General features: G+C 44.1%; 22 protein-coding genes and 5 long non-coding RNA genes across 70 annotated transcripts; 14 read left to right on the forward strand and 13 right to left on the reverse strand.

Annotated features, from left to right (window-relative positions):
* Nucleotides 1–2,535: 2,535 nt before the first annotated feature.
* Nucleotides 2,536–62,602, reverse strand: TEAD4 (TEA domain transcription factor 4). 3 transcript variants are annotated; one of them, XM_080577376.1, is made up of 13 exons: nucleotides 62,455–62,588; nucleotides 61,986–62,064; nucleotides 46,935–47,189; nucleotides 27,010–27,074; nucleotides 26,016–26,078; nucleotides 22,360–22,494; nucleotides 21,373–21,416; nucleotides 20,207–20,262; nucleotides 19,290–19,420; nucleotides 17,854–18,027; nucleotides 5,829–5,969; nucleotides 4,655–4,807; nucleotides 2,536–2,773 (listed from the first exon to the last, which is right to left on the reverse strand). In XM_080577376.1, the coding sequence occupies exons 3-13, from the start codon at nucleotides 46,939–46,941 to the stop codon at nucleotides 2,660–2,662; spliced, it is 1,083 nt and encodes a 360-aa protein (XP_080433502.1). In that variant the 5' UTR covers nucleotides 46,942–47,189; nucleotides 61,986–62,064; nucleotides 62,455–62,588; the 3' UTR covers nucleotides 2,536–2,659. The 3 variants fall into 3 exon arrangements, with proteins under 3 accessions (XP_080433502.1, XP_080433503.1, XP_080433504.1); XM_080577377.1 differs by having other exon boundaries at nucleotides 4,616–4,807; nucleotides 62,455–62,523; XM_080577378.1 differs by lacking the exon at nucleotides 46,935–47,189 and having other exon boundaries at nucleotides 62,455–62,602.
* A 1,466-nt stretch (nucleotides 62,603–64,068) lies between these two features.
* Nucleotides 64,069–68,869, forward strand: LOC308188492. Its single transcript, XR_013945530.1, has 2 exons — nucleotides 64,069–64,125; nucleotides 65,446–68,869. It is a non-coding gene; the product is annotated as an uncharacterized lncRNA (long non-coding RNA).
* Nucleotides 68,096–104,195, reverse strand: TULP3 (TUB like protein 3; the record flags this gene model as incomplete). 9 transcript variants are annotated; one of them, XM_080577289.1, is made up of 11 exons in its annotated part: nucleotides 68,096–70,008; nucleotides 70,501–70,672; nucleotides 72,828–72,926; nucleotides 75,402–75,516; nucleotides 75,939–76,051; nucleotides 76,531–76,728; nucleotides 78,165–78,334; nucleotides 80,056–80,232; nucleotides 83,011–83,173; nucleotides 88,310–88,361; nucleotides 104,055–104,195. In XM_080577289.1, 10 exons carry the CDS (start codon nucleotides 88,340–88,342, stop codon nucleotides 69,875–69,877), a joined length of 1,374 nt encoding a protein of 457 aa, XP_080433415.1. In that variant the 3' UTR covers nucleotides 68,096–69,874. The 9 variants fall into 9 exon arrangements, with proteins under 9 accessions (XP_080433415.1, XP_080433411.1, XP_080433409.1 ...); XM_080577285.1 differs by lacking the exon at nucleotides 104,055–104,195 and adding an exon at nucleotides 103,742–104,001 and having other exon boundaries at nucleotides 78,201–78,334; XM_080577283.1 differs by lacking the exon at nucleotides 104,055–104,195 and adding an exon at nucleotides 103,742–104,001.
* On the reverse strand, nucleotides 104,060–108,665 carry RHNO1 (RAD9-HUS1-RAD1 interacting nuclear orphan 1; the record flags this gene model as incomplete). The annotated part of the gene is made up of 3 exons (XM_080577561.1): nucleotides 108,513–108,665; nucleotides 107,321–107,540; nucleotides 104,060–104,710 (listed from the first exon to the last, which is right to left on the reverse strand). The coding sequence occupies exons 2-3, from the start codon at nucleotides 107,486–107,488 to the stop codon at nucleotides 104,060–104,062; spliced, it is 819 nt and encodes a 272-aa protein (XP_080433687.1). The 5' UTR covers nucleotides 107,489–107,540; nucleotides 108,513–108,665.
* A 22-nt stretch (nucleotides 108,666–108,687) lies between these two features.
* Nucleotides 108,688–119,545, forward strand: FOXM1 (forkhead box M1). 4 transcript variants are annotated; one of them, XM_080577188.1, is made up of 10 exons: nucleotides 108,689–108,839; nucleotides 110,106–110,699; nucleotides 111,776–111,924; nucleotides 112,130–112,351; nucleotides 112,776–112,904; nucleotides 113,485–113,529; nucleotides 114,471–114,543; nucleotides 115,087–115,268; nucleotides 116,362–116,482; nucleotides 116,587–116,766. In XM_080577188.1, the coding sequence occupies exons 2-10, from the start codon at nucleotides 110,150–110,152 to the stop codon at nucleotides 116,625–116,627; spliced, it is 1,512 nt and encodes a 503-aa protein (XP_080433314.1). In that variant the 5' UTR covers nucleotides 108,689–108,839; nucleotides 110,106–110,149; the 3' UTR covers nucleotides 116,628–116,766. The 4 variants fall into 4 exon arrangements, with proteins under 4 accessions (XP_080433312.1, XP_080433313.1, XP_080433314.1 ...); XM_080577186.1 differs by having other exon boundaries at nucleotides 108,688–108,839; nucleotides 114,474–114,543; nucleotides 116,362–119,545; XM_080577185.1 differs by having other exon boundaries at nucleotides 116,362–119,545.
* Nucleotides 119,546–129,704: 10,159 nt separating this feature from the next.
* NRIP2 (nuclear receptor interacting protein 2) lies at nucleotides 129,705–155,229 on the forward strand. Of its 4 annotated transcripts, none has more exons than XM_080577744.1 (6): nucleotides 129,705–130,762; nucleotides 130,890–131,431; nucleotides 137,764–137,940; nucleotides 144,172–144,254; nucleotides 145,839–145,966; nucleotides 150,206–155,229. In XM_080577744.1, exons 2-6 carry the CDS (start codon nucleotides 131,201–131,203, stop codon nucleotides 150,424–150,426), a joined length of 840 nt encoding a protein of 279 aa, XP_080433870.1. In that variant the 5' UTR covers nucleotides 129,705–130,762; nucleotides 130,890–131,200; the 3' UTR covers nucleotides 150,427–155,229. The 4 variants fall into 4 exon arrangements, with proteins under 4 accessions (XP_080433870.1, XP_080433869.1, XP_080433872.1 ...); XM_080577745.1 differs by lacking the exon at nucleotides 129,705–130,762 and having other exon boundaries at nucleotides 130,777–131,431; nucleotides 150,206–150,258; nucleotides 151,008–155,229; XM_080577743.1 differs by lacking the exon at nucleotides 129,705–130,762 and having other exon boundaries at nucleotides 130,775–131,431.
* On the reverse strand, nucleotides 154,200–169,198 carry ITFG2 (integrin alpha FG-GAP repeat containing 2). The gene is made up of 12 exons (XM_080577686.1): nucleotides 168,966–169,198; nucleotides 167,876–167,971; nucleotides 167,401–167,442; nucleotides 166,530–166,701; nucleotides 166,071–166,210; nucleotides 165,528–165,676; nucleotides 164,192–164,286; nucleotides 161,631–161,684; nucleotides 159,351–159,442; nucleotides 158,722–158,839; nucleotides 157,946–158,119; nucleotides 154,200–157,786 (listed from the first exon to the last, which is right to left on the reverse strand). Exons 1-12 carry the CDS (start codon nucleotides 169,059–169,061, stop codon nucleotides 157,638–157,640), a joined length of 1,377 nt encoding a protein of 458 aa, XP_080433812.1. The 5' UTR covers nucleotides 169,062–169,198; the 3' UTR covers nucleotides 154,200–157,637.
* Nucleotides 169,199–171,638: 2,440 nt separating this feature from the next.
* FKBP4 (FKBP prolyl isomerase 4) lies at nucleotides 171,639–187,718 on the reverse strand. Of its 2 annotated transcripts, XR_013945546.1 has the most exons (11): nucleotides 187,579–187,718; nucleotides 184,841–184,985; nucleotides 183,397–183,539; nucleotides 180,589–180,709; nucleotides 179,888–180,044; nucleotides 178,472–178,562; nucleotides 178,047–178,130; nucleotides 177,118–177,303; nucleotides 175,711–175,950; nucleotides 173,843–173,932; nucleotides 171,639–172,531 (listed from the first exon to the last, which is right to left on the reverse strand). XR_013945546.1 is itself a non-coding variant. In XM_080577698.1 (10 exons), exons 1-10 carry the CDS (start codon nucleotides 187,660–187,662, stop codon nucleotides 172,433–172,435), a joined length of 1,350 nt encoding a protein of 449 aa, XP_080433824.1. In that variant the 5' UTR covers nucleotides 187,663–187,718; the 3' UTR covers nucleotides 171,639–172,432. The 2 variants fall into 2 exon arrangements, 1 of the variants encoding a protein (XP_080433824.1); XM_080577698.1 differs by lacking the exon at nucleotides 173,843–173,932.
* Nucleotides 187,719–187,863: 145 nt separating this feature from the next.
* On the forward strand, nucleotides 187,864–210,133 carry TCAF2 (TRPM8 channel associated factor 2). 9 transcript variants are annotated; one of them, XM_080577623.1, is made up of 11 exons: nucleotides 188,369–188,596; nucleotides 192,261–192,637; nucleotides 193,884–193,927; nucleotides 195,351–195,472; nucleotides 196,320–196,953; nucleotides 198,705–199,675; nucleotides 201,626–201,720; nucleotides 202,651–202,864; nucleotides 203,639–203,878; nucleotides 206,749–207,086; nucleotides 208,903–210,133. In XM_080577623.1, the coding sequence occupies exons 5-11, from the start codon at nucleotides 196,337–196,339 to the stop codon at nucleotides 209,146–209,148; spliced, it is 2,721 nt and encodes a 906-aa protein (XP_080433749.1). In that variant the 5' UTR covers nucleotides 188,369–188,596; nucleotides 192,261–192,637; nucleotides 193,884–193,927; nucleotides 195,351–195,472; nucleotides 196,320–196,336; the 3' UTR covers nucleotides 209,149–210,133. The 9 variants fall into 9 exon arrangements, with proteins under 9 accessions (XP_080433743.1, XP_080433748.1, XP_080433749.1 ...); XM_080577624.1 differs by having other exon boundaries at nucleotides 192,261–192,410; XM_080577617.1 differs by lacking the exons at nucleotides 188,369–188,596; nucleotides 193,884–193,927 and adding an exon at nucleotides 187,864–187,922.
* Nucleotides 210,134–223,985: 13,852 nt separating this feature from the next.
* LOC308188597 (C-type lectin domain family 4 member D-like) lies at nucleotides 223,986–230,444 on the forward strand. 2 transcript variants are annotated; one of them, XM_080577760.1, is made up of 6 exons: nucleotides 223,986–224,207; nucleotides 224,854–224,949; nucleotides 226,028–226,120; nucleotides 227,802–227,971; nucleotides 228,196–228,329; nucleotides 229,886–230,444. In XM_080577760.1, exons 1-6 carry the CDS (start codon nucleotides 224,141–224,143, stop codon nucleotides 230,031–230,033), a joined length of 708 nt encoding a protein of 235 aa, XP_080433886.1. In that variant the 5' UTR covers nucleotides 223,986–224,140; the 3' UTR covers nucleotides 230,034–230,444. The 2 variants fall into 2 exon arrangements, with proteins under 2 accessions (XP_080433886.1, XP_080433887.1); XM_080577761.1 differs by lacking the exon at nucleotides 224,854–224,949.
* A 5,771-nt stretch (nucleotides 230,445–236,215) lies between these two features.
* LOC308188530 (C-type lectin domain family 6 member A-like) lies at nucleotides 236,216–244,537 on the reverse strand. 3 transcript variants are annotated; one of them, XM_080577715.1, is made up of 6 exons: nucleotides 244,488–244,537; nucleotides 243,447–243,542; nucleotides 242,280–242,372; nucleotides 240,415–240,584; nucleotides 240,063–240,193; nucleotides 236,216–239,786 (listed from the first exon to the last, which is right to left on the reverse strand). In XM_080577715.1, exons 1-6 carry the CDS (start codon nucleotides 244,522–244,524, stop codon nucleotides 239,627–239,629), a joined length of 687 nt encoding a protein of 228 aa, XP_080433841.1. In that variant the 5' UTR covers nucleotides 244,525–244,537; the 3' UTR covers nucleotides 236,216–239,626. The 3 variants fall into 3 exon arrangements, 2 of the variants coding, with proteins under 2 accessions (XP_080433841.1, XP_080433840.1); XM_080577714.1 differs by lacking the exon at nucleotides 244,488–244,537 and having other exon boundaries at nucleotides 243,447–244,072; XR_013945550.1 differs by lacking the exon at nucleotides 244,488–244,537 and having other exon boundaries at nucleotides 239,713–239,786; nucleotides 239,983–240,193; nucleotides 243,447–244,072.
* A 920-nt stretch (nucleotides 244,538–245,457) lies between these two features.
* On the reverse strand, nucleotides 245,458–260,854 carry LOC308188585 (C-type lectin domain family 4 member D-like). The gene is made up of 6 exons (XM_080577758.1): nucleotides 260,198–260,854; nucleotides 257,614–257,730; nucleotides 254,944–255,036; nucleotides 254,271–254,422; nucleotides 253,913–254,046; nucleotides 245,458–252,948 (listed from the first exon to the last, which is right to left on the reverse strand). The coding sequence occupies exons 1-6, from the start codon at nucleotides 260,262–260,264 to the stop codon at nucleotides 252,801–252,803; spliced, it is 711 nt and encodes a 236-aa protein (XP_080433884.1). The 5' UTR covers nucleotides 260,265–260,854; the 3' UTR covers nucleotides 245,458–252,800.
* Nucleotides 260,855–272,839: 11,985 nt separating this feature from the next.
* NECAP1 (NECAP endocytosis associated 1) lies at nucleotides 272,840–279,824 on the reverse strand. The gene is made up of 8 exons (XM_080577757.1): nucleotides 279,576–279,824; nucleotides 278,018–278,118; nucleotides 277,737–277,841; nucleotides 277,221–277,302; nucleotides 276,740–276,848; nucleotides 276,471–276,657; nucleotides 275,324–275,417; nucleotides 272,840–275,199 (listed from the first exon to the last, which is right to left on the reverse strand). Exons 1-8 carry the CDS (start codon nucleotides 279,671–279,673, stop codon nucleotides 275,151–275,153), a joined length of 825 nt encoding a protein of 274 aa, XP_080433883.1. The 5' UTR covers nucleotides 279,674–279,824; the 3' UTR covers nucleotides 272,840–275,150.
* An 88-nt stretch (nucleotides 279,825–279,912) lies between these two features.
* On the forward strand, nucleotides 279,913–283,911 carry LOC308188601. Of its 8 annotated transcripts, XR_013945629.1 has the most exons (5): nucleotides 280,150–280,284; nucleotides 280,428–280,491; nucleotides 280,592–280,780; nucleotides 281,025–281,168; nucleotides 281,778–282,595. It is a non-coding gene; the product is annotated as an uncharacterized lncRNA (long non-coding RNA). The 8 variants fall into 8 exon arrangements; XR_013945627.1 differs by lacking the exons at nucleotides 280,150–280,284; nucleotides 280,592–280,780 and adding an exon at nucleotides 279,913–280,037; XR_013945628.1 differs by lacking the exons at nucleotides 280,428–280,491; nucleotides 280,592–280,780 and adding an exon at nucleotides 279,931–280,037 and having other exon boundaries at nucleotides 280,265–280,372.
* A 6,854-nt stretch (nucleotides 283,912–290,765) lies between these two features.
* On the forward strand, nucleotides 290,766–296,946 carry C3AR1 (complement C3a receptor 1). Its single transcript, XM_080580314.1, has 2 exons — nucleotides 290,766–291,702; nucleotides 293,503–296,946. The coding sequence occupies exon 2, from the start codon at nucleotides 293,504–293,506 to the stop codon at nucleotides 294,905–294,907; it is 1,404 nt and encodes a 467-aa protein (XP_080436440.1). The 5' UTR covers nucleotides 290,766–291,702; nucleotide 293,503; the 3' UTR covers nucleotides 294,908–296,946.
* On the reverse strand, nucleotides 296,270–329,046 carry FOXJ2 (forkhead box J2). Of its 2 annotated transcripts, none has more exons than XM_080580295.1 (11): nucleotides 327,538–329,046; nucleotides 311,399–311,751; nucleotides 310,788–310,862; nucleotides 308,790–308,858; nucleotides 308,287–308,427; nucleotides 307,750–307,945; nucleotides 305,517–305,846; nucleotides 305,018–305,119; nucleotides 304,339–304,539; nucleotides 303,481–303,579; nucleotides 296,270–298,822 (listed from the first exon to the last, which is right to left on the reverse strand). In XM_080580295.1, exons 2-11 carry the CDS (start codon nucleotides 311,729–311,731, stop codon nucleotides 298,734–298,736), a joined length of 1,635 nt encoding a protein of 544 aa, XP_080436421.1. In that variant the 5' UTR covers nucleotides 311,732–311,751; nucleotides 327,538–329,046; the 3' UTR covers nucleotides 296,270–298,733. The 2 variants fall into 2 exon arrangements, with proteins under 2 accessions (XP_080436421.1, XP_080436420.1); XM_080580294.1 differs by having other exon boundaries at nucleotides 307,750–307,948.
* A 1,397-nt stretch (nucleotides 329,047–330,443) lies between these two features.
* LOC308187667 (uncharacterized protein) lies at nucleotides 330,444–345,820 on the forward strand (the record flags this gene model as incomplete). Its single annotated transcript, XM_080575864.1, has 3 exons — nucleotides 330,444–330,496; nucleotides 331,666–339,994; nucleotides 340,205–345,820. 2 exons carry the CDS (start codon nucleotides 330,444–330,446, stop codon nucleotides 332,570–332,572), a joined length of 960 nt encoding a protein of 319 aa, XP_080431990.1. The 3' UTR covers nucleotides 332,573–339,994; nucleotides 340,205–345,820.
* A 15,295-nt stretch (nucleotides 345,821–361,115) lies between these two features.
* Nucleotides 361,116–372,065, forward strand: LOC308189804 (solute carrier family 2, facilitated glucose transporter member 3). Its single transcript, XM_080580297.1, has 10 exons — nucleotides 361,116–361,270; nucleotides 364,041–364,136; nucleotides 365,586–365,746; nucleotides 366,014–366,254; nucleotides 366,444–366,606; nucleotides 367,256–367,443; nucleotides 367,828–367,932; nucleotides 368,340–368,441; nucleotides 368,683–368,886; nucleotides 369,330–372,065. The coding sequence occupies exons 1-10, from the start codon at nucleotides 361,256–361,258 to the stop codon at nucleotides 369,549–369,551; spliced, it is 1,497 nt and encodes a 498-aa protein (XP_080436423.1). The 5' UTR covers nucleotides 361,116–361,255; the 3' UTR covers nucleotides 369,552–372,065.
* A 16,671-nt stretch (nucleotides 372,066–388,736) lies between these two features.
* LOC308191675 (homeobox protein NANOG-like) lies at nucleotides 388,737–398,727 on the forward strand. Its single transcript, XM_080584333.1, has 4 exons — nucleotides 388,737–389,051; nucleotides 391,535–391,809; nucleotides 392,844–392,933; nucleotides 393,402–398,727. The coding sequence occupies exons 1-4, from the start codon at nucleotides 388,871–388,873 to the stop codon at nucleotides 393,762–393,764; spliced, it is 909 nt and encodes a 302-aa protein (XP_080440459.1). The 5' UTR covers nucleotides 388,737–388,870; the 3' UTR covers nucleotides 393,765–398,727.
* LOC308191664 (homeobox protein NANOG) lies at nucleotides 398,581–403,338 on the reverse strand. 2 transcript variants are annotated; one of them, XM_080584315.1, is made up of 5 exons: nucleotides 403,224–403,338; nucleotides 402,062–402,177; nucleotides 401,618–401,886; nucleotides 400,793–400,882; nucleotides 398,581–400,345 (listed from the first exon to the last, which is right to left on the reverse strand). In XM_080584315.1, the coding sequence occupies exons 2-5, from the start codon at nucleotides 402,141–402,143 to the stop codon at nucleotides 399,929–399,931; spliced, it is 858 nt and encodes a 285-aa protein (XP_080440441.1). In that variant the 5' UTR covers nucleotides 402,144–402,177; nucleotides 403,224–403,338; the 3' UTR covers nucleotides 398,581–399,928. The 2 variants fall into 2 exon arrangements, with proteins under 2 accessions (XP_080440441.1, XP_080440440.1); XM_080584314.1 differs by having other exon boundaries at nucleotides 402,062–402,313; nucleotides 403,224–403,325.
* A 150-nt stretch (nucleotides 403,339–403,488) lies between these two features.
* On the forward strand, nucleotides 403,489–423,507 carry LOC308191693. Its single transcript, XR_013948211.1, has 2 exons — nucleotides 403,489–416,035; nucleotides 416,274–423,507. It is a non-coding gene; the product is annotated as an uncharacterized lncRNA (long non-coding RNA).
* Nucleotides 423,508–425,930: 2,423 nt separating this feature from the next.
* Nucleotides 425,931–441,071, reverse strand: LOC308191688. The gene is made up of 4 exons (XR_013948207.1): nucleotides 439,698–441,071; nucleotides 428,271–434,514; nucleotides 426,873–426,990; nucleotides 425,931–426,038 (listed from the first exon to the last, which is right to left on the reverse strand). It is a non-coding gene; the product is annotated as an uncharacterized lncRNA (long non-coding RNA).
* Nucleotides 432,799–441,201, forward strand: APOBEC1 (apolipoprotein B mRNA editing enzyme catalytic subunit 1). 2 transcript variants are annotated; one of them, XM_080584344.1, is made up of 6 exons: nucleotides 432,799–432,863; nucleotides 434,419–434,607; nucleotides 435,812–435,839; nucleotides 436,299–436,687; nucleotides 438,487–438,605; nucleotides 441,066–441,201. In XM_080584344.1, the coding sequence occupies exons 2-6, from the start codon at nucleotides 434,586–434,588 to the stop codon at nucleotides 441,096–441,098; spliced, it is 591 nt and encodes a 196-aa protein (XP_080440470.1). In that variant the 5' UTR covers nucleotides 432,799–432,863; nucleotides 434,419–434,585; the 3' UTR covers nucleotides 441,099–441,201. The 2 variants fall into 2 exon arrangements, with proteins under 2 accessions (XP_080440470.1, XP_080440471.1); XM_080584345.1 differs by lacking the exons at nucleotides 432,799–432,863; nucleotides 438,487–438,605 and having other exon boundaries at nucleotides 434,502–434,607; nucleotides 441,066–441,185.
* A 6,860-nt stretch (nucleotides 441,202–448,061) lies between these two features.
* Nucleotides 448,062–456,088, reverse strand: AICDA (activation induced cytidine deaminase). Its single transcript, XM_080577756.1, has 5 exons — nucleotides 455,758–456,088; nucleotides 452,123–452,270; nucleotides 451,366–451,636; nucleotides 451,091–451,206; nucleotides 448,062–450,790 (listed from the first exon to the last, which is right to left on the reverse strand). Exons 1-5 carry the CDS (start codon nucleotides 455,763–455,765, stop codon nucleotides 450,737–450,739), a joined length of 597 nt encoding a protein of 198 aa, XP_080433882.1. The 5' UTR covers nucleotides 455,766–456,088; the 3' UTR covers nucleotides 448,062–450,736.
* A 10,521-nt stretch (nucleotides 456,089–466,609) lies between these two features.
* Nucleotides 466,610–478,392, reverse strand: MFAP5 (microfibril associated protein 5). Its single transcript, XM_080575866.1, has 9 exons — nucleotides 478,254–478,392; nucleotides 477,805–477,867; nucleotides 475,115–475,162; nucleotides 473,922–473,957; nucleotides 472,251–472,286; nucleotides 471,479–471,514; nucleotides 470,683–470,770; nucleotides 470,166–470,239; nucleotides 466,610–469,556 (listed from the first exon to the last, which is right to left on the reverse strand). The coding sequence occupies exons 2-9, from the start codon at nucleotides 477,863–477,865 to the stop codon at nucleotides 469,435–469,437; spliced, it is 501 nt and encodes a 166-aa protein (XP_080431992.1). The 5' UTR covers nucleotides 477,866–477,867; nucleotides 478,254–478,392; the 3' UTR covers nucleotides 466,610–469,434.
* Nucleotides 478,393–478,603: 211 nt separating this feature from the next.
* Nucleotides 478,604–484,360, forward strand: LOC308187671. 2 transcript variants are annotated; one of them, XR_013944849.1, is made up of 3 exons: nucleotides 478,604–479,219; nucleotides 480,561–480,691; nucleotides 480,798–484,360. It is a non-coding gene; the product is annotated as an uncharacterized lncRNA (long non-coding RNA). The 2 variants fall into 2 exon arrangements; XR_013944850.1 differs by lacking the exon at nucleotides 478,604–479,219 and having other exon boundaries at nucleotides 480,217–480,691; nucleotides 480,798–480,947; nucleotides 481,526–484,360.
* Nucleotides 484,361–493,230: 8,870 nt separating this feature from the next.
* Nucleotides 493,231–541,800, forward strand: RIMKLB (ribosomal modification protein rimK like family member B). Of its 5 annotated transcripts, none has more exons than XM_080575250.1 (7): nucleotides 493,239–493,650; nucleotides 494,445–494,954; nucleotides 501,353–501,575; nucleotides 533,001–533,231; nucleotides 535,027–535,113; nucleotides 538,606–538,809; nucleotides 540,300–541,800. In XM_080575250.1, the coding sequence occupies exons 3-7, from the start codon at nucleotides 501,401–501,403 to the stop codon at nucleotides 540,761–540,763; spliced, it is 1,161 nt and encodes a 386-aa protein (XP_080431376.1). In that variant the 5' UTR covers nucleotides 493,239–493,650; nucleotides 494,445–494,954; nucleotides 501,353–501,400; the 3' UTR covers nucleotides 540,764–541,800. The 5 variants fall into 5 exon arrangements, with proteins under 5 accessions (XP_080431379.1, XP_080431376.1, XP_080431377.1 ...); XM_080575251.1 differs by having other exon boundaries at nucleotides 494,638–494,954; XM_080575253.1 differs by lacking the exon at nucleotides 535,027–535,113 and having other exon boundaries at nucleotides 493,231–493,650.
* Nucleotides 541,801–542,103: the final 303 nt, after the last annotated feature.

Below are 542,103 nucleotides of genomic sequence, written 5' to 3' on the forward strand. Positions count from 1 at the left end.
TTAGTAGTTTGTTCCTTACTGTTGATTGGATATGAATTCTTTGGGAGGAATCAACTCATTCAGCTTCAACAGAGAGTAAGAAATTATTGCATTCAATTATTTCAATTCATTATTTGTCATTTCAATTTGAATTCATAAACTAAGTATTACAAACCTAGGGGCAGCATTATAGTCTTGAATCAGTTTTACACAGGCTTTAGAAAACAGTTCAGAGAAAGAAATTCTATAGTATTGGCAGCAAAGAGCCAGAGGAATAGTGAAGATTTGAGTCAGTGAAGAAAACACCACATGTTTCTCTACTCTTATGAGGTAGCAATTGCTCTTAGTAGCAGCTTCAAAATAAAACCATGTTGATACCAAGGCATCAACAGGCTCCTCCTTAGAGACATTGCAGGGAGTGGCTGAAGCTACCATTATCCTTGTTTAAAGTAGTGTAAGAGAATGCACAACTAGTAAAACAGTCGAGGAGAAAAAACAAGAAGAACTGATGAAAAAATAGGTTGTTGAAACAAACATCTAGAGCAGCGGATTGCCTGAAAGTACCTTGTGGGGAAAACCTGAGAACCCCTGGAAAGTGAAAGAGCTGAGAGTTGATGTGAAAGAAGTATCCATCAAAAACAAGAAGAGGATGTGATGAAAGTACCTGTTCTTACAACATGCTCATGGTTTCTCTGAGCTTAGTGAAAATTTTTGAGGAGGTATTTGAGTACAATAGCAGATTATGTTTATAAAATATAATAATATTTTTTAAAGGATGGCAGTCTTCCACACCACCTCCAATCTAATATACCAAGTAGCAGTGATGCTAACGACACACTGGAAGGTGGCTGGCTAGCATTTCTCATGAATTTCAACAACAGGATGGGGAATATTCAGCAACACTTATGAAAAAAACAGTGAAGACGTAGACTTTGAAATACTCTGTAAAGCATGGGAAGAACATTCTCTAGCAGTGAAAGATTTAAACTCTGAAGGGAGTTGAGATTTAAGTGTGCAGGAAACAAAATTGTCAAAGTGTGAGAAGACTTCTGGACTATCTCATAACTGATTACAACTTACAATTCAAATGCACAAATTAAACATTGTAAAGGACAGGAAGACAGATTGGAAGCTGGAGTGGAGATGCAGGTCTGCAGGCATCTACATTTGCTATGGGAAAATTTGTACAGTATCTTCATGGAGTCCACAGAGCCTTTTAACAAGCACACTGAGAGCTGTAGAAAGGAGTATCAATAAGCTTATGGGTTCTTTAAGCAAGTCAGATTTCATATGTGTGTATCTGAAGTCCTTACCTTCTGGAATTCCAATAAAACATTTTATTTCAGACAGTATCTCAAATGCCTCAAGTACCAGTGAGTCTTTTTCTCTATACCAAAAATCCAAGGATGGAAACATCTGAAACAAATGTGAGGTGTTTTCTGTGGTGTTGTGATGCACTATGGAAAGAGCAGATGTAACACTATCTATTCAAATCTGTACCAAGGGACTGTGCCTGGCCACCCAATAAATTGCCTGTTCAGTGTCTGCCAGAGATCATCACACCATCTACCTCCTCCCTCAAAGTAACACGAATGGCTGCCTCTTCCCCACCATCAGCAGCATTGTGGGGACTAAGGCTATTGCCTTTCAGTGCCTCCTGAGTAAACAATCTCTGTTTACAAATAAAGTAGAGAGAGTGGGTTTGATTGCCTTTGAAACGTGGAAAGATAACCTCTTTTCACTATTCTCTCTCATAATTTTCCTGTGATTTGCTGGCCAAATGGCATTCTTGGTAATACTTGTGCACCTCACTGTCTGCAACCAACAGGTGTAACTAGTTGATCTTTGTAAACAATTATTTTGCTGGTGCACAAGAAAAGAGCAGATTCTAGCTCCCTGAGCAGTGCTAACTACATGGGGAAAACTGAAGCAAAATCATAAAGAATTATTTTAGTCAGTCAAGACAGCAGACCTGACACATGGAGGAAATCTGCTGGGCAAGACAACATGGTTTAACACACACAGTTTTCTAAGCATAACAGCATTTTAAAGGCCAGCTTTAAAGGCAAAAGAATGGTTGGTCTCTCATCATCGTACACAGAAGAGATAGAAACCATGTCTAGCCTCTAACAGGAGGAAGGCTGAATAAGCCTGTAACTGTTCATCTACTGAGGTGGACAGCTATCCAGGCAGATATGTAGCTTTTATGTGAAATCTCAACACACATGCATGTTCCCATGCATGTCTAAATGAACATGCATCTATGCAAATGCATGGTAAGCATGTCTGTGCATGTGTTGATCTACAAATGAATGCATGCGTGCACACACTCAGACCAGGTGTAACATGCACACTGCTCTTTCTATATGCTCAGTCACACCTACTGTGTGCTCTAAGGGCTGGTTTCCAGTGTGAGGAATACATTCCAGAGGACACTGTTTGGGTGAAAATAAGTTATTTGCCTGCTTCTTTGACTCCAAGCCTTTTTCCTATTTGCACAAACCTGGAGATAAAAACTTATTTGACACTGCGAATCATAAAACTGCTCAGAGGTGCTTTTCTGAAAATACACAGTATCTGCAGTTTATTTTTCAGTTTGGTATGAGGGAACAAGGGATTTTCAAGCATGGGCTTTTTCCTCAGGCATGCATCCCATGGATGACTCAGGGCAGATAAGTCTCTAGTCCTTCACCAGCCGGTAGATGTGATGCTGGGCACCATGGTCACTAGCTGACACCTCAAAAACATATGCTATGCACAGCAGGGTCTCCTGTGTGTCCCTGTTTGTCACAACCTAGACAGAAAAGGAAGAAGACAGAAGCTGAGATGGCATCTGCTGTTTCTCTGCTTACATATTCCAACACATAGAGCAAAAAGTCATTAATAAGCAAAGAACAGAACCATAGGAATGATGCACAACTCAGCCACCACATGCCCTAATCTATGTGCACACACCCCCAAGGAAAGCACTTTTGCAGCAACAGGACTACAATGCAGTGAAGAGACAGGGAGGTGAGCAGAGTCTACTGAGGAGAATAGAAGGCTGTGACCAAGCAGCAACCACACAAGTGGAAGCAGGTCCACTCTACTCCCCACCCCCTAGTGTTACAGATTTCATCAGAGAAGGGATCTGCAGAAAAGTATTTTTGCTCTGTTTGTTGGGTTTAGAGAGGCCATCTCCTGTTGCACATCCACTCCTGCTCATGTGATGGTATACCACAGCCATGAACAATTCTTTCCCACCATCTGATCCTGCTTGTCAGTGGTAGGCACAGAACATGAGAATTAGAGAGTATATCTCATTTTACAGGAGATATTACGAGTGACCATTTTTCAGCTCCCCAGTCAGGGGTAGAAAATTCTCAGCATGCTGTTCAGGAAGCAGGACTGCAAGACTACAAGGGTAATATATAAAAGGCTGTGCTAGCACCCACATGAGATATGCCTCTCTGTGACAGGAGGTGAGAAAAGGACATGAGATTACTGAAAACATAAAGCTCCAGATGAAGTATAAATATATGACAATTTTGTTCATTAAATTTACAGCGAGCAGTGGCCTAAATGTGGAATGACACATGCAGAAAGCAGTTACAGCATTTCTCAGTATGAATGACAGCATACATGCTTTCAGTCTCTCTGTCCCTGCCCACTTCATGCCTTTGCTCATCTAAAAAATCCTTTAGCATTTATACTTATCTTTTCTTCCAGATGCTAAAGAGCTTAGTAGAAACATAGAAGAGTAAGGCCTCCTTTACCTCATACCCTCGGATGTATAATGATATTATTAACTTTGTTTTATAGCCAAGATACATGAGCCACAAATCAGAGCAATGAGTTGCCTGAAGTCCCACAGCACCTCCAGAGAATGGAATGAACACCACTTGATTTCCCTTCTTTACAGCCTCTAGAATCTCTTCCACTTACCCATCTTCAGGTTTTCTGGGCAAAGATCTGCGACACATCTTGTAGAGGCGAGCACAGAACTCACAGTCCACTAGGATAATCCACCTTCTAAGATGACTTTGCCCTCTTCCCAAATTTAGGCTGCATCCGAGCCAGGAAAGACTCCTGGTATAATACAGACACTAATGCAATCTAGTTACTGTAGCCTTGTAGTACTGCACTACCTAGAGGTTGCAGCGATTCATGAATGTGTCATAGAGCTTCCCCTAACATGTCTCTTCCTTTACTTGCCTTGATATTCTTTCAAGGTTCAGGATGGTACTGAGGAAACAATTTTTTTTTTTTCCTACCAGGTCTGGGTGAAGAACTCTCCCCATGACAAAATTATATGGTCATTTAACAGTGTTCTTGCTTTATTAACTTGCAAAAAGTACCAGGGCACAGACAGGACCTCAATGTCCATCTAATAGTGGAATGAGTACTTTCTTCACTATGACTTCACATCCTTCTCCTTCCTGTATGTCTCTACCTCATCAATTTTCCCTTTATCTTTCTTTTCTTTTCCCTGTTATGCAGGCCTCTCAAATTCTACTGCTTCTCTGCATGAGCTACAATCTCTAGAGCTCCTGTCTTGAGGTGCAATACACATGAGAAACACTAACTACAATTAGATGCTGAGCTGTAAAAGGAATCTGCTTTGACTCACAACAGTGAACTCTTGCATGGGGCTTACATGTTTCCAAGCTCCAACGAAAACAGTTCAAAGTCCCACCTGTAAGATAGTAAAGTTCTCCAGCACACTGTTCATCATATACTTCTCAGGAAGGTGCTTGAGTTTATGAATGAAGTTTATCATGTATTCACAAAGAGGGGAACGGTGAATGCGATAGGAATAGTGTCCATTTTCATACCGTGCATACTCTGTCTGCAATGTAAAATAGAAAAGGGGCATATGTCACATCAATAACAATCACATAAAAGGACTCAGAACAGAAAAAAACACAATGACTTTTTCAAGGTTCCTCCTTATGAGAGTTTCTGGACAGCCTTACACAGAGGGATTTTTTTGGTTTACATACACATCTTAGCTCCTGTATATTTCATCTTCCTTTGAACAGAAACTGATGCTTGTTTGTATCATTTCATAGCAGACTCTTAGATGCCCTTTACCTCCTTTCACCTCAAGAGCTTGATTTCCTTTCCCATACACCACAAAACCTTTCCCTGACCTAAATACCCCATCATGCAAATCTATAACCAGACTCTAGGCATGTCTATCATATGACTAGAGATGAGTCTTGGGAAAGAACATAGCTTGAACTGACTGCTGACACCAGAACATCTGGTGTTTTGCACATGGCTGCTGCTTTGAGAAAGACAGCAGCAGGAAGCAGGTCAGAGCAGCTCTCTTAGCAGCTGAAAGTGGTGTCAGAAAACATTTCTTTGACAGCAGTTATATGCATAATTATGCCGCTTCACTGTTGCTAGAGCTGTAAGTATGCAAGCACTGAGATAAGCCTCAAAAAATCATAAGACTGTAGTCTGTAAATGATTACAGTCTATTCACTAATTACTGTAGTCTATGATATGTTTTCACCTTTCAGGACTACAAAACAAAAATCCAGGTTTCCTAGCTTTTCTTTGGTCTCCAGAAAATCCAGATAATCACCAAAGCTGAAAGTCTTACATATCCACAAGTCTTCAGAAACTGAGATTTAAAGAAAAAGCTTCAAGCGCTATGAGGCCTTCCATAAAGTCCTGAAAATGCTATGTTGCAGGCTGGAGCAATTTTACAACTGCATGTCTCAGAAATAATAATCTATGGCATCCATCTCCCTGGTGGGAAGCATGGGATATATTTCACCTTTAGATATATGCAGCATGCAAACACTTGAAGTGACAGAACAGCAGCCAGAGGACCTTGCACACAGGGGTCTGCTCCCTACCTCCACTTTCTCCACCACCTGCTTTCCAAAGGAACACACTTTAGTGGAACAGGTAATGACCATGTTTTCCGGGCTCTCATATTGGCTGGAAACACCATAGAAAGATCTGGATTCATCTTCAATGTTGGTGTTCAAATCAGCCTGCCAAAAATAAAAAAAATAAAAAAAAAGGAAAAATAGATTATTATCAAGTACCTGTTGTGGTGTTTTTTTACCATTACCTGAACAGATTTTGCTTAGCCAGGATTGTCCAAAGCTCCAAAGCAGATCAATGTGCATCAAGCAAGCAGGAGAAATTTGAAGAGTATGCAGTAAAATCCAGTTGGGAACTTCAAAAACTTCTTCAGAAAATCTTGGTGGGAATTTGTACATGTTTGGGGAAATATGAACATTAAAATTTGAACATCAAAAATATATGGCATGACATCTTGCTTTAGCTGATATTTACCATAACAAGGCAGTGAGAGAACAACATGGAGGTACACAAAGCATTTGGAGAGCAGACAGGAGGACATTGTAGAGTCAGAGCAATGCAACAGATTGGCTAGACTGGGCTGCTTCACTTAGGAGGAAAAATAAGGGTACAGGAACTGGAATAAAGTTCTTCCACTCTACAGAAGCATGGAAAGAGACAGAACGGGGAGAAGGAATGTGTGAGTACACACACACATGCTGTGCTCAGGTACAGTGATATGAAGAATGTAATCAGATAGGATGCAACATAAAGAATGTAGGTGGCTCAAGGATCCAGCCCAGTTCCACCTGAATACAAACCCATCTTTATTAGCAGCCACAGTTTTGAAATGTGGGTGCCTAAGTTTGGCCAACTGAAGCCTCATGTTGGGACCTAGCTCATTAAAATCATGGTTCTCTGAAGAGTCCACTGGGGGTCATTCAAACTACATTTAAGAAAAGAAGAAGTGACATTCACTTACACTTTGAAAACACAAAGGGTGTGTGGGAATATCCAGTTCAGCTTCCTCCATTTCAAAACTAAGAGGGTAGAGCTCGTCTATACTCTATGAGCCTAGGTGCTAGCTTACTTCAGCAGAAAAGCAATGATCAGTCCCCATGGGCTATTTCAGCCTGTTCTATTCTTCCTGCTGAACTGAGGGAAACAGGAAACTGTAGAAATTGTATTCCTGCTACAGTGGATACAGCATGAATAGGATTGTATTTGATGTGATTCTAGTGTGGTTTTCTTAGCTGATGTCATTGGTGATTGTTTTCACCTGAGCTAGAGCAGGACTTAGGACAAGCAACACTAACATTGGAACCGGAGAATCTCAGTAACGAATGTCCTTTTTCTGTGCCATAAACAATACCTGTCTCTTCTCTATTATGAGATAATTCTGTTAACTTATTTCTCTGAAGTAGCAATTTCAAAAAAGATTTAAGTCAATCTACATCTGTGCTGCTGATAGAAACTGCCAATCCAGCTTTCTCCCCATCTGCAGCAACACAAGCCTGCTGCTGCCATTGTGCTACCATTAGCAATTGTACGACTCTGTGATTAAGCCAGATGAGAAAGCTAATCCCAGCCAAAACAGTTTTTTAATTTTGTTGTGGTTTTGGTAGGATAGTTTTCAGTCAGACAAGAAAGCTCATTTGGATCCTCACAAAGCTATAGGGGCTGGAAGAGGTGTGCATACATGAAAACTAAGGGCTGCCTATTTTGATAGCAACACACATGCAGGTTGCTTCTTGAGAAACTGTACTTCAGTACCTCATCCCCTCTCATTCCTCTTTTACTGGCACAAACTTTTGTGTAGTTGTAGGACAAAAGTCATTGAGGAATTACTCAGCTAGCTCTTCATGGGATCGATCACTTCCTTGACCTGTTTCAAAAGCACTTGTACGTATTCAGACAATGCGTGTTGGGAGGATGGGCTGCAATGGGGAAAGCAGAAGGCACGTCTGCTTCTACTGGTAAATGCTGGGTTTGAGCAACTATAGCGGGAACGAGAAACCTGCTAGAAGCCTTTCTGTTGCCACTCCTTTCAAGTTAAGTTTTGGCTCTGCACAATCAGGCTGAAACTTTCCTGTACCACAACACTCACCAGCAGCTCCCACCTCACAGAAGTATTGCCAGTAGTGATGACAAAAGCACTAACAGGAAGAGCAGCCCTGTAGTAACGTGCAGTATTTCCTTTCAGTCCAATTCCCCTGGCTGTTAACTTACCACCTCAGGCATATGAAGGACGAAGAGATGACGGCAAAAGAAATAAAATAAACCATCTCCTCATTTATTTCAGAAAATCCAGTTCCATTTACCACTTAGCACAACACTGGGACATTGCTGCCACTCTGCATTTGTGCATGCATATTTCCACCTAGAGAAGAACTACTATCTCAATTTGATAATGATATCACAGAAAATCCAAGCCAACAATCCAATAAAATCCAATTATCATGAATTTTTGGTAAAGTACAAACTCAGAAAGACAGATTTTGGACAGGTTTTTCATAAAGTACAGTGAGCAGTGCATCTCCTGGAATATCTCATAGACAAGCAGCTGTAGCATCCAGATAATTCTAGCAATACAAAGATTCAATCCAGGCAAGATGACAGGATAGTCTAATGTTCTAGAATTAATGCTGGAAACATTAGGGATGGACACACAGTTTTCAATCTGCTTGTTTTCTTAATTGAGAGCATAACAGCACAGTATTTAAATACATGATCACAAATCACTCTTCAAAATACAAGGTGTTGTCCACAGTTTTATACAACTATCCTTAATAGTTGTGTCATTCACACCACAGACTATGATGAAAGAAAATCCATTTGTCAAAATGGTTTGCTTTTTTTCTATAATCCCCCCCTCTCTCCAACCCCCTCTTTTAAGTAGAATGTCTGCCTTTGAAATAGTGACAAATCTTCAACCATTGTAAACCTGCTTGGCCCTGTATATAACACATTCACACCAGTTTGCACCAGCTATGCACTCAACCCTTTATGTTTTCCTAAACTCATCATCTCCTACATGCCACATATACCAAGAACACCCTCTAATTTACCAGGTGCTAGCTGTACAAAGCCAGCAAATATTTTATGCAGTGTTACACTTCCAAGTCAAAACTTGAGCAGCATATGTAGACAATTCTAGGCTAAATTTTACCTGGTAGAACAGGTGTTAACAGGAGCAAGGCACAAGCATTACAGGCTTGATCATAATTCAGGTTGCCTAGTGAATTGTTAAGTTCACAAAGAAGTGATTGCTATCCAATTTTCCCCACCGTATTTATGCAGATACCTCATTTGCACTACAAATACACATGTATTAGAGAGAAGCAATGTTACTTTTTTCTGGCTTGGGTTTTTATTGAGTTACCACAATGTTAATTTATTGTAGAATCATAGAATGCACCCTCCCTCCCTCCTGACCCTGTCAAGGGCAGGGATGCCACCCACTAAATCACGTTGCCCAGGGCCTCATCCAACCTTCTCTTGAACACCTCCAGGAATTGGGCATCCACAGCCTCTCTGGGCAACCTGTTGCATTGCCTCACCACCCTCTGAGAGAAGAATTTCCTCCTAACCTCTAATCTAAATCTCCCCTCTTTTAGTTTAAAACCATTGCCCCTCATCCTGTCATTATCTAAGCAAAAAGTTGCTCTCTATCTTTTTTATAAGCTTCCTTTAAATATTGAAAAGCTGCAATAAGGTCATCCCAGAGCCTTCTCTTCTCCATGCTGAACATCCCCAGCTCTCTCAGCCTTTCTTCATAGGAGAGGTGCTCCACCCCTCTAATCAACTTTGTGGCCCTCTTCCAGACTCACTCTAACAGGTCCACATCTTCCTTGTGCTGGGGGCCTCAAATCTCGATGCAGCACTCCAGGTGGGGCCTCAAAAGGGCAGAACAGAGGGGGACAATCACCTCCCTCGACCTGCTGACCACTCCTCTGTTGATGCAGCCCAGGATGCTGTTGGCCTTCTGGGCTGCAAGTGAACACTGCCGGTTCATGCCAAGCTTTCCATCGACCAGAACCCCCAAGTCCTTCTCTGCAGGGCTGCTTTCAATGAGATCTTCTCCCAGTCTGTCCTCATGTCTGGGATTGCCCCGGCTGAGGTGCAGCACCTTGCACTTGGACTTGTTGAACCTCCTTAGATTCACATGGGCCCACTTCTCAAGGTTGTCCAGGTCCCTTTGGATGGCATCCCTTCCTTTGGTTGTACTGACTGCACCACTCAGCTTGGTGTCATCTGTGAACTTGTTGAGGGTGCACTCGATCCCACCGTCTGTGTAATTGATAAAGATATTAAACAGTACTGGTCCCAGGATGAACCTCTGAGGGACACCAGTCATGACCAGCATCCACCTGAACATAGGCCATTGACCACCACTCTCTGGGTGTGGCCTTCAGGCCAGATGTCAAGGCAGCTAACTGTATTGCTTATTTGGTTTATTTGACCCATACTCCAGCTGTCTGAATAAAGATTAATTCTTTTTCTTCTCAAAAGAGGAACCAGACTAGGAGTCCTTCACAATAGTGTTCAGCTATATCTCAGGGTGGGGGGGATAAACACAATGAAAAAAACCATACATGAAATCTCAGCATCTCCAGGGAAGGAGGGCAGCAGCTGGCTGAGGACTTTGGTTCATGTTTGTAGCAGAATGGAGCTGCAGCACCTCAGACGGATACTACTGGCAGCTCTGTGGTGAGGGACCTGGGGGGTCGTCATGGACAACAAGTTAACCATAAGCCAGCAGTGTGCCCTTGTGGCAAAGAAGGCCAATGGGATCCTAGCCTGCATCAAGAGGACTGTGGACAGCAGGTTGAGAAAGGTGACCCTCCCCCTCTGCTCAACACTGGTGAGGCCACACCTGGAGTTCTGCGTCCAGTTCTGGGCTCCCCGGTACAAGAGGGACATGGAGCTACTGGAACAAGTCCAGCAGAGGGCTACTAAGATCATGAGGGGACTGGAGCAACTCTCTTATAAGGAAAGGATGAGAGAGCTGGGCCTGCTTAGCCTATAGAAGAGAAGGCTGAGAGGGGATTTTATCAATGTGTATAAATACCTGTACAGAGGGGTGTCGAGACAGTGGGGACAGACTCCTTTTGGCAGTGCCCAGGGATAGGATGAGAAGCAATGAGCACAAACTGAAAGCCAGGAAGTTCTATCTGCATATGAGGAAAACCTTCTTTACTGTGAGGGTGAGGGAGCAGTGGAACAGGCTGCCCATAGAGGCTGCGGAGTCTCCTTCTCTGGAGATATTCAAAACTCACCTGGATGCAATCCTGTGCAATGTGTTCTAAGTGACCCTGCTTGGCAGGGAGGTTGGACTAGAAGATCTCTGGAGGTCCCTTCCAACCTCAATCATTCTGTGATGCCATATGTAAATATAAGGCCAAAGAACTGCAGCAGCTCAGGAGTCGAACCCCGATACACTAGTTTTCCCTCCTATGGAGATTATTACTTCCAAAGGGAGACAATTGAGGGAAAAAATAAAACAATGATATGTGCCATAGCCAATTAACCTCCAAGTATCAGCTGGACAGTCAGGTAAATCCCTATTGGATGCAGTTACACTTCCCATGATTGCACAAGAACAAAATCTTTTTGCATATAATAGAATCTCTAATGACCAAAAGAGATATTGCTTTTAACTTAACATCTGAAAATGATACAGACTCCATGCCTAGATTCTTATGAGCTCCTCATCAACAGGACTCAAAACCATATTGTCACTTTGGGGAAAGGATTCTTCCTTTCTCTTCACTTCCAGTGTTTCTTCCTCTAAACAAAAGTTTGTGCCAAATCACACCTCATCCTGTGCCTGCTTACATTTCTCTCTGCCCAGAATGTACCAGGTATGAAACCAAGCAGAGGAAGGTCTGTTTTATTCTGTCCAGTACATTCCATGCCTCAAAGATACAAGGCAATAATATTAATTGTAACTTAGAGTGAATTAATTTTCCCATCACTTCATCAAGTAGGAAGGCCAGTCCTCACTTTATAGTCTGGGAATGCACGGACTTCTTGAAGACATAACACTAAATGTGATTCAGACTTGGAGGCTAGAACCTAGGTCTCCGAGCTCCTCAGTGGCAAACACACTAGCATATCCAACAAGTAGTGAGATAACTCTTGAATACATTCCTTACCCCATCCTAGGCAGCCAAAGGAAAGACAGTCAGGATTTAGGAAAGCCCCCACCCAGTGGGATGAGTTGCCTTGTCCCCCAGGCTCCTAGCAGCCACTGCTAGCAACAGGGAATCATTGCAGCAGGAGCAGAAGCAACATTTAAGCTGGTTGGATGCTGTCAGCATTCAAACAGCTGTTCACTTTTCTTCAAGGGCAAAGAAGAAAAATAAATACAAGAGACATATTACAAGCTGAAGGTGATTGATGAGCCACTGACAGGGCCATACTACTTTATCTGACAAAGTCAGGGCTTTTGCCTTCTGTCCAAGAAACTCCAGATGCAAAAAGGTGTGCACACTTTAGCCAGCTCATAACAACAATCTGATGTGTCTGGAATGCATTCAACTTACTGTGCAAGCTCAGCACAGATGACATACTTGTCTTCAGCTTGCCTGTTGAGTTTCAAACATGCTGAAATTACAGTCACTGAGGTGTCTGTGGAAATAGGTCTCAGAGATCTACAGATTGCATTCAAGAGAGTTGATCTGCCTGTTTCGGTGCTAACATCTGAGATTTCCTCCTTTAAGGAGAAGTAAGCAAATTTTCTTAAATGCAAAACAACAACAAAAAAAATCTAGACAGAAGAAAATGGATTTGTTTGGGGAAAGGCATAGTAATCCTGAACAAGGCTAGTATTACTTTTTTTTTTCTTTTTTAAAATCGTCTTGGTGGTCTGAGTTCTTAGCAGCTCTGCTGCAAACGCCTTGGATGAGCCTGTGTTTATTACTCAATAACTGCAACCCCAGGAAAGAAACACTTACAGAAAAGTTGGCATTGTGCAGTATCCTAACAACACTAAGTTTTTTGTCTGATCTTTGGTGGGAGTGAGCTTCACAACTGATTACTGAGAAAGGCCTCATTCCTGCTAGGATAAGGCTGTGAATCAAAATTTCTCAGAAACTGTTCACAAAGGGAAATGTGACCTTTGAGAATCAGTCTTCAGCTTATCTGAGGCTTTGAAAAGCAGTAACTGAACAAGAGTCCAAGTTGTAGTAAATCTTGTGAGAAACCATAGCTTGACAATATCTTGCACGCATGTCCCACGGTCAATGGAAAGGCATATGGTAAGCAATTCTTTAAGAATGTTTCAAAATGTGTGCCACTACCTCCAAGAAAGGTGCAAGATGGCAGTTCCAGAGCTAGACAAAAATTGCAGAAGGTCTTACCAACAATAAGGTTAGCTGCGACTTAGCTAGCCACCAAGGATTGTGTAATTTTAACATCCAGCGGATAGATTGCCTCAGCAATTCAATCTGCTTTTTGCTGCCAACAATATCTATTCTGTTGAACACTCTGGGGAATAACTTTGGTGAAAAAAGTGTCATTGATTGACATAGAGATCCCTTACATAAGCTAGCAACTGTTAGGAGGTGTTGCTGTTGACTGCAGGTGAAATTAATGTGCTGTCAGATCCAGATCCATTCTCAAAAAAAAAAAAAAAAAGGCAAAGATCTTAAAAATCAGGGTGGAAGGCATACAGCAGACAGGACAAGGTGACAAAGGGAATTTGCACTGCTGCTGACCTGACTGGATTTGCCTGGGAGTGGAGAGAAGCCAAGTGCAGGACATGCACTCTAGCCCACCCCTCCAGCCCCTTCCACTAAAGTATAATTCATTTAATGGAAAGAAACAACACAGTGATTTGACTGATTCAACTTGCCTATCACTGATGAGAAAACTATTACATGTTTTCATCATTGACAGGAAAGGTCTCCTAAGCAATTCCCTTGATAATACCCCTATGCAGATGTCTGCTCTGGACAAAGTACTGCCTATCCTGAATTTCTTTCTTTTCTTTCTTTCTTTCTTTCTTTCTTTCTTTCTTTCTTTCTTTCTTTCTTTCTTTCTTTCTTTCTTTCTTTCTTTCTTTCTTTCTTTCTTTCTTTCTTTCTTTCTTTCTTTCTTTCTTTCTTTCTTTCTTTCTTTCTTTCTTTCTTTCTTTCTTTCTTTCTTTCTTTCTTTCTTTCTTTCCTTCCTTCCTTCCTTCCTTCCTTCCTTCCTTCCTTCCTTCCTTCCTTCCTTCCTTCCTTCCTTCCTTCCTTTCTTTTTTTTTCCTCATCTTCCTTCTATCTTTTAGTAATTTTCACAACTTCTGAAAGCTTTAAGATGCAAGTGCACCATTCTACTAATGTGCAAAGCCCTGAAAACTCCTCTTCCCCAAACTATTAATAACGACGAATTTAGGAGGAGTTCATGGGGAGAAACAAGTAACAGGTGGTAGAGATAATATTACGCTGGAAAAGAGCAGAGCTGCCACTGCCTATGTGTTGGAAGGCAAATGTCTCACATTCATTGTTGTGTGCTAGAATGCAGTTGGAGCACGGAGAAATGTCACTGAGATATCATACACAACCTGCCAATCCAAGTCAAAGAGTTAGTTCATTGTACCAGACTTTCAAAGCCAAAATCAAGGAAGAATTGCAAACACTGCTTATCTTTCAAATTAGTCAACTTTTAACACTTAGCTATTGTATAAATAATTTAAAGCACCACTGAATAAATGTGAACTCTATTTCTCAGTTCTACTGTTTCCTGTGAAATGTCAAGAAACCCCAGACCCGGTGTTTGGAGTTAGGCTTTCAGTGCACAACAGATCATTGGATATATTCACTTCATAGTGCAGTACTGACAGTTTCCTGACTCAGGTTCTTCAGGTGTAAAACTGCATAAATACAAAAACAACTTATTCAATGTCTTGATATTTTTTTGGAAATCTTTGCCACCTGCAACCACCACTTCAGTTCAGAACCTCTGAAAAAAACATTCATTATCTTCATGTCTCAAAACATACCTTAATACACATTTAATTACCCATCCAATTTTAGATTATCAGTAAGTTGCTTTTAGATAAGACTTTTAACTTAACAAAGCAAACAAACAAACAAACAAACAAAACTATGAATTCAATAGTATAGCAATTGCTTTATCTAGCACCTTGGGACATCAGTGTACTCATACAGCTTTTCAGAGTAATCAGGGAATAAAATGAAAAAACACTCTATTGTATACTGTTTACAGAGGTATAAAAATGCAGAGATATATAAAAATCTCAGCTGAAATCTCATCTTTTCTGAAAAACTTTTTTTTTTAATTACATTGCCTTATCCACGAAAAGTGTTTGTTTAGGGAGGGTGAGGTGTGGCAAAAAAGAACTTTTGAAAACACAAACACTTTTTGCTCTTACCCAGAGCCTGTAAAATATTTGGTCAAGCCCACACTTCCATATTTGGAAATACCAACATAATATCATGCAGAATTTGCAGGTTTTGCTACTTTATATGAGCTGGTCTCTCCTGTGGGCTGGAGTTGCACCATCTATTGCAATACATAAAACTCACAAATTCCCATTATAAATGTGGCACAGTGCATTACAGTCATGGCTCATGTGCTTTGATTAAGTATAAGACTGAACTACCACAACATATGAAGCACATTGGAATACTGAATTCAAAGTTTTCCAATAAAAAGCTTTGGATTAAAAAAAAAAAAAAAAAGAACAAAATTACTTCAAAAATTTTTTTAATTTCTTCTGACCTTAGAGATCCTAGCTGAAACCTTACAACAGGATTAACGTAAGTAAGCATACCTGTAAAACACAATACAAATCATAAAAGTTCCCCAACCCTCTTTCATCCAGAATAATGGCAGCAGGCGTCATGCTTTCATCCCCTACTACTGTCTACTCTGAGAAACAAATACAAGACAGAATTATTTACTCCTTACAAACCTTATTTGATTTTATTCAATCAATGACTTTACTCGTAAGCTTACTTGTAAGCAACATCCTTCAGTGTTTCCACCAATAAAACCTGATGTCACCTCCAGAGAGGACTCAACAATGCAAAAGTACCAAAAAACAAGTGAGAAAGCCAAAATATTAAGCCAGAAATCCAGAAACATCACTGTTGTGAAGAGTACAAATGCAGAGACCCATGCAGAGACCATGCATGTACAAACGCAGACAAATGCAGAGACCATGTATAGTACCACTGACAGTGGAGTAAAGATTCTTCAAATCCTATGTCACATCTCTTTATGCAAACCAAGTTTCAATGAGTTGATACCCTCTGAACACCAGACACCCCATGTGGGCCCACTGAGGGCCAACTCAATGACATTGCAACATGTAAATCCTTAAAAGCCTGATTCTAATTGGTCTGACATGGTATGTAGGCCACATTTACCCTTGTTATTAAAAAGAAGCAAGATCTCCAAAGCCAACCCCACAAGCACAAAAGTATGCTAACTGTTTAGATAAATAAAATCGCAGTTGCACAAGATCACAAGTTCATTGTGATTTTTCTCCCCTTAAGTCAAGGAATTCAGAGTGTTTTATTCTGTCTAGTTAACATTTCCCTCTAAGCTCCTATTCTATGATTCTATGATTCCCTGTTTTGTTTTGTTCTTGGAAAACTTCCAAAGCACTTCCAAGTGATACCATAAAGGAGCCAGTCCCCTTCACCTTGGCACAAGCACTTATATGGGATCCCTACAGAACAAAGCACCTAAGCAGCTGTTTGTTGCTGCTCCTACTTCTGCAAGAACCTCTTCTTAGAAGCCATTCCATCTTAACTTTTCCTTTCTTTTGTCACATCAGACTTCTGTTTCCTTTCTCAGACGGTTCTTAGTAGGGCGTTTACTACCCAGACGTTTGTCAAAGGAGACCCTTTCCAGCAAGATGCTGCTGTCTCTCCCAGGTATCTGCCATCCACAGGGAAATAGGGTTGGTATTTTACTTTTTATTTCAACTTTCTCAAGCAGGCTTTGTTGTATTTTGACCGAGGCTAATCCCATTACCAATACAGCTCAGTAGTACACAATCTAGGGCAGTAAAATGATGTGTCTCCAAGGAAAAATACCAGACACTTGAACAGCGGACTCCTAGCCAGCGTTCTCCAATTCATTTCTGGAAAGGCCAGGCTTGGAATAGCTGGGAATACACATCTCAAGGCACTTAAATTAACTCCTCTTTCTCCTGAAAGCACTAGTTAACAGGCTTTCTTATTCCAGTTTGTTTGAAGAGTATGAGATATGAAGATCATTTCTCATCATCTTACTCCTGACCTGGGGTTGAATCATAAGTGGTAAGTTCAAGACGAAAAGCTCCAAATCTCATTACACGTTCCCTCAGCCATCTAGCTTGCAACTGCCCCAAGCTCCTATTATTTTTAGTTGTGTAATATCTGTAATAATATTGATAATCAAAACTATTTTATTTGTATCCTGAAGCACAATGGCACAGCTTTTTGCAAATTTAAGCTAACTCGTGAAAATTCTATCCAGGCCAAATTGAGTGCATAGTTTTTTGCCAGGCTGATTTCTGCCAACTTACCATAAGTAAATTCAGTAGTATATTAGCAACATAATCCAATTTCATAGTATGTCTCTCTTATCTTTTGTCTATCCTCATGCCTGCAGTCAATACATATCTGTAAATCATTAGTACTTGGATAACACAAAATCCAGCTAATGAGATGAGAGAAGAGAAGGAAAAATGTTGTCTCTGACTGAGAATTTACTCAGCACTGAGGGAAGTGAATGCATATGAATACACAAAGAATTTTCTCTGAATTTTTCTCTTATACATAAATAATTTTTTCCAAAACATAATAAATAAATAAATTCAAATTACCAAACTCCATGGACACTAGTTAAGAAGAACTCTGCAAATGACACTGTGAAAGATATGTCCTGCTCCAGGCTGGAAAGAGGGCCTTGTGCAATCAAGGAAAGATCCCCAAAGACAGCTGTGACTCTATTAAGTCTTCTGAACAGTGTAAATTTGTTGGGAGCTGATAGTCTTCTAAGAGCTAGTGACCTTTAAAGTGAGAACTTCAGAGTAAATGGGTACCCTACAAAGGGCCCTTCCCTTACCCAGAACTTGACAAGGAAGAAGGCATTAGCTGGCCCCCTTTCAAACAGCTCCTTCAGGCCCCCTTTTTTCTCAGGGAACTTGTCATAGATCTGCCGGATATCCACTGCCTCAAGATAGGGATCATTGTAGCTGGGACTTGATTGCCCAATGTGCACGAACAGGTGTTTGTTATACTGCAAGAAGAGGAAAAATATGGAATTAGGAAATTGTTCAGTACATTCTGAGCATACATTTCTTCATGCGAGAAAAACTGACACTTTAGCAAACTGGTAGAGTCCATCCCACCACAGAAAACCAAAAAGCTCATGAGATCATTTTAAAATATCCTCATGCTCAGAAAGCACGCAGTTCACTTATCAATCTATTCAGGGTGTAGGAACAGTATACAGAAGGGGGTGCTGCCTAAAATTGTACACACAGAAAGCTCTGTACCCCCACACTACACACTAAACCATCACTCCAGAACTGTGACAATAATTGTTCTTTCATCTTTATCCAGAAGTAACAGGCAAACACAGCCTGACTACTGGAATCACTGAAAATTTGATAGCACTTTCTAAAAAAGCAGAAAAATTAGCAGAAAGATATCTGCTAATACCAGCTCATGCTGTTCTTTCTTTCTTATCAATACATCCATGCTTCTTGCTTCTTCTGAAACATTATTGTGTGCTTTTTTTTCTTATATTCAGTCCTAAACTGTTGCCTCATGCCACTGTTATATAGTATGAAATAACTTGAGATGCAGAATGCTACCTGTCACAAATCATTCAGTCAATAAACATCAAAGCTCCTTATCCTGTGAAGAACTGCCTAAATTCCCACAGCAAGATGCCAGCCAAATACTACCATCGTTTCTGAACTGCAGTTATCCTGTCTCAGAGACAGGAAGTATAACTGGCCCATCACCAATGTGTCTCAATATGCAATATCACAAGACTTTAGTGAGACAAGCAAGTCTTATTATTCCCATTTTATAGGTGGTAACACAGAAACACTCTGATTCACGTTAATCCCAGTTGCCCCCCAGATTTAAGTTCTCAGCACACCAGAGAGACTATGTGGCTCCATGTTATCTTAGCATCATCTGGTGTTGGATCTGTACTCCAAGTCTGAAAAGGATAACTAGAATAGCCCTGCAGGGGCTGTTCCACCGGCTTATGATGTCAGTGCCTTGAGATCTGGTATGTGAATTACCATGACCCTGTAAAGGAAGGCCAAAAGCACATGGCACAGAGCTGGCTATATTGCTATAAGCGATTCTGTCCTCTAAGAGAAAGATCTATTTTAACTGGGTTGTTTTCCGAAGATGTATTCTCAGTAGAGCAATGAAGCAAGTATTTCCATGTACATATAGTAGTATAACACATCCACAATGATCAGAAGCTACCTGAATATCAAAATTAAATGAGGGGTGGAAGTTAGGTGTGTATCTTACTGTATCTTGATCTTGCTGCTGTTCCAAGAATGCAGAGAATTCTAACATCCAAAGTTTGGAGCTAGCAACCCTTCGTCCTTGCCAAGCTGGTACTGATGGTGAAGGGGAGAGACCAGCAGGAGACTCAAACCCTGAGTACACAAGATTTATGTATCAAAATTTAGAAATAGACAAGTTGGTAATAACTTTCCAGAAAAGCACCTGTTGTCAAAGCTGACTAATTACATTTTCATCTAACTTCATTATGCAGAAATATCATTCACAGGTTTCTCGCTCCACATGTGCTCTAAATGGCTTTTCAGTCACCCTCTGCTAAGACAGTAATGTCAGGGTTGTCATGACTGTAAAAGACAATCTGCCTGGTTTTGACACCAGAGAAAACATGTTCAGCAACTTTAACAGGACCTGGACTGGGCCTTAAATGAGCAGAGGAATAGGCTGCTTTAGTATCAGAGAATGGAGCAATACAATTAGCATGATTATTAACTTCTCAAACAGAGGAAGTTGAGAAGAAAAAGACATTTATTGTTCAATTTAATAAGGAATTGGAAAGGCAATCATGTTATGACAGAAAACACTGTTCTAGTACATCCAACATGGTGGAAGAACAACAGAGATACATTAGCTTTCGTTTTATGTTTAGCTAGGAGGAAAAGAAACACCCAAACAACTAACCAAAACAGGAAAAAATGTGTGTGTGTGTTTATTTAAATAAACCAAAATTAAAGTGCTTCAGCTCTCTCAATAAAAGGATGGAAAATGGTGATAAGGGGAAATCATATAAAATTAATATTGGACTCACTAAAATGTTTCAGTAGGTAAAAAGACTTTTAAAAAATAACTGCATCATTTTTTAAGTGTTAGCTATTTTTGAAGTTAGCACAATTTCAAAACAAGGACTGTATTTTCTTACCTACCTGGTAGTGGCAGCGGAGGCTGTACAGCATATGGTTGTTGAGAAAAAGGTTTCACACTACAGACATACACAGAGAGATGGTTAAAAATAACAAGAAAATAACAAAAAAAAAAAGAAAGAAAAAAAAAAAGGAAAAGACACTTGTTCAACTTTTTACACAGATTAGATGATTAAATCAAACACTTTTCATTTCTCCCAGAATGGCTTCTATTCTTTTACAAACTCCTTTCCCCATATTAATAGCCTATTAGTATCTGATACTAATAGTCTATCTATTCCTATCTGTTCTCTATGTCTGTCTGTTCCCACAAACATCAACAACAGCACCAGAAGAGAGCAAGAACACATAGCCAGGGCGAAGAACATAGAACCTTCCAGCCACTTGTCCTTAAGGTGGCTTAAATTGCTCACAGAAACCTATCCTGTTAAGTTATGTGATAAAAAATTTGTCTCCACACACTCAAAAGTAGCACAGAACAATGGCAGGCAGAACAACCTGAATTATGAATTATGGAGCCTGGAGGGTGACTGTAAGTCTAGTTCGTCTGTGTGTGTTTATTTTTGTGGGAGGCAAACTAGGGAGAGCGAAGACCCAGACCCAGCTACTGGGCGGACTGTGCATCTAAACCCTGCTACCAAAGACATTCACTGTGTGTGTTTTTGCACATGCATGTGTTTGTGTGTGTGAGTGAGGGGCCTGCAACAGCAAATGGAGTGGAGCTGCAGCCTCAGGGGTTCACTTGCTTGGGTGCCAGCAAAAAGGCAGACAAGGGATCCACGGATAGCTTCTGGATAGAGTGCATACACCCAGCTACTGGATGGATCCATGTCATTTGTTTATTTCCTACAAACACCTTTATCTTGATCAGCCAGAGATGGGTAAAGGATGAGGCCGTTGGTGCTGTTTGTATTTCTACAAATGCTGAGAGTCTGTCTGTGTTGTTTGTTTATGAAGACATAGGGTTTTATCTGTTTAAGACTCTCTTGTGACCCTCAGTTTGTCTTCAACCATGGGCCTTAATTTAAGTCTCAGATCCACTGTCATGGAATCTGTCTGAGAACAAAGCATTATCTTAGCATTTCATAAATCTTGAAATAGCTAATGGTGTTCCTCAAGGAGGATAAAGGAAGCACCTGCTTTAGACACTCAGATGAAGGAATACTCACTCTTGAGAAGATCCAGCTTGGCCTGGCAAAGGTCCTTGCCAAAACTGCAAAAGAACAACATACAGGCAACGGTCATCACTCTTAGGACAGAGTTAAAAAGCCAGACTTGCCAGTGTCTAAAGAAAGAAACTGCAAGCTCACAGACTTAAAGATGTGACTTTGCTACATTCATTCACTTCTTGATTTACTCATTCTACTTTCTTGATTTAATACTTGTGGAGGTGCTCACTGGTCTTGGTTTTCTTTCTATATGTTCCAGTAGTGACATGCAAGAAACTGACACAACGGTGTTTTTTAATGTTAAATGCTATGTACGCATTCTTGTACCTCCATCTTCAGAGGGATCCCCCTCTTGGATGGACCATTTTCTCCAGGAAAACTTTACAGAAGTATTTTGGCAGAAATCAATGCTCAGCAAATCTCACTAGGTCCAACACAAAAAAATGTGGGATGCAGACAGGCCTCCTCTGTTAAAGGTTTTATGTAAGGGCCATCAATTTGTGATGTAAGCACTCAGAATTAGGTTGGGAATGATGGGATTGGGAAAGGGTTGGGGTAACCCAAATTGTTTTATCCAAGATCCTGGACTAAGAAAGGGGTACAGACACCTAAAAATATTTCAGAAAGGTGAATACCCAGAGGATCTTTGGTTGTTCTTTCACTTGTGTCATAAAATAAAATAAAATAAAATAAAATAAAATAAAATAAAATAAAATAAAATAAAATAAAATAAAATAAAATAAAATAAAATAAAATAAAATAAAATAAAATAAAATAAAATAAATAAAAACACCATTACTTTGCGTCAGTGTGAGCAAAGAATCAGATTCAAACTTTTGAAGCTATATAATAGATTTACTCTACTAAAAAAATGACTTTTGGCCCATTCTTTCCAATGTTCTCAGGATATTCCTGAGCAGGTCCCAACACCCTTTCAAATATTCAAGTGTCTTCAATCCAGCTCCTCCAAGACAATGATTCACTCACCCCAGAAACAGCAGGGTAGGCTGGTCGTGGGAGACCAGGCAAAGCCATTTTACTATGGAAGGCAGTTGCAGAGATAATCTGGGCAGATGACATTGTAGCCATACTCTGCATGGCTTTATCTTTAGCTGCCTGATCCTAAGGGCAAGAGTAGAAAAAGAAAAAACAGAATGATTATAATGATAAACCTGTTGCCTGGCCTAATGCTGCATAAACAGGATTATCACCAGCTTCTTCGTAGGGAATAAGTATCTCTAAGAAACTGGGCAGCAGATTTGCCAATAACTATCCTAAGAACTCTTCAAAGCTTGAGTCCCTTATCCATTACTATATTTTCAATGTGACTAATCTTTCTTTCTGGAATATTGGGATAACTGTTTTAGACACTATTAAGCATTTGTACTTTCTGTCTGAAGGTTTTTAAGCCCCACAGTTAAAATGTTTTGTTACAGAAAATACAACCTTAATTTAAAAAAAAAAAAAAAGCTAATTGTTAACACAAAAGGAGTTTGTCTTCATCACTGCGAAAAGACTATCTCAGTTCAGGACTGCATTACTCCCAGGTAGAACTGAACGTTTTATTACCATTCTTGGGGAAACAGGAAATCTTAATAACCTCCCAGGGCACATACACAAGAACATTCTGTTTTGTATTTTAGCAGCACGGTAGAATTGTACACATCTTTACAGGCAATAACAGTGCAACAAACAGGGGGTCTAAAGTATGGTTAAAACTAAGGGCATTCTTCATTTCTTCTACCAAGAAATAATGGACAAGCAAAAGTACTTTGCCACATTCTTCCTACACCCCTCCAAAAAGTTATCTTTACTGTTTAGACACGCCATATTTATCTGTGGCATTATAATTATAATGGGAATGCCACAGATGAATTGATGGCTTGGAGAAGTTGCTGAAAGAGGTAAGCTCTTGTCCTCCTCAGGAATTCTCAAAACTATGATATTCGTTAATTTTAGTAACTGCAGTAATTTCTCACCCTTGGGTCTCCATTCTCTCTCCCCCTTCCTAGGGTTTTCTGAAGGTCAAATCCCAGGGATACTGATGTGTGTAATGCAAAAACATTTGGAGGAAGTGTAACAAAAGCTCAAGAATAAATGATAACTTTTAAGTGAAATAATCTGAATGGGCACAACATTTTTTATGTTATCTATGACTCTTGTTAGTACCATTAAAATGTATGGAAGTATATTAATTACTGAGGAAGTTCCTAAGTATCTCCAAAGTGAAGATTACATTTTTCAGAATGCAGTTTAAATGATGCTTTGGGTAATTCTTTAAGGATTACATGCAACATTATAAAGGTAAGAATTCCTTTTTCCTTTATTTTTCCCATGACATTTCAAGTTGTCAGTGCAGAAGTGTTTTTTTTCTTCCTTTATTTTCTCTCTAGAAAAACCATATTTGTCAGCTCTTTCAGCTAAAAATTCTCTAGTCATTTATATTTGTGCTTCCAGTAAAAAAAAAAAAAGAAAAGACATCAAAAACTTTTACCAAACATTAGCAATTTTTGTCTTTTGTTTTTATATTTTCAAAACACACTGGAATAAATAATAATAAAAACAAAATGTCCCTCTTTTCCTTAGTATAGTATCAATTAGCCACCCAAGACAGAAAACTACTGCCTTCTGGTGACAGATTTTTCTTCAAGCTTTACTCTACTGCCCTCACCTCTATCTACTATAGGAACAGTGCAAGCTTAAGGAAGAGACCTCAGTTTGTGTGGGAGAAAATAGTATTAGAGTACATGTTCTGAAAAGTCAGCATGTAGCTGCTTGGAACTCTACTATATAAATACGAAAACATATACACAGTGTGGAAAATGAACAGTGATAGAAGAACACGCAGCTATCAGCAAGAACTTAGAGGAAGGGCAGTAACTTATGTGATTTCATTTCCTTGCTCTGTGAAAATGACTAGGGAAAGCAAAGCAGTAAATGAATTGAATCAGTGATACAGAATCGCCTCTGCAGGCAGAAAGGAACTGTCTGGTAGTGGGGAATGGTTCACTGCAGGCAGCGGGTAGAGCTCACAGCATGGCCAGAGCTAGTGTAAAAGGAGAACAACCAATGGCTTCATGGAGCTCCCCAAGACACCTTCGTTCCCTGAGAACAAAAACGGACAGCTCTTGTGTACTAAGTAGAAACAGGCTCGGCTGACGGACTTTTCAATCATGCCAAATCCCAGAGCTGTGACATGCAAGGAACAGAATCAAGGTCACAGATATAAGCAGCAGTATATCTTTTAACACCCCAGGCAGTTGCTGTTTCCTACTAGCTCTAACTTGCCTCTCAACCAGGCCTCCACCTGAATTGACTGCTTAACAGCACCACAGGCTTCAAACCTTGGCAGCCCTACTTAGAAGCACTGAATTAGATAGTCGCAATTTGCGGCTCCTTCTCTTTATCAGAGCAGCTGGAAACACAACAGGCAAATTACAGAGACAACACAGTTTCTAAAATGGACCTGGGAATGGGGTGAGGGAGGTGCACAGTCACGACCATTAGAGGCAATCACTGCTCACACTAGAGATGCATGCACTTCAGCACTGGTCAAGACTAGGTGCTAACATTTCATTCACAGAAAATCTACACCTTGTGTGGCTCAGGAAGGAGCTACCCAGCCAGCCAAGAGAAATAACATGACAGATTTCCACTTAAGAGTCTGGGCTGGACTGAGATATCAAGACCGTCATCATCACCTAAAGCATGCCGTAACAAGTCAGGAAGGCCTTCCTTTCCTGACTTTCTGAATGATTTATAATAAGGACTGGACCTCACATCCTGCTCAGCAGGCCCTTTCTGGATGGGCTAAAATGGGCAGGCCCCATTCTAATGCGGGCATGCTCTTGTGCAATTGTCACCCATAAACATGACCTTCTTGATATTTCTGGCAATTCAGTCTGAGCCATTTCCCTGCTTCAAATGTGAGTGGAAATAAACATCAAGAGGTATCAGTTCATTAGCTTGATCTCAGAGCTCTTCCTACAGAAAGGAAAACACAGATTTACTCAGGCAAGTAGACAGAAGTCAACCATTTTTCTTATTGGCCCAGGCCTCTTCAAATCAGGTCTGAATTAATCAAAGGGCAAAGTCTCTTCAGCTGGTACCATTTTACATGAGAAGATCCCAGGTGGCTTTGTAACTTCCTCCCAAGTTCTGCCAACTCAGAATACTTTCCCAGGGACAACTCCATGTCACTACCACTAGTAAAGGTAGAACTAGTACAGCACTAACGGTAGAGCTACCCATTCCCAAGGCCCACAAAACACTATGAAGTGACTACTGGTCAACATTTGTGACCATAACACCCTCCTTCTCAGGTAAACACTCTTCCCATGCTCCCAAGTCCAAGGGACATTCAGACTTGAAGGACAGCAGCGTAAACCGGAGGTAGAAATCAGACACATCAAAATTAAAGTTATTGTTTCTTTATTCTTTAAATAGAATTGCCTCAGACGTCACAGAGCTCCAACAATACAAGTGTTTGCACAACACTTCCTGGGAAGTACCTTTTCCTCTCCAGCTTACCACAATTCAGTGCCTAATCTCAGCCTTTTCTGAGGCTATTCAAAGAGGGAACGGATGAGGGAATGGCTGACTCAGGGGGCTTGTATGATATGTTAAAAGGATACCCATAATACCTTGAGCTTGGCTTGGATCTCTCTGGCTTTCCGCCTTGCCAGGACCTGGATGTGACTAGATACCTGCATTGAAAGACAAAATCCATCTTCATTCCAGAGGAGCATTTGGTAGCTGCTTGCAGAAGTAAACAGTTTACTTTATGCATCTTATGCAATAGGGAGTTATTTAGGTTTGTGGAGGAAGGGGGGGTTGAGGTAGTAATGAAATGTTTTTCTGAGCATAATTGTCATGAAGTAAGGTGGGTTATCAACAGAGACAAGCCATATAAAGCCTTTTCCAATTCAAATGTCTTTATTAAACCAGAGACCTCTTCTAAAACCGAACAACCCAACCCAACCATAAATCTGGGGATTAAGAGTTCTAATCTCTTTACTCCCCATCCTGGCGTCCTCTTGGGAGAAGGGAAACCCATGTTACATACCCTTGGCTACTATATAATGACTCTCAGAATCTGGGCTGAAACACATCATAGAATAGTTTAGGTTAGAAGGAACTTCTGGAGATCAACTATAAACCCCCTACCCAAAGGAGGTCCATGTTGCTCTGTGCTTTGTCCAGCATAGCCTGTACTGTCATTCCTAAAACACAGAGGTGCCTTTTTCATCCCATGTGCCATGTGTTTTCAAAATCACCATTGCTGTCTATTTGTGACAAAGAATCTTCCTGAACAAAGAATCCTCCACTGATGTTCACTGAAATGAACGAATGAACGAATAAAATCCCACACTGTTTAACAGCAGAAATAATTGTGGGTCACAATGTGGGCGGGAGGTGAGAATTGTGGGTCAGGATGTGGATGGGTGGTGGGAGTGCTACAGTCCTATTATCAAATGCCTGAGCTGACTCTTCCCACCATTGTTACTAACCAGCTCAGCACAACCATCTATTTCCACAAAAGCTAGAAACTAACAGCAAGTGAGTAGCAAGGAATTTGTTCTCATAAGCCTACAATATGTGTAGTGGTCCAAAAGAACCCCAAAACTTTACACCTACCTGTTTCCTTGTGCGTGTTTTCCCTGTTCTCAGCTTAATATAGCGGGCAATCAGCTCATTTCGGCCTGAAACAGAGAAATAATGCAAATAAAAGTTTAGAGAAACTGTTTTGTGGGTTTTTTCTTCCCCTTTTTTCTTTTTATTTCTATAGAGATTGCTAGTGCAGGGATTTTAGGAAGGTACTGATTAGTTCACACGGTAGGAGTATAAGCAGAACTTTGGGCTACTAATGCTATTTCTCAGCTTGCATCTGTATAGCTTACCAATAAAAATACAGTTTATCGATAAAAAGGAGAATCAAACACTTTGCTTAATAATTTTACTACCACAATGTGTAAACTCTGTAGGCATGGATCAAGATAGCCACTATGAACAGAAAAAACAAACAAACAAACAAAACCAACCAACCAACCAAAAAAAAAATCCATTCACCCTCCATCATTCAGAAAGGCAAGGAGGAAGAACCAGGAAACAGCAGGCCAGACAGCCACACCTCCATACCTGGAAGTGATGGGGCACCTTATACTGCATTTCCAGATACACAAAGGACAAGAAGGTGATTGGAAGTAGTCCACATGGATTTACAAACGGGAAATCATTCTTACCCAACACAGCTTCTTCAATGAGATGACTAACTTGGTGGATGAGTGGAGACCGCTACACATTGAGTACCTCAACTTTAGTATGGCATTTGAAACTATCATCTCCCATAAATCCTCATTGACAAGCTGAAGAAACATGAGTTGGGCAAGCAGACAAGGTGGGCTGAAAACTGGCTGAACAGCCAGACCCAGAGGATTTTGATCAATGGCACAAAGTTCAGTTAGAGGCAAGCCTGTAGTGGTGTACTGGGCCAATACAGTTCAGCACCTTCATTAATGACCTAGACAATGGGACATAACCTACCACAGAAAGTTCACACAAAACTGGGAGGAGTTGCTGATAGACCAGATTGGCTGCACTGCTATTCAGAAAGAGTTTGACAGGAGAAGGACCTTGACTGGAGAAATGGGCCAACAGGAATCTCATGGAGTCCAACAAAGGGAAATGCAAAATTCTGCATAATTCTAAGTATCAGTATATTCTGGGAACTGACAATTTGGAAAGTTGTTTTGAAGGAAAGGACCTGGGCTGAAAACAAACTGAATGTGAGGCAGGAATGTGCCCCTACAGCTAAGAAGGGCAACAGCATCCCAGGCTGCATTAGGAAGAGCATTGCCAGCAGGTCAAGGGAGGTGATCCTTCCCCTCTTCTCAGTGCTGCTGAGGAGATATCTGGAGTACTGTGTCCAGTTTGAGGCTCCTCAGCACAAGAAAGATATGGACATACTGGATTAAGTCCAGCAAAGGTCCATCAAAAATAAATAGATAGATAGATAGATAGATAGATAGATAGATAGAAAGAAGATTAATGGACTAAAACATCTTTCACATAAGACTGAGAGTGCTGGGCTTGTTCTCTGCCTAGAGAAGACTCTTGGATAGTTTTACCAATGATTATAAATGCCTGATGGGAGTGAATGAAGAAGGGCCCACTCTCTTCTCAGTAGTGCACAGGACAAGAGACAATGATCACAAAATGAAACACATGAAATTCCACCTGAATACAAGAAAAAAAAGGGGGGGGGGGGGGGGGGGGAACACCAACAAAAAACAGTTATTTACTGTGAGGGTGGTCAAATACTGGAACAGGTTGCCCAGGGAGGTTGTGTAGTATCCATCCTCAGAGATACTCAAAACCCAACTGGACACAGTCTTGGGCAATTTGCTGTAGTAAATGAGGAATCTCTCAAGAGAACCCTTCCAACCTAAATGATTCTGCCATTCATTCTGTGAAACTAAGACTAAGAAAACAAACAATAGGTAAATACATGAAAATGGTTACATGGGATTTTGGAGTGTGAAATGATACAGTAAATTCTTCAGAGAAGACAGAGACAGGTAAGCTTAGTTTTGTGGAAGATTATGGGGAGTTCCAATAAGCAGGAATGTGGGGCACTGTCTGAAAGAGGTGAAGAAATCCTTGTCTGAATATAGAACAAACAGCCATTGCAGGCTGAGACAGGCAGAATAGGTCCTTCAGGGCCAAGGGAATGAGCAGTGTAGGAAAATGAGAGGCCAGTGCAGGGATACAAAGAAAAGACAGTCACAGTGATAAATGAGGAAAATGGTATTTATTATCAGCAACATGAATGAAAAACACAATGAAACATGAAGCTACAAAGTTACAAGTACAGAATTTGAAACTGCTTGGAATGACAGCAAGAAACTGCAGAAGAATGAGATCCAGAATTTAAAAATCAGGAAGAGAAACAGAAGGCTGCGCTACTGACAACTTCAGGAGTGAACAGGAGAATAAGGTTTAGACTTGATTCACAGCTATCACCACAGAACTGAATGAACACCAAGATACAAGGCAGACTATGCAGTTCCATAAACTGGCTCACATGTATCAGCTCTTAACAAATATCCTTATTTTTTTGTCTTTTTTTTTTTTTTTTTGAGCAGGAGTGTGATGGAGGAATAAAAAGCAGAAATAGAAAAGCAGTAGCTACACATCTGAACTCTAGGCTGATTCAAGGCAGGAAACACGACAGAAAGAGCAGGCTCTGCAAAATAACACAGCTGTGGTGACCACACTAGTAGTGATAGAGTACCTCAATTAAAATTTGGAGTGGGAAGTATATGGCTGCAATGTCTTATATGGCTGCAACTGTTTGAGGAATGGAACAAGAATAAACTGGGATGCAAAGCCACAGCTCTTGTGAAGCTTATTTATAACTGTTAAAAAGATTTTATTTTCTATGGAAAATGTATGGGAAAAACTTGTGCATTAGGACATTACAGACATCAAGAAAGCAAGCAGTGAGAAGAAATGTGATTTTTATTCAGAGAGTTTACTCTTCCTTGAAAACATTGGTTTTATTCTAAATCCTTGTGTAACTCAAGACAGAAAAAAAAAAAAAAAAAAAAAAAAGAATGTAAGGACGGATTCTGTGCTACAGATTCATCAGCCAAACCTTTAGGGAAGGGCTGGCAATGTTACTAATTCCATCTATTTCAGAGAAAGAATGCAAATTTCCATGATTGCATTTAGGCCATGTTCACCAAAGTACAGGTAGGGATGGTAAAGTGTTTTACATTTACAGATGTTAATCTTTTTCTAATGGTATCATCACCAAAGTTCTCCTTATTCTCCTTGTGGAAGGATCAGGTCTGTAGCTGAGACAAGAAACCAGCTCCAGCTCCTCTATACACAAATTAAGAACTGCTTTTGTGCCAGATACACAATGCGCAGCATATAATCACTGACCTCTTCAGTTCCCAGTTTCAGCATAGCATAGTGACATGCCCCAAGAGAGTTTTATGGGAAGAGATGCTATTGTTGCTACATTTCACCTGGCTGTTTTTTCAACCAGTGTAACCATTTTTACAAAGCTAATACCCATTACTAGTGACAAATATCCAGACCACCTTTCTCTAGTGCCAGGAATAATATTTATAGTTCTTCAAAGTCTCCATGTGTTGGACATGGATCCAAGTTGCAAGGTAAGTAACTACTGAAGTGATGCTAAGAGGTGCTGCTCCCATAGATATTGGAATATCTAAAATTTCAGGACGGTTTGGCACAATTTAAATGTGGGAAATAGGCAGAAAAAGACAAGGTGCTCAAAACACACTATCTACAAAGAAACAAGAAGGAAAATGTATATACATCAAGATGGCCTGTTGTGGGACAAGGGAAAATGATTTAATGGGAGAGGAAAAACTAGCCTTGAGAAGAAGTGGATGTGAAGAATTTCATGCAGACAAATTCAAAAGGATGCACATTGGGTTATACTACAATTTGAACACATAGAAACACTACAGACACTACTGAAGTATGGGTCATCCTTGCATAACTAAATTTTAATGGATTATCAGACAGGTATAATAGATGGTACAGAATAAGATTAGATTTGTTGTGATTCCATGGAAGTCAATAAATTATACAAACTGACCAGTCTGACAGAGCACTACTCTGCTTCAATAGTAGAGAGCTGCAAGGCTATATTTGTGTGAGAAGATGCCATGAACAGCCTTGTGCCAGTCACAGTTGATTCTAGCCATCTCCAAAATGGATGAAAACATCCCTTTATGTGCCAAAACCTCAACCAGTCAGAGAACCACATGCCACCTTTGCTCAAACATTTCAGAAAGGGCAATAGCCTCTAGAGGCAGGAGACACAAGAGGAGACAGACAAAAGGAACCACAAAAAAGAGATGTGAGGATGTGCAAAAGGAGACATGCAAGATGTGTGAAAAGATACATTTGGAGGAAAGAAAAAAAAAAGAAAGAAAAAAAAAAAAGAAGAAAAGGATGAGACGTAGAAGGAGATATTCTTGGGGATAAGGCTGGCAAAGTAATTTTGGAAAGAGGTGCTCCATGGCAGAGAGGTTACAGAGGCAACTGCAGCCCATGGAGGACTCATGCCAGAGCAGGGACAACTCTGAAACAACTGCAGGCCAAGGAGAAACCATGTAAGAGCAGAGGCACAGAGAGGCACAGTAAGAAATAAGGAGCACTGGAGGAAAAAAATTGCACCATCTGCCACATCACCAAAGGAACTAGGAGGGACTAAGTGAATAAATACAGAGAATAAAACTAGGGAAGCTGAGACTGAAACGTGGGTTGGAGAGGCAATAAATTGAAGTTGAGCCTTTGGAAGTGGAAATTGTTTCCTAAAGTGTATATTTAACTCTTTGTCTTTGACAAAATCAGCAAATATTGCAAAGCAGGCAATGCCATTACATTGGAGAACATTGAGAGGAAGGGAAATTATTATAAAAATTATACGTATTAGAAGCTGGTGTAGAAATTCTTTACAGAGAGAGCATTTAAATATGCATCCCCCAGTTTCCAGATTTAGAATTCACTTTCCTGCTTGCCACCTTTCATATAAACATACAAGACTTCCTCTTCCAGAATTGTGTCCCTACAAAACCAGGAAAAAAAGAAGGGTGGCAAAGTATGTAAAGAAAATAAAGATACTGGTAGCAAAAGAACAGACCAACCCCCCCCCCCCCCCCCCCCCCAAAGACATTAGCAACACAGGGATTATTAAAGATGGAATTATGCAAATTGCCAAGCTCAGTAATCTCTGCAGCAAGAATGTATTAAATTACCATGAACCAAAACTGCAAGAGAAACAAGTCCTAAGTGTCCTTTGTTTATCAGAAGTTAGATGTAAGCAGGTGCTACTCTACTGAAAGTCTGAAGGCTCATAGCCTATGGCAAGCATTTTATTTGTTTCACAGCTCTGGCTGTTGGGTAAGCAAAGGCTAGCACTCCTCACTTGGCCACAACAGGCAGAGCTGTCATAAAACATTGGATGGTTCATTTTTTAGAGCTGTGTAAAGTGTCCCTCAGTAATCTGATCATATGTTGTGTTCTTAGAATAACTCTTGCTGAGGCCTGCCATGGTCACCAGAACCTGCCAACAGTTGTGCCTCCTCTGTCGAAACCACGCATTGGGTTTCATGAAGCTCTAGCCAACATACCAACTGCAGCCCAGGACCCAAAAGCTCTTTATCCTCCCCTGAAGCCTTCCCCGTGGAAGCATGACATGAAAAAGAGAGAGAGAGAGAGAGAGAGAGAGAAGTAAAGAGATACTCTGTCGTGTTCTTTATTTCACACTCCTCACAAATAAATTTCTAATGGCATCAATTTAACTCACGCTCCCTCTCACACTGAATTGCAAAACTGTGCATTTCAGCAGCTACCAGGAAGACACTGCTAACAGAAGTGAGTAAAGTGACTTTTTGATTCTCCATTCTACACCTGTGATCCTTTCAGTGTAAGAGGAGAGAAGTGCCTAATTACAAGGGAGAGGGGGAAAAAATCACTGAAATTCCACAGATAGAAAGCACTTCCAAACCCCCTCAAAGCTTCATGCTGGCTTTCTGCTAGTACTGGTATATTACCACTTGTACAAGAGACAGAAAATGTTTCTCTTTAAGCTTTGATATTTGTTGCACATCTGTTGTCAAAGACAGGTAGAAGAACTAAAAGCACTCTTCTGTGATGGATGAGAACAAAGAACCCATCATGATTTCTGCAAAATCCTTCCAGAAGGAAACTGCATGAAAGTATCTGCTTCTTGGTAGCAATATCTATTCTGATCCCAAAGCTACTGTGTACACCTACCTACCTGTGAAGTGCAGCAAAGACAAGAGATCTAAAAAAGCAACTATCCAGGTGTATCCAGTGAAAGGTTAATCAAAGCAAGGTCAAGAAAACCACCTCAACTATCATTTCAGACTTCACAAGAAGGATGTGGATCTGTTAGAACAGGTCCAGAGTAAGGCCACAAAGATGATCAAGGGGCTGGAGAGCCTCTCCTATGAAGAAAGGCTGAGAGAGTTGGGGATGTTCAGCCTGAAGAAGAGAAGGCTCTGGGTAACCTTATTGCAACTTTTCATTACTTAAAGGAGGCTTATAAAAAAGATGGAGAGCAACTTTTTACTCAGGCAGACAATGACAGGACAAAAAGGAATGGCTTTAAACTAAAAGAGGGGAGATTTAGATTAGAGGTTAGGAGGAAATTCTTCTCTCGGGGTGGTGAGGCACTGGAACAGCTTGCCAAGAGAAGCTGTGGATGCCCCATCCCTGGAGGTGTTCGAGACCAGGTTGGATGAGGCCCAGGGCAACGTGATCTAGTGGGTGGCATCCCTGCCCATGACTTGGGGGGGTGGGGGAGGGGGGGGGGGGGGTGGCGGGGCTGGAACTAGATGAACTTTAAGGTCCCTTCCAACCCAGCCTATTCAATGATTCCGTGATTCTATGTATATGAAGCAAAACTAACCACCCAGCAAGTCTTAAGTTACTCCAGAATGACACTTAAGACAAAATCATATTATGTTCATGAGAGCATGTACAATATGGGATTAACTGCCACTGGCCTCTGCCCTGGTCCCTACCTCCTTGCACAGCCTTATTTTCTGCCACTCAGTGCGTTGCTTCCTCCTCCCAGCTACACTAAATGACTTCCTGGGCATCGCCTTTTCCACAAACAGGGCTGCATATTTTAAAACCACATTTTTACCTTTCTGTTGGCTAATACCATCTTCTCAGCAAGATGCACAAACACTCAATTCTTACTGATATCATCCTTAACATTAGTTTTTATGCTGGCTTTATTAGATCCCTCTGACACAAATCATTTTTTCGTACCCAAGACTTGGTGAGAATCTTCTGTTAGCTTCCCAGTTTCCCAGCCTAACTTGTCCAAAGCTAGACAAAATGCAGTATGTGACCTTTCCTTTTCTGGCCTGGGTTCCCTTCAACCCTTCCTATCTTTCTTGACTGCTGGCAATCATTAATGTCGCATCTTTCTTGATTCCTTAGCTTGCTTGTTTTCAACCTTAAGATCTCCTAATTAGTGAGCTTGTCTATGAAGTTTTAGACTTTGAACTCTATCTCTTCTGCAGTTGCTTCTCACCCTCTTTCTGAATTTTGTCTTTGTATTTCGCATATATAATACAGTGATGACGTTCAGCACCCAGACTCTTTGAAAGGCTCAATTCCTCACCACCACCACCCCTTTGCTTCCGCTCTCGCTTCTACTCATACTTTCAATACCAGAGTTGAGGCTATCCCCAAAGTCAATAAAAAAAGAAAAATGCAATGACCATCTCTCTATTCACCCCTCCCTGGGACCCTTCATCCTCCACTTCCCAACCATTAATCTCTAAACTCTGATGTTTGCTCATCACTGTTCTGTAGTCTTCAACAGTAACTATAAATTAAATATACTGAGCAAGTAATGCAGCATGGTGTCTTGTTCTTCCCATTAATCTGGACTGCAACTGTGGCAAATCCATATGGCAACTGGCCCCAACAACAGTGTACAGTCTCAAGAGTGGCATATTCATTTTGAGACAGGAGTTGCAGACAACTCTTTAAATGATATATTAACAAACTTAACTCTGATCAGATTTCTTTCACAATTTTTAACAACCTGTATTTTTCTTCCTAACTTCTATACTGAATCCAGACATAATCAGGAAGCAATAAAAAAACTTAATATATAGTTATGATCATCATACTGGGATCCCTTTGCATGAAACAGACCATAGAAAAACACATAGCAGTTTACTGCAGTGCACTGGTCTATACTATGAAGACATCTCTCCCCTGCCACTGCAGAATTACAGTGCTTAGCAGTCAAGTTTGAGTTCCTGTAGCACAGTTACACATACCACAGAACTTTATATTCAGCGGTGAGATGGGAGTTTCATCACTCTTACCATTCTTGAATTTTCTGTTTTAACCTTCCATGAGAAAAATCTCTGAGATCATTGCAGTTCCTACAATAAAATTTTGAGATGAAGACTCAAGAAAAAAAGCTGAGCTAGTCCTTCTGAAAAAAAAAACAAAGCAATCATATCAATGCAAGCATGATTATGAAGTGCTTAGTACTACCACATCTTCAGCTCTGTCTTGACGTATCTGTTTTCATTATTTGACTGTGCAAATTGCTCAGCTCCTTCGTCCTCCGAAATGAAGCAGAATCATAGAATTTTTGAATGGTTTGGGCTGGAAGGGACCTTAAAGACCATCCAGTTCCAACCCCCCTACCGTGGGCAGGGACACCTCCCGCTAGACCAGGTTGCTCAAAACTCCATCCAATCTGGTCTTAAACACTTCCGGGGATGTGGCATCCACAGCTTCTCTGGGCAACCTGTTCCAGTGCCTCACCACCCTCACAGTAAAGAATTTGTTCCTTAGATCTAATCAAAATCTACCTTCTTTTAGTTCAAAGCCATTACCCTTTGTCATAGCAAAACATTCCCTGATAAAGTCCCTCTCCTGCCTTCTTGTAGGTCTTCTTTAGGTACTGGAAGGTCACTATAACGTCTTCCTAGAATCTTCTCTTCTCCACGCTGAACAACCCCAACTCCCTCAGCCTGTCTCGATAAGGAGAGGTATTCTAGCCCTTTGAACATCCTCATGTCCCTCCTCTGGACTCACTCTAATAGGTCCATATTCTTCTTTTGTTGGGGTCCCCAGAGCTGAACGCATTACTCCAGGTAGGGTCTCACGAGAGCAGAGCAGAGGGGGAAGAAATTCACCTTCCTCAACCTGCTGGCCATGCTCCTTTTGATGCAGCCCAGGATACGGTTGGCTTTCTGGGCTGCAAGCACACATTGCTGGCTCACGCTGATCTTGTTGTCAACCAACACCCCCCAAGTCCTTCTCATCAGGGCTGCTCTCAATCCATTCTCCACCCAGCCTGTTTTTGTGCTTTGGATTGCCCTGGCCTCGTTGCAGGACCTTGCAGTTAGCCTTGTTGAACGTCATGAGGTTCTCACAGGCCCACCTCCCAAGCCTGTCCAGGTCCCTCTGGATGACATCCATTCTCTCCAGCATGTGAACCACACCACACAACATGGTGACATTGGCAAACTTTTTGAGGGTGCACTCAATCTCACTTGTCCATATCACTGACAAAGATGTTAAATAGTGCCGTTCCCAATACTGTCTCCTGAGGTTTGTCACTTGTCTCCACCTAGACACTGAGTTGTTGACTCTTTGAGTGCAACAACCCGGTTAAAGAACTTTTAAAGCCGTTAAGAAGACTTTTAAAGAAGTTAAAGCTTTATTTGCTTGGGCAGGACATGTTAGTTAAGCTAGACCATCATCTCTTCATTAGACATACACTCTTTTAGAAAGAAGATGCTGCACTTTTCAACTCTGAATCTAAATGTACTTTGCAAAGATGACAAAATATGATTTCTTCCCCTCATATAAGGGAAAATTTGCTTGTGGTCATAAAACTCAAGTGTTTCATTTAATAACCAATCTAAAAAACGAAACTGTGTCACATCAAAAGTCTTTTTGCTGAGAATGCAATTCTCTTTTTCACTGTATAAATTAAATCCGCACCTAGAAACACAAAAACGGCTAACTGCATTCAGAAAATGCTCTTCCTTGATGGCCAGTTTAAGATGTTTCAAGCAAGATACATGAATGAGGGTTAATAAATACAGAGTTCTTCTTATTGGTTCCAAACAATGAGTGGAGATAGGTGTAAAATCAGTCACCTCGTGAGTAGTTACAGCAACAAATTCTTCATTCAACTTGAAGAGCTTCCCCTTTCCTCAGCTGGTCATTTCTGCCCATAAAATATTTCATTATCTCCTGTGTGCAGCGAATCCAACTAAATTTCTGGAATAAGGAGGATGGAAGGGGGGAGCAGACGTATACTACTCTAATTGCCAAAATTAAAAAATAAGCACCCCCCTTTGATTTTGTTGTTTTTGTTTATTAGGTGTGTGAGGTTTGTTTATTTGTTTGTTTGGGTTGGGTTGTTTTTTTTTGGGGGGGTGGGGTGGGGATGGGGTTTGTTGGTTTTTTGGTTGGTTCTGGGTTTGTGGGCTGTTTTTTTTTTGTTTGTCTGTTTGTTTTTTCCTTCCAGTCGTGCTGGCACAGCAGAGAGAATAGAGTAAGCATCAGGGTAGAACTTCTTAAAACAATTTTGGCCAGCAGAGAAACTAGCTTGGAATTGTATTCCACCTAAATGTAGAACATAGACTGGTAAGAGAATGGGTAATGTTCTTCCTGTACATAATTTATTTGTTTAAAGACAGAATTAAAGTACCTCCTAATTAAAACCCCAAAGGTACAGGAGGTTATTCCTTGGAAAGGAGTGCAGCAATGCATGCACGTAGCAATCCCTCACCATTACCCTAATGGGAAGCTCCAGGCTATGCAGTTCAGTACCAACCGTCAGCCTTGAGTACGGTGTTTTTCAGTGCATCAGCTGAACAGCCTCATCAGCTTTGTTTTCCCACATTATCACCTCAGGTCATAGAAATGTAAGCTAATCCAGTAAGTTGACAGGAACTAAGATTGATGAGAACCTTAAAGAAATCGTTTAGACTGATTTTATCTGGGAAATCCCAAAATCACACCAAAGCAGCTACATACAGTAATGAGTCTTTAATATGCCACAAAGTGTGGCATCAGGTAACACAGGAAAGAGCCAATAAGAGTCATGCATGGAAAGGTATGTCAAACTTTCAGTCTCATAGGCCACCTGAGAATGACAATGTTGTACAGGCACAAGAATATTTTCCTCACTAAGGCCCATGTTGTTAGAAAAACATTACCATTGAGGGTAGCACTGAAACCTATGCTTAACTATAACAACATCCTCTAGTTCCCATGAATCCAAGTTCTACATTACACAATCAGACATCAGCTAAACTCTCTTTTAGGTCAATTAACGTTTTGTCCGCCTGTTTCAGTAACTTCCAATAGCTGAAGGGCATCTGAAAGCAACTCTCAATAGTCCTCGGTGATACTGCCTCAAAGGATACCAAAACTTCAGCACCTCCCGTCCTCCTCCTTTTGCACTCAGCTGCCTTTGTTGGCACCAACAGTACACTGTTTCTTGCAGATTTCTGCCCAAGTGCTAATCTTGCGCATGTGCCCAGATGGCAAGATAATCAAATATTCAGAGTTCCAGCCATGACAGAAATCAGAGCTAAAAGGGATCTGTGAGATCTGTTCAGCCAGTTGCTGCATGACCAACACAGGACTATTCAGTTCTCAAGGCATTTGGTCTGGTCTAGCTTAGCTCTTGTGTTTTGGCTGCTTCACTAACCTGAACACCAGGACCCAGTTCTTTGTATGTGGAAGATTACTTTAAGACATCAGGTTATAGGTTTTGGGAAGCCGAGCTTAACTGAATGGCTGACTACTGCTGAAAAAGCATTTGCCTTTTTCCTTAACTCCCTCTCACCAGATTATTCCATAGATCATGTCAATACATTCTCTAAGAAGTGAAAATTAAGTACTGATCATTGCTGGTTATAAGAGAACATGGACAGAAAAGCTTCACAGAAATGAAGGCTTTGTTCTGGGTAGCTACCCAGGATCTTGTCTGGATAATAGCTGAATTCTGCCAAGCTCATAACATTTCTTTACAGTGGCTTGTGATTTTTCCCCCTCTTTCTTTTTGCACCTAACACTGGAGCAGTTCTGTTCTACATTATTTAAACACATGTTCCCTTACAGTTTATAATGTAACCTGATAGCTGGGCAACCAGGATTCAGGCACTGGCACAAAAGCAGGAACAGGAGGCTGACAAATCTATTTAACCTGCAAGGAATACCCAAAAATGCATGTGGATCCAGAAGGAAATTCACAAATATCTAGGTGCTTCATTTATTTTGTAGACAAAGGTTGCCGTACCTAGAATCACTTTCCTCCAATTTTAGCCATAAAAATATCGGGCTACACAAGAACAGCTTAAGTAGAGCTGGCTCTGCCTCTGTGCCCAGGAACAGAGGAGATAACCTTTGAAGGTTTTTTATAGTTCTGCAAGTAAAGATGATGACACGCTGTTCATATTGAAGAAAATCTTAGAAACCCCAGTGAAGGTTCCAGATACCATTGTGCTAAATAACACACTCATACGTGTGTTTCCCTGTAACACCATTGTGATTAGAAGTAGGTCTATGCCCCCTGCACTTGCAATCAACAGTTTGGGTTACTCCTATTGTGTTCTTTCATCAGGAGCTGGTTACACGACTGGCATTCCAGTCTGTAGACACCAAGTTCCTGAAAAGGGATTTGTGATTACTGTGCAAATCATGCTCTGGGGAAGAGAGTGATTCTTAAAGACATTTTAGGTGGAAGGTTTTCAATGAAAACAGCATTATTTCCTGTTCAAAAAGCTAGGGATAAAGCAAGACTGTGTCTGCATGCGTGCATGCAATGAGCTCCAGAGAATTTGAAGGAGTACCCAGAGGATGGGTCAGAAGTTCAAGGTGACAAAAATGAGGAACAGCTGCTACGTACCCTTCAGCAGCAGGTGCACCCAGGCCAGAGGTTTAAGTCTGCTCTGCCAGTGACCAATAGACTTGTGAGACCATCTGTTTGGGTACAAATTACACACAGCCTTCACAGTTTTGCTGCCCAGATCTTTGCTGTACACAGACAATACAGGGTTTGTTATGGATTAGCTAATGAGCAACTGTTAAAACCAACACACGGTCCTAGTTCTCCTGTGTTCATTATCTGGATCCTATACAAATGAGAATGCTTCCTCATTTTATAGCTGTAATAGTCTTTTTCTGATCAAGTATCTTTCCTTCCTTTTGGGGCCACCCCTTAAGGCGCTGGAACCTCGAAAGGCTATGTTGACTTGTCTTCATTTTGCTTAACAAATGTACAGGGATGTTTTGATATGCAATATGACATAAGGCTTTGCTAAGTTTTACATCACACCTGCCCTCCAGCTCTAAGACACACCTATAAGAGAGACTTCATTCATGTGACAGATTTTATTTACTTGCACTGTAAAAGAAAAAAGGCTAATTTTTTCACGTGCAGTCTGTGCATTGATGCTCATCAGCTCTCTGTAGATGCAAACCCTTGCTTGAGAAATGCCATCATCCTCCTCAATAATCAACAGAATTAAGACAAATTCAGAGAAAGCATTCCTTGTATTTATCTTGAAGCTTGCTTTTCCTGTTGCAGACTTGAGAAGTCTGTGCCTTCATTGGTCTAATTAACTTTTTTGGTTCAAATGAAGCCACGAACAGTATGTAACATAGTACTAACAATTTTGAAAAAAATCCACAGATATTCAAAGTGGAAAGCAATATTTCATCACCAATTAATGGCCACTGTTTTCTATTTCCTGCATTAAAATGCTGTATAAAATTATATCCAATCTATAATCCAAGCCTCATTTATACAAAACTCTGCTACACCAGGGCATACTTTAGCACTAGTTTTACAAATACATTCCTTACTAGTTTTATCTGATACAATTTAAAAAATCTCAAATAACAGCTTTTCTATTCTAACTCCTCATGGAAGAGATCTCTCAGTACTGAGCACCGTGCTATCATGAAGCTTCTTCTGATATCCATCCTATATTCCTTCTTTCTCTACCATTAATCCTAGTCATGCTCACATGTTCCACATAAAATCCCTCTCTCCCCCCTAAATGCTAACACCCTTCAAATATTTTTAGACTGTTATTATGTGTCCACCCCACCCCCCACCATTCAGTCATCACTTAGCCAAGCTATGTATATTTAGCTACTTTAATCTTTCCTCCTAAATCAGTCCCTTCAACTCCCAGAGTTCAATGTTAAGTCTGGTATGCTCATTGCTCTTCTTAGAACTCAGTCCATGTTTTTGAGATCCTTCTGGTAATGTGTTTGCAAAAGCCTGGCCAGAAGAGATTTACATGTTCTTGTTTTCAGGCAAAAAGAAACCCAAGCCACTGGACTTGATTAATTTTCATTTTCCACGGCTGATTTTGTTCCCAGGTTTTGGATTCAACCTGAAGTTATAAACAAATATTTTCTTTATTTAAAAGCAGATTTATTTAAGAGCATACTAGCAAATATTTGGATTCAATTGTGAAGGAATAGTGTTTTTAAAAATGGAATGAAACACTGGGGCTTTCTACCAAACTTTTCAGAAAACAACTGGAAACATGTAGTTATCCAGAAGTACAGCAGAAATAAAATGATGACTTGAAACAAGGGAAAAGGCTGACAAATGAAATTGAAACCATCTCTCAGGTAATAAGACAGAAGGATTGGATGCAACTACAAAGCATATGACTGGCTTACTAAACTAGAAATGAATTAAACTCTGTGCAATTTACAACATGAAGAATTACACTGTTGACAGTAAACTGCTACAGATCAGCTCTATCTTGGAGAATTACTAAACATTTGAAATTTAGAAATGAAAAAGCCAAAGGAAGAGCCAAAAAAAGCAGTGCACTGTTGCTAATGAAGGAAGTTACATCAACATGAGAAAAGCTCTGTGGCTGCAGACAGATATAGTGGGAAAATCTTGATTCCACACAGCATACTCGGTTTTAGGCCTGACATATAAAAACAGGACTACAAAATTGCTAAAATCATAAAGGGACATGAAAAGGTATGTGCCCATTGTTTAAACAGCGGAATGAAGAAAAAGAAAGTAGTCACAGTCATTCAGACAACATGTAGGGCACAATAAAACTGCTAATTTATTTCTGTTCACCAAACATGTTAAGGAAAAATGCCACAGACGGTGTTATCAGTTCTCTTAATTGCAATTGCAAGCAGTTTCCTAGTTGGTAGGCATTTCAAAAGTGGTAAATATCTCAATACTCAGGAAATGCTTGGAACTCATAGAAAAAAAATAGTTGTTTTTATGTTCACATGGAAAAATGAGCAGTTAAACTGACATATAATTTAATATTAAGAAAACAAAATTCTGCTTAGAAAGGAGATGGAAGTAGAAACTTGACAAACTCCAGCAGAAGTTTAATTTGTTGCAAAAGTCTCCAGAAATCTGGTTCCACCTAGTTAACAACAAAGAACTAGAACTACACATAAGCAAAGTTGAAAACTGACTCAGTGAAATTAAGCTTTGTTATTAAGCAACCCCAAAAACATCATACCTATCTATCCCCAGAAAAAACAAGATGGAAAAGTCTGCATCCTGACAGAATCTACGTTTTGTTTACCTTCTAGTGTTTAAAATGGGAGATTCCATTTTGTTACCAGAACTGTGGGATAAAGGACCGTTCTGTGGTTCATTAGGTCAAAATCACAGTAGGAATAGGAACTGCAGAAGTTTCTTTCTCTGAGAGATATCACAGCCCAAGTCCAAATTTTGCGGTTACCTGTGCCAGCCAGTTCAGTGGCAACTGAGTGTATCCTCAGCATATTCCAATTGCTTTGACTGAAACAATACCAAGCAAGACGCTGAACTAGCTACAGAAGAAAGTATTAAGACCTCAAAAGTATGAAAAGTCTTGAAGATTTTATTAATTGTAATAGCTGTAATGTTCCTCCTTCCACTCATGGAGGAAAAGTGTTTATGAACTGGGACAGGCAGCGTATGTTTTATGTTTCTTTGTGTTTGTTTGTTTTTCAGATTTACTAGATTAATTTTTGAGGTTGGGAAAAATATTAACTCATAACATATTCCTTTGAAATGAAGACTATATTCTACAATTTTACCTAGACACTTCAGAACAGGGGTAGGAAGAACTACCTGAGATATGGTAGTTTTCAGCATCAGAATGACCTTTTATAGCAGCTTATTTCATATTGCAAGTTCAAATCTTTGCAGTTCACCGCCTCTTACAGGTTTTAACTATTAACACAGTTAACTATGTTTCTTCCATCATGCAGACTCTGAGTTTTGGACATCTTTAGGTATTTTCTCTTTGCCACATCAGGACTTTAACAAACAAACAGATGACACAAGACAGAGATGAGTGCCCTCAGCTATCTGCTCCACCCTGCTCAGCACAGAAGCTACTGAGCCATTTGAAAGCTATCTGCTGAACTACTGCTTCCTTCAGAACAGCCACCGATTCCAGCTCACGTTACAGAAAGGTGCTCTAAGCCAGATGTTTGTTCAGTGTTCAGAAGTTTGTTTGGCTAAGCCAGCTCAGCAGTGTTTTGTTAAACTAAATCTCACTTTGCTAGTTACTTTTTATTTCTCCATGCTCATTAGTGTTGGGAGAGTTTCGCTCTTAAGGATCTCCATGCAATCACACAAAGGTACTAAGATTTTTCTCTCCTCTTTCTCCAGACCAATACTGAAGATACCAGGAAATACTGACTCTTAACACTGAACTATGTGATTGTTTATTTGGTATAAATGATATAGGTATTATTTCTCCCACATAAAAACATAGATGGACAATGTAAAAGCCAGATTTGTAATACTGTACTCCCATGTTATTCTTGTAGGAAACACTAATATGAGAATCGTCTTTGCAAGACCTTAGTGGTACCAGAAGGCACCAGATCAGTCAGTTAATGGTGTCTTGGCCTCACTGGTATTAATGTCAATAGAAAGATCAACATATCAGGATCCCATATACGACAAAACAGGACAAAGCAGCTTTTCATGCCTCAAGCAGGTGGTAAGCAGAGCCTATTGGTAGAGACAGTGAGTGCTTGCATTGTGAGCACTGCTGTGGTATAGGATTATCCAATCAGGATGCTGCCTATAATAATACAACATGTCTAGGAGGTAAAAAAAATAATGAAAGAAAAAGAAAAAGGCAAAAGCATCAAGAACTTGACTGACTTGCAGGTGAAGCAGGAGTCATGTCCACTTGATGCATTCCATACAGCAGCAATAAGTGGAATGTTACCTGAAAAGCTACAAAAAGCATGTGAACTCTGAAGAGGGTAGGGAACATGACCACGAGGCCAGTGTATAAGCTGAAATGCACATTGTGGTGCAATTTTAAACGTATTCAAACAAAACAGTGCAAGTTCTTCATAATGGCCTGGTGCACTTTAGCTTGCTCAATGTGTTTACTGGTAAAAGCTACTAATTTTAAACTGATAACAAATTGCCTCCCACCAGGTGAAAACTATATAAATCACACACAGAAGTGATCCTTGTAAATGAAATGTCATGCAGAATAGTACCACACAAGCCAGTCCTTACTGGGAAACAATGAAAAGATTTGTCTGTGTGGAGCCAGAACTTGGACTTTAAGATCCTTCCAACTTGGGATATCCCATCACCCTGTTGTTCCCATTTTTCAAGGAGAACGCACATATGCAGTTTTCTGTAACGCACTGAATGAGACGGGAGAAGTGTTATGTGCAAATCAGTCATGGGACAGCTAAACAACCTTCCCTTGGAGGCAGGTCCCTCTCCACCTACAGCTTGTCCTGTTCTGTGACCTGGCTCACAAGCATTGAGAAGATGAAATCAGGGACTATATTTGTTCTCCCTGCCCGGTCATATCTTTCTATAGATCCCAGGCTGTGCCCTGCTTCCTTGGCATGGATCCTAGAGACTAGTAAGCAAAGGAGGGCATAAATCCGAGCCTAGGCGTCTGTCAGGAGTTCATTGAACTAACTATCCATGCTGGGAACAGGTGCACTGAAGGCAAGCAGGGACACTGTCCTATTTGGAGTAATGAGCGAGGGGTTGGAGAAAATTTGTTCATTTCATCTCCCAGAGCTGAGCCTAAACTTTTTACCCTGCAAGTAGGTTATTTACCTTCTCCAACTCACAACTGCAGTTAGAGACTTTCCACAAAATGCCAGTCCATGCTAGATCAAACCCCAGCTAATTCTCATTTGCTTCTGTAGTTCATTCTACTTCACTTTTACTTTTGCTCTCTCATTTCTTTTCCAGTCCATTTCACTCCCTGCTCTGACATATTAACCCCAAAGCTGAAGTAGTTCAAAGGCTATGCACAGAATGATTAGTGAATGAAGACAGTCTTTTAACACAACTGTTTCACCAGTAATTTTAAAAGTCATCTGTCATGAAAAGCAGCACAGACTTACAGCAGCAAGGAACACGTCTCCAATCTATGTTTCATTACCATAAAGCACCATGGGATGGATTTTCAAGTAAGACTTTAGTTTGAATAACATTTTAAGGAGGCATTGCTTCTGAAAGCAGCAGTCCTGTCCTCACCTTAATTATAGATCCTCATTCTTTCTCTAAATATCATCACAAGCAATTGTGTGGCTGGGCAATGAAACATATCAGCAGTCCTATGCAAATTGAAGTTCACTTCTTCTCCCTTTTTCTTTGTGTTATTATTATGGATCAGTTCCTTGGGCAGTTCCATGGCATAACCATAACAGTAGTAGTGCCAACCTAGGTCAGGAATGGATGTCTACATCAGAATATTGACACATTGCAATTTAGGGTGATCAGTCTTACTCAACATACATTGCTCTGTTACAGATACAATGATGCATGTAACCACTAAAAACACAAATTGCAGATAAGGCTGTGTAAACAAAATCCCACCCATGCCCTCTTAATGAGGGTAATCTAATCCCTAATTCAAAGAACAATGGCCTGATGGGTGGACAGAAATCTGCAGAATGACTTGTGAAGTGTTCCATATGAAACTTCAGGGCAGGGCACTCCCATGGTGGTGTCTGCAAAGAGACACAGATTCAATTGTAAAGGAAAAAAGAAAACACTGACTGGGCAGAGAGAGGTCTGTCTTACATAAGATCCTTGCTAACGCACAGTTTTAACCTTGGACTTTTAACTAAAAACAACCACGCACTCTCAACCCGAGTATTGCTTTTTAGTCATAGAAGTACCAGGTGGCTCCTTCCAAAACTCTGAGGTAGAGAATGCAGCTTGGACTTTCTTTTTGTGGAGAAAAATCAAGAAATATTGTTTAACTGTGGAATAGGTCGAAAAAAAATGGATTCAAAATCACGTCTACTACCTAAGAAGTTGACTTCCGCTGCAACTGCAAGCCAGCGCTTCTGTGTTCAGGACTGGGTAACTAGCTAGCTGGCTGAGAACAACTCACAGGTGAAAGGCATTCATGCCAGAACTGAAAGACGACTAACTGCAATGAAAGGGAGCATCCAAAAGAGTCTGTTTTCTGTCCTTAAGATCTCAGAAGTATAACTAGAAAAACTAACTGTAGCTGCTTGCACACCACCAACAGGGTCAGTGGGAGGTTCAGGAGCTGAATTTCTGTCTCATAGCAACAGACACACAAGCCTTTACCTGTTAGGATAACAAGAATGTTGGGGACAGCAGTGAGAGATACCTTAAAAGATAGACTTAGTCACATCATGGAGCCATATCTTCCCAAAATTTAGTTCAGCAGCATGCCCAACTCTGGGACCTATCTTATTGACTTTCCCCTGAAAAAGACATCCAACCTCTAATTCTTTCTGATTTGCACATGTACATGTGTACAGGATGTTAAAATCTTACGCTAATTAAAATCTTTGTGGATTTTCCTAAATACACCTTGAAGTGACCAACTGCATCAACTTGGGGTAGATTGAGAAGAAAGAATTCGTTCAGAACATAGAGTGGTAGAACTGACTTGCACGGGGTAGGCTGTCTGAAATGCTGTGATGTGTCCTTTCTTTCTCCTTACCATACATCTTGCCTTCGTCTGACAAGATAATCTTCCGCCGTCCGCATGGTGGGTAGATGGCTAGCGCTTCCTGGAAGCTCTGCTCAATGTCCGGACTCCATACACCCTCAGCATCATTGTCAATTGGTTTGTCCAAGGCCTCGCTGCCCCCTGAGTCGTTGCTCCCCTCAGGGGAGGTGGGAGAGCTCCACTCGTTGGAGGTAATGGTGCCAGCTAGAAGCTCCAAGGTGCCACGTGGAGAAGCAGACTCAGAACCTGTGTTGACAAACATATCCCATCCATGAGTTAGAAATCCTCCTCTCTAGAAAACTGAGGCTATACTAAAGAAACAAAAAAAATACCCAGTGAGGAGGGGTTTTACTTCAAGTTTATCTTAAAAGGTGAATCGATCGTGTGCTTGATTTCTACTAATGCTGGAGATAGAAACCTTTTCTACAAATGCTTCTGAAACAATAGCCTGCTCCAGTTTCTGTTTGGTTCATTAACTCTCTATCACTTTCCAATTCTCCTCAGAAACTGTCCTCTTGCCTGTGTCTTCATCTCCTAATTTCCTTCTCCTGCTGATGTCATTAATTTTGAAAGCGTTATTTAACTTTCTGAAGCATGCATACAGTGATTCAGTCTGTATGAAAGACTACACAAAGCAAAGCAGTGATGCATTATCTATTCATTACTGAGCATTGGAGCTGAAATTTTCTCAGATGCTGTTTCATTGCTTTGGAGTTAGTAGTTGGTGCCACTTTTAACACTGACATTTCTTCTCAAGGATCAACTGCACTTCTAAAAACCAGTTCCTGAAGCCAGGCAGTTTAATGCAATGTCTCTCAAATCTCAGCAATTATATCCTGGCAGGAGCCAAAGGCACCATGAGTAAAAGGATAAAGTAAAAGGATAAAGGCACTAGGTTGCAGGTTATGAATCCCAGTTGCTTGGACAGTTTCTACTCCTGATCATCAGGACAAACTTGGGCAAATCCCTTCAGTTCTCTGTGCCTCTCTGTCCCCTTCATCCTTAACCATTCCTGGGCTATTAAACTGCCACTAGGTAGGAGCAGAAATTTTTTCAATTGAACCTAAACAGACAGCTGCTAGCTCTTGAAAACTACAATAAATTGCAGTCTACTTATAAACCCCTACGGTGGAGACTGAAGTAATTAAGTGGAGCTGTAAAAGCTTTCATTCAGAAAGCAAATTCAAATCATACAGCCACTTCCAGTCAGCCATATAGAAGACAAATGTCTTCTAAGGACACAAGATCATTCCCCTGCCTTAATTCCAAAGCTGTTTACCTTTTTAATAGTTTCATTATCTGAGCCACAAAGAATGTTCACAAGCTGCCATCTGAGATTCCCCAGTTAAATGACAGTGTTCAAAATTTTTGTGTACTGTCATGTTCAGCTGGGTAGCAAGAAAATAACAGTAAGGCTTTTTTTTTTTTTTAATTAATCAAAAGCAACAATCATCAAACCCACAATAAACCAGAGAATGAGGAGAGCGCTCTGACACACCAAGTCAGACAAGCTCAGAAATACCACAGTAAAGGAGGACTGAAGATAAACTTGAGCATGGCCTATGTAGTCTATGTCAAAAACTAGCTAGACAAAAAAGAAGAAAAGAAGGTGTGGATATGCCATGCCCTAGTTGGCTAAATACATATGATGTATATATTACATAAACAAACCAAAAAAAACAAACATAAAGCAGACCTATTCATTCAAATTCAGAAGTTCAAAAAGTAAGGGTTGAGGTCTCCAGAAACTTTCCTGACATCAGCTTACCAAAACATTACATGATACACTCCTTTTTAGCCTTTTTTTGTTGTTGTTTTCTTTGGATTTCATGATTAAAAAATCTTCTCCACAACCATGATAACTAGATTTTTTATTTTTTATTTTTAGCTAGAAGATGAAATTCTTGACAATGTTATCATTTCAAAAGGTAAAGCTGTAAAAAGAGTTGACAACACTAGCTCTCAGATGGTTTTGGTGCTCCTAAATGACATTAGACAGCAGCAGATACCTAGTTTACATCTCTATAGCCCACCAAAAGCTCAGGAAAAATATAATACTGGGCATTTGAATAATTTCTAGACACAGTATACTCCTTACATCATGTCACAGCATTGCTGGTTCACAGGGAAGTTTAGAAAACCCAGTATAAGATTTAATTTTTGTTAGAATGTTTGGAATATATGAACCACTGGTATGGTGTACCATTTTCCATCCATCCATTTCAATCCTTACATTAGATTACTTGAATTCTCTCAACCCATACTACAGATTTTCAGAGCTGTAATAAACATGGGAAGGAAGAAAAAACTGTGAGGGGGGCAAAAACGGAGTTCACATTTGGCCTCTAACTGTAGGACAGACATCAGGAGCAGACTGTGAATGGCACTAAATCAGGCAGTGTGACTTTAAGTTGCCCTGAAATGAAAGGTAATAGTGGGTTCCCTCACCAGGCAACTATTGCCAATACAACTCCTTTCATTGGCAGATGCTCAATAAAAAAATAAATAAATATGTGGTTAATTCAAGAGAACCTCTTGCAGGGGAATCAGAGGAGAGAGGTAAGCTTTCTACATGGGGACTTGACATAGAAACAAAAGCTATCTTTTTCAGCTGTTCTTTTGACATTTTCCCAGTCATCCCCATTCCCTGGTAGCTGTTGACACTTTCCATATTTAAAGCACATTAAAATCTCCACAAACACAGGACACAGACTAGTTTTAACTTAGTCTGGCAGACTGAGAAATGGAGGGGTTCAGGGAAAAAAAAAAAAGTTTGACATAGTAAATGTATTCATAGAACAACCTGCATTTGGAGCTGCAGGTCTCCAAACAGACATCAGGCTCCACACCAAGTGAAAAGATGCACTTAACTGCTCAGCTGTATGACTTCCAAAGCCAGTCACTTTGCTCAAGACAAATCCCCTCCGTAGCAATGCATACAAGTAAGACAATGCCATCTTCTGAAGAATGTATGGCCAACAAACATAAAAAGCATTTTGAATTCAGTTCAAGGCTTCATATCTACGCCAAGCACTTTCAGTGACAGAGGAAGCTCTGAGTCCAGTCTGATCCAAGCTCCAGAATTAAGTGGAGGAGAAAAAATACACTCTGTTCAGTTGTGTGTCAACTCCCTCGACTCTCTTCTCTCAGCCCTAAAGAAGAGTTGCACTAACTTCAGCAGATGTCACTTGTGTATTCAGGGAAGTCCACAAAACCAGAGACAGAATCTGTCAGCTTTAGCTCACATTGGTGAGAAACAAAGCCTGCTCAACCTGTTCCTTCCCCTTTTGAATCCCCTGGATAGGCACATGTATTTTGGACATCTGACTTTAACCCTTTCTCATTAGAGCAAGTTTTGCCAGAGGTTCCAGGCTTGGCATTTGTTCTCTTCAGTTTCCGCCAATTTGAACCTTATACTCCTCCACTCTCACATCTCTGGTCTTGTACCTTACAGTTGTTCTTATTCTGAACCCATTCTTTTACTGAGAGATTAACTACGTTCCTTTGTGGTCTCCAGTGATGCGTTCTCCACCAGGATAAAAGACACACAGGCTCCTCACAGCACCTCCACCTCCTCACCACAGTATCTCTATTTCCTTGTTACATTTCCCTCTGTTCAAACACCGTTTCTTATTCACTCTTGGTCTCTGTTCTTATTTCTGTCATGACCCATCTCTCAACACAAATCACAAAGACAGGCTTTGGGGTCAGTGGAAAGCCAAGCCATGAAAAAAGCACATAAATATTTCACCTCCAGCAGTTTCAGTTTAATTGTTCTGATGCTGGCAATTTCAATGCTAACTCTCTCCTTTCACACATGGCGTCTCATTGAGACTCAGAGATCCTGCAAGGCCAGAGCACTGCCAAGAAACCTTCAGTGAGGTCTCATTGACAGGGAGTGCATCTTTTACCAACTCCATAGTCTGACACATATACTTTCTAATATCAGTCCTGCAGTCATTACTGTCGGTAACAGTTCCCTTTCAAGTGTTTCTGGCAGCTGTTCAACACAAAACACTTTACTGAGGATATCTATAAGTACGTCTGTGATAAAAGGAAAACTTGAGAAATTGTGGGCCTTCTCCAGAAGGAGATGGGAAACCTAGATATGGAGAAGACAATGACTTTTTTTTGCCTCAGTCTACACCACCGAGAGCTACAAGCACATAGCCCAAGCCCCAGAGGCAAAGGCAGGGACTGGGAGAATGAAGAACCACACACTGTAGGAGAAGATCAGGTTCAAGACCATCTAAGGAAGCTAAAGATATACAAGTCCACGGGAATTGATGAGATGCATCTGTGGATCCTGAGGGAACTGGCAGATGTAGTTGCTAAGTCACTGTTCATCATATTTGAGAAGTTTTCAGATGACACCAAGCTTAATGGTGTGGTTCACATGCTGGAGAGAATGGATGTCATCCAGAGGGACCTGGACAGGCTTGGGAGGTGGGCCTGTGAGAACCTCATGACATTCAACAAGGCCAACTGCAAGGTCCTGCAACGAGGCCAGGGCAATCCAAAGCACAAAAACAGGCTGGGTGGAGAATGAATTGAAAGCAGCACTGGTAAGAAGGACTGGGGGATGTTCGTTGACAACAAGCTCAACATGAGCCAGCAATGTGTGCTTGCAGCCCAGAAAGCCAACCGTATCCTGGGCTGCATCAAAAGGAGCATGGCCAGCAGGCTGAGGAAGGTGAACCTCCCCCTCTGCTCTGCTCTTGTGAGACCATACCAGAAGTAATGCGTTCAGCTCTGGGGACCCCAGCACAAGAAGTACATGGACCTATTAGAGTGAGTCCAGAGGAGGGACATGAGGATGATCAAAGGGCTGGGATACCTCTCCTATGAGGACAGGCTGAGGGAGCTGGGGTTGTTCAGCCTGGAGAAGATTCTTGGGAGACCTTATAGTGACCTTCCAGTACCTAAAGGGACCTACAAGAAGGCAGGAGAGGGATTATGTTGATAAGACATGGAGTAATGGCTTTGAACTCAAAGTGGGTAGATTTAGCCTAAATATAAGGAACAAATTCTTTACTGTGAGGGTGGTGAGGCACTGGAACAGGTTGCCCAGAGAAGTTGTGGATGCCACATCCCCAGAAGTGTTTAAGACCAGGTTGGATGGAGTTTTGAGCAACCTGGTCTAGTGGGAGGTGTCCCTGCCCACGGCAGGAGGGTTGGAACTAGAGGATCTTTAAGGTCCCTTCTAATCCAGACCATTCTATGATTCTATATGAAAAATTGCTGCCAGCTATCTCCAGTTATTCTGTTTTCTTAGAGCTGCTCTATCCGTAAGACTTCCCCTACTATATATCTGCCCCCTTTCCCTGCTGAAATCATTATCAGGCACAACACACTAACCAGAGACGTCCCTGTTCACTCCTCCCAGGCAGCAGTGCTTGCCAGCAAAGCCTTGTGAAATCTGACAGTGTGGTTCCAGTCTTGCTTCTGAGCTGGCTGAGCTCTGAGCTATTCACTTTACCATGGAAGTCTCTTCAACCTTTGTCTTGTTCAATGGAACCGCAAGCTGTTGGGGCAGGGACTGTTTCTCATTACAGGTTTTCTTTGATGTTATTGCAAAAAAAATGAGCAACTCTGGCATTCTCTTCAAAGTTACAGGAGTCAAATACTGCTACTATCAAGGATCTGAACGACAACATTTTCAGAGAACCTTACAATGGCTCGAGTTGGAAGGGACTTTAAGATCATCTAATTCCAAACCCCCTGCCATGGGCACGGACACCACCCACTAGATTAGGTTGTCCAGGGCCTCATCCAACCTGATCTAACACCTCCAGGGATGAGGCATCCACAGCCTCCCTGGGCAACTTGTTCCAGTGCCTCACCACCCTCTGAGTGAAGAATTTCTTCCTGACATCTAATTTAAATCTCCCCTCTTTTAGTTTAAAACCATTCCCCCTTGTTCTGTCATTGTCTGCCTGAGCAAAAAGTTCCTCTTCATCTTTTTAATAAGCCCCTTTTAAGTATTGAAAAGCTCCAGTAAAGTCACCCCAGAGCCTTCTCTTCTTCAGGCTGAACATCCTCAGCTCTCTCAGCTTTTCTTCATAGGAAAGGCTTACTTTCTTCATTTTCATGTCTCATTCACAGAAACAGCAAAATAAAGGACTTCAAATGAGAATGAGTTCAGCCAGAAGGGAGTATGTCCTGCTACTCAAGCTATAACTTCATAGGAGTAGTGTATAATAAGAAAACCTGGAAACAGCAACGACCGATTACTTCCACCCAGAACATGTTAAAAAATGAACTTAGCCAATGCAGTCATACAAGATTTGGGTTTAGAAAAGTAACAGTTTGGAATACTGTGAAATGTATTGCATAGGGTATAACGGAGCATAGTATTGAAACTTACCAGAGGAAAATGGTGGGGAAATTTTATAGCATACTATAACAATAGCTCAGATCCTCTGAAAGAGAAGAATGAGTGCAGTCAGTGGATGACTAGCTCCAAGTAAGTACAACTTGGAGACTGCAGGGGGGAAAAAAAAAAAAGTACTAGAAGGGGAAAAGGTGGAAAAACAGTTACACAACAATAACTGAATGATGTCTGAAGTTTACAGGCAAACGAGGACAGAAATCATTAACATGTTGTGTTTACAAGGACTCTACAGAGGAAAAAAAAAAAAGATACAACTGTAGCATTACCAACTAGCTCTAAACTAACTGATAGGGTATAACGCTTCCACAGCACCCTAGCCACCAGTTATTCAGGCTCCCCAAGGTGTTACAATCTAGTCATTAAATTGGCCTGGAGCCAGTGCTACTTTAAGTTCCATCAGAAGGTCCAGCAGTGGTGGAAGCAAGTGATAACAGTTCACGGAGCCTTTGAAGGGTCTCCACTCACTCTACAACTTATCCAACTGTTGAGATGGGCTACAACCTCGGCTTTTGCCCTTGGACTTCTGCAAACCTGGGGCAATGCTGGCTATCCCCTCTGAATGCCCCTATTCACCCAGGACACCAGAGTATTGCTGACTAATCCTGAGAGTAAAACCAGTTAAAATAGGTGTTACAGGCAGTAGGTGAAGCAAAAGCTCTTAATAGGCAGCAGCACCAGGCAAGGAAGAAAAGAGAATCGAGATTTCCCTCTGTGTGTCGTGTGAGGTAATATAATTATTACACCTACAAACTGCACTGTGAGACTTTTGTCTCCATCTTTTGTCTTCCACTGAGCAAGACTGGTTTACAAAGGAACAAGCACTTCTGGCCTTGGATCATATTCAACATATAAGACTGAACTCCAGCTGAATGCTTACATGCTAGGCACAAAATCAAGCTTGGTTTGCTTTTTACACTGAAATTGTCCGCAGCAACTACTGTACAAAAGGCACCTGACTTCATGACCAAAGCAAAGCAATGTTTTTAAATTATTGCAGTAGCTGACCTCTGGCTGAAACAGAGTGAGGATGTAGTGTCCAATGCAGTGATATAAATCAAAACAAGGAGAAAGGAGAACTTCTATCAGTGCAGCACTGGATAACGCAGTCAGATAGGGTGTGATGACAAAAGACTTTGTGTGGCCTTGCACACTATCCAGTCAGGTACATTTGTGATAAAGAAAACAGAACAGAGTCTTGCTGCCCTAAAAGGAGGAAGAAGAAAAACAAAACCACCCATATCAAACAAAAACAAACAACAGCAACAAAACCCTAAATCTAACAACAAAACATATGCAGGCTCAAAGGTTTGGTGTGCTCCCACTGTTCCAGGGGTGGCCAACTTGTGGCTCAATCCCTAGCCACAGGCAACCCATTCACAGCCCCAACACAGGCTACATGGCAACACAGGCTGCGCTTTGGGCTGAGAAAGTGACAACTACACCATTTACATGTCAGCTGGGAGAGAAAATGAGCCAGCAATGGTAGCTGAGATTGACACTGCCAGGTTGCCCTGGGATTGAGCCATACACTGGGTGGACTCCAGCCTTCAACGGAACTATATAATTCCTGGGGAGTCAGGAGAAAAAAGAAAAAAAGTTGTGGTAGGGTGAAGGTGGTTAGCCACCCTTATACTAGCAGCAGTGGTCACCAATAGCCCTTCTTTCAACAGTCACCAAGCTAATTAGAGAAGAATTAACCAGGAAGAGCTCCAATAATTGTGTTCCCCTCCTATCACAGAATTTTTAGTAGTGTTATTTAACACAACTGCCTCTTTGAGTATACAGAAATGTAGAGGGTTTACTGATTAAAATGACTTTGATTTTACCAAATCAAATTTGAGGGAGAAGCAAGTCGTGCTTACCATTTTCCCAAAGAGTATCCTTCACCTAATTATTAAATGAAATGGAACCTTTAGGAGGAACCTAAAAAATATTTACTCCTAAACTCACTGTTCTGAAAATCTCACCATCAGGCTAAAAAAGCCCCTATTTTACCTATGGAAAAGAAATGTAGCACAAAGACTTACCTAAGTGAATCACCCAATGATGAAAATCAGACTGAGGGCAAAATCCAGCCAAGAATGTCAACACAAGGAAAGGTGAACTTTAAAAGTGATTTGTGAACGCAGGTGCTTTAACTTCAGAGGGGCTCACTTTTCTCAGGACTGATGTTTAACATTTTCTGGAAATTGAGCATCTTTTGAGTCTCCTGTCAAGTACCATAAAAATGACGGACTCATAGCGTCCTGTCTTTTTATGATATCCAAATTAAATTCTTATTTCTCAATCCTGCCTCCTGTTAAGGATGTCTCTCAGCCTCACCTCTTTCAACTGGTGATAGGATATGAGGGAATTGCTTAAAGGTCTGACAATATAAACTCGGATTGGATGTTAGGAAAAAGTTCTTCACTGAAAGGCTGGCCAGGGAACTGATCATGGCCCCAATCCTATCAGTGTTCAAGAAGTGTTTGGACAACACTCTTAAAAATGTGGTTTAACTCTTCAGTTGCCTCATTTAGAGTCAGGAGCTGGACTTGATGATCCTCATAGGTCCCTTTCAACTCAGGATATTTTATGATTCTATGATTCTTTTCTAGGACTCAGGGGTACATGTCCCAAAACAGCACAACTGTTACATACTTCGGTTCCCATAACACCAGTGGCAGAATTTCACTTGAACTTAGACAGGAAACAAATGTTTGCAAATCTCATCTAAAGCTCTGAAAGTGTTTAGCTCCAAAACTATGGACAGTCTTTAACAAAAGCAATAGCTGAAGCAGAGCTAAGAGTCTTAGAACAGAATAAACACAAGCACTAACCACAATGCACAAGCAGTCAGATTTCCACATTTTCATTGCTTTCAGGCGTCCTGTGTTGCAGGCATCATCTGTGTGTCTCCCTCTCCAGTCAGGGCTAAAGAAGGCCTTTACTAAAGCCTTAAGACAGTAGCAAACCACAAACAGGCAGAACAGGTATATTAAATGGGATCTCGGTTCGGTCAACATTAATTAATTATTTAAGCATGTGCCCTGATTTTAGTAGGAGTCAGACAGGAGCTTAAAAGTGTTTTGATGCACCAATGCCTAAGTAAAGATCAAACATGAAATATCTGCATCATCTGTTAGAGCAGGTCCAAAGGATGTTCAGAGGGCTGGAGCACCTGTCCTATGAAAACAGGCTAAATTGGAGTTATTTAGCTTGGAGAAAAGAAGGCTATGGGGAAACCTTATAACGACATTCCAGTGCTTAAAGGGGGGCTGCTAGAGAGACCAGGGAAGGACTCTTTATCAAGTGAGTGTGTTGACAGGACAAGGGGTAGTGGTCTTAAACTAAAAGAGAGTAGATTTAGATTAGATATATTAGGAAGGAATTCTTTACTCGGAGGGTGGTGAGGCACTGGAACAAGTTGCCCAGAGAAGTTGTGGATGACCCATCCCTGGAAGCGTTCAAGGCCAGGTTAGATGGGGCTTTGAGCAATCTAATCTAGTAGGTAGCATTTCTGCCCATGGCAAGGGGGTTGTGGGATTAGGTGATCTTTAAGATACCTTCCAACACAAACCTTTCTATGATTCTGCAATCATAGGAATAAGCCCTGCTTACCACTGCGAACCAAAACCACATTCTCTTCATGGATTCAGAAACCATCACAGCTCAGTTTTGTAGTACATAGTCCACCTGAAACATGAAGCAGGTGAATATTGCCTACTTACAGATAAGATGATTGTTTCTTGAGGGCTAACGCTCAGGAAAGTTCACCAGATCTGTTTTTTTGTAAAAAAAAGTCTGAAAATTCCCAACAGACAAGGAGATTCCAGCCATTTTGGACTGATTCCAGTTCTCCCATTGGCTTGATACAAAATGCAGAAAGCTGTCCACAACTCAGACTAGTCAGAACTCTTCCCTCTCAGTTGTGACAGTAAACAGTCATTTCCAAGCTGTTGAAAATACAGTGATTTCATAGAAAGCAAGTGAAAACCATGAGAACCTGTAAGTACAAGTCCAACAGTCAAACTGGAATCACTAAGCATAGAAAGATGAAACAGAAAGAGCAAAACTGAAAAACACAGGTTAAGTTTGCTTCAGGATATTACAGGAAAGCACAAACCTTTTGATTGATCTCTTCGCCCTTCCAGACCCTTCTTCCCAGGAAGGTCAACAGGTTATATACCTTCTGTTGGATTAATCTACAGGAGGAACAGGGGCAGCCAGCCAAGCAAAACTAGACTCTTAAAGGGACACAGACAACCACAGACTTAACTCCAGTTTTTAAAGCACATTCTTACAAATTAAACTTGTGACCAAAAACAGTGGAAAACCATGCTTCTTCTCTCTTTCTCAGTTATTTTACCGTGTGGGGAAAAAAACAAAATTACTTTGTTTCCCCTGTACAGTAATTTTCTTCTGTTTGTGTAGATCTTTCACAAAGAAATGGGAAGGGGAAATAAATACTATTATTTAGTTAAAAAAAATAAACTAAAGCAGTAAGTGTACTTGGAGAAAATCATCTTATGCAACCCTCTCTTCAATACCTCTCTCTTCTTTTCCCCTAAGCTGACAACATTTTCACACAAAGAGAACCTGTCTAAATCCTGCTAGTTCAGTATCAGTGAGCTGGATTCAAGGACCTGCTATACTGATGTATGATCAGGTAAGAAGAATACCAGCAAATCTTTCCTCCCTTTCCATTTCAGCATACACATGCTCAGTGCTCTTTTGACTTTTCTTCCTTTAGTTAAAGCACAGCAGTCCTGGTTACAAGAGATTAGATTTTGACTGGAGGTCTATCATTAATGTTTACCATTGTATCAAGGAAGGCACAGTGAGGACCATGCTAATTTATTTTGTCATTGGCAATAGCAAAGCAGATGTTTCAAAGCCTTGCATCCAGCCACTGGCACTCATGTCTCAGTACAGCAGAATAAAACACCTCCCTTTTAGCAAACATACTCTAATGAAAGTAGGACTCGGTAATTATAAGCCTACAATGGAACAGAAAAACAGACCCAGTGACTCAGTCAGTGGCACAGGGAACTGGAAAACCTGCCCCTCCCTAGCAGGAAAACGTCTAATTCATATGGTGTTAAAAACAAAGGGGAGTGACTGCATCATCTCCAGAAAAAGGAGGACCTAACGGGCAGGGCAAAACAAAAAAAAACTCACCACCAACAAAAACCAAAGAACTCCGGTAATCTAGTCTCAGACCTTGTAATGAGCTCCAAGCATGCAAATTCCAAACTTTTTACAAGGCTCTTCACTAGATCACAGCTCCACAAAGTAAGGTGTTGGGCGTTTAACATGGTGATGGGCATAACGGAGAAGTTGGAGCAGAGAAAGAAGCATACCATAATCAAAGACCATGGCTTCATAAACACTACTGTAAATCTTGATAAACTTGATTGCTCTTCAAAGGGGGACAGAATTACCATGAAGCTAGAGAATGAAAAGAATACAAGTGCACAATGTGATAGGTTAAGATTTAGAAAAGCATTTACTACTCAGTTCAGGAAATAAAGATTGAAAAAAAAATCAAACTGGCTTGTATAGCACTGCTCATATTATTAGAAAATTAACTAACACTTCAAAATTAAGTGTAATGGTATATACTAATGGGACAAACAGGTACAGGGGGCACCTGCTGTTTTGCTGCAGGGATCTTTGGTAGTCCAGTTTTCTTTGACATCTTAATTAATGATGTAAAAATGAATAAAGGAAATGTTAATGAAACTTGCAGATAATACAGAATGAAGTTTACAAACACCAGTGGATATAGGCAACTCAAAGGGATGGCTGATAAATAAACAAGAGAAGGGGATTAAGGGGGCACAGATTAGAGTATCTGGAAAAAGTAATGCCAAGAAACTGAAGAAACCTCAAAGAAGAAAAAAGCAAATACTTCTAAAATTTTGTAAGACCACTGTAGCTTTTGTCTGCCTATGCTCAGTTATTACTTCAGGCAACAGAGAGAAATGAATTACCTCCAACATCTTGCAGAAAAAACAACAAAAAAAAATAGTCTCATTGCTAGTCTGTAAGAACTTAGGTGTAAATGCAAAAGAGAGAGAAAACCAATCATTTCACTGAAACATGCCAAGGCAAAACCTGTTGCGGTAGACTAAGAAAAATCAGTCTAAATTTCTGGAAATCCCTACTGATGTTAAAAAAAACACTGGGCTATGGAAAAGCTGCCCAAGAGAATTGCTAGAAGATATGTTGCATGGCACTTAGGAAAAAAAAAATAAATCAACAAAGGATGAATATGAGGTATATGGAAGGTGTATTTTTTTAAAAAAAAAAAGTAACACTGATTTTTGCTTCCTTAAGATACAGTTTTGTGGCCAGATAAGACAAATTGTTTTGACTACCACAGTTGTAACTGTAAACATGGTCCAAAGAACTACTTAAGGCAGGATAAGATGGCAATGCTGCTAAGATGGCAATGTTGCTTCTTCCCCTACTCCCCACCCCCTACTCATTGCACCCTCTTCTCCAAACACAGCACTATTTGCATGAATATATAATTAACTGGACTGGGGAACACATCTGGCTGAAAAGCAAGTTGATAGAACAGTGTTACTTTTCATTTTGGTTAGCCTCCCCTGGCCCAAGTCACTAAACGGCTGCACAAATATCCATGGAATTGACAAAGGAAAGAGGTAAGACAAGTACAGGAAGGGACAGTCTGTGCAGACAAGTTCTATCTTCAGCAGTGCCAGCCTAAAGAATTTGTTGGTCTGCACCTTGAATTCTATTGTGATGAAACCAAGAGTTAAAAGATACATTCAGAGGAGGAAAAAAAAAAAAACAGTACTACGGAAAGCTGCGATTGAGTATAACACCACTCCAGAGATAATCTCAAGCAGCAGCTATCGGAAATTGTGCTTTTCAGCAACCTCCTCAAAACTGTACTTACTATTTTTGAGTTCTGTGAAACAAATATCCGAGTAAAAGAACCACCAGTAACTCTTATTTTATTTTAAACCACGGGAAGACTCTGTGCCATGGAGCCCTTCTCTTCAGAGCCTGGCAGTGCTGTTCTCATATAGTTTTCCCACAAAAATTTTCGTAGTATAGGAATGTTAAAACACTTACCACAGTAATAACCTAAAATACTTTAAAGCTGTCAATAAAATTTACTTTAAAAAAAATAAATCTAAAAGATGCAGTGGGAACCAAGAGAGTGGGGAAGATACTAACCCCCATTCTCAATAGTAACCCTTGTGCACACTACATCATTCCCAGATCACCTCTGAGGGGTAAGAACAGTGAGCTGATGCTCCAGTTTAGAGATGACAAATTTGCCACATGCTCGAGTTTGAAAAATCCAGACCAGGTTTTAGGAAAACCCTGCGAGGTGACCGCACTGGCTGGCTGCCTTTTGGTCTGTGAATTAAAGTGCCAAAGAGCCTCTCACGTCCAACAGCCTTAATAAAGAAGCCCCTCTATGTTCATTGCAGCACAGTTCAACCTCTTTGCTGTAGTGAGAAAAATCTATCGCGAGCAAAAGTTTTCAATTGTACCGGTGATAGTATAGCAGCTGCAACAGGGCCCTAGCCTGGAGAAACCCTGTCTGTTTTCCCCCTTGTTCTGTTCGTCTTACTCCTCCCTCCCCATTACTTTATTCCCCATCGTACTGCCCACCTCCTTCTGTAAAAGGAAAAATAAGATCTTTTCCATCTACACGGGCAGATGGACAGACAGGTGAATGAGTGCTCCGCTCAGTTTGCACACAGACAGTGGAATCAAGTCTAAGGGAAACCAATCTGTTCCAAGTAAAGAGAAACAAGAAAAAAAACAAACTGCCTTGCTACCTACCTCCCGTCTTTAAAAAGTATTTTGTGTTGTTTATTTATAGGTGATCTGCAAAGCTCTGCTCTTAAGGTTAGAAAGTAACATGTGTGTAACTTCAGGTTAAATAAAAACGGAACAAACTTGGCGGCATTAGTCCTTAAAATATCTTAAGGAGTTGCATGTTTTCCCCCTTTCCACAAAAAAAAAAATATATCTATATATCTATATATCTATATATATCTTTAGTATCCCACACAAGGAGTTGTTTAAAAGGATTTATATACATAAGACAAAAAATTACTTAGGGATGTTCATTTGCCTTTTTTTTTTTTTTTAAGTCATTTCCAGAGGCACACCACCCAAACTCCACTCTTCCAACTTCAGAGAAACTCATCTAGGAAAACAGTATTCCCTCATCTTTTGTTAAATGCCCTATAACAGCCCAAATACTTTCTCACGGTTGTTTTTGCTTATCTTTTTTTTTTTTTTTTCCAAAAACATTTTTTGTAATTTACACCAGAATTTATATCCTTAATACAGAAAGTGCAGATCCTCCTCTCTACCCCCCACACCCTAAACATCTTTCCTAAAGGCACAGAAACCTATTTTTTCGATGAAAAGCGCTAGCAGTTTTCTGCTGATGCACCACGCCACCGAGACCCCGAAGTCTCGGCGCAGGCACGGAGCGGGGGAAGCCGCCAGCAGCCTCCATTGAGAATTTTCTGATCGCTTCCTTTGTACGTCCGTGTCTCCTCCGTCGCACATGACTAGCTTCCAATCCCTCCTTTCACTCTTCCTCCGGCAGGCACCCGGTCCCCTTTACCCCGCGGGAAAGCGACCGCGAAAGAGCGTGTCCTGACCTGAGCGAGGCAAGAGCAGCTGCTGTTCCGCAAAGGCAGAGAGGACCGGCTTCAAATCCTCCTTCTGCTCCAGGACTTTCTGCCAAGAGAGCAGATGAGAGTTATTCGGGATGTGTCCGTCCCTCTCCCCCGCCTGATCCCCACCCCCGAGCCCGCGGGGCTCAGGGCAGGGGCTGGGGAAGGCGGGGCGGGAGGAACCGCTTCGCGCTCGGTGCCGCCGCCGCCAAGTCGGAGCGAAAAAAGTTGCCGGGAGCCGCGGCTGCCCTCGGGGCGGCTCCGGGATGGGCTCCCGGCCCTTCCCCCTTCCCATCCCGACAGCGGGGACGGAGCGAACAAAGCCGGGCTGGGCGCTGCCGCCGGGCGGGCTGCCGGGGGGCGACCGGGGGCGGGCAGGGGGCGACCGGGGGGCGAGCAGGGGGCGACGGGGAAGCGGCCCCAGGCGCAGCCCGGGCCGGCGCTGCCAACTCACCTCGAGAGCTCGGAGCGGCTGGCGGGACGGCAAGCCCGTGCGGCGGCTGGGCAGGAGTTTGGGAGGAAAAGGGAGGGTTTTTATTTCCCCTGGAGTTCGAAACGAGGAAGTGAGGAATGCGAGGAATGAGAGCTGGTATGAAATGAACGCGGCCGAGGGAGGGGACTCCCGTCTAACGTAGAGGCTGGAGCAGGGCTAGAGAGGGGGCTGGCCGGGGGGGGGGGGGAAGGAGAGGAAGGCGAGAGAAAGGCCGAGGCGGAGTTGGGAACAAAACACAGCAGGGATCGGCGGTCTCTGGCTCCGGGCCGTGCGTGCCCGGGGAGGAGGGAACGCGGGGCAATGGCCGGAAGAAAAGACCTGCGGGGGCGGGGGCGGGCTGCCCCCTGAACAGAGGAGCGGAGGAAGGAAACTCCAGGCGGCCGCCAGGGAAAAGCGGAGGCGGGGGGAGGCGGAGGGCCGGCCGCCAGCAATCAGTGCGGCTGCGAGGGCGGGCTGGGAACTTGTAGACGCCGTCCGGGACGGGACGGGCTCGTCCCCTGGAAGCAGCCAGCCTCATCCCCGGGACCGCAGCCGCTTGCCCGGCGCCTTCGCAGCGCCGGGGGTGCGGAGCCCCGAGGAGCGGCCGCCCGCCCGCCGTGCCCCGTGGCCCCCGTCGGAGCCGCCCTGCAGCGCCGCAGCCCGGGGGAGAGGCGCTGGTCCCGCGGCCAGCCCCTCGCAGCCAGGCGTGACCCGCAGGAAACGCCGCTTCGGAGCCCCTCGGGGACGTGGCTTCCACCCCGCGTAGCTGAGCCGCTGCAGAACGAGCCGGCCCCAGCACCGCAGGAGTGCTTACAGCAGTTTGACTGTCCAGAGAGCATCCCAGAAAGGAAATTACTCGCTTAACAGCAATGGGACGTCCTCTGCAGCTTTTTCTCTGTCGCTCTCGCAGGTAGTTGACTTTAAAATGGCTTCCATTTTTCTGTGGGGCTCTATGCATCCCTTTTCTGCCTTCCCTTCACAGCCCTCCCTCATTTGCAAAGCACGCTCCATGACCCATCACTACACGGACAACACACTGTGGCCCCACGCATGCCCTGGCACAGCCACCAAAGTAGGCAGTCCCATCTTGGTACCAGGCCTTTATTTGCTTACACCTGCCAGACTTGCCTTGGGGCAGGTCAGTTTGAACCATGCCCTTTGGCTGGTCTGGTTCACTACCTAGCTGCTCTTTTCCTATCCATTCAATCAGCTTCAGCTACCCTTCCTTCCCTGTAACACATCTATTTCTGAACTCCCAGCCTTCTGAACTTCTTGCTGGCCTGCTGTGCTCACAGCAATCTAGAAGGCGGCCACCGAGCTATTTTGCTGAATGCCTGTTTTACCATGCATCTCCATGCTTTGCTGACGCTGCCTGGCTCTTCCTCATAGCAACAAGTAACAGTACATCTTCACCATTAAGTCCTAAGGGTCCTTTGGGGTCTTTTATTATGTTTCTTTCTTGGTGGTCTCTTCTGATCAATGATCAGTCTCCCACTGTGTTCCTGTCCCACGGTGGTCCTGTTTGATTTCCATTTCCCTTCTTTCTCCTTTCCTGTTGTTACATTTGGAAATCGACCACCATTAACACCCGAGAAAGCAGGACCATGGTCAAAAACATGCCAAGCGAATTCAACTATTTCTGTTTGGAGCACTGTAAGCATGAGAACACTTCTTTTTTTTTTTGCCTGTGTACCTTTTTTTCTTTGCTTGTGTACCTTTATCCCCCTTTTAGTTCTAATTACTTGAACAAAATATTTATTCTACTATTTATTTCATTTAAATGAAAATTATTTATCTGCACAAAAATCTCCCCAGCTTTAAAATCTGTTTTGTATATCATGAGACCCAGAGAAAACTTCATCTTTAGGCTATTGCGCTAAAATGCAGAGTATCATATTAATCAGCATTGCCCCACTCTTTCCTGATAATGTCCCTGCTTGTCTGCCTCTGTTATCTCTTGTCCTAAACCTATTCAGAAAATTTTGAGTGAGAATTCAGCATTTTGTGCCACATAGCACAAGGGGTCCAGGCCAAAGAAATACCAGGCAAGTAACAATAATGACTTGAAAAAGAAGCAAATTGATATAAGCCTATTGCATTGTTTTAAGTGTGTACAAACTGCAGTTTAACCACTGCAGAAAAAGTAGCAAAAATCATCTCTTTTCAAAGGTATACATATACTAGAAAATTTGACCTGCACTAGAAAATGATGATACAAAGAGACTGTTTGCTGTACTTGGGTTGGAAAGCCACATTTCCAAAACAAGCAGATCATCCTGGTAAAACAGCAAGCTTAGTATATGTAACTACATCCTATTAGGGGCTCTGGGCAGTGCAGTTACATCAGCAAAATAATCAAACATTTTCATGTCTTCAGCAAGTGACTTTGTCACAGATGCCTCATGTATACATAGCTACCTGTGGCAGAATTATGATAAAGTTGGCTTTGTTTAAAACTTCAATATATTGAAGAAATGCAAAAAGAAATACGTTAAGCTTTTGGAAGAACAGAAAGAAGTTCATAACTCTCTGTTGCAGACAGAAGACTGTAAACAGGACCTAAACACATCTTAGAGCATCAGAAACCAGGTGGCAAAAAAAACACCTTCAAAAATGTACTCTTGTGATTTGGAAGGCCAGCTCCACTTTATTTTAATTGTTTTTTTGTTTTAAGTTTAGCAGTGATGAAGATAACTGATATCAGAAATGTTTTTTAGTACTCTTGTAATTACTTTTCTTCGTAGCAAAATGCAATAAGCGTTTTATTTTATGAATACATAAGGAAAATGTTTTCTGGCAAAACTGTAGGAATCAAAAGTATATACAGTATAAGACAAAAATATAACATTTAATGAAATTATTATTTTGTTGTTGTTATATAAAGCCCTGTAATTATCACATTTAGCCACTGTTTCTATTAAACCGTATTTTAAAACACGTAATTTTATGAAAACCTTTCTTTTTATATTAAAGGTAGCTCATTTCTCATAACATCTGACTATGATTTCTAGGCCCGGTCTCACAATTATGTGACCAGCACACAGTTTTGCTCACATTTCCCTGCCGAATCAACACAGCTCAAAGAGAAAGAATTGAAGCCTATTCCTTCCTGTGAATCATCACACAAATTGTTTGCAGGACTCCAGTCAATCACATATGGAAACTCACTCAGGAAAAGAGAGTATTTTTTGTTTTGTTATATTACTGATGGTAATGTGGAAGCAAACTATTCTGCCTAGAACACAAAGCAGAGGGAGCTGGACAACTTGATCAGACCTAATTCCCCAACCCTTCACTCTGTCTTAATGATTTTGATATCCAGCTTTTAAAATAGTCACTTTTCACAATAAAATAGTATTACTTTAATAATGGGCTCGATTCAATTAAGCAAGACTGTACAGTTCAAAAGATACAAGAGGTAACAGTGAGTAGAGGGATCTTTCATGGCAGGGTTTTTGATTCTTACCACTTCATAGTTGTAGCAAGCCCTTTTTCCTGTTAGTAAGGAAGCCCTCACACCACAGTTGCTCTTCTACTGATCTTCATAATTATACAGTGGGCCAATCGCTTGGCCCTAGAATACTTTAGTTTCTTTCTTAGTTCTGAATTTCAGCTGTAATAGTGCAGCACTGCAGTTACTTACAACAGTTTGACATTACAGCAGAGGAGATTCTTGTCTCTGTCAGAGAAGGAGTCTGTCCGTAGTTGAGTTTCACAAGACTTTGCACAAACTCCCAGCTCCTGACCTGTAAACCATGGGGAAGACGTTGCTTGTCTTCTGTAACAGGGACAGGAAAACCTAATTCAATCACTGGGCCCTGCACTTGGGTCACAACCCCATGCAATGCTACAGGATTTGGGGAAGAGTGTCTGGAAAGCTGCCTGGCAGAAAAGGACCTGAGGGTTTTGGTTGACAGCTGGCTGAATATGAGCCAGCCCAGGCAGCTAAGAAAAACAGCATCCTGGCTTGTATAACAGTCTAGCCAGCAGGACCAGGAAAGTGATTGTCCCTCTGTACTCAAGTCTGGTGAGGCCACACCTCGAGTACCGTGTTCAGCTTTGGGCCCCTCACTAGAAGAAAGACATCCAGGTGCTTGAGCGTGTCCAAAGAAGGGCAACGAAGCTGGTGAGGGGTCTGGAGAACAAGTCGTATGAGGAGCGGCTGATGTAAAATAGGGTTGTTTAGCCTAGAGAAAAGGAGGCTCAGGGGAGAGACTATTGCTCACATCTACCTTAAAGGAAGTTGTACTGAGGTGGGGGTCAGCCTCTTCTCACAAGCAACAGAAATAACCTCAAGTTGTGCAAGGGAGGTTTAGGTTGGTTACTAGGGGAAAAAAAAAAAAAAAAAAGTCTTCACTCAAAGGATTGTGAAGCATTGGAACAGGCCATTCGGGGAAGTACTTGAGTCACCATCCCTGGAGGTATTTAAAAGATGTATAGTGGTGTTTAGTGACATTGTTTAGCGGAAGACTTGGCAAAGGTAGGTTAATGGCTGGACTTGATCTTTAGAGGTCTTTTCCAACCCAAATGATTCTACGATTCTTTTCTACAGATTCTATGACAACTGAGAGATTTAGAGCTGTTAATACCAGAAAGTAGTGTGTGACACTATACTAAGTACAATCTAATGCAATTATTATGCTGATACTAACAAAAAACAAAACAAACAAAGATCCTCTGCATCTGCTGCTACCAAATTCAGCAGCAAAGCTTCAATGAAAGTAGGACTGAGCCATAAGAGGGCAAGACATTATTCACTCTTTGACGTCTGTGAGCCAAGGAGCTGTTAGTCTACTAGGCCTGCCTTTAGGATTCATATTTAACAATATAACATGCTTCCATCCTTGTTTAAGATCTTGGGATTTCATGAACATTACATTTACATGCAAAGGTAAGTGAGCGACAACTAATTGTGTACAAGAGCGACTGCTTAGTAGAACTTCTTGCTCAGTTTTATCTCTCAACTAGATCTAATTTCACTCAGAAGGAAATAGTGGAAAAAAAAAAAAGGTGGTATGCAGCCAGCATGAAGAATACGCCCTACACGTTGAGAGCTGTGTCAGCTTTTTGCTTACCAGATCCATTGTATCTCCCCTTACTGAGGTTCATACATCTGCCAGTGGAAATAAAAATAACCACTTCAACTTGATTTTCCCTTGAGCCCTGTATTATTTCAGCTGTTGATTCACAAGTACACTATATTGTACTTCAACAGTAGAAAAGGTTCTGATGGAAGGTAGGAAAATGCCTAAGGAACCATCTCAAAAGCCGTAACTTGAGGCTGGGATAATAATTAAAAACATGGGGCAGAGAAGTGCAAGCAGCTTGAAAAGAGAACCAAACAGGAACCATGAACTATACCGGAAGTCTTACTGGAAGTTCCTGATGGAAAAAAAAGGCATTAGAGAGACTAAGCTTACATTCACTCCCAGCCTTCTTAGTGTATAAAGAAAACCAACGCAAAGGAATAGAATTGAGAATTACAAAGGAAAAGTGGACAGAGAGAAGAGAGATGAGATATGAAGACAGGAAGAAATTGAGGTAGCATCTAGTACAGGAGGAACAAAGAACACCCATAAGTGACAATAAAATCCTAGAAAAAATTTCATTTAGAATTAAGGAGTTTTTCAATATATAAATTAGTTTATTTTCATTTAGATATAAAAGTTATAAATACAATTGATGTAAAACAGTATCTGATAAAAGAGCTCTGAAGCGGTTCATATATCTGCGTAAATTTGACCAAGACATGGAGGCTCTGACCCCGTGAAGATGATTTGACATCAACAGATAGCTTGAAGAGCCACTGCTGTCCAGCTTAGCTCAAAGGGTGAGTAAAGCAATGCTACTGTAGCCTTCCGAGAACAGAGAAAAATTAACTTAAATTAGAAATTATCATCGTAGCTTCAGGACACCCCAAGCTAACATAGGGCAGTTTCTTTCACACAGTCCTAGACAGAAAAATAATAATAATCAGATTATGAACTGACTTTTTTTTTTTTAGTATTTCTGGATGGGTGTGGGGAACACGGAGCCATCAGCCAAGAACTCAGTGGAGAACTGGAAAACTCTGTCAGGTCTTAACCCCAGCGTGATGAGCAGGAAGTACATAAAGGCACAAAAGAGATCCATGATTCAAGTTCTCTTCACTGACTGCTGTGCTGATGAGATCACTCTCAAGACAACGGCTCTCTAGCTAATACAGAATGGGCATCTGAGACTTGGCTTCCAGCATTTTCTAGAGCTGGTGCCCTCAGCAACAGTTCATAATTTACAATTAAAACAAAATTTACGCATGATTACCATCATTTTTTTTTCCTGGCAATGAAACTCTGTGAAGATATTTTCTGATATTATTTTGAAAGAGCAAGTGATATCTACCACTGCAAAGACTCTGGAGTACAAAAGCAGTAAGTCTGTTTTTCAGGAGCGTGAAACAGAACTTGTCTGCTGACAATATGCGAAACTGGTAAACGCTGATTCTTGTCTTATTGGAAGGATACAGTTTTCCAATTTCATCATGGATATGCACAATGGCCATGAAACTGGCAAGATAGTAGCTGTTCTCTACTTTAGCACACACCAGATGTGTGCACTACAAGGCTTACGTGTCAGTGTGCAGCAATTCGCTCTGACGAATCAAGGCCATATGAATCAAGGAGTGTCCCATGCTGTGACCTACTGTCTCCATATTGTAGAACCCAGCATTGAAAATCAGAATAATGAAAAGGAACTGGACTATCAGACTTAGCAGAGAATCATTCCACAGAGAAGGAGGTAAGTGTTTTTACTACAGCCAATATCTCATTCCAGTTTGTACTTGTTGAACACTACCTACGGTTGCACAGAGGCTTAACCTCAACCCTTCTCTCTCTCTGTTTTTACAGACAGCAAAATGCTACACAGGGCAAGAGAGAACACATGCCATAACCATCCTTCTATTTTTTCTGAATTAGTCTGATCAGGAACTCAAAGGAATATTGGCAGCATCATCTTCAGGGGCACTGCTGAAGATCCAAGGTATATGGACACTAAACCACTATTTTTCTAGTCCAAGCTGCAATGTGTTTCAATTAGTGGGTTAACTTCCTTAGCCTGTTCAGGCAGCAGCATGTGTTACAAGGATTCTGAAAGCAGAATCAATTCTGACAACAAAAACATCACCAATATTCCTTGTTCTTCAACAATGAGTACAGAGACTGCTCAGTCTTGGGACAGACTCCTAAGATCTACTGTAAACCACCATAATGCTCTCCGGCCTGCTATTTGCTTTCAAATAAGCCTGCAGAAGTTTGTCCTCCAGTTCCCTTCCATCCCTGATGTGCTTTTCATTACTCCACCTAAACTCTTATAACAAGATGCAGGGATGGGAGTCAGTTCCATGTCTCGAGTCTGTTGTCTCTCATTCACAGGCCAATTTGCTATCAAAGCTGGAGAGTCCAATAGCAAAGGCCTGAAGAGCACAGAGAGGATAATTATAGTCCAGAGTGAACACATCTTCTGCTACACGACCGAACTGCATCACAATGTAGTCAGCTGGGGAGAAAAGAAAGATTCAGAGACCAGCAATTTCACAGGGAAGCAAAGAAAACAAACAAATGAACAAAAGTTCAGAAGTATCTGGCAGTCCCAAATATATGTGGTCATTGTATCCATCCTTTGTCACCAATTTGGACTTAAAATCTTTTCTCTGGGGTGACTGTGGTATTCTAGAGATTACCAAAAACCAAGGCCCACACCACTCTTTTGCTGGGTTGAAGGTGTCACATTAACTTTTCTTCCCCTGCAGGAGGCTTGCATTTGTTCCCTCTTTTCCTGGACAACAGCCTCTGCACCCATCCCAGAAAAAGTTAGGCCTTTTATAATTTTCTTGACAGCTGAGAAGTCCTCAGTCATCTTGAGCTGTCTTCTTTCATCCAGTTTCCCTTCTCCAGGAAGAGTGTCCTACTCCTCCAAAACCTCTTGAAATATATTGTGCTTTCCCTGTTTGAATGACACCCCACCCCCAATTCTCTACCAGACTCTTACGGTCATTGTCATGGACAATCTGGAAGTTCTTCACTGAAGCCTGAGTGACTCTCCCATGGAAGTTCAAAACGTAGGACTGAGTATCATCATTCCAGACTGGAGCCTTGTTGTGCAGCTCAATGAGGTTCTCTAAATTTTTGTTTTGCCATTTTGACAGAAGACTCTCATGTTCCTGTTTAGAAGAAAGAAATATATTTATCAGATTCAGAATGGCTCTATTTCTGAGTACTGCCTCTCTCCCGTATGCACACTGTGAGTTCAGTGTCATTCCCTGTTAAATGAAACACAATGACAGCACTTAAACTCTGTCCTACTGAAAGTATCCTGCAGGTACCAGGAAAATACTCTAATGGTTTCCTAGTCCAACCATTCCTTTCCACTCAAGGAGCTATTGCCATATCTCCACCCCAAAAAAAAAAAGAGTGAGAGAAAAAGTGTGTGCATGCACAGGAAAGACTGCAATTCACAGGTCACAGATGACCATCATAGTGCTGGTAGAAATCTCCTTTACGAGGCTCATAAGCTTTCTCTGATCTTGCTGGATCCATTTCCAAAATTCTAAACTTTGAAACAAACAAAGAACATCTACAATTAACTACATAGTGTAAACTGCATAGGCCCTGGGGTGTTTCAGTATAAAGTCAAAAGGCTGCAGCAGGTGGTAAGCACACCGTAAGTAGATTAAATGTCATCCTAACGGATCTAATAAGAGGTGTACAATATGAAAAATATACAGACAAATAAAAGAAATATACAAAAAGGAGAGGCAAAACAGCACATTAAATTTCAGAAATAATTAATTACAAGGAACTGGAAATAGTGCATGAAACACATGGCATACAATTTAATTTTAAAAGTTATGCAATAAATAAAACCCCAGATTATACATTATATAAGCTAAAGCTCACAAGAAAAAGAATCCCATTAAATAAGTTCAGTTTGAATGGAAGTGAACAGAAAACTACATTTTGTGGAGGTGTGGCTAATATGACTAAGTGTTTTAGTATTGTATATGGATAGAAAAATAGGTTATTCTCAAAAATTCATTGTTTTCCTTACACTAAAATTTGTTGTTCGGTTTAAGTTGTATCTTTATTTATTTTCATAAAGGTACACATCAACTTTAAAAATTGGCACTAACAAGCTGCATTTTGATGCAATTTTTCTTCCTGTAAAGTGGGGGCAGTATTGCCTAATCAGAGGCATCACACTACAGAGAATGAAGATAAAAACAGAGTCAACACCCCAAAGGATTTGACAACTTTTTTGAATTGCTTTGTCTTTCAGACTTGGCTACTGTCATTATGCTTGCCTGCTAGCAAAGGGGTATGAAAAATGTTAGAAAAATGCAAGAAGAACCGTTAAACTGTTACTGAAGAATATGAGAACACTGAAACATGAAGAATCAATGACCACCTCTAGATATAATTTTCCTGCCCACAGAATTAAATATGTTTTTCAGGTTCTCATGAGTCTAAATTTCCACTCTTGAAGGCCACTCTTCTGTGACATCAAAAATACTCTCTTGTTCTACTTATATCCACTCACAACATAGCTGCAGATGCCATTTTCTAGCTTATAACACTGATCGGGTGAATCAGTTGGCATCTGTCCTTTCTGCCACAGGTCTCCTATCACACCAAACATAATACCCACATTTAGGGATGCCAGAAGGCATCTTCATCATACTCCTTACTGTATCTTCAGATACACATCTGTAAGCTGCTTGCCAGGAACAAATGCATCTGAGAAATCCTCATATGAGAAATCCTCATTAAATAGCCACAACTCCGTCCTTCTCATCCCACTTTCTCCCTAAAGAATCCTCACTTTCCTGGGATTCTTACAAAGATGCTGACACCATTCTGATAAAAATGTACTTACTCTCTTGTTACTACACCAAAATACTGCCCCATCCATTTATTATCCATCTGTTGTAATTCCCATACTGGCTTAAAATGAAAGCTTTTGGGAGATGAGAGTTTGTTCTGTGTTCATGTAACCCCCAGTGTAACAGTGTCCTTTCAATGAGGAGTTGTAGGTGCAACAGCAACAAGATACAGTAGCCACTGCAACAGTATATGGCATTTAGGCTAACTACATGACAAGTAAGAATACAAACAGTATTCAGAAGGCTACAAATGAGGTAAAAGTCAAGAATAAATTAATTAACACCTTTAGGCTCCACTGTTACTGTCTATGAGACTCATTAACAGCCATGGACAACCCTGCTGTAACGACCACTATTGTCACCAACACCCGCACCTCTAGGAGAAAGTTTTAACCTCTTCCTCCAATCTGAACCATGACCAAACTTCGTAACTCACATTTTGTGGCTGGATCGGAATTCGCTTATGGTTCATGTTCATTCCTGGAATGATCACAGACATTTTTCTGGGACCCTTGAATCCTAATACATTGGTTTCCTGAAATACAAGTAAAAGACATTATTTTCAGGAATGGAGATACTCTGTCTCACAGAAAGACGGATAGAAAAGCTGAACTTGAATCCACATTTGTGGTGGTTTTTGGAGATTTGCTAGCTGTAACTGTGCTAGCAGTCATCTAACTCCAAATGTGTTTAATCACTGAAATAGCTCTCTTCTTCCATTTAGAAAAAACTGTCTCAAAAGACATACAGACCACTACCTAATTTGTAGTACATTTTCATTGTCTTAATGAAACATCAACAGTGAAATTAGACAAGTGCAATTTCCAGGCATAAATTTCTACATCCAAGGCAAAAAGCATGTTAAAATCTTGCTAGTGAGCAAGAGTTAAATATAATAAAGTATACAGATCTTTGATCTGAGACAATGATATATAGACATCACCATTTAGGCTAGAATGTTCCTGAAGAATGAATGGCATTTTTCTTGTGTTTAAGAGCATACCTACTATTTGCTGTCAAATTGTACTCTTTTATAAATGATTAAGAACAGACCCAGAAGGCAAAGTAGTCAGCATCACAGAATATTAGGGATAGGAAGGGACCTTGAAGGATCATCTAGTCCAATCCCCCTGCCGGAGCAGGAACACCTAAATCATGTCACACAGGAATGTGTCCAGTCGGGTTTTGAAAGTCTCCAGAGAAGGAGACTCCACAACCCCCCTGGGCAGCCTGTTCCAGTGCTCTGTCACCCTCACCATAAAAAAGTTTTGTCTCATATTTAAGCAGAACCTCCCATGTTCCAGCTTGCACCCATTGCCCCTTGTCCTAAAGGGGCAATCCATCCAAGCTTCAATCTTAAGACAAGCAGACTTTTACAGAGTACTGCAAAAGACTGCTCCAAGTAGATTGAGTATAAAAAGCAAAGGAAAAAGGTCTTTCTTGGTATTCTCAAACCATTCATTTAATAATGTCAACCAAAATCCAATGTTCCATTTAAAGTGTTTTATTTAAAGTGTTTTGTAACAATGCCAATGATACCTTTAAAGCTTCTAAATACCAATTAAAAAGCCAGAATCTTTTAGAATCACTGAGCTAATAGAAGTGATACAACTTCTAATGTCCTACAGCATTTTCACAGACACAGAATAAAGGTCTTCAGAGCTGCAATCTTTATTATTTCATTTCAGAAAACCAATAAGCACATATGAGAACAAGAGTACTGATTTTATTCATGTATAAATTTCACTAACTTCACATATATGAAACAGTTTAAAATCCGAGAAATTGACTTTATATTTCCTGCTGTACTCATTTTAACACCTTGCTCTGTTCATTTAGGTAGGGAAACAGTTTGGAGAGAGACATTTTACAAGGGCAGGTGACAATAACAAAAGGGAACAGTTTTAAAGTAGAAGAGGAGAGATCTAGATTAGATGTTAGAAGGAAATTCTTTACTCAGAAGCTGGTAAGGCACTGGAACATGCTATCCAGAGAAGGTGTTTGCCCCATCTCTGGAGGTGTTCAAGGTCAGGTTGGATGGGACCCTGGGCAACCTAATCTAGTGGGTGCCATCCCTGCCTATGCTCCCTTTAAGATCCCTTCCAACCCAAGACATTCTATGAAATTAATAATACTCTATACAAAGATCCAGTGATGTTTCTGTAAACAGGCTAGCACTGGAATTATCAAGTCAATTCTTTTCCCCTACGTGGCATTAAGATTAATAGGAAAAATAAAAATAAAAAAAAAAACAAGGTCCAATAGGCTAATGCACCATTAAATTTCTACTACTCTACCTGTGATAAAAGAAAAATTTCTCCACTTGACTGGCTTTTATTTTGTAAAGTATCTTAAATTTTCCTCAAACCTCAGGACTGGAATAGGAATCAACGTGTTTTGAAAAACTTCACAGAATTCTACAGTGATGTACCTACAAGTACATTGTCTCTATGCCTTAGACTGAGATGACCCACAAGACCAAAATCCTGTCTCTAGGACAAGAGACAGTGATAGTGAATAGCTTCCCCTGGAAATGTGCCCTTACTAACAACATGCTACTACTGAAATAATACCAGCTCACTTCTATTTACCAAAATGCCTTTAGTTCTGCTAAAAATAGCCCTACTTCATGAGACATTTCCACTTATTTTGTAGTGTCTACCAGCTGGGCAAGAGGCAGTTCATGATGTGGCTAGCTCCGTATCAAGGATATGCTGAGTGGCAACATGCCTAATGTTGGGTCAGGTGACAAGTCCATCAGAACATTAGTTTGGATCTCTCTCTCTCTCCTCTGACAATTTTTTTTCCCATTAAACTTGTAAAAAATTATATTTGAGGCCTCTGCCCTTTATCATATCTGGTCGAAATTGGTTAGTTAGTTCAAAAGTTAAATGAGGGAGGATGCAGGCAGCATGATTTTGTGAGTCCCATTTCCTTAGTAATCAGGCTACAAAAAAGAAGCACATAAAAGGGAAGAGGCACTACTTACATGGGAAGAGGCACTACTTACATAATAGATAGCTGCAAGCTCCTGTCGGGTACGGGCCTTTTCCAATAGGCCTTGTGCCTTGATTGGGCTAATTCCATGGTCATAGACTGTAAATTTAGTTCCCATGAGGTTTGACCTAATGTCAGGTTATGGAAAGACAGAAAAAGAAAGAGGCATCAGTGGATTTTTTTTTAACCATCTGAAGGCATGTGTGCAGCACTGAGAAAATACATGCCTCTGGTCATCGGGTTTGTCCACAGTCAGCTCAGTAAGGAATTTCAGTGAAGTGTCCATTGTAAACCGAACATGTAACCTGTACTAGAAAAAGCCCTGAGCCAGAATTCCTCCAAATTCTAAATTATCATTGTGAATGGTAACTCTAAAGGAGGCTTGCCAAGCCAGGTGAGTACACATGGCATTAAGTAGGAAGAGGTTAATACATTTTCTGAATTGATATCAAATTGCTATTTTTAACTCCAACTATTCTAACATGTAAATTCTACCTTTCCTATTGCAGAAGATGTACATTTGTCCATAGTTTTTTTCTGTGGTTCTCACCTGAGTTTTCCAATGAAACTTTCCCCTTCCCGGGATAAATCAGTTGGGTCAACTGATATGAGGTAATTGGACGTTTTGCTCTTTTTTCGTTTTCTCCCTGCAAGAAGGAATGTCTGGAAATACAAAACTTTGATCAAGACTGGTGTTTTGAAAGAATGCAGAAGAACTGCTATCCAAACTGTTACATCTCCATTTTTTGTTCTACACTGTTATTACTGTCTCCATACTTTTCTGTTCCACAAGTACCCAGCCTGAATTCCTGTTCTTCCAATCAGCTCACTCGACAGCCTGGATATAATGCAACTGCCTTTTCTAGTCTTTCCTCTGTTTCTTCTCAACAGACCAATCTCTTTGCTTTTCTTTATCCCTGACATTTTTATACTTTATTTCATCTTTCATTGTATTATGGCTTCTAAACTTGCCAACATCCTCCTTAGTGCCTTGGCCAAATATAAACTGTCCTCATCTACATGCTGTCTCTCCTCGGTTTCTGGTGTCTTACCAATTTATGCACTGCTCTATGTTACACCAAAAATATTGTGTGGTTGAAGTACAATAGCCAAGCCAAGATACTGTGTGCTGCTTCCAATACCTTTCTGTTGTCATCCCTTTCCAGATGCATGTAATAAGTAGGGAAGAGGCCCCGGTCCATTCCCTTCTTATCTCTAGTGATTCGACATTTGATTGTAATACCACGGGGTGCAGGGCGTAATGCAAAATCCTCCAAGTTCTCTACTTCTCCCAGATGTGCAACTGCCTGAGGGGATGGACTACAGGAAGCACCTGTTTCCTGTGGGAAGAACCATCATATTAGCAAACCAATATCAGATCAGAGGCTCTGGTATTCCCCAGGAAAAGAAAGGCTTATTGAAACAGAAGATCTCATGCCTCAAGAATATATTTGGGAAAGGAAAGTTGAATGAGAAAACAGTTGTGTTTCTCTGAAGAAAGTGGCTGAAGACTTTTTTACTCTGAGTAGTCTAACCCTCCAAGGGGAGGAGAGAAAAAGTAGTCATGAACTAGGGAAAAAGTGAATTACTAGGAACAGGAAAATAGGTTGATACACCATAAATGTTCTAATCAAACAGCCTCTCTACTTTTAGAGCTTCAAACACTCTGTGGGAAATAAGGCAGCATGATGAACTGGACTGATGAATGCTGCAATAAGACAGAATGTGCTTTCTGCAACTGAATTGAGCACTAAGCTTATGTTGGTTCTGAAAAGCAGCAGAAACAGAGCAAGATGACAGTAGAACCTTCACAACTAAATGCTGGAGGAGCCTTGGAGCAATGCATACAGTCAGGATGCAAGTTATGGTCACCAAACGAACTAGAATTCTAGTGGAAATCTGGTATCACATATTAAAGTCATTTTTCTTAGAGGTAGCTGAATCCTGTAGATTGTAGAACCCAGGGTATTCTTTGTCTGACCGGGCCTAGGAGATGAGGTTGATGGTTTACCCCTATTACCAGGTCCAGAGAGTAGAAAGTCTGTATGAGTACACACATACACGCGCACACTTGAAATTTGCTAGTGGTTCTCACCCACCCCTTGTGGCACCCCTACAAGTCATCTCCAGCAATTGTCACCCACACCCCAGTCACCCAAGTTACTAGCGACCAGACCTCTCGTACTCACTGGCAGTGTAGCACATTATACATCCAGTCACCTCACAAGCATACTCACATTGGTCTCTCGAAAAGTAGCACAGACTTAAGTACATCCAGGATTGCTGCAGACTTTTATCCCCTCCCTTTACTTCCGTTTTCCCATGCAAGTTGCTCCTTGATCCACCTTGCTTTTTTCCAGCCCTCTTGTGTCCCTTCCTCTAATCAGCCTATAAATTTTGTATAATCCCATAATTTTTCCTGTTCCATTGCAAAATTCTGCTCACCCTTGCATCCCACGTTAAAATTTATAATCCTTCAAGCAGACTAGTGGATTTTGAGCCAGAGACAATGGTCTAATCTTTCTCCTTTGAGCATCATAGGGGTAGCTGATTCAGTGTGTTCTGTTCTTCACTGATTAGGTTACTTGGGTTGGGTTCCTCCACCCATCATTGTTCCTTTGATCATTACTAGGTCTTTGTGTTTAACTCATGGAGCCTTCTGTTAGATAACCTGACAATCTTGTCCTTCCCCTGCCTGCAGGGATTAATGACGGCTCCAAATACTGTATATTAACCCAGTGCTAAAAGGGTTAGTAAGTCAAAATCAAGCACGTACCCAGTCCTTATCAGAAACTGATTTCAAAACACCTACTGCAAAGGATTTCTCACTGGTTGCAGAACTAGGCCTCTCAGATTCAGGATGTGGTGAATGAGATGCTGGTCTCTTACTAGCTTCTTCCTCTTCTTCTGTGTCCTCCTCATCAAAATTCAAACTGCCTGAAATTCCTGTCAGAACATAGGATCAAGCAAGTAACCTTTGAAAGAAGGTGTCATGAGATCAGGATATCACTAATTCACATAAGACCCTTACATAACTATCCTGTTCTCTCTCTTCAATTAATTTCTGTTTTTCCAACTGCTGATTTTCTTCATGCTATATTGTTTCCTGAGCTTTGAAATTCAAACCAGAGGCGACATTTTACAGCTGACAGCGTGCAGCTGATTAAGCTTTTATTAATGCATATTTTACATGATATAGCACGTTGTTTAGCATATGCTACCATTGAATTAAATTTTGCCTATTTTTATGCAGAAAAGCTCTCCATGCTTTAAGAACAAAAAAGGCAATCCAGCTCAGCAGGGTGAAACGTACCCTGCAGCTTGGACTCTACAGAGTTTACATCCTTTACCATTTCCACTTAGTATTATAGACACTGAAATGAAGTATGATACTTCTTCAATTAGATGCTTTCCTGTTCTTACATCAGTAGCAGTAACTCAGGTTTCTTAAATACTACTAATGATTTGATTTTCAGAATGGAAACAGAACTGTCCCAGTATTTATTTATTTAATCTTAAACCAAGCACAGCTATGTAGGGATGACTGGGTATATAACAAAAATAACTCTGAATAAAGACTACATCTGAACACATCACTATTTGGTGTTTCCTTTTACTTGGTGTTATACCATTTTGTTCTGCAAGTCCGTTCTTTAATTTTGCTGTAGAATGGAAAAGCATATAAAGCACTGTAGAATATGGACAGACTCAGCCTACTAAGCTGAATTTGTTTCTGTGAATCAGTATTACAACGGTGTTCCAATACAGGGGACACTGCTCTAAGTTCTTTGTCTCACATAAAACAGAAAAACATAGTCTTAATACCTTGTCTGTAAACTTCCCAACGTGCATTTGGAAAGAGGAAAGGTGCTGACTAGAGCCAATTTCAAAATTCACTGCTTATATTTTACCTAGACTAAGTTCTCCTGGAGTTTCCGGATATTTTCTCCTGCTTCCTTCCCTAACTCTTGTGTAATGTCATTATCCATAGATAACAGCTGTTTCACGTAACAACAGAATAAAAGTATTCCTATACACGGTAGCGTTCATAAAGTGTACTAGAAACATTCTGGGAGACAGTCTCTGCAAAATGAAACAAGTTGCACAGCACATTAAACAATAGCCATTACTTTGCTTAGACTGTATACAACAAAAAGGCTTCCTGTGGTACTATAACAGCAACTTAAGATGCTTGGCAGGCAGAGATAGATGCTCCCCTGGGAAACTACTCAGTGGGATACGGCCCCTGACACAGGAAGAGTACCTTTGTTGTTAGTGTCCTCAACAGTTAAATTACAGCATTACTGGTTTTAGAAGGTTCTGCCATTGCGAAAATATTCAAGTATTTTGTATATCGTATCCAGATATATCTGGAATAAAAACACCCCGAACTTTAGCAAAATGTGAAGTATAATGTTTTGTCACCAAAAAAATCTTAGCTTTTTTTTTTTAGAAAGGCCAGAAAATTATAAAGCATACTGTCATATTCCACTTAACAACAGAAGGAACTGCAGATCTTCATTTCTACATGCTGTAGAATCCGCTAGCTTTGCTTGTACGAGGAAGATCCTACAGACATTTGTTTCATGATTTCTTAAATGTTACTGAAAAAAAAATTACAAGTAGAAGAGTCCTGAAAAAGACCTCTGCCCATTATCAACTCTTACCTCGTTTCTCTAAGATTTCTTGCAGATCTGGCTTGCCTGATGTTTCTGTTAGAGACTGTCCATCCTTTTCCTCATCTGCATTGTCTTCTGTTATGGAAGATCCAACAGAGAGAGTTTGGACCTTGGTTCCTAAATCTTGCACTTCTGATTTCAGGAAAGCAGCTGGTCCATCAATGCCTTCAGGCCAAAATGAGAGAGAATGCAAAAGTCTCATTTTTACAGGTAAATACATTTCCCAGGATGGTTGGTTTCTCTTTCACCTTCCCTGGCTCAAGCATCCCTTTAAAGTACTGATGTATTCTTGTTTACTTCAACTTCTGTCAGACCTGGGAGGAGCCAGGCCTGACTGTGGTACAGATCTCCTGCCATGCTACACATGTCAGGCATGAGTTTCTCCATTTATAAGTCATTGTATACAGTTTTTTTCAAGGACTCGAGCAATTAAGATGAGCAGTATTTGTCATGCACATTGGTACCTTTCAATTTATTTATGGGTAACTACTCTTTCCAACTCCTTGTTTGGACTCCTTGTTTGTAAGGAGTGGTATTGAGTGAGTGCTCTACAGTGAACATCACAGATAAATCTGATAAAAAGCATCCACAGCTACAAGCTTAACAAACTGAGCCTCCTCTTCTCCAGACTAAACAACCCCAGTTCCCTCGGCCATTCCTCACAGGACTTGTGTTCCAGGCCCTTCACCACCTTCAGAGCCCTTCTCTGGACACAGTCCAGGGCCTCGATGTCCTTCTTGTACTGAGGGGCCCAAAACTGAACACAGCACTCGAGGTGCGGCCTCACCAGAGCTGAGTACAGGGGGACGATCACCTCCCTGGTCCTGCTGGCTACACTGTTCCTGATACAAGCCAAGATGCCATTGGCCTTCTTGGCCACCTGGACACGCTGCCAGCTCATGTTTAGATGAGCATCAACCAATACCCCCAGATCCTTTTCCTCTGCACAGCTTTCCAGCCACTCTGCCCCAAGCCTGTAGCATTGCATAGGGTTGTTGTGATCAAAGTGCAGGACCTGGCACTTAGCCATGCTGAATTTCATCCTGTTGGCCTATGGCCATCTATCCAACTTGTCCAGGTCCCTCTGCAGGGCCTTCCTACCCTCTGGCAGATCGACACTTCCCCCCAGCTTGGTGTCGTCTGCAAACTCACTGAGGGTGCACTCAATTCCCTTGTCCAAATAATCAATAAAGATATTAAAGAGGATGTGCCCCAACACCGACCCCTGAGGAACACCACTGGTGACCGGTTGCCATCTGGATTTCATTCCATTCACCACCACTCTGGGCCCAGCCATCCAGCCAGTCTTTAACCAAGCAGAGTGTACCTGTCCAAGCCCCCAACTTAATGTCCACATTACCAAGTCTCCAGTCATCTGGGACCTCTCTGCTGATAGACTGCTGATAGATGATGGAAAGCTGCTTGGCAATCCCATCTGGCCCCATGGACTTGAGACAGTCCAGGTGGAGCAGCAGGTCTCTAACTGTTTCCACCTGAACTGTGGGGGGTTTATTCTGCTTCCCATCCCAGACTTCCAGGTTGGGAGGCTGAGGAACCCAAGGATAACTGGTCTGACTATTAAAAAACAGACGTAAAGAAAGCATTGAGAATCTAAGCCTTTTCCTTATCCTCAGTAGTCCTGTTCCCCACCATGCCCAGTAAAAGATGGAGATTCTCCTTTGCCCTCCTCTTACTGTTAATATATTTGTAAAAACATTTTTTGTTATCTTACCATAGTGGCCAGGTTGAGCTCATGTTTGCCTTTCTGATTTTTTCCCTGCATGTGCTGACAACTTCCTTGTACTCTCCCTGAGTTGCCTGTCCCTTCTTCCACTGGACATAAACTCTCTTTTTCTCCTGGAGACTCAACAAATGTTCCCTTTTCAGCCATGCCAGTCTTCTCCCCCACCAGCTCATCTTATGGCACACAGGGACAGCCTGTCTCCTGTGCCTTTAAGACTTCCTTTTTGAGGAGTATCCAGCCTTCCTGGACCCCTCTCCCCTTTTGGTCTGACTCCCAAGAGTCATTTGTTTGCACTGAAGAAACTTCAGAACTATGCATGCTAGTGAGGGAGTAGTAAATTTCATTTTTTCCTTGTAGTTTCAGTACTACTGAAGTTTCCTAACTTCGAATGTCTATGAATCTTTTCCCTTCCTCTCTTCCTCTTTCCTCATTTAAAGCTGTCCTTCAGATTTCCCCAACCTGATTTTAAACATGTAAATGCTACATCACCACTCTCCTCCTCATCCCATGATTGTGAAAGAGATCTTGAGACCAAGAAAAACATTTAAAAGACAGGATCTCAGGGGATATCGTATGTGATCTTTTCAAACTAGGAAACATTGGTTTAAATTCTACTCTGCAAATTAATTCCCTATTAATCTAACAGCGGTATTATAACATCCTGCATTAGTATGCATCTCAAAACCTATTTGCTGTTACTTTCTTGATAGCCTGACAGGATCTTGGCTCTCATAAACTACTTCCTGACATTTCTACTGCAATGTAGGGCTTCCACATCCAGTCATATCCAATCTTGAGATGGAGCATACATTGATTCTATGAAGGACAGTAAAGGCAGCCACCACTGGACTATTCTTTATCCTACTGCTTCAGAAAACTCTCTTACTCTGTATTTGTAGCTCCCTGCCAATATAGAAGTTCCTAGCCCATTTCTACACCTCTTTTTAGCTAAACACAAGTAAGAGTGTACAGAAAGTCAGCTGTCACAAAATTCAAGATAATTTTTTTTACTTGTTTATACAGTTCAGTATTTCTCCACTACACTAATAATACAATTGTACTTGTGTACATAAAAAAAGGTGTGATCAATCTTATTTATTGCTTGACCACTGTCACACCAATGTAGGTCACCACATGTGACATAAAATGTATGCGCTGGCATTTTGAGGAACATCATTGCAATTGGGTTGACTACTTACCATGTAACATAACATCACTGTGGAACGGGGTAGGAGTTTCTACTAAAGGAGTCTGCTCCTCGCATCCTTTGGGCTTTGGCCTGCGCAGCTTTGCCTCAGGATTTGGCTGTACCATCAAGGGATCAAGACGTTTTTTCCTCTGCTTCTTCTCTAGAAGAGCTCTCTGAAATAGAGAAAAACATGAAATAGGAATGAGTAACCACATCCAGAGAGGCAGTGCCTCAGCCACTGGTAATGACATGCTAGTGGATCTCCAATCAACCTGAAATGCACTTGCGAACTTTTACAAAAATCCTAGATACACACACCACAGTGTCTTTGGAGTGAGATACTCCAAAGCCTTTGGTTCTCCATCAGTGATTGATGGGTGATGAGGACACCTGCTTATTTTCTGATCTATCCTGAGACCATCAATAGATAATTATAATTCCTTTTAACAGATAATTTTAACTCCTTTAACTCCATTCCTCCTAACTCCTGCAGTAAAAACATCAGCAACCCTTAAAATCAGACAAATTCATCAGTCACTTAGACACTTCATATAGTAATGTTGCAACATACAGCATATTCTGTCAATTTTATTACTCCATGCATCATACTTAAGCTAATAGAACAGACCAAACAGCACACAAGGACTCTCCATTTGCTGCACTATAGTTACAATTGGACTAGACATTCTGTCTTTTAGGACAACTTCCCGTGTGTACAGGGAATATATAGTTTATCCTCACTGGTTTGTACAATTAAACTAACATTGACAACCAAGATTATCACCAAGATTAACACCAAGATTATCAGAGTAAAAATAAGAGCCCGTGACCTATTAATTATATGGCAATTAAGCCTTCCATTATATTAGTATACAATTTCTAAACATCCTTAACAAGGGCTTATTCTGCCACTGCAGTTATAAATGCTGTCAATGCAGTAAAAGCAGGTCAGTGCTTGCAATGGAAATGGCTTTTGTGACAAAGGCTATCATCTAACAGGGAGAACTCAGACAGCTCCCAGAAACTGATGTTTCAAGATAAAACAGAGGAGGAAAAAAAAAAAACAAACAAAAACCCACAGTCATTAAAATAAGACTTATTTAGTAATAGGAAAAGATCTACCTTGTAAAATATTTCTATGTAATTCAGGATTGAAAGGAAATAACTTTATATCCATATGCTAATGTTAAAAATAAAACATTTTTCTAAAAATACTTTCTTCACCAAGTGCTTCTCAGTTAAGGATCCAAGGATCCAACAGATAAACAGTAACAACAACTCAATTCACTTGAGACTGATGTTTTTGGAATCCTTTCCTCTCCTGTTACGCTTTTTCTCTCTCTTGTTGGATCTTTCCTCTCCTGTTAGGCTTTTTATCTCAAGTGAGGACAGTTTCTCAGGCAACCTCTCCCTGAAAGGTTCCAACACAACTCAGCCCTTGGTCCTTTATTCTTTCTTTCTTTCTGCTTTTCAAGTTATTTTCTCCAAAATACGTATTTTTTTAAATTCGTGATTTCAATTTGAAGACTAGATGGCAATACAGGTACCACTCATTACTGCAAAATTATTTGTAAGGATTGTCCTGGACAGCAAAAAATACATAGAATTCCAAAGAGATTATCAGACTGGACTAGAGAAAAGGAAGGAAAATAAGCAGTAAAGTAAAATTCTGAGAAAATGCTCAGTCATCACAGGTCACAATATTTTCTATACAAGCACAGTCAAACTGTCCAGAACAACTTAAGTATTTTTTTTAATTATATTGTAAATTAATGCTAAGTGAAAATTAAAAATACATCTACATTTCTAAATCTCTGATAGTTGACATAAAAGGAGATGGGAAAAAACAGAACAAAAAATTAAGATTTGAGAAAAACTGTTGCCAAGGCTTTTCTACATGGCAAATAGACAGATTAGAAAAAATAAAACAAATGCATCCTAAAGGTAGTAAGAAAGTACACAGATGGAAATTGAGATCAGTATAGGATATAATCATTTTTAGAGTTACTAAACTGATTATTCTATTAGATCTTTTTTTAAAAAAACATTTTACTACTCACCTGTCTATAAATTTATTTTCTTATTATAGTAAATTCTGCTTCATTAAAGACTTCCTGAGGACTCACCAATCTAACAGGGTAATAGGGTCATATTGAAACACATATCCTATTGCTGGTATATGTGACTAACCTTCTTTCCACAAGAACTTCAAGATAACCAAAGCGACAAAATCTGATAGTAATTTCATTTGTTTTTAAAAGGTTTCTTTCTACTGCTTTGCTTGTTGAAATGAAAATCTACAAGCTCACTGATGGGATGGTTAGTAGCAGTTCTTTCTCTATGCACAAGGTGGCAAAGCAGCATTACCTTCAGCACTGTGTGCTCTTAGACTTGTTCCACTAAGATGAAATCTAGAAAAACAAGCTGTATTTTGTTTCCTTTTGTCTACTAAGTGGCCTTGTCCTCCAGCTCTGAGTCACAGTAAAAATTCATATAGCATTACAACAAAAAAATCAGATAGTTCATGAACAGAACACAGGAACACTTAACCCATTAAATAAATAACAGACACCAAGTATCGTGATTCATTCCGGATTTTGTGAACTCCACATATTAAATACTTTCAGAAACATTTTCTTTGCACCACAGAAAAGCACAACATCAGGACAGAGGATGATTGAACAATCACAAACCATCAGCTCTGGTTCTAATGAGTTTCCAATGTGCTGCCTAAGAAGTCAGATGTATATGAATACATCATATCAGACTAACAAGAGAAGCAGTTTGGTACTCTTCCTACTAGTGCGATGAACAGAAAGATTGTACACAAGAAGGCTTCAATCACTCCACTCTTGAAGATGCAATATCATACTATTTATTATTTGGCATGGTCCCACCTTAGTAGGCCACATGGGATGGATCCTAGCACTGCGGCATCCTCTCCTCTCCTCTCCTCTCCTCTCCTCTCCTCCAGCTCCTCCTCAGTTCATACTGAGACACCAGGGACAATGCTAGTGATGATGGCATTGATGAAAAACTTGGTGTCAATAATATCAAACTAAGTGCATTCAGAAATACGCCTTCAGCTTCACCCTCCGCATCCACAGAGAGGTGGCAGCACCCGCAGTTTGAGCTTCAGGTGCCTGAAAAGAACCATGTTCTACTGCTGGGGAGTAAACACTGCCTGAGAAGCCACCCACTCTCTCCTCATGGAAAAGGCAGTAGTCTAGACAAAAGCATCCTGTCAGACAGACCTGGCCCATAGATGGATCTTGATGTCAAGCATTGTTATAAATAACACTTCATTGCAATTACACCTCTTAAAGATGGATGAGAAACATATCTTTGCTGAGGCAAATGGTTATTCCAGATTCTTTGTGTGGTCAAAGACGATAAACATAATTCTACTGTATTTTGCAAAAACATTCTGTAATTTTTATCTCAATTCCTACAAACATTTGAAATTGATCAAGTGTGCTATCAGCTACAACCAACAATGACCATCGTGTCTGATACTGATTTGCTATTGACCTCTATTTCTTCAGAAAGCATGGTACTATTCATGTGAAAGTTAGAAGTAGACTTTCAAAGTTAACATTGAAACCCAAAAATACAATCCTAAATGAGAGACTGTTAGCATTTCTCAGCAAATCTCAATTGCAAGCTGCAGTGGAGCTGGGGTGTTAAAATACATTTTACTAAAACTTTCTAGCCGTCATTGTTTGAAGATGATTGCAATCAATAAAATCAAAAAAAGCCTGAAATAAAATTGCAAAAGTGTATGAACTCTATAAACTCACTTCTTCATGGTTTAACTGACAGCTGCTCCACAGAAATCCCACCCAGCCCAGCAGCTTTGTTTTGGTGGAACAGTGTTGTATCTCCATGGCAATGTCTGAAAACTGGCATACATTGACCATAATATCTAACACTAAGAGCCAGTAGCGACTGCCAGCTCATGACCCAGTACAACAATCCTGAAACGGACATCAAGGTTCATCACCAAGCAGTAAGACCATCTTTAGTCTGGGATCTTTTTACTGAATGGCATTGGGCATTACGTGCCTTTTTTTTTTTTTTTTTTTTAAGATTACTTCTGAGATCTTTCTCTCAAGATAATGACTTTTTTTTTTTCTCCAATAAGTATTACTGAAAAGCTTATAGGTAAAAGGATTATTGTAGCTTCTACGGTTAAGACCAAAGATCATTTTTCCTCCCTGATCTGAAGTGTTTTAGGTAACAGCCTACATATGTACTGAGATGAAATTGGTAATAAATCCAACGTCTGAATTCAAAGCTAAATAGACTAGAACTAACAAACAAGTTTTGGTAAAGTGGGCTACTAACCAATACATCAGTTCCCCAAAGAGTGTTATGTCTGGATTTAAAGATCCTCAGCTGAGAGACAGCATTTTTAAAGAACATACTTTAAAGTTCTACCTAGATTAATTTAATGTAATATGGTGATTTCTGTTTCATGTGGAATAGGCAGCTAGATAACTATAATAATTTCACAACTTCTAACCTATAGAGAAGCATTTGAAATTTCACAGAGGATGCACACTTTATTGCTTTCATGAGTAGCTAATCAAGGCATCCAGCAAACAGCACTCACATGCTTTAAAAATTAAGACATAAATCCTAATATCTGATAAATGCTTGGCTGTGTTTATTTAGTTATTTATTTTTAGGAAATGAAAAAAGAAATAGAAATATGCTGGAAATCTCTTTCAACATCAGTATTAAGCAGATCTTTCTATAGCTTAGGGAACACTTCTCTTTCACTTGAGGCTTAAATGGTAATTCCCTACAGTCTTCCAACCTTTTTATTCATTCCTCCCTTTTGGTGACTCAGTCCCAATGAAATGAGAAGGACATGTGGAAAAGTAAATGTATCAAAGAAATCAAACCTACAAGCCATAGCAATGTTGGCTAACAACAGCCAGGCGAATCTTTAAAGAAAAATGTTAGAAATCAGTTCTGTTTATATTCTTCAGACTAAGCATTTTTAATCACTTCACTCCCAGTTCTCAAGTCTCTGTGACACTGTGAATTCACATAAAACCTTGCATATCGCAACTCAAGTTAAAGAATGTGGGCAGGATTCACTGTTGCTGTACACCTTATGTAGTTCTGAGCAAGAAATTACACAGTAAATTACAACAGGCTGGGTGATCAAGAGGAAAAATGAGGGAGAGGAAGGAAGAGAAAAATGAAACAAGCACTTTAATCTCCTCCCTTCCTACAACGAGATGGCTAATGTTTGTTTTCCTGTTCTTATTTTTGTCAGCTTGTGCACAATCATTTACCTGATTCTCTAATTTCAGTTGTCGTAGTTTCATGCCTTCATCCTCAAAAATGCTGTGAAAGTGAAAGAAACAAACAATTATTACTAGAAAATAGTTTGCATTATAAGACACAATATTCATAGACTGCAACATAACTGTCAAGATTTTAAAAAAACTGTAAAGCATAATTTCTATCCCACAGGAAGGCCAAGCCACAAGGCATTATAAAAGAAACATACTTCATGTTCTGTCAGAAACAAGACCAGCCTGTGATTTAGTCACTTTAGTAAACTGTTCTGAAAACATTTTGTAAGCAAAAAGAAACTTCATTACTCATAGATAGATAACGAGCCACTGCTGAGGTGAGCTTTGAGACAAGACAATTCAGTATAGTCCTTTATCCTTCATAAAATACCCAATTCCAAACTAAATCAAAAAGTTGAGGCTTTGTCTTGGGTCAACCCTGTACTATTTACTTCTCCTACCAGACTTCCTAGAATTACTGTTAACACCTGTAAATGTATGCAACACCTGAAATTAATTCCCACAGACAAAAAAAAAGTAATTTCCCTACTTATTTAATAACCAATTTTCATATGAACTTTGGGTTTTGTTTCTAAGCCGTGTTTCATATAGAAACTTTTCCTTTTGTAGGATAATGAATTATTACATAAACTGCAATTTAGAGCAGTTAACCCTACAAAGAAAAAAGGTTAATTGACAAGCACATATTCTGCCTACCACAGTTGCGTGCTTTCCTCCTACACAGCTTTGACGAAGATGTCTCTTGAAGTGAGACAACTTTAATACTGCAGGAAGAAGTCACTTAATACAAGAAACAGACAGGCATTATGTATTTTTTTTATGGTATGCGGAAAAGCAGGACTAGCCAAAATTCAAATTTAAACAGGAAATTTTGTCTGGTCTAAGTACACAGAAATGACCAGTGATGTGAAGTCACAAGCTGGCAGACAGTGCTGAATGTAACCTCAAAAAGGAAAATCAGATAAAGAAGTGGCATGTGTGTGTTTGCAAAACACATGCCATAAAGTATGGATGTATGTAGTGCTAACAAGTAGAAAAGCCTCAGAGTCCGCTTAACCCATAGAGAATCCACACTTGACTGAACTTCCAGGCAAGCAAGGAAGTTAAGTCAAATGAGGGTGAAGTCCTTACAGACAGACTACCCTGTCCAACATTGGTCCTGTTCTGGAAGGCAGAAACGTGCAGAAAAAAAGTTTTGTATGAGCACATCATAAATAACAGTTTACGTACCCTAAAACTGACGCTTACTGCCCAACAAAGGGTATTTTAAAGGAAGTTATCAATCCCATTGGTTTTTACTTTGCAGTTTTCCTGATTTCTAGATATTTTTTTTTCTCGATGTATTTTACATCTCATCACATAATGGCTCTAGGACCCTGGAAACACCTTGATTATAAAAACTGACCTTACTCCTCATTAGAGCCAGTAATAGGTAGCACCTTGGATTCAAAGGCAATGTGGAGGGGCTGGAAAAACTGATGTCTTTCCTGAAAAGTGATGGAAAGCTACTGATTGTCCCCACAGCAACATTTACAGTAATATACTCATCTCCATCTCAAAACAGCCACAATTTAAAAAGAAACAGAGACACATCTATTGAATGCAGAAAGATATATTAGTTGCCACATGAAACTACAACCTAATGGCATTTTTTTTATTTAAAGCATAGGTGATGGAAAAGGCCACCTTTGGCATAACCAGAAAAGATGCTTGAAGAAAAAAAAAAAAGCAGTGCAAACAAAAAATGTTTTTTTTTTATACGCCAACTGTCTTAAAATATGGATGACATCAGTTAAATTCTGTAAAGAGTTTGTTATAAAGCGATCAATACAGCTCTCATCAATTTTTACCAATATATGGACATATTCTTATATAAAATTAGAAACAAATACGAAGTTGTACTGCGTTGATACAAATGACTGTATTTTTATTGTTTTTCCTAACAGAAAATAAGCCCATAGCAATTTGAGTCTCTTCTTCAGAAAAACAAACAGCACTACTTCTGGAAATAAGGTTCTAAGTTTTCATTTTTACCTGTATGACGATAAAACGCTGGAATACTAGGTCTTGCACATGAGACTTGTGGATATCCTCAATTAATATTATTTACTTTGTATTTTTAATTTATTTTCCACCCACACTGCAATAAAGTTACGTAACTTCAAAGACTGGTCTGAAGACTACTGGAACAGGACCATAATGCAGACTACATAACGCCTCACCTTTGGCCACTTAATTGAGACTCAAAAGGGATTTAAATACATAAAGATTTTAACTGGTCACAAAACTTTAGAAAACAAAAGACACAAGAGTGTTCTCTTTTAGAATTTACTGTTAAACACAGACTAAAATCACCTTATAGCAGGCAACAAAATGAGCAGCCTTCAATCTTCTCCATTAAAAAATGTAAAGATTTACATATGGATCAAAATCAAAATAATAATAATAATAATAAAGAGCACTGGGACACTATAAATAGTGTAGCTAAAAATGTTACACAATTCTCATTTATTCCTGCAACATTCCCTCCAGCACTTAGTCATCAGAAAAGTATAACACAGTAACCACGAAGAAGAACTTTCTTTCCCCACCTCCCTTCCAACTTTTTTTTCTAACCGCCACAGTGAAACTGGTGTTGTTACAAACCTTGCCAGAAAAGGCTTGCAATAGTCCCTCCACAGCTCACCACTAAGGAATGCAAGCAGTGTGCTAGTACAGCTGCTGGCTTCAAATGGGAAGCCTTCTGATGGACATGCCCACACAAAACCACTATGCTCCTCGCTACGCCCTGTTCTGTTTGATGGATTTGCATGCAGTGAGTGGAATTGAATAGCCGGTAGGAACAGGAAAAATAAGCAGCATTTCCATAGCTGCAACAACATAGTTCAAAACAAAACAAAAAACGAACAAACAAAAAATCACCCTTTACCTTTGATAAATAAGAAGTGAAAATATTGAAGTAGCCTGTCATGATCTTCCTCTTTCCAACTATTGGGATAGAGCAGACTACACAACACCCTGACCACTGGTCCCTCTGCTAAATTCTGGGCTCCTCACAACACTTCCAAGGATATTGAGTTGCTTGAGTACATGCAGAGAAGAGCAACAAAGCTGGTGAAGGAACTAGAAAACGAGTTACGAGGAGCAGATGAAGGAACTGGAGTCGGTTACCCTGAAGACGAGGAGGCTGAGGGGAGATCTCACTGCTCTCTACAACTACCTGAAAGGAGGCTGCAGCAGGGAGGATGTTGGTCTCTTTTTTCAGGTGACAAGTGGTAGGACATAAAGAAGCAGTCTCAGGCTGTGCCAGGGGAAATTTAGACTGGATATCAGGAGAATTTCTTCATGGAGAGGGTGGTCAAGCATAGGAACAGGCTGCCTGAGGAAGTGGTGGAATCCCGATCCTTGGAGGTACTGAGATGTGTGGGTGTGTCACTAGGATGCGTGGTTTTCTGATGGGACTTGGAAGGTCAAGTTGATGGTTGGACTTGATAATCTTGAAGGCCTTTTCTAACTTTAATGATTCTATCATTTGAATTTAGCAGAATCCTCTAGCTCTCCTACTAAAGCTTCATGATGGATAATCCTGCAAGTACCAAACTAAAGCTAAACGAATTCAGACTCCAAAATTAAACATATTTAACAACATTGTGACTAATTCACCATTGGCCTCATAGAGGCGTGGATTTCAGCAGAAAACAGCAGTCTTTAATCAAGCCTGAATATTATTATGTTAAAAACTGTTCTCATGAAGTAAGGATACAGTCTACCTCAGATTTCAAGTGTGGCTATCCCAGATGGGAGACCTAAGCATTCCTCGTTCAAGTTACAGCAATGGACCAATTAAGATTCCTTTATGTAATAACTGTTGAAGCTTTAAGAGGCAAATAAAAGGCTGTCTTTATTATGGACTGGTTTTCAATGAACTGGCTTGTTGCACCTGTAAGCAAGAGGCAGCAAGCAGAGGAAGTGAGAAGAGCTATAGGAAATACAGACTGTAGAAAGAATTCCCTACGTGATACAGAATTCACCAGAAAGACATGTTTGAAATACATTAGGCAAATGAAAAATCTCAAGATAGTTTTTCCTTTACTCAAAAAATTAGTATCAGACTGGTATCAGAAGTCCACTAAACAAATACCCCACACAGCTGCTTCTCCTAAATAAGCAACATCATAAGGTCTGAGAAGTTTTCCAGACAGATCAACCCATCCTGTAATTCACGTACTTACAGGTTTGATAAATAATTGAAAGAGGAGGGTTCTCTGACCTCTTTTAAGCACGTCAGACTAGCTGACAGAAACAGACCTCACTAAAGCCTTAAAAGAAACTCTGACATGAGAGGAGGATAGACAGTTTGCTGTGCTTTTTGACTGTTTCCATTGCTTTATTTCATTTACAGGAACTCCAAGGCATAATGAAATTGCACCATTTTCCTCCACAAAGCTCCCAAAGTTACCAATATTTTATGTTCCATTTCTCACTCTAGAGGGCTCCTTATATCAGGACTCTTACAAGGCTAACATAACTCCTTTTTTCTTTGCAGGACAGTTTATTAATGTGGTAGTAGGGATCACAATAGTCCTAGAATTTAAGAATTGGAGAATGTGAAGAATGTGGCTTGTGGCTCATATCTTTGTCCGCTATATTTTATTTTTAGTTGTAGAAGTGCAAGTAAAATGAACTTCAGTAAGAAACACAGAGTCAGATGGTATGAAAGGGTTTTCACTCTTAACTCTCCAAAGAACTTTCCTGAGTATTGTTCTCCGTGTTCTCCTCACTACAGCTATGAAGAAAAACAAATGGTGCAGAAAATAACAAATTTGAAGCAGGATTCTTATATTAAAAAAAAAAAAAAAGTTCCACATAGAAGTTTCAGTGATGTCTCTGGAAAGTGGCTGAGGAACAGAATTAATCTGTAATGCACCTTCCAATCCACAGAAGCAAGGAATCCAATTTGCTTTCCTTGCAACTGACACAATTTTATATTGTTCACCTCTGGGAAAATGTGTAACAGCACCCACTGGAGTGAGGACTACCAAGTTGTTCCGCCTTCCCGAAGGTAGAGGAGTTTTCTTTGGTCGACACAGGATATTCTTTGCTTCATAATTAAGTGAACTGCCAGAGAGACTCCTGAGGCAAAACAGGATCTGCTGCGAATCAGCCATGAAATGCCACTCCCATTTCTAAGCGACACAGCCCACATTGCATCAACACTTGAATTACAAGTTATTTTCAAGCAGTTGATATTTCAACAAGGGGAAGTTTTACCCTCTGTTTTTGTGTTGGTTTTAAAATAAGAATCCTTTATTCAGGAAAACAGTTTTATCTTTGATTCTTCCCCAAAGAAACAAGCACAGATTTCTAATGCCAATAGCATGCTGTTTAAAGAAACATTTCACAAAACTTGTTTGGATAGTTTTTCACGTACTGAACATAACATGGGAAGAATGATATGGGACCAGTTAACACATAATTTTGGAAGCAATCCTGAATGAATGGATATATTACAGTGAAAAAAGATTCACTTTAGAAAAATTTGAAAATTAGTAGCAGCAAGTATCTTAATTTAAAACTACTCAAGAAGATCCTAAAGAAACTAAATGGCAAATTAGTCCTTCACAATTTCTACTCCTACCTACATCTGAGTTAAAAAATGGAACTTTAGCATGGAATTATTAGGTGCTTTGAAGTTACATGTCCCAGGAATGTACCAAAACAAAACAAACAACAACAAAAATCACTAAGGCTGGAACTCTGAGGAATATATATATATATTCTTCATACACACACACACATTTTGCTATTACTGTGGCAAAACAGATGCCCCAACAACTCAGTGCAATAGAAATACCAAGCTGAAGAAAAGAATTAAGGAAACAATAATCCAAGATACATGTGCTACAGAAAAAAAGCTTTTGTTACAAAACATGAACAGATTAACTTCTGTTGTCAAAAGCCAAGAGAACATTCAATTTGATACAAACCTATTCTTGCAACACCATGTTCTCCATACTTAAATAATACAGGCAATGATACCATTAAATACAAAATGCCTTAATAAGAGAAGTGTAGCTGAAAGTAAGAGGCTGTTTAGCTTAAAACAGCTGAAAAAGAATACATTAGACTTGGCCTAAAGGAGTTCTTTTGGAAATTCATCTGTTTTGATGTGACTGCTCACATGCCAGATGTAACTGCTGCAGTCTACTACTGACTGACTGCAGCTAAGTTAATGCAAAAAAAAAAAAAAAAAAAAGGAGTATTTATCAGTACAGGGGAGACAAACTTCTGTTTCTTAATAGAATCATAGAATGACTTGGGTGGGAAGAGACCTTAAAGATTGTCTAACTCCACCCCCCTCACTGGCAGGGATGCTGCCCACTAGATCAGGTTGGCCAAGGCCCCATCCAGCCTGGCCTTGAATACCTCCAGGGATGGGGCATCCACAGCTTCTCCGGGCAACCTGTTCCAGTGCCTCACTACCCTTACAGCGAAGAATTTCCTCCTAATGTCTAGACTAAATCTGTCCTCTTTTAGTTTAAAACCATTCCCCCTTGTCCTATCATTATCTGCCTGAGTAAAGAGTCCTTTTTTTGTAAGACTCCTTTAAATACTGAAAAGCTTCAATAAGGTCATCCCAGAGCCTTCTCTTCTCCAGGCTGAACATCCCCAGCTCTCTCAGCCTTTCTTCATAGGAGAGGTGCTCCAGCCCTCTGATCAACTTTGTGGCTGGCTCTCTTCTGGACCTGCTCTAACAGGTCCACATCCTTCTGGTGCTGGGGGTCCCAGACCTGTACACAGTACTCCAGCTGGGGCCTCACAAATGCAGAGTAGAAGGGGACAATCACCTCCCTCGACCTGCTGGTCACACACACCTCTGTTGATGCAGCCCAGGAGACAGTTGGCCTTCTGGGCTGCAAGTGAGCACTGCTGGCTCAGGTCGAGCTTTTCGTCCACCAGAAACCCCAAGTCCTTCTCAGCAGGGCTGCTCTCAATGAGTTCTTCTCCCAGTCTGTCCTCATGTCTGGGATTGCCCAGACCCAGGTGCACCACTGTGCACTTTAATTTGTTGAACCTCATTAGGTTCACGTGGACCCACTTCTCAAGCTTGTCCAGGTAGTAGAACGCATTCCAGTGATTTTATAAGGTAAAATGAAATGACATAGGCAAGGTGAAATAGCCATTCAGAAGCATCACCCCTATCTTCAGTCTCAAAAGGGCATCTGTGGAAGCAAAAAACTCTAGAATAAAATTATGATCTTACAAATGCAATGGAATATTCTCTGCACTATTTCATACCCACACAAACACATGTTGAAATAGGAAAAACTAATGTGGCAGGAGATGGTAGCATGAACTAAATAGGAACATGATAATAAATTAACAATATCAAAAAAATGAGGGGTCTGTGGGAGAAAAATGTAATTATGGTGAAACAAAGATTAAAGCAGATTATCCCTTTATCAGCAATAGCTTGATACTGTCTTGCTTGGTACCAAGCTGACCATGAGCCAGCAATGCAATGTACCCTCACCCCTAAGGTGGCTGGCTAACAGCACTGAGGGCTGCATTTGCAGATAGCAGCAAGTTGGGCAGCAGCGCTGATCTGCTTGAGGGCAGGAAGGCTCTGCAGAGAGACCTGAATAGGCTAGATTGATGTGCCACATCCAGTTGTATGGGCACCCAACAAGGCTAAACGCTGGGAGCTGCACTTGGGTCCATAATGTGAGAATTAAAGCTGTGTTTCTGCAGTAGAAAATTCCACTAACCTTGCATATTTGAAACTAATTGGGAAGGCATAACTGTGTGTGTGTGGGGGGTATGTTAAGCAGATAAGGAGGAAACAAGCATCAGGTAGTAGTGGTTATAAGGCTATTATACACTTCTGTTGCGCGCTCCTGCTTGCAGGACATCCACCATTGCAATCATGAACAAACATGTTACTTCACCGAGATCCTCACCTGAGCATGTGTTACTGGCTGCAGATTGCTTCTCACAATGACTTTCGTACGCTGCAGTATATGATCGGGGAAGAGTGGTTGGAAAACTGCCCAGCAAAAAGGACCTGGGGGTGTTAGTCAACTGCTGGCTAAACATAAGCCAGCAGGGTGCTCAGGTGGCCAAGAAGGCCAATGGCATACTGGCCTCTATTGGAAATAGTGTGGCGAGCAGAGCTAGGGAATGGATTGTCCCTCTGTACATGGCACTGTTGAGAGCACATGTTGAGTATTGTGTTCAGTTTTGGGCCCTTCACTACAAGATAGATATTGATTGGCTGGAAAGCATTCAGAGAAGAGCAATGAAGCTGGTGAAAGGACTGGAAGACATATGAGAAGTGACTGAGGGAATCAGGTTTGTTTAGTCTAGAGAAAAGGAGGCTGAGGGGATACCTCATGGCTCTCTTCAACTACCTGAAAGGAGGATGCAGCGAGGTGGGCGTCAGTCTCTCTTCTCACATGACAAGCGATAAGATGTAAGGCAATGGCCTCAAGTTGTACCAGGGGAGGTTGAGATTGGTTATCAGGAAGAATTTATTCATGGAAAAGGTGGTTAGGCATTGGAATAGGCTGCCCATAGAGGCAGTGGAGCTGCCATCCCTGGAACTATTTAAGAGAGACGTGGACGTGGTGCTTAAGGACATGGTTTAGTGGTGGACTTGTAGCACCTGGTGGATGGTTGGACTTGATGATCTTATGAGTCTTTTCCAACCTAAATAATTCTATGATTAGGAAGAGCACTGCCAGCATGTCAAGGGAAGTGGCCCTTCCTCTCTGCTCAGTACCGGTAAAGCCATAATATTAAGTACTATGTACAGTTCTGGGCTCCCCAGGAAAAGAAAGACATGGACATGCTGGAGCAAGTATAACAAAGGGCCACAAAGATTATTAAGGGACCAGAGCATCTCTCATTTGAGGTGAGTCTGAGACAGCCAGGACAGTTCAGCAAGGATCTTCTCAAGGTATGTAAGTACCTGATGGGAGGGCATAAAGGAGATGGAGCATGTAGTGCCTATGGACAGGACAAGAGGCAACAGTCACGATTTAAAACACATGAAATTCCATCTGAACACAAGAAAACATTTCTTTTTACTGTGAGGCTAGTCAAACACTGGAAGAGGTTGCTCAGCAAAGTTGTGGAGTTTCCTTCTGTGGAGATACTCAAAAGCTGACTTGACACCATCCGGTGCAACCTGTTCTAGTTCACCTTATTTGAGCAGTGGGGTTGCATGAGATGATCTCCAGAGGCTCCTTCTAACTTCCATGATTCCCTGATTCTGTGTGTTTGGATTCTGGAGATCACAAGATCCATGGAAATAGTTTAGAGTCTAGGTCTTAGAGAATGAGTTAGGTGACAATAAATAATTCAGGCTGTTACAAGAAAATGCAACAGAAACACTAGCATCACAAAATGGTTAAACTATGAGCTTAGAACTATTTTGACTAATGTACTGTTTTGTATTTCATACAGCATTCAAAATTGACTCATCAGGTACCAAAGATTAGCTCCTACTACTTGGAACAAGGGGAATGGAACAATGAAAAAGCAGCACTCTTTGAACAGATGCTAGAAAGTCTTCTAACTGGGTTATAAAGAGAAGTGCAAACAAAAGCCAGTGTTGTTCTCTGTTAGACTATGGTGGGAAAACAGAAGATGGATTCATGTTTCCTTAGCAAGAGAAGTCTCACATAATTGATTACAGCATACCTGAATTGAAAGGAATATCCTTTTCCTGGAATGAAGACCAAGAGAACACCAAGATGGAAATCCACATAGGCCACTATTACAATCATTGGGGATGCTGGGAGGGAGGTACAGAGGAAGACAACAACACGAATGTGCACATTCACTTATTTTCAGGTGCGTAGACAAATGGGGTTTAAAACAGGGCTTTATTAAAATATTTGTAAGAGGAGGGGGACAAGGAACCTCCAGCCAGGCATATTCCTTCAAGAGTTCATAGCTGGTGACTCACAGGGATCCTGGCATTGACATGGAAGATACAAATTTGTAACATGAGTAAGAATTTGTAAAATGAGTAAGGATCCTTCAGTTCTTAACCACCGATTCAACTGCAGAATGCTGTGCTTCCAAAAACCATGTGTATTCAGGTTAATCTAATGAAACTTAAGTTTCTGCTGTGAAGCAGGAACTGTCGTAAGCAGAACACCAGGTTGTATTCAATGTCCTTTCAACTACATACTCCAAATCCCCAGGGATATTTCATGTATACGCATTGGCAAGATCCACAGGGCCTTAGATTCCTGTAGTCTTCAATTTGTGAATTATTAAACCTTGCCTGTCACTTCTGTTGGCATTGCACTCCATTACAACACAAAATCATTTAAATGCAAAGCAATTGCTATTCTCCCCTAGCAACAAAGTCAGCAGTTAAACAGCACACAGCGTGCTTAACCCAGACTAGAGAGCAAAACACAAAGTTCCCTGAAAATAAGTTTACTGCACATCATGCCACAAATTGTTTTATTGTCTGCTAAGCCAAAAACTAAGGGAAAAAAATTAAATTTTCTAAATTAACAGTCTAGAATGGTATGTGGAGTTTTAGTCCCGGTCCAGTTTTTATAAGTAAGTTTTAATGAGGAAGCTATTAAGAAGACTGAAACAGCAAAATTTAATTTCCATCCCAAACTAGATGACTCAGCAATATACTAGATTTAGATTCTTGGTTTTTGTTTGTTTGTTTGGTGTTTTTTTTTTGGCCTGTAATTTCACATAAGAATTTTAGATTGGAACGGAGTGCAGAAGTGATCACAGACTTCTCTAAGAGTAACAGGCTGTTAGAGTTTTAGTATCACACAGGAGATGTTTTAAACAACACTAGGACTAAGGGTAAATGTTCTTGTAGTAGTCTAAAACACTAGCTCTAGGCGTATCAACAAATTCACTTACAAGAGCAGTCATTCCATAACCCAATTACAATACATTTAACAGCTTTATTGTGGAGATTACCCAGCTGTGTCCCACTGATAAAACAAGAGACCGGAGCTATCCTAGTGCAAGACAATTTGCAGAAACAGTTTTCACACAACAAGTCACAATTATCTTGAAATCTGGGCACTTCCCCCTCCTACAGATGCCATATCGACAGTTGTTAAAAAAAAAAAAAAAAAAAAAACAGGAGAAAAAAATAACCTTCGCCTCTATAAAAATGGGTCATCAGTAACCTAAAGCATAAGAAATGGGAGAACTTAGCTGAAGAGACAATTCAAATAAACAGCAACTTTAAGACTTTTATTGTTCTAACAATTGCAGTTACCAAGCGTGAACATTTCAAGTTGTGTCTGGAAATTTTAGTGACAAGAACAGTTTTGCTACTTTTTCTCTCTCTTCCCACTGCTGTCTGCATCACAGGAAGTGAACTGATTCCCTCTTTATTCACATTGACAAGAGCAGCAACAACCTGTAGCCACAAAGGTATTCTCTTCTTTCTAAAATGCATTCCTAGGAGTACATCTCAACTGCATTTAAAAATATTTACAAATTTATACCATTTTAGACAGATTTCTTGGTAATGCTCAGATTTTAAAGGGACTGGGCAAACAAGATATTAAGCCAATTCTCTTTTATCTAAGGATAAGATTTGTGAAATTGTAAACCCTGGGACTTACAAAACAGTTCTTGTTAATTCCAAGAAGGTCACCAGCACCCAAATAAAAATACCCAAGGGCTAACAGAGATGTTAAAAGGATTTTAAAAGGAAACCTGGACTTTTCTGTCCTGTCTGGATTACAAGTATAGCTAAAATCATTAGCAAATAACTTTGATTTTTTTTTTCTCCACAAACTTATAATTTAGGTGCATCTACGCAAAACAATCAAGCCCAGCTGTTTCCCAAGACTCCCAACAACCTCAACTATGCTACAGTCTTTCAACTATGGAAAGGCCTTTTGGCTGGAAATCACTTTTGAACATTTTTCAGTCCACAGGCTCATAATCTTTGGAAATTTAGCTTATTGACAATAGGCCCTTTTTCTTCATTACCTTTTGAAGACACTCTGGAGTAACCTGGGATTCCCAAACTGAAAAACACTAACTCGTGTGTTTAGTCACCAGGAAAGCATCCAAAGTATGGGAGGTGTGGTGGTTTTACCCAGCTGGGCAGCTGATCTCCACCATAGCCACTCTCTCACTCCTCCTCCTCAAAGGGGAAGGGGGAGAAAATACAATGGAAAGGGCTCAAGGGTTAAGATAAGGACAGGGAGATCACTCAACAATCATCATCACAGGAAAAACAGGCTCAGCATAGGGAGATTAATATAATCTATTACCTATTGCTAACATGCTAGAGCAGTGAGAAACTAAAAGCAAACTAAAAACACCTTTCCCCCATCCACCCGCTTCTACATTCTCCCCCCAGGCAGCGCAGGGGAATGGGGGCTGCGGTCAGTCCCTGATGCTTCATCTCTGCCCCAAATTCTCTCTGCCCCTGCTCCACGCGGGGTCCCTCCCACGGGGTCCCTCCCACGGGATGCCATCCTTCCCGAACTGAGCCTGCGGGGGCTGCCCACAGCCAGCAGCTCTTCAAGCACTGCTCCCACACGGCTCCATACCACAGGGTCCATGCCCCAGGAGCAAACTGCTCCAGCACGGGTCCCCCACGGGCGGCAGCTCCCCCCAGACCCCCTGCTCCTGCGTGGGCTCCTCTCCACGGGCTGCAGCTCCGGCCCGGGGCCTGCTCCTGCGGGGGCTCTCCATGGGCCGCAGCCTCCTCCAGGCCACATCCACCTGCTCCAGCGGGGGCTCCTCCACGGGCTGCAGCGTGGAGATCTGCTCCGTGTGGGACCCATGGGCTGCAGGGGGACAGCCTGCTCCACCAGGGGCCTCTCCACAGGCCGCACGGGAGCTGCTGCTGCCTGCCTGGAGCACCTCCTGCCCTCCTGCTGCACTGACCTTGGGGGCTGCAGGGCTGCTTCTCACTCCTCTCTCCCAGCTGCTGTTGTGTAACACGCTTTTTCCCTTTCTTAAATCTGCTCTCACAGAGGTGCAACCAGTGCATCTCACTGGCTCACCCTGGCCAGTGGCAGGTCCCTTTGGAGCCAGCTGAAACTGCTCTTATCTTACAAGGGGCAGCTTCTGAACTCTTCCCACAGAGGCCCCACCTGCAGCTCCTCACTACCAAAACCTTACCACGTAAAATCAATACAGAAGGGACCATTGTAGTTGACATCCATTTTTGTAATCTCTGTAGACTCAGTCAAGACTTCAATGTCCTGAAAATGATGTTCTTCATATGTGACATCTGCAAGCCAGAAGCTGAATCGCATTTGGAAGGCAGCGTGTGGGAAGCTTTAAACATCGCTATTTACTATATAATTATTGTGTGAAATGGTAAAGTTCATTAGTCTCCAAGACTGTCAAACGCATAGTACTGTAAGACTCAAATCACCTTCTCAATATTTTAAAAGCTTACTATGATTTTAGTTAATTCATCTGAATGTGTTCACCTTATCCAACATTTTTAATTTCAGACTTTCCCAAATGAAAAGGAATGTTGTAGCACTAATCAAACCCACGAAATAGCTCAATCAGTATTATCATTCTATAAAGCATTAAGACAGCTGTGTCATGTCTAGCTGGAAGTCAAAGTTTATATTGTTGATTATTAGCAATAACGCACCACATTCATTTTTCTTTGCAAAAAGACTGCTTGGACAAGTAACAAATTCATCAAATCATAGAATATCTTGAGTTGGAAGGGACCCACAAGGATCACTGAGTCCAAATCCTGGCTCCACACAGGATCTCCCTAAAATAAAACCATGTCTGAGTGCATTGTCCAAACACTTCTTGAACTCCATCAGGCTTGGTGCTGTGACCACTTCCCTGGGGAGCCTGTTCCAGTGCCCAACAACCAATTGGTGAAGAACCTTCCCCCAATATCCACCCTGAACCTCATCTGTCACAGACTCATGCCATTTTCTTGGTCCCAAAATGGAGCCCTGTGGAACCCCACTAGTGACTGGCCACCAGCCTGATGTAACCCCATTTACTCTAACTCTTTGAGACCAACCCATCAACCAGTTGTTCACCACTCGTATTATGTATTTACCTAGCTGTACGCTAGACATTTTGCCCAGAAGGATACTGTGAGAAACTTTACTGAAATCCAAAAACATCAACTGGCTTCCATTGGTCAACTAGGTGGGTGACGTTGTCATAAAAGGAAATTAAGTTCATTAAGCAGAACATTCCCCTCGTGAACCCATGTTTTCTGTGACCAATGACTGTATTGTCTTTCAGGTGTTTTTCAGTAACTCCCAGAAAAATCTTTGTTATAATTTTACCAGGCACTGAAATGAGACTGACAGGTCTGTAGTTACTGGGGTCTTCTTTCTATTCCAGTTTTCAAAAAGGACAAATGTTTGTTAGCTTCCAGTCAAGTCGGACCTCTCCAGTTTGCTTTGCCAAACAAGAGCTGTAATTATTAAATTAGTCATTTACGGCTAACTTTACTATTCTCTTCTTAGGAAAAGACCTTTCTTAAGTATACAGTTGTGGGTGTTTTGTTTGTCTGTTTTTGTCTTCCTGCAATTTATTTTAGTGTTCTTGAACATTCCAAGTCAAAAACCTAAAAATAATAGGCCTTAAATATCTACTTAAAGACCGTGTACATTTATTTAGGTTCCTGTATTCTAGTATTCTTACCTTAATCAATGGAGACTAATAAAGAAAATAGATTATTTCTTTAATAAACTGGGGCTGAGAGGGATGAACTTGCACTAATGTTAGGCTGTTCCTGTGAGGCACCCATATAAATGTGCAAAACAAGTTTCTTAGCAGAAAGAAGTTGTGCTACTACAACTTTACAGAAAAGCAGTGTTGTTTCCTGTGGCTTCAATTCTGTAAAAATTTAAAGTCTAATATCTGTGCAAGAAAATTTATTGGCATAAGGTCATTAAAAAAAAAAAAAAGCTTCTAGAATTGGTATACAAACCTCAATCTTAGAAGATTTCTTCTTTCTGCTGACTTTACCGTTTCACAGCATATTTGGTTGACCCACGAGATTAGTGGATCCCTTCCCACTTTGTTGCCCCTCTTCACCCTCCTCAACTAAAATTACAAAGCTTATCCCAAACAAACACCTCCTCTCTTCTACATCGGCTGCCCGCATCCTCACATTTAACCTCAAGTGTTTTTTGCCATTCAGACGCCACAGGCGTAATCCCCTTGCAAAGTCTCACCCCCAAAACTAACAGACACGTTGTTCCCATCACGCTTCAGCCCCCTTCAGCCGTTCCTTGCCGCCGGCCGCCTTCGCATCGGCGCGGCCAGGCCACAGCGGGGAGGCGGCGCAGAGGAACCGCCGCCTGATGCCGCCCCCGCTCCGGCCCCTCCGGTTTCGCTCCCGGTGGCGCTGCCTCGCCCCGCCGGCCCCGCTCCCTCACTCACCCGCCGCCGGCCGTGCCCCGGCCCCCGCCGCCCTCCATGGCCGGCCCCGCCGTTGCCATGGCCCCGCCTCGCCGCGCAGCGTGGCGGCGGAACTCGCTGCCGCCGCCCCGCCCCGCCCGGAGCGCGGGGACCGCGCATGCGCGGCAGCCGCCGCCGGCCGCCCGAGGGCGGAGCGCGCTGCCGGCCCGCGGGGCTCCCCTCACGCCGCCCCCCGCGGTGCCACGGCGGGGGCCGGGGCTGCGGTCGGCTTCCCTCCTCATCCTCGGGAACCGAGTTTTCCGTGCGGGCACGTCTCTGCCCGCAGCAGAATTACCGTTCCTATCTCCTGCAGAGTTCAGGGTCCCTCTTCACCAGTATGTCGGCGGCGCTCAGCTTCCCCCTGTCCCGCAGGTACCTCAGGACGTGAGGCCGTTGTCTCCAGGTGACCCTTACTCCGTACTCTTCCTCCGGAGTGTCTGTAACCAGTACTGCTGCCGCTTCCCCTCTCCCGCAGGGTTCACTGCCAGACGCCAACTCTCCTACTGTTTGCCAGGCACAGCTACCGGTTCGCGACCGAGCGCTGCTGCATCTCCTGTTCCTTACAGGAGGCTCTGGAGTCCCAATATCTGGTGGGCTGAAGGCTTCTGGCTCCACAGGCTGAGGGACAGGCATTGACAGTGTTTCTTCACAGTTCTCTGAACTGGCTGCCTGAACGTTGCTTTTTGCTACTGTGCCATTCTTGCACCGGCTGTGAGAGTGCTGTGCGTTCTTCCCTGCATGATTCAGCACATCTGGGGAGCAGACTGCACATCCTTCTGAATTCTCAAAAGTTAAAGGAGGAAATTTGCAGGCTGCAGGTCTTTGACAAGCTCCCCTTGCACAAGGCAAACCATGGCTGGCATCCTGCTTCTGCGGTTTACAAGGACCACGATGCTTCTTCTGAAATGCTTTCAACACCAACGACTTAGTTGTTTCAAATTGTGCACACACCTGAAGGTCAAGACATAAGAAAAAACAAGAATTTTCTCTAAAGGAACGCCAACCTCATTCTGCTTCCCCACCCATCCCATCTTTCATCAGCGTGTTGACTAAATGCATAAGATGGTCTGCAGCAAAGCAAAACAGTCATTAACCTTGCTGGTAAGCATGAGACACCTCTGAACTTCAAAGTTATGTTCTGACACTTTGCTCTCTAAAGAAAGTGGGTAGCGAGTGAACTATCCTCTGGTAACATACAAAAGAACACAAGACTTCTGATTTAAAGAAAAATCTAAATCATCTAACTGGCATCTACACCTTTCACACCTGCAGATTTAAAATAGTTCAGACCTGGATCCTGTGTCCTTCTGTGTCTTAGCATAGCTGAATAAATTCAGTGAACCACATCCTCAGTGTTCCTGAACAGGCAGAGGTTCAATACAAAGTGATTTAAACAATACCCACTTCATTACATCACCTTAGATTACGCTAATTAAGCCTTCACCTTAGATTACGCTAATTAAGCCTTCAAAATATTCCCCCCAAACACCTTTGCCTCAATCACATAGTTAACCTTTATATTCTAGAAGAGCAGATCACTGGAACTGCCAATTCTAAAATCAGCTGTCCATAGAAGATGGTCAAAGTTAACAACCTGTATTTCCTTGAAAGACTCAGGACTCAAGACCTGAAAATCCTTCTGTTACAGTAGTCTTTATCTTCCTGGGTCTCAAAAGAAATTGTGGTTCAGTTTCTCACAATTTGTTTTTACCTAAAGCATGCCAAACTGGCTTCTAGTTATGACAACCACAGACCCCTTTTAGCATTCTCATGTTACTACACAGTCCCTCAAAAAACTAAGTTCAGGTTAACTGCGGGTAGTGACTGTTGAATGCAAAGCCATTGTGCAGGAAAATAGAGCAATGATTCCCTAATAATTGTATCCCAGCACACACTTCAAAGAACATAGGTGAACCACACTGACTTCGAGGGTATGAATTCCTTACTTCAGAGAACACGTCAGGTAGACTTCACCTGGTATTAAAGACTTAAGATAACACCAAGATGAGCAGAAACTCAGCTGCCACGGAAACGACTGACATCCATCTGCAGAAGAATCTGCAGGAAGTTACAAACTTACCAGGATTTTTCAAAGGGAATAATGTTTAGAAACAAAGAATAATGTGGACATTTTCATCTCTTCAAACAAAAAACATACTTCTTCACAGTAGTTATTGCACACAGCATTACAGAAGCCATAGAGCTAACTCACCAATATAAAAAGTAAAAAAATTGAGTATGTTCTACTTTAAGGTTAAAGCATAACAAAAACAAATCTAGGTCTCCAGGGTTAAAGGAATGTTTCTTGTACATTTGAAACCACACTTTTTGAGCCTGCTTTGTAAAGAATGCAGAATAACCTGAATTGGAAGGGACCCACAAGGATCATCAAGTCCAACTCCCGGGTCCCCAGAGGACCACCCAAAAAATCAGACCATATGTCTGAGAGCGTTGTCTGAATGCTTCTTAAACTCCATCAGACCTGGTGCTGTGACCACTTCCCTGGGGAGCCTGTTCCAGTGCCTGACGACCCTCCTGGTGAAGAACCTTTTCCTGATAGCCAGCCTGAACTGCCCCATCGCAGCTTCATGACACTTCTTCGGATCCTACTGCTGGTCACCAGAGAGAAGAGATCAGTGCCTGCCCTCCACACCCCTTGTGAGGAAGCTGTAGACCGTGATGAGGTCTCCCCTCAATCTTCTCTTCTCCAGACTGAAGAAACCAAGTGACTTTAGCGGCTCCATATACATCTTGTCCTCTAGACCCTTCACCATCTTTGTAGCCCTCAAATCACAGAGACTCAAGCAGAAATAACACTTAAACAAAGCTCCCCTAGGAGATAACTATTGTTGGAACAGTGTGTGTATAAAGGAATATATGTATAGGAACACACACATATAGGAACAGCCTGTCTTTGCAGCAGCCATTTACTTAAAAAAATATATCTTTGCATTACATAATATACGGACTATCTTGGGACACTGCAACAGTCCCTGCAATATTCTTTCAGACTAGAAAGAAGCCCATCAGAAGAACAATATGGAGAGAAACTATTCAAAACACACAGAATGGAAAATAAGGCAGGTTAAAACAAGTTATTTTGAAGTGAGGACCTCTGGTCCCTAAAATTAGTAGTGTCAGATTTAAACAAAACAACTAGTATTTTAACATGTAACATTTAGATTTCAGCAATTTCAAGCAGCAAGGCAACAAAAAAAATTTACCCCAAAAATATTTATTATGTATAGGGTTTTCAGTTGCCACAGAAAGCGTTTTCCTCATGAGAATTAGTTTTTCAGAAGAAAAACAGAAATAGTAATCAGTATACACTGCACAGTGTTATGCCTTCACATACCCAAAATCTTGTTGTTTGTTTGTAATTAGAATGTGAAGCAACTCACATGTGCTCATTTATGCTTTAGGCATTTATAATCAATTCAGGTCCATGCTACTAATTTTGCGTATCCAGGACAGACAGCTTTCTTTTGAGTCTTGTGACTTGTGGGAGAAACTCTAAGACTGTTGCTGTGGGACACAGGGGAAAGGATAACTTATACCAACCCAGGCAGCAGAGGTATTCTGGTCTATAGGTTTTGTAGGAACATGTCTTGGATTCTCAGCCAAAGGTTGTGGAGTTTCACAGCAATGGATGGGTCCCTCCCATGGTTCCTCAAGGAATACCAGTTCTGCCTTCCTGGCATTGCGAGCACGCTTCTTCTTCGGAGGCATCAAAAGATATGGTAAAGCCACTTAGAAACCTCATGACGCTTGCGAGAACCAACTGGAGAAAGACAAAAGCACTCTGAGAAGATGCTAAAGAGCTCTCAAATCTGTAGAAGACAAATAAACGCATTTGAAGACAAGCCTGTTTGGAAAGCTCAGATATAAATTTTAAGAGAAATAAAACACACAACATTATCGTGTATACATCACCAATAGCTTTTAAGCTTTCTGTCAAATTCCAGGCAGATTTAGCAAATGCACCATAGAATAGATAATTAAAATGTTCCGAAGCTTCACAAAAGCAGACAGCCAAATATGTTGGGGCAGACAGTCAGACAAACAAAACAAAAATGCTGTAGCTGCAGAAGGAGTTCTGAAGTGGCATTCTGCACAAGCCTCAACATTATAGGAAAGACCAGTTTCTTACAAAAATACATATTTTAAATACACAAGCCTGACAAACTTGCATAGGCACTTTCATAAAGATATTTTAGAAGTAATTTGAAAGACATCCATATGTGATAAGACCTGACTAAAATACTGAAATATAGAACCAACTATGTTCAGAACTAGCTTGGTTACTGACAATTTTAAGGAAATTAAAAAATGCTGAGAGAGAAGAAAAAAAAAACAAAACGAACAAATGTTTGCAATGGGATTCAGTTGACCTGCTTAATCCTCTGTGACAAGTCAGCTATCTAGAAGACTTAAATAATTTCTTCACATCAACTCAGTACCTAACCTAGTTACCACTGAAGAACGATTTAAGAATTGGAAACCAGAAACTTAATCTATAAAATTGGTGTATAAGGCCGTACTACTCAGAATTCTTTCAATTTCTAGCTGCTACTTATCCATATGGTTTCATTTCAGAAATTCTAAGTTTTTAAATACTTGATGTTTCCCTCCTGCGTTATAGGTATCTTGCACGATTACTTTTACCTAGCAAATATCTTGTAAACGAACGTAAATAAACGTTCTGCTACCAGAGGAGCAGAACCACCGCACGGCCCCCTCAGCAGCTCCCTACCAACACACGGCCTTGGCGTTGCCTAACGGCCCCCGAGCGTCTCGGCCGCCCCCCTCGGGCCCAGGGCCGCTCTCCTGACGCAAACCGGCGCAAACGGCCTCGGCCGCGCTCCGGATCCGGATCCGGCTCCGAATCGGGATCCGCCTCCCGCCGCCAGCCCGGGCGCAGCCCCTCATTGGCCCAGGCGGGCACGTGACGGCCGCGAGCCGCCGGGCGCCAAATTCAAACAGGGAGCCGAGCCGTGCCGCGGGGCGGCGGGGCCGGCAGCGCCGCCGGGGCTCCCTCCGCCCTCCCACCCTCCCTCCGCGACTCCGGCCCGGCCCGGCGGTGAGTGCTGCCCGCCCGCTGCCGCCGCCTCGGAGGCTCTTCCGGGGAGAGGGGGGTGCCCGGGCCTGGCCCCGGGGCAGCGGCCGGGGCTCGCCGGGAGGAGAGGAGAGGGGGGTGCGGGGGTGAGGCCTCCCCGGGGGCCTCGGGGAGGGAGCGGGGCTCTGGGTGCTGCAGGCTGCCTGTGGGGGTCAGCAGCTCTGCCTCCGGCCGCCGGGCAGCCCCGACACCAACGCTCCTGCCACGCAGGGCACCGACTCCGCTTTTTGTCCCCGGGGCTCTATTCTGTACCCGCGCAGGTGACTTACTGACAGGTTTCTTGCTTACTAGCTGGCCCCGTCAATTCCATGGATGCAAAATGCCTTCTTTGTTGTTGCTGGGTGTTTCTATTCTGCCTGTCTTCCCTAACGATAAATAGTAAGCACAACTTGCGTGCTCTCGTTCTGTTATAGTTTGCTGCAAGAGGCAATCTCCCCATGTATTTTGTGAATGGCATGGTATTTATAAGCGGTGTGCGCAGAAGGTGCATGCAGCATCTTACCCTGAAAGCAGTGTCTCTGAATTTTTATCTCTACTCCTTTTGACTTAATAACCTAAATCGTTTGTTATCTAAAAGTTTGGAATTTGAATTGTATGCTGCCCTATGACAAGTTTGTCTAATGCTACAGAACTCTACAGAAGCAATGACTGGAGCATTTACTTCACGTTTATTTTAAAGTACCTAGCTTCTGCTGCTTTTATTATGTGCTCTTATAGTGTCCAGGGCAATCTCTGCTGCCCAATTCTTATACCACCTGCTAAATCCCCCTTTCTCTCATGTTGCGTGATCTGCTTACAGCAATAAGATGTAAGGATCAGGACTGCTATTTCTGTGTTATAGCTTCTCATCCCTCCAGCTTGCTGACTGATGCTGATCAAGCCACTTTACAGCTAAGTCTTAGCATCCCTTTCTGTAAAGCAGATACGTGTACTTTCCTTCCTTGTTAGGTACTCTATGACTCTGAACTTCTGATATAAATTATCTGCTTTGCAAATCTCTCTCCTGTCCTGCTCACACAAAATGTGGATAAAAGAAATACAGTACTATTTTCCCAAAGGGTGGTCAATCTTGTTAAAAGTTTTCAATTCTGATTTTTCTTTTTTTTTTTTTCCTAGCAGTGTAATACTTGGTGATTATACGTGTGCTGTGGAAGGCCTGGGGTGATTTGCTGCCTCTTTCTTTTCTATTCCTGCCACCTGCACTCTTATGTTATATCTCTTGTTTTGCAGGACTTATTCTTCTCATTTTCAATGGAGAGTGACTGTACAGATCAATGATGAGGACCAGCCCTCGCAGGCCCTTAATTCTCAAAAGACGGAAACTGGCCCTTCCACAGAAGGATGCACCCAGTACCTCAGCAAGAGATGAGCACAATGGTCAGGGACAAAAGACATCTAAGCAGGAACACAGCCAAGAGGACCAGCATGACAGCCAAGGCAGAGACAAAATGGACTCTGGCCTGCAGAAATTCCCAGCAGGAATAAAAATAATCAACCATCCTACCATGCCCAACACACAAGTGGTGGCCATCCCTACAAATGCTGATATTCAGAGCATCATAGAAGCCCTTACAGCAAAAGGAAAAGAATGTGGAAATAATGGGCCCAACAAGTTCATTCTCATTAGCAGTGGGGGCACCTCTTGTTCATCAGGTTCAGGACTGTCGCAGCATCACCCCTCAGAGAAACCCAGTGCAGCGATCAAGGTTGCCGATGGCGAAGTAAGAGAGAAGAATGTCATGCAGACACCTGGTCTTGCAGGAGGGACAACGCTCTGGCATTCAGGAGTTGACTCTGTGGTTGCACAGGAACAGGAGAGCAACAGTATGTAACTCTTACCCTTTTCTTCATCATGATAGATGGGCAAAGGGGTGCGAAGTGGGGCAATGAGCATAGTGCTTGCATCTCATTATGCAGTAAATTATTAAGTTATTTACAAAATAGCTGTACATATGAAGTGAAATCTGAATGATCTCAGTAGATACATTTTTGGTGGTAGAGACAGGTCTGGCATGTGAAAGTGTGTAGCAAAGCAAAATTTTAGTGCTGAGAGAAAAAGAAGTGGGGTTGGTTTAAGGGAATCTAGTCTAATAGAACAAAATACTAAGCAAAGAGGTGGTGGATGGAGTCAAGATTAGCATGAAGTACCCTAGTCAGTGACAAAATATAGGAGCCTAGAGCTTTCAGAGAGAAGTGTTTCCCATCCTTTAATAACTAAGTGGCAAGTCTGTTTTTTCTTGACTGTCTCATGAAGCTGATGGGCAAATGTTAGAAGTGGGATGGGTTTTACTTTGACTTACTGCTCAAATCATATTTGTATTTGTAACTTAAAATATCTATGTAGCTTTTGTCTGTGGCAAATCTTATCCCGCTGCCTGACAGGAACCCATAGACTGTTCCAGTAGCTGTATTGTTACAAACAGCCTCACCAGAAACAATAAAACTGCACTAGTTTTCCATTGTTGCTATTGAAAAACCCTGAAGACATGGAGCTTCTGACTTAGGTCTTGTGCTTAGTCTTTCTTTTGTAGTTTATGCCACCTTTTTCCTTGGCCTTTGCTTACTGGGTTCATCTTTTAGCTGAAAATTCTTGAATTCTTGAAGTACTGGAGTTAACACTGTCCTGTTTTGATTGAGAGCAATAGTCTGGTTTGAATGTTTTGTTTTGTGTTTTTTTTTTTTAAGGCTTCAGCTTTTTTCAGGAATTGGGCAGATTCTCATACAATCAGGAATTTAAGGTATATGCACAAGAAGCTTTAGCTTTGCAATGTTATCTTGTCCCTGTCGTGACACAGGGATACCTTTCTGAGCAGTGTGATTAGTGCCTTCCATTTGGCATTAAGGTGAAGGAAGAGGATTACTTATGAGTAAGCAGAGTTATGGGCTTGTTATCCCGACAGGCAGTGGCGAGACAATGAGCTCTGTGCTGGATAATAGTCTCACTAACATCCAGTGGTTGGGGAAGATGAGAACTGATGGACTAAGTCCCTGTTCTGTGAAGCAAGATACGGAGAAAGAGAACCAGATACCTCTGCAGGAAAAAATCAAGGTAAGCAGGCGAAGGCAACATAGTGTGCACTGAAACTTTTGATAGGGATGCAATTCATGTGGATTAGAAGACTTGCAAGAACTAGATGTGATCCACTCTAAGTAATCTGAGATTGCCTTTTACTGTTTTTGAATAGCAGGACATGGATTATCCAGCTCTTTTTGTCAGCTCTTTGAGCACTCATGTATTGTTTCTTCTGTCTCAGACTGAAGAAGATTCTGCTGCTGTTGCCATTCCTACCTCCTCTTCCTCCTCCTCCTCCTCCTGGCAGGATTCGGTGTCAGAAAGACCTCCTTACTCGTACATGGCCATGATCCAGTTTGCCATCAATAGCACTGAGAGGAAGCGTATGACTCTGAAGGACATCTATACCTGGATTGAGGATCATTTCCCGTATTTTAAACATGTGGCTAAGCCAGGTTGGAAGGTAACAAGTAGGCCCTCAAGTTGCTGTGGGCCTCAGGGTGATGCAGTCATAAGCTTTCTGGGTGAAAATGAAAAGTTGTTCCCCAGCCTACAGAGCAAGATGGAAATTAATTTAAACATCCCACCCCAAATACTCTCTCATTCCAGGCATTCCCTCTTCAACTTCTTGTATCCTTTTTCTCATGCTACATAGGCAAGGTGGTGGGATGTTTGATCATTGGAGTAAGAATAGGGTTCTCAAGAGTAAAGAGAATAAGAGACTTATGGTAAGGTTGGCTGGGTATGCAGTGAATATGAATGTCCACATTGTCTGGACTTCGGAATGGAATCTCCTCTGCCAGAGCAGTTGTGTCTGAAGTAAGCCCTACAGTGCTGATAACAAAACTTCTGCTGTTCAATTTCCCCCCTTGTTCCTTTTTCTCTAGAACTCCATACGGCACAACCTGTCCCTTCATGATATGTTTGTCCGTGAGACATCTGCTAATGGTAAAATCTCATTTTGGACTATTCACCCTGATGCCAACCGTTGCCTAACATTGGACCAAGTGTTTAAGGTGAGTGCCTCATGCAGAGAAAATGGAGCAGCCTATCCAGTCCATGCTAGACAGGCACCTTAATTTAAAGGGAAATTTAAGCTACTTTGACATCAGCTTCTCTATAAAAGCTGGACTCAGTCACTTCTCCTGACAAACAGATGAACTCAATTTGAAAGAAGAAGTGCTGCGGCTTTTGCTGCTGGAGCTCTTCTGAGATGTATTTTATTCTTCAGGTGGTGTACCAAATGTAATAGTGACTTAGTTCAACCTGTTTCCATGGGCCTGCAACAAACTTCCAGTGAGAAGTTTTCCACTGAAGTGGTCTAACAGTTCTTGTGTTGACTAGACAGCCACAGGATGGAATTGTACTATCCCAGCTAGATATTTTAGGAAGTACCTTTTTTGTAGAAGCAACAGCTTGCAAATCTAGTACAGGTGTGTTTAGTCTTTTGTGTTTTCTGCAGTGGGTGGGCAGATTTACTCTCTGGTTTGCTTGGATTATACAAAGTTAAACTGTCCCGTTTTTCCCCCCCCCTTTGGTTGATAACTTCCTCTTATTTTCTTATTTTTCTCCCTCTCAATGCCTTGTTGCTACCAGCCGCTGGACTTGGGGTCACCAACATCGCCTGAGCACTCTGAATCAGTAAGACTTTCCCCCTGGTTCGGGGCTTGAGCTTCCGTTCTCCTCTTGCCCGTCATTGAAGGAAAGGATGAGAGATCTGGGGAGGGGGGACTGGGTCACTGCTGCACCTGGTCATATGCTCTGTGCACACCCTTCCTGGGGAAAGGTGTTGAGCCAAAGGTTAATTGCCTTCAGGTGATATGTTCTCTCTACAGCTTGGCTAGAGCTGTACAACTTCGAGCAACTAAAAATCTACTGCTGAAATAGGTTGCAGTGGGCACCAGCAGGCTTCAGAAAAAGCTGAGACAGGGTTTGGGTACAGTCCTCATCTGTGGCAGCAGTCCCACTCTGTTCTGGGTCTCACAACCAGAGAGAATGGGATCTCTCTGTGCTCCTTGTTTCGTTTGGAACCCAGCTGCACTGTGACTCTCAGGAGGATAAACCCATTTGCTGTCTCTTGCATTCAGCAATTTTAACAATGATGGATTTACAATGAGCCAGTAAGACACTTTTCTGTTACCACTATAGTCTTGGCCCTCATTCCATCTGCTTTGACCTCTAATTCCTGTGTTGCCTCTGATATTCCACTTGAACTTCAGGTCTACGGTTTGTATGGAAATCAAATACACGATAAATGTATGCTATTCAACTTTCCTCAGGCGCTGAGGACACTGAAACAAGGTCAATTCTACAGCAGAGTCCACAGCTGGATCAGCTATCTTGTGCCATTTCTTTCTTTTTGACTGGTAGCTAGCTTTGAGATGGCATGACCACAAAACAGCAAGTGTTGCAGAGAGAGAGACAGCATGATTGCTGGGTGCTAACAGCTGCTTTTCCTGTAATTAGCTCAGCACAGGCTTCTGGATTTGCAGTTCTGAATGAGACAACGGAATAAATATGAATTCTTCTCTTTAAATCTTTTCCTCCTTCCTCTCGTCTTCCTTATTTTACAATGTCTACAGCAGCAAAAGAGACATGTTCCAGATCCCCAGAAGAATATGGGAGGCAGCAGCAAAACTGAACCCCAGAATGCACGTAAGTGTCTACATCAGCCTAGGCCAAAGAGAATCATTCTCATAAGTCTTAGGACATAGATAAATCTCGTATTCTCTTATATATTCTTATAATATATTATATATTCTTATATATTCTCTCATAATCTCTTATAGATAAATCTCAAAAACTCTCCCAGATTCTCGTAGGAATAAAGTAGAAATTGTTATCCAGCTTTGCCTGCTTACAGACTTCCTACAGCTGCTCCCATCTGTCAGGTTTAAAGCTGAAGGTAGAGCTACAGTCTCTTTGAGCACCCAGTTCCCTTCCATCCTCTCTAACTGAGTGAGAGCAGAGCTTGCCCCAACTTGAGGACTAGGATCTGTATGAGAGGCTGTATTTTCCTCTTCATCAGGCCTTCTGGCTTGGGGTTTGTATCCTCAAAACTAACAGAGAAGGCAGGTGAAGCTATCTCTGATCAAATGGTTATTTGGGGGTATTTAGAAGCACTTTCTGTTAGGTATCTGATTTTCCCGAGGTGGTAGAAGGGCAGGAGGCTAACAAATCAATTCTTTTCCCTTCCAGGCCGAAAGATGAAGCCTTTGCTTCCTCGCATCAATTCCTACCTGGTTCCAATCCAGTTTCCTGTGAGTCAGCCTCTTGTGTTGCAGCCTTCTATGAAGGTTCCTCTGTCCATGGCACAGGGAGCATCCCTCAACAGCTCAGAGACCTTCCAATGCAATAAACGCGTGCGCATTGCTCCAAAGGTTGTTTTTAATTCTTGCTTTTGGGGAAATGGGATGGAATGGGGTGTGTTGTATTTTGTTTTCTCCATAGCTGTTGTTTTCCATGGACTGCGTTCTTTACATGGTTCCTTTGTGTATCTTTACTGGGTCCTCCAAGCCTGTAAGTTTATGGCTAAGAACTAGCCAGTGGCAATCCTTGCTGTCCTTTTCTGTCTCTAGGGTCACTGTTAACTGCTAGTTGACTTGCTGTTAAGGACGTTACTTTAATTCAGTGGAGGCGTGGGCACTCTGGACTGAATGGTCCAGACTGTCTTTTTCTGCTGCTCAGATGTGAATAAGTAGGAATGGGAAAAATAGCTTTGTTCTGCCCCTAAAGCACTCAGAATTTCATAGCTCTGAAGAGCCAGCCCTAATATACGGCACTGCTTTTGAAAGAGCATTTACTTGCATGTAGACTCTTCCCAGAGATTTTCAGTATCTATTTGCCAGTTGTGGAGTTCTCAGTTATTCTGGGCTGAAGAAAAAACAGCTATTAAACAGGGCTTACTCTTCACATCTTACTGACTCACTGTCTTGGATGCTTAGGCATTGTCAAGCTTTTCCATCCTGTCTAACCTTAATCCTGTTTTCCTTCTTGTTCCTGTTGCTTTATATTCTCTCCTGCTGTGATTTGTCTTTCCCTCATATGTTTTTTTTCTTCTAATAACCTCTATTTTTTTTTCTTTTTTCCTTGGTTTCTGGGAAAGCTGTCCCCACTCATTTTGTCATTGCACATGTACGTAATGTAAGGAGGAATCAAAACCATAAATACTTGGCTCTTCTCCTGCCTGTCCTTCTAGAAATTGCTCATTGCAGAAGTACTCTGAAGGGCATGACTTCGAGTCACTTAGCTAAAACCCTTCCCATTGTGATCTGTAGGCTTCTCTGTATCATTTTCACTGGGAGAGCAATGTTTATCTGTTGCTATTGCTATTTTTTTTTGCTATTTTTTCCCATTTTACCTGTTCTGCTGTACTTTACTAGTCTTTCTTTTTTTTTTCTTCCACTACCATTTGTATTTTAAATGGGTTAGATCCTTGTTTACTGACTGCATATCATTTTCTTTTCTTTGTAGATGTCACTCTCTATGGATGAGTCATCCTCTTTGCCTGTGGCTATTGTCAAGGAAGAGAGTCAATGTGATGAAGGCCTATTTTCTCAAACCCATTCTTTAAAGGAGAGCAGCTCCCAACCCGGTGAGGAATTGGCTTCTTTCCCTGAGACTCCCTGTATAAAAGAGGAGGAGGTCTCACAGCTGGATGACTGGTTGTCCCCCTTTGCCTCAACCCTAACTGTAAAGGAAGAGCCAGCCTTGTTCCTCCCAGTCTCAGCTGCAACTGAGAAGAAACATTTCACCGTACTGAAGTCACCATCTAAGAGTTTTTCTGACACGTTAGTTATAAAGAGACGTGAGAGGCGGGAAATGAGCAGATCCAGAAGGAAACAGCACCTAGCACTACCTTGCTCTGAAGAGCCTGTCCTTATTTTGCCAGAGAGCAATGACTTTGACCCTTTCCGGTTAGGGGCAGACTTACCCTTCCTGCAGGAAAGCCAGCCTCCAGAGAATGTATCACAGCTCAGCTGCCTGCAGGGGGAAGAGGGGCCTTTCAAAACACCAGTCAAAGAGATGTTCAGCAAATTGCCAGTTTCTTCCACTCCCAGCAAAGTCCCAGCAAATACTACTCCCCCACTAGGAGGCCTTGATCCCTGGAAGTCTGCATCGTTAGCCAAGGGAAGTAATGAGCTGGATTTCAGTCCAGTGAGAACCCTTCAGTTGCCATTCACACCCCTCCAGGAGAACCAGGACTTGCTGGGTTTTAACAGCACACCCCTTAAAAATCCTCTCTTTGAGTCCCCTCGGGAACTGCTCAATACAGAATCAAGTGACATGGTGCATGGCCCCCTCACAAGCTCTCCAGCTTTTACTCATGAATCTACCAAGCAGTTGCCTGTTGAACTGCCAACCTCCGGCTTTGCTGAAAACCGGTCACTCATGGAGGGCCTGATCTTGGACACTATGAATGACAGTTTGAGCAAAATCCTTCTAGATATCAGCTTTCCTGGTCTTGAGGATGAAAACTTAGGAACGGACATTAGTTGGTCTCAGCTTATACCTGAACTGAAGTAAACTGGCCAGAGGGCTGAATTTGGCTTATTTTGATATTATAGAAAGCACTCTCCTCTTCTGAGATCTATTCACATAGTCTAAAAAGACTGTCTGCTTTTGACGAATTCCCTCGTTTGTGGGAATAGTGGGCACTATTGACTCCTGCTAAGCTGGGAGACAGGCCCATTGGCTGCTATGAACTCCCTTTTTGAGCTGCAATAGACTATTTATGTGGGATAAGATAGCCTGTCTTCAAGGACTCTCATCTTTAGTACCAGGTTAGAGAGGTTCTTTCAGGAAAACATCTAGATAGACCCTGAAGGGAATTGGCTACTCAAGGGATCAGAGAGATATACTCCTGAGTTATGTCCAATAGGAAAGGCCCTGAGAACTTCCTCCTCATTCTGTCCTTAATTCCCTTTGCTTTGTTCTCGTCTTATTTAGCATCTTTTGTGTAGTTCTAATGGCTGTAAATATTGTACATTCCTTAAACTAGCTCTTAATTATAATAGTAATTTTATTCTTGTAGGATTATCATGGGAATATTTGGGCTGGTAAAGGGTTTAACTTAGTCTTGTCCATATGTCCCACTTGTCCTGTACTCTTCTACTCTAGATGAGAGCCCAAAATACTATTTTCTTCTTTGACCTAAGAAACCCATTGGCCTAGGCTGTTTTGCATGTTGCAGGCACACAGATCTGAAAAATCATCTATACGTGACTGAGTGACGGCTCAAGTTAAACATAACCTAGGGGACTAGGTAGAGTCACTGTTGCAGTAAGATGGGCTTTTACTGAATGGTTAAACCAGTCCTCATTATATCATCAGTTGAAAAATGTTTTTAAAAAAATAATAAAATACCAATATTGGCAAGTGAATGCCAACATTTTCACTGAAAAGTGACCTCTGGAAACACAAGGTATGTTTCTAAGTGCAATAGGGTGACTCATCCCAGTTCTCTAAAACTCGTATCAAAAGAGGAAATTGGTATGGAAAAAACCTAATCCTTCTGCTTACAGTCAAATGATGGCTCACGCATCTACGTATGCAATAAAGTTTCTCTGGGAGCACAGCTGAGTGTTGTCTTTACTGCTGCCGCTTTTAGTAACATGCTTAGGCTGGACCATGGTATGAACAGTTAAATTTTTATTTTTTTTTTGCTTGCCTAACACACATGCTTTAGCCCTGGATCTGAGTTCTGGAAATAAGGCTAGATTGCTCTGGGGGAGGAGAGGATCAATGGGAAGAGGATGTGTTTAGTACTGCTTTGCATTTAGAAGAATCATTTCATGTACAGGTAATGCTTTAATAGAAAGGGTTGTTTATAAAATAGTTTCAGTAGTAGGCTAGGCAACCACAGCCATTACCTGGGCAAACTGTTCAATTTATGTATTGGCCAGTGTTTGCAAGGGGTTAGTAGGAGCACATTGCCTCAAATGATTCCACAAAGTGAGATTCCTTGGTACAGTGCCAATGATAGTCCATGAAAATATCTTACAGCCTAACATCAGGAAGTTATGAAATTTTCTTTCACCCCCAGGCAACATGGTTTCTTAAAATCTTTGTTCTATCTGAAGCACTGATGACGGGAACAAAATTATTTTGAGTCATAGAGCACAAAAAGGTAGAAAAAGAAAGCAAAGCAAAGAGGAAGAGAGGCCAAGCATGTACTAACTGCATGTTACCCACTGCTGTATCAAAAGAAGCAGCTCCAATAGAGAAGCTGAGGGAAAGTGCATTAGTTTATATTCCCTATTTTGGAATTTAGGACATGCTTGGTGCTTGTCTGATCTCAGGTCTGTCTTGTTCAGTGATGTGGTACAAAACACGATTAAATAAAACAACACAAAACAAAAAACAGCAAATCCATTTTTGGTGGGCTAGCGAACTACAGGTCTGTGGGGATCAGTGTGTTGTTTTTTGTTCGGTTTTGATTTCATTTCTTACTTCTGTTAGACAACAGTTAGTTTATGCCTGCAGTGTAGGACCTCATTTTTGTTTCCACTCTATTGAAAGAATTTTTTATCTAAATGTTATACAAATATGGCTAATCATTGTATGAATTCTTTTAAGCTTTTATTTTCAACCACAGGCAACATAAGTGCAGTCTAGATCAGTGAGAATCTACTGTGCATTTTTCTGTTGTCATCATTTTCTGTTTGTCTTCATTTTTTATGTTTACAGTTCTTAATTTTTAGTCCATCCTTCTTATTAACAAACAAAAAAAACCACTATAGCTTTACAGTCCACCTTTGTTCTTTTTCTTGTATGTATTTTCTTCAACACAGTTACTTTTTTTCTATCATCCACGTGTTTAATGGGCAGACTTGTAGCAGTAACCCACTGCTTCTGCTGTCACTGCCTACATTCTCAAAGGACTGAGAACTGAGTATTATCCTATGCTATTACTACTCTTAATTCCTACAGCAAAGATTGAAATATTTTTTTTTCTATATGTGTAAACCATGGGAAGGAAATCAGAAAAAGGGCCAAATACTCCTATTGCCAATATTCTCAGCTGTGCTATCCTTTTCCCAGCAGCAGGGTGCTTTTTCTGTCCTCATTGGGTAAGTAATCAGGACGTTTTCAGTATTACTCAGGCCATCTTGACCTTACCACATCACAGTTGGTTACTTGACTCCTTCCTTTATATCATATACCTTTTATTGGTGTTGATGGGTAAACCCTTATGTTGTGAGTCAGAAACATAGAAACTTAATCTGAAACATTAGAACAGCACCGGCAGACTAGTTTCTGTATTTTCTAAATGCAAAGCAATTTCCACTCAACATTTCTTCTGTCATCCATAAACGTAAGAGCAGAAATTTACTACATGCATGTTTTTAAAAATTGCAGTTCTCTCACATGCATTTGTTACAGATTATTTGCTCTCAGCAGATATTTCCAGTACTTAATGGTCATTATTTCAGCTTTTCTTGAGAGGAATATTGTATTCCCTGATCTACATTTCTGTCTGCTTAGCGCAAGTGATTGCTCAGCTTGAGGCCAACAGTGACAAATATTTTACTAGCCTGCGATATGAATCTCAGACCAGAAAAGTTTTGTCATTGATTCAGATATTGAAGCTGTATCACTTCTGATTGTGTCTCAGAGGTTTGCTCTTCTCTGGGCAGGAAATAAGAAACAAAGCTGTAAGGCTATGATTGTTGGCTGTCAGTAGCCTGTGTGTATTTTGTTTATGATTGATTTGCTGACACTGCCAATGAGGGCAGGAGGTCTTGATTCCTTCTTACCTATACATTTCCTCTAGTAAGGAGTTCGTGTTCTCCAGCCCTGACTGAAATCATCCTTCTCTGATCAGGAAATTGTAACAGACTGCTGTGAAAACTGATGTAAGCCGCACAGCACATCTGTCTTCAGGGTGGGGAGCCCAGGCTGAGGAGAAAGCCATAAATCTAGATCTAGACCCAGTGGGAAGAAGAGATGCAGATGGAAGAAGGCAAGATCATAGTCATGCGACTGCAGGAGAGGCACACTTTGTGGCATGCTTTCTGCCAGTACACGTTACACACCTGTCAACACTTAAAGCTTCTCAAGCCATCCAGTTTGTCTTTCACCTCATTTCCTGCTAATGGAGAGGATGCATGCATATAACTAATATCAGAGCCACCTAACTAAAAATTACGTTCCCAGACGATTATGAACTGTTCTTGTCCTTGGGATAGTGTCAGTTCCAGGTGGGTGATCCTTTGCTCTCCCTGTCAGCAGAGTTTCTCTGAAGGCCACTTAACGTGGCCGAGCAGACAGGAAGAAATGACCTTTTTGTCCTGCCACTCTTTGAACTGGTAGGAGATGTCAACATTGCAACCAGTTCTCTTTTCCACTAACAAACGGTGCCACCTTTCTTCAGGCGACTACAGGACAGGGAAACTGCTTTGTTGCTGGGGTGCAGCTTGGAAGCCTCCCTGTACAAGCATTGTGAGCTTGTACAGCCTCCACATTCATCCTTTTGCGTTCTGTGGCCAAAGAAAGGGGAGAAAGATTTGCAACAGGGTTTTTAGCTGAAATCTAGCACTTGTGCTGTGTATGTTGCTACCTGCAAAGGCAAACAGAAGGGTAATGTATGTAGTTAGTGAAATATTCATTAGCTGACTTTTATGACACTCAGATTTCCACAAAGGGAACTGCAGGTCTACTGCTAAATATCATGTCAGCCTGACAATGGAGATAAAGGTTAAAAAAGGGAGAAATAAAGATAGAGTCAGTGACTGTTCAGTGCAGTACTAAGGTACGCCTGCCATGAAGGATGCATTCCAGTATCCTCAGTGCTTAGAAAACAGATAGCAGACTGTCCCAAAGAAGAGATGTTTCCAACCCTAGGAGACTGTTGACTACTTGTGTTGAGTTACTGCTTTGCTGAGGAGATTCTGAGCTGTTAATAACCAGGCTGAGATGCTGGTGTTCTATGTCAGCTCTGGAGAATCACCTGTTACACTCACAGGTAAAGTAAAACCAAATTACTGTGATGATGGAATTATCTCTGAGAAAATGGGAGGAAAATGTGTCTGATCATAAACAACAACAACAAAAAATTAGCTCTGTTAAAGTTAATATTTTTAATATAAAGTTACTCCAAGATAAGTACATCCATATGGGTGAGAAGTCAAGCAAAGTGGGAAGAGGTCTGCATGGGCAAACAAGCAGATTGTGGTAAAACTCAGAAGAAGGAAGAATGCAGAAGGTGGAAAAAGGGACAGGCCGCTTGGGAGGAATATAGGAACGTTGTCAGAGCATGCAGGGATGCAACAAGGAAGGCTATTGCCCAAATGGAATTAAATCTAGGAAGGGATATCGAGGACAATATGAAGGGTTTCTTCAAACTCATAAGTAGCAAAAGGAGGACTAGGAAAAATGTGGGTCCACTGCTGAATGGGGTAGGTGCCCTTGCGACAAAGGATACAGAGAAGGAAGAGTTACCGAAAGCCTTCTTTGCTTCAGTCTTCACTGCTAAGACCAGCCCTCAGGAATCCCAGACCCTAGAGAAAAGAGAGAAAACCTGGAGAAAGGAAGACTTTCCCTTGGTCGAGGAGGATCAGGTTAGAGATCATTTAGGCAAACCTGAAACCCACAAATCCATGGGCCCAGATGGGATGCACCATGAGTGCTGAGAGAGCTGGAGGGTGTTACTGCTAGACCACTCTCCATCATCTTTGAAAGGTCATGGAGATCAGGAGGAAGGGGCCTGAGGACTGGAAGAAAGACAAGTGTCACTCCGGTCTTCAAAAAGGTCAAGAAGGAGGACCCAGGAAACTGCAGGCCGGTCAACATTACCTCCATCCCTGAAAAGGCAATGGAACAATTCGTCCTGAAGTCATCTATAAGCATGTGTCTAAGGAGACTGTACCACATCTAACAAATGAAGACGGTGAACTGGTAACAACAGACGTGAAGAAGGCTGAGGTACTTAACAACTTCTTTGCCTCAGTCTTCAGTGGTGGTGGTCAGGTTTCCCACATCTCTTGTGTCCCTGAACCTTTAGGTGGGGTCTGGGAGAGCAGAGTCCCTTCCAACTATAAGTAAAGAGCAAGTTTGGGACCTCCTGATGCAACTTAACAGCTACAAATCTATGGGGCCTGATGACATGCATCCCAGGGTCCTGAAAGAATTGGCTGATGTAGTCGCCAAGTCACTCTCCATCATATTTGAAAAATCGTGGCAGTCACGTGAAGTCCCCAGTGACTGGAAAAAGGGAAACATCACTCCCATTTTTAAAAAGGATAGAAAGGAAGATCTGAGGAACTACAGACCAGTGAGCCTCACCTCTGTGCCTGGCAAGATCATGGAACGAATCCTCCTGGAGGCAATGTTAAGGCACATGTAGGGCAAGGGGGTGATCCAAGATAGCCAGCATGGCTTCACCAAAGGCAAATTATGCCTGACCAATCTCGTGGCCTTCTATGATGGAGTGATTGCATCAGTCAACAAGGGAAGACCAACTGATGTCATCTATGTGGACTTCTGTAAGGCTTTTGACACAGTCCCACATGACATCCTAATCTCTAAACTGAAAAGGTGTGAAGGGCAGACCATCTGGTGGATAAGGAATTAGCTCGATGGCCACACAGAGAGAACAGTGGTCAATGGTTCTATGTCCAGGTGGAGATCGATGATGAGTGGTGTCCCTCAGGGGTCTGTCTTGGGACTGGTGCTTTTCAATATCTTCATCAATGACATAGACAATGGGACAATGACATAGACAATGGTCTGTCTCCTAGCTCCACACAGAACTATCTAAGTTGTGGTTTAATCTGACAGGCAGCTAAGCACCACACAGCCATTCTCTCACTTTCCCCACAGTGGGATGGGGGAGAGAATCAGGAAAAAAAAAAAAAAAAAAGTAAAACTCATTGATAAAGACAGTTTAATAGGACAGGAAAGGAAGGGATAATCATCACCATCACCATCACCATCATCGAATACACAAAACAAGTGTATTCTGACTGATGCCCAGACAGTCCCTGAGCAATGGCAGCCCCCCTGGCCAAATCCCCCAAATTTACTTGTTCAGCATGACCTTATATGTTATGGAATTGGACAGTTTGGGTCAACTGTCCAGGTTGTGTCCCTTCACATCTTCTTGTGCACCCCCAGCCTCCTTGCTGACAGGGTAGTAAACTGAAAAGCCCTTGTCTTAACATAAATACTTCTCAACAACTAAAACATCGTTGTGTTTTTCTCCTAAATCCAAAACATGGCACCATACCAGCCACTATGATAATTGCTGCAGTTCAGATGACACATTGGTTCTTGATTTTCGATTACAACTTTTCTTGGAAAAATACATATGACAGATAGCTTGATACACAGTTTACCAATACAAAATAACAAGCAAAAGATTATGCAAAACAGATTCCATTCCATGCCTCAAAATCTGTGGGAAGTCATTATATAGAGCACACTGATTAACTGCATTTTTTTTTAAACTTGGAATTCCAGGATTCTGACATTACATGCTTGTCTATGCACAATGTTATTTTGGATCATAGAACAGTATGAAATTCCAATTCCAATTGCAATTTCTATTTTGGATAATGGCTGTATATTGTTAATCTCCGAAACACTTGATTTAGGCATAATTATATGACCTCTGCAGTATAATCTGTCCAGAATTGCCAACATGTATTTTCTACTTTAAGCTTCTCTTTTGAAAAGCTTTTCTTCAGGGCAGTTAAATTTTTGTCTGCCTAGCTTCTCATACACACACAGATAACAAGAGGAGGAATTGTGTCTGGTATTGTCAAGTCAGCAGTAACTGAAACTTTAGTAAAAATACTGATTGTCAAGAACTCCAACCTCTTAGGGCCACTTTGGGGAGGCTGGAAGTGACCATATGTGCTCTATACTTCTGCTGTCTCCATATTTAAACACCCCTGAGTTCTGTCTCTTGTTTAACGTGTTTCTATGTGTTTCTATGACCACACCCTGTTTCCTCTTTGCTCTGAGTGCTGTGTCTGCCTCCTCCTTTACTTCTCCCTCTCTTGAAGTGGGGAATGCTACAGGTTAGGGCTCAGAGGGAACATCTGTGGTGTCCCATGATCATCAATAGTCCAGCCAGTTCTCTGAAGCGGGCTTTCAGGTTTACAAAGCTTCTGTTGGGAATAGTCTTACATGAGAGCAGCTGTCTCTACATTTCCCTCCACAACCCCAAGACCAAGATGATCCCCAGCCTCCAGCCCCTAACCTGTTAGCTAGATAACTTTGGTGCAGACGCTTGCTTTTTATAGACCTACACCATGTCTTCTCATCCCGTGTTCTCATTTTCTATGCTTATTAATCACTCTCTCTTTCTGTTTCAAAGGATACTTGAGACCTTTGTCATTCCTTCATGTCTATAAATAGCAATATTGCCTTAAAACTTTGGATAGTGTTTGATGTATTTAGGATCCAATAGAAGGAGGGGGAGAAATGTCAGGAATGCAGAAGAACTGACACCATAAACTCATCATTTGCAAGTTGTTAGATCATTGAAGATGCTTTCAGCATCACTGTGCTTTTCTGAGTGTTTACAAATAATGAGATCAATGCCACAGAATGGTCTGATCTTACAAGCTCCACCCTGTAGCTAATTAATATTTGATAGCATTCTGCAACGCATACCCATGGGACTGACACATTGCAATGATAAAAGCTGTTTTACCATTTCCCATAAATGAATCTCAGTTTTGATTGGTTTGCTGTTTTTATTAAAATCCCAATTGCTGGAGTTAGGAGATCGTAATATAATCTTTGCTGTCATTCAAATCATGCTAAGGCCTAGCCATCAAGAATGCAAAAACCAGCTGGATGGCATGATATACAATTGCAGCCTAAAGGCTGAGAAGTGAAAGGAACATGGTATTTAAAATAAAATTTCATTGTTAAACTAACACTGTTATCCATCAAGTCCTTGGGGTGATGACACATCCCTCTGCCTTCCAGCCACTGTATGTGCATTATCTACACAAAGCTGCCTCTGTACTAGCAACTACCATGGTGGGTGATTCCATCATAAAATACTGAATTGTTTGAGCAGAAAATATCCATACAGTCTCAGGCAGATCTATTCTTGTTCTACTGGGGAAAGAATGAGCAGGGAACACAGGGGATTCAGTTCAAACAACCCAATTGCTTCTATAAATGAAAGTAAAATAATGTTTTGCTTAGGTTATAAAAGCATTTAATACCAAACTTTTTGCTGAAAAGATCTACTCCCTGCTGTGGAGTAAGCGCTTGAAGTTTATCAAGGTATCATTCTTGGGTTGGATGTATTCTTTTTTTCTGAACTGAGTGAAAAATTTCCAACTTTTGTCTGAGTTATAAGTACTCTAAAAAAATCTATTTCACATCTTTAGAAGAGACATAGTTGGCAACTAAAATCTGAGATTTTTGCAGCATGGATTGTGCTCCAGCATAGACATGCTGAGGTGTATGGAGATTTTCTTCTGAACTGACTCTTCATGACTGCCAGGAGCTAAGCATGAGAAGATGAGCTCTCTTGTGTTCCAGGGTCTTCTGCTGGCCTCTAAGGAGTGGGTGATAGGAAGGAAGACCTTGATGAGAATAAAGTGATTCAAGTAGCCTAGTGTAGATGGGAACCAAAAAACAATAAGGAACATGAAGGGTTGGTTAAGGGCCACACTGGTCACAGATTCAACAGTCATCCAGATTAAGGCTGTGGCAAAACAATCAGTCTTCAGGGATGGGTTTGACTAATGTTTGAGGGGTAAGCCCAGCACCAGCTACCCATAAATAGAATACACAATGGGGAAAAGATGATGGTTCACTGGGCAGGGCTGAGGTGCTGTTCTCGAACCATCCAAACAGGAGAATGCAGTCATGTCTTTGTAGATTTAGCCATTGAGAACTAAGGCTTCAATTTCTGTATTTCTAGATGAAAGTCTGCTTTAACAAAAGCCTGTGTAGGCTGTAACATCCTTCAGAGTGGCTCACTTTCCCCAGACTGGAGCGTGAGTGTCTGAGTAGTCCGATGGAACTGTTCCAGTCAAGGCGTTCACAAAGCATCACAGTGCAGGAACAACAAGGGTGCTACAAGTGCAAATATGCTTGGCTTAAACTGTGCATACCAACAAATATACCTGGTTAAAGTGATTATAGTTAATATCAGCAAGTTATACTGATGATTGATGAAGAATCTGACTGATCGCAATTGCTTAAAGGTACAAAACAAGCTATTAGAAATATCACAGGAAACACTGCAGTAGTTCTAGCAAGTGTTGATAGCAAAGTTTTACAGAGAGTCTGCTGGTGAACTTTAATAGTAACACCTGTCCCCAAAGGAAAGGAGCCCGGAGCCAAAGATAGCCAAAGAAGAGATGTTTTATCTTGAGGACTATATCCGGGACTGGTCTGGGACTGATGAGGACTACACTGGGCTTCATTTTGAGCAAGAATATATTTGCTCTTTTTCTACCGGTAGTTATTGCACAGGAAAAAAAAAAAAAAAGTATTGGTATTTTACATTTATTTTCCAAGGCTTCATAACTGCTTTTGATAATACACTCATACAGTAAGATTGCTTCAGCAACTTTAACAGTGCTGTGGATTTTTTTGTTTGTATAGTTTGGTTTTTTTTTTTGTTTGTTTGTTTTTCTGTGTGGGTGTTCGTCTTTTAGGACATTCTTTGAAAGGATCCTTAATGATGTAAAAAGATATTTATTATTATGACTGGATGTAGAGACTTCAAAAAAAAAAAAAATCCGTGTCAGAGATAAGTGAATTCTTAGCCTCAAATGAAGTGGATAATGGAAATGTTATTCTCCCTACAGATGGGAAGCAGAGAGACATTGAAAAGAAAGCGAATACTCAGAGATGTACACAGTGGACATCTTTCAGACTGCACGTTTTCATCTGCTGGGTTACTGGCCTTAAATTTACAATTATCCTTGATCTCAGACTTTTGCATCCTTTTACTGGTGAACATATTCGTACCGGAAATTTTCTACTTTAAACATCCTCATGAGCACAGAGAAGCCCTAACCTGTGCAAGACTGTAGCCACAGTAATATACATTAGAACTCTTTAATAAAAGTAGATATTCTTTCCCCTTGTGAAAACAAAGCCAAGTCATCTAGTGTAATTAATGTAGCCATGTAGCAGAAGGTGGAATTTTGTATTGCCTGCTGCATGATCAGCATCAGCTCTGTGGCAGTATTAATTATTCTAATCAAACAAAGGTCTCTTTGTATATAGCTTAGTTCAAGCAGTGAAATCAATACAGACAGGACACAACTCATTGCATGCAATATTTATACAGCAGGGGATATTCATATTGGACAACATTGTATGAAGTTTGCCATATTGTTTTCATAAATTTAGTCCCTTTGTCAGATGATTATAGAGACTTGACCATAAATTACCTAGCTAGGCAAACTGGAGTACTTTCTGAATGACCTTACTGACAGGACACACTTTGCTGCCTAGCAGCTGAGCTAAAATGCTACATACATTTGAGATCACATTTATCTCAAGAAAACTTGCCAGACATTCACAGACATAAATACTGTAACTGGTTACTCATTACTTGAAGAATAGGAAGATATTTTGTTATCCAAATTGACAAATTGGAGGGAATTCAAAGCAGAAGCAGCATTTTTCATGCTTTTTTTTTTTGTTTGTTTCTGGAGATGGAAAGAGAGAAAGAAACGTGCATAATTTGCCTGAATAAAATTTGTCCTCTTGTTCTTCCTCTGCACCATCTGTGCATCCACAGATTGTGCACAGGTTTCAGACAGAATGCAAGAGGTTGAACAGAAAGTCTTCTCATAGAGATTTTATACTGGGCCACCACAAGGAGTCTGCTGGCCCTGACATAGTTGCTTCACCCTGTGGCACTACCACAGTAACTTGCAGCTTGCTCCATCAAACTGAGACAGTGCCTTGGAAACTGGTGTAATGTGGAAACAACCTCTGGGCTGGCTACATTATGTATGGGCTGTTGAGCTCTGTAACAGCCCTACCTGATACAAAGGAAATGTAAAGCTATTCATCTACAATCCACCCTCCCAAATGCACTGTGTTGGCTCTAGAAGAGGACAAACTAATAGTCTCCAAATTGTTGAAAGAAAGAAAATTCGAAGTCAGAGATAAATCTCTAAGAAAGGGACAAGTATTAGAAGCTTGAAAAGTAGCAGCAGAATACTTTAAAGAGGAATGATTAGGTTAGGTAAATCTTTCCAGAACTGAGATACAATAAATATCTGTGGTGAAAGACCCTCAGCTTGTGAAATTCAAAGTCAAGCCATTGAAAGCCTTCAACACAGCAGCTCTTCAAACAGCTGGGATATTCCCTAATGATCCTGGCAGTGGGACATAAAGTCTTAATTTTGTCTTTTTCTTTAATTTAAGAATTATATCTTTCAGCAAAGGAATCTATATTAGTAATCTTCAATACTCCAGGTAGTATTCATTGGTTGATCCAGCAAAGGTGTAGCTGGCTAGAATATTACCCTCTCTTGTCACTTGGATGCGAAAACTGATTTTTCAAGTGGCTACTGGAAACTGCTGTTTCCAGTGCCCTTCTTCAGAAATATGGGCACCGGTTCTGAATTCTTCAGCATTTCTCAGGCATGGAGAAGATCAAGATCAGGGACCAACAGTCCAAATACAGATAGAGCACTACAGTTTTGTGGTTAGCAACTGGAATCTTTTGACCCAGAGCTCTCACTGACCTGTAATTGAGCAATTGGTTCTTCTATAATCTGAATAACACTACTACTCATCCAGTAAGAATTTCTGTATGAAGGATGAGAACACTGAAGTATAACAATTTATGTCTGTTGCATATGACTGGATAAGAGAAGGAAAGTAAAAAGCAATTCTTAAAAAAAAAAAAAAAAAACTTCTTTGCAGTTTCTGTGACCACATTGAAGTCTCACAGTGAATAGACTCATCTCTGTACATGGTCTTTTGGATTTATTTCCTAACATTGTAAAGTCAGTGTTATATTTTTATACATGATTTAGAACACCATAGAAATAATTTGTATCGGTAATGTTGAAATGTTACGTATAACTAAGCTGGGGAAAAAAAAAAGTAAAAAAAAAAAAGTAGACCATCATAAAACCTCCTTTATCTGGAACTTTCACAATCTGTTGCTGCTATTCCTTCTGTGTGTACACAAGAGCGGTTTCACCCCTCACTTGCTAAAACCAGCTGTTCATTCATGGAAATGTAATGCTATCCTCAACTTCATAGCTAAGTAAAACAGTTTCCTCTTCAGTACATGGCATCAGAATTAGTGCTGACTGGGGTAAGCTACAGTATCAATCAGGACAAAATAACAATGTGGAGGCAGAAGATTGAGAAAATGATTTCTGTCATGTCCTCTCTCCCCTGAGAGAGGGACGCAGCAGCAATGTCAGCATGCTTTATTCAGTGTAAATGGGGAGTCAAGTCCACTGGTCTCAGCAATACAGTAATCTTAGTCTTATGCATCCTTGGGGGAACTGTTTTAGATGGAGAGGGGGAAAAATGAAGGCAGAATCAGGCCCAACCCAGAAGCAAAAAGCAGGCCTTCAGCATTTCATTCAAGCTACACAGTAAAATCCTTCAGTGCAGCCTGTCTGAAATGCATGATGACACTCCCTGCAGAAATGAGACTGGGCATGCCTGCCGGGAGCCCTGAGGTGGATGCTGTATCCCATTTACCAAGGCACTGCATCATCTCATAGACTGAACCTTGCTTTTGCCAGTATTTACAGATTCGCTGAGATGCGTCAGCGTTCCCCAGCAGACACTGAACTGCACAGCCTGCCACAGATATTTACTGTCTCTTCAGCGTATCAGTGGGGAACGGGGCGGTGTGTTCTCTCTCTTTCTCTCACACACACGCACACAGACACTGAGGGAGGTAAGTCCAGCCCCCAGCAGTGGGGCCATCCCTCTGCTGCTGGATTTTTCCAGCCAGAGCATCTTGCCAGCCCTGCTGTAATTTATGGAAATTGGTTTCTGATGTGGGGCTTCTTCTGTTACGACAGGGATCTACTGCCTGGCAGAGGGAGAGCTGCAATCAGGGCAGGAGAAGAGGAGAAGAGGTGAAGAACAGAGGGACGCTGGGGGACTGGAGAGGACAAAAGGAGAAAAAAGCACATAGCATTTAAGAGATGGGTGAGTCTTAACTAAGAGAGCAGGAAGGAAGGCAGAGAAAGGGAGAGGAGGACAGCTGTGGGGAAGGGAAACAGAAGGGCGTTCAGAGACTGAGTCAGCTTGAAAAGCACAAACACCAGGAGACAAGTGCAGAGAGCACCCCAGCATACAAAGGAGGACCTGTTTTGTCAGAGTCTGCACTATGAGCACAAGAAAGAGCTGCCCCCTGTCACTGGAGCAAGAAGATGGGGAGCAAAAACAGAGTGAGGGTACTCCTGACCTGGAGCGACAGGACTGTGAAGTGGAGCTGAGGAACAAGGCTATTCTGCAACAGAAGAGGCGCCTTAAACAGGCCACACAATTTGTGCACAAGGACTCTGCTGACCTGCTGCCCCTGGATGGCTTGACAAGGCTTGGCACCTCCAAGGATCTGGTGAGTCCACCGGGAACCCTTTTGGGTGTGGGTCCTCATCCTAATAGCTCCCTGTCCCAGCTGGGAAATGCTGCCAGGCTTGTCAAAGAATCACAGGTTCAGCAAAGATTAAACTGCCCCTCGGCATCATCTGGAAGCAGGTCTGGGTGAAAAGAAAGGATAAATCCCCTACTTTTTTGCATTCATCTCCCCATGCATCCCCATAAGGAAAAAACTCTTCACAGAGGCAGGCAGACATGGAGTGCAAGGACTCCCCAGAACCCAACTTTCTGCTCACCCAGTATATAAATATATTCATCTAACATTTACATTTTCATGTGGGACTTTTCTGAAAACTTCCACGTGTTTCTGTATGGTCCACCTCAAAAGCAGACCCACTCCTTCCTGGACTCAGCTGGGAGGGAAGCACAGTTCATAAAATTCCTAGAGGGTTATGTTTGACCTTGTCACCTTTTTGCATTTTTCTCTTTCCCCCTACTCTTTGGATTTCTGGAGGAGTAAGCACATGGCAGGACTGATAGCCTGGAGTGCAGGCGATTGCAGTGATAAGCACCTATGGATGACATCTGTGGGGAGGAGGCATGGCAGTGAGGCCTTGGGACATCTCCCTGTGGAGCACGAGGCATCAGGGAGGGATCTGCTCCAGGAGACCAGGCAGAATTTGTGGTCTAGAGGGCCTTCCCCAGGGAAACATGGCAATACAGGGATTCATTTCCAGTGGAATCTCTTGCTAGCTTCACTGGGCGCATCTCCCCTTTGCTCTGGCAGCTTTGCTGTCTAACTTCCCTCTCCACTGTCTTTCATCCACTACTGAAGGATGTGGGGAATCTAAACCACTTTCCCCTGAAAGAAAGAAGTCCTGTGTCTGGCCGGTGGTGGGGCACAGGACTGTCTCAGGCTGCAGCAGCAAGCTGGGCCTACCAGCCAAGGAGGGGCAGGGGCAGACTCAGTGGCAGGAAGTTCATTTATTTCAGCTATGGCAGAGGTTGCCCCTCCTTATATCCAGTGCTTTCTTCTGTATTCCTAGACCACCGGAGCAACATCAGGCTTGCTTGTCTGTGTCTGTCCTCCTCAGGTCATTTTCCTTCTGTTTTCCCTGCTCCCTTTCCAGGCCACAGCACTGCTGGCAACAAGGCACTGCTTAGCACTGGGGCACAAGTGTGTGGGACAGGCAGGGTCCTGGGTGTGTGGGTCTGAGTAGAAGTCATCCCCTCTACTGAGACCTGAGACCAGCAGCTCTGCCATGCACAGGTGAGGGGTCAGTGTTGTGGGCTCTGTGCTGTTAGGCACTCCTGTTCCCACCACACTGTCCACATCTGCCCCAGCTGCTGATGAAATTCCCTGGTTCGGCCGTGGCAAGGGTGGCTCCTTCAAGTCACCCTGAGACTTCACTCCATGCTGTCCCAGCCTTTCACAGCAGCATACCCTGCTTTCGGCATTACAGAATGGTTAGGACTGGAAGGGACCTCTGGAGGCCATCTGGTCCAACACCACTGCTCAAGCAGGGACACCTAGAACACACTGCCTAGGACCATATCCAGATGACTTTTGAAGATCTCCAAGGAGGGAGACTGCTACCTCTCTGGGCAACCTGTTTCAGTGCTCCATCACCTGCACAGTAAAGAAGTGTTTCCTGATGTTTAGACGGAACCTCCTGTGTTCCAGTTTGTGCTCGTTGACTCTTGTCCTGGCACTGAGCGCTACTGAAAAGAGCCTGGCTCCACCTTCTTTGCACCCTTCCATCAGGTATTTATAGACATTGTTAAGATCCCCCTGAGCCTCCTCTTCTCCAGGCTGAACAGTCACAGGTCTCTTGGCCTCTCCCCACAGGAGGGGTGCTCAGTCCCTTGATCATCTTGGTAGCCCTCTGTTGGACTCTTTCTAGTATTCACATGTTTCTCTTGTACTGAGGGCTCCCGAACCGGACGCAGTGCTCCAGGTGTGGCCTCACCAGTGCTGAGTAGAGGGGAAGGATCACCTCTCTTGATCTGCTGGTGATACTTTGCCTAATGCAGCCAAGAAAGCCATTAGCCTTCTTCTCAGAAAGGGCACATTGCTGACTCATGTTCAACTTGGTGTTCACCTGGACTCCTTTTCAGAGACTGGTCCTTTCAGAGACCAGTTATCAGTATGCCTCTGGGTCAGAACACAGTCACTGCCTGAATTGTAACGGGGGAGTCACAAAGATGACCCACTGGCAAGGAACAGGGCCTTTCCTGCCCTGTGGAGATGCAGATCCAACCAAACTGGAGTCTGGAATGCTCTGTCCTGTCTGGCAGCACAGGCAGTCTAACAATGACCCTGTGCATAATGCAGTGCTGCAGCTGGATATCCAGACCACATATTTTGCCGTTCCTTGTACAGTTTTCAGCAGGAAATATGTTGGGGGAAAATTTGAGTGTTCTACTGCATGTTTGTTGAGCCCAGACACAAAAGCAGAGAAAAACATGTCTATCTGCTTTGCTTTGATATTGATTCCTATCACAACATGCCCCAAAAATGACAACTGTGTTGCCCTGCATATTAGAGATGATAGTCTTGGTGTTAGGATGCTGGCAGCATAACGTCTCAGATACTTGCCCTAGTGAGGCAGGCATTGTTAGAATTTCCTATTATAACCAGCTTTGCTGGTTAATCTTTAATCTATAAATAATCTTTCTAGACATGAGAATCTCTCACATGTGAACAGCAGTCAGCCACTCAAAAACACAGCATATTTCATGTATGGTCTGTAACAGAATGAATGAAACATTTTTACCATGGACCTAGCAAGCAGTAAATAAAGCATAACATCTTTTATGCCATAGAAATTTACCAATGGTGGTAGAAGGCACAAAATAAAGCGTGATACCTGTGCAAAGTTCATGCACGTAATGCAATAGCTGGGGTGAATGTGGTAGCTGTGTTACCTCCGTTTCTGCCTTGCCTTGAAGCAAGAGAAGAATCAGGCTTTAGATTCCCAAGAGCAGTGTCCTGCATTCAGCAGTCCCTGCAACTTGATGGGCCACTGTGATATTACTGACATTTTGGGGGCTGCAAATTAGAATCCAAAATTCTTCTGTTGAGCTCATGAAGACTGTAGGCTTTATAAATGATCTTCATATTTTCTTCCCCTTTTGTACTTGGAGAAAATGTGGAATAAAGGGAGATTGTCCAAGGTCACTCCACAGGCCTCTTTCAGGACCAGAAATAGAGCTGAAGTCCTCTTGGTCCAGTGCTCACTCCTGCCACGGTCTCTGCCATATCCTGCAGGAATGATAAAAGGCAGTGAAGACTCCTCTGTCATATGCTAGTAACAAAAGCCAGAGGGCCCTTAATAGACAAGAGGACAGAATATGCTTTCAAACATTCCACCAGTCCCACGCAAAACTCCCCCCGTTGCCAAAATTGATCTGGCTCTCTTCTGGATGAAAAGAAGGCAGCACTGAACACAAAGCAGCAGCAAATATTACTGGAGAGGTTGATCTTGGAGAGAGTGAAAAACACCCTGGAGTCCAGTTGCACTTGTATAGGGAAGTGATTTTAATTTCCCAAAGCATGTCTCCATTGACAACGTCAGGGACTCCTGCTGTGGCAGCGTTGCAAGTCCTAAAATCAGGGCAAGGTCCCCAGTCATTTCAAAAATGACATGTTTTCTTATGAAGACAGACTTTTATTTTTTCCAATCTTTTCTGTGTATTCAGGTTGTGCATTCAGGTTATGCAATGCATTCAGCAGTGTCTGGAATTTGACGCAACCATCACATCACCAAAAAAGAGAAATTATACTTTCAGTGGAGACCTCACATTTTCAGCTTTATCACAACTTTTTTTATTTTATTTTTTTTAGAGGAAAAATGTAGCTGCATGAATTAAAATATTTTGAAAGTACTAAGAAAGTCTGAAGACCTAGCTTCTCCCCTCCCAAAAATCAGGACCTCCAGCTCATATCACTTCACTAATCATAGCAGTGCCTTGAAATTTTACATTGGAGAGTCTGAAAATGATGAGTTGCACTGGGAACCTCCTCCTACCCTCCTGAGAGTCTTCAGAGGGTATCCCTTCCAGCTGTCTGCCACAACTCCCTTCACATCCTCCCTCATCATCCTCTTCATCTCATAGTTTCTTACCAGCTCAGGAGAGATAGTGTTCTCCATTTCTCCACCTCATTGGTGATACAGAAGTCATGGAGAGCCCCAGGAGTCTGCTCTTGAATCAGATGTCCTCCCAGTCCCTAAGCTTATCTACTCCCCATCAGTGGTTAGCCTCTTCCCATCCTGAGTGACGAGAAAGGGACAGAGAGATCAGCTGCAAAGGGCCTGCTTTTTCTGTGGGAAAGGTTGCAGGGAAAGGGGAAGGTCATTCACATGCCAGAATGTGAGAGGAAACAGAGGAGGGAGTACGGAAATTTATAGACCTGCTGGTGGTTCCCTGCCCTTTTCCCATGGCCCAGACGTTAGTTGGCAGCCCAGCTGGCACTGTGCTCGGAGTATTTAAGGAGCGCAGTTCAACAGCCAGATGTGCTGTGGACCTGTGCAGTGCGCTGGGAAAAGACCAGGAAGAGGAATAGAGGGATATTTTTGCTTCACTTTTTCAACTATTACATTGCTTCTCAAGCAGAATGTGAATGATCTGACTCTTGCCCCTTGGGTGGTGGAGAAACAGAAGCACAAGGGACTCAGCACCTTGCAAAGAGTCATGATGAGCGTGACCAAAGAGCCTCTAACAGCTGCTCCAACCACTGGACAAAGCTGATGAATCAGTGTGCAGTTCAAGTTGCAATTTATGCACTTCCATGGCCTCATCACTCTGACCAAGTGTAAAGCTAGTCTGAAGCATACACACCGTGCAGGGTCACAACAGCCCAGCCCATTGGTAGGTCTGGTCTTACTCAGATGTTTTGTCTGCACATTGATAAACTCCTACATCAAACTGCTGCACCATCTGAGAGCTGATCTATATTTCTCTCTTTCCTTCTTTCTTTCTTTCTTTCTTTCTTTCTTTCTTTCTTTCTTTCTTTCTTTCTTTCTTTCTTTCTTTCTTTCTTTCTCTTTCTTTCTTTCTTTTTCTTTCTCTCTCTCTCTCTTTCTTTCTCTTTCTTTCTCTCTTTCTCTCTTTCTTTTCTTTCTTTTCCTTCCTTCCTTCCTTCCTTCCTTCCTTCCTTCCTTCCTTCCTTCCTTCCTTCCTTCCTTCCTTCCTTCCTTCCTTCCTTCCTTCCTTCCTTCCTTCCTTCCTTCCTTCCTTCCTTCCTTCCTTCCTTCCTTCCTTCCTTCCTTTTTTTCTTTTTCAAACAATAAAAGCAACTGATTATGCTATAGCATATTATTAGCCCCTTTAGATTCATTGTCTTTCTTCACATTTCTGCTCAGTTGCTCTGAGAGAACAAAGAGGGTCCTAGTACATGGAGAATGGACCAAAACTAGCTCCAACAGGTATGATTCATTGATGCTGCCCGTTGTTGATTCCCTGTGTTGCAGGGACTGGAGGCATTGGATTAATATTGGGAAAAATTAGAGCATCAAAGGGAAAGTTCTTTCCAGAGCAACACTTGCCTGCGTATGTATGCAATGTCAGACCAGAAAGGTTTTCACCGTTTTTCCTCCCTTTTCATGCATTGCCCCTTTTTCAACCCAGAAGAGAGGAAGGTGAAACAGCTACTTCTACAAGAGATAGGAATAAAGCAGATCCTCAGCTGTTGATCTGGTTGGTGGCGCTCCCTGTAGCTATGAACAACGTAGGGCTTAATAGATGCTCTCCCAACTAGGAAAGGAATCAACATAATATCACTTGTGATGGAAGGAAGCAGAGACAGACTCCAAAGAACATTAGAGGCTAGTTTTATTTTCCTACGCAGTGAAAAAATCCTGTTTCACTACAAATAAATGGTTGTACACCTAAAGTTTCTGGAATCCTGCCTTCTTATCACAGGTACATCACACACATGCTGTCATCCTCCTTTCCCCCCCCATTAGAAGGTGTGAATGTGTCTGGTTGGGTGTCAGCATACACACACCAGGTAGTGTATTTGCATACCTGCACAGGTATGAGCATGCAGAGTGCATGTTCAGCTGAAGGAACAGATATATGTGGGGAAAGCATACACCAGACGTTCTTCTCCTCCAACAATTGCATCCCAGAGACCTGCCTATCACAGACAGTCCAATACTTTAAAATCATCACAGGGGCTGCAGAAAAAAGTTTGGGATTTAAAGAATATTTCTTGGGATAATCCTGTCATGAATCAGGACAATCAGGTGGGCCAAACATTTGCAATCTGCTTTCCTGGGCTAGCAAATGTCCTAGTCCTTAGCACTATACTTAGCCGGGATTTCTCTTTCTTTGTGATGGAGACAGCAGCCGCATAGTGTGGTCCAGCGGCGCCTCATGGAAGGCAATCTGAACAAGCTGCGGGGCGAGACCAGGGTTCGGTCTGCATGGGTTCAATCTCCACTGGCAAAAGACCGGGATGAAAAGATGGAAAAGGGAGAGGACAGGACAAAAGAGACCTCAGCCCTGCTAATACAGTGCCAGGTAAGGCAACAACACGGTGCTGCTGATTTCATAGTGATGGCAAATGCTCACTGAGTTCCCACTCCCAAGGGCCATTCCAAGTTATTAATAGCAAAGCCAGCTGAAGCTGATTTCCCGCATGGTCTCTCCTAGAGTTCAGATCTTGTTCTTCCAGCAGACACAGGAAAGCATTTCTACCACATGCATTCTAGTTGTCCATATTTGAAGATAAGAGAAAATAACTTCTTCACATCTCCTTGTTTGGTGGTCAGCTTTCCTGTGATATGAAGTGTTGCGTAACTGCATACAGAAACAAGGAATGTCTCCTCATCACTCTAAGACAGGTGCCCTTAGATGATTAACACGGACTGGACCCAGTCTGGTCAGATCCTCACAGGTGTCAAAGGAGCTTCTAAGAAAGTGACTAACAGTATTCTGAATTAGCACTGTTGGATTTGTCGATGGAAGCAGTGTTTTTGTCTCCCTTTTCTTCTTATATCCACCAATACAGCAGAACACACACTTCCATGGCCCCTACAGATAAAAAAGCATGTCCCAAAGCCGTGTCTCATAAAAGTGGGTTTTAATGTTGCATGACGTGCAGATGAGACTCGCCAAAGATATACAGAACACTGACCTGCTATAAAAATACATTTTACAGCTGTGTCTTTTTCTGTACTCTGTCCTAAAAAAATTATCACATGATAGACTGCAAAGCTTTCAGCAAAAGCATATACACCTTTAAAAGTTCAGCTGGCACAATTAATTATCTTATGAACACATCCTGATGCTTTCTGACATGTTCAGATTTCAGGTCTCAGGTCTCATGGTCTCAGAACCATGCAAAATCATTGCCTAGTTTGTTTTCCAACCTTTGCTGTTGCAGAAAGTCATAGCTTACCCTGGGTTTTAGACCCTGGGGTAGCTAGGTTAACATACTTGGAGTAGGATGAATGGCACTCAATACAACTTCTCCAAGTAGCTAATGTCTTTTTTGAACAAATGAAAGTGTTTCTTTTAATTTAGTCAACCCTCTATATTGCTCATTAAGAGGAACATCAGTGATAAATGGTGTTTTTGTCAGGCATGTGTCTCAAACAAGGACAGCCAGGCATAGCCATGGGTATCACATACCAATGGCAATATGGTCAGAATCCACTAATCGTTCCTTTTTTGTGATTCTAATAGACTGTGCCTGTGCTGTCATACACATTACATGTTTCTTTATGGAGGTAGGTTAACACATATCACGGTTAAGGAAATAGGTCTAATACTTCACTTAACTCTCCCTGAACTCACTACTGTTTGCACAGGTACTGTCTCTTTTTCTGCCCTTCTCTTTTTCTGCCCTGGACTGTTCTCACAGAGGCCCCCCCCGCAGCGCCCTCCTGCTACTAAACCCTTGCCAAGTAAACCCAATACTGAGTGTTTTCACTCCAACAAGTTGTAGTTTCCCTGTGCCTAAGGCCTTTTGCACTTCCAAAGATCACAGATCACAGTCTGTAATAGTTGTATTGCAGAGTCGCTCACCTTCTATTTACTTAGGTAAGTTACTCACAGGGTGCTTTAGCAATACCCAGTTTATGGCAGTTTTTGTAAAGCAGTTTGGAAAGCTTGTCACATGAGTGCCATCTGCACATTAAAAACAAGCTGTTATTTTTATGGTGGAGCTTGTGTCTTGTTGACTTGGAAATAGATGCTGAAAGATTCCACTGCTTCCCTAGGCTGCTTTTCCTCCATGTGAAAGCAACCTGGGGATTAATCAATCTTAGTTGCTAAAAGCAGATTCTTGACCTCAGAGCTGACATTATTTCAGAAAACAAAGCTGTTTATAAATGATGATCCTTACTGATTCCTCTCCCTCTTTCTTTCTTGGAAATCTACATAGTTGACCTTTAAATAAAGACTAATGGAAACTGGGGAAACTGGTAGTAACAGACTAAAAGCTCTGGGGCAGAGATGAGAGTGAGTGAGCAATGTGATGAAAAGTCCTCTTAGTCCAAGCAGGCTTACAGCGCTCATGACTTCATTGTGTACTCCTTACCTAGTCTGCATCGTATTTCTGGTACACTGGGCCAAGAATCCTCCTCAGTCTCTGGGTGAATTCTCTGCGTAAATGATTAAGTGGTGTAATAGGAAGGTGGATAGCTTTTGTGAGGCTGCTGGAGCTGATATCTGCAGGGCTGCTCGCCACCAAATGGGAGGGTCTGAATTGTTCTTTTCTAAAGAGTAATCACTGTCCTGTTATATCCTATCAAGTTTTTATCTTGCAGCTTTCCCAGCCTGCTTTGGAACAAAACACAGGAGCCTGCCTAGAGATACAGTTCAGGTTTATTATCACAACAATGATAACAGCTCATCCATCTCAGTTCTGCCTGCTCCCAGATTTCTTAGAAATTGCTGCTCATACTCTGGGTTTTCTGTTTTGGAAGAGCTGATACAATGCCTTTTCTGTAGCTGAGCCATGTAGAGTTGGTCTCTGTGAGCAACAGGAACGGTCAGCTCCTCAGTGGAATCCATGTCTGTTAATGAGAAAGCACTGATTCAGCTGGACACTGCTGGCAGGCTGTAGTCTGGACAGATGCAGTAGCATGCCTGACCTCATGCTCATAACTAATATGCCCATTCAGATAATGAGGAGGCACAGGACAGAGCATCTGTAGTTTATGCTTTATTCTGTGTCTCTTCTTAATCCAGCCACAATCCTTCCAGGCTGGGCTGGTGTGTCCGTGAGGGTCAGGCAGCACAGACATTGTAGAGCTCTAAAAGTAGACAGAAGAGGAGACATTTTGTCCTCTGGGTCCAGTCCGTTTCCAGACTGATCTCTCTCTAAAAGCCTGAGGTTTGTAATACTACTTTCGCCACAAACAGGTGCTGTCATGAGGTGAGGTGGGATATTTCCAGTTGGCCTTGGGGATCTCTATGGGCAGGCACAACTCTTAGTCCAGCTTGTTTAAACTCAACCTGCCAGACAGCCTGGAGCCGTGATGGGTATTTTTATTTTATTTTTTTCTTAAGCAAGCAGAAGTATTGGCAAAGTCAGTAGTTTCTAAATAGAGTGCTTTGGAGCTGGTCCCCTTCTGTGAGGCTCTATCATGCTCCCCCACTTACATAAAACATATTTGTGCCAAGAGGCAGGAGGCATGTTCATAACAAAGGGCAACAGAATGTGGTGTGTTCTGGGAACAGGCATCAGCTCGTCTGCGTCTCCTACTAGCTATACCATGTGTGATACGTATTACCATGGGACAGCAGTTCAAGCTGCTCAGGAGTGCAATAGGACTGTTCATTTGTGAAGGAGCTGGAAAGAATATTCCTGTGTGAATGTGCAAAGAACTGCAGGGAGAGCTTCTGGGGGTTGGGTTTTCTGTGCTCTGATTCTGTTTCATAAATCTTCCAGCTGGTATGAGGTCATTTGAGTTCTTCCAAAGTATGACTTTGTAGATCTCTGGCAATTTCCTTATCATGTGCCAAAGAACACCCTTGAATTGAATGTTTCTGACAGAATGGCTGAGATGGCTCAGACCGTGGGAAGGGTGTATAATGGAGAAGGCACAGTGCTGGCAGCCAGAAGTTTTTGAGATCTGTTTTGGTTTCGCTTTGCTAAGTATTTAGCATTACTTGCCTTACTTGTGTGTTGTAAGGAGTCCTAAATGTTTGCAGCCAAATGCGTTTGTTAACCAACTGGAAATAATACCTTATGAATAAGACATGCTTTTTACATTAAAAAAGAGAAAGTATAATAACAGAACTAGGAGCTGTTGAAAATATGTGTCTGTGTAGATACAGCCGAGTACTGCCCTCCTTGCTCCTAGATGAGACCACACATGGCAAATGCTCATCCTCCTAAAACCAGCAGCATTTTTTAAATACACATTGTAAGTACATATATGAGTCTGACATGATTCTTGGTGAACTCTATAAAACAAAATAGCTTGAGATCTCTAGCTCCAGTGGCCTTGCAGTTACCAGAGTGATGAATTTCTCAACTAAATGACCCTTCTAAGAATGAGGTGTATCTGAATGTCCAGGATGATGAAATTCTCTATGCTGATGTACTACAGATGTGTCTAGGCATTTAGATCACAGGAAGAGCTCCAAGGCAAAACAGCTTTGAAGTTTCCAGAATGTAATCTTTGAGGTTTCCTTGAGTGCAACTAGCACTCAAGCTACTAATGGCATTGTGTGTTTGCGGCATTCCAGTATCTCTCACAGGAGGTGATTTCTCCTTTCTCTTTGTAATGACTCACAAACAGAACACTGTTGAGAATAAAACCTTGGAAATACTGGATGTAGCTCTTGCTGATGATTAACCCATGTAATAATCATAAACATATTAAGTTAAGAAATCAGGAAATTTAGATGGTTTCCTTGACCTTATTGATGATGTACTGTGAATCTCTGATAGTCACACTGTTCCACTTAAAGTATTTAAGTTGTTTTCAGGAGTGAGCAAAAGGGTGGGGGAACTGTGGCAAGCGTGTTGCTGCTTCTGAGTGGCTCATGGCACTGAGTGCCACAGTGGCTGGAAGAGAAGGAATCACAGGCAAAACATTAACAACAGCAGTAGGATAATAAGCCTCCCAAGAGGGAGATGCAATTTCATTTTTTTAATATTGGTGAAAGAAGACAGAGCCTTGAAGAACTAAGCCATTAAGAATATGTATGGCTGGGCACTATAAGTAGGTGCAAGACATATTTTGCAGGTGTCAATTACTCCATCTTTTCTAGTTCCTTTACTAAGTCCTTTTCCTCCTTTTTTCTTTTTTTCCCCCTCTAAATATAACCCTTATTAATGTATTTGCCAACACTATTTTTTCAGACCTCTACCATATATGAAAGCTGCTGTTAATTCAGCATCTCTGGTCTGTCATTTAGGACCTCCTTGCAGAGGGGACAGAAAATAGATAGTAACCACATTTCCTGTTCTCTTTCAACTGCAATTGGGTGAAGAAATAAGTGGACAAGGCACTGGGGATTGTTCCAGTAAGATCATGCAGCCTTTGCTGCATGGCATTCAGTCTCTCCTAATCATAGATAACATTCAACTGTGAATATTAAAGCTGTAGTGTTGCTGTGGTTTAACCTGGCAGGCAGCTAAACACAGCTGTTCACTCACTCCTCACCCCCAAGTGGGATGGGGAAAAGAATCAAGAAAAAAAAAAAAGGTACAACTCATAGGTTGAGATAAAGACAGTTTAACAGGACAGAAAATGAAGGGAAAACATTAATAATATATATATATATATTTTTTTTTTAAATGGTGCACAATGCAATTGCTCACCACCCACCTACCAATGCCCATCCCATCCCTGAGCAGTGGCCCCTATCCCTGGCCAACCCTCCCAGTTTTTATTGTTCAGCATAATGTCATACGGTATGGGATATCCCTTTGCCCAGTTTGGGTCAGCTCTCCTGTCCTGTCCCAGTTTCTTGTGTACCCACAGCCTTCTTGCTGGCAGGGCAGTAAGAGAAGCTAAAGTCCTTCACTTAGTGTAAGCACTGCTTTGCAACAGCTAAAACATCAGTGTGTTATTATTATTGCTTTTCTCCTAAATCCAAAACAAAACACATACCAGCCACTATGAAGAAAATTAACTCTATCTCAGCCAAAACCAGGACAAGTGCTTGTGTCATGTTTCCTTAAAGAGCTGTCTGGGAACTTAAGTCTCATACAAAATAGACACCTCTTGATTAGATTGTTTCTTGAATTCAGGAATCATGGGTGGGCCAATTATCTAGTGAACTGCCTTAAATTCAGGGATATTTGTCTGGATGCTTCTGCTTCTCCAATGGACTTCTTCTGGAAGATGGAGTCCCAAAATACTCAACTGAGAGCAGACATTTAGCCCTAGAACATTGTGCCCTGTGACACCAGAAGAAATGGAGAGGAAACCTCCAAAGGATGTACCACACGGTTGTGTTTCTTTAGAAGCTTTCATCATATCAATTATTGCTCTGCTAATAAAATCCATGCATGTTTTCTGAACAAAATAATAATTATGTATCTTTTGACTGGAATACCACTAAGTTAAAGTTGCTAATAACAGTTAAGTGTCTGGGCAGATGTTTGCAGAGTAACATGGAGACTGTCATTGCCTTGGATGTGTCTCCTGCCTTCTGACTACTGCCTAAACACCACAGCTTTGGCTGTGCTGCTAAGGAGAGTCTAAGGGATTTTCACACTGTTGAAGGAGTGTGTATGTCTACTTTGAGCCTGTAGTAATTATCCGGTTTTATGTTTTTTTCTAGTGCCAAGGTCAGGTATTGAAAGCCACTGTAAATACTGGATGTCTGCCAAATCTCATCTCCAAGAGATGTTTATACCAGTTGGGGTAAGTCTTTGCACACTAGAAAAGGAGGGATGGCTAAAAACAAACACAAAAACAAACAAACAAAAAAATCACACAAACCTATGACAAGGACTTAGGGTACTCTTGATGCCCAATCCTATAATGATAATTACTAGCAGCTTTGCATGTTGTGGTGGTTTTACCCATGTGGGCAGCTGAACTTCACCACAACCGTTCTCACACCCTCTCCTCAGAAGAAGAGGGGGAGAAAATACAATGGAAAGGGCTCAAGGGTTGAGATAAGGACAGGGAGGTCACTCAACAATTGTTGTCATGGGCAAAAAAATCTCGGCATAGGGAGATTAATATAATCTATTACCTATTGCTAACAGGATAGAGCAGTGTGAAATTAAAAGCAAACTAAAAACACCTTTCCCCCATCCACCCTCTTCTATGTCCCCGTACCCTCCCCGGGAGCAGTGCAGAGGAATGGGGAATGGGGGCTGTGGTCAAACCCTAGCGCTTCATCTCCGCCGCTCCTTCACGGTCCCTCTCTGCCCCTGCTCCCCGTGGGGTCCCTCCCACGGGATGCCGTCCTTCCTGAACTGAGCCTGCGGGGGCTGCCCATAGTGAGCAGCTCTTCCAGAACTGCTCCCACACGGCTCCATACCACAGGGTCCATCCATCCCCCAGGAGCAAACTGCTCCAGCACGGGTCCCCCACGGGCGGCAGCTCCCCCCAGACCCCCTGCTCCTGCGTGGGCTCCTCTCCACGGGCTGCAGCTCCGGCCCGGGGCCTGCTCCTGCGGGGGCTCTCCATGGGCCGCAGCCTCCTCCAGGCCACATCCACCTGCTCCACCGGGGGCTCCTCCACGGGCTGCAGCGTGGAGATCTGCTCCGTGTGGGACCCGTGGGCTGCAGGGGGACAGCCTGCTCCACCAGGGGCCTCTCCACAGGCCGCAGGGGAACTGCTGCTGCCTGCCTGGAGCACCTCCTGCCCTCCTGCTGCACTGACCTGGGTGCCTGCAGGGCTGTTTCTCACTCCTCACTCTCCCAGCTGCTGGTGTATAGCAGTTTTTTTCCCCTTTCTTAAATCTGCTCTCACAGAGGTGCAACCTGTGTGTCTCAATGGCTTACTCTGGCCAGCAGCAGGTCCCTTTGGAGCCAGCTGAAACTGGCTCTTATCTAACATGGGGCAGCTTCTGGACTCTTCTCACAGAGCCCCCCCCTGCAACTCCCCTGCTACCAAACTCTTGCCAAGTTAACCCAATACACGTGTACATAGTTGTTTAGGAGAAGATGCAGAAGATGGACTATAGGGCAAGGCATCAGGAGCACTCGCGAAGTTGTGTGTAGACCCCAGACTAGAAGGAGGAGCTGTGTCATTCTGTCTGCGTGCACTGCATGGTAAAGCTGACCAGCTAATATCAGTCTTGGGTTCCTGGTGAGGAACCCAAGTGGGTAGTGCATTATGATCTTTTTTTTGGAATCTGCCTACAGACATGCTGTATGAAAGATTCCTCCTCTCATGGGCTTGTTCCCAGTGAGACCAAGCACTGCTATCAGTGAGAAGTCCTGTTTCTCCTTTTTCTCCAGTTGCAGCAATAACTCCTCTTGTGTCCCACAGGCTGGAAGAAGTGTCTGTCAAGGACTGTGGAGACCTTTCTCTTCCCATCCACAACGTTGTCGGCCGAGTAGAACATATGGAATTGCAATTTGGCCAGGAGAAAGTGCTGTGTTCAGCACTGGTTGTAGGTGAGAGTGCCAGCCCCTGCTCTCTCTCCCCCGGTTTTCCTGTGTCCTTGTTGCTCTGCCAAGGGTATTTAAATGAATCTCTAGGAAAAGGGTAAGGTGGTAGAAGGTTGGTGACATGGTAACCTCCATTGCTGACTAAGCTCATTATGTTTGTGTGTCCCTTCCAGCTCAGGATATTCTTTTATCTGATTCTGTTTGCTGTGTATATCCTCATTGTAACCAAAGAGTACAGGGAAGAGTCTGATGTTGAAAGTGGGGAGAACTTTGGTGCTCTTTAGTATTAACCCAGGACGTGGAAAATTATCCATTTATTTTAGCTCTCTAAAATGGACCTTTCATAAATTATCCAGACTGCTTGATAAGTTCTCTGGTGCCCTTTGTTCTCTGTCTGAATGGGCACTTGTGCCCTTGGCTGGATGAAATTATCAGAGAAACTGGCAGAGGATACAGCTTGTACCTCAGAGTGTTTGTCTATGTACTCATCCGCCTCTGAGGCAGGTGCTCTGCAGAGAGCACCCTGGAAGAACCGGAGTAGCCCCAGTGTGCTGAGTCTCCCATGCTGTCCTGACGCAGGACCCTTTGAAGGCAGGAGCTGTAGGAGAAAAGGTCCCATCAGTAGCCAGTGGAACACATCCAGAAAACAGCAGAAAGCCTTCCCCCCGCCCCCCCCCTTCTTTTTTCCATTGGTCTCCTCAGCTTTTTCCTGTCGCCTTTATCTGTCTCCTCATCTTCAGTGAGTACTATTCTTTTCTTCTTTTTTTATTCGTTTCTTTTACTATCTTTTCTTCCTCCCTATCTCCTTTCATGTCCATTCTTTCCACTTGTTGCTTGGTCATCTAGTCATTCCTAGTCATTCCTCCACTTCCACACCCCAGCTCAGTCTTCTTCCCTGGTTTCACCCCTTCTTGTTCTAGCCCTTCATGAAGACTTTGTATTAGTCCAGCACAGGTGAATCTAACCCCATAGTAACTACCCACTTTGCTTGGATGTGGAAATGTCTGCCTGCAAAAAGCAAAATTGCTGTGTCTGTGCCTTACATCTCCCTGCACACAAAAGTGTTCTAGATTATGTGGTTAGAAATAAACTATATTTATATATGTATATAGCGTGACTGCATATACAGAGTGACTACATCAGTTGACAAGGGAAGACTGACCGATGTCATTTACCTGGACTTTTTTGTAAGGCTTTTGACACAGTCCCACATGACATTCTCATATCCAAATTGGAGAGATATGACTTGATGGGTGGACAACTCAGTGGATAAGCAATTGGTTTGAAGGCCACACCCAGAGCTGTGGTCAATGGCTCTACATCCAGGTGGAGGCCAGTGACTAGTGGTGTCCCTCAGGAATCTGTCCTGGGACCAGTAGTGCTCAATATCTTTACCAATGACATAGACAAGGGGGTCAAGTGCACCTTCAGCAAGTTCAGAGATGACACCAAACTGAGCGTTGCGGTTGATACCAAAGAAGGAAGAGATGTCATCCAAATAGACTTGGACAAGCTTGAGAAGTGGGCCCACGTGAACCTAATGAGGTTCAACAAGTCCAAGTGCAAGGTGCTGCACCTGGGTGAGCACAATCCCAGGCGGGAATACAGACTGGGAGAAGAACATATTGAGAGAAGCCCTACAGAGAAGGACTTGGGGGTTCTGGTGGATGGAAAGCTTGACATGAACTGGCAGTGCGTGCTTGCAGCCCAGAAGGCCAACTGCATCCTGGGCTGCATCAACAGAGGAATGGCCAGCAGGTTGATGGAGGTGATTGTCCCCTTCTACTCTGCCTTTGTGAGGCCCCACCTGGTGTACTGCATCCAGTTTTGGGGCCCCCAGCACAAGAAGGATGTGGACCTGTTGGAAAGGGTCCAGAGGAAGGACAAGAAGATGATCAGAGGGCTGGAGCACCTCTGCTATGAAGAAAGGCTGTGACAGCTGGGGATGTTCAGCCTGGAGAAGAGAAGGCTCCCCGGGAGACCTCACTGCAGCTTTACAATACTTAAAGGAGTTTTATAAAAAAGATGGAGAACAACTTTTTGCTCAGGTAGACAATGACGGGACAAGGGGAAGTAGTTTTAAACTAAAAGAGGGGAGATTTAGATTAGAGGTTAGGAGGAAATTCTTCACTCAGAGGGTGGTGAGGCACTGGAACAGGTTGCCCAGAGAAGCTGTGGATGCCTCACCCCTGGAGGTGTTCAAGACCAGATTGGATGAAGCCCTGGGCAACCTGATCTAGTGGGTGGCATCCCTGCCTATGCCAGGGGGGTTGGAACTACATGATAATTAAGGTCCCTTCCAACCCAAGCCACTCTATGATTCTATGATTCTGTGATATATATATATATTATATATATATTATATATATATATATTAGGCCAGTAATTACAGGGCTTAAACCCTTAAACCAGGTTACAGGGCATCTAAAACCCATGGGGGTGTTAATAGTGTTACTGGAGGCTGCCAAATCTCGCATACTCTAGGACTTGGGGATTCTTCCTTCCTTGCCACTGGATGGATACAACTGAAGACCCAGAAGTTTTCTCCATCCTAATCCGATGCATGTTCTCATTTATAGGTTTGGACAGTAACAAGGCTGATCATATATTCCAGAGAGGCACAAAGAGGACACAGACAAGGCCAGCCACATATTACCATAGATAGTAAATGTAAACAGCCTCACATAAATACCAGTATAGATAGCCCAGTCCTGGTCCTCCTCTCTGGCTGATCAGGATGGAAGGTCACTAATAGAAACTCATACACCCTCAAGTCTCTAGATTCACAAACAGACTTATATTCCCAGACTTTTCGAATATCAGCACAGATTCTGTTTTGTATCTGTGTCTGGGCCCTAGGCCCCTTACCCAGTCACTAACTCAGACCTTGAGTCTTTCCAGATGCCACAAAGACCTCTTCTACTCACTGACAAGCCCAGCGTTAAGTGTGCTATCAAATTACAAAAATAAACATACATGCATACAAGATTAAATTAACCGGGGAAATAATACAAACACACCCAAGTCTTTCTAGCTAGTGGCTTCTAGACCTCTCATACATATGCCTTGTCCTCTTCAGTTGCTGGCTTATAAAATTCTGGGCGCTGTGACCCTGGTTACAGCTGGTACCCTGAACTCTCCTGCACGATAGTCTCTCCAATTGCTTACACCTAGCTCTACAGGCCCTGTGACCCACAGTCCCTTCTCCAGTTGCTGGAAATCAGACCTTCCAGCACACATCGCAGTTCTCCCAGTTGCTTGCATCCAGGCCTATGCTCCCTTCCATAGTTACCAGGCTATAAGCCTTCCTATTTTCTTCAAGGTTCCCTTGTTTTCCCCAGCTTAGGACTACACCCAGACCTCTCTTACACACTGGTGTCTCTAGTTGCTGGACCCATTGGCCCTGTGAGCTGCATCCCTTTCTTGCAGTTGCTGACACAGACCTATTAGCTGTACGGTCTGGGGGCCCTTCACTTACTGGCACATAAACCTCTCTTGCATGCCAGTCCCTCAGTTGCTGACACCTAGACCTATTGGCCCTTTGACTTGCAGCCTCTTCTCCACTTGCTGGTACTTAGACTTGCAGCACTCGCACACAGGATAGTTATACAAAAAAAGGTATTTAATAAGAAGATAGGATAGATTGCAGTCACCAGGGGCAGGGCTCAGTCAGACAGGTGAACTGACCGATGGCCTGCTTACATATGACTCGCCCCCATATCCCTGCATCCCTCTCTCCATTTTCCCACTCTTGTTCCTCCCTGATTCACCCTGATTCCTACCATCTTCTGCCCTCGGCCCTTCCACTAAACATCCCATAGCATGTTTTACATGAACCAGAAAGCCTTTTCTGATATCTCATAATGAATTTCAAACAATCCCACAAGCCTCCTCAAATATTCCTTAATACTTACATTAATGGTAGTTCCCTCTTACCAGTTAGAAAGTCCATTTTGACCCTTTACAGGGCTATGTCTAAGTTACTCCTTTAATGGCTCATCAGTCAGTGGTAGAAGAGTGTTGATTTTTGGTTTTGTCACTGTTACCACCTTCTTGTTAATGTTTGCATGTTTAATTCATCACTTTCATTGATATTTGTGATAAACTTTATACTAAAAAGTTCTTAACTGTATAACTTAATGAACCAGATGCTCTCATATTCCACTTCTTGTAGGAGAGGGATACTTTCTTTAGAGGGGCAGTATCCATAGTTTTGAGCCTGATCAGTCTCTTCTCTCTTCTTAGATGATGAAATGCTGGAGTTTTGCATTGGTCTCCAAACTCTGTTGTCTCTCAAGGTAAGGAATAGCTTCTTGCTTTTTGCAGGCCTCCTCTCACTGAGTCCTCCAGATTTGGTTGCTGGAAGCATTGAAAATTCACACGGTCAGGCCTTCCAGAGTGCCACTTGCAGTGCTTGTTGCACAGCTACCAACCACACAAGCTGCAAAATGGGAAGAGGAAACTGAAGAGGAAACTGGGAAAGGCAGGGCACACTGTATCACTTGAGATATATCCGTGTTGCCTTTTGAATACAGATGGGAACAAGCATTGGCTTTGAGCCAAGTGAAGCTGTACTGCTACATTCAACAGACATTAGCTGGGCATAGATGGAGGGAGTCCTCTCCTTTTGTCAGCTCAGAGCTCAAGATTAGGGTTCTGCTGAGCTTGGCTTCTGAGCCCCTCAGAACACGGCTGCAGGAAGGTTGTGCCTGCCCGTCAAATACCATGTAGCCACATGGTTGGATTCATAAAGCAGGAAAAGCACTGGACTGAAAGGCTGAGTGATGTGAGGACATCATCTCAGATGAGGTCAGATGGGAAGAAGGGAGTGGGACAGACTGCCCTGTGAAGGGTTTAGAGATGAACTAACTGGAGGGAATAGGAGCAAGGAGGCTGCACAGGGGACAGGGAGGGGAACTGTGAGGTTGCTACAAATCCAAAGTGGGGATGTTTAATGGTTATACAGGTTTTCCCCTGTCAGACATGATGAGACTGAGGTACTTGCTACCTGAAATGTCCAGCAAGTAACCAGCTTTCCCCTTCTTAGTGTTGCATCGACTTGGAGGAAGGAGTCCTGAGATTTAAAACACTGAATCAAGATTTGCCTTTTCTACATGCTTTTGAAGAGCCTGGTCAGTGACTGACTGCGTTCCCCGTGTCTGGGGCTGAGAAGACTTGCTGCCATACGAGAGAGATGAGGGTGAGGTTCACGTGCCCCTAACCTTGCCAAGTTCTGGGTTGATGCATTCACCATGGAGAGAGAAAAAGACAAATGGGTGCTGGAAACTGTTGTTACTGGGAGTGTCTCATCTTGGGAGAGCTCTCCCTCCTTTCATTAGACCCTCTGCTTGTCCCCATGCGCTGAATGGGCTTTTTCTTGTTGTTTTTCTGTCTTGCTCTAGTCCCCTGATTTCTGTTTCTCTCTACCCTTTCAATGACATTTTTTTTACAATGCCCTCTGTTCATGGGACGAGAGTCACTGTGAAGAGTCTGCAGTTGTTCTATGGACAGGACAGTGCTTTCTCCAAAAGCCTCCAAAGATTGCTGTGTATGTTTCCCTTAGCTCTTTTCCTCAATGTGAACAGACTCCATTCCTCTTTCTTTGTGGGAAGGGCTCTGTAGCCAGTCCCCTCACCTGCACTCTGGGAATCTGGATTTTGTTACTTCTTTGCTGGCTCAGAGCAGAACAGGATTTTATTGGAAAAAAAATTGCAGCAAGAGCACTTTTAGAGTTCCTAATTCTAAGAAACCTTTGAAAAAAACACTGAACTTAGATGCGTAGAGTATGGTAGACACCAATGGATGCTTGGGCTTTATTAGTGCATCATTGGCTACTAGGCTATATTGTGTGAATAGCAAAGCTGATCATCTCTTGATGCTACACATGGTAACCAGGCCACTCCTCTCTGCAATTCAGCTCCGAGAGCTATATTCCTATCACCTCTGCTGCATCATCAGTCTGCAAGCCTGCCACTCATGTTAAATGTTAAAATGAATTATAACACCCGGTCTTCTGCTCTGTTAGCAACTTTCTTTCGACATCAGATCTAGTGGTTGGACACAAATACATCATCAACCTCAAGTCCTGGCATTTCACAGCCCATCAACTTTGCTACTATTGCAGGAAACGAGAACTAGACTACTATGCAGAATCAGCTCAGATCAGACAACTGTGAACTCATCTGGGATGAACAGTGGTTATAAGTCACTTTTCCTTTTTTTTTCCATTTGCATCCTAGAGCATAACTGTATGATAAATTCAAAGTCTATTCTTTACTAGCTATATGAAAGATGCACCACATCAGGGCTTGCTCCATCTCATGACTATTTAGTGACCATCCAAACTTCACAATGTCCCCTCATCTACCCATAGAATGTCACGATATCCTCATTTTGCCTGTCCTGCTGGATTAAACACCACTGTCTCTCTTCCTCTCATTGTTTCTATTGTGCTTCTCAAACACTTATAGAATCGCAGAATCATTAAGTTTGGAAAAGACCTTCAAGATCATCTGGTTCAACCATCACCCTACTACCAGTGTCACCCACTAAACCATGTCCCTAAACACCAGGTCCAACCTTTCCTTAAACTCCCCCAGGGACAGTGACTCCACCACCTCCCTGGACATCCCATTCTAATGCCTGACTGCTCTTTCTGAAAAGAAATGCCTCCTAATTTCCAACCTAAACCTCCCCTGGCGCAATTTGAGGCCATTCCCTCTAGCCCTATCACTAGTTATCTGTGAGAAGAGGCCGACCCCCAGCTCCCCACACCTTCCTTTCAGGTAGCTGTAGAGAGCAATAAGGTCTCCGCTGAGCCTCCTCTTCTCCAGTCTAAACAACCCCAGTTCCCTCAGCTGCTCCTCACAGACTTGTGTTCCAGGCCCCTCACCACCTTTGTATCCTTCGTGTGCTTCTCTGGACTCGCTCAAGCACCTCTATGTCCTTCTTATAGTGAGGGGCCCAAAACTGAACACAGTACTCGAGGTGCGGCCTCACCAGAGCTGAATACATGCATTTCTGTGTGTGTTTTTTGTTGTTGTTGTTGTTTTTTCCCTGAACCAGCTGTTGGATTCTGTATTTTAACATGCGCTATAAACAGTGGAGTTACAGCCTGGCTGATACAACTTGTGACGTGTTTACCAGTATTAGTTGGCGAATGCTTCTCCTACAAACATTAAGCTAATGACTTCTGTTGTTAGTAACCATATCTTGCAGCTTCAGATCATGCTTTGATACTCTTCTACTTGTGCATCTGATTATTTCTGTCTGTGAACTGCTTTGCATGAATCTGCTGAATGACACCAACAGTTTACAGTATTCTCTCATTTATGTCAGGACCAAGTATATTTGATGATCCCATCTTAAAAAGTACGCCCACATCCACATACACGGTTCTTTTTTAAGAATCTTTGTATGTCAGGGAGCACATTAAGTCTTTTTTAATTGGGTTGTCAAGGCTTAAGACTGGTTCAATTGTAGCTTCATTTGGAAAACACAAACTTCCCTATTCCCAGCTCTAGTCATCTCTATTCCTTTTGGGGGCAAAGGGAATGAGGGAAGTCTTTCACAAGAGAACAAAACCCACTAAAGTAGAAATTCAGTATGAACTGCCACCTTAGAGCAGGACTTAAGCGTATCCTGTGTGGCCAACACTGGCTTCTTCATGACAAGTCCTACCCCTTCAATATGGACAATGGTATTTTAGGGAGAATCCCTTTGAATTGCCTTGGTGGTCAGCTCCTGCTAAGGCTACTTTTCTGTAGAGTGCATACAACACTTGCAAAACTGTGTGCAGGGAACTGTATCAAAACATGTTTGTGGAACAGAGCAACGAGTATCACATTTCAGGCATGAGATCCATATGGCTGACCCTGTGATGGGGAAATGGACTGTACGACCTTATGAGGCCCTTCCAAGGCTCATGTGCAAGAGGTAACCCAATCCCAAAAACATGCACCATCCTGAAGCCATAATCACACCACTTGTCTTGCCAGGAGCTTGGGGGCACTTGGTTTTGAAAGGAATGGAAGCTCTAGTCTTCCATATTCCCAGAAGCTCGCTCTTTCTTTTACCACTAGCAGGTGAATTATGGAACTGAAGAGCATTGAGCTGCTACATACGTTTGTAAGCAAATACCAGGATATACCTGAAGAGTAATAGAAATAATTGCATTCAGCAAAGAGATCACAAAAATGGGAGCAGGGATGGCCAGCAGCATTATTATCTCTCAGGAAAACCAAACAAACCCCTCCCTTTATTTTCTGATAGTAAATTGAACCTCACAACCAAAGCTGTGAATAGTTCGTCTACAAACATCCCCATTGTCTGAGGCTGCTGGACTCCTCACTTGCTGTGTGCTGTCACTAGGACACACAAACGTGTCTTGCAAATCAAGCCCTGTTACCTGGTGCCAGTTACCTGGCACCAGTTGGTATGACAATCTGCTACTGAGTAGGATGCAGCAAACAACATTTGCTGCTGCATGGAAAGGAACAACTAATTCCAATGCTGTGAATTTGCAGTGGCTGGCAAGGATGAACTGGCAATGAGTTACAATGAAAATATAACTGCACCGCTCCAGAGACAGAGCATACGTGGCTCCTCCTCTGAGCAGCTGTATACTTCACAGAAAGTTGACAGCACTGGAAATAGCCTGAAGCATTGGCTGTAGCTGCCAGTCTATTGATTGTCTCTTTGAGGGTTCAGGGCATGAAAAAGAACAGAGAAGTCATCTTTTGCCCAAGGAACAGTACAGAAGTTCCAATTAACTCTTTTGTACAGGTTTCATTTTCTTTCGTGCATAAAGGGAACAGGAACAAAACATCTGCAAGTTATGTACTGTACACAAAACAAAACTGTTGGAGAAAACCCTCAAGCACTACTGTCTTCCTTCTCAGATACTTTCAAGATTGGATGGTATATAACGTCCATATCTTCCGACTTGTTTTTCCACAGTGAAGCATGCCTGGGCTTGCACAGTACACAGCACTGTTACCCAGCAGAAGAGGGCTAGGCTGTACAGGTTTGCCCTGTCCATTACATGTTTTGTCCCATTTTCTTTTAAAGATGGTTCCTAGGAAAATGTCATTTTTCTCCATTAACATTTTCCTGTTTCAACTAAAATAAATCAAGTTTGACTTCCTTCCTTCCTTGGAAATCATTTGACCTGTAATGCAGTTTGTTTTGCATAAATCAGTTTCAGTCATACAACTATTTGTGTCCCCCTTGCGCTTATGTTGCTAATAAAGGTTTCCATTTGGCACGGATTGTGAGCATTGAGTTGTTCTCTGTTAATGAGTGTAGGCAATCCTGTTTTGCTGTTAGGCCTCAGGAAGGAATTCCAATGCAGCAGCACTGCAACAGCCTGTAAAACCCAGCTAACAGATTTGATGAACCAGGCCCAGCTCTCAAGCAAACGAAGTGCTCCAGGCAATTGCTTGCAGGAACCTCTGGAATCCCAGCATTGGATCAAGGAGAGTACTTTTGTGGAGAATGCCTGTGCTACCAAAGCCAAACAAGATGCTACGTGGGGCTACGGCAGGCACAAGTTGTGGTAGAACTTCAACTGTATTCATCAAAGCACGCACAGCAAAAAGAACCCATCACTTCTGCAGCAGTACACGTACCAGGTTGTCCGAGCCATGACCAAGAACTCAGGCACTGATACTATTTGTAATCATACTGTCTCTGTCCCCAGTGTGGGAGACGGCAGTCACAGTACCAAGGGTGTGGGGGAAAAAGACAACAAAATACACAGCCCAAAGCAGATGAAGATCAGCAGTCTGTTTTCAGGATAGAACAGCACACGCCAAGACACGTGCCAGTTGCTCAGCTCAGGGATAGTTATAATGTCATTTTGTTATATATTTCTGGAAACATGCTCTGCAGAGTCCTGCTCCACTGTGGTCCCTCTCAGTGTCGGGTCCTAATTCTGAAGTACAAGATTAAAATCAAGTAGCAACAGGGCTAGGAAAGTACCTCAGAACACAGTGAAACCAACCTGTTCACCCCACCTCTAGGGTTCTCTGCTTCTCCCCAGCTCAGCTGGGCCCCCAGGAGAGGAAAGAAGGGTAGTAGCTGCTACTACTTCACCTGAAGTTCTGAAGGAGAAAAGTGAAAATCCTTTGTTCAGATGATCAGAACAGCAGCTCCAGGTTTTGGGGAACAGAAACCTCAAAGTGACAGGAAAACAATTTACTGTGACCTAGTTAATAGCCAGTACAGTACTCTACAGTACAGTACAGTACTCTATAAAGCTTTTATAAATCTGTGAATGGAAATTGCTAGGAAAAAATACAAGCCCTTCTCCCACATAAGGCCTACTCCAGCAATGGACCTTTTGACCCAAATAGCAGGACACCCCTTTCCTCCATACAAAGTTCATTCTTCCTGTTAGGGCTGCTCTTGGATGTTTTGCAGAGCATCGCACACCAGTCTTTCAAAAAACAGCCTGCAAGATCTTTAAATGTCATTTGCTAACAGAAGATCACTGAATTAGTTTTATTTGCTCTCATATCCAACCCTCTCAGGCTGCCATAAGGGTGAAAGACTGCTCCATCCATTATGCACGACCAATAAAACATTACAAAAATGGGAAAAGATAATAGATGCAACACAAGGTTGTTCCTATCCTAATAAGCTGAAATATGCAAGAGGCAAGCCGACTGGGGAAAAGCAGAACACCAGCAACATGTAGAAAGGCACCCCTGTGCCTTTGAATATGAGCAGCCTGGGTGAGCAATAGCCTTTTCTAGATTCTACATGCAAGCAAGTAGAACATACCTCACCCCAGGCCACTTCCTTCATTTGTGCAGGACTCAGAAAATAGCATTGCACTCTCCACAGCCAGAAGAAAGTGTCGCATTCCCACTGCTATAGAATGGACAAGCCATCACAGCACCACAAATGCTTGGTTAAGACAGATTCTTCTTATTACCCAGATCACAGGTGTTTTACTAAGTCACAGCCATCTCTGGAGTCATTCTGCCCAAGAGAATGGAGGCAAGCAAGGCTTCTTGAGTACAGCTGTGGTTTGCTGGAGCTGTTCTCTCTTGACACTTTACTCGTGCGATTTGTGGTTCTTCTCACTCATGTCCCTAGCTCCTCAGAACAGGAGGTGGTTTGTGAGCAACTCTGTTTAACAGGACAGAAGCAGAGCAAAAGCAAACAATGCTTGGGTCTACCTTAAAGACAAACCTAATGGGGGAGAAGGGAAAAGCCCCAGCCTGCTCACTCCCTAACTCAGCTCCTCAGTTTGCAGCTCTTTTTACGAACTAAGAAGTAATCACTAAAGCAGTTGTAAGAATAAGCCAAAACCAAGACTGAGCTTGGCTATTTTCTCCTACCGATGTCCTTAGTACCCCTCCACAGTCACCCATAATGGACTTTCATTAGCAGAGAACATGGAATCTTACTACAGAAGGCCAATGAGCAACACACTAGATTCCTACTGTCCTGGTAGCTTTCTCGGCTAAAGTCAAATCAACTTGCCACCTTCACTTAAGCCTACAGCCAAGCGCTTCCCTCCACTGAACCTGGCCTGTACACCCTTTGCTGAGGGGAGGCCTTGACAGAGGGAAAAAGAACAGTCTAATCTTCATGAGGTGTGAATGTTCGATTCCAGTCAGAGAAGAGTTTGTGTTGGGATGGAAGATGTTAATCTTTATGTGACTTGTTATAAGGAATCCAGGAGGGCAGTGTGGTAGGCAGAGGAGTCTGTTCCAGCAGGGTCCTGACACTGTGAGGGGCTGTTGAGCTGATGGTTCTCAGGAAAATACAGTGTTTTGTGAATCAGATCTTTCACTGCAGAAACGTCATCTTTATCTACAGAAAAGAGAGAAAATTAATAATTGACAGGGATTCTCAACAGTTAGTAGCCCCCCTCCTCAAGAAGTACCTAGAACTCTAGTTCTCAGCATGTCATCTGCCAGCAGCCTTTCATCTTTTTTTTTCCTGTACACCCCTCACCCTTTCTGCACTCACCCACACCTAGCTCCTGCAGAAGACTGGCAAACTCTGGGTCATCCTCCAGGATTTTTAACAGGTTGGTGGACTCCATTCTCTCCAGCTGCACATCCCAGTAGATGTAGATCTTCTGATTGAAGCTGACATAAACCAAGCAGGGGCTGTTGCATCCTCCTTTGCATGCATAGAGGCCTATGAAAAGCAGAAGTATGGAGAATGTGGCTACTGCCCACAATACAGAGAAAGCAAACAGGCAACTTCTCATGATGAGAGAACAAAGATGTCAGTGTAAAGCAGTGAGCACCCTGGGGAGGAACAGAGACATGGACTTGGCTATGTTAAGTCACTCTGAGACAATCTGAGTAAGTGTCTCTAAACTATGTTACTCATGCATGGAACCTGGGGATTTGTGAGCTGCTTCTTGCAAGTCTGAGAGAGAGGAATTAGCAAAGTCAAGATTCGGGCTGGTTCCATGGGGTTCTGTATCTTCACCTGAGAACAGCTTAGAAGCCCACAAATTAAAAAGCAGTGGGAAAGAGAACACTGTAGCACTCAAGTAGGACAAGAAAAAAAAACAACCCTAAACTAATCACAGACATACCCCAGCATCACCCCTGCTCACCCCTGATTTTCCCAGATCCCACCAGATGGAAGACCAGCAGGGCCTCATGCAGTATACACACCCTAGGGAAACTACTCTGCCGACAGACAAAGGATCTCAGGTTTCCCAGAGGCCATCAGTAGCTTTGATGAAGAAATGCTGTGAGGGCTGTCTTTGCCACCAGGATCCTCACCTGCACAGAACGCACTGACATTCTCATCTGCTTGAAATCTGGCAACAGTTCGATTGTGGTCAATGATGTACGTCTGACCATCCCATGCACAGGCAATCACCTCCTCGTGCCCATTGCCCTGCAGGAACCGTAAGATCTCTTATTAGCACAAACATCAACAATTCACAGAGACAGTCAGGAATCCTTCTGAACAGGAATCTGTTCAGAGACAGAACACTACTAACTGAACAAGACATCACTTTTCATTTTCTTGGAGACCATCTGCTTTCTATCATAAAGATTATGCATCCAAAGAGCCTGCAGACAAATTGGGGTACTGGCAGTTTGCAAAACCATTCACCTTTGCAATGAGACACAAGAGCAGCTAGGGGATGGAAAGGTTCATAGCAAGGTGCTGGGCTCACTAGGTCATACAGGCAGACATAGCTCAACCTCTTGCAGGGAGACAGACTGGCGTGAGTGCAGAATGGACTGGCACAGTCAGAACCACTGTTTGTGTCATCCTGAGATAATCCCAGCAGTTCTACAGCTGAGTCATGCTCCCTCTGCCCTTCCTAAATTCACACACACAAAGCCATGTTTTTTGTCTTCACTCCTTCCCTCCCAGACCTATTCACACAGATACTCACAGTAACATCCAGCTTTTCCAGAGCAAACAGCTGGTGATCAACCTGCACAGACCAGAGCAGCTTGTCTGCCCCTTCCATAAGTTTCAGTGTCCCTGAATGAGGAAAAAAAAATATTGTCAAGATGTCTTGAAAATATTAAAAGGTAGCACAATTTCTGCTAAAATTAGGCCCTGCACACTCTTCCAACACTTGAGGCTTGAGGTCTGCATATGGAGGGGAGGGCATGGTAGAGGCTGTGGCTGATAACAGATAGCGTAGTTTCATTTCTGGGAAGGATGGCAGTCTATTATCTTGTCAGCAGTAACAGAAAACAAAGGAAAAATGGAAGCAGCAGCCCTGCTAACTGGATGCTTTCTAAGACAAGGAAACTGTCCAAAACAAGCCCCCTCTGAGTACAATATGTCAACAGGTCTCACATGAGACTATGTAAACTAGAAGCTTCTCAGCATGTCCCACAATCTCAAGAGAGCAGATAACAGCTGAAAGGTGACTGGCTTGACAGTATAGACATGCCCTCTTGGATGCTAAAACCATGCTGGACACTTAGATCATACCATTTTCCTGTTATCCAGAGATACTATGATAGTGCCAGAAAGGGTGTTGGAGGGTGGGGGAAGTGTGTATCTGTGAGACAAAGTCTCACATAAGATAAACACTAACCTATCCTCACAGTGCCCTCCAGTCTCATTAAGGCTCGTGAAAGAACCATGGTATGGCTGGAGGCCTTGCCCACTGCAGTAGCTTCAGAGTTCAGGCCAAAAAAGAATCAGAAAGTTCCTAGCAGGACAACATATGGCAGGTGAACATCTAGCCTGAGCAGGCCAGGCTGTCTATCCGGGAACAGCGAAGCACAGCACCTTGTCTCCATACAGTTGGACAGAATCCCTCTGTTCAGTTCATTAGTTTAAGTCTGTCCTATCACTGGTGAAGGATCTGGAACACAAATCGTAGGAGGAGCGGCTGAGGGAACTGAGATTGTTTAGTCAGGAGAAGAGGCGGCTCAGGAGAGACCTCTGACAGTTGGACTAGATGATCTCGGAGGTCTTTTCCAACTTTAATGATTCTATGATTATTTTTCTCTACAATTACCTGAAAGGAAGTTGTGGGGAGCTGGGGGTCTCTGGACTGCTGGAGCGGCCTCTTCTTGCAGATAACTAGAGATAGGACAAGAGGGAATGGCCTCAAGTTGCACCATGGGAGGTTTAAGTTGGAAATTAAAAGACATTTCTTCTCAGAAAGAGTGGTCAGACATTGGAAAGAATGGGGGAAGTGGTGGAGTCACCGTCCCTGAGGTTGTTTCAGGAAAGGTTGGACATGGTGCTTAGGGACATGGTTTAGTGAGTAATATTGGTAGTAGGGGGATGGTTGGACAAGATGATCTTGGAGGTCTTTTCCAACCTTAATGATTCTATAATTCTCAGTTAGTGACACAGCATGAGAACTTGGCTCAGGTTCGGAGTTGGCCTACATGAGGCCAGCTCTTCTCTACCAACACTTGAGTGCATCCACACAGCATCCATTTCCTTTACTGCTTTTGGAAATAACCCAAGTCTCTTCAAGTACAAGGACACAACTCTGCTGTGGTTTAGAGGCTCTTGTTTACATGAATGGCACTGCTGAACTGGCATCACAAACAGTTGTTTAAACATGGGGCAAGCAGGCAGCTTAGGAGTAAGCAGATATAAGTTCTAGTCTCACCCTCCACCTCAAGCTTTCAGCATGCTTTTGGGCCAACGACCTAACCTTTTCATTCTCCAGCCTGCTCACAGCAGCCAGGCTTTAACAGTTCTATCCCCATAGGCCATGGGGCCAAATGAGTAATTAATGTTTGTAAAATGCTTTGGAATCAACAGATGAAAGCACTGCAATGGGGAAAGAAAAAGGCAGATACTAACAGACTGAAAAAACGCCAAGTTTCCCAGAAAGTACAAGCCTGTGCAACATGGGAGCCAATTCAATAAGGACCAGAAAGACATGCTCAACTTGAAGCTGTTTCATCATATCCTCAGATACAGGCATGTGATCACACACCTGGTTTAATCGGGGGACTTGCTTACAGTGACAACTCTTACCTCGGTTCCTGTCTTTGCTTTCATGCCTAAAGCGTGTCAGCAGAAGGAGCTGTGGTAGATTCTCTTGCCTGCCTCAGGAAGCATTTCTGAAGCTCTGTTCCCTCTCCTTTCAAAACCAAAAGGACTGAGCACCTGTCTCCTACTTGGAATTAGTGACAGGCCTTGGCTGCCCCACCGGCCCACTTTCCAGGACAGTGGTAGGACTTACCATCCAGAGTACAGAGGGCAAAAAGACCCGAGCCACTATTCTCACTGGAGCAGCCTGCAAATGCAGAAGAGAATTACAGGAGTTAATACCTTTTTAAGAGTATTGTCCCTTCCCTCTCTTGAAAAAAGATCCAAAACAACGAGCTGACCCATACTGCCTCCTTTTTTACCCAGCCTGGACATTTTGCATAACAGATACCTGCAGTCTTGCAACCAATCCTGCCTCATGACAGCTTTTATTTGTAGGGCACTACTCTCTCAAAATCCAAGAATCTAAAATCTTTGGTTTGCACTGATATCGGCATGTCTGGCTCTGCTGGCTACTTCTGCAAGTCTATCTGTGCCATGTATGCACTTCCAGGCTCTTGGCAGTTCTGATTGAACTCAACTGCATCACATCCTCTCCAAGCTCCAAAAGCACACAAACAGAGGCAGGACAATCACAAAGGGACAATGTGGACAACAGCCTATGTCAAATGAGTGTTACAACTGTACCCTTACTGTTTTCTTCAGGGGCAGGAATGTGGCTTTCAGCTGTTCCAGGAAGAAATGAGGAGGGGAAAAAAAAAAAAAAAGAGAGAGAGATTCCACTAGGAGGACTATATATCAGTCACATTAGTACAAAAGCACCTCCTTTGCAACTCCTGAATGAGACTGTGGAGATGATGCTACCAACATTATTGTTTTCACTAGAGCAAAATTGCACAGAAACTGTGGTCCATTCTCAGCAAACACCGGTTAGATGCTACACAGCCCTTGCTTCATGAGCAGGTTAGACATGTGCTTCCATGCTCACACACGCAGCCCTGGCTTTACTGGGTTACGCCCCTACAGCTGTGAACTTCCTGCAAACAGTATCCTCTCCAAAGCCTGTAAAACACACAGGTGTGTGCAGGACAGCACCAACAGATGTGACTAACTGAACCTGAAGAGAAGACTCCCATGACCACCACTTCAATGTACTCTCTACCTGTCCACTAGTAAGAAAAGACATGGAAGGTCAGGTTTTGAAATACAACACCTGGTTGGGGAAGATGAGCTGTATTCAACTACAGCTGCATTTTATCCTTGGAGTGACAATGTGGAAGGAAACACTGTCTCTCTAAGATCTGCAGGAACCCAGGAAGTCTGGCAGTCAGGGGCAAGCCATCAGAGCTGAAAGCAGTTTAGTGCTTTCCTCAGGCAGTTTCCCCAGAATGACACTGTACTGCAAGCTTACCTCCACTGCCCATGCACAGCTCCACCCTGCACCCTCCCAGAACACTGACTACCCTATTACTGCAGGTGAGCTTAAGGCAAACAGTTGTACGGTTGGGTGCTCTATTGCCTCTAACTGACATCCATCCAGACAAGCTCTGTTCCAAAAGATCTGCTGTGTCTCCTTTAAAAACTGGTCAGCATTGCACTCTTTAGCTGCTTCAATACTGCTGGGCCCAGCACCAAGGGGCTTTTCATAAACTTCTCCTCATCCCTAATTTTGCATGCCTTCATTTTTTACAGGCTTCTCTCATTACATGCAAGGCTTTGTACGTGGTGAAATAATTGATTTCATGCTCTGTGACCATGGTGCTTGTAACAGTATCTGAGATGCTGAAAAAACGACAAGCTTAGGAAATGGGTAGGAAAGGTACTCTGGGGAGGGGGTGAAAGGAGGATTTTCAGTGGGTTGTCCTTCTACCCCAGCTCTAATCACATTGGACAGCCTAAATCCTCCCCAGACAGCACTGTAGGGCATAATACTTGGACAGAACAAATGCAGCTGAATTCTAGCTATTTGCAGACAAGGAAGGAAAGTGATCTGTGTTTGGAATCTTCTTCTTTCTTGCATTATGCCCCAAGGGGGAGTGAAACCTGCATTCTCCATAGGTATCCAAACAGGGTTCAGTGCGGGGGCCAGGCACAGGCCAGGCCACAAAGCAGTTGCACAGGGGAAGCATTGGCAGAGTGTAAGAAATGTCTGGATGTAGCAGCAGTGTGTTAGGGCTGAGAGAAGACAGCAGCTGTGGAGACTTTAGACATGATAGCTGAGCAGAATATACTGAAAGGAGACAGAGGACAGTGATATAAATGAAATATGGAAGCAGCTCTGCAGGGGTTGGGACTGCATAGATAAAGGAAGAGCAGGATCTAGCTGCTGGAGGACAGGTTATTAGGAATCAAGTGCTGTAAAGCACAAAAGCAAGAATTAAAATTAGGCTGTGGAAAGAAAGAAATGCATCTAGGGAGTAAGAAGGGCGTAAGCTGCAGACATGCAAAAGCCAGGATCAAGGACATCTGCAGGGCATAGTAGCCATTCAAGATGAATAAATGAAGGCCAGTGGAAGCTGCAGAGAAACTGTTGTGCTGGGTGAAGAGTAAGCTAGGGAAGGACAAAGGCTATAAAAAGCTCAAAAGCAACCATTTGGCTGTCCTTCTTTGGAGGCTGGCCTCCTGTTCTTGCAGCTACCTCTCAAAGTTATTACTTTTCAGCCACAGGCAATCTGATTTCATGCTGGACTGACATATTGAAAAAATATCACAGACAACTGTTGGGGCAGGGATCCCAAGCTTCAGACCTCTCACCTCGGCCAATGCTACCAATCAGATGAGTAGAAACATTCTTGTTGTGAATTCGGCCAGATGTTTGGTGGAGAATAACATCTCTAACAGGGGCTTCCCTAGGGAGAAAAGTGGCAGGCATCAGGAAAGGTTAGGGAACCATGCTGGGGGACTGTACCAGAACGATCTCATGAGCGGTGTACTCCAGAGCTCTCCAAGTCCAGAGATGGACTGAGTCTGTGCATAGGCTAACAGTTCAATTAAATACTCAGAAATAGTCTGCTATCCCAACAGCAAAAAATGACAGAGATCGCTCAAAGCGGCAGCCATTTCAGTCATTAGCAGAGCGATTATTTGCTGGGAAAAATCAATGAAAAGAATGCATGCCACCTCAGGAATGAAGGAAAGTTGCTAATGCTTAAAAAATAAAACATAACGATTTGATGCATCAGCAAACTGAAAAGAACTAAAAAAAGTCAATAAAACACCTACTCCAACCAAGGAAAAAAATATATGTTTTTGTTTGTTTGTTTGTTTTTAAATCATTACTGTCACACAAGCCTAGCTGCTATTCATTCAGGAAAACTGTCTGCGAAAACTGACTGTGGTTGAACAAGTTGGTCACAGGTCGTGTCAGGGCCTGAGTTCTAGCGAGGAGGGTACTCACATTCCACTAAGGTCTCTATGACATCAAGGAGGCTAGCTCCTGTTCAGTTGATTTTCTGGTTCTGCCTTAAAGTTTCAGAAAACAGCACAGGAGCACCTGAATTCCCCACACTGATCCCTCTGGGGCTTAAGGACAATAACCTCACCGCTCATCCTGTCTTCTCTGATTGTGATTTACAGCACTGGCTGCCAGGGTCTCATTAGAAAATCCCACAATCCTACCTTACTTGGAAAAAAACAGTGAACAAACCCTAACTGTAATCCTAGGGATTCAGATTAACTGGCCTTGTCTCAGCCTTTCATTAGCCACCCTTCCCACCATTAGACAAGTCCCCAGACTGCCTACTCCTCTTTCTCTGGAAATACAGGTCGCTGTCTTTCCTGTTTTACTCCTCCAGTACAGCTCCCCTCCGTAGACTGGTTTTGCCACCTCTCTTTGGCCAACCCAAGGAGAAAAGAGTGGGACTCAAGGAAAACAGCAGTATTCAGCTCTGTGATAGCGACCTGAATTCATGGGCACTTGGGTGCAGGTGGGCTTAAATCATAAACGCCCAGCAGTACACAGCAAGCCAGCTGGCTTCACCAGGACAGGTAACAGCATCCCCCCCCCAGAAGGCTGGTGTGGTGGTGCCCCCTTGTGACAGCCATCTACAGTGGAATCCCTTCACCTACCACGTGCAGTCACGCTGCTCACCTGCTGGAGGCAGAGCTCTCCCTTCCCTCGGCTGCAGGCTGCTGCTCAGAATTCCAGGTGCACAGCAGAACGGCATAGCCGCAGCCTGGCTGGGACACCATCATCTCCGGTAAGCCATCAGGGCCCGGGTTCACAGAAAGGCTATCCACCTGTGGTGGCACAGGATAAACACGGACACGGTTTATCTGAGAACCTTAAAACGGTTAAACTGAGAACCTTACACACCCCAGAATTCTCCACTGTGTTTGTGTGTGCATAGCAGATTTTCCGATAGAAGCTGAGCAGGAGCTGAACAAATCCAGCTAGAGGCAAAATATCCAAGCGAAAGTAAAAGGTATCTTCCCTACCAAAAGCCACTTAAGAACAGCCTAGAGGAAAATGCTCTCTAGTTAGGTGAGAGTAGCTGCCCATTTCCCAGACCATCCCATGAGCTTCCCTGCAAGCACAGGACAACCGCTGGGCAAATCTCCTTTCAAGCCATCAAGACAACAATCGCTGTGTTGATAGGACTGAAATTTTGTGCCTCTTCCCCCGTTTCCTTACCTGACCTTCTAGCAGCCATTTCTTCAGCAGGATCAGCTGCCCAGAAACATGGTCTGAATTCTCCGACAGGTCCTCCCAACGGAAAGCACGCACCACCCTGTCAGTGTAACCTACCACCAACTCACACTTCCCATCTCCATCTGCAGGGGAGACAACGAGGTATATAGGCTCTCTCAGGCCTTCATAACCACAAGACCCCTAATATTCAGAAATCACTGCGCTGGTTTCCATCAAGTAGCATCCCTGAGGATCCCAATCCCATTAGGAGAACTTGCACTACAGGAAAATTTCTGAAGTTCCCACTCCTCTCCTCAGCGACTTGTCGTGTTTGTTAAAACATCTGTTTCAGCAAGGTAGTAATTTTCCTTCTGTGAGTTCTGCACACTTTCTCTCTCCCTAGCCCCACAAATACCCACAAATTCCTTCACCCTGCACTCCCACCCCAGCTGCCCTACTCACCAATGTCACTGATCAGCATGACCTTGGTGTTGGCAGGAATATGCTGCTTGAACACTGGCTTCTGCTCTTCTGCCAACTCATGGTGGCCAGAAGCTTCTGGGTGTTTTGAAGGTGGAGAAGTCAAGTCAAAAAGATGAAACCAGCCTTCTGCACTCACTGCCACTACAAGATTCTAAGAGAGAGGAAAAAAAAAAGTCTTTTGATTTTATTTTTCTTTTAGAAACTACAGAAGCTGTCACTCAGCACGGCAAGGGAAGATACAAGGGTGACTCCAGCAAGATCAACGACTGCTACACGGGAACAGGAGATTTTTGGCCAGCATACAAACCACTCAGGTCCTGTAAGGTCCAAACTTCTTGTTCATTCTTGTTAGGCTAGGATATCAAGATGATGTGTGCATGCAATCCCCAGTGTATGGCTTCCTCAATCCTCACTTTAGCTATGCTCCGCTATAAAGCACACACAGCTACAGCATTTTAGGCAGGGTGCTTAAACTAGGAGCTTTGGTTATGGGTTTAACTATCAAAAATAGCAAACCAGCAAAAGGAGTCATATAAATTCAGAGAAATTTACTTGAAAGTCTGGACTATTCTGTGGCTCAGTCTTGTTTAGGTGACCTTAAACACACACAGACAAATAGCAGAAGGGACACAACCACAGCACGGATCAGTACAGAGCAGGATAAAAGCCACTGAGGAAAGGGACCAACCCTCAAACCTCTGAAACCTCATGGCACTCGCATAGGGAGACGTGCTAATCAGTAGTATTTTCTGAAGACAGGATGTATTTCTTTGCTCACTAAGACCTGCATATGGATCACACCTCCCACGTGCCCCACAGACACAGTTGGGGACAGTTTGGCTGCTCTCACCTTTCCTTTATTGCATACGTCTCCCACACCAACGCATGTGAGCTGCAAGAGAAAAAAAAGGCCTTAAGAGTCCATCCATAAGAGAAGGCAATGCAAGGTAGCACTTTCAGATAAACCCCTGCCCCACCCCCTCCTCTTCTCATAAACAGTCTCTTTAACAGCCTTTTCAAAGACAAAGAGAGCATAGCCAAAGACAGAAACACATCTGCCACACAACTGCCCAGAGCTCTGGAGCAAAATCCACAGTGCATAGGAACAGGGTCAATGTAGAAGCCCAGTTCCTGTGTTCATTCAGTACTGTGCTCATCATCTCTAACCCATGGGGCTAGCTGTAAGCAAAAGCAGGGTCTTTCATTACTACATGAAAGACATCAGAACCAGTTCTTGCTGCCACTCCTCTCTGGCCTTCATGTTCCCGGGCAGTCAAGGACCCACACCAAAAGGCCCAACCATTTAAATTTTGTCAAAAACTAACCATTCCTTGGCATGATCGCATAGTCCATGGTTTGCTGTCATCATTCTTGTACACATAGAGTTTCCCATTGGTGTCTCCTACCACCAGCTCATTCAGCTGTACAAGAAAACTGGGTTAGTAAGAAGAAATTCACAATTACAGCAACACAGCACTCCCAGCGTAGTGAGAATTACAGATATCATACATTAAAATCACTCAGTGGGAAGAATCGGCAAAGGAAAACAAGAATTAAAGAGAGGCTTGAATCAATACAGAAGGTCTGGGAAAAAATAAAAGCCCTGGTTTTAGTCTAGCAGGTAAAACAGCAGGGGAATGGCTCCTTAGAGCAACACCCTATTATCCCCTTCTTCTCTAGCCATTGTTTCAGAATTCTGTCACTGACCGTTTGAAGTCGTGCTCAGATAATAACCATCATGGCTCCAGCTTCCATCCTTCAATCTAGATTGACGTGATCTTTCTCGGCTCATCCGAGGAAGATGATGACAACGGGGTGAAAGTAATCATCCAAAAAGAGGCTCCAAAAACACATTAGATCTACACTCGGTATTCAATTTCATTGATGAAGTAGCTAAGATCTTTGGATCTTGATCTTTACAGAATAGCGACTGTTTCTTGAAAGAAGACTGCTGAGGAGTCACCACCTCTTCCTGCTGATGAGCCTGCTCCTGCCATCCTACCATCTGTGTATTTTGTGTATTTTAAATTGGGTGCATTTCAAAACTCCCTGTGCACATTACCCCACGCAACACTAATTCTCACGGGAAAAAACGAAAATGGGAAAAACCACACTGCTAGCAATGCCACTTTTCAGGATAGCGAGGTAGGGCTGTAAGAAGATTGGGCTGTTGAGAAAGGACGGTTTCCTTGTACGTAGTTAAACTAATCTCTTCATAATTGCAGCCAAATCAGACCCATCAGACACAACCACCCGTGGGACTGACAGCAACGCTGCTGATGCGCGTCCATCCGCACGTCCATCTCCGCGACACCCACGCAGGGCGGCCCCCAGGTCCCCCCAGACCCCCCCAGGTCCCCCCAGACCCCCCCCACCTCCCTCCGCCGCCCCGCCAGCCCCGGCCCACCCCCGCACCGCGTCGTTGTCGGCGTCCCCCAGGCAAATGGCGTGCGGGAAGAGGCTGCCGCCGAAGTCGAGCGCCACGCGCTGCACGTAGCTGACGGAGCGCATCCCGCCGCCGCCGCCGCCCGCCGGGGCCGAGCTCCCGCCGCTCGCTCCCGGGCCTGCCGCCAGCCTCGGGCCGCCGGGGGGGTCCGGAGGGCCCCGGGCGGCTCCAGCGGCACCAGGCCGCGGCGGGGGGAAGGGGCGGTGTGAGGGAGGGAAGGGGCGGCGCTCGGCAGGGGCAGGGCCCTGCCGCAGGAACGCCGCGTGAGGTGAAGATCCGACAAACCGAGAGAGACGGAGGCGCGCAGCTCGCGGAGGTGTTGCCGTAACTGTTTATTTCGTATTTGTTTCTGTAAGAACATGAAGAATAGTTTATGCGTGAAGTTTACATGCATAACTTCAGTTATAAATGCCAGTGTGCTGTTTTCTGCCAGCAGCAAGGTGCGTCTTTACGGGTAGCACGGAACCTCCTTTCCACCGCCTGCATACAGCGTGCTCAGTGCGCTTGGTGACCTTACATTCTTAAACACTTCACAGTTTCATACGGAATAACAGTGAAGGCAGAATGGTACTTCCACAGTTGCTCACATCCAATGCATCCACCATTGTCTCTAAATATTAATAATTCTAAATGTTCTACTTAATAATCCTACTTTCTGCTTTCAAAGACCCATTAACAACTGTCATCCATGCGAGTTGTTTTTTTTAAACCGTTGTTCAAGAATTAGAAACTTATTAGGATTTTACCCCATTCTTGCTTTCACAACAACCGTTTCAGCCACAGCTCCCACTTCTTGTAAAAATTCTAAGCAGATCAAGGCGTCCTTGCTGGAGAAAAAGGCCTCTTGCTTGACATTCCTGCTCCCCTTTCTTGTAGTGTATCGTTCTGTATTCCTGTCTTAAGAGTAACTCTACAAAGCACTTCTGTAAATTGCCTGATTCACAATACAAATTAAAGCGCTTTATTTTCACTATTAGCATTACCAGCTACAGCTGAAGCTTGAGTGCTTCTTTTCTCTTTCCTTGCAAGCGGCATACCTCATAGGAAGAAATCTCCATGGCTCTTCTATCATCTAAGAGATAAGACAGGAATCTGACTGTTCCAGTTCCATTACTGTCTTTTCTCAGTAAGATTCTCCCTGTGTTTCTCAGTCTCTCACACACGGCATTTGTCAAGATGATTCCACTCAGCTATTTGGATTTATTTACTAGTGTGCAGCCACAAGGGCATGTCTTTTGCTGCTTTTATTGAATGCATGTAAAGCTCCGGTAACATAACAGGAGGTAACCGGCATTGATTTTTCCATTTTGATTCAATCTAAAGAAACGCACGTATTAAATATTCTGGTTTTCCTTCTTCCCAGGTAGTGGCAAGCATTATCAACCCGTTAGCTTCTTTTGTAGGACTGGAAGTGATAACCTTTATCTTAGCTTGATTCCAATTGCTGGTTTTGTGTCTTGAAATCTTTTAACTTCAATGGGCAAGATGTTCTTCACATCTTGTTGTAACCCAGCTGTAATGTTCCAGTTAGAGGTAGCTGTATTTTGGTAGAAAGCAAAGCTGCTTTCATGTATGCAGGACTGATGATGCTACTGAGTCAGAACTCATGAAAAGTACTTACATTATCTGGTGATTGTATCTTTCCTAAATAAACCAGCCTGTGATAGGTAAGTCAAGGAAAACAGCATTTCCCTAAGTGTGATGCCCCACCAAGCACCTCTCCCTGCTGCTTTCTCCTATTTCTTCCCACCCTGAAGAATCTTAGGGCATGCAGAAAGCAGTGCAGTTCACAGATCCCTAAGCTAGCTCCAACCCAGCAGCAGTTGGTGGACTTCTCTTCTTGGGACTGGGGGCAGGAGAGTAATTTAGGCTTACCACTTTGGTGATAGTTAATCATATAGGTCCCAGGCCCAAGCTGTCTCTTCTGCAGAGGCAGGTGCTAGAACCTCCAGTCCTATAGGAAGCCCATGAACAAATGCTCACTTTTTTTCTCCCCCTCAGGAAAGGAGACCAGGAATTCAAACCAAGAATTCAGATATAATCAGGTTTAAGACAGGCATATTCTTTGCAATATACAAACAAATCCAGCCCATTCCATGCCATGGGAAGACAAGACATCCTTCTCAGTGCAGAAATCCATTACCTGAAAGGAACAGATAAAGCTACTTTCCTTCTGCAAAGCAGGCAAAAAAAAAATAGTCCCTGCTGCTAGAAGGTTTTGGAACAGGACAGTAGAGGTGCTGAGTTTACCATTACATCACGAAATAAACAACAAAGTTAAGTTTGAATACTCCATTCCATACCTGCAGAGAGGGGAGGGGAAAAAACAAACAAAAAAAAAACCACACAAACCCCACATATTTCCCCAATCCTCACCTCCAAAAAAACAAACAAACAACAACCCACACCACAAAACCACTAGCAAAAAAACCACCCAACATACTGTATAAAGAAGCAGAAGGATATCAAATAGCTTCTGTGTGAAATGAGGATCACTCAGAAGTTTGTAGTTCATCAGGAATTATAAGCATTTGCAACACATTTCAATTATTATCACATTTTCTCCTTAAAGCCAGTTACTTTCAAGTATAAATCAGTATTTTCCTGGTCCAGTTTTACAACAAAAAGAGGAAAGAGGAATGTAGCAATATGAACAGGAAAATAAACTTTATATGCATAGGTTACAGACATGCTTTGTTTACAATTTTCAGCAACATTTTTTCATTTGCAAACAGATTCTGTATTGATTGTGAAAACTTATGATAATGAACAATAGAGGAAAACATACTGTCACTACTGTACAGCTATGTGGACGAGAAAATGCTGAATGACTAGGGGACAGTAAATTCAATTAATTCTGCGCAAATTCCAATAAAAACCCATAAAAAGTTCCGTTTTCTTAAGTTTAACTGAAGCTTTATTTCTTAAGCTGTGACTTCACAGTCTTCACCTTCAGTAATTTGCAAAGGGGAGGCATACAAGGAAGGTTACAGCATTTAATGGGGGAATGGGGACAATGCCAAGGCAGAAGAACAGGGAGTGCTGATTTGTTCTCAGATCTCACATGAGGACTGTTGGAAAAGGTCATTAAAAAAAAATCAAGGAAATTAATCCCAGATTCTGCTTCCTAAATTTAAGTAAGCTGGAACCAGAAGGACAAACACAATGGTAAAATGCAAATAAACCAAGCAGAGTAAATCCAGACAGAACTCAAACAGTAACAGAGGCCGCATGAATAAATAAAGTCCCTAGGATTAAACCAGATTTATGCTGCCACTCAGCTTCTTTCACAGACATACAAAGCTGTAATTGACTATGGCATAGTGGCCTCAGCTTCTGTTCCTCTGAAGCCACTGTCCAACCAGGTAGAAAAATAAAGGTCTAATTCACTGGAAATTCTTTCATTTACAAAACTAATGGAATAGGGTTTTTGTTTTTATGCTTCTGTGTCAACTTCGGATTTATCTTCAACTCCATTCTGCTCATCTTTCATTTCTGCATCTTCAGTGTGGGTGGTTTGAAGAGTAGTAGCTGACTAAACAGAGACAAAAAAAGCCTCCATTATTCAAAATTTCTAAATTTGCAGACAATACTACAAACATCATTTGATGTCTATCACTAGGACACCTGGACTGCTTGCAAGATTGAATTAAGATATTAAGACCTTCAGCTAAGAGAAGCTGAAAAATTCTTTGCGTTTTTTCCTGTATCAAAGAAACCAGAAGCAGTTCAGAGTAGGCTGAGAAATAATACTAGTATTAGGTAGTTAAGATTCATAATATGGTATTTACATGCTTGCCACGTAGCACTTTCTTAAACGGTTCTTCCTACAAACTGAAATTTATCTAGGAAGCCTCTACACAGAACTCCTTTCTCCTGCTTATGTTTCAATGTGATTCCATTTCAGTGATTCCCATGTTCTGCCTCCTCTCCCAACTTGTAAGCGGCACAGTTGAACTCAAGTTATGAAGAAATATTTCAGACAGCTAGTTTCATGAAAAGCAATTTCAATAAGTCACTTGGATGTCTTCTACAAGTTTCCCCGGAAGAAAAATCTAGTCTGACAAAGTGTCTGCTCTAAAAGTGCTCTTCTCCTTGCTCTTCCAGTCCACTTAAAAAGGTGTGGAAGGCAGGGAGCCACGTACTGATGGCCCTAAATCAGTTTTTACAACAGGACATACCCTATTTTTTGCACATACTGACCTCACAATGATTTTCAAACACAGTAAAGGGAGGTAGAAATGTCTTGTCCTACTCACCTTAAAAAATACTGCAATGAAATTGCTACTCCACCTGTCAGCCTAGCACCAGCTGTTTTACTATGAGGTCAGACAAGAACAAGCATGGAGATAAGCATGCACTGGTGTGGGAGGAATGTAAAAAGGGGCAGAATCATTAAATTAAGTCATGAAATCAGCCGAAAAACATCCAGCCAAAGGTCAAACAGTCAGGTTGACCTGACTGGTCATCCAGTCAAAAGTCATCCTTGGAAATTCAAAATGTTCTGTGAAGCCTCTTCACAGAAAGTATCTTAGGTAGCAATCTTGACTATTAAAAATTCATACGTGTGAATTATTCCAATTCAAGGAAAGGACTACTGATGCAGTAGTGGCCATCACACTTCAGCAGACTGTTTAGATATGCCAACGTCAGGAATTTCAGAACCATACTGCACACTGCTTTCTTAGGAGTCAGAGGCATTAGCTAAACAAACCCTTTTCTCTAGAGCTCTTGAGTTTCTCCTATACCTACTAGTAGAAAATCTGTTGGAGTTTGAGTAAGGCAACAAGAAAAATGAAGTTGCAGGAATACATGTTTTCTTGCAAGAAAAATTACCAAGACTGACCTAGGGACTAAGTGGCATTTGTTTACAGTTCCATACTCCATAGATCCATTTTCATACAAAATCACAAATATGAAATAGGCCAGATGGCTTCTATTAAAAAAACACAAACATATACAAACACATGCCAATTCCTGATATTATCTGACAATATATTGAGCAGAATGAACAATTGATTCTTTCCTAAAGTAAATGGGAAAAATGGAAAAAAGTGTGCTGTCTCTCTACAGTGTCTTTAGTGATCTGCAATGTGAAGACCATGAATCTGTTTTTTGTGAAGATGACTCTACCAGCTCTCCTTCTTAGGGACTGAGGCATACATTTTTAAGAGTATGAAGACAGCCCTTTCATACTTTTAGCGGATATCAGTTGTTTCAGCAATCTTCTTTGTACGGCAGATCTTGCAATACGCCACACCTAGGGAAACACACTAGACTCCTAGCAGCTGTGCTACCTGGAAGGAATCTGCACAGCATAGCCAGACAGCTAGCAATTAAAACCTGCAGTTTCACACGTGAAGATGCCTAAAAGTGAGATTAATTCTAGTTTGGTTGCTGTATCTTTATCTTGCTGAGATTTTTAATATAAACAAATGAATAAATAAAGACAACGGACGGGTATGTATGTCAGTATCTAAAACAACAGAATAGCTTCTTCCCAAGATCTAGCAGGCAAGGGCCATTGCTGACATTAGACTGCCAGGTACTTAACTACCCTGCTCATGGACAATGACACCTCCCTTGCAGAATCAGTGGGGAATGTCTGCATTTGTGTGTTTGTTTACGCTTCTCCATGAGAAGGAGAACCAAATCCAGAAAAATACTGCTACCCTTTTGTCCTGGTTCCAGTTAGGACAGAGTTAATTTTCCTCATAGTAGCTAGTAGGGTGCTTTGTTTTGGATTGGGATGAGAAGAGCGCTGATAACATGCTGATGTTTTAATTGTTGCAGAGCAGTGCTTACACCAAGCCAAGGACTTTTCAGCTTCTCGCTCTGTCCTGCCAGCGAGCAGGCTAGGGGTGCAGCAGGAGCTGGGAGGGGACAGACCCAGGACTGCTGACCCGAACTGGCCAAAGGGGTATTCCATACCATCTGACGTCATGCTAAACAATATATAGGGGTGGCTGGCCAGGGTGGGGGGCCAGCTGCTCGGGGATAGGCTGGGCATCGGTCAGCGGGTGGTGAGCAATTGCATTGTGCATCACTTGTTTCTTACACATTATTATTATTAATACTATTATCATTATCACTATTATTATTGTTGTTGTTGTTATTTTCCTGTCTTAATCTCAGCCCACAGGCTTCACTTTCCCGTTTCTCTCCCCCATCCCAGAGAGGGAGGGGGGAGGGTGAGCGAACGGCTGTGTGGTGTTTAGCTGCCAGCCGGGTTAAACCACAACACCTTTGAAAACAAAAACAACAGCAACGACAAAAATCAAGGTTTTTCTCAGCACTACCTGTATGATAGGCATAAAGTTTCAGTAGATTGGCCATGTTGACACCAGAATAGACTGTTCTTCAGAGCTGTTAGTTCACGGAAAAAAGGCTCTTTTTTCAGTTCTTGGATGTTACCACGTTCTCACTCACCGCTTCAACTGCTTTCTGATCATCACTGCTGTTTCAAAATCAGTTGAATTAACTAAAAACATTTTGTGTCATACCCTTGGTACTGATAGCTGTCTTGTTCAAACAAGAAGGCTTAATCATTCTGAGTGTTGCCTGTTCCATTATTTTCCCCCACAGGCAGCTACTTGAGTGCTCTCCCACTTGTATGAGAAATAAGTGGGAGAAGTAAACTGAATACCCAAAACTCTATTTGTTATCTAACATGTGACATCACCTCTTGTGGTCTTCTGGGGCAGTGTTACTTACCTTTAAGTCTTTGTCTGCAAGCCTTTGGAACATGTTGGCATACATCTTTTTCTCTTTCTCATGCTGCTCACGTATTTTTTGCTGACAAGTTACTAGTTGCACTTTGGCAGCTTTGTTACTTGGATAGAGTTGTATCACCTTCTGGAAATCTCCCCGGGCCAATTCAAAGTCATTGACAGCCAAGTGGGCTTCTCCACGCCGGAAGAGGCCTTTTTCATTGCTGCTATCCAATTCAAGTGCCTGCATTTAAAAAATGAAAAAAAAAAAAAAAAGAAATGTTTTCTAAATAACATGCAGTCAGAACATCAGTAACTGCTACAAACCGAACCTTCTGATTTTCAGTCTTGTCAGGACTTACTAATAAATGGAATCAAATACATTAGAATTAAGTAGAAAAAGATATAGTAGGCCATCTGACAGAGAACCAGCAAATCTGAGAGTTAGTCCTGGCTCTATCCCAGCTCTTTGTTGGACTTTTGCCAACATTACTATCTTCTTTCATCCACTTTGGTGGATGAAAAGCTCAACATGAGCTGGCGGTGTGTGCTCGTAGCCCAGAAGGCCAACGGCATCTTGGGCTGCATTAAAAGAGGAGTGGCCAGCGAGTCAAAGGAGTTGATTGTCCCCTTCTACTCAGCTCTGGTGAGGCCCCACCTGGAATACTGCAACCAGGTGTGGAGCACCCAGCACAAGAAGGACATGGAGCTGTTAGAGCAGGTCCAGAGGAGGGCCACAAAGATGATCAAGGGGCCAGAGTGCCTCTCCTGTGAAGAACGGCTAAGAGAGCTGGGGATGTTTAGCCTGGAGAAGAGGAGGCTCCGGGGTGACATTGTTGTGACCTTTCAGTACGTAAAGGGAACTGATTAAAAAGATGGAGAGAGACTCTTTGCTCAATCAGACAATGACAGGACAAGGGGGAATGTTGTCTTTTAAACTAAAAGAGTGAAGATTTTGAAGGAAATTCTTCACTCAGAGGGTGGTGAGGCACTGGAAGGGGTTGTCCTGAGAGGCTGTGGATGCCCCATCCCTGGAGGTGTTCAAGACCACGTTAGATGAGGTCCTGAGCAACCTGATCTAGTGGTGGCATCCCTGCCTATGGCAGGGAGGTTGGAACTAGATGATCTTTGAGGTCCTTTCCAACCCAAGCCATTCTATGATGTGTTCCCGTTTCTGATTTCTAAACGCTCAAATATTCTTAGTTAATGTACCAGCAAGTTAGTAAAAGATATTCCAAATACCACTATGAACCTAAGGTGCTGGATATTTTTGTTGTGTGTTTGTTACTACCCACCTGCCAGCTGATGATAAAGTTCAGACACCACATGGCCTGATATTCCTCAAATTATTAAAGCAAGAGATAAATTGTCAGACCACTTGAGCACCTTAAGAATGGATCAATTCTACTACCTTGTTGCAGTTCTCCAAAGCCTGGGAGTACTCCTTCAGCTTGAGATGGCACATAGCTAGATTAAGGTGGGCAGCAAGCCTCAAGCTCTTGGCTTTTGTATCCTCCTCCTCAGGGAGTCCTGATTCATGCTCCAGCCATGACACAATCTTCTTATACTGTAATGCTGCCCGTTTGTATTTCCCCTCCTGTAACGAGACAATTTAGTTTTCCACACAGCTCATCACAGTAACTTTTACCTCCCCCTTGCCTCTTCTGCTTACCTTAAGCAATAGATCTGAAGAAATACTTCAGAATAATCAGAAAAACTTCTATCATCAAAAGTATACTACGTCTGTCATAGTGTATCACTACTGCATAGAACAGTAAATCTTAAGGAATCATACCACCTACTGGTTTCCCCACTAAAGCTGTGCACATTGGCCAGCATTGATACTTTACTCTCAGCTACCACCTTGTGTTCAACTTCTGACACAAAACAAGATGGGGCTTTTTCAAAACAGTACAACTATCACAATGCCAAGAAAATCATGGTAAAGTCTGCCTTCTGCTCATCAAATTGTTTGAAACACTGCTTCTCCACACACCTCTACCTACCCAAATGGAAGTTGTTCATTCACAGCACCATCCCACAGCAGTAGCTTAAATACTGTGACCTTGCCACTACTCAATGTTTGCCCCAAAGTTATCTCTAGGTACAAACAGCTCTGATACAGAGAACTGCAGAACAGAACAACAAGCATTCAGACATTGCAACTCTGAGGCTTTTTTTTTTTTGAAGACACCTTCTCCCCCCCAAAATTCTTCCCTGTAAAATGACACAGAGAATACCAATAAACACCACTCCAAAATGACCAAAGCTGTAGATCATCATTACCAGTTCATAACATGGACTAAGAAATGGTACTATTATTTCGGGTTTGTAATTTACCTTGAAGTACTGAGTGCCTCTCTCCTTCACCATACAGCTTTGTTCCAGCTTCTCTTCTGTATTCATTTCCCAAGACTCCTTAGCCTATCCAAACAGGAACAGTTCAAGACAGCAATGTAATTTCTTGGGAAAATGTGTGGCTACACTATTCACAATAACAATACAGTAAAGATAGACTTGGAAAAAGCAGTTTTACGCTACTACTAGAAACTGAGCTCTAGAGCAGAAGAGACACTGACAGCAACAGACAGGGATCCAGTAAGGACAATTTAACCCAAGAGCTCTCAAAGTCTCATCACCACCTACTACAGCAACTTCCTCACTTCAGGTCAAAAGTTCAAGGATACCATTGTCCTTGTTTAAGCTGCACCCACACTTCTTCCCCCTCCTCCCAGTCTGTTTGGAACTTCATCTCCTATTCCCACCTTTTCAAAGCTCTTGAGTTTCACTTCATACTGTAGTTCTGCATCTGGAGGGATCTGAAATTTCTCCTTCCCAGCACTTCCAAAACCATAGCTGAAAGATTGGGGGAGGGGGGAAAGTTGAAAAACTATCCAAACAACCATGATCTCTTACACAGGAAGCTTGAGGCAAAACAAACAAACAAACAACATGCAAGTCTGCTTATATAGCATTATTGCAAGACAAAGGCTTCAACAATTCCAGATACTTTTCCAAAATTAGCAAGCACAAGATAGGGGAGAGTTTGAAAAAAAAAAAAAAGGGGATTAATTTGACTATTATATGCTTTTTTCCCCTTTTTTTGAGCTTGCTGTTGTTTATGTGAAGGGAAAGCAAGTTCAGCAAGTAAAAAAAATACATATACTTTGAAGTTATACACATCCTACTTTATATTCATAGTCCAAGACTGGTTATTTTTTTCAGAACATCTATATTCTATTCTAACTATTTTCAGAAAAGCAAAGACAGCGATGCACAGATTAAGTAAACAGCTGTACACTTAAGATAGCACAAATCTGCTGATTAACAGTAAATGCCTGTAGAAAGGCCTTTCTGCCATGAAAACTCCATTAAGAAACTGTATACTAGCAGGAAAACCCTCAAGATAAGACTGCTTTGCTTTTTTTCTTCCAGATTCAACCCCAGTTTAAAAAGCTTAAAATAAAAACAAATAAGTTAGAGTTTGGTGGAAATAATCAGTGCAAACTCCACTTATTTTAAATGTGTTCACACTGTAAGGGGAAAATTCTGCTTTTATTTAAGAACATTTACTATTACGGTATTGTGCACTCATACCTCCAAGTTAGGGCTCTCTGAAACCAAGAACAACTGTGATGATCAAAGGTTTGGCTATAAATCTGCCTTATGAAATCTCGTGCCTCACAGAAATCTTGGACGTGTTTTTCCAAATTGCTTAAGAATATCATTGAGCATTTTCTAACAGAAAAAGGTTTCAGATACTCAGATACTCAACATCTCACTACATATCACATAGGGCTGCTTGGAAGGCTTATCAGATCTTTTCCTATTCTGAGGCTGTTCTTTAATCCAGGTATCTTTATATGCACTTCTGTACAGTAAGTAGTTTCATTAAGAGGGGACACAAGAATGTCAGTTAAAGAGTATTAGAACAGATACTGTTGCTTTCACTAGGATCAACACTATAGACACTTAAGTCAATTTCATTTTGAGTGCTACTACTTCATAACCTAGTGGCTACCTAACCTTAGCTTTGTACTTTCCATACATCAGATTTTCATGTCTGACGAAGTTTTTACTACAGAACTGAGAAGATCTGAAGAACATTGCAACAGAACACATCATCCTTGCCAGATGTTAGGAATAAGCCTTCAAGTATCAAAAGAGCAGGAACAGCTTACTTGGATTTGAGATAGAAAATAGATTCCTCAGATTTCTCCATTTTCTGTATTGCTTTCTCCAGACCATGAGGAAGATCATAATTATCGCCTTCTCCAATCTCAAACTGCAGCTCCCGCTTGTCAAAAACACGATCTCCGTATCGGCCTTCAAACTGGACTGTTGACAAAAAACAGAACAACCCAGAGACAAATCAGAAGTTAACTGTGCATGGTAAGGGGTAGGTAGCACATGTAATACAGGTAATGCCAAAGCCTCCTCCTAACCAGTCTTTTCTAACCGTTACGTATGTATGTTAGCTATTGGTAGCAAACACAACTTCTGTTGCTAAAGTTAATAAACTCTCCCCCCTCATCATTCATCCAGGTTGTGTTGGATTTTTTTTTCTACTCCAACAACAAATGCAAGAACTATCTCCCCTCTTGTTCCTCTGCAAATAGAATTACTTTATTAGAATCATTTAACTTTTGTTATCAGATCAGCACTTGATCAGATTCAGTGTCTCTGAAGAACACAGTTGCTCCTTGAAAATGTAAACCTCTCTAGAAATAAAAGAATGAAAGCTTACCCTAAGTTATGTCACTTGGTAAAGGAGAGATAAGCTAGGTATTCGTCTCTCTAAGGACAAAGAAGTTGTAGGTAAGGAAAAAGAGTTCTGCCTTCTCACACGTAAAGCTATGTACTATTTGTATAATATACTTACTCTCTACAAGAGCACCCTCATTGGGCTTGGAGTAGCCTTCTCCTTTCTTACGGATTCTTCGGATGATGCCACCGTCTTCATCATCAGTGAGGTCCTCCCCCTTAAACTCAAACAGCTCTATCTGTGCAGGGAAGAAAAGTCTTGCATTTATTCTCATCACATCAACTCAGTAACCCATGGAATTTGTACTCCAGAGTTCTTTGAAACTATAGCTGTTCAGACAGTCACTGTCTTAGTTAACATCCTGTAAGATATTAGATAGTCAAGACTATGAAGATGCTGTATTTAGTAGACAGTGCATGGAAACCTACAGAAGATGAATTACAGATGATAATTCAGGCCTTTACGGCTTCTTTTTTTTTTTTTCTCCAACAACTTTGGTCTCCCAACAGTACAAATTAGATCCTTTGATTCAAACGAGTGTGAGACTGGCTTCTAAGTTATACTTACATGAACCACAATACTTAAGGACTACTGAAAAAAAAAAGAAATCTTGGCTTCTTTAAGAGTTGTCCAAAGGACAATAGTTTCAAAACTTCTGCATCATTCTTCCTTGCATGACTGAACATAGCTACTGCTCCCCTTTTATTTCTCCTACATTCTCCCCTCTAGACTTGCCTTATCATTATGTATTATGAGTTCACAATTGATTTGGTTGGATTGTCACACTCAAAAGAGTTGCAGTCAACAGCTCAATATCAAAGTAGAGAACAGTAACAAGTGCTGTTCCTCAGGGGTTGGTTTGGGACTAGCATTATTTAATATCTTTGTCAGCAATATGGACAGTGGGATCGAGTGCACCCTCAGCAAGCTTGCTGATGACACCAAGCCGTGTGGTGCAGTCCACACACTGGAGGGAAGGGATGCCATCCAGAAAGGGACCTGGACAGACTTAAGATGCAGGCCTGCGTGAACCTCATGAAGTTCAACAAGGCCAAGTGCAAGGTCCTGCATTTGGGCTGGGACAACCCCAGCACAAATACAGGCTGGGCAGAGAATGGATTGAGAGCAGGTCTGAGGAGAAGGACCTGGGCGTGTTGCTTGACGAGAAGCAATGTGCTGTTGCATCCCAGAAAGCCAACCATATCCTGGGCTGCATCAAAAGAAGCATGGCCAGCAGGTCAAGGGATGTGATTCTGCCACTTTATCCTGCTCTTGTGAGACCCCACCTGGAGTACTGTCTTCAGCTCTGGGGCCCCCAGCACAAGGACATGGAAGTATTAGAGCGTGTCCAGAGGAGGGCCACGAAGATGATCGGAGTGCTGGAGCACCCCTCCTATGAGGACAGGCTGAGGGAGTTGGGGTTGTTCAGCCTGGAAAAGAGAAGGCCCCAGGGAGACCTTATAGCGGCCTTCCACCAGTATCTAAAGGGGGCCTATAAGACAGCAGGAGAGGGACTCTATCAGGCACTGCACTGATAGTACGAGGGGTAATGGCTTTAAACTAAAAAAAGGGGAGATTTAGATTAGATATAAGGAAGAAATTCTTTACTGTAAGGATGGTGAGGCACTGGAACAGGTTGCCCAGAGAGGTTGTAGATGCCCCATCCCTGGAAGTGTTCAAGGCCAAGCTGGATGGGGCTTTGAGCAACTTGATCTAGTGGGAGGTGTCCCTGCCCAAGGCAGTGTGGTTGTAATTAGATGAGCTTTAAGGTCCCTTCCAAACCAAACCATTCTATGACTCTATGATCATTTTGGGAAAAAAAATAAAAAAATCTCCAAGACAAAGAAGAAACCAAGATGACCAAACTCATTAGTCACCGAGAAAGAAATGTACACAAGGTATTTTACAAATACAACAAAAACATGATCTGTCCTACCTTTTATCTAGAATTGCTGCTGCAACAAATTGTTTAGAATTTTTAAAAGCTGGTTTTAATGCAGGTGACTAACCAGCCTGAAACTTCTTCAAATGGTCTTTCAAGTCTCTAATGAAAATCACAGTTTGAAGTGGGAGTACCAAGACAAGACAGAAAAAACACATCTGGTCACAAAAGAAACTTTGTCTAACAACTACAAAATTAAGAAGAAAATGTTTTGCTATCCTATCTTCGAGTAAAACAGTAGTAAGAACAGCACAAAAGAGCAAGCCAGTATATTCAGCATTGTTTATACTAAGTACCTTGTTTAAGCAAAAAAAAAAAAAAAAAAGGAAATTCAAAGCTATTGCTGTTGAGATTCATAGATTCATGACACTGAACTAAAGATACGCGGAACGCAAAAGAAATTGAATATTTGTCTGCACGAGGAGTATTTCCAGCTAGCATTTTGATAGATACCTAATACAATTCTGGTCTTTCTATTCAGTCTGTCTGAAACAAGCTACATCACTCCAGAACATGCCACTGATGACATTACAAATTTTCCCATTTCTTTTTTCACCACCAACCCCTGCGCCAGTATTCGACAGAAGAATTACGAATTGAAAAGAAAAAAGGACATCCATTATTTCAGGTCATAACCAAGACAGTCTCCAAATGCTGATGTAGCAATGAGACAGCTACTACATCTTTCAACATCAGTTTTACAGGCAAGCATGTACAAAAAGAAGTGCTTTCTTTGTAGGACAATTTGTACACAATTTTGGTGCAATGATGGCACTTGCGAAGGAACCATGCTGGCATTGCTTTATTTATTAAATTTATTTTAAATCAATGTAAGAGGAAGACTAAAGAAAGAGTGACCTTCACAGATTTTAAGTGCCTAATCCTCCTATTTAAAAAGATACTACACCACACAATTTCTACGGTGAAATATGACTTTTGTTTGTTCTTCGAGTGTACAGTTTTAGTGTCTGTATCTCACTTACCTCAAAGATCAGCGTAGCATTGGGAGGTATCTTTGGTGGGCTCCCAGCTGAGCCATAGGCATATTCTGGTTTACAAGTAATCCTACAAATTTCGCCAACCTTCATAGTTGCCACAGCAATGTCCCATGCTTTGATCACCTCACCTGTAGAAGTCAAATTTCAGTCGTGATTGCTAGGCACACACGAAAGACATCATCAACTCTGAAATTGAGCATCATCACTTTTAGTATACAAAACCTAAGACAGAGCAGAACTACTAAAAGACTCGTGCCCATTCTGGTTTATGTACGTCAGTTTTAACTGTAATCAAGTTACAAAGTTACTCGGGCACTCAAATTTGTGTACATTTCTTCATTCTAGATATAGCGATTCTTTTCCTCCCCTTACTTCCTCGCCCACAGAGAATACAAGTTATCTAGACACAGACGATTCCTGAAGAGCCTGGCACAATCTCAAGAGTGGAGAAAATAACAATAAACTCTTTGGAGCAGAAGGTCTTAGGGTGAGAGATTGGTTGCTTGTATTTTGAAAACAACTCGAAACAACAGCCTTTTCTCTCTGTACTTTATCAGTTGGCAAAGACCAGCAAAAGTGGTAACTAAAAGTTACATGCACTTGTAACAGAAGGGGCGGGTTGGGGTGGGGGGGGAGGCATAGTATCCCTTCTAATGAGGAAAGGGAACAGAAGCTGTAATCTCAAGTAACAAAATCCTCTCATTCAAGCTCTCCTACTCCTATCTCCTTTTAACTCAGACTCAATTATTTGAGTAAACTTGGTATCCCAGATTTCAGGACACTGCAGAATTATCTCCAAAATAAAAGAGCAGCAGGTAGAGAACTGCTAGTGAAAAAACAAAGATTGAGTAATAAGATTTGCTGAACTAGGATGTTTGTTTTTTTGCGTTCAAAAAATGAAGGCTTTTGATTATGACAGGATTTACTTCAACGTTCAGATTTGGGTTAATTTGGGAATTTAGGGAAAGAAGGAGTACATTTCATCATTCTTCAGCTGCAGCTGACAGTTGCCCCTGTGCACCCTGCCCCAGTATCTGTGCACCCTGTCCCAGTATCTGGTCACAATTAAGTACTCTTGAATTTGAGTTGCTTGCAAAAGTAGTTTGCAAAAAAAAAAAAAACAATCAACAAAATGCACACTCTGGTTATTTAACTACCCTTTATCACTCTGCTTCAGGGTGAATTCCCATCAGGTGAGTGTTTGCCCTAAAGGGCTTTGTCTGAGGCTCCATGAATTCTCCAGCAGGCAGGTACACAGCATGCACATTCAGAAAGATTTCAAAGCAGTTCTGACTGTGCTGTTCTAAGTAAATAAACTTTAAGCTCTGAAAACACATTTAAATAGTAACTTTAATATGGGAACGAACCACACATGCAAGGGAATTCCATCTCAATACTACCAAGATTAAAACCAAACATAAAATATTACCTTTCCCCAAGTCAAATGAAAATTTGTCTCTCCTGTCCAGACTGGAGTCAAATTTTGTGCCATCAAGGAGCCATCCTGTATAATGGACGGTCACTTTATCACCTATCATCGGAGACTCTGTCCCACTGCCTTCTCTCTTGACAACCTGAAAAAAACAGTAAGCAACACTAAGATGATGAATACTACACCTGCCTATTGGACATTAATTCCATTTACTCAAGGTACGTGCATTATTATCTTCAGCCAGTAAGGGATTTGCAGGCTTGTTTCAGTTATCAGGGAAGTAACTGACTGATTAGATTGTCTACAAATTAATAGTGTTTTAAATGCAGGAACCTCAAGATGGCTCTACTGTGATACAAGAATTTAACTGGCAACAGTTGGCACCAGCTTACAAATCTCTCCATCTATAGTTACCAATGTCATTTAAACTTCCTTGACAGTATTTTGTATGATCTTTAAACTTAATCAGAAAAACCGCCAAGCAGTTTTTTTTTTGGTCTGTTTTATTCAAGTATTTTCCTTGCCACTACTGTATCATTACCAAGAAGCTCAGTGTTCTAGGCAAAGCACAAACAAGAAAACATCGTGATTCCTCCCATACAAGGTCTATTCCAACAGGTAATCTGAAATTACTCCAGTTAAACCTGACAGTTATGCAAAGCTCACCGGGGGGGAAGGGAAGGAGGGGAATACTACCTGCTCAGTTTCCTAGGGAGGGAACACTGTGAACAGAGAGAGAGATGCCTTGACCTCACTCTGCACACCCTGCCCTTATCCTCCACCACCTCTGTGCTACAGCAGTTATGAGCATCAGCGCTAAAATGAGATCTATTGATCTTCTTTCCTCCCAAAGAAAGCAAAAATTTAAGCAATCTCTTTAACAGAGAATTGAAAAGAGGTATATGAAAATAATGTGAATCTAGTAACCAGCCTGAACTACATCATGCACAGACTTGTCTAGTAGCTTTAAAGCAATGAATCTGAAATCACTTTGGAAGAGTAACTGCATTTACTGAAAATTTACTAAGCTTTTCCAAATGTCAGATTCTTAAAGTGTCGTAACAGGTTATACAACATCAAACACTGATTATCTCATTTTCAGTATTTGTACAACATGAGTATTTTGCATTTAATTCATTTTCAAGAGACTCAAAATTAATTTCTCGTAAGTATGGCAGCCCTATTTTCAATAGCATTTACATTTCCCCTGCAGATGTAGGAACCTGATTTTTCTGTTCATATTGTTATTGCAAATATTTGTTTCTGTGCTTAAATGCTTACACTAGAAATAGCGCAAATACATGCAGTAACACCAGGTGAAAAACTCTGGATACCGTTCTGATATGAAGCTAATGAACAAATGAAAAAAACCTCTCCTGGAATTGGTGCAATGATACCAGCACAAAATTGGTGTAGATTAGGTTCAGAGTTAGACTCCTTGGTTTTAATATGTGTATCCTGCAATCACTACAAAAATAAAGTCCGTGGAGGCACCCTGGCTAGATTTCATTGTCTCTACAATCTTTTGCCTTTAAAGTTCACAATCCCACTCCTGTTTTTTTTTTTTAAGTATCACCTGCTTCTCCATCAAAAGGTGGGTACTGCATACAGTAGATGGATACTTGCCGCCTTTTACTGTGTTCAAGCAGCCAAGATGCAAGAGACCTCCAGGCAGCTCCTTGGGAGCTATGTATATGATATATGAGAACTCCAACGTTATACTGTGATACATGCAAAATCTGGAAACTCTAAGCAGAGCGTATTGGTAAGAAACACGTGAGAGAGTGTAAAACCAAGCATTTTTCAGTGAGGTCCCCAGCATCCTTCCTGCAAGCGTCACTATGACAAACACAGAACCTAAAACGAAAAGGCTCTGAAGGCTGAAGAGAATTTTGTCTTCTCTGTCCTGCTCCTTTTCATCTCCCCTAACGCTAAGACTCCAATTTCACTGCGACTGAAGAAGACTTCTAGTGATTGCTGTGGAAAGTTTTTGAGAGAGACCGGAGAAGTTTCTAGAGATATGGAAATTGGAAATGTTTGATGGAGGAGGAAGCTCGCGCAACTCCCCCCTCACAGTATTAATCCTGCCACCCTGACCAACCGACACGCAAACGCCAAGGGAAGGCTGGCGGCATTCCCAGCGCAGGGCACGACCCAGCCCCGCGGCCAGCTCCCGCCGGCAGCTCGCTCGTCCCGGGGAGCCGCACCGAGGGGCGGCCGCTCCGGCTCCCGTCGCCGCGCACGGCTCCTTCGGGCCCTGAGACGCGCCATCTCAGGCTGCCGGAGCCGCTCGCAGCAAGATGGAGAGCCCGGCCGCCGGGCCGACACAGCCGGGCTCCCGCAGCGCGGTACCGCAGGGCAGCCCGCGGGGCCACCACACGCACATGGTGGCGCTGCCCGGGCTCCATCTTTAGCCCCCGGCCAGCAACACGTGCCGGGGGCGGGACGGGCCCGGGCCCCCGGACCAGCGGGCACGGCACGGCTCGGCCCCGGCTCCCCTGCCCTGCGCCCCGCGGGGAGGCCGGGCAGGAGGGAGGGAGGGAGGGAGGCCGGACCCCGGCTCGCCCCCGGCCGCCGCGGGGAGCCCCGCACACAGGCGGCGCCTGCGGAGGTGGCGGCAGCCGCCCCCGCCGGTAATGCCTGACCGCGAGGGCCGTGCGGGGTGACACGGGGGGGACGCCGCCCCCCTCCCCTTCCCGACCCCCCCAGGGGACCGCGCCGCAGCCGGCGGGTACCTTGAGGACGCCCTCATCCCGCTTAAGCGTGATGTCCACCCCCTCCAGGGGAGCCCCGTCCGCTTTCATCTCCTCCGCCGTCATCCCGCTCGCCGCTGCTGCTGCCACCGCTGCGCAGGGACAGGGACAGGGACAGGGCCGGGTCTGGCTCCGCGCTGCGCCGCGGGCTCCAGTCGCCGCGCCTCTCTTCCCTCCTGCCTTCGCCGCAGCGCCGGCCCCGGGTCAGCGGGGAGGAGGAGGAGGAGGAGGAGGAGGAAGGGGAGGGGGAGAGGGAGGGACCGAGAAGTTTCTAGAGGCTGCCGCAGCGCGATCGCCGCGCCGGGGCGCCAGGGGCCGGGGTGAAAGTGCGCGGCGGGCCGGGGGCGGGGAGAGGGGGCGCGGGTCTCGGGGGATGTCGCAGGCAGGGCTCTGTGAGCGATGGGGGACTCCCGGCCCCGTGAGCAGCCGCGTGCCGGCAGGCAGCCCCCTGCCCTCCGCGGCCCGTGGGGACGGGCTGGGGGCGCTTCTGCCGCCAGCCCCCCGCTGGGACGCTGCCGAGCCGAGGGGCGGCACCGCGGCGCGACCCCCGCGGGCTGTACGGCGCCGTGGGCCGGGTCGTGCCGCCTGCGGGGATGTAAAGGCAGGCCGCGGCCTTGTCCAGCGCCTCTGGCAGCAGCAGGGGCTGCGGAAGGCGTGTGCCTCCCCGCCGCACCTTCCCGGCCCTTCCTGAACTTTCCTTCCCCGCACGCCCACGGGCAGCGGGCGAGCAGCACAGCGGCCCCTGCCGGCCCACGGGCGGGGGGACGGCCGTCGTCCCCCAGGTAGATTCAACGTGCAAAATCCACAGATTTCCCCTCAAAAGGCGTGCCTTCCAGCCCCAGGCGGAAACACGTTTTAGTGCAGCTTCAAACCGAGGATTAAGCATGAAGAAGGGTGAGAGAGAAAGGAAGAGTTTCTGGATGCGTCTGGTCTAGAAGGTTCTAGCTGCCGATAGTTCGCAGTTCCCCGTGGATGAATTTGCAGATGAAATCTGCAGCAGGTACAAAGCTGGTTCTGCGCATACCATAAACCAGACCGTGATCTGCTGGGGTGCCCAGAGAAAAGCATCTGAGCTGGTTCTGGTCCAACAGGTCTTAGTGGAGACAGCAAAAACGTGGAGGTGCTTTTTCATCCGTCCTCTGACTAACGTGTCCTCACAGTGCTAAGTGTTTTTGTTGGGCAATGCAGATTCTGTTCTGTACTCGTATTGCTTGAGCTGTATGTTGTAGACTTTATGTTCCAGCTTTTAAAAATTGTGGTGTGTAGAAGTGGTGCCAAATTAACCACAGTTTCCAAACATGCTGGAACCGAGTTTAAGAAAGTGATAAATAGTAAAAAAGGAGGTAGGTCTTTTAGTGGAGATCTTTTGGAGATGTTCTGCACCTCGTATATTTTCAGCAGTTCCCCTCAATTGCAGTGCAGACTCCTCCAGAAGTGATTTAAACCCAGAACATCAGGCTGGCTACATCCCTTAGTAACTTTTCAAAGACTGCTTACATGTTGTCTAAGGGCTTCCATTAAGGAGCAGTACACAAAAGTTGAAAATGAGTTGTCTATTGGGGTGCTTTATGGAAAAGAAGGCAGAGAGAATAGAAAAGAGGCAGGGCGTGTTTTAGGTGATATCAGTGACACTGTTTTCACTAGGTTATGCTAGGGTGGAAGATGGGTCACAAGAGAGACAAAAAGTCTGTGTCTCTTCTTTTAAGCCCTTTAAGACTTTTAAAATATGTTTATAATACCACAGCACTGGAAAGGAACCTCAATGTCATATCAGGCCTGTTTTCAGAAGATAAACAGTAGAGACAATTTTGAAAGTTAAAGAGAGTAACTAAGCAAGGTGAGGAGAGTATGAAAGATTTCAGAACTTGAACGGTAGGTTCAATCAAGTAGGAGAGGTGAAAATGAAATTTTTTGGCACTAGCTTTCAGGCTACTGCTGAAAGGCAAGTAAGAAGAGTACCTAAAATAGCAGAGAATAGCCTGGGCAATAAAATGTCCTAAACCAACTAATTGCAGCGAGACTCTGGAACAGACTTGCAGGAGGTGAAGCCTGGCTAATGCTGGTCTGCAACTTGTTCTGTTTATGAATAGGTTTATGTAAAAACTTGTTATATATAACAAGGTTTGGACATAAAGCCATTAAAAGGTGGGCAGAGAGCAGCACAGCTCAGCTGTAGCTTATACTAAGTTGAAAAATAATATGATTTAAGAGATCAGCTTGTAGTACCTCTGCTTGGTGCATTATAAAATATAATGATGCATAATTAGGAGGAAATGACCAGTTTATATGAATTGTGCTTTGTTGTTGATGTTGCAAGCAGTGGTGTTACTCTTGAAGCCTATGGTAAGGTACAAACGTTCATCAGTCTAACCCTATGCTGCTAATTTGTGTGACACTTCATGTTAGGCCGTTAAGGATGCCAGCCACTGCCTGCCAGCCAAGTTACACCTTATCCATTTGTCATTCTCAGATTCAGTGGGTTATCCTGTTATCCTTGCTTTCCCTTGCTCTTGATAGTATATAGCAAAACAAGTCCTGTGCTGTCCTTTTAGTTTAGCAGAGGGAAAGTTGTTGTTTCTCCTTATCCTTTACCACATCACTGCAGACAGCGGTAGATTGGCATGGTCCACATCCAAAGAGCGTTTGACACAGGTCTCTTTTCTCTTTCTCTTCAAATGAAGAACTGTGGTGTTACACTCATCCCCTGCTTCAAAACCTAGCAGCATTTAAAGGGGAATAATCCGAACAGGCCTAATATAGCAGGCATGCAAATGTGACCCAAACCCTCCACCGCAGGATTGGAAAAGGGCTCAGTATCTGCAATTCTGAGATTTTGTAGCTGTTCTTTTAGTTGTTCACCAACAGATGTCAGCACTTTTCTAAAACTACAGGCCATAGGACTTACTTAAATGAAAGTTCTCATTTTCTAAGTTATTTTCTAGTAAGGTTATGGTTCCTTCTCCTGGGCTTCTGCACATAAATACTTCATATTATTTGGGAATTTCATTTATGTGATACGTGCTGTCCTTTTTGGATCACAGAGATTTTAAAAAAGAGTAAGTAGGACTTTTTTGTATAAACATCTCTGGCATCTGTGTCTTTACTGATCATTGCCCATGAGCCTACTTTCAGTTCTTAGGAATTTAGTCAAATTCAATTTTAATTAAAATTTTAATTACATTTTCAAATGCAAAATTATTTAAAAGCACCCAGGCAGATGTTATATGTATACTTTCATTGTGGTCTTTCCTTATCTTTAAGAAGTAATTGAGATTGCTGTTCAGCTGTGTGTTTAGACACTAAGGATTTCTATTTCTTTGCATTCTGTTAGACATTGAGTAGCCCTAATGCGTGCACGTTAATATCATCAGAAAGGATAGGCAATCCCTGTTGATTTTTTCCGTAGGAAAATACTACCAATAACTAATTACAGGTGGCAATTGCCTGATAGATTCTGCTGCACCTTTACTGAAAATTGTACTGTATTTGTTTTCAACTTGTTTTCTAATAACTCTAACACTATTAAAAAAATAGTAACCTCCTTTAGTAATTGCTTTCTTGGCCTTGTCTTTGTTAACCCGGTTCCGTCAGTCTGTATGGATTACATTTTTTCTCCATATGGCTTTTATCAACAGCCACCTTTGGAAGGTATAAACTATTGGAGGATTTTTGTGATGATGCTCTTGGTGTATTTAGCTTTTATTTGTCATTTTAGAGTTGTTATTAATTTCACAACCTCACCTACTTCTTGTCTGCCTCGGTGTTCCATTGATCTACTAAGCTTTGTTTCTTTGACTTTTTTTTTTATGTAACACTGTGGTGGTTTTACCACAACTGCTCTTTCACAGAGCTGGGGGGGGGGGGGGGGGGGGGGTAGGAACGTGTTGGAGGGAGTCTTGATGCTGTGCCAGCTCTGCTCAGAAATAGACAAAACACTGGTGCGGTATCAGTGCTGTTCTAGCTACAGTTCTTTGCACCTGGATTTATTGCTTTTCCTCACAACCTTTCTTACACATAGGTTGGTCTTTCCATTTTTCCATATTGAAAAAGGTGGAGAAACATGCAGGACATACCTGAGGTGTTCAGTCCTGAGAGTTTTTGTCCCCATCTTCAGATTAACACAAATGTGAGCCCATTCTGAAGTGATCCAGCTTCACAGTTTTGCTCTGAATGTTTTCCATACCCTGTCGGAGACCAAGTTCTTGATCATCTGGCAGGGCAGAGCCTGAGCATGTTACTGTCGTAGCAGCAGCCCAAGCTCTCATTTGTATGCTTAAGCCAGCTGTAGTGCCTACTTATTCTTGCAGGGTAGACACTGGATTTCTTTATAAGAATATCACAGAACTTTTAAGTACACTTGCAGTTGTTACGTACGTTAAATTTGCATTTATGCTACACAGTTCAAAAATAATATGATTTTTTTTTCTTCTGAACTGGCAACACTTTTTTTTTTCCTTGTTAAAAAGAGCATTGTCACACAGCTCAGACAATCTTGTGGAGAAGAAATAAATCTTCATGTGTATTATATGTCATCAGCTTTCCTAAGCATTTCAGATTATGACCTCTAGTTTGTTTGTTTGTTTTTTTTGACTGTGTGACATAAATGTATCTTCCTTCCTGTGTCTTGTTGCCTTTTTTTTTTTTAAGTTATTGTGCCCTTGCAGGTCACTGCTGCCATATGGATGCTGGGACTTGCCATGGTACTGGTCATTCTACAGGGCCTATGAGGACAACATTCTCCAGGTTTCTACAGTCACTCTTCTTTGTTTCTATCCCAGACTAATGAGAATGCATGTTGTAGGCTCTCTGTGGAGGTAAGGACTTCTGATGCAGATAATGTTTGCCTTTTTTGTTTCAATTTGGAATGTAGATGAGCAAGAAATTGAGTCAATAATTTCAAGATTGGCTGGATGAATGTCTGGGAGGAGCTTTGAGGACCTGCTCCACAATGACACAAGAGGATTATGATATTCTCCTGGTATGGGTTCAAAGCTTCTTCTTACAGTCACCTGGCAGAACATGGAATCTCAAAGTTCCAGCTGTGAGTGTTCATCTCGCATGCCAAAGGGCATTGCTCGAGGCATGAAATTTGTGTTCTAAGTTAGCTATTCTGGGACAAAACTCACATAAAGGCATTTCTGGAGCCCAGTGTCATTTCAGGTCTCCATATAGGCCTTGAACCAGTGACACTGGCTTCATCTAGTTGGAAAGGACTACATCAGAGCTAGTCGCCCTGTGCTCCATTTAAAATTAGGAGAGATCCAGTCACTAGATTATATAAGGTGATCCATTTCACCCTAAAGAAAAGTTTTAAAGCAGGGCAGATGGCTTTTTCCATCCAGTTGCATGTTTTTCTCCACTGATAGAAAACAGAGCTCACAGTGACTAGCTCAGTTTTAAACATCTGCATTTTGAAAGGTCACATCTCCCTTCTGCTTTGCAAGTCTCTTAGCTGTCTTCAAAATAGTTTTGTCTGCCTAAGAGATTTTTTTTCCCAGAATCTACTCCAGCTCTGCCCCAGACTGCTAATGGTTTAGTCATTAATGCACCTAGTCTCCTTATTCTGTTTCCCAATTAAGTAGATACTCACAAAATCAAATAAAATAAAAATCCAATGTTGATGATGAACAGACATCATGGATATAAATACTTTTGTCTCTTCAGCAAATGCCAGATGTTGGCATTCATCTCCTTGCTCACTCTGTAGATAAACGTGTTAAAAAGCAAGAGCCCACCAATTCTTTACTACATGCATACCTTGCAGCTTACCTGATGCATAGTTACTTGTGCGGACAGCTGGACTGTAAAGCTGAAAGAGGAAAGACTGGAAACTGCAAGAGTCCCCCCTGATTAGGAACAGCATCCAAATTGCTGAGAATTGTGTCTTTCACTCTCTCACTTAGGCTGCCTGTGTTCTTCACAAGTGATCTACCTCCAGTGACTGTCCTGTGCCTTTTGCCCTCCCCCTCTCAGATACTGCACATTCCCCTACATTTTACCTATGACAGGCTTTGCAGCAACCATTAAGGACTCGCTCCAAAGTGACTGAGCACTTGATGCGAAGTCTGTTCCCATATTCACCCTTAGAACTCCCTCCTAGTCATGTGTCTGCCAGGGATCTTCCTAAATGGACCCAACGGTTTTCCTGCCTCCATACCATGTCCCTTTTGCCTGGGTGTTCTCTGTGCTGACTGTGATGGCTTTTGGACAGAAGATGATGGAATCTTAAGTCTGCATTTAATGAAGCCACCATACCTTTCCGTGTAATTTTTGTTCCTTTTCCACAGGGAGAAGAAAGCCTAGGACTGGTCATCTGACAGGATTTACATATGTATGCTCCAATCCCTACTCTTAATAGTCTCAGCTCTGTAGGGAATGGGAACTGTCTGGAAGTGAGAGGTGGAAGGGGCAGGACAGAGGACAAAGAATTGAGTCTTTAACTCGTTCCAGACATTGCCATGGAAAATTTGCATTTCCGTGTTAACAAGGGAGGCAAATGGTAGTCAAGATCTTCCTCTTCCCTCTGCATGTAGCCAGAGCCAAATTTTATTTCCTCCAAATTGACACGTCAGACACACATCTGTCTTCTACAGGTTCCTCTAATTCTCATTAGAGCTCCATGTTCTCTGTCCCTACTGTACCTTCTACTTTCTCTGTTTAGAAAGAGGGATTTGCCCGTTGTTGTTTGCGCTAGGTCTAATGAGTACAATTCCTTCCTCTTTCCACGGTCAACTGGTTAATACAATGTTAAGGGAGAAATCGTAAATACATAGAAATTGGGAATTCTGTTATGTGGTGTCATTGTGTCCTGTAAACACAGAGTTTATGTTTGCATAACATAAAGACAGCCATATCTTTTTCTGGCTAAGTGCCAGGAAGTACCCATCCTTTTGTCGGATCAGAGCCCAGGATTTTAGCTTTCAAATCTTGTGATAAGAACAAGAGTGGGTGCTAAGAAGTAAGGGCTACTTTATTACTGAATTTACTTCAAACTATAATCCTGGAGGGTAGTCCTCAGATGGAGTACCAGTTACTGAAACTAAATGACTAGTCACCTGATTTTCCTCTCCCTTACGCCATAGTCAGTGTACCAGTATAGTTATATTAGTTTAAAATCCACAGAAGCCATCAGAAAGAGACTATTATTTTCCCAGGCTGTTACTACTTCATTGCATGATTCCTGGCAAACAACCTAAATCACTTTGTATTTGCCTTTAAATGTAGGGTTTATTCAAACCCAGGGAAACAAAGCTGGAATTCAGACTAAGCTAGCAAACAAGCACTAAATTTCTGGGCAATGTTAATCAGCAACTTTCACTCAGAAATCATATATAAAACAGCAGTGAAGTCTTAGGAGAGTTTATGCAAAAAACTCAGAGCTTCTAGGTTTGTCCAGAGGATAGGCAAGGGGAATGAGCAGTCATTCTTGATCAGCTTGCAGTTTTTGAGCACCTTGGGGCTTATGACGAATAAATCTGTGTCAAGGATTCCGCTTCTCCAGAATCTCTCTATTTTCCTGTGTTAGCGTGCCAAGGATTAGGTTTCAGGGTAGCCAAATCTGAAATGTATGTGAAGACCACAGAGGCTCTGGTGTTGGCACAGGACGCTGCCAGGGAAAGGGCGAAGTCTGCCCCAGAAGAACTCCTTCTCTTGCCATAGGCGTTGTGCTCCAGTCAGCCTTGTGAATTCGGAATGACACGAAGTGGGTGGGACTTGGTCAAACTCTCCTCCTCAAACTCTTCCTGTTTGCACAGTCACAGAAGCCTCCGCTCAGCAGGAGACGATTTTGCTGAAGAGGTAGTCCAAGCTTTCAACCTGAGGGAAGCTAAATATAGCACGTGTCACCCAACAGACTTCAAAGGACTTGGCAATAGAGGTCAGTACCATTCTCCTCAATTCATAGATGGGAAAAACAAAGCTACAGAAACGGGAAATTATTTCCTTGATGTCATGTGGCAGTTTAGAACAGAATACTAGGGCACGAAAATCCTGTGCCCAAACCTGCTCTGCTAGGTCCTATGTGGCTTAAACTGTCAGTTATGACAGGGGAGCTGATCGTCTCTATCATTTCTACCAACCCTCTTCCTCTTCACATCACCACCTAATACTCCTTGCTTTCAGTGTCTAAACAGGTAGAAAAAGTACATCTTTGGAAACTCAAGCTGCAGCAGCCGCGTGTATTTCTGTACATACCCAATTGGGAAGAAAACTGTAAACTGCATGTTTGAATTACGCCATGTATTGTGCTGATCAGGTCTTTGTATTTTCTGTCACCTTCCATGTAGGCCACCTCTACCAGGCAAGTTCCTAGTAGACTTCTTGGAGTTTCTGTTATTCTCCCTCTCCAAATCAGTTGTTAATGGGAAAGTATTCATCCTTATTTCCTTGTTCTCCTCCTCGATGCATAGCAGAATTTGTTAAAACAGTCACTTCCTTTTTCTCCATCATCTCAACGTGCTCGTTAATTCTGTTTAAATGGTAAATAACAATGGAAAAAAGTACAGTATTTTTTAATGGTAAAAAGTACAATAACAAAGCCAAGCAAGCAGCTCAGAACATCGCAGTCACCAAAGAAGTTGTGTCTACAAAGCTGCTTCCAATAAATGTTTCCTGTTTGCTTTGGAGTTCCTACTAAACAACAAAAAAATGACACTATTGTGTTGTTATAGCAGTTCTGTATTGCTGAGCCATACTGTAATGAATGTTGCTCTTCTCTCCATCAGATAAGAGTGGCTTGAAGATGAAACCCTCTGCCACCTATGAGCTGTTAGTAGACGGTGTTGGAGAATGGGACTTCACTGGTGGTTTTGTTCCTTGTGAGCTGCTGCTTGTTGGAGAGGATGCCTACCCTGTGCTTCTGAGCGCTGAGAAGCAGGTTCTGATCGCTGTTTCACGGTATGGGAAAGGCAAGATGGTGGTTGTTTCCCACGAGGGAATCATGAAGAGCTCCAAGTTTTCCCAGTTCCTCAGAAATGCCGTGGAGTGGCTCAAGCCTTCCCCTGCAGCCCTGGTTGGGTCCCATCACCGTTTGGATTCCCTCTCCCAGCTGCTCCTCAGGGCTGGCATCAAAGTAGAGGCTGGGGCAGAGCTCAGCACCCACCACGGGGTGTACTGTATGGATGCCTACGACAGCACGCAGGCAAAAGACGTGGTTTGCTTTGTAAAGGAAGGTGGAGGCCTGCTCATTGGAGGCCAGGCTTGGCACTGGGGTAGCCTACATGGGAAGGAGAAGGTGCTGTTTGAATTCCCTGGGAACCAGGTGACCAGTGTGGCTGGTGTGTACTTCACAGGAAATACTGCAGGAAAAGGGATCTTCAAAGTTGCCAAGAAAATTCCAAAGATCCCCTTAACTGTTCCGTGAGTATCTGAATTGTTCTTTCTATTTAAACAAGTTATGCAAATGAGATGTTTACAGAAGATCCTTGAGGTAAGAGATGAAGATGTTGAATGCTGGTTTGTTAATAGCCAGGATGGGATGCAGCTGTTATCCTCAGATTTAAGAGGGAATCTTCTTGCTGTTTGTAATCTGGAAGAATGATGACTTTGCTTCCAGGGGAGTGGGTTAGGACATTCATTCAGGGTCAAGAAATGAGGGCAGCCATATCGTAGAGCTGTCTCCCTGACCAACTGTGTCTGTGAGCACCACACAGCAAGCTGGGGAAAGGAGGAGTAACTCCCCTGCTCCCATCCCATCCATCCCCCCAGGGTGGGTATGTTCAGGCCAAGTTTCCCACAGTTCAAAACCAGACTGGAGATGGAGCACCTGGCCAGCGCTCTGGGCTGGGCTCTGCCTGACAGCTGCTAAACCTGCTTAACCTGTTACATGCAGAAATTTCCTTTTTGCAGGTGAGACCGTTGGACTGACACTGAGCTGAGGAGGCAGGCCTGGCGCCACCTCCCTTCTCCAGGAGACAACGGCTGTGGGCAGGAACCCACTGTGCTTCAAGTTAGTTTGGGATTCTAGCTTGGCCTTTTGGTCTCAGAGCAGCAGGTGTGAAACTCTGAGCTGTTGTGTCTTGTATCGCAGAGCAGACAGCGGTGCCCTGAACATTGCTCTTCTGTCTTCCTCCACCCCCACTTGCCACTGAGAGTGCTGGGCTGTGCCTAGCACCACTTTCTGCTCAGTTAGGGAAAGTGCCATGGGATCTAGGTGGAGCAGGAGCGATGCTACGCTTCCTGTGTCTGGCAGTTTCACCTCACTGCAGTGGAAGTTGCAACGATAGAAATAAAATTCCCTGCAAGTCTTTTCTTTCCTTCACAGTGTCAGTAAAGTAATAATCAGAGGGAGGTGCAGTTTCCTGTCCTATGGGTGTGCACAAGGGCACACCTGTTTCCCGTCCTGTGGGTGTGCACAAGGGCAGCATCTTTTATTGTAACTGAGTTGGCTGCAATGGCCGTGTAACAACAGATTCTTTTCAGGTGTCAAAGAAAAATTTTGTTTGCCCAAATGGAGAAAATGAAGTAACTGCAAGCGATTGAACATGTCTTTCTCCACAGTGTCATACAGAAGCTATAAGGAAATAGCAAAGATAAGAGAGCTTTACATGGTAAAAGCTCCACAAAGATACTGTAGAGGATAACTGGTAGGAATTTTGGGGTCTATCTTTTGTGGTCTATCTATCCTTTCTTCAGTTCTCAACAGAACACGCAGAGAAATCTTTTGGGTTTGTCCAGTTTATGATATTTAGGGTGGAGTAATTCAAGGAAGTTTCTGCTACAGGAGATAAGCTAATTTCCACGTCATTTGCAGGTTAAATTTGCAAAAGACTTGCTTTAAAAATCTGAAAGGTCCTCTGACTTTTGAGATCCTGCATTTGGATTTTCAAGCTGCTCTTCAAAGTAACAGGCCTGGAAACTTCCTTTTGACCTTTTCTTTCTCTCCTTTTGTAAATGAGTGCTGAGATTCTTACAGATTTGGTTGACTGCAAAAACTGAAACTTTAAAAGGAAAAAAAAAAAAGATTGATGGATTTTATTTTATTTTTAAAATGAAAGAAGTGGCAACATGATGTGCTAGGGTGAGAGAGGAAGAAGAGGCAGGGACGGTCAAGCTGTTTAAGCAGAGGATTCTGGAATGGGGGCTAACTTGAACCTCTCTTGGTTTTGCAGACACCAGGCCAATCTTGGCCTTGATGCTGCTTTTCTCCTGCATGGTTTGTCGGAGCTGGATATGGTGACGGGGGGCATACCCTCCATCTTGCTGGTGCATGGTGTACTCGCCTTCCCGCTCTGCCTGGACAGCTCGCACCGCTGCCTCTTAGCTGCAGCACGCTATGGCCGAGGCCGCGTTGTGGTGGCAACCCATGAGAGTCAGCTCTTCTCCCCAAAGATGGCCAAATTCCTGCTCAATGCTGTCCACTGGCTAGATGCTGGTAGAAAGGGGCTGGTGGGTGTGGATGCCAGCCTGAAGAAACTGTGTGGCCTCTTCCATGAGGAAGAGGTGAAGTTACAGGTATCAGAGCTGACAGGCAACATGAGTGTATACTGCTGTCCTTCTTACAGTGACAAACAGGTGGAGATGATTCGTGCTTTTGTGGCAGAAGGGGGTGGCCTACTGATTGGAGGCCAAGCCTGGTATTGGGCTTCCCAGAACCGCAGCAAAGCTGCAGTGGCAGAATACCCTGGCAACAAAATCCTCAGCCGCTTTGGGCTGAGCATCCTGGGGCAGAGTGTCCAGGCAGCGAAGCTCCCAGCTGCAGCGTTTGGGGAACACTACCACTTCCGCAAGGCACTCGCTCTTTTCAAGAGCCATATAGACAAGGTTGAGGATCTCAAAGCTCCCTTGAAAGACTGGCTGCCAAGGCTGACACAAGACTGCGCTGCCTTTCTGCGCATCCCTGCCCAGGACTGCCCCGCATATGCCTCGCTGCACCGCATCCTGGCCAAAGTGCTTCACCGAAGTGGGATCCCGCACGTCAGCAGGCGCAACCCTGTCAAGAGCAACTCCAAAGAGGCAGCCCTGCTCTGCATGGCAACTGAGCTGTCATACACCATGACAGACTGTGCGGCCCTAGTGCAGAAATCTGCCACTGGGGTCTGTGCCCTTCCTGTTACCGTGGAAATCGATGGCACTAATCCAGGTGAGTACCGTATCTCCCTTCCTCTTGAGGCATGCTGGCGCTGGGATCAGCAAGGCACTTGTCCTCTGTGTGTATGTTTGAACATGAGGACAGATGTCCAGTTTCACTGTGGGCTTGTGGGGATGCTGGCCTCTGTGTAGTGGCAGGCAGGCTCCTTTTATGGCTGGCAGTGATTTTAGTGCCCTGAAACAGGCCGTGGAAGTGTTGCATCCTCACTGTTGGTACACAGGCACTTGGAGGAGAAGAGCCAACTAACAGAAGCTCCTGAGGGTACTTGCACAGTGCAATGGCTTCCTCAAGAAAGCTTTAAGTTCTGCAGGAACTCCAGGCTCTGCTCTACAGTTTGTTGTCCCACTAGTGTTCTGATACAGCCATCTTTGAGACCATCCTGTGAAAAGGTAGAAGGAGTTAGGAACAAAGTTTTATTTTTTTATCTAGGTAATTTCAGTCTGAGTAGTAGCAGTCTCACAACTTGTATCAGCAGAGCAGCTGAAGTGAAGTGGTGGTTTTGGGGTGAAAACAAGAGACTGTGAGCAGGATGGGAACGTCATGGGCTGAAACCATCACTGAAGCTATGGTAGTTGGTAATTACACCCTGAATCATTTGTCTAAGGTTAAGCTTTGTAGATATATAATTTTGAGATTCCTGATACTGATACGTTTAAACTTTAAGTAATTTCACTAGTAAGGTATTTCTCCCTGGACAGATGGATCTTGAATTCGAATATGATTGAGAGTTGTTGTTTGCAAACTATTCTAATGAGATAAGGGAGACAGTTCTGGAGTGGCAATGTCTTTAGTGCAGAGGATATTTACAGACAAGAGCTGTGGCATAATTGCTCACTGGTTGTAACACTAACGAGTCAGGGCAAAAGGGAAAAATTGTTAGAGTTGGTTGGACTGAATGCATTGAATTGAGTAGTGTTCTTTTTGACTGGGACTGTTCAGAATTTCTGTAATTTCACATAAAAAAAAGAAAAGTGCTGGCAACCCATGATTTGAGATTAAACAATTTCAAAAATGCCAGTGGTGTAAGTTCAGCAAAATTGAGATGAATTGGTGAAAAGTTATGATATGTTATGATGTCTATTTTACATTTTTCCGTGGATTAGGTTTTGTCTGACAAAATTTCGTGGAGGACAAGGAAGGTTGTAAATGAGGAGCTTTAGGATGGTCCAGCTCTTCTGAGGATTTTTGCTGTTTGTGCTGAAATATGCTTGAGTAAACTTTATGTTAGAACCAATGAGTGGATTTTGCCTGACCGGTACAACAGAGATGGATCAGTTTTGCAGTGTGTATCAGAAGTGTCTACTGAAATCTCCTAGGTAGAGGAGGCTTTAATTTCCATGGGAAGACTGTCTAGAGGCTTGCTGAATTTTAGTGGTATGGTAGGGTGCCCATCTTATGCCTTGACTAGGACAGTCCTCTAGGCTTTCTCATAACTTCAGTCAGCTTAGAAACAGGAATTTGTGTGGGCCACAGCTTGTGCTGACTAGTCAGTTGGGAAAAATATGATGTCACTGTCAGTCTGTTATTTAGATGTTTGATGACCATTACAACTTCAGCTATGTCTAATACCACCACAGTATGCACCTCTGATGAGAGTAAGAGGATCTGAGTGGAGGAGGAGTTGTTTCTTTTTTAATTATTATTTTTTGTTTATTTTTTTACAAGTATTAATAAGTACATTTAAGTTTGTCATTCTTGGAATTTTAAGTTTGGGTGGGCTTGCTTTCTAATTGTGTGACGATCTTGTTCATGCCAATACCCTTTTGCTTTAAAGCAGTGTTTCCGACAGATTGGATAGAATATGAGACAATCGTGTGTGTGTAGAGACAAGGGGAAAGAAAGGGCGGAAGATTCTTTTATTGCAGCTTGAAATCTCCAGAATCCATAATGTGAGGCTGAAGAGTTTCTGACTGTTCAGATCTGTGTTCTCTCACATTTTAGGTAAGACAGCCTGGAGGAGTACAGGACTCTATCTCCCTGAGGGTCACACAGCCGTTATAACATTCCTTTGTCGGCTGGTCGGTGCTGGTCTGCAGGTGAGCCCTTAGTAGTTTGGCTACTGTTTACACGATGTCAGTTGGGCACTCGAATATGGTTCTTAGGCCTTGTCAGTCCTTTCCTTCTGCTGCCACCCCGTGGCACTTTCAATGCATTGTCATAATTTTTCACCTTGTTTCCACTCCTTGCCGTTGCATTCCTCTTCTGTGTGCTGGCAGGATAATTGATTGTGCCTGCTGCCTGAAGACTGCTTGCTGTAACTGTTTTGTTGCCATGCAAAGAGAACTGATCAAGGTGATTCTAGGCCCAAATAAGTACTTGGGTGGGCCCTTCTAATCACGAAACTTAGTTCTGTCTCTTTCCAGAACTCTCCTAATGTACTTCCACAATGCTGCCACTGTTGCTCTCATAGATGTATCCAGATCAGATATAAACCAGTTAACTGGAATCCTGTTCTCATCAAAGAACAAAGCAGACAAAAGCTCACCTGCTTGGGTATGTTTTGCAGTAAGCTTCCTGCAGCTGAAACACAAGATTAACTCAGGTATTTTTGTATAATCTTGCAGCCACTTTCTGCCTGTTTTACTGTATCAGGGCCAAGGAAGAGGCATGATAAAACAACCCAGAAGTGATCACACCTCCACTTCTTATGTTATAGGATGTGACTTTGATGCTGGTGCAGGGTGAAGAAAAAATAAATACAAGTACAGTACAGTGAAAAAAGTCACTGCAATTCTATGAACTGCCAATGAAGGATATAGCTGACCCCGGTAAAAATAGGAGCAGAGCTGTGAGACCACAGGCTGAACACTTGAGCTATGCCGGAGTTAGAAAGCTGTTTCTGCACATATGCCCTGCAGGAACAGCGCTGCAGCTGAGGGCTCAGGGTGCTATATAGTTGGTTGGCAAGTTGTGCTTGAAGCATTTTGCTCAGCTGCTCACAAATCACCTACCATTCTGTTTGCCAGGTGCAGGTTGGGTGTCATGCGGATGACCTCTCTAATGCCAAAGAGCTGAAACGAGCCCCAGTGGTAATACGCACCTGTGATATTACCTGCCAGAAACAGTCAGTTTCCTGCCTCTGGGGTGGCCTCATTTACATCATAGTACCGGAAAGGAGCGTCCTGGGGAAAGTGCCCATCTCTGTAGAAGGGGCAGTCAGAGCTCCTTTCTTCAAGCTTGGTAGGTTTATTTACCTTGGTGCCTTTCTTAGCACTGCTCACGATGCTGCTCTCCCTGTGACTGAAATGAAAGATGGTGCCATGCTTAGGAGCACCTGACTGGGTTTAGTAATGCCTAGACTCAGTTTCCTTGGTTTGTCTTACTCTGGGATTCTAGGTAATTCAAATATTCACTCTGTGCCTGCTGTTACATGAGGTAGGTGAGGGAGCTGTCGCGAAAAGGGTAGGGTTTATCTAACCCAACATTTCTTAGTGGTTGAAATAGTCATTTCTGATGAAAACAGTGTGTTGGTGGGAGTGTTCTGTCACAACGAAGCTTACCTTGCACTCTGTGTTTTAGTGTGGTAAATCTCTGTGGTGAATTTTCTGTGTTTTCTGTCAATTTCTCTTTCCTTGTTGTATGCAATATCTTGTTTCTCTATCAAACTAAACAGAAATCAGTGTTGTTAGATGAAAAAAACCTCCGTTGGAGAAGAGGAAGCAATATCATCAGGTGAGACTAGAGAAGCCTGCTTCTTGTTCTCAGAAGGAAAACAGAGATTTGTTCTTGCCATGCTAACTACTCTGGTATATGCCAGTTTTCTCCCATCCATAAGAGCCTGAGGCTTCCCAAGTACAGGGTGAGGATTAACTAAACAGCCACCTGCAGTCACACAACTACCACGTACTGTTTTCCAAGAGAATTTCTCAACTGTGATCTGTTTCTCCAGCTTGACTTCTGGGAGTGTGCTCAAAAGTTAGAGCTGTAGTTAACTGATTTTCTGTGTTGACATAGGGGAGACCTGTGAAAACCAGTGGAAAGCCTGTATCCGGCACTACCCTGCTCCCTGGGCAGAACTGGCAGCTGAGAATCTCATCCTGACGGTACCAGCTGACAGCATCCGCCACTTGGAGAACCCAAAGCCACTGCTGACCCTGTGGGAGGAGATCATGGCGGCAATAAGCAAATTGGCAGCCATACCAACAAAGTTCCCAAGGCCAGAGAGGATTGTAACAGATGTCCAGATCTCATGTGGTAGGTGCATTGATAAATGGCATTTCTCAAGGGGCTACGAGGCAAGTGGCTTCTAGTAGCAAGATCTGTTCCTGCAAAGTTACTTCAGTAAAGCCAGACTGGAAACATATATAAAGGGTCAAATGATCGTGATCCTTGCATAATTGTGATCTACTCAAACAGTATGGAAATATGGTAAGACAGGACTTAAAAAAATATATTGACCCTTTTGGATGCCTTTCTATCTAAACTGGCATTGTCTCACTCAGCCGTCCTGCTGCCTGGATGTGATAAGAGGCAGAGCTGGTGACTCCAGGGGCTTTTTTCTCCTTCCTGAATGTACTGTTGAATCAGTACAGCTGGGAGATAGTGATCTAATTTCTGCTTTTTTTTCTGCCTCAGCCATAGGACTGTTTGCTTACATTCAGTGATAATTGTTATACTTGTGTGTACCTACCTGCTGGAGACAGGCAGTGCAAAGGTTATTGTGGGCAAACCGTAGTTGGAAAAGATGTGCCTGAGGTGATGGCAGTGGAGAAGCAGAAACACTACTGTTAAAGCCCAGGAGTTTGTAGTTTTGCAGCTGATACTCCATGACCCCAGCTTTTCAAGTTGTGTACTGAGTGTATTTAAATGAGTCAAGCTAGATGGTAAATTTGGAACCTTGTTATACTATTTTTTCAATTGGTTTTCAAATCAGGTTGGTGAAATTCATCATCCCACAGTGAGGCAAAGTCTTGGCACAAACCCTGATGTCCTAATCCTTTGCTAAGTCACATGGAAATAATTTGTTGCACATTTTGGGAGTGTTAAATTCAGTTATGCTAAGCAAATGCCATTTAAAAAGACCATTGGCTGCAAACACAAAATTCCCTCCTGTTTTGGGTGGAGTAAATGGTTTCACTCATATTTCTGGACCTGAACTTTTTGTATGCCTATTGGTTTTAAGTACATGCATCCCTCTTATTAGAAACGGGGGAGCTCAAGATCTTAAATAGTTTCTGCGGGAAGGGGGTTGAGATTCATGTCCTCTCACTTGAGTACTATACAGGCTTATTGTTCAGTCTAATCCAGCCGTGTAGGCTCCCAGCGTAGTGAGTATAAGGGCTGTTTATCTACTTCTACAATAGGTGTTTGAGTTTGGGGAGATGATTCTTTTATGAAGCTTTGGGAATCTTCAGGAATAAGGACAAGTCAAGGTTGAAAACACCAAGAAGACTTGGGAAAAATCCCTTGCAGTACAAAATTCTTGCCTTGCATGACAGTGGGAAATTATTTATAGAACAGCTATTCTGTGAGGTTAAGAGCTGACTTCAGCATGACAAGTTTTGCAGCCCTCAAGCATGGCAAGCTGTGACGTCCATGTATTTTGTCTACACTGCTGACTTCTGGAGTGCAGACATGCAGGACCCACATTCTACATAGGAGGAGTCAAACTCTACCAGGGTGCTGAATCACATTATTGCACGTTTGGGTTGGTGTCAACTGTGCTTAGTTTGTGAGCGTTCAGGGGTGTTCTGGGCAAGGCTCAGGAAAGAAAGTCTGCCCCAAACCTGAACCTTCCTTCAACCTAAAATCTCAACCTCAGCCCAACTGTGAGTGTACACTTACATGTAAAAAGGGAAAGTAGGTGAAACTGTACTTAAGTAATAGTACTATTTTTATCTCTTCTTCGATACAGTGAAGCTTATAGTATTTCCTTATCTCACGAAAGGGGAAAAAAAAGTCACTTGTGGTAATCTTAGAATGATAGAATGTCTTGGGTTGGAAGTGACCTCAAAGATTATCTAGTTCCAACCCCCCTGCAATAGGCAAGGATGCCACCCACTAGATCAGGTTGCTCAGGGCCTCATCTAATCTGGTCTTGAGCACCTCCAGGGATAGGGCATCCACAACCTCTCCGGGCAACCTGTTCCAGTGCCTCACCACCCTCTGAGTGAAGAATTTCTTCCTAACCTCTAATCTAATCTCCCTTCTTTTAGTTTAAAATCATTCCCCCTCATCTTGTCAATATCTGATTGAGCAAAAAGTTGCTCTCCATCTTTTTTTATAAGTGCTCTTCAAGTACTGAAAGGTTACAGTGAGGTAACCTCATCCCGGCGCCTTCTCGTCTCCAGGCAGATCAGCCCCAGCTCTCTCAGCCTTTCTTCACAAGAGAGGTGCTCCAGCCCTCTGATCATCTTTGTGGCCCTCCTCTGGAGCTTTTCTAACAGATCCACATCCTTCTTGTGCTGGGGGCCCCTCACCTGGATGCAGCACTCCAGGTAGGGCCTCAAAGGGGCAGAGCAGAGGGGGACAATCCCCTCCCTCGACCTGCTGACCACTCCTCTGTTGATGCAGCCCAGGATGCAGTTGGTCTTCTGGGCTGCAAGCACGCACTGCCGGTTCATGTCAAGCTTTCCATCCACCAGAACCCCCAAGTCCTTCTCTGCAGGGCTGCTCTGAGTTCTTCTCCCAGTCTGTGCTCATGTCTGGGATTGCTCTGACTGAGGTGCAGCACCTTGCACTTGGACTTGCTGAACCTCATTAGGTTCATGTGAGCCCACTTCTCAAGCTTGTCCAGGTCCCTTTGGATGGCATCCCTTCCTTCTCTTGTATCAACCGTAGCACTCAGCTTGGTGTCTTCTGTAAATTTGCTGAGGGTGCACTCGATCCTACTGTCTGTGTCATTGATAAAGATATTGAACAGTACCGGTCCCAGGACAGACCCCTGAGGTACACCACTCGTCACCGGCCTCCACTTGGACATAGAGCCATTGAATACAGCTTGTAATGTAATTGTAATACAGCATGGTTTGTGAGACGGAGGAAAGGTACTGGAGAAATGAAAAAGAAATGCAGTTATTTATGTTTAAGAGGCGCTGGGGTAAGTACTTATGTTTTTCTTGCAGGCTGGATGCATTCTGGCTACCCCATCATGGGCCACATCGATTCAGTGAAGGAGATGTTAGATGTGAAGCACATGAAAACTGCTGGTCTTTGGGGTCCTGTCCATGAGCTGGGACACAATCAACAACAGCAAGCATGGGAGTTTCAACCTCATACCACAGAGGCCACCTGCAATCTCTGGTCTGTCTATGTGCATGAGAAGGTGCTGGGGATCCCCAGGCATCAGGCACATGGGGCACTTAGGTCACAGTGCCGGGAGGAAAGGATAAGAGAGTATCTGAAGAAAGGTGCTCAGCTAAAGGACTGGAATGTATGGACTGCTCTGGAGACATACCTGCAGGTAACTGGGAAAAGCGAGTGCATTCTGTAGTTAGTGAACTCTGTGTCAGAAGGATGTCTTCAGCCTGGTGACTCCAGGCGTCATGCCAGTGTTTGCTTACAATCCGGATTCATCATAGGTCCAGAAAGCACCTGAGAGATGCACACGTAGATTGTGTAGTGCTAGCATCTCCTGTTGCCCTTCCTTTGAAAGACTGGGGCTTAACTGCTCAGTAGCAGAACTTCGTACAATATATTAATCTCTCTCCCTAGGAGAGAAACAGGAACTGCTTGTTATATATAACAATATATATGATATATGTTATATATGTATAATTATATAGATAGCATATATTTATGTTTGATTATATGGTGTGGGAAGAGGATGATCAAGCTTGGATACAGTCCTTTAATCTGCTGCAGATTTCCTGTGGGACATTGAGTTAGCTGGCAAAAAAAAAAAATCCTTTGGCGTTGTAAAGCATGTAGAAGAGCCCAGATTCTAGTAGTATCCTGGTGAGTTACATGTCTAGGTTCCCCTATACAAAACATAGGAGAGAGCAAGAAATTTCTATCAGCTGATGCACTGAGTGGAACGAGTATAGTGCATCAGGTGGCAAGGGGATGGATTCAATTTATCCTGCAGAACACAAAGCAGAATGCTTCACTGTGGTTGAGACTCTGTCATGAACTTTGGCCTAGATTAAAATGTGTTCTCATGGGAAGCATGCAAAAGAGATCTTTCCCTTCCTCGCTTTCCTGTAGTCCTTGTAGTAGCTAGCAGTCTAATTGAGAGAGCACTCAACCTGATCTGAACTCTGGACTTTAAGGTGAATGTCCATTGTGATGACTTAAGCTACTGACTGTTTTGAGGTGAATGTCCCTCAGCCCCCTTGTCTGGGAGCTCTCACATCTTCTATGAATAACAAAATATTTATTGAAGGAGTAGTGATCCTGATTTTTCCACATTCCAGAGTGGAAAATCAGTGAGCCTGAATCATCAAGCTAAAGATATTGCCTAGTCCATAGCTAGTCTCAGCACCAGGGGTTTCCGTGGTAATAGGGGATTATGAGAGGTAGATAACCTGTCTGTCTGTACTTCCTAATGTAGAAATGCTGTCTGCTCCTGCTTAGCTGTTCCAGCATGATGGTGGATTTGTAGAATACGTTTTAGTGTCAAACAACTTAGTATCAGGAAGTGAGATGCAGGTCATGGCTTGGTAAGGAACTAAAGATGTTCAGTAGATATTCTGCATCCTGTCATGCTGTTGTTTCAAGTCAGCTCTTCATATTAACCTCATCTTGAGCAACAACATAGGTTTCCTCTCCCTCTTTACTTTAGATTTTTTGCTCATACAAGACTAATTTATTTTTTTTTTAATCTGAAACTCCTGTGTTCTTATTCCTAGCCAAAACTCATGCTCAGCTCACAATCTCTTCTTCCTGTTTTCTGATCACTCCTTGTTCTCCTGTGTTCCTTCTGTCCAGGTTATCTGTCAGCGTCCTCTTTGATACTTCTTCTGCTGCACAAGAATATTTCTTCTGCACAAATCAGCAACTTGTATAGTTGATCACTGACATTTCTAGCTCCTCCCAATGCATCTTTCATCTCTGTGCTTGCAAGCCAGTGTAATGGGAAGGTGTATTTTTCTGTACTCTAATACTGTAAGTTGTGCTCTGAAGCCTGAAAGCTGGATGCCTTCTTCTAACTTTACATTAATTCCAAAAGACACTAGAGAAACTAGGGGATGGGAGGGTCGCTCTACTGCTTGTAACACAGGAATAACGTCAATGAAATGAGAAGTTCATTGTTTTTACGCTGTGTTCTTCTCCCGCAGCTGCAGGAAGGGTTTGGCTGGGATCCCTTCACTCACCTCTTCTCTGACTACCAGAAAATGTCCACCATCCCAAAAGACAACCCTTCTAAGATGAATTTGTGGGCGCAGAAGTTTTCTCAGCAGGTGAATAGAAATTTGGGTCCATTTTTTACAGCCTGGGGATGGCCTATCAAGAAAGAGCTGTCTGAGGAACTCTCCTCATTACCCATCTGGGAACAGGACCCAATGAAGTCCTATAGATCATGAAAGAAAAACATCTGAACTTTGATTCTCAGATAAGGTACAGCCTATGTTTTAGGCCTTGTGTACTGCATGATTGCTCATTGGGCACTTAATGTTACATTAAATTCTTTAGCTTGCTGGCTCAGAATGGAGGTTAACCCCCAACAGAAGTTCAGCAGAAACTTGTGTGCTGCTCACCACCCATCTAAGCCACCTTCTGAAGGCTTGAATAATAAATAGGCTTTGTTCTGGGTTCTTCACCTCAAAAGGAATGTAATTCTGAGTAGATATAGTTCCTGCAGAACCTTTATGTGATGAAATGGAAGTTTTCAGGATGGAGCAATCACTGGAGTGGTCTCAAGTACAATACCGATAGAATATGGATCTCTAAAGCAAATAGTATCCTCCACAATGTTGTATTCTTCAGCTGTAATCTCAGTAACATGAGATGTTCACTATGGACATGATTACCTATAAAATTCTTCATCTTTAATCTCTCTAACTATGTAGAAGGTCCACACCTACTATCATGAAGTTGACCTTATAATGCTTATATACAGCTTATATAACAGCTGATACTAAAGCGTTGTAATTTCTTCCTGCTTTATATTGTGTGACCCAATGTCCAGCTTTGTGTGAATAAGTCAGTGCTGAGTGGTAGCCATCACTCTTACTGTAGTCTGTGGGCAAGATACAAGCCATGAAATATGTCAGCGTAGAAACAAAGAAGAGGTGACTTGCTTATAGTTAATAGTGATCCAACTCCTGGACTCATCAGAGATTGAAAACTAGGCAATGACATGACAGCATGAAGGAGCAGCACAGCCAGCATTTTCGGAGGACCAACAGACATTAATGTTTCCCTCACCTCATTCATGATTGCTTGACTAGCACAGCACAGTGGTGACTACACACTGCTGACAAGTGTTTTAATGCTTCATCTGGTAGCATACTAGTCTGGACACACTTCTTATGTATCAGCAATAAATAAGACAATTCTGGACTTGCAGGTTGTGTGTGGTCCTACTTTCAAGTCTCTATATCCAGTTAAAAAAAAAGCCTAATTAGAAGTGATCCAAAAATTTCTTACAGCAGTTTTTCGTTTTTGTTCTGTCTCAGATGTAGTTCTGACTTTTCTGTGATTCATTGGCCTAATATTTACTTTGTCTTTTGAACTTTCTTTCCGTTCTTATTCACTATCATTGTAAGTTGTTCTTCCAATAACATATATGCAGAGGCTAATGATAGTGGTTAGATAGACAGTGGTTCAGTACTAGTTTAGTATTGAACTAGATAGAGTACTAGAGTGCTTTAGACTACAAGGAAAACTTTCATGGTGTAAAGGTTTAGATTTGACCCGACCTATGGAAGCAGATTTCACCCCTAATGAGCTTATGAGCAAAAGTTGAGTTCATGTACATTTAAAAAAATGCTCAAAATATTATTGGTTCTGTTACCTGAGTATGGCAGGATTTGTTTTTTGTTTTGTTGTTGTTGTTGTTTGCTTTTACATGAAAGGCACAACAAAATGGATCTTAAAGTGTTTAAGAGAAAAAAAGAAAAAAGGCTGAAGAAAAAGGTGATGGGCTGGATTCTGAGCTAGAATGGACTAGTCCAACCACAGGGATTCCAATGGAAAAGTTACAGTTTACACCAGCTCTAAATGCAGCCTGAAATATTTAGGCATATGTAGTACACAAACTCAACATTAGACTAACTCAATTTAATGTAACCCTTAGAATGGTATCTGTTCTTCTTTAGTGGAAATAACACCACCACCCCCCCCCCCCCCCCCCCCCCCAAAAAAAAAAAGTAGGACAAATCATAGAAAAGTTTTGGCACATTTATGAACTGATTTCTGCAATTGCTTTTCCACTAGTTATGGTGCATACTGGAGCAGCCTGTCAAAGCAGAAAGGCCAAACTGAGACCACAGCAATAAGAAAAAATGGGAGCACAGAGACAGTCTGCAAAATAGCACGTGGAACATTTAATCATTTCTGTAAAAATGTAATTCAAGCAGCAGTCACAGAGAAATTTAGCATGCAGTCTGGGAAAAACCTAGAACAAAGCTGAGACCGACCTGAGCAGTAGCTGAAATAGAGAGGAAAAGAAAAAAATTAAATAGATTTCGAGACCATAATAGCCTTAGCAAAAATAAACCAGGAAACAGGATATTCATGTTCTAATCAACTCTGAGAATGAATGGGTTAACTGGTGATGTTTTCATATCGCATACAGATTTGCTGGCTTCATTTATACAGTAAGCTTTCTTTAGCAGAAAGTCACTTGCCATTGCTATACACTGACTTCATCTAGTAGGGAGCAGGAAGCTGAACAAAGATCTGACAAACTTTCCTTTTATTATCAGTACTAGGGTGTTAAAATGTAAAAAAGATGAAAACGTGCAATATGAATTTGTTGCTACTAATAGCAGAACAGTGTGGTACTAGGGGTCCAGGGAATTCTCTGAGAATAGGAATGGGATTTAAAAAAAAAAAAAAAAAAAAAGCTGATTGATTTAATACTTTGAAGCCAAAGACTACACAAGAAAGAAGAGAAGCCTTTTTGTGGATGGAGAGAGTTTGGACAGTCAGATGGAACTCTGGAGAGTGCAAGCGATGTGGGTGAACCAAAGTTTGAAAGGGACACAATGTTCCCTAAATAAAACTCTTCTGGGTTACAGAAACAGTTCTTTTCTTTGAATAAATAATGTTCATTTTGCACCATAAAGCAAATATTTCTGGTTGGTTTAGAATTAGAATAGTTCAGTTGAAAAGTGCTTACAAGGATCAGTCCCTTTGTGGTCACTGGTTGCACCAGCGCTAGATATGGCAGGAGAATCACCTCTTTTGACTGTCCTGCTATGCTGTGTTTAATGCACCCTAGATAGTTTGCCATCTTGGCTGCCAGGGCACGCTGCTGATTCATGTTGAGCCTGCTATCAGTCAGCACCCCCAGATCCCTCTCTTTAGGGCTGCTCCCCAGCCACTCATCTCCCCTTCTGTACCTGTGTCTGGTATTACTCTGTTCCATGTATAGAACCTGACATTTTCGCTTGTTGAATTCCGTGCCACTGATGATTGCCCACTCTTCCAGTCTACCTAGATCCTTCTGCAAGGTCTCTCATCCCTTGAGTCAACAGCAGCTCCCAGTTTAGTATAATTAGCAAACTTGCTGAGGATGCACCCCACTCCTGCATACAGATAGTTGATTAAAATGTTGAAGAGAACTGGCCCTAGAATTGAGCAAGCCTCATGAAGTCCCATTCAGTACAATTTTCTGAGTGCTACCATTCAGCCAGTTCATCACCCAGCATAGCGTGTACCTATTCATCTCACAATTTGTCCAGAAGGATGCAGTATGGGACAGTACCAAAGGCCTTACTAAAATGCAGAAAAATTACATCTACTGCCTTCCCTTCATCCACTAAGTGGGTGACCTTATCGTAGAAAGATACCAATTTATTAAAACAGAACTTTTCCTTCGTGAACCTATGTTGACTATGTCTAATAGCTTTCTTCTTTAACTGCCTTTCAATAGCATTCAGGATAACGTCCATAAGTTTTCCAGGTACTGAGGATAGATTGTTAGGTCTGTAGTTTCTTTGGTCTTCTCTTATGCACTTCTTGTGCCAACTTCCAGTCAGCAGGGTTCACCCCAGACTCCCAAGTCCTTTGGTAAATTGTTGAGGGGAGTCCAGCTATAACACCTGTTAACTCCTTCAGTACTCCGAGGTGAATACTGTCAGACCCCAGGGATTTATAAATGTTCAATTGATACAACTTGTCCTTTTAATTTCAGTGACCACAAATGGAAAGTCACTGCTCCCGCAGTCATGATCCTTCAACTTAAAGGACCTGACAACCCACAATCTATCATTAATACTAAAAACTGAGGCAACAAACATGTTAAATATCTCGACCTTTTCCTCATCCTTACTTGGTTAGGTGACCATCTTTATCGAGTATCAGTCGAGTGTTTTCCTTGGACTTCCTCTTGCTTAACATACTTTCAGAAGCCTTTTTTTGTTTGTTTGTCTGATACTGCATTGGCTAGGATCAACTCAAGATAAGCTTAGTTTTATCTTGATTTCTTCCTACAAATGTGAACTGTGGCTCTATAATCTCCCTGTGAAGCCTGACCTTGCTTCCAGAGATCAGGTACTTTCTTCTTCTGCCCAGGTTCCAAGAGGAGTTACCTGTTTAACCAAGCCAGTCTTCTGCCCCACTTGCTTGACTTGCAACATGGTACCTGCTCCTGGGCTTTTAAAAGGTGGTTCTTGAAAAGTGACCAGCTTTCAGGGATCCCTAAATCCTCTTTAGAGCATATTCCCAGGAGACACTGTTAACTAGCTTCCTTAGTAGCTTAAAATCCAGGGTGACGACACTGTTGACCTTTTCTCCTTACAACAAAAATTTTAAACTCTGATATTTCATGATTACTGTGGCCAAGATAGCCGTCTACTGTCACATCTCCCAAAAGGCCTCTAGTCTCAAACAGCAGGTCTAGGAAGGCATCTTTCCTAGTTGGCTCACTAAATATTTGTTACAGGAGGTTATCTTCAAAATGCTTTGGGAATTTCTCAGACTTACTTGTCAGTATTCCAGTTTATGCCTGGGAAGATGAAATCACCCAGAATGGTGAAGACAACCAACCCAGAGATTTCTCCTAATTGCTTATAGAATAGCTCATTCATGACAATATTTGCTTTGCTGTCCATCCCCTTAATTCTCACCCAGAGGCTCTCTGCCACATCATGCCCTAACTACAACAACAGATGTACACCAAGTTTTGCAGATGACACCAAGTTGGATGGAGGTGTCAATCTGCTGGAGGGTAAGAAGCCCCTGCAGAGGGAGCTGGACAGGTTGGATAGATGGGCAGAGGCCAATGGGATGAGGTTCAACATGGCTAAGTGCCGGGTCCTGCACTTTGGTCATAACAACCCTATGCAATTCTACAGGCCTGGGGCAGAGTAGCTGGAAAGCTGTGCGGAGGAAAAGGATCTGGGGGTGTTGGTCAATGCTTGTCCAAACTTGAGCCAGCAGTGTGCCCAGGTGGCCAAGAAGGCCAACAGCATCCTGTAATGTTGTTCCTGTATCAGGAACAGTGTAGCCAGCAGGAGCAGGGAGGTGATCATCCCCCTGTACTCTGCTGTGGTGAGGCCGCACCTCAAGAATTGTGTACAGTTTTGGGCCCCTCAGTACAAGAAAAACATTGAGGTCCTAGAGCATGTCCAGAGAAGGGCTACGAAGCTGGTGAAGGGCCTGGAACACAAGTCCTGTGAGGAGCGGCTGAGGGAACTGGGGTTGTTCAGTCTAGAGGAGACTCAGGGGAGACCTCATTGCTCTCTGCAACTACCTGAAAGGAAGTTGTGGGGAGCTGGGGGTCGGCCTCTTCTCACAGATAACAAGTGATAGGACAAGAGGGAATGGCCTCAAATTGCGCCAGGGGAGGTTCAGGTCGGAAATGAGGAGACATTTCTTCTCAGAAAGAGCAGTCAGGCACTGGGACGGGTTGCCCAGGAAGGTGGTGGAGTCACCATCCCTGGGGGTGTTTAAGGAAAGGTTGGACCTGGTGCTTAGGGACATAGTTTAGTGGGTGACGGTGGTGGTAGGGATATGGTTGGACCAGATGATCTTGGTGTGATGGTTTTAAACTAAGAGGGTAGATTTCTATTAAATCTAAGGAAGAAATTATTTATTGTGAGGGAGGCACTGGAACAGGTTGCCCAGAGAAGCTGTTGATGCCTGTTCCCTGGAAGTGTTCAAGGCCTGTTTGGATGGGACTTCGAGCAACCTGATCTAGTGGAAGGTGTCCCATGGCAGTGGGGTTGGAATTAGATGACCTTTAGGGTCACTTCCAACCCAAGCTATTCTATGATTCTCTGCCTTTCTGCATATGCATGATGATGATTTTCAGGGTCTGTTGCAGTAACAGTGCATCCACTGTGGCGTAATGGACACCAGGGTTGTTCCAGGATCAGTAACTGCTACCACTTTATTGATGACATAACTTCAACTCTCTTAAGTCTATCACTATTACTGTCCATGACTGGGGGAGCATAGTTGGAGATGGTAATACTGGTTGAAGTGCTCCCATATCTTCCATGACTTCATGATTTTTTCTCAGATCATGTAAGTCTCCATTTTCCATTCCTTTTCTTGATTACAAACACCGGAGAGTTCCAGGGCTAGTCGTGGGAACAATATGTCTCGCTTTAAGTTGTTAAGCAACTCGGCCTTCGGGCCCTATGTATCCTATTCCTCCCGGATCGAAGGGAAACAGACCCGGCTCCTTTTCAGGGCCTGTAGGGCCTGGATCAAAAGGAACGCCCAGGTCACCAGGGGTATAACAGCAAAGGCCTGCGTTGGCTGTAGCAGCGGAGGGGCCGATGGAATAGCAGGCTGGTCAGTAAACGAGCCCGCAGCTCCCTCACTGTCCGGCAAACCACACCTTTCTGATTGTGGTCCCACATGGCTCTTTAAGGCCTGAGAGACTGCTCACCAGGTGCCGAGCAATCCCGCTGCAACCTTGTCATTTTTAGTAGCAGAGTCCCACACCTTGACCTCAGTTTGGTCCCATGTTTCAGGATCATAAACTGTCTGATTCGTAATAAAGGGAATGAGCTGTAAGGTTACCAGGACATTTTTTGTTTCTAAGGACATATGATTCCCCATAGCGTGGAACTGCTTACCTTTGCCAGTGAGGGGCAGTCGTGTGCGGGGGTCCGCTTCTCTCAGCTTGAGCTTCCTTCCAGCTTGGGTGTGCTTCTTTCCAGCGATTTTCAGTACGAGCCTCTTTCCAGCTCTGGTGCGACTATTTCCAGCGACTTTCAATACGAGCTTCTTTCCAGCTCCAGTGCACTTATTTCCAGCGACGTTCAGTACGAGCTTCTTTGAGCGCTTTGCTGAGTTTGTCCGGACCTATCTTCATGAGACGATCAATGTCCCTGTTCCTGTCCTGGTCCCTGTTCTGCTAGCCTGTCCCTATTCATTCCTTTTTTGGTTTTGTCCCTGTTCTGTTAGGCTGTCCCTGTTCCTGTTCTTCATGTCCCTGTTTGTTTTCTTCATGTCCCTGTTTGGGCGCCATTAGCGGCGTAATGGACCACACGGACACCAGGGTTCTTTTAGGATCAGTAACTGCTACCACTTTACTGATGACATAACTTCAACTCTCTCTTACTGAGGGCCTAACTTCATCTCTCATGTTGAGGACATAACTTCATTCTCCCTTACTGAGGACAGGCTCCCTTCCTATACCATTCGCCCCACAGCAGTACATCGTTAAGTGTCCAATGTTATCACCAACCATGGGGCTTGTCGACCCCCATGGCCACACTCCCACAATGATGATTTTGATTTGTGTCATCTAAGATGTTTTTCCCTCTCAATATCCAACTCACTCAGTATACAGCAAAGATGGGCAATCAGGCAGTATTAAAGTGGAATTGCAGTCTTAAACCTGCCAGCCTTACTTTTTGCAACTTGCCAATGCACAGCTAAAGCCTGTGCAGGTCGAGACAGAAACACGTGTCCTGACATCACAGAATGGTCGCAGGGGACTACAGATGTTTGGGCTGCTCCAAGGGAGCTGCCTTACCTGGTAATCATCATACCAAATTAGAGCATTGGTTTTTAGTCTCACCTTTCATAACACTGAGCATCTGAGTAATATGCCCTCCAAACTAAACAGTATTCTACAGAGTATAAGGAACCTTAATACTTATAAGTGTTCTCTGTTCTTTAGAAACAGTACAATACACCCTGGGTGACATACATTTTGATAGTTCACATTGCTTAACATCTGTGTGCTTTCATGAAACTGTAATCCAAACACACTATGTAGGTGAGGTTTCTTTTCAGTAGTGGATTAAATGAATCATACTCTTTAGTATCTGATATTATCTTTCTTGTACACTGTGTTTGACTACCTTCCCTTTTTGGATCTGCCTTAAAAAGGGGCAAAAGCAGGGGAAATTTCTGCATTTGCTTCAACAGAGAAAATTATCCCTGTTGTGTGACATTGAATTAGATACTGCATTGCCAGTCATTTAGATAAGCTCTGTACCGGGATGGAATAGGGAGAACAGTTTGTAATTAGTTTTACTGGAAGTCCCTTGCTAAGGGAAAAAATGCAAAATAATATTGGTGGCTGGCTGAGAGCACAGGTGCTCACAAATCAGAGGCTTTTTATTTGTACAGTGTGGCCCCTGTTTGGGGTGAAAGGAGTTGGTGGAACAAGAGCCCAGGAGGTAAAAATGTTGACAGCCATCAGGTTGGTACTCTCCCATGATATGGTTCCTTCTTGTGATTGCATGTAGGTCAGCTACTTAGGTATTTGGAACTATTTCTTCTTCCAGGTCCTTACGAGCAATGGGATCTGAAAGTTCAGTGTCACTGACAATGAGCTCAGTATGTTGACCATCTTGATTGTTTTCTTTGGGAGTTGTCTGCAGGCATTGATCTATTTGTTGTTTTCAGTGCACTGATCTTATATGAGACTGAATGCATCACTCTTCTCCCCTAAATCAGTTAAGTCAAGAACCTCTACACAAAATGAAATTGAAGTACAAAATTTGGCCACCCAGAGATCCATAATCAGGAGCATAGAATGGAAGTCTGTAAGCTTAGGTGCAGAACTGATGTATGACTGATACACATACTCTATTTCAGTGCTCCGGCTTTCAGATAGGAAGCTGACATGTGGTCGAGATGACCCATAAGCAGCAGAAGACACAAAGATAAACAGGATGACAAAGATGTACGGCCAAGCATTGTTGAGTATCACCAAGAGTACTTAGCAGTTACACAATATTTGGTACTGGTTAGGAATATGGCCCTACCAGCTTGGTGGTAAATAAACCTAGGCAGAATTTAATAGGGCCCTGCTCATGGCAATGGGTTGAAAATGTACCTGAAAGCCTAAAGAGCTAGGGTGCATGGCGTTCTGCTATTTTTCAAATGGGAAAATAGAAAAACAGGCACAGAATTAGCCAGAACCTGCTGCTGTTTTTGCAGAATGGGAAAGGGTTGTGTAGGACCTACAATTTCTAAACTGGGATCCAGCTCCCAGGGTTAGATCAGTTCAAAAGAAAACCATGTCCAGTGTGAGATTAAATAGTGTATTTGAGTGTCCTGTAATTTGAAATAAACATACGTATGTGGCTGCAGAACAGAGAAAATTATCCTACAGAAACTTAAGAGTAGTCAAGGGTTTAATCCTGTGCTATTCCATACAAAAGCATTTTTCCATACACTGACCAATTGTTTTTTGAAACAGAGCTCCCTGAATCTCCCAAAACACATCAAAAACAAGGAACAGGGCCATAAGCTCCACGATGGGTTAAAATGCTCCATGAAGGAGTAGTGTGCAAGTTCAGAACAACAATTTCATTTATGATAATATTGCAGAAGGGAGGAAGAACCTTGGAGACCTCTGTTCATGGAGATGTATATTAGCTGTGCTTTGAGATGCCCCAGAATGCTCACGTAGAGGAGAGGTTCCAGGATGTGCCAAATAGCAGCAGCTTCAGAGGAGAGTGGCATGGCTGTCACTGGGCTCTGGAGAGGGACATAGTTGAGTCAGGCACCTGCCAAACTTCTGTGCACTGAGAGGGAGGAAATGCTTGAGCCCTGTAACAGGGGACAATAGCATCTATATAGCATAAAAGAGTAGGTGCCAGGTGGCTTAAAACATAACAAATGATTTGGCATGTCAGAGCAAATTCCATGTGAAGCAACCTGCTGTTGGTTCCTCCCAGCTGAAACACATGGTTGTATCTGTAAATCCAAATCCAGAAATGGCCACATCTCACACACTCGCACTCTCCCTCGTTCCAAATGAGCAGGAGTGCACTTAACTTAGAGACAGCTTTGGTCCCCTGGTCCTCTCCACAGCAAACCACTGGTGCACTTAGGACCCTGACATTCAGCTGAAACTGCCAACAGAAAAACGTGCATGGTGGACAATGTATTCGTAGCTTCTTGGGAAAGGGTTTTAGATTAGCTAGTCACTTCACTGGGGTTGTAAGAAGCAAATATTAAATGTTTAGAGCTTCTAGTTTCTCCTGCCTGGGACAGATTTGCAACAGCACTCTATTTCTTCTACCCATATCGCTAGGTCTCTGCCATGTCCCCTTGACACAGGAAGGCACCCAGTATATTGCTAGGTCAGCTTATGTAAGAAAGGGGCACTGGTTGCATGACTAGGTTTAAAAAAATAAAATCTGTTAACACAGCTTTACCGTGTTGGTTAGTTTCCTTGTCTGGATAGGTGGAGAGATATGTAGAACCTGTTACACCACCGTAGCCCCAGATTAGTATTACAAATGGACAGTTATCTTTCATGGTCACGGAGATAAATGGGGAGGCAATGAGACTGCATTACTTATGCCAGAACATGTATGCCTAAACCCTCAGCCTTGTGAAAGCACGGATCTGTCTAATTATTCAGCACTGGATGCTTGATGTGCTAGGAGTGGTTCAGTGTTCTCTGTTGTCCAGTAAGTGTATTGTTGCTATTGCTAGTGGCAAGCCACAGGCCTTGTACTAATTTTACAGCTCAGGACTCAGCAGTAACTGTGCTGAGTATTCACAGGTCTATTTTAGATGTACCTGCAAGATTTTGTGAGTGTCAGGAAAAGGTTGGGAGGCCTATCTCTTATCGCTTAACATTGATTCTGTAAATGTATCAGATATGGTAGAGGTCAAACGTTACTAAGTAGTCACTGTGTAACTGACCCATGGGCCAGTAAAAAACGGGCTTCTTAAGAAGTATAAAAATAACCCAAAGAGGACCTAAGATCAAAGAGGAAGAACTCCCCCCTCCTCCCCTCCCTTGAATTCCTCCTAGCGAAGAACTCAGGACGACTCACTGCAAACCATCTCTTCTAAAAGACTAGCACCACTGAACAGCATAGCTCAACAGTGGTGAAATGGTTAGATACTTGTGTCCACGTGTATCCATTTCAACTGTACCATTACCAGGATTTAGCAAGAATTGAATAATTTGTATTATATATGTTAGTATCATTTTAACTGGGTGCATATTTCTACTGTATTGTAATTACCCTATCAAGACACTAATGAGACTAATGTTAAATTCCTGACTCTGTATATAAGGTATGTTCCTTTAAGTCTATACAACTTTCATTGTGTTGTGGTGATTTTACTCGGGTGGGCAACCAAGCTCAACCACAGCCGCTCTCTCACTCGCCCTCCTCAAGGGAGGGGGGAGAAAATACGATGCAAAGGGCTCAAGGGTTCAGATAAGGATGGGGAGATCGCTCAACAATTATTGTGACAGGCAAAACAGACTCAGAGTAGGGAGACAGTAAGATTTATTGCCTATTACTAACAAGCTAGAGAAGTGAGAAGCAAAGGAAAGAAACCAAAAACGCCTTCCCCCCATCCACCTTCTCCCACCTCCTCCCCCCTTGAGTGGCGCAGGGGAATGGGGAATGGGGGCTGTGGTGAGTCCATAACACTTTGTCTCCAGCACTCCTTCTCAGTCACTCCCTGCCCCTGCTCCGCGTGGGGTCCCTCCCACGGGATGCCGTCCTTCCCGACCTGATCCTGCGTGGGCTTCCCACAGGCAGCAGCTCTTCAAGAACTGCTCCAACATGGGTCTCTACCACAGGGCCCATCCCCCAGGAGCAAACTGCTCCAACCTGGGTCCCCCACAGGCAGCAGCTCCTGCCAGACCCCCTGCTCCTGCGTGGGCTCCTCTCCACGGGCTGCAGCTCCGGCCTGGAATCTGCTCCGGTGGGGGTCCTCTGCAGGCCGCATCCTCCTTCAGTGCAGGTCCACCTGCTCCACTGTGCCGCCAGGCTGATGTAACCCAATTTACTCTAACTCTTTGTGCCCAACCCGTCAGCCCTCGTAGTATGTATTTATCTAGCCAGAGGCTGGATATTTTGTCCAGAAGGATACTGTGAGAAACAGTCTCGATAGCTTTGCTGAAAGCTAACAAGATTACATCAACTGGTTTCCCTTGGTCATCTCCCTGGGTGACCTTGTAATATAAGGAAATCCAGTTCATTAAGCGGGACATTCCCCTCTTGAACCTGTGTTTGCTGTGACCAACGTCTGCATTGTCTTTCATTTTTTTTCAGTAACTCCCAGAATAACCTTCTCCATAATTGTACCAGGCACTGAGGTGTGACTCTAAGGCCTGTTGTTATCAGGATCTCCTTTCTTGCCCTTCTTGAAAGCCACCACAACGTTTGTCAGCTTCCAGTCAACTGGGACCTCTCTCTCCAGGTTCCCAAAACCATTGGGAAATGATTGAGAGAGGTCTCACGATGATGTCAGCCAGCTCGCCGAGTCCCTGGGGATGAATCCCAACAGGCACCATAGACTTACATGAATCCAGCTGGATCAGCAAATTCCACCTCTGCTGTGTCTGTGTCCCACTTTGTGAGCTGACCATCCTCATCAAGTATCGGACCAATGTTTTCTCTGGTCCTCCTTTTGCTGTTAGCATATCTTACAAAATTCTTTTTATTGCCCTTGCAGTACTGGCCAGCTTCAACTCTAATTGAGCTTTGGCTGCATGAATTCTCTCCCTACAATGGCAAACAGCAACTCCGTAGTCCTCCCATGTCACCCAACCTCTCTTCCAGTGGCCATCCACTTTATTTTTCTGCCTAAGCTCTAGAAGAAGGTCCCTGCTCAGCCAAGCCAGCCTTCCGCTCCACCTGTTTGACTGCCAGCATTCTGGAATTGCCTGCTCCTGTGCTCTTAAGGGGTGGTACTTAGACACTGACCAGCACTGCTGGACCCCAGTGTCTTCAAAAGCAGTCTTTTTTAGTGCTTGGATCTCTCCCATATCTTTTCCATCCTGGTTCAGGCGGCTGTTTGCTCGACAGAGAGCCTCTAAAACCAGGCACTTTTGATGCTCCCAGCATGTCATTTTCCATGTTGCCACCTCTCAAACAGGAGATGCAACCAATTCCCTGTGTGGTTTGATTACGCAGAAAAGCCGATGAAGGTTTCTTTTCCAGCTTTGGGCTTTCAGCTTCCCAGACCACGAGTACCTCTGAGGGAAGCTGCATTCTGTGGCTCCTCCTGCAATCCTGAGTCATGCAAGACCCCTGTCGCTGCAGTATTTTCTTCTGTTCTGAGGCCCTGGCAACTCTGCCAGGTTGGAGCATCTATAAGCAGGGTTGGATGCCATGGGCAGGCATTCAGCTGTCATTCCTGGCAGTAAGGGGTACGGCAAGCACAGGCCCACAGCTTCAGCAGATGCGTGTTCCCTTGTGCTTCCTCACCGGCCCGTGGGTCAGCAGACTGTACGAAGTGGTGTGGACACACACAGAACCTGCACCAGCAGCAGGAAGCCCCTGTAAACAGGGGAACCCACACGCCCAGAAAAGAGGATGTGTTCTCGTAAGCCGCACTTCCCGCAGCAGGGGTGAGGGCAGGGTCGGGAGCTTGTGCAAGTGTGTGTGTGATCGCACGTCGGGGCTGGAGTTCTGGGGGCTTAGTTGCAGGAAGCTGTTTAGAAACCCATAGTTGTTTATTAATATGTCGTTGATCTGTTATATTCCTGATACTGACCCCAAATATAGGGATCGTGGGTTGCCATTAACTACGTGTCATTAATGTACTGCTTCAGTCCTGATTAGACTTAAGCTGTGTGAAATGAGCAGATTTTCCCTGTAACAGTTCCATACCCTCTGCGTTTTCCTGCCTGATCAGCCACCCTCACCACACCTCCCATATGCACAAAGTCAGGTATATTACAGAGCAAGAACAAAGAGCACACATTCTCATTTTGGGGCATGAGTGGTACAATTCATCTTTGTTACCAAGCTTTGTTCTAAAATCTCATTTTAGAATCTCTCACTGTGCTGTGAACCCAGTAGCAAGTACCTTCCCGTAGCTAATTCCTTCTATGACGATACCAGCAAGCATGTTTATAGACCACCTTCCCAATGCAACAGCGCTGTTGGGATGGTCTGAGCCTTTTGTGCACAATAAAAAGAGTCTGCTTTTCTACACACAGTTTAGGTTTGTCCTCTTTTACAACCAGCTGTGTGCCCTGCTCTTCTGAGCCTTTGATGGATACACTTATGCTCATGTCGTTAGCTATCCCATTTCTTCCTCAGCACGTGCATGTCTGCCTGCCTCTTCACAGGGAGAAAGCTAGCTGATGGGGTGTGGAAGAGCAGTGTCTGCATGCCCACACCACTCAGCTCAGAGTGCAGCGAGGCCCAGCAGGGCTTCTTTATCCTTAGGGATATCCTTAGGGATACTTACATCCTCCAGAGTTTTCAATCAAGTCACCCCGAGCAGTGCTAGAAGCACCATGTGTGCCTTACGTAGTGGTGAGAGAGTAAAGCTTCACGATCTGTAACAGGCAGGGATGCTGACATGATCTGGTGATCCCTTCTGTTCTCCAGCCCCGTAACAGCAAGTCACATGCAACCCCTCCTCTCTGCTCAAAGCACCATCCTTTTTTCCTCAGCAATTAGTCAGAAACCATGTTGGCAACTTCCTGTGCTCTGGGTTACTGGGCTCGGGCCTTGCATGGGGACTTGCCCAGACTGAGCCACAGATGTGCCTTCCTGGGGTGTTCTGACTGCTTTTGTAGGCCCTTGTGAGTGTGTTTATTATCCCTTTGTCAGGAAATACCAACTGCACAGGCATTTTCACACACATACTCACCCACCAGGGAAGGAAAACCACCAGTACTGTGTCCTGTGAAGCTGACTGAAAATGTGGTCTGAGATGGTCTGAGCGGCAGTGGTTCTGTTTTTCGTCTGTTTTCCTTTGCCTCTATGAGTTTCTGTGTTGCAACTAGCCTCTTGTGAAATGTCCTGACAGAGAAATGATGAAAATTCCCCCGTCTCCATGTGCTGTGGGTAATACCCCAGCTATGACTCTGTCTGCACATCAGGTTAGAGTCTGCACAGGCTGCCCAGCACTGTGGGAGCTGCCCTAGCACAGCCTTCTCTGCGTGAGGAGGGCTGTGTTTGTGGCTGTACCAGTAAGGTGGACGGACTCTTGATGGAGAAGAGTGATGCTGTGGCAGCGACAATGAACCAGCGAGGGAGAGTCAGTCCTGGGACTGCAGGTAACCATAAAGCCTTCCTTTTTGTCCTCCTCTAGAAGGAGAAGGTGGGGGAAAATACATGGCTGGGTTATATAAAGGGCACGGTACCGTGGCTGGCTGCGTACCAGGAGAAAGACCCAGTGCCCATTCTCAGGGTAGAAACCATCTCTTCTGCATGTCTGCTGCCACAAACACCGAGCTGGACTGTCACTCCTTTGAGTAAGTGACTACACGCTATTGCGTAAAAAAGGCTGGGGGACAGAGCCGAAATAAGGAGTTGGGTAGCTGAGAGAAAGGAGCTCTGAAGAGAGGTGAGGAGGAGGGAAGTACAGAAAGGGAATTCAGTGAAAGACAGGGGTAAGGAGGGCAACCAGGACGGTGTGCAGGGGACAAAAGAGGCGTGACAGGACAAGGAAAGTAGCGCAGTTTGGGAAGAGCGCAGGCATGGCTTGTGATAAAAAGCAAGAGGGCAGTCCCTGTGTTGCCCTACGCTGCAGGTGTGACCCCCTGCTAGCGACAGACAGCACGACCCGGTTACAGCACCTGCGGGACTTGCCAGTCCTTGGGACAGGGTTATCAGCAGGCTGTCAGGGCATGCAGCCCCTTGGCTTATCCTGCCTCCCAGCTCTGGGCCGGGGGATTTCCACTCTTGCCTTGTGTTTTTCAGCCCCAGCAGAAGGGAGAAGCTGTTCCCGCCTGAACCCCTGGGTCTTCCTTGTTTCTGCCCTTGCCGTCAAAACTGCCCTTGTGACCGTCGGCCTCGGTGGGTTCCAGGGTCCCTTTACTTCCCCGGGGATGAAGGGAACGGTCGCCTGAAGTTGCCTGGTGTCGGGTGGAAAAAGAAAACCCTAGTCTCTTTGCCAGCAGGCGACTGCCGTGCACCAAAACAGCCTGTTCTGCTGCCCCTTTCCCCCGCTGCCCTCTTAGCTGGGGAGCAGCGTCCCTTCCACAGTTAGCAGGTAGTGTCCTGGCAGGGCCTTCCCACAGCTCCTCTCACTTCCCCACCTGCCCGAATAAAGCCAGTCCTGGCTGAAACCCATCAGCTCCTGCCCTCCCACTGCAACAGAGCCGAGAAGTCTCCTTAGTGCCAAACGACATCTGAGCAGGTTCCCCGAAGGCCGGCTGTTGGGTCTCCGTTCTGCTGGCCGCATTTGTGGTCTCCCTCAGAGCTCCTTGTGACCATGTTGCAGCCGAGGAGCCAGCATGGTCTCCCTGGAAATACTGCTACCAGGGCTGCCCACGTTTTAGCAGGGTGAGGCGTAAATCCACCAAAATGCTCCAGCTGCATCCCACCCGCACCGCCTGGAACAAACAGAAGGGAAATATGTTGCCTGTAGAGTCCTGGAGTATCGTTATTGCTCTGCGGTAACTCTTCTGTGGTGTTCAGCTCCCTTGGGTGAGGCCTCAGCACTCAGCAGTTCTTCCCCTTCTTGGTATGGGTGCAAATGGTGCTCTAAAGCTGCAGAACACAGGAAGATTAAGAGGGAATGCATATTGATCTTGCACCTTTATTAAGCTGATCTCACAACTTCTTTGACCTTTTCGCGACCCCCTCCTCAAAGGGTGTCTTAGCTGGGCTTTGTCAGCTGGGAAAATGAGTCTCTCAGCCAGCTGAGGAGAGAGGGATTCATCTGACCAATGTTTGCCCGAGGGAGGGAGTGACCAGCAGTGGGGAAAGCTGTCTGCTCTTTTCCTTCAGGATACAATTTTCAGAGCTTGTTAATGTAACAGAGTCTTTGAGGGAGCTCAGCCAGAAGCTGGAGGGCAGGACAGCTTGCCCACGAGTGAGGATGAAAGGATGACAGTGGCGCCTTCCTTTTCTTTCTCTCCTCTCTTCCCAGTTGTTCTCTTTCACAGAAGCTGCGGCCAGTACAAGACTCTGCCTCAGAATGCTCCAGAGTGGCACTGCATCCCCAATGTACCTGCAAGCAAAAGTGAGTGATGCTAAGAGCCTTGGGAGTGACACTAAGCACGTCCCCCAGATTTATTCAGGTGTAAGTCAGCCTTTGAGTTTGGGAATGGGATTGTCAGCCAGAGCTGGATTGCTCTAGGGAAGGAAGATGGAGACGTGAGGAAAGAAAATGCTATGTTGTACAATCTGACTTAGGATGCTCTGAAAACATGTCCTGGGCCAGTGGAAGAGGGTGGGTTGCTCCAGTTCCATCTTTTGATCACTTGTCCCATTCTGTGCCCACATACAGCCCCTCAGGTCCAGTCCAGTTCACAAATCTAGCCAAAAGCACCTCATCTTTTTGTAAGGGATGGCTCAAGCCTGTGCCAGGGTTTCTGTTTCTACAAATGTAATGGTAAACCTTGATCTAATACAGAAGAACACAGGTAAATTAACAAAATTTTTCTACTTCTTCCACTCACTGGACACTACACTCTCTACATTTGGTGCTAAGAATGGGATCTGAGACCCCTAAGATCAACTGCTTTGATCCTGATTAGATTTAAACTGCATGAAATGAGCAGATTTTCATTTCACAAAATCACAAAAATGTAGTGGTTGGGAGGGACCTGAAGGGAGCATCACGTCCAACCCCCTGCCAAAGCAGTTTCCCTACAGCTTGTTGCCCAGGTAGGCATCCAGACGGGCCTTGGATATCTCCAGAGAAGTAGACACCACAACCTCCCTTGGCAGCGTGTTCCAGTGCTTGTTTGAGCAGATAATGAGTTTCTTTGCATTCTCCATACTGATCAGCCAACATCAGCTCCCCTCCTGTATGCACAAAGCCAAGTGTTTTCAGAGCATTAGGTTTTGGTTCCTCTATCGTCTTGCTTTGGACAGCAGCCTTCTGGGCATCTCCTTTCCCTGTTCCTTTCAATTTTCTGGCCCCGTATCAGCAGCAGTTGGTTACAACATTTGGCAGTTGCACCTTGATTGCGTAGGTTTGCCCTTAGCCCCCCTGGAGAGCTCCTGTCTGGGAAACCCAAGAAGACATTCCCTGTGAGGTCTGAGATTCAGGGCAAGCATCTTCAGCTCTGCTCAGTGTACCAGAGTGTATTTGTTGGTTGACTATACTGGATGGACTTGTTTGTTGGACATATTCTATATTGAGCTATATTCTGTGTGTGATATATACAGCTTACAGATAGAGCTATATAACCTGAAAAAATACAACCTCGTGCTTAAGAGAATGTGCCTATGCTTTTCAATCCATCATGTGACTTTCTGTGTGTATGGCAAATTTCTAGGAAAAACATGGCTTGTGTAAGAAACTACCTGTGTTGGCAGTAAGGCTGTCAGACTAGTTTACTGTGTATGTTTGTTACTGGGTATGAGTTGAGAGCTAATCACTTGGACAACGCTTTTCTGATGTAAGTGTTCCCAGAGGAGTCCTGCCAGCTACTTCCCATCTCACTTCCTCGGGAACGGTAAGGCAGAAACTGCCTCTCTCCCCAAACAGAGCTTGAATGGGCACGATAGAACAAAGTAAAAAGCACTTCAGGCAGGGGCCTTGTGACAGGCTGTCAGTGGTGCTCTTTGTGGAGCACAAAAGAGATCATTTGCTGCTGTCCAAAAAAGAGGCGCAGTTCAAACCCCTTCCCTGATACTTGGGGTTCTACGCTGAGCTCACTGAGAAGAGGCACAGCGCATCGTGTTCAAAACAGGGTCTTCTTCCCCTGTGGAGGACAGCTGGAAGTGCTGTCCAGAGGGCTGGAGACGCTTTCAAGAAAGCTGCTATTACTTCTCAGCTAATCGGATGTCCTGGGATGAGAGCCAGCAGAACTGCAGTGGGATGGGCTCCCACCTGGTGGCGATCAATACAGAAGCAGAGCAGGTAAGTGCAGGGCTGAGAGAGGGGCAGAGCAGCCTGGAGACAGGAGTGCCAGGCCTGGAGGGGCCTCAGCCCCTGCTGGCTCCTGCAGTGGAGGGGGGATGTCCTTGCTGCACCCACTCAGCACTGGCTCCTGTCTGCCACCAGCTGCACCCCACTGGGACTCCTGCCACCTCCCTCTGTTCAGTCCTGAACCTCATGGACGTTGTACTCTCTCTGATTTCCAGGATTTCCTCTATAAGGAAATAACACAAAAGAATACATACTGGGGAGAAGGAATCAATTTATACATCGGTCTGAGGGCACAGGAGGTGGGCCAGTGGCACTGGGCAGACCAGACTCCCTATAATGTAACAGCAGCGTGAGTATCCCATGACGGAGAGTGTTTGGTGTGGCTCCGGGTAGTGCAAGAGGGTGGAAGAGATGTGAGGGTGTCTGATGAGCATGAGAGGGATATGCCATGGCTGTCTGTGAGAGGACAATGATGGAGCGGGCAAGGGCTTTGTAGGATACCAGGTTCCCACAGATCCATCCATGCTGGTTAGTGGTTAGCGATAAATTACCTGTGACATGACCATCGGTGCTGTAGGCATAGAAAAACCTGCATTTCATCAGGAGAAAGAGCCCTTCATACATGACGAGCCTTGCCTGACCTCCGTACTGCCCGACCATGCATGTGTGCAGGTGTAGGCACGTGGTCTATGTGCCTGTGTGTGTGCAGGTGTAGGCACGTGGTCTATGTGCCTGTGTGTGTGCAGGTGTAGGCACGTGGTCTATGTGCCTGTATGTGTGCAGGTGTAGGCACATGGTATATGTGCCTGTGTGTGTGCAGGTGTAGGCACGTGGTATATGTGCCTGTGTGTGTGCAGGGATAGGCACATGGTCTATGTGCCTGTGTGTGTGCAGGTGTAGGCACATGGTCTATGTGCCTGTATGTGTGCAGCTGTAGGCACATGGTCTATGTGCCTGTATGTGTGCAGGTGTAGGCACATGGTCTATGTGCCTGTGTGTGTGCAGGTGTAGGCACGTGGTCTATGTGCCTGTGTGTGTGCAGGTGTAGGCACATGGTATATGTGCCTGTGTGTGTGCAGGTGTAGGCACGTGGTATATGTGCCTGTGTGTGTGCAGGGATAGGCACATGGTCTGTGTGCCTGTGTGTGTGCAGGTGTAGGCACATGGTCTATGTGCCTGTATGTGTGCAGCTGTAGGCACATGGTCTATGTGCCTGTATGTGTGCAGGTGTAGGCACATGGTCTATGTGCCTGTATGTGTGCAGCTGTAGGCACATGGTCTATGTGCCTGTGTGTGTGCAGGTGTAGGCACATGGTCTATGTGCCTGTATGTGTGCAGGTGTAGGCACATGGTATATGTGCCTGTGTGTGTGCAGGGATAGGCACGTGGTATATGTGCCTGTATGTGTGCAGGTGTAGGCACGTGGTATATGTGCCTGTGTGTGTGCAGGTGTAGGCACGTGGTCTATGTGCCTATGTGTGTGCAGGTGTAGGCACGTGGTATATGTGCCTGTATGTGTGCAGGTGTAGGCACATGCTGGGCCAGTGCTGTGATGCTGCAGAAGCGATGGGGCGCTGGGAGAGATCTCCAGGGCTTTGCTTGCAGATGTTTCTCCTGGAAGAGGCACATCCTCTGCTGGCTGTGAAGTGCCTGGGGTGAGTTGTGGTGAGCAGCTCTGCCCACCAGGCCTGAACAGATCCCTGCCGTGTTGGTTCTAGGAAGAAGTCAGGTTTCCATGTAAGACTGCAGCCAGTGGGATTAGCAGAGTGAGAGGAAGGGTACGACTTCTGTCCATCAAACAGCATCTGGAATTTCTCCCCTCCAAGCCTTGTGTTCCACATGTGGCCTTTTCCAGCAATGTGCTTGCAGGATGCACAGGGAGTAACATGTCTGTCTCTGTCTCAGGTTCTGGAGGCCTGGGGAGCCAACTAATGCGTCTAATGAGATGTGTGTCGTAATCCATCACAAGACAGGAAAGCTCCGGAACTGGAATGATGTCCCATGCTGGACTAATTGTAATCGGATTTGTGAAACTGCAGCAGTCACTATATGATGGAGGAATCCTCATCCTGAGATTAGCAGCGAACTGGGAACAGCAGAGGGCTGTGCTGGGAGGGGTAGGGGAGCCTTGGAGCCTTTATCTTCCCTGTGCTGGGTGGGATGATGAGACTGGGAGTGATGTTGCTCTGCATCCAGCATCCCCTGTGCATATGTATTTCTGAAAGTACGATGACCCCTGAAGTGGAAGCAATAAATGCTACAAGAACTCTGCCTGTGCTTTCTCAGGCTGACCATCCCATCCCATGGTTGGTGAAGACAGATTTGGCAATGGAAGCTCCAGGCAAGCATGGCAGGTGAAGGGTCATTTCTGTGAAACGGGCCAATACCTTTCTTTCAATGCCTTTGCCTCCATGGGACTGACACACGAGGGTTCAGGGTCATTAAAGCAGTTCCTGGCCTCTTTTGTCATCCTCTTCTCTCTGTGTGGGTCTGGCAGCTGCTGGCTGAAAAGAGGTAGAGCTCTCCAGAAGGAAGAAGGTGCAGGAATGCAAGAAGGATGTTCAGAGCTGCTATTTCCTTTGTCTCCTTGAGAAGAGGTGCCTGCTTCTTGCTGGGTCATAGAGCATCCCGTTCAGCACTGGTTTTGCTGAACAAACACTTATTTCCTGTAAACCAGAAAATATAAAAGTACACCAATGAAAAAGGCTCTGGGCTCACTCCCCCTCTGTCTCTTTCCCTTTCCCTCTCTATGCTGAGGTATTTTGCATATGCACATGCTTCATATCGAGCATGTTGCTGTGCCAGGAAAGAGCCATAGATGAGTGCTGCAGTAGAGGTTGCGTACACCCAGTGAGTCTTAACGCTTCAGAGATAACCTGTGTGTGTAACGGACCTCTTGCACACAGCCAAAGCTCTGGGAGAGACCAGGCACAGGAAACCAGCTGTGGGGTTTTTATATGTTGCCATGGCTGAAAGTCTTACCTGAGAGAGAAACATGAGCATGTGCCAGGAGTCTAACCTGCACATGGTTGACCAAGTGTGAGGACATGGCCCCAGCAGCAAAATAATTAGGTCCCTTGGTCACCCTTCCCACCTCAGAGCTAATCCTGGACTCAACAGATGCAGCGGCCATCCTAGGAGGCTGACAGCTCAGTGGACCCTGTCAGGGCACACCTGCCCAGGCTGGACAATGCTGGAGAAGAGGCAGGAAGAGGCAGGCCAGTCCAAGGGACCAATACACGGTGTAAGGCAAGATCTGTGCCATTGAGGGGTGTCTGTCCCTAACTGCCCTGAAAAGTCAGGGAGACACAAGCAGTCTTCTTTGCCTTTCCAGAGCTCCCGATCTGTCACATTTTTGTTCGCTTTTGTTTTCCACAGCTGTTTGAGATGACTTCACCTCAACTGTCATGCATGCCAATGCATTCTCAATAGGGGAACTTTCTTTTACAGGTTCTGGAAACCTGGAGAACCCAATTTACTCTTTGCAGAAAAATGTGCTGCAATTCATGTCAAGGGAAACACGGACTCCAACACATACAGTAACTGGAACAACATCCTTTGCTCTACAAGTTGCTATCGAATTTGTGAATTGGCAGTCAAATTTGTCTGACGAAGGTGTCCTGGTTTTGGTTGGGATGAAGTTAATTTTCTTCATTGTAGCTGGTATTGTAGCGGAACGATTTCTCCCTTGGAAAAGAAGATGTATTGTCTAAGTTTATTTAAGGATCCCTATAATCAACTATAATTTATGTAGCACAGGACAAAAAATAATCTATGTTCAACGTTTAACTTAGGCTCCATTTGATCAGGGGCAAAATGCTCTTTCTGGAAAGGAGGCAACAGAAAGCAGCCTTAAGTTGATGTGACCACATATGGATAAAAAGGGTTAGGGTACTTCATCAGGGAAGACCACTGAAGACCACCACGTATATATGTATTTATATGGTTAGAATGTAAAGCTTTGCTTGAGATTTCTGATATGAGAGCTTTGTGAAATGATACTGGATTTTCCCGCAGAAGCATAGAAGAGAATCTCCTGATCCCATCTTCCTGATTACATATGCACATACAACAGGCACAAACCCATTCTCTTCCGTTGGTTGTACGATACATCAAATGAAGGTAGACATAGGAGTTGGTCCCTATCTCTGCTTCATGCAGCCAGTCTTGATGGATAAGTTGTGAAACTCTTACTCAGAGTTTCGGCCATGTGTCCTCAAGACAATACCCTTGACTAGTTCGGCCCAGTAGCAGTATCTGGAGTTTAGGCATGGTTGGACGCTGTACTCAGCTGTCTAATATTAGGACTGCCCTTCCACTTGCTCCCTAGCTGCCAAGCACTGGTCTTCTGTGATGGGCTGCTCCCACAGGCTGCCAGCAGAAATGACCAGGGACCACATCTCAGCCACGCTCCGTATTGCTGATAGTCCCTGGCTCATTTTTATTGAAGGGGGCTACGTTGCAGTAACAAGCATTAGGATGTGCCAATAAGCATCGGGAGGCATTGTAGTAACCGCTAAATCCCACTCTGGGCTGGTGTCATATCTAGCACAAGGCCTTTGGGGGCGGGGGGGGTTGGTTCTTATGAATCAGGTGTGAGAAATGTGGCTTGTAAGGAGGGAATTTAACAGAGCTGTGCAAAAGACACAGCACACTGTATTTCTGGTCACATTCCCATTTCACAAAATGAACTTTATGTGCTTTCACATGAAATGATGTCAAAAAAACCCATCCTTTTTTGTAAGACATAAATGATCTGATATGGGAGACCACGTAACAGGAGAGTGCAGAGGTATGAAAACACCCTCGGGTCCTTTGAGTGTAGTGTGATGGCAAGTGCATAAAATGTTGAAATTAGAGCAACATAACACCCTGAGGTCCTTTAGTTCTTGGTAGAGGCCTTATCTGATAACTGTGGGATTGTTTACCAAAAAGTCCCTCTCTGCTCTGCACAGCTCTTTGTTTTGTATTTTCTAATCTTTCAGCTGTTTGCACTCAACTCTTTTTAGTCTCCCAGTCATGTGTCTTTCCTCAGTCTGCCTCTTCACTCAGACCTTTTGTTTTTGGGATATGAAAGAGGAAAAAACAGTGGCAACGGGGCTTACAGGCTGGCTGCATTGAAGCTGGGTATGTGTGGTGGTTTCCCGCTGACGGCTAGCTAAAGTCCACCACACTACTCTCTTACTCTCACTACTCAAAAGAACAAGGACAGAAAAAAAGGGAGATTAAAAAAAAAAAAGTCTCACAAGTTGAGAGGAGGAGAATTTAATTAAAGGAAAATAATAATAATAATAATAATAATAATAAAAAGCAACGTTCATAATAATAAAAAAACAAAGATTATGCAGAAGCAAAGGAAGAAAAAAATATCCTCTACTTCCCATCAGCAGCAAATGTTTGGCCGTATCTTGGGAAGCAGGGCCTCAATGTATGTAGCAGTTGTTTAGAGTTGGCGTTTTCATAATGAAAGCCCCTCCTTCCCCTTCCTCAGTTTTTGTTTCTGAGTACGATGTCATATGGCATGGAATATCCTTTTTATCCCTTTGGTCAATTTAGGTCAACTGCCCTTGTGATGTCCCCTCTCCACCTCTTCCCCAGCCTACTGGCTTTTGGCGTGCTGGGGGTGGAGGTGGGTGGGATTTGAGAGAGTCTTGATGCTGTGCCAGCACTGCTCAGCGACAGACAAAACATTGGTGTGATACCAGTGCTGTTCTAGCTACGGGTACAGAGCACAGCACGATATGGGCTGCAAGGGGGGAAAGTTAACTCCATCCCAGCCAGACGTGGTACAGTATTTTTTCTACATGGAATAGGAGGTCTTGCTGCATCCCTTTCATTGTGCTCACATTAGAAGAAGATTGAGACTGTACACTGTGCATATGTGTACCCATCTTGTCTCCTACCTGCATGTTCTCCCAAATGTACCGTTTATTTCACTAATATTAGAATGAAAAAATGAGGCTAATACAGATAATCTTACATCCCATCAGATGTTGGGAACCCCAGGTTGTGCAGCACCAGACTGACTTCCATTCAGGGCATGGTATGAGGTGAAGATCCTGTCAATGGAGAGGTTCTGCAATATTTAGAGCACCTGAAGGACTAAGAGCTATCACAAAACTTCCTCAGAAGAAAACAACCCTGTTCACCATTTACATTGCCAAAGAGATAGGATGTTCACAAGAGAACATGTTGCTTCACTTTAGATAAAGGCAAGGAAACACAGATGCAGACCAGTTTTGCAACTTCATCTTGAACTACTAAGCTCAGCCCTACCTATATTTTAGCCAGTAATATCTGACATGGATGAGAAGAATAGTTTTGCATTTAAATTTTGTGTCTCAGCTGAATGAGTAACAAATAATTCTTCACAGATTAATTTAGACTATTAACAATCAACCACTTGCCCTCTGCCACAGGATAATGCACTCTACAGAGTGAAGGACAAGGGCTGGTATTTGATAGCTGATGTAAGAGGAAATAGAGTCTGTATTTGTGAAATCTGATGTATTTGTCATTGATGTAGTAAGTCTCCCTAAGAGTTCGGGAATTCATATATTTATAGGTATTTACAATAGATATTCAAATGTTCCATATGTTTACCCCATATTATTTCCTCTGAGCAGCTTTTTGAATTCCTAAATAGCTGCTAAATCCTACATGGAATCCCCCACTCTCTCCCTCTGTAGAGTCTTGCAAAAAGGGAATGGAGTATCCCGGTAGGTATTTCCACAGAAATAGGAAAAGGCCAAAAATTGGTGATTAGTATACTTCATGATAGTATCTGCAGTCCTGTTTTCAGGTGAGCATCTTGGCCACATCCCAACTGCCCGTGAGAACAAGGCCTGGATGCTGGCACATTCCCTTCTCTTTTGGAAAGGAGCTCAAATTTGAGAATGGGGAAGGCGTCACAGTGACATTCAAATCTACAGCTATATGCACTGTCACTGAGAAACACTCTGACTGCAGAAAAGAAAAATTCTGTCTTGGTTCAAACCTGAGTTCGCCTCTGGTTTTCCTCAGGAAAGACAGACTATATCCATTGATTGATTAGTTGGCAAGGGACAGAAAGAAAGTGCCAGGCATCACTGAGGAGAGAGGGAACCAAGAATGGGAAAGAAACAATACTGTGTTATGTTTTCAGAAAGTGTCCAATAAAAATGTGTCCTGCAAGAGCTGGAATAGCTGGTATAGGTATTAAAGAAGACATTCATTGTATCTTAGTGGCATTAGGCTGGAAGAGGCAAGACTGGTGCAGGTACTCTCATCTGCCTCATGGAATCAGATGGAAGAGGAGTGGTGGTGCAGGAGTGGTGGTGCAGGTTCTGTTGCAGTAACAGTGCATCCACCTTCTTAAGAAATTCTCAGTTGCCTTATAGATCACTGGAACATGCTGGCTTACCTTCCTTCCCTCTTGCTTTGAGGAATGATGCCAAATTTTTCAGGAGATCAGAGCAATTAGTATTGATATTGGTCAGGCAGGGAACATCAAACAGTCAATATCCATGATTCTTCTGGTCAGTCTTATTAGTTACATCTGTCTACTGTGCCTGCTGCTGTCTTTATGTTTAATTATGACAGCTGATCCCCTTTTATAGGATACATTTAGTTACAAAAAGTGTTCATAGAATCACAGAATGCTTGAGGTTGGAAGGGACCTTGGGACGCAGAGCACATTAACCAGGACCATGTTAAGACAAATTTTGAAGATCTCCAAGGAGGGAGACTCCACCACCTCTTTGGGCAACCTGTGCCAGTGCTCAGTCATTGTAATAGTAACAAAGTGTTTTCTGATGATGGAACCTCCTGTGTTTCATTTGTGCCCACTGCTTCTTTTCCTGTCTCTGGGCACCACTGAAAAGAGCACGTCTCCATCTTCATTGCACCCTTTCATCAAGTACTTACACACATTGCTAAGATCCCCATGAGCCCCCTCTTCTCCTGGCTGAATAGTTCCAACATCCTCAGCATCTCCTCATAAGAGAGGTGCTCCAGTCCCTTGATCATCTTGGTAGCCCTCTGTTGGACTCTCTTCAATAGTTCCATTATCTCTCTTGTACTGGGGACCCAAGTGCTTGGACCAAGCACTCCAGGTGTGGCCTCACCAAGCGTTTATTAAAGGAGAAGCGTCACCTCTCTTGACCTTCTGTTAATTATCCGCATATTGCAGCCAAGAATACCATTAGCCTTCCTAGCAGCAAGGGCATGTTGCTGACTCATACTCAACTTTGTGTCCACCAGAATTCCTAGGTCCTTTTCTGCAGAGATGCCTTCCAGCCTGGTGGCCTCCAGCATGTACCGGTGCCTGGTGTTGTTCCTCAAAGTGCAGGACTTTGCACGTCTCCTTGTTGAACTTCATGAGATTTCTGTCAACCCACCTCTCCAACCTGTCAAAGTTCCTCTGGATGGCTGCACGGCCTTCTGGTGAGTCCCAGTTCCACTCCTCACAGTTTCACGTTATCTGTGAATTTTACTGAGCTTACAGAAGCCTAAAGTTGGTCAGGCATGATTTCCCCTTGGTAAGTCCATGCTGACTACTCCTGATGATTGTCTTTTACTTCATGTGCCTGGAAATGTTTTCGAGGATTAGCTGTTTTATCACCTTCCCAGTGACTGAGGTCAGGTTGACTGGCCTGTAGTTCTCTGGGTCCTACTTCTTGCCCTTTTTGAACATAGGGTTGATATTTGCCTTCCTCCAGTCTTTGGGCACTTCTCCCACTTGCCATGATTGAGCAAAGATTATAGAGCAGCCTCACAATAACAACTACCAGCTCCCTCAGCACTCATGGGTGCATCCCATCACAGTCCATGGACTTGCAAATGTCCAGTTTGCTCAAGTATTCCTTGACCCAATCCCCTCCCACAAAAGATACATCATCCTTGCTCCAGCTATTGAGCCTGGCCTCTGGGACCTGGGATTCCTGAAGGCCAGTTTTGCTGGTAAAGACTGAGGCAAAGAATGCATTCAGTACCTTGGCCTTTTCACTGTCCCATGTAACCAAGTCTCCTGTTTCCTTCAGGAGAGGGCCCACATTTTCCCTAGTCTTCCTTTTGTCACTAGGTAATTGTAAAAGCCTTTCTTGTTGCCCTTGATGTCCTTGGCCACATGCAATTTTATCTGGGCTTTAGCTTTCCTAACTTTATCCCTGGCTGCCTGGACATATGTCTGTATCCTCCCTGGCTATCTGTCCTTGTTTCCACTCTCTATGGGTTTCCTTTTTATGTCTGAGTTTGGCCAGGAGCTCCTTGCTCATCCATGCAGGCCTCCTGTCGTTTTTGCCTGATGTCTTCATTGGGATGCATCATTCCTGAGCTTAGAGGGGGTGATCCTTGAATATTAACCAGCTTTCTTGGACCTCTCTTCCCTCCAGGGCTTTATCCCATGGTACTGGTACTCTACCAAGCAGATCCTTGAAAAGGCCAAAGTCTGCTCTCATAAAGTCCAGGATTGTGAGCTTGCTGTTTCCATGTGGACATTGAGTCACTGACTGCTATTCTTTGAATGCAACCACCCAGCCAACTCCTCATCCACTGAATAGTCCATCAAATCCATCTCTCTTCAATTTACAAAGATGTGTGGAACTGTGCCAAAGGCCTTACAGAAGTTCAGGTAGATGACAACAGTCAGTCTCCACCAATGCAGTCACTCCATCACAGAAGGCCACTAGATTAATCAGGAACAATGTGTCCTGGGTGAAGCAATGTGAGCTGTCTCGAATCACCTTCCTGTCTTTCATATGCCTTCACATATCTTCCAGGAGGATCTGTTCCATGATCTTCCCAGGCACAGAGGTGAGGCTGACTGGTTGTTACTTCCCAGGGTCATCTTTTCTACCCTTTATAAAAATGGGTCTGATGTTTCCCTTTTCTCCAGTTGATGGGGACTTTGTCTGAGTGCCATGACTTTTCAAGTATGACGGAGAGTGGCTTAGTGATTACGTCGGCCTATTCTCTCAGGACCTTGGGATGCATCTGGATCCCATGCACTTGTGTACATCCAGTTTCCTCAGATAGTCTTGAACCATCTTCTCTTACAATGGATGGGATTTCATTCCACCAGTCTTTACCTTGAGATTCAGGGACTTGAGAGATGTGATAAGAGCAGCTGCTAGTGAAAGCCAAGGCAAAAATGTTGAGTATCTCAGTCTTCTCTATGTCAGTTGTTGCCAGATCCCATCTCCTTCTTCAGAGCTGGTGCAATGTCTTTTGTCTTCCTTTTCTGACACATGTACCTGTCAAAACTCATCTTTTCATTCTTTGCATCCCTTAACAAGTTCAGCTTCAACTGTGCCTTAGCTTTCCTGATTCCATCCCTACACACCAGGCAGTACCCCTGTATTCTTCCCAGGATACCTGTCCCTGCTTCCACTTCCTATGCATTTCTTTCTTACACTGTACTTTGACCAAGAGGTCCTTACTCAGCCATGCTGGTCTGTTGTCTTCCTTTCCCGATTTCCTGCATGTGGGAATAAAGAGCTCTTATGGTCTAAGAAAAATGCCCTTTATTCCTGAGGACAGTTTCCCAGGGGAAAGGGAAGGGAAGGGAGAGCACAAGAAAGAGAGAATGAGAAAAAGAGAGAGAAAGAGAGTGCAAGAAGGAGAGAGCAGAAGGGAGTGAGAAAGAGCTCGAGAGAGGGTGAGGGGGAGAGAGGAAAAGAGGGAGATTGAGAGGGATAGGAAGGGAGAGGGAGAGAGATAGAGAACCCAAGTGACACACAACACAATTGCTCACACCCACCTGACTGATGCCCAGCCAGTCCTTGAACAATGGCAGCCCTCCCATTCCTGGCCAACTGCCCCAGGTTTTATTGTTGAGCATGATGTTATACGGTATGGAACATTCCTTTTGTCCATTTGGGTCAGCTGTCCTAGTTGTGTCCTCTTCCAGCGTCTTGTAACTCCCCAGCCTCTTTGCTAGCCAGGCAGCATGAGAAGCAGAAGCGTCTTTGACTCTGTGTAAGCACTGCTCAGCAACTACTCAGTTTGTTGTCAACATTATTTTCTTCCTGAATCCAAAATGTGTCACCATACTGTTGTCCAAAAATGTAGATCCCTTACCTGGTGTGTAATAGGTCAATTCTCACACACTCAGGAGAGATATTGCTTTTATTCAGGCCTGGGTGCTTGGTGGATTTTCCATAAGTCAAGCACGCCCAGTGCTGGTTTCTTTGCTACAGTAAATTCGTACATATCCTATCAATTAAATACATATTAATGCTAATCTACATGAGTTACATAATTCTGTGGCATCATCCTTCTTGGCTCCTTTTCAGGCCCTTCTGCTCATGCCTTCTTTTCTTTGGGGGTACTCGGTGGTCTTCAGCGGTCTTCCCTGATGAAGTACCCTAACCCTTTTTATCCATATGTGGTCACATCACCTAAGGACAACTTAAGGCTACTTTCTGTTGCCTCATTTCCATTCTTTCTTCCAGAAAGAGCATTTTGCCCCGATCAAATGGAACCTAAGTTAAACATTAAACATAGATTATTTGTCGTCCTGTGCTACATAAATGATAGTTGATTATAGGGATCCTTAAATAAACTTAGACAATACCTCTTCTTTTCCAAGGGAGAGATTGTTCCACTACAATACAAGCTACAATAAAGAAAATTAACTTCATCCCAACCAAAACCAGGACACCTTCGTCAGACAAATTTGACTGCCAATTCACAAATTCGATAGCAACTTGTAGAGCAAAGGATGTTGTTCCAGTTACTGTATGTGTTGGAGTCCGTGTTTCCCTTGACATGAATTGCAGCACATTTTTCTGCAAAGAGTAAATTGGGTTCTCCAGGTTTCCAGAACCTGTAAAAGAAAGTTCCCCTATTGAGAATGCATTGGCATGCATGACAGTTGGGGTGAAGTCATCTCAAACGGCTGTGGAAAACAAAAGCGAACAAAAATGTGACAGATCGGGAGCTCTGGAAAGGCAAAGAAGACTGCTTGTGTCTCCCTGACTTTTCAGGGCAGTTAGGGACAGACACCCCTCAATGGCACAGACCTTGCCTTACACCATGTATCGGTCCCTTGGACCAAGGGCTGTGATTTGCAGGACTTTCCTCACTCTCTCAGGATACTCACGAGGCCATCTTATTATATGGAGTCCGATCCACCCATTGCCATTGCCCATTTTTGTGAGCAGTCAGGCCTATGTAATATTTTGTTTCATAGGTGTTCGTAACTAGTCCTTTCACCGAGCTGAAGAGGAACTCCTAGAAAAAAAATGTAATCTCCATGAGGTTCAGGACTGAACAGAGGGAGGTGGCAGGAGTCCCAGTGGGGTGCAGCTGGTGGCAGACAGGAGCCAGTGCTGAGTGGATGCAGCAAGGACATCCCCCCTCCACTGCAGGAGCCAGGAGGGGCTCTGAGGCCCCTCCAGGCCTGGCACTCCTGTCTCCAGGCTGCTCTGCCCCTCTCTCAGCCCTGCACTTACCTGCTCTGCTTCTGTATTGATCACCACCAGGCGGGAGCCCATCCCACTGCAGTTCTGCTGGCTCTCATCCCAGGACATCCGATTAGCTGAGAAGTAATAGCAGCTTTCTTGAAAGCGTCTCCAGCCCTCTGGACAGCACTTCCAGCTGTCCTCCACAGGGGAAGAAGACCCTGTTTTGAACAAGATGCGCTGTGCCTCTTCTCAGTGAGCTCAGTGTAGAACCCCAAGTATCAGGGAAGGGGTTTGAACTGCGCCTCTTTTTTGGACAGCGGCAAATGATCTCTTTTGTGCTCCACAAAGAGCACCACTGACAGCCTGACAGATTCCTGTCACAAGGCCCCTGCCTGAAGTGCTTTTTACTTTGTTCTATCATGCCCATTCAAGCTCTGTTTGGGGAGAGAGGCAGTTTCTGCCTTACCGTTCCCGAGGAAGTGAGATGGGAAGTAGCTGGCAGGACTCCTCTGGGAACACTTACATCAGAAAAGCGTTGTCCAAGTGATTAGCTCTCAACTCATACCCAGTAACAAACATACACAGTAAACTAGTCTGACAGCCTTACTGCCAACACAGGTAGTTTCTTACACAAGCCATGTTTTTCCTAGAAATTTGCCATACACACAGAAAGTCACATGATGGATTGAAAAGCATAGGCACATTCTCTTAAGCACGAGGTTGTATTTTTTCAGGTTATATAGCTCTATCTGTAAGCTGTATATATCACACACAGAATATAGCTCAATATAGAATATGTCCAACAAACAAGTCCATCCAGTATAGTCAACCAACAAATACACTCTGGTACACTGAGCAGAGCTGAAGATGCTTGCCCTGAATCTCAGACCTCACAGGGAATGTCTTCTTGGGTTTCCCAGACAGGAGCTCTCCAGGGGGGCTAAGGGCAAACCTACGCAATCAAGGTGCAACCGCCAAATGTTGTAACCAACTGCTGCTGATACGGGGCCAGAAAAATGAAAGGAACAGGGAACGGAGATGCCCAGAAGGCTGCTGTCCAAAGCAAGACGATAGAGGAACCAAAACCTAATGCTCTGAAAACACTTGGCTTTGTGCATACAGGAGGGGAGCTGATGTTGGCTGATCAGTATGGAGAATGCAAAGAAACTCATTTTCATCCGCTCAAACGAGCACTGGAACACGCTGCCAAGGGAGGTTGTGGTGTCTACTTCTCTGGAGATATCCAAGGCCCGTCTGGATGCCTACCTGGGCAACAAGCTGTAGGGAAACTGCTTTGGCAGGGGGTTGGACGTGATGCTCCCTTCAGGTCCCTCCCAACCCCTACATTTTTGTGATTTTGTGAAATGAAAATCTGCTCATTTCATGCAGTTTAAATCTAATCAGGATCAAAGCAGTTGATCTTGGGGGTCTCAGATCCCATTCTTAGCACCAAATGGAGAGAGTGTAGTGTCCAGTGAGTGGAAGAAGTAGAAAAATTTTGTTAATTTACCTGTGTTCTTCTGTATTAGATCAAGGTTTACCATTACATTTGTAGAAACAGAAACCCTGGCACAGGCTTGAGCCATCCCTTACAAAAAGATGAGGTGCTTTTGGCTAGATTTGTGAACTGGACTGGACCTGAGGGGCTGTATGTGGGCAGAGAATGGGACGAGTGATCAAAAGATGGAACTGGAGCAACCCACCCTCTTCCACTGGCCCAGGACATGTTTTCAGAGCATCCTAAATCAGATTGTACAACATAGCATTTTCTTTCCTCACGTCTCCATCTTCCTTCCCTAGAGCAATCCATCTCTGGCTGACAATCCCATTCCCAAACTCAAAGGCTGACTTACACCTGAATAAATTTGGGGGACATGCTTAGTGTCACTCCCAAGGCTCTTAGCATCACTCACTTTTGCTTGCAGGTACATTGGGGATGCAGTGCCACTCTGGAGCATTCTGAGGCAGAGTCTTGTACTGGCCGCAGCTTCTGTGAAAGAGAACAACTGGGAAGAGAGGAAAGAAAAGGAAGGCGCCACTGTCATCCTTTCATCCTCACTCATGGGCAAGCTGTCCTGCCCTCCAGCTTCTGGCTGAGCTCCCTCAAAGACTCTGTTACATTAACAAGCTCTGAAAATTGTATCCTGAAGGAAAAGAGCAGACAGCTTTCCCCACTGCTGGTCACTCCCTCCCTCGGGCAAACATTGTTCAGATGAACCCCTCTCTCCTCAGCTGGCTGAGAGACTCATTTTCCCAGCTGACAAAGCCCAGCTAAGACACCCTTTGAGGATGGGGTCGCGAAAAGGTCAAAGAAGTTGTGAGATCAGCTTAATAAAGGTGCAATATCAATATGCATTCCCTCTTAATCTTCCTGTGTTCTGCAGCTTTAGAGCACCATTTGCACCCATACCAAGAAGGGGAAGAACTGCTGAGTGCTGAGGCCTCACCCAAGGGAGCTGAACACCACAGAAGAGTTACCGCAGAGCAATAACGATACTCCAGGACACTACAGGCAACGTATTTCCCTTCCGTTTGTTCCAGGCGGTGTGGGTGGGATGCAGCTGGAGCATTTTGGTGGATTTACGCCTCGCTCTGCTAAAACGTGGGCAGCCCTGGTAGCAGTATTTCCAGGGAGACCATGCTGGCTCCTCGGCTGCAACATGGTCACAAGGAGCTCTGAGGGAGACCACAAATGTGGCCAGCAGAACGGAGACCCAACAGCCGGCCTTCGGGGAACCTGCTCAGATGTCGTTTGGCACTAAGGAGACTTCTCGGCTCTGTTGCAGTGGGAGGGCAGGAGCTGATGGGTTTCAGCCAGGACTGGCTTTATTCGGGCAGGTGGGGAAGTGAGAGGAGCTGTGGGAAGGCCCTGCCAGGACACTACCTGCTAACTGTGGAAGGGACGCTGCTCCCCAGCTAAGAGGGCAGCGGGGGAAAGGGGCAGCAGAACAGGCTGTTTCGGTGCACGGCAGTCGCCTGCTGGCAAAGAGACTAGGGTTTTCTTTTTCCACCTGACACCAGGCAACTTCAGGCGACCGTTCCCTTCATCCCCGGGGAAGTAAAGGGACCCTGGAACCCACCGAGGCCGACGGTCACAAGGGCAGTTTTGACGGCAAGGGCAGAAACAAGGAAGACCCAGGGGCTCAGGCGGGAACAGCTTCTCCCTTCTGCTGGGGCTGAAAAACACAAGGCAAGAGTGGAAATCCCCCGGCCCAGAGCTGGGAGGCAGGATAAGCCAAGGGGCTGCATGCCCTGACAGCCTGCTGATAACCCTGTCCCAAGGACTGGCAAGTCCCGCAGGTGCTGTAACCGGGTCGTGCTGTCTGTCGCTAGCAGGGGGTCACACCTGCAGCGTAGGGCAACACAGGGACTGCCCTCTTGCTTTTTATCACAAGCCATGCCTGCGCTCTTCCCAAACTGCACTACTTTCCTTGTCCTGTCGCGCCTCTTTTGTCCCCTGCACACCGTCCTGGTTGCCCTCCTTACCCCTGTCTTTCACTGAATTCCCTTTCTGTACTTCCCTCCTCCTCACCTCTCTTCAGAGCTCCTTTCTCTCAGCTACCCAACTCCTTATTTCGGCTCTGTCCCCCAGCCTTTTTTATGCAATAGCATGTAGTCACTTACTCAAAGGAGTGACAGTCCAGCTCGGTGTTTGTGGCAGCAGACACGCAGAAGAGATGGTTTCTACCCTGAGAATGGGCACTGGGTCTTTGAAGCTCTTGGGGAAGCCCTCACCTGGTTCTTCTTAGAGACACCAGAGGTGGGAGTACTGATGTGTGCTTAGCTTGAAGCAGATAGTTTAACTAGGATAAATGATAGTAGGATAGCACTCATCCCATAGTCCAAAGGATGGATAGTCCCATCCTTTCCAGATGAAGACACTGAAGGGGATCACAGACAGTAGTCTGTCTGGACTTCCATTCCCCCTGGCTGCAGGGAAAGCATCTTTCTCCTGGCCCAGGTACTCCCCAGTTTCCTAGTCTGTTGCTTCTCTCTTACCCTAAACCCCTTCTCCTGGTACACAGCCAGCCACGGTACCGTGCCCTTTATACAACCCAGCCCTGTATTTTCCCCCACCTTCTCCTTCTAGAGGAGGACAGAAAGGAAGGCTTTATGGTTACCTGCAGTCCCAGGACTGACTCTCCCTCCCTGGTTCATTATTGCTGCCACAGCATCATCTTCTCCACCAAGAGTCCGTCCACCTTACTGGTACAGCCACAAACACAGCCCTCCTCACGCAGAGAAGGCTGTGCTAGGGCAGCTCCCACAGTGCTGGGCAGCCTGTGCAGACTCTAACCTGATGTGCAGACAGAGTCATAGCTGGGGTATTACCCACAGCACATGGAGACGGGGGAATTTTCATCATTTCTCTGTCAGGACATTTCACAAGAGGCTTGTTGCAACACAGAAACTCATAGAGGCAAAGGAAAACAGACGAAAAACAGAACCACTGCTGCTCAGACCATCTCAGACCACATTTTCAATCAGCTTCACAGGGCACAGTACTGGTGGTTTTCCTTCCCTGGTGGGTGAGTATGTGTGTGAAAATGCCTGTGCAGTTGGTATTTCCTGACAAAGGGATAATAAACACACTCACAAGGGCCTACAAAAGCAGTCAGAACACCCCAGGAAGGCACATCTGTGGCTCAGTCTGGGCAAGTCCCCATGCAAGGCCTGAGCCCAGTAACCCAGAGCACAGGAAGTTGCCAACATGGTTTCTGACTAATTGCTGAGGAAAAAGGATGGTGCTTTGAGCAGAGAGGAGGGGTTGCATGTGACTTGCTGTTATGGAGCCGGAGATCAGAAGGGATCACCAGATCATGTCAGCATCCCTGCCTGTTACAGATTGAGAAGCTTTACTCTCTCACCCCTACGTAAGGCACACATGGTGCTTCTAGCACTGCTCGGGGTGACTTGATTGAAAACTCTGGAGGATGTAAGTATCCCTAAGGATATCCCTAAGGATAAAGAAGCCCTGCTGGGCCTCGCTGCACTCTGAGCTGAGTGGTGTGGGCATGCAGACACTGCTCTCCCACACCCCATCAGCTAGCTTTCTCCCTGTGAAGAGGCAGGCAGACATGCATGTGCTGAGGAAGAAATGGGATAGCTAACGACATGAGCATAAGTGTATCCATCAAAGGCTCAGAAGAGCAGGGCACACAGCTGGTTGTAAAAGAGGACAAACCTAAACTGTGTGTAGAAAAGCAGACTCTTTTTATTGTGCACAAAAGGCTCAGACCATCCCAACAGTGCTGTTGCATTGGGAACACGGTCCATAAACGTGCTTGCTGGTGTTGTCATAGAAGGAATTAGCTACCGGAAGGTACTTGCTACTGGGTTCACAGCACAGTGAGAGATTCTAAAATGAGATTTTAGAACAAAGCTTGGTAACAAAGATGAATTGTACCACTCATGCCCCAAAATGAGAATGTGTGCTCTTTGTTCTTGCTCTGTAATATACCTGACTTTGTGCATATGGGAGGTGTGGTGAGGGTGGCTGATCAGGCAGGAAAACGCAGAGGGTATGGAACTGTTACAGGGAAAATCTGCTCATTTCACACAGCTTAAGTCTAATCAGGATTGAAGCAGTACATTAATGACACGTAGTTAATGGCAACCCACGATCCCTATATTTGGGATCAGCATCAGGAATATTATGGATTGACAACATATTAATAAACAGCTTTGGGTTTCTAAACAGCTTCCTGCAACTAAGCCCCCAGAACTTCAGCCCCGACGTGTGATCACACACACACTTGCACAAGCTCCCGACCCTGCCCTCACCCCTGCTGCGGGAAGTGCGGCTTACGAGAACACATCCTCTTTTCTGGGCGTGTGGGTTCCCCTGTTTACAGGGGCTTCCTGCTGCTGGTGCAGGTTCTGTGTGTGTCCACACCACTTCGTACAGTCTGCTGACCCACGGGCCGGTGAGGAAGCACAAGGGAACACGCATCTGCTGAAGCTGTGGGCCTGTGCTTGCCGTACCCCTTACCGCCAGGAATGACAGCTGAATGCCTGCCCATGGCATCCAACCCTGCTTATAGATGCTCCAACCTGGCAGAGTTGCCAGGGCCTCAGAACAGAAGAAAATACTGCAGCGACAGGGGTCTTGCATGACTCAGGATTGCAGGAGGAGCCACAGAATGCAGCTTCCCTCAGAGGTACTCGTGGTCTGGGAAGCTGAAAGCCCAAAGCTGGAAAAGAAACCTTCATCGGCTTTTCTGTGTAATCAAACCACACAGGGAATTGGTTGCATCTCCTGTTTGAGAGGTGGCAACATGGAAAATGACATGCTGGGAGCATCAAAAGTGCCTGGTTTTAGAGGATCTCTGTCGAGCAAACAGCCGCCTGAACCAGGATGGAAAAGATATGGCAGAGATCCAAGCACTAAAAAAGACTGCTTTTGAAGACACTGGGGTCCAGCAGTGCTGGTCAGTGTCTAAGTACCACCCCTTAAGAGCACAGGAGCAGGCAATTCCAGAATGCTGGCAGTCAAACAGGTGGAGCAGAAGGCTGGCTTGGCTGAGCAGGGACCTTCTTCTAGAGCTTAGGCAGAAAAATGAAGTGGATGGCCACTGGAAGAGAGGTTGGGTGACATGGGAGGACTACGGAGTTGCTGTTTGCCATTGTAGGGAGAGAATTCATGCAGCCAAAGCTCAATTAGAGTTGAAGCTGGCCAGTACTGCAAGGGCAATAAAAAGAGTTTTGTAAGATATGCTAACAGCAAAAGGAGGACCAGAGAAAACATTGGTCCGATACTTGATGAGGATGGTCAGCTCACAAAGTGGGACACAGACACAGCAGAGGTGGAATTTGCTGATCCAGCTGGATTCATGTAAGTCTATGGTGCCTGTTGGGATTCGTCCCCAGGGACTCGGCGAGCTGGCTGACATCATCGTGAGACCTCTCTCAATCATTTCCCAATGGTTTTGGGAACCTGGAGAGAGAGGTCCCAGTTGACTGGAAGCTCACAAACGTTGTGGTGGCTTTCAAGAAGGGCAAGAAAGGAGATCCTGATAACAGCAGGCCTGAGAGTCGCACCTCAGTGCCTGGTACAATTACGGAGAAGTTTATTCTGGGAGTTACTGAAAAAAATCTTGAAAGACCATGCAGACGTTGGTCACAGCAAACATGGGTTTAACAAGAGCAGGTGCTAGAATCCATACCTGGGACAGGGCAATCCTGTCTATACGGACTGACTGGGGGACAGGAGGCTGGAGAGCAGCCCTGTGGAAAGGGATCTGGGGTTTTGCCCAACGGTAAGCTCAACATGAATCAACAGTGTGCCCTGGCAGCCAAAAGGGCCAACCATATCCACAGGTGCATCAAGGACAGCATTGCTAGCTGGTTGAGGGAAGTGACAGTCCTGCTGTACTCTGTGCTGATGTCGCCTCATCTCGAGCACTGTGTGCAGTTTGGGGCACCATAATGCAAGAAGAACATAAAACACTTGGTGTCCAAAGGAGGGCCATGAAGATAGCTAAGGGTCCAGAGGGCAGGACATATGAGGAGCTGCTAAAGTCACCTGTTTTGTTCAGACTTGAGAAGAGGAGACTGTGAGGAGGCCTCATGGAGGCCTGCAGCTTCCCCACAAGGGGAGCGGAGGGGCAGGTGCTGAGCTCTGCTCTCTGGGGACAGCAACAGGACCTGAGGGAACGGCATGGAGCTGGGACAGGGGAGGGTCAGGCTCGATGTTAGGGAAAGGTTCTTCACCAAGAGGTTGCTTTGGCACTGGGACAGGCTCCCCAGGGAAGTGGTAATGGCAGTAAGCCTGTCAGAGCTCAAGAAGCATTTGGACAATGCTCTCAGACATATGGTTTTATTTTACAGTGGTCTTGTGTGCAGCTTGGACTCATTGATCTTTGTGGGTCCCTTCCAACTCAGGATATTCCGTGATTTTAAAGATCAGCAGGTGTGCTCGCATTTAGAAATGAACTTGATGGATCTAGCTGACACATCCTCAGAGGTCGCTGGCAGTTCCTGCATCAGTTTGAAGCCCCTGGGGATCCTGCTTTCCAGTTTTCTTGAGTTCAGAATGAATTGAAGGGAAAGACTTATCTGCAACTGCCAACTGTAAGCTAGCACTCAAGAAGGAAATACCAACAAAGCAAGAGGCAGAAAACACAGAGCAAGTGCCACCATCTGTGACAATACAGAAAGAGAGAATGAATCCCATGGGAAGTTCTTACCAATGTGTTTGGTTACATTGTGCTTTCAAGGACTAAAGAACAGCACCACAGCCCTGAGAGTCCCAGTAGCATTTAGGAGAGTGCAGTTTGCCAAGGCCACTGAAAGGCACAGCAGCCACTAAAAGGCACTGCTTTCCTTCCAGGACATCTGCTCAGCCAACATGTACTAGCAGCATTTTTGCAAACATCTCCAGCCTGTTGTGCAGCACACCCAGCCTTGCACTCTGTAGCAATGGAAGGCCACAGAGTGAATGTTACCGAGAAGACGGAGAGGGAACACGGCCTGTTGTCTGAAGAGTCACCGCAGTCTTGAGGACAACATTGCATTGGTCCCTGCAGTTTGATGCCCAGGCAGCATATCGAACCTCTAACCACGTGTCCAAAGAAGGTTCAGGAAAAGGCCAATGTCATTGCAATGCTAGTGTCTTTGACCATCTGTGGTAATTGATGGAAGTTTCCTATGTCCTGAAAAGGCAAACATACATGTTTGGGAGCATCTTCCATACGAGGAGAGGCTGAGAAAGCTGGGACTGTTCAGCCTGGAAGGGTGAAGGAAGGTTGATGCTCAGCAGTCGTGTGACCGTATTACATCCACTCACACATTCCTACTGAGCAGAATGAAGTTGCAAGCTCCACAAAAATCCTCTGTGTTCCTGTCAGGTCATGGATGGTCTCTCAGGTGTACTTAGGATGAGGCTCCCTCCACCAGACAGTTTTTGCTGCAGCTTCAGAAATTTGGAGACGATGGCTCTCGTTTATGTGGGAGTCTGTTCTACTTCTTCTGTATTTCTGCCTTCTGGTAGTTTACAAGATATGTCTCATTGTTCACATTAGTCAGTCCCGCAGGCCTTCAGAACCAGAGACAAGGACTTGCTACTCTTTGGCATGCTCTGTCGAATCCTGTAGGGCAAAACCAGGTCCAGGACCTGCTGGCCAAGGGCTCAGAGGGGCACGGAGATGAACCCTTCCAGAAGCTGATTCATCCACAAACTCACCTCTGTGCTCCCACTCTGCTAATCCCACTGGCAGCTGTCGCATGTGGAAACCTGCCTTCTTTCTACAGCCTTTCTACAAGAGGGCCGTGTTTGGTCCTGGCAGGAGGAGCTGCTCACCACAGCCTCTTCACAGCAGCAGAAGGAACTGTGGTTCAGCTCTGTCATTCAATGGCTGTGGCACATTCAGTCAGCTTTACCACTGCACTCTCAACCTTCTCTCTGGTGGTTTGGCTCTTTGCTGAAGGAGGGAAGAAAGGAAAACTGCTCCTTGTTATTCTTGCGTGCTAAGAATTATCCCAGCGTGAGAGTCCTGCTTGGCAGAAACAGGTGGGAACCTAGCTAAAGACTCCAGACAAGGAGGTCCCTCCAGTCAGACCTGAGCCCAGGCTCCCAGAATGGGGCTGGGGGGGAGCTGTGCCACAGCACAGGATGCTTTCCAGCTTGCAGGTGAAGAGGCCCTACGTGCAGGGCCAGGAGAGAGTACTGTCACAGGTTACCCTTCTTGAAATGGCCAAGGCAGGATCTGGGTCTATGATACCTCAGACTGTGCGTGTCTCAGGAAGAAAGCCTCACCCCAGGACTCCTTTGCAAGAGCTCTCAGGGAAGGCCATTCTGAGAAGTGACACGGTGAAGCCAGATCACCAAGGCAGACCGCCACTGGGTTCATTTTCCTCCCTATCTAGTTTTTCAGCGTCTGCTCAAAAGGAGGTAAAGTGTGGGCTATTACATTCCACTAATGCTAAAACAAAAGCCCGCTGATGTGAATTTGGCCCTTTTAAACTCCCTAAATAGGGGAGGAAACAGCTCATTAAACAATGGTCTCCAGGTGAGGTGTATTAACTTCAGATGCATGACATAGGGGGAAAGAAGTATATTGTTCTGTTCTGCTCACAGCTAGAGCATTGGGTTTAGCCGGAGGCCTCCAATGAATACTGCTTTCTGACATCTGTCTGTGACAGTGCTTCATTTTGCCTTGCTTTATTGTCAGTGCCCTGTGGAATTAAGTCAAATCCCTACAAGCATCCGTAGTACACCTGTGGAAATATCCTCTTTAACCAGTGGGGATTGATAATTTCAGAAGCAGGACTCCAGCATCTTCCTGCCTGTTAGTTTATGAAGTTACAGGTTCTTCTCCACAAACACAAAGGAGCAAAGGAACAATGCCAGGTAGAGGAGCCCTAGAAACCTTTTCACTGAGAATGGAGCAGAGGCCCAGGTGTCCAGGCCTGCTCCTGGGCAGACCAGTGGCTCTGAGGGTCTGCTACTGTGAAGACCAGAAGTCTTGACCAGCTACCAGAGAGACCTTTTTCCCTTTGTGTCAATGCATGAGGCAGAGTGTAAAAACCAGGAAAACCAGGGAATCTAGGGTCCAACTACTGGATACTCAATGACTAAGCCTAGCTGCTGGAGAGATCCATACTGTATAAATGTAAGCTTATATTTTCCATGGACAAGCTTTCACCCTGATCAGCCAGAGAGGGTAATAGGGTGAGGCTGCTGCTGACGTTTGCGTCAGTGGTTTTCAGCAGTGCTCATCTGTCTGTCTGTCTGCATGCTATGTATACTTGTACCTGTATAAATACACGTTGTGTGAATGTGTGCATCTGTGCCTATTCGGTGTACACACTCAGCCTCGCTACAGCCTGGACCTAAGGACGTGGAACTGCAGCTGCCTTGCGTCTGCTGGGATATGGGATTTGGCAGCTTCTGCCACCACCCGCAGAACGACTCCCATTGATTGGTTTAGGAAGCCAACTCTCCTGGTCAGCCACCTTTCCTCCAGTACAAATTCTCCTCTCCACTGGGACACAGAGGGACAGTTCACATTCATAGGTAGGACAGAATAACACAGCCAGGAGATGCACATCAGCACTTCATGGCGAACTGGCACAGTTTGTTTGGGAGAACCGAGGCAGATGATGCTTCCTGAGGCAAACAGAGGTGGGGGTAGAGGGACCAGGAAACAGAAATGGGTGGAGAAGGATGGGAGCCACAGGGGTACACGGACCGCAGCAAGACTCAGGTGGAAGTGAAGGCAATATGCATTGCACTTCTGGAGGGACCCTCATGGGCAGCAGCCGCCCTGCCTCTTCCTGCCTCTTCTCCAGCGTCGTCTAGCCTGGGCAGGTGTGCCCTGACAGGGTCCACTGAGCTGTCAGCCTCCCAGGATGGCCGTTGCATCTGTTGAGTCCAGGATTAGCTCTGAGGTGGGAAGGGTGACCAAGGGACCTAATTATTTTGCTGCTGGGGCCATGTCCTCACACTTGGTCAACCATGTGCAGGTTAGACTCCTGGCACATGCTCATGGTTTTCTCTCACAGGTAAGACTTTCAGCCATGGCAACATATAATAACCCCACAGCTGGTTTCCTGTGCCTGGTCTCTCCCAGAGCTTTGGCTGCGTGCAACAGGTCCGTTACACACACAGGTTATCTCTGAAGCGTTAAGACTCACTGGGTGTACGCAACTTCTACTGCAGCACTCAGCTATGGCTCCCTCCTGGCACAGCAACATGCTCGATATGAAGCATGTGCATATGCAAAATACCTCAGCATAGAGAGGGAAAGGGAAAGAGGCAGAGGGGGAGTGAGCCCGGAGCCTTTTTCATTGGTGTAATATTATATTTTCTGGTTTACAGGAAATCAGTATTTGTTCAGCAAAACCAGTGCTGAACAGGACTCTCTATGACCCAGCAAGAAGCAGGCACCTCTTCTCAAGGAGACAAAGGAAATAGCAGCTCTGAACATCCTTCTTGCATTCCTGCATCTTCTTCCTTCTGGAGAGCTCTACCTCTTTTCAGCCAGCAGCTGCCAGACCCACACAGAGAGAAGAGGATGACAAAAGAGGCCAGGAACTGCTTTAATGACCCTGAACCCTCGTGTGTCAGTCCCGTGGAGGAAAAGGCATTGAAAGAAAGGTACTGGCCCGTTTCACAGAAACGACCCTTCACCTGCCATGCTTGCCTGGAGCTTCCATTGCCAAATCTGTCTTCACCAACCATGGGATGGGATGGTCAGCCTGAGAAAGCACAGGCAGAGTTCTTCTAGCATTTATTGCTTCCACTTCAGGGGTCATCGTACTTTCAGAAATACATATGCACAGGGGATGCTGGATGCAGAGCAACATCACTCCCAGTCTCATCATCTCACCTAGCACAGGGAAGATAAAGGCTCCAAGGCTCCCCTACCCCTCCCAACACAGCCCTCTGCTGTTCCCAGTTCGCTGCTAATCTCAGGATGAGGATTCCTCCATCATATAGTGACTGCTGCAGTTTCACAAATCCGATGAGAATGGATGCTGCATGGGACATCATTCCAGTTCCGGAGATTTTGTTTCTCGTGATGGATTACAACACACATCTCATTAGTCGAATTACTTGGCTCCCCAGGCCTCCAGAACCTGAGACAGAGACAGACATGTTACTCCCTGTGCACCCTGCAAGCACATTGCTGGAAAAGGCCACACGTGGAACACAAGGCTTGGAGGGGAGAAATTCCAGATGCTGTTTGATGGACAGAAGTCGTACCCTTCCTCTCACTCTGCTAATCCCACTGGCTGCAGTCTTACATGGAAACCTGACTTCTTCCTAGAACCAACACGGCAGGGATCTGTTCAGGCCTGGTGGGCAGAGCTGCTCACCACAACTCACCCCAGGCACTTCACAGCCAGCAGAGGATGTGTCTCTTCCAGAAGAAACATCTGCAAGCAAAGCCCTGGAGATCTCTCCCAGCGCCCCATCGCTTCTGCAGCATCACAGCACTGGCCCAGCATGTGCCTACACCTGCACACATACAGGCACATATACCACGTGCCTACACCTGCACACATACAGGCACATAGACCATGTGCCTACACCTGCACACATACAGGCACATAGACCATGTGCCTACACCTGCACACACACAGGCACATATACCATGTGCCTACACCTGCACACATACAGGCACATATACCACGTGCCTACACCTGCACACACACAGGCACATAGACCATGTGCCTACACCTGCACACATACAGGCACATAGACCACGTGCCTACACCTGCACACATGCATGGTGGGGCAGTACGGAGGTCAGGCAAGGCTTGTCATGTATGAAGGACTCTTTCTCCTGATGAAATGCAGCTTCTTCTATGCCTACAGCACCGATGGTCATGTCACAGATAATTTATCGCTAACCAGTAACTAGCATGGATGGATCTGTGGGAACCTGGTATCCTACAAAGCCCTTGCCTGCTCCATCATTGTCCTCTCACAGACAGCCATGGCATATCCCTCTCATGCTCATCAGACACCCTCACATCTCTTCCACCCTCTTGCACTACCTGGAGCCACACCAAACACTCTCCGTCATGGGATACTCACGCTGCTGTTACATTATAGGGAGTCTGGTCTGTCCAGTGCCACTGGCCCACCTCCTGTGCCCTCAGACCGATGTATAAATTGATTCCTTCTCCCCAGTATGTATTCTTTGGTGTTATTTGCTTATAGAGGAAAGCCTGGAAATCAGAGAGAGTACAACGTCCATGAGGTTCAGGACTGAACAGAGGGAGGTGGCAGGAGTCCCAGTGGGGTGCAGCTGGTGGCAGACAGGAGCCAGTGCTGAGTGGGTGCAGCAAGGACATCCCCCCTCCACTGCAGGAGCCAGCAGGGGCTGAGGCCCCTCCAGGCCTGGCACTCCTGTCTCCAGGCTGCTCTGCCCCTCTCTCAGCCCTGCACTTACCTGCTCTGCTTTTGTATTGATCACCACCAGGTGGGAACCCATCCCACTGCAGTTCTGCTGGCTCTCATCCCAGGGCATCTGATCAGCTGAGAAGTAATAGCAGCTTTCTTGAAAGCGTTTCCAGCCCTCTGGACAGCACTTCCAGCCTCGCCCTGTGCAGGGAGAGACCACAGAGGATACAACAAGGATAATGCAGGTATTTCTTCAAATTGTTTTGAGGTATGATCAGAAGACAGCTCTTTGTACACAAATCCATGGTAATTCTTGTAACATGCTCTCAGGTATTGCCTTGACAAAGACAAAGCCATTCTGGTGATCTGTTTTGACTCCTCCTTGTACAGTCTCCCATAAGATTGTAGGTGCAGCAGCAGGGAATATTGCTTGTTTTCCTGAATAGAGTTGCACTTTTATTATTGCTCCATTATTAATCTTCCCTGCGCCACTGTATGATACTATCCCTTCTGTTCTTGTCAGTGTGTTCACACCCACCCTGTCCTCCTAGGATACTCTTAACATGGACCTATCCTCCCCCTAGGCTACTAGCAGGAAATCCTTTTTCTCCCCACATCTCTCCCCTGGAGCCTGCTCCTGTTGCTGCTTGCTGTGAGAGCAGACCCCAGTAATCACCATCCTCATTCCAAAGACCTCCTGCATCCTAGCCAGCACTACTGACCTTTGCCTTGAGGCACTGCCAAGATGCAGTGCCACTCTGTGAGGTTCAGCTGCAGGGCTGTGGGCTCATCACAACTGCGGGAGATGTGAGTGACTGGAAAAGGAGAGAAAAGAAGGCAGGGTTACCACTTTCTCCGTGCTTCTCCCACACCATTTTTGTGTTTCACCTTTTTATGCATTTCCCCACCAAGCACTGACTCAGCATCACTGCTCCTCTGGCTCTCTCTTTCAGGTTCTCAAGTGGTAACTGACATTCTGTCAGGGAAAAGGAGCAAGCATTTCTGCTCCCAGCATCCCACAGCTGCCTGCAAGGATCCTCCACTCAGTGACTGACAATTTCTAGCCAGGATGACCTAGTCAACAAAGCCTGGGACCCACCTGAGCAGTCCCAGGTGGCTGTAGGAAGCCTGTGGTTTGTTATTGGAGTCTGTCCCAGCACTGAGCAGATGACTTCAGGCTTCCTTGGATGCCATGGAGGTGAAGGTGTGGGGTTACTTGCTCCATGGCTCTTAGAAAACTAAGCCCAAAACAGTGGTATGGCTGCCTTCACAGAAAGAAAGTGACAATCTTCCATGTCAGAGAGCAGAGGGACCACTGGGAGGGGATAACACAGAGAACATGGCACAGGGTGGGACTGATTCCACCTGACCACAGGCATTTACCGTGGAGATACCCATCTAAATCCCTTTACAAACAGTGGATTAAAAGAAGCACTTCAGCAACACCGTTTCTCTCTTCCTAAGCTAGACATAGATGTCAGCAATAGTTTGGATGAGAAACACATTAGATGGGCCTGTTTTAGCAGCAGCAAAGACAGTCCAGGTGAAGGTAACAGCATACACCTCTCACTACTGAAACCAGGGTGGAATACTTGGGACTTGCTATTTGGCTCATGGGAAATAATATAGTGGTGGTGACTGGTGTCAGCAGGCCATGTTCACAGCCCAAAGGACTGTGGAGTTGTCACCAACTCAAGCACTCAGGGATATTGATAATATAGATAATATTGACAATAGAGATGTCTATTTTCATCAGCTGTGTCATTTAGAAATAACGGTACTAATGAGGAGGGCAGAGTAATCATAGTGACCTCTGTGAGCGATCAGTGAACTCCTATAATGGACGAAGGCTCAGAGGAGCTGGGCAGGGGCAATTACAAAGCTCGGGGAAGAATGTTTGCAGTGACTGACCACAGCCGTTGCAATGAAAGGTGACCTTATCTCAGCACAAATGGGACCAGAGAGTGGACTTTGCCCTAGTTAGCTGAGTGAATCAACCAGTTATATCAGCTGAGTGAACTGACCAGCTGAGTAACTGTTCACCCCTCAGAAGATCAAAAAGATGGCAATAATTTCCTAAGTTAGCCAGACTGGCATGGGATGAAGGTATGCACAGCTCAGCCCAAAACAGTGTAGGAAAACGAACAACTAAGAAGAACAACTCCGAGGAGAGCAGTGAGCCTGAGCTGGCTTTAACCCATATATTCCTTTTTGGTCACTGGGGATACACAGTGTTGCAATGGTGGACAGATGGCAGAGATTGGTAATGGGGTCACATTTATATTGTGATTCAACTGTGCGTTGCAATTGCTACTCTTTTCTACGTGTGATTTGTACTCGTATTTTGATTAAATACATTGCTGTGTCCCTCTGCCACATCAAAATCATATGTAACATCAACTAACTTCAAATAAGGGAATTTGCTATTAAAGATTAAACCTTCCATGTGGAATCCCTAAAGAAAAAGAAAAAGAAAAAGAAAAAGAAAAAGAAAAAGAAAAAGAAAAAGAAAAAGAAAAAGAAAAAGAAAAAGAAAAAGAAAAAGAAAAAGAAAAAGAAAAAGAAAAAGAAAAAGAAAAAGAAAAAGAAAAAGAAAAAGAAAAAGAAAAAGAAAAAGAAAAAGAAAAAGAAAAAGAAAAAGAAAAGAAAAAAGGCCAGGTGGTATTAGATTCTAACAGCCTACCCAAAGCCTCCCCAAAAATTCAAAAAACTATTGTGAAAAGTTATGTATTTGGGAACATAGCAATGCTGGGACTTGGGGACTAAGGACAATAAAGGAAGGGCAGCAATATATCCTGACAGCACACCTTCTGTCACCTACATTGACAATGTGTGTAAACATGCCATGAATGATCCTTAGCAGAAAATGAGATTGAACCAGTGATCATAATCTCCGGTGTGTGTGCAAGAATCATTTTTTTGAACTATTCCAGTGAAATGCCACAAACACTTAAAAGGGGTGTGAGTTTGCAACTGTTCAGTGAGGCCTGTAGATGCCAGCTAGACTTGCTTCACAACAGTTCTCTGCACAGGCAACAAGTATGCAGAAGGGGAACTGTGAATGCAGTGGAGAAATTCAAATGTGAGCCTTTGAGGTTGCCCATAGGCTAAGAAGAATGAAGAAAGAGGTAGGGGAAGAAGCTGAAGAAAGCTGTCCAGAGATGAGGCTCCCTGAAGGGTTACAGGGTAATAAGAAATATCTTTCTCCAACCACAACCCCGTAAAAACTCCCTGATGATAGGGTTTGCACCCTTTCTCATGAGAACACAGTTACTGAATCTCCCTTCTGGTTGGAAGAAGTTCCCCTCTGCTGACAGATTTCTCCACCCTTCTCCCAGCACATCCCCCAAGCCTCTCTCCCAACTCCTGGTCACCAGCCTGCACATACTCACCTAGGAGAGCAACAACAAGGGCAGCGCAGACCAAGAGGAGGAGCAATGAGATCAGCCACGGGAGCCATGGAGGATATGTCTGGGTACGTTGCTCCTGCTTCTTCTTCTTCTGAGGTACTACAAGTGAAGGAATGTACCAAACACAACAGCACAGTCAAACATGCTTCAGTCAGCCCACATACCAATGGTGTACAACTCAAGGAAGAACTGCTCTAAAAAACGCAATTTCAGTTCTGATGGCAAGTTACACAGTTTGAGAGAGGAGCAGATTTCTGCAGCAGGTCAGGCTTCTGGAGCAGGTTAGGTTTCTGGAGATGGTCAGGTTCAGCACCAGTGTCCACAGCCCCAGTGACTCTTGTGAGCTAGCAGTAGTAATTGCTACCAATGCTAATTGCTAGCAATGGGGGGTGAAGCCTTCACATGGCCTCAAAGTCTGGACTGAAGCCATGTGTCTCCAAATTGACCTCAAAGCTACTGAATGCAGCATTGCTCTATCCATGGTATTTGAGACATTCACATGAAGATTTCACGCGAACTTCTCCACAGAATATGTTTTATACCTGCTTTAGTTCTATTTCAGCTTTCTGGACTTTCTGTGTATGGGAAGGCTGGTGTAAGCTGAACAAGAGCAAGGAACAAAAAATGTGCAAAGGTATGATGGTACAGAATCAACAGAAGAGGAAAAAAAAATACTTCCTAGGAAAAGCCCCTTCCCTCTCTGGTTTCCAAGCCAGGGTTCGGAGATTTTCTGTGGTAGAACTTGGCTGTGCCAGGCTGGGTGTCTGTGAGAACAGAGGTGCGTGTCCAGCAGCCTGCATAAAGTATCCCACTCAGATTCACACTTGCCGGAGCCTGACTTTTGTCTAGACATCTAGACATTGCTGTACCAAGTGCCAAGGAGGTTTGGGAGCAGGCAGGAGAATGGGTCCCAGGGAAGGAGAAGCAAACACCTGTTAGGAGACAGTTTTAGGCTGTAGCAAGTACACAAGCCAGGACAAACAGGAGGGTGAAGAGACAGCAGCACTCACTGCAGAACAAGAGTGAAGAAGTTTCTGAAGAGACCGATATTAATGATAAGCTTAGAGAGACCTCATTCACTGCTCATGATGAAACTCCCAAGTCTGCCAGCCACCCCATGTGCCTGCCAGACATGATGAGTGAGCAAGACTTTCAGAAGCTGCTATTCAAGGAAGCCCTCTGACTACTTCCCAAAGGCTTGGGGGAGGCTTTTACAGCAGGGGAAAAATCATCATCTTTCATTATCAGAAAAAACATTCACAGGCAGTCAGGACTCAGATTTCCCTGGACAAATCATGTGTTTCCAGCCAGATTATGTCTGTGCTGAAAACAGGGACCTGGATCATGACCTGGAATCCAGCCATTACTCATGCCTCAGGGCAGGCAAGGAATAATCTGGAGCTGGTGCCTCTTGTAAGATGGAGGTAAAGATGTAAATTGGCAATTTAATATCCTTAGTAGCAGGAATAGTTTATTTATTTATTTATTCATTTACATATATATATACTTTCACCACTTTTGTGTAGGGTCCTGTACCTAATGGTGGAAGCCATGAGGCAAGCACAGAGTATCTACACCTCTGTGTATTCCTACTTGTGACATAATGAGTACAGTATGCACACTGATGTGGACATGCCTTGAATTTGCACAAAGCCTAGTAAAGGCACTGCTTTACAACCATGATTTTTTAAATAGCAATAAAAATGTGTTTGGTGTGTTAATTATTTTTCAGGAGCAGTAGACATGGATCTTCCTCCAGATCTTAGATAATTCTTCCCCTGTGTATTTCAATGTGTTTTGTTCAAGTCCATCTCTCCTTTTAAGTTTTAAGTCTGTCTTCTCCATGCACCGTTTCTCAATAAACAAAGGGCCATGGGGCTGTATGTTTCTGCAGCCAGTGCCACCTCTCAAAACGGTGTGGAGGACAAGTGCCTGCTCTACATTTTTCTCTAATGGTCTCTACACAGGCAAAAATCTGCAGCTTCATTTTGTCAGAAGGAAGAGCAGTAGCAGCCAGGGCTTGGGCTCATTTGCTGCTATTCATTGACATGGAAGCACCTCCACCTTTGTAACAGATCAGATTGTAATAAACCACAGTCTCTATTTTTGGTACTAGATATTTGTCCAAAAATAACTTTCTCATCCAAGACATGCCTAGATAACATGTAAAGAGGCAGCTACCACCTGCACCATACCAGGATTAAGCACTTCTACTGTGCAGCACCCATCCTGGACTCTCGCTCATTGGTGTTGCAACCAGTGGACTAAGGGAGCCCAAATACTTTACTGAATGCTCACCTGACATCTACTGTTGCATTGTCAGTAATCATCCTTATTCATGCTGCAAATCTGACTACCTAACAATCCCCACCTCTCCTCTTGTAGACATTCCTTTAGCATCTTACTTTAAAATTCCTTCAGTCTCCTGCTCTTGTAGTGGCAGATCTGTCTCATCAATTTGTCAAACTATGAACCAGAGTCCCAGAAGGAAAAAACTCTGTTTCCTGTTCTTCAGTCCACCTCCTTCTGAGGTCCCATTCCCCTTAAAAAAGCACCAGTTCCTTACCTTCAACCTCTTCAGCTGGTGATGCATTCTTGAACTGCACTTCGGCATAGGTGATTTCTGATTCCATTTAATCACAGTGTGCTCACCGATCCCCGTTTATAGTTTTGTTTTATAAAAGCTTGTCCCTTTAGGTCCCTGGATCCAGAGGAAGACACCACTGAGTTGCTGAACCTTTTCTATTGCTCATTCATCCTTTGGCTGTCAAAGGCATCCATGCTCAACACTGGAAGCAATGGCAAAAACATGAGAATTGCTGGGAGCTCAGAACTACTCTAAACAAATCTTTGGTTTTTTAGCCCAGAAAATCAGCCCTGGCACTGTGAGAAAGAAAAGAAAAATGAGAACTTAGTGACTGAGAAGGAAGTTGCACTCCTCCTTCCTCAAATTCCAGTCTCAGTTTCTAGCTGATAGGTTTCCTGTTTAAGATCTCCTGTTTCTTCCTTTGTCGTGTTTTTTTGTTGTTGTTTGTTTGTTTGTTTTTTTAAGATTTATTTCCCTCATTTATCTTTATGTTTTGCTTCGTTTGTCTGTTAGTAATTCTATCTTTTCCTTTAGGTTTGCAGCTAGTACAAGTCTTAGCCCAGTTTAACCTGCAGCACAGTGAAATATAAGATGTATTCTGCCCTCGGTTGTCTCTTGTGGTTAAGCTGCACTTGCTACATCAAATATTCCATTCCTTGCCTCATCCTGGGAAGTCAGCCACAATTGGCAGCTAGCATTAGAATAAATCTCAAATGAACTGTTCCTATAGAGGAGAGACTGGGAGTTGCAGCCTCTACAAAGAGGAATGGAAAACAATCAAAAGTTTGAAATATCAATGGAGAAACAGATAACGTCTTAGGAGTATGTGGGGACAAGAAAAGTAAGGTTCTTTTTAGAAGTGATGATGGTTTGAGAAGTTATTGGGAAGAGCAAAGACAGATAACACTCTATCACAACCGGATTTACAGCCTGTGGAAGTGCAGAGCAGTGCTCACTTCAGGGAATCAGACTCCAGTTCAGAGGTTAAAAAGGGTTTGTTTATATTTCTTACTCCACCACTGTCATTTGTGTCCATTTACCTTCTATTACATTGGGGCAGAATGGTCAGGTTACTGCTTAGTCTGATTTCAAGTTGGGGCAGTGGTTGGGGGGAGCTAATTAAGGGAGATGGCTGCTGAGGTATATGCCGAATCAGAAAGACTTCTGAGAAGAAATGCAAATGACTCAGTTTGCCCTGGAAAAAAATGGTCAGAAGGTCTCAGTCAGCAGATAGGAGCAGGAATCAGCCTGAAGGATGAGGAAGGAAGCTTTGCCTGGTTAGTCTGGCTGATAGCAAGTTTCTCAAAGCAGGCCAGAAAGATGTGCTAGCATTCAGGGGGTTAGCATGGAGAGCACACGGCACAGAGGTGGAGGGTAGACAAGGCAGTGCAAAGAAGAACAACAGAGAAGAACAATGTGGGAGAAGGTAAAGGGCAAGGGAGTGATGTAGTGGACATTTTAACAAATTATGGAGAAATACTGCCCCTAAACAGAATGGGGCATACACAGATGGATTTCTTTACCAGGGAATTTCCTTTCCATCAGTTTCTGGAAAATCATCATGTCTCATGTGTATTGAGCTAGTTTCACTTCTCCTTTTTCTGTCGTGTGCAAAGACAGTGACTTTTCCATTATACAACAAGAAAAGCAGATACAGGACAGCCTGGCCCCTTGAGATGTTCTTTGCTGCCTGCTTTTCTTCCCAACATCCTCTCACTTCTTTTCTTTGTCTTCATTCTGGGCCCTGCTGTCGCACTTATGTACACCTAAATGATTGCTCTCAAATTTCATGTCGAGATTTCGTAGAATGGTTTGCATTGGAAGAGACCCTAAAGACCATCCAGGTCCAACCCCCCTGCCATGGTCAGGGACACCTCCCACTAGACCAGGCTGCCCAAAGCCCCATCCAGCCTGGCCTTGAACACTTCCAGGGATTGGGCATCCACAACTTCTCTGGGCAGCCTGTTCCAGTGCCTCACCACCCTCATAGTAAAGAATTTCTTCCTTATATCTAATCGAAACCTACCCTCTTTTAGTTTAAAGCCATTACTCCTTGTCCTGTCACTACACTCCCTGACAAAGAGTCCCTCCCCAGTAATCCTCTGAGTAATCCTCTGCCTGCTCCTTGTCCCCGCCCAAGCTGCAAAAGACTCGCTGTTTCTAGTGGAAAAAGGCTTACTTCCTGGAAGGGTTTTAAGCTGTCCAAAAAAAGTGGGAAATATGATCAGCAGACAAGGAAGAAAGTTACAGTGTCGCTTCATGAGTTTTTTGAAGCTGAAACATATCTCCAAGCACAGTTGAGGCATTTCAGATATAAATTCAGGATCTAGTTCTTGTGTTTATTAGGACGCACTGGATCTTACTCAAACATCAGAAGATGACTCAAATGTTCCTGCTCAGCCATCAAAGTTTCTGCTTGATGTCAAAATTCAACCCTGAACTATGCTTCCATGCAATATAATGCATAATGCACAGTGCTGGTCTCCTGTGAGATGATGTTCCTGGGGATAAAATTTGTGCTTGGACTTTGATAGGCGCTGATGGCAAGTAATTGTGTGGGAGACAGAGGAAGTTGAGCCCAGGTGGTAGCTATGGGGCTGAAAGTAAGGGGAAAAAAAAAGTCAGTTAATTCTGCTCTCTGCAGAAAAATGAAGCCTAATTAATATCATACTAACCAGTCTGAAACCTTAAGAAAACAAGCAAACAAAAAAGCAAAACCTTGTATTTATTTGCATTTATTTCCTTGCATTCCCCCTCGAGCTCTGCCCTTCCCTTTCCACCTGTGTTCCCCACCCCAGTACACCCAGGTCCTCCCACAATATCTGTATTTTCCCAAAGACTTCTTTCATCTTAGGCCCACTCAGAAGTTCAAGGTACCTCCCACACTCCTAACTCCCACATACCTCTAAGTCCCAGCTCCTTCCTATCTGGTTTGCTCACCACAAATCCTTATCTTTTCAGAGGCTGTTGATTTGAGGTAGTTGCTCTGGAGCCATGTGAGCACCCACACAGAAGGCAGCAGAAGCACTAATGCTCTTTCTCATTTACCTCTCAATGAACTTTGAGTAAGGTAGTATATGCAACCTTTCACCTCACAGCCAGTTTCACCCAATTTAACAAGAAGGTCTGCTTAACAGCAGAGGAAACAGGACTCATTACATGTGCCTTATTTCTTTTGAAAATCAAATTGATCCAGTTGGGTGAAAGTTTAATTCACTGAACAAAGAGGATTTTGAATCCTAAAGCTGTGATCCCACACTTTCCCCCCCAAAAAATCCCTTTTGAAGTTGAGCACAACTGTGGCGGAAACTGCAAGAAAGTAAGACATTTGTTACAGTGCGGTTAGAACTGAGGGGGTCAGCTGAGGGAGCTAAGTTATCACAGGTAGCATGGAGGTTACACAGGCACATCACACTGACAGCCCAAAGCCAATACATAGAATCATAGAATCACAGAATCATAGAATGGCTTGGGTTGGAAGGGACATTAAAGATCATCTAGTTCCAGCCCCCCTGCCATAGGCAGGGATGCCACCCACTAGATCAGGTTTGCCAGGGCCCCATCCAACCTGGCCTTGAACTCCTCCAGGGATGAGGCATCCACAGTCTCTCTGGGCAACCTGTTCCGGTGCCTCACCACCCCCTGAGTGAAGAAATACCTAGCACCTCAGAAGATTTGACAAAAGCAAAAGGAAGCTGACAGATCCAGGCGAATTGTCAGTATGCGTTCTTCAACAAGCTGACTTTGCAAACAAATGAGGAAAGTTGAAAGGATCGTGACCTCCAGGTGAAACCACAACAAGCAGAACTAGAAATCAGGACTGGCAATAAATCCTTTCCCACAGACACTAGAAGCAGAAAGCTTTGCACAGGTTTGAGGGCAACTGAAGATCAGGGTATAAAAGGAAGGGTCAAAGAGAACAAGGACATTGAAACAAAGTTAATGAATTATTTGCAACAGCAATGGCAGTGGAAGAAACTGGAGAAAGTACCACAAAAAAGACCTGGTTTGGGGGGACTGAACCAAAAGACCAGCCCAAAAGAAAAGTGATTTTGGAAAAGGCATGGTATTAGCAGGTATGGACAAGATAATCCCAGGGGTTTCCAAGAAACTCAGAAGTGAAACATGCTAATGGGAGTGGTTGATCTCTTGCCTTAAACTACCTTTTAATAAATGAATTACAGCATGGCAAAAAAACATGCCAAATGGGAACAAAAAGTCTAGGGAGACTTAGGAAATAAAGTTTTAATATCTGTAGTGGCCAAGTTAATAAAACTCATTAGAAAAGAATAAAATTAACATAAATATGTGTAAGTATGACCTACTTGGTAAGACTCAACATAACCTTTGTAAAGAGAAATCCTGCTTCTCATAGTTCTTTGAAGGGGTCAATGTCATATGAATAAGAATAATCTGGGTGCTTGGACTTCAGAGGACTTACAGTGAAATTCCTCAGCAAACGTTTCTAAGGGAAGTAGGCAGCTACAGGATAAGAAAGCAGATCTTTTCACAGTGAGCAAACAGGAAAGGTGGGTAGGAATAAATGGTCAGTTCCCTCACTGGAGGGAAAGCACCTACAGAATTCTTACCAGCTCTGTAACAGGACACGTGCTAACATTTCCTTAAAAAACATGGCAAAGAGGAATGAGATTACAAAGTCTGCTGATGATACCAAGTTATTTGGGGCAGTAAAAGTAAGAGCCAGTTGCAAAGAATGACAGAAGAATGAGACTGAGTGACAGGGTGATAAAAGGGAAGACAGAATCCAGAGTAGGTAAGCAATGCACTTTAGGGAAATGGGTAGTGAAACAATGCATTTTAGGAACAACCCCAACCCTAGCTTCACACACAAAATGGTGGGCTGAGGTGATTAATGCCACTCAAAGAAAAACTTATTAAAAATAATTTCAGAGGCAGACAGAAAAGCAAATCAAACACCAAGAATAGTGAAGAAAAATGCATAAAGACCCTCTTGGTCCTCCCTCCCTTCCCCAAGTCATCTCAGCACCTAGCTCTTTTCCTAGGGCAGAATTGGAGAGAAGAAAGGGAAAGAAAAGTCTTTGCAGCCAAGGGAAGGGCATAAAAAGCCAGTGAAACATGGTGAGTGAGGCCCCAAGGCACAGCATGGAGCAGCTAGTAAGGGATGACAGATATCTAATTAAAGAGAGTCAGGCAATGGGACCTCCTGAGGGATTTGGACATGATTTAGTGGTTGATTTTGGTGGTAGGGGCATGGTAGGACCAGATGATCTTGGAGGTCTTTTCCAGCCTTAATGATTCTATGATTCTGTGATTTGGCTAGTTAGAGGAGATCTAGCAATAAGCAATCCCATTGTCTACCAGGCTGCGTGGAAGAGGTAGGATGCTGAAATTCTTACTGCAGAGGAGCCAGATTCCTCCAGCTTTTGGGTACAATGTGAGAGCAGTGCAGTCTGCTGGGATCTGACAAAGAGCCATCACACGCCCTTCTATAACATGGCTGATAACATCAGTCAGAGCTGCCTGCTGATGACAGAATAACAGAATATGCTGAGTTGGAAGAGATCATCAGATCCAATACCTCGCTGCACACAAGACCATTCTAAAATAAAACCATATGTCTGAGAGCATTGTCCAAATGCTTCTTGAACTCTGACAGGCTTACTGCCATTACCACATCCCTGGGGAGCCTGTCCCAGTGCCCAAGCACCCTCTGGGTGCAGAACCTTTCCCTAACACCCAGCCTGACCCTCCCCTGTCCCAGCTCCATGCCGTTCCCTTGGGTCCTGTTGCTGTCCCCAGAGAGCAGAGCTCAGCACCTGCCTCTCCACTCCCCTCGTGGGGAAGCTGCAGGCCTCCATGAGGCCTCCTCACAGTCTCCTCTTCTCAAGTCTGAACAAAACAGGTGAATTTAGCAGCTGCTCATACATCTTGCCCTCTAGACCTTCACCGTCCTCATAGCCCTCCTTTGGACACCAAGTGTTTTATGTCCTTCTTGCATTATGGTGCCCCAAACTGCACACAGTGCTCGAGATGAGGCGACATCAGCACAGAGTACAGCAGGACTGTCACTTCCCTCAACCAGCTAGCAATGCTGTCCTTGATGCACCCATGGATATGGTTGGCCCTTTTGGCTGCCAGGCTGCTCAATATGTTGATTCATATTGAGCTTACCATTGGGCAAAACCCCAGATCCCTTTCCACAGGGCTGCTCTCCAGCCTCCCGTCCCCCAGTCAGTCCGTATAGCCAGGATTGCCCTGTCCCAGGTGCAGAATCCAGCACTTGCTCCTGTTAAACTTCATATTGTTGGTGATTGCCCAAACCTCTAATTTGTCAAAATCTCTCTGCAATGCCTCTCTACCTCGAAGGAGTCAACAGCTCCTCCCAATTCAGTGTTGATTGCAAACTTACTTAGTATATACCTTCAAGTCCTGCATACAAGTCATTTATGAAAACGTTAAAGAGAACTGGCCCTAAAATGGAGCCCCATGGAACCCCATTAGTGACTGGCCGCCAGCCTGATGTAACCCCATTTACAAGAACCCTCAGGGCCTGACCTGTCAGCCAATTGTTCACACATCTTATTATGCTTTTATCTAACTGTATTCTGGTCATTTTGTCCAGAAGGACACTGTGAGAGACAGTATTGAAAGCTTTATTGAAAACCAGAAAGATTACATCAACTGGCTTCCCATGGCCAACTAGCTGGGGGATCTTGTCATGGAAGCAAATTAAACTTATTAGACATGACCCTCCCCTTATGAACCCATGTTTGCTGTGACCAATGACTGCGTTGTCTTTCGGGTGTTTTTCAGTAACTCCCAGAATAATCTTCTCCATAATTGTACCAGGCATTGAGGTGAGACTGATAGGCCTGTTGTTACCAGAGTCTTCCTTCTTGCCCTTTTTGAAAACCGAAACAACGTTTGTCAGCTTCCAGTCGACTGGGACCTCTCTCTCCAGATTCTCCAGAAAAACAATTGAGGTCTCATGATGACATCAGTCAAAGTGCCCTGAGTGCCAATGTCAAAATACCTTTTTCTTTACCCTCCATATCAGACGATCCTGGGGACACCTTCAGATGCTGCAGTTCTGCTTTGTGGCACTCAGGGGTTCAACCATGTTCAGGAGTCTCCTCATGAGGTAGATGGCAACACAGTCAGATGGGGAAAGGCACCTTCTGTTCCCCTCCAGGTGTCTGCATCACCTACTTCTGCCACACTAAGGCACTGAAGTCAGCATCGGCGTATTGAAAGGACTGCAAGTAAACAGCACTCCAGATGGCAGCCACCAGCATGGGACCCACTGTGGACTCAGGGTGAAGGGCCTCTCCCTTCTGTTGCTGAATCCCAGCAGGCGTGGTGCTGCTGGCTGGGATTGATATGTAGGGCAAAGTATTCCCTGCTGACTCACACCGGCCTGCAGCACCGTGGCTTGCGTATTTTAAACCCTGCCTCCAGTTCATATTTATTTGTGTATTTAGCATTTTAGGACCAGGAAGGAACTCCAGCACACCACGCTGGTCTTTGTACAACGGGTGCGGCCTCTGCCCTTTCTGAGCTGAAGGGTTGCTGTCAGAATTTAGTGTGCCCCACAGCTTATCAAACCTCTTCATCAGACACCTCGTCAGACTCTGCTGGCCCATCACGGGACTCACCTCATCACAGCCTAGCGCAAAAGTTGTGCTGTGAAATACTACAGGTTGGAGGTATTTTGTTCAAACGCTTCTCTAAGCACAGCTGCTCCTGAAGTTAGATCATGATCCGTTAGATCAGGGTACGTTCACTGCTTACAGAAACCCTGCCTCTATGCAATATATTACTTGAGGACTTTTTCCGTACTTCTATCCAAAAAGTATGCAGCAGTAGTTTCAAAGCATGTTTTTGTACATATACCCATGGTATTGATTTCAACGTTAGGTATTACTGACATCAGCCCCTAACTCTGGGCCAGACATGCAGCCTATCCTGCCATATCTCTAGCCCCATATCGAATGTTCTCCAAAAAAAATGCCTTCCTACTGCTTTCCTAACTTTCCTGGCACTGCAGCTCCCTAGAGCTCAGTTCCTTGTCTCTGCTACTAACCAAAGCAACCTTTTGTGTAGCGCTACTGATTTAGCATCTCCACACATCCTTGAAGGAGGTCTTCATAACACCCTAATCAGTGTTCATGGACAAGTGCTTAGACTTCACCTCAGGGGAGGAAAAAAAAAAGAACGGGAAAAAAAAAACACATATGCACGTATGTGTATGCACTGGCAGACCACAAGAGGGGGTAAGTGCCTGCCCTGGGACATCTCAGTTCCAAGCCCTACACTGTGCAAAGGGCACCGAAGTGCAGAGTTTAATAGGACAGCATAACATTTCTGCACTTGGAAGATATAATTTCAATTACGGCCAAACTGTCAAGTGAGATTAAGGAAAAAACGTTTAAACTGTGTTCTAGTAAACTTGACCGGAGGTCAATTATATGTTGTTCAAGAAATCATTTGAATGACAAGTTATGATACTGGTGGGCACGAAGGCAGAGCTGCTCTTGGACAGAGGAAAGCATTCAAAAAAAAAAAAAAAAAAGCCAATACAACTCTGCAGTCACCCAAATCTGCTCTGGAATTTCAAAGCAGATCCATGAAATTCCTTGTGCTAGCATTTTATGGTTGCCGATCTCCTTCTCTTTTGACCTACTGGCCTGAGTGCACACGTGCCTCCTTCAGACACTGGTCTCCCCCGGCTGGGGAGGTCCCCACAGGCAGCCAACCCAGGAGTCAGCATGTTCTTGGTGACAGATGCCAGGCGTGATTTCTCTGCAGACAGCACTTCTCCAGTTCTAGGCAGGTTCCATTGGATGTTTGCCTTCATCTCCCCTGCCCGAACTGACTGGAGTTCAGCTGGTCCCGTGGAGAAGGTGGCCGATGGCAGGGGTTACCAGAAGATCTACAAAGAAGGGAATCAGCAGCAGGTGGCAGCACATCGTCACAGGTGAGACTGAGCTTGCACTCCGTGGTGGCAGGTACGAACAACCCAGCCAGGCTTGTGCACCAGGCTGGGGGCGCCAGGAAGCACCACACCCCCTTACATCCCTGGGGCGCAGGGCTCTCAACACAGAGGCCGCAAGATACAGGCAACTACCGCCTTCAGTGGATGCCTCTTCAAACTGCTTCAAATGTTTTAAAAATTCTGTTCCCTAAGAAAGCCAGCTGCCTCCACCCTGTCGTGTAGTGCTGCTGCCATCTTATGACACCTAGGAAAGAAAAGGAAAGGAAAGGCCGGCTACTGCAAGTTACCTGGCTGGCCTGCCCCAGACACAAGTGATGCCAGCAGTTCACCTTAGACTCCCAGCAGTGGCAGCTGGACAAACACAGCTCTGCTCTCAAGTCACTACAGACAGGCTGCTGATCGATCTTTCCAAGCTCAGAGGCAGCTTAACTGAATATTTTTACAGCAGGCCGAGTCTGGATATGGACACAGCGCTATAGTTAATGGCAGTCAAAAAATTAAGCTACCAAACTGGAAGTGTACGGACTGTTAATAACACTTGCGTTTTGCAATGTGTTTTTCCTGACTATCAACATGGACAAAGTTATTAACTTGGGCGAGACCTAACACAGTGTCTAGACTGAGAAACTATTGTTCACATAATGTAACAAGCACCTAGTGGCTTGCCTAGGCCATGAGACATTAAAACGTGTTAACTACGTGGGCCACACTGTTTTGCTCTTATTCATTAACAGCCCAGTTACGCTCCCTCCTGGAGTTTTGTATGGTTATGCTGATTTAACAGGACAGATCACTTCATGTTCAGATTCTGTTCCCCCAATCACCAAAGCTCACAAAGACTATGTTTTGCACGTGTGTTTGTGTGCTTTGTTCATTTTTAATTTATCTCCTCCAATAGACATCTCTTCATTTCCATTTCTTTTGGAGTCTATATACAGCAAGAAAGTTTTGTAACATCTCAAAGGTTTGTGCTTGCAATCCGTTTTGTGTGGCTATAGTAGGAACAGTTACTGCACAGCAGTGAGACGAGTTATAAATCACAGAATGTAAAACTAATGGGGCTAGGGGACAAATGGTCACATCTCATCCCAACTACAGCAGTTGCAAAAATAATAAAATAAATAAAAAAGACAACCAATAACCACACAACACTGGGATCTTTTTTTTTAATTTTTTCTTTTTTTTTTTTTTTAAACACTAGTGTCTTTGCAGCAGCTCTTTCTATCCACTACAGTCCATTTCCCCTTTGGAAAACACAAGCATGGACTTTCCTCCCTTTTGATCACCACCCCTCTCAGATGGAGAGCCACATTTCCTAGCTGCCCAAAGACAGCAGTTGATCCATTGTGTTGAACATCATAAATGTACAGGAGAGAGTGCTCAGATTCATAGAATGATTTGGGTTGGAAGGGACCTTGAAGATCATCCAGTTCCAAACCTCCTGCCGTAGGCAGGGACACGGTGGCTGGTTCTTCATCACTGCAGCCCTTGCCTTTGCCTTCTGGGGCCCAGGCCATGTGGCTGGAACTCTTGTCTGTGAAGACTGAAGTAAAACAGTCATTAAGTACTTCAGCCTTCTCCATATGCCTGGTGACCAGGTCTCTTGTTTCCTCCTAGAGAGGGCCCACAATTTCCCTAGTCTTCCTCTTATCACCAATGTTCCTATAGAACCCTTTCTTATTGCCCTTGATGTCCCTGGCCAAATTTAATTCTAAACAGGCTTTGGCTTTCCTAACCTGATCCCTGGCTGCTCAGACAATGTCTTTGCATCCCTCCCATGCTACCTGTCATTGCTTCAACTGTCTGTATGCCTTCTTTTTCTGTTTAAGCTTGGTCAGGAGCTCTGTGTTCATCCATGCAGGTCTCCTGGCACTTCTGCCCAGAGACCTGAGTGTATTTGCTTGATGTTGTGATTCATATTAAAGGCCTGGTCTTAATCCTTCATCTAGAGAGAACTATTGTTTGCAACATCAGAGACTATGTCTGAAGCAGCCTGCATCCAGCAGAAGCTAGATTAGAAGAAAACACTAGCAACAGAAAGTGCAGGAAAAGATGGAAGATTCCACCAGTCTGGTAACAGGCAAAGTAAGTTCACCAATAACTTACTGTCATAGCCAACTTTTCTACCATGCAGACCCAGGGGGAGGGAAAGACTGTTCCTGGTGAAGGCCATTGAGAAAGGGAGAGGATTTGCACAGAACACGTCAAGGTGTTGCACTGTAGCAGGCCCTGCTGTGAGGAAGGACATGGGGATCAGAAAGATCTCCAGAGAGGTCAAAGCGCTCTTCCTCATGAACTGTTTTCCAATTATCTACACTTCTCTACTCCGCAAGCACGATTATATCCCAGCACCTCCCATAGATGTACTTTACCTGAAACTCCTCTTACTGTGAAGAAATAACCCCAGTCTATTCACCCCTTCTCACTGCAAGTACCTGCTGTAAAGTTAGTCAAGCTTCACCATAGTACATGGACGGGACCCTTCACCTCCTCACTGCCAGAACCCACCCAGCCGTATATCCACCATATTCACTGAAAAGGGATAACGGCTTTGCTCTTAGATCTGAAGAAACAGAGAGGTGTTCTTTCCAGGCCACCACAGATTCTATCATAGTTGACGAAAGGAACCAATGTTTACAGGCGCTACTCAAATATCTGGCTTAAAAGGTTAAGACTTCTCACCTTTACCCAGGCCACGTGACTTCCACGATACTTTCAGCGCAACGAGATGTAGTACTTCATTGTCTGGCAGACAAACACTGAGCGAGTGTGGCTGTGCAAGAACAGATGGCCATGAGCAACCTTGCCCAGACCGAAGACAGAAGAATGTCAGGGTCCCGAGCATATATTCCGTATCTTCTGGGGACATGGCTGCCTGGACTCAGGTCAGCACGGCCCTACTCCTCCTATGCCTGCAAACTGTATCTAAGCTAAGGCTCTCACCCTTGATCCCTGCCTGACCTACAGTGCAGCCAGCCATACGCAGGCTTGGCCGTGTACCCTGCTGATCTGAATCCTCACCCTGACCTACTCCAATCTTCCTGTTTACGTACCAAAGGACTATTCCTTTGTTGGTGAGGCCGCTGCCCTTGCCTGCACTGCTGTGACTCAGCTCCCAGCTTGCTCTCCTTTCAGAGCAACCTGCCCTCACTGCTCCCTGACAAAGGGCCCACTGAGTTCATCTCCGCAGTCAGCAGAGACTGCTTCACATTTGCAAGCATTGCAAGAATGAATTTGGACAAATACCTTCAGGGTGTAAAGCCTCTAATGTCTGAAACGCTAACTGGCAGGGCAACAAAGTTTTCTCACTTGCTAGTTTTATCCATATTCTCATCAAGCGTATCTCCCTCCCTCCCTTCCCTCCTCTCCCCCACCCCCAGTCAAGCCTGTTTTCAGTGTTGTTTTTTGACCCCCACCATTTGGAACAGCCATAGGCCATTGTTACGTCCTTCTTCCAGGCACCTACTTTGCCCCGACAGAGACTGAAATTCGTTCACTCCTAGAGCTGTTCCTGTCCAGTCTGCAGGCCATAATGCACTTGCAGAAGAACAAGTAGGCTAGTGGCATCTTGCTGGAGACAAAGATCTTCGACCTGCAGGGCTTCCAAAACAACAATTTGACAACTTAGAAGACTCATGACATTCTTTTCCCCAAGATTACTTGTTTAATTGCCATTTCACCAGTACATTTTATGCTTTATATACATGTATCTTTAATCTTTGCTTCTTTAGCTTTTCAAATACATAATATATTATCTTCAGAGTACTAACTAAGACAACACAGAAGAGGCTCCTAGTTAGTTTTTAATTGGTGCTATGAACTTCCTCAGTTTGGGGAACTGACGTGTAGTTGAAATGACAGGACCTGACAATATAAGAGAGGAAATTAAAAAAAAAAAGCCAACCAGCAGAGTCCATGGCTTAGCTAGCAGACTATGGCCACCCACAGATTCTGAGGAGACAGAGAGCTTAAGTACAATGAGACTGCAGGAGCAACTCTGAAGGTAGGGGGAAGCAGGGGAACACCAAGAGAGCCAGGGGATCAGAATTAAATGACTACTTAAAATACATCCAAGAGCAGTCTGGTCCCCACTTCCACAAGTGGAACTGCAGCAGCTTTAGAGCTATTTTCAAAAAAGTTTTGCTTCCTGGAGTGATGATCTAGGTGAAACTTAGTCCCCAAAATGCCCTCATTGTAGCAAGAAGACAAAACAGATGACAGAGCTTACCAAGTGCAAGGTACATACAACTTACTACTCTCTTAAAATCCTCATGAGGAAATCTTAGTCCCAAAGGGCAAAATTTACTTGCACAGGTGTGCTAGCAGAGAATATCCCAGTTTCAAAAGTGTTGCTGCTGGCTGAACGTTGAAAATGGGAAGAAGTCGTCTAGAGAAGTACCAAAATGCTAGGGTTCTAGTAACTAGGTACTATAAAATGGTCATTGAAACCATCTTCCTGACTAGTGTTTTGGCTTATCAGCTAGCATGGAAGGGCTTGTGAAGTTTCTAGCCTGCCCACAGGCTTTGCCCAGGGTTATCAGCAGACTTACAACCCAGATGACATCCACAGCTGCTGAAGTTGGAATAGCATCCACATCAAAGGGCCTTCAGAAACTCTCCCAAAAGGAACAGGAGAGAGTAAGGGCCTTCTACCTCTAATTCCCTAAACCACACAGGAAGTAGAGAATTTTCAGGACACATTAAAAAAATAAAAAATAAGCTTCCAAGTTACAGGAACCAGCTCACATCCCTAGAAAGTTATTCCTAGAATAAAAGCCACAAGGAACCCAGGTGGGATATTTTGGCCGTCACAGTTCTCAAGATTGAGTCTACCATACATTTCTTGCCCAAATGATGTGTGACAGCTGAAAAGGGGAGAGTGACTGTCCCTTCACTGGAGAATAACCCACTGTCTCACCACAGCTCTTACTGTGGCATGGATACACAATACTTGTAACACAGTGCAGAGTCACGACAAGTACTGCTGGACAGATACAAGTCCAGGGCTCAGGATAGTGATGCAGGAACATGAAACGCTGAACGGTGGGACTACCTGGATGTCATCTAGTGCAAGTAACTACCAAATTATAAAGACAGGCTCTTTTTTCTTTTTTAAAGCTATTTCCAGTTAAACAGCTGAAGGACAATGAGGCCTTTGCATGAAGGAACAGGGGAGAAGGGAGGAGTGAGAGAACTTTTTCCAGTGAACCTAGAAGCCAAACAAGGAGTCTCACGATGGGGTGCCCAGCTGCAGTTACAGCATAGTGGCAGCAGATCTACTCAAGGACTTGCACGACTCCTCCCTTAAGAGCACAGGAACACCCAGCACTATAAAGAATTGCACCAAAGAAAGGAATAGTAGTGCATGCATGGGGAGGTTCACTCCCCACCACAGACATAATTAATCTAACAGGATTTTGTGTTGAGATTTAGGAGAAACATGACTTATCTCCTCACAGATTCCATTTACAAGCTCTAGCCAAATGCTGCAGCCCTCAGCACTGTAGGCCAAGATGCAGTGACTTGAGCTGCTATTGAAAGTAACTGCAAAAAGCAAGAGGAAAAAAAAAAAAAAAAAAGGACAAAGAACCCAGAGGCACCTACCCAGCCTCCTCCTGTACCCACCTTCCTCAGGATTCTTGCTTTCCCTGTATGAAAAGATGGGGAAGAAGAGCTAGGATGTAGCATGCAACAGCCAAGTAGGTAGAAGAAATGAGGCTCCCTCTCCTCCTTGCCCACCTTGTGAGGAGTCAGTATGTTCTCTTTAGGTTCAGTAGTTTCAATGTGGGGTCAAAAATAGTAAGTTTTGACTGAAGTGAAGACCTGGCTTAAAAAAGAAGGATTGTCCTGACTTGTTTCTGATTGAAGACTAGAGGTTTGTGCCTCCTGTGATTCCATCTGGTGCCTCTAGAGCCTCTTGGTCATCAGTTTGTTCCATTCCACTGCTTTGACCATTCAGAACTGGACCCAGTTGGACTGCTGAGGAGCCTGATTAGGAACAGCACTGAAAGAAAGAAAGAAAGGACAATCAAAGGAGCAGCTCTAATAAGACTTCGTAACTCACTGCTCTTCCAGCACCCATGAGGAAGCCACCCTTCCTGTGTGGAGTTCCCTTCACCAGAGTTTACCTGGATGCAGTGCTGAAGTCTCCCCAGAGGTCTGCAGTAGCTGACGCTGGTGCCTTGGATGCAGACACAGGAGCATCTAAGTCTAACAGGATATCTAAGACAGAAAAAGAAGAAAAATCTGTCAAGATAGTCAAGGGTAAACAAACAACAACAAAAACACGGGCATTTAAACTGTCACCTACATAAACTACTGGATGCAACAGCATCCAGCTCTCCCTCCAGAAGAAGGAAGCTAGAATGTTCAAGGACTGAGTTTGCTGTAACAGCAGCCCCTTTTACCAAATGTACACTGAGCCTCCAGCTCCTGCTGCAGGGGTACATTGTCATCAAGAACCATTCGGTCTTCATCTTAGTGTATCAGCTAGCAGATTTGCAACATATTATCCCTTCCCAGTGGATTTAGGAATCAGATTCAGCCCAAGCACAGCAACCATAATAGTTATTAAACGGGCTTCTCCTGATCAGTACAAATCATGCACGGCAGCCCAGTCCCACTCAAGAGGTTACGGTTTCTTCTCAATCAGGTCTGTATATAGCACTGCTAATGTCCCTGAATTCACAGGAGTATCATCAGCATTCACGTTGCAGTCACACACTCAGTACAGCACCTAGAAGACTGCAGCAACCTCTTTGTTACAGCCCAATTCCACTACACTTTGCACCTTCTGGTCTTCATACTAAAGCTACCTCCCCTCCCTGTTCAACTCCTCTCAAGAAGTGCTTTTCCTGCACCTTTCAAAAACCACAGGACTATCTGTCTTTCCCTGTGGAAAGCAAATGACTGAGCACTAGTTTTCTGAACACCCTATACAGCTCTGTCAGTGCCCCTAAAGCACACATGAGTTCAGAAGAATTCAGGTATTTAAATTTGATACCCAACCAACCAGGTCATATTGACCAATTCATTTGGTTTCTCTTCTTGCAAGGAGAGCAGCTACAGTGCTATTCTCCCTTGCAAGGCTATCAAGCTGCTATTATTAAACAAACACGGATATCCTCAGGTCAAAGGGAGCAAAGCCCTCAGGGTCCGTCATGTTTCACAGGGCTTTTAACTGCACTTTTGACACTAGTTCCCTGAAGCAGGCCCATGTTCTATCTCTGCGCCTACTGGTGTCCAACAGACTATTTGTTCTATGCTAATGTTTACCTGCACTGCTCGCATTACTGGATTTCAGCACCGGTGGTGGTGTGACTTGGTTGGCAATGGCCGTGGAAGAAGGAGGAGGGATGGGAGGGACTGCAATTTTGCCTCCTGGTGGGGGTGGAAGCAGGCTTAGGCCCCCTGATCCAGACACACGAGGCTTGGCTACTCCTCCTTTCTTTGTCGTCATGTTCTGTATATAGGGAGAGGACAAGTGAGGAACAGTCTCCACTGGCATATCCAGAGAAAGAAGCTGAGTCAACTTTGCTCCTTACCCCAATGTTCAGTTTGATGGTCTGCCCTTCCTTGAACCCTAAATCTAATTTGGGACGTGTGTCAGCTTCCTGAGACTCCCTGGAGATCTCAGTCTCCTGCTTCACCCACCTAAAAAGAAGAGAGGTAAACACAAGACACTGTGGCAAATGGGAGCAGAGCTTCAGAAAAATGCATGGTTCCTTTCCCCACTCTGCCAAAGAACTGTCATGCCTTGTCAAGCCAGCTACCTCACCACCCCCAGTGCAGTATAGCAAAAAGCTCAGAATACCACAAACCCAAGAGACTGTCTAACACTCCACCTGTAGTGTCATAGGACTTAAGACTAACAGATCAGACCCTGCAGGACCCTCAGCTTGCAGCACACTCAGAGCAGGGCTTCATGATCATCCTGAGGAAACCTGCTCTAAGAGGACATGCACCACCACCCAACTCATTCCAGGGGCCAGAGGAAAAGCAGCAGTCCAGAAAAGCACAACTCACTTGAAGTGATCCTGCAAAGATACGTTGAAGTCAAAGGCATCACCACGGTCCGTGAAACCAATGCCTATAAATGCACTTCGTCCTAGCAAGGAGACGGAAGGAGTCATTGTAGGTGCCTTGCAAATTGGCCCCTGTGTCCATTCACTCCAAAATCCTCCTGCTTCTCCTAAACCACTCTGTGCTACCTCCCTCTGAGACATCTGCAGCTGAACACAAGCAGCTCACAGAAGTTCATTGCTCCTAGCCTGTAAGATGCACTTTTCTCACCATGTAGCGCTCTCAGAAACTGAATGCTCCTCCCTGTACTCTGTGTACTGTAGAGAACCCTCCTCTGTTAATCTTACCTTCCTACCCCTCCAGACACCCTACCCAGACTTTTCAGCACTCCCCCCACCATCTCAATCCACCAGACATGCATGCAGCTCCATCAGGTATGTCTGATGAACGCAGACATACATCAGCTCCATCCGTCTCCTCCACCCCGACACTTGGCATATACACGACCCCTCAACTTACCAGTCCCATCCTGAATCCGAATCACAAAGTAACGGCTGGAATCCGTCACCGTCTCCACTGCAATGCCAGGATATTGGTCTATGGGAGCCTGAGCAAATAGTTCCCCTAGAAACAAAGAATCAGGTATTAAGGAGAGCAAGCTTTTTCTAATGCATGTCCAGAGCTACCATACAGAGCTTTGAGCAGGCTTAGAATCACAGAGCTTTGAGCAGGCTTAGAATCACAGATTCATAACCAGCAACCACAGTTACGGTCTTGCCAAACCACATCCCTTCCCTTACCTGAAACCTTATCTTCTAGTTTTATATATGCAGTTTTGCCTTTGGAGGTGACACGAAGTCGCCCTGTCCAGTCCGGATGGTCCAGTTTCCAGTCAGATGCCCTGAAAAGAAAAGCAACTGTTCACTGACCGTACTTCAACCCTTCCACTTCTGCCCATCCAGCTAAAGTCTCTGCTCCCAAACCTTCAATGCACGCAGCTGCCTTATTCCCCTTCTCTTCTCTAACAATATATAAGGTCTCAGCTCCTCTGTTGCTGCCAATCTACATGCATAGCTCTGAGCAGCCTACCTTTCTGCTGCATAAAGGGAAATAGATACTATCCAGAGAACATCAACTCTGTGTTTTCCTTTATAATATTGCAGAATAGGGGAGACTGAAACCCAAGAACTCACTTGGAACTGTAAACACAAAAAGCAACTTAAAATCATCAGGAAAATTCATTAATTTTCTGAAACATACTGAAAAGTCACTCCATTACTTTATCCTACTGTTGTAAAAACAGTATCAAGTACCTGTACATCTAGAGGCAGCTAGTTTATACTAGGTAAAACATCATACATGCAACCATCTTGGCTGCCCCATCAAACAGACTGTTGCAGAATGAAAGAAAAAAATAATAATTAAAAAAAAAAAAAAACAGAAAAAAAAGAAAAAACAGAAAAAACATCAACCTACAGGAGTCTGCAAATGGAAATAAGCATCTGTGGCCAGGTACAGCATCCACACCAGCAGTAGATCACCAAGCCCGGCAAGTACCAGCAATACACCCTACAGCTTCAGAGTACAAACCAATTTCTCCAGCAAGTCTGCAGGAGCAGCTCACAGTGACATGCCACTGGTTTTGGCTAAAGACAGAGAAGGTATTTCTAACTCCTAGACCTGAAATATTTTCATAACAATCATAATGAAGCTCTTTTGCCTTCCTCCCAGCTACTGCAACAGCCAACAGACCAAATTCAACATTTGGTTACAGCAGATTGGACTCGTGTCCGATACTGGGAACCTGGCAAATTGAGAGCAGATGTTGGCTCTGCCTGGAAAAAGCACTGGAAGTCACTTACGTGCTCTCATGTCCTGCGTACGACTAGCTAGGCAATCCCCCGTCCTCCGCAGTATAGGAGGGAATACTTCTGGTCTAAGGCACGGACAGCATACAAAAGACTATTCAAATTTATTAGAAACATTCAGCATGTCATCTGCGGCTGGGGCCAGCGGAGGCAGAGGTGCTAAGGCCTCAGGAAGTCCACCTGACCTGCCTAAAGCCAGAGTGCGGCTCAGCAGGCACCACGAGCACCTGCATCCCAAGCCCCTGCTCGTCCACGCAGAATTGACCGTGCCAGCTGACCGGTCGCTCATGTGAAAGTCGACCACCGACCCCCGGCAAGGCCTCCGCCGCCTCATCCTCATCCTCATTCTCCTCCTCCTCCTCCTCCTCCTCCCCGCCCCGCTGAAGCGGGCAGCGCCGAGGCCGGGCGAGAGAGGCTCGGCCGCCCCAGGCGGAGCGGGGACCGCGCACAGCCCCGCAGCAAGCACGGGCCCCCGGCCCGGCCCCGGCACCTGTATCCGCGGTTGGAGGTGCGCGGCGGGATGCGGTACACGTTGACATCGGGCTTCACGCAGAGGACGGACTCGTACTCCAGCTCGGCCGCCGCCATCTCGGACGCCAACCCCGGCACCCCGGCGCGGAGCGAAGGGTGGGAGCCTAGGAACAAGCGGCACTTCCGACCGCCATCTTTGATGCGGGCAGGCCCCGCCTGGGGGCGCCGCTGCGCCTACGTTGGGATCGGGCCGCGGCGGCGACGGCGCCGAGGAAGGCATCTTGCTGCGCCCGGCCGCCATCTTGGAACCGGTCCTGACAAAGCAAGCGCGGCCGGCGCCATCTTGGCTCCTGGCAGCCCGCTTCCCCCCGCCTGACGGGGCTCGGGGCGGCCATGTTTGGTGCGGGCTGACGAAGCCGCGCCGGGCGCCATCCTGTGTGCGAGCTCCCGTTTGGCCGCCGGGGCGCCGGCGCTGGCCTCGGTGCTGGCTGCGGAACCGCGGGGCTGAGGCCTCCCGTGGGGCGGCTTATCGCCGCGGGCAGGCAGCGCCACCAAGGGGGGTGGCGGCTTGTCGGCACCGGGATCACCGTGACACGGCGGGTGCTGGGAAGCCCTGGGTCGGGGCGTGCTGAAGCAGATCCCCCTGTTCTCCCCTTCACATTTTTTTTGATAAGGACTAATAGTGTGTAAACTCCCGTTTTTTAATAGTCACGGACTTCCCAGTGAAGGTTGGTGTCGAAGTCTTCTGCTGTGCAGTGGCCTGTGAACTGAGTCTCTAACAATCCTAAATGTTCACTCTGAAAACTGGTAGAAAAGGTACGAGAAAAGGTGTAAGAAAAGTTTATAAACAAAGTTATCTTTGTCCCCACAGCCAGAGACAGACGTGGCATGGGCTAATTGAGCCAGGAAGTAATTTAAGCTATCTATGCAAGACAGTGAGTACAATTTATTGCTGAGCCTATAAGAAAAAATAAATGAAACAGCACTGAGTTTGAGGAATATATATATATTTATTTTTTTCTGGTATGAAACAAGAGTTAATGCAGTGAGAGCTGAAACTGCATCTGGAGGTTTGTAGGAGGAACAGGGTGGTAGCAGTCAAAGAAACTGTCCTTGCATCATGCCAAACACCCAACTAGCCCAGCATTGCATCTCTGACAGTGCCCAGTGCAAAAAAAAACAAAACTCGGAAAGGGGGATTGTGTTGCTGATTCCATAGATCTGGTAAGTGAAACTGTTTTGAAGTCAATAACAGGAACAGTCTGGGGTCATTAAGACCAATGAAATAGCATACTTGTAATTTAACTAGCATATGTCAATGTAACTGGCCTAGCTTTAAAAAAAAAAAAATGGACAGCTATATGAATAGATACACAGGAACGATGCATGACTGGTGTGAGCTAAGTACCTGAATCCATGATGGAATTATGCAAATGTGCAACTTCTGTTCTCCCTTCGCCTCTTCCAGCTTGTTCTGTTTCTCTGAAGTAGAAGGGAGAGGCTGACACATTGCTTTGTGGCAGATGTTGATGCCTGGGGATCAGAGGTCCATACCCTGCTGTGTGGGTGAAGAAACGCCTTGCCCTGCCAGGCTGCACACAATGACAGACAGGTACCTGCTTGGGAATAGAGGTTTGAACACTTTTGTACAACCTGCACAAGAAAATGTGGGAATATATGGAGTCTATACTTAATGCAGATGTGCCACAATGCAAAAGAAAGCTGTGCCTCCCTACTTACAGTATGCCAGTGTTGTATTGCTTGTCAGACTGCCAGATTGAAGGCAAAGAGGTTAATGAGAGGCAAACCTTGGAGAAGAACAGAGCAGAGCTGTTTAAAGACAGTAAACAATACAGAATTACAGTTTCCTAGTATACTAGACTGGCAAGCTGTAATGTAAGGGCTTTGTGGGCCAGAAGTTGGGTGTGCATTAATTAGCAATATTTTATAGACTTTTCTCCTCTGGATTCGTCTAATTGCTTTTTTAAACCTGTTCATACTTTTGGTTACAAATAATCATCCTTTAAGCCATGAATCTAATCATGCAAAATGCGGAAAAGTGTTGGGTTGTTTGTTTTTTAGTTTTGTTTTCAAACTTCTATCTGATCATTTCATTTGATATCTCCTAGTTAATGTACTGTTAAAATTTACATAAAACTATTACGTAAAACTATTCCCCTTATATCCCTCATACTGCCACTTAGATGTCTTTTTTTCACAGGGTGAAACGTTCTCATCAGTTGAGCTTGTCCACCAGAAGAAACTATTCTGAGCCGTGACTGTCCGGTTGTCTACATAATTTCTGCTACTATAATTGTTTTTAAGATAGAGGACCACCACAACAGCCAGTATTCAAGATGCAGCTGAATACTTCCTGCTGTATTTACCTTTTGAATACCATAGCATCTTGACATGGTTTTTAATAGAATTTTCTACAGCAACTGCTATGTTTCTTCTTTAAGTGGTAACTTACCTAGATTACACCACTCTATGTATAGTTGTGTTTGCTTTCCAAATTCAGTAATTCACAATTACCAACATTAAATGTCACCCGCCTCCTTATTGTGTTGTCATGTGCCACAATCCTCTTACAACTCTTGTAAGAGAGCATTTAAACAAGAGAGTGGCAAAGGGCCAACTTTTGTAAGCACGTGAGGAAAGGTGCACAGGGAGCACCAGGACACCGGGAATGTGTCTCCCCCATTTGATTCTATTGAAAATTATCCAACAGGGAGCATAAGTCTTCTGTTTGGTTTGTTAGTTTTTCAAACAAGTGTCCTTGAGCCAAGAAAAAATAAAGCATTGCCAATAATAGCTTGAGGGTTTGTTTTGTTTTTACAGGATTAAGCAGTAAGGATGAAATCTTGAAGGAGAGCTTATTTAAAGTCTGACTGTGAAAGAAATGGAAGCTATAGGCTTCCCACAGAAATTGTTAATGAATGAGAACCAAAGAACAGCAAAAGTCTTGGCTGGAGCTCAATCATATGAGGTGAGCAAATACAAAGTCCTACACAAGTAAGATAAAATATCTAGTGCATACCAATGTATGAGTAGCCTGATAATAAAACATGGAGAAGAATCATTTCTGCTTTTGCTTTGTTTTGTTGTTTTGTTTTGTTTTGCTTTGCTTATTTAAGAAACATACTTATATATATATGGCATTGTCTAGGAATGCCCATGAAGCCTGTCTCTGTGGATGGACACAACATTTGGAATTATCCTTCTGTGTACAGGAAGGAAACCAGTCTCACAAAATGACTCACTAGACTGTTTAAAGGTTAATGCTGAGACAAGCATTTTTACAAAACAGTCCAAATACTATTTCAAATGGTACTTCCTTCACTGAAAATGCACTGGCAAAACATTTGACCTGAACACTCACCCAGTCCTGAGAACACTTTATTGCGAAGAGCTACTTTTTAGTTATGTATGATCCAGTTACGTACATACCGGTTTTGCCATCCTTTGTTCCCTGCTTGATGTCCAAATGTCTTGTGCTTACCTAAACTTACCTAGAAATGTACAAGATATGTTGGGACCATACATGGGATTTTCTGAAGAGGCAAATCTCAGAAATACTACAGCAGGACAACCTTGCAGATATGTGGTATCACTGGGGAGACCTTGTGAAACTAACTATGCACTTGTGACGATGAAAACAAGTGCAGTGCAAAGGCTGGTCACCAAAGCACTGCCATATGCTTTCTAGAGAAATAGTTGCATTAGTTATAGATAAGCTTAATAGGGAAATTTTTGAACGGTTTTTGTTTGTTTGTTTAGGAAGAAGAGTTTGCCACATACAAGGAGCATTCAGAGTCTGAAAGATGATAGTTACCTAGTGACTCCACCTGCGCAGAAACAACTGGGGAGTCAAGAGAGGTTGCAAAGCTTTGGTGAACTGCACAAGAAGTAGTAAAAAAAAATAAAAGTGGAATTCGTAGTTCTTGCTAAAATGTTTTGGAGACAACCTGGCATGAGGGAAGCACTTGGAAATACCACATTTTGTGAAGTGCAGAGAGGTACCTGGTGACAGACAACATGGCTTCTCTAAGGGCAAATCATCACAAATTTGGTAGCCTTCTATGACAGGGTGCCCTGTCATAGACTTTCTATGACCTGCTGTGGCTGCAGGTGCCCACTGCGAGCAGCGTGTGTGCCGCTGGTGCTGCAGGGCGCGGGGTTTTCACCAACTGTTCATGGAATCACATCGCCCTCAGCCTTAAAAAGGCCTCAGGGAGGGCAGCGACTCCTCGCTGCCCACCAGGCGCAGGGAGGGGCGACCAGCACGTTATAGCTGCCCGCAGCATGCTGCAGTGGTGGCTGTGGGGCACAGGGATTCTGTCCCTCCTCCCTTTCTTGTCCATCCTGTCTACTGGCAGCCTTTGTGACCGCAGTTTTTGCTGTGGTCTCCATCAGGCAGAGAGCTTCCCCCAAAAAGGCTGTGGTGACCCAAACAGAGGGCCTGCCCAGAGCCATGGCTATACAGGGCTCTGGCTGCAGGGAGTGCCAGAGCCTGCTGCTGCCGGGGGAGAGCAGCAGGTATTGCAGCTGTGTGGGGTGCAAGCAGGTGGAAGGTCTGGTCAGCTGAAAGAGGAGGTTGAGAGACTGAGGGCCGTCAGGGACTGTGAGGGGAGATCGACTGGTGGAGTAGCTCCCTGGCGTGCCAGAGGGAAAGGCGCCAGGGAGATACCCCACAGTTGGTGGTGGATCCCCTGCCCTGCCCCTGTCAGGCAGAGGTGGGGAGGGGAGGGTCCCTGCTCAGCATCCTTGGCGACCCCCCCCACACACACACCTCCCCAGGTCCCCCTAAGCAGTAGGTTTGTAGCATTGGACACTGAAGGGGAGGTAAGTGGGGCTGCGCGGGAAGGTTCCCCTAAGAGGTTACCAAGGACGAGGCGGTTGACTCTGTGCATTCAGACCGCCTCTGCCAGGAAAGAAAGAAGGGTGGTTGTGGTAGGCGACTCCCTTCTCAGGGGAACGGAGGGCCCCATTTGCAGACCAGACCCGAGCCGTAGGGAAGTGTGCTGCCTACCTGGGGCCTGGGTCAGGGACATAACTAGAAAACTCCTGGAGCTGGTTCACCCCACTGATTGCTACCCATTACTCATAGTTCATGTGGACAGTGATGAAATCGCTCAGAGAAGCCTGCGAACTATGAAAAGAGATTTCAGGAGTTTAGGGAGAATAGTTCAAGGCGCAGGAGCACAAGTGGTGTTTTGTTCTATTCCTTCTGGGGAGGTGAAAGACACAGAGCGGGCTAGGAAAACACAGGTAATGAGTAATTGGCTGAGAGGCTGGTGTTGAGACAGGAACCTTGGGTTCTTTGACCATGGGGCAGTTTACTCGGCCCCTGGCCTGTTGTCGATGGATGGAACTCACCTGTCTCAAAGCGGGAAACGAATCCTAGCACGGAAGCTAGCAGGACTCGTCGAGAGAGCTTTAAGCTAGCTGTAATGGGGGGAAAGGGATAAAACAGGGCTCACCAGAGAAGAGCCTAGGGAAACAATACTGAAGCTGGGGGTGAGGCAGATGTCTCATCTGAAGTGCATCTACACCAATGCACGCAGCATGGGCAACAAACAGGAGGAGCTGGAAGCAATTGTGCGGCAGGCTAACTATGACCTAGTTGCCATAACTGAAACATGGTGGGATCACTCCCACAATTGGAGTACTGTGATGGACAGCTACAAGCTCTTCAGAAGGGATAGACAAGGAAGGAAGGGTGGTGGTGTGGGTCTTTATATTAAAGAGTGTTTTGATGTTGAAGAGCTTGGGGTTGGGAACGATAAAGTTGAGTGTCTATGGATAAGGATTGGTGGAAGACCTGTAGGGGTGACATCGTGGTGGAGGTCTGTTATAGGCTCCTAATCAAGGTGAAGAGATGTATGAGGCATTCTATGAGCAGCTTGCAGAAGCTGCATGATCACCAGCGCTCGTTCTCATGGGAGACTTCAACTTCTCTGACATATGCTGGAAGTATAATACTGCACAGAGGAAGCAGTTCAGGAGGTTTCTAGAGTGTGTGGAAGATAGATGACACAGCTGGTACGAGAGCCTACCAAGCGAGGTGCCCCACTAGACCTGCTCTTCACTAGCAGAGAAGGACTGGTGGGAGATGTGAAGGTTGGGGACTGTCTTGGGCAGAGCAACCATGAAATTGTAGAGTTTTCTATTTTTGGTGATGTCAGAAGGGTAACTAGCAAAACTGCTATCTTGAACTTTCGGAGGGTGGACTTTGACCTGTTCATTACACTTGTTGCAAGGGTCCCTTGGGATTCACTCCTTAAGGGCAAAGGGGTCCAGGAAGCCTGGACACTCCTCAAGACAGAAATCTTAAAAGTCCAGGAGCAGGCTGTTCCTGAGTCCCATAAGGCAAGCTGGAGGGGAAGAAGACCAGCATGGATGAACCGGGAACTTTTGTTGAGACTCTGGGGGAAAAAGAGAATCTATGTCCTCTGGAAGAAGGGACAGGCTACTAGAGGACACTACAAAGAAGTTGCTAAGATATGTAGGGAGGAAGTTAGAAAGGCAAAAGCCCAGTTGAACGCAGATTGGCCACTGCAGTAAAAGAGAACAAGAAACCCTTTTACAAATATATTAACAGTAAGAGAAGAACCAAGGGGAATTTCTGTCCTTTACTTGATGCAGCAGGAAATATGATCACTGAGGATAAGGAAAAAGCTGAGGTTCTCAACGTCTTCTTACATGTGTCTTTAATAGTCGGATCAGTTATCCTCAGGGTACTTTACTCACTGACCTGGAAGTCCCTTGTGATTCAGGTAGAGAATCAGCCCGTGATTCAGGAAGAGACAGCTAGAGACCTGCTCCTCCATCTGGAACGTCACAAGTCCATGGGACCAGATGGGCTTCACACTAGGGTGCTGAGGGAGCTGGTGGAGGTAGTTGCCAAGCCGCTTTCCACCATCTACGAGCATTCCTGGTTATCTGGAGAGGTCCCAGGGGATTGGAGGCTTGCCAGTGTGACTGGCACGTCCGTGGCATTCAGGGGATCAGGCCCAGCCAGCACGGGTTCATGAAAGGCAGGTCGTGCTTGTCCAACCTCATCTCCTTCTATGACCGTGTGACCAGACTGGTAGATGAGGGAAAGGCTGTTGATGCAGTCTACCTAGACTTCAGCAAAGCCTTTGACACGGTCTCCCACAGTATTCTCCTGGGGAAACTGGCTGCCCGTGGCCTGAACAGGTATACTCTTCTCTGGGTAAAGAACTGGCTGGAGGGACGTGCCCAGCGGGTAGTGACTAATAGAGTTAAGTCCAGCTGGTGTCTCGTTACAAGTGGTGTCCCCCAGGGGTCGGTACTGGGGCCTATCTTGTTTAATATCTTTATTGATGACCTAGATGAGGGGATTGAGTGTACCCTCAGTAAGTTTGCAGATGACACCAGGTTGGGAGGTAGTGTCGATCTGCCTGAGGGCAGGGTGGCCCTTCAGAGGGACCTGGATAGGCTGAATTGCTGGGATGAGGTGAATGGGATGAGGTTCAACAAGGCCAAGTGCCGGGTCCTGCACTTTGGCCACAACAACCCATGCAACGCTATAGGCTTGGGGCAGATTGGCTAGAAGACTGTGAAGAGGAAAAGGACCTGGGAGTGTTGATTGATGCCTGGCTGAACATGAGCCAACAGTCTGCCCAGGTGGCCAAGAAGGCCAACAGCATCCTGCCCTTTATTAGAAATAGTGTAGCCAGCAGGAGCAGAGAGGTGATCGTCCCCCTGTACTCTACTCTGGTGAGGCTGCACCTTGAGTACTGTGTTCAGTTTTGGGCCCCTCGCTACAAGAAGGACATCGAGGCCCTGGAGCATGTCCAGAGAAGGGCAACAAAACTGGTGAGGGGTCTGGAGCACAAGTCTTATGAGGAGTGGCTGAGGGAGCTGGGATTGTTTAGCCTGGAGAAGAGGAGGCTCAGGAGAGACCTCATTGCACTCTACAACTTCCTGAAGGGAGGTTGTGATGAGGAGGGGGTCAGCCTCTTCTCCCAGATGACTAATCATAGGACTCAAGGAAATGGCCACAAGTTGCCTGGGGAGATTTAGATTAGGTATCAGGAAAAACTTTTTCTCTCAAAGAGTGTTCAGGAACTGGAACGGCCTGCCCAGGGAGGTGGCGGAGTCACTGTCCCTCGCGGTGTTCAAGAAGCACCTGGACGAGGTGCTACGAGATATGATTTAATAGCTTAGTGGGTAGTATTGGTGATAGGAGGACGGTTGGACTAGATGATCTTGTAGGTCCTTTCCAACTTTGTGTGTCCATGATTTTATGATTGTATGGTATTGGGACCAGTATTATTTAACATCTTTGTTGGAGATGTGAACAGTGGGATTGAGTGCACCCTCAGCAAGTCTGCAGACAACACCAAGCTGAGTGTTGATATGCTACAAGGAAGGGATGCCATCCAAAGGGATCTGGACAGGCTTGAGTGGTGAGCCCATGCAAACTTCATGAAGTTCATTGAGGCCAAGGGCAAGGTCCTGCACGTGGGTCGGAGCAGTCACAAGCATGAATGCAGGCTGGGTGATGAGTGCATTGAGAGCAGCCCTATGGAGAAGAATTTAGGGGTCTTGTTGGATGGAAAACTGAATATGAGCCAGCAATATGCTGTTGCATCCCAGAAAGCTAACTGTATCCTGAGCTGCATCAAACGAAGTGTAGCCAGCAGGTCAAGGGAAGTGAGTCTCCCCCTCTACTCTGCTCTCGTGAGACCCTACATAGACTACCGTGTTCAGCTCTGGGACCCCCAATGCAAGAAGGATATAGGCCTGTTAGAGTGGGTCCAGAGGAGGCCACATAGATGATCAGAGGGCTGGAGCACCTCTCCTATGAAGAATAAACTGAGGGTGTTGGGGTTGTTCAGCCTGGAGAAGAGAAGGATCTGGGAAGACCTTACAGTGGCCTTCCAGTGCCTAAAGGGGGCCTACAGGAAAGCTGGGGAGAGACTCTGTCAAGGAGTGTAGTGATAGGACAAAGGATAACAGTTTTAAACCAAAAGAAGGTAGATTTAGGTTAGATGTAAGGAAGAAATTCTTCACTCTGAGGGTAGTTAGACACTGGAAGAGCTTGCCCAGAGTTGTTTGTGAGACCCCTCTCTGGAAGTGCTGAAGGCCAGGTTGAATGGGGCTTTGAGCAACCTGCTCTAACAGGAGGTGTCCCTGCCCATGGCATGGGGGTTGGAACTAGATGATCTTTAAGGTCTCTTCCACCCAAACCTTTCTAGGATTCTATGATTCTGAATGGGTGCAACTATTTAGTAACTAGTAGACTTACAGTTTTGTAATAAACCTGAAAAAGCAAAGTAAATTGTAGCTCACGTTAAGGTTTTAGTCGATTGGTTATGGGGGCCAGCTGAATCTATACAAGATAAATTTCAGTATGATCATCCTTATAGACACATTGATGGAGGATGGGCTAGATAAGTGAACAGTGAGGTGGACTGAAAAGTGTTTGACCTGGTGGGCTCAGAAAGTGGTGGTCAGAAGAGCTAAATCTGACTAATTGCAGGTCACTAGTGGTATCTGGCAGCAGTCAGCCCTGGTTCTGGTATTGTTTAACTCAACGCTAGGAAGATGAAGCAGGCTCTCTACAAGTCTGCTGATGGTACAAATCTAGCTGACACATCAGACGGCTTTGCTGGCATTCAGAGGTACCTGGACAGGCTGAAGAACTGAGCGGACAAGAACATCATGAAATTCAACAGAGGGACCTACAAAGGCCTTATCCTGACAAAGAACAATCCCATGCACCAGTACGTTCTTAGGACTGTCTGGAAAGCAGCGCTGCAGGGAATGGTGACCTTGTGATCCTGGTGGACAAAAAGCTGAGCATAAGCCAGCAATGCACCCTAATGCCCCAATGGCAATTAAGGCCAACAGCACCCACGGCTATGTTAGGACAAGTGTCAGCAGAGGGAAGTGATCCTCCTCCTCTACTCAGTATTGGTGAGGCCACATCTAGAGTGTTAGGTGCTGTTCTGGGCTCCCCAGTACAACGGAGACATGGACATAGCAGAGACTTGTGAAGATCCAGTAAGATGATTAAAGGACTAGAACATCCTTCATGCAAGTAAGGGCTGTGACAGCTGAATCTGTCCAGCATGGGGAAGAGAAGACTCAGGGGGATCTTATAAATGTGTGTAACTCTCTGATTGGAGCGTGTAAAGAAGATGGAGCCAGACTCTTCTCAGTGGTGTCTGGTGACAGGAAAAGGAACAGTGGGCACAAACTGAATTGGGAAATTGTCTGAACACAAAATAAATTATTTTTTTTTTAATTGTGAGGGTGGTTGACCACTGGAACAGATTGTCCAGAGAGGCTGGGGAGTCTCCTTCTGTGGAGATATCAAAACAATAGAGTCCTAGGTAATTTGCTCTAGCTGATCCTGCTTTGAGCAGTGAGGTGTACTAGACAGCCTCCAAAGGTCCTCTCCAACTTCAACTATTCTATGATTCTGTGAAATACAGCCTTCCTAAGATAACTCTGTTTCCCAGCTGGGGAAGGGAGAGATCCAGAAGAGATGAAAAGATGATCGTCATCATAGTATGGTGATTTGGGATTAATATCACAGCTGCAAGTCAAAGGTCTGGTTTGATCTGAATAATCATTTTCTGAAAGTGACAAAATGTCTTCCTTCCTTCTTGCACCATGTCCGTTTAGTGGCCACATCATTAACCCCTTCATTCTGAGGTGTAAAACTGTTCAAAGTTAAACTGCTTGAAAGTTTCATTGGCTTGGAAACATACAGAGGTACCTCATCATCTTCACTCTCCAGAATGAGCTGGTTGGGACAAAAGATACAGTGCTTGCTGTGATAAGGTTGGCTGCAAGGGAGAGGTTGTAGCTGGAGGAATCAGAGCCGAAACAACTGGTAGCGAAGGACCTTCTTGCAAGAGAGGTTTTAACTAGAGCTAGCAAGTCATATGCTGGTGAAAAGGCTGTGCATCCCTTGACCAGTAGAAGCCAATAGGAATACGCTTCTTTCAACAGGTCAGTTCATTCAGCTCTCAGATGACTTTCTCAGGGTCTCAGGATTCTCTCAGGAAAGATGGCAGCTGAGAATAGATACAGCTAGAGGAATTGTCTTTGTGGGCTGCTGACAGCCCATGCATCTTTGGGGGAACAGCCCATTTCCGGACTGCCTTCCTGTTTATGGTCATATGGTCACTTTTTTTTTTTTTTTTTTGAGTCTGCATTTATGTGTTTCACAGAACAGATAACATGCCCAGGAGCAGAACTCTCCACAATCCTCGCTCACTTTCCAGTTCCAAACCAAAATACTGAGGCCAAATCTTTTATGTCTGGGCTTTGCCATTTCTGCTAGCAGTCTCTTGATTTCCCAAATCGGGTGTGTTGGAGAGGAACCCTATTGCTACACATTTTAAATGCCTTACCTTTTCTTATAGGGTGGATACATTTTGTGGTATCAGCATTTCAGCTAACCACTTCCAGCTTTTCATCAGTCAAGTTCTTTCTTTAACACACACACACACCCCCAAAAAAAAAGAAAAGATTACGGTTTGTTGAGTACAATCTTCTATGTTTGGAGAACTAAACTGTCTCAGGCTGGGACAGAAGCTTATCTGGATTGATAAGAATCCAGAATGATAAGAAATGGGATTAGATACATGAATGCGCCGATATGTCAAAAGATGAAATGGCTATAAAACAGTAGCTCAGACACCTAATGATATCATGGTGGTGTTTGTATTTATGATTTACATGAAGAAAAAGTCAGTGTTATGCCAATAGGCAAGACATCTGATTTGCTATTGTGATCTTGTGTTGTCTTATGGAAACTATATAATAAAGAATGTGTCTGTGCTTATCACTCCCTAGCTTCCTGTTATTCTTTGACTCGGGACAATATTTTATTTTGACAGTGCTGAAAGGTTTTGTTTGCTTGCTTGCTTGGTTGGTTTTATTTAGCTATTTTACCAGCCAATTGCGTTCTAAAACTTCAAATATGAGTCATCGTAAGCATTTCCTTCAGGGCGGAAAGGGTAGTTTGCATATACATGTACACAGAGGAAAAAAGCAGTTCCTAAAATATTTTGAGCGTTTCTTTTTTTTTCAGTCACTTCAGAGACAGGACTGATGGTTCTCGCTCCCTGACACACCGAAATAGCTGTTTTGCCGGGGTAGGTACAGAATTCTGCTTTCCTCTTCAGCTTGCAGTTTTTTACTGTTCACTTCTAAAAGCCTCTGTTCTCCCTCCAATTCCTGTTTCCATCTTCATAACCGTATAGTAGCCCTCCTAACACTCCGGAAAACATACTGTGGACAGCATTACCGTCTTTACAGCATTCCTTGATTCCCTGCCCTCTTCATACCATCTTCTGTAGCTATATGGGGAGGCAGCCAGATTCAGCTTCTGCAGCACTTTTCTCCAGTTGTTCCTGGTAAAGGTGCTTCTGCATGTAACAACAACATCACAGGAAATTGAACAAACTTGTTAGAATTTTAAGTTAATACCGTAGTTGCCTTCCAGGAACTTATTTCATAGCTTTCTTCATGGGTCACCCTCACCTAAGCCTGTGAGCAATTGTTACAAAAAAGATAAATCACAATGTCTGTTGCAACTATCTCATTTTCTTTGTGGTGAAAGTTTGAACACGTGCATCACTCCACATTTAGACTACATGTTATGCAAGAAAGAATTTGATTATTCAGATCTTTTAATACTATTGTAGATTTAGTCCTGCACACAACAATCCCTGACTGGCATCTAAGTACTGGCATGGAGGTTTAAGTAGAATTGGTCTTAGCTGTCTTATTCATGTCTCCTCTGTTGCTTCCGCAGGCTGTATTCAGCTCTCGCCTATGCGGTTTCCTTGCCTTCTAGTAACGCTTTTAGGGACCATACAGCAACAACACTGTCTTCATTGATTTGGCAAGGGTTTAGTTAACAAGGGTTTTATAACCAGTTCTGTTAATGCCTACAGGATAAATATTAGGCTTTTTCTCTCGGACCTATCTTGTCTTTTCTAGATTTCTTCACTTTTCCTTCTTAATTTACTAGTATCTAAGTCCAAGAATGATTGAATAATTAGTATTTCCATTGCCACTTTTCATAGTTTTAAAAACACACTGAATTGTATTGTGGCTCAGTTTTGTTGTCATGCAATAGGACAGCTTTTGACACCTAATGGGCTCAAGAACATTACTATTGTTCTGTATTTTGTCTTTCTATAACTAAATCTCTGTCATTCTTAAACGACTAATTTCTTGTCTTTCTGCTCATCAAGACTACCTTTTCAAGGATCTAGCAGAGAGCTCAGAACACAGATACATAGGCTAGAAAAGCAAGAAGGAAGTGCTTTACTGAGACTTCCCTAAAAAATATCCTTTAGCAAGCATTGTTGCTGTCCTGTCTGTTCTATTTATGATGTCAAGAAAGTAGAGCAGGGGCCTTTCATTAAAACAAACATTGCTTTCTCAACCTAAACCTATTTCACTGGTTATGCCAGGAAAAGAAACTGTTCATTTTAAAGAGAAAAGGAACTAAAATGCTTTCTGGAACTTAAAAAGGAACTTAAATGTCTTTCTGAAGAAGAAAATTACGTGCAAAGCTGGAAGTCAATCAGGAAAGACACCTGGTGATTGTGTGGGCATGAGTAAAGTGAGAGCTCCATTTTAGAGTGGAGAGTAAAAAGAACCAGACTGAAATCAAAAAGGGTGACAGAAATAGAACATAAGTACATATACAAAAACCCTGTTTGAATAGTGCGACTTAGATAGCTTAGCCACCATGAGAATGATGAAGCTGTAGAACGGTCAGATCAGTAGAAGTAAGTCTTTAGCACAAACTAGTATAGACTGATGCCTTTGTATCCAGCCAGGTCAGTACTGTTTCCTCAGAGATACTTCAGTACAGATTTAAAAAAAAAAATGGGGAGTATGAATTGCCTACTAATTTGCTTTCTGTTTTACAACTACAGAATGCCTCCACTCCTGATTAATAGCAGTTCACATGAACAGGCTGCTGTACATTATGCACCAGAAACCATTGGCTCCCTTGCTATCTTCATCCTCGTTTTCATCATAGGTATTCCAGGCAATGGGTTGGTTATCTGGGTAGCTGGTCTGAAAATGAAAAGGTCTGTGAACATTGTCTGGTTCCTAAACCTTGCTGTGGCTGACTTCGTGTGCTGCTTATCTTTGCCATTCTACATTGTTCACTTGTCTCTCCATGAACACTGGCCATATGGTTGGTTCCTCTGCAAAATCATTCCAACGACCATAATCTTCACCATGTTTGCTAGTGTTTTTCTGCTCATGGCAATCAGCATTGACCGGTGCCTCCTTGTGATGAAACCTGTCTGGTGTCAAAATCATCGAACGGTGAAATTTATATCACTAGTATGCAGTGGCATATGGATCCTGGCCCTCATTTTCTGCTGTCCTGTCTTTCACTACCGTGAGATCGTCAACAAAGATGGCAAAACTGAGTGTGGGTACAATTTTGGAGATAATGAAATGCTAGATTATATGGATGACATTGATCCTATAACTAAGTTATTGGAACAAAACTCAACTTTAGTACCGACTATCATGTATGCTAGCACCATCTTCACTCATCAGCCTGCTGACAATTATCCAGATTTCCAGGCAAAGAGTATAACCACCAACAAAGACGCAACCACAGCAGCTCACCATTTGTATGCCTCTGTAGATGTGCACTCCCTATTAACTTCCACTGCCTATCCTGACATCAGGCTATTGGAATCTGGTAGTGATCTACCTAATACTAACTTGTCTGTACCATCCAATGCTGACCTCCATTTAAATCTACTTGACCTTCCTGATGTTTTGCTTGATTTTTACAGTGACTACAGTGGTAATGACTCACTGGGAAATTTTGATGTGGATCATTATCCTGTACCCTTCACCTTAATGATAATAACTAGGGCTGTCTTCGGCTTCATGGTCCCCTTTGTCGTAATGACAGTCTGCTATGCTCTTATTGCTTTCAGAATGCGTGCAAGTCAGTTTCATAAGCCACAAGGCAAGATGCTGCGAACAATCACGCTTGTGGTAGCTGCATTCTTCATCTGTTGGGTTCCATACCATGTAGTTGGGATTCTGTTCCTTGTAGCTACTCCTGGAACAGGACTGAAGTTACTGATCCTCTGGGATCACATCTCTACAGCACTTGCATATGCTAACAGCTGCATAAACCCTCTGCTCTATGTTTTTGTGGGTCGGGACTTCAGGGCAAAGGCACAGCAAACAGTGCAAGGAGTCCTGGAAGGAGCCTTTACTGATGAACCAACACATTCAACCCCTTTCTCCTTCGCCAAAAGCAAGACTTCAACGGACAAGGATGTTAGCAGCACAGTCTAATGCAGGACTTCACCAATGCAGAAAGAGCGAGCTCTGTACATCAATTCTCTGCTTTTTTTTTGCTCCAACACATCTGATCAATCAACGTATCTGCACACAGGGCACTGAGATGGTTCAGATCGCATCAGCAAATGCCCTTTATGTCTTGCGATAAAGAGAGTGGAAGCTGGAAATACCAAGAGTAATAATCTTTTGACAGATGACTCTGGTGAAACAGGAGACCCAGAGTACTTTAAAGTAGGCTTGGTGAACGATTTGTGGTGGGATCATGTAGTTTAACTTCTGAATTGCTAGATAAGGAACTCATCGGTTATTTGCATATGTCTACTATAGATGTTCTGCATCTCCTGTCTCTGATAAAATGCAGATGAAATCAACAATGGTGTCTTTCCTTGGAATCCACCATCCCACCTTTCCTCTCATTTGACTATACTGGGGCCTGAGAGGGTTTTTTCTGAAGACAAACCTAGAGGGAAGCACTACATTTTCTTACAGCAGTACATCAGAACTTGTCCCAGTGAGCTGCATTTAACAGACTTTCATGCCCTGGTAGATGACCAAGATATCTCTTTATCCCAACAAATACATCACTGTACAGTAGTAACTGGCCCAGTTCACACTGTATAACTATGTTCATAAGCATGCACTCACTCACTGTCTCCCCAACATTCACTCCACCAGTAGTCCCAAACTTTCCTTTCTGGAGGTGGCCTGAAACGACCCAAATGTCCATACAGCATTTTAGGATATCACAAGCAGAATTTGAGCAGCTGCCTTCACTGATGAACTAGATTAGATGGCTGCTGGACTATCACGCAGTTGGGAAAACTTTGGAATTGAGAAGTGATAACCTCTAGTCTGACTCCCAGGAAGGTGGAGAACTAGCCTCTTTCAGCTCAGTGATGTCCTGTTCTCTAGAAGAGAGATGTGCTTATGTCTTTATTGTAGGGGAGGATAAAAATTGCTTCCAATCAGACTTTTTAGGGGTGTTCCCCAGGCTTGAATGTTCCCTGCTCCTTATTAAGCACTCTAAGGATGTGGTTTAAGGAGTAAGGTCAATAAATGCTATGACAAGCAACTAAGCCACGGTATAGTTTCCATTGCCTTTCTGGAAAATGTGTGAGTTGAAAGACTCACTGATCGCAGTTTTGGGAAGACAGGCAGCTACAGGGACTTTTGAGTCTTTCTCCTGCAACCTAAACTTCTTAGGTTGTCAATGTACATACAGGTGCAAGCTGCTAAGTTAGAATTTGGGTGTGGACATGGCTATTTCCAAGGTAGCTGGTAACAAGGTAACTGGCAATTTTCCAAGCCCACCTGTCAGGCACCGCCATAAGAAATTCAATACTGGCACCAAAACAGTTAAACCATAAACATTCACTTTTTCTTTTTATTAAGAAAGCATGCACAAAAATAAACTTGTGAGACCACACCCCTCTCTCCCTGACCATTGAACAAAACATTGTGGGCCACACCACTGCGGAAGGGCCTGCAAGAGCTCCCCAGGACAGGCTTGCATCCCTTCGCTCCCCGCAGGCTGCTACCAGCTTGCAGCGCAGAGCTCCGTGTAGCCAACCCGATGCCTTCCCACACACTAACAATGCACATTTATTTCAGGGACAGAGGAATGAGGCTAATTTGCACACTGACCGGCACATATTTACATATGCAAATGAAGAGCGATTGAATATGCAAATGAGGCAAATATGCAAATGAGGAGCACTTGGATATGCAGAAGGAGCCATCTTTCTTGTTTTTTCTTCTGGTGGTTTCAGATATCCACAGGGCCGGCTCTCAGTAACATCCTCTGCAAAGCACTAACTGGCACCAACAAGAGGTTGTCTCTGGTGCCACATTCCACAGAAAACCAATCACACATGCTTCCAAGTTGTGTCGTTCCCATCCCGAGGCAGCAGAGATAACAGCTGACTCCATGTTGAAGTTGGTTCTGGAATTCCTCATTTCTCTTGGAAACACTCAACGATGAACTCCCCCCACACACACACTTAAAAAAGAAAAAAAAAAAAGAAAAAAAGTCCCATCCCCCCCCTCCCCAATACAATGAGACTCTGTCCACTTCCCTGACAAAGATCCAATTGGTTCATCCCTACAGCAAATTTAAAAAGCAATGTTAGTTCCCCACCTTCCTTCAGTCAGAGTAGAGGTTATTACCTCCTCTGCCCCAGGTACGTCAAGCCGCCATGATATTTTGTGTGTCTTGTTCCCTTCATTGGTAAACAGGGAATAAAGTCTGGGGGGAGGCTTTATAAAACATGTAAAGGAAACAAAAGGTTTGACAGAACAGAGCCATACCAGCAAAAAGGGGAACAAAGGACACAGTTTAGGAGAGGAGACATCTCAACACTCACTCCTGCTCCTGCACCTTTTCTGCCTTCCTGATTTGCAAGTGCCAACAGAACCCATCAATTGGGATTTACACTCTATTCCATCATCTATCTCCCCAGCTGAACTGCAAGGGTTTGACCCACCCTCCTCATTTTATACTGTACTATACTCCGGCTGTTCAGTTTAACAATCTGCCCCACTTCGTCCTCTCTTCTAATGCATCTCTTACAAAAATCACTTGTAAGGGCCTCCCACTTACTTGACCAGAGGGTTCAAGCCCCTTGACCAGAAGTCCCCTAATTCACCTCTGTTCTGAGCAGCAGCTTCCTCTTCCCACCGTTCGCCCGTTCACAAAGTGGAACCACTGACTAAGAATTTACACCTATGCAGCAAGACACCTGTCGTCATTTTCAAGCCACAGGCAAGGACAGTCTCCAAAAAAGTGCAAGGGGGAGAGGGCCAAATAACAACTGAACAAACTGAACAAATACTGATAGTGAGAAAAATTCTGAATTTGTATATGCAAGTGAGAGTCTCACTGCGTATTTTGAAAAAAGGCTTGAAGGGTTGGTTGTGGGGGGTGAAATTAAAAGCTTTGGGGAACAGACTTCGCTGCATCGTGACACCCCCTGACTGCTTCTTTTACCTGATGGGTATGCAGACTTCACCTCCCTGGAGACTGCAAAAGGCAGTGTACAAAACAGGTCAGGATTCCCTCAAAACCGTTCTTGGTCCTCACAGATGGCACTGCATTCTGAAACCTGCATCTGCTACATTCTCATTTCTCCAAACTCAGGTCTTCCCTCCCAGCTCAGCTCTGTTCTCCCTACTTCAGAGATTACCCTCTCTTTGTACTTGGGATATCTACTACTTTTCTTGCTTTTTCTGCGGGTGCGAGAAAGTTCACAGAGCTAAGATCACCCCTCCAGTGTCCCTTTAGCCCCCGACCTTTACAACATTTAAGAAACAACATAACTACAGGCTCCCAGGGTCCACTAGACTCTCTCACTCCGGTAGCCAATATAACAGATTCACTGGCCACCTTGAAGGGAAAGAGGGATTGTTAAACGCAAAATGATGGAGGCAGAGAAAGATGCACTCGAGGATTCAACCTTCCGAGGTCTTTTCGTGGCACCAAGGAACCATCTTTCTGCCCTCCATAGGGCACCACGCAACATGAAAGAGTCAATCTGATGCGTCCGAGGCCACCAGAGGAGGGGAAGGGCTGTGCTCAATTATTGATAATAACAATAATAATAATAATAATAATAAACAAAAGAAGAAAAAAGATAAAACAGGACGCAAGGAAGGATTATCTTCGGCAGCATCTTGCGGTGGCTTCTCTGGCGGAGATAGAGAATATATATCTATATACAGGCAAGGTAGGGAGGCTGGGGAAGGTGGTGCAGCACCATTCACCCCATGTCCCCCTCGCCTCCCGCGTCCTTCACAAAGGACGGGCTCTTAAGTCTGTAACTCGCTAAGTGATCAAGTCCCAGTCGAAATCATCGGGGATTTCCTCATTGGCACCTGGAGGAGGCCCTGGAGGCCGAGGGACCAGATGGTGAGCTGAGCCAAAAAAAAAAGAGAGAGAAAGGGAAAGAACAGTTAGAAGAAAAAACGTTGTACTTTTTTACAGCAGGCCTTTGGCCAAAGAAATCATAGAAGCATTGTGGACTTCTTTCCAACAGTTTAACAAGCAAGAACACTACTGGCATGAATTTCTTACCGTCAGACAGCACCTACTAATGTCTGTAGGTGGTGTGCTGTGAAATTCTCCACAGCAGCTTCTACAGAGGTTCAGTCTCAGCTTCCTTAACTTTCCTCCCAGCTAATTGCTGATAGAATACAAAGGACTTCGGCCACAGAAACTTCTCATGTAATTTTTCCTTCGAGCAACCAACTGAAGGTGAGACTGGACTGTAAGATGATTTATGTGAGGTGAAAAAAATTTTTTTTTCCTTGAAATTCTAAACCCTGCCGGAGTACTAATGGAGGGTCCCTTGCAGTCCAATCTCTCTCTACCCTCAGTGCTTCATCAGAGAAGCACTTTGTTTTGGGAGAAATGCATAGAGGACTTGGGAACCAGTTCTTGCATTTGTGATATTATGAAGAGGCTACCAAGCCTGGTGGGGTCTGAAGACTATCACCCATTCCTACTCTTTCATGTAGGATCAAATGAGACTGCAACAAAGAGATTCTGAAATATAAAAAAGGACTTTATGTCCCTCAGAAAGATGTTGAAGTGATCAGGAGTGCAAGTAGCGTTCTCCTCTATCCTCCCAGTTGGTGACTGGGACCCAAGAAGGAGGAGATGAATGGACCGAGTGAACAATTGGCTGCGAGGCTGGTGTTAAGCTCAAGGTCCTACAAGCTCAGAGGTACTTTTGAGAGACTGGGCACACTGACACTAGATGAGGCGCACCTGGCCAGGTGGGGCAAGAGTGTTCTGGGCAGCAAGCTGGCTGGCCTTATTAGCAGGGCTTTAAACTAGATGCGGCAGGGGAAGGGGACATACCTCTGAGTGATGGAAGTGAACCTGGGAACACTGTCTCTTTAGGAAACAACAGAGAAATACTGGAGAACTGTCCCAAAGCAGTTAGGAAGGGTTCCTCTGAAAATGCAATGAGACCAATAGCCCAGCTGAAGTGCCTCTACACCAACGCACACAGCATGGGAAACAAGGGGGAGTTGGAAACAATGGTGCAATTAGAAAAATATGACCTGATTGCTATCGTGGAATCATGGTGGGACAAATCACGTAACTGGAACACTGGAATAGAGGGCTACAAGCTTTCCAGAAGAGATGGGCAGGGAAGGAAGGGCGGGTGTGTTGCGCTCTGTGGTAGGGAATGGATTGATTGTGAAGAGAAGCCTCTGAGGAACAGCCATGTGTAGTGGGTTTACGTGGCAAGGTTTTGGTAGCAGGGGGCCATAGGGGTGGCTTCTGTGAGAAGGATCTAGAAGCTGCCCCATGTTTGGTAAGGGCCCCACTGCTGACCAGAGCCAAGCCAATAAGCGATGTTGTTTTGCACCTCTGTGAGAGCATACTTAAGACAGGGGAAAAAAAACACTGCACCACACAGCAGCTGGGAGAGTGAGAGGAGTGAGGAACAGCCTTGCAGGCGCCAAGGTCTGTGAAGAAGAAGGGAGAGAGGTGCTCCAGGCGCCAGAGCAGAAGTCCCCTGCGGTCTGTGGTGAGGACCATGGTGAAGCAGGCTGTCCCCCTGCAGCACCACAGTGGAGCAGGGTTCCACCCTGCAGCCCGTGGAGGAGACCACGGTGGAGCAGGTGGACCTGCACTGACGGAGGCTACGGCCTGTGGAAGACCCCTGCCGGAGCAGATTCCGGGCCGGACCTGTAGCCCGTGGAGAGGAGCCCACGCAGGAGCAGGGGGTCTGGGGGGCGCTGCTGCCTGTGGGGGACCCAGGTTGGAGCAGTTTGCTCCTGAGGGATGGACCCCGTGGTACAGACCCATATCTGGAGCAGTTCTTGAAGAGCTGCTGCCTGTGGAAAGCCCACACCGGATCAGTTCAGCAAGGACTGCATCCCGTGGGAGGGACCCCACAGCACAGGGGACGAGAGTGACCAAGAAGGAGCGGCAGAGAAGAAGCGCTATAGACTGACCATAGCCCCCATTCCCCAGTTCCCCTGCGCCACTTGGGGGGAGGAGGTGGAAGAGGGTGGATGGGGGGGAAGGTGCTTTTGGTTTCTTTCCTTTGTTTCTCACTTCTCTAGCTTGTTAGTAATAGGCAATAAATCTTACTGTCTCCCTGTGCTGAGTCTGTTTTGCCCGTCACGATAATTACTGTGCGATCTCCTCGTCCTTATCTCAACCCTTGAGCCCTTTTCATCATATTTTCTCCCCGTTCCTCTTTCAGGAGGGGGAGTGAGAGAGCGGTTGTGGTGGAGTTCAGCCACCCACCCGAGTAAAACCACCACACCATGGACAGGTTGAGAGCTTGTGGGTGAAAGTTAAGGACCGGAACAATAAAGAGCACCTTGTGTTGGGGCCTACTACAGGCTGCCTGATCAAGGGGAGCCTGCTGATGAGGCCGCCTTCTTGCTTCAACTACAAGAAGCGTCATGCTTGCACACTCTCATCCTGATGGGGAACTTCAACCACACAGATGTCTGCTGGAAAAGCCACACAGCAGGCTGTAAGCAATCCAGGAGACTCCTAGAATGCGTTGAGGAGAACTTCCTGGTCCATTTATTAGACAAACCTATCAGAGGAGAAGAGTTACTGGACCTGATGCTTACCGGTGCAGATGAATTCTTTAAAGAAGTTAAGATTGGAGGCAGTCTGGGCTGCAGTGACCACACCTTGGTTGAGTTTGTAGTCTCAGGGAACATGGGCCTGGCAAAGAGCAAAGTCAGGACCCTGAACTTCCAAAGAGCAAACTTCCAGCTATTTAAAGGCCTAGTGGATGAGATCCCCTGGAACACCGTCCTTAGGGACAAAGGAGCTGAACAGAGCTTACAATTCTTCAAGGATGTTTTTCTGAAGAGCACAAGAACTCTCCATCCACCTGTCTAAAAAAAAGTGAGCAGGGAGGGCAGAAAACCAGGATGGCTGCACAAGGACCTGCTGGTTAAACAGGTGCAAGGAAGAAATGCATAGGCAGTGGCATGAGGCAGGGACATGTGGCCTGGGAAGAGTACACAGATGCTGTCTGGATGTGCGGGGATGGGATTAGGAAACCCAAGGCATGGATGGAACTGAGCTTGGCAAGGGATGCAAAGAATAACAAGAAGGGATTCTATAGGTACATTGGCCAGAAAAGAAAGGTCAAGGAGAGTGTTCCCCCTCTGATGACCAAGAAGGGTGAACGGGTAACAACACACATGGAGACGGCTGAGGTACTTAACAGCTTGGCTACAGTCTTCACTGCCAGTCAGGCTTCGCATGTCTCCTATTTCCCTGAACCTGTAGATGAGGGCTGGGGAGCAGAGTCCCTCCCACCGTAAGCAAAGAGCAGGTTCGAGACCACCTGATGAAACTAAACAAGTACAAGTCTATGGGGCCTGACGACATGCATCCCAGGGTCCTGAGGGAACTGGTTGATGGAGTTGCCATGCCACTCTTTGTCATATTTGAAAAATCCGGGCAGTCGGGTGAGGTCCCTCGTGACTGGAGGTGGCTTGAAGGTTGCACTCAGAGAGTGGTGGTCAATGGCTCTATGTCCAGGTGGAGGCCAGTGACGAGTGGTGTCCCTCAGGGGTCTGTCCTGGGACCGGTACTGTTGAGTATCGACATAGCCAGTGGGGTCGAGTGCAGCCTCAGCAAGTTTGCCGATGACACTGAGCTGAGTGGTGCAGTCAGTACAACATAAGGAAGGGATGCCATCCAAAGGGACTTGGACAAGCTTGAGAAGTAGGTCCACGTGAACCTAATGAGGTTCAACAAGTCCAAGTGCAAGGTGCTGCACCTGGGTCAGGGCAATCCCAGACATGAGCACAGACTGGGAGAAGCACTCACTGAGAGCAGCCCTACAGAGAAGGACTTGGGGGTTCTGGTGGATGGAAAGCTTGACATGAGCCAACAGTGCTCACTTGCAGCCCAGAAGGCCAACGGCATCCTGGGCTGCATCAACAGAGGAGTGGCCAGCAGGGCAAGGGAAGTGATTGTCCCCCTCTGCTCTGCCCTTGTGAGGCCCTATCTGGAGTACTGTGTCCAGATTTGGGGCCCCCAGCACAAGAAAGATGTGGATCTGTTAGAACAGGTCCAGAGGAGGGCTACACAGATGATCAAGGGGCCGGAGCACCTCTCCTATGAAGAACGGCTGAGAGAGCTGGGGATGTTCAGCATGGAGAAGAGAAGGCTCTGGAGTGATCTCACTGCGACCTTTCAGTACTTAAAGGGGACTTACAAAAAGATAAAGAGAGACTCTGCTCAATCAGATAATGACAAGATGAGGGGCAATGGTTTTTAACTAAAAGAGGGGAGATTTAGATTAGAGGTTAGGAGGGAATTCTTCACTCAGAGGGTGGTGAGGCACTGGAACAGGTTGCTCTGAGAGGCTGTGGTTGCCTCATCCCTGGAGGTGTTCAAGACCAGGTTGGACGAGGCCCTGGGCAACCTGATCTAGCAGGTGGCACCCCTACCCATGGAAGGCGGGTTGGAACTGGATGTTCTTTAAGGTCCCTTCCAACCCAAGCTGTTCTGTGATTCTCTGTTTTTTCAATGTTCTGTGCTATAAATATGCCTTAACATTGCCTCTCACCTGGTCGATTATATCCTGGAGAATCCTGGGTGGAAATCTGGTACATAGGAGATGGCCCGGAGAAGAGATGGGGAGGCTGGGGCTGACCATAGGAGTTCACTGTGGAATGAAGTAAAACAAGCTATTAATGTTCTGGTCAGCTGTCTTGGTCCTGACTGGGTTGCAGCTCAGCCATAAAGCAACCCATTCAAACCTATGGGATACTGAGGTGGTGTTCAGTTGCTGGATCCTAACCACAAGCTATAGCTTGGTCAAGGATCTTGTTCTTGGCACCTGCAGGAGTTTCTCTTATTAGTAAAGGTTTTTTTTCCATTGAAAAATGTCAGAAGATGGCTCAATATTTATTTTTTTGAACTCATTTAGTTTAGCACTAGGCAACACACACCATCACTGTTGTACCAAGACCATGTTATCCTCTACACTCAGCTCAGAGAGCATCCTCTTACTTTTTGTCAAGTCATTCCTTCTCTGAAGTGAGAGCGAAAGCTTTCTGTTTTACAGCTCCTGCCATCCAGAACAGCAAACTCTAAATCTTACCATTACCAAACAAAACAACAAAACAAAAAAACCCTTCCCCTTCTCTTTTTCCAGGTTAATCTTTTCCAGGTTAATCTAATTTCTGTCTGGACAGGTAGCCTTTCAGCAGTACGCATCACATAATAATGGTGTATCCAGGCCGTAAACATAGGACATCATAATTCTTTAAAGTCAGAGGAGACTGAGTTGGTATGGACGGCTTCTGACAGCCCAGCCCTGAACTGCTTGGTGCTGCACTGACTAGCAAGGTGGCAAGTAATTTAGGATATTCAGAGAACTGCACCTTCATTAGCATGGCATTTCGGTTTCCATCCCAGTTACCTTGGTTCATGGATTGCTCCTGTTTGCCACTGTTCAGAGCACAAGAATCAGAGATTCGAGGGGGCTGCTGCGGGCCGACCAGATGAGGGAGCTGACCAGTCTGGGTAAGGAAGTGATTAAGGGAGTCACAGAGGTTGGCAATATGGTGTTGATCCAGCGTCCAGTTCTTCCGCTCAGCCTGGCGCAGACTCTCCATCAGCTCTGCAGAGTACAAGAACGGTGTCAAAGACAGCACTAACTCTGCAGTCTTCCCTGTAAAGAGTTTTTGTTTTCCACCTCTAAATCTCACCTTCCCCCCACAAACCCAACTTCATCGCTTTTAATCGGTAACTGGACTACTATAGAGCTCCCTTTTTAAGGTGTTGTCTCACTGACTCAGGTAAGGGAGGGAGGGAGGAGCAGAAGGGAAAAAATCTTGGTTAGGTTTCTGACATCTATAAATTAATACCTCCCGCCCAAAATTTCTACAGCATTCAAGTGCTTTAGAGTCTTTAATAGAACCCATGAAACAGGACCCCTCATTTTACAAATGGAAGAGTTGAGTCACTGAGAAACCAAAAAACTTGACAAAGCTAAACTGAAAAAAAATCCAGAACACTGTGCACAGCACTCCCAAATTTTATAGATTACAGTCCCTAGTCACTAAGTGACTAGACCTCATCACTAGGCCAACACTGACCTGAGAATTGGGAGTGCTCAATGCTAGACCAGTTCAGCCGGTTTACCATCTTGAAGCTTTCCTTCAGGGAATCAATGTTGGAGCACCAATCAGGGGGAAATGCTGGAATGAAATAGGTAAAAAATTATTACAGTACAGAATACACTTTCCCTCCATCCCTTAATACAAAATGACTGTCCACTCTTCACCAAGGATCCTAATGCTATAGTAGCTAGAAAACATTTTTTCTCTTGGAAGACCAGGTGTGGTGCCTCCCTTTTCATTTAGTCCATGACTTTATTCTGCATCCCTAAACAAAATCCCAAACCCAGTGTGACTGTATCCCTCTTTCTTTCAGTAAGGCGGCAATTTCCCTTTCAGATTTCAATCATAATCATTTTCACCCTTTTTCTACTCACACTGCAGGTACCACTTAGGGAAAGCTCACTTGTGGAATTTGTCTGAGGGCTCCCCATTGCTCTGTTTTCCCCAGCTGTTCTTTCCATCAACCCTGACTTACCAAAGCCAGCATTGTTGATTGAAGCCTGTGACTGCTGCTGCTGCTGGTGCTGATGTGGCTGCTGCTGTGGGTGGGAGTGTGGGTGATGTTGTTGATGCTGGTGGTAGCCTCCATGCTGCATTGGAGGAGGGTGCATGGACATCACTGGTGGAGGGACATAACTTTCACCACCCTGCTGCTTTCCCCCTTGGGACGGGCAACCGTCTGGGGTTGGAGTGTGGAGTGGGGGAGCAGCACCCACTGCTGAGGGACCCTGCTGCTGCTGCTGCTGCTGGTACATGTAGTAGTTGTGGTTGGAGGGTTGCATGTCACCAAGGAGAGAAGAGAAACCTGTGCAGTGAAAGAGGAGGGAGCTTTAAGAGCTGTTTGAATCAGACCTCTGATTAAATTATCCATCTCTAATTTCACACTGCTCATCCTGCTATTTATGAAGCTTTTGGAATGCCCTCTGGAGGCTGCCAACAATTAGCACCTTTATAGTTATGTTCTCACTGTGCTCCAGGTCCTTTTCAGAACAAAAGGCTCTAAAAGAAAGCCCCAGCAGAAGTTAACCTTTTAGTACAGTGTTAGGCACTTAAATGCCTCCTTGGATTTTTCCTATATACACCAGGTAACACGGGTTTTCTGGAAATTTCGTGCCCATGTTGTTTTCCTAGAAATGACCACAAGCAAACTTAAGCAACAAAACATTTACAAAATAAAGAAGTTGATAATTCTGATTTGCTGGTTCCAAAAGCTCCTTTCAGCTCCTATCCTACAAGCAGCATGGTCTGGAACCGTCACAGTTTTTCCTCACACAGATCATTAAAAGTCACACATTCTATTGCTTTTACACACAGAGCACATGTCAGGGCTCCTTTATTATGGATTCTATGAAATTTATTCTATTACTTTAATTCCTCCCAATTCATTGGGTGTGTCACTTCTATCCTCTTCCATTTCAGACATCATCTACATGCAAAAGCATCAGGTGTTATCCATTCTTCCCCACATCAGGAGCTCCTGCTGTCTCTTATGTTTGCTTTCCCAGTTCATTGTCCCCTTACATTGAACTTCTGAGAACAGTCACAGTGAAAGGCATGACATGCCCACTATTCTGAGCTATCCATTCCTTACTTTCAGTGACCTTACTTGACCATCTGCAAGCAAGCCTCAGTTTTTCACTAGACCCAGAATCAACCCTTAGACCATCCTACTAATTGTAATGGAACAAAAGGGTCAATATTAACATCTTAACTCAAAAGTTGCCAACACAATTTCCTTAAAAACTGCAACTTTTCCTAGACTACCTTACAGCTGAAGAATTGAAAAACAGACCTCTGCTGAACTTTTACAAAGGCACACAAGGGAGTCAAGGTTCTTCTCCGCATTTCTGTAGCTTTCTCATTGTACAACATCTCATACAACAGAATCCTACTAGTAATCTCAAGTGCAAGTGTGATGAAAGTAGTAAATGTAATAGCTTGTTATTTCATTGAAACTACAAGTTTCAAGAGGCTCCTCCTATAGAGTAGCAAACTCTGCCTGCACTGTATGATAGCTGACAGCATAGGTGAAATGCTCATCTAATCATATATTCCTTCCTACACCAGACTAATATTTAGAAGAATGTTTAAAGATCGGGACAGCAACTGGGGACTCTCCTGAAGTGTTTCCTGCAGAAACACAGATCTCATCTCATCCCTACAGCGATTCTGCCCTCTGGTGGCTGGTTCCTCAATCACAGAAATGTGAGCTATGAATGGATTTACAAGCTTTCCTCCCCACAAAGCTCAATTCTCCAAGGTCTCATACAAATTCTGCTTTTAAAAGATCTTCACAGTGACGACCTTCCATTCTCTTTTGGGGGAAATTCCACTGCCTAAATGCAACAACCCTCTCCCTCTTACAGTTTCTAGCTTGTCAGACGGTGATTATTTCTCAGACACACTGTTCTTCAGGACTTGATTTCTCTACACTTCTACCATTTTAGTATGTGCTTTTGTATCAACACGAGGTATTTTTAAATCATAATCCTTTCTATTCTGAGTGAACTAGTGGGGAAGCAATAGAGAAAGGGCAGGCAGATTTCTTATCTGCTTCTGGCAGAACTAATTACAGAATGCCAAAGAAGGAAAGTCTGTTTGCACAGGCTTCTAGAAGAAGAAAGACCAGAAAGCGTAAGGATAGATCAGCGAACAAGACTGTGTAGGCAGATACCTGCCCACCCCATGTGACACATGCTGTTACTCACCGTGCTGAGAGGAAGATGATTTCTCCAGCATGGATTTGTAGAGGTTTCGGAAGGACCAGCTAAGATCCTGGAAATTGATCTCAGAGTAGGAGAACTTGAAGTCATGGTTGGCACTGTACAGCGGGGGTGGCACATCGGCCCCTTCACGGCCCTGCCCCCCGGCTACAGTAGAGGCAACATCCACAGGTCCTGCAGCCTGCTAAAAGGTCCACACGTGACAGATATAAGGCCTTGGCTTTATACTATATTTTGTAACTTTTGACAGGGATCCAAACACTACCTACAGGTAGAACATGCACTGCTACCTCCTATCACTTAGCTCATCTCCCAACAGACCATCCCAAATGCCATTTTCCTTGACAGAAGTTAACCAACCACCCCCCATAGCACACTGGCTCCAACCATCCAGCCCTTTCTTAAATGTCACTTCCTCCTTATTTTGTCTGATTAACTTCTTCCCTTCCTTTTTATTTTTTCCTCCCCCCCCCCCCCCCCCCCTCACTTCTTAAGGCTTCTGTCCTTTTCTCCACTGCTCACCTGACTGTAGTTGGCAATGGGGGCAGTGCTCTGGAGTGACAGTTGAGGGGTGGCCTCAGATGGCAAAGAGGCTTCTGTGCTGACTGGAACAGCACCTCGGGGGCTCTTGCTTGCCTCTTGCTCTGGGGAGTCTTGTGGTATCTGTGGATGGGGAAGAAGGAGAAAAGAAGCCCAAATCAAAAACAGATGGAGAAGTGAAACTGCAGATGGGAAGCCAGCTCCCCCACTGTAGTTCATGGCTTAGAAAACGGGAGGACTAGGCCTTAGTCACCAAAGAGACAGGATAAAGGACTTTAAGCGTTATTAACTTAGCTACCAAATGGCAGCAGCAACAGCCAATCAGCAAGATATACACATTAATTCATTCAGTTCTAGCCTTTGTTTCCCCAGTGTGCACACTTTGCCCCCAAAATGACAGCATCATCTGGTGCTGGAAGGACTCCTTGGAACAAGAAGGGAATTCCCCCTCCTGCTCCATGCTGTCAGGAAAGAGTAACACTCACGTCATCATCGGGAGGATGCCGCCTCTTGCGAGATATATCTGGACACGTATCTATTGTCCAATAAGAGCCCTGGAAAGAAGACCCAGTGGTGAATTACTTATTACTAAATCAGAGTGCTTCCTGCAGCAGGGATTTACTGCCTCAAAAAATGCCACATGTACTAAACATTAGGACCACCAGGACCACCCTGAATATCAGACAACCGAGACCTGGGTGCTGGAAACAGAGGTTGCTCTCTTGCATCGTGTTGTATTGAACAATGAGGTATGATGCTACTGGTGGAAGGCAGAATGCTTTACATTTCCATCACTTTGAGACAGGACACCAAGAAGAGCAAGAGATATTTTGATCCAAGACAGACCAACTCTTTTGGGCCTATACGCCCCCCTTCAGTACCTTCCTCACAGTATGTTATTTTTTATTGACTAATGAGGACCAACTCAGTGTTCAGACTGGGCAAAAAGAACTAGAAGGATCCCTTTTTCCATGCTTGTGAGATTTCACTTTAAGTACTGTGTCCTTTTGGGGACTTCCCAGGTAAGAAAGACATTGACATACAAGAAAACATCCAATGGAGGACCACCACGTTGGCTAGGGGACTAAAATACATGATGTACAAGCAGTTCACACAGACAGATCTGTTTAGGTTGGAGAAGAGAAGGCTAAGGAAATCTAACCACTGTCTTCAACTATGTGATAAAATTATAAAGGTGACAAAACCAAACTCTTCTCAGATATGCACAGCACAAAAATAAGATGCAACAAACACAAGTTACGTCAAGAGAAATTCCAATCAGATATAAATGATGGTGGTGCATTACTTAAACAAGTGCCCATCAAAGACCTGAACAACCCAATCATGTCCTGTCTGATAAGCTGGGAGAGGGGGGAGAGTGGTGTTTGACCTCCTGAGGTCCCTTTCAACCTGAAATAGTCTATAATTTTGTCAGTTTGTTGTTTTCTGAAGCAGTATACACAGAACTCCAGGGTGTGATTTAACTCATTTTGACCTCCGACTGAACCTGAATAATCAGTGACAAGCACAGGATGGGTTATCATTACAAACCCAGCCCAAAATGTCAATGAGCACCTTCACACATGTACTCTGAAGTCAGTCACGATTCCCTGAAATAAGCCGTATAATCAACAGTATTTTTGAGCAGTGGTCTTCAGAGACCTTACTTCAATTTTTAGATGCCAACTGAGCATCACCTAGTCCTTCAAATATAACCTGAAAAGGCCTACACGAAGGCCTGGCAACTTTAGGATGCAGAGGGATGGAGGAAAGTTAAAATAAATAAATAAAATAAAAGCCTTCTGTCTAAATGCATAGTTTCTCATCCCCACCATCTTCTTCTGCTTGTTTGTGTTGTATCTGCTTGCCATGTCTTGGTTTTGCTAGCAATTCTCCTTCACAATTATTACATACTAACAGAGCTTTATCAGCCTTTACTAACACAACAAATTACTAAATTCTTAACTTATACTTGTAACTGATATCTACAGATCTGAACTACCTGATCATGACATTTTTTTCCCCATTGCCAAATTGTCTGCAGTCTGCGTAAGTAATTCTGCTCTCACTTCTCTGGATCTTGCCTCCATGAAACCTATGAAGTCATGTCATAATCCTGCCATCCACCACCAGCCACTAAAGCCTTTCATAATAGAACAGGTTGGACCAGACCCACATCGTAAAGATGAAGAAGAAACAAAACTGAAAAAGTACGCTCAGCCCTATTTAGTCCTTTTTCCATTATGTTTAAAGTTAACAGAAGATCACAGATAAGAAAAAGAAGTGCTAAAACCATTCAGGCCCCTTTACAGGTTCCCTTTAAGCAAATGCTTCTGTAGCCAAGCACAGCAGTAAATCTTGCTACTGCTTCCATTTCTGCCTGCACTTTAGGTTTCAAATTCCAGTCATGAGTTAGAAAGAGCAACCCCTGCTTATTCCTTGCAGTTTAAAATGTCTTGCCCAGGAGCATGCAGATTTCTTACCTTCCCAGGATCATCCCTCGGTCGAGGCACTTTTCGAAAACACTTATTCAGAGAGAGGTTATGACGAATAGAGTTCTGAAGAGAAATTGAGAGATACAGGTAAGTGCTACAACAAAAAGGTACAGCCTTCTGTGTATGCTCAGGAGTGGGTAGAGAAAACAGAAGGGTAGCGTATACTCAAAAGCCAAACCTCACTACATATACCCACCATGCAGCAGAACAGAAGCTTAGGAAAGGAGAGGAATAGAATAGGCTGAGTAACTGGGGCTGAACCACCTATACAAATACAAAAGGTACAGTGAAAATAGTATCAGCGTGATGCAGAGACTGGTAGTAACGTGGGTTTTGTGGGTTCTTTTTGTTGGTGTTGTTTTTTTGTGGTGATTTTCCTCCCTCTTTTCCCCAGGATTCTTCTTAAGGGCCACCACATACACGCAACAAAAATCTCAGAAAAAATGGGACCTCCATCTCTCTTCATTTCTTCCAAATGGTCAATTTAATTTCACATCTGTTTCTCTTGATTTTGCTCAGTGAGCATATTTGGCACAGAACTAAGAAAATAACGTCCATTTATTAGACAGAAAGGGCACTTTAGCTATGGAAGTCCTTACCTTCCAACCAATACCAGCGTTTTTGTAGTAGGGAAAATTGTCACAGATCCAACGATAGATCTCACTAAGTGTCATCTTCTTGGCAGGCGATGAGTTGATTGCATACGTGATCAGAGTGGCATAGCTGTAACGTGGCTTCCCATCTTGATGCACTGCAGCCTCATCCTTACTGAGAGTAGCATTGGGATCAGTTGGTGAGCCTGGAGGACACTTTCGGGCAGCCCCTGGAGGTCCTGCTTGTGAGGAACCCCCTAGTTTTTCAATAGTAGCTCTTAAAGTAAGCTGTGGGAGCCAGTCAATGGAGGTGAGGCTGCTTTCCAGGTCAGAGGCCATGATGCTGGAAGCAGGTGTATCTGTGAGAAGACCGAAAAGCAGAATGAAAACTCCTGATACACAAACAAGGTAAACTGTAAGAACAGAAATATCCATTTGCATTCCCCTTCTCTACTTCTTCCCCTATCACAAAATACCTGACTGAAGATCATCCTACTTCGTATACGTTATTCACAGACAGATATAATCATCCAAAAAGGCCTACCACTACATCTCCAGGAGGACCATTCTTGCGAGGACAGCACTGACAATAACTTTGCTAGGACAGCCTTATCCAGAGCATCCCAACTGTTCTCAGATAAAGAACCAAGATCTATTCAAAGGACGTGGACCTTCTTCAGCAGCTATATCACATTCATTCCTTTACTACCTAAGTAATATAACCTTGAGACCTTCACCAAGATTAGCTGTAATACAGTAGGTTTATTGTGTCATGTAAGAGGAGGATCATGGCTAAAAGGGAATACTCAATCATTCATACCATATCCAAACCACAATTGATCTAATGATCTAATTAAGATCATCTGGAAAAGTCAGGACTGTGACTATCTTAATTTGGGGAGAAATTAATTTCTCTCTAAGGCCCACTCTCTCTTTTTGCATCAGGTGACATTATAATTAATCCTATTCCTTAGGGCTAGGATTACATATCTCATTTTAAAACACCAAGATCATGCATAATACTATATATAGATAATTACATCTACCATGTCGAGGTGGAACAGACTATATAAAGCTTGTAATAGTTAAAGCTTTGCCTACCATAACCCATTTTTCCTAAATATACATACAATTTTGATTGCGTTAAATTTTGCTGAATTCACGAAATAACAAGCAAATATTTTGCCCAAATCTGAGACAGAAGAAAAACGGACTTATCCAAGCTCACACTACAAGCTTGCCACAGGGTAGAAACAGACTCAGGATCTTTCTTTTCATAAATATTACATATTCCCCCCCCACCCCCCAAAAAAAGAATTAAAACGCACCTGTCCAACATAACTAGCACTTGTACCCAGGGTTTCCTACTTAAATATTTTATAGGAATAAAATATTTAATAGCAGAAACATGGATGAACTTGTACACAGTACAAAAAGCTTATATGCTGCCTTTTGGAGTAGTCAGGGCATCATAAAGATCATTATTTTTACTTGCAATGAGAAGCATCATTATCGTTTGGACTGAGATAGTTTCCATGGTCACAACCTGCACTGCTGGGCTGCAAGTTCTGCATCTTTCATTTTGGAAATTAATCTCTGTAGAGAATTAGATGACACCACCCCATAGCTTGCTAATACATACAAAAGTTAAATGCCTAAAGACATGCACACGCTTTTGTACATGCTCATGTAACAAATCAACTATGTGCCTACATATGAGAGAGAACAGACTAGCATGAGCACGCACTGCATAGGAAAGATTCACCAGTCAACACCCCCACACAAGTCCATCACTCATCTGAGCAGATCAGATGAGAAAGGGAGACACGCAAATAGATATTCATTCATTAGAATATCTGAGTACTCATGCAGAGTATGATATAATACTCTGGTAGAGTATAATAGACACTCATTCTAAAAATAGGTATTTTACAATAACACAGTATGGATGCACCCAGCATTTTGACACAGAAGCTCCCCATGCTTCCCCCACAACCATATGCATTACACAGAATCACTGAATGGTTAGGACTGGAAGGGACCTCTGGAGGCCATCTGGTCCAACACCACTGCTCAAGCAGGGACACCCAGAGCACACTGCCCAGGACCACGTCCAGGTGGCCTTTGAAGATCTCCAAGGAGGGAGACTCCACCGCCTCTTTGGGCAACCTGTGCCAGTGCTCCATCACCTGCACAGCGGCAAAGTGTTTCCTGATGTTTAGAGGGAACTTCCTGCCTTTCAGTTTGTGCTGACTGCCTCATATCCTGGCACTGCGCACCACTGAAAAGAGCCTGGCTCCACCTCCTTTGCACCCTTCCATCAGGTATTTATAGACATTGCTAAGATCCCCCTGAGCCTCCTCTTCTCCAGGCTGAACAGTCACAGGTCTCTTGGCCTCTCCCCACAGGAGGGGTGCTCAGTCCCTTGATCATCTTGGTAGCCCTCTGTTGGACTCCTTCTAGTATTCACGTGTTTCTCTTGTTTTGGGAAGCCCAGAAATGGACACAGTGCTCCAGGTGTGGCCTCACCAGTGCTGGGTGGAGGGGAAGGATCACCTCTCTTGACCTGCTGGTGGTACTTTGCCTAATGCAGCCAAGAAAGCCATTAGCCTTCTTAGCAGCACTGACATATGGTTGACTCATATTCAACTTGGTGTCCACCAGGATTCCTAGGTCCTTTTCAGCAGAGATGCTTTCCATCTGAGCGGCCCCCAGTATGTACCGGTGCCTGGGGTTGTTCCTCCCTAGATGGAGGACTTTGCACTTTTCATTGTTGAACTTCATGAGATTCTTGTCAGCCCACCTCTCCAACCTGTCAAGATCCCTCTGGATGGCGGTGCAGCCCGCTGGTGAGTCAACCACTCCCCCCAGTTTTGTGTCATCACCACCTCACCCAGATCATTAATTAAAATGTTAAACAGGACTGCACCCAGCATTGCCTTCTGGGGTTCACTGGCAGCTGCTGGTCTCCAACCAGACTCTGCACCACTGACCACTACCTTCAAGGTCCAGCCATTTGGCCAGTTTTTGACCCACCTCACGCTTCTGCACTGATGTGCTCTCACAGTACAGAAGAATGCAAAAAGTCTACACTCCCAACATGTTCCTACACACTAAACCTTTCATTTTCAGGCACATTTTCATGTGCGCACGACACCTTCCAGGCCTCGGCCACCTACACAGCACACCAACAAAACCCAGCCCTCAACCTCCACAAGCAGCTGCTCCAGCACACGGGGCTGAGAAAACACCTCCTAATGGCACAGCTAACGTTACCGCTCACGCTCCAGTGCCTGCATGGATTGAAAAGTAAAATTGCACCACTACAGTATCTGTAGTGGGTGGAAACATTTTTCTGCCTGTGGAGGAAAGGAAAAGCCCAACTGCTACTACCTTATCTATCTACTCATCTGCCACAGTATCACAGATGACGGCGATGACTACTTGCTCTGCAGCTAAGTGATGAGAGCTGCAAAAGGCTTTACATTCATTATGTAGCCTGCTAAAGTTATTGCTTATTGAACATAGATCCGTTCAACCAAGAAGAGCCAATCTTAAGCATTTTTAAAAAACAGAAAGCAGCATTATTCCTTTCCAAATCATACAAGGGTAAAGCAACAATATATTTTTATACAGCTTTGGGCACACGGACAAAGACTGCTGAGACTGCTGACATCGAACTGAAACACAGCTAGACTTGCATGGTAACTCTACTTGGACAGCCCTCACTAAAAAGTATTATTTTGATCAACTTGGGAGGAAACAAACATGAACTAATGTCAGATGAAGGTTGAATTTTCTAAGTGTGCCTCACATAAATTTCAATTTTTCACAATGCGATCAGAGAACACATCTTATCATATGCATTAAACAATCAAGAAATATCAGTTGTGCTAACAATACAAATCAAAAGCAAAATAGTTACAAGTTACAGCTAACACCCCTTTTTTTAAAGACAAACACATACCAAGAAAATGAAGTTACTAAAGCCTATAGCAGACTGAGATACCAAAATGAAAGTAAAAAAAATTAAGAAACAACAGAAAACACTGCAGTTTTTACACAGATTCAGATTTGCCCAGCTTATGTCAGCAGAGCATTTAGCTCTACTTCATTGGCTATGAAGTAAAACGCAAAGCTGATATGCAACATACCAACTATCAAATATACAAGCATTACTGTATTCGTGTAAAACATTTGTCACGGAGGCAAGCAAGATTAGAATTGGGTCCCATTACTTTCACACTAAGAATCTGACTTTTTTTTTCATTCCCTGGTTTATAAAACACTTTAACAAGAAAACAAAATCCTTAAACATTAAATATCTATATAATTAAATATATATGTATATGAATATATGTATGCATATGCACTAATCAACCGTATTGAAACAATTACTTCTCAGTAAAATACAGCAGCTCTTTAAGAATACACACACTAGACAGTAATTCTGAACAGAAAGACTTTTAGACAGACAACAATCACCTGTGATATTTCAAAGCAGTGGAATAAGATTGTTTTTCCAAGCTTAAACTTTAACATATTACCGGAATTATAAATCTGTATCCTGGCAATAAAGGATCTATAATATTCATGCACAGCCAAACCCTCAGGTAAGGTGGCAATTCCAGAACAATGTTGATACAAAAATAATTTGGTGTAATTTGTTACTAAATTACTATAACAATAGTACTTGCTATAATTTGTGCTGCATATTTTCATTCATCTGATCTGAGCCGTACACCAGCTTGACACTACTTAATGGTACAGTATAACACCACTACAGCCAAACTTCAGCAGCTGATGGTTCTTTGATCTTTCCCTTCCCAGTTCATTGCCCGACAATTCTTCTTGCAAACTCCTGTTTTATAATCCCACTCAATGAGAGGGGAAAATAAAAACAAAAAAAAAAAAAACAACTAGTGAATAACAAACATACTGAACTAGAATCAAGGGTGTTTAAAAAAATCCTACCATATTAGCAAGACGGATTTAACTTCAAAGAAATAAGAAGAAAGTCAAAGACCAGAATTCATAATCTCCCATTTTGAATGTACAGAAGTAAATGTTATCAGTTTATATATTTGATTGACTTTAAAAAACAGCTGTAAGGTAGCCAGTCGTAAGCACCATCAACAGCTGGAAATTGACTGCACGGTCTTCATTCCTCAAGTACTAACTAGTTCCAGTACAACACCAAGTCAAGACAGATCAGAGATATAAAAGCGACAGCCAAGCACCAACTCAGATCTACAGTTAAATGCACAAGAATCTGTCTGATTCATAAGGAAAACGTATTAAAGAAAATCCTAGCACAGAATACCTGTTAATAACCATTAATTCCCTTGGGACTAGTAACACTTCACTGCAGCGTTCCAGGAAAGCTACTGCCTTACCTTGAGTATCTGCAGCTAACAAATTGAACCTCAGGTTGAAATCGTAAGCCAGCTTTCTGTCTATCAGGTTGTACTGTACCTGCTGCTGGACTGAAGAAATCTGTACTTTGCCTACCCTGCTGTTTTGCAAATGCTTGTTCTCAGCCAGTCAGCCCTTACCTTGTACCACTACTCCTTATATATCAGGAACTGAAGAAATGTATGAAAAGTGAGGAACAACACTCTGAGGGGCATACTGTATGCGATCAATTAACATTTATAACCTGGAATATTCTCTAAGGCAGGGCCCAAAGGCTGTCCATTCAGCAGAGAGTGAAGCAATGAATGAAACTACACCGCACACAGCCTATAGCTAATGCATATTCTACAATAAATCTGTAGTTTTACTTTCTAAATTTACTTCCATTGTTGCTTTATTTTTCTTCCTCCTGCTATTCTAATCCAATGAAACACTGCTGGTGAAACACTCGGAGGAGACTCAACCTAATTTTCTCAACATAAACTTTGAGAAGGAAGATACACAAAACAGACTACCAAGTAGCGAGATACATTGCTGCAGAACACCTGTAAAGATAAGATCACTTCTATTTAGGTGCCTGAAGCACAGATCCAGTGCTGACAGTATCCATCTAATATAGTCCGACATAAACGTCACTTCTGGGGTATTTAGCAAACAAATAAACATCATCATGGGGAAAAAAAAAAAGAACAACTTGACCACTGAAACAGAAAGGTGAGCAGGATGCCAATTAGACTAAACTGCCTCAGAAACTAAGGAAGAAAGTAACACATGAGAATGCATGAGAAAATAGCTTCTACTTTGACAAAAAAAATTGATGTACTTTATTAAGGTTATCAAGGAGCTGGAGATTATCAAGGGGCTGGAGCACCTCTCCTATGAAGACAGGCTGAGGGAGTTGGGGTTGTTCAGCCTGGAGCAGAGAAGGCTCCAGGGAGACCTTACAGCGGCCTTCCAGTACCTAAAGGGGGCCTGCAGGAGAGCTGGGGAGGGACTCCGTCAGGGGGTGGAGTGACAGGACAAGGGGGAACGACTTTAAGCTAAAAGAGGGGAGATTTAGGTTAGATACAAGGAAGAAATTCTTCACTCAGAGGGTGGTGAAGCACTGGCACAGGCTGCCCAGAGAAGCTGTGGATGCCCCATCCCTGGAAGTGTTCAAGGCCAGGCTGGATGGGGCTTTGGGCAACCTGGTCTGGTGGGAGGTGTCCCTGCCTATGGCAGGGGGGTTGGAACTGGATGGTCTTTAGGGTCTCTTCCAACCCAAATAATTCTATGGTTGTTCATAAATGAAACTGAACCTGCAAAGACTGGCAGGGGTTGTGTTGTTGTAGGAGGTTGTATTTTTGCACGCAAAAACACAGGGGTTGTATTTTTGCTGGCAAAAATAAAAGCATTGCAGTTAGAAAGTACACTTCTGTTTGCAGTACCATATAAAAGGAGGAAAAGCAGTCCCTGTGGCAAAGAGGTAACAGTAATCATCATACCCTAGAACCACCCTTCCCTTCTTCGGGAGCAGTATCACCAGCACAAAAAATAAACTAATACAGTAATTAAACTAATAAGCTAATAATTTATTCCCAATAAATTATTGGACTGGAGGTGTGGTAATAGGGTATGCACAGTTCACACTACTCATGAACTACGAAGGAAAAAAAAAGAAGACTTCAACCAAAGGAAGTTACTATCATCTAAAAGCACACAGCTATATGAATACGAACTGTCATACTCTGTGCTTGTCCATGTCACAGCTATCTGACTCTATGCCCCCCTACTCAAAACCATTTAGTGTGCAAGACTGAATGGCTTTGAACGTTCAGTGCTTTTTCACGTAAAAGATTACATGTAATACAATAATTAGGACATCCTGAACTGAAAATTTGCTAAAAGTTCCAACACAAACTAAGATGGTGCTGAAACATCAGCATCAGAGAAAGATGAAAACTTTTGGATCATGTATAGCTCACTATAAATCACTGAACTAATTGTTTTGTTACAATTATATTGTTTTATACCTATGGTTTTCCTTTAACAAACAAATCTCAACAACATAAGGTTCATACTAACTCTGAGAGAAGGGAATAAAAATAAAAAAAATTGTTTTCATAATAGCTACCCATTAAATGAATGTCAAAACAGTACAATTTTTTGAAATAATACCTTTTGATTCCTTTTTTTTTTTTTGGAAAGATGCATGCGCAAGGAATGATTTTATATTTTGAATTTATTGAATGAACAGCCCTGTCTGTGAATGTAGTCTTGGTACAACTGAAACAAGAAGATTTGTAGCAACTTTAAAGTCACCAAAACCCATGTGCTAGAAGTGCATAAGGATCCAATTCCTAAAGTTACTATGTATTAGCTTTGTACAAAACTGCAGAAAGATACAGTTTACAAAACTTGACCTGCATATTTAAACTTATCAATAGATAGCATTACAGCCAACATCCAAAATATCACATCAAGGGAAACAGTGTCTTTACAGGCATAAAAGGGTAGGATCAAACAGTTTGATCCAAATTTCAATAGTAAGACCAACTAGTCAAAAGACTTTTGTCATTTGCTATATAAACATGCTGTAGAAATGCAGAGAAACACTCAGCAAGCATTGCAGAAACCCCTCAGACAGTCTGAAAATGTGTTCAAAGTTAAGATTAGTGTGCTTATTTATGGTGCTGTGAGAGTGGGGAATAAGTAACACCTGTTAAAAGAAACAGCAAATGATATTGAGAATAGTGGCATGCTTAAAATACTTCTGAGCTAAAAGTTACTTTATTTGTAGTAAGACCATCATAAAAGATTTATTCTAATAATAAGCCTAATGTCCCACTATTAAAAAAAAAAAAGTAAAAAGCAAACCAAGTAAATCTGAAGCAGCACAATGAAAATACATCACCACAGCAGAAGGATCTCTACAACATCCCTCCACCTTCAGAACCACTACGCATCATCTTACCATTGGAAATAGGAGCACAATTCTAAACACATGCCAAGAAGGCAGGAGAAATCTTTGGCATTAACTTTAAGAATATTAACAGAACAATTAGTCCTACACTGAAAAAGGTATTGGGTATTGTTTTTGGAAATAGTTTAAATTTATGAGCACATATCTGGAACAAAGGTTTCCCTTGGAAACCCAGAAGCCTGAGGTAGATAAACCATATTTAAGAGAAGGTATTTTCCCCCAGCTTCATGGAAGCACCTAGTTTGAAAAGAAGGATTTCAATTTTAGCTGCCTATCAGAATCATATCCCGTAGTAAAGCTTCAGTACAGGATATGCAAACGCTGATATGACACACAGATTGTCTCTGAAATTAGAGACAATCAGAAGTAGATCAGCATGCAAAGTATCTTGTTCAGAAGATCTTCACATCATTGCAAAGACAGCTAGAAAAACCCAGGTTAAAAAAATGCAACATGCACTTGTAAATAAAAAAGTGTGTTCTTATTCACATTAAAAAATGGATCTGTCAGTAAAAAATGAAAATCCGACTGCAAGTGGCCAGAATCTGTACACTAAAATCTGAACCACTGAAAAAGACATTAGTCCATATGAATTCTGCAATAGCTGCTGAAACAAGCCACAACCCACTCTGAGCCTCTTGAGAAAATGGATATCGAGCACCAACTTTGTATTGAATTCTTAGAGAATAAGGAAACTGGTATCAAGTACAGATTAGTGGAATACCACCTGGCACAGCAAATGCTCCCAGAGTTGGGATTACCAAAGCACTGCAGAAAAACTTGTTTGGAAGCAAAGTACAGATGAAATTTAAGTTGTAGATTGATCAGATGAATCATGTAACACTGTGTAAAGTTCACAAACTAGGTCTCAAGCACAACTTTAAACATAATTCTTTTTCACTTTTTTGTTAGCTGTTAATTTGAACTAATGTGATTGAACAGTCTTCCAGGAGACATCTGACAGCCTCCAGCCAGGTGCACAACTTTTAAAGATTTATAGCAAGTGTGAAAGTCAAAAGGATTCCACATACCACAGGAGAAGGGATGTACACCCATTAACTGTTTCTGCTAGCTTAAAATGCTATTATTGCTACTTGGCATTCTGCATCCTACCTGCAAAGTGCTACTTTCTGTGTGTCATCGTCAAACTAAACCTCCTGTTCAGCCTGTTACAGATACATAAAGAAGCCATGTTCTTCCACAGGCACGCTTACCACAGTTACTACCTTGCTATTCTGAATAAATGTTTTCTGCTCCAACTCCGACCTTCCCAGTCTCCGAGATGTGTCTTTGCTTATGACTATCTTTATTTACTCTCGTAATCAGTCCCGTTCACAGAAGCAGCCTGGGAGAGGAGGACACATGTAATAACCCAGCTACATCTGAGTATCAGTAAGGCCTTTTGAATAATTTTCAAATATGTAAATAAGTAACCTCCAGTTTGTCTTGCCTCTATTGGCTGGCAATTTTCCTATATGTATCAAGGTATGAGTCAGCTGAGGAAGAATGTGAAGGGATGATCACGCAAGAAATGGAAAAGCACAATGTCATGCCTGTGTTGCTGGAGAGCAAAGGACAATACAATAAAAGTCAGAAACAGATAGGGGAGAAACATAAATGCGGAAGGCTCCTCAGAGGAGGTACGAGAAGCTGTGACCTTACGTGGTGCATGATAGCCAGTGGACAGAACTGAGGGGGAGGAGAGGTGGCAACGTTTTGATTAAAAATGCCAGGAGGTTTGCTTCAGCAACTGTCTTTTTGACAAGACTCAGGGAAAGTAAGAGAGTTGTCAGAGGCCAGGAAGAAGGGAGAGCAGTAACTGAGATGGTAAGCAAAACAGAAAGCATAAGGGTTACCCAAAGAGACAACTAAGAAAGAAGCAGCAGATTACGGCCACGAAATTGGAGGATGAGGTCTTATATTGTAAGTGTAAAAAGAATAGCGCGATTCGGAGAAAACCATGTCCAACTACGGTCCGACTGTGGAAGATTGCAACAGAGGAAAGCAGGAAACAAAGGGAAATCTCAAGGGAGATTTCTGGAGTTTCATCCTGGTCTCAGCAATTTTAAACTATCAGCAAATCATTAAAAAAAAAAAGACATTAAGGTGGTATGCTGAGATGCATAATGTAATATTACTGGCATGAGGAAAGTGAAAAAAAGCCAGGAGAGCATGCCAGAAGTGGGTCTGTGTGTCTAACTTATGAAAAAATAAACGGAGGAAGGTAAGTGGCCTAGTACAGAAGTAACTGAATAAATAACTAGAACAGCAGGAGGGAAACCGGGAAAATACAGACACAAAAGTCAAGGGAGGACAAGATTTCAAGACTGGGCACGATCAAGTGTCAAAAACAGCAGGGAAGCCAAGAAGGATGAAGATGGAATACAGACCCTGAGACCTGGCCAAGAAAAGGTCATTAGAGATCTTAGAAGGAGACTCTTCAAGGGAGTCAGAATATCTGTACTTAAGTCAACTTTAAAAACAATTCTAGGCTGCAGACATGGTACGGGATCTGTCACCCTTCAGTTTTGGCTTTGCGGGTCCTTCCATGAAACAAAAATGAACAGGGGCATCATGCTTTCACTGCTTCTCAGTGCCAAGAAAAGCAGCATACAGAGGCTTTGAGTTCAATTTCACATTGCAATTAAGGTAATCAACAGGAAGAAAAACACCAATAACAACACCCAGCCTTTATAAAGTGTTTCTCATCCTCATACTTCGGAACCCTTATGAAGGAACGATACCCTCTTCCAGTATAAATAGGAAGCTGTGCAAAGAGAAGCACACAGCGCAAGGTCAGCCAGCAGAGGAGCAGCAGAGCCATGCAGAGAACACAAGTCTCCCACACCAGTTTTCCTCCTTGAAACTTTGTCTGCTTTGTCCAGGTAGAGATAAATGGAATTTCAGAGGTAATTAATAGTTTGTCCATTTCTGTCTGCAAGTTACAGATGGAGAGGGACACTTTTTTTTTTTTTTACTTAATATTTTTTTGGGGGAAACTGAGAATTCAGAAACTTTGCTCCTTTCTTAACTTACGACAACAAAAAGTTCAGATTCCTTCCCAGTTATTCAGATTTGAACTTTTAACAGTATGTATATATTTCTCATAATCAGCCACAGCCTTTACACAGCAAAGAGCATAAACAAAATTTGAATTGCTAATGTAAAAAAGAAAAAGCAAATACTTTTTCCTCAAGGTATAAAAGCTCTCACTCCTCATCTCTCCCTCATTACTCAGTCTCTGTTATACATTAGAAAGGCCAAACAAAAACACACATTCCTTTATTTGTTGACTTCACATCAAGCAAACCGACCAGCTTAGAAAGATCAGATCAGAAACGAGGTACTGGGCCTTGCACAAATTGTTCACACCAATTCAAAACCAAGATCCTGAGGTGCTGGGAGCAACTAGAGATTGTAATGCATGGGTTTTTTTTTTCATTCTAACTGAATAAAACCTAGCTATTCCTGAAGAAAGGAAGGGGACAGTCAGGAAAGGAACATGGGAGACAAAGTGCCATTCCCCAGCTTTGTTGACCTAGACATTTTCAGATGAACAGTTTCATTTATTTTATATTTGTATAAAAAGATGCTTCCTGATACAAACCCTGACCAAAAAAAAAAAAAGGAAAACTTCATCCGTAAGCATGTAATCTAACAAAAGCCAAAGATTGAAATGCAGGTGCATAAATAATAAGATCTGTGAAACGGGTTAAGAAAGGACTCCTGATGGTAAAGAAACTTTGAAAGGATACATGGAATGCTTGCTCTTTGAAGAGACAAGAAGCGTTTTAGGCTTCCAGGACCACAAGAGAGAATGACAAACGGACAGTAAGGAAAATGAGATGCAAAGAGCAGTACAGAGAGAACTGGGAGGAGTACTGGGGTGTAGGAGGAAGTGAAAGTAAAGTAGATGGGGTGGAAACACGCTGGGCCTTAAAGGTGCAGGAGAAGAACCTGACTATGACATGAAGATAGGAAGCCGGGGACGGGATTCAGAAAACAGCTGACCAGGTCAGCAACTAGCAGAACCTGTGTCTTCTACCTTTAAGGCACCGACTCAAAGGTTAGTATTAGGATGGGGTAGAGGATGGAGCAGGTCAAAGACTGAAGGATAAAACAACTGCCTAGTCCAAATATTGGCAAAGCACCACAGGTCACAACTGTAAACGGGTCCCACACTCTGTTGTGAGGTCTCTGAATTCTGAAACATTCCCAGAATTTCGCACGTTCCTTTTCAAATGTAAAGTGAAAATTTTGCAGTTCATTAATTGTGAAAACGTCCTGCAGCACGCTTGCCCTCTCTCAGTAACATACACTCACAGGCTGCCTTTAAGCATGGAAAAACTAAGGGCAGAGTAAAAGTACGCTACGGATTTTTATGTTCATCATATATACCTCAGAAGGAGGACACATCAATAGCGCAATAGGTAGCAAGTATCAATATTAAACCCTACAAAGAGGATAAGCATTTTGCAGTTGAACACAAATGGGATATTCTTGCTAAAATAACAAGTACAGCAGCCAGCAAAACAGGGGTTCAACTGCTTTTCTTTAGGCTTCAGAATTAACACATCTGAGAATTCAGACATTTTGGAAATAACAATTTTAGGCTGTCCGTCAACCTGGACGCTACTCTCATTTTCAAAGTTGTCTTCCGGAAGTGCTAAAACATTTTATTATTATTATTAAAGTTTCAATTCCAAAGCATCACACGGCAACAGTTTCCGCAAATGAAGTACCACGGAACACAGAGGGTTCTGTTTTCAAGTCATTGGTTACAATCCCAAAGTTGGGAAAAGCAAATGGAAAAATGAGTCCAAAAGCATTTCATCTTCTGGTTGCTAATGACAGAGATGTAATTCCTGTCTGACAGCTGTGTAAAATGAGATAATCATCTCAGCCCTGCTCTTGAGGGACAGCTGTCCATATCACAGTTGCCATTAGCCATACTTCCTTTCTGACACTTGAAGGGCCAAAGATCCAGACTGTGATGCAGACCGAAGCTCCCACTACAAAGGTCAGCTGAAATTTACAGGAGGACGTAGTAAGCAAAGATACCAGTACCTCTGGGATAAGAAAAGACCTTCTTGGGAGACGTAAGCATTCAGATGTATTTTTATTGAAAAAAATACGTACTACTGTAGTCACAACCACATCTTGGACTGGGAAATGATATCCAAACTCCTTAAAAATCATTTATTCTGTTCCATTTGAAGTTGTCTGACTCTTTATTCTACCCCAGACGCTTGCCTACAGAACCAAAAGCAGATTTCAAGATAAAATCCAAGGAACTTACAGAACATATACTGAAACACTCATACAACCTCCTAACCTTTCAGTAATTTAATCCTTTTGACATAACTCTCCAGACCTTCTCATTGCATTTTACCTTAGGGCTTGACATACACCCAAGTTCTCAGATGAGAGTGGAGCACACGCAGGGCAGAATCACACCACTTCAACTTTAAAAGTCACCTTTTGGAATGACGAATGACCAAATTTAAATCTACAAATCCATACGCATGCATCTAAGTGTCTCTGTACGCTGAAGACTTCATTGCTTCTGTTAAGTCAACTCTACATTCCTGGACACTTAGGAGAATTAGGCTATTTACTTAGGTACCTAAATGTGGTTTCAGAAGTCTAATTTTAGGTGTTGTTGTTTAATATTCTTAATGTAAACTCTTAAAGACATAGTACTTTCATTCAAATGCGCCTATAAAGTACCTCGCACTTTTTATGAAGGTAATACTCTCCATTTTTCTTTCATGGATACGTCTGTATAAAATAAATGATGCAAAACAGCTGCAGTATTCCACCTCAGAGAAAGCTGCATTTTAGTCCGTGATAAACATTTGATGTAAATACCAGCATCACCACTGAAAACCTATGCTCCCAGAAAAACTACTCCCTCCCTTGATTTTATCAGTATGTCCTGGCTTTCGTATAGTTGTATTTTAGACTACAAGATCTTTGGAGCAGAGATTGTCTTAATTTTGTGTGTCTGAGTCAGCACCGACTGCACTGTCAGCAATTAACAAATAAATAGCGAGCAATTACACTACAGCATAGGAGTTTCAGTCCTGGATGTCTGTCACGAAAAAAGCTCTGATGCAAACTAAAAAAAATCATAATAACCAAGGGAAATATATACAAATATATAAATATACACACACACAAAAATAATCATTGTAGGAAAGCAAAATTGTGTAAGGCTGGCATATATATTCTGTAAAGTGCCCTGGCATCCATCAGAGCCAAAAGCACTTGAAAAATGTCAAGTCATTACTGTGAGGATGGGGGTAGAGCAAGGTAAATTAACCTCTAAAGCATGAAAAGTTAGCTACCCCCTTGAATTTAACCTCTAGAGCATGAAAAGTCAGTTACCCCCTTGACTGTACAAAGGACAAAATGCCTCAGTTATCTCTTCTCTTGCGCTAGATAACACTGTACTCAAAACAGGCTGATTGCATAACTGTAGGGCAACAGGTAGGAGGGCATCTAACAGTACTCTGAATATACATCACTTCTTGATTCAGTCTCCCCTCAGCAAGAAGCACCTTCTCGAGCTACAGATAACTGTCAAAATTCTCTGCAGAAATGGGGAATCGTTTTGGAGGACCCTGGAGGCATCCTCTGCCTGATCTTACTGGCCACGTTCTTTCTTCAGGGTCTCCCTGTTCACTGTTCTCTGAAACGCATGCTGCGAGGCTTCCTGTCCTGGTCAAGGGCCCTTTGATCTTGGATTTCCTCACTGCTGCCTCGATGGAGAACACAAACAGGAGTATCTCAGGTGAGATACCCTTAGGTTTGATTCTTCTGCTACAGGAATCTGCTTTGACTTCGTTGGAAATGAAGTCTCCCTTGGACTCGATTTCTCAGGAAATCACGTTAGCATCAGAATACTCATCTGAGGCTGGAAATTAACCGTCTCGTCTACAGAAAGCAGACAGCTTGGCTCACGACCGCACCAGCGTTACCATTCACGTGAGCAGAGGGTAAAACACACATGAAGACTGGTAGCAACAGAACGGCTTCTTCTGGCTTTCAGAGCAGGTTCCGCTAGCACTACCATGATTTTCATTCCTAGGCCCCTAAGCACAACAGAACCCACTCTCAAGGGCACTCGTACCAGCATTCACTCCACAGCCCCGAGGTACAGCAGGACACGCGTCTCTGGGTGCTAGCACCGGGATCTGTACGTTCGGATCCCAAGCACAGGAAGGTCTGCATCCCACGATGATTTTATTCCCACCGTTATTTGCATAAGAGGGCACTCAAGGAGACCACCTGTCATTCCAGCCCCATGGATGCATCCTTGGGCACCAGCACTACAAATCTCCGTCTGTATCTCCTCAATACTTTTTGGCCAGTATTATTATCCTTCTCAATGACCCCTGAATGGAAGAAATTCACTCCACACCAGAGATGATGAAGGCTGAGCCTAGGAATAATACACCAGTGCAATAAAATAGAAGGGAGAGGACAGTGAGGTTTCTTACAATTAATTAGAGTTAAGGTCTCCAATAAACTAAATAGCGAGAAAATAAATCAGATCAATTACACACAGTGTACAAGATCGCTAAATGACAGAGACGGAGAAAGACTGCCATAAGAAGGTTTGGAAAAGGTTCAGAAACAAAAGGAGAGAAAAAAGATTAAAAGGAAAGTAGATACGGTGAGAGAAGAGACGTGGAAAACAAAGATAGAAGGCAAAAGAGAAGGACAGATAGGAATAGGGAGGTGATATAATGCGGTCACTCACTCTGACTGGAAGATTCTTCTGGAGGGAGGTGGATTATCTTCAGTGCTGGTTTCTGGGGTGCTGCTCTTCACACTTCTCTGAGACCCATCCTCAGAATGTTGCTGTCAGTTATTCCAAGTGCTTCTTCAAGAAATATTTCGAGGGCGTGGGGATTGTAGATTAAATCAGAATCTTGAGTATTATAACAATCTGCCTGGGACTGTCACCCCCCTAAAACTGCTGGGTTTATCCCTGGATGGAGATCCTCTCTCCCTTTTGGCAGCTAAATCCTAAAGGGGTGTTCCCCTGGGAGACAGCCTTTTCTTCTCCTTGCCGTCTGTCAGATTGGGAAAATTTATCTCAAATAATCTCCCTACCTGGAAGTCTCTTCTCTTTCCTCTAGGTGCACCTTGTCCTTAGGGGTGGCGGGACCACTTTCTGTGAAATAATTCTTGCTAATTCTGCGGATATTATCAGGGATATCTGTCTCTTTCCCTGCAGTTGGGAGGTGTGTCGTCTCTCCTTGCAGAGAATACTTGGAGAAAACCCTCTTGGGGTTAGGGAATGAGGGATCTTCCTTGGGAGGAAGGAGGATCAGGTCAGTATTGCAAATTGCCTTTATCTCCAGTGGCTAACAGCAACTGGAAAAGGGAAGAAGAGTATCTAAATTTGCCTGTGCTTTCTCTGCCGTCTACCAAGCAGATATAAATAATTAAAACTACTAGATAAGCATCTGGGGCTTCTGCTTATTTCTGTTTTGGGAACTGCCTCCCTTGGGCACACGGGGTTTCTTCTGTGGAGGCTCCCTGCTCTGGGAAAGAGCCGGTTAGGGGCCGTCTCCCCTGCTCGGGGGAGGAATTTCCTCACCCGGGAGATACGCAGCAGGGGGTGAGGAGGCGCTAAGGGTTATTCCTGCGACCCTCAGAAGCCGGGGGGCTGAGGACGCCTCTCCCCTAAATAAGCATGGAAGTCGCTCCAGGAGGCTCTTTCCCACCGCCTCTCGACAGCTTTCCGGGGCTCGATGCCGGGCCCTCTGCCCGCCCCCGGCTGGTTAGCGGGCCCGGGGGCGAGCGCGAAGCCCCCCGCGGGCGGCCGGCGGGGTCGGAAGGGCTCTGCGGGCGGTGGGTCCGCCCTCGGCCGGCGGGCGAGGCGGGGGGGGGGGGGGCGAGGGCCTGCCGGGGTGCCCCCCGCCGGCGCGGGGCTCCCTAGCGGGCTGCCTCCCTCCCGGCGGCGGGGCGGCTCTCCGTGCCCCCGGCAGGCCGCGGGGGTCCCCCCACCCCAGCCGTCCGGAGCTCCGTGCCCCGGCTTCCCCCCCCAGGCCCCAGCTCCTCTCGCCCGGGCCCGGCTACCGCGGGAGGCCGCGGCGGGCCGCGGGGCTGAGCGGCCGCCTCCTCCGCCGCCGTCTGCCGGGCCTCGGCTGTCGCTCCCGGGGGCTCCCCGGGCTCCGGTGCCGGGGCGGGGAGGGGGTGGGGGTGAGGGGGGGGGCCGGCCGGGCGGCGCTGAGTCCCTCCAGGCCCCACCGCTCCCGCGACTGCTGCTCCTGGCTGCGGCTCCGCTGCAGGCCCCGGCTCCTCCCCGGCCGCCGCTCCGCCTCCTCCGGCTCCCCCCCGGCCGCGGCCGCCCCCGCCTCCGCGGGTTAAGGAGGCGCCGGCGGGCGGGGGGCGCGGGCCCACGCCCGGGGGGCGCAGCGGGGAGAGCGGCCGGGGAGGCCCGGGGGCGAGCCCGGCAGCAGGCGCACCCCCACCCCCCCCCACCCTCCGCCTGGCACCGCTCCCAAATGTCCGCCAGCCCCTCTGCCTGCAGCCCCCTGCCCGGCACGGCACGGCAGGGCGCCCCTACCTGTCGTGTCAGCGCTGTGCCGTGCTCCGGCCCTCCCGCCCCCGGTTCAGGATCTCCGTCCCTGCTGATCCTCCTTCACGCCATGCGTTTGTCCGCAACCTATCGCAGCAACGTCGCCAGATCTTAACGAGGCCTTTCCTCCGTAGCCTTTACTGCTGTCCCCCCCTAACACGTTATAATCAGCCGAGTCGGTGCAGAGATCCCTGTGAGCTGCACACCGTGTTGTCTCACTTCCACCCAGTTGGCTGAAAATTGTGAGTCTCGTGCTGGTATGCTGCAAGGCTGGTTTTGGAGACACGGACCGTCCATGATGTCAGAACACGACAGGGGACTGCCCAGTGAAGTGACTTAGATAATAGATCAAATACTCCAAAACGTGCATGGGAGAAGGAAGAGACAGTGTATGAGATCCCCCTGAGTGTGAGGCCAGTGCTGTAGGGTGACCGCTACTGCATGGAAATCTGAAATGCACAAACGTGTAATAGCCACAGGTTCCCTGCCAGTCATCTGGAGGGCTCCCTGTCTTTGACAATCTCTTCTTTCCATGGCGAGCTTCATATTTGCATCCCTCCAAGCAGTGCCACTGCTACGGAACTTGGAGCTTAGGATGTGAAATACACTGGGGGGTGAAATACATTTATTTTCTGAGTAAATTTCTTATTTTTTTCTTCTGTGAACTGTAATATGAAAACTGTTCTGATGGCTCAGCCGCTGTTGTAAGACTTGCTACTTTTTCAGGGCTTAGTTTTTTCTTGTATCTACCAGAGACTCTTTGCATTCCTTCAACAGGTCAAAATCTGTGCCAAACTCCCATGCCTTCATTTCAGGAAGTACCAAGAATTAACACTTGATGTCCACTCTCTCAGGAAGTTTGTGCCCTCTTCTCCCATACCAAACCTTTGTTCTGCTTCTATGCCAGCAGCTCTGGCGGGAGCGCTTTTCCCTGTGCTATTATCTACTCTTCTCTCTGCCAAGGATGATTCCCTGTCCCTTTACACACATTATTCTCTCATTACAGATCCCATTACAGTGTTCGCATTCATTACCAAGGGACAACATCCATGTCTTCGCCCTCACCTCTGCAAGCCATGACAGAGCTCTGTCCCATTCTCGTTGTTCCCCAATCTTGCTCCACTTCTGGGTAAGCACCTCAGCTCCTACTCCCTTGGCTTTCTACCTCTCCTTAGGATTTCTCTTTGGGGTGCATGGTCTTTGTTCCTCCCTGCTATTCCCACACCAAGTCCTCCAGTCCCCCTCTTGTGAGGATTTGTGTCCATGTTGTGCATAGGCTCATCACTCTGCTGAGAGACATGACAGGAGCATCATTACGCTGGGAGGAACCAGTGAGTGGTATCTGCACGTTGTTTGATTTACAGCCAACTGCAGAAGCTTTGGAAAACTGCAGTTGGACTCAACATGTTTCAGGTATCCCATGTGTATTCCCCATTTATTTTTCCTGTGTGTGTCCACTGTCTTCTCCCACAAGTTAACATCTGAAATATTCTCTGTTTTTTACAGACAACAACGATCTGATGTAATTGACTTACTCTGCTACATGAAAGGACATAAATATAAAAATGCTATTAAATGCAAAAAGGGGCTTTGAGAGGCAGCTATGTGTTGCAGAAATACATAGAAGATAATGGATCGTGACCCCATTGTCACATTTAGTATTCTGAGAACAGAATGACCCATCCCAAAGCCTCTGCAAGCTAAGTAGAAGATAGGGGATAGCAGATGGGGACATGAAAAAAGAGTAAACTAGTCATCATGCAACTTATTTTTACATTACATTCAATGTATTTCATCCTTCTCCCATTTTTTCAAGATGCCACTGGTTTTGTACATGACTGAATTGTCAATGTTTATTTAGGCAAAGCTACGAATTTTGACAGATGGGTAGGGGGCAGCTGGGGCTTCTGGTATCCAGGAAGGTGTAGGAGGTGGCTTTGTTTTTTGGCAGTTAGGACACCGAAACTCGTGGCATTTGGGAAGGAATTCTTCCACATCCTGACTAAAGGTTTGTTCCTTCCGCGTGCGACAAGCACGCATCTCTGCAACCTAGCATAACGTACAGGTAGCCTGACATATTTTTCCCTCAAATTTACTTTTTTTTTTCTTTTCTTCCAAAACCACATCTTTATTTCTTACCCAGGAAAACATTTGATGTGTCTGTATTTCAGTACGTATACGTAAGTTTATTTTTCTTGCCAGTGTTCTGGGCACTGAATCATTTCTTGTAGCGCCGTATAAAAATATTTTTGAGCACTTTCTGCGTACTAACGTGTAATGACGCCCAGGGTAATTAAGAGCCGAGACTCGGAGGCTTAAAGCAGGGCGTTTTAAACGCGTGCCTAGGGCCTCGGCTGCTAAAGGCGCCGTGCACCCTGCACCGCGTTCACCCCTTCGCACGCAGACGCCGCGGCTCCAGCAGCCGCCCCCCCGCCTGACGGGCTCTCGCCGCCCGCTTCGGCCCGCGCAGCAGCCCCGCTCTGCTCGCGGGTCCCCTCCCTGGAGGCTCGGCTCCGCCCCCGGCCCCCACCTGGGCCTGCCCCTCCGCGGCGCCACCTTAAGAGCGCGCGGAGCCCCCGCTGGCAGCGCCCGGCGGCCCCGCCCCGCCCCGTGCTGGGGCCCGCCCGGGAACGTGCGCTGCGGATGCGGCCCTGGGCCCGGCCCGGCCGCCTCAGGGGCTGAGGGGAGACTCGGGGGCGCCCGTCGCGCGCCCTGCCCCGCCCCGCCCCTCGCGCGCGCCCGCTGGCGCCTTCGTTCCTCAGCGCGCACCCATGGCGGGCGGGGCGAGGGCGGCCCGCAGCTCGGCCCTGATTGGCTCGCGCGCCCACCCGGGAGCTGCTATTGGCCGGCTGGCGCCCGTCAGTCAAGTGACTCACAAAGGGCCGCGCGGACGCCTGCAGGAGAGGGGCGGGTGGCGGAGAGGTCACTTCCTGTCCGCGGACTGCGGCTTCCGGTCCAGGCCTCGGACTCGGGGCGGGTTCGGCCGGCCTGCGGGAGGAGGCGCGCGCATGCGCCGAAGGGTGGTTGCCCCCCCCCCCCCCCCCCCTTTGCGCACGTCACGGCGGGACGGTGGCCGGCCGGGGGGGGGTGGGCGCGAAGGCGCAGCCCTGTCAGCGCCGGGTGGGGGGGAAGTGAAGCGCTGAGTTTCCACGCAGGCTCTCGGCAGCCTGTTCTATCTGTTGTAATACACCTGGTAAAGGAGTAAATGCAGCCCAGGGGAATTGACGGTCCCACCTCTGACCGCCCACAGAAGCACAGTTTACACACGAATTATCTCTGCCGTGGGTCTCCCCTTGCTTTCAAACAGGATCTATAACTCTATGAACCCGTCCCTGAAACTCTCAGGAGTCTAAGACAGGGATGCTGGCTGTGCTTTTAATATAGGAACTCCTTTTCAAAAGCAGGAAAATCCCAGCCTTGATTTCTCAGCGGCAGTTGGTTTATTCTTTTTCTCCAAGTCTGACTTGGCGGTCTCCATGCCATTGCATGAGGCTGCCATAGTCATTTTTTAGGCTACAGCTGCACTTCAGTGTGCTTTGAGGCAGGTAGTTCTGTGAGCTGCAGAACTAACAAAGGCAGGTTTCTTATCAGTTGTGGTCTCGTAGCTGGATTCTTTCATGTCTGATAAGGTACACTGAAGCTTTTCCCCTAATTGGTGCGTTTGTAATGTCTCTTTTCATTCTGGTTCTCCTATGCCTTTTAAATTTTCAGTTTGTACCATGACCTCCCTGTCTGCAAGGACACAAATAAAGTCATTCTGCTGTATTTGGGCTGTTATTTTCATGAACCCTGTAGGAGTTCTCTACTTCTTAGAACCCTGCAAGTAGCCTCTCATTCTTCCCGTAGCTTTATAGCAAAGGTTTGAAGCTGGGTGACCAGCTTTTCCCTCAGTCCTTCAGACAGGTATAGTGGCCGTAGGTAGCAGAGCAGGTCTCATTCCCAAGGATCGTGAGCAGGAGATTCCTGTCTGCCCAAGGTCAAATGCCCTATTTGAAAGAACGACACGGTATCTTATCTTAGGTAAATTTTCTTACTACCCACCTCTGTGTATTTGGAGGTGGTGACTTTTAGAAGGCTTGGTGTTGTTGAAACTCTTTTTATGTGAAAGATTAAATACTCACAGAGACATAAATAAGTGGATTTTAAACCCTGGTCTTTAGGACAGTCACTCAGTATATGGGAGATACCAGCTAGATTTTATTAGGTCCAAAGTGACAAGTACTTGATAAAAAATAATTAATTAATTGTTCAGAACGTGGTATCTCTGATAGAAAGCAATGTGGGGAGAGGAGTTGGAGTCCTGATCTCCCACCAGCTGGGGAGATTGTTTTAACTGGGAGATGCTTTGTCTTCCACACCCCTTCCTATGTGTTCCCTGTGGTTTAGAAGTGCTGTGAATGGGCCTTCTGGTCAGATTGGCTGGGGAAAACCATGCTTAGGAACCTTGTTCTGGAGCTTCAACTCAAGCTGAAAAGCTTGGAGGGTGAAGTCAGATCTGACAGAGTCAGCATTACAACAAGTAAGTGCTGCTTAAATGCAGACTCCTGTGCAACTCGGGTGCTCATAAGGCCAGAGAGCAGCTGATTGCTGGGGCTGGAGGAGCTTTCTCGGGAAGAGAGAATTTGCAGGCACGTCAGTGAATGAACTGAATATATTCAACATTCATTTTCAATTCATACAGTTTTTCCTTCAGTGTGAAACATCCGACAAGATTTCCGTGAGAAAATATTTCCATGATAATTGCACTTTACTGAATCACAAGGTTTACTAAGTGATACTACTTAGTTCAGACTTATGAAGTACTCACAAGTGAGACATTTCAGTAGTTAAGCAAACTGATAATGAATAGCAGATTCTTGGGCCCAAAAGCCCGCTGATCTATGGTTACAGATGTTATGTTACTATGGACTCAATGAATATATAGGAAAGTTACAAAGTGATTTTCCTCTGAAAAGCTGTACGTAAAAAGGTACCTTCTTACTCAGCAGTTAAGTTGCTTAGGTATGTTCTGACTAATCTTCTGACTTAAGTGACTGAAATATTTTTTACTGTTTTTCTTGCTTGTTAGCCCTGCAGAATTAAAATAGCTCTGAGAGAGGAAGCTGGATACTACTCCTGCCTGTATTGAATCGACAGAATTGTATTCTAAGTTTAAGTTAGTTAGAGCGAACAAACCAAAAGATCATTTAGTAGCTGTCCTTAAAGGAACCCCTGTTTTGTGTATGAAACTTTTGGTCTTCATATCCGGCAATGGTGCCAAGGAAGAAAAGCTGTGGTCTCACATCCCAGGACCGGCAGCTAGAAAAGCTCCGTCTGCCTGTAAATGTGGACAGAGGTTGCTGTGAAGCAGTGAATGTAGGACCACTTCGAGTCACTTTTCAAAGAGCCCCTACATTTCATAAACACTGAAGCACAGTGAGGCTGACTAACTGTCTACCACTTCAAAAGCAGACGGTGTGAAAATGCAGACAGGATACAAAGTTTGATCGCAATAGCTCACACTAATGAGCAGTTCGTGCTGTTGCATCCTGACTGAGAACCAGGCATCAGCGTTAATAGTAAAAGATTAAAATCCTTAGAAGTGCTGCACATACATATAATATCAGGCATAATAATAGTCTTGGATGACAAGCATCTCAGTGGATCAAAAGAAAAGTAGGATACCTGTGTGACTTAAGTTATAATTTCTGAGAAACCTGGAGTCATGCAAGAGAGTCTTCAAAATTTACAGTAGACAGAAGCTTGAATTTGCAGCATGTAATAATTAGGACGGAAGCTGGAATAGGGAGTCGAAGTGCAAACAATGAAATGAATGAAAAGTATAAATGAGAGTCTTTCAGGGTGTGAGAATCAGGAAGTCTGTGAAAGAATTAGTGGATGTGTTGGATCAAGGGAGGTTAAAGAGAACAATTAAGAAAAACTTTGCTTTTTCTTATCCAACTCCAATTCTGAGGATGTAGGAGACTTTTTATATTATTGTCTTGCAATGCTACACCATCCTGTTCATCTTGATAGTGAAAAGGGATTACTAATACAGGTCACTTTTTGGCCATTATTTGTTTCATATTTGAATTCATGGACTTGGCATAAATAAAAAGAACATTTGGATGAAATTTGCTGATAACACAACGGCAGAATGATCGGGGTTTTACAGAAGCATACTGAAAGACCTCTGAAATTTGCATGAAATGAGATCTCACATAAGATTCAGGTATGTAAAATTTAGTGCCAAGAATTACCTTTGTTGTCGTCGTTGTTGTTGTTGTTTTCCTGTGGGAACTCACCAATTGGAAATGGGACAGGAGGAGAAGAGGAACCTTTGAGCACATAAGATGAATTGCTAAAAGATAAATCAGAGAGTATCAACAGAATTTTCTATAAATTTTCTATAAGAGGAAAAGAAAAAGTAATGTTGCACCAGTACAGGTGAAATCTCATATTTAATATTGTGAATAATTCTGATTAGTCATTCTCAACAAAAATTCTTTCAAGCAGAAGCAGGTGTAAGAATAGCTTCTAGTATTTTCTGAGGACTATGATCCTACCAGTAGAACTTAAAAATCTTGCCTAGTAAAACAAAGCCTTGGAAATATTCTGATGACTGGCTAAAAACACACATGACAGTAATCAACATGTAGGAAAAAAGAGCTTTCGAGGGAAAGGATAGTACTAATTTAAGAACAAATAGGTATAGCATGGCCAAAGTTGAACTGTAGAAAGAAAAATCCAACACTGAGAAGGGACTTTCCAAAATGGCCTTCCTTAGATTGTGGGAGCGAAAATCCTAAAAAATTCTAAGCATGCAGGGCAAGATGAGAACAAAAACTGCCCTATAGGCAGCAAGCAAGGGACAATTAAACAATTCATTTTCATCATGGTAAAAGGTTAAGAGCAAAATGTTTTAAGGATCCACCCTGTGTTCTTGTGCATTTATTAATCACGTGGAAGGAGAAGGGAAAAGTGAACAGTGAAGCAACAACCTCTGCAGAAGACAAAGTAATTCAGAACAGTGGTATGAGAGCGGATTCTGGAAGACTTGAGTCAGACCTAAACAAGGAAGATGACCAGACAGCACAACAGAAAATGAAATTCAACGTCAACAGTGCAATAGCAAGGGGAACATGTAGAGTGACGTTACCCCTTCAAGGTTTTAAATTAGCTGTATAATCATAGCCATGAGATTTCAGCACCGGTGTGGACAATCTTGTCTGAATGCTCTGTGTAGGATGCATGTCTGGCCTTAAATGTGAGGTTTTGGGAAATGGTGACATGAATGATTAAGGCATGTAAAAGCTCTCTGAGAGAGGTTAGAAAAACTGAGGTTGCTGTTTTGTAAAGGAGAGATATAAAAGTGTCCAGACAATTTATAAAGTAATTACTGGAGCAGGAAAAGTAAAGTTGAGAACTTCTGTTCTTCCTGTATCACAATATGAGAACAAAGTGACCATTCAGTGAAACTGAGGAGTGAAAATGGGGTAATGCTTTTCCACGTCATGAAATTACACCGATGAATTCATTGCTGAAGGAAGTGGTTAAGCCAAGCAGCTTCCAGAAAGAACTGAACAAGTAGCTCTCATGAGTATCTTGAGGAAATGAAAATACATTTAGGAAAGGGGTATTTGGTACAGTTCTGTCCACATGAGCTGTTGAGAGGTTGTGACGGGGAACATCCTGGCTGAGGATGCTGAGCTATCTGGTACGTGACTGATGCCCAGGAGAGACTGTAGTGAATGATGTCCCAAAGGTGTGTGAGTCACACTGAAACACGACTGAATTTAAAGTGAAGACACAGTGGTTGAGAAAGGGGCTGACTAATGTTTCATTTCATGGACTGGCACCTGCTGTCCTACTCTTCCACTCAGCCTAAGGTGGTATAGTGGAAACAGGAAATGAAAATAACCATTTAACTTAAACTCAATTCAGTTTATTCTCTGAACTATTAATTTTCTTATCAGTCCACACTTGAGAGCACAACATATTCCTTCAAGTGGGGTTACCATTTGTCAGACATTGTCCTAATCGCAGGTTTTTGTTTTTGTTTTTGTTTTGTTTTGTTTTGTTTTGACAAGGGTGCTATTTATATTGTGCAATTGGCAGTTTACAGAAATAGTCAGCATAAGATGCCTGTGTGTCTGAGGAACCAGCAACTGGGATAACTGGGTAACTGTGTTCTTTCTTATACATAATCAGAAGACTTTTTTTCTCAAACATTTGAGGAGAAACAGGATGAATAATTTAAAAAAAAAAAAGGATATTTACTAATGCCTGTAGAAGGATTTCAAAGGATTTTTGAATAGCTGATATCCAGAAGATACTTCTCTCTTCTTACGGAGTCCATGTCCATGTCACTCCATGTCCATGTCACTCCATGTCCATGTACTACATGGTAATGCACTCCACTGCAATGCATTTGACCTATTGAACAATGTTGCCAGTAACCTGGATCCTGAAAACTACAAAGAAGCCCTGATTTTCTGAAAGCAATGCAGCCAAAAAGAAGAAAAGAAAGAAAGAAAAAAAAGTGAATAAACTTGGTTAAGTCATCATAATGCATTGCAATTAAGCATTACATGTAGAGACTTGCTAGTGAAAGAAGAATTTGGACCTAAACTGCGTTAGTCCCTTGCCCCATTTGATTTTGGTACCATGCATAGATGCTGCAGTAATTGGAAGGTATGAAAAGTGAACAAAGTGTTTATGGATTGGCTCAGTTCCCACTCAGAGAGAAAGGCTGTGTCTGTGGTAGTAAATTAAACAAGACTGCTCTCTGGTTCTGAGGCCAGCAGTATGGCCAGAAGTGGCCATACTGTTAAACTCTTACCCTCCGTGACAGTCTGGCTGTGTGCAGGCTTCCCTCTGGGAACAGTCCTTGCCATGTGCTGACTCCTAAACTGTGAACAGAGCTGTTTGGAAGATTGCTAGTTGGTTGCCAATAAATAAATAAATTAAATTAAATAAATCAAATTTCACTGCTGGGTAACACTCCCAGTCGCTTGGAGTGAATGAATATCCACCCCAGCCTCAGCTGTAAAAAATCATCAGTACTCTTGGAAAAATCGTTTGTCTATGAAGTTTCTAGGGGCTCCTCTGTCTTTCAAAACCATGTGACCCATTGCTGTCACCCTGTGGTGGGATGAGGTTGCTTGGTTTCGGAGCAAAGCAGTAGGTTGGTAGGTCAGTCAGGTTTCTCTTGGGCTGCCTAGGTTTGTAATGTCTGTGGAAGCAGGGGTTTAACTCAGGATGGCTAACAACTCCTTCGAGCTGAGTGCCTCTCTCTGATCTTTGGTCAGTTGTGAATGCACTGGGCTGAATGCGAAGCTGAAAGATGTAGCGCTAGAGAGCTGGATGAGAAAATCACTGCTGGTTATGAGTCCCTCAAACTCTCAGCCTTCTGTCTTCCCAGGGCAGGCCAGTACTGATGTAGAGAATAAAAAATAAATTACCTAAAGTGAAGGATGTTTTCAACCGCACCAGGACTTCTCCAATTGATCCCTGCTGGAGATGGGAATGTTGCACTGCAGGGCTCCTTCCAGGGGCCGCACTGAGGGTCACGGTATGGCCAAAGATCCCCATACAGTCCCACTGCTGTTGCTTTATTGCTGTGAGTGCAGCTGCTGCTGACTGAACTCCCTTGGGGTCTACATAAACTGTGAGATGGGGCTAGTGATAACTGCACTTCTGTGGTCAGTCTCACATGGGGCAGAAACCTGTGCACCAGCGTCCACACGGAGTTGGAGAGCGGCTTGCTGCTCCTCAGATTTCATGGGCTGGGTCACTGGGAGTGACTAAATGTCGTGAGTCACCCCTGCCTTTGGGAACACCGGAATGGGAAATTCATCAGGTACTCTGTGCCTGAGTGGTCAATCAGTTTGCGAGAGTTCGGGCAAGACGGTCACAAGGCCGGGTGTTCACACAGGCAGAGGTGGCTGAGCTGGCGCAAGGAACAGGCAGAAGCGAGGCTGGCATGGAAGGGAGGCACGAAGGCAGGGCTTGAGCAAGGAGTTAAGCATAGCTGGGAGCCAACGCTGAAGGAGAACTACTGTCAAATGCCATCAGGATGCCCTCCCTCTGAATTGTCTGCAGAGTTTTGGGATCTGGTCCCATCCTTAAATGGGAAGGGAATTATTCTATACCAAAACATAAGGAGATGAGAAGAGGGTGATTTTTTTTTTTTTGCTAGCTCTTTTATTCTACAATTTAAGCCAGGCTCAACCCTTTCTGCACAACAGTACCCATGAAAGGAGCACATGTGAGCAAACCATCTGATGTGAGATTCCTGCATTCTGTGAGATATCTGCCACTACGCCAGAGATGGAGCCCTGAAGTAGACAAATTTTCTGAAGATGGCTGCTGGTTTTTAAGTCCCTTGGTAAGCAGGGGCACGATCTTATAAATCCTGTTGATTTCTGCAACAGGCAGACGGGGTTAGTAATTTTACATTCATTAACTGACCCACAGTGGGTGACTCATTCAGCAGCTCACAGGGATGAAGTGAATCTTTCTAATTTAGGGCCAGCTAAACCACAAGCTTCAGAAGTTAGGAGGGACTCTTGACTGCAGCACGTGGAGTACTCAAGAAAATTGCCAGTGTTGAATTGAGAACTATGGAGAAGACTTGCAATGGCAGGTATAACAAGAAATTTAATAACATTAGACTAAATAATAAAAAAATAATCCAACAAGACTAACATACTCCCCTCTAACATGAAAAATTTGTGATGTGGCAAGAGTAAGGGCCTGTGGGATAAACAGAGGCGAATAAGCACCTCTCAAAGAATGGCAGGGGTGGGGAGGGGGTGGATCTTGGTATTTATTTATTTATTTATTTATTTCCAAGTGCTCGTCAGGTATCCACCAGATGGCAACAGAAATCCATTTTTTACACGTCAGGATTCTGCAGGCAGACTCGCTGAATTCCAGCTGCTTTCCCGTCTGGAAGATTTACAGGGCTGCAAAGCCTGCACTGCTACCAAAAAGGGACGGAGGCGGAGAGAGAAAGGAAAAAGCCTGCACGAAAAGCCAACGTGGTTTTGTCATCTCTAGGCATGCCTATGCTGGCTTTTTACCGAGTCGGCTTGGGTAGTTGAGGACGGTGAGGAAGTGGTGCCTGGCAAGCTGAATCTTCCCTGGGAAGCTGCGGCGGGTTGGTGCAGCCTGCTGTGCAGCCTGCGTGGTGCTGCCCTTGCTCGTGACTGAGCGTAGTGTGCACACGCCAGCCCATGCTGCAATCAACCGCCTCTGCTGGCTGTGCAGATGTATTCTCGGTGACCCAGAAACAAAAATAGCTACGGGTGGATTCAGGACAGGCACTGAGGTGGATGGTCAGGCCCCGGGAGAGCCCCTGGGCAGCGCTGTAGCTGGGAGCGATGCAGGCTGGCTGGGGGGCGTTTGCAGAGCTGCTCGGGAGCCCCGTGCCGCGGGTTTTATCCTCTCGGCAAAACTAATTTTCTCCGGCAGCCTCCGTCATATCTTGACCTTAGATGCCTTGAGCTCTGCTGCCATGGGAACTGCTTGCTCTTCCTGCCGTACCGTTCGCTTACTGTCTGTGGCAAGCAATGAGCTGCCAGTCAGACACTGCGGTAAATCACCCACGTCTTCTGCAGCCTCTGCCGCTCGGCAGCGGGTGGTCCTGGCATGTCCCTGCTCCCCCTGTTTTGCAACAGGTCCTTCCGAGCAGAAGTGCTGCCAGCTTTTAGCCCTGTTCCCCAAGCAGAAAAGCACTGTTTAGCGGCCCGCGGAGGGCGGCCCGCGGGTCCCCGGGGGCGAGAGGCGCATCACAATCCCCTGCCTCACAACCCGCCCCGTTCGGAGGCAGAGGGCTGCGGGCGGCTGGGTGACCGCTGGGAACTGAAGCCTTAAAAAATGGCCCTCTCTTGCCCGGGACTGGCCGAGGTGAGTTTGCAGAAGGGAGAGGGGAGGGAGGGCGTCTCTGCCCGGCGGTCCTGCAGGCGTGCAGGGAGAGGGAGGGGAGAAGGAGCGGGGCAGGGGCGGGGGGAGCGAAGAGGGAGGGCACAGAGGGGGCGGAGCGGGGAGCAGAGCCCCCCAGGGCTGCAGGGGGAGGCTCCGGATCAAGAAGAGGGAGCGCAGAGGCGCCGTGAGGATATCCGCCGTGCTGAAACGCCTGCCGAGATTAAAGCAGGCCTGAAAACCCGTCTAGAGCACGTCGCTAAAAGCAGGGCAAAGGAAGTGCTCAGTTAAAAAAAAATTAAAAATCTAGAGATCAGAACCTAGGGAAAAATGGGACTTGGCTGTGAGCCCACCATCATACAAGCACGGGAAGGAAATCCAGAAACTCCTCCAATACACACGCAGCAGACACATGACGCACGCTGTAGATCCCCTGGGGAAAACAAAAGGAAAACGGGCTCTGCTGTAGCCAAATAAGAGTGCCTTCTGCGCTGCACTGCCAACAGAAAAGCTGTAGCAAATTTTACAGAGCCATGCGATTCTCGGGAGTAGGCCAACAAGTTCTTCATGTGTGTTAAACCAAGATCATGCATCAGTACTTTTTAAGCACAAAAGGATGCAGCAAAACATATTTTTTTTTGATGCTATTTAACATGCTATGAACGCATGCCTCCACGTTGTTTTGTAAATGATGTAGCCTTTCAGGGCTTCTGCTCGTCATTTCGTCGTAGCTTCTGCCCCCTTTTAACAGCAGTGAGGAAAGAAAACCAGACCACTGGAGGAAGCTGTTAAGTGCCATAAGGAGATGAGAATGCTGTGGGATATTAATATGCATTTAAAGGCGTAAAAGAGCTACGAATTTAGTAGATTTGGTGTGTTGATACCACGTATAACTAGTAACACAATCCAAACGTCCAGAACTTAGCTATGAATTCCGCCAGTAGTTCAGCCATTCTCAGCCTTAATGAGAACTCTGTGGCTCAGCTAAGAGCGACATTTTTGGGGGCCCCCTGGGACCCGCAGTCCCGCACCCTGCCGCAGCACCCCGCCACTCCCTGCCGGTTCCCCCTGGGCAGTGGCCAGCAGAGGGGAGTGTTGGAGTGGTTGGTGCCCCTCGTGCAATCCAGTTTTTGCTGCCACCTGCCCTCTCCTAGATAGGAAAGGCAGCACTGGAAGGTGGGATCAGGACTCTTTGTTGTTCTTGATGTTAGCTGTTACTCAGCCCTACCTGCAACCTTTTGCTTTTATGCTTTAACTCCATCTTATTTTCTAGTCATAGAATCACAGAATGGTCTGGGTTGGCAGGGACCCTAAAGACCATCCAGTTCCAACCCCCCTGCAATGGGAAGGGACACCTCCCACCAGACCAGGTTGCTCAAATCCCCATCCAACCTGGCCTTGAAGACTTCCAAGGATGTGCATCCACAGCTTCTCTGGGCAACTTGTTCATCTTGGCTGTCCTCTGGGCTTGTTCTAATACATTTGTGTCCTTCTTACACTGGGGGCCCCAGAGATGAAAGTCTCTTTAGTTCCCTTTCTGCCTCCCTTTATTGTTAGCAAAAGTCCTCCCAGATCCTGACCTCACCTAATCCATGTCTAAGGCGCAAAACACGTCCTTTGTTTCTCTTTCTTTCTCTCTTTCTCTCTCTTGTCTCTGAGGAAGGAGTGATAAACTCCCAATGAGAAACAAGCAAATATTAACAGGAACGCGTAAGAGGAGGAAGTAACAAAATGAGAAAGGCCATGTGATTTTTTCTGAGAATGGCTAAAAAATATGTTGCGGGTAGCAGAGTCTGAAGGGGGAAAACAAAGAGTTGTGTGCTGTTTGGGGTGATGGAGAAATTGTACAAAAGAGCCTCTTTGGGGAAGACAAGAAGGAAAAAGAGATGGGTTCCAAATGACGAAGACCAGAGCAAAACTGAGGAGAGACCCTTGGAAACAATGAGTCAGAAACTGATAGAAACTGAGAGAGCTGCAAAGCAACTTAACTTTCTTGCCTAGATTAGGAATTAAAGTGTACCTTTTAGATTCTAATGATCCACTTAACATTTCTTAAAACCAGTCTGCTGTGTCCGCATTAGACCGGTAAAAATCAGAATCATAGAATGGCTTCTGTTGGAAGGGACCTTAAAGATCACCCAGTTCCAACCCCCTGCCATGTGCAGGGACACCTCCCAGCAGACCAGGTTGCCCAAAGCCCCATCCAGCCTGGCCTTGAACACCTCCAGGGATGGGACATCCACAGCTTCTCTGGGCAAAAAAACCTAGTTGGGTTATCCTGGGTGGCTAACATCACACCTTAACCTCAGTCTAGATTAAGCCAGGAGGGAGATGTTGAAAAAAAGGAGGCTGAAGAGGAGAAAGATGATGGAGAAAAGATGATGCAGAAGGGAATGGCTGCATACACAAGGGAGACGTACAATGCACGAGGGAATGAATGCAGGAGCTGGGTGATGCTGTGCACAGACCACAGCGCAGATGCTTAAAGATGAGAGGGGACCTGTTACAGGAAAGTGAGCACAGGGAAGGTGCATGGGCATGAGGGGAGAAGGGGAGGCTGGTGGATCCAGTTGCACATTTCCATGATGTTACTTGTCTTGGAGCTTTGGCTGGAGAGATGCTAAAGTAGAGGAGGACAGAAGAAGGGCCAGGAATTTCAGTTGCTGTGCAGGTGGGAAACAGAGGATAATGGGATCACAGAAATAGCCCGAAATCCATTTCCAGGTCTGGCATGACCAATCATTGTCATTTGGCAAGGGCATTAAATAATTCTGACCTTTGTAAACTCTTGGGAATACTAGTTGCTGCTTTTGTGGTAACTTCTCTGTGCAGTCCTTAATGTGACGTTCTGAGTACAATACTTAACAATGACAAATCAAGGCTGACTTTGTCTGGAGAGATATTAATATGCCCAAGAAGGTTCCCTTGTTCTCAGGCCTTGCCGACTACAATTGCTTGTGTTGTTGTTGAATCTAGACATACTTATTTATGAGGGGAAGTAAACTGGTGTTCATCTCAGTGAGATAATTACTCTTCTCTGTGGCTGTCCCTACATCCATTTTTCATAGAAAATAAAAATGACCTTAATCAGTTATAAGTACCCTGCCTCCCAAAGCCATTTTAGCCTGGAAAACATGCATGGAACTTTGAAAGACCATGCACACATCAGAAACAGATCTTATAACTATCAAAATACCCATTCATTGTGAAGCAGGATGTTAGTTTTTTATAACAAATCCATGACAAGATGACTCAAGGGAAAAACTGCAAGGGAAATTTGTTTGCATCTCTCAAATGCTGCCTATTTCTGAACTACACTCTAGTAAAAGGAGTTTAAAAGCCTAAAACGATACAATGCCCAACAGAAGAATCGCAAATATTGGCTGTGCTTATTTGGCTCGTGATTGGGTTGAAGGAAACATTGTTAGGAGAACTGAGTATGTTTTAGCAACATCACTCTTTAGCTGAAAGAAAGAAAACTGTCAGCCTTTTGCAAAATTCACGAGCCAGAGTTAACTCTGACATGGTCACAATTTTTGCATACCTAGAAGCACAGTTCTTGTCCCCAGTGGAGTGAGGACATCTGATTAATTCAGCTGTGAGTGGAAGACAGCTGGCAAGCTTTAAAAGGGAGGAAGCGGGCTGCAGTGCTTCTAGGTCTTCCTAGAAACACGTGAGCTGGTGAGGGGTTTCACAGTGCCCTGTGGCAAGTCAAGAGGCATCAGGGAATGCAGCCTGCTCTGCAGCATGCTCAGCTAACGTGGTGACCCAGCTGTAGCTCTTCCTTTTGCCATGCTGCCTTCCACCTTCCTGAATTACTCAGTGAAGGCAGGCGAAATGGGTAGGCTAGTTGGGTGCTCGAGGTTCAGCTGGGTCAGCCGAGGCTGGAAGACGAGGAGGAAACCAATACCAGCTTCTGTAGCAGGACCACTGCCCTTGGGAAGGTACTTTGAAGGTGAAAGGGGGACTGCATGTCCTGGGAGTTAGAAAAGCAGGTGAAGAGAATGTTAGAGCACGCGTGGTGAGCACAAAGGTTTCAAACGGTAGCAGAGCTCCTCCAGGGTATATACCTGGGTATATAACGGAGGAGAGTGCTGCAGACAGAGGGGACCCCAAGGGAAGGGGTTTTGTAAGGTGGGAATGCCAGAGGTGGTATCTGGAGAGAGGGGGCTCTGGCTTGTCTGTGTTGGATTGCCATGGTTAGTCCTCGTTCAGTTTTTCAGGTTGTAATAACCTCTGTTCACATGATTTGTGCAACGGAGGGAATAGATGACATATATTCACCTGCTCTCTTTGAAAGGGAGTTAAGTTTACAGTGAATTGTATTGACATTTAAATTGCTGTCTGTCCGTCTGAATTTCACACTGGTGAAGGAGAACATACTCCCAGTGGTGAGTCATAAAGTGGGGCAGCTCTGGTGGGGCTCCAAAAGCTGCAGGCAAGGTGGGGACAGAAGCAATGCGGAGTGAGGGGAACACAGTACTCAGTACTCAGATGCCATTGATTGCTGTCAGATGTTGCATCATCTTTACAGCTGGGGAGGAGCCAGTGTGGAGTCGTGGCAACTGTAAGAGCCTTCCTTGTAGATAAAATCCACATTTACTCCATATGTTTTCCTCTCACTGTTAGGGGATGGACAGGTTCGACTTCCACACCTGCTGCCGCACAATCAGTCTCGTCTGGAAGTGGGAGACAGCTGTTCTCCACAGAGCATGCTGAACTCATATAGACCTGCTTCAGCATTAACAGTTTACTCCAGACCCAGTAATTATGCCACGAGGGAGTCAAAATTAGAGACAGAAAAAGGCGTTCTGTGTTTGAGCATGTCATGTCCCTTCTCTTTTACTTGGGTCTAGGCAGATCTTTTACTATACTACAAACCACCAAGGTTTGACTTAGCCTGTGGGAGGTGCCTGTGGGAGAACAGGCCATAGGGCTGCAAAAGTAGGTTGCATTTTTGACATATATTCTTCAGTGATGCTTGGTTCCTCTCTTTGACAGGCTGTCAACTTCTAGCTGCAATTTAGGAACAATGTCACAGTCCTGAACAGTATTTATTCCTATCAGTAAAAAGTAGGAATATGCTTGTGCTCACATAGGCAGTCACAACAGCATTTTGATGTTGTGCTGCAGTATCTCAAGGGCTGTACCCCAACTTTTTTTGGTGCATAATGCCAAACAGCAAGTATCTTTGATTTTCATCCTGGTTTCGGAAGAGTGTTGCCCTTTTATGAGTGTCCTACTAGAACCAGTCACCTAGGCAGAAAAATGTGGAGTGCAACTCTAAAGGTGATTTTCTTGCTTCTGGTCTGGGCTAGATGGCAGAATCTGACATCTCTCCTACTGATACTATCAGCTGTGGACATTCCCAGCAGGCAAGCGAAGGTTTATGATCCATAACTACACTTCCTCACTTCTCCACAGATTATTCTTTGGTGCCAGAGGCTTCGAGTAAGTAAAGGAGCATGGAATCTAGGGTAAAGATGAACTGCATTAAAAATACAGCATATGTAGCAGCCCCGTTTTCTAGACATAACAGACATCTGTGTCGTGGTGTCTGCTCCTAGTCCAGGGGGAGATCACGGATTGCTTAGCTGGTACAGCACCAGTCTGGGTCTCAGCATGTTGGGGTTTTGTTTACAACATCACAGATTTTCTCTTGGGCTAAACCATGTAATCCCTCCATGCCTGGTTCCCATATCAGCAAAACAGTGTTAACATGAATTCTTTTTCCTTATCTCTGTTGGTCTTGAGATAGATCTTCGAGACATGGCTAACTCTTACTGTTTATATACAGTCCTTTCTACAGGGTCATTGTGATTTCAGCTGGACCCTTTAGGAGCACTAATTATTCCTATTATAATCCATGCCTAGCTGGCTGCAGGCTCTGAAAGCCATGTCAGCAGTAGTTTTTTTTTTTTTTAATTTATCATTATTTTTCTATTTAATTTTTATTTTTAGTTTCTGAAATATTCTGAGCTCTATGGGGTAAACTCTGGAACAAACAGGGGAGTGGCTGCCATGGGGAAATAATTCCAGGTCTTGCCCTGAGCCTTGCACAAAATGGGGATCTGGGGGAGGCCTGGGCCTGCTGTATGGACCCAGCAATAGTGGTGATGCATGTATTTTACTACTACATTTCACCCCACAGTTTAAGGTGTTCCCAGAAATCTTGCATTAACACTTGATTAGGGATCAGTTGCATATGAATCGGTCATTTATGGAGTTCTGAGCTTCACTGCACTTTTAGGTCAGTTCAGGATTTAGGGTCTCATGTGACTAGCACATTGTCCTCTCTGTCTCTGATCCAGTGATTCTTCTGAAAGGCTGAAGAATGTGTTATCTGATAAGTATTTAGACCTGGTAAAGGTGATTTGCCTCAGGGTCCCAAATTCCCAGGGAAACCTGAACTCTTGGCATAGGTTAGGCTGAATGGCTGTGGTGCCCAGCTCCTTTATGGCACAAAGAGCTGCAGAGAGAGCCTGTACCTAACACTAGGTATAATTCAGGAGATATTTTTTGACCAAGAGAAACTTTGAAGACCTCCAAGCTAGTGAGTAACTGAAGTGATGATTTAACAGCTTAGAAGAAAACTCTTCTGTGGATACTGAAGGAGTCCTGCATGTGTTCTGCACCCCCCCCCCCCCCCATTGCTGCACTAATTACTTCACTTGGCACAAAAACACTGCAAGAACATCCTTCCCTTATGCTGTCCCGCAACTTTTACCCAATTGCTTTCTGCAAGTCAGAAGAATATAGCTGCAGTAAGGAGAAATGTTTCTATATCAGATGTATTTGTTTCTCTTTCTTCTTTTCTTCATTTTTTATTATTCTTGTCTTTTGCAAATACATTTCTCACATAGTTATTCCTTTCATGTATAGTCTTAACCTGCATTTTGTTTTTCTGTTGCTCTTTTTTTCCTGTCCTTCCCTCATTTTCTGTAAGACAGGTATTTTTTTCTCCTTACTTTTTGCTTCAGATCTTCTTCATCCTTCTTTCAATTTCTCTGTCTCAGTCATTGTCTGTGGTACCAAAAGAAGACCTAGAAAGACAGATGAGTATTGAAGTTGGGGAAAAGGAGTGATGTGGTGGCCGTAGTGCCAGAACACTGGATGGAGTTAAAAAATAGGCCTCGATGGCTGTACACTGGTATCGCCTGTTCACACACCTTCCTCCCTTGAGAGAGAAGTTCCCAGGCCCACATCAGTGTTGCAGTTCACCCACCCTTTGTTCAGCTACTTGTTCTACTGCAACAAGTAGTGCAGTGCTCATTACTAAGACAGATTTCAATAGAGGAACTTATGAATCTGAAGGGTGAGAGTCAGCGCTTAGGCAACTACACCTAAAAAACTTGTTCCTGAAAAAAAGCACACTCAGTGAATGTTGTATATTGGAGGCAAATTTCTGTCATTGCTTCTTTTTTTTTTTTTTTCTGAAAATACTGTTTGCATGCCTGCTAGATCAGACACCACATGAAATGCAACGTGTTATCTTAGAGTGCTTCCCTATGAAGGCCTTCTCACCACTGGAAGCAACTTGACTGGTGGACGCCCTAATAAGTTAATGATTACAAATTCTGGGTTGGGCAGAGGGACACATCCCCATGCAAAGAAGAGTTAAAGATGCATTGGCCCACAAATTAGGCAGAGCTACAGTACATGCATTAGATAGCATGATCCCTACCTTACCTGGCAGAGTTACAGAGATCAGGTAGGTGGTCTTGGCTTCTATTGTGGAGCTTCTTTGCTCCGTTTTTGACCATGTGCATGGTTAAACTTATTATGGTAGGCAGAGAAGATGCATATTTTAAGGACTACTATAGGGAGTTATGAGACCTAAAAAAAGCATTCATAGCATCATAGTGAGTGGGTTTGTTCTTCATCAGCAACTTTGGGATCCATGAAGACCATGAAGAGGAAGGTAGAAAAAAGATTCTTTAATGGAGAAGCTGAGTATGGGTCTCATGTTCTGGGGTATTGCACTAATCGTAGAGTTACCCAGTCAATGGGGAGAAAGAACAGATTCTTTAGCAGCTGATTTTCTGTTGTTGGGTTTGTATTTTTTTGTTTTTCCCCTTTGTTTTTAAAGGAGAAGGATGAGTGTGGCTTCAGAAAGGCACAGGTTACAGGTTCCCTCTGGAGGGAGACAGCTCCCAGCAATGCTGGGTAAAGCAACATAGCCTGGAGAGTGCTGGGCTTTACCGATTTCCTCTAGGCTAATTTGCATTACAGTTCCCCTGACTGTTGGCTTTTGGGGTCCATAGTAGCAAAAAAACAGTAATCTCTCCTTCTGGTCTCTTGGTTTCCATCTGAAGGGCTGAGAAAGTGTTTATGCTGAAGTGCTCAGCCTTGTGGCATCTTAGTTTGGGATCTACTCTTAGTTTGCCTTTGCCTCAGTTTTGCATCTGGAAAAGGATCTTTCCTCTTTTCAGTGGGATGCTGTGAAGAATCAGGGCTGTGAGGTGCCCAGGTCCTACAGAGCTACAGAAGTGGGATGTTTGCATACGTGCCTCGTGGATGGAGTGTGTGAAATTAGTGGCACATTTTGGAACACTTCACATATTGTTCTGTGATCCCTTAAAGCTTGAGGATCTGGCAAGATACCACACTATTCTGTGCCTGGTTCCGGCTGGATGTACCAGAAGCAGGAATAACCCAGCAATCCTTCAGCTGGGGACATTTGGCTCAGAGGCAGAGCTCCTGACATCACACCCAAATTCCCATGCTTAGTCTCACTTGGCCAGGTACTCCTTGACTTTGGTACTTCTTTGTTTTCCACCCTCTGAATTATACTACTGTATTTCCGAGCAGAGGGTGGCAGGGATGCCTCCACAAGAGACGTCTGCTCTTGTTCTTACCCCTGAGAAATCTCAGTCTGTGTGTTTTTCTTTTTGCTCTCTGCGTTGCCTAAGAGATGCAGTTTGCCAGGGAGGAAGGAAGCCCATCAGGCTGACCTGACCGCTTGCGCAGCGCTTGGTTCTTTAGAAATTTCACTGCTTGGGGCTTGCAGGGCGGAGATGTGCGTGTTGGGGGGTGGGGTGGGGTCAGGCCAGGAGGAAGGAGCACTGAGCGGGACTCAGCGATGTGCCGTGGGATGAAGGCAAGCAAAGGCACCCACGCAGCGCGCAGGACCTGCGCAGAGTGGCCGAGCCCGGCGGCAAGGATGCTGAATGTGCTTCGGCTTTTTAAAACATCCCCTCACCGCACCCACCCCCTGCGATCCTCACGTTTGTGAGGCCCCCACGCGTGCCACCAGCTCCGTCTGCCCAAAACCCAGCTTCACCTACCCCCACCCCCCCACCCCCCCCGCGCCCGGCCGCGGGGCCCAGCTGCGCGCAGGCTGCCGAGGACGTGCGAGCCTGCACGGGGTGCGCCCGGCTCCTGCCTCCCGGGGGCTCCCGGAGGCTGATGGCAGCGATCAAGGACGGAGGAGGGCAGCTGCCCGCCCCCGCCGCGCTTTAACCCTCCGCTGACCGCCGCTTTCCCTCCCGAGGGGCCTCGGGGCAGAAGTCGGGGAGCGCAGCTGCAGAGGCCGGGGGGTGAGCAGGGAGGAGGGGAGAGAAAAGCGGGGAGAGAAAGTGTGATGTATAAAGAAGCACAGCCGGGGGAAGGAGGAGCCGCTGATGAGCAGCGGGGGAGACAGGGGGAGTGTGCGGGAAGATGCACGCTGTATGGGAAAAAACACAGCATCAGGGAAAAGGGCGTGCACAGAAAATGATGGATAGAAGGAGAGTTGGAGAGAGAAGTGAAGAACGTGAAAGCCGACCATCAGGGAGAAGGCAAAAAGCAGAAGCCTGGTTAGAGGAGGGTGACATGACACGGTAAAACCAAGCCACATAGCCAGCGGGTGTACACATGGCATTGGGCCCTGCCAGGGCAGGGTTTTACAGGGCAGGGAGTGACTGATGCTTAAAAATGGTACGCTGTGGGGAGAAAACCCTTGGCTGCAGAGAACAGGTTTAAAGACTGGATGGATGCCTCTGTCTTTCCCTGTGGCTGGTTTGCCTCTCAGTCAGTACACAGTCCCTCCACTATGTCTCCTTGCTATCCTAGGCCTGCCATCTCATTTATTTAGTTTAATTTCTGAGCTGGGAAATGGCCAGTTCTACTTATCTGTGTCATCAACAGAGGAATCTACGCTCTTCCTTATGCATCCAGCCTCTGTTTTCCCAGGTCCGTTTCCCCATACTCCCATTGTTTGCAGAACGATAAGAGACTTGGCAGGAGAGCTAATTCAGGAGCATAATCTCTTTCAAACAAAGTGCACCCTGTTCCCACCTGGTCAATTAAACCGGAACAAATCCGTGCAGAACCAGTGACCTGAGGCCAAGCACTTTCCCTCCTGAAAACATGTGTGGTGGCTTTCCCTGTGAACCACCTCAGCCCTACCTGGAGCTGTGGGATGGGCAGCTAGTCCCCAGCGCTCACTGGCTGTCTGCTCAGGCACAGGAGGGTTGGAGCCAATCGTGATTGTGTTTTTATCTGTGTGACACGCACCTGTGTGATCTTCCTTGAAGGGATGTCTCCAAGAGTGAAGCCCCTGTTGGAAAAAGTGGCGTAGATGCTTTATGAAACTGTTGCTATCACAGATGAAAAGGCACAGAGCAGGGCTGAGCCTGTTTCCTCGCTGTTGTCCCATAATATGTGATCTCTAGGGAACTCGGATCTGAAGCTTCTCAATACTGAAGATATTTAAACCATCTCTACCTATAAGCCATATCCTGAAAGAGTCCCTGACCTCACAGCAGCTGACCTTTTCCTTACTAAGAAAGAGGTGAGAGCAGTTTTGGAGCAAACAAAATATTCTAGGGAAGGACTAGATGGAGTAATGTGGGTTGGAAGAAAGCAGCTGTGCAGCCAAGACTGTGACATTTCCACTTTACAAAGCTTTCTCTGGGAGAGGCCTGGCCCAGAACAGCCACGACTCCTGTGCAGTTCCCACAGTAGCTTCTGCTGGAAGATGCTCCCATGGAACACCAAGGACATCTCCCTACACTTAGTGTACCTGTACTAATCTCAATTATTTCTTTTGGAGAGATACCAGGACTGAAGAGCAAGTAAACCAGCTGTTAGCTCGCTCTGCTTCCTGAATTTCTGCTGTTTACGGGAAAAATAGGGACAGTAGTAGAAAGGAGGTGAAAACCTCGTGTCATACAGTGAAAACCTGTACACCATCTCCTGCAGCTCATGGTTTTGGAAGGAGATGTATCAGGAAAGAGATGGGAACACACACTAGGTCAGCATTCCCGTTGCACCCTTTGTGGCAACTTCTCTTCAGAGATAAGAGGGATGACCACATACCCAGTCATCCCAAACACCCTGTTTCTCAGGCAGGCATGCAGAATTTTGCAGGGACAAATCATATCCTGCTCAGGGCTAAGCTAAAAAAAGATACTAGTGTACAAGGCACAGTCTTTTAAGGGCAGAGGCTAAAGCAAAGGACAGCGGTGCAGAACAACAGCTGTGGCCTACCCTGTTGCAAATGTTGTACGAAATTGGAAGTGTTGCACTTCACATTGATTGGGAGAGTACAGATTTGATTTGATTTGATTCTATTTTTTGAGGATTGGGTGAAAAGTGTTGAGTTTCTCAGTGCTTTCAACAAAACTCATGTTCCTGCTGTTCGAGCTTTCTCCTTTTCTGCATTTTGTGATCTTATCACTGCAAAGAGAGAAGCATGACAAAATGCTATGAAAAAACAAACAAACAAACTTTCATTACCTACAGAAGTTTCTATGTAGGATTCTGTTGTGCTGTAATTTTTGTCAATGTGAATATGAATGTTAATGTTTAGTTTTGGACAAACTGCATCTGAAAGTAAATGCCCCAAGTCTGAAAACTGCATGTATATAGCCACAGGAGTATAAATATTGGCAGGTGCCACCTAAGAATAAACAACAGAAATGTAAGATTTCACATAGGGAAAAAGGTGATTGTAGGTACACGGGTGTACATAGACATGAACAAAGAGTGTATATACACAAATGCAAACAAGCACAGATATAAAAAAAAAATACAGCGATGTATGCATATGTACATACCTTTCTATGTATGAAGTAGGTATAGGAGCTTGTTTATAAATATGTTTACATGTTTTAATGTATGCCCAGATATAAACTTGTGTGCATATATACGTGGGCATAAAGGAATACACACGTACACATTTCAATATTATGAATTCATGCACCGGTAATCTCAGGCAGTACTATTTGCACAGGCCTGCAGTAGCACACAGCCCGTATCTGTACGAGAACGTGAAGTTACACAGACCGGATATTTTATAAAAGGAAAGCGAGTGTAATGCAGGCCCCTGCAAATCCTCCACCTACCCACAGAAACACGCATGAGCAGTTGTGTACACTGCACCCTGGCACAGACAGGCTGGCTGAAGGTAACCACACTGGTTTACAAAGAGATGAGGAGAGATGAGGAGGACCGGGGGCAAGCAGATGCACGTGTGTGTAGGAGTGGAAGTGAGCCGTGACAGGGTGCGTGAATGATCCTGGGGGAGGACGGAGGGTGTAAGGTGTAAGAGCCAAATGTGTTTGCATGAACAGGGCAAAATAAAAGGCAGCACGACCCGAGGGTGGGGAAGCTCTGTGCTCCACTGGGTCCCCACACAGCCCTCCCTCAGGGACCACATCCTGTCTGTCCTGAGCCACCCCAGCCAGCCCTGTGAGCGTGCTGGGGAGCGGGCTTGGGCACGCAGCCTGCCACTGCCCCGCTTGCTGCAGCATGGTGCAGCTGTGCTCCGACTGGGAGGGTCATGCATCTGTCCGGGAAGGGCGCAGGCCATCTTCCAGGACCAGCAACACAAACCCTGGGAGAACGAGCTGTCTCTGGAGGGAGGTTCTCCTCTGAAAGGGCAGGGCTGGGGTGAGGCCAGCAGCTGTGTCAGTGGCCTCAGTTTTGCAAGAGGGAGGAAGGCTGCTGTGGCTTGAGCAGTCGATGTAGGGGAGATGCCTATCCAAGGCTGCTGATGCCGTTTCCAAAGGAGGGGAGGGAAGAATTGCCAGGCTGTGAAGATGGGGCTGTATGCCAGAATGCTTTCTGGCCCATCTCTGACGACTGAGATGCAGAGGTGGACTGGCTATCTAACCTGGCTCACCCTAGAGGTGGTTTAACCTTGTCCTTCCTGGACAGGAGCAGTGTGCTGCACTTCAGAGCACTCTTCATATCACCTCCTTTCTCATTCTGCTTGTAACGATACATGTGCTGCTCCTTCTGCTCGTTGCTACTGAACAGCAGATATAAGGTGCTAGGAGAGGGGGGGGTTAACACTGCCACAGGGCAGGGCAGAGCAGAGCATCTACTGCTGGGAGAGGAATGCTGAACCTTATGCGCTATCTGGCTTAGCCGCTGGTATCCCACTGGGAGAAACAAACCTGCTAAAGGGAGAGGGGGAGACTCAAATCTTGCCATCCCCGAGTGTTGCCAGCTCAACAGAAGATAATTTTAAACTGCTGTAGTGAGGGGACCAGGGCTGCAGAACACAGAATCATCACATCGGTCAGGCCGGAAAAGACCTCTAAGATCATCTAGTTCAAACAGAGAGCGATCAGCCAGAGGCTTTCTTTCCTTTGTTTATTTGTGAATCGTTATGATGTAATTACATGCAGTCTTACTGAGCCAGTTTTCACAGTCCCTGGTCCCCGCTTCCCCTCCCCTTGCCCCCCTGCACTACAACCCTTCGTGCAATTGCTGGGAAACGTACTGTGATTCAGGCCTGATACCTGGGAGCAGATGACAAGATGAAAAATTCCTCCAGCAGTGGCATTTCTGAATTTGCAGCTCTGCTTGTGCCCAGTTATGCGCCAGTGTATTTGTGTGCCTGAGCTGCTGTGTCAATATATGTGTATGTCTAACGTGTGTGTTTGCTAGGGAGTGTGTATGTACAGGGGGTGGGTTTGACTCTGCATACTCCATGTATATGCACTGGATGTGTGCACAGCCCTCTGTTACTAATGTTGGGGTGTGAGAAGTATGCCGAAATGGGGCCATGAGATAAGGCAGCTGACACTGCTGAAATGCCTCCACCCTATGCCACGGTGTGCAGGCCCAGGCTGGCTCCCCGTGCCAACAGGCAGTATTGCTCACCTCCTGTGCACCTATCGCACCGCTGCCGGGCTGACCAGGCCAGGCATAAAACACCGTGAGGAACCAAATGCTTTCTGATCAGTCCCTGTGTGACTGCGAGGTTGCATCCGGTTCAGCAGCTAGACAAATTCTGGTTAAGCAGCTAGACAAAATAGTTTTGAGTTCGTCAGACTTCCCATCATCCTTTTGCTCGGCTGGCTAAGTGCCCTGCACGTACTTGAGAGGGTTTATTTTTATGACTTCCAGAGAAAAATTGTTTCCCCTTAACAAATGTAATTTTTCCTCCTGAATATAATGTCTTCCTGAGAAATATGAAGTAAAGATTAATTTGGGAATGCTCATCAAAAACAGCCCACTCTGTTCAACCCTCGGGAGAAGAAGGGAAGGGTCAGCTGATGACTCAACTGAACTGCAGCTCTAATTCCCTGTATCCAATACCTTCTGTTCCTCTCCTGGCTTCTTCATGAACCCACCACCCCTCACCCAACCGCTCCCCTAAACCAGGTATATTTTCATATCGCCGTGCTGTTTTTCAGGACATTAATAGGAAATTATCTTTTTAATTTTGCTGATTGGTACTTTTTTTTTCCCCTCTACTTAAGCTGATGTTTTAAAATTGAACTTAAGTAGACAGCTGTTTACATCTATTGCCCCTCAGATTCAGTTTCTTGCTCAGGGTAGAGAAAACCATGGTAAGATCCAGTGGCTGATATATATAAAAACAAACAAACAAAACAAAACAAAACAAACATAAAAAACCCTCACCAGAGATATTTTGGCCAAAGTTCCTCTCTCCTGCCCTGCAGACTGCTGGTACCTCAGCCCTGAGCTCCCAGGACAGCTCTGCCAACGCCACCCACCTTCACAGCCCCTTCAGCGTCCCAGTCCTGAGGGCTTTTGAGCAGTTTCAGATGCTCCAAAACAGATGAGTTTCAGCTCATCTGTTTCCTGGAGACACCAGAGGAAAGGAGGCAGAAACGAAGAAGGATCAATAAGAAGGGCTGTTGCTTATGAAAGCAACATTTTTAAAGCATTCTGCATGAGTCACCTGCACACACTTCATTATAGCTATCCTTAGATGTGGACTAATGTTAGAATAAAAACTGATGGCACAAGAAAAAGACAAATACACAGATATATGGCCTCTGTCTTTGCTAGAAAGCCTGGTTGCCCTGGCAACATCAATCAGAAAAAAAGTTGGCTTGTGTCCTCGTTGCTGGGCCAGAGTCTTTTATCGATTAGAGCAAAAGAAGAGATGAGGCCTAAAGTGTTATGGGGCGTTAAGACTAGGAAAACATAGATGACTGGGCTTGTCACGTCTCTCTCGTAGCACAGAGCTGAGCTCAGGAAACAGCCCTCAGTGTGATGCTACAGTTTGCGGTTTACTCTTTTACTCTTCAGCATGTTGGTTTCTGCTTTTTTTTTTTTATTATTATTATTTATGAAAGTTACTTCCTCTTTGCAATTGATTGTTGCAGTATTAGAAGCTTTTGACTTTAGTGATTTGATTGATCAGTTAGGTTAATTAGGAAAATTTTCAGAGACATCGGCTCCAACCTACATTTCACCATGGAAAAGGGAAGGGGTTAAAGATGACTTTGTATTAGTGACATGAAGTCTCTAGTGTTGTGTCTGTGCTCTTCTCATTGGGCAATTCTGCAATTTCCTCCTGCACTTCTATCCGCCTGTGTTCATCTTTTCCCCCAATTCATGTTATCCCTTTTCTCACATACTTTGCAGCTGCCTTTTCCTTTCTTTTCTCCCTCTCTCTCTTTTTTTTTCCTTCTACTTTGCTCTTCTAATCTGTTTTAATTCTTTCTTTCTTTACCTCATTATTCCTTTGTTTTTGGTTTTGTTTTGTTTTTGGCCTTCTGTCTCCCCCTTCCCTCTCTTTCCACTCTTAAGCTCCTCCTGTCTATGGGCCAACCTATTCCCCACCTATCATCTTGTTTCTCTCTTTTATCTTTCCTTTTTTCTCCCACTCTTTCTCAGCTCCTCTCAACAATGAAGTTACTCACTGTTTGTGGGGGAAGCATCTGGCCCTTGTTGGCTCTTGTTCTCTCTCCTTTGTTCTGAATACTCTTTTGTTATAAACACAACAACAGAAAAGCACAAAATCATCTTTCAAGGCAAACACTGCATAATAATTCTCCTTGTCTGTTCTCCTCTTATCTCTGAAGATTTTGTTCTCCACACAAAATAGAAAGAAACACAAGAAAGGATTCACTAAAATTATTTGGAATTTTTATGCAGAACTAAGGAATGGTGAGGAACTTGAGGGAAAAAGGAGACTGGAAAGCGCTTCATCTCATGGGGCAGCCCCACTGAGCTGAAAACTGGGCAGATGCGAAAAAGCAGTTAGTGTAAGGTCAAATGTAGCTTGCCAGGAGCTTGGACAGCAGAGTGATGATGCTGTGCTTGATCAGTTCAAGCTGACCGGACCCTGTTCCCATTAATTACATCATATCATATTTCATTTTATTTTATTAGCACAGTTTTCTGTGTCTTCTCCCATTTGTCCCTTGAGCCAAGGCTTTGTGTATACAAAATTTGTCAAAGAACTGTACCTGTTGGAGCTCCACTGACGTTCTCAAAAAGCCACGGCAAGGTGGCTTCTGTGGGATCACTTTCCAGGTCCAACCTCTAGGATAAATGAAGATAAGAACGGGCTTGCTAGTTGTTAGGACTCTCTTAATTCTGAATTCTCTGATAAAAGTAGTTTTTCATGGAAAATGTAGGTTTTCTGGAAATGAAACATTAGTTGGCATGCACTATTTTAGAAATATAAAAGTTCTCAAAGCTAAAATGAATGAAGCTTTTCAAGTTCAGTGAGTCCCAGTTCACATAGCTGGTAACACTACTGGTGTATCCTAGTGTGGGGCAACCAGCATGAAGTTCTGCCTGGTCCTTCACTTGAAAATCTGGCTGGCTGGCTACTGGTAACCTGCAGTGCGCCTCTATCCTTGTGCACATTGCATAATGTGCATAACTATTATATTCACAGAAACAGATTAAGTGTGTAGTTTAAGCTGGTGCGCTATCAGATAACTCTGCTAAGGAGGCATTAAGGTACTTCCCCCATAGCTACTCAACAGATGATCTTCATAGGAATAATCTGTCATGTGGGAGGTTCGTGTGTGTCCTAGGACAGAAACAAAACTGATATTTAGGAGGAACAGACTGTGATGCAAGCTTCAAATCTAAATATTTCAGTGCCAGCAGATGAATACAGACTGGAGGAAAATCAGCTGAAATGGGAGGGTGGGGTATTTTCCCCACATTTCTTAGGGAAATTTGGCTTTCAGTGATGGATTTTAATCTTGTGTCTCTTTTTTACTCCTTTTTACTCCAACAGTTCTGTAAAGATAATGAAATGTCACCGTGTTCTGCATTTGTGTCAGAGAAGCAAATTTCAGCTAAACTTGTATTGCTTCTAAATTGGACTGGCAGTGAAGTATGTGGTTAGATTAATATAATTTAATCAAATTTCAAGATTAGATTAACTTAATCTTCAAGTCTGGATTTCCCAGCACTTGCAATTGAGTCACGAGTCAGAGTCAAGAATAACAAGAATAACGTAGGAGTGATGCAATTCCAGAAGAATGTTTTTTTGTTTTGTTTTGTTTTGTTTTTCTTCTGTCCAGAGATTGCCTCTGAAATTTGCAGATGTTTTGAGCCTCTCCAAATATGGTAACTTTCCACATTAACCACTAACTGAATATATTCAGAGCTAATGCCAGGGTTTGAGACATCTGAGTGATCAGATTCAAGGTGGAGTTTGTTATGCTTGCAGATAAGTGGAAAACAAGCTAGGAGAAAAGAAAAATATATGTGAGCCAAGATCAGTCAGACAAAGAGTGTTAAGGAATTAGGACCAGATCTGGCAGCCTGGTAAAAGCAAGGCTACCAGGGCTCCTTGCTCCCAGGTGCAGCCACAAACAAGGCTGACTCTGTATTCTCAATAGTCACACGCATGAAAACATGCATATACACCACATATATACTTATATACATGACTGCTACACAGATCCACACAAACACACAGAGCAGTTACATGAACACAAAGAGCACTTCATTCTGTTCCACTCCCTGACTGAGCAGCATGGAAGTCCACTAGTGGGAAATATATATATAATGAGGTCCCTTCCAACCCCTACAATTCCGTGATTCTGTGATAATACATATAAATACATATATATGTGTGTGCGTACCAGGTAGCACACGAGCTGAGACGCTCAGTCTCCCTCTGGATCCCAGCCTCCACAGCTGCTGGCACCAAGGCCTCTCTGGGAGCTCTCTGGGATTTCCCCGGTCTCTCCAAAAAGCAAGTGCTCCTTTACAAACATCCTCCTCGCCAGCTCCCAGGCCACTTCAGGTGCTTACCAGCTGGCTCAGCTGCATCTTCAGTAGCGCTCACACACTCCCCTGCGCACCTGCACCTCACTCCAGGGGACCAGGGGTACGCGGGCTCCTGTGGCCCATGGTCCCTCTCCAGGAGCTGGCACCCCATGTACACACCCGAAGTGGAGAGCTCCTCACCCAGGAGAAGAGTTAGCGATTGGGGTTAATGGCACGTAAGGACAGAGCGTCCTGATGAGGCACAGAGAAAGCGTACCGGCCAGCCAGCCAGCGCTTTTACACGGGACAGAACCTTTCTTCTCCTCATCCCTCCGCTTTCCCGCGCTCCTTCCTCCCCAAATGGCCTCGATTCTTCCATTTCCCCACCTTTGACTACTTCCTTAACCTCCCATTACGAGTGCCGTGCGAACCCCAAGCGCTCCCCCCGCACCCTGCGTGCCCCTGTGCACGGCAGCACCGCCCTGCCCCGCTCTGAAGGGCGCCCCGGCACCTCTCATCCCGATGGCTTTCACACCCGGACAATGAGGCTGACGGCTCTCCGGGGGCAGGCCCGGCAGGGAGCCGCAGTGCCACATCCTCCCAGACCTTAATTTGCCTTCCCCCCCCTGCCGCGCGCCTGGGGATGGGCCTTTGATGGGCTGATGGCTGCCGTGATGGCCCCGGGAGCAGCCGGGGCGGGGGTTATTGTGTGTAACCCCCTCTCCCACCGCCGTTGTCTCCCGGTGCCCCTTGGTGGGTGTGAGGACAAGCTTTTATCACCTAGCCTAAGGGAGAGGAATGCGCGGTTTCCCCGTGTCCTTTTACACGGCGGTCCCGCTGTCGGCAGTACCGCTTCAACAACAACATCACAGAAAGCACCCGTGAGGGGACATTGTCACCTCATTCGCACTGCGCATTTCTGGTAGCCGGTCTGCGGTCAGGCGACCGTGAAAAAAAAAAAATAGCAGAAACGGAATTAAAAACGTCGACGTTCGAGTTCCTCAGAACTGGGTGACGAAGGGGACGGTGGGTCCCCGGACAGTTCTTCTTGTTTTGACGAAATGCCAGGTGCCGGCTTTCTCCCCAGCTTCGCTTCTACCCGAACCGCTCCCGCTTCCAAAATCTGGGCGATTCGGAATACAGCAAAACCCTGCGTTGTTTGACGAGGCCAATTTGATCCGGAGGGGTTACGGGCTTTGAGACCAAACGCAGCCACACCTCGTGCTTTGCCCCCGTGGTTTATAGGTGTGTAGTAAATATATATATATACATACACACACACACTTGTATATAACACAAAACAAGCTAAAACAGCCCAAATACCCAGAAGCGTCTCGCCCCCGAGGCGGGCCCCGGGCCCGCGGCCGCCCCCTCCCTGTGGCGTGGTGCCGCCCCGCCCCCGCCCCGCCGTGGAGCCCATAAAAGCGGGGCCGCCCGTGGGCCGCGGGCGTCGCAGTGGGCGGGGCCGGCAGCGGAGGAGCGGAGCGGGGCCGGCGTTCCGTTAGGCGCGGGGCGAGCGGGCGCTGGGAGCCGTTTGCCGCCCGAGATGGCCGACAAGAAGGTGGGCGCCGCTCGGTGCGGGGTGGGCGGCTCGGAGAAACGGCCCCGTCTGCCGGGAAGGGAGCGGCGGCGGGCGTGTTGGGGAAGGCTTGGTTTATTTATTTGGGAAAGGCTGCGTTTTTATCATTTTTTAATATTTTTTTTTTTTCGGGGGGGGGGTAGTGTGTTTGTGAAAGCCGGTTGATTTTTATTTTATTTTGGGGGGTGAGGGGGGGGAGCGAGGATTGATTCGCCGCCGTGCGCGTGTCCCCGCGTGACGCTCCCCGCGGTTAATTGGTATCGATGCAATTAACGTGCGCCCGGCTGGTCCCGGGGCTGCCGGCCGGAGGGGGGGTGGTGGCCAGACGGGGGCTGCCCGTGAAGGGGCCCCGGTGGCGGTGCCGCGGCCGGCGTTAAAACCGTTACTCGGCTCCGAGAAGCGAGCAGCACGGGTCGGTTCCTCCTTTCCCCTCCGGGGGCCTGTAGCGGGTGGGCGCCGCGTCCGGGGGCAGGGTGGGGAAGGGGAGCGGCGGATCGGTGCCTGCGCCCGGGGCAGGGTGCGGAGGGGTGGCTCCGGTAACGGGAACGCCGCGCTGAGGGAGGCCGCGGGCCCCCAGCGCCATGTTGGTGAGAGCGGTGGGCAGGGTGGGAGGATGAGGAGGGGAAGGAGCGAGCATCCCGCCAAGGTCGCTCGGGTCTCGTCCAGGCATCCCGGGGAGGACTCAACAAGCTGTGCTGCTCGGAGGCTGCGGCGAAGGGGACGGGAGTTACGGTGCCTGTGGTCGGAGGGGAGGGGTGGCGGTTTGAGTTCTCCGCCGGCGTGTAGACCTCAGCCTTGGTTGGGGTGGGTGTAGCTGTACTATTTCTGATCTCCGCTCGCGTTTTGGGAAGCGAGGCACTGCGAGCAGTAACAAACGATCCATACATTAGCTCATGGTCTGGCTGGCTGGGGAGGCTGGGTCAGGCCATGTGATGTCTTGGGTGGTGTGACGCTGGGCAGGAGATGGAGGCGAATAAGCGCCAGCGCTCCAGAAAATGCATTACGAAAGGTGGTAGTAGAACCGACCTCGTAACTAGCTTATGTAGGCGCCATGTGGGCAAGATGTGCCTCCAGAGCAGTTACCCTGTAGACCCTGCTGCACCCAGAAGAAAAAGGTCGAGCATGACCTCTATGACAAAGCAGAGCCGTGAGGGGGAAGATTCTCTTCTGTTGAGTCATTGTGTTGGAAGCGTGGACAGCTGGGCTTTGTCATCCCCTTCGGTGTACCAGCTAAGGGGCACCTAGCCTGGAGTCCTAAAAGCGCTTAGGTGTCTTAACGGCCTTTTATTGGCATCCACGTGCTTTGGAAGAGCTGTGTCCTTGTGGCTTTGTGCCACAATTCGTCCTCTAAAACGAGGGGAGCGGTCACAGGGTGGCAGAGAAAAGGCTTGGATCCTCTGGGGTGTGTTCAGGTGTGAATTGTACCATGGGAATCATCTGCCCCATGCAAGAATATAGGATCTTGTGTCCTCTGCCTGCAGCATTAACCTTAGTAGGAAGCGACCTCAAACTGAGATATTTAAATGATGTAGGCAGGGGAAGCCATGCATGAGAGCAGTTCCCTTAATTTCTGCTTGCTGAGGCCTAGCTGGTAGCTTTGTGGGAGCGTGCAGGCCAGAAGCACCTACATGCCTGGCTTAAAAGATTGGTAAAGGGTAGTGTGAGCGCTGGCAGCCTTGGGAACTGCTGCTTCTGGAGCGAGCTGGAAAATGAGAAACTGGAGGAACTGTGACAGTAGGCCTCATGGCCTCGCATCTCTGCCCTGCCAGCCTTAGGAGAATAATTGGAAAGTCTTGGGAAGGGAAGGGGGGGACTGTTAAAACTTCTAGAAAAGCTTACGGTCCCTCTTGAGACAAGCGTGTGCTTTTAAATAGTGCCAAATTAAGCACTGGCTGGGTAAGTTCCAACTCCTGAGTCACTTGTTCCCCCCTGCCTCCCTAACAGAGCTGGCTTAAATGTTGGATTTTTTTTTTAAAGGAAAATGTTAGATGCTTTTTACTGACAGTTTAATTTCTCAGTCTATGGGACTTGTGCAGGTTGGAGCTGTTTCCTTTATGGCTGTGAGGGCTCAGCAGTTTTTGAATTCTAATAAATAAAATTTACATGCCCTCAAATTCCAGGGTCTGTGCTTTGTTTTTTGTTTTTTTTTGTTTGTTTGTTTTTTAAATAAACAAAAAAACCTCAAGTATTGACTCAGTGTCAAGACAAATAAAGGGAGAAGGTTGGCAGCCTAGGCTCCTGTGCTTATGTGCCTTGGGGCAGGGTTGGGAAGTTCTAGCCTGGGAAAAGCAGACCTGCTGCTGAAGAGTGCAAGTTTTAACTTTTGAGTGACTGCCAGTGTAGATCTGGTGCAGACCTGAGAATGTATTGGGGGGGGGGGGGGGAGAAGGGGGCAGTGGCTTTCTCAGTTGGCATGAGGAAGAGTCTGACCCTTGTTTCATGATCAGCAAAATCTCTTCTATAAAGCAGATCAGCCCAAAATAACAGCCACTAATGGAGCCAGTGTATTCATTATTAATGAGCTGAGAATAGTTGAATGTCAGGATTTATAAACGTTGGTCAGGCCTTTCTTGTAGTCACCAAACTTTGCTGTCCAGTTGCATGTCTGTTTCCAGGGTCTCTGTTACTGGTGCATACCCTTGCTAGATAAAACCATGTTCCCATAGCGCCAGGTACAGCTGCATCTTCTGTTTGTGCTCAAGTTGTGTAGAAAGCACAAATAAATTAACCAAACAATTGTCTCTTCCTTCAGAAAATTACTGCACCCCTTATCTATGCTGTTACTATTGCTGCTATTGGATCTCTCCAATTTGGGTACAACACTGGTGTCATCAATGCTCCTGAGAAGGTAAGCGGGAGGATGGGTGAAGTGGGGAAAAACACAGGTATGAGGCTGATGAAAAGAAAAAGGCATAGAATGGTGGGGGGAGCTGTCTGTCAAGCAGCTAACAGTTTGGTTCTGGTTTTTGAATTCATGGAAGGAAGAGATTCAAAGGACAAGAAAGTTACTAGGAAGGAGAAAGCAGAGAGTATTAATTTGGAGTGCAGAATGTTGCCTAGATAAAGAAGGGTCCATCTGCCATTTTGTGGAACATCAGCCACTTCAGGGTTTGTCATTTTGTTAGCTAGCAGTTTTGACCCAACCCTCCTTCCCCTTTGGGCATGCGAGGAGAGGAAACATAATTTGCTTCTTCTACTTTAAATGCTGCCCTGTGCTACCCTGCTCTCCAATCTGTCACAAATTGAGTAACTATCTAGACTGTTGTACAGGTCAGGGGATGAGGCAGGATGTTCTGAGTCAGAATGAGCCAGCTGGGGCAGAAGGCAAGTAGTGAGCAGTGTACAGAAATGAGCTGAGAAGGTTGGTAGAGACTACAGTTGCTCTGGTTTCTCTCGGGGCCATCTCTCAGACTCCTTCAGTTCAAGTGCAAATTCAGTGCTTGTAAAAGGGTTGTGACTGGGGTATTCTGACAAAATCATATGTTTACACCATAAAAAAAAAAAGAAAAGATGAAGAAAATGAGAAATGTGGTTTTGTTGTACTAAGATGGTTCCTCTCTCTCAGGAACTGAGTCACTAATACCACATCCACCCCATCTCCAGGAATAGATGTCACATCACACGCTGGTGGGGGGGGTAGGCGCTGGGGGTGTCCCCTAGCTAATGTCCTGCTGCCCTCTGCTGGGGGCAGGCACTCTGAGGCTGCATCTCCTTCTTCTCCTCATTATCAAAGAGCATGCCTCAAACTGGAAATGAGAGTTATATCCGTTCTCATTCTGTTCCAAGGAACAATGAAGGATTGTTTTGTATAATGCTGCAGTTTTCAGGCTTGCCTCAGTGAAACTTCATGTCTCAAATTATTTCCATTGCAGAGAGCTGCTAGGTTTTTGCTGTTGCCATAAATGTTCCCCTCCATTCTCTGGTCATGCTTTTCTTGTTCCCTCTCACTCCCATCTCAACCTTAAAAAACATCAGCAGTGACTCAAATCAAGAAACATTCAGAACATAAAGCCACTTTCCTTAACCATCAATGCTTTCTGCTCAGCGAAGCAATCCCTCCCTCATCATTCTGCTACCAGTCTCTGAACTTTTTGTTGAATTTTTAGTTCCTCATTTTTCTATCTTGATCTTTGCTTTGGGTGCCGCCTTGACTTGCTGCATCCTTTTAATCTTTTGTCCTATTCTTGCTGCTTGACTCCATGAAAACAGAAGACTCCAGAAATATTCTCCCCGTACCCAGTGCAAAATGCCTCTCACAGGATTGTAACCCACTTTACCCCCCTGGTTTCTCTTGCAGATCATCCAGGCCTTCTTCAACAGAACTTTGTCCCAACGGAGTGGAGAGGCTGTCTCTCCAGAGCTTCTCACCTCATTATGGTCCCTTTCTGTGGCTATATTCTCAGTAGGAGGTATGATCGGCTCCTTCTCAGTCAGCCTTTTCGTCAATCGATTTGGCAGGTAAGTTGGGAGGAGGGATCCAAGCCATTAGTGACTTAGCAGTGGAGTTCTGGGGAGGACGAAGGCAGAGGTGAGAGGAAGGGGGAGGTAGAATGCATGGGCTGTGAAAAGAAAGGAATGGTTGCAGGTCAAGGCAGGAGTTGAATGGGAATTACTGTTCTTTTCCTGCTCTCAAGATGAGGGTCATGGGTAGCTTTATCCTCCTCCCCGTGGTTTTCCCACTCTATTGCTAGTTAAAGCTCAGCCTTGTTATCTTTACCCTGGCAGGAGGAACTCCATGCTGCTGGTGAACATCTTGGCGTTTGCTGGTGGTGCTCTCATGGCCTTATCCAAGACTGCAAAGGCCGTGGAGATGCTGATCATTGGGCGCTTCATTATTGGCCTTTTCTGTGGTCTTTGCACTGGCTTTGTACCCATGTATATCAGTGAGGTCTCGCCCACCAGCCTCCGTGGAGCCTTTGGAACCCTCAACCAGCTGGGCATTGTTGTAGGCATCCTGGTGGCCCAGGTAGGCTTGACAAACTTGATCTTGTACTTAGGGGAAAGGTCAGGTGAGGGAGGGCTGTGTGGGACTGCGACCTTGTGAAGTGGGCTGCGTTTGCCATTGAGTACAATGTTTTGTCCTGTCGTACTTTGTGGCATAGAGGTAAGGAATTAGCAGATATAAAATCATCTTTTCTCTCCATTTCATGGGTAGATTTTTGGCCTGGAGGGAATCATGGGGACTGAAGCACTTTGGCCACTCCTTCTGGGGTTTACCGTCATCCCAGCAGTCCTGCAGTGTGTGGCTCTTCTTTTCTGCCCTGAGAGCCCCCGTTTCCTGTTGATCAACAAGATGGAGGAAGAGAAAGCACAAGCAGGTAAGAACTCATTTCTGAAGGGGCAGGGCTTTGTTGTGGCTCCTAGCCTGCCCTGAGCTTGAGTGGGAGGCTGGGATTGCCTTTAGAGCCTGTGGTAGACAAGGGTGTGATTCCCAGAGGGCACCAGACCTACCTTCCCATCCTTTAGATTGCACCAATGCCAGGAATTTTGAGAAGCCTGGCATCCCAACAGACTCTTGGTAGGATTAAGAAATTAGGAGTGGCAACTGGCCTGATGGGATGAAGCAGGACCTGCTGATGCAGCTGTCAGCTCCTCCTGAGTGTCAGGGAATAAACTGATGTTTAACAGTGAGCTTGGAGGGTTTCCTTCCCCTGCCACAGAGGGATGAAATCAGCTATGGAAAATGTATGAACAGAATTAGGGATCAAATGTAAGTTAGGAGCACAAATTACATGAACAGTGCCTGGGTTTGGTTTCCATGGTGATTGCAGCACCCTGAATTCTGGTTTGAAAAGATGAGCAACAGCTACGCGTAGAGGCTCTTTCCCACAAAGCAGGACCAAACACTGACTTGGCAGGCGATTCTGTCTTCCAAGTGTGCCCTCCCTGAAACAGCAGTGTAGGGGCTGGGGGAACCTCCTGTCTGTGCGAGTATTCTACCTTCCACTTCTGGATTTGTCCCTACAGTTCTCCAGAAGCTCCGTGGCACACAAGATGTGTCTCAAGACATCCTGGAGATGAAAGAAGAGAGTGCTAAAATGTCTCAGGAGAAGAAAGCAACTGTGCCAGAGCTCTTTCGTTCTCCAAACTATCGTCAAGCCATTATCATTGCCATAATTCTACAGCTGTCCCAGCAACTCTCAGGCATCAATGCTGTGAGTTATCTTTCTCTCTCATCTGTTGGGCCTCTGGCTATCCTTGTGGTTCAGGATAGTTGTGCACCACTGATTGTGACAGAACTAGGCTTGCAAAGACCTCTTTTGTGTCTTGACTGGAAAATACTTTTTGCATGTGATACTGCAAGAAATTGCTAAAATGAAACCAATTATATTGGCTTTCATTTTTCCCAGACACCATGGGAAGACATTGCAGCCGTGCATCAAGTGAATGAAACTTGACCGGAAGCATGCTGTTCTGTGCTCTTGAGTGCTTTTATACTGCTGAGTGCCTGTTGAGACTGTCTCATTAGGCAGAGAATGAGGAACACACTCATAAGGACTAGAACTGTGATGGTATCTGACTTCTGCTTCTTTTTGTAGGTATTCTATTATTCTACAGGGATTTTTGAACGAGCTGGTATTACACAGCCTGTGTATGCCACCATTGGAGCTGGTGTGGTAAACACAGTCTTCACTGTTGTATCGGTAAGTAGAACAGGTCCTTCTGAGAGAAATAACTTGTCTGCGTGTGATCTTTCGGGGGATGTGGTTGAAGATACCTAGCTGTGCTGTGGCAAAACAGTGGGCTAACCATTTGCATATAAAAGCAAAGAGTGCATTAAATGGGAGAAAAAAAGAAAAATCTCTTAAGAGAAAGGTAGTGAAGGGTGAGGAGTGCTTGAGGGGAAGAGGGAGATTGATGGAAAAAAGGCAGTAGCAAGAACTGGATAAATGTGTTGAAGAGAGAGCAGCCTGATAAACTGCACTGAGATCACTGCTGACACTGAGGACTACAGATAGATGAAAAAGAAGTAGTGCAGCTCACACTGACGGAGGAAGCCTCTTCTGTTCTTGCTGACAGTCACTGACTTTTCTTTCTGTCACATTTCCAGCTGTTCCTGGTGGAGCGTGCAGGACGCAGGACACTCCATCTAGTTGGTTTGGGTGGCATGGCTGTGTGTGCTGCTGTTATGACTATTGCTTTAGCTCTGAAGGTGAGTAATTGGTGTTTTTGTCCAGACTGACCCCAGTGGGGGACCTTTAGGACTACAGCTGTGTTAGAGGGCGGAGGTAGGGTGGAGCATGTGGTAGGGTAGGGGTACAGCATTCTTACTGGAACTGTGCTACTGTGTTCATAATACAACTATGAAAGTAGGCCGTGTTAATGGACATCGCATTATGCTGTGCCATGTTTGCTTCTCAAATTGAAGTTTATCGTGTTTTGTTCCCTTGCAGGACACTGTGGAGTGGATCAGATACATCAGCATTGTTGCTACTTTTGGCTTTGTAGCCCTTTTTGAGGTTGGCCCCGGTCCTATCCCTTGGTTTATTGTGGCAGAACTCTTCAGTCAGGGCCCTCGGCCTGCAGCCATGGCAGTGGCTGGTTGTTCTAACTGGACCTCTAATTTCCTGGTGGGAATGCTCTTCCCCTATGCAGAGGTAAGGATCTGCTTTGCAAAGTACTGCAAGTGTGCTGCAGCATTGGAATAGGTGTCAAGAGTGGTTGTAGAATCTCTACCCTTACCAGCCTGATCTCTTTGAAGTTGGCCCTGCTTTGGCCAGAGGGCTGGGATAATCTTTCATGGTGTTCTGGTTGTTGTTGATTTAGAGTGTGGCTAACCTTATGCCCTGCTTGGTTACTGCTTGTAGCCTAGAGCCATCTTAATTTAAAGGCTTTCCCTTTAAAAGCCTTTATTTTGGTCACTTCAAGAGTGTTAAAGCATTTCAGAAGCCTACGTCAACCTGATCTGTAGAAAAAGATCTTGTTTGAGGACAATTCAATAAAGGGTGTTGGAGTTTGGACATGTCAACAGAAAATGGCTTTGTATTTAGTCTTAAGATTTTCTGCAAATTAAAGCCGCCTGCTTTTGTTCTCATTACAGAAACTGTGTGGCCCCTATGTCTTCCTTATCTTCCTTGTTTTCCTGGTCATCTTTTTTGTCTTCACATACTTCAAAGTGCCAGAGACCAAGGGCAGGACATTTGAAGACATCTCCAGGGGCTTTGAAGGACAAGCAGAAACCAGCCCCACAACCTCATCACCTGTGGAGAAAAACCCCATGGTGGAGATGAACAGCATAGAACCTGACAAAGAAGTTGCCTAAGATTCATGACACACCCCTTCTTTGACTCTTACATTCTCAAAGAGTCATTAAAGGAATGAGCAAAGAAACCGTGAGAACTGGGACGATTTTTTTCCCCCTGACTGCTGCTATTGTCTTTGCACCCACATATTCCCCCCCCCCCCCCCCCCCCCCCCCCCAGCTATTCTGCCAGGCTTACCAGCGTTAAGCAAATCTGATATCAAATCTCATTGTCAAAATACTGGAAGGTGCCTGGCACTCTAGCAAAAATCTCATCTTCTCTGCCACAAACATCAGGTGAATGGACAACAGCTGGCAGTATCTTTGCTTTTCTCACCTGTAACTGCTATTTGGGATTAACATACTTGTGCACGCAGTGACCATAATGTAACTTAAATACTATTTTTGTAGTGAGTTAAAGTTACCCACTAAACAAGTCCCCTGCCCTTTGAGTCTACTCTGTATGTGTGTGTGCAGTGTGCACTGGAATTTAACAAGCCTACCAAAAAGCCATCTCCTAGCTTTTTCCTATCCAGTGTGCACTTTTTCAGCCTCAGGAAAAAGGGGACCAAGTTACATGCATATTTTTTTCCTGTTCTTTTATTTTTTGTATAGACAGACCGGGAACATACTTTTACTTAAGTTTATTTATTTGTATGTCACTTTGTAAATATTTATTTTTTTAATGGTGTACAAAAGTGTACAGATAAAGAAATCGAAAATGTTTAAGACATAGCTATTCTAATGGAAGATGCTGTAGACTTGAGGTGCAATAAAACTGTAAAGGAGAAATACAGTACCAAACAGTAAGACAGGTGTTTTAGATGGTAGATCAGAGCCAATTTTGCACATCACCTTTAAAAGTTATTTCTGCCCTTTGGAAAGAATCAAATAATTGATCAGTACTGGTGAGAAGACGTAAATTTGTTTATCAACCAAAATCCCTGTGTCATTTGGGATATTTTGAGTGGTGATTTTAAAATTTGTTCTGAAGTGCTACTTGGAAAGTGTGGTATTGCAGCAAGGGGATGTTGTTAGTTTATACATCAGTTAAGCATTTAAGTTAAGCATTAGGGATGACTGTGGGTGGTAACTGCAAACCAGAAGGTGAGTTTTTTTTTGCCTTGCCTTTTTGACTTCTCTGCTATATTCCAGTAGGCCAGGAAGTTTGAAAATTGCAGATTGTGAAACATCTTTGGAATATAGTTTTTAACCTCATACGACTTATGTGACAATTATAAATACGGAATGCACATAATGTAACTCTTGTAGACACAACTGGTCAGTTACAGCATGTGTAGGTTCATAGAGATGCAGGAGTAGACAGCAGAGCTACTGGAATGTTAGCTTAGTCTGAAAGGTCTACAGTACTCAGTCCACTGGTTGGTTGTAGGCCAAATGTTTTTGCCCCTTGTGTCCTCTGGAAGATCTGCATGATGTTGCAATGCCCACCGTTGTCCAGTGTGTTGTGTAGATGTGTGCAACTGTCTAATATTGCCTGTTAGATGGGATATGGCAGACAAAAATGGTACATTGTAAGTAACGGTCTTCCCTTTGTCTCATTGCTAGGCAATCAAGTGTATGTATATACACAGTTATCAAGCTATAGTTGCAAGCTATCACAGCTCATTTTAGGAAGGCAAAAAGCAATGCATGCAGTATCTTCTGTTATCAAGGGTTGGGACCGTTGCTTCTCTGACTGCAGTGTTCTGAGTCTGGGCCTGCACAAGCTATCTAAAAACTAGCAAAGGGGTAGCTACAGTTTCAAGCTCCTGTTCTTAGACCTGCATTTTCTGTGGTCTCAATCAAATTGAAGTCTACCTGCAAACTCACACTAGAGTTCATCACTGGACATCCTATAAAAGAAGCAGACCCCCAGATTTCAAGGTGGGTAAGAGGAAGAAAAAAGGCTCAAAGGCAGAAATGACAGCAAAATTGTGGTAGCATGGATAACCCAAACATTGACAACATTGTTTTAGAGCAGGTTAAAGTTCCCATCAAAGTATATTCTGGGAGTGCCTATGGCATTTTCTGAAACTAGTGATGAGATTTTTCACCTTCCCTTATGAGAAACAGTTGCAGAGATCAGTAAAATTTGCTGCTGTGAAATACTACCTGTGATGTTATTTAAAGTACTCCCACCTTTGCACAATGTTATCCTATTACATCCAATTTTCCCTTGCTTTCCATCAGCCTTCTCTATCAGGTATTTATTCTCAGAGGTATTATATGACTACCCTCACTTCCAACTTTCATATTTTGGCTCTGTTATACAGATTGTGCCCTTCCTTTAAGCCTCCAGCACTTGCAGAGATATTTCCATATGGACATCTGTGTTTTAGGAAATTCCCCCTACAGCTGTGCATAAGAGCATTCCCCACTTTGCATTAGAGATGTGTTGGCTTGGACCAAAATGTGTAGGTCTTCCTCACATGGTATCTCTTTGTTCTGTAATGGCATTGTGGATATTTTGGATGGTTTTTATAAGCTTATTGTGACTGTTTAATGTTTTTAAAATAAAAATTACAATCTAAATACCTGTTCTGGGTTTTATCTGTACCCTCTAGTTCTGTTTCCTACTACTTTATCCTAGGCTGCATCCTGTAATGTTCTAAGTTTCTGCTTGGTAATCTCTGGCTAGCCCAGCATCTTGGACTTGCTCTTTTGTTCTAGTGGTAATGGCTGCTTCATGCTTACTACGTTAATGAATTCCCTTACTCCTTTTTCTTAGTAGTTAAGGATGTGTTTCTCTGATTCTTGTTAGCCCAAATCCCCTAAGCAGGGCCTTCAGTGGTAATTCGCCAGTTTTTCTCAATAACAACTGGAGAGGAGAGTGGTTGGAGGTTAGAAATGCCTCCCTCCTTCTGGCAAGGGTCCTTTATGCCCCACTCTGGTTTTACCTGTGTAAACACTGTTTTAAGCACTGTTCCACAGTGGGTATGTGGAAGGAGCAGAGGGTGGCAAAGAATTAACCTCACTGCCTGGGGAGAGGCCACTTGTCAGAAACTGCTCCCTTGGCTCAGGGGCAGTGGCATTCTTGACAGTGGCAAGTCTGTGCTGATCTCCACAGCTCTTGCATGTGGAGTACTGAGCACCCCACCTATTCCCATGAGGCAATAAGTTCCGGTTGTAGTGCAATTCTTTCTCCACCATACAGCCTGAGGGGTCTGTATCTGTTCCACGGAACTATAAACTAAGAACAGTTCATCAAAATGTATGGAGATAAAATCCTTCAGATGAAGAGGATGGAGGAAAGTGAGGAAAAAGGAAAACGAAGACAACACAAGATGTGTTAGAGCTAGAATCGGACTAGTTCAACCTGTCCGATGACAAGAGTCAGAAGACAGGCTGCACAAAGTGTGCACATCAAGTGGTTTGAGTGCTGGAAGGTGAGCTCTTCTTGGTTGAAATGTTCATCACATTAAACCAGTGTGTAGGCAGTTCTCATGACTGCCACAACCCCCCCACAAAAAAGTCATTCAGCTCTGAGAGGGGTCACAGGTGTCAGAGGTCAACTTGGACAGGTAAGTCTTTGAGACTGCACACAGAGATTTGTTTTGGCTCGCTAGGTGCATGTGATGCTCCAGAGACCTTCAAGGCATAGTGTAGGCCTCTAAAAATGGTTAGTCCCCAGAGCAGTGTGTGTGATTAAGGTTCAGCTGAAGTAGATGCTGTTGTGATACTATCCCCACATTATTTCTTGGGGGTACTCAGAGCTGGCGAAGTATCAGCTCTGGTGGGAAGCACAATACTCTAAATCTTTGTATCCCCCTCCCTAACTGGACCTGAAATGGAGCAAACGAAGGAAGACAACACAAAGGAATAGTGAGGTAATGGAAGAAGTGAAACTTTAATGAGAAATAAGTTCTGGAGAATCACTGAGGAATCACTGAGAGATCACTGGAGAACCCTTCTCAGAAACCATTGCTGAATAGATAAGAGAAGGTCCCTAAGGGTCACAGGTGAAGCTGCACTTACACCAACCACACCAAAGGTTTCTGTGCTATTTTACAAGCTGGAGCAAGATAAAGTGTGTCACGGCATCACTGCAAATATTTGTCACTTTTTGTGTGTTATTTCTGATGAATTCATTTGTATATGAGACAAGAAAACCAGTTTTTGTGAGAAGAAATGTGAAAACACAATTTATTGGAGCTAAATTTCACAGGTGTCTGCCCTCTGCACGTATCTTTGCATTTGATTTTATGTTCTGTTTTAAGTTCCAGACATCTTATTAGCTAGAGAGACCACGGGAATGCTCTTTCTCCTTTGGGAGGGCTCCAGGGTGAGAGCCCAAGCAGTGCTGCAGTCTTACCTCCAAGCAAAGCTGCTAAGCTTTGCTTTCTTCAGTGGATAAGATCATCAGAACTCCCAAAAGAAGGAATATTTGTCACTTTGTTGAGGGGATTGCTACATCATCAGTTTCGCTGGAGAGGAAGGAAGGTGCTGTGTACTGCATGGACAGTCTGCTGATGCTACTGTTGTGGGACCATGATGGAGGAGCAAGAGAAGGTACCGCTCTACAACGTTCTTTCCTGCTGTACACATAATCAAGAAGGTCCTGCCAACGGGTAGATCAAACACATATTGAGCTGCACAAAAAAGACACACCTCTATGACTCTCTTTTCCTTTTTTTCCCCCATTTGTTGTTGCTTATTGTTGTTGTTTGTTTGTTTTTGTGGACTAGACCAAGGACACAGTTCCAAGGTTTTCTTCATTTTGAGACTGACTAGATCTCCCTTTGATGATGCTTGAGATGCTTACTGGAAAACCTGATGTGCATGGCTCCTCTCTGTCATGCTTACTGTTTAACATTGTTTAACCTGGCCCTGTCTTTACAATGTGGGATACCAGACAAGACAATTGTCTTCACAGTATAATTCAGTGACATTAGGTTTGCTTAGATGAGAGAAGAAAATAGTTTTGTTTCTTAAAAATATATCTTGATAACACAATTAATTTGGTGCTACTTAAAAGCATGCAACCTTTAATGTAGGCAGGCTGTGTAACTTCTAAAACAATTTGCTTGCTGTGTTAGACCTTGATTCTACACTGTATACCAATAAAATACACAGTTTACATGAATTGTCTTCTGCTGCTCCAAGAGGCACAGCCTCAGCATGTCTGATAGACATATGACTGACCTGTTAGGTTTGTTTTCTGCTTGCATTGCACAACCATTTCTTCTTTAGCAAATGGTCACATGGAGCTGTGTGTGGCAGTCACATTGGTGCACCAGTCACTGTGACATCTAGCGTGGGACCACTGCAGATCATGTACTGACTGCACATGTACTGTAGCTTATGACTCATGGGCATAAGTTAATCAATTCTTGAGGTTAAAGGGAAATACAGGTGTCCTCTCTACAGTGAACACTCATGGGAAACTTTGCAGGTGAAACAAACAGCAATGTTAGAGCAACAGAGTTCCTAGCAGTGGGAAATAAACTCTTGGTCTGCAAAGTTTGGTTTCTGCTTTCTTGAAGGAGGGTGTCAAAAGCTAGGTACTTGATTGCCACAGCCAAGAAGAAAAAGTATCTGGTGTATGGTTTGTGGTTGTGAACAATTCAGCTGCACACAATCAGTGTTTTCTTGTTCAAAGTAGGGCATTAAAAGTACAAGCCAATCTACTAAAAGTATCTCTGTTTAAACCTACCTTTTCCTCTCTCTTCCAGTTTTTGAAATAACATAATCTGAAACAGTGTTCTTCTGTCTGTCCCTGGCTCCTTGGCAGTAGGCTGGCCAACCATGCAGATTCTGTCTGCTATCCCTCCTCTGCTACTTCCATTCCCCTTTTGCCCAGAGACCTCTTGTGTTCTTTCTCATTGTTGTCAGGAACATGGACTGGCTGCTAAAGGGACAGTGCATTACACATAGGGCTGTGAATCACAGTATCACTGCTGAAGGCAGCAGTCCCCTACAGCATGCACTTTTTGCTTCTTTATGCATCGGGATATTACAATTCTTCAGCCCTCAGAAGTCTCAAAAATAAATGCTCTCTAAAAGGATACGATTACCCAGTGAGGAGATGCGTTCTTCCTTATGCCACTGTCAAATTCGGGAGCAGGCAAAAATGGTAGCAGTATATAGCTGCACAGTCACTGTTTTAATCTTGTATCTAGGATTAAAGAACACTTCCATGGGAGACCTGAGAAAGGTTTTAGAGATCTCAGGCATAAACAGATGTGACAGTGAAAACCAGATGTGGTCTTGCTAAAACAAGAATTAAATACTCAGGGATGTTTGTTGTTTTTGTTGTGGTTGTTTGTTTTATTTTGTTTTTCTCTCTTCTTACAAAACTCTGGAGACTGAGGTGCTGATGACCTGTTGGAGAAGGTAGACAAGACATCATAACCTTTGCTACCATTCTCAGTGTAAACCCTCTGCTATTAGGGGTCAGTGCTGCAGGTGGCTTTACTATGACCAGTAGTCTCATAGACAAAGAGGGAGCAGTGACTCAGGGAATGAGGAGGGACTGGAAGGGAGTTTTTAGCAGCTGGGTCTGTGTTGATCATAAGGAATAAAATGTGTTTCTGGACGGAGAACTTGAGAGGGACAGGTGGTAGATTTATACGAGTGAATATACATTGAAAAGGACTTATAACCCCACTATGTCTCCTTCTCCCTATTTGCCTTCTCAAATCATTCCTCAAAAAATTCCTTCGGAACTGTCCTGCTACCTGAAGTTCCCCATTACCCTCATCACGCTAGGAATGGGAGCCATAAACGCCCTCCTCTCCATATTTCCTGTATATACCTTTAATGCTAGCTCCTCGTTCTCAGTAGATTGGGATGGAAACCAAAACAGGGAACCATAGGGCTTCCTTGCTATGGGGAATCAACAGTGACTTACTCTGTGAAGAAGTGACTTATTCTTTCTCAGGGGTTGGGAAATGGACCAATAACTGCTCTGGAGAACCATCTCCAGCTAGTCCAGATCCATACTAACCTGCAGACATGGACATACTGCAGTTTTCTCTTTTACCTCTCGAAGACTGATCCACCTTTCTAGTGTTGTTCTATCCTGTTCTGTGCCACAGTACATGGAAGAATGCTTAGGCAACCTTTATGGCCTTCTGTCTTAGCTCCTGCCTTCTACTCTGAGGCTTCCTGCCAGCTGATCCTCCATGGCCATCACCACACAGAGGAAGAGGCAGAGGAAACAAAGTCTATTCTATCTCCTACAACAAACTGTAGCTCAGTACATGCTGCCTCCCAGCAGTCTTTGTCTCTGTCACCATGCTCCATCCAAACCGGTCCTTTCATGCCCATCCAAGAGCACTCTGTGGTTACCAAAAGATGGCTGCCAAGAATACTGGGACGGTGGGAATAAAAAAAAAAACAAAACTATAGGCAGCTTTGGAGTAATGTGTGTACTGAAGGATAATCTTGTTCTATCAGTCAGATACAGGACTAGGGCATCTGTGGGTAAAGCAGAGCTTGAATTCTGAGAGCAGTTGGTGTTCAGCTGAGAGAAGGATGGGTAACACCAATGTGCTGGCAAATATATTGGGTAAGCAACAGTAGGGCGAGTTTGCTGGTTAAAAGCAGGCAGGAGCATCACAAGACATCAGTTGTCTGGAGCATGTGCACACCTCTGACAGGTGTAAGATTAGAGGCAAGGGAAACCTGGAGGAGACTGGATGGAGAGGGGTGATACGTGCTATTTTGAGTGCCACGAAATGCTGCGATGGTGTGTGTTTTCTCATCTGGGCTTTTACCCTGAGAGGCCTCATTTGAAGAAGGGATAACAGGGTGAAAGTTCAGGAAAACATAAGGAGGTAGTTCACCCAGGTCTGACTACGAGGTGGTGCTCTGCATGCCGGAGTCGAACTGAAACTGCTAACCTTGGCCTCTGGTTGTGCGAAAACCTCGCCAGCTTCAAGCAGGACAAGCTGACAGTGCCACCTCCTGGTCAGTGCCTGGAGCACCAGGAACTCGCTGGTTCTGCTGCTGATCTTGGGCAAACCACTTCCCCTCCTGGCGGCTGGATATTTTCATGAACAAGATGGTCCCAGGGAAGGCGGTGACCAGAGCTCATGCCCATCTAAATTAAACCTTGACATCGTCAAATAAAGGGTACAGAGCTACCCTCAGGTTGGCAGTTACTGCTGAAAGGAGAGGATGGACAAATATTGCCTGTGCCTTTCCAGGAGACTCCCACTGAGTTTCTGCAAACAGGCATGACACTTTTTCACTTCAATTCTTTTTACCATGGGACTCCCTGATCTGTCCTGGTCCCACCTCCACCTGTATTACTGTATTGTGTTCCCACAGAAACTGTACTTGCTTTGATAAATCATCACATTTTAACAGTGACCACTGATAAGGCAAATGGGTATGGTGAGAGAAGGTGGGCAGCCTTAGACAATTTCCAATAGGAACACAATAGCTGTGTTTTCACGAAGGCACGAATGCAATATCTTTAAGGTTGTGTCTTACCAGCCATGAGGCTTGATTGCAAGTGCCCCACAGGATGTGAGAAGGCAGCCTCTGCAAAAAGTTTTTCACATCCTGTAGAGTAGAAATTAGGATGCCCATTTTTCTGCAGAATGGGTTTTCGCAGGAAGCCAAGAAGAAATGTGACTAAACCACACAATTTTCACAGAGCAAGAACAGCTGGGATTTATTGTCAGCTACTTGCAGAAATAGCTCAGGGAAAACTGATAAATGCAGGCCTATTGATTGCCACAGCCAGGAAGAATGGGTGGACATATAAAATGCAGCTGGCTCAGCTAGACTAAAGCTTAACTGAGCAGTGTGTCAGAAGCAGCCTTTCCCTACACAAAAAGTATAAAGCTCTATCCTCAACCATTAGGTAATGCAAGACAAGGTCCTGAGAAAGAGAACTGTCCAAGACATATGCCAACAAAGCCCAGTCCTGACAGAAAACATGGTTGCTTTGAAATCTGCAAGGGCTCAGCCATCTCCGAAAAACTGTTACTGCAGAAATGTTGAACTAAATGTTTTTCAGCTTCCTTATTTCATGCCCCAGTCAAAAGCTTTTCAGAGTGAGCAGCATCAAGAGCACCTTTACTCTTTGACCTTTTTCTCATTCTGATACAGGAATAATATTCATGCTCATCATACATAGCTCATAGCCACCACAATCCAAAACAGGAGAGCAGGCAGGACACTAAAATCACTCACTGTAGGGGAAAGACCACAGTCCCCAGGGTGTCCTTCCTAGACTGAAGCCAAAAAGTGATCCAGGAATGGGCACACCCAAAGAAACTCTCCTTGGCAGCAGATATACAGACGTCAGGTGTATGTGCTTGTGCAGTGTCCTGACACCAAGGAGTCTGTGGAAGCACAGCACAGCTTTTAGTTCATCATCCCCTGCTGTTGTCTGCTGTGGAAGGGCAAGTTGGTGAAACAGAGGCACCAAGGGAAGTGGTTTATACTGTTCCTGGTGCCAGCGCCAGGGGCTGCAGGAGGTGTGTGGTGGCTGAGAAGCTCTGGGAGCCAAAGGTGCCATGTGCCCTGCTACCAGGCTCCTAGAACTGTCTGCACCCTAGAAGGTTTTGGAGCATGGCCATGAGGACCACATATCTGATGTGTGGTTTGTGGGTGCGAATAATTCAGTTGCATAGGTACGGTGTGCTTGATTCTCTCCAGCAGTGTAGTGACAAGGTGCAAAATGTCCGTACAGCCAGCCAGCTCTCATGACGCAGCCTAGGGAGGTCTTCTGAGATCAGCATTATTGATCGCAAAACGCAGACCTTCATGGGAAAGTAGGGCAAAAGCTGAATCACTGCACAGCCTCGCACCTGTGCCTGGCCATGCAGTAGAGAGAATCAACATTTTCACCAGCTTCGCTGATGACTTACCTCCCACACCACGCCCTGTGGGGATCTGCATGGCAAAGAGGTCACAAATTTTGCTAACCTCCTCTCCTCCTCCCAACATGTAGTGGCTTTTCTTGCTCTTCACAGGCTCCTCACATATACATCTCTCAGCTTATACCTTTGAGAATTACTGTCCACTTTCACGTGGCTGACGTCTCCTCCCAACTTTAGGAAGGACAGGTATGGATGAACTGAAAGTATGGATGAAGGTATGGCAAGCCTCCTTGTGGAGGTTGGCTTGCATTACCTATCTGGCTCTGGGCTCTCTCTTGTAACTCAAGGACTTTCTTGTGACCTTGACCTTCACATGGTCCTTCCCTCTACCACGTGGCATTTTCTGATGCCCCCATTTCCCCTGTAGCTCCTTCTGTCTCTGTCGTGTTGTTGGATCTGCCTCTATACCAGCAGAACTGAGAGTGACCCAATCCCTTACACCTCTGGGAGCCTCTCCATATTTTCCCTGATATTTCAGCCCATTCCTCCTGCTCTACCCCACTTCTCTGTGGGGATATTACATCAATGAAGACTGCATGATGACCACGACCCGAGGGTGCTCCTAGTGCCTCCTCTGTGCACACCAAGTACTCCTGGAGAGCCAGGCCACCCCTCGAGCACTGCCGCTGCTGGGGTGAGGATGTGGTGGTGCAGGGAGGCCAGCAGGCCGCGGCCTCCCTGGGGAGTGGGGACACCTGAGGGCTTTGCTTTCTGTGGTCATCCCAGAAGATTTTTGCATCGTGCCTTTGCTGCTGTGAGCAAAAGGTATTCCTTCACGCACGTCCCAGCATGAGTAATGCAGCCTTTTAAAAGCTCTCCTGCCTTTTTCATGCTGATATTTCCACTGGCTGCCTGCCTACCACTGTGTTGTCTTCCCAGCAAGTTAACATTACCTCCCCCAAAAACGATTGCCTTTGGGCCATGAATTACGTTCTTCCTCCCAGGGTGTCTCATTCTTGCTAGAGCGCAGCAGCCACATGGAAAGACCAGATACCATGTGCCCTCAGTGGAGGGTGCTGACTGTGCTACCCTCTCTGTAGCATGGAAACATGCCTGGTTTTTTTTTGGCAACACACTAGGAGCATGTATGTCTCCCAGGTGTCTCGCCAGTAGCGACTACTCCATATAGATGGTTGTCAACCACTCACCCACAAATTTTCATTGCAAAGTTTAGATTAATCTGCACTGCAATTATCAGTAACGTTTTCTTAGACCACCTGAGGGCTCAAAGAAGCAAATCTTGACTGCCCACACCAAAACACAGGGCTGCTCTGAAATATGAACCCCAAGCCACCCTTCCTCAAAACATCCAACGCATACACACAGTGCCCCACCGCCCTCAAAACAAAACAAAACAACAAAAAAACAAACCAAACCAAAACAACAACAAAACACTCTAATTCACAACCCAGAACATAACACTGCTCAGCAGCACTTCTGTGCCACCCCCCACCCCACCCCAATATACGCCTGAGCCACAACTACAGCCTTCAGGGATCAGTGGATTTTTCTACAGAGTTGATGATCTGCTCCTGTTTGCCCAGCAGAACTTACACAGCTCACAGGAAGGAATCAGACCAATTAATAACATTGCCTATCAAGATGCAGCAATGATGTGACTGGCAAAGCTTGTTGGAGGATCATCCAACATAACTGTTGGTAATGGTGACGAGAGAGAGGGCCAGACCTGGCCCATCTCTGTTCCAGACTGGGAGGGTACATAAGTGAGATTGTGAAGACCTGACAACTAAAGTGACATGCAATCTTATTTACTTTAATCACTGCCCCGTCTCTGTCTGCCAGTTCAGCCCTTTCCACCCGTCCTCACCTTTTTTATGGGAAAGGCAACCTGAGAGGAGCTGGCAGTGGGAACGCCTTCAGGAAAAAAAAAACTCCTCCTAAGTGTAAACAGAGATTAGATACACAGATTGCTGAGAAGCAGAGAGGATGAGGTGCTGCAGTTCTGTTCTGAATTTGCCAAGCAAGTATGTTTGGCAGAGAAAAGCTGTTTGTCTTTTTTTTTAACACTCCTGTGCCTGCTGCTCTTCCCTGGGACCTCCCCCTCCCTCTCGTTTTGTAGGGCAAACACAAAACAGAATGTAGCCTTCTTTGCATAATCTCACCGTAACCGTGTATAACACCATCCTTTAGTTCTAAAACTAAAGTTTTATGCATTGACAACCTGATGTTTCTGCCTAGCCAAGGTGTGGCCAGTGCTGCACAACAACAGGCCCTTCACTGAGCCTGTATGTTGCCTCAGTTTCCCCATCCACGAAAATGAGACGATATGGATCTTTGTCAAGTGCTTGCATGCCTGCAAAAGTCAAGCTGTTGCTTGAATTGGGTATACCTCAGCTAGTAAACACGCATCTCTTCTGCTTCTCTCTTTTTTTTTTTCTTTCTTTCATGCTGTGCTTTCTACATATCTCCCTTTGATATTTACTTACCTCTGGGATTCTTTCTCCCCAGGTGCATGACTAGCTCTCATTTTTTGCTTCTTCCTCCCTGCTCAAGCAAGATAGGTTCCTTTTACATTATTTCTTTGTTCTCTGTGGTATTTGCAACACCCTCCCAGCCTTGTATCACCTGTGAATTCCATTCCTCCTGGTTGTGTTTTCCCTGTCTCTGCAGCACCTAGAATGACGCAGCCTTTTGTGCTGTTGCTGCTGTAATTGAACCTGATGCTTGAAAGGAGAAGAAAAGGTTGGAGTAAACTGCCCTGATGATTCAACCCTCGGGCTGAGTGATTTGCTTCTTTGATATCATCCCCTTGATCAGAGCTCTGCTATGTTATCTCTGTTTGTCTGGGGAGAGTTAATTCCTGGCACATTTGGGCTGGTGGAATCCCAGATACCAGAGCTGGTAACTGGAAAAGGAGCAGGCTGCATTCTTCTCCCACTCCTAGATACGTCAGAAGAGTCTGTGAGGTTAGATGTTCCAGCGCTCATTAGTCCCTTAAGAGAGTCTTCATCTGCGTTTAATGTAATTGAGAAAGCTCTAACTTTCTTCCACCTGCCAAAATCCATCACCTGCTATCCCTGTAATTTAATCCCTTGCAGAGGTGTCCCAACATAGTTTCCTCTTCTTCCTGCCTTGTTCTATGGACAGAGTTCCCTATCGACTCATCACTATTCGCATGCCTTTTGCTCACAAGATATTTAGGAGTTTATGAGTACTCTCGCTGATCCACTAATCACAAAGCATGATGGATGACTACCATGAAAAGAGCATTGAAAGCCTAGCTTGAAACTAGCCTAACAGCCTAGTCTAGGTCAAAAGCCTAGGATTTAGCCTAAGTTTAAAGCCTAATATCGATCAGATCGGCAGATGAATGGGAGGGGTTCCCAGGTGTTGACGTCTGAGCTGGAAGAATGTCTGTGTACACCCACAGTCCTGCGAACTGGGCTTAGGTGGGAGTTCTTTGGCTGAATTGCCTAGGAACAGGTGTAGGGGTGTAATCACACAGAGACCACATCTGCCTAGGACCAAGTGAGATATCCAATGGCAGGGGAGGATTTTGTAATGTGTGCATTTTGTAGTACATTAAACAGTTAAGAATGATTTGAGATTTCAAGATCTCAGGCAGCTGGGTGCCATGGCAATAACCACCATTAAAAATCTTCATAGCATTTGATAAAGAGAAGGGAAAACAGCTAAAGTACTGGAAAAAAAAAAAGTATTTGAAAATTCCTCATCCCCTTAATTTTTAAGAAGAAAATATATGAGAGAGAGCATTAATGATAGTTAAGATTCATTCTTCTAGAGGATTTAGTCATGGTGGACCTGGACCATAAACTTGTTTTTACTGGATGTGCAAACTTGAAAGACTAAACACACTCTGAACTGGGAGAGGAAGAGCAACAAAGAAGGAAAGTGCACCTTTCATTTCTGATGCTGGGCACTTGCACCGCTTTCCGCTGCTAGAGGATATATGATATGAACAGGCACTCTTGGAACTGGAAAACACAGAGCAGTATTAGGCTGGCTGAGAACTTGCTGTTACCTCACACTGCCCATAAGCTCATAGCCATATAGTCAGAAAAATTTCCTTGGCCAGTAGCCATGGATGTGTTTTAAGCATCATGTTTGATGTCCACAGAATGTGGACAGAAAAAGGTTTGTTCAGTATGAGTGAGAGCAGGGAAATAATGCTCTACTTTTCAAGAGGTGTTGGAATGAGGCTAATTGTAGTAGACATGGTGACACTATCCAGGGCCTTCTCTTCAGCCTCCTTTCATCACAATTTTTTTAGCAGTTCAAAGACGTAGAAGCCTAAAGGTGAGATCCAGGAAGCTGTGAGAGTGCTGGCAATGTTTGCAGAGTTCTTTTCTTCTGATTTTACCTTTCTCTTGGCTTCAGAGTCAGATTATGCTTTGGTTGGAGGGCCTCACTGTGTGAAGGACTTTAGGAAAGATATATGAATCAGAAAAATCCATCACATTACAATGATCAACAGCTTACCCTAAACAACTTTCTTGGAAACTAAGCCCATTCATTTTGTGTCCCTTACTTTTAGTTCACTGGATAGATTAAAAAAGAGAGAAAAGCAGGGGAATGGGTTTTGGGGAAGTGGATTTAAAAACAAGTATGTATTTGTGTAGCACACTTTTTGGTGTGGTTTTAACTTTTAACTTTCACCAATTTTACTGAAAAATTTTGTTCAGCAAAATAAGTCGTGTTTTTGTTACTTTATAATATATATATTATATATAACAGATATATTTGTTATAATTTAAGAGGTAGGACCTCTGTGGAGCGTTTTCTTTCTTCATGAACAAAACACACTGAACATGGGAAGTTGGCTTTTAAATTACATTTACAAGAGGACAGATAGAAAGCAGGTAGGAAATGCAAAGAACGTTATTTAAAATTTACAGATGTCCTAGCCCCTCACCCAGTCTTTGATAGGTTGGTGGTACAATAGGTCCCTTTAGATCTCTCAGTACTGAGAGTTTTTAACTTACTTTTCTGTGGCTCTGGATGGCGTCTATGTACAATGAGGTGCCAGCTCTGACCCAGTTTAACTCTAGGTTCAGAATAACCTAGAGAAGAGAGAGAGGCTCCTTTTCCTTTTTGATTACCTAATTGAAACTTCATCATATACCCTCTCTGGGAATATATTTCGCTCTTTCAGAATTTCTTGCCCCAGCATCACACGCAAACAAACAAACAAAAACAGCAGCATGTTGGACTTGACGATCTTGAAGGTCTTTTCTAACATAAATGATTCTGTGAGTCTATGTTTATGATTTACTTTTTTTTTTTTTTTAATCCATTTTCCTTCCCACTGCTTATCCTTAATACAGTAAAACAATATGTGGTGGGGGGAAAGAAAAACTCCTCTTCTGATGTAGGCTCATTAATAGAATTTTAAAGGAGGACAAGGCCCTTGTGAAAACTGCCTAAAAATGGATATGACTAGATTCCAGCACAGTCACATACAAAGCAAATTAAAAGTGTAGAAAACATTCAATCACCAAAATGAAAAGTCAATGAAAAAATATATGGTGTTTTAAGAGAAGTAAATTCAAGAGGAAGTTACAATTAAGTAACTAACATGCTGAACTAAGTGGTTAGCAGGGGGACAGGATGAGAATGCTGTGATGTGGGAATGTTTTCACTACTTTGCTTTCTATCATTCAAACTGTATTAGTGTTCCAACTTTTTGCTTTCAAAAATTTTCTTTAGATTAAGCCATTACCATCAAGTTTAATCACAAAATCCCTGCAAATCTTAAAACAAAGAAGGGCATTTGTTTAAAGCAGCAAAGAAGGGAAAAATACTATAAAACAAGATGGCCAAAGCCTTTTTCTTACAGCAACGGTGCTAACTTTCTTTGAATACTTAGCCAAAACCACATTGATTGTGTTCAAGGATTGAAAAGCATACTTTTTCAAAGCCAGCTTGGTGCCACCAGCTGTTTCTTCACTGAAGGGGCTGTTGGGCAGAGCTGTACCAAGTGGTGAGGCATGAGGACTCAAGCTGTTATTGAACACCTGAGTCTGGTCAGGCTGCTGTCCGTGCTAACTTCCAGGTTCCACATATGTGCTCAGTGCCAGTTAAAGAAAACATTTCCATGAGCATATTCTCCATCTTCTGCTCTGCTTGTGCATGTCCTGAATTACGGTCAGAATCCCAGCCCAGTGTTCAAGGTGGTTTTTGCAGCCTGTCCTGCCTTCCATGTCACTGGAGTGACACTGCCAGTAGCACATGCATTCACTAGCTTGTGGCTGTCTCGGGGCAGTGTGAGCTACAATCAAACATTGGAGGGCATGGGGGCAGAGAGTAAGGACTTCTCTTTTTCTCTTTCCTCCCAGTCTAACCACCAGTCTTTCTACCTTACTGCCTTTATTGAGGAAACCTTATCATTTACAAGCTCCTGTTTCATTTGTTATGACTGTTGCATACTTCAGTCCCATCTCACAGAAAGCAAAGAACTTAGCTGTTGATGAAAAATCATGTTACTAACATGCCTGTGAAGAATTTAGCCTCTTCTTATAGGAGTGTGCTTTCAGCTTCATGGAACAGAAGAACAGGCAAAGTTTTTATTTATTTATTTATTTATTACATACTAGAAACTCCTCTGAGCCAAAAGCACGAGCCTGGGAAGGGCAGACCTCATGGCAGTCGTTATGGGAACATAGTAAGTAGCTGGGCCTAGTCTGGAATAGCACCGAACAGACCGGAGTCTGGCTCAGTTTGAGGCCAGACCACATCCGTCCTGTTAGCTGCACTCACTGCAGGTTTCAGGGAGCTGATCCCTGAGCTGTGCCACGTGCTGCATGGAGGAGATAAGCTGCTCTGTGAATGGTGGTGCTGTGCTGAAACCATGCGAATGAAGCCTGGAGGTTTGTTCATCTCCTCTGCGCCTCAGTCCCAGTCCCACTCCCACTCCCCAGGGAAGTGACTCACTGTGTGCTGCAATCACTGGTCCAGTCTTGTGGGTGTCTCTGCTCCTAGGAGCAGTGTGTCTTCCTCCCATGGCTTCTATGCAGCAGGACTTTGTAGTGCAGCTGACTGTGATAATTTATTATGGCCTCTGGGCACTTTGCGAGAAGGATCCCTGACACCTTGAAAAGTAGCTGATATCAAGAGCAAGTGAGAAGTACTCAGCCAGTATCCCAACAGATACTGCGAAGCCATAGTTATTTGCCATATTTTATGTCAAAATGTCAAATTAAATCTTAGAAGATATGTTGATATCCTCCAGGTTGGCTAACTTGTTTTCATTTTCTAACTGCACCAGATTTGAACGCCAAGATACTGTAATAGGCCAGACATGAATAGGAGCACGTCATTCTCCTTGAGGGTCTGGCACTGGAGCTGCCCAGTGGGGTCCCAAGCTCAGTACAGCTCATGTCATCGGTGTCCCTCCCTTTGCTTAGGTAGCTAGAGCCTGAGGGCAGATATGAACCATTGTGACTTGAGATCTTATGGCACTGCAGCTCTGAAACATGGAGTGATTCAGACGTGAGGCATGAACCAAAACCATGATGTAGAGGCTGCTGCAGTGTAATTGACATATTCGGTATGTTCTTGGGATTTTGTAGGGGCAGATGTGTTCAAGAGTCCTTTTGTATTTCATTTTTTACAATTATATTTCATACTTGTAACTGCATTTCTTGTGCAGAGGGAAGTTAGATCCTGCAGTTTGTAGGCACAGAAAACAGTGCTTCATAAAAATGGAAAACACAATCCTGAATGTCAATAGGAAGGAGAGCCTAGTCAGGCCTCTAGTCAGTTCCCTCCAGTCTGCACCTCATGGGAAAAGAGATGGTCTCAAGGCAGCAGAAATATTCAGTGATGTAGCAAGTGTGTTGAATGATCTGTCCATGACGTTTCACAAGCAGCTGCTTTGATTTTTAAGCTCACTCATGGGCCAGTCCTGCAGAAACTTTTAGCTTCCCATTCAGGGAAGAATGCTCTTCAGCTACCCCTGCTGTACAGACACGGGAGCTGGGATAGTAATCTGTAAAGGGACATAGAGCAGTGGCAGAAATGCTGGTAGAAGTGATGCTTTATATCCCTTTAAACTAATCTAACTCTCATTTACTGAGGTTTTGCTCATCCCTGTTTGTCTGTCTCTTCTCCCTGCTGATACTTGAACACTGTCACAGCAAGCAGGTTCCCCTCTCTGGCCTGTTGGGCAGGTACTGGGTGCTAGCACAGGCTCAGGAAGAAGGCAGCAACAAACATCTGTGGAGCAACAAAGTGTTAAGGGGAATAGGTTTTAAATCGTTTTGCACTGCTGTGGAACTGCACCCTCAGCTCTGAGCTGAAGCCAGGCATACACATGTCCTTATGCCAAAGCAGGGCTGATTCCAGCAAGAAATATTTGAATTAGCCCTGGAATTTCTGTCTGTGCATTGAGAAATACAGACATGAGCTAAAGAATTCCAATGTAGCTTGAGATGGAAATAGTCAAATCTTCCTAAGTTTAGGTAGACCAAAACCTATGGAGGGTGAAGGACTGGAGCAAGCCCATAGAGCAGAGCAGCCCACTATCCCATTGCTGTGTTCTGTGGCTCACTCAACTACCTCTAGTTACTTAATGAACAGCTTTGCAGGTGCCTGTCTTCCTTGGATCAGCCGCGTGTCAGCAAACTCCTAACACTGCCTTAGAGAACCCACTTCATCTTCTTTACTTCAACCAGTCTGGGACAGCCTGACAAAGGGCACAGAGAAGACTATGCAAATAAAAGGATACGCCTTTGAAGGGCCATGGGGGAGCAAATGTGTTAGCCGTGGACCTCACCTGTATTAAACCTTCCTTTATCTCCATATAATTGTGAAAAATTCTCTTCTGATTGTCCCCCTGAGACTCCTACACTGAAAGTCTGGGAAGTGCTGCCAGGTCAGGAGGGAGTGTGGGTGTGGGTGTCTTGGAGGGATGCCAGTGTGGCACGAGCCCCAAAGCAAAGGTCTCAGACACCCCCCTCCCCACACACACACATAAACTGTAATCTGGGCTTGGGTTTGCACTGCAGACCAGCACCAGATCTACCTTCCATCCACTCCCTTGTGGTGGAGATGGAGTTCGTTCTTCCAACGTAGTGAGCAGCTCTCTTCCACAGGACATCTGTCCAACTTGGCATTATTTTGTGATAGGATGGTTTAAGCTGAGCCCAAAGAATCAAACAGGAGGGGGTTTTCTGGGGCTCTGGATCACAGACCTGCTCAGGTGTGACTGAGGGACCTGCAGAATGGGAAGAATTCATAGGGGGCATATTTTAGCCCTGATGCCATGTGTGCCCCCTCCTCCCCCTCCCTCTGCCTTGTTCTGTCCCCACCCCACCAATCAGCCCTCTTTAGCATGACAAAGGGCCTCGAGAAGCCGACGACGATAGATATTGCGGTCCCAGGCAGGGGATAGTGAGCTATAAAGGCATCTGCCTGTCTATACTTCGGGGCTAGCGCAGCTTGCCGGTGACACCTGCCCGCTAAGTGGAGGTGGCATCTATTGGGAGGCAGGGGAACCACCCCTCCACCTGCCCCCCCATGTGTGCTCAGCTGGCTCTGCCCCCCTACCAGGCTTACCCCGGCGGGTCCGGCATGGGGTACCTGGAGTTGTGCTGGAGCTCGGCAGGGGAGGCAGGACATGTCCCCGCCTCGGCTGGGCCAGCGGCAGCGGCCGGTGTCAGTCCGTCTCCGGAGGCAGGAGAGCACAGGCAGGCAACAGGTAAGACGCTTCTGTCAGGATACCTGTGGCCCCACTTCAGCCACTTGCTTAACCACTTTGAGCAGATCTTTTTTTTTTTTCTCTCTCCTTGCCTTGGATTTCTTATACGTGAGCTGGGCAAAAAGCCGTGTGGCAGGTGAGAGGGATGGTCTTTGGCTGTCACTTCACCTTTACGCAGTGTATTTCATTGGTGTCTGTGAACTGTTTTCCTAAACCTCACCAGGGACTTCAGGTACAGGCAGTTCTGTGCTCCGGGCTAAGACAGTGCAAAGGCATGGTTTCGTGTTAGTTTGTGCCTACCAGGGAAGGAATATCTGGGCCTCTTTTTAGACAAATGCTGTCATGTGCTTTGGAGTAACACATCCCAAAGGTAGCTGTGCTAAGGGAGTCCCCTGGCCTCTTACAAACTCCTTGTGCCCTTCATGTGCTCATTAAGCTTGTTCTTTGGCAAGTCATGATCTGAATCACTGTGCCAGGAAACCTGTTCCCTTCACACCAAATGTAGTTCCTCTCCATTTCTTTCAGTTTGTCATTTTCCTCTCTCTATTCCCCTCACCTTCCTGTGCTCTTGTCTCTTTAGCTCTCCCTCTCTGAAAAAAGTTCCAGGCTCGCTCCACCTCAGTGACATTTTCTATTCTTTCTGTTCCTTTCCCACCCTGGTGAGTGGCAACAGATTAGCTGATAAAAGTCTGATAAAATCAGATCTTCACCCAGCCCCACTGTATGGTCAACAGGGTAACACTCTTGCAATGGGTGAGAGGGAAGAGAGGAGCGAGTTTTCAGAGTGCCTGTTTCGAGCTGTCAGATGCCACGGAGAGCTACAGCCTTGGGCAGAGGTTCTAGTGGCTACTTGGGTTCAAACACTCTCCTTCACTCTCCTTTCTTTCTTCAGAGAGAGCCCAGGTCTGGAAGCAAAGGCCTACATAAGCCAAGGGCTTGTGGAAGTTGTGCCTGTCTTAAGCTTTTGTGTTTGTGTCTGTTCCACAGCTGTTTGTGGAATGGCAGGCCCTGGGAGGACAGCTTGTGTCTCTGTCAGGAGAGCAAGAAGGGAAAAGATACCACAGACACGGCCCTCCCTTCTGGAGCCCAGAAAATTTTTAGTGTTGCTTAGTAACCCCTCAGCTTAGGCCAAGGAGCCCATTCCTCGGGAGGGTATCAGCGGTTTGGGTTGGATGTGTGCTCAGGAGGATGAGGAGGATGTCTCAATGGGATCCGAAGTTACAGCTCTCAAGATGGCTAGGAAGGAGACCGGGAGCTACTGGGGTCAGTAGACAGAGGCTGCGTACTGAAAACTGCACTGCAAATTCACTGCAGCTCCTCTCTCCAGAAATGTCAGTAGGAAGAGAGGGTATACAGTATGCAGAAGGGTTTGTAGAGGAGTTGCTGGAGGAAGGCGAAACGGACAGATATATCCTTGCAGGTATGGGAAGGGGGAAGACTGGCATCACAGCCAGTCAGGATTGTCTCGAGAAGATCTCAGCCTGTCACAGGCCTCAGCAACCAGGCACCTGACAGAAAGATGCTGGGGGTAATCTCTCTTGTTAACATTTTCCTATTCAGGCAGCCTGAATGAGTTTGCATCTTGGAAGCTTTTGTCTAGAAAAGTGGCCCAGCTTGTTTAGGAAGTTTTTCCTTTAGATCTTTATCTTAGCTTTGTCCTTCAGCAGAGACCCCCTTAGGACTTTTAACAGGACAAATGGGAAGGGGCTTAGACAGCTTCCTCTGCACTTTTGAATTTTGTCCCCAATGTCTCCAATACAGGGTTTCTGAGTCTTCTCCCCTGTCTCACACACCCACTTTTCCTTTCTCCTACCCCATCTCCGTGTCAAATCTCTCTCCTTTGTTCTTGACATAGGGCTCCCTACCAAATATCTTCATCTGTACATTTGTTTCCAGCACTGAGACAGTCTGTCAGTGGGAGCCACTGGAGTGATATGATATCCAAGGTCTGGCTCTGATACTCTCCACCTGTAACCCCCCCTTGCAGTAAGCATTGCCTGTTCTGCCCCAACATACACCTTGGGAATGGAGATTTCTTTGCCTGTCAAGTGCCTTGAGATTCCTGGGCAGACAGTTTTGGGGAGGCCAGTTACCAACCCAAATCTCTATCTACAGTCGTGACTAGACTTCTTTAAACCCACCTGAATCTGAGAAATTACTGGGGCCTTTTGAAGGAGGATAATTACACTGTGAGCCAATGTGCAGCATTCTTTCTTCTGTGCTCCGGCTTTTTCACCTGATGAAAGGGAACCATGGACATCCTGGAAGTCTGAGCTGGAAAACTGTTCACTGTCAGTAGGCTTGTCTGGTCTCACAGATCCATGAAGGTAGAAGTGTGACACAGGCCTCTGCTTGAAGAAGGCCTCTTTCAGGTGGACAAGGAGTAGTGATCTCATGCCATAACACGTAGGGAATGTGCTCATACCCATTCAGCTGTACATTATGTCTTATATAACTTCTGCCATTGTCTTTTTTATTTCTAGAAGTTTCCCCGCCTTCTTCCAGTTCTGGTAATTTCAGCCAGTTCATGCCAGACTCAGCCACCAGTCCACATTCAGCATCCTCATCCCCACAGCCTACTGCTAGGTCTCAGAAAGGCAGAGATGATGTCATGGGGACAGTCAAGAAAGGCAAGAGCCGCACAGCCTTCTCCCAGGAGCAGCTGCAAACCCTGCACCAGCGGTTCCAGGCCCAGAAGTACCTCAGCCCCCACCAGATCCGGGAGCTGGCAGTGGCCCTGGGGCTCACCTACCAGCAGGTGAACACAGAGGCTTTGACCCATGGTCTGTCTGTTACACAGTGGCTGAATAGTCACATAAAGCAGTGGCAGGATGGAAAAGCAAGTCGCCAGCAGAGGGCAGAGGCAAAGGTGCTACATACCGGTCACTGCCCTGCCTAGTTGTCCCCAGATACATGAAGCACTTCTGGGGGACAGGAGAGTCAGTGGCATCTGACCTGGGCCTCCCCAGTGAAGGGTCACTTAAGGGGACTCTTGCCAACACTTGCAGTAGAATTACAAATGCAGTTATCAATACGCTGTTTGCTACAAACAAACCATGTAATCATATAATTACATGAAGTTACAACTCCAAAATCTGCCTGGAATTTGGATATCAGAACTAAGCACAAGGGCCTGGATGTCCCTGGATGCCCTGTGACTAAAATATTTATATATGCACTGTATATGCACACACAGGCACCCACATACCGAACTGGTTCTGTCAGGGACAGGGCTGGCGGGACAGTCTGCTATTTCCTTCAATCAACATCCTTGCAATGGCTGCTCTCAGAGCCCAGACACAGCCCTGGGGAAAAATGGTCTGGAATTCACCCTAGCTAGGAGCTTTGAATTCCAGAAACTACAGGATACAAGAAGCAAGTGTTTCACTTTGCTCACAAGTATACACTGGTTTCCTGCAGAAACAGTGTTTCAGAATTTTTCTTGCAGTGCAGGGGGCTTACGGAGACCAGGGTGGGTCTAATTTGCAGCAGTCATTGCTGTCTGTGGCTGCAGAGTTTGTATGTCACAACTGTAACTGTCAGGGGGCTATAATGCTGCCCCCTCCAGCCCCTCCCCACATGCAGATGCACTAGCCACCTGCTGAGGCTGCTAGACGGACATCTCCCTTAGCAATAACCCCAGGGAACACTTAAAGGGCTTTGTCTGCTGCTCCCCATATATCTATGCCATCTGACCACTCTCCCCTGATTCTTTGTTGCTTGTAAATCTGATAACAGTCACTACTCCCTCTTCGCTGCTGATATTTTCTCTGCTCTTCCTTCCCCATCTAGGTGAAGACTTGGTTCCAGAACAGGAGGATGAAGCTGAAAAGGTGCCAGAAGCATATCCTGTGGACTGCTCGGGCTCAGTGCCTCACGCAAGTAAGAACACGTGGACAATGTAACCGTATAGGTACCGGTACAGCATACCATGCCTTCTGATTTGTTCAGCACAGAGGCACAGACTTGGCATGACTCTCCAACGTTCTGTTGGTATCCTGGCAATGGGCTGATTATGCAACTTACATGCTTCTAGAGAATGATTGTATTCCTTAAATATTGCATATTAAATATTGCATTTGACTGTGTATCCATTCCTGAACTATGGATGTGGATATGGTTCTTCTTGCCCTGCCATCCCACTGCTGCTGATCAAGAAACAATGTGAAATGTGAAGGGACAGAAGTCCCTCTAGTGGAAGGTATCTGTGCCCATGGCAGGGGGGTTGGAACTAGATGATTTTTAAGATTCCTTCCAACCCAAAGCATTCTATGATTCTGTGATTCTGTGTCAGGTGTGTGGACACCAGTGTAAGATGTTGTGTTTTGATTCACTGTCTTTCCTTTTCAGAACAGCTTCCAACCAAGTACTTACCTGGATGTGCACCCCAAATTCCACCAGGGCTACCCGATCAATGCAGCCAGCAACATCCAAACAATGCCTTCTCCCTGCCAGCACTACGGAGCAGGGCAGAATGCTTACACGATTGTGACCAGCGAGGATGGAGGAGTCTTTGGCAAAGGCGGGGGCACCTGCAGCGTCCAGCAGACAGTGGGCTTCATTGCCCAGCACAAAGTAGACTTTTATCACAGCTGTCCTGGCAGTGTGGAATATCCGGGCACGAAGACAGGTGATGGCTATAACTTTCACCACTCAGCCCCCATGGGGGCATCATTCCCAACCACTGCTGGCTACCATCTCTATCATTCCTAAGCATTGTGCATGTGGGGAACTTGGGCACCTTGCAAGCAAATCTTATTCTCATCTCTTCCTTCATTATTCATGTAATTTCCAACTCAGGGGCATCATGTAACTAGAACCAATTTTGGCATCCAAATGTTTGCCTGCAGGCATGCCCAGACACACAGGTGCTAGCACATAAGTGTACATATAGCCCTTCATTCATATGCCTTTACACATACACATGCACACACCCTTCTTTATTGGCAAATATAGCCAAATTCCCTTACCTGATATGCCCAAGGTCTGGCTGACTAGACTGTCTCCTAGATCTTCCAAATTATGGACCTCAGAACCTTATCTCAGAGTAGGCAAAGATTCCTTTGGGGACCTCATGTACACACATCACTGTACAGCTGTATATACATAACACACAAAGACATGGGCTGTATGTAGAGGTGCTAGTCACACACTTTTCATTGACAGTGGATAAGCTGTTGTCACGCAACAGGCATCCATCTGATGGTTAGACCACCAGTTCTGTAGGTTAGCCACAAGTCACAGAAGTGAAGAAATGTATAATGAAGGGAGATTTGACAGGTTGCTTGCAGAGAGGGTATTGAGATGATCTTATAAGCATCAAAATGATAAATAAGCTCATTCTTCTATCTTTCCTTATCTCCTCTTGAGAAAAAATAAAAGTGCATTTAATTGGCAAATAAAATACTTTTTCAGGTGGATTATGTGTTTTTCTGCATTTTTTTTTCTCATTATAACCAGGCAGTGAAACCCAGATGCAGAATAATTAGCCATAGCAACCATATTCTATTGTTATTACTGATTTGAATCTGAAACTACAAACAGATATTTTTCCTTTTTTATCAGTGGATCAGCTTCATAGCTCTTGGCAAGACCAGATATCTAGAGTCAAAGGGCCAGAATGGTAACCCCCACCTACTTTAAAAATCTTCCCTACCCAGCAATATTTCATAATGGGACCAGACTAAGATGCTGTGGTACCATCATTTCTAACTTTAATACCACATGGATATCAAAGTATCTAAAAACGGATGTGTGTATCAAAGTATGTTTCATAGCAGGGTCCTACTTCCCTGAGTCAAAGGTTTTCTCTCAGACTCTGATGAAAATGACTTTATCTTAATGTGAAATAGCTGTCACGGTTAAGAAAATAAGTATAAGATGAAAGTACTTGTTGTCTGACACTGGAATAATATGTGTGGCCATCTGCTGTTTTGCCTTTCTATGCCTCACGGTTGTTTGTTCCTACCCCCATTCCGTCATGTAGCCACTCTCTGACCCTTTGAGTTGTACAGCTACACTGTCTATAGGGCTGTACTGTAAACTGGATGAATTGGGAAAAATAGGGCCTTCTGGAAGATCGATTTTGACTCAGATCATTTCATTTCATTTTGAAGCACAGTCCCACACCCCACATCTGTCCTGCTCTCACCAAGTGCTTATGCTCGAGAAAGACTTGTTCTTTCAACCACTACACCATCAGAAGGGTGGGGATCAATTGGGTCTGCTTAACTGAAAACCAGCATTAAGATGCTGGTTAACATCTCAGGGCACAGTACAATAACATCAATTATCAGCTCCTTTGCAGTTAGCCCGATGGTACTGACATGAATATGATCTGGAACCTTTCCATACCATCCTAATAAACGCAGTTGTAGGTGAAAAAGTTGAGTCTTTCCTCATTATCTAGCAATGGTTCACTTTTGGTTTGGTTCTAGCAATGGTTCACTCGCCTGCATCTTAGTGCTCACCCCAGGCAGCAGGGCCAGTGTTGTGATATTTAAAAGATTTAGTGATTCAGATACAGCCCAGCTGCTAGAGACGTGCCCTGTGCATGAGCAGCAGAACTTCCATTAAACATGAGAAATTAATTCTAGTCTTTTTTTTATGAAAGAAATCCACAGGTATGACACAAGAGTGCTCTTCAAAACCCTGGAGGCATAAAGGTAACATGGCCCTTACAAGAAAGGAAAAGCTTTTAAGTCCAGTGCCATGATTTTGGGTCCTTTGTGCCTCTTGACGTGCCCAGTATTGGTTAAGATGCTTTTGGCTACTTATGATGGGCCAAGCAAGAGATGTGGGCCAATGCTTTACTGAAAATTTCCAAAGTTATGGTAGCTCAGCATTTGAGTCATGCAGGGCAGTTGGATGACTAAATATAACACTTACTAATGCCTGTAGGGAAGAACCTATTAAAGGTCACACCTTTTATCTGCGCTGCAGAGATAACCAGGGCTGTGAGCCCTTGCTCATGGGCCACTCAGAAGAAATATGTAGCTTGTAAAACATAGCTGCAGGCCACATTGACAGAGAGAGCAAGGAATGAGGTTGCTTGCACCACACTACCTACTTGGTATTTTGCCTATAGGACAGCTAAGGCTGGGACCAAGTAAATTAGGAGATAAAACCTAGCCTACATAGCTTGCACTAGATTTAATTTGTTCAGTTTGGATGGGATTCAACAAACTGGAGCATTGGCACTGCAGAGATACTGAAAGTGCAGCTTACTCCCAGATGCTGTAATACATATCAAACTTCACAAGGAGGCGAAGATGCAAGCAGCCAGATATTTGTTGTTAGATGTCCTGCAGAAACAGGTGAGATTGTTCTCAACACTCCATGTGAGCTTACAGCTTGATCCTAGTAAGGTTTGCTGGCAAGCAAATCATGTTTGCAGAAGTCAAAGAATCATGTTTGCAGAAGTTTACACAGCACAGCCACAAGAAGCTGCAGCAGCGCTAGCAGAGATGTAATGCATCCCACAAAGATAAGGCTTTTTTTGATATGCACTTACTTCCTTTGAAGAGCTACTATAAACCTGTTAGGAAATACCAGTCTCGAGGGATTAGTTATATCTCCACTACTTTTGGTAGTAGTGCTGCAATTACCTGTGCAGCTGTTTCGCAAGTTGGGGTAACTCAAGCATGTCAAGGTAACAGACCTCCAGCAGCATGAAAAGACCAAGTCCAGTGTCATTCCACAGCTACCCGATCCTGGGTCCTTCCCAGCCCACATTCCAGAATTCCAACAGCCACTTTGCATCTTCCCTCTAGCTCTGCAACTACATGCACTTGCCAAACCTGCACGCAGCCTGGGGGGTGAGCAACCAAGGGAAGAACGTACCCATGAAGGAACATTCCATTTCTGCAGAACAATTCCATGGTAAATGCAGTAACAAAACCACAGCATGCAGAGCAACCAGCCCCAGAGCTATTTAAGCAATAGGTGTGCTGAGAACAATCTCACCTATTTCTGCAGGACATCTACTAGCGATTATTTGTCTACTAGCACCCTCACCTCCTTACCCTTGGGGCAGAAACATGGAGGAAAAACATACTAAAACACTACAGGTAATTTGTAGCAAGCATCTGCTGTTATCTTTCTACAAAGACTTGTGTATCTTGTATATTTCTTAGACCTTAGGTTTGCACCTTAAAAAATAAAGATGAAATGCATGGTAGCTAGGACTTCTATAGATGCATGGTTCAGGTCTGCTTTTTCAAGCAATGCTATCATTGAAATTCACACTGTTACCAGAGCAGTGTCCAGAGTTCATCTTAAACATGCTAGAATACAAGACTCAAGTCAGAATTGGAAGGATCTGTTGTGTAATACAGGGAGTGGTATAAGCTTGCCATTTCTCCTTGCTGGCCAGATTTGCCTTTTTCTGCTGTTGAAGGTCAGCAGCTCATACACATACAACTCAGCCTTTATTTCCCTACAGCCTCAGACATCCAATCCCTCACCTTCCTGCACATATTCTACTTTATGCCCTGGAAGCAGAGATTTACAGCACTGCAAAAGGAAATTACACATGCTTTGGCACCCATACAAACAAGCGGGTTCTACACAGCCAAGGACCTGTGGCAGTCTGAGCAGTCAGCTGCCATTTTACCCTCCTGTGCTCAGTGGAAATACATATTGAACTACCCTTCAGGCAGATGAAAAGCATCGGTGGTATATTGTAAATTAAGGAGCCTGGAATTGAACCCAAACAGACCGCTTTTGCTAGTTTAAACTATGGCCGTTAACAGGAGCTTGCCTATACTAATACAGCAGTAACATAAGGGTTTGAAGACAGACCAGTGCTTTTTTCCCCCCTTAGCACTACTGTCCATGGAAGCTTGCATACCTCAGCCACAGATGGTTTTGCACGTTTGAGCTAATAAGCATGTAGGAAAAGTAATGCTCGACAGCCAGCTGAAACTCACTGAGCAGGAAGAGGGTCAGTGAGCCTCTAAACTGCCAGCTGCTAACACTGCTCCAGTGCAAGAGCCCCATGTGTACCAGCTCCCAGTTGCTAAGGAGCAAGAAATAATCTTGAGGCAAAGAATGGAAGGAAGCAAGTTTTGTTTCAGTGCTGGAGGCAGGATTCAGTTACTTATATAAAAAAATATTAGTTTGGTATGCATAAAGTTTGGACAGGAATCCCCAGAGGGCTGCAGTCTGAATAAGGAAATACTTCTAGACCATACCTGGAGCAGCAGAAGCAGGCAGATATAAAGTCTCCAAAAGCATTTTCTAACTCCCAACTGAACTGAGTATCCCTCATACCTAAAGTTAGTTTTAATCATTGCTAGCAACCCAGTTGCCTACTCCTGGAATCCCCCTTGCACTAGGCAACACACCTGCTTATTGAAGTCAAGGCAGATGACTCCTGTGACCTATTCCCTTTAAGCAGCTGCTGGTTCCTACTTCTTCTGGGAGAAACAACAGGATTTTTCCCTCCTTTCCTCAGTGCTTCCAGAGGAAAGGAACCACCATTCCCTTAAAATGCTGTTCTGGTGAAAGATGCAAGCTGGCAACACTGTTTAGGCATTAAAATAAAGTCATTTATTTTCAATTCAAACAAGTTTATAAAAACATTAAGCAGATGCAAAGTAATAAAAGACAACATGCATATACCATAAGAACATGCTCAAGATCACTGCAAGAAAATACACTTAGTAAAATGAAACTGGAACACAACAAATATTCATCTCCTTTGCAGTGAGTTTAGCTATGACACACAATCCTCATGCATACGCTAAAACACAGGATTGCAGTAAAAAATGTGCATTAGTGACAAAAAATACCAAAAGTTATTTATGCTTTTACAATTTACTCTTGCCAGCTCATTTTGTATTCTTGGGCAGTGGCAGACAGGCTTCTACAATTCTACCACCTAGCATGCCTTTAAGTAGCTGGCCATCTCTACCCCTGAGAAAACTGCCATGGTATTGTCACTGTGTTCATGAAGTGCTAGTGAACCATGACATACAGGTAAGTAAACTGTTCTTACCACCTCAAACAGAAATAGCACTTTGGGATACCCTCTGCTGCGATATTCAGGTTGGGACAAACCAACAGTATCTCAGCAGAAAGATTAAGGAAGGCAAGATCTAAACTGCATAGGAACAGTCCCAGAGATCCATTGTGAATGATTTGACAGGCACAAAGAAGTTAGCAGCTCTGGAAACTATGGAGGAAATTTCCATTTCAACTATGGGAAATATTCTTCTCCACTTTTCTTTCTTTTACTCCTCCTCTCAATTGCCCTAATGTACACAGGAAGGTACCAGGCAAGGAATAGACAGGTGCTGACCTCTCCAGGAGGAGGAAAGGAAAAGTAACTTTGGATCAAAGCCATCTGAAATCAGATGATCTTTTAGCTTTTCAGTGATGAGAGGAGCCAGATGAACTTATGAGCTGTCTGAGGTATCAAAAAAACGAAGGCAAGACAGCAAGATAGATGCTGGGTTACAGTGGGTATTTCTTGCAGAAGTGCAAGAAGAGTCTTCTCCAGCAAAATCCTGCTGCAAAACACAGGGCAAGGATCAGAGAATCACTGACTAAAGAGGCAGCAGAGTAGGTCTTGGACAGTAAACATTAACCTTCACCATCTCCACTGCTCCTGGCTGTAGCATTGCACGTTCCCCTCCATGAATGCAGTTTTGTCCATCTACACACGAAACACCCTTAGCCAAGGGTTAACTATGCACAGACAAATTCTTTTAAACAGAAAAGAAGCCAAACACAGCAGGGTGCTAAGCCCCACCAGGAGTAAAAGCAGGAATTGAGGAGGGGCAAAAGAAAGGAATAAAAACTGGATCTCTGAGTCAAGACCCTAGAAACCCCATGACAGAAAACAGGAAGAGGGAAAAAAAAAACACTTTGGTCTAAGACTCATAACCACTCTGGGTCCCCAGGGTATGCCAAGGGGCCTGGTACTGATGCCGTACAGGAGAGCTTGAGAACTGTGTGATACTATCAGAGGTACTCTGGAAGCTGTAGTTGTCTTCTGACTGCAGGCCATCATAATCCACATTGGTAGGGTAGCCATGATAGAAGTTCATCTGCTGAGTTAATAAACCCATGGCTTGCTGGGTGTTGCAGCTTGTCCCACCTTTTCCGAAGAACCCTTCGTCCTCCACAGCCATGAATGGGTACAGGCTCTGCCCATTCCCGTAAGTCTGGCCACTGCTGTAATTTTGGTGCACGTTGGTCACAGCCTGAAGGTTTCTGTTGGCACCAACGGGGAATCCCTGGTGAAACGTGGGGGTCATATCCAGGTATGAAGCTTGATGAAACCCATTCTAGGAGAGACAGAGACAGCTGTTCAGTAGTTAAGAGCAGGCACACCAACTGTGCCCATTGTTCTAGATGTGTCCTCCTTTCCACCCTTTCCAAAATCGGTTATTTTCAGTCCACATCATCCTCACTATAGATATATAATAGCGGAGATCATAAGATCTAAAGTTAGAAATCCCCAAACCAACATGTCTGGGAACGCCATGCTGGGAATAAAAACAGCATGAGTAGGCCTTGGTGGCCCTCTCCGGCCAATTCTTAACCTGGAAATAAGTGGATAAAGTTATGTCAGTTGCCAGGGCAGGCTTAGAATAGATGCTGCTGTAAAACCTGTAAACCTGTGCTGTAAAGATGAGAAACACAACTGTCTTAGACATGATGCACTTTTCAACACAGAACAGAGGATCCCTGACTGGTGGAAATAAAGCACAGGGAAGGGGCGATTCTCTCACCTGCGGCAGATACATCCCTTTTTCCACCCACTGACTCTCCTTCTGGCAACGTTTAAACTTCATCCGTTGGTTCTGAAACCATGTTTTCACCTAGAAGTGAAGAGGACATAGAACATCAGAAATTCATTCTTATTTGAATCTCAGTACATATCCTAAAGATGTGTTAGTTTCTACAATAGTTTCTGCTTGGGTCCTCATATAGTGCATAGTTTCAGCAGCTAACTTTATGCATCAGTAGATGCAAAACTGAGACTAGCACACTTACCGCTCAGGTCAGCATGGGATCTTTCATGCTCGACATACCAAAAACCCTTCCTGAAAGACAGGCCAGACAAGACAACTGCCGAAACATTGCTTGTACAGCAGCAGCAGCACCTCACTGCTGTGACAAGATCAGTGCTGATTCAGTAATGACTCATGGCCTCAGTCACACGTGAGTAGCTAGCAAGGAAAAGACCACCTCTTAAAGACTGAGGGTGCCACTCCGTATAAGAAGAGCGGTGCCAAGTATCTGTGTTTTCATATTGCAACATACATTCATACAGAGCAGTAACCTGACTAAATGGCACTGCCCTCTGCTTCCGAACACCTGCACACAGTGGGTGGATAGTGCAGGAACTAAGAGGAAGACTGAGTCATAAGTTTTCACACCCTCTACTCTCTCATATAAGCAATCAGATAAGTAAGATAATTAAAAACACTCCTCTGGGGATCTAAGAGGGAAAAAAAAGAAAAAAAGAAAACCAACAAAACAACAATTGGTTGCGCTAGCAAGATCACTCCACAACAGGGGTGCAACTTAGCTGCTCAGAGCAAGATGTTCACCTGCTTGTAGGTGAGCCCCAGGGCCACTGCCAGCTCCCGGATCTGATGGGGGCTGAGGTACTTCTGGGCCTGGAACCGCTGGTGCAGGGTTTGCAGCTGCTCCTGGGAGAAGGCTGTGCGGCTCTTGGCCTTCTTCGCTCCGCCCTCACCTTTCTCCTTGGCCTTCTGGAAACTGGGATGGGGAGACGGGCGCTCCGCGGTGGGGCTGGTGGCAGAGTCCGGGGTGTACTGGACGAGCGTCCCAGAGCTGGAGGAAGCTGGAGAGGCATCTGGGGAGGAAAGAAGCAGTGAGCAGTCGCGCTTAAAATTCGACCTCCACCTTCCCGAAAGGGTCACGGATGCCGGGGAGCGAGGGGTGCCCTGCCGGGACGCGGAGGCCTTGCCCGGCCCCCGCCCGAAGCGGGCAGCCCCCGGCGGACCCCGGGGCCGCCCCCCCGGCCGTACCTGGGTGACTGGGCGTCCTCTGCTCGGCGGGCAGGGAGAGCAGGTCCGCCGCCGGGGCCTCCTCGGCGGCCGCGCCGTCCATGCTGCCGGCGGAGGGCCAGCAGTAGTGGCCGTACCTGAGGGCGCCGGCGTGGGGCGGGTAAGGCGGCATGGCCAGGTGGGCGCTCATGGCCGGGCCGGCACCCCCAGCGCGCAGATACCCCATTAGGCGGGGCCGGGGGGTGCTTTATGTCCTCCCCAGGCCGGCCTCGGCTGGAAGGGACGGTCACGGCCATTGTCATGTTAAAAGCCGGTTGATTGCGGGGGAGTGGCTCTGGGGGCGCTGAGGGACGGGGGCAGCGCAGCCCTCCCTGCGGGGACCCTGCGCCCACCTTCGGGGCCCGACGGCCCGGTCGGGCAGGGCAGGGCAGGCGCCCCCGCCCCCACGTTTCACACTCCTTCTCCCCACCTACGCCTCCCCAGCGGCCCCCACCCGAGCGGGAAGAATGGAGGGGAGGCCGGAGCCTCCCCCGGGGCACGTTCGCGTCTGCATTGCAGATCGCAGCCATCGCGGCCGGCAGATAAGCACTCCGCCCCCCCGCCGGTCAATGCGGGCTGGGGGCAGGGGAGGGGGCGACTCCCCTGAGCGCCCACCCTGTACTGCGGGGAAGGGGGCCCGAGGAAAGATGAACTGCTCCCCAGCTCTTCCAGCTGCTGACCCAAGGCTGGGGCAGGCCGGCCCGTCTTGCAGGGACACAGATGTGGTACTTCTCAAGCTGCTTTCCTCAGCCATTTGCCTTTTTTTTTTTTCCTAGCTTTTTAAAGAAGTCAGAGCTTATAAAAAAGTTTGGTTTTACTACACACCAGGAAAAGATGGGAATTATGGAGCTGAGGGCTGTACACCTATAAAAGAGTCTTATAGGTCTTAAGCACTTAAAGCCAAGGCCTACAGTCTGCTCAGGGAAACTAAGCTACTTCCTCCTTCCTACCCCAACAACAAACACCACCCCACAAATAAACTATTATCACTTCCTTTAGGGAAATCAAAAGTTTATCGGGATGATCTCATTGCCCAGGAACTATAAAAACCTGGAAAACCTCCAGGGAGAGGTAGAAGTGAAGGCACATGACGCATCAAATTCCCCATCTTGCCCAGTGAAAGAAACAGGACACAGGCACCTACCTGTACCCAAAGGAAGGGGGAATAGTTGCTAGGCTAGTACACTGTTAATAATCTTCTAGAGATAATAGAAATGGGCCTCCTTTCCTTCCATATATCTCCTCCACCCCAGCTGAGTCATCATGAGAAACGAGCCCCAGGTGTTACCCTAAGCCCACTTTCTCTTGCGCTACTGGGCAGCTGCTGGGAATTGCTGGGGCTGATGAGCTTACCTTGAGGAGCTCACAGTGGGGTGCCTTTGCAGAGCTGCTCACCTGGAGGAGGCCTTGTTGGGCCCATTTTTTGATAACCTCCTAATTAATTGTAATTTAATGGACAGGATTTGGGTAGAGAGATGATTGGGAATACAGGGAAAAGTGACTATAATTGGGTAAGAGGAATAAAATACAGTCAGTTTCTTACCCTGAAGCAAGCAGTGCAAGCTCTGGGATCTTTGCTGCTCTTGGGCTCTTGCCCTGTTCTTGCAGCTCTAGGCTGTGGGTTTCATGCAGGTTGCTTGCTTATTGCCATGGGCATTAATCAGCCAATGCATGCACAGAAAGGGTTTCTCTGTCAGACATGAAGAATTGTCGTGCAATGGTATGTTATGGAAGTGATAGCCACTGGTCTGCATGGTCCCTGTGCTAACAGGGCTTCCCTGGAGATATGTGTGCTACCTGCAAGGTAGTGTTTGACTTCATTGCAACAGCCCATTGCAAAGACAGAGAAAAGCACAGGATTCTGTGGTCAAGGGAGTTGTATTTGCAAGCCAAATCACTTGTTTGATTGTCTCTTGGCAATGACAGTTTGAGGAGCTCCATGTTTGCCTCTACAGTGCACATCAAGCGGAATTATAAACACTATTCTGGTATTTATTGACAAGGACACCTGGCTGGAGACAATGGTGCCCAGGGGTGAGAGGTTCCAGGAAGCACTCTTGGCCATCTCACAGGCTGCAGACTGAGTCAAGAGAAGTGACACAGCTTGTCTAGGAACACCCACAGCAGAAGGACTAATGTTTTACAGATGGAGTAACACTACCTCCACCATCAGATCCCATCTTCCCTTGGTGTGTGTGTTGTGAAATGCAGCTGAACTGCTCACGGTTTGCAATTTTTTGGTGTTGAGCTGTTTCTCTCCCAGAGACAGACCTGCTTTGTAGTCTGCATAGAACTAATTTGATTCACCCATCCTTTTCCATTTGTCTTTGTTCATCTTTTGATTTTCTCATCTCCTTTGTCTTCCATTCCCCCCCTTTTTTTATGCTTGAACTACCCAATTTATTTTCTGTTCCATATGTCCCCCTCTAGTGACATCAGTTTGCTCCTTCCCCCAACCATACCTCTTATCAGATTATCAGACATATCTTTTGAAATGTCTTTGTGGGAGAAATTAAGCTTGTGTGAGTGTATAAAATTATACCATCTAAAGACAGGGTTTTTTTTTAATGAAAAGAAATCCAGTTGTTTTCCCCCAAATAAATTGTATACATAAAAATGCCTTGGGAAGGTAAATCTGTAAGTCTCACAAGCACATAGGATGTTATAGGAAGCAAGATGTAGATGTTTGAGAAGCTGCCAAAGGTACTGGGTTTGGGACATTTGCCATGTGACAACATCAGCCTGAAAATTGGATATACTACCCATGAATATGTAGAGTTGACGTGTATTTAAAAAATACCTGTTGAGAATGACTCCTAGAACATAAGCGTGTTTCCACGCATGTTTCTTTTTGTTGCTGTTTTCAGCTGGAACAGCAACATGATACAGATCTGGTTTAGTCCTATTCTTCCCAACAGGGTGAAGTGGCACCAGCAATTTGTTTTTAAACTGAAAGTTGTGACCCCCTCCCTCTTCATCCTGTGGCCGCTCCCCACTTTGGCAGTCCTCAATTTATTATGTGCCAAATATGGAGCTTTTGTCAAGTAAGCGTAAGTTGCTTTATTATGCATGTGGAAGTGAATGTAGCCAGTCACTGGGCTGAAGCATGTCCTAATGAGCCTTTTCCATATTCCTTCCAGAGTAGAGATAGAACCTCAGGTCTAAAAGCAGTCTTGGCCTCTTGGCCTAAGCACACGTGAGACAGGACCATGGCTGGAAGATGTTTTCATCCTGCCAGTTCCCCTTTGAGGGATCCCCTGTTAGTGTCAGTGCAATCTGTGCCTTCAGAGGGCTGGAGCTCAAGCTTGCACCGAAGTGATACAAACATATATGGGAGCTGGGGAAGCAGCAGCTGACTGGTAGTGTATATCCAGCTCTGGATCTTATACCACTGGATGAGAAATGCCATGATTTCCTACCTCAGAGCACTGCTAAGCTCATTTTCACCAGCAGGTTAATGTTATACTGGTAGAGGTAGTCTCAAATTTTATATAGGATAGGTACTCTTCTGTCCTCCTGTTGCTAGCTTAAACGTGGGGCAGTTGTGTTTTGGTGAATACTGTGAAGTGTCACTGAGAGTTCCTGTATTGTTCTGCTCACATTCTTGGTGTTCAGCAAGCTGGCAGTGGTAACGGGACCACGGCCTGGGCCCTGTTCCTCCTCAGAGATTTCTCTGGGTGCCATCATCCCCAGTCAGGCATGTGCTTGGTAGGGGGAGGCAGGTAGAAATCCCTCCCTTGTATTCTGCTGAGCTTGTCTGGCTTTCCTTGCGAGCAGGCACCTATGACATTTTTTTACATTGAACTCTCCTCAAGTTAAACTTTGGAAAAATAATCCTGCCCTGCAGCCCTCGGTACTCACCGAGCCCTTGGCTCCAGACAGCCTGCCCCCCCGTGGCTTGCTCACAGCTCACAGTCTGGACTCAAGATGCCGCGTTTGTGGAAGGGAAGGCAGCCAAGAAAGAATAACAAAAATTAGACCCTCATTCATATTACAATACGGTTTTCCTTTCTCTTGGCTCTTTAGGGGAGCAGGTCAAGAAAAGGACAAAGCTTCTCCTTTGCATTGGCAACCCAGTCTCTCAAGCACCTGAGAATTACTGGATGATGTGGCCCTTTGTTAGCTGTGGAGAGGCAGACTGGGACAGAGGAGCCACGGCATAAAACCAACTGACTCCCTGCACGGGCAGGAAAACCTGAGTTTCAAAATCAGGCCGTAAGAAGGCTAGTGTGCCAACCCAGATTTCCAAGGTATGATGGGTCTATTCCTTCTTTACCGGCCCTTTCTTGTGCCCATGCCTGCCGTGCACACGATGTTGAAACTGTGTAGTTGTAAGTACTTGTTTCAAGAAGCATTCCCTATCGGTGCCTATAAACTGGAATATAGAATAGTCTCCCCAGTGGAAGAAGAACGGAGAGCCCCACAGCTTGGAGCCAGGGTTGCACAGTCCTGGGGAATGCGGAGAGACTGTGCATGTTGGGCAAAAACCTTCCAAAGGGGCTCTCTGATCAAATTCACACCTCTTCCTTTTAGTGATAGTGCAGTTGTTCTTACAGGCTCAGTTAGATGTCCTCTTATTAAAAACAAATGGCATAGAGATCACTGTCTTCATATGCTTGCTTTCTTTGGGTTTCTGCCGTTTCCACCACTAGAGGGGAATACCAAGTCCTGTGTTTTTCATCGTACAAAGGCCCTATGTAATTTCAAAATGAGTCACCTCCCAAAGGATGCTCCATACCACGCAGTTTGCATTTTTTCCCCCAAACACACTCCACTTTGAAATGAAACAGAAGCTTTTCTCCCTGAGGTTTCTTTACTCTTCTTCCCCTTTCTGATAGGAACAATTTCAAACAACCCACTCAGTGGGAAGTCTCCAAAAATCCATAGCTAGTGGGAGCCTACAGTCAGCAGGGCACTGAAATGTTAGATAGATCACATGTATTGAAGGCTCTCTTGAGTTCCCTGTGTATTGTGGCACCTGTTTTCTTCCACATCTTTCACCTGAGGCTGATCCCATGTTTTTCACAATTGTTAAGGTATATCAGAACAGAACTAATGAGGATCATGTGCCAAGTGGATGACTGCAATTATACATGCAGGCCATAAATGGGCACACAGCCTGTGAGTAATTTTGTGTTCCTAATACATCTCATGAACCACACTCTTCTAGTTAGCACATACTTCTCAAGTGTGTCACTGTGCCCATTCTGCGGCATCTAGATTTTTTAAGCTCCAGAAAGTCCCCAGAAGAGCAGATCACCTATGAGACAAGTGTCTGATTACAATTAATGTTGGGATGACTGAAAAGGGTGCTGCTCTTTCAAATCTATCACAGGTTGCGACAGGGACTCCCCCATTACCTGACCCTTACCCCCACCAGTCCACCCTCTGCTTTCCTCCAAGACTGGCTGTTGCACATGCATTCATGAGTGATTAGCAAGTGTTAGAGCCTGAGGCTCCCTGGCTGGCACCCACTCTACATCTGAATGGTAACCCGTGAAACCCAGTGCTGTGGAACGGGATCTGCAAGTGGATTTTGTCTGGGACTGACGGAAGAAAGAGATTTATCTGCTTTTGTTTAACAATATTTAGGTGGCCGACGTGACTGAGATGGAAAGAAAAAGAGACAAAGAGAAGAACAGTGAGAGGCAGTAGCTTTTTTTTTCTTTTTTTTTCTTTTTTTCTTTTTTTTTTCTTTCTTTTTTTCTTTTTTTTCTTTCTTTTTTTTTTTTTTTCCACTGGATGTCATTTGTCTAGGAATTGAATCCAGTGGAGGCTGGAGGCTGAGGAGCAGGGCATAGTATTGACATCAGCTAGTGGTATAAAGGTAAAAAGTATTTGTTGTTCATTTCCTCCCGATTGTCTAGGGCGAAATAGCTCGCACTAGGCAGCGAAAGCACATCTTTGTGGACAGCAAAGAAATAATCACAGAGACTGCATTATTGACTGGGTCTCTTCCCTGTCTATAAGATCAGGAAAAGCCACAAAATCGTGGCAAAAGACCTGCAAACGCTCAGACTGAGCTGTGACAATATAATAATGCTTCCCTGGCATAATTTTGCCATGAAGGAGGATGAGGAGCAGCCGTGACTGTTGGGAACAACATCTTACAAAAAATTCCAGTTCTAACCTCAGTTGTGTACTGCATGCAAACTGGGGCTAAGAGAGGCCTGGGAACACCTTCTCTTAACCCCACTCATGACTGAATTGATTCACTATAGTTGAAAACAATCTATTAATAGTGTTAAAGCACCTGCAGATGCAAAATAACCTTGCAGAGTGTTGCATGTTTTTGGTGCAAACATACAGGTGTTGACTTGGGATCCAGCAGGGCCCTCTGACGTGGTTAACACCTCAGCTGTCTGTCTTCACTTACTGCAGCTGCCAGTAATCCCCGCTTCTGCGGCAAAAATGGTCGAGCAGGATGTAGTTCATCTCTCCTCAGTCACTGCAGTTCACAAACAGCACGTTAACACAAACCACTGAAGATTTCAATTTCTATCAGTATCCACCTGCTCTGCAAACCCATGTGCTGGCCCCATCTGGAGGTTTGATCTCTGATCTGTCCACCAGCTGCACCTACTATGAGGACAAGGCAGTGGTGGTGCCCTGCAGCCAGAGCAACCTATTCGCTAGCATGTTCCTAGCAAAGTCTGGTGATTAAGGTCTGCTCCTGTTGTATGAGCAACTGGAGCACTCCTTCTCTGTGATTTGATCCCCATGGAATAGGTGTACACCAACCACAGGATTCAACACCTGTCCCCTGAATGTGTCTTTCAGGTATTGACACCCCGATGACTTGAGACAGCCACTTGGAACACCTAAACATGACCCTCACAGTGCTGAATGACGCAGTCATGGAAATGCCAAGGTCTGCTGGCAGCCTACTGAACAGCAGTCTCCTAGCATCATGAAACAGGAGGAAATGAAAATGTTGAGAATCAGGCTGTTCTATATAACTTTCTCTTCCTCGCTTTAAAATCTCTTATGTGGAGAAAACACGTGAGCATCTAGTTTCAACCTGCTGAAATTAAAACCAAAAGAAAGGGGATTAATTAGCCTGGCTGACCATGTGCTGATTCTTGTTCCCTCTGTAACTGGGATAATTCCTCAACAAGGAAGGATTTTGGCCCTATGATAGTCAAAGGCAGTTTTACATCGACTTTAGTGGCTTTTAGAGGTTTGACATTTTTCTTGTAAGTGCATAATCTGACCCCTTATTTAAATGCAATAGAAACATGAATTCCTAGACAAATACATAAAGTCAGTCACAATGAGAAAGAGGTGGACCACATTAAGTAGAGGAGAGGAAAAAAGAGAAAGAGAACAGAAAACTAGTCTATTTTGTCTAGGTTCCTAGATTGCCTTCATCATTATGGTGTCTGAGCATTTTCCGGTGCCCTGACTCAGATCTGCCACATGCGGTTCTTTGTCTCTTTCTTAACCTACCTGCAGGGAAATAATTGCAGATGTTATGGGGGTTTCACTTTGGGTTAGTTGGATTGGTCAGGGGGCTTGTTCATAATGTGTTCACAGCTGTATGTATTTGAGCCATGTGTTGCCTTACTCTGATGCCTGAGACAATTCTGCCTCCTGTTCTACTAGATCTTCACAGGATTAGAGGGTGTCCCTGTATCAGTGAAGTGGAACTGCTGATGCCAGCTGATGACAACTGTTGACTCCAGAGCTTTGAGGAATCTCTTTGCGCTGATCCGAGGCTGCTGTTTGCATCGGGGAGACCATGAACTGGACAGTGATTTTGGCAAGCAGGGGGCAGCATCACTTACAAAATGTGGGCAAGATATAAAGAAAAACAAGTCAACAGGGCATGGAGAAACACTCTGCAGCCTTGTCTCTGTGCTGTAGATGATTGATTTGGCCTGGGCCCCAGAAGGCAAAGGCAGGGACTGGAAGAATGATGAACTACCCACTGTAGGAGAAGATCAGGTTTGAGACCATCTAAGGAACCTGAAAGTGCACAAGTCCATGGGACCTGATGAGACACATCCACAGGTCCTGAGGATACTGGCAGATGTAGTTGCTAAGCCACTATCCATCATATTTGAAAAGTTGTGGCTGTCCACTGAAGTTCCTGCTGACTGAAAGAAGTGAAATATAATCCCCATTTTCAAAAGGAAAAAAGGAAGACCCAGGAACTACAGGCCAGTCAGTCTGCCTCTGTTCCTGGAAAAATCATGGATCAGATCCTCCCTCAAACTATGCTAAGGCATGTGGAAAATAAGGATAGGATTGGTGACAGCCAACATGGCTTCATTAAGGGCAGATTTTGCCAGACAAATGTGGAGGCCTTCTATAATGGGGTTACAGCACTGGGGGATAAGGGAAGAGAAACTGACATCATCTACCTGGACTTGTGCAAAGCATTTGAAACTAGCTCCCATGATATTCTTGTCTCTAAATTGGAGAGATATGAATTTGATGGATGGACCACTCGGTTGGTAAGGATTGGCTGGATGGTCACACTCAAAGAGTTGCAGTCAACAGTTCTATGTCTACAGTGCCGAGTGGTGTTCCTCAGTGGTCAGTAATGAGACCAGCACTGTTTCACATCTTCATTGGTGTCATGGACAGTGGGACTGAGTGCACCCTCAGCAAGTTTGCCAATGACACCAAGCTGTGTGGTGCGGTCAACATGCTGGAGGGAAGTGATGTCATCCAGGGGGACTTGGACAGGCTTGGGAGGTGGGCCTGTGCAAACTTCATGAGGTTCAACAAGGCCAACAAGGTCCTGCGTCTGGGCTGGGGCAATCCACAGCATAAATACAGGCTGGGCAGAGAATGAACTGAAAGCAGCCCTGATGGGAAGGACCTGGGGTGTTGGCTGATGAGAAGCTCAACATGAGTCAGCAATGTGTGTTTTCAGCCTAGAAAGCCAACTGTATCCCAGGCTGCATCAACAGAGGAGTGGTCAGCAGGTCAAGGGAGTTGATTCTTCCTCTCTACTCCATTCTTGTGAGGCCCCACCTTCAATACTGTGTTCAGCTGTGGGACTCCCAGCATAAGGACATGGAAGTAATAGAATGAGTCCAGAGGAGAGCCATGAATATGATCAAGGGGCTGGACAAGGAGTAGGGTAGAATGAGATTAGATATAAGGAATAAATCATGTACTATGAGGGTGGTGAGGCATGGGAACAGGTTGCCCAAAGATGCTCCATCCCTGGAGATGTTCAAGGCCAGGCTGGATGGGGCTTTGGGCAACCTGGTCATGTGGGAGGTGTCCCTGCCCATGGCAGAGAGGTTGGAACTGGATGATCTTCAAGGTTCCTTCCAACCCAAACCATTAGCTGATTCTATGACTTTGAAGGCTGAAAATACTGCTCTCTAACTGATGTTGGGAGGGGAGGAGAGTTTCTATGAGTTGTCAGAAGGATAACTGGTCAGGTTGTCAGATGGTCTAATCCAGTATTACAGGAAGTGATGTACTTAGAATAAAGTAAGTGTCCAGGATAACTGAGGGGTCTCCACCATCCCATTGTGCTACATCTAGCAAAAAACCATGTTCATCAGTGTATTGGTAAGGTTTTGGTAGCAGGGGGCTGCAGGGGTGGCTTCTGTGAGAAGAATCCAGAAGCTGCCCCATGTTAGATAAGGGCCAGTTTCAGCCAGCTCCAAAGGGACCCGCCGCTGCTCAGAACTGAGCAATGTTTTTTGTGCCTCTGTGCGAGCAGATTTAAGAAATGGCAGAAAAAAACAACTGCTGCACAACAGCAGCTGGGAGAGTAAGGAGTGAGAAACAGCCTTGCAGGTGCCAAGGTCAGTGAAGAAGGATGGGGAGGAGGTGCTCCAGGTGCTGGAGACAAAGTTCCCCTGCGGCCTGTGGAGAGGCCCCTGGTGGAGCAGGCTGTCCCCCTGCAGCCCATGGGTCCCACATGGAGCAGATCTCCACGCTGCAGCCCGTGGAGGAGCCCCCGGTGGAGCAGGTGGATGTGGCCTGGAGGAGGCTGCGGCCCATGGAGAACCCCCGCAGGAGCAGGCCCCGGGCCGGAGCTGCAGCCTGTGGAGAGGAGCCCACGCAGGAGCAGGGGGTCTGGGGGGAGCTGCCGCCCCTTGGGGATCCATGTTGGAGCAGTTTGCTCCTGGGGGATGGATTGATCCTGTGGTACGGAGCCATGTGGGAGCAGTTCTTGAAGAGCTGCTGCCTGTGGGCAGCCCCCGCAGGCTCAGTTCGGGAAGGACGGCATCCCGTGGGAGGGACCCGGCGTGGAGCAGGGGCAGAGAGGGACCGTGAAGGAGCGGCGGAGACAAGGTGTTGGGGACTGACCACAGCCCCCGTTCTGTTTCCATGTGCTGCTCGGGGGAAGGAGGTGGAAGAGGGTGGATGAGGGGAAAGTGTTTTTGGTTTGTTTCCTCTGTTTCTCGCTTCTCTAGCTTGTTAGTAATAGGCAATAAATCTTACTAATCTCCCTATGCTGAGTCTGTTTTGCCCATCATGGTAGTTGTTGAGTGATCTCCCTGTCCTTATCTCAACCCTTGAGCCCTTTGCATCGTATTTTTCTCTCCCTTCCCCTTTGAGGAGGGGGAGTGAGAGAACAGTTGTGGTGGAGCTCAGCTGCCCGCCTGAGTAAAATCACCACGGTCAGCAGACTCAGCTCCGGGCAGCGTTCATTCTCAGCGGAAGAACTTACCTTATCACAGTAATCATAGTTCTAGGGTACATCAGCAAGCCAGCACTTAACACTGTGTCTTGGTTACTTATAATGACGGAGTTTGGGCAATGTCAAGGTAAGAAGCTGCAAAACCCATCTGAGGTTCTGGTTAGATACTCTGGCAGTAACCTGAATGAGTGGAGTTCCAACTGCAAGAAAGTTGCAAGGCAATCCGCTTGCATTGGGCAGTTCTGTGGCAAAATGATGTAGCCGTGGTCTAACTTGGTGTGACCTAAATTATCAGGTTAGTGGAAAGATTGAAAATAACACAACATATCCTCAGTATATCTGACAACAACAACAACAAAACAGCAGTAATCAACCACCTCCCACAAACAGGTCCACCTCGCTGCCCACCCTCGGCAGAGCATGTAGCAGGGGGTAACAGCTAATGCTTTCACTTGTCAGGAAACCGAGGCAGAGGGCTTTGGGAATGGAACCAGTGAAGAAACAAGTTGGATTAGGGTAATTGCCTGCTCTCCACAGGACAGGGTATCTTGCTGAAATCTCGTCATACATCTCACATTCCAAGGTGCTGTTTCACCTCCTCATTCCCCTCCCCCTGCCTCTACTGGAGGGGTGAGGCTTCTGCTTGGCTTGTCTGTGGCCGTGGGAGAGAGAAATGATGGCATGAGGAGAGAAAAGTTGAGGGACTGGAAAAGGCAGAAGCAGCCAGATGAAATGGAGGTAGGGTATCCTCTTCCTCTTTGCGCCTCATGAGCAGTGCAAGGTGGCACAGTGTGAGCACGGGTGCAGAGATCTTATTATAATCATGGAGCCACTCGGAGCTGGGCTCAAGGCTGAAAAAAGGTGGATGACCCACCTGTCTGGCATGTAGTGAAAAAACATGCCCGTCACTTCCTTCACAAAAGGCCCAGGGGCTGAGGGGCTCACTTTTAATGCCTCAGCATCTCATGAGACAAGGGGCTGAGAAACACTGGGGGGTGGGGTGATGTTGCTCCATGTCTCCTTTCTCCCATTTCTGAATGGCAGTCTCCAGGAGATCTCAAGCTGGTAACTTCACAGAGAAGAGCTATATTTACTAAACAATCACAGTGGCAGAGGTGCCTGAGGTCTCACCATTTCACCTTCCTTCTAAGGATGCTCTCCATACTTGCTCCCTGCCCCAGTGACAGAGAAATTCCTCTTGGTCACTGGTTTGCTATGAACACCACAGCAAGGCACCAAGGACACAGATCTCCATAATGGCTGCTCCATACTGATAGAGTGAGACAGGCCTGAACTGGAAAGGTCTTTTGCAAACTTGGGCCTCCCTTCCAACACACAAATGACTCTTTCCAAGGCCTCTAAACAAGAGCTGAGCTGCAGCTGAGGGACAGGACAAATGAAACATCATCCAAATGATGAAGTCCATCTCCTCTAGGTAGAAGGAACACTGAGTATTTCTCTCATAGAATTCTTGAGTGTTCTCACATGAATAAAATCACGAGGAATTCAGAGCCATGAGCTTCCTTCCTTTGTTCTTCTCTCATTTTGCCTGTTCATTCACAACAGGATTGGCTGCTGAAAGCTATTCCTGAGAGGACATTTTCAGATATCTCCACAGGACGTCCAGAAGCTACTGTGAACCTGAACAAGACTAAAGCCCTCAGCTAAGCTGGGAGAAAGTTTTCCTTCCCCTCCACCACATATCATGCTCCTGTGCTCCTTCTTCTCTGCACATGAAATAAGCAAGTCTCATACATTGTCATACCGAGCATCTTCTTCCCCTCAAACAGAAGGGTCAACTGTGAAATTCCAGAAGCACCTTTCTGTGCTTGGCCTATTTCTGATATCCCCTCAGATTTTGCTGTTTATTCTTGTCATCTCATTTACTTTTACTTCTCTCATACGTTTTCCTGTTCATTCTGCTCTCCAGGTGGCCTCCCATTTTAAACGGTCTTCTGATTTTTTTTTCCATCATGACTGTTTCACTTCCTTCATTATATGATTTCCTTCATCAGTTTCTATGATACTTGTTTATCTAGCTTGGAGACACAGCAGTGCATGAAGGAATGAGAGCTATCATCATTTGGCTTTACATGGGGAAAGGTTGCAAGAGGTTTCTGCAGAAACTTCTGGTTTTCACTCCCCATGTCCCTCCCCTTGGGAAAGCTTCTCCAGGCTGAAAAGAAGGAGATTAATTAGGTAATCAATCCTATGACATCTCAGCTGAATGCCACAAACTATGAGCTCTTTTAGAAGATAGCACAGTATGCAGGTGAGAAGTCACTGAATTTTTGAGAGGGAAGGGAAGGAGGGGACCCTGTTTCAGTTGTGAGTGAGTGAAACTAAACCCAGGTCATCGTGGTGATGCTTTTCAGGAAACAGAACTACTAATTTCGGCTAGCTGTCTTCGAGCTTAGTTGAACTCATGCCAGGAAAGGTATTTCTGGAAAAATGAAACTTCCCAAGATTGTTATGTTTTTTTTGTATCATATTGCCTCTTCCCTTTTTGGTTTGCTTGTGAGCCTGGTTATTTATGGCCAATATCCGTCTGTTCCTTTGCAGAGCTGCTGTCCAAGCACTTGCAGAACTGTGTGGGTTAGATTTAAACATTAAAAAATTTACAGAAAGGATCATTTGTCCTGTCCTTCCTAGGAAGACCAGTGCAAGGGTGGTAACTAGCAGGGTGGAACAGCAGTAAAAAACAGCCAGGGATAATAACAGTCCTGTTGCAGCCCTATGAACAATTTGTGCTTTAGTAAGTGGAGCCATCCTGCTTCTAACTACTTACAAAGACATGACGCAATTTTCCCAAAAAGCAACTTTGGTTGTTGGTTTGGGATTTGGGCTTGATCCCATTTCACAGCTCACCCTGCTCCTTCTCATTTGGCCATCAGTACAAAATCTCAGTATAGACACAGTTTGTCTCTTGAAGTCAAGAAAAAGCTCTCATGTTGTATCTTCCTATGGCTAAAGACCCAGGACAAGCTATGGTGAGAGGGAGGAAAGGATGTTTCTTTGTTCTCTGTCTCTCAGGACATTTCACATGAATTGAGATTCTTTCCCTCACCATGGTCTTGTGCCAAAGCCCTTGGCCCTACCACACCTTGCACAGCCACCATGCCCTAGAGAACATCTCTATCCCCCTATCTCCTTTCACTCATCTGCTATTTACTGCTGCAGCTTGAATTTTCCTTCTGGAGACACAGAGATCCAAGACTGACCTTGGGACAGAGATCAGAGACAGCTACCACTGAGGAGTGTCTGGATGGCACATGGATGATGCAGGAAAGAGAGATCTCTCTTGAGGAGAAAGGGAAATCTTTTATCCTATTGCAACGGTTAGGCTTCAAGTGAGGAAATTACCTTCCCCATTCCCTTTTTCTTCCCTCAGACACTACCTTTCAAAATCGAAACTGTGTGCCCCCAGTATTCAATTGTCTGAAAATCACCAGGGCAGCATTTGCCCTACAAAACAAGGAAACAAGCTTGATAAAAGGGAATCAGCAATTTTCCTGGGGTACTTTTTTGCCTTCTGCTTTTCAAGCTCTGAACTGTCCCTCCTGTTCTTTGTCCCAGGAGCCTGGATGTATATATAATATCGGATCAGTGACTGTGACAGAAGTCTGAAGTTAGAGGAGCTGGGTTGTAAAGAAGGTAAACAACCTGGCAGCAAAGGCAAACAACATCTGAGGTGCTAGAGAGAGATGTGCTAAGGAATGCTGTAGTTTTGTGATACACTGATTTTCATGACTTTTGTTTTCTTGTACACCTTCTCCTGTCCTATTCAGCTCTGGGATTTGATAAAGGCTCCTTCACAGTCACAAGCAAAAGATGGGGACAGAAAGCCACAGCTATTGGGAGACCAACATCCAATATGTGCATAGGAAATGTTCCCTCATACCCTGCAAGCTCTTCAAAAATGTAAATCAGGCACAGAAATGCAGTTATATTATGGTTTCCATTTCATTGAGTAATAACAATAAATATAAATAGCATCATATTTAATGAGATAAATTAAATTAAATCATTAAACACTCTGACTCATATGTTCCATGGCTAAGCAGTCAGAACAAGATGTTTTGTATTACTGTTTAATTTACCTACCTGCTGATGATCTCACATAATGTTTTTCATTGTGGTATCCAATCTTTCTAAACCAAATAACAAATACGGACAGAGTGCTCAAAAGGCAAAATGACTGTGAGCATATCAATCAAATCAATCATATCATCAGTTTTCTTCTGTCCTAGTGTCTACAACTCTAATTACTTAATCTGCTTCCTCTATAACCTCATCAGACTCCTGTGAGGCTACAACATTAGTGCCAGACAAAGGCAATTCTGTTGGTCATCATTTGGTGCCACAGATTTGTTCTAGCTCAGGTGTGGGCCCACAGCCACATCCCAACAGGGCTCTGCTGACTCCCCCCAGCTGTGATTATGTGCCAGCAATATGCCCTGAATGCAAGACATTGGTGTTCCAGGTGGTACTGAGCATGGCTCATGCTGTGCATTGCAAGGATGCACAGAGCAAATGTTTGGGCTGCTTCCCAGGAAGGGTCTGGCTGTTTCTGAAGGCAACCACCATCCCAGGATATGGCTTTAAATAAAGCCATCCAGCTGTGTGTGGGGAGGGGTAATACTATTTCAGAGGGATAATACTATTTCAGAAGTGCAGCAAGTCATTTTCATCTGGTCCTAGGACACTGCAGTGGCAGGATGAGGTAGTTCAAGCTCCGGGTGTTTGGAAACTAGAAGCTCTCAACATCTGGTCAGTTGTTGGCAGCTTGCTCAGCAGAGGTTAACCTGTGGCTTGGCAAAATGATGTGAACCTGTCACAACACAGCAAAAACATCTCTTTTCTCATCCAGATCACCATGTTGCTGTTACAGTACATAGGAGATTGTGAAACCTGGAGAAAGAAAAGCAATCTTTGGAAGACTGTAAGAGAGCCTGACCTTAGAACTGTAATATTCATGTATTTCAATCTGTGTTACAGTTCTATACCTTTATCACATTTACTAATGTTGATTGCATGATGTAGAGAATGTGAGTGAGAGGAAGAGGCAAATTGACTAATCCCAGGAAATTACTGTTGTTACAATGTTTGTGTGTGCCTACTAAGGGATTTCTGAAACTGCTGCTGCTCTGAAAGGACTGAGGTGCTGTGGGGACAGATATAGGTACAGGTTTGTTGGGTTGGATTTTGGAAATCTCATATAATGATGCCAAAGGCAAAGTCCCAAGGCAGGGTGGGCTCAGATCACAGGCACCAGAACTGGGGCTTGGAGGTGGGAAGACCCAACAAATTCTCAAAAGTGAGACTGGCCTGCAAGTGATTTCAGTGAGTGACAGAGCACACACTGAACAACATCATGCACCCATGTTAGTGACATTCTCCTGGGGTTATCTTTCCCTTAAAGATGATCACACCCATATAAACAAACACAAACAAATAGTAATAAAACCAAACCAAAACAGGAGACTGATTGCTGATTGCTGGCTATTTGGTTTCTCACAGGAATACTGAAGAAAAAAAAAAGCCACAGTAGCCTACCTCTTTTCTTCACAAGGTATCCTCCCTATGGTGAGAATGTCATTGTTCCTGGAAGTTTCCTCTCTCTTGTGGCCTCAGACTGATCACAAAATAGCCTTAAACCAAATGGGAACTTCAGACACCATGCCACAAAATTTTCATTCCGCTCTGAAACCATTCCCACAGCCCCACTTGGTCTTAGTTAGGGTCCACCTAGAATGGTCAGAGCACATCCCCAGCACCAGAATAACCACCATCATCCTTAGCCTTCTTGCTAAGTCTGCTCCAGATGACATCTAGAGCTAAGGGATGAAGTTCTTTTCTACTCAGAAAGCACTGAAAGCACTTATCCCTCAGAAGAGACAGGGCTCAGCAATTTTGTTCAGGTACTTCGTAAAATGAGAAACGGAGATCAAAATCCTCATCCTGCCAACTCATGCAGTTTTGCAATACCCCAAGTAATGGGAAAACAAAACAAAACAACCAAACAAAAAAAGCACAACAACCAATAAACTAAACAACTAGACCAGTTCATGTAGGGACCTGGAGCTCTGTCACTGTAATAGGCCAAAGCTGGCTCTGTGGGTCCAAGCAGGGTTGAGCCTGAGGTGACCCTATTCTCCTGGACCACGGAGTGCTGCCAGCGCAGAGTGCGGCATAGCTTTCTGGAGCTAAGTAACAAAGGCCCAACAACAAATAGCTTAATAAAACTGCTGTTTAACACAGAAAAAAGAAGCATATAAGCAGTGAGTAAAGGTTCAGATGCTGGGCACCCCGTGTTTGTGTAGCACAGATCCTGGATGGATTTTCCCATGGCATGCTGTACAGTTCATATCGGTGAAGGAAGGCTCCCACATTTTGGTCATTCGAGTTAATATTTTTCTTACATGAAACCAAAACCAAACCAAAACACCTCTGTTCCTAAAGGAAGTGCACATGAGAACACCTCAGGTAAAGGCAAGGCCAGTGCCAGGTGGGCTCTGCCTGCAGGCTGTCCTGTTACCACGGCCTGCCTGAGGCTGCCCTGCAGCAACAGGATTTGTGCAGTGCAGAACAGACCCGCACCTACTCAGGCTGACTGTTTTGTGGGTCGCTGTCTCAATGTACAGTGGTCTCTGGTCAGGATCTCGACCTTCCATCCTGTGATCCGCATACAGTTTACCTTTCCCAATTATAAGTTACAGGTTTTATCAGAGCTTCTCAGTCCTTAAGCACGACCCAGTAGAGCAGACATGGTCTGTTAGAGATCGAATCCTTGGATATTATACCTTCTGCAAGGCACCCAACTCATGGTCGTCTTTCTTCCTCCAGAGGAGGAACTCTCATCTTTCTAGATTTGGCAGGGAAGATGTTTAAGCTTTGCTGGTAACTTATGAGTTTACTCACTCATCAGGGGTATTTCTGAGCATTTTAACCTTGGCAAAGCTCTGAGAGCATCGAGAGATCCTGCTGTATGTGAGGTTTCCACTTTGTTCCCACAGCTTCAGGTGCTTCAGAGGAAAGTTGGGTGTGCCATATGCAACAGCTGTCTTTTCAAGAGCCACAACCTGTTAAGCAGGGAAAAGGCACTTTCAGATTCTCTTGTTCCCCAACATTGGGGTGAGCCATCTCCTGCCTTTGCCCTTCCAAAACTTGGAGGGTTTTTCTGAACAGAAAAATAAATCACATTTCCTGCCAATTAAGTGTTACCGTCCCTTTCAAACTTACAAGTGGGCTGCAAAGAGACACTCCAGTTATTATGTTTTTAACCAGAAACATGTATCAGCTCTCACTCACCCTCTACAGGGAGAGGAAGAAGTGCTGGTAAGGGCAGGTGCATAAAAGTCTTGTTGCGACTTGGGAGCAACTGAGGTCAAAGTGTTTTTTGCCTTTCCTCTTACATCATCCCGAGCTGAGCCTGCGGGCGTTCTCTGTCACGGGCTGAGTGTGGAGCTTCGCTCTGCAAGAACAGAAACAGAAAGGAGAGCACCTAAAGCAAAGAGCAGTGCCAGAGGGCTCGCGGGGAAAGAAGACATCTACAAGAAAAAGCTGAGGGTAAAAAGATTACTGGCAGAAAATCTCAGATTCAGCTCTGTGCTGTCATTGCTCCACAAGAAGGGGATCCCTTGCTTTGCTGCTCCAAGGGTGTGCTTTATATCTGTGCAAAGTGTCTGGCTTGCTTCTGGAAGGGTGAGCACGCTGCTTGTGCCAGCCCAACTGCGGAGGAGCCCTGCTTCCAAAAGTAATTGTGCTGGGCGCTGCCTGTGCCTGCGAGGGGCTGCACCAAGGTCTGGATGTGCTGGGGAAGCCCCTGCCTGCTGCCCTGCCTTGTCACTGGGCAAGGCTTAAAGCTGGCACAGGAGGCTTCGCAAGGAAAGGAACAAATGACACTCATGAAGACGGGTAAAGGCAGGGCAGGGAAGGGCAAAGGCAGGAGATGGCTCACCCCAATGCTGGGGAACAAGAGCATCTGAAAGTGCCTTTTCCCTGCTTAACCGGTTGTGGCTCTTGAAAAGGCTGCTGTGCCACAACATTAACGGTAAATGTCAGATCGGACATTTTCTGTCCAATACAGAAAAAAAAGTTCTAATACATCAGCTTTGCAAAGCATTAGCAGTGGAGGAAAAATATACATTTTAGATATTATCATAATTACTACTATTATCTTACAATGAGTAGAACTTTAAATGTTGTGTAATAAAAAGTGCTAGGGAAAGGAAGGAAAATTATTAAATACCTGTAAAAGTGCAGTTTATTCTATTTAATTTAGGAGCTGTTTTCACAAAATTAGAATATTATAAAATAAATTCATTACATTCTTGTTCAAGTTATCAATGATGGGACAATTGTGAAAGTATAAAAAATACATTTTAAAATATAATTGTAATCAGTTAAGATGTTCTCAAGGTTTAGTACACAATTATATAGCTGTTGTATATTAATGGCAAAAAAAAGAAGGTAGTTACGTATGGCTGTCATCCCTCTACCATTTTCTCCCCCAAATTTTCTAAACATTTTTGGGTGCAATTCACCTCTCAAATGTTGTCAGTATTTATATTTGGTGTATTTCTCTCTAGCTCCTAAATTCTGAAAGTGTTGCAAGTCCATCTTTGTGAGATTAATGGACTAAATTTAGAAAGAAAAGTAAAAGGACTTGGGACTATTTCTTGGATTTACTAAATCTTAATTTTACCTCAAATTTGTGTCAAGCAACCAGCTACTAAGTGCTTAACTTTATTTATTTATTTATTTATTCTTTTAGTTAGGTTCTATTTATACCTGTTGTATATAACAATGCTGAACAGCAAGGACTGTTTTTAATAGCAATAAAAATAAAAAATGAAAATGATTGCATGAGTTTGGGCAATTTATCTGTAAACACACAATTCATTTTAAGCATTTTCTTACCTGGGTTGAGGAGAAAAGTGAATGAATAGTTGCTGGGATTCTGTATATTTCTATAGCGTCAAAATATTTTATGATGTATTGTAAATTTCTTGTCTGTCCTTCTGCTAGACCTGTTTAACTTCACTTAATATACTTTTCAAAAAATAGTAAGTTACATCTGTAGCAAATATTTATAACAATGTAGACCTTTGTTAATATTGTATTAAGTTGGTCACGCAACAAATTTCACTTGTCTAAACATATCTTTAAGGTGTTTATAGCTCGAAGATTACTGTGATGCAAGATTGTTCTAAAGAAATGTGTTTATGTCATTGCAAATATGCATGGGACACCCATTGCAATAGCTTAGCCAAAGTGCAATATTTTATAGTAAAGACACAGGCAGGAGTTTAAGTAAGACTTGAAAAATTTTCCTTGTCTATATGTTATAATCAGACGGTAACAGCTAGAAATACTTTTGAATAAATCAGATCTCTACAATATGTTGTAATGATGCTTTCCAAAATGATGCATAGACCTTCTGCAAGAACTAGATGAATGGATTTGGCTTGTATATTGAGTTCAATCTATTTTCTTCAGAACTTCAGACACTGTCACTATGTACCCTGTATATATACACACACATACATATATGTGTGTGTTATATTATGTTACATATATGCGTTTGTGTTTCTTGATGATCAACAAGCTTAAAATAAGCTAATAAGCACTAACTTCCAAATAACATAACAGAAATAGAAAAAATACATCTCTTTTAGCACCTCAAATGAGAAAAAGTAAAATTCAAGCCTGTGATTCCCCTCTTGTCTCTCTCCGTTGTTTATTTAATGACATAATAATGGAATCATATATAATTAAAATATTATTCCTTTACCATAATTAAACAAACAAAGCTAAATGTTACTTTTACATAAATTCAATAGAAAATCTGATAAAGCAACCAGCATAGATAGTTTCTGTGGTTTTATATACACAGAGTTTACATTGAGAAAATAAACAGATATACTCTGTGGTTTAAAGACTGGTTTATGTACACAGACATGCTAATGTGTGGGAGGCTGGGATAAGGAAAGAGGGTAAGAATATAAAGCCTTCTGACTGACTTAGATAAATGAGATGCATTTTTACTTAGTCAGTGATTCCTGCGGTTAGAGAACATGTGACAGTTGATCTGCAAGATTTCATTTGTCCTCGGTTCAGATCGTGGGGTTTTTAGTTATTGGTGGGTGTTAATCTGTAAAACAATCCATGGGTTTCTTGCTTTTCTGTTAAGGTTTTGTCCAGTTGTCTACTACACATATTCTGAATTACTCTAATGTGAAAAAAAATATATATATATATGAAGTGCATTCTAATACAGATCTCCATATAGCACAATTGTAAAAAGGCTACAGAGTGCTCATGGAAAATATATTTTATTATTTATGTATCATGGATAATTGCTAATATGAAGGATATATTTACTACTAACATTTCCAGTATTTGTACAGTTACTAAACTTACTAAATTTAGAGGTCTGTTCTGAACTGAATAGATCTCATTTTATCCATCAGAAAACGTCATTCTTGAGAGTTGCATCTTTTTTTTAGCACTTATTTTTCTCTCCCTCAAGTAGAATTGTGCTGACCATGCTAATCTTTATGAAAATACAAGCAGTTCTCCTTTCCTTTCCTTTCCTTTCCTTTCCTTTCCTTTCCTTTCCTTTCCTTTCCTTTCCTTTCCTTTCCTTTCCTTTCCTTTCCTTTCCTTTCCTTTCCTTTCCTTTCCTTTCCTTTCCTTTCCTTTCCTTTCCTTTCCTTTCCTTTCCTTTCCTTTCCTTTCCTTTCCTTTCCTTTCCTTTCCTTCCCTTCCCTTCCCTTCCCTTCCCTTCCCTTCCCTTCCCTTCCCTTCCCTTCCCTTCCCTTCCTTCCCTTCCCTTCCCTTCCCTTCCCTTCCCTTCCTTCCCTTCCCTTCCCTTCCCTTCCCTTCCCTTCCTTCCCTTCCCTTCCCTTCCCTTCCCTTCCCTTCCCTTCCCTTCCCTTCCCTTCCTTCCCTTCCCTTCCCTTCCCTTCCCTTCCCTTCCTTCCCTTCCCTTCCCTTCCCTTCCCTTCCCTTCCCTTCCCTTCCCTTCCCTTCCCTTCCCTTCCCTTCCCTTCCCTTCCCTTCCCTTCCCTTCCCTTCCCTTCCCTTCCCTTCCCTTCCCTTCCCTTCCCTTCCTTCCCTTCCCTTCCCTTCCCTTCCCTTCCTTCCCTTCCCTTCCCTTCCCTTCCCTTCCCTTCCCTTCCCTTCCCTTCCCTTCCCTTCCCTTCCCTTCCCTTCCCTTCCCTTCCCTTCCCTTCCCTTCCCTTCCCTTCCCTTCCCTTCCCTTCCCTTCCCTTCCCTTCCCTTCCCTTCCCTTCCCTTCCCTTCCCTTCCCTTCCCTTCCCTTCCCTTCCCTTCCCTTCCCTTCCCTTCCCTTCCCTTCCCTTCCCTTCCCTTCCCTTCCCTTCCTTCCCTTCCCTTCCCTTCCCTTCCCTTCCCTTCCCTTCCCTTCCTTCCCTTCCCTTCCCTTCCCTTCCCTTCCCTTCCCTTCCCTTCCCTTCCCTTCCCTTCCCTTCCCTTCCCTTCCCTTTCCTCCTCTTGTTTCCTCCACCCTCCCCCTTTTTTGCATACTGGAAAACTCCTGAAAACAAAATTGTAACCTCTGGTTCCTTGAAATTTCTCTTCTGTTTCAGCATGTATATTTCTAAAAAGGCATTAAAGTGTCATTTTGCCTCCTGTGAGAATCCACAGGAGACATACCTACTCTGTGAACTGCAGTGGGGTGAGACCAGCGGGCCTTGGATATGGGGAGTCAAAAATGTTTTTCTGATGCTGAAAGCTACTTCCTGAACAACGTCTGTAAAAGTAAAAGATCCAGCAATTATATCGATTGTTCCATCACCTGTTACTTGTCCCAGAGACCCTGTGCATGCTGCTGTTATGAAATACAGAAATTCTTAAAAAAACACTCCTATGTGAACATAAACACTCATGTAGCATGACTTTATTGCATAGAAAGTGAAGAGATCTGCAGAAGTCTGATGGACCTTAAGTGCTTGGCTGATGTCACCATTGCTGTCATGAAAACCAAAGGCAGGGCTTTCCTGTGCTTTCTGGGACTGGAAAAGGGTGAACTGGTTAATTTAGGGCATGGGTAAATCTGGTATAGGCTTACTTCTTGTGCTCAGTGTCCTCCTGTCCAGCTCCTTTGGGGGCACATGCGTCACTGTTCAGCAACAAATTAGCACATCCGAAAAATAATATTCAGATATTACAAGAGAAGGGGGACAGGAGTCTCAGCAACCAAATCTGAATGAAAACTCTTCCTGTTTACAGACACCACCTTCCTGTCAGTCCCCAGAGAATGGGAGATAAGGTGCTTCTCCCTTGTCCTAGGGAATTAAAGGCAGCTGCTGGGAAAAGGCTGGCTGAAGGAGTCCTCTGCTGGAAGGAGAGGGGAAAAAATAAAGAGAATGGTATTTTTTCCAAATGCAATGTGGAGAGCATCTGTCAGCTAGCCTTGTCCATGGCCAAGCTGTCTCAGTGGCATGGGCACGCTTCAGGGGTTAAAAACTCTTGTTTCCTGAGCTTGTCTGATGCCTGAATATACTCAGGTCGGTCAGCTTGCTTCCATTTCTCCAGGCTACACCTACTGTTGGAAAAAAGTTTGTCAGAGGAAATGCTGCTGCTGATTCCTGGTCTGTGGGCTTCGAGTCACCGATAATTATGTATGAGTTGAAGCTCAAGAATGTCTTTGAGGCTAGTAGACTCTGAGGGACAGGGGAAACCACATGAAGCAATTCGCAGTCTGGGGTCACTGAGCAGGAAAGAAGCTGTTCACATCTAGTGGGAGTTTAAAGACTGCTGCAGCATGCTTTTGGAAAAGGAACTACCCTAATCATAGGAACTACCCCGTGCCACTGAGAGAGAAGCACTGCAGATTTTTCTTCATCATAGTAGAGAGCAAAGGCTAAGAGTGTATCTTTTCTCCTTCAGGTTCCGGAGTGGGAAATCCCTTGATTTTCAGCTGAAACTGGTCTCATCATAGGAAGCCTCCCCCATATTCCTTTCTAATCTGTCTCCGAGCACATGTTTCTGGTCACCAAATAATTCTACTTGCCACTGACACTGCTCACCACTGTCAATATCTGCTGTGTTCTGAGATCCCCTCCTCATCACTGGGCCCCTACATACCTCTTTAAATTTCCTTCCAGATTCTGTGTGTCAAATGCCCTTACTGGTCAGAAGGGTGAACTTTCTTGCAAAGATGAGCATAGCTGTTCAAAAGAGAACTTCAGTCCCCTGGGAAGTTCCAGCCTTTGATTTTTGTCAGGTCTCCTAGAAGGCAAAAGAGAATGAGAAATTGTGTTCACCAATGATGCTGATACTGAAAGTTTGTGCCCCTGGAGATGAGAGATTCTGTGTACAAATAAATAAATAAACAAATAATAAATCTAGTAAAGCTAATATAAGTTCTTCAACACAATGATTTCAATGTATTGGAGTTTTCTGACGTGTTACTTTTAGTGAAATGGAATGAAAGAAATCTACAGTTAAGCATGTCATTGAACATTTTGGAAATCTGTTAATCTGTTACAAGTAATAGACTTCTTGTGTTATGTCCATTTAAAATTGCAGCAAGTACAAAGTGTAACTGTTAAAAGATCTAAATATCCTATTTTTATTTTCATTTCATGAGTCTGTATTCCACTAAGGGATTTCACTCACAGAAGATGAACTGATACTGTTTGTGTGTAGAAGATTACTGTTTGTATGTAGAAGATAGCAATCATAAAATGTTGCTAACTTACCCCAATTTCTGAAAGCCACCAATATCCTGGACAGACAGTTTGTCAGTGAGACACTTGAGTACACTGGAAAATGCTAAATATCCCTGATGGAGGCAGGTAGCAGGCAGAACAGGGAACGGTGTCTCATGCCCACTACTCTTCTAATATTGTTCCTCTGAGGTGGCCTCTGTACTGTGCAAAGGTACAGCCCTGCTATCAGTACTGTGTGCTTGGGAATAGAACCTTTCTCCACTCCCTGTTCCTGACACTAGGTTATTTTTCAAGACTAGAATAAACACTGTTCTATACCCATTTCAGTCATTAAACTCTAAAGCTATGATTGGCTTTGATTCTCCTCTCATTCATTTGATTAAAGTTTTAACATAGTCAATAGAATTAGTCAAAGTTTTGGATAGGTCTAGCCTAAAGACAATGTGACTTACAGAAACTAAGAGGTGGCTACCTGCAACTCACAGAATGGCAGCATTCCTCAGTTAAGTCTACTTCGGTAGATGCATCCCCCTGGTTAGATACAGATCTTTCTGTCTTACAAGATCAGGAGATGATGTTTTCAAGACGGTCTTAAAGAAGCAAAGAAATTTGATCACACAAGTTGTCCTGGAAGAGGAACAGCTGAAATATGACATCTCTAAGCTCAATTTATGAAGCAGATCAAGTGGGGGATAGGGTATGTCAGGAAAAGCTTTTCACACACGCTTGCACACATACATGCAGACCACCTCAAATCACCGCTCGAGTGAGTCAGCAAAGCTGAGGCTGGGAGCAAACATGGCACTCCTTCCCACCAGTCTCAGTGCCAGGCACTTAGGTGGCAATTTGGCTTCAACGTGCAACTGTTCTACTTTGGGCACTTTGCTTCTAAATGTTGGCAGCTGTTCACACAACAGTTCCCTCCCTCGGTTTCTGGTCGGAAGGTTGTTGGAAGATCGCTGTTGGCACTAGCTGCCAATCAAATGATATCACAGTACACTTATCCAGCAGTTTCAGAAACGGTTCTCCTGTTGCGGGTTGATTAATGGTCCGTGCCAAGGCTCATTATGTTCATTTCTTGTTTACATTGCCCTGTTGGCTGTGGCTTACCACACTCAGCCCTTGTTTGCATTGTAACCTTTGCTTTTGGCTGAAGCAAGACTGTCACAACCAAGAAAACCCCCTACCTTACTTTCATAATAAAACTTGAAGGCAATTATATGGTCTGTGAACTCAGGGCCCTGAGGACATTAAAAAGCCTCAGCTGCCCTGACCTGCCTCACCTGGGGCTCCCACTGACACCCTGTCTGTGGATTACCGAGGATTTCCATTTGAGCTCATGTCTGGGTTATTAGACCCTGCCTGAGCTATGGTACAACTGTGCTTGTCTCCAGCTCTGTGACTCTGATGTCCAGGCCCGTGTTCATGCTTAGCCATGGACACTGTCGATCTGACTTTCTGGGTTGACATCAGACATGTCTTATCACTATACACCATCCTGGTAATTGCTGCTCTGTGCGTGACCTTGGTTATTATCACAGGGATCACCCGGACCTAAGAAATAACTTCCCTACTTGACCTAGGACCTGACTGGCCGGCATGAATTTGCCTGAAAATCTGGACTGTCGGCTGATCCTGGCTGCTAGAGCTAGGCCTGCTCTGATCAACTTTTTTGGGGTACAGTGGGACAAGACCTTGCTAGTGAGGCTCCTGCCCTGCTGGTTGCTTTATCTCCCTTGACATGGCTTTTCATCCTTTGGGGGTAGCTGACCCTTGCTGCGACCTGGTAGTGTCTGGCAAAATTTACTGTGACCTGGTCAGGGAAAACAGCGGTTCTGGACTCCTGGTTAGTTGTTCAGATTCTGATTACCTGTAATACTGTGATGAAGTTTCTATTCCAGGCCATTCTTTCAAACCATATTTCCCTTGCAAAGCAATCTGAGGTCAAATGGTAAGCCAGAAGTGACATCACGTTCAGGTCAGTTCTTAGCAGACTATTCTCTCTTCAGGGTGTGTGGGGAGAGAAAGGAAATGAAATACAGAATATTAGACTACATATAATGTAACAGCAAAAATAAACATACTAAATGGGACCTGACAGACCAAATATCAATGATGCAGCTGAGCAATATTTCTCAAGAGTAACTTAAAAATCAGAACTTAGAAATCAGACTTAGTCTCTCCTGAACTGGTAGAGGCAAAAGCCAAGCCATGAAACACAAGAATACTCTTGTTGCTGCCATAGTTGACTGAAGCACTGACATTTGACCGTGCAGCACAGACGTATGAGACTAGGGAAAAGATCTGGAAACTGCTGGGTGATGTTCTGTACTGAGATGTCTTGTTCTTATGTAAAAAGAAACAGAAGGGCCTGAATCCAGTCCATATGACACCTTTATGGTCACTGCTATTCCTTTATGCACTGTGGCCTTTCTGTTCCTGCCTTGGGTAATGGAACTTCTTAATTTCCAATGGATTGAAATTTGCACTCAAGCTCAGTCACTTACAGGCTGTGGATGTTAAGTGTAGTTAAGTATAGGGTCATATGTGACTATATTTGAGATACACATGTAGGCATATGCAAGCAGTAAGTCTACACGGCTTACTGGAACCAAAACAAAATCTAAATTTGGAATTTGTCTTTAAATAAACTTCTGTAGAGCAAAGCCCTTTTTTTTGATGTTGTTTTTGCTGGATCCTCTGAGAGAAGAAAGCATCCAGTCTTGCCAAGAAAGAGCCCCAGCCTTCGCTGTCCGTGCTTCTGTCTGTCTTTTTTTTTTTTCTCTTTTTTTTTTTTATTTTTATTCTTTTTTCTTGAGACAGAACTGTGGGTACAGCATTCTTTAAGTATTTGCAGATTTGGAGTCTGTAATATAGATGCATGGACAGAGTGGTGATTACAGAAAGGAAAGCAAACTAAATATAACTTAACCTGGCCTACTGTAGACAGCACACCTCATCTTGACACCATCCAGCACCTCAGCAACTCTCCTTCACCTCGTTCTGAACACCTTGCTAGTATGGTCTGTTCAGATCTTCTCCACCTCCAGCCTAAGCCTGTGTCCTGCCATACAACATGGCTGCTGTTTTTGCCATGGTCTGCTTTCTAACAAGACAAAGGTGCCACTAGTTGTTGTCTTTCTTCTTACATCATTCCTGGTGAGACTCAGATCTGCCAGTTGCTGAAGAGGTTGGAGACCTTGCTCTCTGCCATCATCATCAATGTTTCAGCATGAACTTCAGCAGAAGTGCCAGCATGCTCTGCATGAGTCACCCCACCCATGCATCTGGGTGGTCACTTGGTGGCATCCCAGAGCTCTGAACAGGGAGCAGCTGGAGGTTTGTCTCCCAGATTGGCTTTGGGAGCCTATCTCACCTCTGTTTCCTTATCTGCAGCCCCAGAGATGTTATGAAGAGCTACAGTGCTTTGCACCAGCATCACCTTTTTTTGCACTGCATCCATTGCTACAGTGGGTCTGGTTAAACCAAAAGAAGTTTTCTTACCAACTAATGAGTATTTTCATGTAAGAATCCTTGAACCTCAGCCATGGTGACTGGAGGTTGGGTGTCTCAGATTAAGCCCCTACTGAAGGTGGATTGTGGAGTGGAGATTTGCTGTGGTAGAGGAGGTACAGATGGATATGTTACCCATCCTGCAGCCCTGCCTGCCTGCAAGACGAGCAGCAACTTTATTAACTTCAAAATCTACAATGTGTTAACTGTGGTAGTGAGATCTGGCAGGGCTTCCCTGCCAGTATCATGCATGACTTGTCTAAGATGAGACAGGAAAACTATGACAGGGAAAAGAGCTGAGCCATTGTACTATAACTCCCTCTGTTTTCTAGTGTCACCTGGATTATTTGCACTCCCAGTTGTGAGGTCTTTCCATAGCAGCATCCTGACTGGGGAAAATCTAATCCATAGCCAAGGCCAAGACTATTTGCATAGTTGGGGGTGATTTTCAGGTCACTTTCATACTTGGATGAGCATTTGCAGTTGACCCCACTGGGTGTGCTCATATATATGTTTGAACTGTGACAATTCAGCTGGATTTTTGGATACAGGGTCTGCCTCTCCACCTTAATTTCCACCTCATTTGTATTCCACTTCTGCCATCTACTGCTCACAAACACTACTTAGCCCCATATCCACTTTTTAATCTCTCACTTCCCTTAATATCTTCTTAGGTGAGATGAATACAGTCCAAAACAACCATTGCATAGTTGGTGTTCCTCCTTGTTCCACTGACTGGCACGAGCAAAACAGTTTCAGCCTGGGAAAAGGTTCCCGGTACCCATCACTTCAGCTACATTCCCTAGATCTCTTCCCTTGATGCGTTATCTCACAGTAGCATCAGGTGCCCCCTGCTATTGCACCACACACCATGATTGTTCAAGTCCAAGCTACCAAGGCTATTGATAGATGGTCCTCTGAAGATTGACTTGCCTCTTCAATGAGGAATATGATAAAGCACATACTGCTGCTTAAACAAACAGGTTGCTATCTCACAGTCATACTCCATGACAGTGACAGGAGTAGAGACTGTTTACAGAGTAGCATAGGCCCTGAAACACGAAAATCCTGGCAGATCAACCCCATATCTCAGTATACTGTTATATGACATGGAAGATCCCTGTGGTCAGTTAAGGCCAGCTGTCCTGGCTGTGTCCCCTCCAAGCCTTTTGCCCACCCCCACCCTACTTACTGGGGGGCAGAATGAGAAGGCCTTGATGTTGTGGAAGCACAGTTTAGCAATAGCTAAAACACGGATGTATTATCAATGCTGTTTTTATCACCAGTCTATACCTCAGTGCATATGGGCTGCTTTGAAGAATATCAGCTCCATCTCAGCCAAACCAATACTGACAGTGTCCATCCAATGGTTCTGACGTCTGGTTCTGATGGAGGTTTTGCCTCTCATGGGAGCTAGAATTTACAGGTGATTTTTGGTGTGAGTTTAACAATATGTATGCCATTGAGCTTGGAAAAGATATGCTCTGCACTGAAAGCTCACAGAGCTACTCTGAACGCTGTCTCTGATATGACAGATAGGAAAAGAACAGATGAATCATTGCTTTCTCTCAAGTGTAGTCCACCTGGTTTTGTCATCCTTTTGCTATTTAGAGCCCTGCCAGTTTTGTGATGACTGCATGCCAGACTCAGCCTCTCAAAGGGAGGGTGGATACTCTGATGTCCACCAGGTTTTCTTCTGGTATGTAGAGCTTATTGTTCTGCCAGTGCTTTTACATAGCACGTGCACTGAAACAAAAAGGCAGGAATGATTCTGTGAACTAGGCAAAATCAGAAAGATAAAAATATAGTCCTTCTGTGGTGCAAAGTAGTGTGCAGTGACAGCAGAAGGACTGCTTAGAGCAGAAAACCATAGTCCAAAGTACAGATACTTTCACTTACGGCTTCTTTTATTTTCTCACACTCTCCTCATGAAATATATTTGATCCACTTCTTTGTTTTCTATAGCATCACCAGTTAGTATAAAAATATGTTTTATAAGGATATTGGTACGTTTTGTTAAGGTAACAGAAAGTAATACTGAAGTAAGCACACAGGTAAGTCCTTCCCACTAACCATCTGTCCTCAGCCTTTGTCTTGGTCAAGGCTCTGCCCACATACCTTCATGGCTGGTTGTCATTCCACTTTGTTATTCAGAATTAGACTCATAAAACTCACTGAGTAGTAGCAGGGTGTTAACAGTTATCTTAATCTGGTATGTTTTGATTGCCACGTACAGAAACTGAACAGGAGTCCCAGTAAAGTATGATTCTGCTGTGTAGCCTGCAGTTAGAGAGAAGGAAAGCGAAGGTGCTGGAGAGGTAAAAAGACCTCTGGGTGGATGTCCTTATCCATCTCTGGGTGGATGTCCTTGCAGGTCTGATTGTTAAACTCATATGCTTCTAAGTTCATTTTTATTTGCATTTTTTTCATTATTATGTTCATATGCTTCTAAGGATGTATATTTGTGAGTCTACAAGCTTGTTTTTATTTGCATTACTGTGTTGTTTTTCATACATATGTATGTAAATAGCTGTGTACTCATGCATATATATTCATACACAGAGTCATGTTTTAGCCCTTTTTAAATGTAAAGTTCACAGTATAAATCTAAAAAACAAACAAACAAACAAAACAAAACCGTTTTTTTCTTTCCTTAGAAACATAGATATCTTCTGAGAAAACTCCATTAAACTCCAACATATAGTGGATGTTCATTTTACGGTCAAATGCTCCAGCAGCAGAATCTACACTTGAACTAACACAAAATTTGCCATTACAAATTGATTCCAGGAGGCAGCTTGTAAATGGGGATTGAGACCTAAGCCTTTGTGGCACAAGATCTGGACTTTTAGTCACATTCACGTTTTGTCTTCCTCCTTGCTTCCAGACTTCCACCTGCTGATTCTCATCTCTTTCCAGTAGATCATTCATCCAAAAATGTCATGCAAAGGTAAGAATCAAAGCTCAGGACCTTGTAAAATCCTCAGGGATTTACAAAGTACGAACTTGGCTGATTCAAACCCTGTATCTTTTTGTTTTCTGTGGTGTCTGATCTAATTTTCCTTCTTATGTGTTCTTCTTTCTTCTCCCTAACCTGTCTGTCTTTCTTAATTTCTTCCATATCTTTCCCTTTCCCTTTTCTATGACTTCTATCTATGTCCATTTTTTTTCTTTTCTTTTCTTTTTTTTTTTTTTTTCTGAATAAAATTGGTCAGTGTGATGCTGGAGTCAGTGTTATCAAATATACACCTTGGGTTTCAATTGTCAAATAAGCCAAGAGACTTCTGAGAAAAAATACATGCCATGTGCCTGTACTCTCAAAACACACCTGCTTAGTGAAATAAATTAGGGGAATAGTACATCCAGTAGACACCATTTCTGTAATATTATCATGTTGTAGGATTGTCATGCTGATATCTGTTTCCTGGGAGACGTCTGCAGGGAGTTAGCTCCCTGTCACTCTTATATTAATATTACTGTGAAGATATAAGGAACCTGGTGGGTAAAAAAGTCATTAATGAATGTATGCCCACCACTATGTGCCCTTTGCTGTGTATCTTCCTCCAAAATGCATTTTTATGTTTGGGAGGTGTGTGTAGGGGGTCAATGGTTATTTTTTCAAAACCCCATTTGCTGGAGTGGGTGAGATATATTCAGATGTTACACATAGCACAGCAATTTACAAATCATCTTCACATTTATCTCTAACATTATCTTAAGCAACATCTGTAAAGGGAAATAATCGACAGTATGAGAAATTTGAAAAAAATATTTGGGTTATATATCTAAGTAAATATGAGGTTTAGTCAGCACGTACCACAAAAATGTTGAAGAGCAATACTGATGGTAAGACATGGCATGGCCATAGCTGGCACTTCCGCTTGGGAAGCTTCAGATGACAGAACGCTGTGGTCCCCCCTGCATTGTTCACTGTAACTGCAACCATCATTTTTCGTTGCTGTTATATACCTTGCACTGTTTATTCAGAAGATCTGATGGGCCATATACGTAAAATAGCTACTGTTTGTGTCTTAGTTTTATCTCAGCAAATACAATAAAATAATTTCTTGACACAGCAAAAAGGACAAACTACCGCAATAGAGAGGAACACCTCAACCGATGTATTTGTTGCTTCAATGTTATATATGCTAATAAACCCTCATGAAAAAGAGATGAGGTGATACAATATTCTCTTCATTTCCTTCTCTGTGGTAGATATTTACAAATATGCACTTGTAAATTGAGATGCCTTGTTTGACTTGCAAAAACGTCTTGATTAGCAGCAGCGCTTAGTAACAGTGCCACAGCAAACACAGAGAAAACAAATGAACCCAGAAGAGCTGCTTTTCTTACTTGGGACTAGTGGTAATAAAGAGAGAAATTTTCTGTTTCGCACAGTAAAAATAGCTCACCTGACGGTTCCAGCTTCCGGCAGGTGACCTTACGTACATACCCAGATTCACTTCTGAATGGGACTCACCCTCCTTTCTTTAACTTTCACCCAGTGAAGAAGTTTACTTGCGTCAGAGCAAGTCACCATGAGGAAACATTCAGCTAAGCGGTGTTGCAGACATCCAAAGTCCAATCTTCAAGAATAGAAACTGAAATAAACATGAGACTAATAAAAGGAGATCCATTGCCCAAGAGGTTATAGACAGCTACAGAAATATCAATGGCGGCTGATATCGGTAGAGGTAAGTACACCTATGTGGAAAGTGGGCCTATTTCTACATATTCAGTGTAGATCTTTACTGTAGTTGTATCTAAGGTACTGGTGAGTACAGAAAACTCTGTGTGTTGGCAAAGGAGACACTTGTGGATATGTGTAATCTCTTTCAATGTGTTACTCTGTCTTGAGTCTTAGGTTGAGCTTCAAAATGCCAATGTCTCATTGTGTTAACCCTTATCTGCATTAGGCAAGAAGAATTTGAATCCCCAAAGACCACTCAGTGTGTAAAGACATCTCAAAGGCAATTATTAGTGGAGCAAATTATTTTTATTTTTTTCACCTATCTTGTTTCCAATGCAAGAACCACCTAGAAAATGCCTTTTAAAAAATTAGTACCACTAGGCTGTGTAAGGAGCTGACCAGGTCTCTGTTAATTAAGAACACTATTAGATTCCTGCTGAAATGTAATTTGACTGTGTATATTTCATAATTCCCCTTCTTAAAGCGCTAAAATATATGGAAACGTGCCTTTCGTATCTTATTTGAAAGTAAATTAACTCTCTTTCCTCCAGTAAAAGGAAGGTTCTGAAATTCTTAAGTTTGGCATGGATGGGCTTTTGCAAAAGAAACCCTAATCTGTGAAGGGCTGAATGATTCATAAGGTCAAACTTCTTTGCTGCCATGAAAGTCAAAATGTATATATAATCAGGCAGGTTGGTGGTGCTACCCCATAGGTATTGGAAATCACCTGCCTTTCTGCAGTTTTTTTCTTGTTACTGGTATTTTCCAGCTTTTGAAAAAGTCTCATGCTAAAAAAAGAGATTGTCATGAGTACCAATGGGGAACTAGTTAAAGTTTTGCCTAGCAGAAGTGATTTGGAAAATACAAAGTGAGAAGAGATCTGGTTCTACTCTTTGATTTGTCAGACAAAAGCAGATGCAATACTGATGATATCAGTGAAGTTAAAATTGGTTGATATCACAGTATACAATAATGTGTTAAAGTGTGCAAAGTTTCACGTACATAATAGTTTAAATGACCAAGTTTAGCTCCCAAGTAGAAATCCACCACTCCTAGATCTCAGAACGGCTGTACAGATATTACTTATTAAGCCACTTTATATAAAAGAGATTTGGTAGGGAGTGAAAAGGACCAGGACAGGAGGTGTAGAGGAGATTTAATTTTCTGAACTACTGTCCCCAGATGATTCACAAATCTTTTCTGCATAGGTCATGCACCCAGACAGAACAACCAAAGGTAAGGCATATTGTTCTACCATATCAGGCTGCCTGGGCTCCATGGAATTTTCCAGAGACAGACGAGGCTAAGAAGCCTTGAAAATTGTTTTCTTCTCACTATTCCTTTCCCTTGTCTTCCTTTCCAGTTGTCTCACTGCTTTGAACAGTGTTGATCTCAGCATGATGTTGGCCAGTCATGGCTTACCCTGCCAACATCTCTCAAGGAGGTGTTTCACCTTTCTCAGTGCTGTGGGTTTTTCACCAGAATCACTCTAGGGGAATCATTCAGGGGTCTTCATCTCTTTCCAGATTTATATTACTAGATTGTAACATTTTTCAAGCTACTCCTTTGTGATGGAAAAAGCTGAAAGTGGGAATAAGCATTGGCTGATGCAACACAGAGCAGGCAGTGCACAGTGTGACCAAACATCACTGAAATATTGGGGTCATAGAGGCACTGTTGATACTTTTATTTCAGGTGGAAGATACAGCCAGATGACTTCAAATCAAACTATTTGCCTTCCCAACACCCAAAGGTGGTGTGCCTGCTGTATGCGATCAAGTGGCGCAGAGGTAAAGTCTGGAAGGGTTGGTGCACAAACAATTCTACCCAACACGCTGAAGTCAACTTCTTGGAAAATTGTTTCAAGCCCTTGTCATCAGCTTCTTGCTCTATCACCTGGGTCTTATCTACTACCCCCTGTGGGAAATGCTCCAGAAGAATTCTGGAGTTCCTGAGGATGCACCCCAATGTAACCCTGGAAATATTCGCAGCCAAGATTTTCAAACATCTGGATATTCGTAACCGGCAAGGTCTCAGGAACCTGATGATGAAAGGAGTCATCATACGTATTATGCGTCCTGCAGGTAACCCAACTACTCTTCATCTTTGTCTGGGTGTAGACCAAAACCTATGGGATTATATCCACTACCAGCAGTTGTACTTTGTACTAGTGTGGACGACTGGTATTGGGAACGACTGGTGAGCGCCCAAATGCTGCTTTCTTCTGCCTTATTTCTTTCCCAATCCCAAACAGCTGTAGGACCAGCATGGTTATTTCCTCTTGCCAAATGTGAACAAGGAAAGTTATGTCATTCTCTAGCCATGAATGCCGTCATTATATACAGTGTGAAACCCTTGCAGGAATATCTTTCCTGTCCCTCTTAGCATATATATGCACATCAGTTTACTAACTGCACCTAGTAAAGAGATTCTCTTGATAGCTGGAGAAGAGAAGAAGACCCATCTAAAGGAGACTCAGATTATGCATCACATACTACAAATGTGTCTTTTGCACCTGTGTTTTTTGTATATCTGGCTTGACTCTTGTTGTTTGATTTAGAAAAAATGTCTAGACAAGTAGCTCACTGAAAGTACATATGAAAAGATGAATTCCACATACGTGTCTGGATAGTTATTACTGTAGTGTGCAGCTACAAAACCTACCAAGTCAAATGTAAACTTTAAGGACACTGTTTATCTTGGGGAACCTGTCCCTGGGATTATGCCACCGGAGGACTGAAAGAAGCTCTGGCTATCCTGTCAACACTAAGATAAATATGAAACTGTTAATCTTGATAAATATTAGGGCGTTCACATCAGGTTTTCCCTGATCATAGAGGTAAGTCAGACAGATTCATGAATGAAGCAATAAGTTTATTATCTGAAGCTTCTGTGATCAAGCTCCAGGCTGTCAAAAGGTGTGCTTAAATAGTCCTGATTGCATGTGCCATTTCCCTTTGCAGTTGTTCCCTGCAGCCTGTCTTTCACAGATTCTTTCTCTCTTGGCCGAGGTTCTCTGGCCTTATGTCCTTATGTGATATCTGTGGTATGGGTTGCCTAAGCCACTTTAGTGATTTCTGTCTGGTAATTCCCCTTTTTGGACATGTTGCTATTTGTATAGTTTTGGTTCCCCTTTCCACTAACTTATTTGTGTAGTTGCAGGTCATTGTTGGGCTCTTGCATGAATACCCTCAGATGAATATCTTTCCCTTGTCCTTTACCGTTGTCTTACTGAGAAAAGATTGACTCACTGATATTTCTGATGAAAGAACTAGGCTAGAAAGACCTGGCTGGCTGCTAAGCACCGCACAGCTGTTCGTTCACCCTTTCCTCCCCCCCCCCGAGATGGGGGAGAGAATCAGAAAGAAATGAAAGCCTATGGGATAAAGACAGTTTATTAGGACAGAAAAGAAAGTAAAGGAAAATAATAATAATAATAGTACTACTAATAATAGTGTGTACAAAACAAGTGATGCACAATGCAATTGCTCACCACCCGCTGACCGATGCCCAGCCTATCCCCAAGCAGCCGGTCCCCCAACCCTGGCCAGCCCCCCCATATTAATTGTTCAGCATGTGTCAGATGGTATGGAATGCCCCTTTGGCCAGTTTGGGTCAGCTGTCCTGGGTCTGTCCCCTCCCAGCTCCTGCTGCACCCCCAGCCTGCCCGCTGGCAGGACAGAGCGAGAAGCCGAAAAGTCCTTGGCTTGGTGTAAGCACTGCTCTGCAACAATCAAAACATCAGCATGGTATCAACGTTGTTCTCATCCTAAATCCCAAACACAGCACCCTACCAGCTACTAGGAGGAAAATTAACTCTATCCTAGCCAAAACCAGGACAGCTTGTCTTTCAACAGGAGTGACTGTATATTTCTTTTCTCAGATTACAGTTACAGTTGGAAAAAATTCGTTGCATACCAACATGGAGAAGAAGATTATTGGCCCTGGAGTTTCAGTCTGTACATCCTTCTGAACTGCATAGAGCTCAAGCGTATCATTTTGGTTAGTAGCCACTTTAAAGAAAAGGCTGAGAGTTAAAATAATGCAAAGTCCTAGACAAATGAAGTTTGCAGAGCCCTGGCAATGGTGTTAAAAGAAAACATAGTAGGAAAAATTGGCATGGGTTTGGTGTTGCTAAAAAGAGGGCCAAGTGGCAAGAGATTGCCAAGGACTTTGCTGATACATTGTGCCTTTGTTTATGGCCAGGAATAGAGAAGGGAGTTAGAAACACTCACAGTTTGATACTAAGGAAAGGGTAAATTATTTCAACATTTTACATGGCTCAATTACAATATGTTCTCTTGCAGCTTACTGGATCTATTTGATACTAAAAGCTCATTGATTTGTGTAAACATGATTCAAGTACACTCTTTTTGCCCCTCAGGATAGGCCCACTGATTTCAATGAAGTTCTGAGTGTGTTCAAAAGCCCAGCTGTGTGGATTCACTTTCAGAGCTTACATATAAGATTATCATATGACTGAGATCTGCATTCCCTACTAGCTGTTTCATAACTACAGAAGTTATTTGCATGGTCTGATATCCCACTACACAAGAAAGAGGAGTTGGTCAACTGAACAGGACTGAAGAGCAGGACTGGAGATAAATTCCCAGCTCAGCCATCTGTTATGGGGCAAGCTAGTTCTTGTTTGAACTGTTCCCTGTATGTAAAGTGGGGGCTAACTGAATGGACAGCAAAAGATAGAGGAAGAAATGCACACAACTGCATAATACAGACAGGTACTTGAAGAGTAGAAGGAGGAAAACTAACCTGTTTATAAGTTAAACAGGACAGACAGTAAAAAAAGTTAAACATTGGACTCCATTTCAGTTCCATCCACCCCAAATTTTACACAGGTCATTTAATACCTCAGTAACCACCCTTCTTAATTCTAACTGTCTGACTAAGAAGTTCAGGTAACAGGGGATGCAGACAGTGGCATTGTCCAGTCAGTCAGCTAACCTAACAAAGTAGTTAATGCAATGTAACTGTTTAGGAGATATTTTCCTTTGGCTTTGAGCTTTCCTCAGTCTCCTAATGTCTGAGATTAAGTAGTTTAGCAGATCATAGTTAAATGCATAGTATGTTCCTTACCAGAGATATGAACAGAGCTGTCTGCTACATCCCTTTGAGTATCTGGAAACAACAGCAGATTCAGCAGTTCCCTAGGCAGCCGTACACGCTGAATATGGCCTTCAGGTCTCAGGTCTTAGTTTCAAAGAACCAGCTAATGAATGACCTGGCTCTTCCTGTGCCCCTGGCAACCATGCTGATTGCTGAGGAGCCCTACTGGCTGGGAAGCTCGCACTGGGATACTCATGCTAAAAGTAAAACGCTTGCTCAGCTGCTTTGCTCACTCAGACAAACTCAAGCCAGCCACAAAATCAAGGTGAATGGGATCCATTACCAGTAATTCTGACTAACCAGCAACTCCCTACAGAAAGAACGGGAACCTGTATACGCTCAGTGCTTGTGAACACCCAGCCATATTATACTAACTGTGCTGAAAGTTCAGATATGTCTCATTGGCCATTGCCAGCTCACATTATCCTTGGGGCAGAGAAAAACTGCCTGAGCACAGAGGTGTAATGAGGAGAGTGAGTTCCAGACATGCTCCTGACAAATACACTGACTCTTGTGTCAAGTTCTGGGCTTCCTAACAAGGGCACTTAGAAATCGGAGAGAATTCAGTGGAGTATCACTGCAACAACCAGGGGGCTGGAGCACTTGCCCTGCAAGGAGAGTGCATTTATATATTTACAAATATACTATATGTATTTCCTAGTATATATCTACAAGGAAATGTTTTTGTTCCACCTCTAGAAGGTTAAATGGGATCTTATTGCAGTTTTCCACTACATAAAGGCAAAAACGGCAGAGCCAGACTCTCCTTAAATCTTCACAGATGGAAATTGAGGCAACAGGTGTGAGCTACAGCAGGGGAAATTCCAACCAGACAGAAGGAAAAAGCCTCCTGCTGACAGTGGTACTGTACTGGTAACAGGTGCCCAGAGAGGATGTCAGATCTTCATCCATTGAGATACTAATGACTTTCCTGGGAAAGGTTCTCAGCTGCCTGACTTAGCTTTGGAGTTAGCCACACTGTAAACACACTGTTGGACTAGACACCTCTAGGGGATCTTTCTAAGTCAAATAATTCTGTCTTTCTACGGGATCCGCCCCCACTTCCCCTGGTTTCAGCTAAGCAATCTGTTACCTTCTAAATGCCTCTGTTTCTGAGTAGGAGGCCTTTTTAGGAGGGATTTATACTGCACGTAAATTCTGGGGTGTTATCCTGTTGTATGGAAAACTGTGTCCCGAGGTAGATTCTCTGACATCGTGATGGTGGATCAGAGTGAACTCTCAGAACTGATGCTGTATTTTCAAACTCCGGATCGTGTTGAAGAGACTCAAGCTTTTGGCATCTAGCTGTTAATATTTGTATTTCTGTCTTCTTGCTAGGGGCTTCCTCCAGTGTCAAACTTTGAATACTAACACCAACAGCATGCTTACAAGTTCACTTTGTGCACAACAGCATTACCTACAAGACTGGAAAAGCTGATTCTTGGCAGTCTTTCTTACTACAGCTTTGAACGATATTTCATACTTTCACTACAAAAGGCCCTTACACCCAGAAGGCTGGGCATTGCCAAATATTGGACACAGCAGAAGGAACATTTCCTGTGGACAAGAAATCATTGGGAAGTTCAGATGACGCGGCCAGGCAACAAGGTTACAGTGTTCTGCATCTTTAGAAGGCTTCCTGAGAGTCCAGTGTGGATGGGAATCATACCCCAGGATGAAGCTTTCAGGTCTGCTGATTCTGTATTCAGATTCTATGAATACCCTCTTGAGAGGCCAGCAAGCAATAGTTTTTCTTGTTCATTTGTTCCATAGATTTAATCAGAGCAGAGCATTGTTTTTGAAAATTTCTTATGAAGGTCACTTTCATAACCGTGTGTAAGTTCCAGAAAATACTTCATGATATAACATTACTTTTTTTGTTATATTATGATTATATTACTGTTATATTACTGCTATTATTACAATATAATACAACTTTATTACAATGGATTTTATATATATATATAAAAATGTATTTATTCTCCTTATGTATAAACAACAGAATAAATGGAAAATGTCAACTCAAGAAGTTTTGTTTTTCTTGTTCAGCTCCTGTGCACACATTCTTCCACATTCTGGAGTCCTAGATGTTCATTGCAAACTGGGAGAACATGTGGAGAACTGTAAAAAGTCTCTGACTTTCCAAAAGGAAGCACTGAGTGGAATGGTGAGGTAGGAGATATAGAAAGCTCTGAGCTATCTCTAAGGGCAGCCGACAAAAAGAAGATGCAGGCATGTTAGGCATTTCTGCAGTTTGCAGTTTGCACTGGAAATAATGAAAAACATCTGAATGAACCATGCTGGGAGCCCCAGTTCCAGTACTTTCAAGCAGTTGATTCGTGTTGTCCCACTAGGCTACTAGGGAATGTGCTACTACTTGGGCCTGCAAGCTGACAGGCACAAATGATTATCTGAAGCATAAGGCAAGGGCTGTTAGGAGCCATGCCTCTATCTTCTACTTGATTAATGACATCTTTTATCCCTGCCAAGGTCTCTAGATATTTAGCAGACAATTAAGAGAACCAGAAAAGTTGCAGGCTGAAGAGGGATTTCCAGACCCTGTTATCTGAGGGAGAATCTGAAATTGAGCACAGATGGCTGATGAGTGTCTCCTACACTAACAAAATAAAGTTACTCCAAGCAATGTACAGCAGAGCTGAAGTTTTCTTCCCCTTTGTCCGGGTCCTCAGGGGGGATATCATGTGCCTTCTGGCCATCCTGGTGTTAACCATTTCTTTTGGGAGAAATCAGATCAGTTGATCATTATGTATTTGAGTACACTGAAGTCCATAACAACTCAGCAACAAAACTTGTAATTTACTGAGCTATTGCAGCATATGGCAACTAAATTTGAGACTCATCAGCATATATGCGTTCATTATGCTACAGATGTTAGCTGAGCCCCATCCAAGAATCTAGAAAGTACAATGGCATAAAACTATACAGTGTATAGCACGCGTGGCCAGCACAAAATGGAATCCCTTCATTAACAAGTTTTAAGAAAATCTGCAGCACCTAAATGAAGACTCATCCATATCTCTTGCCATAATTACTGAAACATTATGAGAATCCTGCTCACAGCTTAGCATAACACTGAGAGGGCTTTACCCATAGCAATGTGGAAATTCCATACACATTGGTAGTTCACATGACAATCTAAAAATGTTGTCAGGTGTCATTATTTTTTGGTACCTCAGAATAAATACGCAGTCAGACTTTGACATAGAAAAGGTCAGAGATCAGTGTACTTAAAACTCCAGTTCTCTGGAGAAAGAAGGCAGATTGAATGGCCCACATCCTTGGAGCAGGATGATGATGTTGCCTGGAGATTAAATGAGACCTGAATTTGAATTAAGAGGAGAAGGCAGGTTGATGGTAGAGAATTAGTTTGCAAAGACCCAAGGAAGAGACCAGGGGCCTTTTGTAAGGAGCACTAAGTGAAGGGGATTAGCTGGTCCAGAAGCAAGGGCTATGTCACTGAATCATGGTATCACAGGAGGGCTGAGATTAGATGGGACCTCTGGAGGTCATCTGGTCCAACACTTTGTTCAAGCAGGTGCACCTAGAGCCAGCTTCCCAGTACCATGTCCAGGTGGCTTTTGAAGGTCTCCAGGAAGGGAGACTCTACAGCCTTTCTGGGAAACCTGTACCTATGCTCAGTCACACTCATAGTAAAAAAAGTTTTTCCTAATGTTCAGAGGGAACCTTCTTTGTATAAGTTTGTGCCTATTGCTTCTTGTCCTGTCGCTGACCACCACTGAATAAAGCCAGGATCCATCTTCTTCGCACTTTCCCTTCGGGTATTTATATACATTAATAAGATCCATTTGAGCTTTAGCTTTCAAAATTCATCCTTGGATGACTAGATAATGTTTCTCTATTCCTCCTGGGTTGCCCGTCCTTGCTTCCAACCTCTATATGCTTCCTTTTTGTGTTTGAGTTTGGCCAGGAACAACTTGTTCATCCATGCAGGCCTCCTGGCATTTTTGCCTGACTTCCCATTTGCTGTGATGCACTGTTCTTGAGCTGGGAGGAGGTGATCCTTGAATAAATAACCAGCTTTCCTGGGCCCCTCTTCCTTCCAGAACCTTACCACATGGGACTTTTCCAAGCAGATATTTGAAGAGGCTGACATCTGCTCTCCTGAAGATCAGGGTTATGAGCTTGCTTTTTACCCTCTTCTCTGCCCTCAGGATCCTGTACTTCACCATCTCATGGTAATTGCAGCCAAGGCTGCCTTTAACCTTCACATTACCAACAAGGTCTTAATTCCTGGTGAATATGAGGTCCAGCAGAATGCCCCTCCTTGTTGGCTTCTCTGTTGGATGAAAAAGGTATCATCAATGCATTCTAGGAACCTCCTGGACTGCATATGTTGCTGTGTTTTCCCTCCAACCACTTTATTCTGCGTGCTCTGTAGTCCAGTAAGGCATATATCAGCCCAAAGTTGATCCTAATCCTGTAACAGCAACAGGGTGTGTTACTCAGCTTGGCAGCCGAGCTACACCACAACCGCTTTCTCAATCCCCCTCCTCAAAGGGAAAGGGGGGAGAAAAATAGGATGAAAAGGGCTCAAGGGTTGAGGTAAGGATGGGGAGATCACTCAACTATTATGATGACGGGCAAAACAAACTCAGCATAAGGAGATTAGGTAAATTTATTACCGATTGCTAACAAGCTAGAGAAGTGAGAAACAAAAATAACAAACTAAAAGTGAAGAGAATTAACTCTATCCCAGCCAGTGAATTAACTCTAACCAGGACAGTGAAGAATGTTTTGGGTATTAATAATAGTAGGTCAGCACTAGCAAGAATATGAGATGGTTATGCAACATGATGAGTTCTGGACACACATCTTGGAAGCTGTTGGGCCCTCTCTTGTTCCACCATGATGTCTCAGAGCAATATTAGCTAGTGTCCATTAGTTCCTTGGACATTTTCAGGGAGCAGTGTGTGCCAGTGTAGGGATATCCTACTTTATGTCCCTTTCCAGCTCTCTATGGATGAATTTTTGCCTCTCTGACTGTCACCCCCCTAAAAATATGCTTTCATCTGTTGTCCACTCTAATTATCTGTTTTTCTGCCCAACTGCTTGTTTGTCCCACCTTCTCACAGAGTCTAATCTAGTCTTGCTAGGAGAAGTCCCTAAAGAGAAGTCCAGCAACAAACGTTCCTGAAAGTGAACTCCTAGGGAAGAACAAAGTAAGAAGATGAAATACTTCTCACCCGATGCAGTCCCAGGCTCCAGCTCTCTTCAAATCCTCCTAGGCCAAATGTGGTTTCTGACTATTCAATAGCCCATTCTGAAGTGTAAGCGGCTACACTGCTGAGCTCAGAGAAGAAAAGAAGAGGGATCTTGGAGCCAAGAGAGATCTTGGAGCAGAGACAACATTTTATGGAGGCTGTAACAACTCCAGCTGGAATATTACAGGGCCCTGTGGCCCTGCACCAGTACAAGTGGTCTGAGAGGTGTGCCAGAGACATGCCCTAGTTCATTAGGCAAGAACTTCTCAGTGGTGATGGTCCCATAATAAGCAGGACTATCACTAAGGGAGCAAGAGAACACATGATGAAAGCAGAAATGATGAACAGGGCAGTGTGAGAGATGGTGACATGCTGCAAGTGGAACCTGGACTTCAAAATAAATATTATCATGGGCTGGCACCTCAGCCTCCCTGAAACACAGTTGGCTGGGGGTAGTCTCTTGCTACAGCTCAGCACGAGGGTGCAATGAGGCAGAGCTCTCTGGCTTTCCCATCCATGTGATGGATGTTCTGACACTGCTAGTGTCAGCTAGTGTCACAGTTCTGCCACTGCTGGTGTCAACTCTGGGTATTATCACGTCATTCAGATGCACAGAAGTAGCAGAAGGATTAACTGTAGTGAATAGCCTATTATTATTATTATTATTATTATTATTATTATTATTTAATTAATTAGCCAGAGTGCATAATTCTCTATAAAATGTGCTGCCTTTCCCACTAAAGGCAGAAGGACAAACTTTTTCTGGTCTAACTGGAAACAACTGTTGGAGTGACCCACTGTATCACTGCTCTGCTCTTATTATTATGTTAGGGCCTAGGACTGGGTCCACCACACTGATAGATATAAACACAGAAGACATCTGATCTAATCTCATCCTCTGTCACTTTGGACTAGTAAAAACACTGTTCCAGCTTATAGAGTAGGCTGGTTCCAACAAACTGTGATTAATGACAAGGTTACGGCATGGAGAAAACATCCTCCCTGCCCTGGAACTTTGGTGCCACCTGCCTTAACCAGTGTGAGGAGACAGGCCCCTATTAGACAGGAAGATTACCTCTCCCCAGGTAATATTAACTCCAGACCTTCAAAAGCCACATCAGTCCTTCAACTGGTATGCTTAGTAGTGATGACAATAGGAGCAACAACATCGGTGTTTTAGCTATACCTGAAGCCTGAAGGAAAACTTGCCAGTCACAGAAGTGCATGACAGATTTAAAAGTCAAATGCAGCCTTCAAAATCCTTGCCATACTTTGGCTTCTCCCCATCCACTCTGGCTCTTGCTCTTGCAGCAACCTACTTTCTCCTTCCCCTTCAGAAGCTTGCTTATTCCTACCAGAGTTGTCAGAACAAATGATATCTTCCATGCCAAGCCCCTCAGCATTTATTCTGCGAACCAAATCTGATTTCCATCACCACGAGTATTTAATACATATGTGATTAAATAATGACATTTTTGCCCATAGAAATACTGAAGGGCCAGCATCAGGGAGGGGAGAAAAAACTATTTGACCTCAAGAACAATGATGGACATGAATACATCTAGGCTAAAAACCCTTGACAGGGCAAGTATCAGGGGACTGGACTCCATGACCCTGAAACCCCTTTCTGTCCTGGTTTTCATGTATTAGCATGCAGGAGACACAGAGAGCAAGCAGCAGGGAGACATGCTTTGGAACCCCCTCTTGCATTTGTAAGGGCCTGAAGCATGTCTTTGTATTGTTTAATGGAAATCTGTTTCTTATTATTGCAATGTGATGTCCAAGGACTCTGTGTGCTGACCCAGAGTAATGCTGTGTGCAGCTGTGGGTATGATGTAAATGTCCTGCTTTTAAATGGACATGTTCTAATTTTTTTTTTTTAAGAGCCAGAGTACAGGAGCCATTTGAAGAAAGAAACAATATCCCTCGAGCCAACACCCTCTTACAATGTGCCACATACATACTCCCGTGCACCAGGAGATGGCAGCCATGCCCATATTTACACACTGTACAAATAACCATCCCATCCCCTGTTTGTCCTCTTTCCTACATTATCAAAGAACAAGCCGGTATCTCTCTGCAGAGCTGGAGCTTTCACAGAGTGGGTGGTCTCTGCATCACAGCTGCTTGGGTGATAAAGCAAATGTCAGTTGCTGTAACACTAGATGCATCCCAAGTGTCTGGTTGCCAAAAGGTCCCTCAGGTATCTGCATGAACGGAAACACAAGCTCAATATTCAGTGAGTACGAAGGAGCTACACCCAGCATGTGGGCAGCACCCTGTGCCTTGTGAAGAATGGAAAAAGCACCCAAAACTTTGCATACCCAGTCATGGGGAGTTTTCTGAAGGGCAGCCCTGGCGAGAGCTCACATATCTGCCAGATTTGCTGTGAAATCTTTAGGATTCTGTCATTAATTTTACCTTTAGTTATTATGATGAGAGTAACAAGAATGCAGAGACGGACACGCTCATGAAATCATGGTTTGGGGCAGCAGCGTACAGTTACTCAGATGCAGCCTGTGACTTGTTCATCACTGCAAACCATGAGATGCTGGACCAACCAAGAGCACAGTCCCTTGCTCTGCATGTTGCCCACATTCTCCGAAAGAAAAATCCTCCTAGAAATCACAAACATGTCTCTTGTTTCCCACAGCTCATGCAATGGTGTCTGAGGTATAATCCCCACAATCCCCCTGAGGGTTTAGCTTTTTCCTGGGTGAATACCAATGAGGAAGAGACCTAGAATAGCACAGCCACTATCTCCATAAGGGATATGCTATAAACACAAGTGATACCCAACAGTGTATAAGCAGTAGTGAAATGTTCCCTATATACACAGTCAAAAGAGCAAGTAAAACATTCTTAGGCTGAAAAAAGTAATGTTACATTAACGTCATCCTCCAGGGAGTTATTCTTGGCAGACACACCTAATTCATTTGAGGTTGAATTAACTTATAATGCTAGTTCAAGGAATATTTTTTTAGCAAGTAATATGAATTAGTATATAAAAACAGAAAAAATGCAGTTCAATATATGTATATATGTATTGCAGGAGAGCTAAATTCCTATAAATAAACTACATGGATTAGCTAAACTGTCTATTCCTTATTTAATCTGCCTTAGGTTCAGAAGAATCAGTTTGGGATGCAGTACATGTTTCTTTGCATTTACTCATTGCATTTATCCTCTTGTTGTGTAATGTCACTAATTTCCTTACTTCAATGTCAAAAATTATAGAATATATTTTCCGTCTTTTTTTTTTTGACAGAATTTAAACAAAAACAGCGTCTCAGCTGCTCCTTTAGAAAATGCTACTTTTTCTAGTACCTCTGCAACAATTTCATTCAAAAGGACAATGGTATTGTATGGGCCAATAACAGAAGCTGGAACACAGAAATCCTTTTCCCACTTCTGCTCCTCCTCTTGGTTTGTAATGTGTGTTGATTCAGTACTTCTGTGTCCAGTTTGGTCAACTAGGAGTCAAGGATGTGGAGGATCAATGGATGAAGTATCTTGAATAACCTTAGCATTTACATCACTGACATTTGTTAGTATTTCCAAAGTACCTATTGCCTGAACTCTTTGTGACCTTGATTGCTGGTTGACACTGTCAACAGCTTCAAAATTACAAGTGAAAAGGATAAACAGTCTAATAGGATAGTGCCAGTTTCTCTCTGCAGAAATCTTGAGGGATAAACTACTTGTGAATTCTTTGTGTCAATTTCTACTTGCCACACCCATGTGGTACCAAAATGATGACAAAAACAAATGCTCTTTTGTAAAACCTTTACTTATATAAATAATATGCACCATATCAGACAAATATACAACACGATGTTTGCAAATTAATGCTTTGCAAAGAGCTCTCACTGCTATTCCTGGTCCAAATTCCTCAAGCTGAGAGTGCCTCAGGAGCCTGAAGTTTTACGAAGTTTGTGCTGCACTGAGCTCTGACCTCTCAGAGCAAGAGGCACTGTGGGTGAAGAGCTGTGCACTGCCCTCCTGCTGGCCCGTCACCAGAGGAGGCACTGGGAAGGGTGACAGGGGAACCTGAAGTCATACCAAGGAAGAGGAACAGGGTGGAACAGAGAACTCACAGCCATAATGAAGGAAATGGCAGAGCACCTCCAGAGCATGGGACCACACTGTTAGCCCTAATAAAGCTTGAAGAGGTTGGACTGCAGAGGACGATCCATCTGCAATTTAGGTAGTGGGAAGGTTGGAGATGAGTTGCTGTGTACTATGAACCAACATCTTCAGCTTAGTAAGGATTATGTCTCCAGCACCAGGTGCTAATGGGGTCCCATTACGGAAACACAGTGATTGTCAGACAGGAGAATGGATTGATTTTGCCCCCTAAAAAAGGTTTCTACAGGCTGTATAGCTTTGCTCATAACCGTTGTTTTTTTTTTTTTTCTGGTCAGCTCTCAGTCCTATCACCAACTAGCCATATATGGCTGTATTATGGGCAATAAAAGGCCTGTAAAGACAGAGTACTGTAGGAGTGTTAAGGTGCCTCCAGCGGAGGACAGTTGGCTGGGGAGGGAGCATAGTGCAGGTCTGATCTAGGAAGAACTGCTCAGTGGATGGAAAGAATTCCAGTAGCGAGACCTGTGGTGCTCCTCCCTGCAGCATGTCAAGAAACAGGTAGAGCCTGATGTAGACACCAGTACACCATCCAAAATGCCACAGTCTTATCCAACAAGAATGAGAAATTAAGTCTGAGGGACTATGCAATGTGGAAATGAAGTTTGCTTTCTGGTAGATATATGATGGAAAAACACTGCTGTGGTGAAGTGCCTTGGAGGCTCCTTTCCTGGCTGCGTGAGAGGTCCACACACTGGTCAGTCCTGGCACAGAGCTGTCATGGCTCTCAATGTAGTTAACAGTCATCGAGTGGACTTATGATTTCTGCATGGGATATATCTTGCTGGGCATCCAGAATTGTAGCTCACACTTGAAAATTTTGGCTAGCAAATCTTTTGCTTTCATTTTAAGTTTTTATTGTCTAGTTTCAATGTGTCATAGGGCACAAAACCTGGATCCACAGTTACTGAAGCTCCCTCCTTTCTGGACAGGAGGCATTACAAGCCCCAGGTCTGCACACAATCTACTCATAAGATCTGCTGGCTTCAAGCAAGGTTTTCAAGCTCAGCTGCCTGAGCTGTCCAGGACTTGGTTCAATACCCTCAGTGGAGCTTTCCAATAACTGGCCAATTTGGCTGTTCAGGTGTAGGCTATACCACTTAAATGCTGATGGTTTTCACATTCCTCTCCACATCCAGAAGGATAAATAAACCACTTCACAAGGGAGGACATATACAGAGCAGCTCAGTGTAGTGCACCTCTAAGAGCAAAAGACATGCTCCCCAAAGCCCTGGTGACTTTTGCAGATCAGTGTGATGCCAGTGAACACAGCCACACAAAGAGCTTTGCAGCCAAAACCAAAACTCAATATAGTGGGCCACCTGAATTAGCTCTAAAGGGACCAAGGAAGGGCAAATAACTCCCTGGCAATGTCACTGCAGTCCCAGATATTCCCAGCTAGCAATGGATGAGGTGTGAATCTCAGGGAATGTGTCTTCAGAAGATCAGCCTAATTTTCCTTTGAAATGAAAAAGTAAGGATAGTCTTATCTCTGGACACAGGGCTGGAAGGAAGAGAGATGGAAAGAGGGAAGAAGAGAAAGACATGTTGTGAAGGAAGAGTTGAAAAATCAAAGATTGAGTGTTTGTTGTAGTCTTCTGATTGCTGATGACTTTCGCTTCAAAGTCCCAGAGTTTTAAAGGCATCTCGTAAATCATCTACTTCATACAATGGCTGTAGAACAAAATATAAGTGATAGATCAGTTATCAAGTGAGCAGAAGACCATAAAAATGGGGAAGGAGAAAAGAATGGCATGAGATGGGGTGAGAGGTGGAAGAAGGGAAGAAGGGATGAGAGGGGATATGAAGGAAGATGGGAGAAGGAGGTATGAAGGACATGAAAAGTGAAGACACAGGAAAGAATGAAATGACAAATGGCACAGCTGGACAGCAAGAGCAGAGCAGGACTATAGCAAGGAAGAGAGGAAGAAACTGAGGGGAAGAGACACTGGAAGGAGAAGAATTGGTCCTCACCAGGAGGATCCGTCGGAGTTTCCTGGACAGATGGACAGAGTTTTCATGCAGTCCTTCCCAGGCTTTGAAGGTCTTTTCCCTGTTCTCCACAAATGTGTTCCAGCAGTAGAAGTAATCTGTACAAGGCACAGGGGAGTTAAAGAGTGCTCAAGACTGCCCCAGAGAAGACACTGACCTTTCCTAGGTTCAGTAAATGATCATATCCCGTGATCATCTTCCCTTCTCCCTAATCCTCCATAGCTTTCAGTCGTCTTCTTTCACCCTGCCCACCTTACCTTTGAAGGTCATGATGGCGATTTGGGCCCCAGCCCGATGCAGGCGCCGTAGCCCCTCGGGCTCTGCCTTGCGGTCCTCACAGAAGTAGAGGCGGGCAGTGAAGATGCGCAGGGTCAGGTTGGGGTAGGCGCGCAGGAAGTCAGCCACGTGTCGGGCGCAGTCGTAACAGGGGCTCCAGGAGGTGAACCAGGTGATGCGGTAGCAGCGGCCTGGGTCCAGGTCCCAGGCTGAGATGTAGCGTAGGAAGAGAACCTCCACGTGGCAGCCCATCTTAGGGAAAGAGGGAGAGGGGCAAAGCGTGAGGCAGGGGTGAAGAAGGCTGCAAGAGGGGCAAGGAAGAAGGTGTGAGCTGAGTGGGATGTGAGGGGAGGATGGACAAGGTGGGGGACGGGCCTTATGGTCAGCGCGCAGAGGAAGAGGGCACAGTGGTACCGGAGTGGAAGGCTGGCTAGAAAAATGCAGGGATACGCTACAAGAGGCTCCTATGAGAGCTAGGAAGGAAAACTGAGGTACTGATAAAGCAGCAGGGACTACAGATGTCTTGCTAGCAGTACAGTCTGAGCTAGTACGAGTTACAGATTTACCTGGAGGCTGCATCCCCCAAATGTTATGTACCGGTGCAGTGCCTATTCTTGTGGACACGTGTCAGATCAGGTGCTGCCTCTTGCAGCCCTTCTTTCCCTGTTGCCCTAGGCAAATGAGCTGCATGTACCTCAGCATGGATATAAGAGTAGGATGCCAGGGTGTTCCCTGTACCTTGTTACGCAGGTACCCAAAGTCCAGGGAGCATGATGTGGCACTGTCGCGGCGCTTCACGACATAACAGAGGTAGGTTTCACGACGGCCCTTGGCCCAGCGCAGGTTCTTGAAGTTGTAGAGGAAAAGTTTCCTCTTCATCAGGAGACTGTAGGAGAAGACAAGAGACGATTTACATTAGCCCCACGTTGCAGCCAGCAATTGGCCATGTCTATGTCAGGCGCTCAGCAACAAAAATATCCCCATGAAGTCCAGGCCCTTCAGTGAGAGAAAAACACCAGTAATTTGCATGCAATATGTTAGGGAAAGGGTGCAGACGTGACTGTGGGGATGAAGCAGGTGACCTAGCGAGTGGAAACAGTAAGTGAATTAGTAATGATTAGTCAAACAGCAACCATGGCTAAGTGCAGTGTGAAAGTATCTGCAAATATCCAAAAGATGGACACTAATAAGAGCAAAGGATGAAAGTGCCTGAGAAGAGTTGATCTCAGAAGATGGGAGGGTCTGGAATTCAGTCATTAAGATATATTCTTTCTGCTGTTGAAACCCTGAAAACCATTGGGTCAAAGGAAGGATCAAATTGAAGCCTCTTTAGAGAATACTGGACAGAGTTTCTTCCCAGCGTTGCCCAAAGGAAGAACATGTCTGAAAGTGTTCAGGGCTAGAGATTAGAAGCTAAGGTAGGGTGACATATCCTAGCTGACAGAAATAAACAGTAGGGTAGGTATGCTGACACATCTCCAGAGGCAAGTACCATTCCCATGTTAGGCAAGCACAGAGATCGGCAAAGGATGGTTCCCATGCTAGAGCTCCTGTTGGGGAGAGGTAACAGGAGCATGGGGAAGGTAAAATAGTCATGAACATTAACAAAAAGCCTTACTGCCAAATGAAGGTACATAGGCAGATGAGAACAGCTGTGTTCACTGAGGTAAGATATTCACCTCCCCCACAGCAATGTAAAACAGAAGTGAACGGGTTAAAAATAATCACATCCTTTGTCACCTTTTCCCTCTGGTAGGTTGGTGTTCAGCAGGGAGATAGGGGCAGTGTAAGTGATACAGAGCTGAGTTTTCTGGAGGTCTCCAGTGAGGCGTGGAAAAGGGGAATTTAGGTTTGCTAGGAATTTCCTGGTTTATATCTGAGAGTCTCATCAAGGAAAAATTCTTATACAAACATCCTTCATTTATTTCCCATTGTCACCACAAAACCTGAGCACAACAGAGTGGTTAACTTCCAGATAAAGGCGCCATCCTCTCTGCTCCTCCAGAGGTTTGTCTCCATTGTGCACCCTCACACATGGTCATTGCACCGTAGGTGCCAGTTCACAGTCACAGCCACCCTTTTACCTTTTGTTACTTTGTGCACGTGTTTTGCTGTCATTTAGCCCTCCCCAGTGCACCTCTAGCACTCCCAGCTGAGACACTGCGTTGCCAGAGAGTCACTTTCTTCCCTCAAAGCATTCTTGCTGCCTGATTGTCCTGCAGATATGCAAGCCACTCACTTGCACACATCCTCTTTCCTGCCATGTGGCCCTCAGCTTGCAGTGCAAAGTTACCTGTCTTGCTCACATAGACAAGAGCACAAACACACACATTTATTTATGCCATTCTTTATACGCACAAGTTCCTAGAGGAGTAGGTCATTTGTGAGCTGTGGCATGTCTCCTGCTAGAAGAAAGTCCATACAGAACACAAGGCCCTGCAGAGTCCTGTGCACACTCAAAGTGCAAAGCATCCCTACTGAGCAGGTTATTCAGCAAATCAATAGCCCCAGGCAGTTCTTGGAGGTCTGCCCTGTAAGCACTGCCCCAGGCTTGCTCTGCTGGGCTTGCAAGTTGTCAGGAGTAGAGTACATACTGATCCTGCTGAACTTCATCACACCTTTCTCTGACAGTTCACACTGCGTGTGTGTTTCCCCTGCCCATTTTTCTCTCTTGCACTGTATGTTCTCCATCATACTTTTTTCATTTGTTTCACACTGGTATCTCTCACACTTAGCGCAGCCTCATTTCCTACCACCTCATATCATCTTGCTTCCCTGTCTGTGTGCAGTTATGAACATATGTGTATATTTTCTAACACAAGCACACCCACCACCACACATCCCATTCATCCACTCACAAAACTATTGCCCAGTGGTTTGTCTCAGGCTTCTCCCTTTTAGATGGGTGTTATCAGACAGATGTGGGGGAGACTCTCCCTCCCTGTAGAAGTGTTGGAGATCAGACATCCCTTCTTCTGTGACAGATCCTCAGGTGGTTCAGATAGGATAGCCCAGACAATCACAGGTGTATGGTAGGCCAGAGGGTTGCAAAGCTCTTAGCTGGGGTACGTATGGCACAACAGCAGAAAATAGAGCAGAGGAATGGTGAAAAATGCAATCATTTGTAGAAGAACCACACAAGCCAGGTGAAAAACAATTAAAATTATGGTGATATTTCATCAAAACCTGCATGGAAAAATGCTTTTCAACACAACCAAAAGTTTAGGGAAAACAGGCTTTCCCTTTTATCTTTTTTCTTTTTTTAATTTTGCACAAAAGTATTTGCTTTCAAAATATTTCTGATTTTCCTTCCCATTGTCCTTTTCCTCACATCTTTCAATTTTTCTCAATTCACTGGTTTCGAATGTGGTTGCAAAGAACAATGAAGAATGCGAAATGACCACCAAAAAAAGGAAAATATAGTAATGATCACTTGGGTTATTTTTCAGTGTCAGGACAAAGTAAAGACAGTGCAAGAAAATTTTGAGTCACAGAAGCCATATGTGCAACTAAAAATGTTCATTTACATCAGTTCCTGTTTTCCCTTCTCTCTGGAACTGACCATCCCCAGGGATTTTCACCATGAAGGATTTCAGAACACGACTGGTAGGAGAAGTATGAATGAACAAGTGTTACAGGGAGCAACTGAGCAGATCTGCAGCTAGGCACAAAGGGCTGGTTACATGTGAAATTTCTATAGCTGTTGCATAGTTCAAAGGAAAGCAGCAAACACACAGGAGCTGTGATTATACTCAGGCACTGAAGAATTTGACTGAGCAGAGACCTTCCTTTCAAATAAAGATTCATGAATCCAGTCCTGAAATCAGAGTGAAGGCCCCTGAGAGTGTGAATGATATGCAACAGTGGAGAGTGATTTTAGTGGTAATTAGCTTGCAGCATAATTGAAGTGCAAGTAGAGGAATCCAATGCTGGAACAGTCTGTGCCTAGGAGCACAAGGGTGATAGCAGCAGAAACATAATAAGGCAGAAATCTGATGTATGATAGAGAACAGGTGTAAAGAGAGAAGAGTAGGCAGAGATCGAGATGCTTATGCAGATAGCATCTGAATGTTCATCTTTCTTTTTTGTTGTTTGTTTTTTTTGTTTGTTTCTAGAAAAGAGAATGAAAAGGAACAGACAATAGTCACGAGAAAGAGAAATGACAGAAAGGGAAAATAATAGAGGGTGGTAGACAGTCATAGAGAGAAAGAGTGGTGGGGACAGAGAGATGCAAGGACAGGATGGGAAGTTAGATCGCTGAGTCAGACAGAGAAAGGGAAAGGGACAGTAAGCACCAAATGGACAGCAGGTTAATTCTAAGAGAAAGACCCTGATTTCTTCTGTCAGCAAGAAACGGAAGGCACTCATTTTACCTGTCCATGACTGTCAGGTTCTCTCTCAGGTGATGGGGTCGTCTCACAGGCTCCGTCTGCACAGTCCTCTGACTCGGTGCACAGAAATGTGGACTGCCCTGTATGACCCCTCCTCATTCACCACTGTCTACCCCCTGCCAGATTTCGGTGGGGTGTGGTGAGGGGAGGAGTTAGAAAGGTCTCTGGAACTGCAGGAGCCAAAGAGCAAAGGGTTAAAGTGTGAAGGGGCACCAGTTCTGAAAGATGCTCTGCACTCATTGGCCACCTCCCCTCATTGCACTTGCCATTGGGTCCTCCCAGCCTGCAAAATTATGCTGAATTAATATCAATAACATAACAAGGCAGGAAGCATTGTCTAGTGGTTAGAGGGGGGCCTGGGAGCTGTGTACCACTAACGTGAATGTGGGCAAAAACCACACTATCCCTCTGGGCCTTTGCTCATGCAGCTGTGCCGTGAAGATGATGACGCTGGTCTACACCAGTGCCACGGCCACCCTGCGTGCTGCCTGCTGCGTGTCCAGGGGGAAGGAGCTCAGGGAACACAAAACTGTTAGTGCGCTCCCTGCAATCTCCTCCATTCCCTCTGGCAAGTCCTAGCAGCTGCTTGGCAGCACGTGGCGGCACCAAAGCTGAGGGTGAGGGGGACCTAGCTCGTGGGACAGGCATGGGTGTAGTAAGCAGAAACGGAGCGTGTGGCCCTAGTGTAATGCTTGAATGCCACAGGTGCTGGGCTGTGTCAGCACGAAAGGAGCAGGCATAACCCCCAAGTCACAAAGCTGTATGCAAAAGACCCGTGGAGCATGACTCAGGCCCCGATCCTACTGATCACAGCTGGAACTGCTGCTGCAAGCAGCAGGCTGTGGGGTCAGGTGCCAGAACCCTGCGCTGGGTATCTCGTGGCAGAGGTGCCTGCACTCAGCAGGCTCAGGGCTAGGTGCAGTCAAGCCCTCAGGACATATACCCTCTTTGCTCCACCAGCGGAGCTCTCTGCCTCCTAGGTTCTGCTCCACCGCCGCCCCCCAGCAGCTGCCAGGGTGCCCATCCCTTCTGCAGGGCTGAAGGACAGCCAGGGAGCAACTTCAGCCAGGGAAGGTCGCTGAGGAGGTGGTGGTGGGGCTATTCCACTCAATTTCTTCCCCAAGTAGGGCATGGCTGAGAGTGCTACAGCCCTTTTGTTTACCTCATGCTAGGGTAGTTCTTCGTTTTTTCTTTGCTTGATTTACTTATTAATTTTACTGGCTTTCAGCACGCTAGGACTGTGTGAAACCAGTATATGCAAAAACGTGAAAAGGAGAGACGAGTTGCCAGACCAGAGCAGACTACTCTATGTCCCAGCACTTTGAGAGTACCTTGTCTTTCAGTGCGGCCGGCAATGCTTACTTCAGGAAAAGGAAAACTCTTGGGAGGTACAGGGCTGGACTGTCCTACTCCTTGGGGAGGTGTCTTCCTGACTCCACAGGAGTAGGGCACATGCTCAACAGACGCATTTTGGCAGCTGCATCGGTCTCAAGAGTAGTGGCAATTATCCTCTTTGAGGATCTGGCTCCTAAGGCTTTACCAAAGCCAGAACAGCCTGCATCCCTTGCAAATCCCCATCCTACGTAACAGACTCAAAGGACACACTCCAGCTAATAAAACAGTTGCCCCCTTTCAGCCTTTACCCTAGCAGTACCTTGTGAAAAATCTCCCAGGTCAGTCCCAGAGTCATTTTGTCATGTTTTCATATTGTTCTTTTCCTTTCAATAATGCAAAGGGGATGTTCGTTACACAGGACATCTAAAAAAAAAAAAAAAAAAAAGAAGGAGGTAAGAAAACAACACACCCCATGAAATGCACTCCTTAAGATCACAACTGCTTATGTTTCATCAGATAAGTTAAGGTAGCTTCGGCTTTATTTTGTTCTAGTTCCTAATTTTCACAACCAAACATTTATAGAAAATTTTACCATTTTTTTTTCTCATTTAAAGGAGCTGAAAAATGTCTTCATGCCCAGCCTGCTTGTCCCCATAAACCCATTTGTGGGTAATGATTTTCTCAAAGGTTTAACATGCCGATTGTCATGAAATGTTTAAATAGATCCTTTCTCAGGTTCTGTCTGTAAGTGGAATTAATTCTTCAAGGTTTAAAACATCAGCGCTCTTCCTTAAATATTGATGCTCTGCCCAGAGATAAGAAAGAAAAAATGTATGAACGAATAGATGAGTTATTTTTATGTCGCTCTTTGGCAAGGGCTAGCAAGTCAAAACAATGATGCAGACTAACACCCTTATTTTTGAACAGCAGCCTCCCTCTCACTGGCAGTGTGAATGTCCAAAGGCAGTAGTAGCAATTCCCTGCTTCTACCTCTAATTCCCAGAGCAGAAACATGTTGGTGTCAAAGCCAGCAGGTGGATGTATTTTCAGGGTCTCGTAGCAAGTCTAGGGTGATATCTTGAGAGGGACCCTCAGCTCCTATGGAGTGGCAGGAGCTGCAGCTTTTCTTTCTCACTAGCAGAGGTCACCTCCGATCTTCTGATCTGGTAAAAAAAAAAAAAAAATTTAGCGAAACATTGCTGATCCCTGATCTAGCTGCTAGTCACCGGCTGTAAATTGACAAATTTAACATACGGTGGGACTATTTGGAATGGGAGCTTATACACATGAAAAGAGATTCTGGCCACTTCTGGCCACTCTGGATTTCCTTCCTTGCTGTTCAAAGCAAAGTTATTTGGAGAAGGAACTTGGTTTGGGACAGAGAAACAGTTTGCAGAATATGACTCCGTCCGTGTTTCTGATTAAAGCTCAGGTCAGTTAAATAAGGCCAATGGGGAAGGCTAGGAAAGGTCTCTGTATTGGTGTGTTTGGAGTATTACTTAGAAAAAGACACTACTCCAGCTTATCAGGATTCGAGAAGGATGCCCCAGCATCCCTTTAACTTTCTTGTACTCACGGGTTTATTCTTTGTCTTAAAAGGAGAACAATGTAGAAATGGTTAGCAGACTGAAGAGCACTGTAGGGGCAGAGGAGGAATATCACCATCACTGTTACTAAAGTTTCAGAAAGCTAAGAAGCTAAGAAATCAGAAAGCAAAGAGCTAAGAAATCAGAGAGCAAAAATGTGGTGAATAATTAAAAGCAATTACCTAGCCCAAAAGCAGAAGAGGAGTTGCTTGTTTAGTCAACAGGAAGTTGTGTGCTGTTGTGTATCGATATAAATACATATTTATTTTTTCCATTCACCCCTTGCTCAGAAATCACATTTTGAAACGACCGCCAACATCACCAGTTGGTTAGATCTTATACCGAGCACAAGAAATGCAGCCACCTGCTTCCCCTCGCCTCAAGCGAAAACCTCAACCAGAAAAACTTTCTCTGCTCAACAAGTGCTGGTGCACCGTGGACACAAACTTGCACAGACACCTCGAGCAGGGCAAGAGCAGTTCCTTGTAGTCAGACATTGGCAAATAAAGACACTGATACTGTAAGTGCATTACATTGCATTCTGTGTTCATTCCACTGACTCATCACCCAGTTGTAAAAGACAGACCCAATACAGAGGTCGTCCACTTCTTCAGGCAGTTCTGCCAGGCAAAAAACTCCCATTGCTCCCATCCTAGGTGAAAAACAAAACAGCACGAGATGCGGAGGCAGCTTGCTCCATGGGGCAAAGATCCTTGTTCCTAGACCTGCCAACTCTTCTTGCAATGTATCTGGTGCTGTGCCTGGGGAGAAGGTTTCAACAGTGGCGAGGCAAAGCGCTGCCTTTTGTGGTGTGGAATATACAGCACCACAGAGATATACGAAAGCTCTGAGGATGTGTGTCCAAGTCCACTTGGGGTGGACGTGGCCAAGAGGTGTGTGTGTCTGTACGTGCGTGCTGGGAAGCTGCAAGTGCAAATCTAAAGCGCTATGGGTTAGTGCCTCTGAGGGGGCAGCTATGTTAGACGAGAGCAGGGATCCAAGGTGACGAGAAGGAAATGGGCGGGAGAGAAGGCAAGAATGAAGGGTGTGTGGGAATACCACTGGGAGGGTGGTTTTATGAAACCTTGATCCCCACCTTGTGCACTACTGCATGCTGCAGGATTCTAGATGATGCCGCTGATGCAGAACTGAGGGCATCTGGTTGCTGTGTGTGCGCACTAAAATCACACTTTATTATGCATTTTACTAGTAATTTGGCTTTCCAGGCTCATACTGCAAAACCTTTACCTGGAGGCTTGACTCACAGTTTATTTCTGTTCCACCGTCAAGTTTGTTTTGGTGTTGGGGGATGAGGCAAATTAGGGTGAAACTACTGAATTGAGTACACATCTTTCAACCGCAGTCCTGTATGTGCCTCTCATTCCTGCCCTGTAGCTCTCTACTAGCCCAGCCTGGGCTCCTTGTAGGACCTAATGAACCCTAATCCTGCTTTTGTGACCCCATATATTTTTTCTGACCAGTGTTAATTCCCCCACCACATCACTTGGCAGCAACGGCTCCATCTGTTGCAACCAGTGCCTGACCCCTGCTGGGACCACCACTTGAAGGAGGAAAGGGTCTGGGTTGGTTTAAGGAGTTTGGAAACTAGTGAATGGCTTCCCCACCATAAATGTAGGTAACAAATACGATTAGAGTCCAAGCACATGCACTAAATGTCCTCATGTGACTTCACTAGCTCAAGGCTGTGACAAGGTTGGCAGCTTATCTCATTTACAGTAAGAAAAACACGGAGTCTGCAATCAAAGCAGAATGCACCCTCCCCATGCTGAGAGCTTTGGGTGGGGAGGTACCACCAGAGCTACTTGCACATTGCTGCTTCCCACAGCAGTGCATGCAGCTCCAGCCGCTGGCATGCCCTGCCTATCTGACTTGGCTTTTGGCTTTGTGCTGCACAGACCTGGAGAGCATTTTCTTTTTGCATAGGGTGCTGCGTGTGGCATTCCAATGTTATTCCATCCTTCTACAGCTCAGTCCGCTGGCATGGGCACCCAGACCCTGCTCCCAACCACATCTTCCCCCTCATTAGTGGAAGTTACTGGCTCTGTATCTCTGCAATCATCTGCTAGTCACGGGGAGAAACTCTATTTTGCACCGCAGTTTTTCACAATGAGAGTCACCTCCTCGCTGTGGTTATGGTTTTGCAGACCAAAGTTATCTCTTATTAGCTCCTGTTTGTGCAGTTTTTGCAGTTCATGCTACTCACTGCAAAAAGAGCTTGCACCTGGGACCTGGGTAATCCTGATAATAATTTCTCTTTTCTCTTTGAGGAAGTCTTTTGCTGGGAGAGGCTGTGGTAGAAGTGCTTGGGAGCTCACTAAAGCGCAGTATGTTGCATGTTCCTTGGCTTGCAGTCATATGTTGAGATTTCCCTGGAGTTTTATAAACTTTCCTTGGCTGGAGGTCCTGATGAACTGTGTTCTTGCATCTTACAAAGTTTTCTTAAGAACAAAGTGAGTATTCTCAGAAGATTCAAGATAGCCTTGCTAGTTCTTTTCTTACTCCCCCTAGAGCTCAGATCTGCTCGTATGTTCTTATCATTGGTCACATCCAGAAAGTTTGTGGGGTGTCACCACTAAACTCTACTCCTTAATGCTAGTATGGAATGTCAGAGAGTAGAGTTAGGGTCTGCCCCTGATACCCTGGTCCTCTTCCAGGGGGCCCAGTGCTCTGGGCCATGGGACGGGAATGAGAGACTGCTATTACCAGTATTTCTTCAGCCATGACTACATGGGAGGCTCCCAAGTTCCTGCTGTAAAGCAGTGAGGTCAGAGTTGTGAAACATTTGAGCTAGCTGCCAAGGTAGGGGAAGGTATCCAAGAGTGTGAGAACTTCTCAGCTAATTTCAAAGAGCTTAAAAATACCCTTTCGGGTTCCAGCCAAAATCATGGATTCTGATTGAATAAAGAGGCTGGAAGAAGGTCCTAGAAAGCAGAGGAGAGAAAGAAGAGGAAGAATCTGAAGGGAAAGCAAAGACCCTGGGAAATTACTGATTATGAATTATTATAATCAGAAAGTTTAATTCACTGGTGCCCAATGGATTTACACACACAGGCTTGTAGCATTGTTTCTGCTGCCTGCTCAGGCATGGCCTCAAAGCAACTCTGTCTCACTGAAACATAGAGCCCTTGCATTCGCATACATGACTAGTTAATTTCCATTTGTCCAGTCTGTGCTCAGGAATGGGCCACTACGTTCACTCATCTCTTCTATCTTTTCTGTACGGATACAGGTAGGGGTAGGGCACAGGCACATTTACTTTAAAGGGGCTAGCTTGGTACAATCCCATTTTGGGAAAGAGTTGACAAGACTAAAAGAAGCTCACAGACTGGAGAGGTAAAAGCCTGCCCTGAAGCAGTGCTGCTAGGAACTCTCAGAGAACAGAAATGGCGAATGAGCATGCAGAGACTGTGAAGAGTGCAGATGTCTTTCCTAAACTAAACCAAAAGGAAGCTACAAAGACACCAGCTGATGGACAATGGGGCTAAGAGAAACGGTGTAATGATTGTGCTGGGCTTACGAAGAGCTGAGGGGAAAAGTACTTGTGACCATGGTGTAGAGAGTCTCAGGAACAACTAAATTCACCCTGCACCAGACAGAAAATCACAGAATCACAGAATGTTAGGGGCTGGAAGGGACCTTGAAAGGTCATCTAGTCCAATCCCCCAGTCTAAACACACTATTCCTTTTCACTAATGAGATTCTCACTATTAGGTAAAAATCTACACTTTTAGCTGTTTTCTGGTTATTTTAAACATCAGACCAAGCCTGATCCAGTAACAACAGGAATTTTTACTTTTTCCTCGGTCTCAGTACATCCTTCATGAAGTTCTTGGACTAAGTTCCAGTGGTGAAATTGGCATAAACAGAGCTAATAACTTCATTGCTAAATTGAAGCCCAAACTTCTCATTTGCATAGAGTAAGCCCCAAATGGTCTTTAGTATTCTGTTGTGTCAAAAATGTATTAATACATCCTCTGTGATCACTATACTCACTACTCATCATTTTTTTTCTTTCAGGTGTGTTATGCAATGAAAAGAAACTCTTCTGAACCCTTCTTCTACAGCAAGGATAAAACCCAAGGCTAGGACTAGGCTGTGGAAGAAAGCATGATTAATTTGTAATTGAGTTAATCCACAATAATAGCAAACACTGCTTGCTGCAGCTGCTCTGTGCCATTTGGGTACCAGACAAGAGTCATAGTGAGCTGTAAAGCATTTTCTAGTGGGTGTATTTTTTGATAGTCTGACTTCAGTGCTACAGGGGAACAGTCAGAGCAATAAGTCCCATAGGAACGCTTTGAACATGGAAACATTTTGTAGGTACAAGGCACCCATTACAAGAGACAGCATGCTGATATGTGCATCAGCATGAAACCAAGACCTTGGTCAAGACATTGTGTGAGTTGGTTTTCATGTCTGAAACAACTGCTGCTGCTGCATGTGTGCTCCAGCTTGTAAGGCATCTGTAAAGAAGCCAGATAAAGTGGCAGTAGGATCCAAATGCTGCAAACCTACAGTCTCCAGGGGGTGGTGGTAGATGATTGTGAGGGTTATGCCTGTCTCCGAGAAGCACAGATTGACTCTATATTGCCCTGTCTCCAAGAAGCACAAATTAATTTTATCTCACCACTCCAAAAGGGAACTGGTCGAAGTAGTGCAGAAGAAAATCAGAAAAACAGCTGCACCAGGCTGGGGCTGAGGAGCTTGGACAAGGACAGCACAGGAGAACTTGGTGCTTCTCGCTCCCTAAAGCTCAGCAAAAAGTCAAGAAGAAGTCAAGAAAGCAGCAAAGACCAAGAAGCACCAGACCCTTAGCAGGCACTGCAAAGAAGCACAGAATAGCTCTGGCTCTGAAGAAAATACTGAGCAAAGCCAAGAAACCGGCAACCACAATGGCCAAGAAAGCAATCAAGAGACTAGAGAATATGAAAGCTGACAAACCAAAAAAGGCAAAGATCCCATCTAAGGGCAGAGCAGTGAAACCCGAGGCTGACAAACCCAAGGCAGAGAAATCAAAAGTGGCTCAGTCTAAGCAGGCAGTGCACAAGAAGAAGCAGATGCTATACGAGCACAAGCAAAGAGTCCCCCTTCAGGGACACAGAATATAAATTCTCTAGTTGAAAAATTGATTTTAATAATGTTTTGTATTTTTAATGCAGTTCCCCAAAAGGAAGATAAGTAACTGTAATTATTAAAATACCTTGATTTGAAAGAAAACTCAGGCTTTGTATGAATTATAATATTTCTTTTTGCTATTTTATTCAATTCTCTACAGCAGAATTGTAGAGAAGAGGGTGCCAGACTCTTCTCAGAGGTGCACAGCAAAAGGAACAGAGGCAACAGGTTAAAGCTGCAACAAAGGAATTTCTGATTTAACATCAGTAAAATATTTTCCACCTTAAGTGTGGTGCAGCACTGGAACAGGTGAGCAGAGAGGCTGTGGATTCTCCATCCTTGCCAACTTTTTCAAAACTTAGCTGAACTAGGTTCTGATACAATTTATATTATTGGAAACACTTACTAAAAAAAAATATTAAAAAACCACATTATTTTAATGGCCAAAGTAGACAATTAAATTGGCTCATGATGTTTCACGTTTTGGGATTTACTTATTTATTTATTATGGACTAAAATTCAACTCTATTTTGTGGGAGTTTATTCCACCTTGCTGCATTAAAAGGGCTAAGGATGGGAAAGGAACAGAGAGAAGTGAAGCAAGATACTGAAGATCACAGAGCAGGAAGTGGAGATGCAGAAACAGAACTCGGACCCGCAGACCTCCTGTGTCCCAGTCAAGGGGCTGTTCACAGCTGGACCCATGCAGAGACATGTACACCATCCAACAATGTCAAACCATGTGAAGACAGGAGTAAATGGGATCGGATCGTGTATCTTTAGAATATTTTTTAAGCTTTTTTTTTTTTTTTTAAATGAAGTTATTTTTGGTTTCAGTCCAGCTACTCTTTATGTAACAGTGGTGTTCCTTCTGCATGGATTGCAAGCACAGCCCCCCCCTGTGAAGGACAAGCCCGCATTGCAGTCGGCAGGATGCCCTTTAGGGATCCCTCCAAGCTGAGTCACCGGATGACACCACATTTTGTTCGTGCTTCACCTGCTCGTAGGCAAGATCCAGACAACACGGAGCTTCCTTATTCCATGGCAGCCGCTTCCAACAGCCTCCCCATGATTTCCCACAGCAAAAGCTGAGCAACAGCCTAGCAGAGGGCATAATACATTGGTCTGAAGCACTCCCTTTCTTTCCCACCTTGGGAAGACCGATTGACCTTCGTATTCTGGGTGCAGCAGAAAGCTGTTGTCTGTGCAACCAGCTTCCCTTGCAGGGAAAGGCCATCTCCCTGTCCTCAGCAAAGTGAGGCACCACTTCAAACTGGCAACCAGGCACCAGACCGCTGGGCACAGCAGCCTTGAAACTGGCACCGCTGATCAGTAATCAGGAGCTGTGCCCAGCAAGATGAGCAAAAACAGCCATTGTGTGGGAAGCGACAGCAGGCTGTGTTACTCCCCTTCCAGGTCAGGAGAGTTTATGAAAATCAGCCACAAACTCCATGTCGTGCTTCTGAAGTGGAACTCTGGCACCTTTCTGGCTTGTTCGACCTCACAGACTTTACTGGAGCTATGTTTAAAACCATTTCTGCAGTTTACACGAGAAAAGCAAGGTGCTGAGAACAAGCAGTGTCCAGAGACATGCAACTCAGAGCTATGGCAACTCAGGTAGGAACGGCGGGGGAGATAAATAACGTGAGATAAATACTAACAAAGATTGAGGAATGTCTGTGGGCTCCAGTACTGAAGGGCAAAGGAAGAATAAACTGGATCATAAGAAGACAATGGCATATGCACTCAGCTCACATAGCCTGTGGAACGTGCTGATAGGACACTGCAAAGACAAAAGAGCTCATGAGTGCAAGCAGGATCAGGCCTGCGTAGGTGGAAGCAGCATTTACAGTCACTTGTGCCGGGGCTATTTTTATTATAATAAAACAGGGACTCACAGATGAGGGACTCATCTACGAAACAGGGACTCACCAATGTTAGCCAGCAATAAACATTGATCCTAGGGGATAGTGTTGTGCAATAACATGCATTGCAATAACATGCACTTCAGTCCTGAAGAATGTTGGGACATTATCAGAGGCAGATTACTGGTTAATTTGGCCCACAGACACTTTTGTTCTAGAAATACCATCTAAATGTAGTCCCCTTGACTGCTTGCACAGGTACAGACACTGCCTAGAGTCCTCTATGCTCTGGGTGCTCCATCTTTGTAAATGAAATGTGTTGCACAGTTAGTGCCTGATGAATCTATGTGAAAGTCAGAAGTTCAATGAAAGATTTTTTTTTCTAATCCTCTTGACCTAGATGTATAATATTTAATGTAGTAAATCTTTCAGTTATCCTCATTTCTGAGCTAAATGTCTCTACTGAACAAGTTCTTTGCTTATAAGATGATGCATCACAGCTCTACTCTTGCTTCAATCACCTTACCATTTTACTTAGAGACAGTAATTCTCTGTCATTAAGTCATGGCACATGCTCAGTCAGAAGACGTGTTTTCAGCATGCATCTCATGGGCTGGGAGAAGTTATCCCTGTGCTCAGCAGCTACCAATTGTCAGGAAAATCTAGCACAACCATCCATTTAATAAATAAATAAATAAATAAACTGCTGAGTGTAATTTTCTGTATCTGTAGGAAAAAAAAAACAAAACTCCTAGAAAGACCTGTGATTCACGAGTGAGGGGTGGGTGGCAGCCCAGGACTGAGCTAGCAGGCAGTAAAGAGGTCCAAATGACAGATTTGGGCTGGAATCAAATCTACCGATAAATCAGTAGGAAATACAGCTAGAGACAAATAAACCCAAACACATGAGAGTTGCCAAGAACAACAGGAAATAAATTTTCTTTTAATAGTTTGTGTGTATTATATGGACTCTAGCATTAAAACAATGTTCTTCTGGGGAGGAGCACCTCTTCCTGCCCCTGCTGAAAGCAAGCAACAGAAAGGTTTCAAACCATTCCCCAAATTTATGAATGTTAAATTTCTATGTACTGTACAGTAGCTATGTTATACAGTTATATATTTATATATCAGCTTACATTCAACTCTAAATACAGGGTGGAGACTTGCCCTAGTCCAGTTTCCAAGAGCTCCATCTAACATCTCCGGCTTACCTTCCTCCTCGCAGGCAAATTTTACAGGTATCCCACCGCAGAAGTCAATGGCTGCACATGACTTGAATGGCTTTGAGATCAAGCTCTTGGTGCCCTCCTCTACAGAAATATGCATACCCTCAGTATAGAGAATATCCTCCTCCATCCCTAATCTAGTGAGCCTTGAGTACTCAAGAAGATCATCGCTGTCTGTGTAGGAGTGCTATGCTCCTGTGTGTAAGGTGAAATTCCAGTCACTGCATAACCTGGAATTCTTTCTCCTGCATAATGGAGTAACAGAGAGAGATTTATCCCATCTACGGCCAATTTTGACCTTATATAGAACAAATATGCCTCTGCACAAGGGTATTTTCCCCAACACAGAAGACATAATGCAGCTTCTTGCTGCATACAGCAGAAATCTAAGTCATGTGGAGAGGCTATTACATTATCTGCTTTTCTTCTCAATTTTCTGAGAATTCTGCCTCTGCGCAGCATCCTGTCCCCTCTACTATGTTACTCCGGCTGTTCAGTAGACCAGTGCTCCTGTCAGGCTGAATGGTACTCAGTTCAGCAGCAGAGTATATTATGTAATGGGTGTCAATGCCTGCTCTAGCAAAGTGCCTGTCTGTTGCAGTCAGGAACAATACTTAAAGATCCTAGGCACAGGGTCTCACTGGTCTTCTGCTGCAACGAGCTAAGCTGCTGAGCTCAGGTGCCCCACAGAATGGCTGATCATGCCACCAGTGGTCATGAAGAGTGGTTAAGACACTTCAGGCAGATCTTCCCCTTTCCATTCTCATAGTGAAAACTGGCTATATACCTGGAACTGTTTTCTATGTACCCAGAAAACAAGGTTCTCTAGCAGCCAACAGACATTCAGTGCTACCAGAGTGAATATTTTCCCAAGGTTGCTCTGTCTCTGTGTTCAAGCCTGTAGATATGTCCACCACCTCACAAGTAACTGGCTCCGTGCAGGACCACATACAAAGTGAATCTGCAGATAATGATTCCTCTCCCACATCTCATTCCAGTTTGTGACTCCTTTCTGCTTTGTGCAGAAGCTCCCTGGTCAGGAGGTAGGAACTGAAGTGGAGATACTGAAAGCAGGCTCAGCAGCTGGAGAGTGTAGAGGTATCCAGACTGTGACAAGGCATCAGAACAAGCTAATTCATTGCCTTCTGCCTTGTCCTTCAGCCCAGAAGAAGAAAGTTCCCAGTTCTCCAAGGACACACATGTTCTTTGGGCTCTCTTGGAGCTTAGGAGCAGATGCAGCCATACTTTCTGCTCCTTGGAACTTGCCTGGAATGGGCATCAAGAGATTTCTTGAGAGGAGAGGAGAGGAGAGGAGAGGAGAGGAGAGGAGAGGAGAGGAGAGGAGAGGAGAGGAGAGGAGAGGAGAGGAGAGGAGAGGAGAGGAGAGGAGAGGAGAGGAGAGGAGAGGAGAGGAGAGGAGAGGAGAGGAGAGGAGAGGAGAGGAGAGGAGAGGAGAGGAGAGGAGAGGAGAGGAGAGGAGAGGAGAGGAGAGGAGAGGAGAGGAGAGGAGAGGAGAGGAGAGGAGAGGAGAGGAGAGGAGAGGAGAGGAGAGGAGAGGAGAGGAGAGGAGAGGAGAGGAGAGGAGAGGAGAGGAGAGGAGAGGAGAGGAGAGGAGAGGAGAGGAGAGGAGAGGAGAGGAGAGGAGAGGAGAGGAGAGGAGAGGAGAGGAGAGGAGAGGAGAGGAGAGGAGAGGAGAGGAGAGGAGAGGAGAGGAGAGGAGAGGAGAGGAGAGGAGAGATCTCTCCTCTGATCCAACATAATCTTCTTGAGAAAAATATAATGCCGTATTAAATCCAGAGTTCTTCCTTTTGGTAGCTTTTGTGTATGAGGGAGGCAATGGGCTTGAAAGAACTTCCCAGAGGTAGTTATAAATGATCTGCTGCCATACAGGGACAATGAGGTTTGTCTTGGGTTGAGGACAGCTCATCTCCCCGTCCTGTCACTTCTCTGAGTCCAGCAGACAGAGGGAGTCTGTGCTATCACAGAGCAAACTCAGTGGCTGAGGACGGCTGGAGAGGCACAGGCTGAACAAGTGTATCAGAACTCACACTGGTGCCATGCAAGAAACCTAGGCAAGGGCATAAAGTCTAGGGCATCAGGGTTTGCACTCCTCCACATCAGACACAGCCTTGGGCATCTCTGCCACAGGAGAAGACTACATCCTGTCTCATTTATGTTTCTCTGCGGGGGCAAAGCAAGAGAAGATGCAGCACAGTTATAAGGACCTCTGGGAAATGAGCAGATCATGGCCTGCTGAACAGAATTTGAAAGAGAAGGGGAGCATCCCACATCCTCAGCAACAGATAGAGGATAAGAGCAGCCACCATGACAGGGTAGGAGACAGGGGGCTCTGTGAGCTGCAGCACCTGAAGAAGAGGATGTGGGAGAATGCAGAGAAGTAAGGAAATGGTGGGGGAATCACAACAAGCAAGAAGGACTTGTCTTGGGTTGTAGGTGGCAGATGATGATTTCTCTTCTCTCCCTTCCTTTTTCTCTTCTATTGTTGGTAGCTTACAGACCACCAGGACTTCTCTGCTGCTGCTCCAGGAGCTGTCTGCAGGGGAGATGCGCAAATTGCCCCGATCGGCGGAGACGTCGAGAAGGAAGGCCAGCCAGCTGGCGACAGATCTCATCTGAAGACAGAGCAAATACATGTTGACGGATAATCAAAGTTTCCTTCAAATTCTTCACTGTCAGAATAGTTAGAAGTACATCCTTCTCTGTGCCTGCAGAAACTATTGGAACTGCTGAATACTCATATACATGAGGCAAGTGACTAAACCCTTAGGCCTTTGTTAATTCTCTTGTGGCTTTATTCATGTACAATACATATTAAAATCACTCACATTTTGCTGCAACAAAGACTGCATGAGAAATCTTGACTGGATCCAGTTTTAATTTGTGAATAGAAATACTGACAGTTACTCTTTGACCTCAAAGGAATGTAACTTTGAATAAAGGCTTGCCTGGAGTTAGTGGAGCGTGATGAAGGCTGAGTAGATTGAAGGCAGAATCAAGAGCTCTTTAACTTTTTGGTAGTACAATATCTACTTCCTAGCGTTTTTCATGGCATGCATACTGGACCCCGCATTGCATTAAAGCTCCCCCAGAATAAGCCCAGGGAAATTACTACATACTGATTGGGGCTGGGAAATAAGTTAGCTTGAAGCTTGAAGACAGTATCAGATGGCTACAGCTATTCCTTGATTTCCTCTTCTAGGTTAGCTTGTGCTGTCACTCACCTTGCATGACCTCATTCTCTTTGCAGACAATGCGGGAGCACACCTCCTTGTTTATTATGTACATGCGCCGCACGCTGAGGGATCACCGGGAGCACGCCAAGGACAGTGGAGAAAGGCACAGGGACAAAAAGAAACAAAAAAGGGATATAGGCAATAAACATGTATTCATGTTTACACTCATGATGAGGAGTCAAACCCTAAATCTTTAGGATTAGTTAATCTAGAACAAGGCTGTTGTCAATAGAAAGGTAGCCTTCATTAAGACTTCATGATATGGCCAAATAGCTTACGTAAGGATTACAATATTGGACACATAATAGCTTCTTAGTGCTGCACTGATTATAGTTATTATGCTGTTTTAATTAATCACCTTAAAAGGCAGCTCTGAGGATAGGATTAATCTCACCAACTAGTTTCCCAAAGGAAGCTCTAGTTTCAAAAGGAAACAATTGCTGAACTGGACATGCCATTTCTGGAGAGCTTTTAGGGTTTTTCTTGGGGACTGCTGTTTTCTTACCTTGTAACACAGAGGTAGCTGATACACTGCTTCACCGGCTTGTGAACAGAGTACAGGCGTGTACAAGGGAACTGCTCTTCACGACAATCTGAGAACACACACACAGAGGTGCAATCCAGCATCACGGCAGGGGTACGCATTCTGGCACACATATAGTTTCACTAGGTACTGTCCTCCAGACTTCAAGTGAAGGCCTCTAGGCTCCACTTTCCATTCTCATGTAAGAGATGGGGATGGTTTAGTGAAGAAGAAAACAGGGCAAATATTTCTGATCTCCTTGCCGCAGAAGAAAAAAGTAAGGGAGAGTAAAGTGAAGTGCAAAACAAGCCCATTGGGAATTCTCAACACTGAAAGCTCACGTTTTAAAGGGGATGGACACAAATAAAATGTGAATCGTAGTCATATGTTTCACATACATGTTTCTAATAGATCTACAATCTCACACTTCAGGTCACAAATTTCATTCCTTTCTTTTCTGGGCAATCAACCCCATAGCCAACTATGTTTTTTTTTTTTTTTTTGCATTTCCTTCTGAAACACCAGCTCTTGGCCGCTCAGCAGGTCTGGTCTAGTTGTCTGCTAATTTCTCCTGTCCTGGGCATGCCACTGAGTGAAAGACTTCAGCTTCCACTATTGCCATTCCCCAGTACTCCTAACCCAAGGAACAGAATGAAGTGAATTCTTCAGCAGGCCTCAGGAGATGAAGCTCAGTGCTCAGACAGCACCTGCTGGGAGAGGTAACAGGGTGGGTGAGAGGGGGCCAGGGAGAAGGTGCAGGCACCAAACTTAAACATACCTGATGAAGCTGTTGTGGTTTCACTGTCAGACTGAACTGGAAGACAAAATTAGTGTGGTTTACCATGATTCTTTCCTAGACATCAGTTTGTTGAAAACAAATACCTGGAAAGCTCTTTCAAAAGCCCTCCATCGTAACTTCTGATGTGGGAAAACCTTTTATTGTTACTAACATGAAACAAAAGAAAGTACAAAACCAGTATGAATCTAGTGCCAGCTATCTAGCCAATGACGGTAAAAATCCATTCAAGCTTTACCATAAAGCGTTACCTCTTCTTTTCAAAATTACACTGTAAAGACATCCCGATTTATAATTCAAAAGGCTGAGTATATGTCACTGCAATTGCCATCTATCTAGACAAGTGAAGGAGCCTGTGACTAGCTCTTCTTGCCAGCTGGTTCTTTAATGCCCATGACAAGGCAGCAAAAGATGGTTGGTTTTGTTGTTCCCTCTTATAAACCAATCCACCTCTACCACAGTAAAACACTGTAAATTTCATCATTTACCCAGTGACAAACTGGAAGGGAACTCAGAGGACTTGATAGGTGCAAGTTTTCATCAATGGTAATAGAGGACTTCTACTTCTGCCTACTTCATGTGCAATAACATCATCCAGAAGCACAGACAAAACACATGGATGTAGAGAGGAGTCTTCTGGGCAACAGAGCTCCAGTTAGGGGCATTCAGGAAAGGAGGAATTCTGTGTGTGCAAGGAACAGGAGGAGGAGAGGGAAGGTGGAAACATTGAACTGTGAATTGTGAATAAACTCACCAGGACTAAGAAGAACAGGTGGCGTTACAGCTGCAGCTGGAAAAAGAGAAGATGTTCTGAGAGATCTTAATTTGAGATTTCAGCCTCTTCCTCCCTCCCACAGTTCTGCCAGTGGCTGATCACTCTTGACTTGTAGCCATCCCACATGCTGTTCATAGTATCACCACAAGCTGACTTGTCAGGGTAACAGCAGGCTTCTCCTGCGAATATGCTGGGCTCCCTACAGCTGATGGGATGCTGTAGAGCAGAGGTGGGCCCCATGGTACACCTTCTATTAAGAGTTTCTTCTTGATCCCTCCACAATAAGTGTTTTGAAACTAAAGTCTGTTGTCAAGGCTTCATATTTATCTTTTTCAGGTTTAGATATAGGTTAGCCACAGCCACTTTCATACGGACACAGAATGTCTTTATTTATCCTCCTACAGACTGTCAGGTCTCACAGACCAAACATGAGACTCATCGGTTGCCTTCACCTGCCACCACCCACCAGGAAGATCATGCACCATGTGTACACGACACCGTGTTTTCACTTTGCTCCTCTGTGACAGCTGCTCAGATTGACCCACAATACTCTCACCAGCTGATGAGCATAGTCACAGAGCAGAGAAGATACCACGGAACTTCTGTCCTGGAGAATCACACTCAGATGAGCTTTCCTACCCACAAGCCACACTTCCCAGCAGGAGCCAAGCACTGCTGACTCTTCTTAGTTTTTTGAACAAGCACATGACTCCCCATACCACTTGACTAGATGTGTTCTCCTTCTCACTGACCTGCCTGGTCCCCTCGCACCTCTGCAGGGTGTGTTTGAGAGTCTGCCACAGTAGAAAGAAGCCATCGCAGAGGTCAGTGGTACCAGATTTTAAATAGGACTCATACGGAAAAGTGGGGAGGCTCTGGACCTTTCCTCCATTACCCTCTGTGTGCCTGGCAGGATTAGTTTATCTTGTTAATGCATATACTTCCATCAGCCCACCGTCCTTCCCCTGGGGCTATCTCTACAGCATGGCCTGGCTTTCCAGAGAGGCATGTTGCATGCTGCAAGTGCTTGTCTTGATTGTCCTCCATCTGCTCTGTCTTTCACATTTTGCTGCCCCTCAGTGACATAGCTGCAGGCAGGGTAGGGAGGACAGTACTAAAAGAATATTTCTACCTCTCCATCCCAGCACTGTTCAGAGTTTGCTTTATTATTGTTTTTCCTTTCTTCACCACCTCTGTCTCCCGAGCTCTCAAGCATAGCTGCTGGCTGTCAGCAGACATGCACGTAATCTTGTGTTGCAACGCTGTCACATTAACTGGTGAACCTGACCAATTTCTCCCCCTCGTCATTTAATGTCTTCCTCCCTGCAGCTTCCTCTGAAAGCTCAGGCTGTGTGAGCTTCAGATGTCATGACTTCTTGCAATGCGAACAACTTCAGACAGCCCTGCGTACACACAGTGAGACTGGCATTTCCTTGGAGAACAGATCATTAGCCACCCTAATTCACCTCCCTGCACAGAGCACAGAAAGGGCTCCCCAAGAGCTGTAAATGCTGGAAGAGCATGTCTAGATGTCAAAGATGGGGAAGAGGGGTTTCTGAACATAATGGGTAATTTCTGGGGCTATGTAAGTGGTATTAAAGGTGAACAAGGGGTAATGAAGCCTGAAGTTGCTGTGAGGTAAGAACTTACCAGGTGTGCTGATGAAAGAGTCGGTGTGAACTTCATCTGGAAAAGAGAGAATGTCCTGAGAGAGATTGTCATTACTTTTGTGGTTGCTTACATAGCAAGCCATAGCTAGCTTGAATTATCTTGGCTGCCATGATAGGCTCAGGAATTAGTGGGGATCAATCCAGTAGGTACATAAGCACAGTAAACTCATCTCACCCTTATCCATTGCTCTCCTCAGTGGCTAAGCTGGAATTGGATTTTTTAGTGCACAGGTCGTACTAACCCTTACTGAACTCTGGGTTCATATTCTTTCTTCTCACATGTGGCCACTGGTAGGCATCTTGACTGGAAGGAAAAACTTGTAAAACCAAAGCACTGGTGGCTCCTGCAGCAGCAGGACAGGCAGCTGGAGTACCCACTGCACAGAAGGAGGGACACAGCTCCAGAAGCTAGGCTTGACTGCAAAATTTCACCAGCAGATGGATTTCTTTGAAAGGCAACTGATGGCAAAGCTAAGGTAGGTGTGATGGAAGGATAAAGTACAAAGGAAAGGGGAGCTTGGTGAACGTATTCTGGTCTGGCTTATGAATAGTTTTCTGGAAAGCCCCAGATACTGCACGTGACAGGATTATATCTGGGAGATATCTGAAGTCTTAGCCAGTGACTTCAGTTTGAAGAAAAGGCAGGCTCTTGTGGTTCCTCTGATCGCTGAAGCATGATGCAAACACGTATTTATTCTATCTTATCATGTCACAGAAATTGAAAAAGTAAGAGCCAGAGGGATAAAGCAATTTACTTGCCAAAACACATTCTAATGAAGATCAGTCAATATCCTTTCTCAGCAACCCTCACTGCTAAAGCACCGCATCACTTGTGCACCTTTTTGCTCAGAATTATCCTGAGCAGTTGTAGAGTTCCCCTAGCTTCCCAGTGCTCAAAAAATGTGACTTCTCATGGATCTCCCACAGCCCCTGACTGCAAACATAACTCCATGCAAAGTGTTTAGCACCCCAGCACTAGTGAATTATTTGTAAAGAACACACAACACTTAGCAGGTTGTCTTAGAAGCCTTGTTTAATCTTCACTGAAAGGCAAGGTTACAGCATCAAAGGCACGGAAACAAAGAATAGTGTTTGCAATTAAACAGGCCGTTAATTATGTAGGACGACTAGGTGACATGAGCTTCTAGCACACGACATGCCTGTAATACTCACCAGTTACACTGTCCGGTTCTTGCCCATTGGCGGCCCACGGAAACCAGTCTGCAAGGAGACAAGACAGGAGAGTGAGGAAAGGACACAGAGAGAGATTTCAATGGGCTGAAGGCTTTGTGAAATTTTTTGAGATTCTTGTTTGTCCAGGAGACAACACTGCCCTCTGCTGAAGGGAGAAACGCTCTCCTCTCTGCCTCAGCCTCCGCTGCTGGCTGGATTTCCTCTACAAAAACCCTTGGTTACTGTGAGTCCTGATTCTGCCACTGCTGCTTCCATCGGGGCTGAAGGCTGAGCACAGGAATCTCCAGCTCTACCAGACTTTGCACTTCTGCAACACCCTTTGATGTACTTTGAAAACAAATTGCACCTTGCCTTCCCACTCTGGAGGTTGGTCAAAATCCCTGTCTGCATTTTAGGGAAGAAAGAGGAAATTGAATCATGGAAATTATTTGCTTGGAGTCACAAGAGTGAGTTGTTGGCACAGTAAGCAACAGATTGCAGGTCTTGTAGCTCCGTAAGCAAATAATTATGTGGTCCATCATCCCCCCCGGGGTATGAAGCGCAGAGTGGAAGATCTTTTCCCTCTCGGCCCCTGCAAGAATTGGAGAGGGACAATGAAGGCTTGGCTGTGCATGCCGTGTGGCAGAGGAGAAATTGAAACTGAAGCAGACTGTTCATTTGTCCAAACATAAATGGTGAGAGAGCTGCTTCCTCCAGTAGCCAGGAATAGGAAAATATTTCCTGCTAGCCACAGAGGAGGGAAATGTCTGCATAACTGGGGGTGGGTTGAAGGAAAGAGTTGGCAGGGAAAAAAACAACAGTGATCTGAGGCACTGCAGGGATGTGTGCAGGACCAGCCAAGCACCGTACACCCTGCTATATTTTATTAACTCAGCCTTTAGCTTAATGGGAGCACTGCACGTGTAAAAAGACTATCTGGTCTGGAGCTTCAGTCTCAGTTCTTGCTCATTCCAAGAGCTGTTACTTGCAGGCTGCAAAAGGACTCTTGGGGCCTCTATTTAATCCTACTCTGTGGCATTACAGGACCCTGCTATTCCTTTCCACAGCCAGCTGCCAGCAAGGGCTCAGCTGCTGGCTGTTGACCCAGGGAGAGTCAGACATGTATAATAACTTACGTACACACTGTAGTGGAGCCCGAAACTTTTCCTGTTCTGGCTAGTTTCGTAATGGTTATAAGCAGAGGCAAAAAAATAAAAATAAAAAAATCTTTACTTTCTTAATTGCTCCTGATACAAAAGGAAGAATTCAAATTCTGACATAAACCCAACCATTTTAACACTGAAAAGTCAGCTTTTACTACTACATCTTTTTTTTTTCTTTTTTTTTCTTTTTCTTCAGATTTTCAGCCACTTCAATTTATATTTGTTCAGGTACCAATTCATGTGCTTTATAAATGCTTGGATTTTGTTATCCAAGTTGCAGTAAATTCATCCTTGGAGTCTGAGAGAACTGCAACCCTAACTCACCAAATCTGTAGCTGACCCAAAAACAAAAATGACGAGACACCAGATGGTGATTCCTGCTAATTTCCAAGTTAAATATAATTAACAGAAATTCTAAAACAAGATACATAGAAGCAAGAAATCTTCCTTTAAGGCCTCATTTCATGTATTGTAAAAAAAAAAAACAAAAAACAAAAAACAACACTTTTTTTTTCTACCGTTAACTTTGTAAGCCACCTACAAGTTCAGCTGTTGGAAGCCTTTCCTCCCTGCTTCACAGTAACAAACATGACATCCTCTTTGTGACAAATACTGTGCATGCTTACAGGAAAAAAAAAAGTGTTATCAGGAACAAAACCAGGCTTCAGTTAAATCCGAGATCCAAGCAGTGACCAAACAACAAGGGAGGTGCATCACAAGCTACCTATTTCAGCATGAGGGGAGGGCTGTGAAGATTGGAGTAAGTTGGTTTGAATGCAATAGGTGCAGTCACCTGTCTGTCATACAGTCTTTCTGTGATGAAACTTTCCCCACTCACTGGAATTAAACTTCTTTTGCTGTCTGTCCTGCGTTTTCTGACTCTAATGGCTGATGCTGACCCCCTTCCCCTCCCCTTACAAAGTTGATCCTGCCAGGATTTTTGCAAAAGAAACTCCAAGCAAAGACACGAAGCAAGAAAACAGAACAACAACAGAAGCAGAGAGTGGTTTAAACTTTGGAGGTTAGGCATGTCGAAACAACAACACTAAGAGTGACAAAACTTTCTGGAAATCAAGAAGCCTGGCCAGGGGTGCCCTCCAGCAGGAACCGCTAGAGACAGCAGCTGTTTCACAACATTTTGTGGAGCACTGGGAAACGCTCTGCAGATCATGCAGACGCAGGTTGTCAGCCATGTGAAGTACAGCACTAGCTAACCCTCTTTCTAAACTCTGAACCTGGCTGTTTTGCTTACCCAAACGTCCCTGTAGTGCAAGCGCTGGACCTCTGTCTTGTGACTCCAGCTATTTGCTGAACGGTTGACACATGCAGGTACCACTCCCAAGTTGCCAAATTTTTCCTTATGACCCTGTATCTACCTTGCCTTTCCTGTTCAGTCCTTTCCCCTTTACCACCATCCATCTACATGTCTCTGTCTTTGTCCTGAGATCATTGGCATGTTAAGCCTCTGTAGGATACTGCACAGGGCCAGGGTGGAGAAGAAATCCTCCCCTTGGAGTACGGACTCACCGGCTGGAGACGAGAAGAAAGCTAAGAGACACAACAGTGTACAGGCTCCAGAGGTCTTCATCGCTGTGGACAGGAGGAGAAGAAAGTTAGTTAGGAGTGGGGATACTCTCCCCTGTAGCCCAGAAACTGCTTGCTGCCTCCATTTCCTTGTCCATTTGCCTCCCATTTGTTCTTTCCAGCCTTTCTCCCACCTGTCTCCCTCCTAACCTGCCTGTTTTCCAGATGTTTCTGAAACATTTGGGGCTCAACATGTAACTCCATCTGCCTTCTTTCTCTTTCCACGTCTTCTTTCAGTCTCCGTCCCTTTTTTCATCCAGGTGGCTAAGCCCCCCTCCACACACAACTCCAGCATGCAAAGAAGAGTTATCTTGTTATCTCCCACCACTCTTTTCTACTTTCACATTGTTTTAAATGGTACTGAGAGAACAGATAAGATTCCCATCACTTACTGTTGCCCTCGGTCTCCAATTGTTTCAGCAGCAGACGCTCTGCCTTTCCCCTTCAGCGGTTCCCCCCACTTTGGCTACTGGGTAAATCACATGCAGCCACACCCAGAACATGCTCTACTTTGGGTTGTCTTCAAAATACAATTTTGGGAAGAAAAAAAAAAAAAAAAAGAAAAGAAAGAAAAAGAAGCCAGGGGGACGTTGGGACGTGGTGTCATCATGCTGCTGGAATGAGGTGGAGGGGGGAGCAAAGAGAAGCAGCCCACACCCTCATTCCACAGTTTATTGTACTCCAAAGGGAGGCTGCTCCTCCCATTCCCCCAGGATGGCCCAGCATCAGGAACGGATTCTTGTGTCGACATTACACATTTTGCTCTGCCCTCCTACACAGTGCCCCTGCTCTCCCTCCTCTCCTTCTCTGCATCGAGCCCTGTTGTCCCATTTACTGCCCGTTTCTACCCCATCCCCGCAGTCCTCTCTCAATCCTTACCGCTTCCCTGCCCCTCTCCCGCAGGCTGACAGGCTGCAGATCCCCCATCTATGTTTTCCTCAACAACACGCCCGTCTCGCCATGGTGACAGGACGGACTCTAGCCTCCCCCTGTTCCCCGGGATTACAGCATTCCCGGCAGGCAGCCCCATCCAGCCTGCGCTGCAAGTGATGCTGTGCAGGAGGAATCTGAAACCTCCCGGCCAGCAGCACCCGCTGCCAGACCGCCGGGCAGGGGCAGGGGCAGGGGCAGGGGCAGGGGCAGCGGGGCGCCGGGGGGCGCGGGGCGAGCGCAAGCCCCGGGCGGTCCCGCACCGGGAGCGGGGAGCTGGGGGGTCCCGCCGGCGCCACCGGCCCCCGCCGCGCGAAAATGGGGCTGACTGGCAGCCAATCAGCCGACAGGAACGGCGATGACGTCACTCGTCTCCAAGGGAAGGGGGAGAAGGGGAGAACGCGAGTGACCTCCCCCCATCCCCCGGGGTGGGGAAGGGATGTGGGTGGTGTGGGGATGGGATGGGGATGGGATGGGATGGGGATGGGATGGGATGGGGATGGGATGGGGATGGGATGGGATGGGGATGGGATGGGATGGGATGGGATGGGGATGGGATGGGGATGGGATGGGATGGGATGGGATGGGATGGGATGGGATGGGATGGGATGGGATGGGATGGGATGGGATGGGGATGGGGATGGGGATGGGATGGGGATGGGATGGGATGGGATGGGATGGGGATGGGGATGGGATGGGGATGGGGATGGGGATGGGGATGGGATGGGGATGGGATAGGGATGGGGATGGGGATGGGGATGGGATGGGATGGGGATGGGGATGGGGATGGGGATGGGGATGGGATGGGATGGGGATGGGGATGGGGATGGAATGGGGATGGGGATGGGGATGGGGATGGGGATGGGGATGGGATGGGATGGGATGGGATGGGATGGGATGGGATGGGATGGGATGGGATGGGGATGGGGATGGGATGGGGATGGGATGGGATGGGATGGGGATGGGGATGGGATGGGATGGGGATGGGGATGGGGATGGGGATGGGGATGGGATGGGGATGGGATGGGATGGGGATGGGGATGGGGGGGATGGGGATGGGATGGGATGGGATGGGGATGGGATGGGATGGGGATGGGGATGGGGATGGGGATGGGGATGGGGATGGGACGGGGATGGGATGGGGATGGGATGGGATGGGATGGGATGTGGATGGGGGTGGGGATGGGGATGGGGATGGGATGGGGATGGGATGGGGATGGGGATGGGGATGGGATGGGGATGGGATGGGGATGGGGATGGGATGGGGATGGGATGGGATGGGATGGGATGGGATGGGGATGAGGATGGGATGGGATGGGGATGGGGATGGGATGGGATGGGATGGGATGGGATGGGATGGGACGGGGATGGGGATGGGATGGGATGGGGATGGGAATGGGGATGGGATGGGGATGGGATGGGATGGGATGGGATGGGATGGGATGGGATGGGATGGGATGGGATGGTGCTCACTCCACTCCGGGGTCATGTAGAGGGGGATGGGAAGCAGCGCCACTGCCATTCTGGCCAGTCTGAAAAGGATGGGGAGCAGAGAAATTTTGTGCAGAAGAGAAAAAGTAGCAAAATGGAAGGGACGCAAACAAACTGAGAAAAGAAATGGGGGAAGGAGATTTGAGCCTCATTGGTGCCATCCTTCTGGATTCCTCGTGCTGCTGTGCCTCCAGGCACACTATCTTTACAAAAAAAGAGGGGGCAAAGCAGTTAATCCCACTGGAGGATACGCTCTATCCCAACTCTTCCTCCAACAGCCCTGGCAAATCCTGCCTCCTGCTGCCTTCTCATGCAAGGATATGGCCCAGGCTCCCTCCCTCTACAGGAAGGCAAGACAGAAACCTTGTAGGGGAAAACTGTGTCCTGTAAGGCTTACCCTGGTAGCTAGGTAACGCTCTCTTTTCTCAGCAAATGGCAAACTATGAGTAAAGTCCAATAATACCTTGCGTGCAATTATTAAGGAAATCCTCACTAATCCTTCATCTGCCTTGAAGGACCCAAAGAGTGTTATCTGCATGCAAGACAACAGAAGCCAGCACTTCTTACCTAACACCAACAGCAGCTGAGCATTGCTCGTGGCAGAGTTCATGAGAACAGACAGAATGACTACTTGTTATTATTTCTGGTCCTCCCAAGACTCAGAGGTAAAGCACTGGTGTGGCAGTAGCAGAAGATCGATAGAGGGAATGGGGAAAGCTGGGCATTTCCAAGTTCACCAGGGCGGTGTTTTGGACTGATGCACCATCACTGTTTCAGTGGAGCTAGATACCACCAGTCCTACTTTCAAGGTCTGGCCAAAACTCAGTCCACTGGAGATGCTCAAAAGGTGATTAAATGGCCCAAAGAAAATGGTAGAAGCTATAAATACTCCTTGGTTTGAGGAATCCTCTCAGATCCTTGCCTTTTTCTGCATGACCAGATGACAGCTTGTTTAGGCTATATCTTTCCACACAGATTTTTTGTTTGTTTTTATTTTTCCTTTTCTTTCCTTTGTGCCTCTGTGATGTATTTCAAGCCATGGATAACTAAAATATCTATGCAGATTAAGACCTCATGAGGTCTGAAACACATTTATTTGAAAACTCCCATTGATGCTGTATGTTGTGGTCTGGCAATGTTATTGATCTACCACTATCTACCACAGACAGTAGGATTCAACTCTGATCCTAAACAAGATTTCTTCAGGTTGCTTTTGATCTTTTAACTCTTTTTTTTTTTTCAGACTGGGAGACTGTGTCCTTCCCAGGCTGCTCAGTGCGGATTAGACGCCTTATGCTAGCAGCAGCCCTCCAGCTGGGGAGCTTGGTGCAGATGGGCGGATGCCCTTGGTGGTAGAATTGCTGGCTGGGAAGCAGTTCAGTATTTTATACACCAGACAAACCGCAGTGAAGTAAATGGAGACAGTCTGCTGCTCCTGCTCTCTGCGGACGCCGGAGGGAGCTGCAGCTCACAGGCAGTGGAAGCTCCGTTTCTTTTCTCTCGCAGTCCAAGCACATCCTTTAAGAGAGGTGGCTCCGTGTCTGCAGGCCCTGATCTGGTATGAAGGCTCTCCTTTTAGCCGTCCTGTTTATCAGTGTATTGGATCTACAACTCTTTAACCGTTTAGATTTAGGGGAAGGGGAATAATCTTGTTATTTGCCCCCCATCCCCGTCTCACAGTATTCACAAAGATGGCTGGACAGTCCTCGCTGACGGTAGATATGAATAATTAACATTATTCTTCCATTCTCATCCTTTTTACTACCTTCTGCTTTGCACGTAGTTGTCCTTCTCCAGCAGAGGGTACTTTGGGGACATCTGCAGTGATCCAGCAGATGACTCAAGGTAAAGCACTCTTCCCTCTGAAAAGTCAGATATCAGTGCCACGGTACGGTGTGAAGGAGAACTGTGCCGCAGTGAATAGCGTGGGTGACTCATGAAGGAAACGCGTCCACCTTCATGCAGACATTCCCTAAGCTGCACTGACCCCAGTGCCTGTAGGTGTTTACCTAAGATGAAATGCAGTGGCAGTGATTCAGCAAGAAGTTCTCTTCCTTCCAAGTACTTGGTACTGATCTCCTTATGTTACCGGGGATGCTATAGCAATAGTAGCATGATATTTTGGATGAGACACAAAATGAGCGTTTTCAGAAATTAAAATTTCCTGGTGCATTTCACCCCAGAGATTACTGCATCTCAGCAGACAGGTGTTTGTCATTTGCAAAGGTCCTGGAGAGGCATTTAAATGCCAGCTATTTTCTTTCTGTCTTGCTCTCTGTCTCCCTGGCCTTCTCATATCCCCACAGTAACAGGGTGTTAAGTTACATTTGAGTGATAAGAAATTAATAAACTGCTGTACGATGTTTGAATGCACCACTTCAATAACGTAGTACTAAGTGGTCATTTGAATTGGGGCTGGTGAAATGAGTTTTCCTGGGATGCACACTGATGACTTCTCATTGCTGATGGGCTCCATACCCGAGGTCTGACACTACCCTGCAGTGGTTTCACTGTTGTAGCCAAGGTCATCATTGGGAAGGGGCATGAGCTTGAAGCCTGATCCACCTGTCCGCAGGTTCGAGGGATTCAGGTCTGACTTTGTATACAGTTCACTGTAGAAGTAGGAACCCTGTAAAGTATAGGAGCCTGGATACAATCCACATCTTGTTGACTAATGGTCATGTGTTTGCTGTTCATCTACAAGAATAAGGAATTCTTCACCCATTTACTTCCAAATCAGCAGGCTTACCTCGCAGTGTCTTGTGGTCACAGAAAACCCTAAGGGAGACCATGAAACTAATTAATACATGCCCAGCTCCTTCAAATCAGTTCAACACTCGTGAAGAACTGAGCATGAGAACAGGCATTTAGTGAAATCTTCGATGTTTAGTTGGTGATTTGGCCATGGGATTTGGAATTCTCCTGACCGAGAAACCTGCAGTGAGTTGTCAGGATCTTCCTTCTTCCCTTGCTGTGCTTCAGGAAGGGAAGAGATTCTCTGCTCTTTCTGTAGTTTATGCTACCAGAAACACCCTTCCTTTCTGGTCCCTTATGCTGTCCCAGGGACAATTTTTCCTGGCTACTTCACATGTCCCTTGGGCACTCCTCTTTCTACAAGCAGCTGAACACAAATGTGGCTTCCCTCAGTGCCTTTTCTCCAAGACTTTTCTCCCAGGGAGACAGATAACACTTTAAGCTTATCAAATATATAAATCTCTGTTGTAAGAGTAGTTATGTGTGTCCGTATAGACTTTGGACCAAATAAAAATGCCGTCTCTAGCAGTTTAAGACATGACTGATTCCTCCTCCATTTCTCCCATCTCTTCTGGACTTCACAAGCCCTGGAGTAAAGTTAGCAGGATTAATCCTCCATCAACGAGCAGTAATCAGAACTGGCTAAAGAAGTCACTGCTCCAGGGTGCCTGCTCATGCCTTGCCCACAACCAGCTGCTTCTGAAGCTTCAGGAGGAAAGGACCTTCTCTTGAAATGCAGTTTGTCTCCTAAACTGTTCCTGCAAACTGACACATACGTCCATTCAGGACTTCAGACTGTAAGTGGAGTCATCACAATTCTGCTCAACTGGTCCGAATACTGCTGTTGCAAAAATGTGGCTTCTGGCTGTGAGCGAGGAAAGCATGAGGAGGTAGGGCTGTCTTAAACGTACCTGGAAAGTTCACCAGAGCTGACCTGGTGGAGAGCAAGTCACCTCTGAGCTTTCCCATCATTACTTCAGGTCTTAGTTGTGGCTCAGACTTCTGTATTATTATATTGTCTTATAGGAGTTCTCTAAGACGGAACAGATTTAGGCAGTTTTACTTCCCCCAGCAGTCCAAAACTGGGAGCTGTGCCCCCTTCCCACCACTCTCCCCAAGCAAATCAGCTTCAGAAATTACAGTCTCAACAAGACACTCTGTTGTTTGAACGCTGCAGTGCTGAGGAGTGCCCTGTTCTGGGATCCTCACACAGCCTTGTGTTCCAGTAGTGAGGGTTCAGGGAAGCACTGGCTACTATACGATGTGATGAAATCAGGACAGCTGGCAATGCCCAAATCAGACATACCCCTTCAGTTTAAAATTATTATTATTAATAATAATAATAGTATAATAATAGTATAATAATAGTATAATAATAATAATAATAATAATATTAATAATAATAATAATAATATGATACCACTATAAGCTTTTAAACATAATCAGGGAAGGGGGCAAAATGGCAATTTGCTTTAAATTCTGTAACATATGCAAACTGTTGAAGCCCTCAGTGTCAGCAATGACAGCACGTACCCTGTTTCTGGAAGGATGTAAGAAAGGAGAGGAGCAATTGTACTGAGTAGAATAAATGCAAATGAAGCTATATGTCAGCAGAGAAATTGATTTTATATTGAATTTATATTGTATGAAAAATTAGGAAGTACCACCTTTCAGGTTTTTATCCCTCCATTTTCTATCCTTCCACAGGGACCGTAAAGGCTGACTTATCTTTTAAATCCTCAGTTATGTTTTACTCTGCAATTGACATCAGAGGAATTTGAACAAACAAAGATTTTAGACATTACTGCAACTACACTAACATAAATCGCTGTCTCTCCTGTACGTACATCTGGCTTTGACCAGATTACTTCATTTTTTTTCTGTCCATCCCCATGCGTAGTCACTATTCTGATTTGATAGCAGACTGAAACCAAGGCAAATGGTGTTAATGAAAATCTGTCCTAATGTGATATGTATGCAGTTAAAGGGCCTGCGCTGATTTAGCTAATCTCGGCTTTACAGAGATGAAAACAGCACCGAAAGTAAACCATTCTGCACCAATGTAAACAACACCTTTACAAAATGCCTGTTAAAAGGGGAGCAACACTGGTGGCTAAAAAAACCCACTGCTTTTGTTCATTGATGCAGGTGCCCTGATATGTATCTTTTTATGAAAAATAATTCAACTCATTATTTCCTCATTTGTAATTGTTCTTAGAATAAAAATGCACTGGAATTTCATTTGCATGCAGCTGTAGAGAATATTTGCATTCAAATCAAAACATGCTGGGTTTGCTCGTTGAAGTATCTAAATGCTATTTCTTCATATCAGCCTACCCTGTTCAACAAGCCTTTGGCTATTTATTGTACCCTTCTGTTCTGTTTCCTTGCCTGCCATCTTGGGCGTTCTCTCAAATTTCACTCATTTTCCCCCCTACATTCCCTCTCTCTTCCCCCTTCCCCCCCCCCCCGCAATCTTTTTTTTTCTCCCCCTTTTAACCTCCATATTTCTTCCTGTGTTTCTCTCCTCTTCTGTGTCTGTCCTTTTTTCCCCCCCTCTTTCTGTTCTTTCCCCCGTGCTCTCTTTCTCCCAGTTTCTCTTTCTGGGTAAGCTGTCTTGACTCTGGCTTTCTCTCTGTCTCCCTGGTTTCCTTTCAGTCACCTTCACTGGAATGTTGGCAGAAACGCTTTTTTTTTTTTTTCCTTTTTTTTTTTTTTTCTTTGAAAACAAAGAGGCTAAATGAATAAATAAAATAGCTAGAAGCAGACAGGAGGCTTCGGTTCCAGAAGAGTCTGTACGCATTCCGAGGGCTCCTCTTACTCAGCAAAGAAGAGGGCTGCTCTCCCTGCCCACCCCCAGCCCCGCACGGAGCCCTGGGCTGCGAGTGATGGATTGCACTGCAGCGAGGGCTGGGAGCACTGCAGGGGCGAGCAGGGGGAGGGATGGGGAAGGGAGGAGACACGCTGCCAGCGTCAGGACAGGAAGGATGTAGTTGGGGACTGATCGAAGGAGGGGAGGGGGAGCCGAGGATGGGGAAGGGGGGCACGCCTGGGAGGGCGTGTGCTTCTGCAGGCTGCACCATTCTGCATCGGGCTGAGCGGCCCCGAAAGCTTTCGCCAAAGATGGCAAAAGGCAGCAGGGGCAAGGCTGTGGCAGGGCGGCGGGGGAGACGGGCAGAAAACGGAAAAGCAGTGGGAAAAGGGAGGAGGGGGAGAAAGTCAGAGAGAAAGTGAGGCGTTGGTCGTACAGCAAGGATAAAAGAACACAACTCTTACAGCTCGTTGGAGCTGTAGCAAGGGAGCCAGCGTTGGGGACTGAGAAACATTCAGAAGGTCGGGCAAGGAGCATGGCAAACCTTACTGAGGCCCATTTTCATTGTGCTCTGAAGGGTGACAACAAGGGTGACCTTTGGACAGCAGCGAGGCACATCAGTACCTCTGAAGCTGCTGGTGATGGCATGCGCGTCGGCAGCCCCTGGCTGCAGAAGCTTTGCTGCTTTGTGGATTTTGGCAAGGAGGGTGTGCCCTTCTTCTGGGGCACTGCGAGAAACAGCCGACCTCCTCCCCGCAGCACCAGCTACCAGTGCTGAAACACCAGCTGTTGTTGCCTCTCGTGCTTCTCTTCTTCCTCCTTCATTTTTTCTCTACGCTTCTCCATCTGTTCCTTACTCATTGGCCAGATTTTTCTCCTTCTCTCTGCTCCCCCCAGCCTGCCTTCTCCTCTCGGCATCTTTCCCTCGATCCCCTCCCAACCCTCCCTCCTTTTGCACACCCCCCAGCTCCCCCCTGGTTCCGTGTCAGGGCAGCCTGGGAAGCCAGCAGAGGGCTGTGTGTCCCGTCCCCCCCCCCCCCCCCAACTTCTCAGAGACCCCCTCCTCGACACCAACCCTCTCCCGCTCCCCCCCCCCGGCTTGTGCTGTCTGCCCGCCGCTCTCCCCCCGGCATGGCGCTGCACCAGCTGCAGCTTCCAGCGCCGCTGACCTAGTTCTGGCCTCCCCGCAGGGCCCTCCGCCGCCCTGCCCTCTCCTCAGCACCTGGGACGGCTGCAGGAGGAGCCAAGGGGAAGGGGCACCGGGTTAGATGGAGAAAGTGGTCTACGCGAGAGGGGGAAGTCTGAAAAACAGGCTCCCTGGAGCCGTCTCGTCGGTTCTGGGTGCGGAATTGCTGGTCACAGAAGGAAAGCGCGCACACACACACAAAAAACTGGGAGAAACTGCAAGGTCTTTAGCTTGCAGGGCAGATGTTTATCAATCTTAATGCAGCAAAGTGCCTGCAAGGTACAGCCACCCTGTGGTTGCATCACATCCTTCCCAACAGGCACTGAAATCCTAAGTCATCGCTGCAACAGCATTCATCAAAAGACAATGGGGAAACAGACAGAAAAGGGTAGAGCAGCAGTGAAACAGAGGGAAAGGAATTGGAAGCAAACAAAAGGAGACAGAAAAGGGAGAGGAACTTTTTCAGGCTGGTAAAGGAAAAATTGAGAAACAGCTGGGGAAAAGGAGCTGGCAGATGGATAGGAGAGGCAGAGAGAAGGAAGCATTTTCTTTCCAAACTATCACTTCCCTCGGAGGCCACTTTTTCCCCTTTGTCCAGCTCCTCAGCACTGTTCCATGTATATGTGCTGTGTAGCTGCAACACAGCACACGCAGACACTCCTCTCTTCTGGAACTGGGAGCTGCTGGTTATGCACCAGGGCTTGAAGCCTACCAGCTGCTATTCATCCACCCCTTTGTTTCTGCTCCTAACTCTGCCTGCCTGAGCTTCTTTGTGTCTTCCCGCTCCCGAACTGTGCCCAGAGGAAGGGCAGCAGAAGCCTCTGACCTTCCCCGCAGTTGCCTATTCAATGAGATACGCGCTCCCCTCCCCTAAGCCCCCCAACGGCCGCTGTCTGGCTGGAAAAGCCACGCTACGGCTCCCCTCCCCTCCCCGACCCCGGTCCTGACGGGCGCCGCCACCCGCCTCAGCGCCCCCCGCGCCGTGCCCCGCGCGGCCGCGAGATGGCGGCGGGAGGAGGGGGGCGGGCGGGCACGGCCGCCGGTTCCAGCCGGCTGCTGCGGGCAGGGTGAGCGCGCCGCCCGCCCCTCTGCGCATGCGCCCCCCGCCCGGCGGCGGGGCGGGCTGAGGCAGGCGGCGCACGTGCGGGCTCGAGGGCGCGGGGCTGCGGCTGGCGGCCGCCATTTTGCGGTGCCCCGCCGGCCGTGCGGCAGGGCTGAGGCGTGGTGGGGCACTTCGCGCTGGGTGGGTTACGTGTGTCACGGAGTAAAGAGGCGGGTGTTCCGTGCGGTGAGTGGTAACCAGGTGGTTACGGCCTCCAGAGAGGAGCCTGGTGCTGCTGGTTGAAACTGGGGACGTGTGGTGCGGAGTTGAAAGGGTTTTGGGGTGAGATAGGTGAAACCCAGAGCTTGCTGCGAACCCTGTTAACTGGGTCAGTTTCCTGACACCTAGTAGTGTGTTCAGTACAAAAATTAGTATAACAGAACCAAAGAGAAACCGAGGTCACACAAAATTCAAGGTAATTCTGCACAAGTTTTCATAGTCCTCATTTAACATTGTGTGAAACAAGCACAATGTGGCCATTTTCTCACTGAAACAATCCAGATTTTTTTTCCCTCCACAGGAACATCTGTGTTCATGTGTGAAGCCAAGCATTCATGTGTGAACAAAGGCATTTATTTACCTTGCCGTATATTTTTATTATTGAGGCATCCAAGTGGGAAACAGAAACATCACTATGAGACTTAGTTGAGCAAATACATAGCTATTGCAGACACATCACAGAGGCCGAAGAAAATCGGTATAAATGTTAGGCTTAGCAACATTTGCACCACCATTTCCCTCATCGGAATCTCATATACCCAAACACAGACAGTATATGGAACTTTCTGGTGTCAGTAATGGATTAATGACCTTCGGACTTCTGCTTCAGAACTAAACGGCTGGTTTGCATTTTTAGTGATCTCAGTGACAAAAGATGTTTCATGGAATCAACCGTGAAATCAGATTTAGCATACATTAAAGCTTTGGGCTAGTCCTTACGTTATCCATTTCAGAGTGCATGGGAAACATTGCAAAAGAGTACCAGGAATGCATGGTGTTCAGAGGCACCCATTCGTTGCTGATACTACAATTAGATTTCTTTCCTGAAGGGTGAAACTAGGTGGTAGTCTTCTGGACCACTGACACAGAGGGCACAAGCAAATGTTCTTCCACTGTCAAATAGTGAGAATTTTGTCCTAGGAATAGATTAATAAGTGACGGGAGAGACCTCACCTTCACTGACAAAAAGGTATATGCAAGTATTGTTGCAGAGAAGTATAATATCTACATCCAACTCAGCTGCAGTAACAACACTTTAAAAATAACATAAAATTCTTCAGCTGTGGGCACTTCCTTAGCAGTATGTTGGTGCTTTCTTCTGCTCCACCCTCTTAAGAAATAGCGAAAGAATTTCAGTACTCCCTCCAAAATTACTTAAGTTGCTGGATGATGGGAAATTATTCTAGAGAGGTGCTATCCAACCTGCTCTTTTAACTGATGCCATGAAACTCAAAGTCTGTTTGTGCCCGAGTTTAATGTACTAGAACTCTGTCAGCTCAAGAAAAAGTAATAAAAGTGATCCAAGGCTACATTTTGCATGCAAGAGAGCTGAGAAGGCAAATAGTAGCTGATGGAATAAATTGTTACTAATAATCATAAGACCCAGCTGAAATATCTCAGTTTTAGATGTAGATCATATGTGTTACTGTCACCAAGCTGCGTGTCTTTCCTGTACTTGCGGAATGACTTTCACTCAGATGTCTTATAACCAAACACATACACATGTCCCCAAAATCTACATTACAGAATTTCCCAGCTGTGCAGTTCTCTTCTTTCCAAAAACTGTTAACCATGTTTGGGACGCAGAGGCACCTGACTTAAAGCTTGTCTACTTACAGAAATATAAAAGAAAAATATGTGCTATACATTTGTTACGTATCACTGTAGTTATAGCCATGTACATCCTAAATTCTCCTTCCTCTTTGCTTTATACTGTCTTTAAAGCAGCATACATTAATCCAGAGGAATTACGCTGAGATAAATATATCTGCTAAATGATGTGTTGAGGTTACACATACCTTCAGTAGTGTAGTGATACCACAGTAGTTTTCCGTTAGTAAATTCCCTATGTAAACAAACCCATGCACCTCACAACATGAAATCGGAGCTTTTGGAAGTGTGAACTTGATGCATGTGTGAACTCTATTCCAGAAGGCTTAGAGTATAGTAATTCTGCCAAAGAGCGTATTATTTTGTCAATGTCAAACTGACAAAAATACTGTCCAGCATTTTGGTGGCTATTTCTTTATGCATTTATTTACCCCACAGGGAGTTGCATACAATTACCTCCTGCTCTCAAGTTTTACTTTTCATTGGCATTTAAGCAAGTGCTAGTGTGTTTTTCTCTATGCAGTTGTACAGAGTCAGGCAGATGGGAACCTGGAATCCAGAAGTGGTATCTGGCTTGCAGCCATGGACTAATAAGGAGCCAGAAGTATTGGCAAACGACCTAAGCAGACAGGCAGGCAGTGCTTCAGATGATGTCTGAGTAAATGGGAATTTTGGCCACTGTCATCGTCTGTGAGGTAGCCCTTTCCATGCAAACTCATTAGGGAAAATGTTTTCAGGAGAGCTGCCTGAATGGCTTTGAAGTTTAGCGAGTAGAAGAACCCAGACATTTGCAGAACCAAAGAAACAAACCTACATGGCCTTTGGTAAGGTCAGACTTGGAAATGCTCAGTGGTGTTTGCATGCGTATTTTAACCTTCAGCTGTAATTTTGCAGAAGGAATAGCAAAGTAGGAATATATGATACTACGGTACATCATTCTGCAGTATGAACGAATAAACATTGCAGCAAACTTTCGGATATTCTGTCATAGAGCGTATACATTGCTATTATGGAAATCTATCCCACCATGTCAGTTAAATATAGGGGGGTACTGCATTAAAGAGTTGGATGCCACATCTTTACCCTGCAGCTGCAGGTTTCATTGCTTGTCTGGAATGGTTCTGGATGTGTCAAGTGTAGATGAACTACACTGGGGAGGCATGGAGTATTGTAAGCATCTGCCAGTCAGGTGGGAGAATTAAGATGGTTAGCACGGAACTGCCACGTGCTTAAAAGGCAGAGGAGTAGGTTGAATTTGTTATGTTCCTGACAGGATGAATATTTGGGAGTATCACACATAACCAGGTGAGAATGTCCCGTATCTGAGAAGTTGAGAGTATAACACACAGTTGAACAATATATATGCCGCTTCCCTGGGGCATAGACTGTGTGTGTTGTATCTAGATGTTGTGAAAGCAGATGAATGAGAATTTCATACAGGGCAGAATCAGGGCAGTAAGTTGAATACGTGTGGTGTGTATGGTGAGACTGCATCTGGAGCGATTTGTCCACTCCTGAGCTCCTCAATATGAGAAAGACATGGACATATTCGACAAGTCCAGCAAAGGGCCGTGAAGATGATTAAGGACTTGGAGAATCTCTCATACAAGCAGAGGCTGTGAGAACTGGAACTGTTCAGCCTGGAGAAGAGAATCCTCAGGGGGATCTTATTGGTGTGTACCTGACTGAAAGGAGTAAAGAAGGTGGAGGCAGATTTTGGTCAGTGGTACCTGGTGAACAATCTAATCAGTAGGCACAAGGTGAATTACAAAATACTCCATTTAAACATAAGATTGTTTATTTATTTATTTATTTTACTGTGATGGTGGTTAAACACTAGCACAGCTTGCCCAGAGAGATCATGGAGCCTCCGCCCTTGGAGATGCTCAAAACCCAACTGGCCGTGAGCCTGGGCGACCTGCTCTAGATGAACCTGCTCTGGGTAGGGGGGCTGGTCTAGACAGTCTCCAAAGGTGCCTTCCAGTTTCACCAATTTTCTGATCCTGTGGTGATGGACGGAATAGAACTCTGCGTCACATGTATGAACGGTAGTTTATATACGTGGAATCCATGTACGTGCCCCTCAGTGCCTGTGGGGCAGTGGTGTGGGTTTGCTATACACATGGCACATGTCAAAATAATTAACACCATTGCATAGTTGAGAAGTTCTTGGAAATATCCTGCTGACAGTTGTGGTGACTAGGCAGCTGGTTGTACTAGGGTTGTTAGATATGCGAGTGTCATACAGGGAGCGTTTTGGTCACACCACTCATGAGAAGGAAATAAGGCAATTGACAGGTGTAATGTAGAAGTTAGGGGATTGTCAATGTGTGCTGCTTAGTAAGCAATCCTATGCTGAGAGCCTAAATTCGGCCATATATGAAAGTATAGGAGATGTGGAAGAGAAAGAATCATCAGGTGTGTTGTGTGAAAGTGTGCTTGGCATGTATTTTGGGGTCTGTGGCTGTCAACATGAAATACACAGATAATAAGCTGTAGCGTGTGTTGTGGTGTGGTATGGAGGAAACTGAGTAGGTGTGCCACAGAAACTGATAAACAAGGTGTTGGTTAATACCTCGAATGTGTCATATTCATTTGTTGACAACAGTTATTATTTTAGAGGAATGATAGCAGCGAGGGATGATGCAGCCCAGGCTACACACTGGGTATGTCAAACATGTGATGTTGTATGGCAGGTGGTGTGTGGGATATGTCACACGTTTCTCTGTCACACGAAGGACAAAGGTTCTGGCGTCGCGTGCCACATGCCAACAGCAGCGGAGGGAAGCGTGACAGGCATCATACACTTCGCCATGCCGCCTCGGGATACCTGTGCCGTGCTGTGGGCCGGCGGCGGTGGCACGGGGCACAGCACGGCTGGAAACACCTCAGGGGGCTGCGGGACAGACTGGGCACGGCCCGGCCCGGCCGCCCGAGGCCCCCTTTTGTCCCGCCGGGTCGGGACGCGGCACCGCGGGCTCGGCGTGACCGGTCCCTCCTGCCCCTGCCTGAGGGGGGCGCTGCGGAGCCCGAAGCGCCGTGGGGGGGGGGGGGGGCGCGGTGCCGGGCCCGGCGGCTCGGGGCAGCCGTTGCGGCTCGGGGCTGCGCGCGCCCGGCGCCCCGTCAGGCGGGAGCGCGCCTTGCCTTGCCGCGCCCGCCCCCGCCGCGAGCTGCGCGCCCCGCCTCGCGCCCCCTCCCCCCGCGCGCGGCCGTTGGGCGCCGCCGCCACCGCCTCAGTCGGGCGGCGGGAGCGAGCGCGGCGGGGGCCGCGCCGTGGCTGGAGCGGGGGGCGGCGGCGCAGGGAACAGCCGCGGGGAGGAGGAGGAGGGGGAGGAGGGGGAGGACGGGGCGCGTCTCCCCGCAGCCCGCTTCGCCCCGCAGCCTCCGCCTGGGCCCGGGCGGTGCCGAAGCGGGGGCGCGCGCAGCCCCGCGGCTCCGCTCCGCTCCTCTCGGGCTCGGCGGCGGCCGGGTGGGCGAGATGTCGGGCTGAGCGGCCGCGAGCCCGGGGGTGGGGTCCGCCGCGCCCGGGGGGTTGGGACCGTCCCCTCGGCCGTCCCGCCCCGCCGCCGCGCTGCGCCCATGGTGATTGTGCATCGCGGCGCGGAGCCGGGGCAGCGCTCCGACCTGCCGCCGCCGCCTTCCCACCCCGCGGCCGGGCCGGGCCGGGCCGGGCCGGGCGCCCAGGTGGGTCATCGGCGAGACCGCCCCCCGGAGCACCGGGGTGTGGGTGCGGGTGTGCGTCTGTGTGTGTGTGTGTGTGTGATGGGGGGGGGGGGCTCCGCTGCGCGCCCCCGGGCTGCGAGGCGGCGGCGCGGGTCGGGGCCGGTGTGCGCCCGGTGGGGCGGCCGGAGCGAGGTCCCTGCGGCTCTTTTGTTGTCTGACGGTGGGAGAGGCGGCTCGGCTGCCGCCGGCTCCCTCGGCGAAGTGTGGCAGCGCGGGGCCGGTGAGCCCCGGCGGCTGAGGGAGCATCCCCCGGGCGTGTGGCTTATTGTGTGCGCGGCACCGCTGGGAAGCGGCCCCGGGGGTCTGACACACGGGGATGCGCTCCTGACCCGCCGCGCACTTTGCTCCGGTCTTCTGATTTGGATTCCGAGTGTTCCTCGGGGGGAGGGGTTTCGGGAGTCACAAATGAGTGCGAATATTAGGTTTTAGAACGGAATCTCTTCGCGTGTTCACGTGTCGACACAGATTCACCTTTCCTTCAAGCACGCGTTCCTCAGTAAACGAACAAACTGCTGAAGCTTCTGTTGTTGGTGTTGTTTTTCCTCCCCTCCCGCCCCCCCCAAAATGGGTTTCTGTGATAGTATATTTCTGGAAAATATCTGAAGTTGCACGTTTCACCTGATTGGTTCATCATGTCTCTTTTTGGTTCTTCTTGCTCTCTTGTATAGTACCTTTTCTTCCATTTGAATTCATTTTACTAGGTATCTTTGTATGTTTGTCTGTGCCTGATGGGGGTGTTTCTTTTTCCTCCCTAGGTGTTGGTGTCTTCAGGCTCCTTTAGGGGTTTAGCTCTGAGGAAGTAGAGACACAGGGATTGAATCTATCTCACACACAGAACTACAGCTCCACACCAGTATTCTTTTCCCTTCGTCCCATCCCTCCTCTCCCACAGGGAAGTTCAGTTTGGTAACTGCCTTAACGGTCATTCACTCCCCTTTCCCCCTTCAGAAACCTGCCTTGGTCCTTGAGGCATCAGGTGGACACTGACAGTTCCAGGTGCAGGGGAGCGTTCCCGTCGTCGTTCCGTGCGTGCTTTGGGAGCTTCAGCAGCACCCTTCCCTCCGTCGGAGTGCGGTGCAGAGGAGGCATCCAGAAGACCTGCTTGCCCTCCGTCTCCGAGCGGTAGTGGGGATCCGGGAGAAGGGGTACCTGCCGCGACACGTGACGTCCTCACGGAGCCAGGACCGAAGCAGCGCTCGGCACGCCGAAGGAAGCACCTCTTTGGCACCTTCATCGTCTTCCGCTCCTCCGGCACCAAATTTCTGGTAAGTCCCTTCGGCCCATTCATTCATACAGTGCGTGTGTCCCTTCCCCCACGCCAGGCGCTAGGAGAAGCATGCACAGAGACCGAGCGTAGGGTGGGGGAAGGGAGGAGGGAAAAGGGGCTGCACGCACAGATCGGGAGGGAGAGGGGTGTTTTGTGCCACGCTGCGGAGGAACCCGCACAGAGGCGGAAGACCCTCTCTTAAGGAAAGCGGCTGATGTTGGAGGAAACGTGTGCTTTATTTGCGCGGCCGTGCGCACACGTACACGCCATGCAGAGCAGAGGGGGATGAAAAAGCTGTGAGCCAGTTGTAGACAAAAAATACCGAGGCGGAAGTAGGATAGCTGATGTTGGCTGGTGTTGACCAGCTGATGTTGCCTTGTGTTTCTGGGGGGGAAGAGGGTAGATTATTCCCTGGCGATCAGGAACTGGGGTGTGTGAATGAGGAATGTTGTCACCTACTTGCAAGCATGAACATATATGAGGAAAGGCTGGGGGTGTGGATGCCAGCGTTTTACAGGCAATCGTGCCTGGAAGGATTGCTGCTAGCATCTTTAACATCACTCCGTGCAAAGGTGGGGAAGAGCGGATGAAAGCCATCGCAGGGAGTGCAGTTGCAGGGGTGGAGGGTTGTACTGGGAATGCATGGGAAAGATTAGTGTCTTTCTGTATCCTCTGACTCTTGCAGTCTACAAATCTCACATGGAAAAGGAGGTGAAAAGCAAGCTGTGCTTTCAGAGGTGTGCTTGGGGTTTACCTGCTTGCAGTGACTTTAAATTCTGTGCTGCATGTATAGAGGGCGGATGATAATGCAGCAGCACTGGACAGATTGCACTGCAGCTGCTCAACGTATTATATAAAATGCATTTAAACACGTATTTTAATTTTAAGATTTTTCGTTTTTTAAAATTTGTTCTTTCCAAAGATTCTCAAACAGTTATGTGACAGCTTGATGAAAACAAGTCTCTGGTAGACAAGAGAGGAATTTTTCTTCAGGTTGTCCTTAACCATCACCGTAGAGCAGCAGTGTCAGGAATGAGTTGATTTATGTTGGGCTTATTTTTCTCAAGCAATTTTAGAAGTGGTTTAAGATGTCTTTTTTTTTTTTTTTTTAATGTCAGTATATTTCACCTTGGGTTATATTCATCCGTGAATGAATTTATCCATAAATCTTAAGGTTTTCTTTAGATAATCATCATTCTGGTATCTTATGGGGAACAGAATTAATTGTTCTTTATGCTTGAAAGAGCTGTTTTCAGACCTGCTCTTCTTATGGCATAGGAAAGTCATATTTCTGGGGTGTTTCGGATACTGCCCTGTTCTCACTAGGGTGACACAGAGACTTCCACGGCAAGGATGTGATGGATCATATGCTGGGTCATATGCTGCACAAACCTTAGCTAAGTGCTTAACCAATCTGATACCTGACATTGCCATTATAATTCTGCCTTGAGGTATCTCCCTTGTTATAACTTAGGAGTGTCTGACAAATGGTTTTTAGGTCTTTAGTATCTTGAGGTGTGGCCTCCAAACCAGCATTCTAGAAGCTGCTGTAATGGTAGAGAAAATGTTTTCTGGAAGTATATATGCAGTTTCAAGCCTTAGCTAATTTAAGATAGGAACGAGAGCAAAATACCTTTTTCCATCTTGAATAACACTATTCTGGGAAAAAAAAAAGTATTAAGGGATATGCATTAATGATAAATGTAGAAGTGCAGTGTTATTCATAGTGAGATGACTGCTCGGAGTTAAATTTTTCCTAGTTCTCCATTTCCCATGGCAATCATGGCTGTCAGTCTCTTTGCTCTTTCCTTCTCACTTCTGTGAGATTTTTATTATCATGATCTGAGCTGTCGGGATTAAGCATGCCTAGAGGTATGCTAAAACTAAGATTATGTTGTACCTCTCTGTTAACTGCTAAAATCCATGCAGTTATGTTAGCAGTACAGTGTTGTAACCGAAGCCAAAAGTCTGAGCTAAGGACTAAAAAAAGAGGTGGTTCCGGGAGGGGCTGCTGATAATAATTGTTCCAATAACTTGTTTCCCAGATTGCAGCAGACTCCCATTGCCTACAATGCATAGGATCACAAGTCAGGCAGTTGAGATAGCTAGATCACATCGATTTCTAATGCTGCAAAACATCTAGAATCCCATTTGTAATTCCCATTGGGAAGAAACAACCTAGCCTTGTTTTAATATACAAATGCACTGAGCAGTTGCATTTTGAATAGAAGGGATATGGAACAATCTTTTTGTGTACTAGATACCTTTAACGTCACACAGTTATCAATAATACATAAATGAATTAGTATATCCTAATAATCAGTTCCTTGTTTCAGCTTAGGGGAAAATACTGTACAATCAAAAAGAAGAAGTAGCTAGTCCATTTTTGCTCCTGCTGTTTGGTGTTGAAGACAGGACAAGGAGTAAATGGACAAGGGAGGCCAATCTTTCTTTTGTGGAAGAATGTCCTTAAAGCTCTTCTGTTTGAAGAGAGCTTCAAAATTCCCCTTCAAGGGAAAAAGGGTGCTCTTCAGATTTCCAGATCTCTCTGGACAGCTGATATGATTGGCTAAATTCCCTGTTACGCCAGTAAAACGTATTCTTGTATGATGTAAAGTAGAAAAGTAGCACGGTGACTGCTTTTGCTACAACAGCTGCTAAAGGTGTATTACAGATTCAAGGAATGCAGGAAGAAATAGATTTGCATGTGATGGGGAAGGGAGGAAACTGCTATGTGAATGCCAGAATGAACCTAGGTTAAGCAATACAGCGATGCCACGGCTGAAAGTTCAGGTTCCACCAACTTTCTGTATAAATTGAGAAGTTCACACGGCATCTCTCTGAAGTAGATGCGGCAGTGATTTCTTGGCTAGTCTGGTACACAGTTTGATTTCTGTTACAGAACTTTGATGCCACCCTTTTACCTCTCCCATTCTGTTTTATGCAGCTAAGTCTATATTTTTTTTTCCTTGTTGCTTTTTGTTCTGTAAATCCATTAGTTATTGAAAAATTCCACTTAAATTGACTGTAGTAACTTTGAGGAAAAACTGCATTTAAACTGGTTGTCTTGAAGACTTTTAAACATCTGCTCTTCCCCATATATATATTTTGTAATAGGTGTTCACATGGATTAGGAAATACTTAACGCACACCCAGCATTGTCTCAGGCTATGTCTTTTAAATTGAAATGGCTGGAGTTGGTTTTCAGGGAAAAATTCTGGAAATCCAACTTGAGAGCTTAATATTCTTGTGCATCTGATTGCAAGGCAAGCTTTCCTCCTACAGACCATTTTCTTGAGGATGTGGGAGGGATTGTTAAGATGTTTGGGTTAATAGGGTAAATTGCAGGTTTTGTGTTCCATGAGACTTCTTACATGATCAAAATAGAGATTATAAGGAGAGGCTGAATTCAGTAAGTAGATTCTGTTTTTAGGAACAGAATGGTAGGTTGATGGGAATATTACTCTTGGTGGAAGAAAATTGGTATTGGTTAGGAGGTCAAGGACCCTATAGTATGGATTACACATTTATGCCCCTGCCACAGACTTAAAGCTTGATCTAAAGTGAGTTCCTTAATCTTTATGTCAAGACCTAAGGTTGCAACCTGCCGATGTTATGTTGAGATGTGAGCCTTAGCCTTAGTATAGACATTTATAAAACTTTCAAGATTTCGAAAAAATAGACGAACTATTAGGAGGGAGATGAATACATGTACAAGGTATTTTTGATATGGTTGATGGTTTAATATGGTAGTTGGATTGGAGTGCTCTAGCTCCTTACAAAACAGAAGAAAGATGGAGAGAAGAAAAGGATATCTATATATCCTTTATATATAAAAAGAAAACATATATATATTTGTTTTCTTTTTTCTTCAACGCTTTGCTGATTTTTAAGTAAGGAAGTGCTGAAATGGCAATCAGGGGAGGTGATGGCATAATTTCCACCGATTTAAAGGGTTAGAATTGGGGCCATGTAGAAAAGAGATGTAAGAAAAATGGGAGCAGATCTCTGTTGGCAAAGAAATCATGTTAGTAGCAAGCAAAAATAGGGAGAAGGTTGCAGTACAGAACATACATGCTCTTTTGTACCAGTGTTAGAACCAGTACCAAGAAAAAAAATGAACAAACATAAAAACCTCACAACAAAACAAACCAACAAAAAACAGCCTGAAGATTTATAATGGCTTCCGATTTTTTTAAAACCATGACAAAGTCTGTCTAGTATATTTTTATGTTCTATATGTTCTATAGCTTTTTTTTTTTTTTTAAAATTAGCTATGCTATCCTGCTAGATAAAGCTGCTTTTCAAAAGAGAAACGGTAGGTGGGGCTGTTTGGTCTCCCCAGTGATGCATGCAAATAGCAGAAATAAAGGTAAATTGACAAGAAGCCTTCTGAAGTGTGCTGTAAGAGTGCCATTTCTGAAAAATATAGCTTGTCCCCATTCTTACCTGAGGGTGTTGCCCCAGAAAGTTTTCTGTATACTACTGCACTGAGAAATCCATTGTTGAGAAAACCAAAAGTGGGGCAGGATCTGACAGTTGTCAGCACTTGCATGCCCAAGTCTCATCTTGCCCTTTTCACTTTCAGCTGCTTTGAAGGAGAAAGGGACTGTTGATGCAAAAGATATTTTTACAGTCTACCCCCTTTCATACCCATTTTCCTGCAAGGAGCAAACACTCATTATCCCGTTGTTCTTGATCCAGCGTCTTGCCTGCTGTCAGGGGCTGGTCTGCATCTGTGATTGCCTTTCCCTAGCTTCTACTTTCTTTCAGTCTGTTACTATGAAGAACTTTAGTCCTCGGCTTTATTGTTTCTTCTAATTTACCAAAGGAATGGAAAAGCAGTCACAGAGTCTTTAGGGTTTGCTTGTTGCCACTACGGTTCCCAGTACCAGGAATAAAAGCGGCCACCTAAAATGTTATCTTTCTGTTGTTTAAGAAATAACTTTACTAATAGCAAAAACATGTTTCTCAATTAGAAAAAAAAGGGAAAAAAAATCAGCTTGTTATAGGGGTTGCTGCAAAACATTCCTTCTGCCCTAATACCTACTGCAGAAACTTGAGCCTAGAACAACACACACACACACACATACACACACACACAGTGAAAATTCGTTGGAATATTAAATGAAGGTAGTTGTATACCTGTAGTCTTGTCTGTGCTTGTATCTTCTGATACCATGTCCTGTCATTAAGACTGCCAGGCAAAATGACTGTGCCTATCTGAGAGTTCAACTCTGTTTAAAAATCACGTAAGTATATGTGAAAACAATGATTTTTACCTCTTTGTTTTAATAGGAAGATTTAAAATATGTGGCAGAAAACAGCCCTGTTTTTTTCCAGAATTCTTTTTCCTTACACCATGCTGCTTCCTGCTTTTGTTTAAAAATATGCAAATGAGTGTATTTTTTCTAGTCCATTAACGTATCTGTGATTGTTTTGCAGCTTTTGAAATACTTTAGTATATAGTCAAAACCAGTCAAAGTCCTCTATGTTCAAATCAAGAGGAACACTACCTTGCTTTTATCACTTCTAATATTGAAATTCTCTAATGTGAAGTGTTCTTTATGTCTTTGGTGTTGAATTCATTAATGCTGTTTATATATAAAGGTTATTTTTCTTTTTGGAGCAAGGAAGAGGGCTAACACTCAGATTTAAGCCTTGATTCTGCTTTAGGTTACATTATTGTTTAGTAATAACATTATGTTGATGCTCCTTGTTCCATCAGCTTTCCAGCGCTGTTATGCATAATACTAAATATATTTCACAGTAGTTGTGAAATATTTGTAAGAATGAATCAGTCTTGAAATACTACTATAGAAAATTCTGTTTTGATGCGTTTCATCCTTTCTTGTCCGGGCTACTTTTCTAACAGAAAGAATTTGGTTGTCATCTGTTTTCTATATGTTGGAAAGAGAATCCACCTGTTTGTAGGGTGTAAAGCCTATCACAGGTGTTTTAGCAGTACCTAGGACAGCAGCGGAATTATTTACAATTGTAAGAAATTATCCCAAATGTTAAGTTGAATTTCTAGCCTTCAGAGATTGCCACTCAAGACGTTTTCAGTCTCTGGCATGCTTCTTGGTTCTGTCAGGAAAGGGGGGTGGTATTACTGCTACCAGTAGTTAGGTCAAATGTATACTTCTTGTGGATGAAACTAGGATAAGAGCCAAGACCTGAATTTAGCATTTGGTAGGTAGCCATTGAATGTAAATGGATTTATTTCTTTTGTTACTTCTGTTACAGATTAGGCATAGACATTGCTTCCCCACTTGGAGGTTGCAAGTTACACTCCAGTGAAAAGGACTGACAGAGGGAATAGGACTCAGGACAGTGGGGAACATGAAGATAGAAGCCTTTGTACTCTAACAGAATCTCATCTTCTCCACCATCTAGAGAATTTCCATTGAAAAGAAACCTTGAAGGTTGCAAGACAAGTCCAAGATGTGCAGTTCAGTTGCTCCCAGGCTGTGGTTCTTAACAGACCGTCGCATCAGAGAAGATTACCCTCAGCAGGAGATCTTGAGAGCCTTGAAGGCCAAGTGCTGTGAAGAGGAGCTAGATTTTCGGGCCTTGCTGATGGATGAAGTGGTCCTGACCATTGAGGATGGAAATCTTGGTGAGGATGAGATAAGGCTGGGAAAGTGCTGAAAGGGTCCCTGTAAAAAGATTATAAAATGAAGTGTGTGTACTTTTTGATAATGAATTCCATGTGTGCCAGACTGATATATTTAGATATATCATCTAAATCATGTACATGTACATGATACCATACGCTTTAGCATTTATTATGATAATCAAATCTAATTATTAACTTTGTCAATTTGTGTTAGAACTGCTTTTGTCTTTCCTCTGTAGTACAGAGAGTGGGTTTGCTTTAGCGTGTTGATTCCAGGATAAGGACTATAGGACCTCTGAATTAAGACAAAATTACTGAGTTTCAGTTTTACACAGATGCTTCAAGTTCATATATCATATTTTAAAAGTTTTAGGGGACTTTTGTCCTCTGTTTATGTTCTGGGTCCAAGATATCAAACACATATGAACTAAAATAAAAGGAATTTTCAGTGAACAGTACAAGCTGTTAGGGCGGTAGAGGTAATAATGTGACATAAGTAAAGCATGCTGCTGTACAGGTGGGTATTTATTAAGAAAAGAAAGGGACTGGCATATAAAGTATGCACATCAGAGTAATTTGAGCTATTACTACAACTTACGGTATTTTAAACTAAATTGTAACATTTTTATTCTGTTTTCTGATTAGCTTTTTTTTGGTGGTGATTAAAAATGAAAAGACATTATAGTGAGTTAGAAGTGTTAAGTAAAACAATGCTGTAGATAGTAAGCTTATGTTACAGGAAGAATACCACCAGTCAATCTTCTTAACACTATTATAATGTTTTTACAAGTTTTTTAGTTTGAGTTTCCTAAAGGAAGGAGACTGCAGTTGTTTTGCATGTGTACCTCTTCCATTCCTCTTCCTAATGTATCACTCAAAAAAATATCATTGGAGATCCAGGAAAGAATTACATTCCTGCGAGTTGTGTTTGAATAATTTCTGTGTAGGAAGAAGATGTACAGGTACCCACAGCCTGAAGAAGAGGCTGCCACGTTAGCTAATGCTTTGTTTCTTATTGAGGAATCTATATAGGAGGGAAAGCTTAAAGCTGACTCTGGGGATAAGCTTTGGTCAGTGTTTGTTGTACTATATTATAACATGAAGCAATCAAGGATAAAACAGAAATGAGTTGGAAAATGAGTGTCTACTACTAGAAAATGAGTGTCTACTACTACACACCATTCTTCTACTAAACATTCCTACTACTAAACTTTCATTTTGTTAGTTTTTTGTTAATTTGCATTGTTAGTTTTTATTTATTTATTTTATTTTTTATTCTGAGATGTCAGAGACTTTTTAATCAGAGACTTGAAATTCTGCAGGACGTCTTCAAGTCAGAGAAACTTCTTGTCAGGAAGTCTGAACATCTTTTTGCCTTGAGTATGCAATGCTCTGGACAGTATGTTCTGATAAGGCAGCCAACCAGAACTGTGGCTGCAGTCAATAAGATTCGTAGTTTTTGCTTCAGCTTTTCAGTACTGTTTTTATTTCCTGGTGATATTTTCTTTCCTGTCTTCTGCCTGTATTTGGAGTATTAGTTATGGTAAGCACGAACTGTGGTCCTTTCTGTTCTCTTCCATTTAATGCTGCAAGAAGAAAAGATAAAGTATGCAAATTGGAGAACTAATACCAAGAAATGTATAGTGTAAGAATGAGAAAAAAATAAGGAAATAACTTGAAAGAAAAAGAAGAAAAAGGAAATTTGTTTTCATATGTGTTCATTCAAAACTGTGTAAGTAACTAACCTTTTCAAAAGAGCAAGTTTAAACACTGTTGTGGATTTGTGTGTGTGTGTGTTTTATATCGGACAGTTCTTTCTCCTGGAAAGAGATGAAAAATTGTGCCCCTTAATTTTTCATTTTTCTTTTTCCCAGTGCTTGTCCACATGTATTGGTAGAGATTTCTGGTTGAGGATACATATAAAAGTTACGTGCCTCATATTCTTCATTAAAGTGCTCAGTTGGCCTAGAAAAAAGGTGTCCTGGAACAAAATGCAGTTAATGCATTCTGTACCCTTTCTGTAACCTGCTGTTGTGTGAGGGGTCCAGACTGAGTAAAATTTTGTGTGACATAGAGGGCTTCGTCAAGAGTCTATATATTCAGTGGATAATACCTGTTTTCGCCTCCACATTTATTGTTTTTGTTGAAAGCTTCGCAATACAGGTCTCAAACTCTGAGGTTAATACATTATATGGAGTAAGTAGTAGGCTTTCACATACTCAAACTTGTGATTTGGTCCTTTTTTTATTCTTTATGGTCTAGGTGATTTCTTAAGTTAATTGTTAAGAGAAATTCAACTTGACTTTGTAAAGTTAACAATTGAAGGATGCTATTTAAAACTTTAGAATGTGGCATTTTCGTACATGATATAATCAGTGATACTTCTGTGTGGTCTTGATGGCTGTCAGAAACATGGATGAAGAACTCAGAGACCAAAAATTCAGCGTAGTACATTAAGAAGCTTGAAGTCATTTGCCTTACAGAGGGAAAGTGGAAAGGACACTTAACTTACGAGGAGTTAGCAGCACAGCAGGACACGTACTGAGGCTGAAAACTGGCCCTTGTATCAATTATGTTGTATGCTTTGATGGTAGAGCATGCTGATGTAAATATCACTGAAGTCCAGAGCCAAAGACAGATCTTGAGCAAAATTATGACTCTTTCAAAATCCGTATGTCAGAGAATGGTAAGAGTTACCATGTACCATGCCAAAGGGAGAGGGAGAGCTAGGGTTATTTCAGTAAGTGGTCACAGCAGTAGCAACTGGGTCACTACTCTGCTGTATTGCAGGGTTGGATGGGAAGTCTGGCTGGATCCCCAGGCAAGCCAACAGCCAGCGTAGGTCCAGCAGGCCCTGCTGGTGCCTTTTCTTCTACAGCCAAAACCGGGGATGACCCAGCATCCCTAGCATCCTCCTGCCCCGGCATTACTGGCTACATGATGAACCTTTATCAGGGTCTCTCTGAGTCTGCCGGAGAATTGTGTGCAGCTCAAGATCTGCATGATAGGTGCTTCAATGCAGCATGAGTCCGAAAGTGACTGGAAATGCAAATTAAGAAATGTAGACTTAGTTATTCCTTTAGGTTTAGAAGGGAACGCTTAACTATTACCAAAACAGGTTAAGTGTACATCGACATAAGTTCAACAAATAGTTTTTGAAAGCGACTATGGCTTATTCCCCATCTTAGTAAGTGCAGAATAAATAAATGGAAAATTCCAGATGCATAAAACAATGATTGTTTTTCTGATTCTTTGGTGGGCTGAACCTGCTGAGGTGGTTACTGAATCAGAAATGTACAATACTGACACATGGGAAAGGACAGAGATACATGTATGGGCAAAAATGTAGGGTAATGTTGCAGCTGTTTTGATTTAAGATGGCTCAGACTATGGTGCAGCCATAGCCTAAGTTTCTTAAGAGAGAAATTCTAGAAGCTAAACCAGTCTAATAATAATTTGCTACCGAATGGAGCAGCCCTGTGCCTCTTCTGCTTTTCCAGCCTTGTTGGTGCTGCTTGCTGTGTTATAAGGCCTTCATTTATCTTTGGGCTTGCTTTCATGCTGTAGCTAAGCTAATCTAACCCAAAAAAGGTTGATCAAATTCTCTGCTCTTTTGCAGGATCTGGCAATTGTATGAGCTGAGTGGGCTAATTTAATGGAACACTAACTTTGTCCAAATATTTAACAATTTTCTGTTGGGATAGCTTGGTGCATCAAATCGTTTTGTGGTTACGCAATTGCAACCTCTAGTACAAGAGAGCAGGGGAGAATGTGGCTGCTCTTTTAGGCAATGGCTTATGTCTAGGTGGATATAGTTATAGATTCAAAGCATAATTTAAAACTGGAATTTTCTTGTGGACAGGAAATTCAGTAGTATCAGCAACAGGTTTCTTTTGTTTGCTTGCTTGGTGTGTTCCTGTGAAGCATATGCTGTTTGCTGCTATAAGGAAAGCACTGGATTACTAAATTAAATGGCTAGTAGATTAGTCTGGCAATTCCTGTATTCATTTGAAACAAATAGCAGATAATTTAGCAAATTTAGCATGACGTTTTCAGACATGCATCTGAAGTCTTAACAGTGATTGCTGTTAAAATGTCTAATTTTTAAGTATTTGTCTGTTTGCTAGCCTAATGATATGACTGGCTTGGAGAACTTGAAACTAGACAGATTAAAGCTTGTGAACAGGTGCACAAAGCCTAAAGGAAGTCAGAATTTTGAGAGTTAGTCGGCAGGAGACAAAATGTAATTGATTGATTGTCTCCTTTTTCTGAATAGAGCACTCTTCTTACCTGTGTGTAGGGCTTAGCAGAAAAATTCCCCACAGATTACACACCTTAACTGCAGAGATACGGAATTTAAGAGCTGTTGGTTGATGAAGGACTGCCTACGTAACTTTGGATCTTTCATTCATTAAAATCTATACAACAGTGTCTTCATTGAAATTTCTCTGCTAGCAGAATAGCGGAGCCAGCAGAATTTTGAGATCACTGAACCAGCAACATATCAACTCCTTTATTGTAGGTATTTGGAATCTCCATATTTTCTGATACTCTCTGGTGGAGGAAATTAGTTTTGAGGAAAGTTACTTTTGTGAACTTCTAAATATTAAAGATGCTGGGCTGAGTTGAATTGGAGAATCCTACAGCATAAAACAAAGTGTGAACCTTTCTTAAGAGCTTCTTGACATTTCTTTGGGGATGTAAAAGCAAGTGATCAAGATGTAATAGTCATCTGTGCTTAGGCAATAATGCTTTGTGCATGATCAGGTCTTTTCTGTAGTCAGGTGTGTGACATCAGGGAACTGATTTCATTGTCATTCTTTTTCTTTCTTTTTTTTCAGAGGAAGTATTTAGAAGATACATTCCTCTAACTTGGTAAAGATTGCTGGTGTGATGATTTAGGTACTTGGGTTTCCTGTGTGGGCCTGAAATCTGCAGTGCTAGTCAACTATGTAGTTTAAAGCTTTAATCTCGCAAAATCTGTTTTTCTTGCATATGATCTGTCCTTCATTTCTAATTTGATCTAAAACAAGTAATGAACAGTTATGGTCTTTTTTTTTTTTTCCTCACACTGGATTAGATAGCATTGAAAATAAAAATGGAGAAGTAAGGATATTTGAAGTATAAAGAAATACTTCAGTATAAAGTATAGAAGGCTGAAGAAAAAAGGCTAAGGCTAGTAAGTAACTGTTTTCAGTGTAATGGTTAGAAAAGCATTCAGCTATATCCGTGTTAAGAGAGGGCTTTTACATCTACAGAATGGTATTTATATCAAAGTCAAGATTCTTAATATTTATGAATCACCTTTAAGTCACCTTGAAGACTATTTTCTGTCATACAGTCACCTCTTCTTCCTGCTGACTGTTTCAGCAGTCCCCTGGCACTTGTTTGTCCAGCAGTGCACCTTACTCTAAGAGCTTTTCCTGCAGTGTGTAGCAAATGGCTCTGGGAGTGATGGAGCAGAGGCAAGTGGCCTTGGCAAGGTGCCTTGTTGAACACTGCAGAGTTGGCCCGTTTCCTGCTACTAACAACAGCCAGAGCAGCCATTTCTTCCACTGCAGTCTTGAAAAATTGGTTTGTAACTCAATAGTGAGAGGTGGATAACAAACTGCATTGTGTGCAAAGGACTGGAAAGGGGTTAGAAATTATGTGAATTTTGTGTTGGTGAAAGTGTTGTGCTCAGAACCACTTGAGACTGTCTCTCAGAACCACTTGAGACTTTCACTGCGGAAATGTGTGCCTTGCCATTCTAATTGATGTTAAACATTATAACAAGCATTACTAGCAGGCAATCGTGGACTGTACAGAAGGTATTCTGGAATGGTAGCCATGTTTAGAGGTAGACGAATATGTTACATTATTTAATATTGGGATGGTCATAGACAGACACATCCCTGATAGAAGAAACAGCAAATCAAACATCTGCTTTATTGTCTTAGAAACATATTTTAACAACAGTGCATTTCAGCTGCAATGTGTTTTGGGAAGAGTTGTTGTTTTCTTTCAAAACTGTCACACCAGACACAACTTTCTTATGGTGCATATGTGAAGATAGGATTTATGGTCTGTGAGCCTAGATATCCTTGCAGTTTTCTTCTTTACTTTCAGGGATTTCTGTACTTAAAAGAATGACCACTTGTTATCTCAAGCTGATACTAAAGAACAAAGGCTAAAAATGAATTTGATCTTTTTAGAATTGTTCATTTTTTTCAGTAAATGTCAGTAGGTCATCTGTGGTGGATCAGGGCTCTGTCCAAAATTACCTTTGCAAGGTAGAGAGGTAGGAATATTTATGCATAGAAAGGTATTATTACGGCCATTTCAGCAGGCAGTTCTAAGGACTTCTCGTTTGTACGTGTTCCAGAATGGTCAGTCAGGAAAATCAGACTTTTAGGGCACATCATTTTGAACATACATGCATGTCATCATATCTGAAAATGTCAGAAACATCGCCAGATTCTGGATTGTTGTAAGAATTTTCAGGAATGGCCATCTGGGGGAAGATAATGTCAAAAAGATGAAAGAAAGAAGAAGGAGGTTTTTCCATACATCATAGTCAAGGGATGAAAATTAGCCTAATGTGTCATAAGACAGTCTTTATCGAGAGTATGGCTGGGGGTTTCCCTCCCATTTTTCCAGCTGTTCCTGTGCTAGTGGGAATTCATCCAGATGCATCTATGAATAAAACGTGGATTTTTTTTTCAACTAAGTTTTACTAGTGACTAATTTGGCTTCCAAATGGTAGGAATACGTTTGAATGAAAAGAGGGGGAGAGAAATGTGCTTCTTCTAAGGTCAGGTAAAAAGTAATCCAGTGGAATACTTGTAGGCTTAATGTGAAGGAAGTTTCTTCTTTCTCTGTTTCTTCCCATACCTAAATACATGATGTTGGATGATAGAGGCAGAAGTATTGGAGAATAGGATATACCCAGTACTGGCATAGTGGAAAAATGAGTATCAGATGAGGCAGACTAGTAGTTTTGGCAAGGACGACGTAGAAAGACTAAACAGGCCTGTTTTCTCTTCTGTGTTTTTAGCTGAGAAGGTGGGTGGGTTGCACTGAGACAATAAATAAGGTAGATTATTTTGTTTATGGTCATAGCATAATGCAATGTCACTGAAATAATATGCTCAAAATCCATGCTATCACGGGGATAAATGGGTTTAAGCTAGCCCAAGCCAGTTGCTCTCTTCAAATTTCTTTTTAATTAGTTGTTCTGTTTTTATACTGTAGGTTGGGCTGAGCTCTGTCTGCTGCCTGGTGCTGGTCTAGCTGACTCAAGTAGACATTGATGCTCCTGACTCTCTCCTGGTCAAAAGTTTACACAACCTAGTCATCTGAGAGTCAGCTGATCCCTGTAACTGTTACAACTCTTTATCTTAAATCCTTTCTTGTAAGATAAGGTCAGCTTTCCTTACAACAGGTCTGGGCAATCCCTACGTTCTTCAAAGAGCTTCATGGGCATGTTGCCCTTACCCATCTCCTCTGAGCCTTCTGAGGAGATTATTGATCCATTATGGGGAAGAGAAGAGCTAGCAGCATAGAGAATTTGCAGTTTGGGGCATTTGCCTGCATGTGAGAGACTTTTGTTAAGTGCTCTAGGTGACCCTGCTTGAGCAGGAGGGTTGGACTAGATGATCTCTGGAGGTCCCTTCCAACCTCAACCGTTCTGTGATTCTGCCTAAGATGAGGGTAACAATGGAATATCAGTGTGTTTTGTCCAAGGTTTAGTAGAAATTTAGTAGATATTTGCTTTATATAATACAGAATGTACTGATACGAAGAGAGAGAGACCAACTTAAGAATACCGTGTAGCCTGATGACTGTCAGTATTTGGGTAAAGTCTTCAATATCCAAATAGCTGTCCGTGAATGAAGAGGTACTGCAATATCTCCACCACTACCAAATGGTTATTGTGCAAAGTGCCAATATCCCTTTGTGAACCCAGTGTGAAAAGTCAAGCTGCTTCTGAATTTCTTTTTATGTTTCAGATACTACTGTGAAAGTCTTGAATTAATCCTATTGCTTTCCCCTATACCTAATAAAAAATACTTCATTTTACATTTAGCTTTCAAAGCTTCTTAGAATACCCAATTGAGTATCATCTGAGAATTTAATTTTTGGAGGGAATCTTTACTTGGGTATATTACAACAAATTAGATTTGTTACTCAAGGGAATTATGGCCTTCAGTGTTTTTGTTAGTTTGTTGTTGCTATATTGGGAACATTTGTTCAAACAGTATTTTTACAAAGTGAAAATGCCATATATGATGATGGAACAAAAATGTGTATGTTGTTTCAGTATAGACAAGTCTGACAGTAGTAGTAGTTTATTTTTGGAGACTGAGATCACATTTTTTTTTCAGTTTAAATGCTATGAAACACTGTAATTGTTTGACTCAGTAGTCTCCAAATAATTTTTATCTGAAAACCTCAGGGCTTTTTAAAAACACAGATTAAATCCTCAGTAATATTCTTATAGAATGAGTGCAATGGTTTGCTATGTTAACCAATGTACAAACAATATATGGGACAGTTAAAAGGCTTGTCTAAGTCGCTACAGTTAAGTCAGTTAAGTAGACTTAATCTACCCCTGTGACTAGATTACTAGCTGCTTGCTTCTATATACTAAGACCACTGTTTCTAACTTAATTTACTATTTTTCTGTTTTGATGTCTGAATGGGTCACCTAACTGTTGCAATTGCTGGTTTAGTGACGTTATGCTTACTTCTGAAAGTCAGAGGATTTATTGAAAAATACAATTTCAGACTGACACTCAAAATGGTAAATGGATGAAATGTCCTAATATGTAATGCCTTACTCCCTGCTTTCCAGTAAGAAGAGCCCATTCCTTTATCTCTTATGCATGAAATAAAACAAAAATGTTTTCATCTGTTGGCCAAGCAGGTGACATTGATACAAAACTGGTTCTTTGCTTAGTCTGGGCCAGGATATCTTGCATTTAACTACCCATTCTGTTTGTAAGCGGCATACTCTATCTTCTGACACATTGTATAAGGTGTTCTTTTGACATTGTGGATGGGTCTGCCTATCTTAACATTACAAGTGGCCCAACTTTCCTTTTAAGATAGATTTTTATTGTTTATAACTCACATCCGCCTTCCTCTCCTCTCCACCTTGGAATATTTTTTGGAGACAGTTTTGGAAATTTTTAGCAAAATAATTCAGTTGAAGGAGAGCACTTCAGACAACAACAACAGAAAATCTTTTTCTCTAAATGTGTAATGATGTTTTTGGAAGAAATAGCTTGGAACAGAAACTTTGGCCGAAGTGGCTATTACTTGTTATATGTATGCAAGTAGACATAAATTTGTCCCCAAATATTACTCTTTCAAAAACAGTCTGCTTAGAATCTTAGAGAGACTCGTTAAGCTTCACAGCTAAAACTTCTGAAACATACCGCTGTATTATGCAAAGAAGGGACTTCTGGTGGTGTGGCCTTGTCTGCTACAGGATGGGCTACAATTTAAAATGGAGATTTTCTTTCATGTTCATTGTACTCCTCTCATAGATAAAAGACCTCATTGGGGTAAATTGCACCATTCATATCTAGCAGGGACAAAAAGAGTGAAATCGGTTTGGGACTGGGGACTTCTGTGTCAGTGGGGAAGAATCTGCTGAGGAGACAATGTGCTTTCCAAAAACGTTGGAACAAGAAACAGGGTAACAGGAAGGGATACAGTGAAACTTGCTAGATAAGAAATTAGCTATCCATTTCCCTCAAGAAGGAAATTGGAGCTGCAGACTGGTGAGAACATAGGTTGTGTGTTGAGACCTTTCTGCAAAGAGATGCAAACTGAACAAGGAGCCTCAAAGGGAAAAAAGGTTGGAGGCAAGGCAGGAAACTGGGTGGCAAGGGTGGTATTCAAAATTGCAGGCAAAGAAGCTATTTGACAGTAGGAGAAAGCTGAAATTTGGAAATGAGCTGGATAAATAAGGAAAATATAATAAATGTGGGACAGTGAGGGAATGGAAGCACAGAGGTTATGTCTAGGGAGGTGAATCCTATAGGGAGAATGGAGAGTGATAAATCGGGGGCAGAATAAGCTGCATGCGGTAGTTGCTCACTTCCAAAACCTGGGATGGAATCAAAGCTTCCAGAACTTTTCTCTCCTGCAGAGAAACATTCTTCTGCGAGTTGCTCTCATGGATACTTGCTGACAGTAGAGTCCGTTCAGATTAGGTGCTGGTCCTCACAGAGTCTCCTGACCCCGTGCTGCTGACACTTAGTTCTGTCAGCTTGTGTCAAAGATCTGTACAGGAGATGAAACTGTTGTAACCCTTGTGCCTTATTCCACCACAGTATCATGCATGTTATTTAGATGCCAAGTGATGAAGTTTGCTTTTGATTCTCTGCAAATATAAAGATAAAATACTAATAAGAGTGGCAACATGAAATACCCCCAATTTAGAACTTCAAAAACAAGTTTGGATTTTTGTGTCCTTTCTTGTAGATTTGTTTTTGGATACATTTTAAATTGTTTGATCACATGCTACTTTTTCTTCAGCCTCTTTAATGTACAGGGTGGTTCTACTCTGGGAACATAAATTATGGCATAGTGAAGGAGAGGGCAGCTTGTAGGAGGCTTTCTTTTTTTGTTATAGGAATTGGTGACAATTGAAGTGGAACATTGCTGGAAGACAAGTATGGTGATTTAAATTGAACCGTGCATACATTGCCTTTAATTGCACGTTTTTCCATTTTCTGAGTTCCCAAACTTTGATTACTAAGATAAGCTTTGTGAAAGTGCTGAATACTTGCATACACAAACAAGATAAATCAGAGCGGCACTGGAAACTGAGAAATCATAGTCTCTCAAATGTAGCATCCAAAATTACTTCTTTACCTCTTATCTCTGGGTTTCTCATCCCTTTATAGGAAATCAGTAGAACACTCACTGGTTTCCTGTGGTGTCAACAAAATAAATAAAGATTGTGAAGCACTCAGATGTGACTGTGATAAGCGGAATAGAGAAGACTTTTGAAAAAATTAATAACTGTGTGTTTCAACACATCAATCCATGGACTAACTAAACGAAAATACAGTGCTGAGTAGTTGCTTGTTAAGTGACTGCTGTACCTCCTGTGTACTGCATGAGATAAATGCTGTGGGGAAAAAATAATATTTGATCATGTAATTGAAGATTATGTGAATAGGCCAGCAGATCGATGTTACGGGCATACCCTTAGGTGTGGCTTTTTCTAACATTTATGTGCTTGACTTTGCAGCTTTAATAGTTTTCTTTTAATGTAGTTTTTTAATGTAATATTGTATGCATACATTTTTTGTAATCGATGTATGTGCAGTCACATACAGACTAGCTGGATGCTTCAATGCTGTTTACTAGCAAGGCTTTGGAAAATGCAGATAGAGTAAAAAACAGTAGTGATGTAGTGATAACCTTTCATTTGTGTAATCCAATATCCTGTCTTTGAGTAATGGCCACAGAAGTATTTACATTCAAAAATGTGTCTGTCATTGAGACTGAGGAATCCCTTCACCTTGAGAGGCTGTGCTTGTACCTTGTTCTCTCTTGTACTTGTTTTATGAATTTGTAAGTTGGTTAGTCACCATTGCTACTGTACTTCTCAACTGCTTTGGAAAATGACTTGTTCTATTACTGGGAGTTCTTTTTGTTTGAGTTCTTTTGACAGCATGTCTTTCAGCGCGCTCAAATGTTTCATGTTTTACGAGGTGCCATGCAGGTCATATTTCATGATAAAGAACATCTTATATTCAGTTAAGTACACATATCTGTATGTCTGTGTGTTTATATATATATATAATCATATGTATATATGTATAAAAACATGTATATGTACACATTACTTCTGCATATCAACTTGAAGTATTGGACCTTCTGTTCCTGAATGAATAACAGACCCACAGATGAGCTACAATCTTAGTTCTGTGGCCAGGCAGGATGCTGTGCTTTAAGTGGAGAAATTTTAATATGAAGCAGCAAGAGAATACCAGTACATATGAATGAGTCTGGCATGGCAGAGACAGTCAGTTGTTATGGTCCTGAAATAAATTTTTTAGGAGTTCAGGATTTTCTGCATGAAACACATGTATCTTTTAGCTCAGAAAGGAGAGCTGAAAGAAAGCTGTCCTTTTTTAGCTATAAAAAGTAGAGACATCCATAGAAAGTAGTAGACATCCAAATCAGATTATGCTATACTTCTTAATGTTGTTGAGGGTTGGCTTTCATTCCTATAGCATGCCCTTTCCTCCTCAGTGAAGAAGGTCTTTATTAATAAACAAAAGAGTCCAAATCAGGTTCTCTTGCTAGCGATACTGAGTATCCCTGTTTCCCTGACTCAGGTGTTATTTGTAAATGTCACTTATACTGGGATTAAAATTTTAACTATTCTTTGCCTGGGTTGCAATCCATCTATTGCCATCTTGGCTAATTCCTAGTGAGACAGACTTTTGGTACTTGTACCTTAAAAAATCATGAAAAGGTTGGAATAGCTCTTACTTGTTCCACAAAACCAGGCTCGAGCTCAGCTCAGGACCTAATGGTGACTAACATTTGTGCCACTGACAACCTCTTGCACCTGCATGTAAAGGAGTATATTGTTGGATGACTACTTGCACTAGGAGGATGGAATAGTGGTGAGAAATGTTTTTTTTTTTCCTTATTAGCTTAACAATGAAAATTTTACACTTTTTTTTTCCCTTTGTTTGATTTTCAGACAGGGTTTGCCTGTACCCATGTACTGAATTTCTTCTTAAATAGCATTCCAGATTTCACTGTCATCAGGGAATCAGGCCGTGTCTCTTCTTTCCTGCCCAACCATCAAACCTGTGGAAGGGAGGCACTTTCTGCTTTCATCTTAGAGAACTTTCCTTTTATTTTTTTAATGACTGTATTAACTTGTCTAATGATCTTGAAAGAAAGGACATTTCCCATTGTACCCACAAATCTTGTTTGAGCTGTGAAAGAGCGCACTGTGGAATATACGTCCTACTCTTGCAGCCACATAAGAAGCCAGGCACACCATAGGAGAATACTACAGAGAATCATAGAATAGTTCAGATTGAAAGGGAACTGTGAAAGTCATCTGGATCAACCTGCTGAAAGCAGGGCCAATTTGAAAGCTAGATCCAGGTTTGAAGTTAGATTAGATTGCTTGGGCCATATCCAGACAGCTTTTAAATACCTTCAAGAATGAAGACTCCACAGCCACTCTGGGCAATCAGCTCCAATGTTTGGCTGCCCTCACAGAGGAAAAAAATAAAAAAATAATACACAGTCAAAATTGTGTTTGTAGGTTGTATCCATTACTAATTTTTGACTAGCTCATTGCTCGCTGCAGAGCAAAGCTGTGTGTATGTGATCTGCTCCTTTGTGTGGAGTAGAAGCCCTCCTCCTCACTTTCACAGCCTTTCTGCAAGAGCCTTTATCAATTCACCACAGCACTCCAGACATGCAAACTATTCAACCATATTTCTGTGTTTACTAGTGAGATCATGTTCAGCTTCTTGTCAGCCAACACCCCCAAGTTGTTCTCCTCAATCCATTCAATCCATTCTCCACTCAGCCTGTATTTGTGAGTGAAGAGTGGATTGAGAGAAGCCGTGAGGAGAAGAACCTAGGGGTGTTGGTTGACGAGAAGCTCAACATCTGCTTGCAGCCCAGAAAGCCAACTCTACCCTGAGCTGCATCAAAAGAAGCGTAGCTAGCGGGACAAGGGAAGTGATTCTGCCGCTCTACTTTGTTCTTGTGAGACCTCACCTGGAGTACTGTGTTCAGCTGTGGGGCCCCCGATATAAGAACAACATAGACCTTTAGAGCAGGTCCAGAGGAGGGCCGTGAGAATGATCATAGGGCTGGAACACCTCCTATTAAGACAGGCTGAGGGAGTTGGGGTTGTTCAGCCTGGAGAAAAGAAGGCTCTGTGGAGACCATATAGCAGTCTTCCAGTACCTAAAGGGGGCCTACAAGGAAGCTGGAGAGGGACTCTATCAGGGAGTGTAGTGATAGACGAAGGTGTAACCATTTTAAACTAAAAAGGAGTAGATCTAGATTACATATTCGGAAGAAATTCTTCACTCAGAGGGTGGTGAGGCACTGGAACAGGTTGCCCAGAGAAGCTGTGGATGCCTTATCCCTGGAGGTGTCCAAGACAGGCTGGCAACCTGATCTGGTGGGTGGCATCCCTGCTCGTGGCAGGGGGGTTGTAACTGGATGATCTTTAAGGTCCCTTCCAACCCAAAACATTCTATGATTCTGTGATTCTATTAATCATACCTTTTCCACTGCATGTGGCCTTCCTGTTCCTCCTTTTTGTTTCCCACACGGCATGAATGCATGAACAAATACTTAAGATAGGCTCCCACTCTAGCTCCACTTTGTCAGAGAGGTTCTGTCTCTCTTCAGCAGTCCCCATTCTTCAGAAAGTATCTTGTGATGATAAAAGCCAAAGCCTTGCTTATGGCAACAGCTGTGAAATGAGATGTTGATTGGGAAGATGTTTCTTCTCCTGCCCAAGCGCTTCCTCTTACAGACAGGATGGAGGAGTACAGTACCTGGGTTCTTGTACCCTTCACTCTGGCCCCTTGAGCTTGGAGTAGCTTTTGATATGTTCTGGTTTTCCTTTGGTAGTCTCACCAGTGCACGCATAAATGAGCCGAAAGGTATAGTAGCCCAAAGGCTGGACTAATCTCAGGAATTTCTTCACAGCATTGCAGATGGAAGCCCTTTGCAGAGTTCGGTCTGCTGAAAGGAGTCTACCGTTTGTCACCTGTTGTTGCCTCTGGGTTGTACTGCATCAGTCAGGTTTAGCTATATTTGCTGCCGTTCCTGGCAGAACTTGTTCCTCCTCACCTGTTACCAAGGAGGACCTTCAGATCTGTTGACAGTCTCTTGCATGTCTGTTGGAGTCTTCTTCAGGCACTATACCACTGCAAATGCACACAAACCGGTTACTATTTGCATGAAAGGTTCAGACAAGCTTCCCCAGAGAGCTGCCAATGAGTAGAGATTACTGGTTGGAGTCACGATAGGCCGAGAGGTAGAGAGAAGTTGCTGAATGGAGGTTTTTGAGATGTTCATATCTTGCTTCCTTTTCGTTTTCTGTCAGTCTTCCCAGGATCGTTCTGGCCTAAGACTGGTTCTCTGTGCGTTCCTCCTTACCCTCTTGGGATGAAGGGTGAGGCAGGATTCTGAAAGCACGTGCCCTTTGTGGATGCTTTGAGGTGAACAAGGTCTGTGGCTTCAAATGATAAAGGTGCTGTATGTCTAAACTGCATGCCTCAATGCTTGCACTTGTTCATTATGGTAGAATGAGTCCAGCAGCTGGGCCTTTGTCATAGTTTTCTGTAAACGTTTCTTACCTGGCACAGTGGGAGCCACTGGAGAATGTACTCTTGGCTCAGGACGGGAGAGCAAAGGGAACAATTGGAGAAAGAAATCTGGTTGACAGGCTTGTTTTTGCAAAGTTGGAAGCTGGGCTAGCATAGTGACCATAGAGCTATGAAGAAAAGAAGAAAAGCACAAAGAAGAAGATCTCGCTACATACAATTCTGCAGTCTATAAATGGCAGGATCCTAGCAATTTAAGCTGTTCAGATGATTGCTGTTGTTCCTGTGACCCAGCCTTGTCTGTTGCGCTGACTTTTGGGTTGATCAGATCCTGTAGTGAGCTGGTTCATTATGCAGTGGCATAACCTGCAGAAGTCTAATTCAACAAAAGAACGGGATTGCTTTTTTGCTAGTGTAGGAAGCTTTTCTGCTTGCCAGTGTATGCAGTGAGTGCTAGGGAGTGGTTGGTACTACATGCCCCAACAGGATTGCGTGTGACTGGAGAGTAAAACTGCTACAGCAGCAGTTTAGGGTGACTTAAATTGTCTTAGAACCACGATATTATGTAACTGCTCTGTGCAGCATCCTTTTCACATGGGAATTTCTAAAAAGATGTTCATTTATCCCCTTTTCTTGCTTGGGTCCAAGGTACATAATGTGCAATTAACCATTTTCCTCTAAGAATTATTAATCTTTTCCAATTATTAGAGGCAGAGTTTAGGAGTAACTAGTTCAGTAGTTTAGGAGTAATGTAAATTATGATTCTGTTACTGAGAATGGATCCAAAGTGGCATTTGGAAGTGAGATTTATCTCATTGTGTACCTGTAAAATGGAGGAACTTGAAGAAAATGTAATCTGCAAATACTTAAAGGAGATTCTTAGAGGAATCTATGCAAGATGTAGATAAATGAACAAAGGAGACTTGTAATACCAGCTGCTTGTTAAAAAAAAAAAAGCTTCATTTTCCCATTTCTGACACTAATTTGTTCATGATAAGATCAGCAGCCCCTCACTGATTGTTGTTTCTTTAAGTTAGGCAGATGCTTATTTCCAAATAGACAAGACAAAGTTTTTGAACTTGTAGTTCAGATAAAATGTAGATAATGATATTTCTGAATTTGTAGGGATTGCTAAACTCAGGGCTACATTTACAGTCCAAAGATTAGTGTTAAGATAGCCTGATCTCTTAAATGTGTTGACTGCAAAGGTTGAAACAAGCTGACAGTGGGGGATGTCCCTTCTGCTTGCTTTAACCTGCTGTCTCTGAGTTCAGTACTACCACTGCTTGATTTCACTTGTTTGACTGATCTGGTTAAAGGACTGTATATCTGTGTCTTTGTGAAGAATGTTTTCTTTTAAGGTAGTTACAGTCTATGTGGATTGTTTTAATTAGGGAACATGCTAAGATAATGTCTAATTAATTAACACCTTTTTGGTCCTAGGTGGAAGCTTCTGCATCCAGAACAGGTAAGAAATAATACTGTGGCATATATACTTGTATACTTGTATTTTCTTTACAGTGCTGGCATGGAACTCAAGTGCAGTTACTGCAGTATGGTTTTAACCCTGTAAAGCTGGGAAGAGGAAACAAGCCAAGTGAGCTTACAGAGGTGTGGGGAAAAATAGAATTCTTCCATCTCTAGCTTTGCTTTGTCTGTAGTTTTATATTAGTGTCTGTCAAAACTAGGCAATTTTGGGTTATATGTTTGGTCTACATTTTTTTTGGTGGGTGTGTGTAGGAAAATGTACTTATGAAGAGACCCCAAACTTGTATATCATATACCCGAGGACATTAAATACTTCTCTGCCACACCACTACCACCACCAAAAAAGGTGAGATATAGACTGTCCTTGGAGATAGGAGCTGATGTTATCTCTGCAAGCGGTAGAGTCAGTTTTAACACTTTTTTTTTCCTAAAAGATCACTATTGAATTACTCCCTTCAAGAGTAATTTGTCTCCAAAGCAAATGCCTCCAATTCATAAATTTAGTGTGGTTTTGTTTAGAAAGTCCTTAGACTGGAATGACAGGTCAAAACAGAAATCTAAGGGGACCTATCTGAGGGGACCTTTCCATTCCCCAAAATTCAGTGAAGTATGTCTAGGAACGCTTGAAAGGGACAGGTAGTTTAATATTATTTCTTATAAGCTCCTGACAGTGTATAAGTGCTTCCAGATATCTTTTTTTGAAATGGGATCCAGATATGAAAGATACATAGAATCATAGAATGGCCTGGGTTGAAAAGGACCTTAAAGATCATCTAGTTTCAAACCCCTGCTCTAGGCAGGATTGCCAACCACTAGAACAGGCTGCCCAGAGCCACATCCAGCCTGGCCTTGAATGCCTCCAGGGGTGGGGCATCCACAACCTCTCTGGGTAACCCGTTCCAGTGCCTCACCACCCTCTGAGTGAAAAACTTTCTCCTAATTTCTAACCTAAATCTCCCCTGTCTTGGTTTAAAACCATTCCCCCTTGTCCTATCACTACCAACAGATGTAAACAGGCATTCCCCCTGCTGTTTATACGCTCCCTTCAAGTACTGGAAGGCCGCAGTGAGGTCTCCCTGGAGCCTTCTCTTCTCCAAGTTAAACAAGCCCAGTTCCCTCAACCTTTCTGCATAGGAGAGGTGCTCCAGCCCTCTGATCATCTTAGTGGCCCTCCTCTGGACCCGTTCCAAGAGCTCCACATCCTTCTTGTGCTGGGGGCCCCAGACTTGCACCCAGTATTCCAGGTGGGGTCTCACAAGAGCAGAGTAGAGGGGGACAATCACCTCCCTCTCCCTGCTGGCCACCCCTTTTTTTAATGCAGCCCAGGACATAGCTGGCCTTCCGGGCTGCAAGCGTGCACTGCTGGCTCATGTCCAGCTTCTCGTCTATCAGGACCCCCAAGTCCTTCTCTGCAGGGCTGCTTGTTCTCGAGCTCTTCTTCTTCCAGTCTATATAAATACCTGAGATTGCTCCAGCCCAAGTGCAACATCTTGCACTTGGTCTTGTTGAACCTCATTAGGTTCTCATGGGCCCACTTCTCCAGCCTGTCCAGGTCCCTCTGGATGGCATCCCTTCCCTCTATTGTGTCAACTGCACCACTCAGCTTGGTGTCATCTGCAAACTTGCTGAGGGTGCACTCGATTCCATCGTCTATGTCTTTGATAAAGATGTTGGAGAGCACTGGACCCAAGACCAAACCCTGAGGGATGCCACTTGTGACCGGCCTCCACCCAGACGTAGAACCATTGACCACAACCCTTTGGCTGTGACCAGCCAACCAATTCTTTATCCACCTAACAGTCCATCGTTCAAATCCATACCTGTCCAATTTAGAGAGAAGAACTTGGCTTTGCTCAAGTCCAGGTAGATATCCATCGCCCTTCCTTTTTCCACCTATGCTGTCACTCCATCATAGAAGGCCACCAGATTGGTTAGGCAAGATCTGCCTTTGGTGCAGCAGTGCTGGCTGTCTCGGATCACCTCTTTATCTCGTGCATGCCTTAACATGTCTTCCAGGAGGATCTGCTCCATGATCTACCCAGGCACAGAGGTGAGGCTCACCGGCCTGTAGTTCCCTAGGTCTTCCTTTCTCCCTTTCTTGAAAATGGGAGTAATGTTTCCCTTTTTCCGGTCACCAGGGACTTCACCCGACAGCCATGATTTTTCAAATATGACGGAGAGCGGCTCGGCAACCACATCAGCCATCTCTCTCAGCACCCTGGGATGTATACCATCCGGCCCCATGGACTTACACACATCCGATTTCCTTAGGTGGTCCATTCTGAGTTGCTTCAGTCTTTCCTCTGGATTTCTTTCTGCTTTCGGAAAGACCTTCCTGATTACCTGTTTTCTGGGGGTGGGTTCTTAATTCTTTTCTTCATCTGCTATTTAAAATTAATGGAAGTTGGACATTCAAAACATGGGAGAGACTGAACATTAAAAGTGGAGTGAGTTTGCAGTAAGGTTAGTTACATATTTGTCTCTAGTCTTGTTCTATAACATTGAAGACTTGTATTTTAAGTTTGAAACATTTGATGCTTGTGACTGTGCATCTGGGGCTGAGGGGGAGCCCAGCACTATATTTCTAAGACTCTCAGTGTAGATGGGCTCTGGATAGATGATATAAAAGGACAGATATCTGCTATAAGGAGGTTTTCTGTCAGTTGAGAGAATGCTTTGTACTTTTAAAAAAATTAAGAACGTACTTGACCCAGGGATGTTCTGAGATCTCCTAGTGGAAAACATACAAAAATCGTACAAGAAGTCTCACCTACAGCTATGTAGAAAGTGAGAGTTCATGTCTGGTTTATGACATAATACTCCTGCTTCTGAGGTACAGTCTGTGCTGAGCAGTGGTTTTAGGCAACAGTTTCATCATACAACCTTGTTAAATTTGCAACTCCTGGCTTCCAAAAGGTGGAGGGAGCCCTTGTTTCCCTTGGTCCCTTTCTCATCTCTGTTCCCCGTTATGCCATCATTTCTCCCTTGTGCAGGCACTTACACTCATCTTCTAATCACAGGCCAATTAATCTCACTAAAAAAAAAACAAACACCCTACCACCTGTTTCCCCCCTCCCAGGTCAATTTTCTGTCAATACTGGTTTGTTGAGGTGGCCTGTAGTGCAACCAGGTGGCTACCAAAGCTCGCCCAAAGTGCAAGCAGGAGGGAGATGGGTATAGGATAAACTTCTTTTTATGACAGGGAAGCTGTTACTTCTACTCTCTTCAAGAAACCATGCGCTGCAGCTAATGTTCACAAAACTGTTAAGCTGCTGCTATGAGAAGAGGAAGAGCATGCTCCTCTTGTTAGATTTGTGTTTGCTTTTTCTCTTACCTTGGCTCTTGTAACTCCTGAGCAGCTGTAACTCACTAGTGTTTGTTTGGGTTAGGTCCCCGCTGCTTTTGTCATCTAAAGCAAGTCAGTTCAGCGTTAGTCACATATACCCACGTTCATAAGGGGAGAGAGAAAGAGGGGGAGAGAACAGTTCTTAATTCAGATCTCAAGTAACCATTCTGTAGGTTTTAATTCTTCACCAGTTACTGAGCTTTGGGAGCTTTAGATGGTCACACCTGTGTTTCCTAGATAGATTACTTTCCCTTTCTTTCTCTCCACTGCTTTTTTCTTAGACCTGCCTCATGCTTTGATATATTAACATGATTATGATACTTTATTTGGGAGTGCCAATCTGTGTCTTCAAAGTATTCATAGTTTGTTAAAACATTGGCTTTCTAAGATCATTACAATTGTGTACAAATTATTTATCATTCTCATTTTGTAGCGGCCCTGGTGACATTTTGAATTGGCTTTGGTGACATTTTGAAATAGTTTGGTTTTCAGTTCATGTTTAGTTTTTTTCTAGAAAGCGTATTATCAGTACAAGACATGAGAGGTGTATCAACACATTTCTGATTCACACAATGTTCAACTGTCAGAACATTACATTAATTTGACATTCAGATTCACTGCATGTTATCTGAATATCTTTCTAAACTAATTATCTTATCTAAGATCCCTAGTACAAAAGACAAAAGCTAATCTAAAGAAAGCAATACAGACTCCTCCATAAATAAACAAAATCTATAAGCATTAGGGCTGTATTCCTGAGTATTCCCACTGTTTTATGTTATTATTTCTGACTAGTCTTTTTTGGTCATATCCTGCTCTGTATGATACATATTCTCAGCAGACATAGAGAGAGCTGCCTACTTGTTTGTCACACTGGTTCTATACTTAGCTCAAACTTTTTTTTTATGGCTACATAATGAACAAAACTTAAGAATTCCTGTGGGGTAAAAAAATAATGAATTTCATTGCTGGTTTGATTATTAATTCACAATAATTGCCTCATCTGATTCACTCCATAGCCATGAGTGTTGCTGCTAGCACAAAAGAAGGAGAACTGTGAGGAGGGTGAGTGTGAGTACTAGGACCACTTCTTACAAATGACAGTGCAAACACAACTGTTACAACTTTGCAATTGTAGTGTTGAATGGAAAACAGAAGAAAGTATTTCATAACATAAATGCAGACCATTATTGAAAGGAATGGTTCTGTTTTTCCTGTAAATATTGTGTCCCTGTTGCTTCCCTTGCAGTTTAACGTTTCACGACTACTTAGTGAGTTGAGTTAGCTAGATGTTTAAATACAAAAATAGTCTCTAGCATTCTTTCCTCTTTTTCCCCTCATTTTCCCCCACCCTTCAAATCTGTATCTCTACAATTTGGAGATCAAGATGTCATGTGGAACCACATCATAGGCCCTACAGAAGTCCAGCAGAGTAGGGGAGAAGAACCCAAGAAGTTGATAAAGCAAATGGAAAACTGCCATGTTAGAATTTCTTTTAACTACCTTTCATAAAATGTCACTTTTTCCCATGTAGCCGTTTTGTATTTTGCATTTGTACTTCTCTACTAGTCAAGTAGTTTTCCTCCCTTTTACAGAAGGAACTAAAAGTTAAAACATATTAAAATATACTTAATGCTTTTGATTTTTTTTCTTACAACTTAACTTAGACTATCTTGTTTTAAATGAGATTCCTTCAAGAAAGCTAAAGTTACTTTAACCATGCTGCAAAAGCTAGGCAGTAGCAGTGGCCGATGAACCTTTTGTTATTAATCCAAATAATAGTATCTAAAGTCCTGGTCTACTCAGAAGTCATCTGAAATATTTTAAGAGTCAGAAAACTGTAAGATGACACTGCCCATGGAAGAAGTAGAGGAAAGCCGTCCCTATTCTTAACTACACATTGTTGTCTATGCACTGCCTTCTCTTTTTTGTGGGTTCAGGTCAATTGGTAGATGTGGAAATACTTTCACAGGCGACGGGCAGAAGCATTTGTGGATTTGGAACCAGCAGCTGCAACAGCAAAAGAGCAGGGCTTTCCTTCTGTGGCAGTGCTGATTTGTGCTGGTTTATAGTGTTTGTGCACAAGTGTGGTGATTTGTGAGATGTTAGAGCTGACTGCACTTTCAGTACTCAAAGGGCTGTCCGTCTTCCTCCTCACCTCTCCTGTCTGTGCAGTCCCACCCCTTGCTTTTGCAATACGGGATCTGATTATCTGAGATATTACCCCACTAATGTTTCAGGTTGCTGTTTGAGCACAAAAAGTCATGAACGGTTCTCTGCAAATTTAGCAAGCCAGCCCGACTCGCTGACAGGATCAGATGAGCACCAGAAATACTGAGCAAAGGAGAGTGGAAATGTATGGTCAGAATAGAGGGTATTGAGACTGCTTGTTTTTGTTTCAGTGATAAGTTTGTTGTCTCAGCTGTCTTGTACAGCCCCACCCTAAATTTAAAATTTCACACTTTCAGTTGCTCAAAGTAGTTGTGTTGCTTGTCATCTCACCATGCCTTGTTAATTATGTTGATAATAGCAACTATGAAGCTGTGTAAACTGAAAACTTTTTTTTCCTCCTGTAAAATGAGTTGCCTGTTGAGCACCATCACCAGGCCAAAGGAGAGGTGGTGGAAGCACATTGCTGGTAGTGTGGTAAAAGGCAACATTGTCCCCGTGTATGTCAGCGCTGGCTTACGTCAGTCAGATCATGAAACCCAAGTTTCTTTTTTTTCACGTGCAAAAACAACAACAAAAAAAAGCATTTGCAGTGCAGTTGCTAGGTAGGCATTTTTAAGGGCATATAGTGAGTGAGGGCTGGATATCTAAATCCTGTTTATGAGCCTGATCTTCTTTTTAATAAGGAGAATCACTTTCTTCGTTATGAGCTTTGAAGGGAAATCTGATGGAGAAAGAGAATCTAATGATAGTTTGTGAAGTGGCTATATTGCATGTGTGTATGTTCACACATTCATATACTTGTATAAGAATAGGGAAAGCTTTTTGCACTATTCAAGTTAAAACTCCCGTGCACTCACCGAGTCATTAACTTGAGCTGTGAGGGACTTGCCTAAAGTGTAATTAAAATAATTTAAAACTTTGATCAAAACTTATTTTTTAATTTCAATATATTCAAATTTATCTCACAATGAATTCTTTTTTTGAGTTTTTGTTATGGAAAATACTTAAATTCTTCTAACTTTGCCCAGGAACAAATTACAAACAGAATTTAACTTTACAAGGTATTTGATATAATGTATTTTCTAACACTGTTGTTTGTTTAACCATTGAATCTTTTGATTCCTCTTTTTTGCATTTTTTTTGTTTATAATTTTTTTTACAACACTCCCTTTAAAAATCCATCTTAACAGTTGTATCACTAAAGCATCCATATATGGGAATCTGGCTAAAATGCCATGTGTTTCTATCTTTACTTGTTCAAATGCCTTTTGAGTATTTTCTGGAAATCCATCTTTTTTGTTGTTGATGGAAAGTTTTTCTTAAATGTATGAATGTTTACGTAATATAACAACTATAGCTGAGGCTTTAACATGATTTTAGTATAGTTTCCATGTTTGTATTCCTACCATGAAATACATTTTCAGAGCAAGATGGTGGTCTAGAATGAATTTATGTTTATGATATACCTTTTTACAGTATATGTCTTTATATTTGGGTCCATTCACTTCATATTTATGCATGACTCCAAAGAAGTGCTTGTGGTTTGGGATTACAAGCGGTGTATTGTTACCAGAAATGTTCAGAAACACAGATCTAGCCATAACCAGTTTACTTAGTATTAATGAGGTATACATACAGGCATCTGGCCTGTTTCTCCCTTGTATTGAAAAGATTGCTGTATCCAGAATGGCCATAATCACTTTGAGTGTCATTCTCCTTCCCAAGTTTTTCAACATTTTCAATAGCACATGCATTTCTAAGAATGATTCTGCGTTTTCTTGGGAAGGTAAGAGATACTCTGAGTCAAGGAAGGGACATGAAATAGAACTGGTTCAATTTAGGTTCCTGGTTTCTTTCTGTTTGGAGCTGTAGTTGTGCTCTTAGCTGCTCTCTTCAGGTTAAGGACTAGTTGAAATAAAATTGCATTTGAAGTGCTGTACTTTACTAAGCATTACTCATTTTGTGGACATCTATCCTGCTTATAGTCATTTTACAAGATCGATATGTAAGGTTAGATCAACAGATTAAAGCAAGTTTTTGATGTATACAATGGCATTTTGTTAATGCTGTTGTTAATTATGCCTAAATACTGCCACTCTCTTGGCAGAATTTGCGTTCAAAGTATGCAGAGTTTTAAGAATTTTAGAGATATAGTTATGTGGTTTTTCTTTTGAGGTTGGTGAGTAAATATGTATTTTGTTATTGCCAGTAATCTACTGTTAGAGGTAAAGTTTGGGGTACTTCCTTTTTGAATTTTTATATAGCAATTAGGATGAAACACATTTAACTCTCTTCAACTAAACTGTAAGTAAATATTAAACATTTCAGAAATTTAACACATATTATGCAGTGTTTTGTGGCTGACAGATATTGGGAGGATGAACAAACCAGAAATAGCAATGCACTGTTTTGAGAACAAGAGTGAGTCAAGGCTTGTAGGACAATTCAATGATTCTTGTTACAACAACCGATTAACTGGGAAAAACAGGTAGCAGAAAGTGATGTCCTCATATTTTGGGGAACAGTTTGTATGCTGGAAGGCTAGCCTGTTTTTCCCAGCAGAGTAAGTTGAAATCATAATAGCCTGCATGCTGGAGGTCTGTTCATTTGGGAAACATTAGCAAATCTGTGAATGTCTGGATGAATAAATTGGTACAGTGAAGTTGAGAGAGCTGGAGACTTTCAGGTTAGCATACAGATCTCTGAGGATTTTTCCTCAGTGTAATTTTTTTGGAAGTTCTCAGTCCATGCTAGCTCCCATTGGGAATGTGATGGAGCTGGTGTATGTTTCATGTTTTTGAAAATGTAATTCAAACTTATTTTTTTGGAATGTTGCATGCACAATGACCATGTATTCCAGTTGTATGCTACTGCTGTTAAAAATGTATTCTGCATACTGGATCCGTCTGAATACTGAAACAGTTCTTTTCTGCTTTTTTTTGACTTATGGTTTTGATTATGGAAACCTGTTTACTGTATTTTTCTTTGTTTTGTTTTTACATACATATAAGTACAAGTAAATGTATTTTTTGCTGAGAAAGTTTTCTTCTTCCTTTCTCTTATGCTGTTGTCCTTTGGGTTTCTTCAGGCCATAGCTTCTGACATTTCCAGCTGCTTCAGTCTTTTTATCTGTGATAGTGTATCAGTTAATACTGATGATATAAATTGCATAAAAATAGAAGCTTGATACCAGTAATTTGATTTACTGGAAGTCTATCCAGTTTTCCTTGTGCTTGTGCATTGAATACTTTTATGCATTTAGCTTTGTATCATACCATTTTATTAAAGAATTTAACCAAGCTGTGGTCCCTACAGTCGTGGTGTACTTGAAGACCTGAATTTGAGTGCTGGGTACTTCATGGTCTTGGTGAGTCAGTTTGCCTTTTTTTTTTTTTTTTGACTGTTTTCCAAAACTATGATTTGGAATGAAAATACTTAAAATCAACTTATTGGATATTACTGTGATTTATATTTTGTTTAAAATGCTTAATGTTTGCTGTAATGAGAGGCATAAAACCTTTAATTATTTCTTATGTCTTTAGCAAATCTTTGAGGTTTTAGACCTATCTCCTGAAATCATATTCCTTCTGTGAACATATGCATTGTTTCAGCTGAAAATACAGCTGTTCATAACATGCAAGACGGATCTAAGATGTTGCTTCACATTAGCTATTAACCTGTTGATGAACTGATTCTTGTAGAATTTGGAAGGGATTTGTGTAGCGTGCAAAACTAAATTGAGCTTCAGAAATGACTAGTAATTTAAAATGCTGCTTGGGTGTGAGTTAAGATGTTCAGAAGCTGCACACTGTTACTTGAAATCTTGATCCTTTGTAGCCATTCATCAATGTGAAAGTGCTGCTTAGAGTTTCTAAAGCACAAGAAAGTAGGTTAACCTAAATGGATAGGTGAGCACTGATGCTTATGGATTATAATAGGCATGAGGCTGCAGTTCAGGAATTTATGTACTCTGTCTGTGGATGTGATTGACTTGCAGAAGTGTGTTTGACTTGCAAGCTTTACAGGATATCATTAATGGGTTTGTGCACTTAGCTTCTCCCAGTTGCGTAGCGAGATTCATTGTGAAACCTCTTCACTGAGGCTTAAGGTCAAGCATTTGGCCTTGTGTTTTGCTGTAGGGTGGGAACAAGCACATAGACAGCTTAGGAGTCTTAGCTGACAGGCAGCAACTTAAGTCACAATAACTCAGTGTTGTTTGCATGTCTATTTTGAGGCATTTCATTTGGAATATGTGCCACCTAAATGATAACTCTCTTAAAAATGAGGTTTTATAATTGAGAAATGTAACTGAATTGAATTTTCATGAAATACGTTGTTGTAGTGGGTTTACATGGCAGGGGCCATAGGGGTGGCTTCTGTGAGAAGAATCCAGAAGCTGCCACATGTTAGATAAGGACCCTGCTGCTGGCCAGAGCCAAGCCAATAAGCGATGTTGTTTGTGCTTCTGTGAGAGCATATGTAAGACAGGGAAAAAAAACTGCTGGGAACAGCAGCTGGGAGAGAGAGAGGAGTGAGAAAGTCCTGCACCAAGGTCAGTGAAGAAGGAGGGAGAGAGGTGCTCCAGGCACTGGAGCAGAAGTCCCCTGCGGCCTGTGGTGAGGACCATGGTGAAGCAGGCTGTCCCCCTGCAGCCCATGGAGTACCACGGTGGAGCAGGGTTCCACGCTGCAGCCTGTGGAGGAGACCACGGTGGAGCAGGTGGACCTGCAGCGACGGAGGCTGCGGCCTGTGGAAGACCCCTGCCGGAGCAGATTCTGAGCCAGACCTGTAGCCCATGGAGAGGAGACCACGCAGGAGCAGGTGACCTGGCAGGAGCTGCTGCCCGTGGGGGATCCAGGTTGGAGCAGTTTGCTCCTGAGGGATGGACCCCGTGGTACAGACCCATATCTGGAGCAGTTCTTGAAGAGCTGCTGCCTGTGGGCAGCCCACGCCGGATCAGTTCAGCAAGGACTGCATCCCGTGGGAGGGACCCCACCTGGAGCAGGGGACGAGAGTGACCGAGAAGGAGCGGCGGAGATGAAGTGCCATAGACTGACCGCAACCCCCATTGCCCCGTTCCCCTGCGCCGCTCGGGGGGAGGAGGTGGAAGAGGGCGGATGGGGGGAAGGCGTTTTTGGTTTGTTTCCTCTGTTTCTCACTTCTCTAGCTTGCTAACAATAGGCAATAAATCTTACTATCTCCCTACTTTGAGTCTGTTTTGCCTATCACAATAATTGTTGAGCTATCTCGCCGTCCTTACCTCAACCCTTGAGCCCTTTGTGTCGTATTTTCTCCCCCTTTCCCTTTGAGGAGGGGGAGTGAGAGAGCAGCCGTGGTGGAACTCGGCTGCCTACCTGAGTAAAACCACCACAGTTGTCATAGACAGGAAGACATACGCTACTAAAAAAATCTGCATGTGTGAATGAGGACTGAGAAATTCCAGAGTTGATTTTTATTTTTTAAAATATGGGCTTCCACCCTAAAATTCTACTAAATCACCCTGTAGAGAGGAAACTGTTGTCCTCTAGATAAGTGCTATGCAAATAGGCTGCACCGTATTAGATGTTATTGTCTCAAGGACTTTCTTAGGCTGTAGATACATGTCTCCCGATTTCACTGGTAGCAGCAGCAGAAGTTTCTGCCTCTTTCATCTTCGCTGGAGAATAATGTTGCATCTGTTTTCTGTGGGCTTCAGAGATTCATGTGGTGGCTTCTAATCTGGATCACAGTAAAACTCTTCAGTAGAGACCAGGTGCTTTATACTTTAAGCTCACCTGCTACTCTTTTAGAATGACAAGCAGCAGGACCAGTTGGGCCAGCTGATGAGGAATCATGTACTTACCTGCTCAGTTATCATGAGTTGCTTTGAGCTGTATTTGAGAGAAACTTGAAGCTTTTTGGCTTTATCTGAAGGACATAGTGTAACCTGGTTAAGTTCATTCGCAGGTGATTACAATTCTTATTGCAAAAACTCCTTTTGCACTTTGATCTGAATACTGTGATATCTGCAGTATAATGTTAAGGGTCTGTCATATGTAGTTTTCGAGACATTTCACAGAAGTAAACTAAGGAAAACTGGTAGTGAGTGGAAGAAAAGGTCTTGTTCAAGTGCAGATTTTACATTTGTTGTTATAGTATGATATTCCAGCTCAGGAGTCCTCTATCTCATAGGGCCAAAGAATACCCAAATGTTTTATGATAACTTGAGAAATTGTCTTCCAAGCAGTGTGAAATGGATGTTGGTAAAGTTAAAGATATTGGAGAATCAGTAAAATCTCTCTTTCCTTGCTGTCATTATTGGTACTTCAAAGGACTCTACAGCTGTCTGTGTTTTCTATGTCTGCAATGTCATGGGCATCCATTGAGAAAGCCAATGAATGGACCAGGCTGTTATTTGTTTAGGTACTTGCACATGGTCTGAACATCTGCCTTCTGCTTGTTTGTGAATTTGGTTCATTGTCTGCAGGCGACCATGAATGTAACTCACTACTACTCTTCTGGGGCTGGAATGGTGCTATTACTACAAAGGAAAGAGAGCTCATCTCCATTTTCAAAAAAAAAAAAAAAAAGATTAATCCCACTATAGCCTATCTTTTTAAAAAAAAAACAAAAAACAAAAATACTTTCTCCATATTTGTATACAAGAATTGGTTCTTTGGAAAAGAAGTTAATTGTATGGATTGATATTTTCTGTGTTTCAAGTTTCAGTGTATCATAGTGAATAAATATTATTTGATCAGCCACTCAGCAATAATGACCATTAACTGCTGGATCTCGGATGGAATGCTGAATACAAGCTTGTTTTTCAAAATGGCAGAATCTGGCTCCTTTTTACTGTAATAAAGCTGCTTCTGTTTGCAGCACTGTGTTGCTGGGAGACTGCAGCTAATTTTTGTGGCGCATGTCAGTAGTGGTGACTCAAATTATACATTTCATTGAGTAGCTCTTCTCTTTGTTTGTAAACTGTCTTCTATTAGGGGAGAGAAAAAAAATGCTCTGGAGAAATGAGAAAATGTTTGAATTGGGAACAAAAGCTCAGATTATTCTGTTGATAACATGACTGTACTCCAATACATTGTACATCCAATGTCACTCCAGGGGGAGTGGTGACCTGACTGAATTCGAACCAGTCTGATAGTCAAGTTTAATCCAGGTATTCAGGACAATATCCTATCTGAGGCATATGCATCACTTCTGTTTGATTTTTCAGACTCAGTTGTGCAGAATTTCAGCACGTGGTATGGCTGTAAAGAAGAATAACAAAATAGACTCTGAGATGATAGGAATTAGAAAACTGTAGTTTTGGTTCACGGCAGAGATGTACAGTGGCAATCTTTGAGGTCTATAGAAAATACAGTCCTTTCTAAAATGGGTTGTTACACAGCTTGCACGTGGATCAGGATATGCATGCAATTGCAATGGCAAAAAGGGGGTGTAGTTGGATGTAAACCTAAATGTATTTTCTACATGTGTAAAATGGAATCTGAATGACAAGTTAAAATCTTTTGCTTGCCAAATCAGTACTCTTTTTCTGACTAAAGGAGATCGTAGTCTATTTACTGATGTTCACATTCTGCTCAGACTTTTATCAGTCTTTTGTTTTTATTCTTGCTTGAGATGCTTCTGTAAAATGGTTGTGTGTGCATCTGAAGCCTGCTTGTTTAAACACGCAAGTCATGTCAGCTGCAATGCGGCAGTGCTTGGTGCTAATGAGGTGAGCAGCCAGAGCACCCGTCTGCTTATGTTCTCTCATCTCTGTACAATTATGGCAATGGGTACTGAAAAAAAAGGATTTGTATTGCTTATGGGTTTGTTTTGGCCTTTCCAGAGTATGGTTCTATGCTCTCCTGAGGGCTGGACAGCATATTTCTACTTCTATTTGGGGAGTTAGGTGGTTACTTCATTATATTTAATGCAAGCTCTAAAATACAACCTGGCTGGGAGAAGAAAACAAAATAGGAAGTACAGAGAGGAATTCTCACCCCCAACACACACGTTAATTCAAATGCACCTTTAAATGAAAATTAAATGAAAATATATTGCCTGACAATATGTGCGTCTACAGATTGAGTAGATGCAAGTTTGTATTTGTAAAGTAATATCTTTAGAATAGAACTAAACAGGTAATTAATGTGGGCTAGATCTGAAGGAGCAGGCCTTTCGTGGGCACAGAAATGCAGATGAACTGTGATTTCTCAGATCACTTTTTAACCCTTAAGCTGCTGACAGCAGTGTCAACTGTGTATTTTACATTGTAGTCGGACGGTTTTAGTTTGAACATAAGGCGAATAAAGTGAATATTGAATACGTCTTGTCTGTTCTCATTTTCAGCTGCCAGACTGTCTTCATCAAGCTCGATGCCTTCCCAACTAATCCTATCATATTTCCATTCCTGCAACTTTTCTTTACATGTTTCTTTTTCAGAGACAATTTCTGTAAAGCTATAGATCATGACTAAGGGATACGTTGGTCTTGGTGACAAAGCTGGCTTTCCTTCTGATTCCTGTCTTAATGCCACAGGGTGCTGCCCTGTTAGCTGATAAAATTATTTCTGAGTATTATTATATATCAGATTGTTGATATGGGTCATGTTAAAAATACTGCTATTTTTAAAGGGTCGTATCTAGCCTCAGTTACTTTGGCAATTGTTGTGCAACATGATGCCAAAATCAGAGGGATCGATACAACTGGGACTGGGAAAGGTATGAACTGTGTCATGTAGGCAAGAAATGTCTGTGAGAGGCAGAGACTTCCTGAGCTATTGTTACTGCCCATGTCAATGTACTGTGCAGCTAACATGCATAGAAAGGATGACACGTCAACCTAGAAAGTCTTTAATCTTGGGAAGAAGCCCAAGATTATGTGCCCTCATACAATGTTCTTTGCCTAGCCCTAGTTTTAAGTAGGCTAAAAGTAACATATATGAAACAGTACAACTGACAAGATGTGTTTTAGGAAGAGTTGTGTTGTTCTAATGCTCACCATTGAAATCTGATGTAATTAGATACAGGGCAGTATTTCTTTGCGTGTTTACATCTTCGTGAAAACCTTGTAGTTGATTGGAATGTTCTTATTTTCCTTCTTTAGGTCTCCGGGTGAATGGTGAGCTTATTACTGCTTACCCACAGGTGGTGGTTGTGCGTGTACCAACACCTTGGGTCCAAAGTGACAGTGATATCACAGTCCTTCGCCACCTAGAGAAGATGGGTTGTCGATTGATGAATCGTCCCCAAGCCATCCTCAACTGTGTCAATAAGTTCTGGACGTTTCAAGAACTTGCTGGTCATGGTGTACCCCTGCCAGACACCTTTTCGTATGGTAAGGCTTTGGGATCAAAAGGATAACATAGCTGCCTACAATAATCTGTGCAAGTAGTGTGAGGCTAGTTTCACAGATAAGTGTTCAGTAACCAGAAGAAGAAAAAAAGTTATGAAACTCAAGCTTCTGGTTTTGGCTATGTTGGTTTGCTTGATGCTTTATGAAGAATAGTTTAATTATACCTCAACTTAAGCATCTAACTTTGGTTGTTACTCCTGAAACATTTTGAACTCTTTTCCAGTTGCCCAAAACAAGAGACAGGAACTCAAGAAACTAAATGTCACAAGATATTGTCAGAATCTACACTTCAGTAACATCTGAAAATAGATTAAACTTCTATATGACTAAAAATATCTGCAAATATATTAGTTATTATAAAAGGACAGAAATAGCACAGGCTCTTGTGTTCAACTATTAACAGTTCTTTGGTGTTTGCTTTCCCTCCAGAATTTCCTCCATCAGTTAATTACTGATATTCCTTGTTCCTGCCTCTGGAATGTATGGCTCCTGACAGAGTGCTAAATTAGAAGAACCATTTGACTGAGCTACCCTGATACTTTTTCTGATTTTACTTATAATATGTTAAAGAATGGAAGATGCCTCTTAGCTTTACTTTCCTTCTTGGGAAACACTAGTGCTTTCCTTTCCTTTGTGCACTTACACTGACAGGCTTCTGTAATGGGAACTTGACAAAAACATCAGTCAAATATTTCCATCAATTAGTATGAAAATGCATTTGAGAACATCCTTCCTTTGTAGAGGCAGTTGCTCTAGACCTTTGAGAGTGGAATGAGTTTTTAATTTTTGTTGGGAAAGGGAAACCACAAATTATGGGGTAGTTGGAGAACATCTCTGTTTCTTTGTAACTCCATGACATTTCTTTTAATGCCTCTCTCTAGAATTTGACAGAAGCATCGCCTTCCTTTTTTACACAAGTATCAAGTTGTCAGTAAGATCTGGCTTTGCCAGCAGTATGTGCTGAACTGCATGTTATTCCGTGACATGCATTAAAACCCATGTTAGGATAGTGATGGTTACTTCTGGCTTTCTGACCAATGTCTTGGCTTGACTTCTGCATTTTACTGCACATGCCTTTAGAGGAGTCTCATCCCTTTGTCTGCTGACTTTCATCTTGTTTCTTGTACTATGGTCAGCCTTCTGTGAATCAAACAAATAAAATTAAAGCATCAACCATTGTCAATGGTCATTAAAAGCTGCCCCCTACGATTCTTAGAGATGCAATAAAAGAAGAAGGTTTAAGTAGTACTTCAAGAAATAGGGAGAATGAGATGAAGGACACTTAAGCCTTGGTAAAGGGGGAGGTAGAGTTCCAAGATTTGGGTTGTTGCTGCTCTCTGGATTATGCCTTGTCTTTGTATTTCATGCTGTTTTCCTTGTTAGTAGTTTGGATGGAACTGTTCCTGGTGTTATGTCCATTGCATTTTCCTGCAAGACATTTGAAAAAATAGGAGCTTTTAAGGTAATAGGGCTAAACTGGAACAAGATGGTAGAATTGGGGCATTCAGATTCGGAACACTGGGTTGAGCCTTTTGGGGTTGCGATCAATAGCCCTTTGTCAATTTGTTTCTTTCATTCCAAAGGACATAGGAATAAGTATTGCACAAGTTACAAACACCACAAAGTCTGACAGTACTCCGTGACCAAGTTCTTCTTAATTGTTAGTTTTTTCTGCATTATCTAAGTTAGAAGGGTGGGAGGAATGCATGGCAATTACATCCCCAATTTGGCCACATCAGGCTGGTGGCACATAATATTGTTGGTTTTCTTTTGCCAGGTGGTCATGAGAATTTTGCCAAAATGATTGATGAGGCGGAAGTGCTGGAGTTCCCTATGGTGGTGAAGAACACGCGGGGTCACCGAGGTGGGTGTGAGGTCAGAGGTGAGGGCAAGGAATATTGTTAGCAGCACTCTTTAAGATTTTGTCTTGTCAAGGGGTAATAGTTAAGAAGGTCTTCTGTTAGGTGTTGAACTTTTTTTGTAGTACTTCTAAGTTCTCCTAGCCTCAAACTTCTCAATATTGAGAGGGCTGCACACTGGAAAGCAGTTTTAGTAGAACATAGTCTTGGAATAGCAGGGGGGATAGGTGTTCAAAATAATGGTGCATTGGTGACTTTTGAGAGGAAAGCTTTGAACTGGGTTAATGGAAGGTCTGGCTTTAGGGATGCAGAGGGAAGCCTACATGGATTTTAGGGATTTTTCTAAATAGGCGTAAGAAATGAAGTCTTAGTTCATTGAATCTTAATTTGACTTTTCTTTCTAATTGACTTTGTTGGTAATTAGGATTCTGGTTTAAATACAATCTCATATACTGTTTGCCAAATGGGATTGATTCCTCCCCTCCCCCGAAAAAACTCTGACTGCTAGTGATAGTGCAGCAGGTTCAGATGAAATTTTTCTGTTATTTTTTTTTATTATTTTATTTTAGGTGTTGAAATAGAAAGTGTTGAACTACATTGATTTAGTTTAATGGTAGCTAGTGATCTACTAAAGGAAACCAAGTTCAGAATTATTTACACAGGAGGTCACTGGTTTTAAAACCAATTTAATAAATACTAGCAGTAAAAAGAGTCTGAAACTGATGTTTCACCACATAAGCCAGGAGTTACCATAAACAAACTGAAACATTTAAAAAAAGCCACCTCTTCCTTCTTATTGTCCCTGTCTTTGTTCCCACATTGTGCTGCTCTGGTGCATCTCTTCTGCTGACATGAGTATTTCTGTAACCGGATAGTAAATGGATTCAGGAACAGATCTTAGCTAAATCTAGACTGGTTATGTTTACTTGGATTAATTCCTTGCTTGAATTATCATTTACTTTCACAATTTCCTGTATTGATGTAATGGAAGAGTGAGAGCAAAAGGCTGGGGCAGAGGAAGATTTTGGCAGTCATACCTGTTTATGTGGTCTTAAAGTGCTTGCAGAGCTATGAGGCAAAGTTGGGGCTTGTCTTCGTAGTAAGCTCAGTTTGACAAACGTAGATTTACTGAAACACTGGACTTGACTTGACATTACCGGTTGTTAAGATCTAGAAGTAATTATAGAGTTTGCAGCTATTGACTTGCTTTTCCATTTTTAGCCAGAATTCATGTCCTGGGCTGCATTAGGCAAAGTATTGCCAGCAGATTGAGGGAGGTGTCTCTTCCCCTCTACTCAGCCCTGGTCAAGCCACAACTGGAGTGATGGTTCCAGTACTGGGCTACCCAATTCAAGAGCAACATGGAGCTACTGGAGAGTCCAGTGAAGGGCCACAGAGATGATTAAGAGACTGGAATATCTCCCGTGAGGGAACACTGGGAGAGCTGGGACTGTTCAGCCTAGAGAAAAGGCTCAGGGGAATCATATTGGTGTGATTAAATACCTGAAGGGAGTGTGCAAAGAAGATGGAGCCAAGCTCTTTTTAATGGAACCCAGTGCCAGGACAAGAGGCAATGGGAGGAAATGGAAACACAGGAAGTTCCCTCTAAACATCAGAAAACACTTTACTGTGAGGGTGACTGAGAGCACTGGCACAGGTTGCCCAGAGAGGTGGTGGAGTCTTCCTCCTTGGAAATACTCAAAAGTGGTGTGGGCACTGTGCTGCACATCCTGCTCTAGGTGCACCTGCTTGAGTAAGGGATTGGACTGGATGACCTCCAGAGGTTCTTAAAACATCCATTGATTCTGTGCTTCTGTTTACAAGTTTTTCTTTAAAGCACTTTAAATTCCATGAGTTTTAGTGCAAATTTATCAGAGTGCATGCCCTTTCACATTAAGAGAGTTGGGGAAACCTTTTCAAATTAATTAAAGAGCAGCCATTTGCAAATGGTATTTAGAAAATGAGGCAAGCATGGTTATAGATGCTGATGAATAAAAGTCATGTTCTTCTAAGCCCATTTTCTGCACAGTTAATGCTGCTGCTGCAAATGTGCCAATATTATTTTTGCAAAGATGTCATGGTGCAGCATAATTACCAAGAATTAAGTAGTTCCCCTCCAAGGAGTCATTCTTTCTGTCCAGTTTTAGGAGTACAGTAGAATTATTAAGTGCCTGTAGGAGACTTAGAGTTGGGTATGGGAGAAATCACATGGAGGAATTTGCTTTTTTGGTCATGATTTTAAGTCTACATTCTGCTGCTGTTTGTTATGAGAGATTCTATGTTCCTCAAGCAACATTTTTTGTTAGACAGACCTTAAACCCTGAGGAAGCAGAGGCTGTCCCAGGTGGGCTTTGGAGCACTTGCTGGAATGGAATTCTTAGCACGTTATTTCTCCTATTCTGCTGCTGCATTTCTGTTCCTTTAATTAAGATAGGCAGTTCATCAATTGTTTTTTGAATTCTGTTAACATTTCAGCATTGTTAACATTGCAGCATAAATGAGTGACAATTCTGCCACAAAAAATCAGTGCAGCCTTATTGCAAAATGTAAATCTAATACAACATAAATGAGTCTAAACAAAGTGGGAGAGAAGTGGCTGAAGATGGAAAGAGATACCTTCCTGTGAGACTAAAAAGAGATGGAAATGGTAGAATCTTTCAGGAATGCTTTTCGTTAGTATTAGTAAAATTGGAAGAGAAGAGAGAAGTCTTTGATGTGCTTTAGAAATGAAGGGGAATGAAATGACAAAAATCCTTAAGATATTTACTTGCAAAACAGCCAGTGATTTTAAATTCTAAACAGTTTCTTCAAAACTGCAGTACATACCATTTACTTTTATGTTTTGTGGAATATTTTGCTAAATTTATCTCATATACTTTGGAGTCTAGTGTTTTGTTCTGAACTTACTCTACTGCAAAGCCTCATTCTGGAGTTGTGAGTTCTTAGAAGTACTGGGAAGAGCAGCTGTCAGCATCTTCCCAATAGTTAAATAGCTTTGCAGTGGCATACTAATGATGTAAGAGTTCCTAGCAGCCTGTTCTTTAACAGTTTCATGCAAATGGTTTCTGTGCATCAAACTTGTAGTCTGTGGATCTAGTCTTTTTAGATGAATAGCTCCATGCTATTAGTTATTTACTGCTCTTTTCGTGTTGTTTTCTTTTTTTTATGTCTTTCATCTCTCATTAGGGACTTGTACCAGAACGGTTTGAAATTACAAAACTGCCTCCTTTATCTAAAGCAATGGTGTTTTTTTTTTTTTAATTTTAATACTGTTCTCATGGCTCCTCAACTCTTTCAGTCCTTGAACACTTAGAAGCACTGAAGCAGTGGAACACTGATGTCCACAGAAGAATTTGTAAATGGATATAAACTACAGATGGGGCACATGAGACTGACCAGCATACTGGTCAGAGGTTTAACTTTTCTATGTTGAATCATTGATGCAGCTCAAATTAGTAGTTTCTTCTAATCCTACAATGTTCTTTTTCTTCATACAGGCAAAGCTGTATTCCTGGCACGAGACAAGCACCATTTGGCAGACCTGAGCCATTTGATCCGTCATGATGCCCCTTACTTATTTCAAAAATATGTTAAAGAGTCCCATGGCAAGGATGTACGTGTCATCGTAGTAGGAGGCCGTGTGGTGGGCACCATGCTCCGTTGCTCAACAGATGGGAGAATGCAGAGTAACTGCTCACTTGGTAGGAAAAGCTTTATTCATAGTTTTGATCAAAATACTTTAATCCAGTGGAAAAATGACAAACCCAACTGAAAGAAGCTGCAGGTTTTATTTTCTATTAATTGTGTTTACTGTTGGATGTTTACAGAGAAAACATGAGAGTGAGGAGTACGTGAGATGTGCATTGCACAAACCCATAATCAGAGACTATTTCTGCCTGAAGTTTTAGGTGGATGGGACAGAAGAAAGGGAATGTAGAGTTCTAGGAACACAAACAGAGCAAATGATGTGATAGTGGCAACATCATGCTAATGCCATATTATCATTCATTACATCCTTTTAAGAGGAACGGAAAAAGAAGGAAGATGGAAAAAGAGAGCAAGGGTGGTAGAGGAGACATCCAGTTGGCAAGAGGGTAGAGTGTTAAGAGAGAAAACTGTTGAAGGCAATCAACAGTTGGACTACATATGCAGCTGCTGTGCTGCCTTAAGTGTCAGTCTCCTCCATGCAACGTTTTTTTTTGCTTAAAAAACATGTCTGTGAGGAAGAGGAAATTTAGTGCTAGTATCCTTAGAACTGAGTTTCTGCGTCACTTTGTATGTAGGATAGTAGAGGATTCTTAGGGTGGAAGAAGGAAGTAGGATAGAGGTTGCCTGGCTGGTTATTTATCTGAAATTACTGAAACTGAAATTGACCTGAGCAGGATTGGATAAAATGTGTTTAGATGCAATACAGTTTTACTAAGTCAAAATGCCTGAAAGATTTTAGTTACTGCTTTCTTGATGCTTAGGAAATGTAACCTGGAAGATTTTTCTGCTAAATGTTTTTATTTTTCTTTTATATTTTTAAATTTAAGAGTTATGACAGATTAAGGATTAAGTCTGTTTCATTTAATACTTAGATTATGGACTGTGTACTGGACCAGCTGAGGTGCAGACAAATTTTCCAGAATTCTTTCTTTAGAGACAGTAACATATGAAGCAAGCTGAGAGGGACACAAGTAAATGATAATATCTTTACCCTCTTCCCCGTCAATTATGTCTGTCAGACCTGTAGTCTTATCTGGAATATTTGTTTTAATTTTGTTGGAAGATTTCTTCTTATAAACATGTATAGCAAACCTCTACTGTAAAGGAAGAAACAAGGGCATGCATAGAAAGCCTCTGCCTTAGAAGAAGAAACAAAGGTGATTTGTTTTGTCATCCTTTTAGTATCCTAAGATTGTAAAAATGTTATTTTTTTTGACTAAAAAGTCAGTAGTTACCATTTTTAAAAACAAACCATAATCTTGAACTGCCTTTGGCAGGACAGAATCTTTCAAAACCCTGCTGTGACTTCAAGTTCATTAGTAGTCACTGTGGAAAGGAAGTCACTTTGTGAATCATCATCAACACTATGCTTGCAGGATTGTTTTGGAGCTTCACAACCAAAGTGCACCAGCCAGTCAAGAATCATGTTGGTCACCTGTGACCAGATTAGAGACAGCAAGTTTTTTTTCCCCACTTCTTGCAGGTGGTGTAGGGATGATGTGCTCACTGAGTGAACAAGGCAAGCAACTGGCAGTCCAAGTATCAAACATCCTGGGGATGGACGTGTGTGGCATTGACCTGCTGATGAAGGACGACGGTTCATTCTACGTCTGCGAGGCCAATGCAAATGTAGGTTTCATTGCCTTTGACAAGGCTTGTAATCTAGATGTAGCTGGTATCATAGCGGACTATGCCGCTTCTCTTTTAACCCCCGGTCGCTTGACGCGGCGCATGTCCTTGCTCTCTGTGGTGTCCACGGCAAGCGAGACTAGCGAGCCAGAGCTGGGCCCTCCAGCTAGTGCCGCTGTCGACAATATGAGTGCTAGCTCCAGCTCTGTCGACAGCGACCCTGAGACCACGGAGAGAGAGTTGCTCACCAAGCTCCCGGGGGCTCTATTCAACATGAACCAGCTAATAGCCAATGAGATCAAACTTCTTGTGGAGTGATGCCACGTGTAAATAGATGACCAACAGAACTCTCTCTTGTAAAAATTTCCTTTAAACCAACTTGCAATGCTGTTTATCAGAGAAGCTCAGAGAAATGAGGAAAGGGGAGTCAATCAAGAGAGCAAGATTAAAAGACATGCGTTCTGTGACTGCTGCCCCTGTGTTTTTGCAGAACATAATATTGTGTTCATTCTTCAGCATCAGTTTTCTAATGAAGATGCTCTTCTAATGAAGATGCTCAATTCACAACCTAAATGGAAGTTTTATTTGGATGCTGCTTTGGTCCCCAGACATATTGCAGTGCGCATGTGTTCACAGGAAAGCATTGAAGCATGATTCACTGGAAGATTTTCAGAAAGCTCTGGCAGCTCTCTAGAAACTTCCGGGAATTAATGCAGCAGTTAAGTCTCTTCTACCTCTGTAAGGCTTGATCCTGTAAATTGCTCAGTGCCTTTAGTTCTCAGTGAGAGCTGAAGGTGTTAAATGCCAGGTATTTCAATGTTCCTGGACACCTACTGTTCCCTCTCTTGTAAGTGGGAGCCGTAGGTTCAGCATACTTTTAAAGTCATCCCTTTCTGACCTTGCAGGATATGGCCCTTCAAATGATGAGGCAGAGAGAAGTGTCGTTTGACTTAATGTGAGCTTTCTGTACAAGTCTCTAATTTGTGCCGTCTTGGTATTAATTGGCAGCTTTGTGTCCATATTTCTTTATAAAGCTTTTGAAGGAGGATTTCTAGAACTTGTGTTTTTCTCATTTCAACTCCAGATTTTGGAAGGTATGCAGGGGAATTTCTCATTATATTTGTGGCAGAAGTGTCACGTTTTAACTATTTTTGCATGATTGGAGGAGATAAACAGCACTGTAATGTTTGGTATACAAAATAATGTTTAATCCAATGTGAAAAAGAATTACACTAGTTTAAAACAAACGTGCATTGACTTGTATTTGTTAGTGTTTTAGTCTTTTTGAGAGAGATCTGCAATGTTAATGTTCTTTTTTTTTTTAATACATGCTAGTCCAACACTCCCCTTCTCTATGCCTGCATCTTTACAGTGGCCAAAGTGAAAACACTGCAGAATATTTGCTAAGAAAACACTGAGTTAAAGCCTGTACAGTTTTTTTTTGGGGGGGAGGGTGATATTTTCTGTTCTTCGGGGGAGAAATGTGGTAAGTGTGGAGGAGTGAAAAGTTGGTTAAAAGTGATTAGAATTCTAGAGGTACTTTAGAATAAAGCTGCAGTTCATACAATACTTGCAAGGTTTACTTTTTCCCCGTTGAAAATACTTAAAAGCTGATGTCAGAAATCCAAAGAGCATAACTGGGGAGAAATACTAAATTC

Source organism: Anser brachyrhynchus, assembly GCF_964034855.1.
Source record: "Anser brachyrhynchus genome assembly, chromosome: 1".
NCBI lineage: Eukaryota > Metazoa > Chordata > Aves > Anseriformes > Anatidae > Anser > Anser brachyrhynchus.

Bases quoted from the DNA above. Each gene is read 5' to 3' on its own strand.
- TEAD4 (XM_080577376.1), bottom strand. The intron at 4,808-5,828 runs GTAGGGAGCAGA...TTTACATTGCAG, and splicing joins AGGTGGTGGAGAAAGTGGAG to ACAGAGTATGCACGGTATGA. The intron at 2,774-4,654 runs GTGGGACTTTGA...TTTTCTGTCTAG, and splicing joins AGAACTTTACTATCTTACAG to GTTGTGACAAACAGGGACAC.
- FOXM1 (XM_080577185.1), top strand. From the start codon at position 110,150: ATGATGAGGACCAGCCCTCGCAGGCCCTTAATTCTCAAAAGACGGAAA. The intron at 110,700-111,775 runs GTATGTAACTCT...TTATCCCGACAG, and splicing joins ACAGGAACAGGAGAGCAACA to GCAGTGGCGAGACAATGAGC. The intron at 111,925-112,129 runs GTAAGCAGGCGA...CTTCTGTCTCAG, and splicing joins CTCTGCAGGAAAAAATCAAG to ACTGAAGAAGATTCTGCTGC.
- NRIP2 (XM_080577744.1), top strand. From the start codon at position 131,201: ATGAGCACAAGAAAGAGCTGCCCCCTGTCACTGGAGCAAGAAGATGGG. The intron at 137,941-144,171 runs GTAAGGCAACAA...GTTTTTTTCTAG, and splicing joins CCCTGCTAATACAGTGCCAG to TGCCAAGGTCAGGTATTGAA. The intron at 144,255-145,838 runs GTAAGTCTTTGC...TGTGTCCCACAG, and splicing joins AGATGTTTATACCAGTTGGG to GCTGGAAGAAGTGTCTGTCA.
- ITFG2 (XM_080577686.1), bottom strand. From the start codon at position 169,061: ATGCGCTCCGTCAGCTACGTGCAGCGCGTGGCGCTCGACTTCGGCGGC. The intron at 167,972-168,965 runs GTGCGGGGGTGG...TTTCTTGTACAG, and splicing joins GGGACGCCGACAACGACGCG to CTGAATGAGCTGGTGGTAGG. The intron at 157,787-157,945 runs GTGAGTGCAGAA...TCTTTTCTGTAG, and splicing joins TCTGCAGGAGCTAGGTGTGG to ATAAAGATGACGTTTCTGCA.
- FKBP4 (XM_080577698.1), bottom strand. From the start codon at position 187,662: ATGACGGCGGAGGAGATGAAAGCGGACGGGGCTCCCCTGGAGGGGGTG. The intron at 184,986-187,578 runs GTACCCGCCGGC...TGTTTTTTTCAG, and splicing joins GGGATGAGGGCGTCCTCAAG to GTTGTCAAGAGAGAAGGCAG. The intron at 175,951-177,117 runs GTAGTAGAATTG...TTTTAAATGCAG, and splicing joins CTTTGGAGAACTGCAACAAG to GCACTTGAATTGGATAGCAG.
- TCAF2 (XM_080577617.1), top strand. From the start codon at position 192,561: ATGATATTCTCCTGGTATGGGTTCAAAGCTTCTTCTTACAGTCACCTG. The intron at 195,473-196,319 runs GTCAGTACCATT...TCTCTCCATCAG, and splicing joins CAAAGGACTTGGCAATAGAG to ATAAGAGTGGCTTGAAGATG. The intron at 196,954-198,704 runs GTGAGTATCTGA...TTGGTTTTGCAG, and splicing joins AAGATCCCCTTAACTGTTCC to ACACCAGGCCAATCTTGGCC.
- LOC308188597 (XM_080577760.1), top strand. From the start codon at position 224,141: ATGGAGAAGAGTGATGCTGTGGCAGCGACAATGAACCAGCGAGGGAGA. The intron at 224,950-226,027 runs GTGGGTTCCAGG...CTCTCTTCCCAG, and splicing joins CCTTGTGACCGTCGGCCTCG to TTGTTCTCTTTCACAGAAGC. The intron at 226,121-227,801 runs GTGAGTGATGCT...TGTTCAAAACAG, and splicing joins CAATGTACCTGCAAGCAAAA to GGTCTTCTTCCCCTGTGGAG.
- LOC308188530 (XM_080577714.1), bottom strand. From the start codon at position 243,765: ATGGCTTGTGATAAAAAGCAAGAGGGCAGTCCCTGTGTTGCCCTACGC. The intron at 240,585-242,279 runs GTGAGTGATGCT...TGTTCAAAACAG, and splicing joins CAATGTACCTGCAAGCAAAA to GGTCTTCTTCCCCTGTGGAG. The intron at 239,787-240,062 runs GTGAGTATCCTG...TTTCTTTTACAG, and splicing joins CCATATAATAAGATGGCCTC to GTTCTGGAAACCTGGAGAAC.
- LOC308188585 (XM_080577758.1), bottom strand. From the start codon at position 260,264: ATGGAATCAGAAATCACCTATGCCGAAGTGCAGTTCAAGAATGCATCA. The intron at 257,731-260,197 runs GTAAGGAACTGG...CTTCACTTGTAG, and splicing joins ACCAGCTGAAGAGGTTGAAG to TACCTCAGAAGAAGAAGAAG. The intron at 254,423-254,943 runs GTCAGTAGTGCT...CTCCCTGCACAG, and splicing joins GGCAGTGCCTCAAGGCAAAG to GGCGAGGCTGGAAGTGCTGT.
- NECAP1 (XM_080577757.1), bottom strand. From the start codon at position 279,673: ATGGCGGCGGCCGAGCTGGAGTACGAGTCCGTCCTCTGCGTGAAGCCC. The intron at 277,303-277,736 runs GTAAGTTGAGGG...TCTCCTTGCTAG, and splicing joins TCGGATTCAGGATGGGACTG to GACGAAGTGCATTTATAGGC. The intron at 276,849-277,220 runs GTGAGTTGTGCT...TCTTCTTTTTAG, and splicing joins TCTTTGCAGGATCACTTCAA to GTGGGTGAAGCAGGAGACTG.
- C3AR1 (XM_080580314.1), top strand. From the start codon at position 293,504: ATGCCTCCACTCCTGATTAATAGCAGTTCACATGAACAGGCTGCTGTA.
- FOXJ2 (XM_080580294.1), bottom strand. From the start codon at position 311,731: ATGGCCTCTGACCTGGAAAGCAGCCTCACCTCCATTGACTGGCTCCCA. The intron at 310,863-311,398 runs GTAAGGACTTCC...ATTTCTCTTCAG, and splicing joins ACGCTGGTATTGGTTGGAAG to AACTCTATTCGTCATAACCT. The intron at 304,540-305,017 runs GTCAGTGTTGGC...TGTACTCTGCAG, and splicing joins TGAGCACTCCCAATTCTCAG to AGCTGATGGAGAGTCTGCGC.
- LOC308189804 (XM_080580297.1), top strand. The intron at 367,444-367,827 runs GTGAGTTATCTT...TTCTTTTTGTAG, and splicing joins AACTCTCAGGCATCAATGCT to GTATTCTATTATTCTACAGG. The intron at 368,887-369,329 runs GTAAGGATCTGC...TTCTCATTACAG, and splicing joins TGCTCTTCCCCTATGCAGAG to AAACTGTGTGGCCCCTATGT.
- LOC308191675 (XM_080584333.1), top strand. From the start codon at position 388,871: ATGTGTGCTCAGCTGGCTCTGCCCCCCTACCAGGCTTACCCCGGCGGG. The intron at 389,052-391,534 runs GTAAGACGCTTC...TTTTATTTCTAG, and splicing joins AGAGCACAGGCAGGCAACAG to AAGTTTCCCCGCCTTCTTCC. The intron at 391,810-392,843 runs GTGAACACAGAG...TTCCCCATCTAG, and splicing joins TGGGGCTCACCTACCAGCAG to GTGAAGACTTGGTTCCAGAA.
- LOC308191664 (XM_080584314.1), bottom strand. From the start codon at position 402,266: ATGGGGTATCTGCGCGCTGGGGGTGCCGGCCCGGCCATGAGCGCCCAC. The intron at 401,887-402,061 runs GTACGGCCGGGG...TTTCCTCCCCAG, and splicing joins GAGGACGCCCAGTCACCCAG to ATGCCTCTCCAGCTTCCTCC. The intron at 400,346-400,792 runs GTGAGAGAATCG...TGTCTCTCCTAG, and splicing joins AAGGGATGTATCTGCCGCAG to AATGGGTTTCATCAAGCTTC.
- APOBEC1 (XM_080584344.1), top strand. From the start codon at position 434,586: ATGGCGGCTGATATCGGTAGAG. The intron at 434,608-435,811 runs GTAAGTACACCT...TTTTCTGCATAG, and splicing joins GGCGGCTGATATCGGTAGAG to GTCATGCACCCAGACAGAAC. The intron at 438,606-441,065 runs GTTAGTAGCCAC...TCTTCTTGCTAG, and splicing joins AGCTCAAGCGTATCATTTTG to GGGCTTCCTCCAGTGTCAAA.
- AICDA (XM_080577756.1), bottom strand. The intron at 451,637-452,122 runs GTACAGGGAACA...TCTTTCCCTAAG, and splicing joins TTGGGTACCTGCGTAACAAG to ATGGGCTGCCACGTGGAGGT. The intron at 451,207-451,365 runs GTAAGGTGGGCA...TGCCTTGTACAG, and splicing joins CGCCATCATGACCTTCAAAG to ATTACTTCTACTGCTGGAAC.
- MFAP5 (XM_080575866.1), bottom strand. From the start codon at position 477,865: ATGAAGACCTCTGGAGCCTGTACACTGTTGTGTCTCTTAGCTTTCTTC. The intron at 472,287-473,921 runs GTAAGTTCTTAC...CTCTTTTTCCAG, and splicing joins CTCTTTCATCAGCACACCTG to CTGCAGCTGTAACGCCACCT. The intron at 469,557-470,165 runs GTGAGTGACAGC...CTCTGTCTTCAG, and splicing joins AGAGAATGAGGTCATGCAAG to ATGAGATCTGTCGCCAGCTG.
- RIMKLB (XM_080575250.1), top strand. From the start codon at position 501,401: ATGTGCAGTTCAGTTGCTCCCAGGCTGTGGTTCTTAACAGACCGTCGC. The intron at 501,576-533,000 runs GTGAGGATGAGA...TTCCTTCTTTAG, and splicing joins CATTGAGGATGGAAATCTTG to GTCTCCGGGTGAATGGTGAG. The intron at 538,810-540,299 runs GTAGGAAAAGCT...CACTTCTTGCAG, and splicing joins GCAGAGTAACTGCTCACTTG to GTGGTGTAGGGATGATGTGC.